General features: G+C 34.1%; 53 protein-coding genes and 7 long non-coding RNA genes across 147 annotated transcripts; 33 read left to right on the forward strand and 27 right to left on the reverse strand.

Moving 5' to 3' along the window:
• Positions 1-25,244: 25,244 nt before the first annotated feature.
• On the forward strand, positions 25,245-27,679 carry LOC117210144. The gene is made up of 2 exons (XM_033452869.1): positions 25,245-26,809; positions 27,484-27,679. Exons 1-2 carry the CDS (start codon positions 26,688-26,690, stop codon positions 27,677-27,679), a joined length of 318 nt encoding a protein of 105 aa, XP_033308760.1. The 5' UTR covers positions 25,245-26,687.
• Positions 27,680-29,912: 2,233 nt separating this feature from the next.
• On the forward strand, positions 29,913-32,896 carry LOC117209865. The gene is made up of 3 exons (XR_004487997.1): positions 29,913-30,062; positions 31,361-31,459; positions 32,689-32,896. It is a non-coding gene; the product is annotated as an uncharacterized LOC117209865 (long non-coding RNA).
• On the reverse strand, positions 30,184-53,169 carry LOC117209855 (dynein heavy chain 8, axonemal). The gene is made up of 64 exons (XM_033452301.1): positions 52,921-53,169; positions 52,591-52,813; positions 52,216-52,367; positions 51,943-52,141; positions 51,699-51,862; positions 51,456-51,632; positions 51,167-51,388; positions 50,978-51,079; positions 50,769-50,915; positions 50,388-50,662; positions 49,950-50,134; positions 48,748-49,149; positions 47,880-48,344; positions 47,565-47,680; positions 47,102-47,282; positions 46,672-47,009; positions 46,417-46,580; positions 46,023-46,277; positions 45,696-45,936; positions 45,227-45,426; positions 44,970-45,141; positions 44,602-44,747; positions 44,191-44,329; positions 43,882-44,112; positions 43,608-43,813; positions 43,165-43,385; positions 42,679-42,964; positions 42,440-42,578; positions 42,138-42,358; positions 41,846-42,029; positions 41,646-41,786; positions 40,996-41,343; positions 40,678-40,867; positions 40,058-40,203; positions 39,786-39,984; positions 39,578-39,696; positions 39,172-39,508; positions 38,429-38,699; positions 38,152-38,352; positions 37,808-38,053; positions 37,215-37,533; positions 36,655-36,881; positions 36,366-36,588; positions 36,122-36,298; positions 35,879-36,046; positions 35,592-35,807; positions 35,373-35,510; positions 34,910-35,206; positions 34,683-34,838; positions 34,266-34,421; positions 34,061-34,196; positions 33,818-33,969; positions 33,499-33,752; positions 32,955-33,383; positions 32,597-32,873; positions 32,328-32,514; positions 32,005-32,266; positions 31,709-31,948; positions 31,466-31,633; positions 31,259-31,400; positions 31,006-31,195; positions 30,826-30,947; positions 30,601-30,762; positions 30,184-30,543 (listed from the first exon to the last, which is right to left on the reverse strand). Exons 1-64 carry the CDS (start codon positions 53,050-53,052, stop codon positions 30,418-30,420), a joined length of 13,407 nt encoding a protein of 4,468 aa, XP_033308192.1. The 5' UTR covers positions 53,053-53,169; the 3' UTR covers positions 30,184-30,417.
• Positions 53,170-53,956: 787 nt separating this feature from the next.
• Positions 53,957-68,599, forward strand: LOC117210017 (vacuolar protein sorting-associated protein 13B). 3 transcript variants are annotated; one of them, XM_033452588.1, is made up of 31 exons: positions 53,957-54,241; positions 54,316-54,493; positions 54,570-54,648; positions 54,725-54,900; positions 54,974-55,077; positions 55,158-55,407; positions 55,489-55,676; positions 55,752-55,961; positions 56,039-56,177; positions 56,248-56,365; positions 56,502-56,644; positions 56,712-56,884; positions 56,965-57,141; positions 57,247-57,535; positions 57,604-57,766; positions 57,826-58,210; positions 58,347-58,473; positions 58,549-58,716; positions 58,793-59,016; positions 59,105-59,324; positions 59,387-59,591; positions 59,665-59,842; positions 59,898-62,018; positions 62,099-62,194; positions 62,287-65,854; positions 65,934-66,338; positions 66,424-66,600; positions 66,664-66,834; positions 66,904-67,097; positions 67,169-67,507; positions 67,598-68,599. In XM_033452588.1, exons 1-31 carry the CDS (start codon positions 54,155-54,157, stop codon positions 67,826-67,828), a joined length of 11,283 nt encoding a protein of 3,760 aa, XP_033308479.1. In that variant the 5' UTR covers positions 53,957-54,154; the 3' UTR covers positions 67,829-68,599. The 3 variants fall into 3 exon arrangements, with proteins under 3 accessions (XP_033308479.1, XP_033308468.1, XP_033308488.1); XM_033452577.1 differs by having other exon boundaries at positions 54,155-54,241; positions 58,338-58,473; XM_033452597.1 differs by lacking the exons at positions 53,957-54,241; positions 54,316-54,493; positions 54,570-54,648; ... (6 more) ...; positions 56,248-56,365; positions 56,502-56,644 and having other exon boundaries at positions 56,745-56,884; positions 56,993-57,141; positions 58,338-58,473.
• A 2,170-nt stretch (positions 68,600-70,769) lies between these two features.
• On the forward strand, positions 70,770-71,712 carry LOC117210079 (H/ACA ribonucleoprotein complex subunit 2-like protein). The gene is made up of 3 exons (XM_033452715.1): positions 70,770-71,039; positions 71,119-71,191; positions 71,290-71,712. The coding sequence occupies exons 1-3, from the start codon at positions 70,871-70,873 to the stop codon at positions 71,519-71,521; spliced, it is 474 nt and encodes a 157-aa protein (XP_033308606.1). The 5' UTR covers positions 70,770-70,870; the 3' UTR covers positions 71,522-71,712.
• A 322-nt stretch (positions 71,713-72,034) lies between these two features.
• On the reverse strand, positions 72,035-73,771 carry LOC117210052 (RING finger protein 37). Its single transcript, XM_033452658.1, has 2 exons — positions 72,981-73,771; positions 72,035-72,903 (listed from the first exon to the last, which is right to left on the reverse strand). Exons 1-2 carry the CDS (start codon positions 73,598-73,600, stop codon positions 72,036-72,038), a joined length of 1,488 nt encoding a protein of 495 aa, XP_033308549.1. The 5' UTR covers positions 73,601-73,771; the 3' UTR covers position 72,035.
• A 31-nt stretch (positions 73,772-73,802) lies between these two features.
• On the forward strand, positions 73,803-75,023 carry LOC117210075 (H/ACA ribonucleoprotein complex subunit 2-like protein). Its single transcript, XM_033452700.1, has 3 exons — positions 73,803-74,068; positions 74,148-74,220; positions 74,319-75,023. The coding sequence occupies exons 1-3, from the start codon at positions 73,900-73,902 to the stop codon at positions 74,548-74,550; spliced, it is 474 nt and encodes a 157-aa protein (XP_033308591.1). The 5' UTR covers positions 73,803-73,899; the 3' UTR covers positions 74,551-75,023.
• Positions 75,024-75,674: 651 nt separating this feature from the next.
• LOC117210027 (rho-related BTB domain-containing protein 1) lies at positions 75,675-94,556 on the reverse strand. 6 transcript variants are annotated; one of them, XR_004488034.1, is made up of 15 exons: positions 85,230-85,409; positions 84,584-84,687; positions 83,934-84,131; positions 82,384-82,591; positions 82,028-82,270; positions 81,856-81,941; positions 81,395-81,521; positions 81,144-81,278; positions 80,655-80,678; positions 80,036-80,186; positions 79,794-79,924; positions 79,477-79,719; positions 79,245-79,393; positions 78,545-78,974; positions 75,675-78,344 (listed from the first exon to the last, which is right to left on the reverse strand). XR_004488034.1 is itself a non-coding variant. In XM_033452628.1 (15 exons), the coding sequence occupies exons 2-15, from the start codon at positions 85,407-85,409 to the stop codon at positions 78,740-78,742; spliced, it is 2,214 nt and encodes a 737-aa protein (XP_033308519.1). In that variant the 5' UTR covers positions 85,410-85,593; positions 94,424-94,556. The 6 variants fall into 6 exon arrangements, 5 of the variants coding, with proteins under 5 accessions (XP_033308501.1, XP_033308537.1, XP_033308519.1 ...); XM_033452628.1 differs by lacking the exon at positions 75,675-78,344 and adding an exon at positions 94,424-94,556 and having other exon boundaries at positions 78,740-78,974; positions 85,230-85,593; XM_033452637.1 differs by lacking the exon at positions 75,675-78,344 and adding an exon at positions 91,198-91,330 and having other exon boundaries at positions 78,740-78,974; positions 85,230-85,593.
• LOC117210093 lies at positions 88,367-89,215 on the forward strand. Its single transcript, XR_004488042.1, has 2 exons — positions 88,367-88,547; positions 89,086-89,215. It is a non-coding gene; the product is annotated as an uncharacterized LOC117210093 (long non-coding RNA).
• On the forward strand, positions 91,230-101,142 carry LOC117210086. 2 transcript variants are annotated; one of them, XR_004488041.1, is made up of 5 exons: positions 91,230-91,371; positions 91,490-94,106; positions 94,554-94,761; positions 100,626-101,010; positions 101,074-101,142. It is a non-coding gene; the product is annotated as an uncharacterized LOC117210086 (long non-coding RNA). The 2 variants fall into 2 exon arrangements; XR_004488040.1 differs by lacking the exon at positions 100,626-101,010.
• On the reverse strand, positions 95,721-100,490 carry LOC117210059 (alpha-tocopherol transfer protein-like). Of its 3 annotated transcripts, XM_033452678.1 has the most exons (8): positions 100,084-100,490; positions 99,926-99,989; positions 97,327-97,471; positions 97,012-97,171; positions 96,745-96,925; positions 96,416-96,601; positions 96,224-96,329; positions 95,801-95,961 (listed from the first exon to the last, which is right to left on the reverse strand). In XM_033452678.1, exons 3-8 carry the CDS (start codon positions 97,463-97,465, stop codon positions 95,801-95,803), a joined length of 933 nt encoding a protein of 310 aa, XP_033308569.1. In that variant the 5' UTR covers positions 97,466-97,471; positions 99,926-99,989; positions 100,084-100,490. The 3 variants fall into 3 exon arrangements, with proteins under 3 accessions (XP_033308578.1, XP_033308569.1, XP_033308561.1); XM_033452670.1 differs by lacking the exon at positions 100,084-100,490 and having other exon boundaries at positions 99,926-100,060; XM_033452687.1 differs by lacking the exons at positions 99,926-99,989; positions 100,084-100,490 and having other exon boundaries at positions 95,721-95,961; positions 97,327-97,465.
• Positions 101,143-101,470: 328 nt separating the features above from the next.
• Positions 101,471-102,759, reverse strand: LOC117210082 (BEACH domain-containing protein lvsF-like). Its single transcript, XM_033452730.1, has 3 exons — positions 102,418-102,759; positions 102,036-102,353; positions 101,471-101,790 (listed from the first exon to the last, which is right to left on the reverse strand). The coding sequence occupies exons 1-3, from the start codon at positions 102,495-102,497 to the stop codon at positions 101,505-101,507; spliced, it is 684 nt and encodes a 227-aa protein (XP_033308621.1). The 5' UTR covers positions 102,498-102,759; the 3' UTR covers positions 101,471-101,504.
• A 4,110-nt stretch (positions 102,760-106,869) lies between these two features.
• Positions 106,870-108,045, reverse strand: LOC117209907. The gene is made up of 2 exons (XM_033452371.1): positions 107,657-108,045; positions 106,870-107,257 (listed from the first exon to the last, which is right to left on the reverse strand). The coding sequence occupies exons 1-2, from the start codon at positions 108,002-108,004 to the stop codon at positions 106,886-106,888; spliced, it is 720 nt and encodes a 239-aa protein (XP_033308262.1). The 5' UTR covers positions 108,005-108,045; the 3' UTR covers positions 106,870-106,885.
• A 327-nt stretch (positions 108,046-108,372) lies between these two features.
• LOC117209900 lies at positions 108,373-109,508 on the forward strand. The gene has a single exon (XM_033452361.1). It carries the CDS (start codon positions 108,393-108,395, stop codon positions 109,149-109,151), a length of 759 nt encoding a protein of 252 aa, XP_033308252.1. The 5' UTR covers positions 108,373-108,392; the 3' UTR covers positions 109,152-109,508.
• Positions 109,509-112,387: 2,879 nt separating this feature from the next.
• Positions 112,388-114,775, reverse strand: LOC117210260 (zinc finger protein 2-like). The gene is made up of 2 exons (XM_033453091.1): positions 113,559-114,775; positions 112,388-112,981 (listed from the first exon to the last, which is right to left on the reverse strand). The coding sequence occupies exons 1-2, from the start codon at positions 114,250-114,252 to the stop codon at positions 112,704-112,706; spliced, it is 972 nt and encodes a 323-aa protein (XP_033308982.1). The 5' UTR covers positions 114,253-114,775; the 3' UTR covers positions 112,388-112,703.
• A 7,541-nt stretch (positions 114,776-122,316) lies between these two features.
• Positions 122,317-126,263, reverse strand: LOC117210242 (PR domain zinc finger protein 5). Of its 4 annotated transcripts, none has more exons than XR_004488074.1 (6): positions 125,859-126,260; positions 125,619-125,776; positions 125,408-125,547; positions 124,563-125,335; positions 123,886-124,481; positions 122,317-123,800 (listed from the first exon to the last, which is right to left on the reverse strand). XR_004488074.1 is itself a non-coding variant. In XM_033453079.1 (6 exons), the coding sequence occupies exons 1-6, from the start codon at positions 125,951-125,953 to the stop codon at positions 123,792-123,794; spliced, it is 1,488 nt and encodes a 495-aa protein (XP_033308970.1). In that variant the 5' UTR covers positions 125,954-126,261; the 3' UTR covers positions 122,317-123,791. The 4 variants fall into 4 exon arrangements, 3 of the variants coding, with proteins under 3 accessions (XP_033308970.1, XP_033308961.1, XP_033308950.1); XM_033453079.1 differs by having other exon boundaries at positions 124,169-124,481; positions 125,859-126,261; XM_033453070.1 differs by having other exon boundaries at positions 122,317-124,481; positions 125,408-125,544; positions 125,859-126,263.
• Positions 126,264-126,532: 269 nt separating this feature from the next.
• On the reverse strand, positions 126,533-129,096 carry LOC117210234. Its single transcript, XM_033453047.1, has 8 exons — positions 128,767-129,096; positions 128,394-128,691; positions 128,168-128,321; positions 127,937-128,079; positions 127,651-127,847; positions 127,184-127,568; positions 126,909-127,127; positions 126,533-126,830 (listed from the first exon to the last, which is right to left on the reverse strand). Exons 1-8 carry the CDS (start codon positions 128,851-128,853, stop codon positions 126,670-126,672), a joined length of 1,644 nt encoding a protein of 547 aa, XP_033308938.1. The 5' UTR covers positions 128,854-129,096; the 3' UTR covers positions 126,533-126,669.
• On the forward strand, positions 126,565-136,754 carry LOC117210211 (poly [ADP-ribose] polymerase tankyrase). 4 transcript variants are annotated; one of them, XM_033453015.1, is made up of 12 exons: positions 126,565-126,659; positions 129,588-129,902; positions 130,491-130,693; positions 130,780-131,105; positions 131,194-131,447; positions 131,525-131,858; positions 131,963-132,093; positions 132,170-132,398; positions 132,479-132,864; positions 132,940-134,027; positions 134,114-134,463; positions 134,561-136,754. In XM_033453015.1, the coding sequence occupies exons 2-12, from the start codon at positions 129,710-129,712 to the stop codon at positions 134,799-134,801; spliced, it is 3,735 nt and encodes a 1,244-aa protein (XP_033308906.1). In that variant the 5' UTR covers positions 126,565-126,659; positions 129,588-129,709; the 3' UTR covers positions 134,802-136,754. The 4 variants fall into 4 exon arrangements, with proteins under 4 accessions (XP_033308906.1, XP_033308920.1, XP_033308915.1 ...); XM_033453029.1 differs by lacking the exon at positions 126,565-126,659 and having other exon boundaries at positions 129,475-129,902; positions 132,940-133,146; positions 133,501-134,027; XM_033453024.1 differs by lacking the exon at positions 126,565-126,659 and having other exon boundaries at positions 129,476-129,902; positions 132,940-133,392; positions 133,501-134,027.
• Positions 136,755-138,323: 1,569 nt separating this feature from the next.
• On the forward strand, positions 138,324-159,584 carry LOC117210267 (protein phosphatase 1 regulatory subunit 3C-B). 5 transcript variants are annotated; one of them, XM_033453131.1, is made up of 6 exons: positions 138,324-138,975; positions 149,113-149,364; positions 150,091-150,603; positions 150,992-151,519; positions 151,636-151,817; positions 154,461-159,584. In XM_033453131.1, the coding sequence occupies exons 2-4, from the start codon at positions 149,119-149,121 to the stop codon at positions 151,163-151,165; spliced, it is 933 nt and encodes a 310-aa protein (XP_033309022.1). In that variant the 5' UTR covers positions 138,324-138,975; positions 149,113-149,118; the 3' UTR covers positions 151,166-151,519; positions 151,636-151,817; positions 154,461-159,584. The 5 variants fall into 5 exon arrangements, with proteins under 5 accessions (XP_033309022.1, XP_033308995.1, XP_033309032.1 ...); XM_033453104.1 differs by lacking the exon at positions 151,636-151,817; XM_033453141.1 differs by lacking the exon at positions 151,636-151,817 and having other exon boundaries at positions 156,451-159,584.
• Positions 159,585-161,302: 1,718 nt separating this feature from the next.
• Positions 161,303-166,020, forward strand: LOC117210187 (serine protease snake-like). Its single transcript, XM_033452957.1, has 6 exons — positions 161,303-161,489; positions 162,568-162,831; positions 162,936-163,200; positions 163,542-163,807; positions 163,966-164,120; positions 165,801-166,020. The coding sequence occupies exons 1-6, from the start codon at positions 161,408-161,410 to the stop codon at positions 165,969-165,971; spliced, it is 1,203 nt and encodes a 400-aa protein (XP_033308848.1). The 5' UTR covers positions 161,303-161,407; the 3' UTR covers positions 165,972-166,020.
• Positions 166,021-167,232: 1,212 nt separating this feature from the next.
• On the forward strand, positions 167,233-169,465 carry LOC117210206. Its single transcript, XM_033453002.1, has 4 exons — positions 167,233-167,519; positions 167,813-167,957; positions 168,027-168,273; positions 168,343-169,465. Exons 1-4 carry the CDS (start codon positions 167,501-167,503, stop codon positions 168,994-168,996), a joined length of 1,065 nt encoding a protein of 354 aa, XP_033308893.1. The 5' UTR covers positions 167,233-167,500; the 3' UTR covers positions 168,997-169,465.
• On the reverse strand, positions 169,202-172,202 carry LOC117210192 (interleukin enhancer-binding factor 2). Of its 3 annotated transcripts, none has more exons than XM_033452988.1 (4): positions 172,084-172,202; positions 170,524-170,830; positions 169,882-170,446; positions 169,202-169,737 (listed from the first exon to the last, which is right to left on the reverse strand). In XM_033452988.1, exons 2-4 carry the CDS (start codon positions 170,821-170,823, stop codon positions 169,451-169,453), a joined length of 1,152 nt encoding a protein of 383 aa, XP_033308879.1. In that variant the 5' UTR covers positions 170,824-170,830; positions 172,084-172,202; the 3' UTR covers positions 169,202-169,450. The 3 variants fall into 3 exon arrangements, with proteins under 3 accessions (XP_033308879.1, XP_033308861.1, XP_033308869.1); XM_033452970.1 differs by lacking the exon at positions 172,084-172,202 and adding an exon at positions 171,885-172,001; XM_033452978.1 differs by lacking the exon at positions 172,084-172,202 and adding an exon at positions 171,118-171,267.
• Positions 171,751-180,523, forward strand: LOC117210150. Of its 4 annotated transcripts, none has more exons than XM_033452884.1 (10): positions 171,751-171,984; positions 172,047-172,558; positions 172,646-172,713; positions 172,790-173,018; positions 173,089-173,214; positions 173,316-175,099; positions 175,166-178,192; positions 178,276-178,402; positions 179,886-180,031; positions 180,108-180,337. In XM_033452884.1, the coding sequence occupies exons 1-10, from the start codon at positions 171,923-171,925 to the stop codon at positions 180,309-180,311; spliced, it is 6,285 nt and encodes a 2,094-aa protein (XP_033308775.1). In that variant the 5' UTR covers positions 171,751-171,922; the 3' UTR covers positions 180,312-180,337. The 4 variants fall into 4 exon arrangements, with proteins under 4 accessions (XP_033308775.1, XP_033308783.1, XP_033308800.1 ...); XM_033452892.1 differs by having other exon boundaries at positions 172,649-172,713; XM_033452909.1 differs by lacking the exon at positions 179,886-180,031 and having other exon boundaries at positions 180,108-180,523.
• On the forward strand, positions 180,392-183,691 carry LOC117210168 (ralA-binding protein 1). 2 transcript variants are annotated; one of them, XM_033452922.1, is made up of 9 exons: positions 180,392-180,556; positions 180,761-180,899; positions 181,461-181,711; positions 181,808-182,069; positions 182,147-182,327; positions 182,406-182,720; positions 182,806-183,160; positions 183,226-183,479; positions 183,544-183,691. In XM_033452922.1, the coding sequence occupies exons 1-9, from the start codon at positions 180,472-180,474 to the stop codon at positions 183,643-183,645; spliced, it is 1,944 nt and encodes a 647-aa protein (XP_033308813.1). In that variant the 5' UTR covers positions 180,392-180,471; the 3' UTR covers positions 183,646-183,691. The 2 variants fall into 2 exon arrangements, with proteins under 2 accessions (XP_033308813.1, XP_033308820.1); XM_033452929.1 differs by lacking the exon at positions 180,392-180,556 and having other exon boundaries at positions 180,762-180,899; positions 181,442-181,711.
• Positions 183,692-184,078: 387 nt separating this feature from the next.
• On the reverse strand, positions 184,079-186,814 carry LOC117210180 (V-type proton ATPase subunit B). Its single transcript, XM_033452943.1, has 4 exons — positions 186,629-186,814; positions 185,713-186,179; positions 184,944-185,609; positions 184,079-184,869 (listed from the first exon to the last, which is right to left on the reverse strand). Exons 1-4 carry the CDS (start codon positions 186,714-186,716, stop codon positions 184,603-184,605), a joined length of 1,488 nt encoding a protein of 495 aa, XP_033308834.1. The 5' UTR covers positions 186,717-186,814; the 3' UTR covers positions 184,079-184,602.
• An 890-nt stretch (positions 186,815-187,704) lies between these two features.
• On the forward strand, positions 187,705-192,765 carry LOC117210108 (4-hydroxybutyrate coenzyme A transferase-like). 2 transcript variants are annotated; one of them, XM_033452787.1, is made up of 6 exons: positions 187,705-188,059; positions 190,705-190,857; positions 190,968-191,207; positions 191,288-191,692; positions 191,764-192,030; positions 192,099-192,765. In XM_033452787.1, exons 1-6 carry the CDS (start codon positions 187,861-187,863, stop codon positions 192,281-192,283), a joined length of 1,449 nt encoding a protein of 482 aa, XP_033308678.1. In that variant the 5' UTR covers positions 187,705-187,860; the 3' UTR covers positions 192,284-192,765. The 2 variants fall into 2 exon arrangements, with proteins under 2 accessions (XP_033308678.1, XP_033308687.1); XM_033452796.1 differs by lacking the exon at positions 187,705-188,059 and adding an exon at positions 189,920-189,974.
• Positions 192,766-192,883: 118 nt separating this feature from the next.
• On the forward strand, positions 192,884-195,012 carry LOC117210122 (4-hydroxybutyrate coenzyme A transferase-like). Its single transcript, XM_033452834.1, has 6 exons — positions 192,884-193,248; positions 193,347-193,499; positions 193,579-193,818; positions 193,891-194,295; positions 194,382-194,648; positions 194,789-195,012. Exons 1-6 carry the CDS (start codon positions 193,080-193,082, stop codon positions 194,977-194,979), a joined length of 1,425 nt encoding a protein of 474 aa, XP_033308725.1. The 5' UTR covers positions 192,884-193,079; the 3' UTR covers positions 194,980-195,012.
• Positions 195,013-195,134: 122 nt separating this feature from the next.
• On the reverse strand, positions 195,135-197,264 carry LOC117210117 (TGF-beta-activated kinase 1 and MAP3K7-binding protein 1-like). 2 transcript variants are annotated; one of them, XM_033452809.1, is made up of 7 exons: positions 197,162-197,264; positions 197,012-197,091; positions 196,701-196,938; positions 196,475-196,607; positions 196,162-196,402; positions 195,828-196,084; positions 195,135-195,763 (listed from the first exon to the last, which is right to left on the reverse strand). In XM_033452809.1, exons 1-7 carry the CDS (start codon positions 197,191-197,193, stop codon positions 195,314-195,316), a joined length of 1,431 nt encoding a protein of 476 aa, XP_033308700.1. In that variant the 5' UTR covers positions 197,194-197,264; the 3' UTR covers positions 195,135-195,313. The 2 variants fall into 2 exon arrangements, with proteins under 2 accessions (XP_033308700.1, XP_033308711.1); XM_033452820.1 differs by having other exon boundaries at positions 197,012-197,086; positions 197,162-197,212.
• A 711-nt stretch (positions 197,265-197,975) lies between these two features.
• LOC117210127 lies at positions 197,976-199,906 on the forward strand. The gene is made up of 4 exons (XM_033452847.1): positions 197,976-198,322; positions 198,541-198,915; positions 198,978-199,190; positions 199,263-199,906. Exons 1-4 carry the CDS (start codon positions 198,012-198,014, stop codon positions 199,777-199,779), a joined length of 1,416 nt encoding a protein of 471 aa, XP_033308738.1. The 5' UTR covers positions 197,976-198,011; the 3' UTR covers positions 199,780-199,906.
• Positions 199,907-200,207: 301 nt separating this feature from the next.
• Positions 200,208-204,533, forward strand: LOC117210133 (mediator of RNA polymerase II transcription subunit 28-like). Its single transcript, XM_033452861.1, has 4 exons — positions 200,208-200,614; positions 200,728-201,082; positions 201,145-201,323; positions 203,090-204,533. The coding sequence occupies exons 1-4, from the start codon at positions 200,555-200,557 to the stop codon at positions 203,306-203,308; spliced, it is 813 nt and encodes a 270-aa protein (XP_033308752.1). The 5' UTR covers positions 200,208-200,554; the 3' UTR covers positions 203,309-204,533.
• LOC117210098 (E3 ubiquitin-protein ligase COP1-like) lies at positions 203,759-212,831 on the reverse strand. 2 transcript variants are annotated; one of them, XM_033452773.1, is made up of 8 exons: positions 212,668-212,811; positions 212,185-212,300; positions 207,100-207,263; positions 206,828-207,002; positions 206,425-206,749; positions 206,102-206,370; positions 205,842-206,020; positions 203,759-205,765 (listed from the first exon to the last, which is right to left on the reverse strand). In XM_033452773.1, exons 1-8 carry the CDS (start codon positions 212,749-212,751, stop codon positions 205,539-205,541), a joined length of 1,539 nt encoding a protein of 512 aa, XP_033308664.1. In that variant the 5' UTR covers positions 212,752-212,811; the 3' UTR covers positions 203,759-205,538. The 2 variants fall into 2 exon arrangements, with proteins under 2 accessions (XP_033308664.1, XP_033308655.1); XM_033452764.1 differs by lacking the exons at positions 203,759-205,765; positions 205,842-206,020; positions 206,102-206,370; ... (1 more) ...; positions 206,828-207,002; positions 207,100-207,263 and adding an exon at positions 208,916-211,631 and having other exon boundaries at positions 212,668-212,831.
• A 2,285-nt stretch (positions 212,832-215,116) lies between these two features.
• LOC117209326 (F-box/LRR-repeat protein 7) lies at positions 215,117-217,187 on the forward strand. Of its 2 annotated transcripts, XM_033451256.1 has the most exons (4): positions 215,117-215,230; positions 215,317-215,438; positions 215,777-216,249; positions 216,337-217,187. In XM_033451256.1, the coding sequence occupies exons 3-4, from the start codon at positions 215,790-215,792 to the stop codon at positions 217,104-217,106; spliced, it is 1,230 nt and encodes a 409-aa protein (XP_033307147.1). In that variant the 5' UTR covers positions 215,117-215,230; positions 215,317-215,438; positions 215,777-215,789; the 3' UTR covers positions 217,107-217,187. The 2 variants fall into 2 exon arrangements, with proteins under 2 accessions (XP_033307147.1, XP_033307143.1); XM_033451252.1 differs by having other exon boundaries at positions 215,777-217,187.
• A 492-nt stretch (positions 217,188-217,679) lies between these two features.
• Positions 217,680-219,262, forward strand: LOC117209335 (rhomboid-related protein 4-like). Its single transcript, XM_033451271.1, has 2 exons — positions 217,680-218,358; positions 218,448-219,262. The coding sequence occupies exons 1-2, from the start codon at positions 218,236-218,238 to the stop codon at positions 219,066-219,068; spliced, it is 744 nt and encodes a 247-aa protein (XP_033307162.1). The 5' UTR covers positions 217,680-218,235; the 3' UTR covers positions 219,069-219,262.
• Positions 219,263-219,673: 411 nt separating this feature from the next.
• Positions 219,674-227,842, reverse strand: LOC117209321 (anaphase-promoting complex subunit 1). Of its 3 annotated transcripts, none has more exons than XM_033451227.1 (21): positions 227,501-227,842; positions 227,203-227,346; positions 226,811-227,128; positions 226,665-226,735; positions 226,472-226,584; positions 226,127-226,393; positions 225,648-226,041; positions 225,370-225,559; positions 224,885-225,290; positions 223,832-224,815; positions 223,511-223,761; positions 223,357-223,428; positions 222,596-222,686; positions 222,320-222,524; positions 221,936-222,256; positions 221,626-221,854; positions 221,335-221,540; positions 220,922-221,261; positions 220,098-220,746; positions 219,905-220,033; positions 219,674-219,830 (listed from the first exon to the last, which is right to left on the reverse strand). In XM_033451227.1, the coding sequence occupies exons 1-21, from the start codon at positions 227,522-227,524 to the stop codon at positions 219,745-219,747; spliced, it is 5,490 nt and encodes a 1,829-aa protein (XP_033307118.1). In that variant the 5' UTR covers positions 227,525-227,842; the 3' UTR covers positions 219,674-219,744. The 3 variants fall into 3 exon arrangements, with proteins under 3 accessions (XP_033307118.1, XP_033307106.1, XP_033307128.1); XM_033451215.1 differs by having other exon boundaries at positions 222,596-223,099; positions 223,170-223,428; XM_033451237.1 differs by lacking the exons at positions 226,472-226,584; positions 226,665-226,735; positions 226,811-227,128; positions 227,203-227,346; positions 227,501-227,842 and having other exon boundaries at positions 222,596-223,099; positions 223,170-223,428; positions 225,648-225,727; positions 225,810-226,041; positions 226,127-226,268.
• A 958-nt stretch (positions 227,843-228,800) lies between these two features.
• LOC117209839 (actin-related protein 1) lies at positions 228,801-231,786 on the reverse strand. Of its 2 annotated transcripts, none has more exons than XM_033452265.1 (7): positions 231,627-231,786; positions 231,238-231,302; positions 230,117-230,443; positions 229,719-230,028; positions 229,414-229,587; positions 229,246-229,308; positions 228,801-229,171 (listed from the first exon to the last, which is right to left on the reverse strand). In XM_033452265.1, exons 1-7 carry the CDS (start codon positions 231,672-231,674, stop codon positions 229,028-229,030), a joined length of 1,131 nt encoding a protein of 376 aa, XP_033308156.1. In that variant the 5' UTR covers positions 231,675-231,786; the 3' UTR covers positions 228,801-229,027. The 2 variants fall into 2 exon arrangements, with proteins under 2 accessions (XP_033308156.1, XP_033308166.1); XM_033452275.1 differs by lacking the exon at positions 231,627-231,786 and adding an exon at positions 231,378-231,541.
• Positions 231,787-232,389: 603 nt separating this feature from the next.
• Positions 232,390-235,999, reverse strand: LOC117209675 (mannosyl-oligosaccharide glucosidase GCS1). 4 transcript variants are annotated; one of them, XM_033451939.1, is made up of 5 exons: positions 235,627-235,999; positions 235,368-235,523; positions 235,058-235,259; positions 234,744-234,934; positions 232,390-234,668 (listed from the first exon to the last, which is right to left on the reverse strand). In XM_033451939.1, the coding sequence occupies exons 3-5, from the start codon at positions 235,247-235,249 to the stop codon at positions 232,622-232,624; spliced, it is 2,430 nt and encodes an 809-aa protein (XP_033307830.1). In that variant the 5' UTR covers positions 235,250-235,259; positions 235,368-235,523; positions 235,627-235,999; the 3' UTR covers positions 232,390-232,621. The 4 variants fall into 4 exon arrangements, with proteins under 4 accessions (XP_033307830.1, XP_033307822.1, XP_033307838.1 ...); XM_033451931.1 differs by lacking the exon at positions 235,368-235,523; XM_033451947.1 differs by lacking the exon at positions 235,627-235,999 and having other exon boundaries at positions 235,368-235,608.
• Positions 236,000-237,737: 1,738 nt separating this feature from the next.
• LOC117209758 (O-phosphoseryl-tRNA(Sec) selenium transferase) lies at positions 237,738-242,169 on the reverse strand. Of its 4 annotated transcripts, none has more exons than XM_033452142.1 (6): positions 242,046-242,169; positions 240,552-240,740; positions 240,176-240,449; positions 239,703-240,078; positions 239,122-239,618; positions 237,738-239,039 (listed from the first exon to the last, which is right to left on the reverse strand). In XM_033452142.1, exons 2-6 carry the CDS (start codon positions 240,663-240,665, stop codon positions 238,774-238,776), a joined length of 1,527 nt encoding a protein of 508 aa, XP_033308033.1. In that variant the 5' UTR covers positions 240,666-240,740; positions 242,046-242,169; the 3' UTR covers positions 237,738-238,773. The 4 variants fall into 4 exon arrangements, with proteins under 4 accessions (XP_033308033.1, XP_033308009.1, XP_033308015.1 ...); XM_033452118.1 differs by lacking the exon at positions 242,046-242,169 and adding an exon at positions 241,898-242,030; XM_033452124.1 differs by lacking the exon at positions 242,046-242,169 and adding an exon at positions 241,592-241,729.
• On the forward strand, positions 241,812-259,923 carry LOC117209705 (cytosolic purine 5'-nucleotidase). 12 transcript variants are annotated; one of them, XM_033452088.1, is made up of 11 exons: positions 244,155-244,267; positions 246,572-246,752; positions 253,655-253,781; positions 255,897-255,970; positions 256,094-256,307; positions 256,559-256,982; positions 257,057-257,213; positions 257,350-257,590; positions 257,665-257,902; positions 257,987-258,103; positions 258,196-259,923. In XM_033452088.1, exons 3-11 carry the CDS (start codon positions 253,705-253,707, stop codon positions 258,361-258,363), a joined length of 1,710 nt encoding a protein of 569 aa, XP_033307979.1. In that variant the 5' UTR covers positions 244,155-244,267; positions 246,572-246,752; positions 253,655-253,704; the 3' UTR covers positions 258,364-259,923. The 12 variants fall into 12 exon arrangements, with proteins under 12 accessions (XP_033307898.1, XP_033307893.1, XP_033307956.1 ...); XM_033452007.1 differs by lacking the exons at positions 244,155-244,267; positions 246,572-246,752 and adding an exon at positions 241,812-242,022 and having other exon boundaries at positions 253,699-253,781; XM_033452002.1 differs by lacking the exons at positions 246,572-246,752; positions 253,655-253,781 and adding an exon at positions 241,843-242,022.
• Positions 244,541-246,610, reverse strand: LOC117209809. The gene is made up of 3 exons (XR_004487990.1): positions 246,522-246,610; positions 245,853-246,440; positions 244,541-245,695 (listed from the first exon to the last, which is right to left on the reverse strand). It is a non-coding gene; the product is annotated as an uncharacterized LOC117209809 (long non-coding RNA).
• Positions 259,924-260,536: 613 nt separating the features above from the next.
• Positions 260,537-262,057, reverse strand: LOC117209792 (protein FRA10AC1). The gene is made up of 4 exons (XM_033452180.1): positions 261,713-262,057; positions 261,255-261,420; positions 261,022-261,181; positions 260,537-260,950 (listed from the first exon to the last, which is right to left on the reverse strand). Exons 1-4 carry the CDS (start codon positions 261,817-261,819, stop codon positions 260,652-260,654), a joined length of 732 nt encoding a protein of 243 aa, XP_033308071.1. The 5' UTR covers positions 261,820-262,057; the 3' UTR covers positions 260,537-260,651.
• Positions 262,058-262,325: 268 nt separating this feature from the next.
• LOC117209784 (hydroxymethylglutaryl-CoA lyase, mitochondrial) lies at positions 262,326-265,323 on the forward strand. Its single transcript, XM_033452168.1, has 2 exons — positions 262,326-263,408; positions 265,095-265,323. The coding sequence occupies exons 1-2, from the start codon at positions 262,454-262,456 to the stop codon at positions 265,121-265,123; spliced, it is 984 nt and encodes a 327-aa protein (XP_033308059.1). The 5' UTR covers positions 262,326-262,453; the 3' UTR covers positions 265,124-265,323.
• Positions 263,631-268,286, reverse strand: LOC117209691 (armadillo-like helical domain-containing protein 3). 4 transcript variants are annotated; one of them, XM_033451984.1, is made up of 11 exons: positions 268,270-268,286; positions 267,451-267,636; positions 266,051-266,336; positions 265,774-265,907; positions 265,479-265,689; positions 265,113-265,407; positions 264,811-265,028; positions 264,508-264,740; positions 264,314-264,440; positions 263,927-264,201; positions 263,771-263,863 (listed from the first exon to the last, which is right to left on the reverse strand). In XM_033451984.1, exons 2-11 carry the CDS (start codon positions 267,601-267,603, stop codon positions 263,771-263,773), a joined length of 2,025 nt encoding a protein of 674 aa, XP_033307875.1. In that variant the 5' UTR covers positions 267,604-267,636; positions 268,270-268,286. The 4 variants fall into 4 exon arrangements, with proteins under 4 accessions (XP_033307880.1, XP_033307857.1, XP_033307875.1 ...); XM_033451974.1 differs by lacking the exon at positions 268,270-268,286 and adding an exon at positions 267,954-268,241; XM_033451989.1 differs by lacking the exon at positions 268,270-268,286 and adding an exon at positions 267,954-268,241 and having other exon boundaries at positions 263,631-264,201.
• LOC117209797 lies at positions 266,309-267,459 on the forward strand. Of its 2 annotated transcripts, none has more exons than XM_033452195.1 (4): positions 266,309-266,403; positions 266,560-266,638; positions 266,712-266,883; positions 266,969-267,459. In XM_033452195.1, the coding sequence occupies exons 2-4, from the start codon at positions 266,606-266,608 to the stop codon at positions 267,241-267,243; spliced, it is 480 nt and encodes a 159-aa protein (XP_033308086.1). In that variant the 5' UTR covers positions 266,309-266,403; positions 266,560-266,605; the 3' UTR covers positions 267,244-267,459. The 2 variants fall into 2 exon arrangements, with proteins under 2 accessions (XP_033308086.1, XP_033308095.1); XM_033452204.1 differs by having other exon boundaries at positions 266,330-266,638; positions 266,969-267,213; positions 267,279-267,459.
• On the forward strand, positions 268,236-270,836 carry LOC117209752 (probable sulfite oxidase, mitochondrial). Its single transcript, XM_033452105.1, has 7 exons — positions 268,236-268,511; positions 268,678-269,304; positions 269,377-269,563; positions 269,646-269,771; positions 269,862-270,054; positions 270,127-270,327; positions 270,408-270,836. The coding sequence occupies exons 1-7, from the start codon at positions 268,471-268,473 to the stop codon at positions 270,710-270,712; spliced, it is 1,680 nt and encodes a 559-aa protein (XP_033307996.1). The 5' UTR covers positions 268,236-268,470; the 3' UTR covers positions 270,713-270,836.
• LOC117209781 (probable proline--tRNA ligase, mitochondrial) lies at positions 270,795-272,639 on the reverse strand. The gene is made up of 6 exons (XM_033452153.1): positions 272,413-272,639; positions 272,073-272,324; positions 271,724-271,985; positions 271,483-271,664; positions 271,203-271,415; positions 270,795-271,141 (listed from the first exon to the last, which is right to left on the reverse strand). The coding sequence occupies exons 1-6, from the start codon at positions 272,521-272,523 to the stop codon at positions 270,857-270,859; spliced, it is 1,305 nt and encodes a 434-aa protein (XP_033308044.1). The 5' UTR covers positions 272,524-272,639; the 3' UTR covers positions 270,795-270,856.
• A 114-nt stretch (positions 272,640-272,753) lies between these two features.
• Positions 272,754-278,196, forward strand: LOC117209657 (coiled-coil domain-containing protein 186). Of its 3 annotated transcripts, XM_033451919.1 has the most exons (10): positions 272,754-273,079; positions 273,208-273,411; positions 273,547-274,915; positions 274,995-275,265; positions 275,341-275,744; positions 275,827-276,365; positions 276,464-276,729; positions 277,095-277,118; positions 277,225-277,374; positions 277,445-278,196. In XM_033451919.1, the coding sequence occupies exons 1-10, from the start codon at positions 272,956-272,958 to the stop codon at positions 277,517-277,519; spliced, it is 3,426 nt and encodes a 1,141-aa protein (XP_033307810.1). In that variant the 5' UTR covers positions 272,754-272,955; the 3' UTR covers positions 277,520-278,196. The 3 variants fall into 3 exon arrangements, with proteins under 3 accessions (XP_033307810.1, XP_033307798.1, XP_033307803.1); XM_033451907.1 differs by having other exon boundaries at positions 273,208-274,915; XM_033451912.1 differs by lacking the exon at positions 277,095-277,118 and having other exon boundaries at positions 273,208-274,915.
• A 9,659-nt stretch (positions 278,197-287,855) lies between these two features.
• LOC117210349 (RING finger protein 44) lies at positions 287,856-326,238 on the reverse strand. Of its 7 annotated transcripts, none has more exons than XM_033453300.1 (11): positions 325,889-326,238; positions 299,324-299,496; positions 296,811-297,379; positions 293,576-293,777; positions 293,410-293,497; positions 292,692-292,777; positions 292,014-292,598; positions 291,473-291,673; positions 291,071-291,369; positions 290,415-290,718; positions 287,856-290,170 (listed from the first exon to the last, which is right to left on the reverse strand). In XM_033453300.1, the coding sequence occupies exons 3-11, from the start codon at positions 297,044-297,046 to the stop codon at positions 290,096-290,098; spliced, it is 2,076 nt and encodes a 691-aa protein (XP_033309191.1). In that variant the 5' UTR covers positions 297,047-297,379; positions 299,324-299,496; positions 325,889-326,238; the 3' UTR covers positions 287,856-290,095. The 7 variants fall into 7 exon arrangements, with proteins under 7 accessions (XP_033309191.1, XP_033309199.1, XP_033309185.1 ...); XM_033453308.1 differs by lacking the exon at positions 325,889-326,238 and adding an exon at positions 320,548-320,918; XM_033453294.1 differs by lacking the exon at positions 299,324-299,496.
• Positions 321,548-323,864, forward strand: LOC117210379. The gene is made up of 2 exons (XR_004488098.1): positions 321,548-323,300; positions 323,392-323,864. It is a non-coding gene; the product is annotated as an uncharacterized LOC117210379 (long non-coding RNA).
• A 1,098-nt stretch (positions 326,239-327,336) lies between the features above and the next one.
• On the forward strand, positions 327,337-339,693 carry LOC117209556 (proline-rich nuclear receptor coactivator 2-like). The gene is made up of 2 exons (XM_033451717.1): positions 327,337-328,242; positions 329,276-339,693. The coding sequence occupies exon 2, from the start codon at positions 329,331-329,333 to the stop codon at positions 329,733-329,735; it is 405 nt and encodes a 134-aa protein (XP_033307608.1). The 5' UTR covers positions 327,337-328,242; positions 329,276-329,330; the 3' UTR covers positions 329,736-339,693.
• Positions 339,694-344,323: 4,630 nt separating this feature from the next.
• Positions 344,324-346,782, reverse strand: LOC117209551 (WD repeat-containing protein 34-like). The gene is made up of 9 exons (XM_033451702.1): positions 346,525-346,782; positions 346,360-346,444; positions 346,084-346,296; positions 345,783-346,017; positions 345,498-345,699; positions 345,226-345,425; positions 345,011-345,153; positions 344,734-344,936; positions 344,324-344,616 (listed from the first exon to the last, which is right to left on the reverse strand). Exons 1-9 carry the CDS (start codon positions 346,581-346,583, stop codon positions 344,547-344,549), a joined length of 1,410 nt encoding a protein of 469 aa, XP_033307593.1. The 5' UTR covers positions 346,584-346,782; the 3' UTR covers positions 344,324-344,546.
• Positions 346,783-349,842: 3,060 nt separating this feature from the next.
• On the forward strand, positions 349,843-352,764 carry LOC117209916. Its single transcript, XR_004488011.1, has 3 exons — positions 349,843-350,057; positions 350,140-350,218; positions 350,287-352,764. It is a non-coding gene; the product is annotated as an uncharacterized LOC117209916 (long non-coding RNA).
• A 14,824-nt stretch (positions 352,765-367,588) lies between these two features.
• LOC117209830 (protein atonal-like) lies at positions 367,589-368,672 on the forward strand. The gene is made up of 2 exons (XM_033452254.1): positions 367,589-367,723; positions 367,802-368,672. Exon 2 carries the CDS (start codon positions 367,813-367,815, stop codon positions 368,647-368,649), a length of 837 nt encoding a protein of 278 aa, XP_033308145.1. The 5' UTR covers positions 367,589-367,723; positions 367,802-367,812; the 3' UTR covers positions 368,650-368,672.
• A 4,917-nt stretch (positions 368,673-373,589) lies between these two features.
• Positions 373,590-383,879, reverse strand: LOC117209242. Of its 4 annotated transcripts, none has more exons than XM_033451021.1 (12): positions 382,059-383,879; positions 381,659-381,816; positions 381,047-381,325; positions 380,736-380,892; positions 378,685-379,396; positions 378,216-378,448; positions 377,954-378,142; positions 377,100-377,661; positions 376,944-377,017; positions 376,773-376,852; positions 376,227-376,470; positions 373,590-376,084 (listed from the first exon to the last, which is right to left on the reverse strand). In XM_033451021.1, the coding sequence occupies exons 1-12, from the start codon at positions 383,035-383,037 to the stop codon at positions 374,142-374,144; spliced, it is 5,610 nt and encodes a 1,869-aa protein (XP_033306912.1). In that variant the 5' UTR covers positions 383,038-383,879; the 3' UTR covers positions 373,590-374,141. The 4 variants fall into 4 exon arrangements, with proteins under 4 accessions (XP_033306912.1, XP_033306902.1, XP_033306931.1 ...); XM_033451011.1 differs by having other exon boundaries at positions 377,954-378,154; positions 382,059-383,877; XM_033451040.1 differs by lacking the exon at positions 376,773-376,852 and having other exon boundaries at positions 376,227-376,505; positions 382,059-383,877.
• LOC117209318 lies at positions 379,672-380,741 on the forward strand. The gene is made up of 2 exons (XM_033451199.1): positions 379,672-379,943; positions 380,017-380,741. Exons 1-2 carry the CDS (start codon positions 379,710-379,712, stop codon positions 380,671-380,673), a joined length of 891 nt encoding a protein of 296 aa, XP_033307090.1. The 5' UTR covers positions 379,672-379,709; the 3' UTR covers positions 380,674-380,741.
• Positions 383,880-384,071: 192 nt separating the features above from the next.
• Positions 384,072-386,521, reverse strand: LOC117209268 (putative metabolite transport protein YncC). 6 transcript variants are annotated; one of them, XM_033451078.1, is made up of 9 exons: positions 386,303-386,519; positions 385,974-386,136; positions 385,727-385,848; positions 385,369-385,661; positions 385,055-385,236; positions 384,729-384,973; positions 384,490-384,649; positions 384,275-384,390; positions 384,072-384,217 (listed from the first exon to the last, which is right to left on the reverse strand). In XM_033451078.1, exons 2-9 carry the CDS (start codon positions 386,132-386,134, stop codon positions 384,159-384,161), a joined length of 1,338 nt encoding a protein of 445 aa, XP_033306969.1. In that variant the 5' UTR covers positions 386,135-386,136; positions 386,303-386,519; the 3' UTR covers positions 384,072-384,158. The 6 variants fall into 6 exon arrangements, 4 of the variants coding, with proteins under 4 accessions (XP_033306969.1, XP_033306961.1, XP_033306979.1 ...); XR_004487889.1 differs by having other exon boundaries at positions 384,495-384,649; positions 385,974-386,521; XR_004487890.1 differs by having other exon boundaries at positions 384,495-384,649; positions 385,423-385,661; positions 385,974-386,520.
• A 1,429-nt stretch (positions 386,522-387,950) lies between these two features.
• LOC117209314 (peroxiredoxin 1-like) lies at positions 387,951-390,328 on the reverse strand. Its single transcript, XM_033451185.1, has 4 exons — positions 390,207-390,328; positions 388,761-388,910; positions 388,363-388,671; positions 387,951-388,276 (listed from the first exon to the last, which is right to left on the reverse strand). Exons 2-4 carry the CDS (start codon positions 388,892-388,894, stop codon positions 388,132-388,134), a joined length of 588 nt encoding a protein of 195 aa, XP_033307076.1. The 5' UTR covers positions 388,895-388,910; positions 390,207-390,328; the 3' UTR covers positions 387,951-388,131.
• Positions 390,329-391,502: 1,174 nt separating this feature from the next.
• LOC117209287 (metaxin-1) lies at positions 391,503-399,182 on the forward strand. Of its 11 annotated transcripts, none has more exons than XR_004487896.1 (8): positions 391,503-391,801; positions 392,178-392,419; positions 392,511-392,676; positions 393,021-393,398; positions 393,465-393,501; positions 393,905-394,850; positions 395,489-395,588; positions 395,770-396,006. XR_004487896.1 is itself a non-coding variant. In XM_033451136.1 (5 exons), exons 1-5 carry the CDS (start codon positions 391,724-391,726, stop codon positions 399,065-399,067), a joined length of 894 nt encoding a protein of 297 aa, XP_033307027.1. In that variant the 5' UTR covers positions 391,503-391,723; the 3' UTR covers positions 399,068-399,182. The 11 variants fall into 11 exon arrangements, 4 of the variants coding, with proteins under 4 accessions (XP_033307027.1, XP_033307009.1, XP_033307049.1 ...); XR_004487898.1 differs by having other exon boundaries at positions 391,504-391,801; positions 393,480-393,501; XR_004487897.1 differs by lacking the exon at positions 395,489-395,588 and having other exon boundaries at positions 393,465-394,589; positions 394,789-394,850.
• On the reverse strand, positions 395,873-401,099 carry LOC117209259 (vacuolar protein sorting-associated protein 45). 2 transcript variants are annotated; one of them, XM_033451057.1, is made up of 9 exons: positions 401,009-401,099; positions 400,811-400,933; positions 398,582-398,780; positions 397,968-398,117; positions 397,406-397,785; positions 396,941-397,213; positions 396,673-396,837; positions 396,363-396,592; positions 395,876-396,223 (listed from the first exon to the last, which is right to left on the reverse strand). In XM_033451057.1, exons 2-9 carry the CDS (start codon positions 400,901-400,903, stop codon positions 396,025-396,027), a joined length of 1,689 nt encoding a protein of 562 aa, XP_033306948.1. In that variant the 5' UTR covers positions 400,904-400,933; positions 401,009-401,099; the 3' UTR covers positions 395,876-396,024. The 2 variants fall into 2 exon arrangements, with proteins under 2 accessions (XP_033306938.1, XP_033306948.1); XM_033451047.1 differs by having other exon boundaries at positions 395,873-396,223; positions 400,811-401,093.
• A 548-nt stretch (positions 401,100-401,647) lies between these two features.
• LOC117209216 (zinc transporter 1) lies at positions 401,648-413,791 on the forward strand. 7 transcript variants are annotated; one of them, XM_033450956.1, is made up of 9 exons: positions 401,703-402,063; positions 405,762-405,956; positions 410,594-410,784; positions 411,014-411,236; positions 411,298-411,559; positions 411,684-411,801; positions 412,065-412,280; positions 412,502-412,612; positions 413,334-413,791. In XM_033450956.1, exons 3-9 carry the CDS (start codon positions 410,608-410,610, stop codon positions 413,529-413,531), a joined length of 1,305 nt encoding a protein of 434 aa, XP_033306847.1. In that variant the 5' UTR covers positions 401,703-402,063; positions 405,762-405,956; positions 410,594-410,607; the 3' UTR covers positions 413,532-413,791. The 7 variants fall into 7 exon arrangements, with proteins under 7 accessions (XP_033306838.1, XP_033306847.1, XP_033306855.1 ...); XM_033450964.1 differs by lacking the exon at positions 405,762-405,956 and adding an exon at positions 407,178-407,259; XM_033450947.1 differs by lacking the exon at positions 405,762-405,956 and having other exon boundaries at positions 401,648-402,063.
• A 275-nt stretch (positions 413,792-414,066) lies between these two features.
• On the forward strand, positions 414,067-417,106 carry LOC117209237. The gene is made up of 2 exons (XR_004487882.1): positions 414,067-414,307; positions 414,614-417,106. It is a non-coding gene; the product is annotated as an uncharacterized LOC117209237 (long non-coding RNA).
• Positions 417,107-427,461: the final 10,355 nt, after the last annotated feature.

Below are 427,461 nucleotides of genomic sequence, written 5' to 3' on the forward strand. Positions count from 1 at the left end.
AGTTAACTTTGCACACTGCCGCGGCCCCAGGTACGCAAACACTTAGTAGGTAAATTACAGGGCCAGCCATTCCATAACTTTCCGACATCCACGACTCTAGTAAGTATACACCGCATAGCAATATCATTCGTTGCTACCAGCTAATAATACGTGGTTGCTTCGACGGTACACACCCTTTAAACTTCGTACCAACTCCCACGAAACTTACCATCTCTCCGTGATCCTTCTTTCCGCGTTAAATATCACTCATCCGTCGCCATGGAAAACGAAGAAACAGAGAGGCGAATAAAGAAATTAGAAGGAAAATATCGGTTTGAAGAACGGATACGAGAACGCATTTTGACGCGATATCAGTTACCAGTTAATTAAGCAACCAAGGACCAAGTCGAGTAATTTACCGCGAAAGAGTTTACGGACCATTCGGGAGATCTAACGCACGTGGCTGGCTTGTGCTCTGAATCGCAATGAACCTGTGGTCCTTTGCCCATTTCGAGTTTTAATATTCACCGTGGCACGGTCGTTCGAAATAACAGCTCGGTGTCGCTTAGTAATTTTACGATTCAACAACAATTCATAAAGTGGGAGAATCTGTCGCGCGAATTAATGGCTGACGCTAACAAGCTTATCTTAGAATAGATCTCGCAATGAGCAACAGACCTTGCCATCTTCTTAACACTATTACGAACATGTTATTTATTATATAGGTAAATACACGCTCCGTGAATCCTTACAAATTCCAATAATCTTCCAACCCGACCCATGTCCTGCAATGTCGCGGCGGACCATTGTCGGCTTAAACGCGAAGCCTATTGTCTCAAAACTCGTTTATCTGGCCGCGACAATACTCGGGCTCAAGAACTACGCTTCGCGTAGTGGAGAAACCTAGCGGAAGCTTCACGACCATTATCCTACGCGGTTAAATTCAAGCAAACAGCCCGTCAATACAGCAGCCATCGGTTTCCAAAGAGTGAAAACTTGGCCTAGTCGAGTCGAGTAGTAACGGTACACGTGTACGTTCGCGCATAGCAGCTCGAGATATATACAGGGTGTCTCGGTGATCGTGATACAATACATTCTGTGCATGAAGATACAGATGCGAAGTGACGTAACCCCATTCTAGCCAGACAGAGAGAAGGAGGACATGGAGCGTAGAGCGAAAAGGAAGGCGGTACACGTCAGAAGCATTACCGATTGTCGACATGCAACTGTTGAGAAACTCGATTTCACCCTCTCCTCTCTTACCCCCGCTTAGCCGTCTCCACCCTCTCACCCAGGGGGGAGCAACGCATCCGCAACTGAAATAACAAGCAGCGAGTTAATTTCTCGCGTAACTTCTCCTCTCGCGATATCTACACTCTGCTACTTCTGACAGTGTTGCCGAGGGTTGGGGTTGGAAGGGGGTGAGACGTCATCGGGGCGCCTCCACGCCGATCCCCTGCTCAACGAATCCTCCAACGATAACCGGGAATATTATTGAAAATCTAAAGTTTCCTTGCCAGTGGAAAGTTGATAAAGATACCGCGGTAACGCGATATTTGTTTGCTTCTCAAAACTTTCGAATTAATATTTAAAAATTCTTACGTGAATTTTCATCGATCGTTTGAAAACATCGAAACGTTTACAGTTCGAAAATTTTAGGAAACTTTATTATGCTTAAACGAAACTCGGTTAGTACGTAGAAAACGAAATCTTGTTTGGCGAAAATCGTGTACTAACATACAATTGAAAGCGTTCAGCGATGAATGGTACGTCATGAAACTTTACGTATCAAAACGAATAAAAGATGTAGAGTAAAGTTTTTTAAAACGAGCCATTGTTTTCCGGAAAATTGAACGATACCATAGAGAACAAAGTTGTTTTACATGACAGAACGGATGAAAAACGTAGAACATAAATTTTTTCGTACGATCATTTGCTTTCTAGAAAATTGTTCTGATAGAATCGTTCTTCCTTTCGTTGTAAATCAACCTATATATTTACTGTTCCATTTTTAGTTGTATTTTCCATATTCACCATACCAAATCCTAGATTTGGTAGGTAGATAGAACGAAGAATGAAAAATATTTATAGATATAACACATAGATAGAACGAAGAATGATAAATATTTATCATTACGTCGCTTACTATAAGACAGTCTCGCCGCGATCAACATTGTCTCTTCCCTTTCGAACCCTATCGTAAAATCCTTACGAAACTAAAAATTGATTAACAATTACGCGTTAATCGCCGTGTTCGAGAAGCAAACACACTCTCGGTATCCTCTCCCACATGCAACTTGCGAGCGATTTCGAATTCCAAAGAGCAACACAGACTCGCTTTACGCGTCCAGTGTTCCACCCTCCCTCTGCTTCAACCCCCGCTGCACAAAGAAGCTACCAACAATTCCCTCGCAACCGAGCACAGAACCAACCCTCGACGTTCGACCAAGCCTGCATTAATCACCGCGCACTTCGCCGAGAAGCCGCATTAATTACATACAATACGCAGCTACGTGGAATTTGCATAGGACGTGCTAGCCTCTAATTAATAGTATGTAAATCGGTGTTCCGTGGCCGCGCGTCTTCGGCCTCATCGCCACGACTTCGACGATTAATCGAGCGAATAGAAAACGTAGACAGAAAGGAACGCGATCGCGGGACGATTTCGAAGCTTCGTTCGCAGCTCTCCGAACGTTTGCTCGATGAATGAATCGTGGTCTCTTTGTGGCGCGCGAGCCGCGCGATCCAACGCTGGCGACGTTAATTAATTGCCCGAGTGAAATGTTAATTAAAACGGAAATTAGTATCGCGCGTAACGCGCGTTCTTGCGGTTCCCACCGATGCGAGCCGGCCGCGTTCGGTCGAATTTACGGCGTCCCGCGATACCGCCGAATACGCTGTACCGTCGGTCTCGTTTTATTGTTAAATAAACGGACAATAAATGCAAATGCCATAAGATACCGGTGTGCAAACTAGCTTACTCCACACGCAGGATGAAAACCAAAGTTTTCATGCGGTTTTGATGACTGTTATTATGTACTGACCAAAGGAGTGGGTTTTCATGTACGAAAAGGATTCAAATAATGGAGTATAATTAAATCTTCGCATGTTCGTTCTATGCACCATCCAATTTGTTAAGCTAATCTGCAAAAAAATGCGTGAACGAAAAGTTTACAGAAAAAGTAAAATATTCTAAAACACACTAGACGGTGTCGAGTTCCCTACGTAATATTCGATACCAACGAACGACTGGAATATTAATCGAGACAGAAGTTACCATCATCGAATAAAATGTATCGCTATACTCTGTAAACTCACAGGCGAATGTATTTTTAGCGATAGCCGTAATTCGATCGGCGTACTTACAAAATAGGACCGATCGAAAAGTAGTGGTCGATATCGCGAACGACGCAGTTGGAATATTTTGTAGGAAATCAGGTGTGCGAGAGTATTCACGGGGATTTTCATAGCGATAGACACTTATCGGCATGTGAACACGCGCCGCGAGGACATGCGAGCGCATAATTCGCCGGGTGTTACACGGCATTTCCGCGAGAACCGGTGAAGTTGTGACAATTACAGTACAGCTTTTTACGACTAGTCGCGATAAAAGCAACTGTTGTATCGGGTGTCCTATTTGACTTGCTCGTTCCAGCCGGTTTTGTTCTCGTGAAAATACTGGAACGTGGCAATTGCTGTTTATGGCTATTTAAAAAGATCGTAAAATACGCATCAAGTGTCGTAAATAAAGAGTCATCATGATTTATATATTAAAAGGTATAAAAAGATAGGGAGAATTTTGAAAGGAAAGGAAAATGAGAAAAAAGGCCAAATAAGTGAAATTGGTAAAAACGGTCTGTGTATGGTCAAACGCGTTAAACACGTGTGGAGTGGTATCTACCTGTGTAAAAAGGAGGTAGTTTATTGGAACATTTTTCCCACAGCTGTGCTCCTTTTTAACTTCAACATCACGTACATTTTTACAAGAGTATTACGAAAAAGTTTTTAGCGAGATTTTACGTAGACGGTTTACAGGCAGACATTATTACGGTATAACTATGTATTTAACTTCACACATATTGTCAGACACTCGCTGATAAATTGTCAATAAATCGGCATTTTTCTTTTCTAAGAGAAATTTTCTACCGTTCCTTACTTCTCTCGTTTCATTTAAATTATATCGATAATTTAAATCATCGTGGGAACTTAACCGTATAAAGTTCACGAAACTCGACGAATATTTCGCTTAAAATTACGCAATAAGTACTCGATGAATTACAAATGGAATTACAAATGTCCAGATGATCACGCGATTACCCGATTTTCGCAGAATTTCCACTTTAATCCGCTACGTTTGCTTCAAAAACCAGTCAGAGCGCTCGAACCATCCTAATTAAGGAAAACAGCCAGCATGAAACGTAGAATCGACCGCAAGGCATGGATTCCGTTAGAATCCACCGTATCGCATCGATACTCCGTAAACTGAACTAACATTTTTATCGACCACCTCGATCATATTCGCGCCGCGTGATCCTCTGCTCGCGTTCGTTTCGCCGTCATTTCTCCGTGAAAAATTTCGCACGGCGACGTACGTGACCCATATGCACGTGGCACAATGAAAAGTAAACGGACCGAAGCGTGGACGAGCTAGTGTCGAGTGCGCAACGACGCAGAAGAACCGCCAGAAGTGTGTTAAGTGACGCTCTTGACAGGTGTAAATAACGGACAAGCCGACGTATTCAGAATAGTAACCGCGAAACTGCGATCACGCGACTCTGTCCGAGACCGAAAATCCTCGCTCGAAGCGATGCCTGGGCTAAGAATGCGTAAATAAAGTCTGTTTCCTGGCTCGACGCGCCATTTCCATGAGAATACCCAGAATGGAAAATAGCTCACCTTCGTGTTACGTGTGTAGAAAAATCTAACATGAATTCAACGTTGAATTTGCAACGGCAATCGGAAGAAATAGTAACATATTTGGTACAGGCACAGGCTATTCTTATTGATTCCTCCTATTAATATTGGAGCACCATGGGTGTTATAGAGAGATTATTTCTCTACGTATTATTTTATTAAATTAAAAGCTTTCAAAATGTTAAAGCGTTTATCGCGTGCGACAGTTTGCCGAATGAACGATACACTGAATAACGTTGTGAGTAGCCTGAGCTTATTTGATCGATACAGTCGTGAGATGGTCTGTGTTGTCTCTGATGATTGTAGCTGCTGGCTGAAGATGTCGCTAAGGCTGCTGGGGTAGTGCTATTTTTCTTCTAATTTAGATGTGTGGAAGAAAAATAGGACTACGGGCGCCGGGATTCGAACCCGGGGGTCCCGAACACGTTCGTAACCTAAGGCGCTAACCACTGCGCTACCATCGTCCGAGAGAAGTTAGTGTCGAGTGGCGGTATTTGTTGTCGAGTGCCGCCACAGTCGTATTAAAACAAGATAAGATACCACTCGCCGGTATTCCACGCCACAAGCGTTCAAACATTAGCACGCAATCCATGCTTCTTAAAACTGTGAACGAAAAAACACGTATTATAGCAACGCCCATCCAAAATTAAACGATAAAACAGCGTAGAAAACGCATAGGGATAAACTCAGGCAGCTGCGCTTTCCAGAAAATTCTTAACTCGAACAAACGATCGACTTAATAAGGACAAGAAAGAGAAATCTCTAGTCTCTGAGTGGATGCTTTAAACAGAACGAAGGTAAGCAAGTTCAAGAATATTCGACTGTGAAACTTTCATGATTCCAAAGAGCGGGTCCGCGTAACTACAACCAAAGTTTATAGCAACACGAGTAGAAGACGGACAAATAGAAAACGCCGGCGGGTCTAAAACGCGAGACGGTCACCTTTAAACGCTGATACGTCAGTTAGACATTTTCCGAGTGGTGTGTTGCTTACTCTCGGTAAGCCGATGGCGGAACTCAACCCCGTGTCCTAAGAGGGTGTTTTAATTAACCCGTGCGCAAATATTTATTTATTTGCCGAGGTTAGAAGTCAGGACGTGGCGTAACACGATCAACTTCAAAAGTTACATGGAAATGGATACGGATCGATGGTGCGGAAACGTGATATACAGAGTACAAATAAAAAAATTGAATTCGAGACAGCGATGAAAACAGTTCGCGTACAAAAATGTTGTTTGAAGCTGATTTTTCTCGTTATACGCGGCAGTACTTTACGTTTATTTTAAATATACGCAACTTGGACGAAAGTATTCGAAGATTCGTAGACGCTTTTACGAATGTACGTATTGCACGTACTGTACGAAACAATGTACTGTCTCGTTGGAACCGAGACGAGACTACCATAACTATATTAGCGAAGTTTAAAACAAATCAGAAAATACATGTGACAGTTACAAGATGTCTCGAAAATGTATATGACAAGTACGAGATGCTTGGGCAGCATCCACTTCTTATTTACACCTTGTAGGCAGAAGTTAAGGAGAATAGAACTGCGAGAAAAGAATAGACGTAAAGGATAAGTGTAAAAGGTCGAAAAGAAAGGATAATCGCAATAACAAGCAAATTTTCGCGGCAATGGTTTAATTAATCGCTTCGAACAATGCGAGTTTTCGATAGGAGTTTATGAATCAAGCGTACATGCATACACAGAGGTGCATCAGGTTGTACAACTATCGGAAAATCGCTCGTTAACCTAGCCCCTTTGACGGTAAACCGATTAGTCGACAAAACAGCGAGTATTTAACTTGGAATTGTTCGGAACAATTACAATGGAAACGTGGGACGTTTACACGCGCCGGTTAAGTGATACGAGCACCGGTTTGCTGGTTTCGTGCCCTAGAACTCGATGAATCGCCAGGTGAAACTGTACAAAGGATTAAATAAATATTTGGCAAGAAGTTACTCGTCATTCTGGTATTTAACTGTGAATGATTGCTTAATCAATATTACATTAAAACGAGATAAAAATGATTTATACGCGCAAGTCGGTCGATGATAGACATCCGAGTGTTTTATTCGATATAGATCTAAAGAGAGAAAGTTATTTATTCATCAACTGATTCCATTGACAGGATGATTATGAACGCATCTGCCGGTAAACGATAGAAGCTTAACAGTTGGAAACTTATTCGAGTCGGTCTGCAGGGAATATTTCAGAGCGAGGCAATACGGCCGTTCGGAATAATCCAATATCATCCGACGTGATCCAGCTTGACAGGACGCAGCTGGGTAAAAATCGCGGAATGTCGTTCGCGTCGAGAAAACATTGGACCGCGCTGGCCTGGTTTTTTACCCTAAAACGAAATCCAGGCTGCTCGATTTCGTGCTTTAAACATTCGCTTCTCTGGTCATACGACTTTCATAGAACGTACGGCATGGTAATCGACGGATTTAATCTCGCGAAACAGGAATCAGAGCGACAGCGGACATCGAGTTCGTCAGGGAATCGATGAATAAAAGAGCGCGTGCAATCGAGGTGCAAATTTTCTCGCGAATACCGTCGCGACGTATCCTGTTCGACGAAACAATCACGACGAAACGCGACGTACCCATCGTTGTACGTTTCGACAGATGTTTCACGCAGTACCTGTCTAAAAGTACTTTGATGATTCTATCTTGTATCGATATTATTCCTCTCGCTTTTCTTTTATATTTTATAGTATCTCCTTACATGCTTTAAAAAAGAAGCATCCGCGTTTCTATCTTCGATCATCCATCTTTCAGCACCGTTAAACCATCCCTTAGAAAAAACCATGGTCCAGCGGGTTAATCGGGCAGAAAAATCGCTGGTGAGTTCCCATGGACTCCGACCAATCATCCTCGCCCTACAAAAGCTGTAGAAAAGGGAACGATGACCTTAACAGTGGTTCAACGAGGAATAGTATTCACCGATCTCACGAACCGTGGACTTTCGTCGAGCCCGTGAATCACGTTCATCCCCTTCTGGAATCGACGCGTACGCGCGACGTTTCCACATTTCACCGGAATCGATCCGTAGTCTTTCTCTATCACCAGGTCCGAGTTCTACACCGCGATCTTATTTCATCCCCGTCGAGGGCGCCGTTAACATTTAACGGTCGGTTAATGCGACGTCGCATCCTGACGTCGATCCCGGTCCTTAACCAGCGGGAGGAAAATGGGAGAGGACGTGTGCACAGGCCAGGAAATATCTCGCAACGTGCAGGCAACCGTCCTATATAACCATCGTCGAAAGGCTATACGTTAAACATTATTCGAAAGAGCGAACGTTCTGACCCTGCGTACAGGTCGATTCTAAGAGAGAAGAATTCCGAATGGGCCAATAAAAGCTGTCGGGATGGAGCACGATGATAGCGTCGCGATTTCCTCTCGGTTCATGGCTCTGGCAAGTTGAGTACTCCGATCGACGAGGGAACACACTATACGAAGCTGAGGCGCGATAGTTTTATTTAAGAGGTTCTGAGGATTCGCTGAAGCTTGGTAATTTTAATTAGGTTTCGCTTTTCTGTGTATACGTATACGTACTCGTTTGTAGGTATTAGAACGAAGAATGAGACGAATGCGAATAATCGCTGAGAACATTTAGGAAGTTTGTTTTCGCATCGAACAACGTAACCGTAAGAGCCTCGCGGAGATGTCTAAGTGATTTTAACACGTGTTGTGAAGGCACGGTTCTGGTAAACCTGGATCGATCGGTTGTACCCTGGAATTACCAAAGTAACAGAATTAAAAGGCATGATCTATTCGCCACTGTAAACTGTTTCCGTTTTTTCTCCCCTTCTCTCCCGTTCCATCGACGAGCCTGCTTGCAAAAAAGGCGACCAACGCCAAGAACGGACGTAGTTTAAAAACAAAACGTCTTACGCCAACGCTATTAATACAACTTGCCCTTGTTTGTATCGACGCTATCGCGGAGTCTGACAAAGTATAGTAAAATTTATCAATTTCTCGGTACACAGACGACTGCGAATTATAAACAAAAAGCGTCGCAATGCCTTTGATGTGCGTCGCGTTTCAAACACCATAAAACCCGTCCTCAAAAAACCTTCTCAAATTTCGAATCCCCGCAGCAGCAGATTCCAATGCAACATTCTGCAGCGGATTTCAGTGTGTCAACGAAATATAATGCCCGATACGCGCGTAAACGACACACGGAAATGGAGGATCGTTAAAAACGTGGCACGGAGGGTGAAAGGGAAAAAAAGACGAGCAAGCCGCGTTAAAATTTCACGTCACTGTGGGGACAAACTATTCCATGTCGAGCGAAAGCAACGACGAATCCGCTTACGCAGAGTTCCATGCATTTCTCTCACTATCGTAATGCGAAAACGATTTCAGACGCGTGTGCACGGAGTTCCACGCGTTCCAGTTCATTCCGACCGCATCCGTGTCTGCGTATGTCTCAGCTGCTTTTCCGTCTTTTTAACACCCACGAAAATACAATATTAATTCTTTATCCGCCCCGACGGTCTACCTCCCCTCGACCACGAACGATACTCGTGGTTCCGCGTCCAAAACAGCTATTACGCGAATAAACACGCGAGAGAGCGCGTCTGAATTCGTTCTTTTGTTCCACCGATGTGCGCGTTTATTTTGCGTCATTTCGTTTTCAAGCATTTTTGCGATCTCGACATCGCTGTCTTTGGTAGCTGTAATTCTCGTTGCAGAAATTTTCTTGCCTCAATTACGTCGAAAATTAACGCAAATGACGAGGATGTTAATATTATTTTTGAAAGCTCATTGCTTAATGCCCTTTGCTTATTCGCTCGTATCCAACACACTGGTCTTCTATAGAGAAATGGTTTCAATTTGCGTCCGAACGGAGACTGACAGTTTCCACCGGGTTTAGTTAAACGATATTCACACTGACGGTAAATCAACAAGCGACAGTCCAAGACGACACGCAAAATAACAAAGGCGGGAGATGTAAATCTATCGGTTAATCGCGTAGTTGTGAAAACCTTTGTTCTTATGAGCGGACAATTTTTCCAACAGCGGGTACGCTAAAATGATAAACAGCGTGGTTGTAATTATGCGAGTGAGATACGTGTAAATTCGTGCGCGATCGCGCATATCGTCGACTATTCGATAAATACATCGTAAAATCATGAAAAAGTGAACCGTAAAGCCGAATATTGCGGATGGCCGACGAACCTTTTTCCAATGATGTTTCCCACCCTCGTCGTTGGCGCGTATAGGCGCACGCAATTAACGCGGGGAAGAGATGAAAATTAAATACAAATATTGACGGAGCGACGAAGTTGCGTAACGTGACGACAACGTGTTACGTACACATACTGTGTATGTTTCATAGAATTCGTCAAAATACCTGAACGATTTTTGCATCCCAGTGAAACACGATTTACGCTCGAGAACTGATACGGTTGAGTATCGTCAACGTGTTTCCGCTTACAAAAGCATCTACCTGCTACAACTGTACAAACGTTCGGCTACGAAAACTTTCCCGCGTGGAAAGCACAAAAACACGAGATTCGAATGTTGGAAAACTCGTGTTGGATATTATTGATCGAAGCAATGTCCGAAAGAAATGCTAAGTAGATATCGTAAGGTCTTCCTCGAGTACTGTACAAAATCTACTTGCTATACGTTATACGTTAATGTTTTAATACATACGATAAATACACAAAATTATTAGAACAAAATATAGATATAGTTAATACTTCCTGAAAAATCGTAGAGATTATATTTCGTTAAATGTTAGTATCAGAATGATACTTGGGATTGTCGGGAAGTGTTTTAAATAAATATACCTGATATTGAATCAGACATCGCGCAAGATAATGATACAAAGATAGATTCGTATCTTATTGTCTTAATATACAGAATTATTACTTGTTGAGTGGAAAACCCATATAGGAAACGATAACCGTATTAAATAGGAATAGAAATAGAGAGGAAGAGAGTGAAAATAGAGATTCGCGAGTGTCAAAGGCTGAATAAAAGTTCCTGCGTCCGCTTTGACGTCCTGTTACGCTACGTATCGATTATTACTTGCAATTCGCGTGTCGCCCTTTGAAATGACCGAACGCGTTCGATTGATACTGGATGAAGGGGATTAAAAACAAAAGAAGAGAAGAGAAAAAATGGATTAGTATTTCGTTACTAACATTCCATGAAAACAGTTCCGGACCGGTTGTGAGAACGCCTCGTGATCAATTGTTCCATACAACTAGTATTGTTCAGTCGAAGGATAATGCATATAAATGGAGAAATAACAGGAAGTAACTATCGTAATACTCTTCTCGTTCTGTTCATCATGCTTTGGATATTGAAAACTCTGTTTAATAATTTTTTAGTAAGTACAAAAAAAAGTATCAAAAGTAAAAAGCAAGTATCTTATGTACGATACTTGGATAAGTAATATAGTATGTATCTAAATATTTGGACAAGAGGCTCTTAATATGTAACACGACGTTTTACGAAAGAAATTTTGAGTGAGAAAGAAATTTATATCGGATTTAGTTTTTCTTCTATTTACCTACCTTTTTATTTATTTATTTATTTCTTCTTTCTTCTCCCTTCATATACTTTTTACGCCTTTTATAGATAACACAATCCCAAGAACGATTATTGAACGAAATTTTGAAATATATTCGTGTTCTTTGCGTTTTGGACACTTATTTGTAACACAAATACGAATAGACATTAAAAGAGAAGAGAAGAGTAGAAAACAAAGAAACTGGGAAATTAAAAATTGTTGAAGCGATAAACGTGGAATTAATACAAAATAGTAGAAGTTCCGAAACAGTGAATATCCAAGTGGAAGATAAAGTCTCGCTGGTTAGGAGAAGAAGTCCGAGAAACAAAGGAGGATAACTTTTGGTCCCTTCTGACCCGGCTATTTATCATCCTGGATTTCTTACGGGGCAACGCGTAAGAAAAAGATGCGTCGTCCTTTCTTCCGCGAATTTGATTAATGAATTCAATTTCCCTGTGCCAAGGATAGCTCCAAAAATATTCAACTCAAACAACGTTCAAAACACGCGTGTAATCCCATTCTACGTACTTAACATTCCATGTTTCCTCCGTGAAAGCTTCAATATCTGACCAAATACGATGTAACCCTCTGCTTTTTAGAAATTCTTACCCCATGTAACATCTCCTGCTCGTTCTCGTACATCGTTCTCCTCGATCCTTTATTACGTTATCGCTCGTCTTTCTCGAGAATCACCGTATAAAATATTTTCATATTCCTCTTTTCTTACAATTTACATAAGAAGTGTGTATCAAGCATGGCTGGTTCGAACGAAAACGTTGTGTCCAAAAGTTCTTATAAATATTCGGAGGAACGTACATGTATTGTACACGTGTACGCGTAGATTATATAATCACGGATTAGTCTTGTAATCGTTGTAAAGTCAGAGAAGATCAAACGTTACATTCCTAAGATATAAAATATTCCTATTTCATCTATAATATCCTGCACACATATATACGAACCTCTTCGTAACATATCGCCGATGTTATCGAGGCCTGTCGATTCGTTTTTTTTTTCTTTTGCGGTACACCGGATCAAGTATGAGATAGCGGTGAGCTAAGCCTTTACAACAATAGCCATAGCAGCGACTTTTTCAATCTTGAAGAACTATGATCGCCGCCGATACTCCTTCCCTCTCCTTCTCCTGTGTTTATTTTTCCTTTCTTTTTTTTTTTCGTCGGCAACAGAAGCTTGCGTTGCGTCATCGTTAGCGAACGATCTCTTGTCTCTCGTTAACAGCGAGAAAAATTATCTTTCCCAACGGTCCGGTGCGTCGATGGCGCGCAACGCTCCCTTTCCGACTAGCCTTCTCGTTATTTTTACATTCCGATGGATAACGTCAGACGCCGGAAATTGATACCACCGTCTGTCCCGCCTAATGAACTGTCTAAGAACCAGTTATGCTCGACTTGTTTGTTTCGTGCTCCGCTTCCTTTCAACCAGCGTCTCCCATTCGTTTTAGGGATGCAATAGTTTTTTATCGAAGCCAAGGTATAGAGAGATATCTCGCGAGCTGTAGTATCTCCTACTATGATTCCTTTTCGGTTAATTAACTGTGTAGTGAAACAACCGTATACGGTTCTATGAATAAAGAACGTCAGACTATAATATTCTGTAATCAAGGTTTGTCTGTCATCGCTGAACCTTCGCCATCTCAGGCGAATTTTATTAACTTTAGAGGTTGAACATTTTTTATCGACGAATAGAGATACAGGAAAACTTCTGACAAACTTCTGATCATTTCTCTACGAATATAATTTTCATCTGATTGGTATTTATTCGTTACTGCTGAGCCTCCCTATGCGAATTTGAGGGCTAAGAGGAATTGGGACGCGTTTGACGAACCGTTTGCTTGTCTAACATCGGTTGAGAGTGCCTCTTTGGCACCGAATTCAGGGAGATCGTGCCAATTAACGTGTAATCTGCGAAGAACGGACGGGGACGAGTTACGAGTTACGCACTTTAACGCGTGATATTGCGGATATCGCTGGCACACCGTACGTCCTTCAGGGATTAGCCAGCTTCCGTATCTAGTATTTAGTATTTATAGATACAACTGATATAGATATTTCCCATATTTAATAGAATTATATTTAATATATAAAATTATATTTAAAATAGATTATACAGAAAAAGAAGAATTTCTAAACGAGTTATGTCTCATATCATCATATACGATATGAAGGAAATACAGAATTGTATCGAGAGAATTTCCAACATTTTCGAAATTTTCCGTCAGGTTCATACTGAACGCGATGTAAGTCCTTCTTGAACCTAACCGCAAGAATATTACCTTATCACGGACTGGCTCTGGCTGCAGGCTATAAAGTGTTTTCATTATTTTTAGACTGACGTTTCATCGCCATTTCTGCCAACTTCATCAAAGCTCGGTAAAGGCATCGTGGATAAGCTGACTGATACAGACACAGTAGCTACGTTGGTAGAACGCTGTCCCATAAATAACAAACCAAGCTTATATTCGCAAAAATTGCGAAGCCATGAAATCCTCTCTTCTAAACGAAGCGTTTATCATTCGTGACTTTAACGATTAAAAGATTCAACTCACGCGTAATACAAAAATTTGTTTAATATTCGATCATTGATATATCATTCATCGATATAGATATAATAAATCTCTCGATCTTCAAACTCAAGGAATTTCAAACTCATCACGCGTCTTTCAAGCCAACGTACTTTCTCCGCTCATGCTCTATTCTTCATAAAATCGCAACGACAGTCACAAATTTCTTCCTAAAATCGCAACGACCATGCATACACGTACACGCACGCTGCCGTTTATTAAAGACAATGTATTTCACGACACATTAACATATTATACCGAGCAGTCGGCGTGTTCGCACAAAAAGCATGTTTGCTCGTCAGCTTTATCAGACGTTAAGCTCGCTCCTCTTTGTGTGTCAACTTAATGCCACTTCAGCTCCGAAGAAACCCTTCAGCGTGCTCGCTATACTACTCAACTTTCCTTTTCTTCCACTACCTATTCTTCCATCCCGATCCTTCTTCTTTTCTACCTCTTTACTCCAACATCGAATCTTTCAACCCTCTTTCCCTCGTGATCCATAACGCTTCGTCTCGCTTCGAGACTTTCACGAATCTTCTCCTTCTTCTTCTTCTTCTTCTTATTCGTCTTTCTTCGGATGATTTCCTGTCGTTAGGCTGGTTAGAGTTGATATACAAATAATGGAAAACTCGTCTACACCCACCCTATATAATAATGGAAAAGTTTGCAGCAAGAAGAAGGCAGCTTCGATTTTCAAATGTTGCAAATATTTTGAAGAGAGAAAAATATACATAGGTTCCACGTTCGATAGTACAAAAGCTTACCATCGCTATGGTATTGGTTACTATTTTGGAAAATATAAACGGTAGCTACGTCTTGTTTCTCTTTTACTCGGTTGAAGTTTCAAGTATGGTAGATTTATCTTCCTTAAAAAGATATTTTTTACAAGCAGTAAGTCTGAGAAGAAGCGCTTCTGTATTTATTTAAGATGTTTGAGTTTGACTTTAAGAAAGTATTTATCCTCCCTTAAGAGGAGTCTTTATGAAAGTGAAGTATCGTACAATGAGAAATATTGCAAGCAACTGAGATTGACTTTACGAATACAGCTTTTTCTCAGATCCTAGGATCAAATATATCTACGTGCGTATATAACGAAACGAAATGTTTCAAAATAGAAATAAAATATTCTGTACGTGGGAAAAATTTAGATTTAACGTATTTGGTACTGCAAATTTACAAAGAAATTCAACCGATGCTAATAAAAGGAATGGAGAAATATTTAGTATAAAAATTACGCATACTCGTACTATATCAATTTTAAGCTTTCTATTATTCACCACTGATACGTCATACATACGTGATGCGTGGTAGCAAACGTGTTAACGTACTGATATGGGATTGTACGCGTTTCATCAAAGGAAGGTAATGATATGCCAGTCCGCGATATAACACGCTCGTAACCGCTACACTTTTTACGAGCAATAACTCGATCCACGAAGCTCATTTGTCGAGCAAACGACGCGAGCTGTACGTCGAGCAAGCTTACATATTTCCTATACTCTTTAAATTCTCCTCTACGTCGTGATAATGATTTAAAATGATCGAAAAATGTAAATTGCCAGAAACAAGTATTCTATAGCCAACAGTTAATACCTCCTTCAAGATCGAATTTTTCTTAAGCTATTGAACAAACTTGTTTCTACAAAGATTATTTTTCTACCTACATTTTTCAATTTATACAGTTGATCGATGTGGTTTCCGACCGAATCGTTCGAGATAATAACATTTTGCATGCATCAACCTATCATTAGAAATTAGAACGTAATGAAACGGTCTAAATATCTAATGGACAAAAATGTTCGTTTCGTCGTCTTTCATCGCCACCTACTCGATCGACTCGTACGTTCGAAACATCCTGAAACATCCTATTTATTTGCACGGTGACAAAAGAGAAAGGGACGGAAGTTTATGCCGCATTGTCGTAAACAAGAGACGGTTGATTTACCACCGTCTCCTCGTCTGCATTTCTTGCGGACAGTCGCATATTTCAAACGGGGTGCAATTTACGCACCTTTTATTTGTCCTGGGATAGGTCGCGAGAGCGAGCGAAACCTTAGAACAACCGGACGGGCCGGATAAGCGGAAAAACGTTGAGAAATTAGACGGCCGCATCCCTCTGACATCTCTGCCACCGGCACACAGGCAGTGACATTCCTGGGGCGATTTCTTCCGTGAAAGGACGATTGATACTTGGCGAAAGTGGTTAACCGGATAGAACGAACATTCTGTCGCGACATCTTCGCAATTAAACGTAAAAACTGATTATTCGAATCGCTCAACGCTTTAATCGCTATCGTGATTTTATTTTCTGTCTTCCGGAAACAATATACTATTTCGTAGTATGATATTTCTTACGATATTCTGTTGTAATACGATGAAATTTTAAAGTTACATTGGACGCATTTAGGAGAAGTACGTTAAACGGCTCGATAGATTGAAATTAAAGCAAAGTACGGGACGTGCGTAGCGAAATGTTTAACGTGACATTTTATTTCCGGCAACGAGGGAACGTATCGTAACATTTCCGTGTCGTTGTCTCGCGTGTCGTTTTTCTCTCCGTAAAACGGACGATATTTTTTCTTTGCCTTTTTACCTCCAGCAACTACTTTATAGACAAATGTTTGCACAACGTTTAAACGTGGACACGTTAAAAACATCAACATCCAAAAATCCAGTGTTAAAAACAGCATTCGTCACCCGGCGTAATTTAATTCCGGATAAATTCGCGAGCCATCAGAGCGTCTGTTTGCCGCGCGTTGTTGTGAATTCACGGCAGTCAGACTCGTGAGAAGGATTCATCGTTTGTTACGGGAATCGAGAGCCCGGCCACCGGAAGACCTGATGCTAGCCAGATTCCAGGTTACGTTACCATGACCATAAATTCATGGAAAGAGAAAGGAAGTCGGAGATCTCCGGTATTCTTTCGATTCTGTAAATTGCCACTTGGATTCGTCTCGATTCTTCGCTATTAGGTTCGATATTAGATTCCTGCATATGACGTTCTTCGTTTCAAATAAAACAGCTTTTGTCACGCGCAGTTTCATCGAAACATCATGGCTAGAGCGAGATACGGCCGGCGGGGCAGAGAACGGGTAACCTGACGGCGACCAGGTCCGCAGGGTGTGAGCGTCAAGGGTGGGTGTCAAGGGGGTGGGTGGGCCGTAGAGAGAGGAGTGCTCGGGATGCGTCTGTGAAATTCAACCAAGCTGTTCCGCTGGTAATAATGGACGAGAGGCAAGCGTTGAAATGCAAATTAGAGAGCGAGTCGCGGACAGCTTGATACATGTGCGGGGATTGTGGTTTCGCGCGACGCGCACCGCCGCCTATATTCGCGGAATAAAGGAGTTTGTTTTGGAGTTTTGCACGCGGCAGGGGAGGCTACAGGGCATTATATAACGTCACGCAATGCACGTTACCGTTACCCATCCCTCTGGCTGTCTCACCTGCGCCCACGGTGCGTGTTATATCCAGACCCCGGATACCAGAGAAAAGCCCAGTTATCATCCTTTCGTCCCGTCCACGAGCCTGGCTTTCTGGAAATGACCGTTGATCGCCGGTTCTCTCCTCTACACACCCCCTTTTCCTCGTTCGCGAAACCCGTCCTTTGCCGCTGGACCGCGTTCAACGTGACAAAACGCGCAATTTCCATGACCGTTCCGCTGATAATGTAACGTTTCGGGGCAAACAGCGAGCGAGAGAGACGGATGCGCGGAAATGAAAACGGCTGCGAGGGTAATACGCCGAGCCGCTGCCTGCCGCCTCGTCGTGCTTCGTGTTCGCACAGGGTCGCTGTTTCTTCTGTATTTACAGTGGCTCGCGGGTGTATTTCCATAATTATCAGAAACAACTTTCACGTTATGTAAAACGTGTACGTTATATAAAATATCTAGTGCGGCAACGAAACACGACTGTCGCGACTATATCGATGAAATTTGAAATCAATTTGCTTATCACGCGCGTCCGTTTCCAGTATACCTATATTATAGTTTATCTTTTTAACATTTAAACTTCTGCTACGTATAATGGCCGCTATCCATTGTCAAATACCATACAGCACAATAGGTATTTTAGTAATATAATTTCAATTCACCATTTACTAGCTCCGCGCGAATGTATTGGATACTACCGCTTCTACTTAACAATTTACAATTAATTTCTACGCGCTAACGAAATTTATATGTGTCTACGGAATTAACGGAAATTTATTAAAATATCTGAATACCTATGGAAAATAGCGTATATACGATATTACGCTACTATGCAACGTTCTCATTCGATCCCTATCTTTTCATGCTCGCGTTTATCGCGTCTACTCCCCAGTTATTTGGAATTTCGTTCTTCTTGGAATGCGATCGTCGTCCTGCCGGGGCAATTCTTGTTTCTTGCCACGTCGCCGTCCATTAGATCGCGACTGCTACTTCCGTTAGTGTCTGTTGGCTTGTTTTGCTACAGCCCAGACGGTCTCTCGTAGTTCCCTGCAATTATGAATATCCGGCTCTGTCGTGTCCCATTGGAAAACGAACACGGATGAAATTGATATCGCGAGCTCGTATCGATTCGACGAAATTTTTTTCTCTTTTTTTTCTTGTACCGTTTTTTTTTTTTTTTTTTCATAGAACGATCTGGATGCAAAGAATATTATTTGGTTGTATATAGCTCGAATTTGGTGAAATTTCGTTCTATCGACAATTATTATTCGAGCAAAACTCTCGTTTCAGAAACGATGTTTATCACGCGACGATATTTATTCTTGGTATAAATCATGGTCACTGCGTCATACCTTTTTATTTTTTGACATAAAATTCCACCACCACGAAGCTTTATTCGCATTTTATGAAAGTCCATCCGGAATTTTTCTTTTTCGGCGGAAAACGCCTTCCTGGCTTCGTTGCAGTCTCGCAAATCACTCGAGAATCTCTTGTTACCCCCCTTTCGTGACAAAATGTCGTTATGTTTCGTTAATAAGGCGAATTTGTAAAGAGACGTTCGTTGAAAAAACCGATGACTGAGAGATCGTGCAACCAGAAACCTCAAAAATACGTAGACGAGACACGGATAAATTTCTTAATTTAGCGGGCAATAGTTTTAGGTCCTATCTCGGTTGTCTAAAATTTCAAGAAATTACGTTTCGAAACAGTTCCAAGTAGAATATAATTGTATTTAAATTTGATCCCAAATTAATGATAAATTACCGTTTCCAATAAAACATTATATGTGCTCTGAATTGATTTGTTATACAATAACCTGATATTTTACCTAGCGAGTAATAATTTGACGAAAAATTAGATAAATTCATTGAATCGTGTTCAAAGCTTTCTCTAATTATCCCTAGTCTGTTCCAATTATAGGGATCATCGGGCTATGCAATTTCATGCGATATGTTCAATCGATAGTCAGAACTTGGCGTATAATTCGTTGCCACTGGTTAATCGTGACAGTTCATCTAGCTTTCGGGATTAATTAACAGCAGGGCAATTAGATGCCATGAAAAGGAACGATTGGCGTCCTCGACGAATTATGCTTCCTTCTCAGGTAGCGTTGCTAATTTGATAAAAAGTTTTGCTCGGTTGGCAATGTCGGCTGAGGATCGCAGTTTGAGAGAAATCGATCGACTCGCTGCAAAGTTGAAGCAAATTGCAAAATTAAATACGTTGTTCGGCTATAAATTAAATGCGTCTGCGAACGAAATTTTATTACAGTTAACACGCTCTTCCAACAATAACATTTCTCAAACTGTCTACAAACTTTAACGAACCACAAATAACAAACAAGAATTAAATTTTCATAAACACGCTAAACTATTCTCAAAAAAATTCCAACTTTCTTAGAAATCTAACCAGAGAAATTCGTTCTATGAAATAAAACCCTGGCAAATCCTTCTTCAAAACGTCTGAAACTGTCTAGAAATTTTACGAAACCCTGAAAATATCGACGAGGAATTAGATCTTCTTAACTCTACGCGTTAGTCCATTTGGAGAAAGATTCGATCCAAGCCAACAAAACTTATGAAATCTGAACATAGAAACTTGTTGTACGAAGTAAAATCCTGGCAAATCTTCCCTTAGGATGTCTCAAACTATCTACGAAATACATCGTACCGCAACTATATTGGAAAAGAATTAAAATTCTTTAACGCTATAGTTTAATCCGCCCTGAAAAAATGTCGCACCCCCTTAGGCAGAAATCTAAACGTAGGAACTGATTGAACATCGCGTACGCGGACTTGTTGGTCGCTTCGCGAGCTGCGGTAGTTCGATTCCGCTTCTTTTCATGCGAAGCAGAGGGCTGGCGAGGATTATCGCGTTGTCCGGCTTCGGGGTGCAATTTCAGTGGAATTCTCGTCGACCCCGCGGCCAACTCGCCGGAGATAATCCGAAAAAGCGGAAACGGCTCGGAAGTTCGAGGTCGTGGTATGGTTTTCGAAACGGGCAGGGGATGAAAGAGGGCGAGAGAGGATTGTCTGTAACGAAGCCCATCGGTACAGTGAAAAACGAGCACACGCGTCGTGGAAAATCGCAGGGACCTCTTGTCACCGGATATCGGCTGCAACGAAATCGATTTCACGCCCACGATGTCGCGTGCAACAAGTGTTCAAAGAGGAGAGGAGTAGGCGAAGGGCAAAATAAAGGGGCAAGAGGAAAAAAAGGAGAGAATAGTAGGGAGAAACTCGCAAAACGCACCTTCGATGCGCTTTGTTCCGTGCTTGTCTGCTCGAAATTCGACGATTTTCCGGCAGACTTCTCCAACTAAGAGAGTCGAAAACGCGCCAATACCGAAAATATATTCTCTTAACTACTTTCATCGCTTTAACGTTATATAGATACTCGAGTCTCTCCTTGTTTCCGTTTTACGTATTACGATCAATCTTCACGTCTGATCGTACGACTTTGCGAACGTAATCCCACAAGAAATAAAACTCTTTTTCGTTATATCTATTAAAATTATAACAGCGTGATAGAAATTTTTTACGTTAAAATTGCAAAATTAGATCCAACTAAAAGATTCCTCGAACATGCACAAATATAAAAACTGAGATACTTTGACACCTAGAAATAAGAATACGTAATTTCTTAATCTCGCATATCAGATTGTATCGGTATAATCGTTAAACGATCGTTGATGATCATGCTTTTTGGTGCGATAATTGAAACGATATAGAACAATGTATATTCGTTCCATTCTTTGGAATTATTTAATCTGTATATAAAAATAGATAAATAGAGAGAGAGAGAGAGAGAGAGTGAATTTGTATTCGAGTAATTTATAAAACACTCTTTGTATCTTAAGAAATTTCCAAACTTTCGAAAATCAGCTTCCACTTAATACCGTTCTCTTCGGAGTAGCCGAACAAAGTTTCAATAAATCAAACCCCGAAAACGAGGACAAGCCTTTTCGTCTCTTTCAACATGAAAATTCTGTTCAACGAAGAAACAATGGACGCATTTGCCGTACACGGGACCGATAGCAGGTAATTCGGTCCCGGTACATCGTCTACCATCGTCGACTATCCTCAAACCCTTGTAGGTACACTCGAAAAGCGTGGTTCGTTGTAGATAGACGGAAGGGCTCGACTTGGTGCCACGCTAGGGATATCAATCGATGTCACGCAAAGTGTGTGCGCTTGTAAATTAATTGGCCACCTGTGGATAGAGGTGACTCGAGGTAGCCATCGTTTTCCTTGTCCGTCGCGGAGATCGGATTCTAATCGGATTAGTTGCCACCCATGTTGTAACTAGTCCACGAAGGGACATCGGATATCTTATCAACGTGATGAGACATGTAACCGTGGTTTGAACGTTATTGATCATCGTAGAAACCCTTCGATCGACGCATCGTAAGACGAAAGATGCATAGTATATCCAAAACTTGTAAGTCTCTAAACGTTGATGAAGACTGCGTTTATAAAAACATTCGAATAATATAGCAGATTATCGCAAAAGTGTTTTCCTTCTTTACAAACACGTCTTTTGCAACGATGCATCCTTATACAAACACGAAACACGATCTGCGAAACGTTGTGTTCTTTGTTCTAATAGAACAGATCATACGCAATTCAATAAAATAATGTAAAACAAGAAACGTCCGCGTCTATCATTTCCTTATAAAACGAAAGAAACTTTTGCAACGATCTAATATATTTGAACGCGAACTTGATATTTAAAATGTATAAAATAAATTTCTAAGTAGTATTAATTTTTAGCCCATAATTTGTTATTAAAATCAACCACGACGCATCGTAAACTGATGCAACGGTGCCTTTCGCGCTACGTGACCTATAAAGAGTTGAAAAATTGCATCGACGAAAACGATGCCAACCATGCTTATTTGTATTCGTCGATTTGCATTCGTTGCGAGGGTTTGAGAGCTCGTTACGGCAGCGCGAACGTATCGCGAGGATATCGTATTTATCTAACACGTGCTCGGAAGACGCGTTCGTGCTGTGCAGGAGGTTCGATTTCAATATCAGGGGATAGAGGCCCGGTTAGAGATACAGGAGATTCCTCGAAATTAATATAGAACTCGTTTGTATGCAACGAAAGGAATACGAGCAGCTGGATGTAACGAACCTTCGCCGTGGCCTCTTAAGAACGACTCGTTACGCAGTCGTTAAATTATCAGCAAGGTGTTAAATAGGAATTTAATATTCGAAAGTTTAACAGATCCTCGGTAAAAATTCTCCTCCGAGTTAGTTCTTTATTGCGTTCGAGGCATCGAAGAAGTTAAATAATAGCAGATATCGTTGATATAAAAAAGAAAGTGTATGAAGAAGATTCGCTTAGGTACTCGTGTATTCGGTTTCTAAAGTTAGAAAAATTTAAAAACTAGAATCGATTGGTTTAACAGCCGAGCTCGATTATTACAACGATTTTCGTTCATACAACGTGAGGTTCGCGCTACCCTATCCTAACGGCGCTATTGTCAAACTCGCTTTCAACGGCCGCCATCGTACACGCACTCAAAGAAAGGAACAAAAGTGGAGAATCAGGCCAAACAGGTCGACGAAACTGCAACGCGCGGAAGGCGTATCCACCGTGCTTCCTTCGTTAAAGAGTGGCGTGTGGAAGCTTTTGTAAGCCGACCAACGATCGTCGTCGACTCGGAAAGGAAAGCACGTGTCAAAGGCGCGTTCACGGTTGTCTTCGTCTGCCCGTTGTCGTCATCCGCCAAGAGAAAATTGCGACGCTCGGTGAAAATGAGATGGTAGCGAACAAATGTACAAACGAGACAGAGAATAAATAGGAGAAAAGTCGAAAGAACGCAGGACGAGTAAAACTAGCGAAAGAAATCGTGAACTAACGAAGAAAAAGATAGAGAAAGAATGCAAAAGCAAGAAGAGAAGCTGGTTCCAAGCTCGAGAAGGGTAGCACAATGGAACCATATAACACTGTCCACGATGCGGACCATTAGCGGCATATATTCGAATGCACGCTCCCTCTGGCTCGTATGCATTAAATGAACAGTCTAGTGCGCACCAGGATAGGTGCAAACGCGCAAGAGGCAAACGTTTTCCCACGGCACCCTACCTGATATTGCACCTACTGGTATATATGCCGATATCGAGGGTAACGTTGCTACCAGTTGCAAAATTATTCCATGTGCCGTGACCGCATCGAAACTTCGAATATCGCTAACAGGGAGAAAGAGAGAGAAAGGGGTGCTTGGAATGAGCGATGAGTTTATACGGTAGACGAGTTGAATAGAAACGCTCGCTGCGAGATGCAACGATAGAGAGTAACGCATTCATTCGGTTCGCCATCGGACTACACCGGTTCCTGTTCCGACTTTTGTGATTGATAACGAACGAGGCGAGGGTGAAAAAGATTCGCAGTGACCAGGTTACGGCGAGAGTTTACGAGAATCGAGATTTTTCTTACTTGTTTCTTCTTAACGCTAGAATTACCTTCGATAAACTTCTTAAATGGCCTTTTTGCGACGAATGTTGCGGGATAATGGCAGTTAGAAGGTTGGCTGTGATAAGGAAAGAAAATAGTAGTTCGAAGATGCCATTTATTATGCAACAAGCTAATATTTTAAAAAAAGGATACGAGAAAATCCTCTTACAAAATCGATTTCTTCGATAAGTAAGTTTCATGTACTAAAGGTTCAATAATCTCGTGAAGGATCTAAAGGTTACATAAACCAACAGGTGAATATCCATTTAAGTTTAGCTAATCACGATATAACCGTTGCTGCAGACAAATGCATTATATAGATAGATTTTTGAAAGGATCCAAGTAATCAAGGAACTCGTTTATTCCAACAGCACAGTCACGTTCTGAAAGTGTTCTCCATGTTACGGTGAATCGAACTACACGCGGAGTGAAAAAATTCATTCGACCTATCAAAGCAGAAACGAACAGTCGTCGATGGGTGGTTCGCCTTCGCTTCCTGAATCAGTCTATTCTGATTCCTAAAAAGTGAATGCTAGCTAAATTACAGCGTCGGTTAATCTCGGCTCGTTTCGTATGCAGGACCGACGCCGTACCCCTTCCCAACCTTCTCCCGCTGCTCTTTTCTACACACTGTTGGCCAGCCAGCCAATTAGCGTTATCCGCGAGAAAAACTTTGCGAGTTCAACCCTGTTTTTCTTATGATACGCTTTGCAAATTTTCGAGATGAAGATAAGTGGATGAATAAACAGTTTACCAACTGCGACTAGATCGTATTTGCTTGTTAATTTGATGGGCGTAGAAAAGGATTCGAGATTGGAAGAAGTAAATTATTAGGTTTAGGTTAGGTATGGTGAATTAATTTCATTTCATCGTATCGCGTATCAAGTTAAATAAATTATTACAACGTAATTCGCTCGTAATTCTTTCCGATTTTGTGTCTCGAACTTGTAGCGGCACATAAGTCAGAGGACGATGCGAATCGAGAGCGACTCATGTTGTTTTGCCACGGGACATTGACACCGTCTTAACGCACGAAACGTAACGATAAACAAACTCCGGACAAAACAATATCGCCGCTACGTGCAACCGTCAACCGAAGTCGAATTTAAACTTTCTTACTCCCCCGACCAATATAAATAAACGAATACGATCTTTAGAACAACCGAGCATTCTTATGAGCGAACGTAAACATTGCCTTGTAGACGCATATCGAGCAACACTGAACGAACGACGATTAACTCTATACTGCGAATAAGTTTAAATACATTTGACTATACAGAGTATTAACTCGTCTTATCGCTATATACACCAACACGTTTAACCGTCCACCACAAACTAATTCAATTTTCTGCCATGAAAGATACAAATAACATGCTGATTGATCTCTATCCTCGAACTACTAGCCATTGAAACCAACTTATCCACGCATATTATAAATAATACCATTACGTCTGCGGGCGTCTTTCGTTGTACAAAACGATTCCTCGAATCCTTAAACACGAAGTTTCGAAACTTAAAGCAAATATCCTGTAGCGAGGCGAGCCCACATCGTGTCCGTATACTTGCGGATTAGAATCCACGACAGTATCAACAACGTGGAATACAATCGTTTACGCACGCGGTCTAACAATCTATTTACCCGAGTCTGAAGCATACTCCGACCGTCCACGTGACATAATCTGCAGCTCCGTTGCGAGTTATCGAGTTCATCCATACCCAAGTTCGATCAACGCCGGCTTAACTATTTAGAATCTCTAACCGTAGTTCTGGGATTTGCTTTGACGAACCAGTGTAGAACATCCGCGTCTGACGACGAATTCGAACCAGTCCACTGTTCGTGGCATGCATTGTGCGACCTATGCATGCATGCACGATGTTTGCACTGCTTGGTCGCCACGATTATTGTCCAGCGCTGTTTGGCCGTGTGTACGTACCAGCGGAAAACTGGAAACCTCTCTCGAATCGGATTCGAGAAGTTCTATGTCTATATCGTGAAGCAGAGTGCGGAACTCGCTCGAGAGCCGCTTTCTAATGTTCGTGGCGGCTGTATTTGGTGTGTGTGAGGAAGTTTCGAACGATAGCTTCCTGCGCTAGACAGAGAACGACCGGAAAAGTGGTCGTCCCGCATACGTAAGTTTGCCAAGATTTATGGCGCACGCGAGACGACTGCCCGAGAAAAAGATAAGACTCGAACGAGATACGAGTGCGACGGAAGAAAGCGCTACGGACACTGGCATTACCTGACTTATTTACCGGAGATGTTTGCAACCGGAGAAGGTGGGTCCAGCGAACGTCGTCGAACGAAACAAGCAATCGCTTTGAATTAGGAAATCTGCAGCTGTTTGTGAAAATAAAAGATCGTTAAACTCGTTAAAGACAACTGCTGTATCCGCGCGACATCGATAACGCACGAAAGACTACATTATTTAATCGTGTAGATTAAAGAAGAAGAAAAATTGAAATTTCTCCTTAGACGTTAGACGTCGACGCAGGTATCGATCATTTCGAACAAGAAGATTACGAATTACGAATTACCGTAGGAACAAACACCAACGAGGATTATTGGATCCGGGGAATTTAATTGATTCAAAACACGGTATGGCACAACTCGCATACGGATCTATTGACCGCGCATAATCTAGCCAAACCCATCCATTCCAATTCGTATTCCAACATGTTTCCATTCAATTTCGAGTTCGTCGCTTACGAGAAGTCTAATTTGAAAATCAACCGTGTCTTAGGCTAACACGCGTACTTCCGTCGGTTACCGGTTGCGACGACAATGCAACCGCGGTCCGTAAGCCAGGATTACGGACCTGGACTTGTTCTACGACACAATATCAATCATGTTCTGTTAGTTAAAGTTCGTCGTTCGAGTCACCAACGTAACGCAAACCGCACCAGGTAAGTAAAATTAATATTCCCTGGCTAGCGTGTGACGAAGCTGCGACCAACTTGTACACAATTTCCATCAAATGGAATTTCTATATGTTTCCGTGAACATTTAATAAGCGACAATGCTTCAGGAAATGTAGATACTGACTATGTCTATGCGTAAGGCACACACTAAGGATAGAATTGACATGATCCGTGATTGTATGAAATTTCGTTTCATTAGCTCACGTTCAGAGATGCCAACCTCGAAAAAAATCACTATGTTTCCTAAACTCTCCGCGATTTGCTAAGTATAGCAGTAACAATATCAATAGTATAGTGATGTTAATAAGGAAGATCAGTAAGATCTTATTATATAAAGTGTTTGTTTACAACGACAGATTCAAATAAATGGAATTTTACCGTATATTAAATACAAAATTGCATACAGACATTATTAAATAAAATAACGAAAGTCGTGATATTGAATACTTTAACGTAATTTTATATTACAGAGTAGTGTGTGTAAAAACATATGAAATTTACATGTTTAATAAATAATTATTGAGTAACCATAAATAATTGGTATATGCTTAGAATTAGGTTAAGAAAATGTATAAGTCGATACAAAATAATAAATTTTATATTAATTATATTAATAATAATAAATACATCTTCTATTTAACTACTACGTATAAAATCAGTGCCAACGCAGTGTCTTCCACACTGATGAGTGACTACGAATGGAATTTAACTCTTCATGTCCTCTCAAAGTCAAGGAATCAAAGCGTGTTCATGGATTCGAGGAAGCACGTGCAATCAAATCAAAGGCAACGAGATCTACTCATCCAATCATGCGTGCTACGATCGGTAAGTCGTATGATTTGGTTCCTTTGGTAATGAGTTCAATGTTCAAATATAATCATTCGAGCTCAGATACGAACTTAAGCTCGTACGAGTTCTACGACATTCGCGCAATCTTCAATGGCTAACATTTAATATATGTTTATTGAAAGATATCTCTAAACTAGTATGTAGATCTGATAAAGTCGTTTGAAAGTTTTATCCTTGTCTTAATTAATTTCAATGCATTGTCATAACTTATAGTATTCTCTGATTTTGAAAAATAATTAATAAAGTTAATCGAGAATCAAACATAACATGGTTAAATGTTCTTGACGATTTTTTACATGCTGTACTCTATTCCCTTTAAATTACGAAGAGTACATATTTTACGAATAGATAATACTAACTTATGTTGTAATAATGTTTTAATCATTTATATTTTAATAACAATCATTACTCTCGCCAGCATATATGTATTATAGATGGAATCCTCACTACTTTATTATCAAATAGTTTTACATCTTCTGGCGCTCGATAACGTAAATCACAATTACTCGTGAATCAAATATAATATGTTTTTCCTCCCATATATGTACTTTTAACCAAAATATGGAAAGTGGCGACAGCTAGCGTAGTTTTTGCGAAATAACTAACGACACCTATTGATTCGCGCATTTGAATTTATCCCTGTGTTTTAGAATAATATATATACAGATACGCCATTATGGAAATTGTTAGATATGAGAACAATCATGAATACGAATATCTTACTTCTACAATTAGGATAATCTTAGATTCTTTAAATCGAAGCATCTATATCCGTACAAACACATGATAAAATAGATTGAAATAAGAAAGCGTGGCAAAGTCAACTCACCAGAAACGATGAAACGATGATTTCTATGATGAAAGGGACGCTGTTTAATTGGTCTTTTGTTCCGCGAGATTCTTTTCCTTCCTGCAAATACGCCAGGATTTCTAAAAATCGATACGCGAACCATACGCTACAGCAAGATATTTCAGGTAACAAAAGCAATTCAGACTATTCCCCGTGGCAAATGAGGCGCCTCCTGATTAACACACATTGGCTCAATTACACGGGTTAGTCGAGGGAACACGAAATTGCCTGCTATTAACAGAGGCACGAGGGTGGATAGAGACACGAGATATATCGGGCGAATTACACGATGATACTTTGAAAACCGACGAATGCAATCGGATGCACGCGGAAAAAATTTCTCGAATTAGCACCTTTTCGCACTCGCGTAACACGTATGCTATCGTACACACATACAACGATTGCGAACGAATGTAACATTTATAACCGTACATAACACTTTTTGAATATCCGCTTGTATCTCATAATTTCATTGAATAAAACGGAAACAAACAGAACAGTTGCAACATAAACGTTATAAAATTGAGATACTTTTAAAAAACTGCGGTATTTTACGATTATATTATAAATCAAACGGAGGCCACTACACATTGCGTCGTATTAATTACACGTCCGATACAATACTGTTTCAAGATTTTCAAATATGAAAGGTGCTACGTGATTGGTCGAAAGGTGAGAGATGCGCAGTTCAACATAATTTTGAATCTGTAATAATATAAAACTAAATAAATGCAAAATAAATGGGGAATATTAGAAAATTTTAATGCATTTACTAATTTTATATTTATGAAAAATAGTTAAATGTTTACTATAGAAATAAATCATATTTTATATACCCATCTACATTTGATTGATAATATATATTAATATGTAATTGGTTATCGTTTCCTAAAGCAATAATTGGCGCCAATTACAAATACGATAAAATAATAAAATTTAAATTCATATGCAGATTGCAAATAAATTTAGTTTCAAACTATTTCTTGTTGACAATACAGATTAAAATCACGATATTAAAAATACAATAAGTAAAACGTATTAGTGGAAACAAATAACAAACTTTCAATTGTAATATTAGTTCTTGCCGCGCGAGAAATGTCGTAAACATCTGCCGCGAGTACTGATAACTGTTTTACTTTTATGCTTTGTTGTCTCAATTAATTTTCTTCATATTTTATTGCACCTCATTATATCGTTAATTTATTGTTTAATGTAATATCGAAAAAAAATGTCGAAAACCAGCGAACTCAAGGAGTGCCTTCATTACGATTTAAAGTGACGGTAATTCACTAGCCATTTTGAGTTTGAAAATTTTCAACGATTCGAAAGTTTCCAACATTTTTATTCGTTACACTGTTCACGGAAGTTTCTCGAATAAATCAATGAAAATCCACAATTTACGCGCGCGCTCGCGCACATTTCAGAAAATTTAGAACACGAGGTGCCACCACGAGTTTTCAAGACTCGACATGGATAAATTCCCAGCGGTAATTCTTTTAACAATGATAATTATGAGACGACTTCGATCAAATGTAAAAGGTAAGTATTAATCATACCTACAATAGCTTAACAAAATATTTGTGCATTTACTGTAGAAAATTTTTATGTATGTACTGTATGGGTTATATAAAACATTTTGAAATTTTATTTCCACTGTAATGAGACACAACTATCATGATTGTACTGCTAAAATCTGAAATCAGTCTGAAATGTATATAGAATTTATATTTTCCTGTCAGATTCCTTATTTATAGTTTCTGGTAGTTTTTAAAATCAAATAATTATAAGAAGTATTGTCCAATAACAAATATCACATAAATCTCATAGAATCATTTGCATCATATTATATATTCTCTTGAAGCATGTTAATTTAAGAAAAGAGATACAAATACTTTTATTTTATATCACATAATAGAGCTACCCCGCGCAAGATCCAGAATTCTGGTGGTCTGCTTGTTTGCAACCAAAGTGGTGTAACCAATAGCACGTAGGTTCTTTGTGGTTTTTTATACACTGGACACTGTGAATATTAAAAGATAATTAATAAATTTAAAGGTTTTAGTACAAATATATCTACCTGATATAATTTTGGATCTTTATCAGGAATATTATATAAAGCAAAGATGTGAATGACAGGCATTAATACATATAGAACTTTATTTGCTGATTCACACAGTCTATTATTCCTTCTATCCCAACCAGCCCCTTCAAGAAATAGTCCATATATATAAACTCCCTCCTAGTACATAAAACAGTTGTTATTCATTAATGTATATATGATTTCACAAGATGATTAACATACTTGAGGTGCAACTTTAATTTCTTCTGCTGTATACCGTAAAACTTCATTATGTAAAGTTACATTATCCAATGCCCATCCTTTGTGAGCTCTTGTTACTTCTTGTCTCATTGCAGTTAGAAATCCTATGTAATTAAAGTTTAATTATTTGCAAATAAATTTCATTTGTAAATTATTATGTACCTTGAGGATTGAAAAATCCAGTCATCCAGAATTTGGCAGGTCTGTCAGTGTGCAACCAAGTAGAAAATTGTTTATTTCTGTCCAGTAGTTCAGTATACCAAAAACCAAGAGAGGTAGATTCCCATGATTTTGCTTTCCATGCTTTTGGTACTCTAGCATCATATATATTATCAAGAGCATCTCTCAATTCCTAAACATTATTTGCATGAGATGAATTTATAATGTTTAGTGTGGAATTAATAAAAAAAATTACCTCGCTCATTATAATAACACCTTCTATAGCAAGTAAAAGATCTTTTAAAATAACGTCCACTAATGTAATAACTACTTGTATTCTATCAATTTCTTGTTTCAGAAAAATAGTCATTGGTGCAGTGGCACCCAATATTCGCAATCTATAAAGTAATATCTCTGAATTAGTTGATGGAAACAATCATTTAGAAATATTATTGAGGTATACCTCTGTTTTACTTCAAATGGATCATAACTTGGTGGCAATTTCTTTAACATTTCCTTTGCTTGTCTAGATACAATTACTTCCCTAGATTCACCACCACCTACACCTGCTTCCTTTGGTTGTACAGATATTATAGTATCTAAAACAGCTTGTGTAGTATTACCTTGATATCTGCAGCATTATAAATTCCTCATAAATTCCTTTCGATACAGTTACAGCTGGAATATTGTGAGAAAATGTTCTTACGTAATGTTTGCATTAAGATGCAAACCATAAACTTGTGGTGGATCTATGGAACTCATTTCATCAATTACTTTCAGGTAGTCTGTAACTTGTTTATAAACTAAAACAGGGTATCCTTTGTAGAATACAAAGTCCTCTGAAAAAATTGCATCTAAAAACCATAATTTTGCAAATGTGTTCAACAACCTTTTGTCATAATCATCCGTAACACGACCTCCATACTGCACCTCTCCTATCATGTATCTAAAATTGTTTTTCATTTAAAATTATTTTTAAAAGAAATTTTTCTCTTGTATTACCTTATCGTGTGCCAACTTATTCCTTGTTTTACATCAAAATCACTCAAATGATTGTTAATGAACATGCAGGATGCCAGCCAATCTGATAGATTAAATTCATATGGTATGTTCCAACCAAGAGGTCCAAATTTTCTTCTCTCTTGCACAATAGTATGTAAAAACGATACTGTGTATATAATTGGTATATATTGTGGAGCATCACATTGATCTAACATTTCTTGACTCATTCCACTATATGTGGCAAGCAAACCTGCTCTCACACCTAACATGAAGGATGAAGGAAAATGTAGAAACAAGAAATTAGAGAATTATTCTTCCTTTACCTTGTGGAGGCTCATAAGTGTATTTTATGGACATTTGCAAAAGAGATATTGGAAAGTCCTTATGTGGTTCTGTAGTAATCCATATACGAAAATTTGGGTGTGGTTCCTCCATTTCCAAAATGAAGTTAACTAATTCTTGCATATAGTCCAAACCTAAGTGACAATTTTGACACAATGCCCAGTAACCCTATAAATTACTATATTAATGCATCACACATTAATACCTGTATTTTCACTTAATCTCTCTTAAATTTTTCATAAAAACTAACTTCAGTGCTTGCACTTTGAATCAATTTTCTTGCATGAACTTCTTGTCCTTGTCCCATTGAGATACTTTTACACATAATCTCCAATTTTTTAGCAAGGTGTTCTATACTGGGTGTAGGATCAGAACCCATACTCAAGAAGCAAATCATGGGAGTATTTGGTCTTGATTCACTGTGCATTACATCCAAAAGAGTAATTACAGGCTCTGCATATCTTTCTCCTAATGAAGTTGATATGTATTTTCTTGATTGTGATAGTGTTCTATCAATACACCATGCCCTAAAAATTTATTAAATACATTACGTACGATACTTTTTAATCTGTATACATGAAACTAAATTGAATGATCATTAGGACAACCTAATTAACAATAAACGTCGAAAAGTATCTAAACTGTTATAACCATCAGGTATCACTTCTTCCTCCGGAGTAGGTTTATCAAACCATTGCTTCCAAACCTTTTCAGAAGCTGGTACTTGAGAAGGAATGTATTGAAATTGTCTTAAGGCAGAAAGTGCAATCAAATTTAACCAGGTAACATCTGTAATCCATTTGCAAGGTTTTGGTGCAACAGTGTTTAAGTCCAAGGCTGCACCACCTTTGATAAAATACTGGAACTCATCGTGAGAAATAACATCACGTTGTAAATCAATCTTTAACGTCATCAATAAGATGAACATGTATTTATGAATTTCGTAAAGACCTCTTGCTTTGTACCTGAAGATTTCATATGTGAGGTATTCAATAATGAAATTGATTCTACGTTGATTAACTGGACTCTTCTCAGATCTAAATCGATCGAATAATTTTGTATTCAACTTTAATAATTCCTCACAAATTAAAGTATATTTGAAAAAATATATATATTCTTTAAATTAAATTAAATTATACTATATACGTATACCTTTCCATAGAAAGGTCGAAACGTTCTAAGAATTGAACGAGCGACGTTTGATACATGCAATTAACCAAAGACATATCGCAAATTAAAAAGTACAAAACACTGCCACGTGTTGCTACTGGTCGAAATTCTTCTCGAGCTAAATCGATTCTTAATTCTGTATCCTTTGCGATGCTTAACTGCTCGTTTATCTCGGCAGCTGTTTGTTTCGTGATATTTAGTACAGACATTAGTTCTACGTCTTCTATCAAAGGTCCCTGAAGACGAACAAAATATGATACACTTATTAACATTTACAAGTAAAGTAAAATAAGATACATACTTCTACGGTCGTCAATTTTTGTAGAAGATTAGCTTCTAATTCTTTGATCTTTCTATTATTCGCAGTTACATTTGCTATCAACTGTGTTTTTTCGTTTTCAAGTTCCCTTCTCTCTGTTAGGATTACTCTTCCTAATAACTGATCTTCCAATCCTACGAATTTATATGCAAATTTATTTAGAAAATTGATAAATATATGTACTTTATATTACATTATATCTAATTATTTATATTTGAAAATTACCTTTTATAGTGACAGTAAAATCGATTATAGCAGTACGTGCAAATATTTCTGGCGTATACGATGGATTGGGTAACTTCGTAGTAATGTAAAGTCTAAAATCCTTATGAATATCCACTTCTTTATCGCCTAACTTTACCTATAAAAATTATCGATATATATTTATGTCCAAACCATTTCTAAAACAATTTGAATGCAAGTGCTTTACCTTCAACGAAGTTCCTATCTTTATAAAGTTCTTTTCCAGCAAATTGTCCAAAACAGGATCCAATTCTTCTCCTACGTCGACGATTAACAATGGACGACCCAGAGAAACACAATCTTCCAAATAATTTCTAAAATATTTATGTGTGAGTAACGTTGCCTAAAATCAAACATCAAAATGCGTTAACATTCTACAATAAGTAAATTATACAAATCATTTCAAAATTAGGATATTCATGTATTTTAGAAAAAAAAATTCACTTTATCAGTTACTGATAATAGAAACATTTTTGAAACACACAAATTAGGATGAATTTTAGCGAAATCAAATACATACGTTCATCGAAATTGAATTTTTCGAACAATCTAATAATTAATTAATCAAATGTGAAAGGGTTAACATAGAAAAAGAAAGTTTCACCTGCAATTGAAATTCTTCTTCTTTCTTCATGATCCATGCTTTACCTTGTAGCTGAGGATCGATTAAGAGGGGATATCTGGTTGCTTGCGTTACTATAATTCCATTCTGAATGGACAAATCGTCCGTTGGAAGACCTTGCAAACTCCACTCTCCAATCTTTAAAATATCGATGCCATACTCTAACGACATTCTATAATTAACACATGTTAAGTTAATTTTTCACTTACAGTAGCAGTATCAGTCAAAGTAGCCGTAATATTTATTACGAGGGAAATCGGAATCTTTCGGGCTTGGATAAAATCAAACCATTGTCTCTGCAATAGAGTCCTGAATTCTTGATTGAAGGGCCCGCAATATGATAAGAAACCTATTAGAATCAATACATCGCCGACTAGACGATCTATTTCCGATTTAAAGATAGCAATTTGCTCCGTCCATCTTATTCTTTCGCCAGAAAGTCCCTCGATCATTGCTGTGGCTGTGTCTGTCTTCGCTTGACATATTTCTGCTAAATCGACTATTTTCTGAAGAGATAAATTTTATTTAAGAAACACACAAATTACGAGAAAGGAAGGAAAAAACAGAAAAGAGGGGGGAAAATAAAAAAAATATACGTGCTAAAAGGGAAGATCAAAAGGAAAGATAAATCATAAAAGTTCTTGGAGTATATATATTTTAAATATAAATTACTTGACGTTCTTCCATCACAGCATCGAACTCCTGTTGTACCACTTTCAAATCTTCGTCTTTCTCTCTCAAGACACTTTCAGCTTCCATTAAGTTTCGATTCGCTTTCTCGTATTTACTTTCTTGCACAGCCAAATTCGCCTGTGAATTAAAAATTCTTTATAGAGATTTTGTTTCTTTCGTCTTAATGATTTGAATTAGAAGTGAGTAAGAAGTAAGTACTTTTAGTGGAAGAACATCTTTATTTATTCCGTAGAATGTAACCATTGAGATGGTCCACTGAATGAGACCAGCAACGTTTCCGCAAGCTTGCTTCGCAGCTTCATAAGTATACAAATGATAATTTAAGTATGGTCGCATTAAGTCGACGGTTTCGGCGTTGATATTATCCTTTGGGAAATTTTGCAAATTGTATAAAAATCTAGTATCAGCCATCACCTGTAATACGTAAAGTAATAAAGAATTTATATGTATTAAATAACGAAATAATGGAATAACGATGGAAATACTTTTAAAGCTTCAGACCACGAAGGAGTTAAAAATTGTCGTTCGTAATCAGGTTTAACTGGTTCCAATCTTCTTCCAAACAGTATTAACACGCAGTCCATAATAAGAGTAATTAAATATGGTGGTTTTCCTAGTTTTCTTACTGTGGCAATGTCAGCAGCTTTTATAGTCTGAAATATATCACAAAATTGTCATTTAAAACCTAAAGTATCTAATTAATTTAAATTTATATAAAAGGAACCAACTTGCAAGGCAGCCTCCGCTTCCAATAAAGCAGGCTCCGCAGCTTTCAATTTCTGTTCTGCTGCCGCTTTTTCTTTCGCGATCACTTTCAAGATAGTTTCTGCTTCGTCCTTAGAAACCTGCACTTGTGCTTTCACCGCTTCCGCTTCGCTCTTCTTTTCATTCACAGTAACTAAAATCTACAAAATAATAATTTTATTATTAAATTTTATTAAAGTTTTATAATTAATATAAAAATATACGAACAGCTTCGACTTGCACATTCTTCTCAGCGATTTCTTGTTGATTTTGTTCCAAAACTTTACGCAATTCATCGACTTGGCCTGCAGCATCGATTAACTTACTTAAACCACTGCTCATACGATACGAGAGGATATTAATATTATCCAAACGTTGTTTGTAAAGTACTTTATATCCGCTTAGGAATGTTAAAAATGATTTTGGTGTTACGTATACTTCTCTTCGGAATCTATTCAGAAAAAGGATTATGTATATCTATATGAAAATGAATTAAGATTAATTTACATAACATTACCTATCGAAATATTGTGTGCAAACGTCATTCACATCATGATGTATATCTCCCATAACTTCCATCAACTGTTGTTTTATCTCTGCACTACATATTACTTTATATTTTTTTAAGAAATGATCACTGACTTCGTACAAAGCATCTTTTGGCCATCTCCAGAACCAGTTCATGGTGCAACCGGATATAAGACCAGGGAATTTCAGTGCTCGTGATCTGAACTTCTCACCAACCTGCAATTCAAATACGAATACACTTTTTATCAAACACACAAATGGTATTCTTTCTTTAATTAACCCTTTAATAGTATAGTCCAAAAATAGTAAAATAAATTTCACATTTTAATCGTCATCGTACCTAATACAATTATTAATATCTATTTCTTCTAAGAAGTTGAAAGCTTTGTATCTGATACCAGAAAAGACAGGAAATCCTGACAGTAACGAAACAATTATCTTTTAACTCGTTCATTCTGAATTCTTTGTTATTTTGTTATATTGTTAGAATGTTAATAAGTTTTACGGTTTCATTATATTTTACATGAATTTATAGATTAAATCACTCACTGGTGAAAAACACAAGATCACATGTAACTGATCTCTCGCACGTGACAGGAAATAATCGTAAAGATTATCCGGAGTGGGTGGACGCCTTGGATCATCCTTCTTCATCATAGGCGTTACCGTCGTCAAAATCTCATCAAGTTCATCTGCTGGAAATAGATTTGCAACTTCACCAACGCTCAAGATATTATTAATATATTCCAGAAAAGCTTCCTCCTTTATGTCATTATCGGTAAATATGAACGTTTGTCCTTTGCTTCCTACACCAGCTGCACTATACACTTTTCGTAAATCCTCCAATAAGCTTGTAACACTATAACTCCTAGACAGAAACAATAATAGACAAGGATAAGATAGTAAAAATACCACGATTCATCATGGTGTAGTCATGAGCAGTATGAACATACTTGCTGGTGTATCAGAATATCTGATTTCTCTCGTACAATAATTTACCAATTAATAAGATTAGCAATTAAATTAGTAGTCTGTAAATTATACTTATACTTATAGACTGTAAATTTGTTTGATTAATTCAGTTGTACAAGAGGACCCTAGTCTGAAAATCATTTAGAAATTCTTTTGCTGCGATTACATACCTGGTTAACGTAATTTGATAGAAACTAAAACCAGCAATAAAAGAGGCCAGCCGAGTCAGGCTCTGTTTGCCTGATCCTCCAACACCTACTAGCATCGCGTTACTTCGAGGAACACCTAGGATTCTCGATATTCGAATCAGATGCACCAAAGCATCGTGAAAGAATACTAGATCCAGGTGCATCCCCCGAATGTATTCGTTGAATTGATCCATGTTTTGTCGAACTTTCGCAATCACATCCTCATAACTATAAAGAGGTTTTCATTTTGTTAACATTCGAATCCTTGATTAGTGTCATTGGAGTAAGCTGAACTGGTGAATTAAGTTTTTTAAGTAAAATTGAACCTTGGAATCTCTTCGTAAATCTTTGGCGCCTCGAAGACGAAGTCTTCCGGTTCATCTCCAGTAGGTTCCGGCGGTTCGCGTAGAAAGTTCACGAAATATGTTTCGACTGGTATATAGAAATTAAAATCAGAACCCAACATTTTCTCCGCAGTTTTTCTTAATGTACTTTTGAACCACTGGGTGTCCTCGTTATTCGTAAATCTAATAGCAATAAAGAATATAATTATGTCTGTAGTTTATTGAAAAAACTTTTCGGTTTACTCGTATGATAACCAACCGATCTGCAATCACTCGAGTACATTCGTGTTCCCAAAGCTTTAATAGTCTGCTTCTAGAATCACATTCAGCTCTTTCTATTCTGAGAATGCCTTCCCATATTCGTGACAAGTCTCTTAAATTAAAAATATAGTGGAACTTCGCTGGCGTTGGTAACATTTTACTTTTAGTCTGCTGCCATAGAACTCTCGTCAAAGGTATTAATTTTGGCAGAAAGCTTACAATATTCTCGTCGAATCTAGTACTACAGAAATATCCTTGTCCAATACTTCCTAAACATTTTTTCAAAACATTTATTAACCTGGTAATTTCCTAACCAAAGCTTCGATAATTACAGAATCAATAATTAATAAAGAGAAATTAATTAATCCCAGTTTAGTAAATCTACGTATTTGTAAATTATAAACGTGGTATCGTTTATTTTTAATAGGAATGATACGATGCACTGAAACAAAAATTACAAATAAAGAAATTATTTATAAATCTCTTGTCTTTGTATGCGTCGTATCATTTCCATCAAAAATAAACTGTCTTGTAATTTAAATTTGTCGATGTAATCTACGCGATGTAACCTTGCCATTATCGTTATTACATTTATATTGCATATTATAATTAAATATTACCGAGTTATTACAAGAAAAGAAAATAACGATTTGCATGGAACGTAGAAATTCATTAATAGCTGTTTTAATGCTTAATTAGAACATCTGTTTATATATTATTTCGCTAATTATATGCTCTTACTGAAAATCGTGTCCATAGATTTGTTGGATGGTAATGTACAGTTAAAAATATTGAATTGTCTCTTGAGCCGTGGTGGAATATCGTTTCTACCGCCGCCAGGGTGGATCATAGCTGCTAACAACTGAATATCCTGTATAATGCAGAAATCGCCTGGCTTATCCAGGGAATAAAATCCTTTATACTCCATCAGTTGACGAACTATCTCGTTTGTAATTTGATCACCCCATTCATTTATCTCAGGCATATTTATATCGTCGATGAAAATGGTCATTTTCCGACCACCTGGCGGTCCGTAAGTGGTACCCACCCTTTTCTCGACGTAGCTCTCAAACACTCGCTACGAATCGTATTCCGTTACTTCGTAACTTATCGTCTATACTAATTTTCTGAATTTCGAGTTAATTACCTGAACCATATTAGGGGTTGATGCAGAAGAAAAACTAAAAGATTTGAATAGGTGTTCTTCTGGATCGTAATGGGACATGAAGCTTTTGATCATGACTGTTTTCGCCGTTCCTTGCTCTCCTATGATTAGTAGAGTCGTTTAATAGTTAATGATTAATAAATTACTAATCTCTTAAAAAGCAAGCTTGCGACAGTGATGTGATTGATACCTATTAGCAGCACTGCTTTTCCTTGTTTTGCAATGATATCGATCAAAAATAAGGTTCTTGCATTATCTATGTTAGGGACTAAAATAGTGTAATATTTTAAAACTTCGTCCGAAGGATAAATAAATTCTGGGACCTTTTCGGACCAATGAATCCACTGGCCATCGTCTGACACCAGATATTCAAAGATAGTTTCATCTTCCTACGATAACCATTATTTCACGGTATAATTATGCTTGTTTCCATATCAATTAATCCCATGTGCATAGTACTACCTTGCATTTTGGCCAATTACATTTCGATTGATGATTAAGTAGGAACTCCTGCAATGCGTTACGTTCGTCTAATTCCAATACCGCTCCCAGACTCCACATTAGCGAGAATAGGAATATCTTTTCGATGTGATACTCTGGTAGTGTTCCTGAATCACGTACATTTCAATTAAATCCCTTCACGTAACAAACTACACTTGCAAAGGTGTGTAAAAGTTTTCAGTCCGATAGATTTTTCAATTACATGTAATTGTCGAATTTTACAAAACCAGTTTGTTAGTTGACAAACCTATCTTATTAACTTTATCTTCAAATTTCTTAATTTATGAATTACAAATTAGTCGAAGATGGTTCTGATAGAAAAAGATTCGATGTAATGCAAGCAATAAAATTAAAAAAAATAAAGATAATAATATACATAATACATACATAGTAAATAGTTAAATATATTATTGCTATGTTTTTAATAGATATTTAATTTGAATTTATAACCTACCGACCCCATAAAAAAGTGTCAGTTTTAATTATTAATTGGTTATTACTTTTTAACTTTTGATTAAATTCAAATATTGTTCTTACTCTGATATGAGCAATATAATAGTATATGGATAAAAAATACGTACTAGCCGTATCTTTATTTGTACCAAGCAAACCATCCAATAAATCGATACATTGCCTTATATAAAGAGCTTCCAGGAGATGCATTGTTGTCGGAAGCTTCGTTTGAACGAAGGTATGAGCATCGTTGTAAATTTTATTAAAGAAATTATTCAACACTTCTACTTGTGCAGGCGGTTGTGTCTTGAACCACCCCTGAGTATTAACAAAAAGATATTGAATACTGTTACATCTTAAAACGCAGCCGAAAGTATGTATCAACAACAAAGCTGTTGAAAGCTTAGATACAAGAAATAGTAAGAAATATGTAGTTTTGAAATTACTTGTAGAATGGGGGTCCATTTTAGAACAGAAGCGCTTATGAACACCATTCCCATGCGGGATATCGTGGCTGGCGATGCATTATCGACATTATCTGGCTCAAAGACCAATTTAGTGTTCGACGCCATAATTATACGATCGCCATTCGCTAAAGTCAATGTCTTATTATCATCCAGCACCGAATTTAAGTTCTCAATCCATACAGCATCCACAGGGCCATCCAAGACCATCCATAAATTTTCTGTTTTCTTCGTCTGTGTCGATCTTCTCCATATAGTAGAGAAAATTCCATCTGTCCAATCATTTGTCGCTACATCCAGTCTACCAAACATCTGAGACGCGGTTATGGCCTAAGGAAATTGTTTCGTTACCAAATTTAGTTCACTTGCTGCAAATTACTTACTAAACACACCAATGCATTGTTCATAGAATATTCTCGACTATTTTATTTTATAAGATTTTTTTCAACTTCTTAATATATTATGTATATTATGTAATTCATCGATTAGAATAGTGGTAGAATTTATCAAAAATACGTGCAATGATAATCCGCTGTTGCACGGGTAGCTTATTCAGAATCTTATTTAGACATTAACGAAAAAATTGATTGATCAATTAGTAATTAAAGGTCGGTGTAAAGGAAGACGCTAACTTTGGGATTCATTCTGACTTCTTTATGGGGCATGCCCATTTCTGTTAAAGCTTTCATAAGAGCCCACATGCACATGGTTTTCCCGGATCCTGTTGGTCCGAGCACCATCAAACCATGACGAACCAAAGACGTTTCGTATAACTAGAGATATAAGGAGTATTATTATCTCGAATAGCTCGATGTTCAATTGCGAAGTTTACTTGAATTGTTTTCAAATTCCACTCTGCATGATTCATTATGCCAAGAGCGGCAGTTGCATTTGCAATTGCTTTCTGCAGGTCCTTGTATGTTTGAACTCTGAGTTTGATTCCTGGGAACATATCTTCGATGAGAGACATAAACAAGGGTTCGTCTTCGTCTACCAACTTTGATAGATTCATGTCTCTGCAATATCACAGTGAAGATAGAACTTTGTTATTGTATGATAAAGGCCAGAGGTTTGATTTCCATTGGAACATTTTCCAGTATCAGTAACTGATGGATTTGTTTTACCTTAAAACTCTCATTAAGGTAGTCTCTTCAGAATCGGTGGGATTCGCTCGTTTCTGCGCACCAAGAGTTCGCAAACAGGATAAAATGTTTCTCAGACCGAAATCATAATGCACTTGTTTGCTTAATTGTTCTTCGCATAGTTTGTACAAAGTAAAAAATTTTCGTGCTAGTAAAAGGTTCTCCTTAAAGCCACAGGCTGCCAATTTTACACGCATAATAATCTAAACAAACGAATAATCATCAATGCAATAATTTATATCGAACATTTATATTATAGCTGTATCATTTTTACGTGATAATACTTGTCTATCGGGAACCATCATAGCAACGCTTCTAAATTGTATCTTTAAATTTTCTGGCAACTCTTGGCGACCAGCGTAGCCAGGATTCATAGTAATGAAGATCCCAAACTCGTAGTTTAATTTGTATACTTCACCGTCACTGTATGATACATATATTTCCTTAGTAATTTAAATTATAAAATTACTTAAAACAGAAACTGTACTTGAAACTCTATAATCTGATTGATATTACAGAATACCTAAAAAGGAAACTTGTTTTTCTTTCCCTTCTTGTTGTGAGTACGATCGCTATTTGCTGAGCAGCGACGGATAGAACCGGCAAATCGATGCGATTAAACTCGTCGAAGCAGCCCCACGCTCCGGCCATGGCTAATCCTTTAAATATTCTGCCCAAACCGCGGAAATCCATTTGGTCCGAGCAATTAAATACCACCACGTACTTTCCAAGGGCTTTCCCCATATCCTTTGTGGTTTCTGTTTTGCCAGTCCCAGCTGGTCCCGCTGGTGCACCTCCAAAATTCATACCTGGAGTACCAAGTTTAAAAAATGATTGATAATAATTGAAAATTAGAACAGGCTCGACATACTTAGAGAAGAAGTATTCTTCTATAATTTAAGAATGACGATATCCCTTATTAAAAACTCATATTTGTATAATTGCGACGAAGGAAAATAGTTATTAATTAAAGAGACTTGCTTCACCCGCACTTTAACGATAGTCTTACCTACAGCTTGAGCTAACGTTATGTAGCATCTGTCGGTAAGAGGCGTAATGGCGAGTCGATCAGTGCAACCTAGAAACTCATTCTGATAAACAAAATCTATGTCTGTGATTTTTATAGGAACATCTTCTGTTTCGGTATCGTAATAATATCTACACTGCTTCAACCACTCGAAGTCGTGCACATTGCGAACTCTCATCTGACACATTTCGTCGAATATGTCTCTGGAAAATTCGTAAAGATATTTATCGGCTCATTTTTCCAGTACACGAATAGTGGGTTATATTATTCATGATATTTTAATGTTCAATATTTTCGATACAAAAGAATATAATAGAAAAGAAAAACAAGGCGTAAAATACTATAAAATAAATTCTTAATTTTCTTCGAAAATTCCAATCATAGTTTTAATTTTCTCGTAATATGGGACACGACGATAGACACACCTCTGATGCACATGAATAGTAATCAAGGCCTCGTATTTTGCTCTCGCGTATTTCGACAAATCCTTAACAGTCACTTCAATGAGACTGTTTAATAATTCGAGGAACCATTGATTCGTTCGCTTCATTATGGTTCTGTCTCGTCTTACTGTATTGAGAGCTATTTCAGAGTTGCGAGTCCATAAAACTTGCAAGACTAATAGGCCTACCTGTTAAGATGTAGTATAATTTACAATCGAGAAAAACAGGAAAATTATCCAAATAATCGAAATTTTACTTGTAAAATCGAATTGTCTATCAATTGTATAACGTCAAACTCTTCGTAGGTGAGAGCTTGCAGCCCTTGGGAGATTACACTGCCAACTGAGAATTGATGAACCGCTAACAAAGTGTTCAACCAGTTCTCTACACCCCCTGAACATATAACATCCTTCTCCATTAGTACCTTCTCGCCTTCGCGCGAATACATAGCTACAATCCTCTCATACTCTTTTTCGTGAAACTCTAACTGCAATTGTGGAAATCTAAATTGTATCTATGAATCTAATTGTAGGAAGAAGAGAAAATAGTCTGACAGTTTCGTTACTCTTGCTGTGTTGTCGAAGAAACCATCGAGATATTTCTGTATGGTATGGCAATCTGCTGCTTGACCAAGTATCTCCAACAAGGTGGGATCTGATATGAAGCAAAATCTTGGAAATACGCTTCGTTTTGTTTCCAAGTATCTGTATAAGTATCATATATTATTTTATTTTAATTAATTTAAGTCATGTTAACCCTGCTGCATTCTTTAAACCATGTTTAACCAGATCGTATTGTTATATTGTTAGAAAATTTCTTGAATTTGGGAAAAATGTGCAGGCGTCTGAATTTTATGCTAAAAAGATTATGCGGGAAAGATCAGTTTCAATCGAAACTGAGAATGGTAATTGAAAGATAAAAGATTTTAGAAACGAAGCTGGGTTAATAATAGAGGTGTTCGAATCAGATTTGTTACCCGCTGAGAGACTTCTGACACGATTCCAGCTGTTCCAATAAATGTGGCAAGAATTGTCCCATTGTTTCGTCTCCTGTGCATGTTTCCACTGCGTTCACGTTTTCACGTGCTCGATACATTATCTTCACCCAAGCTTTGTCGATATTCTAGAATATTTAAAATGTAATTTACGATTTTCTGATTTTTGGAATTTAACCCTTAAGAAGTATCAACCAATGTGAATTTTGTTTTAATACCATCGTCCAGACTTGACTTTATTAATGTCTAAAATAGAGAGGATCGATGTCTAAAATGTATTAGAGTGAAATTTCAAACATAATAGCATGGACTCTTCGATAATAGCTTTTAAAGATGAATTGATTACTTACATTGAAACGTTTCGCCTCTGCTGGGAGTTGTTTCGATATATCGCCGCCAATGAACACCGCTTCTAAATAAGCCCATAAATTCTGTACAGTCAACCATTTCGCTAAAATTTCGGAGGTGTTGCTGAGCTTATTTTGCCACAATTGTATGTCCTTTTTGAAATACGCATTATATCTAAATTATATCATATAGATTGTAGTAATATTATTGACTCGAGATTAAATATTTTTTCGTCTAATTTAAACAATCGATTAAATACCGATTTGCCAGGAGTGAACTGATGATCATTAAACTGTCTTCCAGTTGAGATATTATCTCGATCGTTTCTGTGCCTTTTAAAAGTAATTCTCCTCTTTGCTTAAACGTGGAGAACTGTAAATCTACGGTAGCCCATTCTGCTATAATTTGATTCAGTTTACTCTCTATATCTTGCTCCTTCACCGCACTTATGCATATATCCTACGAAAAGTTAAAAATTCTATTAATTATCGTTATGATTATTACCATCGTCTTATTAAATCATTCTATCATCTTTCTATTAAATATTTCATATAATATAATAGAATTCTCATCATAAAAAATTGTATTGCTTTAAACATAGCTCTCAGAAATCTTCTATTTATGAAATGACCTAATTACGTAAATAATTCTGTAATATACATGTAATACATAATAAATAGTAATTAATTAGGAGAGATAGATATTACGTGTTTCGATTGAAATCATACCTCAACTTCATCTTTGTACTTCAACAAAGGTGCCTGCATCACGCTAGCCAAAGTAAAAGTCTCCGACTCGACGTCAAAGTGGTATTTGCACAACTTCGACATTCTTTCCCAGTGTCTTTCTTGCATCGCTTTATTAGCCATCATCTCTAACAATGGGCAAGTCTCGTTGAAGTCATCGATCTTCTTCTTCAGCTCGATATAAGCTGGCCAGTCTCTCATAGCCTTTGGTAATCGCCGACATCTAACATAAAATTGTAAAGTCAAGTTACGTGCTGTGCTTACATAACAATGAACAAAATATCAAGAAATAGTAGAACTTGTAGCGACCTGTTCTGAAAATCGGCTAATTCAGTCATTATAGATTCGATATCGATGTCTGACCAAGGTATCTCGTAGTAACCGTCGATCGTTCGTATCACTTGCAAATACAAGGAGTATAACTTCTGCAGTAAATTAATTTCCCTCTTCCTTTGATGAAGAGCAGGGTAGTCTGTTATTTCAATGCCGAATAAACTTTCCCCGCTACTGTAAGTTTCGTACTTCTCCCATAACTCATCGAGAAGAGCTTGAAAGAATATGAGCCTAGAAAAATCAAATAAGAATAATAAAGCAGTTATGAACCGGGAATGATATTTACGTTTCTATTTATTTAGCGCTAGAACTACCGATCTTTGATATAATTGTGTTCTAATTACAATAATCTATTATTCATAAATAATACCGATCACTAGCTTCTTTAGCCGGTATTCCCTCAACCATAGGACCATTCAGCTCAAAATCGAGATCAAAATGAATTACTTGTTGCTTAAATATCGCAACACCATCTGTCAGTTCCTTTTTCAATGGCTCTTGCATTTCGCATATCTTTGTTTGTACCTGTTTCGCCTTATAATATCGAACAATTCATTATTCAAAATATTATCGCGTAATAACATGAACGATATGCGATGAATGATAATTTTTCATAAATTATTACCGTGTTCAACATGTTTGTAAAATTGTACCGTAAACTGTCCACAATATCCTGTTCCTCCTTCGAAATAGAGATGTTGAACCTCCCCATTAACGTATACGTTTCCTCGATCAAGATCAATTCTATATCCAACGATATGAAATCGTCTCGTATCTCACTCAAACATTTCATTGCAATCCTCACGTCTTCCAGGTCCTTTATTTCTCTGACCAGTACCTTATTCTTTTCATTTATATATTCGGTGATCCTTTTTAATTTCTCTTTATAAGTCGCAGATAACTTCTGTCCCAATGACGTCTTCCATGCGCGTGCTTCCACTAGAAATGCTAATTTCAGTTTGTCTAAAAATTCAAATTTCCCATAAATACATAAAGATCCGCTGTCTATTCGTCGCCAAACAAGAAAAATGACGAAAAATACATTAGATTATTACCCATGCTAATTTCTATAGGCCCAACTACGTGTTTCGTTGGCAAATTTTGAATTTCAGCGACTAAATTGTCATACTCCACGAACTTTTCTTTGATCACCTGAGTGATGGGCTCGGAATCGACGAAATTTTGAACGATATTGTCCCTGTTTTCGGACCATATGTAGGAATACTGCAAGTAGATCTACTCGAAAAATGATTTAAATAACTCAAATTGAGTCACATGTGTCATCCTTTGCAGCTGTATGTATACACATACAGACATCTCTCGAATAACTTGATCAATCGCTTTCACGATATTAAAATGTGTTATTCGAGACTCAGGATACGTGCAAATTTCACGTATACAGAAATTTCCGAGAGTTTTCTCGAACTTTTAACATGTTATTTAATATCGATGTAGCTCAGATGTTATCCGAGATTTGCTTGTATATTTAAAATTGGATGAAAAGAAAAATAGTAGTACATTGGCAATTTCATCGACGTCTTGCTTCATGGCGAAAATTGCACCTTGCAGGCTCATTACGCTACGAACTATCTCTTTATGATCTGATATGATCTGATAATAATTCTTCCCAGAATCTACAATGTCTCCTATATGAATAAGTCATTAATGTATATACGGTTATAAACATCGAAGAGTCTGTTGCAATAAAGAAGTATTAAATTAAAAAAAGAAAGTAACAGCAAATATGCAGCTTTGTTAAATGATGATACTATCACGATCATCGTTAATGATGTTTTCAATTCGCTATTTTCGTTTCTTCCGCGAAAAACAAACCTTGGAAATTTGTTACGATACTTCCAGACTTTAGACTAGTAGCATAACGCTGTCCCCATGCTGTAATTCGTTTGTGATTCTCCAATAAACTAATTACTAATTTTCCAAAATAATACTGCAACTCTTCTATTGGGGGTACTATCACGATGTTTGGTATTTGCAAGACAAATGTTGTTAAAAGTATCGGTGATTTCTGATTCGATTCGTTATCTTCCATCAAATGGCTGTAGATATAAAAAACAGAACACAGGTCATTTTTTAGTAACGTTATCTCATCAGCAAATTGTAGATGCAATCGAATGAACCTTATATTAGTGACTTTTCTCTTTAATAATTCGAGGGAGTTCTTGGTGCATTTTACTAAGGCTTCTACGAGCTTATTATGGAAATAAGCAAATAATTCCATGCAATCATTGTGCACCTTGTTTATATGGACTTTACGTGTTCTCTCGATAGGGGCAAAACCTACGATTAGTTGATAGATATGGATCATTATATTTGCGAATCATACAAGATGTTTAACCCCTTAATATGACGTTTTTTACGTTCTACACAGATTACATGCCTGTAGTACTAAAATTTTACTGTAACATTATGTAGATTGTATTTAATCTCTTATGAGATGAGATCTTTTTATCAGAAAACTTTCCGTCTTAAATTAATATTTATTTTAACACAATGTTCGCTATCCTGTTCTTCTTCTTAAATCTTTTAGACGAAATGCGCAAATAAAAACACAATAATTACTTGCAATTAAAATCCAACAGCAAGATAATTAAATTGTTGCAACATGTGCAGCGGAATACAACAGAATTATTAAAGGATTAATTATGTAATAAGGTAATTAAAATTAATCAAAAATGGACACCTGGCTCATATTTTCCCTTTGTCAATTTCGTCTGTGAGATATGCCTTTGTATTTTATCCGGATCCATCCAATTATATTTAACATCCTGAACAGTCTCGTCGATTATAAAATCCATAAACTTGTTAATAATAGCCGTAACAGCTTTCTCTGCTGCTGATGATTTAATTTCCAAATCAGCCGCTACTGTAAGCCCATAGGCGATATTATCGTCTAATAATTGTGTAGGAGTCTTTGCATGGTCATCGAGTTGTAGTAAAACAGCTTCTGATATGGATTCGAAAACTTCGTCAACCCTTGCTTCTTTCATGTCTTTTATCTCTTTAACAAAAATCTGCACCGATGTAAGCGAGTGCCTTATTTCGTCACATACTTCGCCAATGTTTAAGGATGTCCATGTAATTACCGATAGACAAGGTTGAAAGGCAATCTCGAGATTAACGAGAACGATTTTTATCAAAGTCAAAAACAATATTGGTATTGTTCGTCTGAAACGTAGGAGAAAAATCTGGGATGTAAGATCGTTTCCTATTATATATATAAATATTCTTATATCTAGTACAGATTAAATGTTTTTCACTGCTTTTTATTTTCTATTTATTATACAGAGTATATTTTATCGGTATAATCAAAGAGAAAATGTTATATAAAATCAAGCCATTTAAAGCTTCATTAAAAATTTATAATGGAAATATAACGATTAGATGATGACCTAATAGTCAGCAGAGTACCTCTCATTCGAGGCAGTGTACCTTAATGTATTATTTTCATCAACCAACTGTTTCACAGTTTCATACGACGAGGAGATTTTATCTTTACAAAATGTTATTATCTGTATAAAATCTGGCACTTCCAAATCAAACCTAGCCATGTGTTCTGATTCGCGTATCACCTCTATGATGTACGAATCGAAATTCAAATGATACTTATTCGTATCTGGATGCCTTATTATCAAGGGCGAAGCCAATGCCAATCGAACCTATCGATTGAAACATTTAGTAATTTAATCATAATTTTATTCATCTTATCGTATTCGACGATTATACTTACAATTTCCGAAGAATCATACCATGATTTGTGATATATCATTTCATAGTGTATAAAGACACTGATCAAGGCATTGTAAATTTTAATGCATCTCTGCATGTGATCGTGGCTAATTACTCTTCTACATTCTTTATATATTTCCATCGGGCTTTCGATACGTCTGAAAAGCTGTCGAATCCATAAAATACGACCAGCAATAGGTGGAACGTTTCGTGGTATCGGAGGATCCGATCTGTCTTCGTTGTATCTATCTCGTACATCCTCGATTTCTTTTTGAAACAACCCTGTAAGTTCTAAATACTTTCTGTCGATTCTCAGATGCTTAAACTTCAATTTTTGGAATCTATACAAATCGTATATTTGTGATGTAATAACGATTAACACTAACTTAGATTATAATGCAATATGTGAAATTTTTCTTCGTATTTTTATTAAAAATTGGTAATTTTTTGCCATACTTTATTGTCTTAATGATTAGCATAAATCATATTAAAGATATTGCCAGCACTATTGACATGGATATACCATTTGTCCCATAATGATAAGATCAACCAAAAATTTTCAATTTTGATACGCTATGTTATATAAAATGATACCTTGCCACTACTCTCAAAGCTTCCGTTATGTTTGGCGTTTCCGACACGCTTTTATAGAAGAAGTTCCTTAATTCTACCTCTGTCTCTGCCACGTTTTTCTTGTAGTTATCGTAATCAGAATCAAAATATGGTTTTCTATGATTTAATGGATCATAATCTTTAGACGAAATTTCCTGAAAGAAACTCGAGAATTTGTTTGCGAATACGTCTATTCCCTCTATTGCAGAATTATAAAGAATTAGATACGTTAAAGTTGTTTGCAAAACATCCATGATCTGAAATATATTTAATTTACTTTTTATGATTTTGCTCAAAATGATAGGATTATATTATAGGATTTTAATATAATATATAGTAGGATTTAAATATTTTATCACTGACTTTTATTATTCTCGCTTTGAAGGTATTAAATTTTCCGAAAACATACATTTCAGATACTTCGAAAGGTTTTTCATCGGCAGATTCTCTCACTTCTTTGCACATTTCATTGTAATATTCATAGTATTTTTCACACAGTTTAATGCAATCCTATAATAAAAAGATTTTGTAGTAAATCGATTTACTTAGAATTTTTTTAAATTAATATTTGCCTTTATCTTGGATATCATGACTGATTTAGCATCGTTCCAAACATTTATTTTGCCATCCTCTGTTAAGTATGCTTTGCACGCTAAAATCATTTGATTCGTCATCTGGAAAATTGATAATCAAATCGTTGGAATTTTATAGAATATATGGAGATACACATATTCATTTTTATTATGTTTCTACGATGGTACTTTTACAAAAACTGCTGTGACCATTCGGCTGCTATTAAAGAATCGAGAAGTAGCGTATATCATTCGTATAACATACATGAGAGGGGGTAAATATTCTCCCATTTTTGTTGGATCAAGCCTGTACAAAGGTTGAGTAAATTTTTCTAGTGCATACAAATATTTTACATTATCTTGTGCGAGAATTTGGATCATTTGAACGTGTTTTTCCAACAATTTCCATTTCTGTGTATCAAATCTGAATTAATTTCTAAGCTTTAAATAAAAAAGGATATCTCGTAATTAAACATACTTTTATATGTTTCGATCTTATTTTTTTTAAAAAATCTATATATTTTTGGGTAAATGGAGATTTAATGTGTTCAATAATTGATGAAAAACGAGCTAACAATCTTCTCCAGTAACTGAGTTCTGCATTTGGACCCATTGTTTCTGTTTCTCTACGTAATTGTTGACTCTGAACAATGGCCTATATATCCAAATACATATAATTTTTTAGTGGATTAAAATAAAATGCTACACTCATAAACTTTACCCGTTCCATACTTTTCATCCATAATTTAAGATTATTTTCTATAGCTTCTATAGCTTCTGGGTTAGTAAGACTTTGTTTATTATTTTCTGGCAATTCTATATACTTATGATAGGCCTCCCAATCGGTGTAAAATTTTATTGTATTTTCTAAATCTATTTTAGTCACTAAACAAAATATAGAAATAGTAGTTTCATTGTATAGATATAGATATGGCTTTAAATGATTATGAGTTGTACTCTCTTACTGCTTAGAAATTCACAAAAGTCTCTAAAATCACAAATAAAATTGTTCACAACTTTGTCACCAGTTTCACATTTTGACAATTCACCCCATACTTTATTAGCAATTATTGCTGGTAAATTTAGCCTTAAAATTAAATCTGATATGGCTGCAAGTGCACTTCGAGATACTGGGTCAACTTCTGCATATGCATAATATGCTTCCTGTTCAAGAATTCAGATTGAGAATACATCATAATGTACAGAAATAGTTTTGCACAACCATACTGAAAACCTACTTCATGAAGATGCTTTGTTTCAAAATCAATGTCTGATTTCAATCTATAAACTATAACACATTTGCCAGAAAGTTGTTCTGTAGAACCATCAGTAACACAACAACGTATTACTTCAGTTTCACGCTCATATTGTGGATTCCATCTTCCTGATTCTATTTTTTTTTTATATATGTATATACATATATATATATATATATACACACACACATATATATATATATATATATGTATATTCAATATATATATATATATATATACACATATATATATATATATGTATATTCAATATATATATATATATATATATAAATATTGATTATATATTCAGATTAAAATTTAGAAAAATATGTATAATAAAAGAATAATTTATGATACCAAATGGAGGTGGTTCCATTGGTTGATAGTGTATAAGAATTGCACGCTTTCCATCTTTAAGGAAGAAACTATCAAGAACATTGATATATTCGTCTTTATCAATGATTCCTTCTTCTAAAGTATCTGGATCTACATTTAAAATAAAAGCAGCAACTTCCAAGACCTGTCTATGGGTTGCTTTAAGCAATGCTTGTCTAGCATTTCGATTCTCCTTAAATTTGGCCTATTCATACAATAAAATAATAAAATTTAAATGAAATAGTCTACTAAATAATATTTATATTTTCTAGTAAAATTGACAATTTGTAGTAGTTTGTATGCTTTACATACAAGTCGTTCTTTTAAACTTTCAGTAGGTAATTCTTCTAAACCGACTCTTCTTTTTAATAATTCAGCAATGCGACGATCAATCGCAGGTTTTGTATAATCTCGAGCTGCAAAATATGCAGTTATGTGTGCCATTATCTTAACACATGACAAAAAGTCTCATTACATTTGGTATAAAGTGAACATCAAAGTATGTGTAAAAATTTGAATAAAGGGGAAAAAGCAATTTTTATCGGGTGTATAAAAAAATGTCTGGATATATAGAAATTATGCAAAATTGTAAATTTAAACTAAGAAATATGAGGACTTATGTATTATCGAAAGATAAGAAAATTCATTTTAGTATATTTTTCTTTTATTTATTTATGTTAATATAAATTTCGTGAGGTTTTCGTAGATAATTATGCACAAATAAATAAGCAATTTAAAATTTCATTCGGAGATGCGCATTCAAAACAATAAGCATGCGCATTAGAGTTACTGTGCACATGCAGTTGCAGTGCACGTCAAATTAGAAAGGTTACAGCAGACAGCATAAATAAAACTATATCTACAAGGAATAATATTACGATCAAAAACAGTCAATTGTAAATCATTCAAAGTGGCATTGCTTCTTTTTCTATTAAATTAAAATTTCATTACGAAATATGCAAGATATGTATTTTTAAAATATATTTTTATACTTGAATTTAATGCATGGCCAACTGCCGATGTTTAATAAGGTTAATATGTATTTTCTTCACACTTAATAATAGCATATTATAATATTCGTCTTCGTATTAATATGAAAGAAGAATAAAATATGTTTTTCAAAGCGACTATTGATTCTGTTAACCCTATTTCACTTTCCTCATAAAAATGTTCAAAATTCAATTGCTTTAAGAATGAAAATGTATTGTTAGTAAATTTGTCAAATATTTGTATTAAACTTTCTTTGCTATTTATATTGTATTTCTATATATATTGAATCTATGTTAAAGTTAATAATTATCTATATTTTACTTTTAATCTTTAAATAATTTTACCATTTCCAGATAAACTTTTGCATTTTTAAATATTATAAGTGGTCAAATATTCATTTTTTCTTATTATTATACCTGTTACTTCTACCAATATATTTGGTAAGCGTATTTAATCAATTGACGGACTAAAAAAATAAATTATTAGAGAGTTTTAGATTTACATAAATTTATTAAACCTACAAGAGTATGTGGAATGTATTGAGATACCAATCACAATGTTCAAATTGGAATCATATATAACACCAGTGATTCTCAGTTATGTTGAAAAGTATGTGAAAAATTTCAAACCAGAACAATCTCAGGTATGTATATATGTTTTACATAATAATGAGTCTATATTTATTTTCTTCGCATGTGTTTATTATCTCATTTTCAGGTTTCCTTATGGGGTGGTGATGCATCATTTCAAAACCTTGATCTACGACTAGAAGTTTTGGAAGAACAACTAAATCTTCCCTTTGTTTTTGTTAGTGGTCATATACATGAATTACTTATTCATGTTCCTTGGGTAAAAATTACTTCAGAGCCAATTGTGATTACCATTAATACAATAGGTAAGTATTGGATAACATGATTGACACTCGTTACAAAACTAAATACATAGAAGTGAAACTTTAATCTTTATTTCAGAATGCATTTTAAAATTAAAAGATGATAATAAAGTGGAGACCAATCCTATCACCTTACAGAGGAGGCAAGAGATACCGCAGTAAGCAACCTATTATTATTACTAAAACCACATATTGTGTTATAATCATTCGTATTTGTTACTATTTAATTTCTAGGGAAGAAGCTCCCCCTGGATACATAAAAAGCATAGTAACAAAAGTTGTAAATAACATAACAATTAATTGTAATAATTTAATTCTAAAATATGTGGAAGAAGATATTGTTCTTAGTGTCAATGTCAGATTTTTAAGCATGCAAACTGTTGATAACAAATGGGAACCAGCATTTACAGGTATATATTCCATATTATGTTTCTAAGAGTTTCTAACAGTATATTTTAAATACATACACATGTTTCCTTTCAGATGTTAACACATATGAAGTTATGCTTAGGAAAGTTATTACTATTCAAGATTTAACATTATGTTTAGATAAAATGGATGCATCTGGGAAAATAGAAATATATCAGGTATTAACTACTTATTACAATTGACTGAAAATTTTTAGCAATAAGATAAGAATATAAAAATATCCTATTTTGTAATTTAGGATCCTGTCCTATATCGATGTTCGGTTATAATACGTTTAATCATAAACTACCATAGTAATACTGCAAGAAAAGCTTCAATTACACGATTAGATCTTCATTGCCAAAAAATGGAATTCAGTATAACAGAGCAACAAGTACCAATGTTACTTAGATTAGCTGCCTTAATAATGGCTTTGCAAACAAAGCAATTTCCATCTAGTAAAGAAAAATCGTTAATTTCTGTAGAAGAAAGGGAGGACAGTATACAAGGTTTTGTTTCATTTTACTCCATACAAGATACAGCTATATGATATCATTTCTATATACATACTTCGGTATTTAATATTATAGATGATGCAGATCATGTGAGTGGAACTGCTGCAGACAGTACAGGATGGGGTGGATGGGCTTGGAACATGGTGTCATCTTTGTTACCTATTGATTGGGAAAATGACTGGTCTACAGAGCAGCAAATGGCTTATTCTGGACATACCATTCATTTAGGCGTATATGTACAAGATGCGACTTTAACTTTTAAGGTATTTATCTACAATAAGATAAGCGGGGAAAATAAAATATAAGTAAATAATTTTTATTTTTTCTTACGTATATAGACAGTTGAAAATGTTAAAGAACAATTGTTTTATAAATCCCGTAAACTTCGGTATAAATCGTTTTTAACATTGCGATTAAATGGTGTGGTAGTGGATACATTGCTCCAAGGAATTGCAATGACTAGTTTTCAAATTGGAATGGGTTGCATACGCGTATATCCAAGAGGAAGTTGTAGTTGTGGTCATCTTGAAGTAGTCGATGGGGCACAAGTAATATTTTATACTATAACTTCTAAGTATATTTTATTCAAACTGCAACGAATAATATAATAAATTATCTTGTTTAGCCACCTTTGTATTTAGTAGCTGGCAAGTTTAATACTCGGTACTTAAAAGATTCATTATTTGATGATGAATCAGTGGAGAATAAAGGAAGAAAACGGGAATATAAACAAGGAATATATTATTATCTATGTACAGCTTCAGGTAATAAAACTTTGAATCTATATTCATAATTTTAGATTTTATAATAAATAGTTTTATAAAACATGCGTAGAGGAGCGGTTAATAGAACGATGTCCCGCATTCTCCATGGATTACGTTCATTGCACCGAATTGCCAGATGACATAACACCTGAAAAACTGGCAGAGTTTGGGTCTAATTTTGAATATAGGTAACTGAGTTCTCTCTCTCTCTCTCTCTCTCTCTCTCTCTCTCTCTCTCTCTCTCTCTCTCTCTCTCTCTCTCTCTCTCTCTCTCTCTCAGAAAATTAGAAAAATGTAATATAAATACTTATAATTCTTTTTCAGTAATTTCCACGAACGTAGAGTAATGAGATATATTATAGGCGATTTAACTATTAGATTATGTTCGGGTGTTTTTCATCGTATTGAAACAATAAAACAAGCTGCTGCAAATTATGATTACAATCCTTATCTGGTTACAAAACTAGGTATATATTCAATTACAATTATATGAAAAAAAAACTTGTTTAGAAAATTATCATGTATAAATTGCAGATCCACTCGTAGATGAACTCCCCCCAGTTACATTGGAAGAATATGAAGCATTAAGAGAAAATGTATCTATGGTTGAGACAAAATTAATAATAGTTAAAGCCTCACTTCAATTGCAATTGGCAGATCATTCTATTACTGGACTTCCACGACAACGAAAGATAGTTGAAAGTCGAGTAAGTACTAAGTGGTCTAATAAACATAATAAATAATTTTTATGTTACTATTATTTATTCCTTTCATATTATTTTGTTAGACGACGCCTTTAACACCTGCTCTTACAGACGATCCTTTCATGAGTATTGAATGTGATGAAGCAATAGTAACTATACTTCAACCTTTATATCCATTTAGGCTTGCAGCTTGTGCATCCAAACAGACTGATCTTCCAACTGAAATGTTTAATCAGTGTCATAAGATTATTACATTGCAGGTAATGGAGAAGTTACTTCAATGTATGCGCGATTATTTTTCTTTTCTTTTTTTCTTTTTTATTTTATTTGTATGTAATTGTATAATAAAATACGCGTTTAACTAGGTAAATGGAACCAGAAGTCAACTTTATTTGACGAAAAATTGCCATACATCAATAATAATGCCCTACTCCATCGAATGTGAAATCAAGAAATTATTGTATCCGCAGTATTGGAAAAATGTCGATTTAATACATGAAATATACGCGGTACATATTGACAGCATTACAGTTACTGGAACAAAGGCAAAGCTAATGGCTGCTGTATCTATCTTAACTTCAATTTTTGACGCTGGTGATACAACTAATCCTCTTGTTTGTTCCTCTTTATTCAATGATGCTTGTCAAGAAACAAGTATGTACTATACTACCATATCAATTGATCAATAACTTTTTAAACATTATATATCACAAACATTTTAGACCCTGTATATCTAGAATTGTTACTGGAAAACGTAAATTGCAAAAAGTTGTCATCTTTGGTTACAATATCAAATGAATTAAATATAAGTTCGGTAAAAATGTTTGCACTCAATGAGTCACAGCAAGCCTTTATATTTTCAGGACCAGAAAGTAATATTTACTGGTTAGTATCCTTTAAATATTCTGGTTATAAATAAATTGATAATATCTTTTATATTTTAGTGATGTAGAAAACAAATCATTACTAACGGTTGTAATACAGTTCCCGCAAAGTATTGAAAGACAAACGCATCCACCTTTGATTTCACTTCAAATGGCAGATATCAGGGCTTCACTTGATCCATTACTTTTTAAATGGCTAGAATATCGTGTTACGTATTATAATTTAGGTACCTTATGTACCACTCGACCCGAAATCCAACAGTTTGAAGGTGCGTCATCAGATACTGGTACAAAGAAAAAAACATTTCCCAGTTTACACGAAAGTGTACATAGCTCCTCAGACAAAGAAAAACGAAAATCCGTCATAGCCACGGAAAAGTCAAAAACTGTACAAAATGATGAAATGCAAAAAAAACATGATTCTAAATCCGAAAATGGAAGACAGGTACATTGCTTATTATTTCGGTTGATAATGACGAAGTTTCAAGTAACGTCCAATAAACATTAACGTCTTTTTTTATTAATTATTTGCATAATGTTTTTATTAGTTAGAAAGAATTAATCTATGATAGAACTTACAGAATTTGGGAATATTGGCCAGATTAGCAGAAATGTATCCATGGTGGTGTGGTCTTGTGTTAAGTGGATGTGTTGGACATATTGTTATTTACATACCATCAATCACAATGAGTGGTATTGGTGCATATGGTAAATATATATACAAGCTTTATAAAATTAGATATTTGTATATTTTATAATATTAATCTTCATTAATCAATTTAGGTATAGAAGAAGCCAAAGACAAAGCATTAAAAAGCGATAATAAGTTACAGATATTGATCATAAAATTACCTTCTCTTCTCGTTCATTCATCTAATATAAATTTTGAATTACTCGCACCTTACCTTCAGGAATTACCTGTTAAATTACCGAAATCAATGTGGACGAATAGTAAGTAATAAACAATACATCAAAAAACACTATTTGATTTCACAGTGATGATCACATTCACAGTGATTTATTTCAGAATTGCAAAGTTTCCCATGGACATTAAGCCTTGTTGATTTCCATTGTTACATGTTACAACAACAGACACAAAAAAACTTCATTAAAAAAGTATCAGTAAATGCTACAGTTGCTCTTACCACAAAAATCGTAACATCTCCATCTGGAGGAAGTACTTTAGCTGCTTTGGGTGTCTGTGTTCACATTGATAATTCTCCTATTATTGTTTCGATCTCTGAAGAACAGGTATAAAATCATTTTATCCGATACTCGCGAAAGACATAAAATATTGGCATATTATTATACAACTATATGAATTAAATATTCACTTTAGGTAGTTTTCACGAGTAAAATCATCTCGAGTATTTTAAACGCTTTGCAAATTACAACTAGTAATAATAAAAGTGTTATAGCTAGTACTCAAATAAATACCGAAGCACAAGTAGTTCTTCCTATTGTACCACAAACTCCATCTACACCAACACAATTACTATATCCCGAAGATACAACTACAAACTCGACTCTTTCAACTTCAAAAGATGAGAGTACACCAGGTACATTATAAATAAGCGTATATTTAAGCGTACCTTTATATATAATATCGTGTATTTTGTAGACTCCGATGAATTAGTTTTGACAGCATGGATTCAATGGACTATAACAAAAATTGCGATTAAATTATACGTCACGGAGAAAGAGACTTTATCTTCACTAAAATTAGTACTTGAATTGGAAGATATTATTACTTCTTTAGACTTGCAACCTATTTATTTTAAGCTAAAAAATAAAGTTACAACAGCCACTATATTTCATTATACAAGGTACACCATTACGTGGAAAAATACTTCATACAATTAAAAAATCTATGTTATGCTAAAATCTATGTTTTAATAGACCACTGAATTCACCAACTTGGGATATCGGTGAGTATGTAGGTGCGGTTCTTTGTGGAAGAGAAGACAGTTTAGAAAAAGGTGACGATTCCGGCTTTTTAAGTTTTACCCTCACTAGAGCAAAATCGGGGAATGTTCACACACGATGGGGTACTTATAAACGGCATAAGAGTCAGAAGGTATTTAACATTTAAAACAAATAATATTTTGATTATATCTGATTTTTCTTTGCAGTTTCAGAAAGACATAATAACAGAAACAACTTTATCTGCTAATAGTTATATTTCCGAAGTAGTTATAAAAATACAAATGGTGGACATAATTTTACCGCTTACCATAGTTAGTAAATATATGCAATTAATAAAACCTTTTACGGGTCTCTACCAATCTGTTGAAAAAGATATAATGGAAACTTCTGAACAAAATGTAACAACACGCTTAAACAGCATTACTAGTCTTGATAATGAAATGTTACCATTAATATATCTGGACTTTAAAGGACTTAGACTGATGCTACCAGTTTCAAACATAACAAAATTCAAACCCCAACATGATTTATTAATGATTCAATTGGACGGAATTCGTATCACACCCCATGCAGAAAATCCGATTTGCAGAACACCTTTAAGATTAGATATATATCAACTCGCAGCTCAAGCAAATATTTTAAGTATACCAGGTTCTGCTGTAGAAGATCGACAATATCAGATTAATATAAAAAGTGTATGTGCCCATACAACTACTTGGAAGAATTATCAAATGACTATAAATAAGAAAATGTCCCAATCATATTTATATACCATGAACGAAAATCCTGCGTTAGAATGGAATAAACTTGGACATGGAAGTAGTTTAGAGCGGCAGTTCTCTACACTTCCGCTGTTATCGAAATTCGATTTGTGCTTAATCATTGCACCGCCGGTTCTATTTAAACCAGATATTACAGTATGTGGAAGTGCAATTGAAGTAAATTGTATCACAGATATTGAAGTAACAATAAATTTAGACCAGATTCAGTTGATTTCAATCTTAAATAATGAATTAAAAAATTTATTATTGAAAGATTTTGAACGACATAAAAGTGCAAATACATATGTCAGTATATCACAGAAACCTCTTTCGACTGCCGGGAGTATTAAACAAATTACTTGGATAAAACAATCTTGTGATGACATAGACGTTGATGTCACCAAGGATAGCGGTATAGACTTTGAAACATCTAGCATAAATTCCACAATCGTTGGCAAACCAATATCTGCAGATACTTCAATACTTTTACCATTTGAATTTCTGGTGAACTGTGGAAAAATAACATTCGTGTTGTATGATATTCATCAAGCAGTCACAGAGTATGAAGTAGACATAAATGAAGTTGAAGAAGATGAGGGTGAAAGTCAGAAACAACCGCTTTTTTACATAATGGTTAATCAACCGAATATTTATTTTTCACAACAGCATCCATCGCAAAAAGTGCAAGTATCTTGTTTCGATATAACAATGGCACTTGGGGACAAGGACAAACAAGAATTAATTTCAATACCAACTGAAAAGGATTTTAAAGTTTTTATGATTGAAACAAAAAATGGAGATTTACATCCAGATACAGGCATTCCCCCATCTTTTATAACAATAAAATACGAAAAAACTATAGGGAAGAATCCACAATTTTTTATAGATGTAGGTAGACCTACAAAAATTTATTTCTCTTTATCGAGGCTAAATCAGATATATATTATAAAAAGTAAGATATTGTCATGCTTTATAAAAGAGTATGAAACAATATCAGAACAACATGACAATATGAAAATATCTCCAACAATGAAATTAAAAAAATTAAATTGGCCTGATATGAATATATGCACAAAACAAGTTGTAGTATCCCTTAAAACCGATTCCGGCGCCGAAATAATAACTAGTTTAGCTTCGTTATCCGGAAATATTTCATCTCTTCTTAGACCTGATAGAATATATTCTAACACATCTGTAGACTCCTTTATCATATCTGCAATTCTTAATGGAAACATAAAAGTACTCTTGAATCCATGGTGCTGTAATATTACAGTGTGTTTGCTTTGGGAGACTTGGTTAAATGTCGATTCTATTCCTCAAATACAAATACAAGCAGACAGTGATAGTCTCCATTTAGATTTTGGACCAGAACAAATAAAAATTATAAAAAATGTTATCGATGATCTCCAACTACTATTAAATGAATTGACAAGATCATCTTCGACATGTAGAAGTAATGAGAAACAAATTGTTCTATCAACTGAACAACATTATAAGGATGATCTCAAAGCAGGTGCATTCCAATTTGTGAATGGAAATGCAGATGAATTACCATTCCCATATCAAGTAAGTTTCATATCATATGCTTCTTCAGTAGAATCTTTAAAGAGATATTTAATATTTTGTCCTATTATTTAACTCATCAGGTTATTTTCTTCACTTATCCCCAACAATCAATGGCTTGGAGGTATCCTCAACCAAGAACATTAACTAAAATACATATATCTCCAGTTCCATTTGAAGTAAGCAGAACAAAACATTTTTTTTCACAAGAGTAATATTTTAAACAGACAGGATTTAGTTTAATCTTTAAACAATTTTTTTATATTTTTAGACACTAGATTCTGATATTGGGTACGTCGATAAAGTACTGTGCGCTCTTGAATATTGGAGCGACTGTCACATGTCCTATCAGCGATATGCCGACTTCTACCTATCAGAAACAGATTCCTATCGTTTAGAGCTTCCTGAAAAAGCACCAGCAAGAGCAGTGGCTTGTATATGGCGCGTAGTTCTACTATCAAACAATAATCGACCTTTTTCCAAAACCATAATCTCAGCCCGGATTCTTGCAGCTTGTTTACGCATCGATTCGTATTTCAATTCTTCAATTATACCTAACATACAAGCTGCACTTAATATTGGCACTATTCATGTATCTATGTACAATCACGTTAGTACAATTACGTATAACAATTTACAATCACCTTTGAAGAATTATACTTTAAAAGGTACAATACCCGAAACGCAATGTTTTATGACCTTTGAACATAAAGGAGCTATACTCGTACTTAATAGATGGATTGACGGCTCAGTGCTCATTGATATTAGCGGAATATTTGGAGTACATATACTAGATTATGGTCATTTAACCATGCAAGAAATACTAGATCCTTTAGAAGCAAGATTGCAATTATCGCTATCTGACAAAACGGATGTATCCTTCACATGCAGTCCATTTGCGTTAAAGTTGAGTCCAACAATAGCTCATACACTTGTGGTTTCGATGCATTTATGGTATGCATCTTTAGAAGAAGAAAATAAAACCACTATTCTATTCACACGCTATGTAATAGCTAACGATAGCAATGTGCCTATCCTCTTTGGTCAAAGTGGTACAGGAGACAACATATTATTGGAAAGTAGGCAATGTATCTTTTACTCATGGAGAAATATTGGCAACAAAATGTTACGAATAGCAATAGAAGAAAATATTTGGTTATGGAGCAAATCATTTTCTGTTGGTGTAGATGGAATTCAAGCCGTTGAATTCAGTAATTCTGTTACAAAAGCGTCAGCATTCGTAAGCGTTACGTCACTTTCAGCTACACAAAAGCTTATAACATTTTCTGGTCAACTTGTAATTTCAAATCAGTTAATAGACAATTTCGAAATGAGATTAGTCAAGTACGAAGCTGACGTGGGATCAAAGGTGACTGTATTAAAAGATATTTATTCCGTTTCTGGTAAAACTCGACCACCATCAGTTATACTTGATGGAAACAAGAAAATGGCAATACGTCTACGATTTACCAATGTTCCAAATTTATCTTGGACAGGAGATATACCCCTTCAACCAAATGCCAAGTGGGGGCAACCATGGCTTGTTAAAGTTCCATTACAAGAACGTGGCCAATTTTTAAGCATTTGGGTGCGGATAATAACGCAAATAATTCAAGATAAGACCAAAGTATTAGCTGTACTTAGCCCACTTTACATGATTCGCTCGCATTTACCAGTGCCAGCTAGGGTACAAATGGATACACCTTCGTTGAAAATATCTTTATGCACAATGGTAAATGGTCGGGGTGAAAGACAGCAACTATACTGTCCTGGAACATTTGAACATTTCCACCAACTAACATTTCAATTAGAAACCGGAGTTTCTACATCTAATCCGTATGTGCCATTATCGTACAGTTCTGTAGATCAAAGGAAATTCTTTAGAAGACCGGAAGTCGAAGATATCGATAGCATCTTGCAAGATCTTGAAAATCAGAAAGATAAAACGGAATGGCCATTCCAAGGAGATGAGTTTGAGGAATGGATATCCGCTGAACAACCACAAACACACGTACAAGTGAAATACCAAGATGCTGGATTAGTTTCGAGTACTTTATTATTAGAATTGCAGCCTTGGTGTTTTATGTTAAATTCCATGGGCTGTCATTTATCTCTTGTATCAGAAGACATCGAACTTTGCCAGATTCCTCACTATGGAATCGTAACACCACCAAAATTGGAAGGCACATTTCACTTGTGTGTCGGTATCGGTGATACGTTCTACACATCCCAAGCATTACAGCTAGATCGACCTGATTGGAGTCAAAGTTTCTATATGCCTCGAATTGGTGGACTCATCCCTGCCACAGGAAACATTAAATCATGTGTTGACTGCGGCTCAAGTGTCTCACTCATGAGCATTAATTCGAGTATGCACGAAGATATGCGTCTTGTGCGTATAATGAGTAGCCACGTTATTAGTAATTTAACATCTCAAGAGTTATGCATAGCAACATTGGCGGTACACGAAGATGCAACCAGACTTGAATTGCCCAATGATCTTACTCCTTATAGCCTTAATATTTCACCATCCGAAGATCAAAAACAAGGTATTCCGATCACACAGTGGTATACATTATACATGGAAGACATTGTAGAACCTCTTGTACTATATATATCTTTGAGCGTAGGGCACAAATGGTCTTGTCCAATTCGAGTTGACCAGGGTATGAGTCGTAAATGTGTTGCTATACCAAATGGCTCTAGCACCATGCCTGTAGTCATTACAATACAGGAAGATAGGGGTACAATGTACATAATGATTCATATGGATTATCATCCTCAATTATTGATTGAGAACACCTGTGCTTTTAAAATCCTATTGGGTCAAGCTAATGAAACAGCAGAAGGGATAATACCAGATGCATTGCACTTTACATGGATTTGTGAAATAGAAAGCAATGCAACAAGTCATTATTCCATTCCATCTATCAGTAACAGACTACCTGATGCACCAGTTACTAATGTATCGAATATACTTCTGTTTTCTGCTGTAACGAACAATTATAATGACCAGGTTATCAGAAATAAAGAATTGCGATGGTCAAGAGGTATAAATTTATCCGCCATATCCAGTGCACCAGTGGATCAGTATGTACGACTACCATCCTATGGAGATGTAAAGTTAATCATGCAGAATCGTTGTTACACTACCTATATTAATATTGTTCCAATATCTCAAGTGGAAGTGTCTGCAAGGGACATCAGAAGTCGACTTTTACGAAAAGAAAGCGAAATGAAAGATATGGTGGCGATGCATGATAAATTTACTTCTGATCCAGATGGTCAGCCAGTCATAAATGTACAGAGTTCTGAGAGCTCGACTTCGGTAACAACCTTCTTCTCGGCACAAGACGAAACTATAGCTACAGAAACTAAAACTTCTTCACAGCTAAATTTAAGACAGTTAATAACTGATATAGAAAATGTAAAAGCTAACGTAAATGATGATACAAAGGATACTGAGGAGAATAATTCTAAAGAAGGGTCTGCGACCATTTGTCTCCGAGGAGTTACCATTATCATCATGCATGATATGAATGAAAATGCTCAAAAGATTGAAGTGGCCAGCTTGTCTATGACCGATGTTATAGTCGCTATTAATGCAAGATCTAAAATTGTAAATTTACGTGCTTTCATAGGAGATCTACAGTTAGATAATCAGCTATTTGATCAAGGGGGTTTCGATTTTCCAGTAGTACTAATCAGTCAAAGTCCGCTTATGATGAAAGAAACAACATTTTATACAAGCAGTTGTTTAATGAATAAGATAGAACAAATAAGAGAAAATTCGTTGATTGCGATTGATTATATACTAGAAAATCAAGGGCAATTAAAAGGTATTTAATATTTTTAAATGTGTTTAATAAACTCTTTTCTATTCTACAAATATTAATTTTTTCTTAATAATGTTTTCAGCATCAAAAGATCTTCATATAAAAATTGCACCAATCAGTGCTTACATTGAAGATACATACATAACACAATTATTAAATTATGCAACTTCGATGGCACCACCTCGATTTTTGCTACCAGATGACATGAAAAAGACAAGAACACTAGTTTCAACTATTGGAGTATACATTCCTGATTACATAATGGTTTACGCTAGAATATTAAGCGCCCCATTAAGATTACAAAATTTAAAGATAGATCCAGTATCTATCTTATTAAGTGTTCATACCTCTGTACGTTTATACGTGGCTTTAGACCATTCTCCTTTATATTTTGGTACTTTTGAAAAGAAAAATATTTTAACTACACCTTATAGACTTGGCAATGCTCTCACAATGCATTACTTATCTGGTGCTATATTCGGAGCAGGTATGAAAGTAATATTATTCAAATTTCTTAATATTATATTACTTTTTAATTTATATTATAGTATATTAAAATATTCGTGCCTTAGGTTGGGTAGTAGGATCATTAGAAATATTAGGTTCTCCTGGCAGCTTAGCACAAGCTCTTGGTTCAGGACTTAGAGATTTTATTTCCCTTCCATTCCAAGGCCTGTTGCAAGGACCATGGGGTTTTATCGTTGGAATAACGCATGGTTCTGCCAGTTTGATGAGACATGTTACAGCAGGTATTAATGAATACAAACATCTATCATAACTACAAAATTCACTTATAATTTTATATTACACAGGTACGTTAAACTCTGTAACGAAACTAGCATCTAGCGTAGCACGAAATTTGGATCGTTTAACGCTCGATGAGGAACATCTTCAGCGGCAAGAAGAATCTAGAAGAATGCGTCCTCAAGGAATGGCACAAGGACTATACCAAGGATTGACAGGACTTGGAATGAGTCTTCTTGGTACATATATAGCTATATTTCTTTTTGATTCAGTACTTCATGTTGTTTAATTTCTTCTTTAATTTTTAGCCGCAGTTGCGGGTTTGGCACATCATCCTTTGCAACAAGTTTGGTCAGGAGAAATAACAACCAAAAGTATCGTGACTGGCGTTGGACTTGGACTAGTTGGAGTAGTTACGAAACCTTTAAGTGGGGCTGCAGAACTAGTTGCATTGACAGGACAAGGATTACTTCAAGGAGCTGGCTGGAATTCTTTGCCTTCGGTGAATAATTTCACGGAATTTATTTTAGACGTTATTAATGAAATTAATTGATAATAAATACATCTTTACAGCCTCGACAACGACCAGTAGTCCAATACACGTCCGGAAATAATAATGCAATTATTAGATATGCCTGGTGGTTGTTACCCTTACTTGAAAATAATCACGGGAATATCCTGCATGTTACTAATGCAGATTACGTGATCCAACAAGGCAGTAGTCGTGCTATAACGTTAGTTTTAACACGGCATGCGTTATTATTAGTTAATACAGCTGAAGATAACGTAGAACGGATATATTTATTGAAAGATCTAACGAGTGCTGATCATCATTTGGAATCAACAATATGTTTGTACTGCTCTCCTGAGACAACACAAACTAATAGATCTATATCTCCAGCGCCATACGAGGTATGATATATTTTTATATTTATATTAGGTATATATATTTTTCTATTACATAATTAGGTATAATATTTATATTTAAAATTTTTCTTATAGATGGATCGAGAAATGCGAGCACGAGTGGCGGAATATGTACGAACCAGTAGTACTGGTTTAGCTAGCGTTTCTACAAATAGCGATGTACAGTCCGATATTTTTGAGAATACCACTCCCAATTCTGATCGTACACTTACATTTTACGTTTCTCCAGACTCACGTAACTATCTATTATCATTGTTTAACATTGCTAAACGACAGAGTCAAGGTAGCGGATTTACAGTGTTATAATGAATAAATAGAGTATCTTAGAGTATTTTCTTTACTCAGAAGTAGAAACAGTGATTGACGCTTATAAAACATGAAAAGTGATAAAATAGTATTATGCCTTCGATTTAGAAATTTTTTGAAAAATGTATGTCCGAAACAAATCCGAATTATGCGATATCTATATGTACATATCTCTGGTAACATTTTTTATCTTATTCTGGATAATGGACTTAAATTTATGAATTTTATTTCGTAAAAATATCCTATAATGTGCGACACATTATAGGATATGCACAAGAAATATTCTTACATAAGAAATGTTTTTTCAATTTTTATATGAAAATTTGTATCGTGAAAAATTCTCCACAAACTTTGTTTATTAAATAACGTATATAATGTACATATCGTAGAAAAATCCTGAAAGTATGTGTGCAAATTTAAGTATGGTGGATACATTTTCATTAATATACAGATTAATCCAGCTAAATGAGATCATCTAAATATCTGCCTTATTTATTGTTGTATAAAAAGCTTCTTAGGACAAAGTATTTTAAGTATCACACGCAACAGTGGAAATAGGTCTTTTTATAATCATTTTTTTTTTTTTAATGGAACTTCAAGAGCATCAGTATCTTTTTCAATAAAATCATATATATATATTTATTTGTCGATATCCTTGTAGAGCGCAAAAAAACAAATCTAACGACCTTAAGAACCATATATAAACATATATACATACAAAATTTGAAGCCTTATCCAAATTTTTGTATGTCTGTACTTATGTTTAATCGACAGCTGACAAAACTTTAAAAATCCAAATTTTTGCTTCCTAAATAAAATTTTTTAACTTTCAAGAATTCAAATGAAAGTTTAGGGCGTAAGGAATTAATTCAGATTAGTTTTATGTAAATATTCTCCCTGGTTTAAACAAGTTTAAAAAATCTATCAATTGGTGGACAATGAAACACTATAACCATCTAACGGTAAAATGATGAAACTAATCTCTATCACGAAATTAAAAAATAAAATTTTTCGATCTATAAAGTGAATTTTTGAATTGTTCAAAAATGGAATCAAAGCTTTAATTCTCAAAAATCTTGTCTGTATAATATTATTCTGATTTCCTACATAATTATTAATTACATGTAAATTAGTAACTGTTAACATTGGTACAAACTGACACAGTGCTGTAGTTTAAACATAATAACGTCATCTATCAGTTAAGATTTTACTTTACCACCAGAGAGGACTATATTCAAAATATGGTATTTTGTATTAATTGCATGTAATTCATTAATTATGTAGGAAACCGGAATTATATTGTACAAAGAAGGTTTCGAACTGAAGTTTACAGGGTGCAATAAGATATTTCATATCTTATATATTTATTAAAAGTAATCATTACATTTATTTACATATTACATTAATCGTGCACAATATATTCCAACAAGTTAATTTATTTAAATAAAATGCATTACGTTAATAATAATAAGTTCATTACACAATTCATTCATAAATCCGTTCTATTTCATTATTTTTATAAGGCATGCTACAAGATGTACATTGGTTATTTTCAATCGATGTTAAGACATTTCTACATAGAACATGCTTGTGTTTTATATTCAGCATTTTCAGACCTTTCCATAGATTCAGCTAAGCAAGATTGTTCGAACCATAAAGTAGAAATACTGGTTATAGTGTCTTTACCACAATGTGGTGACACTGTTCCCCATACTTCTATCTTACCTAATGCAAGTACTGAATTCTTTGTTTTACATATACAAATTCTTAAACTATTTATGCATGTTGTTAAGTATTGCAGGAAGGATTTTTGTAAAACATTTCAAAAAATTTGCTGGTGCAGGAATTGATTCATATTTACTTGGACAAAACAATAATCCAACGTGCGTGGTGTCTAAAAATTCAGTACCTACATATGTTATAAATACATATGTTACATATAAAAGTAACGTCCATATTTATAGAAGGCTTAATACAAGCATATGCTAAAAATCCCTTATCAGTACCAGTTATTAAATTGGTAACTTCATATCCTTCTGTGCTAACATTACTGCATTGAATTTCTGGTCTTAAACGAGGATCACAGAAGTTGAAAAGCATTTTTATACTTTAAAAAGACATATAACAACATGCTTTAGAGATTTTACTTTTTCTTTTATTTATTAATATTTACAATCAATTCTCGCGTTGAGAATTTTCAGTAATTTTTTCTGGCGTAGCGCACTGATATGGCTAATTATTTATAATAAGTTAATACTTATTATAGATAAGTATAATTTATAAGTGTTGTAAATAAGTAAATATTACTTAATATAAATATCTAATTAAATCTAGTGTTTAGGTCTAACGGGTAGTGTCTCTTCACCCTGCGAATCTGGTCCGACGTATCAAGTAATCCAGTAATTAGGGGGTTACGATGTTTGTTGACTCTTTTGCTATATCTGTCGCTATATTTTGCTATTCCTCTTTGACTGTGGGTATCTTGAGGTCGCGATGTATTAGTTCGTTGGTAACATACCAGGGTGCATTTATAAGGGATCTTAGCGTTTTCGATTGGAAGCGTTGAAATATTTCAATGTTGCAATTACTTCCTGTTTTCCATAGTTGGATTCCGCAGGTCCAGACTGGTTTTATTACGGTCAGTGAGCCAATAGAATCTTTGGAGTTTGTCCTTGAGTTGCTTTGTTTTGTCTGTGATGTGATTTTTCCAAGTTAGTCTCCTGTCCAGGGTCATGCCCAGGTATCTGACTGTGTCCTTGCTAGGAATTGTTGTATTGTTGATGGTGACCTGAGGGCAGGTAAAGATTTTCTATTAACACAAGACAAATTTCATTTTTGTTTCGAAAATAGCGTGACCTCTACTGTTGTCATAACGTACTTTATGGTTAGGTTAGTCTGTAAATATCGAAGGTTAGTCTGTATGTATCGAAGCTTAGTCTGTTAGTACCGAAGGTTAGTCTCTAACCTCTAAGTGAGTGTAAGGGCACGTGGGTAAGGTATAGTAAACTTTCGAACGGGAAATCGTTATTATTATTGCAAAATATGGAGCAAATAACAATAAAAGAGGAAATTGACGATAGTGTGAGAGAAACAGAGACTAGTGATAATACAGAACTTAAATACGAAGAAAAATTAAAATACACAAGCCTTATAGCTAAACCCATGGCCTCAAAAAAATTAACCAAAAAAATTTATAAGTGTATTAAAAAAGGTATTTTTATAAAACAGTTGAATAGTAAAACATTTTTGTGAAGCATGTATATTTATGATTTGTAATATAACAATTTCAGCTGCAAAGCATAAATCTTATCTTCGAAATGGTTTGAAGGATGTTCAGAAGCATCTTCGCAAAGGAGAACAAGGGTAAAAATAAATTTTTATTTATAACTGTAATTAGATTTTCTGATAATTTTAATGATCAAAAGACTTTTTATTTGAAAGTATTTGTGTATTTTTATTAGATTGGTAGTCTTTGCTGGAGACGTATTTCCAATAGAAATCATGTGTCACTTACCAATTGTATGCGAAGACAAAAATATCCCATACTGCTACACACCTTCGAGACAAGACATTGGTGCTGCTATGGGTGTGAAAAGAGGCAGTCTTATGGTACTTATTAAGGAACATGAAGAATATAAAGAACTTTATGATGAAATAAAAACTGCGATGGTAACATTATCAACGCCACTATAGATATATATTTAACCATTTGTATTTTTAATCACTTTGTAAATAGAAAAGATTCATATATCCTTAAGAGAGAGAAGAGTATTGTATCAGAGACTGTAATTTTTTATACAAATATCTTTCATTATTATGATGTAACCTATTTATTATATAGATGGCAAGTTTTTTAACACAAATCACTGTATGATAAAAGAATCAAAAAAGAGATAGAAACAAAACTTTTCTAATTTAATCCCTTCCCGTGCCAGTTAGTTCGTCGAAACAGACCAGACAACGGGCAAAAAAACAGTGTACAAGCTCCGCTTGTTATGTTTACGTTTGGCCCAAGTATCCGGTCGCGAATCAGTTAAAGATTTTACTTATTAATGCCACCAGGGAGGACTATATTCAAAATATGGTATTTTGTATTAATTGCATGTAATTCATTAATTAATGTTACATTAATTGTGCATATATTCCAACAAGTTAATTTATCTAAATAAAATGCATTACGTTAGTAATAATAAGTTCATTACACAATTCATTCATAAATCCGTTCTATTTCATTATTTTTATAAGGCATGCTACAAGATGTACATTGGTTATTTTCAATCGATGTTAAGACATTTCTACATAGAACATGTTTACATGGAAGCTGGTAAAAAATGCCATTAGGGCAACAGGAACACGTAATTAATTTCGAATTTGTCTCGTTCTTTTTTGGAATGTTATTAAAACGTTTTAAATTAGGTACTGCTATATTAATATCGAAATCTGTTTCATTATCAACAGTTAGATCCACTATATCAATAGAATTATTTTTTTGTTCCCCTTCTGTGTTTTTAGACAGAGGTATAGTTGAAGTATAAGAATCGGCAGTCACTCTTTTCTTTGCTGGTTTAGTTAAAGCAGAAACAGTTCGTTTTTGGGACACTATAACAACTGGCAATTTATGACAAAGTTTCTTCTCTGCTTTTACAGAACTTACTATAGAGCAATGAAACTTTGGCTTACTGTTGCTTGGAGCTTGAATTATATTTCTTTTTAACAAATAATTAGGAACTTCCTTTACCGTTTTATCTGTTACATTCCCATCAGAGGGCAATGCACGACCTAGCACTCTTGGTAATTTTTTTATTTCTTCATTATTGCAATTTTCAAGCAAAAACCTGTCTATCCTTATTTTTAAAGCACTTGCTATAACAGGTTTGCGATTTTCACTAAATGGTAAACCAGTAAAAGGATCAGTCAATCTTCTTCCCCATATTGCTTCAGTTTCCTCGTGTTTCAGTAATGTAGTTTGGTCAATTATTTTTCCGCTTGGCAAGAGAATTGGCTGTGTCATGATTTCGTAAGTAATGGCATCTAAAAAACTTTCTGGAACTTGTAGATTTGTTTCCAATATTTCCCTGAAGCAAGTATAATAGATATATAATGTTAATAAATAATATAATTTATATATACTAGCAAATAATTTCACATTTACTTATTATCTGTATCAGTAACAGGTGTTTTATATTCAGCATTTTCAGACCTTTCCATAGATTCAGCTAAGCAAGATTGTTTGAACCATAAAGTAGAAATACTGGCTATAGTATCTTTACCACAACGTGGTGACACTGTTCCCCATACTTCTATCTTACCTAATGCAGGTACTGAATTCTTTGTTTTACATATACAAATTCTTAAGCTATTTATGCATGTTGTTAAGTATTGCATGGAGGATTTTGTAAAACATTTCAAAAAATTTGCTGGTGCAGGAATTGATTCATGTTTACTTGGACAAAACAATAATCCAGTGTGCGTGGTGTCTAAAAATTCAGTGCCTAGTAAACTGTACGGTACACTGGCATCGTTACTAGTCTTAGCATATAATTGAAAACCTGATGACTTTTGAGAGCCAACTTGTGGCCAAATTAAAATGTGATTAATACGTATGTTACATATAAAAGTAACGTCGATATTTATAGGAGGCTTGATACAAGCATATGCTAAAAATCCTTTATCAGTACCAGTTATTAAATTGGTGACTTCATATCCTTCTGTGCTAACAGTACTGCATTGAATTTCTGGTCTTAAACGAGGATCACAGAAGTTGAAAAGCATTTTTATACTTTAAAAATACATATAACAACATGCTTTAAAGATTTTCTATTAACACAAGACAAATTCCATTTTTGTTTTGAAAATAGCGTGACCTCTACTGTTGTCACAATGTACTTTATGGTTAGTTTAGTCTGTAAGTACCGAAGGTTAGTCTGTAAGTATCGAAGGTTAGTCTGTATGTATCGAAGCTTAGTCTGTTAGTACCGAAGGTTAGTCTCTAACCTCTAAGTGAGTGTAAGGGCACGTGGGTAAGGTATAGTAAACTTTCGAACGGGAAATCGTTATTATTATTGCAAAATATGGAGCAAATAACAATAAAAGAGGAAATTGACGATAGTGTGAGAGAAACAGAGACTGGTGATAATACAGAACTTAAATACGAAGAAAAATTAAAATACACAAGCCTTATAGCTAAACCCATGGCCTCAAAAAAATTAACCAAAAAAATTTATAAGTGTATTAAAAAAGGTATTTTTATAAAACAGTTGAATAGTAAAACATTTTTGTGAAGCATGTATATTTATGATTTGTAATATAACAATTTCAGCTGCAAAGCATAAATCTTATCTTCGAAATGGTTTGAAGGATGTTCAGAAGCATCTTCGCAAAGGAGAACAAGGGTAAAAATAAATTTTTATTTATAACTGTAATTAGATTTTCTGATAATTTTAATGATCAAAAGACTTTTTATTTGAAAGTATTTGTGTATTTTTATTAGATTGGTAGTCTTTGCTGGAGACGTATTTCCAATAGAAATCATGTGTCACTTACCAATTGTATGCGAAGACAAAAATATCCCATACTGCTACACACCTTCGAGACAAGACATTGGTGCTGCTATGGGTGTGAAAAGAGGCAGTCTTATGGTACTTATTAAGGAACATGAAGAATATAAAGAACTTTATGATGAAATAAAAACTGCGATGGTAACATTATCAACGCCACTATAGATATATATTTAACCATTTGTATTTTTAATCACTTTGTAAATAGAAAAGATTCATATATCCTTAAGAGAGAGAAGAGTATTGTATCAGAGACTGTAATTTTTTATACAAATATCTTTCATTATTATGATGTAACCTATTTATTATATAGATGGCAAGTTTTTTAACACAAATCACTGTATGATAAAAGAATCAAAAAAGAGATAGAAATAAAACTTTTCTAATTTAACCCCTTCCCGCGCCAGTTAGTTCGACGAAACAGACCAGACTGATGCTCGTAAACAGGAACTAACATTCAGTCACGATCGCAACGGGCAAAGAAACAGTTCGCGAGCTCGTCTTGTTATGTTTACGTTTGGTCCAAGTATCTGGTCGCGAGTCAGGCTCGTGATATTCGTGTTTGGGCCAAAATCTTCATCGCGACTCCGAGTCGCTACAGTACGGGAAGGGGTTAATGTAACATTTTTTAATTTGGAGATTAAACATTACATTTTTATGCCTCAATGAAAAGGGTATATAATTGTTTGAAATACAGTTCTAAAAAATCCCAATTTTAGTTAAAAATTAAATTTATTTGTCGCCTGTGCATTTTTGAAAATAGAATATTAAAATTTAGCTTAAGATAAAAATCATATTTCTCGAAGCAGTATGGATATATATGTATATACAGCTATGCTTTTATCTTAGACGAGTAAAATGAAATCTGCCATAGATGTCATTATTTCGATTAACGCTCATCAAGATATCCGAAAATCAATATAGATTGTCAACTGAGACCTTCGAACAATCGCTTTACTTCTTTAGTTTCTCTGTGATCCTCAAAATATCATTTAACGTAATATTTAAAGGTAATTACAAAACTTTATGTTTGTCAAAGTTCGATAGCATTATCCACTTGCCGTCCATCATATATTTGTTAAATCCTGACATGTTCAAATATTGAAAGTGTTTAAATTTGAAAATATGTTTATGAATATGAAGATTGAAAATAACTCATTAATCGTAAGATATAATCAAAGCAATAGAAAAGTTAAATATGCGAAATAGTTACAAATGTGAAACGTAAATCGTGCTGGGGCGAATTAATTTTAATATAGAGATATTAATAATTAGTCATAAGATTTGACTTGTATGTTTTGAAAAAATTTATACGTTTGACGTTCATTAATACAGAACGTTATAATATGAAATGTTCAAAATTACTTTATGATTTCTTAATCGATATCTAGGCTTAAATTATTAATCCGACCAAATACTGACGATTCCGACGAATCGATTACAGTAATGCTTTGTTAATTGGCCTGATACATTTATTTTAACTATGTACTATATAGAGACACTCCACGGTGTCATTTCTAAGAATTGGTGGAGATATCTATAGCCAGTTAACCAGACACTACTGTAAGATTCAAAACAGAGGTCGCAATCACAATAATCTTCCTCGGCGTAGGATCGAAGGCTTTGCGAGCGTAGTAAGTTGAAAATTAAAAATAAGAAAAACGAAACGAATATGTAAATACTTTGAGAAATTGAGAAATTTTTACTTTGAAGGAAATGATAATAGAAAATAATCCTTGTTTATCAACGTAAATTAAGTTTACGTTAAACTGTACATTTACAATTGTCACATTTAGAGTTTTAAATGCCCGCAAATGCCTTGTACGCATGGAAAAACATTTAATAGAAATTTAAGGTGAATTCTAGCTAAAATGCATTTGAAAATTATAATTTCCTGATCCCCTATCGCTCTACATGTAACTGTATTCCTTATTCCTACGATTACTGATTTCAGTACAAAATATACACTTAGGAGCGACGAAGGATAACATTGACATTAAAATTGACATAGCGTACAAATGGGACGCTATTCTCACCCTCGCCTCGCCGGAACAGATATATTCTCTTTGCGTGTACATTGTTTCCGTTAATTTCTCTCAGATCAGGCAGTAATACATCTTGTGACTGTATATATGTTTAATTTTACTTCTTCCTCAACTTCTTTCAAATATCTAGATTGAAATTGTTTAATTCGAATAACCAGTCAAAGAACCCTCATTGTCACGCGTGGTTACATAAATGTTTATTTAGATACAGTACTGTCTTGTTAATTGGCTGGAATTCTACCTTATTAACTGATCATTGCTATCCCCACCATTCCTTGGAAGTTTCTTCTAGGAGCGAAATTCTAATTTTTTAATAAACAGTCAGTTAACAAGATAGTACCGTATATGATATACATACATAATGTAAAATTACAATTCTCCGTCTATATTTTGTTTCTCCCCTTTTGTTCCTTCCCATTCGCTCACTCATTCGAACATACTTTCATTGCACGATGATGTATGAAACAATCGATTGAACGATGATCACGGCAAAGGATGATCTAACAAGTATTAAATTATTTGTGATATCGATCGCTAATAATACAAGTTGCTTCATATCTAAACGAGGATTTATATACGTGATTGATGACCCACTTTGACGATACATAATTACGTTTCTTCGGCGTACGAGAATCAATTTGTGCCTTACAAAGTACAAGTCGCTAAGAAAATATATAATATACGCGAGGACTCACTCTTACACAGAGATACATTCGAACGGACCATCGCTCTATACCTTACGAATGTTACGATATACGTAATTATAATCGTTACGAATTAATTATCAATTCATCCCCATTTTCTCTCGTTATTTATCCTATTAAATTATTCTTACCAATGTGATCGTAATTTATAATTCTAGCAGTAACCCATTACCGTGATCGATATGTCGCAGTTTTTTTATTGGACGATCCAACTTTATGTCGATTGAACTGCATGCACCCCCCATTACTTAATAGTAATCGACGATTGACGAGAATAGCTATTTCATTTAGCCGTAAATCGTTACAAAATAGTACAAATACGAGAGGACTTCTCGCACTCGAAGAAACCGTAATCTCGTCGAACGGAAACTCAAGAGATGAAGCGTCGTCGGATGCTGTACAAACAATGTAAAAATCCGCATCGATTTATTATTAATAGTTACTTATTCCTTATAGAACTATGTATATCCCTTAGTATAGTCACGCTCTACTATGGACTAAAGCTATTGCTCGTTTTCTTCAGTCTAACACGCATCGATAAAATTACGACGAATCTTAATCGTCTCTTGAAAATTTCATTTTTTTTCCTTCAGTGGCTCGATTTAAAAAATTTTCCAGCCCTTTTCCTCTTGCCCTTCTTTTTTTGTAGAATTAAATTGTAATTTGAGGCGGAGGGAAGCTGGAAATTACAATAATTATCGAAGTAAATACTGTTCAAGATTTCCCAGTATTTAGACGCACAACGATTCGGTAGAAAATGCAATTCGGTTTTCTATGCGTCCTGAAATTTACCATGAAATTAATGTAGAAATTTTGGTTTAGGAATATACAGAAATCATGAACAATATTAACTAGAGAAATATGAAAAAATCTCAAGGGTGTTAAGAACCACCGAAGTAACTCTTGTATAAAAATCACTTGTTACGTGATTAAAGTAGATGAGCAATCTGAAACATTCACGTTCTCCATAGAAAAACGTGCCGTGCTCATTGACGGACAATTGGATGCAAGACATTCTTCAACTTATATCGTGATTTATCTTTTTCACTGTAATTCATATTTACGGATACGATCAAAAAGACGTTAAAACATGTCCCAGGTGATCGACATCACCCTATTTTAGGGTCGCTGTGGCAGCAACGACGAGTCGTCAACAAAAGGCACCATCTTGTTTTATTTGCTTATAAACGACGGACGCCCGTGTGAAATTCTAAAAGAATCGACAGCATAGAATTTGTTTTAAATACACTTCTTAAATGACAATACGAATGTTGGATTCATTTCCGTTGAAGTTGTACAAAAGATACGATCGCACCAATTCATATATCGTTTTTTTCTCAGACTGGACACTTTTTTCCAAGACAAAGAAAAACAGGAAGAAGAACCAAGAAATTCATTCTCATTACGTACGGCTGGTAAAGGACTGGATGACTTATATCCGGATTTTTTCATAGGCATCTTCGAGTGTGCATAAATCGTGTTTAACGTTCCTTAAGTATAAATCTGTAGCAGTATCAAAATAGTAAAAATGGTGCATATGAAGACCATGAGCACGGGTAGGACCAGAATGAATCGGACTGAGCGGCGTAAGCCGCTAGGCTCTTGTCATACAACCTGTTCACCTGACTCTATAGAGTCGAATAGGGGTCGTTCAGCTTGCGGATCGTTGTTCGCCGACGATGCTGTACCTCCACCACCGTTCGAACTTTCTCTCCTGGTTTTGCTCGTACCAGAGAAGCATAAGCAACCGGACTGATTGCGATTTCTCTTCAACGTCGGCTTATTTTCGCGGTCACGTTCCGCCAAACATTTTTGGTAGTAATCGTAGTCTTTTAAATACCTGTTGAGTAAATGATTAATTAATTTTTATTTTTATTAGATTAGCAATTTCGTTTTGTCACAGATACGACTATGTATGACTAAACTTTAATAGATGCACAGGAAAAGATATATATTAATTTGATCAATATGTGTTCATAACTCATCCAGAACGATTGTAATTGAAATAAAATTGCTGTGCAACTAAAGTTCTTTTTAGTCTTAAAATTCTGCGCTTCAAAGAGTTAAATAATTAAACGCTAATTTTAGATTCTATATGTAAAATACGGACCATACTGGAGGCCATCGATGCTCGTTCAAATATTCCTGGTTCTCCGGATGCAGAAGGCGTACGCTTCGCGGAGACATTTTGCACAACTTGTTGTAATTGACGCACAAGTGGTTCATACACCAGTCAGCTAGTTGATCGGCATTATGCAACTGCGACATGCAAGTTGACGAGTAAGCTATCAGAAGATGTTAGATTCATCGATCATGTACAGGTCATTGAAGAAACAGCTGACCTTGCACGGTTCCAGCAGTCTCAGACAGTTCTCCACGGCCTCGTTTCCCTCGTTCTGAGACAATCTCCCGAGATCTTCGATCACTCTGCTCTCGACCAAGTTCACCAGTCGTTGCAAACAAAGACGATTTGCCAATTCTAAGAGGTTCAAGCACCTGGCAGAGGAAATTGCTGGCACTTCATCCGTATAGAGATAGCAGAGTAGTTTGTGGAACGTGTACTCGCGTACACCGGGAAACACTATCTGTTCATCGAATGTTATTGTAATTTTATTGTGATAAAATATTTTTGAAAAAGCTTCAGGAGACTGATATGTACCACTTTTGCGCTACTTTCGCGGAAATCTCCGGAGAACATGGCCTTCATTACATCACATCGGGCAGTGAGTATCGCTTTGTGGGCTGGAACACTTCCATCGTCTAGTTCAAATATCACATCAGCGAAGAGTCCTAAAAGAAATCATATTTTGTCATCGAAAATGAGAAAAAATTATTTTAAATTAATTTTTAATATTATTAGACTGCAGATGTTTTGCTTATTATATTTCATTAATACAGTACCTTGTTCTAGACAAATGTCTTCCAAACGTTGCCTCACCACTTGCTTATACCTATTATTAAGATCATTATTAAACTGATCTCTTGTTTGTAAAGTCCCAAGCACCATCAATAATTGCGGAAGCTCCAAGAATTCCGCCGCTTGTCTAATCTCCTATATGTGAAACAAAGAGGAATGAATCGATATTCCTATGTAATAGAAAAATAAGCATGAAATGAGAGTTTTAGAATCCATTTTTACATTGTCAGCTGAAAAAAAGTTGATAATGTTTTTCATGCACCTGTGACCGATGAAACCTCAATTGTTTAATGATCCTCGTATTTAAAAATATGTATTTTCAAATCCTTTGCATAAATTATGCATAATACTTTATGAGTCATTGGATACTACTGTATAGAAATTATATTTTCCTTACTTAATGTCTTTATCAAGGCTTTTTTTTAGAAAAGAAACATGCTAAAATGATGATAAATGTGACAGTGACCTAACAAATTGACTTTAGGAATCGGTGAATCGATATTTTCCATTTAGCTAAATATCTCTACGTTGTGCGTGCGTGTAATATGTGTTCGTGTGGATATGTATGCTTGTGTCAGCAAACGTATTTCACATTGTACTAACCAGTAGAAGCCCGATAGGAGCTGTCTGAAAGAATAGAGCCGCGTTAGTTCCCGCATACCGAACTCGTGTTTAAACTTTAAACTTACTATTTGCATAAAGTATTCCTTCGACAAAAAAAATACATTTACTCTACGGTTTAACTCCGATCCAAAATAATATAACCTACTACTGGGTATACAAATATTACATAATTACTCTATTTACATAATTTTCTGGAATTCCTAGTATCGACCTAATTTCCTAAAAAATATTAACCAGTTGCTTCGAAAGCTGTTCAGATAGGTTTACCTTTAGTACATTTGTATCATAAGAAATACACGCATAAGATTTATTTATCAATTACTATATATATTAAGTTATTTTTTTAATGCAATAATGGCATCGAAAGGAAAATGGATGTATAAAAGCTATTATATCAACTAAAAAAAGAATGTTAGATGGCCCACGGGTGTACCTGCCCGCACAGGTAATTGTACCGACGCAACGTACTTGTAGATCGTGATACCGTTTATCCAAGCTGCCCATGTAAATGAATTGCAAGCACTGCTGCATCGCCTGGGGTGTAATTAGTTTAGACAGCGTCACCACGGTCGTTGGTTGCTGCATTCCATTTGTATTTTCAGTCTATAATTTAATTGAACAAAAAAAGGAAACTAATTAGGATCTTATTATTATGTAACTCGAATAAACAAATTCTTATTAATTTATTTACTTTGGTTTTCATATTTATAGAGACTTACCAAGCATACACGGATGTTCTGGAAGGCAGGATGATTAAGTTCTCTAGTAGCTCCAGGTGGTTTCTTTTGGTTGTCCACCGTGGGCAGTACTTGGAAGCTTGAACGTCGCTTCAGTTGTTCCCAAACTCTACAATATGATTTTCGCAATTTGGTTAATTGTGTATAACGTCATTGCAATACCATATAAGAGGCTTGGAAATTTATAAAATTTAGGAAATTATTCAAGATAAGTTATCAACTATCGAGTATCACTATGCGATATTATATGATAGGTATTAATAATCCTTTTTTGAGTGAATAATATATGGAATAATACTTGCTATGCTTTTAAAAGTTATTATTAAAATACAAATATAAAGCTAACAATCTGTTTTTAAATATTAGAATGAATAATAGACAATTAAAAATTTCCAGACAATAATGTATATTATAATTTGAACAGATTTGTTCAATGAACTCACTTTGCAGGTTTTGATTGATCGATACGAATGAGGCATTCGGTGTCATCGTTGAAGTCACCGACCGTTGCTTCGCCGAATGTACTCACCTTAATACAATTTTTTTAGAAATGTTTGCAAGTAAAATATAAACAATAATTTAAAAAATAAGAGAATAATAAGAAACAGAGAATACCATGCTAGATTCGCTAGAGCTTCGAGGTGTTTGTTCCTGAACGAGTTCCATAGAGAAAAGTCGATGGAACGCGGGCGATGCTGCGGCTAAAAGACACCTGTGAGCGGAAAACGTGCAGTTTCCGGCTATCAAAGTCACGTCAGTGTGAACTGGTTTTGTCCACAACGTTTTCATGTTTTCTTCGTAAGTGCTTGTCGCCAGACACACTTCCGGTGGTACAGGTTTTGGTGGACAAAACGGTGCCTGAAATATAATATGCTCTATTAATTTAAATAAATTACATTATCCTCTGTTAAATTAATCTTTTTCCAAACTGGTTTTTTAAATAAACATGTAAATTTTCTAGGAAAGCTTACCTGAAGAAGAGGCCTTTGCACCCTCTTCAAGTTCGTCATCCAAAATCGTTGTTGGCGACGCGCGATTAAGGCAGCGCGTATCGAATTCTCGAAGACTTCGTTAACACCGTAATATGTAAAGACGCTAGTCTCATAATAGCAAACACCAAGCTCACGTGCAACAGCTCGAGCTTGATCAGGCATTACCAGATCGCTCTTCCTCGTGGCTCTGAAAATCAATTTATCAAAATATTAAATTAATACATTGTAAATTTATAATAGATTTATAAATTTATAATGATATACAAGTACTAATAATAATATTCAAATAGCTTAATTTTTATACAATATTATACAAATTAATACAATCTGAAGCTAAAAGGATGTTACTCGTAAAGTTATCTTTATATAATAGGATTCTGCAAAACGATCGTAAAAAAGATACTGAAAGTCACGATGAACTTTGAAAATCCCTTGGGAGTCTCCAATATGTCAAGGCTCGGAATTCTGTTCTATATCGCGTGGCACATCGAAATAAAATATTCTCCGCTATACCGTCAAGCAATATAGGTGCAAAAATTCAGTATAAATGCGGTATTTCATCGATTAAATATCCTAACGTGAGTAACTTCTCCACCTGCGAATTTACAATTCTGTTAAAACTGGTATACATATTCATATATAGCTACTACTCTACTTAGGTCACAGAAAGATGTCAATCCTATATTAGCTTAACCATATAAACCAGTGTTTCCCAACTTACAGTTTTCCTTCGTGTTTACGTATAAAAAGGCATTTTTAATAAAATAAAAAATACACTGAAAGCATATTTCCCAGAATATTGTTCCAAAGTGACTGGAGCCTCTCAGAAGCCTTCTATCAGGAATCTATTGACTCTACGATCCGTCACGCTTAAAATTTTTTAGTGGCTAAAATTTTTTAGTCATTTTCTCAAGCTTTTAATAATGTGATTAATTTAAAATTAATACTATAGATATCAATAGTAATTTTTTTCAATTACTTTTGACAAGAACATCGTAGAAATTTCCTACAATAAGATATTACAAGTTTTCTTTTAAATTTCTCAACTTTATGGAAGCTATAGTGATCCTAAACTTTTGGTCAGTAGTATAATATTAGCATACCAAAAGATGGTTACTCAAAATCTCAAAATGTGCCTTTTCGTACCCGTCGGTAATCTGGCTATCGATAAACCATGCAGGATCCCTTAAGGACCCCTCTTACTCAAGAACGTCGATCGTTGCATTTTACTATGCTAAGAATTGAACAGAACTCGTTGGCTGCGGTGGTCTGCGTTGATAATATCCTCGAGATGGCGGAGAAAGGATAGTTTCTATTTGATAAGAGGCGCAAAGGAGTCGACCGATCGGTAAAGAGTCTACGAGGCATTCGCGGAATCAATACTTTGACATACTTCGTCGAAGAGGCTGTCGTTGCATTTAAACGAGCTCCAATATAGGGTGAAGAAGTCGATTCAGGAAAGGGTGTGTTGCTTCTAAATGTGGAAAAGAGGAGACTGACTATATGTAGTTGAAGGAACAATATCGTACCTCACGAACGGACTGCGGTCGCGGAAATAGCTCAGATACGTCTCATCTCGGTACATGTAACGTAGATCGTTCTTGCAGCCCACTAACAGTACCGGAGTCTGTGGGCAGAATCGTCGTATTTCCGGATACCACATCGCCTTGCAGTTCCGTAGAGATACGGGATTTGTTATAGAGAAACATAGTAGCACAACGTCCGATCTAATTTTAAACATACGTAGAGATTAATTGTTTGATCTTTGAAAAGTTAAATATACTAATCGTGTATTCTTGTATTAAAATTATGAAGTTTCAGGAGATTTATGGTTGATCAGTACTGGCTTCTAAGTGGTTCGCGTAGAAATAATAAAAAGGAGAGAAGAATAATTACAGCGTGTAAATGATAGACCACGTATAAAAAATTGATATCAAAATATATGAAATTATTTTCTTAGAGGATTAAGAGGTAAATTCTATACTAAATATGACGGCAAACGGGATAAGTGTTAAAATAATTTATATTAGTTTTTAGAGCTATCGTAAGATAAAGCTAAAATTGTAAGTGGCAACTTTACTACGATCGAAGAAGATACAAGAATATTCTGTTTGTGCGTTAAATGGTACGCTAAACACAGTGGAAATTTATGAGAAGATTTATTTGACGATTATCTTACCTGCCGTACGCGAAACGTCGATCCTTCTCGTGGTCGCCAAACGTGTCCCAAAGTCGCAGGGAAACATTCACGTTATCGACTACTTCCCAGGAACGTTCTAGGACCTAGAAAATGGACGCAAGTTGAAGTCTTTTATCTTAGTTACATTTTTACATTTAACGACTGATCTACAGTGTGCGGGAAACAAAATATGAGACTTTGAGATAAATTCGTCAAACAGTCCATTGAGCAAAGACCAAAGACGCAATAACGTTCCTCAAAAGCGATCAGACGAAACTGGCCAAACCAGAAATCTACGCAGAGATCACGATGAAAGTGAAAATACAGTACAGGTATTTGAACGCCTCTTGAGTGACCTGAGGGTAAGCACCGATGTAAACATTTCCTCCCAACTTAAGAATTTTCAACTTCGACATTTACTGCTCGTTAAACGCTACATCGCGTGCGAAGCGTTTTGCGTTGTCTTTTCAAAATTAAAACAATGATTACTACTAACAAATTGGAGGCCACGATTCACAAATTCTACCAAACCCAATCTACATGGAAGATAAAAATTACAACCAACGAACGATATCGCATCTAATCTCTACTAAAGTTAGACACTACGACTCAGCGAAGAACATCGAACGCTACTCCATGAACTCACGTCCTTGTAGATTCTATACTGGTCGATGGCCCAGACGGTGGGCACGTGAGTCGTCAAGAGTTGCGACAGCGACACGTGTTTGTTGCAGGCTCTCGCACAGATCAGCCTGGTCTTTCCAACTGCCGTATCGCCGACGACCACGCACTTGACCAGTTCCTGATGCGGCTGCTCATTGTCCATCACCGACAATCTCCCCTGTTCATCCAATATGCCCTCCTCTCACGTGCCAGGTCGTCCGAAATCGCGATTTCCTCCGTTGCTACCGTTTCGTCAGTCGAATGGCACAATGTCCACATTCGATCTTCACCGTGAAAGATGACGCCGCGTTGATCCTGGCGGTCTGTTCCCCTTAACGATGCTGAAACTGAAATCGTAAAGGAAAATCGTAACCATACGACTGGTCAATGGATCCACGCACGCGATGTCCTTGGAAGAATTCTAGAAATGATCTAATCGTTGCTTGGAAATTGCAAGGAAAAGAATAGTGCAGGCATGAGGGGAAAGGTGCGAGGTTTCACGTGAGAATAAACTTGGTACCGGTTACGTCGCGTGTCAGACTGAATTCTACTTGTAATGCACCGCGCGCTTTCAGTGCGTTTGATCTTTCATTCGACGCGGGTTCTCTGTGATCAGATTCTTCTTTTAGTCAGTTAAAAATTGTACCATAGCTTCTAAGAAAAAGATGTTCCTTCGACAAAACACAAGCTAAGGATCTGTAATACTCGAACGACGAAGCTCAACATTTTGAACAGTTCGATACACGATATGTTTCTTGATCGAAAGTTAAAAAGACGCTGATAACGATGCAGACAACGGCGCAGACACGATGTCGATCGGTCACGTAGGCGTAGGTATTTTAAGCTTACGTGCAACGTTCAGACGTCCAGGCACCGTAAATATACATGTATACGCAGAATGCCTATTGATTTGACCCCGTAAGCGGCTTCTCTATATTTAGTATCGAACGTTCGTAACTTCAACCTCAACCCCGCCTATCACCTTAACCCTGAACCAAGCCATGGACACTAACTAGGAATTCTCACGTTCATACGAGCTTCAACAACAGGATGACACCGTCGTTGATCGTGTCAGCTTCGAAGTTTCGTTTTATCTGGTTTGCACCGATTTTCACCAAAACTTACCAGAGTATGTATTTATATCGGAGCACCAAAGTCAGATATTTTCTAAGCAATGCGTGACGTTTATTTCGGGTATGTGGATATCAATTTGAACGTCGAAATCGTTAGATTTGTTAATTCACGAGATCGTTGAGTCAATCGAGTGTTGGTTTCCTTCGTTACGTTTGAGAAGGTGTTCTTTCTGATATCAATGTTGAATCAAGGATTTTCTTCTTTCGTGCTATCAATCATTCTTTCGAAATAAACGCTTTTTATACATATATCCGATCGAATAGAAAATTAGATTGAAATCAGACATAAAAAGTGCATCAAAAAAGTAGAGAAACTGCGTTTACCAGTGAAACAATTACTATCGCATGACAGGTGAGACAATCGCATGACGCGAGAAACAACTTTATCCCATCCCTGACTAGACTATAAAATCGTATTTCAAGCGGACACGTCGATAATCGGTGCTAGGTGACAGCGTCTATACGTGTATGCAGAACAATCAGAATGAGTCACAACGTGAAAGTCGAAACTGTGGCCCGCTCGATACATTGGCCCGTGCCGAGCGCCTCTTCCTTTCGTGATCCGACTCTGTGAATGAATTTACTCCGACAATAAGAATCTCATTTTACCCATCAAACGTCGCCGAGGAATCGATTGCTGAGAAGACAAAATATCTCTCACGTTCACACAGACGTAGGAAAATTCGCTACTTAATTTGCAAATTCATTTAAAATCTATTTTTAAGCTTTAATTAGGATATTAATATCGGTATGATCTCGTTTCGATACAGAGCTAAAACGATTTTTTTTAGACAAATGCTGAACCTTTAAATTAATTTTCTTTTGCTCGTATCTCTACCTATTCTAATCGTTGAAGTGAACAACGTACATACGACGAGATTCTCAGAAACCAAATCAATCAACTCTACTTCTTCTAAGTTTCTAATTTCTTAATTATTTCTCGAAAAACTCAATCTTGTCCTATTAATTAAGTTAAGATAATGAAATACAAATCATATTGTGTAAAGGATTAAATGTGAATACCGAGGGGTTTGAACGTTTCGAGAGAGCAGTTTGGCGGACTATTTCTCCAACAAGAAGCAATTTTGCTCGGCCATCGCACGCTAGCCAAGCCTTTGCAGTCAAGGAACTTCCCAAGAAATTTCTTTCACCGCGGGAGAGGAAAGAAGAAAAAAGAAAAGGAGATGAAGTTTGGAAGGGTCGGACGATCGATAATCGCGGAACGTTCGCGAATCGCATGATTGCTTATACATCGACAATTAAACGTCGTTTCCTCTGTTGCAGCTCGTGAATTGTCGTCGACTTTTTACAAGGTCTTATCGATTTGCGATGCTTGACGTGGCACACGAAGATTTCCACTGTTTGCGGTGAATTACCGAGCGACCGGAAACGATCAACGATTCGTAGGGCGAAGAGGATACTCGATGCCGCTGCACTTGAACTTATCGCGCGATCGTTAACGCGACCTAGAAATAGGTGCATTGATTTTCACGTCGACTTATCCAGACATTCTAATTATTAATAGACTGCAAATATCCACGCATCTACGCGAAATATGAACGTGCAAGGATATACAAAATATGCAAATATTGATCGGATCGTTATAGCATTTCTGACATCAGTGAAATCTGTCGTCTCGTAAGATCACCATTGTAAATGAAAGTACATAGCATATTTAAAAAATCATCGTTTTTAACGTATATTTGTTGAACTTTTCAAAGGAAATAATATGAATTTTGTCAAGCTTCCAATTGATCGAACGTAGATTTCCTCATAATAAATTACACGATAATATTCTCGTCGAGAATTACTTGAATTTTTGTGTAACTTAGTTTTGCATCGAGACGTGCGTTTTACGATTCCCCGAAGTACTAACTTCCTATTACTTTCAGTCTTCTATATTACTGATTAAAATTTGTTTACGAGTGTCATTAGTTCGCGAACGGTACTATTCTACTCGTTCTCGTTTCATCTCAGCAGGGTGAACGTTAATTTCGACTGTTCATTCACGACGAAGAGCACTTCGGGTATTACGCGACGGCTTTGAATGAAACTTTGCAACTAGGTCGAGGCTCGGAAGGTATCAGAAAATGATTTCGTCCGAAAAGCATTTAAACTCTCGAATACCTTCGATACTTAGAGAAACTGACAATTCCCTTTCTAGACAGGTAGAGTAAATTCGAGTAAATTGAAGATAGGGTTATGTAGCCGTCATTGTCTCATAAAACGAAAGAAAAATTCGTGACAAATCTTTCAGCACGTCTTTCATTCTTCCTCGATAAAAAACGAACCTAAAACTTGATTTATTATGAATTACAATTCTAGGGAATTGATATCTCTTTGTCTTCTTTACTCTCATTTTTCTTTTAAAAATATAAATTTTATTTGATTAATTAAACTTAAGTAAATCTATTAATTCGTTTAAGTAATGAAAGCTTAGCATATTTAGATCTATCTAATTGGTATTTAAATAAGTTCGTTAAAAAATTGATGTATATCTTTATATCCGTCTGAATGATTTGTAGCCTACAAATTTATTTATAGTCTATCTTCAACTTCCTCTTAAGAAGTTCAATTTCCATTCAGTATTCATCTACAGAAACGTCTATTTCTTCAAACTAGACTCTACAAATTTTTCTTTCGTGAGTATCGTATTGACTTTAACCCACGATTACAATAACTATGCTAATTTTCGTCTTATTCGAGCGATTTTATCGAGACCCGGTCGATGAAATGCCTAAACGTAAACGCCAAGGTGACATGGACACGTATTGCGTGTGGAAGATCCGTTGACGCATTGCAGAAGAACAAAATTATCGGGAGAGGTCAGCAAAACGACCGAGAAAAAGGTAGAACAGTGCATAAAAAAGGAATGTTAAAAAAATAAAAAAGAAAGACAAAAATGGTGGCGCATTTGAACCGACGGAGAACAGCATTCGTCCCTGCTCGGCCGGTAAATCAATTTCGTCGAAGGACGATCTAAGAGTGCGAGAATTGCGGCGGGGTCAACGAGCCACGCAACGGCCACATTAATTAAGTAAACGCTGCTCCTATTGCCGACCTCTTTCAGCGGCTAATCGCTTTCGACGCTCGTGCGATTATGTTCACTACGAATATCCAGAAATTCATTTCTGACGCCGTTTGTTTTTTATATTTCATAAATTGGATGATAGTTGGTTGATAATTCAGAGCTTTTGTGTCATCGGTTTTCCAGGGTAACGAAAGTAAACCTTCCTAAAAACGTAAAAACGTGAATTTGCATAAGTATCTGTAGTCTAGTAGTATTGAATGTCTATATTAAATACTATTTAGAAAATACGATTGTTCTAATTTTTTGCTAAACATTCTTAATGTTTCAAAGATATACAACGTAATAGATATTATTTAATTCTTATTTGTTGGTTTTATACCAACAGGAAATTGAATTGTATGCATACATTCATGCGTGCATAGTATACGTATCAAATGTAAACTGAAATAAGTATATGTAAATAAATCTTACATCCAAACATATTTATTTGCCTATTAATAGAATATAATCAATCACGAAATGTCAAGGAATAATAGAAATCTTATGCTCACATAAGATTAAAAAAAAAGAATCATGGAAGAAAATTAATTGTTGAATTTAAAAACAATTAATCAAAAGAGATTAAAGTGGTAATAGTAACACAGATACTATTTTTCTACATCAATCATTTTATTCTAATTGAAAGTATTGTTAAAAATTCACATTTCTTTCGGCATGGAACGTGTTAACCGGAAGTCACTAACTATAAGTATTCCCATCAGCTGTTGACGAACAGTGTGGGGCCTGTGTTACAATTTACTTTCAGAGTATCGTCATTCTTGCAATTTTTATATATTAAAAGATGAAATTAGATAATCATATAGAGAGCATATAATATAACGAGGAAAAATTCATATGTGATCACTTGGAGCAGTATTACGCCAGGGACACGGGCTGCACGGCTGCACGGCTGCACGCAGTGTGGTCTCTTACATAAGTTAGAACAGAGGTTAGAAAGAGAAGCATAGAGAATACGTTCGACCGATATGAATAGTTGACACGATGTTTTCACTTGACACCGGTTTTCGTTAGAAAACGAAGCTCTGTCTGCGTAAGTAATCCTTTCAAAATTTTCATAAACGATCAAATAGATAGTTAACTATTAACGATCAATGGTGCGTTCATTAAACCAACGAAGATTGAACAATTAAACGTCATCGCGATATACAAATTTAAAATTGTATCACTTACCAAGTTAGAAGATGGTTGATTTATTTGACAAACGATTCTCAAATCTGGCAGTGTTCTTTTTTATCTTTAGGTCTTCGGAAGTACACTCACTACCAATTCAACATGAAGAAATCGAGAACGATGTTTTGTCAACGATCACCAATTCAATTAATACGAAGATTAACGCTGGTTCCCTTAAACACGTTGAAACGCGAAAACACGCGAAAATATTGAAACGCGAGGAAAGTTAACAGGCTGAACCATCTACGTCCGCAACGTATACGTATATTGACAGCTACGTAGACGAAACGAGTCTCATAAATGCACGAAATCACGTCTACTCGCACGCACTGTGATACTCAGATCGGATAGTGTCTTCGTTGATAGAAGACGAATCCATAAACTCGCGTTTCACAAACGTACAGCGAGATTCTGCGAGACGAAATGAAACAACTAGCTGAACGAAATGACAAAAGTGAGGTTACGTAGGTCCAGACTCGATGACACGAGTTATCGAGACGCAGTCTGATAGTCGATGACTTTTACAACAGATTTCTCTCTTTTCTTCTTGTTCCTACCGTCTCTCGGATCGTGACAATGGACTAGAAGCTGCAGCGGCACGCTGCACACCCAGGACGCACCACGCAAGTTCCAGCTGACGTCCTGGCGAATCGAAGAAGTGGGGAGGGAACGGAGCAGTCAAGTGTGGTGGACAGCCCTCATGGACTTAGATTGGCCCTCGCGGCTCAAAGGTTCGTTACGCTTCTCTCGATATTGCCAATTCATCCGATAGTAACAGTTTGTGACAACAACGATTCTTTTTTATATTTGATATCTTGGAACTTTGTCGGACATCTTTCAATTTTTTAGGAGAAGCATAAGTGGAAAAGCAGGATTAGGGATTATTTGGTTATGTTTCGCAACCCTTTGACTATCATTGGTACCTGTACGTGATAGAAGTCAATGCTTATAGAAGGTTAAAGATAATCACTCGCTAGATGTTAATAATACACCTATGAATGCCTGTAGGTACTCCAACTGTTCTTTTTTTCCTAACAAACGAATATATTCCTATATTACTGATTTTATTTTTGGTATATGCAGAATGTAAAATGTGAAATATTAAAACAAAAGATATTGTGAATTCGTACACAGTGATTACTACCGCATTGAGCACCTCTCGTCTTCAAACACGTCGGATCAAAAGGTTACTTGAAAAATCAAGAAAATGAATGAACTTAAATTACTCAAAATAAATGAAACCAAATGGAAAAACTATACACAGCTGTTCAATGACAGTTTCTTCTATGGGTCGAAAGCGCGGTCGCGAAACTAGACCATGTTAAACCGCCTAGATATGCGTCCCGTCGTCCCGACAATGCACGTGTACTCGTTCAGAGGTACACAAGCAGCTCGATTGTCGACAGCGAACTCGTTGTGCCTCCAAGCTTCGAACGCCGCGAATCAGCAAGAGGAAGAGGGAATCACCAACGCCGCAGGAAGGGAGAATCACCGAGACAGGAAAGGAGGAGAATGTAAGCTTCGGCAAGAGTTGGAACAAGAGAAAACGATCAGCAGTCAGCCAACCGCGTGAGACTGAATGAACTCGTCTCTGACCCCGACATGCCCTGCCTCGTTCCCGAGCGACGACAACCCCAGTCTACCACTTCTTCGCCTCTTCCTCCATTTCGCAATGCCTGTTTTATCGCGAGAGATTTTTCATGTTTACCGTTGATTATGGTCAGAGCTTAATTATTCTAGCTATTAAGAAAGTTTGAATTTGATGGTGATTTAGAATTTAATATTTGGAATTTGCTTTGATCCATTTTATCCAATTTGAAATCCAACATTGCTTTTAGAATACTTAGAATACTCAAAATTTTCTGATCATTTTATTCCTCTTTTTAAATTGCAAGTATTCTTGCCTTCTAAGTGATCCAGCCTTTCTTCAAAGAAATTATTCTCAAATAATTTAGTTTCACAACATGACGTTCTGCACGATTATTTTTCTGTTACAAATTAACCGCATCGCCCAATATTTCTTTCATCTTTCTTTTTACCAGCCTAATTGTACCAAGTACAAAGAACAGCCAGAATTATTTTTCCCATTTCTTAGGAAAATCATATCATAGAATCTAGAGCTTTTATATCGACGAGTCAGTAGTTTTTATGCGGATTAGAGAGATGGAGGAGCGTTTGTCTTTGATCATCGAAATCGCAGGACTTCGATAAAGGGATATCGCAAAAGGGATATAGTCGGTGGATTACGCAAAACAGAAGTCGAGACGGGGAAATAAAGCGCGTCGAGACGGCGACACCTCGTCCACGCGCATGCCAGCCTCGCTCGTGACGTCAGAGAGCGAAAAATCAATCCACCCTGTACGGTGCGGCAGGACAGGGACGTTGTATATCTGGCCGCCATGGTCACCGTCATTGAATTAGCCGAATTAATTATAGTTCGCCTAATCGATCGCCCTTGGGCTAATTTGCAATTTTAGAATTCTGTCGATCGTTGATATCTTGGAATGTGACGAATGTTTTGCTTTCTTGAAATGAGTTTTCAGGGAGAAAGAAGTAGAGGTGTAGATAGCTATAGATTGAAATTTTTTAGAGCCTCAGAGATGGAGGTAGAGGATATTAATATACGGAATGTGGCTGGGATTGCTTGAACTGAAAAATGGAAAGAAAGGAGCGGGAGACCTAGTTGTTACGCGGCTCGACTTGGCAAGAAGTCCCACAAGGAAGTTGTATAAAAGATTGGAGTAGTATTCTAGTTTGAGTTTGTAAACTCATTTATGGAAGTACTGAGATGAAATTGGAATCTAAGAAGAGTTTAGGAGAAGTATGAATACATAATATACTCAATAATGAATGAAGATGACTATGATTGAATGTACATAAATGTAGAATATTGTAATATCAAAGTTACTATAGATATTTAAAATTTCAATATAAGAATTGAACATGCTACATTTTAATGATTACGATGTTCCAACTACTTTGAAATACTTGAACATTTTTCTACTATACTATGAAATTGAAATTAATCAATAATTTCGTCTTGTTCAAATAATTTCTTTTAATTTTAAGAATAAACAGATCCAGATTAAAAAGATAATAAGATGCTATAGGTAGAGCTTGCACGTCGTGAAACATTTCGTTACGCAATCCATTCAAACAGCACCATTTAATCGATTAATTAATTGTCCGTTCCACCTCGTTAAGATCACATATGCTGGTGTAATTGAAATAATGCTTATGCAATGCAAGACGTTACTTCGGAAGATAGGGACGCCGATCGTTTTCCCATAATGCACAAATGAATCCCAGGTTGCGCGATATACAAGTTAACAAACGCTGGAAAACGTATTTCAACGAGTTTTATTAATTGCAGAATACTTTATTCTGATCCAATCGCGATGCACCTTCCCACAGTAATCGAATCGACATACTGACGTCGGATATCTCAACGACCAATGACTCAGAGGTAACGCGTTTTATATCTTTTTGTTCTATTCTAGGATATTTAAAGAAATATAAATCAGCAATTCTATGGTTAAGCAAATATATAAATTCACAAATGTGACGACTGTCTAGTTGGATCTAAAAAAAATCAAAGGTAGATTTTCAGCGTAAAGTTCTTTGAAAATTTTCAATAATAGTTCTTAGAGAGTTTTGAAAGCTAAAATATATACATATATATTATATGATATCTTTTTGTATTTTTCAAAAAGACATTTTTTTGTTTTTAATTTCTCTGCGCCTTATAGATTTCCTATCCTATCTATATTCTAAATTACTCACCTGTTATCCGCGTTTCCGACTATTTCCTACTGTCGATCTCGGGAAAGCAAACTGTTTTATGCGTTCCTGGCAAACGAAGCTGCACCTTCACATGATAATTAATAAAGACTGTTTTTCTTTCGCGCCGTAGATGGTGTGTTCGCGAGACCTGACGCGATCGTGTCTCAGCTACGAGCAAACAATCCGTAAGATTGCAACCGAAAGGGATTTCTGCATTGATGTTGTCCCGTGCCTCGGCTTGGACCACCATTAGCTCATCAAGTCCGTTAAACGGACACGAAAGAAGGCAGAGACGCCGAACGAGGCGGACTTAAGTGTCTGGAGCTGTTCGTGCAATTGTTAAGTAACAATTTAAACCGTGTATAGACTGATGAGCACAACGACTTGGTGCACGCTGCAACGCATTAATATCTGACTGCCGTCGTGTCAGATCACTGGAGCATTCATCTTGCAATTTAATTTAGAATTTGTTAAGATAATTGGAGTTATTGGTATATTAATTGATCATTTGTCCCTATAATTAAATTATTAGATGCCATTGTTAGATAATAGGTATTGGAATATTAATTAATTATTTACTGACAATCGATTGTGTAGAATAATTTTTGGCATATATGGAAACAGAAAATTTGAAACTTGTGTCAGTAGTACCTTAGCTTTTCTACAATTTTATTGCAAACGATATTGAGTAGCCTGATGTGCATCAAACAGTTGCGTTTCACTTAGCAATCTGTGTTCTGCATTGGGCTATCATCCAATATCTTTGCAACAATGTTATTGCTATTCATAATAATACGTGCTACGGCAGTAATTGGCAATTCCAAAAAGAATTCCACATAATTTGATTTCTACTATAGAATTTTTATCTTTTTTGTAATTCTGTTTAAATATATTTGTTGAATTCCAAAGTTCAGTGCATTTTTTAGATAGTACAATATACCTCTGAAAGAAATTCCATATAAAATATTTATGTAAAAAAATAGTTTATTGTTAATATTGAGTAAACGTTACAAAATAGCAGAACAGTATATTTTTGATGCATTAATGATAAAATTATTCGATTAATCATCTCAAACATTATTTCAAACGTTATTTCTATAAGATAAGCAATATCAATTTCTACTGAAACAAACATATACCAACTGGAACATGTTCCAAAGTTTGGAAGGGTCCTGTGGCGCTATCTGAGTTAGAACTTTCGAAGCGTTCTCACCAAGTCTAGTTTAAAAATCGAACAAGTTCCAAACTGTTCGTTTAGACGTAAAACATAGTCTTTGTTATAAAAAACAACCTTAAATACAATACAATATTAGATTGAAAATAAGGTACAAACGAGAAAATAATCATAGAGAAAGTTAATTTTTGATTCGAGAGATCTTAATCAATATTTAATTGTCTGAAAGAACCCTGTAATCCATCCAGTTCTGCCAGAAGTCTTGATTTAGATTCTGGAACTCTGGCTTTTTCGTTTGTTCGGCTAAGCTTTTCTTCTCGCAAAAACCAATCTCTGTTTTTCTCAATTTTCTTTTTCCACGCGTCTGAAAAAAGAGAGAAGGAACCACTTTTAGAAAAATTACTAAATTATAAAATTGAGATTACTAAAAATTTAAAATTTGTATAGAGATTTGTTTATTCTATAAATATCCCAACGAATATTTTATTTCAAATACCTACTTTAAATACCTCTACGTATTGTCTGCATTTTGTACATTTTTACTTGTCTAAATTTCCGTGAACACCTGCGATCTAATCATAACAAATTTCCAAGAAATTTGTAAAAAGTGAAGATCTTTCACGAACCATTTAATTCATCCAGAGTGCCTGCTTTCCCACCCCACTCGTTTGGAAGTATATCCTTGTCCATGTAAGGGTACAATTCCTCACCACCACCGGTATGAATGCAAAACTTAAAAACGAAGAATGCATTCGTATTATAATATAAAATAATATCGTGATCTATGAAAATCAAAGCAATTTTTAGCGATCATTTACTTTCTGTACAAGTCGATCCTTTAATAGAGGGTAAAATATATTTAGAATACTTTCAATGAAAGCAGGCGCGTGAAGGAAGTGGACTCTATGCAGTCTTAATGGCATGCTATCTTGCACTGCCAACATCGACTTCCGGACGATGCTCTGCGTTGGACTGCACTTCGTAAAATGAATCATGCTGAATCCCTAATCGAAAATTTAAAGACTTAAATAAATCAAAAGATAAAAAGAAAACTAAACAATGAAATATCGTATAATACAATTTTCATGAAATGATTTTTTATTTATAAAATAGAATACTGTATAATGTTAATTTGATGAGATAATACCTCGAGATCGATAACCATAATGTTTGATAGACAACGTTCTTCCATTAAACGAGTATCCAGAACCATAAGAATCCTCCTGGAGATAGCTTGGATAGAAAACCTCTCTGTACTAGTGTCTTTTAATCGCAAGATAGTTACGCGGTGTCCTTCGTCGGTTAATGATGGTAAGACGAAATAATTGCTAATGGTAAATTGGTAAAATATTGAGTTAATCTTGGGGGAAGTTAGAAAAAATTAAATTCCAAATCAAATAATTGAATTAGTTACATTGCTTCGCAGCATTCTTGAATTTCTCGCGCAAACGGATCTCGAACCGCGAAAAATTCTGGAATCGCCGTACGCACGCTGAAATATCTCTCCAAAATCATCTTGCATCGCTCTATGCTATTTTTGCAACCAAATAGGAATCTTTCAAGCCTCGCATCGTCTGTGATCAAGCAATTTTCAAATTAAAATTTAGATCTTTAAATCTTCAGTCTTTAAATCTAAATAATTTGTGATCTTTAGAGAGATTTATAATCACGGACGAAGGAAAATGACATCTTTCCTTGCTTCATTTAAAGTATACAAATAAAATCAGACCCATATGATTAGGTAGATGAGGTTGTTTCGACAGCCACTCGCGTATGGCAGCCACATCGCGTTTCTTCACTTCCGGATCCGTTGGAACCGCCTCGTTTATTCGTTTCTGTTGTTCTACAGTCGGTGGTAGTAACGTCATCGCGTGCTACAATACAACAAATTCATTTTCATTCGCCTCAAACAGAAATCTCGAACCTTGACTATGTTATCGTAAATCGCGTTAAAACTTGACTAAGTCCGAATTCCATGGAACGTTATCTGTTTTCACTTGTGCACGCAATTTTCACGCGGAGGAAACGGTTTATCTCGGGAACAACACATTAACAATCGATATTGACATTCATCACGCTCTTTCGACAAGTATATTTGCGCATAAAGTGCAGAACTCATTGTGGCCCCTTCGATCCTACACGAAATTTAAGCTCTGTTTCTGTCCTCGAAACATTAAATCTCGTTAGATTATGTAAAATTATTATATTCGACAGAGTCCTTGACTAACTAATACGGCGTTTAACAAGCTTTCAATTATAAAGACTTGCTAAATTATAGTGGGACTGAGAATCCTTGATTTCACTCAAGACCTGGGCCCGGACTTGGACTTTCAATTAGCATGATTATGTCGTAAACATCAGAAATGAATATCCATGACTGTTTTTGCCAGTTTAAAAGCATGTCGTTCTTAACTGCACAGCATAGTTCCAAGAATATTTTCAAGTACTTTATTTTTGTTCTTACTTTGCCTCTAGTGATTCTAACGTTTTCTAATATTTCCAATGTACCGAACACTTAAATATAATAGCAAATACTTAACACTTTGAATATACTCGATATCTTGAACGAAGTATCGTTGAATCGAGAAATAATAATCACAAATAACGCGAAATGCATGTTCATAAATTTTCTAAACTTTCTAGAATTCTAGCAAAAAGGGAGAGTGAGAATATTTGTTTTATGTAATGTCAGTGTCTTCTCATATTTTGGACACCGAAACTTCTAATGCATGGTCAAATTAAGAAACGTGAACCTTGAAAAAAAGGAAACGAAACACATTTCAGAAGAATTTCCTTAACTTTCCATTTTTATCTTGATCTCTATCCAATCGTTTTTTCTAAATCATTCAAATCAAAGAAGCATTTACAAGACTTTTGAAATTTTAATTACCTTTATCTTCAGCTGAATATTTTTATCAATTAATTTTAATGTTTCCTAGTGTCGCGAACATGACGAAGAAGGAGGAAATTGCACGCGATTTCTGATCTTGTCGATTAAAGAAACCATCGAATCGCGAAGGTGAAACGATCGTCCGGAGGAACACCTGACAACGCGAGAAAAAGAAAAAAGAAATTCGACGTGATCGGAATTAGACATTGCCGGTGAATTGCATCATTATCGAATCTTGGGTGTAGCCAATTTTTTCTTTTCGTAACTCGATCGGAGAAAGCTGCCACGAAATCGAGTGCCATGTCGTCGAAGATCGCTCGAACGTGAGCAAAATTAGTTAGATCGGCGTAAAAATTGGAAAAGTCGTAAATCAGTGGAAGAGAAAGCGTGATCGATGTAAACAACGAAAAGAAGACAATTGTAGGTGCATTCTCGATCGACGAATTCGATTCTTCCACATCATCTTATTCGTTCCTTCTTCCATTTGGTTACAATTCGACAGCGAATGTTTACTTTTTAAAAAAATCTCATGTTCACCCATATTTCATATTTTTCACATCTTTATCTCGTAGGAAACTTTTTATTCGTTCGTATTTCAGCTTTTTCATATTTTTATCTTTATCTGTATTTTTAGGAGAACGAAAATAACGAGATATCCGTGAGCAATGCTTCGGATATTTTACTTATTTTTGCATACCTTCCATATTATCGCATCTTTGACTTTTCTTCCATAAATTGATAAACATACATGGATAATTACGATTATTGAAAAAAATTGCTGTTCTTCTCGGCTAAAATTTTATTTATGTTTATTCATCTTTGTTTTTCTTCTCCTATCCTCGCTCATACTCGCTTCTTTCGTTATTGGTATTTTAAAGAAGACTTCAATAGAATATGTTTCTTAGCTCTTTGAATTCATTTCACACAAAAATCTCTAATTCTGTTACTTTCAACCGATAATTCCATTTTAAATACTAGAGGAGGTAACAGAGGATTCAAAAGAATAGTTTTACATTCGTGATCACGGATCCTTCGGAACCAATCGACTTTAACCAAATCAGTAAAAATGTATCGAGTAAGACGAATCGATATTTCTTTGCAAAAGGATATTTCTGGTTAAACTCCCATTAGCTCGATTGGATAAGAGAACATTCGACCACGTATTTATGTGGTCGAGCGTTGGAAGCTGGTATGCATGGGAAGCGTACGAGTTTGCAGTTGAAAAGTGATTAAGTCAAAGTTCTATTGATTCGATATTTCTTTTCTCGTGGTTCCTTGAACCTGGTCGCTTATACTCGATAATTTAATGAGATAATAGATATTGTTCCCCATTAGACAAAGATAAAATTATATATCCCTTTCAGAATTAGTACCACACGTTCATCGATTCTAATTTTACTTCAAATTTAAATTGCACATAGCTAAAATTTATTTTTACCTTTTTGTATTCTCCTAACGCGGAAAATAATTTCTTTTCGTAATTCACTCGCTTGTAATAGAAACTGTAATAGAAATCAAACCAATTTTTTCGGTGATAATAAAAGTACAAAGTTTAAAAACAAATTGGAAGTATTTTGACCTTGTAGTTTTACTTACCAAACTACTCTCCAAATGGAATAAATCGTTCCACAAATTATCACACCGAATTTTAGATAGCAAATGTCATAAGTGTTGTTTCAATACGAGATCCAAAATTTCCACTAAGCTGTGTTCAACCTGTGGAAGTCGACAAGATACTGCGATATCTGTGTAGAGAAGAGCAATTTCTTTAGTCTGGCCCACGTGTTCCCCACCTTCGTAAAATACAGGAAGCGCAATCGGGCAACGTGGTTCACATGGAAAAGAAATTAGACGCTGAATTTTCTCTTTTTTCTTATCGTCTCGAGATTCTCTGTGTATGCGAAACATTTGAAACGGAAACTATATAAACTAACCATTACGCGATCGGTTTTCGCGTCGTGAGTAACGAAAAAGAAAATTGTCTCACGGAGAGAAATTTTGAATTCTTTAAAGCTCTGTTAGCTTGAAGCTCCTCCCACATTTTTCTTTTTATCTTTGTTAACGTTACAATTTCTAAAAATTTATTCGCGAAATCTTGCTATAGTTAAGGAAATAATTATTTCCTATTTTCATTTAAGACTTCCTAAGTATTAGAAATAGTCTTCCAATCTTTTCCTGAAAGTTTCTTGAAATTCATAAAAATTTGTTATATCGCACGATGACGAAATGATCGTTTATTCTCGACGTTTGTGTACAAATTTCTTGAGAATATCGTAAAAATACACAATCGTAAAAATACAAACCACGATCGTTCGAACCATCGAGAGACAACATGTCAGTCGCCGGAAGTTTGCAGTGTTCGACGGCCCAAAAAATTGGAAATCTTACTAGCCTTTAAATGTCAACGAAAATGTAAAATCGTCGAAGTGAAAATATTGAGACATCTGGCGAAATGTTTGATGGTCTTTCTGTATGCGATACCATTTGTATGGCTTGCATCTGGTGCTGTCTATTCTCAAAGTGGTAAAAGTATCGCATTCTTACATTGATTTAACCTCGAATAAACATCGATTAATCGTATTACAGCTTCCCAAATTCTATCAGCCTCAAGGAAGTCGATTCTAGTGAACGCTGCAGTTGGAAAAATCCCAGTAAGACAGGAAAGATGTCACGACTTGTTCACTGCTGTTTGAGCTTTACGGAAACTCTAATACGCTATAAATCTTGCAGAGGAAACAACTGTTTCAACGACGTTCAGAAGAATTATAAATATCGAGTATCCATAAGTGAAGATCCGTCAGAAGATTTATAGCGTCGATAGGATTTGTTAAAATGTCTCGTTACGATAAAGTAAAAATAAAAATCTCGTTAAGATCAAATATTTATTCCAAATATATAAGATAGTTAATAGGAAATGTTTCAAATAATTTATAAATACCGTCCATATGCTCGTGATTATAACAGAATGTAAACTGATAATAATATATGAGAAATCTGCTAGATTTATTTTACAAAATTCAATTATACTGTTCCTGAGGCGTGTATTCAGATATAGATTGATGGTCAAATTGCGATTCCATCAGATTCGAAATCGGTACTTTCTTCTCTTCCGCGTTTTGCTTAGCATTAAGATCTTTCATGGCCATTTTCGTGGCAATAAGATCAGCGTCATTGTCTAAAATCTGGACGATCTTTTGTACCGTTGAATATTCCATCACCACCGCCGATTTTGGATCGTTCGTAGTCTGCGACGCTTCTGACATTCTCGCTCTATCTTCGAGCTCCCAATTTCCTATCATTTCCCTGAAATGTAACCAATTGTATCTTTTTGTCTCTCGTCTTTTACGGTATAAAATCTATGATTAATAATTTTGGAATAATCGTAATTTACTAATTTTAGTAGAGTTGGTAAAGTTTCTAAAATCTCTAAGATCACGAAAGAAATTCTAGCGAAATCCTGATAAAATTTCGAACAGCCGACTCAGAAAAGTTTCTTACTAATTCAAGCTTCTAATTTCCCTAACAGAATTCTAACAAATATTCTTTACATGGACGACAGTCGTTCGTCGCTAGGTGTCTTGCTTCTCGACAGATACTTCGATTTCAATTTGTGCTTCGAGTTCTTCCTGTTCTTATTCTCACGGTTCATCGTTGAATTCGATTTGCTGCGACTGACTGAATTTACAAGGTTATCCTGTTTCGAGTGTACAGGTTTTTTCGACGGATTACTGTTTTTGGACGAATTATTGTTCTTTGACGAATTGTTGTTCTTTGACGGATTATTCTTCGACTTGGACGGATTCCACTTGGTGCTCTGTGACATGGGATCTTTCTTGAAACAGCAACGATGAGTTCGATATTGCCACCTGCCGAACACGCGTGCATTAAGAGAGAAGCAAGAAGCGAAAAAGCTTATGATATTTTGTTTACCATAATGCGCAAGTTGTGACAGTGGAGCTGAACATAAAGAAACAATTTAATACTGTCAGTACGATCAGTGGTTCCAACATGATAGGGACTCGGAATCGAGTTTGAGAATTTTTAACAACGCCAATGACGATGATGATTGAGACGAATCGTGAATTTGGAAACAGCCGTCGATCGAAAGACACTGAAGTTACAGATTCTGTTTGCTTCGAAAATAAATGACGAACGATTAACTCGATGTAACGATATGAACAAGCATCTTTTTGATTCAGCTTCGACACGCATTAATACCATGAGAATAATTTTCTCATCTTTGTTAAATTAGAAATTTGAAAATTTCTTGCACCGATAGCGTAAGATCGTCGAAACTGAAGCTTTCGAATGTAGACCGTGTCTTTACTTCCAGTTAACTTCTATCAATTTTTCCTTAGCATAGCAAATTTCCTGCGATTCCATTCCGCTCCAAACTTCCGTCCTACGATTAAAACTTATTGAACAACAGTTGGACGATATCTTGTTCGAAAAGATCTCGACATCCGTCCAAAAATCTCAACCTCAATAACCACACCAGATTCATCCCAGGACAACCAGCCGTCTCTCTGACGAACTATGTTAAACTCGTTCCAAGAGGAGTAGCTCAATTTGTCCCAGATTCTCGTACACGTTGGCTGCATATCTCGCATAGTCCCGGATAGGTAATGGTCCCGGAAGAGGGGAAGCCAAGTGAGAAATCCGCGCAGGAAGCGTGTACAGATTACAGTAGCTGTCGACAGGGGTAGCAAACGAGTGATCCAACCCCGCAGTGATGCGATCCTCTTCTCTGTGGGGGTCTTTCAGCCATTTCTTTCGTCAAGACCAAGCACAATGGCCGCGGTAACCGCAATATAAAAACGAAATCTATGCGTCCCTGTAGAGACGCATCTGTGCGACGAGATCTATAATGATGATATTACGTTTCGTGAATGACTGGATGTCGGTGACTTTTCGTTGCGGTTCCGAATGAAATAGGCGCGGACCACCCGAGGAGAAATCACACGTTTTCCACTACCTGCCATGCGTGCATTTAGCTGTCTATTATGAGCCCTGCATATATATTATTTATTTATTCTCGAACGTATTAGGAATTGGAGTTTACGGGTGGCAGGGAGATATCGATAGGGGAGGTTTGAGAGAAAATTGAAGGGAAATTGTATCATCAGGTGGGAATAGAGATTATAGTGGATGATCGACAATGAGTATAGTAACGAAGGAAATGCGTCGAATTACGTACAAATTACGAGAGAGAATTAAAAGAAGAAATATATATTTTTTTTAATAATACCAGGAACGCTGTTATTTTTCAGCACGACCAGCCGTGTGAAAATCCTCGATTATAACATTCCATGAAATATTACCAGTCTTTGACGTCGGACGTGTTTTCTAGAAGAAGTCGTGAAGATTCTTTTCTATCCGTAGAAGCGATTCGTCCTACGTATAATATCTTGGTCACTTGTCGTTCCATTCATCGGTGACCACATAGACCTTTCTTTGCCATCGATTCCCGCTGGAAAAGACGTATACTTTTGCATCGCCGTGATCGTACGTTTCACGCTATTTTCCGTACATCGAGAGCGTCGTTCTTCTCGTAGCCCGTCTAATTTATCGACCAAAGCTTTTGTTAGACCGATAGACCACACAGAGAGATCGACACTTTTATGAACTTCCACGACGATCGCGATTGTAAAGTCTCCACCACTCTTATTTTTCACTCCTCCGCACTTTCTCGTTTAATTCTCTTCGCGCGAATCACCAAAGGCTGATTTACCGTTTAAAATTGTTCATTTTTACAGGAACACACACATGTTGGAATAAAATGTATCGGAAATATTAAAATAGGATTGCGATAGAAATATTCTTCGAAACTAATCTCGTTTTATGTCTCTATTAGGAAGACTTTTAATATTTCAAGAAGGACAATGCCATTTTCTCTTATATTTTCGCCGAATTTAAGCAATTGTAAAAAATCCCTTCGTATATTATTTTTAACAATTATAGAATCTCTATCAGAGTCTAAATTTGAAATTTGAAAATTGATAAACTGCGTACAAGTTTCGCCGTGAAATGCACAAAATCTTCGACCATCCTGAAGAACATCTTCTTCTACTAAGTTACTCTTTAGAAGTTTAGCACAACCACTTTTCCACCTAAACTCAGAAGAGCCACGGATTCTTCTCGGTTTCCCTCGTTTTTTCATCATAACGTCGAATCGACCCCGAAAAATCTTCGAACCGATTCTCACGATTGAAAAAGTCGGGAGTCAGGTGCTCGTCTGAATGGACCTCGACTTGGACGCCATTCACTCTTTTTCCAGGCAGCAGAAATAGCCACCCGCCCACCAGAGCCCCGTTTCTAGTGTCAGAGAATTAAGAAAAAAATACGGGGACCCGCAGACAATGAAGAACACCGAATGAAGACGATATTTCAGCGTAACATCGTGGATATCATGGGAAGGATATTCCATTCGATGAAAAATGAAACGATCCACGTTGTTCCCAAAGAACGATTATGGGCGTAACTGAAGGATCTTCTGTCGATTCTTTGAGCATAGATAGCTGCTACGATATAGAGGAATTTTAATTTAAAACATCGAGCGACGAATTGATAAAATAAAGAAAAAGATTTGCCTTTTAATTGATCTCTATTCACAGTTTGCTCAAGCTTAAAAATTCTTAACGTTTTTTCGAGAACTACTTACTATCTTCTTTCGATGTTAGAACAATTCTTAATACTGTCTAATATTAGAACAATCGTTTTTCGTGCAATTAGACTATCTTCTTAATGTTAGAAAAATTATTCCATATAGTATCTCGGAGGTCTAAAGATTTGTTTGTACATGTTACAAAAGATTCTTAAACTTACGTGGAACCGTGCGAAAATTCTTCATTCTATTACCGAAGTCTTTCCAATTATTTTTTCACCCTAAAATTCCCTCCCTCGAGAAGTTTCCTTTCTATTCGTTGAAGAGATTCGTCCCACGTATAATATCTTGGCCACTTGTCGTTCCATTCATCGGTGACCGCAGACTTTTCTTTACGACAGACTGCCACTGGAACAGACGTTCGCTCTTCCACCTACCGACGCGATCATACGTGTCACGCTATTTTTCGTACATCGGGAGCACGTCCTTCTCGTTGTTCGTCTAATTTATTGACCAGAACTTTTGTTAGACTAGCCGACCACACGGATAGAACGACAGTTTTATAAACTGCCACGACGATCGCGATTATGGACACGCCACGCTTTTCTTTCTTATTCCTCCATACCTTTTCGTTTAATTTTCTCCGCGTTATCGAGTCTTGTTCAACGAAAGAATTATTATTTGTTTGAGATTTCGTAGAAATTGAGAATTTTTCTGCCGTTGGAAATATAGAAAAATTGCAAACATCAGATCGTCGAGAAGATTATCAAAAATTCGATATTATTGTTACTCTTATGTAATTAACGCACATGCATCGTTATTAGCTCGGCACAGATACCAAGAAACCAAAGACCTCCGTAAAAATGATCAAGAAATTCCAAATTACAATAATATTCTAAAAATGTCAAGCTATCCGATTCACCGAAATTTCCCGTTATCACAGCGTGCAATCACAAGAATTATTAAAAAATACCATCCTATATTCCTCTGAGAAACTTGTCAATGCTACGCTACGCAGAATACCCGTTGTCATTCGCAACGATCGTTGTGAAGTAACAATTACAAAAGGAAGGAAGGCGTTAGAGGCAATTACAAGGATCATCCCAACGTTAATTCGAATGGTTCACAATAAGGTCCCAGGAGAGGCGTCGCATCATCGATCGTCCTCATTGACCATTCCTCGTTGACGATCCAAGGACCTCTTCGGGAAAGCGGAGCATCGAGGACGATTCATCCGGCCGTAACGAAACAATTTTCTACAGATGCTTCTGCTATAGATGAACGAGGAAGGAGGCACGCTGACTCGCACACTTTTACGCATCACAGACCTGTTCTTACATTTTTGCGAACTTCATTGAGGAATCCTGTCTGCAAGTTCATTCAGAAATCGTTCGGTAGTCTCGGCGTAAATACGTAGAATGACGATGTACCTGCGAGTTCGTTGTAACAATGACTCGGTAAGTGTTGACAATGCTAATACCGAGGCTTTTTAGGTAGTAAAATTGTTAGTAGTATTTTCAATAATTCCAAGGCGACTTTCTGTGGCTTCTAGATGTTCGATGATATTTTAGAAGTTGTCTCACTTTTTAAATTTTGGCGATGTAACAATGATTTTTATGATTCTGGAGAAAACTTCTCTTAGATCTTTACGAGGAAGAGGACGAGCTTTTTTAATTCTTTAAAATTGTTTTCTCCTTAAATGTATTTTACTATGCGAAACAGCGTGGCCTTTATTTACTTCTCTACGTGCTTTGAATTTTTTCAAACGATGAAACGTTTCTTACAGATTCTAAATTATTTTTTTCCCATCTTCCCCCGTTTTTTAATTTTTCTTAATTTTGTTTTTGACATCGTCTTCGCTGTATCATGTTGGTTTTGCGTAAAATCAACGTTTCGGGTCGGTTGTTGATATTTCAGTATCGGTTCTTCCGGAGGTGGTGCCGGTGGTGTCGGTGGTTTAGGCGTTCTCAACTCGAGTTCTACGTTTCTTCTCGGTTCATCAACGGAAATACCCTTCTTTTTCACTTTTAACATGAACACGTTCTCGTTTCCTTCGGTCACGCGATCCGTATGGACTTCCTGGGCATCGGAACCATCGAGAACGGGGTAAATAGTGAACGTCCTGCACTGATTATTCGTGTTTGGACCTCCCCTACATTGGCCAACCTGCGTGACATTAGCGTTTGTTATACTATATTTCTATCTATTCTTCGATTTTACATCTTTATACTTGTTACATTGTTTTACATTTGTACTTTATACTTGTTTACATTCTTTATACTTGTGCAAAAATCGGTCTTAAATTCGTACATAATTATACAAGTACCTTGAATATTATAGCCAATAGTATTTTGTTACCTATCACGTATTCCAAATGATACGATAATTCACTCGTACGCAAAGTAACAATTTATCTGTTTCTTTCAATTCAAACCTTTGTAGAAAGATCATACACGATATACGTATAATCAATATTTTTCAGTTCATCGTATACAAAACTAATAACCGAGTGTTTAATTCTATATTTCAATTTTATATTTAATATTTGCTATGTAACCTTTGTACCTCGTAAGAAATGGCTTGAGGCTTGGTATCTTCCTCGTCTATTTTCGCAGCAGCGTTCTTCGACTCGACACGGAACAGGATCCGATTGTTGTCAGTCCCCTTCAATATTTTCGGCCCTTGGGTGCTCGTCGGCCTCTGTATTTCTATCACGTCGCAATCGCACGGAGGATCCCAACCTTTCAACTTCTTCGATTTTCCCTTTTCTCTTTCCATACGAATTATCAAATGATTTCCAATCACCGCAGTCCCGATTTCTCGGTAATATCTTGCAGAAGGATCGTATTTCGGTTTCGAGGGTGGACATTCCGGTGGGCAGGGTACAGCAGGCATAGGTGGGCAGGCATACATCTCTGATTTCGATAAACAAATTTAATAACGACAGGCTAAGTAACTCGGCAAACCGGAAGATCTATTTTAAGGCATAAATATCTGACACTTGTAATTTGTAATTTTGATATTAGTTACTTTTTATAGGTATTTTTGAGAAGGATGGGGTTAATAAATGTTCTGACAGATTAAAATGGACTAAAAAATCGATTTTTATTGCAACTAGTTCAAGACATTGGAGAAATCGGACACGTTCATAATATTCGACCGATCCATCCATCCTCCGTTCTCATTAACCAAACTCGTGAATTAACTCTCCCCCATGTAAACCCTGTGTTCTAACCTTCTTCTTTTTCCTCTTCCTTCTCTATCTTCTTGCAACAAGCACGAATTATACGAATTGTGAAATATGATGCTGGCGACTTACAAATGTGGATGTCCCCCGTCAGATAAGAAGCTACCGTGTTCACCCTGTTGCGAATCCTCCGCTGTTGGAAGAAGAGTGGCCAAGCATAAAAGTCCTGCAGATTGTCCCGAGAGTATGTGTTGCAGCAAGCGTTCGTTGAGACCCGTTACTTCTGAATCGAAAATCGAAAAACCTCCACCGTGTTGTCCCACGATGCCGTCTGATTCCAAAGAATTTGAAAGACCTTGTAAGCTTCGTTCAGAGATCGCGGAGAGGGGATTGCCTTACAAGGAGATGGAAGTTACTATCAATGATAATAGATTGGTGATTAGAACTCAGAAAGAGGAGGTGAAACAACAATACGATCCTCCGTGCGATTGTGTCGAGGAGTCTCGGCCTGTTGGGATGGTCACCGACGAAATTGATCAACCTCCGGCTGCAGGAAGCAGAACGGTTACTCTGTATCCACGAGCGAAGAAATCCGACGAGAAGGTGACCGAAAAAGCGTGCGATCAGGAAGAAACTACCGACAAGACCGCTAAGGCGGAAAATCCAAATATATTTATATTCAAAGTGAAGAAGAAGAGTAACAACGGTGACAGGACGTTTAATATCGATTTGGAGTTTAAGACACCGAGACCTTGGTCGATAGAGAAGAGAGCGGAGTACGAGATGAAGTTAATGAAACCTGTGGAGAAGACTCCCACGGAGAAAACAGATACGAAGATGAGTATTTCGAGGAAGAGGAAAAAGAAGAAGTGAATTTACCTGAGGCCATTCTCAACCGTTTACGACAGATAGATAGAATAAAACAGATTAAAATACCAAATAGATTAAAATAAATAAAATGGCGCAGAGAAAATAAATCGCAATTAACTAAAATATATAAGCTGCAACCGTTGACTCTGTACGTCTCTTCTTTTCTTATTTTTCACGAAATATTCTTCTACAACGGCCTCGCTAACGTTCCTCTTTGAAAACGGCCAACCAAACGATCCGATATCCGTCGTGCGTGATCTCTGTGATCGCGAACGATCCATATATCAGCGAGTCAACGCGCCCCAGGAGTCGTGCACTGTATAGAGCACGGGGGTAGTCGTCGATGGCCACCTGAAAGCGCCGGACCTCGACGTCTATTAGGGGCTAAACGATTCTTAAACGGGAAAAGGAACGCATCGAGTGTCAGAGACGTAACAATGACTTGGGTAAACATTCCGATATACAGGACCACCCGGGGAGCGAGATGCACGTCAGTGGCTATGAATCGAGCGAATACGAATGACGGTAAAGATCGAATGCTTCTTGGACTGCGAAGGAATCGCTGAAACTGAGAAAATTTGGCAGTTGATAATTTTTAAAAATCTGCAAGCAAGAAGTGAGAGAGTCAGGAGCATTTCTTATTAGAAAATATCGTTTTAACTTTATTACATCGTTCGGATTATCGTTGCCGAATCGAGCCACGTTTCGATATCGTTGAATATTTTTTAAGGAAATAATTCAGAGATTATGGCATGAAAAAATTAAATTAGGCAACGAGAAGAAAAAGTAGTAAGTGTCTTTGATCGTTGTACTTGCAATTAGTTTTCAATGGAAAACTGAAACGAATTGCACGTGAAACGTGAGCAAGTGTTGCTCCGTTCGCGAGTCGTCGAAACGGAATCAATGGTGTCTTCGCACCGGGTGTTCTTCCTGTTCCCTCGGTCTTCTTTCGATAATCGTATCTCATATCCATGGGGTGTCGAGTAAAGAATACAAACTTTTGAATAGCGTTCCCGATGTTGTTGAGTAATAGCATTTGCCAGAAATCGAGATCAAATCGTTTCTTCGTCCCAACATACGCGCAAATTGTGTTATTTCTTCAGACCATGTTAAAAGAAAATATCTTATCTTTACTTTTTAGGTAGTAATGTAGGAGGATATCCTGTCGTCATAGTTGAAGTATAAATTAAACGATGAATTCTTGTCGCAGATTATTAATCATACGATTAATTTATTACGATATTCGGATATGAAAAATGTAAATATAAACATTAGAAGGAAGCAAAGAAAAGCTCGAGTTTCAATCAGCATTGTGAAATAAATTCATTTTGGGCTTATTTAGGGCTTGTTTTGGAGTCAAGTATCTACAAATGACGTTGAAGACACGCCTTCCGAAATTCTGACGTTACAATAGAAGCATCACAGGTTCTGTGGTAATCCGAGATTAAGGACCATAAAATCGGATTACAGGTAATCTGGCTTACGTTCAACCAAACGCTCAACACCATAAAATCAAGACCTCGTCTCTCCAGGCAGCAAAATTCGTGGCTACGAACGAACTATTTATAGAAGCAGAAACGCATTTCGTATCATTGTGAATATTTATGTGTAACGGATACCGAAGAAGAAGGAACAGTAAATAAATAAAAGACTGATTTATACAAGGTGAAAAAAATTAAGAACCTATGTTGTCGTATTTCAGTAAATGAGTAGGTAGGTGTCGACGAGCTCGAAGACACGTCTCAGCGGGGATGCTGCTACCCGACACACAACCAGAAATCCGCATGTTCTCGTATAAAAGCGCAGTCCTAAGCTGACTGGATTTTTTCATCTCACGTAAATTAAATTTTCGTGCAAATTCTTTGTTATAACGAGTCTTGAGGTTGCGCCAACTATATAACGTTACAATGCGATATAAATTTACGACGAAAGTGTACATTAAAACAACAATATCGTTACGTAGGAAAGAATTCTATTGGAATTTTTTGACAATACGCAGTACGATTCGTAGCAACAGTGCAGATTAACGTACTTCAGGTGTTCCTTAACGTCGATGTAGATATAATTTCTGAAATATAGCGTCGCGTATAAAATTTTCTTTGCCCCACGATTCGCTAAACGATCAACGATTTCGCCGTAGACGTAATCTAATAGCCGCGCAATAATCTCCTCGGAGGGGAAACTAATTGAATTCGAGTTTTTTTTCTTCGCCACAATCTGGCCAACTACCCTTCGCGGTTGCTCACCCCACAATCGACCGAAACATTTACGTATGCGGCCACGAACTGTCGCGTAAGAACGTATTGCAACGAAAACGATGGTGAACAAAAAAAAAAACGGAAGAAGGGCAGGGATAGACTTACACGCGGTAACCGACCCTTCCGGAAAGCAAAAGGGAGCAACCCTCGTTCTCCCTTGTACCAGCCCTTCTTCGCCAGTCACCCTATAACACGAATGAGATTTTTCTACCCTTCGAACTGGATTTTCGTGCAGCCATCTTAAATTTAATTGTCGAGAAAATGGTGGTGTCGATACTCGACGCCTTTGATCCTTAACGTTTCGTATTTATTAAACGCTTACTTTTAAATTTATTTGTAAATACTTATTTGCGAATAGATATTGGCCCTTAATCCTTCATCTACGTTTGTATTTTCACTGTAAGCTCTGAGATTGCTTGGCCATTTTATTTATTAAAAATCACTGTGTCATATAGAATTTGTTTGTTAATTGTCTTTTATATTTGGATGCATAGTAAGAGGGAGTAAAATTCTTCAGAGATTTTAATGGGAGTAAATAACAATTCAAGTTGCTCCGAGAGGCGAGTGATACGTAAACAAGAATTTGGTTTTAGCATAAGAACGAAAATCGTCGTTCGTTACAGTCTCCTATTTTGATTTGAAAATTGGCAATCATAATGACTGGACTATCATTGATATCGATATCATAAAACGCAATAACACAGTGATAGAATATTCTACACGCGTAATTATAATAGATTTATACGAATTCTAGGTAAAACTGGAAACCATGAAGTTTTAGAGAGACTTAATAATTTACCAACAAATACTAAAACAGGAAAAATAGTTTATAAATTTTGTCTAAAATTATCGAAAATCGAGAACTCGATTAGAAATCTCTTTACCGTTTGTTAAACGTTACGTATGCCGACTCAGTACGTTATAAGTTGAATCGATTAAGGAACGTGTAAATTTGACAAGAATAAAATTGAAAATTATCAATTAAAGAAACAGATAACAATTTATTCGTCATAAATATATGTATAAATAATTATAAGCTCTTTTATAAACTCTCTTACAAATTCATAATGTATGTACATTCGACTAGCAGCATAGATTCGCTAAGGTGTTATAAAGGATATTGTATAAAAAATATAGTACGATTTATAAAACAAACTTGATAAATGATTCTTGAAAAAGACCAAGAATCATTCTATCAAGATAACAACCATTATTCAATATCCGTATAACATCTATACATTATATACATTGTATTTATGCTTTATAATAATTAAAGTAGTCGTTAGGAATAAATATGTCATGTTGGAAAATTGTAATGTGGAAATAGAAGTCCTTGAGACGACAGTATGTGGCCCGGTGTAAACATTCCCAATGTAGCCGCCGACAATCTATAATCTCGATTTTCATGTGTCCTCATGTGTTTCTTCAGATGATCCTTTCTTCCGAAACTTTTTCCGCAAACGAGACAGGCGTGCGGTCGAAGTCCGGTATGAATCCTCTTGTGTCTTGTTAGCTCCTCGTTTCTCGTAAATGCTTTACCACAATTTTCAACATCACACTTAAATGGCCTTTCTCCTGCAATTAGAAAATATTTTCTTTTAGAAATTGTTTTTATACGATGTCAAAAATTGGAAGAATTTAAAAGAGGATTATAGGGAAAAAGAGAAACACGATGACTCGCGTTTGAAAGTTTGAATACTTAGATCATAAATATTTGGAACCTGAACGATTTCGATACTCGAACGTTTGGAAATTTGAATTATTTCCATATCCGAATATATTTGAAAATATGGAAATTTAGATATATGAAAATTCATAAATTTCGAGACTAAAGTTTCGATACGTTGCACGATTTAACGATCTAAGACTTTGAAACTCCAAAACATCGAAAGATTAATGTACTTCGACGTTTTGAAACACTGAAATATCGAAAGCTCGAGAGTGCAAAAATTCGACAGTTTAAAAGTTTCTAGGACTAAAGTGTATCCTCTAATCGCAAAAACAACCACCACACTTCGATTAAAGTTTACTTAAGAAGCGACCTAGAAGTTTATCCTATCCTTAAACGACGGGATATCAGACTATTTATAGATAACCGGTAGGTAAATATATTATGAAATTTCCGGGTGTATAAATATATTAAGAAGCTTACCGGTATGTATTCTGATGTGTCCCTTGAGCTGTCCGTTATTGCTAAACGCGACGTTACAGTGTTCGCATCTAAACCTTTTGGAACGCAATTTCCTCGGTTCCTTCGCCTGTCGCTGCAAGATCTGGACGGTACGGTCCATAGTCTCTGCATTGAGATTGCCTCGAACATCGTACGGAGGTTGAAACGCGCTGAGAAACTGCGTTTTTCTAATATCTATCCAAGGTGGATAGGCTATTCCCATCTGAGGCGGTAACCGCGCACTCATCATCACAGCATCGAACGAAGTTGAGTGCGGTAAATTAAATTTGCGGAACGAATTCCAGCTGTACATCGGATGGAAAACAGGATCTACTATGTGATGAACCGGAGACGTTAGATGATCCGCTGTGCGCAACGAATTATCGTTTAGCGGATGAACAACCTTTGATGTCAGTTGTTCTTCACTGGGTCCAGAGCCACCAGAGTTTTCAGGCAAATGAAGAGAAGAAACTGCGATTTCCGAGGAACTGGCTTCGATCGCTTTACCACGGATCATAAAGATGTTGTAACACCCTTTTTCTTCTTTTCCTTCACAAGCAACGACGATATCACGGCCATCATCATGACCGACTGGTACCTCGATCTGTTTCGAGTAGTCCCGCGTATCTAAGTTGCTCCAGGGCCGAAACAATCTTGCGCTGAATTCGTCGCACATGTTGGAGAATTTAAAAGTGGCCTTCGATGAAAAGTTCTTCGATCTCCGCAGTAACAATGCTTCTTCGATGGTATGTGACTTTACGTAACGCCTGGACGATGCTCAAGTTTCATCACTGGAGAAATCGTCAATATTTATCCATGAACTTCTTGCAACTTGCACTTTCGAAGCACGATATCCCAAGGACGACTGTTAGATCTGACAGCGTTCACCCCACGGTAATATAGCAACGTCGTGTGCCCACCCTCCACTCCGGATTGGATGGTTTCATTATAAAAGGTAACTTGCCCCGCTCACGAGGGTGAGGGAGAAAGGGACACACGCTTCTCCACTAAGGGCGAAGGTAGGCTTTAGAGGGGCCGATCGAGGGCTATGAGATACGCAGCCCCTTTTGTCGGAAATTAATCGGTCGCCACGGCCACGGACTCTTGCCCTTTTGACAAAATCAACCGATCGAAAGGACGAGGAGATAGAGAAAGAAAGAGAAATCGAGTTCGGCGAATCAACAGGAATTGCATTGTCGATTCGCAGCTCTGCATGCTCGACGCCTATCTTTACCTTTGTGCCTTATACCTTTAGTTTTAGATATGTCATGTATTTCGTCGCGGACTGCTTTGTTTTTGATCTATCATGATTGTTGATTGAAATTAACGTATGTGACTTTACAATATTCAATCGAGAGGATTATATTAAAATTGTATATTTATCGAAATTTCGAAAGAAAAATTTCATATTTTATCGAATGCAAAAGAAATTTGTTGCAATTCATTTGCAGAAATTTCTTTTGACGATACCTATCGCCTATCGATGAATAATTGTAGAGTACAAGAAACATGACAATCTTTTCATGATAATATGATGTAAAAGAAAGACTGCTACATACTTTTTTAATATTTGACTGCGACTTTAGGAAAATCGAATCGAAGTAAATAGAAATAATTAATAATTTTTATGAATAAGATACATGAGAAGGACATATGTAAAATGTATTAGAACGTAAAATTGAACAATTGTTGTAGTCCTTATGTATAATAAAAACATATATGCTTGACGAAAATGTCATCTAGACAAATTTTTGGTTGTCTAAATAGTATAATATATACTAAAGTAAATCATAAAATAAATTAGACATAGTTAAGTTAGTTGAACGAAATATCATTGTCTAACCCTTCACCACTACCTCATAGAAGTACGACATCTAATAAATAAAACGAAAATAAGCATACACGAATAACCAAACATAAAAATACATTCCAAACAAAAGAATCATAGCTAAAATTAGCAAGTTTATCGCAATCATTTCAACTGCAATACCCCAGACCAGAAGTACGTTAGTAAAACGTTCAAATAGAAAATCCGCAAAAGATACTTTCATACAAAATTGTCACTTCAAATTACGTCCAAAGTCATAAACTCTGACATCCATAAACAAAAGTAAACCGATGAAAGGATTAGATCAAGATCATCGCAATAAAATTTTGTATATTCGAAACTACGAAGGATCGCGAGACTCCGAAGCTCTGAAATTCCGATTCTTTGAAAGTCTAAAACGCAGAAGAGATCTAAACTCTGAAAAAAATTTGAAACGTGTGAAAAATTTGAAGGGTGGCACTTTGAAGCAATTAAACTTTAAAAAATTGGAAATTCGGGCACATGGAAGCTACGATACCTCGCGTTAAACACCGCAATTAGAAAATCTAGAAACGTCAAAGGCTTATTATAACATCTCGCATGATAATTCTCTTCGAATTGTTTCACTCAACGTTCGATATCGAATCCGAGTGCCGTGGACGCGTGACAGGAAGCAACGATAAATTGTTTATACGTCCGATGAAATGGAACCGGCGAGAAGGTACTTTAGACACAATGAAACAGGACAGTCGGCTCTGCTATGGGATAGTCGTGTTCTCTATGGGATGGTATTCTGCAAAAGTTACGAGGGTGGAGCTGCGCAAAAGTGCGTCTTTGATTTATTGTAACACTCCAAGTTAAGCTACCCTTCGCGAGAACGGGCCACAGGCCATACATAGGTTGCCGTCTATTTTCCCTCCGATATGCTTTATCTATCTCTGTTACACTTGCAGCAAGTTTGTCCTTCTGTTCGAAACGATACTCCTGTACAAAACCGACTTCAGGGATTTTCCGCGACCGTTTCGCTACCGATTCCACGACACGATCTTTATAACGTCAAGTACGTGATATTTTGGATTGCGTAAATACGACGTCGTTATATAGATCGACATATAGGTAAATCGAAGAAAAAAACGAGCACGGTTTTTGAAAGATTCAAGTCGGCGAGAGGAAATGTACGTGTGTAAGGAAATTCAAAACGGCGAAGGGAATTTTCTTCGTCGAGGAAGAGCGTTGAGCAAATGCAAAGATCGTTAATTCGTTGTCGATTTATAAAACGAATATGAGAAATTTTTCCATTGCTAATCAGGTAGCATTTAGAAGAATTTCTATGATAAATATCTGTAGACGATCAGAGAGGATTTAATTGGTTAACTACGTTAGGAGTTCAGTTTCAAAAATCGCTTACGGGGTGCGCGATGATAAAGTACACAAAACAATTAAGGGAATAGCCGATGATTAAAGAACAAAAGGAAATTACGATTAGTATTACGGTACGTTTATTATTTTCGTTAACGAATAATCGGTAACGATATTATTACCGTCACGAATAGGATCGAATTAAATAATAATAATAAAAAGACAGATGTTTACATATAGGACGAAAGCGAGATCGTTTCGATCGTTTAGATAAGACTTAGAATAGTTGCGAATGGATACAACGAATAATAGCTAGTTGAGGGAGAAAGAGATTGATTTAACGAAAATATTAAACACTGTTTCAGTAAGAGGATCTGTCATCTGAAATTTTTAATAGCAGCATAGTGTCAAGAGTTTAGTCGTTACAAAAATAGCGAAACATTCAAAGGTAATACGATAATCCGGAGACATTAGTACGATTAGAACAATGATTAGAATAGCTATTGAAAACGCTGTGAATGTTTTAAAAACATCGAAAAAGGAATGAAATCCGTGAAAGTTCGTTCAGCAACTTACCGATTTTAACTGTATTTTGCTAATTATATCTACCTGGCGGACTTACAGATAGCTGACTTGTAGCGAAAATTCAATTTTTCGTTGAATATTAAGAAAGCAATCAAAGAAGACGCTAACGACAGGAAATATGCCAAATAAAAGCTACGCAAAGTTCGCTGAGAGTTCTTCGAAGCTGAGAAATTCTAAAAAGGATTATTTCGGAAATGCTCTTGATATTGCTTGCAAGAATACGCTCAAAGAAATACCGGAAAAGCGACTGGCAATATTTACCCAGGCCTTTTTCGCTAAGAAAACGTGAACGTTCTGTCGCGATTTTGATGGATCGGCCGATTGAACGAGAATTCTCTAAGAATCCCTCGATCCGTCTTACTTTACAACCTCAACGTCATAACAACGACTCGTAACCAAGCGGAAAAGCCTTCAAGCCATTTCATCGAAAAATTTGTTCTTCGTTTCCGTTTCGATCCGATTTTCGCTGATCAATCTGCATCGCCTGATCGCGCTACCCGCGCAAACAAATTCGCTTGGCAATAACAACTTTCTTCCTATCCTCAACAGATACGTATACGTACATTTCTATAACCGCTTTTGTCGAATTTAAATTTCTTAGAAGAACGTTCGAAAGTATAGGAACGTTTATTTATCGCTTAACCGGAATAAATGGCAATATTTTATTGTCATTTTATGTTTTATCGTCATTTTAGTTATTTCGTTACGACTTAATTCTGTGTTATAGCAGTCGCACATAATCCGAGTTCGACGAGTATACTCGTCTTCCCTTACATTTTGCAACGCATTTTAGGTACACGCCATTCGAAGCTTTCAAAGTGATCGCAATAGCAAACTAGCTGATGATAAACTCGACGAACTTAAAGTAATAATAAAATAGCTTTTGCAACGACGATAGTAACGATAATAAATATAACGATAGTCAATAGAAATATTTTATTTCAATAGCTGAAACATACATGAGAAGGGAGTTTTATGACTGAATATCTCAGTTTCCTCGTTCCCGAGAAGTTCGCATTATAATTGGCGCAGGTTACAGTTGTCGATAACTAAGGAGATGTTGACAGTTAAACAATCCAGAAATTTTAAGACGGGTAAGCAAGCTTTGTCCTTTTGCTCGTAATATCTAACAAGTAGTTCCCTTACTGGTTATTGTTCCCTTGTTCGAATGTCACCATGTTTCGAATGTGTTAGCGGTAAATGAACAGCTCGCGGCATGGAAGCTGTTTTTATCACCGGTGAACGTCTGTTCGAATTTGATTTTCAACGATTTTCAAGTTAGAAACTTTCTAGTACACATTATAGAAATTCAAATTACCTGAAACACGATTTGATCAACATGAAACTCATAAAAGTATCGATGAATCTGAAATCTTGATTAATTTACTTTCTTACTTCGTTGTAAGATCGCTCAACTTCGAGTTTGTAGAAGTTACGCTTGAACTTTGGAGGATCTTCGTTTTAATACGCTCACGAATATCTTTCTGACTTGACCTAATAAATTTTTTATGGAAGTTTTGCGAGTAAATGAAAAAAGTCAATCGCTCGATAAACAGAAAAAACATTGCATCAGGCCGCGTGCCTCGTCGGATCTTCTTGTACCGCTGTCACAAGCATATGACCGATCGATCGGTATAGAATTTTATCCCAATTTTTCGAAACTGCGATCTCTGCGCAAAAAAACAAACATGTTTTCGAGGTGGAACGATAGACGTGGATCACACGTGGGCGATTAAACTTGACCGATTATCCTCCGATTGTCCTCGAACAATATGAAACTAAATTTCTGACTAGCTACGATGACCATCGATCATCTACACCTTTTTATTCTAGATCATGCTAGACGCGTACCCTCAGAACTATTTTAGATCAATGAATACCTACAAAAGTGATGTACAAAAACTTTGTAAAAATAAGTGGACGATATAGCTTGAAGAAAAAGAAATCACACGCACATAACGCGAAACGTTCAAGATTTGAAACTGAAGAACTTGGAAAGTATCGATCACGATCTTACCTACACGCGTTTCTCTTTACACAAAGTTAATTTAACGTTTCGACTACTCGAATCTTTATACGCCGATCTTCGATCGATTCTTCCAACTTGCAAGTTTCACGTTCCAATTTTCCACGCTAACATGATCTCATGTCCATGCGATGTAATGACACGAATAAAACCAAAAGGATCGTCCTGCTGTAAATTGCCCGATTACCTTCGTTCTCCGTAACCTGCATAGCTAAAATGAAATTGTTTAATAATCGAAACAATGATTTTCAGTCGCGTAAAACGCACGTGCTCTTTCACCGAGCAACGACAAAGAAAACTTGTCGTTGCGGTAAGGGGAAATAGAAAAAGAAAGAAGAAGGGAAGAATGGGAGAGAGATGCGGTATAAATCATAGACGGGTACTACCAACGATGAATCCTGTTGGATTCATCCACGTGGAAGGGGCATAATCAAATTTCGAGCCGCCATGCAAGGGGCGGCGACTGTGCGGTTGTGCACACTTTCGAAGCTTTTCTGTTCACCAGGGAGGGTGGGACCCGTTCGAGGGCTATTATGGGGTTTGCCACGACTTCAACCCTCGTGAAGGTCATCCGAGCGTATAGCGAGCCCAGGATTGCGCACGACGTAACGCGTCACGCCGTTCGACTTGCCATCGACTTGCCGTGTGAATTTGATCAACCGAGCCTTCTACCGAATCTCTCTTATCGCAATCAAATTCTTTGTTATACGACCATAAGGTTACGAACGTTCGAATTTCAAGCCGCGCAATCTTAACTCAGCCTCTGAGGATAAGCGTATGGCCTGAATTGTCGCGTATTTTTACAGCGATTGGAAAAGATTCGAAAGGCCGCTCGAAAAGTTCGTTTCGATTTACATCTCCATATGTAGGTACCATTTTGTTCCACAACTTTTCTCCGTCTTTCGTGTAACTTGAATATTTCACCCTTGCAGAACCTGTCAGGTTTTTCGGTGAAAAACTTTTCAATATGATTTTTCATGTCGAGTAAATTCCTTGAAACTCGGAACGAACTTTCCGAGCAACATTTAACGAGCCTAATATTTTATCAAAAGTGAACGAGCATAGTTTTAAAGATACTTCTAGTAACGTCTCTTAGCGTGACACGCTTGAAAATAATTCTTCAGAGTGTAGACTAAGCAAAGTTTCTTATTTTATAAAGTTCCTTAAAAATCGGAACGAACTTTCCGAGCGACCAATGTTATAATATATTGATAACGGTTCCGTATTGCTCAAGCGTGTAATGAAAAAGCACGTTCATAACGTTTTGTTTATAGCATTGTTTATAGCTTTATAGGATACCGCAGCAAATTTCGTAAGACGCGAATTCGAGAATAGCCGAAGCGCCGCAACAGTAAACCTTGCATACATTGCGGTCATCGCAATGGCAGGGATTCGACTTTCAATAGGTCAACGCCTCGACTTTTCCCGCAACAGAATCAAACAAAGAATATCCGCAAAGTTGCCAAGCCTCTGTCGATCCTCTTTGATCGCAGTTTATCTCGTCAACCATTAATCAAAAGGGCCAGGAACTTCCACGCGAGTGATTCCTTCATTGAAGAGAGAACACGGGATAGATAGATCCTATAAAAGATCGTTCTGCCAGATGGCCCGTGCCCGCAACTCACAGAGAGAGTGTTTCCGTCATCCTGTCTCTTCTTTTCATTTTTGTTCTCTTCGTCGATTTTTCTCCTCCTTCGTTCATATTATATCCATGGTGCGACGTCTTTCGTAGTTTTCTGCCGTAAAAACGCGCGTCCTTACACGTCCTGCGGTTTCTACCTTGTAAATACTTGTAGAATATCGCTTCTCTTATTATTCTTTCTCTCTGTTTTATAGTTTATCATTGCGAGTCATTACATAATCTATGTACATAGTTTATCATTACATAATTTGATATTAAAATGTTGGAATTAATTCAAAAGCAATTGGACTCGATACAATTAATATTCCTATTATAAAAAGTAATGAGAAATTGTAACAGGATGGATATAACAAAATTTAGAATTTAATATTAAATTGAAAATTCATAAATTTATATGTGTATGAGAAGAATATCTTACAATTATTGGTATCAAAATAAACGATATTAAAATTAAAGGAGTTTCTTTGTTCAGGCTATTAAACGTAGACCTTATAGATGCTAATATTGAACAATACATCTTGAAATTCATCTGATCAATAATATAAATCATCGATTTCAATAATTTCTTATACCTTCGTTTTTTCAGTTCCAGAAAGAGAATTAAAAAAGATACAACAGTATGGAAAAATGATCAATTACGAAAGAAAACTCATCGCGATTGTTAAAAGTGATACCAAGAAAAGCGTGGACGCAGCTGCATCGCGATGTCGGCACTTTGATGCCGCATAAACGACGTCCATTGAACAATCGGGAAACATCGTTCCAACTGTGAATACCAGTCGCCACGACATGACTTTGAATTAGCATGTTTGACGGCCGAGCAACCCTTTGCCCAAGAATAGTTGACGAAACGTGGCGTGCAAATTTAACACCGGGACGTCTCTTTTCAAAGTTTCTTCTTTGACGCCTTTGCGAAAATAGAACCGCGTGAAAATACGCGACGAATCGATCATCGTGTCGATGATTTTAAAATTTCGCGATAGGAGTAGCGGAAAATTTGCGGGTAGCCTCGGAAATTAAGTATTTACAAAATATACGCATGTGCATAATCATTTGGACTGTACAATTGAAATTATTGTACTTGGAATATAGCGCAGGATTTAATATAATTTCTGGAAATGAGAATTTTTCAATTTCAGTTTTTAAATTTTTGATTCTTCGACAATCTTCCAATCTTTAAATTTTGCACCTTTGAATTTTTAAATTTTGCAGATAGGTTAAATAAAACTTCGTATATTTTACTTTGTTACTTTTGTTTACTTTTACTATTTATTTGATAATAATAGATGTCAAAGATTAATTCATTCCATACACATGTTAGAGTATCTGAGGATTTCTTTATTTTACATTAATTTTCTCATATTCTATAGTTCCTCTACATAAACTTGCTTCTAATAATTAACAAAAGCAACGTTCGATATATTTTGGACAGTAAGAGATTAAAAAGTACTTCGTGCCCCTTCTCTATATAAAATTCTTTAGTCGTCCACGGGAAATCACGCAATTCGTTACGCGACAACCTTCCACGTCCCTAATTTTCACGGAACCTCTAGGTAGAAATACATACAGGCAGGATTTACTGTTTAGCTACCGTGGAAAACCATGGCGAATTTATAGAGTGTTTTTCTTTATTTCGATGATACCTGGTCGGCTGTCATCCCACATTATGCCAATGACAAAGCGTTACTAAATACGTGGACATACATATATCTCTATCTTTTAATACGAATTAAAATACATCGGCACTCTCTTTTCTATCAGTAATTCAAATATATACAATTTCAAACTGTTTCTTTTGTCAATTACAAATCTTCCTGTCTTATTTTATTTTATTTCTTTTACGACTCGACTGATATGTAAGAAAACTCCGATAATTATAGAACAAGATAGTCATATAAAATAGGCCTCGCTTTCAAAAACATATTACCACTAATGTATACGGAATAACAAACAAAACCTTGCAATTCAAACTCAATACTCACTATGTCGAAAACAATTTCTCTCGCCACTTCCTTGACGTAAGTAGAGACGCGATCTACGTTACCGGGAACTAGCTAACAGAAAGTACTTGACTCGAGAAAAGTCAAAGGTTGACAATAGGGGAACACGAGCCACGCCCAAGTGCCGATGACCGAGCGCGACAAAACGATCCGATTTTGCTCGGGACGCGAAGAAAACAGCGGCAGCTTACGAACAGAGGTAGCAAGGTGTTGGCTAGGGTACAAGCAGCTTTCCTTTTTCCACGAGTAAATTTGACGTTAGCCAAATAAACACATTGAGGCCGGCTACGTTTGAAGTGGTTCCCGTTGACAGGATGACCGTGAACATCGAGCCGATTGTTCCGCCATGGATAGTCGGCTCCCTTTCAAGATCGGCTCGTTTGCCCTCGTTTCCTTCTCTCTCTTCCTCCTCCGCCATTGCACCGTCGTTGCCAATGATTGTTGAATGTTCCTTTTGGAAAGATCAGGAATCAAGATCAGTCTACGCGCCTCATTCCGTCGGCCTCGAGCACAACGGAACGCTTCAAAGAAATCCGCTTGCTATTATTTTCATTCTTCGGCCAAACTTTGCAGTGATTTCAAGACACATTGACGTCAAGAGTAATGTTCGTCTTCGACACTCGTCGCTAAATTGTACAATCCCGCTTCGTGTTCACGATGAAACATTTTTTCTTCTTTTCTTGTTACAGTGATGGAATTTGATCTTGGTATTAAATCCGCTTTTCCTTCTAGGACGTTCGTATATTGTACATTCTTTTTTAAAAAAAGCGGTCGCCGTGTTATAGCTACGTTTATGTTACGGACACTGAAATAAAACCCAATTGATTATTTGGAAAAAAGAGAAGCGGGAATTGCTACTGAAGAATTTAATAATCCTTTTATAAACATACTTAATATCTTTTCTCTGCCTCATCATTGGCTACAAAAGTCTATTAGATAAAACAACTTTGTACATGTTATACAAAGGTTTCCACGTATAGGAACCTTACCGATATCATATCACCGTAAACATCAAAATACACGAAACCGATGATATTCGATCTCTAACACAACCGGAAACCGAAATTAAATTAGATTCGCGCAATTTCATAAATTAAATACAACTTACGATTCACCGTGCGTTTTTAAATGTATTTTTAAGGTAGTTCTGTTAATAAAAGTTTTGGAACATACGGGACAAGAATGTGCACGGGACAGGTGGTACTTTAAATGTTCGTTGAGTTGTATGCTCGTTTTAAATAGTTTTTTACAGATATTACACTTGTGCTCTTCCTCACTATCTTTTTCCAAATGAGTTCTAGTATGTTTATCAACTTCACCGACGTTATCAAATTCCATCGAACATACTCTACAACTGAATTTTACAGCTCGAAGAATACCTATTTGGCTACCAGTTAACGGATTAGGTACTGGAAATACATTGTTGGTACTATCACCAATATTGCACCTTAGTCCCTCTTTCTTTTTATGGGAATTTATATGATTCCTATAAAAATATTCCCACATTAGAATCCACGTTAGATATTATAGTGTTTTATTGATATACATTTATAATCACAGATGCTACCTGTAGGCTTGTTCATTTCTAAAAGTAATGTTACAACTAATACAACGATGTTCTCGTTGAGATATTTGCTGTGTCAAAGATGGTGCAGTCACTTGCAAAATTGTGTTTTGTAATTGTATAGTAGGATGAACGATTAGATAATGTTGCCTCACATCTTCCTTAAGTTCAAACGTTTCTGTACACTGATGACACTTATATGGATGCAATGGATCGGTACTGACATGTAATCTTATATGCTTATCATAAGTCACTTGTGAGCTACATTCAGTTTGGCACACATCACATACGAAATGAGTTTTAGTATGAAGATATAGAGATTGTGAAGATGAAAAAGTTTGATGACATATGGTACAAATATTTCTCTCCACTTGGTCATCACTTTGTTTCATTACGTAATATTTATCACAGTATTCACATTGAAATGCTGGCTTTGAATCATAAATTGACTTTTTCAATTTACATCCACCTTCTTTACAAATTTCTTTTTTCCTAACTTTTTCTAGAGACTGATTTCCTTGATTAATATTATACATATTCTCTGAGAATTGTTGGCTTCCCTTTGTTAGCTGTGCCAGCATTCTGAGTTTTTTTGATCTTGGACATGGCTTCCCATATATTTTATCTATTTGTATCGTTAAACGATACAGCTTCTTTTCTATTGCCACTTTCTGATACAATTCTGGTTTAATATCAACAGATTCATTTCTCATATCATCTGATATCTCATGATCAGAACATATGTCCATTTTCTCTTCTCCATTCATTTTATCATTCTAAAACACCATAGTTCTTTAATAAAATATTAAGCACAGCAAATAAAACAAGAAAATAATAAAATTATTTACATTTTCTAATTGATTACAAGGACTTTGTGGCGGAGTCACTGGGCTATGAGAATCGCTATCCAATTTCTTCTGCTTTATTGATGGAATTGTAGGCAATCTGCACCTGGGTTCATCTTCGGCTTTACGTTTTCTTTGGCCTTCTATAACAGAAATATTTTTAAGAATACTAATACTGAATCAAATTAAAGAATCTTGCTACAGCTATACTTACCATCTAATTTGGTAAAAATAGTTGGGACAGCATTAGAAATTAATTCCATTGAATCAGTAAAGCATGTTTTATCAAAGTGCAACTCACAGAGGTAGAGCATCTTATCACTTTCAGTATTTTCATTCAATTTACAGTTCTTAAACCATTCATTCCTTCGACTGAAAATATCAAATAACGAACATAAATGTTATGCATCACAAGCATAGAGCAATTATAAACAATCAAATAACAAATACTCACTCAGTTTCTTGAGGAAAACAAAACAGTAAAATATCTTTACCGTCGATTTTCGTATTTTCATTTGAAAGACAACCGTGTGCTTTGCAAGATAACATTGTATTAGTGAAAAAGATATTCTTAACAAATACAAACTTTCATAAAAACTGAATGGTAAGTGTAGACAAGTAAAATTGCACACAAACAAATCCTAACCTAAAATCTGAAAATTTTTTGCGAGTACTAATAACTAGTATTCAAAGTTAAATTTAATAAAAACGATAAGGGATAAGTGATGTATAATAATCCAAAAGCAGTTGCATTTAAAGTAAGATAGTTATACTATACAATACAGGCGGCTACAGATTAATTGATACAATGAAATTTAACCAATCACGTTCTTCCTATGTTGCATGGCATAGTTTATATATGTACGTCAATTGGTATCGTATTACATGTATATAATATATGGTAATATGCAACTGGTCTCCCTAAATATGCATGGGAGAGTATGTAAGGTTAAACATGTATGTGAAGTTACACGAATCTATCTAAAAAGGAAAGCCTATAAAAAGGAATTGATATGTATCTTGTAACAGAGACAAATGGTATTCTTATCTCTATATATACACATTTTACTTCAGTATTCTAAGCAGTGTTGAAATTATTAAACCAAGAAAAACAAATTGTTGTGAAAATAGATTTTTCATTAATTTAATTTGAAATGTACATATATATTATACAACAAATACATTATTTCCAATTACTTTGGTGTTTACTTTTTCTCAAATTGCATGGCATCCTTGTAATGTGGAACTACTAATTGTAAGTTGAATTAAGATTTAGACATGGAAACTACAACATCCGCAATTTTACAAGAAAGATCAAAAATATCTTTAATTGCAGCATCTATATTTATCTCTTGTGTGTTTGGAATTTGAATGCTAGATTTTTTTGGTGTTATATTTCTATTTGGAGTAGATGCTGCATTATTATCTGAAAAGATATGTAAAATTTTTATGCTTAAATATACTAACATATTAGCTTTTTTTCTTTGAGAACATTATTACAAACTTTTCAAATAATTCTTTTTTCTATCACTAGTGGAAAATAATCTAGAATATTTTGGAGAAACACTGAGTCTATTAACAGAGGTTGTTTTGTATACTAATTGTTTTTGCGGAGATTCCCAGCTTGGTGTGACACTCTCCAGGCTATCATTAACTTGATATCTTGTTGATCTTTCAAATGGAATATTGCATTTGTGTCTTTTAAACAAGTATTTATATTTCCCTAAAAATAATTTTTTAAATATTAAAGTTTATTATTTATCTGATAAGAAACCTTACCTTGTATTGGAGAGACCAATATTTGATTTGCTGTCTTTTCTTCCCATATATAGTCAGTACATAAATTAAGTTCTGGTGAATTTAAAATTGTGTCTAAACCCATAAAATTTAATATATCTTCATCTAATGTATAATTTATGGTTTTTTTTTGTAAACTATGCTGTACATCGTATAAATTATTAGAAACTTGTTTCATAAGTTCTTCAAATGACTCTTCTAGAGATTTAACTGTTTTACAATGCTGTATTATTTCTTTATCACAATTTAATATATCTGATGACTTATCCATTTTTAAATAATATTTTATTTGTTTTAGCATTTGATCAAATATTGATAATAGGATTTTAAATACTAAACATTTTTTTATGTATAATCCAGTACCAAGCTTTAAATTAAATGCATTATAAATTATTTAGATAACTTTCTAATCCTTATGTGAAATATACTTTAATTTTTATATTTTTTACCTGGATATTGTTACTTGAATACAACAAAAGTGTTTTACTATTTATTTTTTGAAGATTTCTCCCATCAAGGAATATGCAGTTTACACATAAATTTGAAATTAAATTTTGTAATGTGCTACTAAAAGTCTCTAGCTTTTTAAGCTTCAAATATTTTTGGTTTAAAAATTTAATATTTTGAGCAACACTTCTCTTCCATGCTGAAAATTTATAAATTCGTAGATATTACAATTTAGTTTTAAAATTAGCTTAATTATTAGTATAAAATGTTATAATATCAAATACAAACAATTTATAATTTCTGTATCATCAATATCCATTAATCGCTTTGCAATTAATGAATTTACTGGAAGCTTAGATATTAATTTCTCTATGTTACTTTTTACTTCAAAAATAGCAGTCTGTATTTTTATTAACTCAATAGCGTTACACCTAAAAAAACAAAGTTTTTATCTAACATATATGTCTTGAGATTTTTATAATATTTTTGAGATATAAAATAAAGATATATATATTTTACCGCATGTACTGTTCAAAGGATTTCAAACTTAATTTTGTGTTTTCATGAAATTTAGAAATAGTATTATCCTTCTCTATATTTTTAATGGTAAAATATGTTTGAACTATGTGCTTACTATCACCAATATTAGGAGCTTGTAATAATTCAATTTGACCTACACAGAATTAATCATCAATGTATTAGCAAATATGAATGATATTAACTTATGTCGAAAATAAAAATTTACATGTTTTACTAATGTAAGCTTTTAAGCTAATTTCTGATATTTTCCACATAAGAATTAAAATCTTTTTTCCCCCTGCTTGTAGCAAATGAGACATAAGTATTGATGGAAAATTTATATCTGGATTCTCATTTGCTAAAACTGCAAAATATTCTCTTATTTCCATACGGTATCTTTTCTCATCCATCTTATTCAGAATTGGCCATGTAACCATTTTTTTAAATCGTTTTGCATTATGCACAGATAAGAGATAATGGGAAATGTGAATAAAACCTGTGGTATTTGGTTTGTCAAACATTCCCTATACATTGTATTATATAAAAAATACTAGTATTATTCGTAGTTATATAAATAGGTTTCATTTTCCTAATAATACCTTTTTAAAGTGTATTGTACACTCATAGGATGCAGGTACAACTTGCATAAGTAAAAATACATTTTTATAAAACGATTCATTAATCATACTGTACTATTTTTTTAATTATATTATTTTATAACTGTACATACAACATACTACTGTTATCATAAATTAAACATATATAAGTTGTATTCCAAAGGCATTCCAAAGACATACAAAAAAAATATTTGTGTACAAAATATGGATTCCTTATACATATATATATATATACACACACAAATATATATTGTTAGTTTATCAGAAGACTGACAACTAAAGAAAGTAATTATACAATCTTTAATAAATGTTATTTTATTGCGTATTTCTTACTATTATATATTATTATATACTACTATATATATATATATATACATATATATAAGAAGAAAATTACAAAAAGGATTTTGAATCATAATATTGTCTTTGTTAAATAATATAATTTTATCAAACAATTATAACATCCCTATTCTAGAGAATAATAGATTTCTATTTTATATAACGAGAGAAGACTATGAGTATCTTTATTCATTAATTTCTTATATCATTAATACTATTATAATACTAAATATACAGAGAAGGAATATTACATTTTTAAACATTATAAACAGTTTTCAAGAAATACCATCATGGATAAAAAAATATTTAATTTCGTAATGCCTTAAGTTTTCTTTGAATGTTACTTTTGGGTACTGAGGCCCTTTCTTGCATCTAGATCCAACAATATAATTATGTACTAATTACTAATACTAATGTACTTCATGCTATGGGACTTTTAAAAAATGATCACTTCTGGGTGTAAGGCGGCGCCACTAGATTGTACCATAGCAACTCATCTCGGTGTCGTCGTGAAAGCTTTCAACACTATGAGCCATACACAGTGAAGTGTATCTGTCGGATAGTGGCGTGAAAATGGCGGTGTAAAATGGCAGGACGTAGATCGACGTTGACAAATGCCGATTCCCTATCGGAATCTGGAAACACCGATCCTCTTAGGGAACTGTTCGAAGCATGTAAAACCGGAGACCTTGCAAGGGTAAAGGCGTTGGTTACACCGAAGACGGTCAATGCTCGAGACACTGCCGGACGCAAGTCCACCCCTCTGCATTTTGCAGCTGGTAAGCATCATTTTTGCACCAGCTTTTCTTGCTCTTTTGCATTGATAAAATCCAATATGCAACTTGGAATTTCCTTCGATTCATAGCCTCCGATTGAAACCATAAGATTTCGTTGTCATGTCGCGGACTTAAAACAATTCGAACACTTAGTTCTCAATGTTGTCATATTACCATTTGAATAATTCTTTCGAAATCGAATATATTTATAATGAAATTTAAATATATTTTGTAGTATAAAAGAACTAAAATAATTATTGTTGGACACAAACTCATATTTTCTACATTTCGCAAATGAAGAACATAATCTTTGTACCAAGTTTTCTTATCCTTCTACATTGATAATATCTAATATATAGTTTAGAATTTTCCTTATTACATCACTTATGATTGGCAACGTACGATTTCATCGTTACATTAAAAGTTAAAATAATTAGAACACTTAGTTTACAATGTTGTCATTTTATAATTTAAATAATGTTATTTGAAATAATAGAAGATAAACATATTTTTTATAAGAAGAAAAGACTGAGAAAATTGTTGTTGTTAATATTGTGTTTCTAATGTTTATTTTTTATTGTTAATATACAGGTTATGGTAGGATAAATGTAGTAGAATTCTTGCTGTCTGCTGGGGCATCCATTCAAGCACGTGACGATGGAGGTCTACATCCCTTGCATAATGCTTGTTCTTTTGGACATTCTGATGTTGTAAGACTGCTCTTAGAAGCAGGGGCTAATCCAAACACTAGAGACAATTGGAATTATACACCTTTACATGAAGCTGCAATTAAAGTATAATTTTATTCCATTCGATTTACTAATTTTCATTTAATTTCAAGACAATTTTATTAAATCTAATATACTGATTATTCTAATAGGGTAAAATAGACGTGTGTATTGCTCTGCTACAACATGGAGCAGATGCCAATATAAGAAATACAGAAGGGAAAACGGCATTAGAATTGGCAGATCCTGCAACTAAACCAGTATTAACAGGAGAATATAAGAAGGATGAATTATTAGAAGCAGCAAGATCTGGAAATGAGGAGCGTCTTTTACAACTTCTGAATCCTTTAAATGTAAATTGTCATGCGAGTGATGGCAGAAGATCTACTCCATTGCATTTAGCTGCTGGATACAATAGGTCAAGACTGGTGCAAATTTTATTGCAAAATGGTGCAGATGTGCATGCAAAAGATAAAGGGTAAATTTCTCTTTAACTCCAGCATTATCTAATGTAATTATTAAAAGTTGACATATGAAATAATTTGTTTCCAATGATTATGTTATAGAGGTCTTGTACCACTTCACAATGCTTGTTCGTATGGTCACTTTGAAGTGACTGAAGCACTTCTTAAACACGGTGCAGCAGTTAATGCCAGCGATTTGTGGGCATTTACTCCGCTACATGAAGCTGCTAGCAAATCCAGAGTTGAGGTGTGCTCGTTGCTTTTAAGCGAGGGCGCCGATCCGACTCAATTAAACTGCCACAGTAAAAGCGCCATTGACGTAGCCCCGACATTGGAATTACAAGAAAGATTGACATGTATGTTTCCTATGTCGATAGTACTCTTCTAGAAAAGCACACAGAACATGGTTTTGTTAGATACACTTTAATTGTAGACGAATACAAGGGACACTGCCTCTTGGATGCCTGCAGGCAGGCAGATCTTACTAAATTAAAAAAGTACCTGTCCCAAGAAGTTGTAAACTTTAAACACCCATACACTGGGGATACACCACTGCACTATGCCGTTGCATCTCCTTATCCCAAGAGAAAACAAGTAATAGAATCTTTAATTAGGAAAAATGCTGCCTTAAATGAGAAAAATAAAGACTATCTTACACCTCTTCATGTTGCTACTGATCATTCTCATTATGATGCAATGGATGTGCTACTTAGACATAATGCAAAAGTCAATGCTTTAGATGGATTAGGGCAAACTGCACTACACAGGTACTGTGAATTGTCTAGAACATTTAAAGTTTTTTTATTTCTTCATTTTATGATGAGAAAATATATGATTCTCTTACTTAAAAAAAATATTATTGCATAAACAGGTGTGTTAGAGAAGACAATGTGCAAGCTTGCAGAATATTGTTATCATACAATGTTGATCCATCTATAGTATCACTTCAGGGCTATACTGCAGCACAAATAGCTGCAGAAAATGTCCTTAAAATATTACAAGGTTCGAAACTAATTCACTACAGATACCAAATATTTTCCACCTGAAGAATGTTTCTATTCTCATTTTTATTTTACAGATCCACCGAGTGGGACAGACGACGCGGAAGCGCAGCTATTAGAAGCGAGTAAATCTGGCGACTTAGCGGCAGTAGAAAGAATTTTACGGACGAATCCATTGGCTGTTAATTGTCGAGATTTAGATGGTCGGCATTCCACACCGCTGCATTTTGCAGCGGGATTTAATAGAGTGCCTGTAGTTGAATATTTATTGGCACATGGAGCAGATGTACACGCCAAAGATAAAGGGTTAGTAGTTCGTTATACAATTTATTATATAGTTATTTAAACACAATAATCAAAGAAAGTATTTAATTTTATATATTTAGTGGACTCGTTCCTTTACACAATGCCTGCTCTTATGGTCATTATGAAGTAACGGAATTGTTGGTAAAACATGGTGCATCTGTAAATGTTGCGGATTTGTGGAAATTCACTCCACTTCATGAAGCTGCAGCTAAAGGAAAATATGAAATAGTTCGCCTGTTATTGAGACACGGTGCAGATGCCACTAAAAAGAACCGAGACGGCGCAACACCTTTAGATTTAGTAAGAGATGATGATCAAGACGTAGCCGATTTATTACGAGGGAATAGTGCACTTTTAGATGCAGCAAAAAAAGGAAATTTAGCAAGAGTACAGCGACTTGTTACACAAGATAATATTAATTGTAGGGATGCACAAGGTCGTAATAGTACTCCATTACATTTAGCCGGTAAGTCTCTTAATTTTTATCTTCCTTTTTTTTGTATTGATTCACGCAATATAACCTGCTAATACCTTAATACAGCGGGATACAACAATATGGACGTAGCCGAGTTTTTGCTTGAACGTGGAGCAGACGTAAATGCTCAAGATAAAGGAGGATTGATACCTTTGCACAATGCTTCAAGTTACGGTCATTTAGATATTGCCGCATTACTCATCAAATATAATACCGTAGTAAACGCTACTGACAAATGGGGCTTTACACCACTTCACGAAGCAGCACAGAAAGGTAGGACACAGCTATGTGCCCTTTTATTGGCACATGGCGCGGATCCTTTCTCGAAAAATCAAGAAGGACAAACTCCTTTGGACCTAGCTTGCGCTGACGATGTAAGATGCTTATTACAAGATGCTATGGCTTCACAGCAAGTAGTACCGTCAATACCATCTGGTAACAGTGGCGTCGGAGTTGCCATTAACTTAAATAGTAATGGTAATAATACTATTAACAGTAGGCCACCCAGTATCGTTGCGGGTAAATGTATTTCAATGATACATCTACAATTACAAATATATTTGTATGTTTATATATATATATATATGCGTGTGTATATACGTGTGTATATCATTGAAATTTGTTCAGTTCCAGTTACACCACCACCACCACTTACTCAAGAAACCGTCATTATGCCTTCTGGAACAGCTATGACTCTATGCGTACCACTTGCTAGACCATCTTCTTGTTTAAGTCCAATGCCGCCATCTGAGACGTGTTCTGAAAGAGATTCCAAAGATTCTAAAGATAATTCGAATATTACGACTGTAGCCGGTTTTCTTCAGAGCCTTGGTTTAGAACATTTATTAGAATTGTTCGAACGTGAACAGATTACGTTAGATATATTAGCGGAGATGGGTCACGAAGATCTGAAACAAGTTGGGGTATCCGCGTATGGTTATAGACATAAATTAATCAAAGGCATGGAAAAACTTTTAAATACAACTGCCGGTACTCCGTGGCAACCGACTATTACACCGGGGACGTTATTAGTAGACTTATTAGCTGAGGATAAAGAATTTCTAGCTGTTGAGGAAGAAATGCAAAGCACTATTAGACAACATAGAGATAATGGCCATTCTGGTGGTATATTTTCTCGATATAACATAATTAGGGTAGGTTTGTTATACGTGATTGTAAAATATATACTCGAATAATAGCTAACAATTTTAATAATTCATTTATGATTTTTCTAAAATAGATACAAAAAGTGCAAAATCGTAAATTATGGGAACGTTACGCGCATAGAAGACAAGAAGTTGCTGAGGAAGTTGGTGCAGCCGCGCCTTCTTCTCCGAGTACTGGATCCAGGACTACTCCTGGATCGAGCTTGCCACAGGCGAACGAGAGGATGTTATTTCATGGTAGTCCATTTATTAATGCGATCGTTCAGAAGGGTTTCGATGAACGACATGCGTATATCGGCGGTATGTTCGGCGCCGGAATTTATTTTGCGGAGCACAGTAGTAAAAGTAATCAATATGTGTATGGAATATGTGGAGGTACTGGATGTCCTGCTCATAAGGACCGAAGTTGTTACATTTGTCATAGGTAAGCATATAGAAACGAATAAATTTTGAACTTTAAATTATTCTAAAATCATTATTATTATTCCTTACACTTGTAATATTATGTATATCATTTACAGACATTTATTACTCTGTCGTGTCACACTGGGAAAATCATTTTTGCAATTTTCCGCGATGAAAATGGCTCACGCACCGCCAGGACACCATAGTGTAATGGGTAGGCCGTCCCAAGGTGGTTTAGCTTTCCCCGAATATGTTGTCTATAGAGGCGAACAAGCATATCCGGAATATCTTATCACGTACCAAATCGCGAGACCTCAGCAAGAAAGTGGTGGAAATGAGAGTGTCGAAGAACGGTGATCAGAAGAGTCTAGCCCAGCGGCAAGGTTTCGAAGTCTTTGTTGCTGTCAGAGACCTCGAACGTGTAACACTCTGTCTTGAATCTGGTTGAAACAAATTACGATTTCGTTTTGGAATCAATTCTTCCATTTTTTATCTTCTTTAGCTGAAGTAGGAAAGGGTTGTTCGAATGAATCTACAATACAGTGATAGATAAATTTTATCGATATATAAGTATATATATCGGATCTATTCGTTCAACGTTGAAAAGAAAGAAGACAATTGATAGGACATTTAATTTTTAGCATTTATTTTGTGATAATATACTGGTCTAATTAGACCACGCAATCGTATACATGCCTGATTATTGATGTATATTGACTGCAGTGTACATATATCAGTATGGATTAGAATATATCGAAGACCAGCATGATTTTTTATGTAAATTTAGGTGTCGATGAACGTGTTTATCTTTATATTCATACGTACGAAACGATGTTTCAATCATCACATCTAATTGTCGATTGATTGCAGCGTGATGTAAAATATCTTTAAAAAAATCGTATAAATTTGGTGAAAAAGAAAAGCATAGTATTTCTATATCTTTGTCAATTTCAAAGTAAATAATTGTGCTGGTTAAAGCAATTACTTCAATTACATGCGTTATGGGTAAAGTCCGTGAGCAAATATTTAATTTGTAAATAACTAGAAATACGTTGTAAGTCTTCATAATATAATCATGAGCACAATCTGCGGACTAAAGTCAATTTGTTATTGACAAAGTTCTGAAAAGGTATATCTTCCTAATATAAAGATCAATTTATCGAATCGAATCTCACAAATGATTCCGTTCATGGTAGATTAATTAAAATGATTAATACAACGAATGGTATTATATTTAGTATTCGTATCGTTCGCACATAAATCTTCGTTTTATCGTATAAAATTCAATTCAAACTTTCACATAAAACTAAAGTTTGGACTTTACCTATAACATGTATATACGTAAGCGAGTATTTTATATATTCGGTTGATATTTCGGACACAGAATAAATTCACTCGTGTTGTCGACATTATCAACAGGGTTCCTATAAGCTCGTAGCAATTTCAAATACTGTACATAAATATACATTTTATTGTACGTATATCTATTTTTCTCCACGATATACTTCGATTACATTCTTTTATCGTGTTTTTATTACTCTTCTATGTATAAGTTTGGATTCTTTTCTCAGGTGATGAACAATATATGTTACACTTTCATTTGTCAAATTACACAACGAAGCCACTCTTTTCTTGTACGTCTATAGCCGTGTAAACATTAAAATTACGAGTAAAAAGTCGACAAATATTTTAATGTGAATCGTATAAACTAATTAATATATCATAATTTTGTATATTTTATTCTATTATATAAAAAAAAGAAAGAATATCAAACAAGATGAACTTAATGTTCTGTAAACAAAAAACTATTTTCATTATTATTTAATGAAATTGCTAAAGAGATCTCTTTAGATAATAGGGATAACCGCGCTTCAATTAATTCACGATATTATTCATACACATATGCGTTCAATATGGAGATCACATCTCTTAATACTAATGGAAAAAAGAAGTATGCGAATTTACAATTGTACGTATGTGAAGTACAAGAAAACAGATGTTTTTACGATATCCGAACATGCTCTTAATAATTATTTAGGTGACGGTTTTTATTTATGGGTGTATATATCGAATATATGTGTTCGTTAAATAAGTGCTCAAGAAACTGATGCAACAAATCAACATTTGTTAATTCTGCGCTCTTACACGAAGACACGAAGTAATCAATTATTGTAAACTAACACATGAAAAAATTCTGTCCTTGTATTTACTGTATTCGACAGTCGACAACGTATTCAATTTCTAAGCTTTGACTGTAAGAAGATAGACTGATTCTAAGAAAGAAAAAAATCGTTTTACTGTTACATCCGATTTTACACTTTCATTTCTTCGTTTTTTGCCTTACTACTGATTTCATAATTTAAAAAAAGTACGTACATCAGTGTTTCAATAAACGTAACTAGACGATAGCAATATGCGAAAGAAAAATAATGAAATATAAAAAATTAATACTTTTCTTCGTGCACTAATTTCTTAATATTTTGTCGTGTTCTTAGCTATATTAGATTTTCGTTTGTAATCTTCGTTGTTAATGACAATGGATTTAACGGAGCAAGCTAGAGTATAATAGAAAGTTTTACATTGAAGAAATGCGACAGTGTCGTATTACCAAAGGAGCTCATTTATATCTCCGTTTATCCATGTCTCAGACAATGATGAAGAAGCAAACGACTCTGTTTCATTTCTACGACGTACAGTCGTTACATAATTCGTATTTTTTCACAAATTATACGTCATCGATGCTGTTACATTACTGAGAAAATGGGGTATTACTAGTTTTTCTATTTTATTAAACCGAGTAATTTTCAAGCTTTCATACTTATTCTTATCAAAAATATTGTAAATTACTTATTACAAATTTTATGGGGTGGTCAATCATAATCCTAGTTTATGTTATGATTTATGGTTTTTGGGTATTTATGACCTTTGCAATCAATCCTCTATTATAAAAGATGCCTTAAAGAAATTTAAATATGGCGGCCAAATAGTGAACTGGCTCTACTTTATAGAACCGAGAATCTTATCTAAAAGTAAACAGAACGTACTATGATAAACCAATTCCTTAATATGTATTATATTTTTGTCGTATATTTTTCTAAGTAATATAAGTGTTACATATATAAATATTTTTTCGCAACGCTAATTTCCGACTTTATTGTAACTTCAACTTCAAACAAAAGTATTATACGTACATATGTATATCACATAATTATCAAATCTAAAACTTTTCTATGATATTTCTATGATACAGAATAACAAAATCCGATTATATATTAGTTTTCTATAATTTACAACATTACATTTGAAGATATATTCTAAAAAATGATTGTACAAAAGAACACGTGAAGTTTTCGTTGGCAAGGTTTATAATACGATCGTAAAGGAAAGTTATTTTTAAGTAAAAATTTTAAGATATCAATTACAGTGATAAGAGAAGGGGATTAAATCTTTTTACCAATAGTTCCGAATTTGTTAACTTTGCTTACACTCCATAATTGAAAACGTATTGTGTATCATGCGAACGAAGGTATCACGTGTCTTGTGGGTCGGGACGCTATCTAATACATTTGGATATCATAAAGTGGAACAGTCACGCAGGATTTCTTGTTATCAAAATAACTTCCAAATTTTATTTTCAGAGAATATTTGGACGAGGTACGATAAAAGTTCAGGTAAAAACCGGTATTGCTCGATAATCGACATTGCTATCCCGCTCTACGAAGCAACTCTGTCACCCGGCAGCGTAAGAATGCAAGCACGTGGATTTAGGAGCGTTCTGATTCGTAGTTTCGTCGAAATCACGTGAAGGCCACGAGGCTGAGTCGGCGCATGCGCAGTGAGGGAACACCGGCTCGTCAGAGACGTGCCGTCGGATGACACTATGACACTCACGCCGCGCCGGTGCTTTCAGATTTTAGACTTGGGGGCAGTCGGAAAGTGTAGGTTAGATTGCGCGATTCGCGACCGTCACTACCGCTGTTAAAGGAACCTAATTATCCTCTTAAATCAACTTAAGTGTCCCAACTATTAATCTCACGGAAGTAAATCCGTAAGTGTCACCCCATACACATAACAAGAGAATTATGCGAAATTCGTGACATTCGAGAAGTTGGCACGAACGATGCACTGCATCGTTTTCGCCACGTGAAAATCTTTTTATCGTGCGTACGCTGGTAATTAGTATATACACATCCATTTGCATCTCGTGTAAATTTCGACACTTTGCGACTCACTTCTCCTGTTTGCGCTCGAAGAAACTAAATACCTAGCGAGACAAAAAAGTCTACCGTATTACGATGTGCTCATTTCACACGTTTTAAAGAGATCTATATATTGCGTTATACTTACGTCTCGAAGATCCTTTTGTCATTAACGATCTCAAAAAATAGACAATGTGACAATATCTGGGAAGAGTATATAGAAAATTGTGAAGTTCAAAAGAAGAACTGAGGCGTGAAAAATTAAGAGGACAATCTGGTTCTTTGGTTTCATTCCAATCTTAAGTAGTACTATTCTTCAGTCCAAAAAATACGTAAGTAGTATCTTCGTTATTCCATTATAATTTTTTACAATTTTTTTATTTCGCATTGTTGATAGCACAGTGTTTCATTTATAATTCAACACATTCACGACCATTGATTTTAGCAAAATCTTGAAGTATAAAACCATAAAATTTTGTAATTAAAAGAAGAGCAAAGATTTGAAAAGTTTTTCGGTATGTAACTATTATTAATTAAAGTCAATATAAGAAATTCTCCTTTCTTCAGAGTCACTAACAATTGACCCACATGAAAAACCATATAAAACCATAATACAATCAACGGTCGTTAATGTATTAACATGGATCAAATGGATCAAATAACAATTTGTATCAAATCATCTTCTATCTCCATTGAAAGAAAAACGTAAAAAGCACTCCTGTGTAACCTGCGGAATTAATTGATTCGTACCGCGGTCGATGCCACATGAGAATGGAAACATTCGGCTGCGCATTGACTACGATTTCTTATGTAACAGAAGCGCGTAGGATTATACAATTGATTATAATATGCAGCACTATGCAACTAGAAAATTTCGATAAAATTTGTTTGTAGTTGCGTTCTGTAATAGTAAGCACATAATAGTGTATTATCATTCGCGAGAAGCAAACCACTTTGTTTACAAACAAACTGTGAGATAACATTCGTTGGAAGTGCGTAATGAATGTCACGTAGAAAAGAGTTTATCTGGTTGGCATTATTATCTCGCTTATGTATCACATATATCACATATATCGCTCTAAATTTACCCATCAGAACCATATTAGATGCGCGAAATGTATGTACACTGCTCAGCGAAACACGTGCGCGTGATAATCGACCTGAAAAATTTCTGATATGCATTTGTATTTGCATTATACGTAGAAGAGACGAGAGCGCCAGAAAGCGCGATTACGGGTCTACATTTCAAAGAAATGCTTTTATCGTGTTAATAAAGAAAGGAAAGTGACACGACTGATTAGCGGTTATGGTTGGGAAGAACATTATTAGCAACGTTTATTGTTTAATGTCCGCCGTTTTGAATGACGCGAAAGAGGGATCGATTAACTGGCTCCTGACCTCACGACGACGGAAACAATAAATAAATATTGCTCGCGATTTTTATTCCACTGCTTTTTTTTTTATACATTACTGATTATAATTGTGTTTTTAATACTCGATTCCAGATTAGTTATTTCAAAAATCAAGTACTTTTAAAAAATACGAACTTTGACTCTATATCTGACTGACGCAGTGTATATTCTGTCAACCTAAACAGTGCTAATCAATTTAATGTTTATATTATGAGCTATTGTTCAAATTTTGTTCAATGTAATATTATACATATATTTATATACATTTTATCCTTGTTTTAAATTAAAAAACATCATTGTGAGGTGATTGGTAGGTGATAGTGCATTTAAGGAACTACTCTTGGTGTTTAACGAACAACAATTTATTAACAAACGATTTAATAGACAGAGTCAACAAATAACAATTAACAGATATGATCAACAAATAACTGGTAACAAAAACTAACAATTAACACCAAGGGTTCAATCGACGCGTTTGCTACGCAATGGTACTGTGGACTTATTTATTTCATGGCTCGAGACAGACTGTCCTTTTGTTCCAGATCGAACGGATCCTTCCCTTCGTTGCCCATCGATATCCCCACTAGCGTGCGTTCATTAGATGTACCGCGGCGGCTGGCGCGTGTATGCTCTTCCGAGAATTCGGCGGAAGAAGCGTAAGGATATCGATGGCACATTGGGCACGTCGGTGTTGCGCTTTGATGGCGTAGCGCTTTGTATCGCGAAGCTGTTGGAAAGTTCCGTGGCACGTGCTGCCACAATTGTATTAATTTTGAAAAATGAAAATGTCTTAAAACAATTTAAATATAATAACGTAACGAAAGTAGTGACTCGCAAGGATCGCGTTCGAGGTTTGTTAGCCGATTTCTTCTCGTAACCGGCTTGACTGCTCTCTTAAAATGCATTTTGTTCGTTTTTACGTACGCATGCCCGCGTGCTTAGTGCCCCCGCACCAAGTACTCGTGTTTTCCGGTCACTCGTCTCTCCTTGGACGCCTACCCGGGAGACAGTTGTATGAACACAAGACGAATTGTTTGCACGTATTATTCCCACGCGTATACCACGACACCATGCATTTCCGGAGAAAGTGGAGAGAAATGTTGCAATTTGTATCCACTGCCTTTTAACCAGTAAAAAACAAAAATCAGAAAATCGACAAAATTGTACTTATCATGCATTTTCCTCCTGTAATCTTCATACTGAAATCCGTTAAACGATTACATTGCATTATAGGTGATAATGAATAATAGAATTCCTGGTAACAGAATTATATATAGATATATCGAAAATAACCTCTATGCGAGATAGTTGTCTTCTTTTCATATTTTCAAAATGTAGGAATATGAACTTGTACGGTTGATAAGGTTGAGAGGAAGTAGTATGCACCGCGGTGAATGTACGATAGAGTTTGTCGCCCCTCTGATGCTTATGTAACACTTGATCGTTTTAAAAGCGTACGCTATTTACTTTTAGGAGTCAGGTTAGCGTAGGTGCTATTGTGTCACGTATTAACTTTACGTGTTCCCTTCTACTTTATATGTATTTAATGACGAAAGTATCTCGAATTGTGGTAGATCAGTGCTATTCTTTGAATATGATGTTTTTAAATTCGACATTAGTGTTACAAAATTAATTGTGCTATTTAGATGTTGAAATTCAGTTTTGAAGTGGAGTACCGGCTTGATAAGAAATACATCAGATTGCAGATGAAGATACTTACATATTTACGTACGCATTATTGTTGCATTACGTTATGTTATTTATGCATCGACATTATTGTATCAGTCTTTCACGGTTTATTGTTCCACATATAAATCAGCAAGAGTCAAAAGGCTATCTTCGCTTAAACGAATCTCAATGTTTCTCAAATATAATTGTATTCTAAACGTGGCATGACCTTATCGACCGTATAAATTTAGGTTTATTGTTGCCTTGTACGAATCTTAATCGTCAATCGTGATATCTTACACATCCCTAAATTTTACATGGTCCCTAAATTTTATCGATTAGGAAAGACAATGTGACCCAGTCGTCATACTTTGTGAGAATATCTGTACAATTTATCGCGCTATTCAATGACATTTGCTTTATCGATAAAATCGAATTCCTGGTGACTCTCGAAGGTACAATTGAAAAGAATTCAGATCGATGGTAAATCGATCATCGATCGATCGTGGACTATCATTCATCACAAGAGAATGTTACGCCGCGCGAATATAAAGAATAGCTAAACAAAACGTTGAAATAAATTTGTAATTTAAAAGTTTCAGAACTCAGGGATTTGAACATTCGAGAATTTACGAATTTAGAGATTTAAAAATCTGAGACTTTGATAATCCAGAATATCATCTATAATATATAATTCTAATTATCAAACTAAAAAATTTGACAATTCGAAAGTTTGAGGATTCAGAAAGCTGAAAAATTACGAACTCAAGCTATAAATAATTCTCGTTATAGATAACGCACGTGTATTCGAACTGTTCATGCCCAGCTAGCATTGGCGTCAGATCCAATTATCTCGGCACGCGGTTTTCCCTTTTTTTATCGTTATAGAAAAGCATCTCGCGAAATCTACGCGCGAGCATAACGTGCGCCTCTTCTTTATGGTTTCGGCCACTAAACTTTGTCCGGTAAAATTCCGTACTTGAGGGTGTACAGGCGGCAAGGATATGTCGGTTATCAGGCTGCTTCGAACCAGAAACGCGACGGTGATAACAGCCAGAGGACCGACCTCAACGGCGCCTTCGATCGCTGAAATATACCGATTCCCGAGAACTTTTGCGGTCTGAGAATCTCAGCGCTTTCAGCCAGTAGCTTGTAACAGATTAGTAGCGCCAATGATGAATTGGCTGATAAGATTTTTAGAAATACATACTCTTTAAGCACGCGGTCAGATCGTGGCCTAGATAGTAAAAACGCACGTGATGTTGTATGAAAGTTTTATGGACTATTTCATTATTCTAACTGTGTTTTACTAGTTTTTAGATTACCAAAAGACTCTCACGTGTCTATTTGTTTAATGTATTAAGTATTATTAAGTTTATTTTTTCATTTCTTAAATTATATTTTTCTTTTCTTCGCGGTCGTTAATATCCTGTGATCCTGACCTTGTCTGTCAATTTTTTTCCTGTTGTGTGATCGTAACGTCAGATGTGTGTTCTTTAATAAGAAATCGCTCAAGGATCAGTAGGATTAGCGCATATTTCTTTCTCAAGGCTGTTCTTTAATGATACACAGCCGTAACTCGTGATAGAAGCTGATGCTATAAAAAGAAGATATTCAAATTTTGCCAACTCTACCGATTTGTAGATACGGTTCTTGACTCCTTTTTTCCTCTCTCTCTCTCTCTCTTTTACTTGTATTATGTACACGTAAAGGTGAACCGGTTGCGAAGAATCCTTCCCTCCGATCGAATGTTTACATTTCGTAAAAGCAAACAATTCTTATAAATTCCTATCTTTAAAAGCGGCATCTTTTTTTTAATCAATTTATCGAATTCTCTTATGCACGAAAAAATTATTATGTTGACGAAAAACTTCATAACAAAAAGATAGGCCAAATATCGAATGTATTTTCAATAATAATCAGTTTTAGCAGTCTCTGTTTTTCTATATAGCTGTTGTCTCATTATCATAGGTCAGGCATTCTCAGAGATCCCATTCTCTGGAATCATTAAGGTTTCGCCATTGTACATTCTTTCCTCTTTTTCTTCCTCTCCCTTTCTTTCGCTCTCTATCTTTACGTATATTCAGGTCCACGTTATCGATCTATTGTGCAACGAGACGATTTGCATAATTGGCGCCGATATATTATTAAAAGGGTACACATGCAAATGTTAAAGTAACAAGTTGCTATCAACAGAAATTATTTGCTTACTCGATTGTTTCTCTCGTTATCAGCGTCGGTATTACTTTGCGTTAACGTAACGCTTGATGACACTATTAACATAGTTCTTAGGCTGGTATAAACATTTTGCACACAAATTAATTAGGCGGCTCGGTTAATTAACAGTCAAGTAAGTACGTTACAATGAAGTTGAATTAATGTCAAAGTTTTATCTGGCGAGCGTTAACTTGTTGCAGGCCGATAAACAGAATCATACAATGTTTTTCAAACAGTAGACATTTTTGCCTCGATATTCTATTAAATATATCGTTACAGCGTTAGAAGTCTCATGTTATTTCCGATTTTAATTCGTAGATACGTATTTTGATGCCATTTTGCTGAAACTGCAAACGTTTCATACGTTGTTTAACAATTTATTAATTAAGTAATTATATGCTGATTAATTATCTCATAAAAGGGTTTATCATTGGTCATGTTATCGGTGACCGATGTTTCTGACTTAATAATTTTATGAAATTCCTGTCTCCTATGATAAGTCAAGGACTCGTATACTTCCCAGCTTTATCGGATTAGTCGTAGTCTAATTCCACACGTGACTCACAATAACCCACGACCTTCTTTTATCTCTGCCGATTGATAGCAAATTAACAATAGAAGCGAGTTTCATTATAACTGAAACGATCGTATTGAAATACGTTACTTTTTGCATCGGCTGGCTCGTTAGATAACGTCCTCTCAATATAAATTCCGCGTAATCGTTCTCACAGAGGATTGAAAATAATATTTTATCAATATTAATGACTGAGAAACGTGTATGCCTTGCAGTGGTTCTTCGTTTGTTCTAACGACAATCTATATGTCGTTGCATCGTTAGTTCCTATGCAAAAGTATTTGTATAAACTCATTGGCAAATAATATATACATCTTTCATTTTAATATACTTTAAGTGGGATAAATACGGCTGGATCAATAACACATGCACAGTGCACTGTAGTTCAAAAGCAGCGCATTGGTAACCAATGACTACACATGAACAATTCGAGTTTCTTCAGATTAAATACGACACTAAATAAACACAACATGTAAAAAAGACATAGTTAAACATAGTTCAGGTTTCCTTTCGATCCATTAGACGGTTATTTTAAGCAATCGTTAGCCGGTGACCAAACGTCACAAGCTAAGATCATTTGTATACACACGTGTATCTAACAGCTAGCTTTCACGTAGCTCACCCTATAGACCGTTTACGACTATGTATTATTCGCTATACATTCATAGGTCGATAAAATAACTTCGTAGAGTCAATAGAACACCGTATTTTCCTTTTCCTCGAAAATGCATTTGAGTTTACATTAGTTGTCTTTTAGACTTTTCACTACAAGGTATATCATGATGTACTCGCGCGTGGTTCTCGCTAACTGACTTTTTGGCTGTATCATGTTCGATATAATAAATCGTTTCTCAGTTGGTAAATTATCGATGAGATAGATTTATAGATTATTGGTAAGATTTGATAACAAAATTATTACGAATGTCTAGTAAGACGTTAAAACGTTATCTGGTCAGTTACTGAAGGAGTTATATTTCCAAGAAATCGCGAACAATGGCTAGATAACGAAGCAGAATCTCAACCAGTTAACATAGTACCTACTGTATCATAGAAGTCAGACAATTGGACTTGTTCCAAGGGCGGAACACGTCTCGTTGCATGTAGCGTTTTGAAGATGCGCCACGCTAATTTTAATCGCGGTCTACCCGAAATAGCATTACGACTGCGCACTTTTCCTTCTCGAGACACGAAATGTGAACATACTTTATTCATGACAACACCATTCGTCCAAATTTACTGACCTTTTAATGCCATCCGATCGAACATGTCGAATTGCTATTTATATATAAAACCAGTTTAACGGTGTTTACCCCGATGGTAGGCACGGAATACTTATCAATGGTAGAAAAAAGGAATGTACATTCAAAATAGTCAAACTAAGAGACTGTCTGGACTGGGTTATGAGACGTTGCACGTAATTCGCTTATTACAATATAAACTCCCAACAGCGAATTATGAAATATTATAATGCGATGCATCGCCTCCAGCATAACTATCGATTATTATCTAGTCGAGCCTGTATTTTTCATCTACTTTTTCTTCTACAAAAATAGATGATTTTTTATCAATTCTGTATATTTCATCATTGAACGTATTGTTACTTCACGCAATTGTTACATCATTCTGTGATCTTTCACGTACTCCTTATAAACATTACTGATTTAACGCGTACGATTTTCTTTCATCATAAAAATATAAAGACCTATACAAGAGAAAGACACGACACGTAATCTTTTCCGTTTTCAATACGGGAGCATCGTTTTAATCCAATACCCTACCAAACAATTACATATTATCAAAAGGATCTTTTTATTACATTTCCTTGTAGCGTTCTCTTGCAAAATACTTACATCAAAAATATTGATCTCAAAAGTTATTAATCATCGCATTTTAGACATCATATTTCGTGTATACTTATCGATCTTCCCTGTAATCTTCATGTTTGTTGTCTGTGATGTTGTCTTCTATAAATCGATAATAGCATTTCATAGGTTTCAGATCTGCCACGAAAACATGTTGCGCCTCCAACGCGCATTTTTATGGATTTTTTCCTTAGTAGTCGGAATGGTAATTACGGAATTGGCGGTAATCGCCTCCAATCGGTATCGAAAATAGCGACGTGGTTCCCTAGTGTATCGAGGACACGCAAGTTTATCAGCGAGAATTAAGATTTTGCGCTTGAAAAATTCGTATCGCCATATTTCGGCTTCTATGTGATAAAGAAAACGAAGCAATCATTCTAATTAATTTGGACGTTTCTGTGTCATCAGGTTGAAATAAATAAAATACACGCGTACATAGTTAATTTTGATAAATGTATAATAAGATTAAACAGATAGATAGATACTTCATCGATCTAAAATTCGAGTCGATGTTTCCCGAAGATCAACCTCTTTTTACATCATTGTCGAAGTATCTCGAGTTTTCCAAAGTATCTAGATCTTTCGATGTATTACTTGAAGTAAAAGTATCGTATCGCGTCTCAGGATTGTTCAAATAGTTTCGCAAGCCACGATAACTGTAAATTACAAGAAATTCTATTTGTTCGAAAATTCTTACATAAACGGAGACTTTCGTCGTGTCGAGAGCATAGATCGCATGAAATCTAAATATGGAAAGTTTCTCGTCTAGCTGTTCGTACGCCGTACGAACTTTTTTTCTTAAATTAATCAGTTATCAGCAGAACAACAATTATTGTGCAACGATTTATAGGAGTTCGACACTCAATGACAACTGGAAATTTTATCCCGGAACATTGAAAATATATTGTTGTTTATATATTTGCGGCATAAGCCTTATATCGACGAAAAATAAAATAAAATTAAAAAATCATCATAACACGCACGTTGCAACCGTTGTAGAAAGTGTCGCCAAGTGGGGCATATACAGTAAATGAGATAAGAGATTGTCAGTCTTTTTTCTCCCTTCTTTTTCAAAGTTACTTTTCTTATACCACAGCGCTCGACCCTGGCGCCTCGTTAGCGTAATGATAAACAATGCTTAAGGAATGTATACTTTAACCTCGACCTTTTGTTATTTATGACGCCAGTGGACAATATTGTACGTCATATTGCGTTTAAATTATTTTCTTTTTATTTCAATTGCCAGTAATTCTTTGCTAGCACTTTCTTCGAATTAATCGTGGCTACGTAATATTTCTTAAAAAGATATTAGAAATTGCAATTATTGTTATTATTATTATTATTATTGTTGTTGTTATTGTTATTATTATTATTATTGATACTGCTAGAAATTAAACATATTCGTGAATGGAAGATATACGATAACCCTATTGTTGTGACATTTGGTAGAGATAGAGAAAATTTACCAGAAATAGAAATAGGAGACAAGACGCGATAAGTTTATATGGTTGAAACTCGAAACATCAGATTTACGACATTGCTATAACGCTTCTTAGTTGTGCGCGCGTACTTGCTTGGTTCCGGTCTGGTACGTGTCGAGTCTGGTTCGAGAGCGAGTCTCGAGGGACGAGAGAAGAGACTATTGCTACATTTAAAAGTCGTAATTCCACTCCAGGAGTAACATGACCACTATGTGTCTACCCTGTCGCGCAAAATACTCCACTGTGATGGAGTTGTATAAAATTTTCAGTCTGTGTTATTCTTTCGTATAGAAACAACTGAATTATCATATCTCGATTCCATTAATTAAGTATCAATAATAAAATAGCTGAGCTATTCAGCGAAAGCAAGGAATATCTTTGATGTTGCATCTGACTGACGGCTTTAATCGATCACCAACGCAAGTTTCGAATTCGAATTCTATAAATTATTCCATGACACGGTGATATTTCTTTCTCTCTTTTTTTTTTCTTTTTTTTGTAGAGTATTTTGCAAGACAAGATACAGTTTCGATAGGTAGGTGAACTTTGTTTCCTTTCTTCTATATCTTCCTCTAAGATTCGCTTACGTCTATCTGTAAATATTTGTCGAACAATTTCGGATTTAGACGAGATTGTCTGATAAATCATGACGCATGACGATTCACGTGATTCGAACACACGGTCTTGTAATATTGTTGGCGAAATTTTTGGCAGTGAACGGCGCACGTTCCTTGCTATTAAAGATTTGGCGATTTGATCATTCATGCAACACGAATTCCAGTTTCGACAGAGTGCTCGGCAAAAGCTTTCTGCGATGTGAAATTGGATCCCATTCTCCAACTCGCGACCGAAAAACTTTTCGATGAACGAATACGACAACGATCTTAATTTTCAAGTAATCTATTATCAGAGAGTGTTATATGCTAATTTAGAAAGTCGATATTAACACGTGCCGTGCATATTTAGATCGTAGATACCAAAGGGAAATTTTTAATAACGTGTTGTTAACGTTGAGTAAGAAATGGATGTAATTGTTATTTATGTGAAAATTTTCAGTAAACATTTTTGTATTTTACTTGAGCGAATATTCGGTAAAAATTTTGGCAGAAATAAATTTAAAAAGTTAGATCATTTAATTTATTTCATCTACTATCATGCAATGTGTTTGCGGATCAGGTCAATTAAAAATATTCTAAAAGATAATCCAAAGTAGAAAATATTTCAATATTCTAAAGAACAAACAATTCTTTTCCAGATCTAAATGTGTTCCATAGCGATGCCTGCTGAGCTACTTCTGGGGCATAGTCCTCCAGTGTACAGCTCGCTTCTGTACAGTCCCTTGGTAGCACCGACGATTGCCAGCAGATCGGTGCCACCTAGAATAAGGCCATGCTTGTCATCTGGTTCCTTGGCCATAGATAGCATTCGCAACAGCAACGATGGCGGTAGTAATAAGCAGAAGAAGAGGGTAGTGTTTGCCGATGATCGTGGCCGTCCTCTTACTCAGGTACTCGTTCTTAATTCCTATCTTGTACTAATTGTGAAAGGAAATAAAATAATCCTGTCTGTAACGCAAGCTTTACTTGACTTCCTACTTGTCTTTGAACTTTCTCGCGATATATTTTCTTGTCTTTTATATCTTTGCAAACCAATTATTTTCCAATTTTTATTAATATTATATATACAGGGTGGTTGGTAACTGGTGGTACAAGCGGAAAGGGGGTGAAAAAAAAATTTTTTTAATTTTTTTTTAATTTTTTTAAAAATCTATAGTGAGATCCGTTATAACGAGACGTGATAAAGTGCACGCGTATCGAGCGAAAATTCAAAGTCGATTTTCTCGAAAACAAAGCCTCAAACGAAAAATTTTTATTCTATATCTTCGACTTCTTTTTTCGCGTAGAATCACCCCCTCTCCGCTTGTACCAGCAGTTACCAACCACCCTGTATATAAAATATAATAGAGAAAATTTTAATAACCTAATTTTTAAAATATTTTTTTATACTATGAAACTTGTACACGGTCTCGTTTTGTTCATTCGACGTTAATAAAGCATTAATCAAATTTTATCTTCACGATTCGAGTGGCGGAAACTTAATAATTTAACTTTACTCCTTTAGTAATATTATTCATGTATATTACAGATTGTTTAGAAGATACAATATTTTATATTTTGGAAAATCTACGTGTCTGCTACTGATACTTCATGTGCTTCTGTTATGTGATTTTTAGGTTCGAGTGATGTCGGAGCCCAGCAACGTACCTCCTCTGTGGAGTACCACTTACCTGGCTGGACTAACTGGACGATTTTTAAATTCGAAAATTGAGAATGATCAATTTACAGAACTCGTGTCACCTTGGCAAGTAACTTTCCCCCAGCCAGCTAGCGATTACCTCGCCTTTCGCCAGAAACTTGATCAGGAGAATGTCAGCCTGGAAAACGTGATAGTGAAAGAAACAGATCAGTGTCTAGTGGGTACCATTAAGGTACGTAATCTAGCGTATGACAAGGAAGTCGTGGTCAGGGCGAGCAATGACTCCTGGAAGACACACGAGGACGTTCATTGCACCTACGTCGAACAACCTGGTTCGCCCGCGCTGATCTTATACGACACTTTCCGCTTTCGATTAACTCTACCGTTAAAATCGAATATGATAGAGTTCTGTGTACGATATCGTACAGATGGAAAGGAATACTGGGACAACAACGATGGAAAGAACTTCATCGTCCGCAAAAAATTGGAGGTATGTATATCTAATTTTTTAAATTTTTATAAAAATGTAAATCTACATTAGCGATCACAAGTATTAAGATACAACTTTCGCTTATTAGTAAATTCTAAAAAGTTTTATTTTATTTAGTACTTTACGTATGAAATAACAGATTCATAATAAAACAGATTCATAAAAACCATTCAATTTGTATGTTCTAAAACTTATAGCCAACAGTGTAGATTCCTTTCCTATGTCACTTATTATATTATTAATTACTTTATAACAAATATATGATTCAAGGCTATTAGAGAGTACATAGCTCGTATCACAACTATACCATAGTGCACTCTACTATGTAAACAGTACATGATCTACAGTAAACGAATATAGTATATAAAAAACACTTTGCACGTCGCAGCCACGAGCACCTGCCAAACGGTACGATATCCTGACGACAACCTGCGAGGGCTTCTCGAGCAACGGCATGCGAGACAGCATATCTCGAATCACAGACGCGACTAGGGTGAACGTGCGTACGTGGAGTGAGTTCGCGTCCTGGCAGCATCTCGCGAACGACGCTCCATACTGGTGAATTTTCGTCACTGGTCACAAACGATGTACGAAAGTCGTACGAATTCTTCCAGTCTGCTTGGTTTAATGATCACGAGACGCAGATCATGCGAGACGAGGGGGAAAAACGCATGTAACACACGTGACATACACTAAACGGTCGTACGAATTACGTGTCTATCTATATGAGAGCGCGTAGTATACACGAGCACCAGGAACAAGAGAACGGAGAAGAGAACAATGGTAAAAGGAGGGAAGCGATGGACTACAATTGAGATCAAATTGTGGAAGGACATGCTTGCATAGAAGGGAGAGAATCGGAGGTTGATAGCGCGGAACAAGCGAGAAAGGAGGCACTAGTCGCATTACATATATGGTAAGTTGATCTTGTACACCTTACTGTACATGTATAATGATTCTCCAACGATTTGTGTACGATATTTGACAAATTTTGCGAGTGAAAATTCTTTATTCGTGAATTTTCCTTAATAGGGAAGCAAGATCAGAAACACAGTCAGTTCTGTAAGCTCGAAATCTACTTGTTATTAATGAAGATACAGAAGATAGATAATAGACCAATTGATTAGCGATAAACAATAGATCGATTCATTGACAATTTATTAATACCAGAAGATAACGTGAAACTTTCGCAAAGTCACGTTGAGAGAACAAGTGTAAGATAACTTATAGAACTAGCAATACACGTGTACAGGTCACGCGCGTATTTTTATAAAGGCGTCCTTGCGTGTGTTTCGAAAGAGAATCGAAGGAGAAGGAAAGGGAAACGAGCGACAATGCCACTGGCCCCGCAATCAGCATAATTCTGCGATTCGAGCCGTGAATAGCGTGTCGGAGATCATTTCTAAAGCCTAAACTGTCTTGAAAATTTGTGAAGAATTAGCATGCCGCGTTAGCATGTATCTTTTCTCCGTCCTTGCACTCACAGCATATATACGCTTAAAACTTTCTCTCTATAAATAACAATCTGGCGTGGTGCGACGATAACAACCGCGACCGGCGAGTCGCCTGACTCTAATCGCCTTAACTAAAGGTTGTTACCACGCGTGACAAGATACATTCATTTCTTCGTCCTCGCTTCATTTCCTCTTCTTCTCGTTCGTTAAGTCAATTTTATACACGGTCACACCAGACTTATTCAAGATGGTATTAGATACTGGTGATAGTCATAGAAAATATATCAGTTTTCATAGTTAGAAGGGATACGAATATGTGTAAGTTAATGTTTCGAAGGAGTAGATCATAAAATAGTTACTAAATGCAATGGTACAATACAGTTACTCTGTGTACTAAATTATGAATATTTCTATGAACTAGCAATATTCTTTATTATAGTATTTTTTAAATAGATTCAGTATACATACTTGGTTATCTGAAATTTAGTGTAGGCAAATGTGAAAGTCCCTTTAAGTCGTAAGTTCCACAAGCGGAGGACACTTGCCTCGTCGAGTGCGAATGAACTTCTTTCAGGTCACACGAATTCAATCAAAGATACTGTTATCAACAAATTTGCCGCAGTTAATCCGTACTAATTTAAAAACATTGACCATAATTTAATGATCAAGTGTTAATTCGCCGTTTATTTTCTTACGCGTGTATAATCATTACGTAAATATGTATAACATCAAAGTCATAGGGTAAATACGAGCAAGCTCTTACACGCTCTACTTTATTGGTAAAGTTTTCCCATCAACGCCTTAATAGTACTCATAGTTCTTCCGTGTTCCTTTCTAAGTATTTCACCAAGGCGACAATTTAAGAGTGCCTTGGAACACTTTATACATTGCGAATTATTTCACGGTCAAAAGAATCGGCAGCCGAATCCTTGGCCTACTGCCAGCTGTCCGACAAAGGCGAACACATTCTACATACGTATTAGCATAAAGTAGTCTGTAACATTGGAAATATACCTCCCTGATTCATGTGAATCTTTCAAGTAGACTGGACGTAAACGCGAGACAAAATGTTGCTGTGTTCAACTTAGCCGGAGACCTGCAAGAAAACTTGCGAAATCTGAGCCCTGTTCCCGCATATTAACCTACTTCACTTTATAGTTAAATCGGTCCATAACGTCGAGTCGGTTTTTGCGAACAGGTGACGTCGAACAATAAATTAAAAGATCGTTACCGTTTCGCCAACGAATCAAAATAACCCAGTGACCACTATAAAAAAATTTAGTTCAAGGCTCGAAAGCAAAAACACGCGTTTCTTAAAATACTGTTAAAAATTCTAGCAACTATAAATTATTTGTTCTAAAAGCCGTCCCTCCATCTTTCCGTATTCGAATTTGCTCTTTAGGTACATACCTAAATACCTGTTAGGTTGTCCTAAAAGTTTCATCGACATTTCTTGTTTTATATCATTTTATCGAATTAAGTATGATCCATTTTGTTTCAATAGAAAAATGTTGTGCATTTATTATTCCCTTATAAAACGGAAGAAACTTTTGGGACAACCTAATACGATGTAAATGCAAGCTAATACACACTTGCACCGGTTGAGACGCGGTTGAAAAGTGGTGGCACAGGATCATATACCGTATCGGCTTCACGTTGCATTGTAGTCATGCCATACCACGCCTCGTAAGCTTTGTAAAAACTTTAAGACGTCTAGACGCGTGGGTTGACTGGATAATCTCGACCGAATTGTTGTTCGCACTACATTTACTTTTTCGAAGGCGTGCGTTTTTGCGAACGCGGTCGATACCTAATTTCAATATAGATATTTTACTATAAAAATCTCAATAGAAACTATAATTATTCAACAAGCCACTTGAAAAATTACGAGTAATTAAGCATGTACTCTGTCACGAATTTGTTACTTATCCGTCGAAAATGAACGATACAGATAAGGACATAATTCATTGATAATGCAACTTAATTACGTCACTGATAAATATTCCGACCTTTGTCATAACGGAGACATAACTACAAACATCTGCATATGCTCAAGTAAACAAAGCACTTAAATCATAAAGATTTATAAGGATTCTAAAAACAAACTCGGATATAAGCATTAAATTTGCCTGTTTTTGTATATCTACATACATTTGCAACGGAAAACACATTGCCTATCATATTTTTGTATCGCATTTGTCACATAAACAATATTATCGAAATCAACAAATTTATCCAATGTTTAAAGTCAGCAACGTAAGTCAGAGAAGCTAAAATAACAATCGTCATCGAGTGTCGCAGGCCTACCGTAGCGGTGACCTTTACACTGCATGACTCGTTGAACAATTCATTATGAAGCTAACAGTCTTGTTTGACTACAGTTCTTGTTTCCTCTCGTTTCAGATTGCAACGTGCAGAACAGACAATACATAGAAACACACAGAATAACCGTGCGAGAGAGACAATTCATAGGCTAAGTGTTTGCCGAACGTATTCGAAGATCAGGAATCAAGATATGATGGATGTTCGTTCCAAAGTTTCCCCAAGCTCTGTATCAATTTGGAGATCGTCAATACGTCTTCTTCACGATCGTCATCTTCCTTCTCCTCCTCTTCCTCTTTCCTGGAACTTGGCTACCATCAGCCGAGGATGTCCGTCAAGATAAGTTTCCACCTTCGAGTTGACCAAATCTCGCTGGTCTCGTCCGTTCCTCTTTCTCTCTTAGTAACCACTCCCTTTTCGCGTATCCTTTCTTATTTTCTCTCTAACTTTTTTCTGTATAATACTCTCGTTTCTTTGAACTCACATCAATTGTTGTACGAATTTACGAGATTCTTTTAATGAGGTTTTTCTCTTTAGTTGGGGTGAATCGAGGGGCTTTAAATAAATAACGCAAGATATAACGAAGAGCGTAGCTTAGAAAAAGGATGATAAGTTCTAAGAAATTAAAAAGACGAAACTAGATGCGCGCTTAGCGGTTTTGAATGGAATGGTGGTCACAATCGTGCGCGCTATCTTGAACAGTCGATACGCAATAGTTTTCTTATACTGTTTGTCTCGAAACTTCTATTCGAAATTAACGTTATTATTTTTCTGTGGAAAAGTTTCGATATCGCGTGATACGTTCCAGTCCTAACCGCTTAAAATGAGAAAGTAACTATGAAGAAATAGTAATTTGCGCGAGCGCAACTCCAAAGTTGACCAGTTCTAGATCGTTGTCATAGCATACGTAAGAGCGTAATTTCGAGAAAGAGAAAAAGATCAGTTGCTTCTTTTCTGATCCGGGAATAATATTTTTTCTTTATTGTTTGACCGGTGCTAGCTACTGTCTCTTTATCTCTACTCTCTTTTTTATTGGAACGATTCATGATAATAACTATAAAGAGACCAAAGTTACGCAACCTTGTTCGTATTAATCCTGTATTGCTTGTTATCGTTCGATAAATTGGTATCAGTTACCACGCGTATAGAATACTCTCGTAACGTGTCGCGCCTTCTGCACGACAAATTACCCAACGATTAGCACGTCGATACTCGTATATACTCTTTCCTTATAAAATATCTTTAATCCCATATACATATACGTTTTCGTGTAATTGTGTATATGTCTTTATATATCTATAGGTTCTTTTTTATCTTCTTGTACTTTTGTTGGGACGCTGTCGATATTCAATCGTACGTTTCACGAACATTTAAAGAATAATATCGCAAGCAAATTTTGTTTCAAGACACGAAACTCAATTAAAAAATTCTGATCTCGACAATTTTGTGATGTATGCGCCATTGCGAAAGCATAAATGCGTCCTTACAATTGGAATCGAAGCTGTTACTCGCGTATACGTGCATATATAAGTATAAGTACAGTTACAGAAAAAAAGGAAAGAATTCGTCTGGAGGCAATATACGGCTAAAGATATATTATTCCGTTCGTGTAGGTCTATGGCATGGTTTGATATCGAGAAAAACATGTATGTTCCATGAATCGCGTCCCGCATCAATGTTTCTTCACCTGGCTCTCAGAACGAATTCTTTTCGCGCACGTGTAACCTTACACTCAGCTACGAAATTCAATCTATATTCTTTCTTACTTTCTTCTCTATTATTTTTCATGAAGTACAAATCAATAGACTATATTATTATTATTACCGATACCATGATTGCTATCTCTACTATTAGGCACATATATCGTTATTACGATCGCATGACAAGAAACATATATACATATATATATATATACATCATATGCATGCCAACGTAACACATATACACTACGTACGACTGGTTCGTGCGTAGGAAAGAAAAACAAAACATAATTTGCAATCTTTTTGACTTTTATGCCCCAAGCATAACACCCAGAGAAACAAGTATTCAGGAAACGAGATTTTCTTTGCAGGGACGTCGTGTGGCATGATGATGACAGTACATCTTCTTCAGTTCGTGCGAAGAGACGGACTGCGGGATTGGACGATCGTGAAATCGCAAAGAGTGAGGCCGTCGAGTTTGTAGAATAACGTTGCGTGCAATTAGAAATACCTCTGACAAACTGGCAACTACTGGCTTTAATCCAACTTGCACGTGATGATCATCTTTTAGTCGATTTCTTCCTGGCTATCGACATCGGCCTGCCCCTTCCGCAGGACTGGACGGCCTCTTCGTTCTCGATATCGCCTTCCATATGGAGCACAATGGTGTCGGAGTGTTTTATTAGACATTATATATCAGATCTTGACAATGATTATTGTTCTTCAAACACATATTCTTCTGTTGTTTATCCTTTTCTCTTAACGTCGTTATAATATCCTCTTCACTTCTTCATGTATCTGGGTCGCGTGACTCTTTGAGGTTTTATCGTTTGCCATCGTATTAGGTCCTTAATATACACTTACAAGTTGTACCTTGTATTTTCTGATACATATATATATAGAGAGAGAGAGATTTTTTATATTTGTTAATTCTTCCTAGAGTTTTAAATGATTGGTTGTGAATGTATAGTATGAAACGATTCCTAAAGAGTCGGTGACTTCTTTGTGAACATTTTTCTCTTTTTTCTTTTTTTTTTATTAGTAACATAGTTAATGATCGATCTATAGGAGGGCAACCAGAAACGATGACTGGAGACGAATCTTCCGTATATGTGATATAAAAAAGAAAATCATGGATAGGATGCCATTGTAAAAATGTATGTTTGCAGATCTACTTGTGCCCAAAGTGTTCACTGACGAATCAATTCCTTTTTGTACTTAACTGATCGGTCACAAATTCGTCTTGTCTGATATGATACTCACTTTATTGACACGTTTTTTTTATTTTCTGTAAGCAGAAATTACGGCAAATAGGCTGCCAGCAAGTAAAATCCAGTAGAAAGGCAAGAACATCTCTTTTTTACTTTGTAATAAGAAGCAACTCTTCATAGCTCTCGACAATCTGTGTTTTATGCATATAAACAAAATTCACTACTTTTATTTAATCATTAAACTAGTATTTTGTTAATTCCAGTGAGGCAAAGGGAAAATTAAGCACAGACTACTTATACATTACTGTTCCTCGTTGTACCTGTAACCCCTCAAGAATTAGCCCCCTCCCTTAACTCTTCTTTTTGTACTATATCTTGTACTTGATTCATTCCAGATATTGTACATAAACGATTGCCAATTAATAAAAATTAAGTCACGGAAGAATATATCGAACGACTGAATATAGGAAAATCGATGAAGGTGAAGTTTTTTTTCACATATACATATAATATATAAATAATTATATGTTAAGTTTTATGCAGCTATATTAAATGGGATTAAACCAAGCAAAATACATTTACCAATACTCTACAGAGTGCAGTTAGAGCTTTTCCCGTTTTCTGTATATATATTTATTGAACGATCACTATATTATATATGTATGAATAGCAACACAGAGATAAAGCTCAGTGAGTTCGACGAACCGTGATGATACGCCGTGTTTAATTCGCGTTTAGTCCGATAGAGCTCAGAAGAATGTCGCGAGGATATCTCTGTCGCAATCAAATTGTATAGGCGTTTGCGTTTGCGTATTGCGTTCATATTTCATGAAAATTGCAACTTCTTTCATGGGAGCACTCTCATAGCCTGAGGTAATTTAAGCTCGTATAATTTTCTTTCATAAGCTGTCGGTACAAACGAATTCTGTTTCAGCGTTCGTGTACCTGATCTTCGAGTACTCCTGTGAAAGAACTTGAAGAAGTGTCCTTCGTCTACGTAAATAAGCTTTTATTGCTTAAATTCTTACCATAGTTAAAACTTCAAGTTGAGTTTTTAACTATGCTAGAAAGTTAATATTACGAAAAAGTATCCATGAATAAATAGAAAGTTCATGTTTCAACACGCTAATGCATTCGACCCACTAGATACATCAATTGCCAAGATATATATATATATATAAACCAGAGTTATCCTAGCAACATTACATTATAGTGTAATTAATTTATATTAAATATCGCGCATGCGGTTGTCCGTTTTTGATGAAAAGTGTATAGAACTGGTTAAAACTCGTTCTACCTACCGCACCATCTCAAAATTAGTTATATACACGTACATTATAAGGGAAATGATTAAGGAATGCATGCATGTGAAACACATACGCTGTAACATATAGAAAAAATGTACAATTTCCTCTTGAGAGCCGTAAGACTGATAACTTAACACGGATACACAGAGACTGTACATATAATAATTTTTGCAAGACACAGGTTTGAGTTTCGATACAATTTGCATTGCAGATATGCGATGCGCTTCTTGCAATCTATATATATATATATACACATAGATCCTATGTATACAAGCTGTTTGTTTTTCATGGATAACGCGTAAACCGGTTGGACGATAATTTTTTCGAAACTCTCCTCTCTGTCGCGGTAGATGTAGCGTTGAGTTCGCTTATGAAAATTTGTTCAAACTTTTATATATATATATATTATTCTTTTGCGTAGGAAACATATGAACACGATATAGTGTGCAGCGTATCATTATATATGTAATTATTTTCAAACGCTATATCACATTATATTGTTGTTTCGTTTCGTTTATATAGGATATATGTTCCTCTTTTAGTTTATTTTATTAATATTTGGTATTCGTAACTCGAAATTAGATTTTTATCGCGTATTGTTATTATTATGGTTATCGATTATTCGTCAATATTACTTTTATTATAAATGATTGATGCCGCGACTGCGCAAATTGACTATATGAAAAAATGGACATACTAGATTTTTTATTGTATAGCATAAGATGCTTTATATATACATATATATCAGATACTGAATTGTAAATATGCTATCGTGTTATGTATATGAATACACGATATTTAGAAATAAAATATTTTTAAGCCGGCATCGCTGCGTACTGTGAAATTTATTATTTGTATATTTCAGCTGAAAGAGAAATGTAATAGTAATTATATCCTCGAAATGGAAGGTACTATAAGCTAAATAGATAGCCGTGAAAAATTGTTATTTAATGATTTGTATTGGATTAAAATATACTGTAAAATTTACTATCGCTTCTTATTATTTTTCCCAATACTGATGTTTAGGAACGTATGGATACAAAAATAGAAGCAAAAATAAATTTTTTCGTGTAAATCAGACGATACGGCTTCTTTGGTTGACTATTTAAAATTGCTCACGAACAAAGCTGTCGATGATTAAAGATGACTTTCTCTGCGTAATCACAATGTTCTATTGTCATTGTTTTCCAGGTATCGTGTTTTATTTATGTTCATTCCCAGCTACTTGTTATGCATTATCGGTAGAGGCGTGCGAAAAAATATCGCTTAGGGTCGGATCGAGTTGTCAAAAATATTTTGTAATTTGATATTGTCGGGATTCCCGAGAATTTTGAGATTCTCGAGAAAGTCGGGTCCTCGACAATTTTAAAATTATATAGGCGAGAATATACAGCAAAAATAACAATGAAACATGTGTTAGATATAACATTTTATCATAAAATATAATTTGCTTTATAATTTTATAATTCTCAAGAATCCCGACAATCTAGAATTACGAGACACGTTTCCAGTATTTTCGGGTTCTCGCACAGCTCTAACTACCAATCATTTACTAATAAAATTATCATATTTCATTCCTACAAAAATATATTAAGTTCTATTATAAGAATTAGGTTTAGAAGAAAATAACTATCTTTTTATTTAAGAAAATAGTAGATCTATAAAATAAACAATTTGTGAATCCAAACGTCGAATTTTCTTCGGTTAGCAGATTAAGTATTATGTAACATATATTAAATATATATTAATGATAAAAGAATAATCCTTTATTAATATTACATTATATACAGCATTTTAGATATAGATTAGATTAGATTGGATTAACATCTTTTAATATTATTGCACTGAACACATTTGCGCCTTTTGTATATGTACATTTCCTATATTATTCGTAGTGTAATTATATCAGTAATGCACTTGTTTCAAATGTGTCGTCTGCAAAAGCAATTAAAACTGGACATAACACGCGCGATCACAGTTGCCTTCAAAGAATTTGCCACACGAGTTAAAAATGAAGAATGATTATTGCATTAGCGACGTACGACGCGTATATGATATTATGTCCCGCTCAAAATGATTCATTTTAATTACAAAGTTATGGATGAACCGGGTTACAATATCGACAATCGTCCTTTACCGATCATTCTTCCCAATCATCATAATTACATACATCTAGTGATAGAATATCATGGCACGATTAAATTAATTTTCAAAAGCCAATACGCAATAATAAAACCGACGTTTGTGCTTGTCAAACAGTATAGAACTATTTTGTTATTTCGCACGCTTCTCAGATATCCGAATTTTTAAACTGTAAGTTAGATCAACAAGGATCTTCTAAATTGATAGGAAAACTCTAGATATTAACAGAAGCAATATTTCAGTAGCAAATATATATAAATAGACAATTTTTAATAGACAATTCAACATTCTGACGATTCCACAAAGTAGAAGCGAGTAGAATTTTCTAAAATTCACATACCGTTACCGTTTATAAATCGTGCAACGGGTTCGGATATTTTTACTACGAACTGAAAATATTCCTAGTATCGTTGATCATCTTATATTAAAACGAAATTGATCGAATACGAAGATTTTAGTTTACCTCGTTTAACCAGTTTGTGGACTTTTCAGTATGCATTCGAGAAGGATTATGGATCGTTTGCTCGTCCCACTACCAACTATGATAGAGATATGGAGGGGCATACAAAAACGACGGACAAAGGAAAACCCGAAGCAGTCATCGAATGGAGACAAGCGTAGAATTCGAAGGCTACGAAGTAGAATAAGATTGTGCGCAAAGTACGACGATGCGATTATCAGCGCGAACATCGATAATATTTTTCTCAGTTCTTTTGTGTTGTTCGATATCCTGTAATGCACAGTACGAAGGTAAAAAGATGCTTTCTCTCAGACAGCAAAACGAAAGATTATTAAGATTAGATCGATAAAAATAAAAGGATATAACAATAAAAGCTTATTACACAGCGATTCACGAAAATATTCAAATATTTACCATAGAAAACTTATGAACGTATTATGCGAGTTATGCGAAACTTTTTGAGATTTCATTGTGATCAGATTTGAGACCAATCTGAAAAATATAAGAAAAGTATATAAAAAAGATATCCTCGTAAGTAAGTCTTTATTCAAACATTTTAAACATAATTGTGATAAAGATGATTTCGTTAAATAATGTGCAAATTATGCAGTAACCTGTATAAAGTTTAATATAAAACATGCAATAATTATTCTATAATTTCTATATGCATTCTCAGGTTCATTTCAATTTTTACCAATATAATCATAATAATTATATCACATTACAGTTCTAATGAAGTGATAAATATTCGTAACATGTCTCTATATATATTTTCGTGAACCGCTGTATGCTATTTCTATATATCGCGCTTCAGTGATATTTATAATATAACATTTGAACGTAAAACATTTAAGAAATGTTTAAACCGACTTATTGTTATCTTTTTGTTGTGACTGGAAGCTTAAACATCATTAACACAATGCTAGAACAGTCGTATAATTCAGAAGATTTTAACGACGATAAAGAGCCTCGAATATTAATTAAAAGCGGAAGAAGGTTCTGTCAGGTCACGAGTATAAATATACTTGTACATTTATTTGAGAAACTGTTTTAGCTGCGTATAATTACGAATAAAGATTATGAGAAAGTAAGAAGAATATGGAATAACATTTTTACGTAGCTTAGTTCTTGAGAAAATCAAGTTTGATTATTTTTAATTAACTTAGTAACATATGGAAAACTTTATTCTATATTTTCCTCTTATTTTTTCATAAGGAAGCATCTCATGCTCTCTTGTACATTGTTGTTAGACCGAGCCCTGTAGGTAAATACAGATAATGTTGTATATGTAGTTAAAGTCATTAAATTTTCTCGGACACAAACAGGATGTTTTCGTCTTTTTTATCTAACATTCATAATTATTTTCAGGCGATTCATGCACTATCGATGGTACTCCAGGTATTTGTGTAGTCCTCTCTCCAGCGAATTGTCCATCGGTTTATCAAGATTTATTGAAAGGGAAACCTCCATCTAGTTTATGTGGATACAAAAATTTTCATCCGGTCGTGTGTTGTCCAAAAAACACGCCTACGACTACTTCTCCAAATACAATCACAAGCACAATTAAAAACACAACCCCGACTACAACAGATCGAGGATCAGTCGTTACTAAAGGAGCCAAGGCCAAAGCAAGTAGGTGTTCTTCCCTAAAATTTGTTCAATTTTATTAAGGAATTAAATTTCTCATTTTCAAGAAACTTAGTTTCTTCGACTCTTTTAAAACTCGTGTGTTTTAGTGTGTGAAAAATACGCCAAATCAGTGTATCAGCTCGTACCTTCGCCAACTTTAACAATTGACAACCCACTAATCAACATATCTGTATGCGCGATTAAAACTCGTAAGCTGATCGTCGGTGGTACAAAGGCTGAACCAAAGGAATTCCCGCATATGGCTGCGATTGGATTTGATACCGACGATGGTATCGATTGGCAATGCGGAGGCACGCTAATTTCGGAAAGATTCGTTCTAACCGCTGCACATTGTACCTACAGTATGTACGGGTAGGAATTTCAAATTGTATTCAAGTCATCCAAGCTTCGACACCTTAAAATTCAATCTTGAACTTTCGCATGGAATAATCGAACTTGTTGTATCTCATGAGATATCGTTAGTCTTTAATATAGTAACGGAAGAATGACGGTATATCATGTACTTTAGACCCAGCAAGAAAAAGTATTAAAAACGAGAATAATGCGAATATCATTACGATAGAGTTATTTACGGTAGAATAAGTCAGCGAGAAGATAATATATAAGAACTAATAAAATAAACAACAAAATAACTCCCAGGAATAAAATAATATGTGCATGCCATTTAATTATTAAGATGTAATTCTTTATAGAGGTAGAGCACGCTGGGTACGATTAGGTGACTTAAACCTCGAGAGAACGGATGATGACGCGAGACCGCAAAATTACCTTATTATTGAAAGGATAAAACATAATAAGTACCAGAGTCGATTCGCATATCATGATATCGCGCTACTAAAATTAGAAAAAGACGTGGAATTTAACGCGTGGATAAGACCCAGTTGCTTACCATACTCTTTGCCGGATATTGGTACCGATGGTAAAGCAACTGCATCCGGATGGGGAAGAGTTGATTTTCGTAAGTACGATAGATCAAGGAATCTTTATTTACTTCAACTTTTTAATAGTGTAATTTAAGAAAGCCTCCATTCTGAATTCTTAGCCGTTTTATTACACCGTTAAAGGTTTAATAAAATAACGTTCGATCTTTAATTTCAATCTTTAATTTTTTCCTAGTTGAGGACCCATCAAAAGATTTATTGAAAGTTACCATTAATTTGATAGCTCAACCGGTATGCAACAGATCATTCGTGTACGAAAGTAAATTCATACGTGGTATTGTGGATGAGTGGCAAATTTGTGCCGGTGAAGTCGGAAAAGACACCTGTCAGGTAAAGATATATTAAAATTATATTTCAGAAATTTATATCTATACCGCGGATATTTATACAAATTCAAATTTTTATTTGTATCGTTAACGAAGTAAAACTTAAATAGAACCTTAAATAGATTCCTTCATCCTTTAAAAATATTTATATTTTTGATATTTCCTATATTCTTGCATATTATGTATTGCATGATATTCTATTCCATATATTTGAGTATATTTAAATTTTTCATAAATGCATAAACATTCGCAATCTATGTATTTACAACGAATCACACGAGTATTCGTATCCTCATAATTATCGAATTCGACGATTTATTTAGACAGGTAACATTTTTATTATTTTTCTTGCGGATTACAAAGGATATGACGTCTTTGGTTTGTTTTTGCCACTATATATTCCTATCTTATATTCGCAATTAGTCATTATCATATTACATATCATATTTCCGCTCCCTATTCATGATTTAACACAAAACAGCCATCTTTTATTACCTACATTATACCATATCCTTAATACTAATTAATGACTATCTACATATATTGCCTAAATCTAAACTTGTTAACTTAATCTATAATAAACTACTATCCTACTATGCCTTCTAACCCAATTAAATCTTTAAAATTTAATATTAACAGAACAAATTAACCACTAATTAATATTAATCTGTCTCTTCTTCGTCACGTTCCTCTCCTTTTTCTCTTGTATATTCTAACAGCTCCATCCATTTTTCTCCCTCTTCTTCTTCTCCTAGAATCCTTCTAACGTGAGCTACGATATAGGTAACATCGGCAGCATCAGTTGATCGGTAACATTGGCAACATCAGTTGGTCGATAACATTGGCAACAACAGTTGGTCGATAACTTTGGCAACATCAGTTGGTCGATAACTTTGGCAACGTCAGTTGGTCGATAACATTGGCTACATCAGTTGGTTGATAACATTCTCTTTCTTCCGCTTTCTTTCAACCCGCACAACCTACAATTTTTATCCTCCTTGCTCATTCAATATTTGCTTTCTTTCATTTCATTACCAAATCTAAACTTGGCCAGCCTTCTCATCCTTTTTTCGCTCCACCCTTGTACCAACCTGTAACCTGTAACCACCCTTGAAACCTCCTCTCCTTTTATCCATCTATACTATTTATTATATCTTAATTTCTCTATCCTTTGCCATCTCTTTTTTAGACTTCTCCATTCGCCCTTTCTAATACCTCGTAATATCCTGTCTTCTCTTCGTCATCTACTGTGGTACTCTACATCTCTTGTTAACATACAATAAATCCTCTCATTTCCTTTTTCCATCCTCCCCTTATTTTGGTCCCAACAACTTTTCCTCTATTTTCTTTCTAACATTCTTTTGGAAGCTCACCACCTTCTTCCTATCTTTGCTTAATTTGCCCTCCACGCTGCCTTCCCTACTCGTGTCCTCATCAGATCCGCCTGGAGCTCTTTAATCACATATCTTGGCGTCCGTCAGTCCACCCCCAACGTTCATCACAAAAATCTTTTATGCATTCTTTCAATCTCTCTTTTCTCTTAATTCGATGATTTATTTAAATTTCCATTTGTGTAATAATAACTTACTATTTTTCGATAAACGATATATCAATTAAAAAGGCCTAATAATTACACTATATATATACTTCACATTCTTCATAAAAATATTTATTCTATGTATAGGGTGACAGTGGGGGCCCTCTCGTCATCTTCAACAATGATTACGATTGCATGTACAGCGTAATCGGTATAACAAGCATTGGAAAACCTTGTGGTCTCTCTGATCCCGGTATATATACTCGCGTTTATCATTATATTTCGTGGATAGAGAGCAAAGTTTGGCCAGACTCGTGACACAGAAATACAATGAATATAATAATACTTTTATGTTAAATTGTCTCTATATTTTATCCTTTTATTTCATGATTTATGCTTTACACCCAAATTTTGGGCCAAAGGTTCCCTCCTGTTCCCGAGAAAAAATCGATTTAAAACATTTTTCGAAAAAGTCACGTATGAGAGGAGCCAATTGACAGATTTCCCTTACACATCATGTTCTTCTTATACAAACCTTCGATTTTGGGCCCAAAATTTCTGCCGGTTCCCAACAAATAAGTTTTCAAAATATTCTCGGAAAAAAATCATGTCAGGAGAACGTTTGACGAATACTTAAGTATTACAAGGAAACTTGTAAGGAGAAAAGACCCGAAACCGCTCCAACAAGCTTCTCCTGGTACTACACTTTTCTGAACAAATTTTATGATTGAATTCCTGGGCAACCAGAAGGAATTTTCAGCCCAAAATTGAGAATTTGTATTATAGCCCAAAAATATGCCAAATAACATGAATATTAGAAAATTTTCAAACATGGATTTATATTTCTTTTTCCATATGATCTTCGTATCATTTTATCTTAGGAATTTAGAATGCAATATGAAAGGCGACATTATTCGTGGATCTTGATAATTATATACATAAGTAATATAAATGATAAATAATATTTATTTTATATGCAACACAATAGTGGCGAGTCACTAATTATTCGTAACGACATGATCAACATGTACAATTTAATCAGAATGACAAATTTCAAGAAGCTTTGGATTGGCATTACTTCCATACATTAGCGTTTGTAATTATATATCACAGATAAAGGATATAGGGTAACCAAACTTTTAATAAATACATTTTATACATTTTTAATTCTATATTTTAGTTTTACGAATTTAATAAATTTTGTTATACATACATATGAAGGCCGCAGGCGGTAAGACGTATTTCTTATTTTTTACACAGAATAGTTTTAAAATTTAGTACGTCGCCAATCAATCTCGTATTGCTAAAACTGTCTGTATATTTATGTTGTATATATATATTTATTGATTATATATTAAAATTAAAAAATCAATAAAAGTATATTTATTGTGTTTTTCTCTTGTGATCTTTGTATTGGAAGCGAAAATTTTAAAGAATATTCGGCATCGATCTTTAGACGCGCAAGCGCCAACCGGCAGATTTACCTAGTTTTCGTGACACCGTGTACGCGTGCGGTCGAAACCGAGGTGATCATCTATTTTCGTTTTCATCCAGAATTCCGAAGCTGCCGAGGTAAGGATCGTTGTTTTACAAATTCGCGACATAATGCAGCTGTTGCATAACATAAATGAAAGAACCAACACTTAACGTGAACGTATGTACTATCAAGGTTAAAAACCAATTGCACTGTGTTACTCCCAGTCTGAACGTAAATGACACCAGTACCACCTGTACCAGAGAAAAATATTCGTCAATTAAGAATTCGTGATTTACATTTGTCGACACATATACAAACACAAAACACATAAAAATGTTTAAGATATGTAAATTTCGTTCTGTATCGTTAGATGGATGATATTCAATTAGGTATGTCGTATTAATATGTTTCTGATTCATATATATAATTACATATATTCAGTTGAAGTATTAAACATATCGCACATGTATTTCAGAAGTAACGCAACTCAACAAATTTTTTAGGAAAGCGAGTAACTGTTTGTAGGCTTATAGAAAAATAATTAGCCCTTGTAATTCATCTTTAACGTGTGTTCTTCTAACATAGGGCTGGATTATTTGGAGTTACGACGCTTAGGAAATACATATGCGATATATTAAAAAGTAATTGTATAAGCGAAAGAGATATTATGTACGTAGCACAGATTCAATGTCTGCCATTCTCGACGCATGTGGAAATGATACTGGATCCCCCTCGATATCAAAGGCTGAGGATAATCTATCCAACAGCGATGGACCACTGATTAAAGGCTGCATTCGTCAAAATAGTTGCAGTAGCGTTCACATAAGGTATAAATGAACATTTCATATTGATAATCGAATTCGTAACACTTATAACAACAATGATAATACTTTTAGTTCCGAAAACATTAATCGAACAACAATCGTGTCATCCTATACCATGTCGGCATCCAACGAGAAGTTGATAAAACGACGGTATTGTTTGTGGACCTTAACTTTTATCCTAGCGATAATTGGACTTTGTAACCTTTTTCTCAACATCACCGTAATCGCTGTCCTACGAATCAGTCAAGGAATGGAAGCAATGGAAGTGATACCTGACGAGAATCTTGTAAAGTTTTATGGGAAAACCGACTTGGACAGGGTCAGATATTCTAGTATACCAGAAATATTCTTGTAAAATTGTAATTAACGATATGTATTGCATTCGTAGGTATGCTTACAATCAGGTGTTTGTCAGAGTTACGGAGACGAGCCGATGGAAATATCCGGTAACGAAGCTGGTGTGCAAATACGCGTGAATGTGAATAACCATCGAACAGACGATGAAACGCTTGCTAAAGTAACGATTTTGTCGAACGGTACCACTATGTCAAAAGTAGAATCTTTCGAAGTGAAAGACCCCAGAACCGGCACTATTTATTTCACTACCGATTTCCCCAATTTCGGATTACCTGCAGGAGTGAAGAAAATCGATGTAAAAATCGCAGAAACGCACAGAATCACGTCACCAGTTAACGAAAGTCTTACCGTAAATTCGGATGATCAAATTTCTATGCAAGGCGCAGAAGGCGCTAGCATGGAAAGCAAAGATATCGTCTGGAGCGCGGATACAGATATTTTTTTGAGAAGCGTCAACGGAAGCATTATCCTTGATGCCAAAGATGGTGTCTCTATCGATGTAGAAAACATACCAGTTGCACCACTGTTTCTACAAAATCCATCTGGTCATGAACAATATAAAGTTTGCATTTGCATGCCACAAGGGAAACTCTTCAAAGTAGCAGTTCGTGCTGGTGTGAGCAGTCGATCAGTAAATTGTGCTCGTATCAATCGAACTCCGGAAAACGATCCTTGCTTGCGATAGGATCGGAGCACCTAGCTTTTATTGCGATCTTTTTAACATATCTAACACTGCCAAGTGTACGAAATTGAAAAGGCAATAGCTAATTTGCTATTTAAATTATCAAATATTAGTGAAATATTTGAAATAAATTAAGAAAAATATGTTTCCATATGAATCAATTTAGAAAACATTGTAGGGACTTAGATCATGCATTATACTAATAATAGATAGATATAATTCGGATTTTATTTGAAATGTCATATACAAGTCCATACATTTTCATCACGTAAAATTATCGGCACTAGTCGTTAATAAAAAATCATACATTCTTGAAATTCGTATGCAATACTGAATACATTAACTTTTGTATCAGATGATCAAGATCATGAATACATCATTATAGGAAATAGTACACAACTTTTGCCCTATAGTAGCAAGGACATTAAATGAAAACACAACTACAATGAATAAAAAACTAAGCACTCTCTGTTATCATCTCTTCATTACATTCTTCCATATCTTCTTGCTGCTCTTGTTCTGTAGGAGGTTCATATGCTTTGTCTAAAGGACTAGCAACTACACCACCTGCCCATACACTCATCTCTACAGCAAGTTTATTAGTGCCCTCAAGTAATGGCCTGTAGCCTCCATGAGCTAACACACGTAATAATGTCTGGGCTGTAAGACATACCAAATCTTGTTGTTCTAATGTCATAGCTGTATGTACACGTATATTGCCACCCTCGCATGGATCGGAAATACCTTAATGAAACCATGATAAAATGTTATATATAGAGTTTATAGAATATTATTTCATTAATATATAGTGAAAATACTTGTAAATATGATGTAAGTCAGAAGGCAAAAGACAAGAATTATGATAAGTAATAATACAATGAATGTTACCAGCAGAGCCTGGAAGAAAGAGTCCAGAAGCAAGTAATTGAAGTACTCTTTTATATGCCTGATTTATTGGTAATGCTTGTCTACTAGGATTATTCATTATAGCATTGTGTGCCAATAAATCTAACATCCAAGGAGATAATGGCTCTAGACCTTCAAATCTACTTCTCAAATCTCTAAGTAATCTTATTAGAACTTTTATACTGGAATGGTGAGCATTCTCTTCAAACCACCGAGAATGTCTGATTGCAGCAAGATGGCCTTGACATATCTTTACATCTAAATGCTGGTCTGACTCTAATTTTCTCAAGTTCTGATGTAGAGTAGTAATCAATACACGCACTGTGGCTTCATTATTAGCAATATCAAAGCCACGCTCTGTGTGAGTCAGTCTGAAAATTTCTTTGGGATTAACACTCTTCAAGTCATTATTAACTTTTGTACCAAGTGCTTCAACTGCTGTCTTAGTAGGTAATGTTTTAAGAATCACAACAATATCAGCTACATTATGACCCTTGATCATTGTTCCCTTTTTAAAGCTACCTACTTGTCTCACTTCTTCCAATTGCTATAAAACATTACTTTCATTGAATAAATAAAAATTACAAAATATGTAGTTAGATTATACAAAGAATTCATATTTACACAAGCTTCAAAACTGCCTGGAGCAACTATTAAATTATCCAGTACAGTCTGTAGTTTAGTCACTAGATTTAAAATGGAAGTTTGTTCCTTTGGTGTAGGGCACATATCTGTATTCTTTTTTAACAGTGCCATTTGAAAATCTGACTCATCTGGTGCGGGTTTAACACGAGGAAATGCAGCTTCGCACAAAGTATAATCAAATGGATGGCGTGGAAGGAATTGTTTCCTAGGAAACCCCATTCCACGTCCCATACCACCTCTACCTCCTCTAATCATTCCACCTCGACCACCTCGTACCATATTATGTCTAAACATAGGAATAAAACCATTCAAAAGTATTCCAGAAACATTTATTACAATATATTAACATTTTGAAAAATGTCGATTTATCGATAAGAAGTTGTTTAAGTCATTTATGGATCTACAAGTCGAATGGCTAAATTAGTGTAACATAAATTAGTAACATAAATGAATTAATATAATAATTAAAATAAAAGAAATAACCTAACCACTTTTTCGTAATATAAACTAAATTCTAACTCAGCAATAATTATCTAAAGTTTGGGTTTTTATGATAGAATGTGTTACACTTACCAAAAAATAGAAATATAAGTTTAAAATAATGTTATTTTATACTTTTATCAGTAAAATTTCAATTTTTCAATTACATTAACATACGACACTTAGAGTAGCCGCAAACCAAGCAACATTGAATATATTGAAATCTTCATTATAAACTTAGTATACCAAGATACTCTACTCTAATGTTATACGAGCAATATCTTTGGCGCCATCTAACTAAAATGTTTCTGTACATTTCTTTGAATAATAGCAGATAATAACAAATAAATAAATAGAAAGTTATAAAATATTACTTTGTAAGAAATATATAAAAACAATATTTGAAAATGCTAGATGGAAATTACACATAAAATGTATAGTTAAGTTGGTTTCAAGACAATGGTGATAATTGCTTAATATATCTCATTTTTTACACAATTTATATTTCTTCTCGTATCTCCTATCTTTTTTGTGTAACATTATTGAATAATTATTAAATGTAATTTTAGTAATTGTGAAATATCTTTTATTTGCATTAATTAATAGGCAACCAAAACTTTTTATAGTGTATGCAATGTGTGAAATAAATTTAAAAAATTCCATACACAAATTTATACCAAGAAACGATTATAACAAAATTTTAATTATATATACTATATGTAATTTGTAACTGTAGACATGTTCATTCCAAATCAAATATCACACATCAGATCAACACCAAACATCCATCATACATCCCACAAATTTACAAGTATAATAGTAACACGACTCAAATGTAACTGAGAAAATAAGTAATATACTCTTTAATTATTATTGTCCTTTGCTTCATTTGGCCAGAATGTCCAAAATTTCCCTGAGGTCAAAAACAACCAGCTCACGACTAAGATTAAATCGTAGAAGGTATACATGAAACATTCCTAATAAATATTACAATAATACAATATCAACTTTTTATTATACAGAAAGCAACATGCAAAGAAACTCATTTTGAAACCTTACGACTTTTGTTGTTCAGTTGATAATGTTGATCCATTAACGCAATATGACAGGCTAAGATCGCTTTATAGATCACCATTGATGTCTCTACAAACAATAACTGAAAGCCCAACTTTGAAACTGCGAACAGAATTTACTAACTATATGGAACGTAAATTGAGAAGGAAAAGCCTTAAAAACAAGCAATTTGATATAGGAGATCATAGACACAAAAATAAGAAAAATTTGCAGATTTCAGAAAGACTAAGGAAGTTATATAAAGCAAAGAAATTACATAAACAACATAAATTAGAAGATACTGATGATGATTTTGAATTTGAAGATTTACATGATAAAAAAGTTACGTCTCTTCTTCAAAAACCATTGCAATGGTATTTAGAAGATGAAATTATTGGAGCAAAAGATATTTTATGGGAACAAAAACAAAGAGCACACAATGAAAAAATGAATAAAAATGTTGAAATTGGAAAGCAAAAAAGTAAATATTTTAATTTTAATTTATTTAATAATCTTATAATTTCATTAGTGTAATAAAATCTTAAGATATTATGATTTCCCTTTCTAGCAGAAAATATGTTAAAACAACAAACAGACAAGTATCCACGATGGTATCAAGATTTTTCTATTAACCAAGTATGATATTCATCTTTCATTGATCAACTATAGTATTAAACCACGATTAAAATATAAAATACTTCCAAATCTATAGATTAAAAATTTAAGGATGTTACAATGTATAATGCAGAAAGATTGTGAAGAAATGGTAACAGGACGTACTCAAAGAACTCTTATATCAATTGGAATTATATCTACATTTTTTACACTTACGTCAGATGTTATTAAAAAATTGCAAGAATCTTGTAACTGCAATGTAATCGAATTTTTAAGAGAAATTTATAAGATATTAACTGGAAATTATTTTGAAGAGGAAGGATACAGTATGCTGTATTTTCATACTCTAAATCTTTTTATTACATCTTTACTTTAAATTTTATTTTTAAATTTTAGAAAACTTTTATGATTGTAATGAAAGAATAATTTTATCAGCGATTGCATTCCTGACTTTACCAGAAGCTATTATAGAGCTTCACAAACGTTTACCCCCTGTAACAATGTCAGAATTTCCACCAAAACGTAACTTTTTCTATATTATATAAATTTATGTATTATTATATTTTAACATGTTACTATGTAATGTTATTAATTTATTATACTATTACATATCATTTATATAGCTATTCCACCAACATTATCAATAAGGCAGAAGATGAAATCACCTTATAAAGAAAAACTTTTTATACGAACAGATTGGGCAACTTTTTACAATCGCTTACAAGATTGGCAAGAGCAACATCGATTAATACCAATTCCGAATATAATATTACCTCCTAAAAATTGCCTTTTAAATAATTATTCCAGTGCAAAAGTTAATGCTTATTACGAAGGAAACAAACACGGTAAAGTACAAAACGTTTCGGAAAATTATCAGTTAATTCAGATTAAAAATAATCCTTCTGTTCAAACAAAGCAACCACATAATATTTCTACCAAAACAAATCAGGAAAGAGATACCTCCATTAGTACAAAACAGAAAAAATATACTTTTATTGATACGAAACAAAAGGATGATGTACCAGTCAGAATTAAGAGGAATAATCCATCTGATAATTCTCCATACTCTTTTGAATTAAATCAAGATCAACATAATTCTGTAGTGAACGAACTTACAGAAAATAATGAAAATGAAAAATTTAAGAGCATAATAGGTAACGCAATCAGTACAAAACGGAGAATACCGTATACCTCACAAATATCTACTGGCCTTAATGTTCCATCCTTATATGGTGAAAATAGATTATTTGATTTTACAATCAATGGAATTAGCGAAAAACCAGGGCCTATAGAATATAAAATATGTGGAGTTTTACAACCACCTCAATCAAATAAAAAATCTTGGCTTGGCGAGAAACATGCACATTACATAATATCTGGTGCTTCAGATGAACCACCAACTTGCCCTGTAACGTATGAAATGACTGGTGTTGCAAATGTAACACCCACTAACAGCAACGAGAGATTCTTTGCAGTATTGAAACTTGGAGATGGACCTAAAAAGATTTATCCAAGTGGAAGGCAGAATTTATCTCGTCATTGGCAAGAATGGTTGCAAAATGTGGATGAAGAATTTCGGAAAATAGAAAGAGAGGCAAACAAAATGATAAAAAATATAGAAGCTATAACGAAATTAGTATTTCCAGGACCAACATGTGACAGTTGTTGTTCCTGTAGACAAACTAGAAAATCATACTTAAAAGCAAAAGAAACGAAAGCGCCTTATTTTGTGATAGATACTATAACCGAAGACGACAATAAAAAAAAATATATTGTAGGATCAATGGCAATGCATTCTCCTGCACTAACACCTCCAGAATCAACCGTGAATTTATTAGAAGTTATAGCTTCGGAAGATGTCCTTACTGACAACCTTATAATAAGTGGTGTCACAAATGAAACAGGTGAAACACAGTATTTTATTACTGGTTCTCAGAAAGAAGTAATACGCATGCCAGCACGAGTTATAGAACGTCCACCACCTAGACCGCTTAGGAATGTTCCACCTTGTATATGTGCAATTCAACAAATATTTACTAAAGGCTTGTTTCCAAATGTAAGCCATGATAATATACCATGGACAAAAGAGGAAGGTTTGTGTTTTGGAAAAAAGTTTAGACCCCAAGAATCTCCTGCATATTCCTGTAAAAAGTATCCAGGTAATAAGTCATGTAGAAGAAGTCCATTTACACATGACATAAATAGATTAAAAAGAAGAGTTGAAATGGCAAAACAAAAGCAAGGTGATGAAGCTACAGGGAAGAAGAAAATGTATAGTATCGCAGATTTTCAACCATGTGGGGATGAACATGGTATGAATATTTGCGGAGGACCTTGGAATGCTTTGCATACTCTAACATCAGAAGAACTAAAAGAACAGGAAAGATTACGGAAAGAAATATTAAGAGTAGGTTTTATTTTTGTAAACTTATTATGAAAATTACAATAATATAATATAAAATTCATTATTCAGGGTCCTTCATGTGGAAAAAGACCTGGACAAGCTGTCTGTGAAGGTCCTTTTGGAGAACGAATACCATTAAAACCACAGCAAATATTTATAGAAGAAGAAATTCCAGGAGAAGATATTGAAGAAGAAGAAGAAGAAGAAGTAGAAGGAGAGGAATTAATAAAGCCTCCTCCAGTTGAGGTAAAAGGAAAAGAAAAGGAACGCGACAAGAAGTGTCACATGAGTCCAGAAGCTATAGAAGCTAGAAGACAAAGGGTAGTAGAGAAAAAGGTTAAAAAATTCGTTCCTGATCCGAGCTATCCTGGTTACGATGATCCGTGGAATATATTTCGTACAGCACCATCGGAAAAAGAATCTGAAACTGATTTTAAAAAGTTATTAAAACTTAGTTCTCCAAAACCACCAGGTACGGCTGTACAATCTAAAACATTGATGGACGGAATTGGAAAATCTGCACTACATGAAGATATTTCTAAATCAGAGATAAGAAAAGATCACCCAATTGTAAAAGAGTCAAAAAAAATATCTCCTACACATTCTGCACGAAATACGTCAGAACAAATTTCGAAAAAACGAAATCGAGAAAAATTAAAAAGCGAAGAAAAAATAAGTGAAAAAGGATTTATAAAATCTGATAAGAAAGGATTTAAAAAAAGCCAGGAAAGAATGATTGAGACAAAATCAAAAAAACTGGATAAAAATGTGATTAGAAAAAGCGAGGAAAGTAAAAAGAAATACAATCAAGTAACGAAACGCGATACAACAAAGGATAAGGTACAAGATCAAAGTACTCCAAAATTAGTAAAAGATAAACACGATCAAAAGTTGAATATGAAATCTATAGGAAATCCTTCACTTCCTAAATATTTGGAAAAACTAAGCGATGGATCAAATCCGAAAAAATCTAATATTGGTAAAGAAACATCTGCCATTAAGTCTCAACAAAACATGCGTAATGTAAGTGAGGTTGATAAACGACATAAGAAAAGAATGAGTTCAAAGAAATCAAATCACAGATCTATTACATCATCAAACATAAAAAAGAAAACGATAAGTAAACAGTTGAGTACGAGAAAATCGGTAAGACGAGATAAAAAGAAAGATGTGATTAATCAAGATGTAGATCCTGAAACAATTCATAGGAACAAGATAAATGAATTGAAAAATATGATGAAATCTTCCGAACTGTATCCATATAATATAAAACCAGCAGAGATCCCAGATGATCCTCCAGCAAAATGTCAACTAGAATACGAAGATTCAGAAACTACGATTGACACTGTACAAGTTGAAGAAGATGCAGATATACAATTACCAATCAAAGGTCCTTGTGGTTGGAGGACAAAGTCAGAACAGCAATTACCAACAAAGAAAACTTTGATATATCTGACTGATCCAGATTATCCTCCAGAAACAGTACCGGTAAGGTCAGGTGGAAAACCATGTGTTTGTCGGGACAATAGGGCAAAAAAGAAAATATTATTATATAATATCGGAGGACTCATAGGTGGAAAGAAAAATGGCGAAGAAAAGAAGTTATTAAGAAAGAAGAAAAACGAAGACAAAAAGATGCAAGTTATTGATGGGGTCATTTATTATACTCCACCACCAAGTCCTCGTAGAAGCAATGAATATGTACCCGAATATGATCTTTATGAATCTCCATATGATACGTGTCTTACGCAACGTAAAGACCGAAGTCTTAAATTTCTCGATCAATATGGTAGACCGAAAATATCTGAAGTTTCAAAAAATAGAGAATCTTGCGGTTGTAACGAATACGTAGAAACGTATGGTATTCAAACTATAAATGAAAATGAAGGAAAAGCTCAATTGTTGAAAGAACTTGAATCCAAAGACAAGTTAATAACCGCGAAACCACCGAAAGACCGCTGGAATCTGGCGCTTAAAGATGTAGGCTTGATAGATTATTTCACACGATGCAGAGACAGTTTGCCTTGTTGGCTGAGATGTGCCAAATTTAATAAAGTTGGCTGTCCTATATCATATAGAGAACTTAAAATAAAACGACCAGTATGTGAATGTAAGTATGAAAGAAAAATACTCGAACATAAGGAGGAAAAAGTGAAATGGAAGCAGCGTCAAAAACGATTAAAGTCTTTGAAAAAGCAACCATATGTGAACATAGCTGACATTTCGAAACTATTGATACCAAATACAAAATTAATGATATCAGACGTAAAAAGAATTCCAAGAGAAGATGAATACATAGACGATATTAAATATTGTATAACTGGAGTTGCCGAAAACTATGACCATTTACCACCTAAACAAATAGTAGGTGGTATCCATATGGTTACACCTATTCAGACACCTGAACCAAGCGAACATGAGATATCATGTGTTTGTTTGCATCGACATTGGTCGCCTATGAAGATTACTCCTGGTCCATTACCAAAACCTGAAGAAATTTTACTTGCTGAAAAGAAATACAGACAAGAAGCTGTGAAAGAAGCGTTCCGCCAAATTTATGCTCCTCAATCAACATATCACATACATGATGATCATAGTTGCAAAGAAAAATGTGGTAGATATCTTGAAATGGAAAATGACAAAAATACAGGAAAAGACAAACAAGTTGTGCAGGATAACAGTCGTTATATAGCATCTTATTTACAAAAACCTACTAGTATCAAAGGCAAATTAACAAATTCCGCTCGACATATTAAATCAAATATTGATGATCTTCAAATTAAAACAGAGATTAAAAATTTACCAATGCAGAAATTCTCTGAAACTAAAGCAAGAAGTTCGCATAAAGAAAATAAAGATACAAATGTGGCAGGGCAAAAGACTTTTGAAAATAAAGTAAAGAGTTCACGTAAAGAAGATAGAGACTTCAAGATTGAAAGAAGAGATCAGAAATATGTAAATGTTCCTCAGAAACAAACTAGAGGCGATATTCAAAATGATCCTATTGAATTAAATGTAGAGAATATAGATATTTGGGATAAAGAAACTGAAGAAGATTCTGATGATTCTAAATGTTATTTAATGGCTATAGTGAAGGTAAAATATATAATTTTATTTTTTATACTTTGTATTTATTTGGATGATATATTATAATTTTTCAAATTTTTAAATGCGGTCAGATCGAATTAAAAAAAATGGCGGCAGAAGGATTTCTGTTTGCAAAACTACCCAAGTGTTTTTTAATGCCACAGTTGCAATATTGGTTGATGTATAGAAAAGGGCTCAGTTTTAGTGATGCGGCTAAAAGTAAGTAAAGTATTTTCACGTAATGTGTCATATGCATATTATATTATAACAACTAATAGTTTACAACTCATAACAACTTGGCAACTCTGTCTCAACTGAACTCTCCCAACTCAACTTTCTCAACTCAACTCTCGACTCGCAACTAACTAACTCCTCACAACTCGAGTCTCAATTAACGAATCCTCACAACTCGACTCTTAATTAACGACTGCCAATTAATTTGTCTTTCTCCCTTAAGCATCCCTTTGTCGTCTTCTCATACCTTCACCACATATTCGTACATAACGCGATCATGGTCACTACACATTCTTTCGCGTAACTATTGGATTGAAGGACCGACGACACCGACGATGGGCCGCTTGGTCCATCGAAGTTTCCTGACCCTTTCGGCCTGTCGGCACTTAGGCTTTCTCGCAACATTGTCTATAGTTCACCCGATGTTTCTTAGGCAATCTGTCCACGATACTACGATAATATATAAATCTTTATAGGAGAATATTACTAGTAGTAATAGTAATACATTATTGATTTAAGTGGTGTATTACTGCATTCTGATAATTGTACTATTAAACCTTTGCACTCGAGGACTTTTCGGTCGGGCGTAGCTGCTACTCCGGATGATTTAGCGTATACGTGACGCATGTCTTACAGCTAGCGTAAAATGATTAATTTTATATACAAATTAACTTACAAAAACATTATATTCTAATAATTTATCTATATTTACATTTTTGAAAATATGATTTGGTAATATTAATTTCTGTATTTTTTTTGTATGATAATTTATAAAGCACTCAGCAAGATGCATTCTTGAATATAATTCATCTCAATCAAGATCAAGTTCTGAATCATGTTCATCTTTATTTGAGCTAATTTTACTTCCGAAAACCATTTTTTTAGGGTTTCTAAACTATAATACTTTTGTCATGATCATCGAATCCGAACTAACGTTGCAGACGTTGTCAGAACCATAGTTTCGGAGAGATATGGGATTAAATATTTTATCTTCATTTTAAATTCTAACACTTTACATTTCTTAACAAAGAACATAAAGAGCTAAGGAACCAATTTACAAACCAATATTGCACTCTCATCAATTTGAGATTTTGAAATCTAGTATAAACAGGAACTGTCGTCTCTCGCTCGCCACTGGACTTGCAGCACGGAACGCTGTGGTGACCGAGAGTCGCCTCTCGTGTGCAAAGGGTTAAGAGCTTAGTAGTGGTCAGTAATAACCTGGGAATAAACTACTTACTGGTCTTATTAGTAAATGACTGGGTAGTACTGGAACTATATATAACTATATATTGAGATCAAATCATTACTGGAGAAGAACTCACAACCAGCAGTTTTTGGTACTTCTTTAGTATTATACCTTTCAATAATTTGCACTAGTTTTTTTCTGTAAGAGATATTTCTTGTAAATGTCTGGAACCATAGCTTCAAAGCAAAGAATAAAAATTTCCTGTTATAATGTTTTTAGACAAATCAATACGCAACAGTATTAAAATGTGGAACACGCTAGATATGGGAGCCGCTAAATCTAAAATTACTGTACCATCGTTGAAAATGACAAAAATTCAACTTAGAAAATTAACTTATAATGATGCGCAAGAAATAAAAACAAAGGTTCCCTTTAACACAGTATAGATACAAAAAAGTGTTTAATTTCATTATCTATATCAAATATTTTATTCGTTTATAGATCGCACTGAAAAAAGCTATATTCTATAGTCGAGTTCGTAAAGAACGCGTTTTATATTCACGATCGATGTGGAATTCGATGGAGTATGGAAAATTTCCATCGGTATCGTTCAAGCAAGCGTATTTTACTTATATGGCTAGCAAAGAAGGCGATGGTTACGTTTTTAAACCGTGGCTACCTTCAGAAGTACACGAAATGAATTAAAGAAAATAAAATAAAAATATTCGCAGAAATTCATATTTAAATAATCGATCTGAATGGTCGAGTAATTTTTGGACAATCGAGAAGAAGAGCTCGAACGAAATAATCGATACTTACGATGCTTAGATTTTTAAGTCTGTTATAGCATCGTAAGTACTAGAGGATGGATTTCGAAAGTCCAGATGTAGAAAAAGAATTTCCTGGGTTATACGCTTCGGAATCAGCGAAAAAAAGTAACGAAAGCGATTGTACGTATTACCGTTTATCAAATTATCTAATTTCCTTCGCATGACAGTTATTTTAACAGATAGGTTATGCATCTGTCATAAAGCTCGCTAGTCAAACAGCGAATATTTTTTCTGAACAAATATGTTTTAATTAAGTGCTTAAAAATACTGTATTTATATTTCGAATAATTAGTTGTCATCTGTACATATGTATATATTTTCCAGTTAGTGACGAAGGTGGACATGAAAAACATTCTAAAAAAGAACTTCTTAGCGGTAAACGAAAAGAAAAGAAAGATCGAAAGGATCGAGGATATGCCACCTTAGAGGGTGAAAGTTCCCCTGATGAAGATCAGGAAACAAAGTAATGTTTTTCTACGAAGTTCTTTACAAATTATAGACATTAATTGATTTATGTTAATCTTACTTCCATGTTGTTTTGTTTATTTAACTACAAATGCTCATTAAGCCATTGATTTCATATTTACATAGCGTTCCCTGTAATGAAAGATATTGGGGTATAAATTAGTATCATCAAGTTATTTTAATTTTCACATATTGTTGGCACTGATATCTTAATTAAGCATCATATTAATCTAAAATTAGTTGTATTGATTGGACTGTTTATGTGTCTGCTTAGTTACCATTTTAAATATAATCATCCTGAAATGGAAAACAGACTTGTCACAAATATTTACGATTTGATATTGTTGATTATTTTAATCTTTATTTCTATAGTAAATATATACTTTATTGTGAAAGTATTAGTCCTATACATACAAAGAAGTGATGGGTAGATTATAAATTCAAAGGAAAAATAAAAAAATTAAATATTAGATTTTATAATGCATAAAGTAAATGTACCTTTTCATATATTATATACAGCTACTTTATTACTTGAATTAGCATATGCTTTAACTCACAGAAGTCCTTCAAAGTCAAAAAAAACCAAAGCTTTCAAATTTCCATCAAAGAAAGAAAAACGTGAAAAATCCAGAGAAAAAGAGGGTAAAGAGAAGGATGGTGAAAAGGAAAAAGACAAAAAGAAAAAGGACAAGGATGAGAAAGATATAGAGAAAGAGAAACGTAAAGAGAAAGAAAAGGATAAAGCAAAGCAAAAATTAAAAGATCGTAAAAAAGGAAAGCACACAGGGGAGGATGGCTTGGATATTGGGGGTAAGACATGTATATGTATTCTTTGAAATTATTTGATAGTAACTTTAATTAACTTTAACTGATGGTAATTTCACTAATCTTTGATCATCAATGTAGAGGAGCAACCAATATTTGGTGTTAGCCTGCATTTAGCAGTGGAAAGAAGTCGTTGTCATGATGGTGTTGAACTACCTTTAATTGTAAGAGACTGCATTGATTTTATAGAAGAACATGGAATGAATGTGGAGGGTTTGTATAAAGTACCAGGAGTGAAATCAAAAGTTCAATATTTAAAAAAATTATACAACCATAGAGAACCAGTAAATTTATCTGAATTTGAACCTACAGTAGCCACAAGCTTATTGATATTGTTCCTTAGGTTTGTATTTCACAATATTAGATGTAAACGAATATCTGAAAATAAAAAAATGTAAAACTAAAATTTTGATAATACAGGGAGCTACCAGAGCCTGTTCTAGAGAGTAGTGAAATGATATCAAGGTTTGAACAAGCAGCGTCTACAAAAGATGTTGCTCAAAGGGAAGCACAACTAATACACTTAACTCAACAGCTTCCTAAGTGTAATAAAGTTCTTCTCGCATGGGTCATATTACACTTAGATCATGTTACAGCACGAGTATGTTGAAAACAAAAAAACAAAAAAGTTAGGGCATAAAATCTATATGTATCTATTTTACATAAAACTGCATTACAGGAAAAAACAACTAAAATGAATGCTCAAACCATCTCAATGACTTTAAGTCCTGTATTACAAATGAGTCATAGGCTATTATTAGCTTTGTTATTTCATTGCAAAGCTCTTTTTCCAAACGTACAATTAATAAAATATGTGCCGCCACTTTCGTCCGGTAGCGTTAATCTTCCAGATTCTGTAGAAAGTATAGCAGCTGAATTATCTAAACAAGAATCGTTACTCTCGCAAATACATATGCAAATGAACGCAGGTTTTGTTACAAAATCGCGCGAGGAACAATTATGGGAAGTACAACGTATGATAACGCAGTTAAAGGTCTGATTTTAATATTCTTTAATTTAAACAAGTGTATATGAAGAAATGATTGCATCACATATAAATTTTTATTTATTCGTTTTAGAGGAAATATAAAACGGTGCAAAAAATGGAAGGTGCAGCGCAAAAAAGTTTAGATGAAGAGGTAAAATCAAATGACGAAACTGTAGTAGAATTAAATGTACAAAAAACAAAAGCAGAAGAGGAAGACGTAGAACATGTGAAATCAGAAGTTCAAGCAACATCTACTTTAGCATTAAAAAAGAATAATAAGGCACATATTTCAGAAGACAATAAAGAACCAACAAGTACAAATATTACTCAAAATGAACGAAATGTTTATACACATGACAAGGATATTGTTGACTCTGGCGAGGCATCTACACTTGCATCACAGTTTAATGAACAGGAAAATACTTCATCTAGAATAAATGAAAATGGTACAGACGATGATTAAAATTAGTTTAGAATGTGTATAATTTATTATTTTAATTATATTATTCAGTTTCAGCAGTAGAGCCTGAGCCTGAAAATGCTATTGACAAATTAAGAGAGAGTTTAATTTATGAAGAATTATTAAATATGCAAGCATTACTAAAATCGCGAATAAATCAAGAAAGAAATGAAATTAAACGTTTAATGGAAATGTTAACAGAACGTGGTCCAGAAAAGAAAAAACCAAAGGAAAGAATACATTCGCCGAATGAAGCAGAGATGACAGCTATGATTCAATTAGTCAAAGAAAATCAGTTACTCGAGGTAATTATGAGAAATTTGTAATTTACTCTCTCGGTTTTAAATTAGTAATCTATTCATATTTTAGAAAAAGATGACTACTTTAATTCGCAGTATCATAGAAGAAAAGGATGCCTGTATAGAACTTCGTGTTCAATTAGCAGTTCATCAATTAGCAGCTAAAACCTGACCATTAATTATAAAATAATATTTTTAATTCATCAAAGGAAACATTACACAGATTTTAAAAATATGTAACATGATGTTTTGCACAGAATGAACATATATAGTTTATAAGATGTTACTACAACCATGTTTTCTTGATTCATTCTATTCTCTTGTAAAATAATAAAAAACATATTGAACATGAACATGTGTTTTGTACTTAACATAAAAAATTCTTGTTTATACATATTCTATTCTTGTATATTATTAACACGTATTTGCATTGAATATGATAATTATATATAACAAACAAATGCACATACTTTTATATTTATATCGTTTTATATATTCATTTAAAATAAGTATACTATGTATTTTATACAATCTTAAAATAACAAAGATACTTGTAAAGTGTGGACTAAGCAAACCTTGTGCGCAAAAGATTGAATATTTCGATCAACATTAAATAACATTTAATATTTATTTCTTTTAATTGAGTAATAACATTTCTACAGATGACAACTTGATATTGGAATGTAGGACCGAAAAATATAAAGTGTTATACAATCATATTTCTTTTTCTATGTTAATACTGAATAATATATTACACTTTACACAATCACTTCTCATAAGTGATTATTCGCACAAAACACAATACATTGTTAAAATTTGATTTCAACGATATAGAGTTAACGTTAAATCGTACAACGGGGTTCTGACCTTTTAGATTTAAGTTCTGTACCAATACATATTTGCCATTATTGTCCAGCCATTTAATTTATCAAAACATACTAATTTCAATTTTATTTGAGGTTTGATTAACAAAAATACTGTAATTTTAACAATATGTATTTTCGAAATTTTTATAAATACTTAATTCTTTTTCGATTCAATTATAAAAAGGTCAGACCTTTTTCCATCTTTTTCATTTACAACTTTTTTTATGGAATTTAGAAGAGGAAAAATTTAATCATTGGAGAAATTAATGACGCGAGTCTCTTGGATAAAATTCAGCGAGAATGTTAGTAGGAATTCGTTTCAGCATCTCCTTAGGGAAGATACGTAATAATTGCCAACCAATATCCAGTGATTCAAAGACTGTACGATTTTCGTAACTTCCCTGAGAAATGAAGTTCTTCTCGAACTTTGAAAGGAACTCTAAATATAGTAAATCATCTGGTGTTAAAGCTTCTTCACCAACAACAGCTTTCATAGCTTGTACATCTTTTCCAATGGCGTAACATGCGTACTAAAATAAAATTATTTTAAAAAATTAGTAATATTTTTATTTACTAAAAACCATATGTAAGGTATAAAACTTACCAATTGATTAGACACGTCAGAGTGATCTTTTCGCGTCCACCCTTCACCAATAGCGGATTTCATAAGACGAGACAATGAAGGAAGTACATTAACAGGTGGATAAATTTGTCTATTATGAAGTTGACGATCAACATATATTTGTCCCTCAGTAATATATCCAGTTAAATCAGGAATAGGGTGAGTAATATCGTCGTTTGGCATAGTTAGAATTGGAATCTGAGTGATGGAACCATTACGACCTTCTACTCTACCAGCTCGTTCATATATAGTTGCTAAATCTGTATACATGTAACCGGGAAAACCACGTCGTCCCGGAACTTCTTCACGAGCAGCTGATACTTCTCGTAGAGCCTCTGCATAAGAGGACATATCAGTAAGTATGACTAAAACATGTTTTTCGCATTGATAAGCCAAAAATTCAGCTGCAGTCAGAGCCAGACGTGGAGTAATGATTCTTTCAATAGTAGGATCATTAGCCAAATTCAAGAAGAGGCATACATTCTCCATAGAACCATTCTCTTCGAAATCTTGCTTGAAGAAACGAGCAGTTTCCATGTTCACACCCATAGCAGCGAATACAATAGCAAAGTTGTCTTCATGAGAGTCTAAAACTGACTTCCCAGGTAATTTTACAAGACCAGCTTGACGACAAATTTGTGCAGCAATCTGTATAAAGTTCAATTATATCAGTTGTAATAACTTCAACTTCATATATATAATAACTAAATTTATATAATGTATAATTATATAGTAGTATAAATTTAAATACCTCATTGTGTGGTAAACCTGCGGCAGAAAAAATAGGGATCTTCTGTCCACGAGCAATAGAATTCATAACATCAATAGCAGAGATGCCAGTTTGAATCATTTCTTTAGGATAGATACGTGACCATGGATTAATTGGTTGACCTTCAATGTCCAAGAAATCTTCCGCAAGAATAGGAGGGCCTTTGTCAATTGGTTTTCCAGATCCATTAAAGACACGGCCCAGCATATCTTCGGACACAGGGGTCCGAAGAGTGTCACCAGTAAATTCACAATGAGTATTTTTTGCATCAATGCCAGAAGTACCCTCAAATACCTGAACAACAGCTTTAGACCCAGATACTTCCAATACTTGACCAGATCTCATGGATCCATCAGCAAGCTTCAATTGAACAATTTCTGCAAACTTTGGGAATTTAACTTCATCCAATATTACCAATGGCCCATTTACACCTGACACAGTTTTGTATGCTGTAAAAATAAAAAAAGAACTTATTATTTTTTTAGTTTAGTACATTTCACATATATATTTCAAATATAATGAAGATCTAGTGTTCAGTACGAAATCTCATTTAAACAAATGTGTATTTCGTATAGAGTTGATATATATTATACAAAAATTTTGTTGAATTATTATATCTGTGCTTGTATGTATAGTCACATGATACACATCTCGACACGCATAAAGAACTTGTTTCAATTTCGAATTAATCTACTAAAGTTAAATACATGGTCATTCAAAATATTCTTATGCATCTGAATCATTTTTTCTCATTTATTGTAATTAAAATCCAAACATATTCAGAATCAGCTGACTACTGGCAAATCGATCTGCTGCTACGCCCAGTTTACGTCGAACACTTTGCGTTTCGCAAAATTTTCTATTTCTGGATTTTGGTAAAATAAACGTATTTACTTACTAAGCCGTGGCTGTGAAATAAAATCTCTTGAAATAGCTAAAACATGTTCCTTAGTGGCTTGACGTTCCCCAATACTTTTCGAATACATTTTGACGAGTGAATTTTCTTGGTATGTTACGTCGGTCAAACAGCAGAAGGTACTGCTGCTACTATTTCGATGAAGGAAGACGGACTAAATATTAAGGGTGGGGATAACTTCAAAAATCCTATGTAAACTAACTAAAATGTTACCAATATTTTTTCTAAAATTAATCAAATACATCAACACGAGTAAAGAACAAATTTTTTATTAATTATGAGGACTTTTAAATGAGGAAATTTTCCATTTAAATGAATTTTACTTTGATAAATTGATAGGTATAATAAATAGCAAGTATCTGACAAAGATAGAAGCAATGGCACGTGCGATCACGTGGCTTATACTAAGTAATTCAGTGAATATTTATTAATAACAAAACTTGTAAAAATATGTGTTATAAATAAATATACCATAAAAAAAATATTAAGCGATATTTGTGAAGAAAGATCGTAAACTTTTATTAGATATATGTACATTCTTTGGATTATGTACTATTCGCTACATGTTATAGCGGTTTATTCAATTATGAATACTTTAATGGAAATCTTAATATTTAATAATTCATCTCAGAAAGATTAGTATTAAAGAGAGACAGAAAGAGTTTTATATACATTTTTCTTATTTTAATTCTGGATCTTTTATTTATATACTTCAATTTTTCAAATGAGTAACATTTTAACAAATACATTTCAATAAGTATTACAAATATAAAATCCATAAAACTATCTGGCAGAAAAAATTTGTCGTAAACATGTTATTTAAAATTTCTTCATATATTTTGATAAAAGATATAGTGTCCATTTTTAATTAGACAAGATGTTATAAAATTTGTGTATTTCTAGTCTTGACCCAATTCATTATGTATACATAATGGTACTGCTTTTAGTTGCGGACCTGACAGCAATAATTTCGCGCCGAGAAAGTGCGAGTGTGCAGTGAGACACGGTGGCGGCTGGTTCGAGGATATATACGTGAATCTAAAAAGGTCGATTCGTTGAAGCTAATGTTCTAAGAGATTTTTTAACATTATTTTTTTAAGTACTCAAATTTTGTATATCATTGTATAATCGATCTATAGAAATAAGTTTCTATCGTTGTTCCAATCGACACTGTGTACTCGTGCTTCACTGACAGGAAAATACTATACTGAACCATGGCGGCTCTTAAACGAATAGTCAATCTATCTAAAAGTCTTAAAACGATGACGACTACGTCTCGTTTGTGCTGTTCCCAAACATCGAAGAAGACCTATTTTACGTACGTGAACGAACCCTCTATGCCAATATTAGACAAGGAACCGTGCTGGCTCAAAACTGCCGATGAAGCGATCGAGAAAGCAGAATTAGATTCTGGTAATTACTATTCCTCGTAATACATTACGTGTACGTTAATACATTAGATATTTTGTTTCATTATTTAATTCCCTTTTTAAAGCCATATTGTTTAATGAAAAAATTATACTTTTCGAAAACTAACCTCAAAGTATTGTAAGAGTAAATCCAAATGTCAATGATTTTTTTGACATAATTATTTGTTTATTTTATCTATAAAAAAAAGAATGTATTTTTCAGATTTATATATTTGTTTCCGAAGAAGAGTAAATGTCAAAGCAAATTTTCAATACTGATCTTAATCTTATCTTTCTGTTTAAGTAAATAGTAATTTATACCAAATTATGTCGAGTTTTATTCTTATCTGAAATCTTTTACATTACTAGTGATTTTATCAGGTTCGTTTTATCAGGTTATAAATTTAAACATTATCTCATGTCTAAATAACACATCGACTTTAGTAATTATCTATTACTCTTATGCTCTTATTGGTTGTCATATTCGTGTTTGTATATAAAACATTTCTTCAAAATATTATTCTTATAATGGATTATAAGATTTACAACACCAAATTACATACATTACATACATTAAAATCAACTGCGAATATTCTTTTTTAAATTCAATCCTTTTTCCAAAAGGTTGTTTATGCTCAAATTATACCGTCTTAATATAAGAAGGTAATATATTTGTTATGTTTAAGACTAATGTATAAGTATAAGTTAAAATTTTATATGAATGTTTCATTTACGAACTCTTCAACGAACGCTTCATACCAGCGTTTCAAGGGTCATCTAAGCAGATTAATACTGACGTATTTGATAGCTGTCAGATTATATAGGGAGAGAGATAGAAAGAGACAGAGCTCATGTTTTACATTCATTACCGATCAGAAATTTTCAACGATTCTATCGATTAATCAATCGATTGTAATTAAACATTCCCACATTGAAAGCTTTATTATTTTATGGAACGTCATCAAAATTACAGTATGAAAAATGAAAAACATGATTTTTATGTGATGTACATACTACATACATATGTACATATGTATATGTTATACGTAGACTTCTTTCTCTTTCTTTTTTTTTTTATACGTGGGGAAATCGTCATAGACACCCCCCCTCCCGCTCTTCTGGGAAGCGGCAGGGTAGTGTCGGACTTTACCGACTAAAACCCCAAGGTGGACCGCCTGACGCTCAGGTGGGATGCCCCGGGATCTCTTTCGAATTACTGCCGGAGCACTCCTGCGTCTTCTCCTGTCTGAGGCAGTCGTTCCTTGGTTAGTTCGGGCATTGAAAGGGACCATCCCTCTCAACGCTATCCCCTGGGCCGTCGTGCAAGTCTGAGGAGATCCAGATCCTCCTCGACGTGTCGGCCTATGATCACCTAGGGCAGCGTAGAGCCGTCATTCGGCGCGGAACCTTGCAAGGGTGGGATGTTATACGTAGACTGCGAATATTTATGCAATTCAGATATTGTACGAAATAAAATTGAAATGTAATATACGAAAATATGTTACAATAATGAGATCTTTAATATTTAAACATTATTATTATAACTTAAAATTGAATAACTTATAAGCATTTTTGCTATATTAGCGGCAGTTAGTCAATAACTTTTATCACTTAAAATTGATTCGACCTATAGTTCGGTATAATGAGAATATAACTTCATTATCATTATTTATGTTGTTCTAAAGCTGGAATTTCTCTGGAGTTTCTCTGGAATTTTCACTTCAACATAATTTCTTATCCGACATTTCCTGTTATTTACCTTTACAAGAACTTTATACAGCAGTTATAAAAAGTAGTATAAAAAATAATTTATCCATTGTATTTATTATAGCATTTACATACGTTCATGCGACTAAAAATTTGATATTATGGAAATAAAATGAAGAATCTGATAAAAAAAGCGTCATTGAAAGCAAAGGGTATGTGTAAATATCTTCTTTAACCACTGTATATATAATACCATATACATATCATATGTAGCCTGTTAATATTAATAGTTAATACGCTTGTTTATAGAGTTACAATTGTCAAGTATAGAACATCATATAAAATGATGACCTCGACACGCATATTCATCAAGCAAATATGCATTTTGATCGGCGAACATTATTAGTTTTGATGAAGCGCGCAATTACGCATAGATCAAATTTCATCTATTGTACTTGCGGATCTAGTTTTCATTTATAAAATCTTGATCATCTATAAATTGCATAGAATAAAAAATTGTATTATCAAAATTTGAAAAAATACTTATCAATATCATTCCTATTTATAACCCGGAAGTTATTACATAATCAAAATATACGTACACAGTAAGCCCATATGATGTTCAATTTACATAAATTACGATAGCAAATTTTTATCAGGATAACTATGACTCTTTTCTCAAGACGGAAGAATGCTAGATAAATCATTTACAAACGACTGTCATCTTTGAACTACTACAATAAATGTTATTATTTACACCTATAGATATTCACAGTACTATAGAAGCATAATTGTATTCTATAGCGAATAGAACATTGAAATAGAATACGTCGTGTATGCACATTTATACATATGTATGTATGCTCTTAGCAGCGACTGAATTAGAAGTGTTTACTACTTCCAGTCCAAGCAGGCTTTATACAGCCTCTTTATATTTTTCAGATCAACTCGTATTTGTCCAAGGTGCAGCAGCTACACCCACTGAACTGTTAAGGGCGATGACTGAATATGGTGCCCGATGTGACGTGAGAAATGTACGACTGTTTCACATGCATCTTGAGGGTGAGGCATCGTTCGCTAAGCCAGAAAATGCAAGTAAGTGATATTATGATTTCTTTCGCGTTATTCGATCCAATATAATAAATCGAAACAAAAATCATATTGTTAAGAATATTTGATTACATATTATAGCGCTTTGTATGCAGAGCATTTCAGATCTATCAGCTTCTTCATTGGAGGCAACGTGAGACCAGCTGTTCAAACGGGTCACGCCGACTGCATTCCAATTTTCTTGCATGAGATCCCACGAGTATTTAATGAAGGATATATAAAACCAGATATTGCCCTTATCCACGTTACTCCACCTGATCACCATGGATATTGCTCACTTGGTACTAGCGTAGATTGTGTACGATCTGCTGTGAGCAATTCTACACGCATCGTAGGTAAATTTTCGAATCTTCTCAAACTCACTCGACATACTAGAATTGTCCTATGATTAATTCTTCTTCTTCGTTATCTACAGCTTTAGTGAACAAATATATGCCAAGAACATTTGGCGATGCTATAATTCATGTCAGCCATTTGGATTTCGCTGTAGAGCATCACAAACCACTTCCGGTGCATCCCGTGAAACCGCCGTCGAAAGAGGAACAACAAATCGGTAAATATATCGCCGAAAATTTAGTAATAGACGGGGCCACATTGCAAATGGGTATCGGAAGCATACCAGACGCGGTTCTGTCGCTTCTGACGAGTCACCAAAATCTTGGAATTCATAGTGAAATGTTTAGCGATGGTGTAGTAGAGTTAGTGAAAAAGGGATGTATAACGAATAATCGCAAAACAATGCACAAAGGTAGAATCGTCGGTTCGTTCTGTGTTGGATCAGAGAAGTTGTACGATTTTATGAACAATAATCCCTTTATAGGTAGGTATATTTTATACTGTCTTCTTTTTGTAATGAACATGGACAAACATACCACTTGATGGATTTTATAGAAATGTTGGCAGTGGATTACGTGAACGATCCAAAAATAGTAGCCAAACAACCGAATATGACGGCTATTAATTCGTGTATAGAAGTTGATATTACTGGTCAAATTTGCTCTGATAGCATTGGAACTAGGATGTATTCTGGATTCGGAGGACAATTAGATTTCATTATGGGTGCCGCTCTTAGCGAAGACCGTCAAGGAAAGCCTATCATTGCATTACAATCAGTTACCTCGAAGGGTGAAAGTAAAATTCAACCCGTCTTAAAGTCAGGTATGTAATTATTATTATTAAGTATTCTTGTTTCGACCAAGACCTCTACTTTTGTTGTTCGTTGTAAGGTGCTGGTGTTGTTACAAACAGAGCAGTTGCACGATACGTGGTCACGGAATATGGAATTGCCAGTTTATTCGGTAAAAGTCTTCAACAACGATCATATGAACTAATTCAAATCGCCCATCCCGATCACAGAGAAGCGTTAGAAAAAGCGGCATTTGCACGTTTAAAAGTGATGCCAGCGCCATAAGCAGATTGAAAACAATATTCGAAGGATTTGTTTTAATAGCATTTCGTGATAGGTGTTTCTCATAAGCATAAACATTTGTATGCATCGACGAAAGTTATGATAAATTACATCATGATTTTTTAAATTTATGTCATCTTGTTAAAAGAACGGTAAAATGAACTTAAGAAAAGAAGTATCAAAAATAGAATTTCAACATCACGTTATAGCGAATTGCATTGTGAATATTTATGTAAAGACTTTCATTTTAGACAAGTCAAAAACATTCGTCTAAGAAATAGGAATAAAAAAGCTTTTACTTTAACCGGGTATTTAACTTTAAAAGTACAATCGAAATGTGGTTGATGAGAACCAAGATAGTATATAATAATAACGAATAATTTTTACACGAAATTTGAAAACGTTCCTGTGTAAATTAACGTTATTGTAATTGAGAGTACATAACATTTGAAACAATAAATTAAAAATAAAATAAATATAGAATATATATTATTTCGTTGTAATTATTTCCATCTGTACTGAATAAAGCATAAAACGAAAATGTTTGTTTGAATGTATATCGAGAAAATTGAAAAATCGAATACCGATAAATCCGACATTCAAATACTAATCGTGGAGATGGTAACGGATCTAATGTGATTTGACGTAAACTGACATTTAAGATTAAAGAAATTCTTTAGATTATGTGTCATCCAAATTTCGACGTAATTGCCGTATATACTCTACTGCATCAACAAGCTTTAGCAAATTTTAATCGTTTATATATTTTTTGACGTCTCATATATTTTCTTTTATCAAAATGTTTGGACTTAATTTTCGTCGAAATTTGGAATCAACATTTAACAAAATTTTACCGACAAAACCCTTTAATATGTGTGGCGTGAGGCATATACGAGAACCTTTACAACCTTTAAAACGATGTCCACGATGGGTTTGCGTAGAAGATGCAGTGAAAATTATCAATTCAGGTATTTAATATTGTATGATTATCTTTCTTCCATACTTAAACAGGTTTATATAAATATTATTTTATGACTAGACATACATTAAATTCATGTTATTTCAGAGCATCTTGTTTTTATACAAGGAGGTGCAGCAACGCCTAATGAATTAATACGTGCTATGACTGAACATGGTGTTTGCAATAATTTACGTGGAGTACGATTAATACATATGGGTCTTGAGGGTGATGCACCATTTGGAAGTCCTGAATTTGAGAGTACAGTATTTTATAACTTAAAATATTAGACATAATCGCTACACTCTATTATGTTCATAAAAATATAATTATCTTTCAGAACATTTTAGATCTGTAAGCTTTTACATCAGTGCTAATCTTAGAGAGGCTGTTAATGAAGGCAGAGCAGATTATATTCCAATATTTCTTCACGAAGTACCAAAACTTTTTTACGAGAAGAGAATTATTCCAGATGTTGCATTAATCCAAGTTAGTGTCCCAGATGCTCGTGGTTTTTGTTCTTTAGGTGTAAGCGTGGATTGTACGCGTGCTGCGATTAGTTCAGCCAAAGTTATTATTGGTTAGTAAGCATTTGGCAATAGATAACTGCTACATTTGAATAACAATAAAAATTTCTTTTTTCTTCATTCAGCTCAAGTTAATGAACATATGCCAAGATCATTTGGGGATACTGCTATTCATTCTAGTCATATTGATTGGGCTGTCAAATATGACTGTCCTTTACCATGCGTAGCTAGTACTCCACCAAATGAGATTGAGCAAGAAATTGGCAAGATAATTGCACAAAGGTTAATAGATGATGGAGCAACCTTACAACTTGGGATTGGTAACATACCTGATGCTATTCTCTGTTCTCTTGGTAATCATAAAGACTTGGGAGTGCATACAGAAATACTTGGTGATACAATGGTAGATTTAGCAGAACGAGGAAATATTTCAAACAAAATGAAAATAAAGCATAGAGGACGTACGGTCAGTTCTCTGGCAATTGGTACGAAAAGAGTATATGACTTCTTACATAACAATCCATTTGTAGGTGTGTACCTCGTCATTTTTTTAAATTATTAATATATACAAATTTCTTAATTTTGCAAATAACAAAGTATTTATGCGTTTATGTAGAAATGCTTGCAATTAATTACGTAAACGATCCTCGAGTAATATTACAGCAACCTAAAATGACAGCTATTAATTCTTGTATAGAAATGGATATTACTGGTCAAATATGTTCAGATAGTTTAGGTTGTAAAATGTACTCTGGATTTGGTGGCCAACTTGATTTTACTCGAGGTGCGGCATTGGGCCAGGATGGTCGAGGAAAAGCCATAATTGCGTTCCCTTCAGTAACAAGTAAAGGAGAAAGTAAAATTCAGCCAGTAATCAAACTTGGTATGAAAACGAATTTTATATCAACCATTTATGAAAAACAATCATTTATTTAGACTAAAATGATTGTTTAATATAATAGTTTGTAAATACAAAAGAGTCATATCGTCATCATGTAAATACGATCGAAATCTGTTTCATAGGAGGTGGTATCGTGGTAACGAGAGCACATGCACACTACATAGTTACTGAGCATGGTATAGCAAATCTTTTTGGTAAAACGTTACGTCAAAGAGCAAATGCATTGATTCAAATTGCTCATCCTGATCATAGAGAATGTCTCGAAAAAGCTGCGTTTGAAAGACTTAAATCTAATCCAACGAAATATTTATAATTTATATGTAAAAATTATATAGCTTATAAAATTTTGTAATACCATTTAATGCTCATTGCACATAGAAAAGGTTTTTTACCTTAATGTTTGTGTTACAAAATTTTTGCGTGAATGTCTTTTTTGCATAGAAAAAAAATGAAATGAGCAACAAAGACTTATAATTGTTATCATGAAATTTGTTTTTACGAATCACTCGTTATACACATACAATTTGAATAAATAATTTATTTATTTCTAATTCTTATTTAAAAGACAAAGTAATATTTACGTATATATATATATACATATAAATGTGATTTTTTAATTTATAGATATAGCGCACACTTAATATTTCTCAAAAATTGATACCTTCTGGTAATGTTCCTTCTCGCCGTCTCTTTTCAACATTTTCATAGTATTCAGAAAAATTAACATAAGGCTTAATTCTAGAGTTTTTGTTTGTCGATTTTGCACCAGAAGGATACATATCTGATGTTGATGAAGTTTCAGTTGTTGAAAAATCGGAATTTTCTTCTGTAACGCTTGTACTTGAATACTCGTTCTCTAGCATTGTTGTAATCTGAGCAGATTCTACAATTGGGTTAAATCTGACTGATTGATTAGTTGGACTTTTCAATGCATGAGGAAGCGGGAAATTAAAATTTCGTACGAGAAGAGTTATATCATCTCGTTTACCAGTTGTTACTGTACTTTGTAAATTACTCATATTAATGTCATGATGAATTCTTACAACTTTATCTACAACAGCTTGAGCAACACCTGTTAAAGTGGACTGTACCTGAAACTGAAATTTATTTTGTGAGAATAAAAATATATTACTGTATGTATGATCAATAATTATTTCACACCTCTTGGACTGCAAAATTAATTAATTTTATATTAACTTGATCAACTCCAGTTACTTCCTCTAATGATTTATATAGACCACGAGACATAAGCAATAAAAATTTACAGGAGTCATCAAGTTCTATGCCACCATGAATTTCTGGTTCTGCAATGACAGGTTCTGCTGTGGCAGATGCTAATTCTTCAAATTCTCTGTACCCCCCTTTGACAAGATAGTTCCCAAGACAACGTGTAGTTTCCTGATTTCCAATACGAGATCCTTTAACATAAATTATTATTAAATACCCCAAAAATTGAAGAATTATATTGAAATTAAATATGGTTTTTAAAAATTACCTTGCCTTATAGAATCAATATCCAATTCTAAATGAGACAATCTTAACAATTCATCTTCATTCCTTAAGTCATGATCTACACTTAGTTGTACAACTCTTAACACTTGATTAGCATCTGTTTTGCATAATAAAGCTCTACTGTCGCCAACATTAGCAACATATAATTTTCCACGATATATAAGAGCTACAACTGCACTAGTTCCTGCTGATAGCTCACAATTTAAAGCATTTAACTTATCAACCTAATAAAATCTTAAGCTGTAAACAATATTTGATATTTTCAAAATTCGTATAATATAATATACTTAACCAACCAAATGCGGAAACTTTTGATAAGTTTCATAGGAGTTTAATCCATCGGGTATATCAAATTGCAAACTGGTCCGTTCAGCCAAAAGGTCTCCAATAGAATCTAAATATCCTCTTTCCACAGCTATAAACGCCTGTCTATATTAATATATTCCACAACTTTACTTTTCTTACAAAAATGTAATAGCCATAACTTACAATCTTCATTACAGCTATACTTTACTTTATTACCTAAGAACCTCTTTAACTTCTTCATCTGTTGATTTACCATTTAATTGTCCAAGTAATATCTCTGCAGCCATTCGCTGCATAGCAAAATTTGCAACTTTTGTGCCTTCATGCCCATCAAATACTCCATAAAGGAACGTTGAATCGTCATAGCGACAGTGAAAGCTACGATCTTCAAATGGATGTTCCTCCTGTCTATACCCATCCTCACGATAAATTATATTCGTAGAAAATCCTACACCTAATAAAATATTTGGAAGGTATAAACATCAAACAAGACCGTTTCTAGGTTATGTTATTGAACTTTTACACACCAGATTGTTTACATACTGGCAAATCATCCGTCCAACTATACTGAGTATCCTGAAAAGGTATCAAATTAGGGCGTTCTGCCCTAGTTGGCATTGTTAAAGAAGATGAAGTAACTTCAACAAAAATTTCAATTGATATACATGTGGACTTACGTTTCTAACATATCGACTGCATATCGATTCATATCGACTAAATATATCGAAAAATCCACAACAATCGATTAAATTAATTTAAATCAAATATTTCAGAAGGCAATACTTCTATTATTCTTCAATTACTATATTTTATTTAAAGCTTTTATTATCTATATTAGTTAATCCATGGTTATCTCTCTTTCTCTCTCTCTCTCTCTATATATATATATATATATATATATGCGTCTAATATAACGACACATTTATATAATATACATACAAGTTATTAAATAAAATTATATGTATATGTGCACATAAAATTTTATTATTGCCTTACGAAATGGATTATTTCAATTTTTTCTTTTCCTTCATATTCCGATAAGTTTATCTTTTATTTCCTATGTATTATCACAGACGAATATGTATTATTTTGTATTTTGTAAAAGTTTTAGTTTTTTAGACAACAGGAATATACCATAAAAAACAAAAGCAACTCTTATTACGAACTTTTATCCTACCTGCCAAATTATATGACGTCTCGACCAATTAATAGTAAAAATTTTAGTAATTAATAAACAATTAAATTAATCGACATTGAATATGTGACAATTTTTAATCGCATCGTAATGAATCACGATTACTAGTCTTACAAAATACTTGGTAGTATGAAGATGTAAAAGGCGCTTTTCAAAATATCAACCAAAGTAACATTTATTAACAGAAGGAAATAAATTATTCAACAGGTTATTGCACACGGAGTATTCTAACGGAAATATTTTTCTGTGTTTTTCGTTGTACAAAAAGTACAACGAATGTGATATTAATATTAATATTTAATATTTTTTACTTTTAATTTATAAAGGAGAAAATGAGTCGACGGCCTCAGTTAACAAAAACTGAACAACTTCGTCAGGCCAGAACTGCATCACTTGTAAGAGATATCGAACTAAGAGAAGATGCAGCATCCAGACACCAAAGAGACTCATTCAAAGTACGCAGGCGGATGGTTAGACCTGAGCCAAAAAAAGTAGACTTCAGTAAACCAGGAATGACTAAAGCAATGCTAGCTAGAGTAAAACATGCTCAGAAATTTAAAGAAGAATATGAACGTAAGCAAGAATCAGTTACATCAGTTCGAACGCCTAAAAGGACACCTGCACCAATAGGAGGTGATGCCAGGTCGCGATGATAGTTAAATTTGATTGTAACAAACAACATGATATTTGTCAGATGGATAATAAGTTCCTCTCTCTTTAATTTGAATTATGTTTCTCATATCATATTTATTTCATAAAATATTAAATAATATAACAAAAAATGAATTAACTAATTCTGCAATTTCCATTACCATATATTTAATGTATAAAATTATTATGTATAAAATTACTTCAAATTAGGATGGGCAGGGAAAGAACACCAGGTAGAAAGACTCAGCGTATAACACCAGCTACAACTCCTCGAAGAGGAGTCTCACCATCTAGAAGAGAATTTGAAACTGTAGCCAGTCGTTTACCTTCTCCCATAAAAACTCCAAAGACACCAAGATTACCTGCAAAAGCTCTACCTAGAAAAACTACTGAATTAGCTAAAATGATGAATGCTGATATAATTCAGGCTGATCCAATTGGTGAAGGAATAATTAGTAATATTGTGATACCTCCTGGAATAGTGAGCGAAGATCGTACTACCATTGTTAATATATCACAACCACCTGTGGATCCTGAATCAAAAATAGTATCACAAGTGGCTAATCGTTCGATTCAAGTGATCAGGTGATTTCATAAAATTCTTTTCCTTCTGATAATGATAACATGACATATTTCATCATTGATAGTGAAACTCTTGATGAACAAGATGCTGCTGAATCTGCAGCGGTACAAAATAGACTAACAGAATTACAACAAGCTAGAAGAGATTTTGTTATTGCAGTTGCAAATGTTGGTGGAAATGCTCTTCATCTTGAAGATGAAAGTCGTCCCACCACTGTTCTTGATTCTACTCGTATATCCCCTGTACATCAACCCACTCCACAAAAAAAGATTATACGGTAATATTTCAAATAGAGCACAGTTAAATAAAACTCTTATAGCTATTACACCTAATAATGGTATTTCTATAGAGTCCCTGAGTTAGAGGACCTTGAATATACTATCGATCACCCAGATATTATTGCTGCGCGTGAATATATGCAAAAATTTAAAGCTGACATGGAAGCAAGAGAAGCAGCTAAAAGAATGGAAGAAGAATTTGAAAGAATGGCAGCAGCAGAACATATGTCAGATGAATTAGATTTAGATATTCCTTTTGAAGAAGAAATTTACCAAGAGAGAGATATCTCTTGGGAAGAAGATGAAGGTGGCATGGCTATGCCTCGTCCATCTAGAATAAAAGCTCAAATTTCTCCTATTCCTAGACAACAAAGACCTTATCAATATGAACCCTTTGAGCCAGAACAATTAGAAAAATTCTTTGATGTTCAAACTTATCCACCTTGCCCACAATGTGGGCCACCACCAGGTAGGGAACACTTACATCCTGACTTGTGGGAATTGGAAGACCCATGGTACAAAAGACCTCCAGAACCTGATATGCCAGACTTAATAGAGTTTGAAGAATCTGACCTAATACGTTTCTAAAGTTTACCATATACAATTTTTTATAACAATTTGTTGTAAAATATTGATATCTAATATAATGTATAACTACTACACACATGTAAATAATAATAATAGTGATAATTATTTTTTAATAATGCAATGTGTAATCGCCAAAATTTCATATTTAACAAAAGCTGTTAAACATAAAATTTTTTATTAATTAAAAAATGAAAGTCATTCATAAATTTATGTTTGTGTAATATTATTTATATATACATAAAATAGGTTTTTATTGCTTGTATTTTTCAACTAAATTTATGCAAAACCGATGTTGTAAATTTATTAATAAATATAGCTAACCATCGATAACCAATAAAATGCTTATAAAAAAGTGAAAAATATAATATGTAATGAAATTACTGATGATCGAAATCGAGATATATCGATTATCGCGTACTTGAAATGTTACTTTAACTTGCATTGACTAACGTGGTAGATGTAAATACACGGTAAACAAGTGCATAAGATGAGTGATCGACAAATTTAGTAACATGTTTCGTTACTCTCACTATTTCGATTTAAAATTGAAAAAATTATCAAGAACTTTCTGTGCCGAATGTAATATTTATTAACAGTTGTGCGTGAAATTTTATTTAATTATGGAGTTCTATTATTATATTTATTTGCTTGACACATGTGCATATCTATCGTGGACTTCTTAATTGTACATATTTCAAATATTTATAATGGACGTACCCTAAAAATTAATTAATTATAATTGACAATATATTTATATATAAGTACTACGAGTATAATGGCGACACCCACTAACGGTAACGGTAATCTCATCGACGAATTTGAGGAAGCATTTCAGGTATGATATAAGTAGTATGTTTTAATATAATTTTTTAAAACGATATTTTGGCAAAATTACAGATTTGTTTTTTCTTTCATTTGTTTTGTTTTAACATAAAATACACTTTGCAGCAATGTTTGGGTATATTAATAACGAAAGACGAAGGGTTAGGAAACAATGGAATTGGAGTGTCAGGTGGTTTGACTGTGGATAAAGAAGAAGCACGTAGTGAAGTTGAACAGGTCACGCTAAGATTTATAGATCTGGCAAGACAGATGGAAGCTTTCTTTCTGCAGAAACGATTTTTGTTGTCTGCATTGAAACCAGAATTAGTAATAAAAGAAGATATCAATGATCTTAGACTAGAATTAGCACGTAAAGAAGATCTCATAAAAAAGCATTATGAAAAAATTACAGTATGGCAGAATTTATTAGCAGATCTACAAGGCTGGGCAAAGTCTCCAGCTCAAGGTCCAGCACCTAATGGTAAGAATCATAAAAAAATGTTAAGGAATGATAATATAGTAAATAATTTTAACGCACTTTAGGTTTACCAAATGGTACTCAAACTGGACAGAACCAACAAAGTGCCAATGGAGGTGGAAATGCAACGATGCAACAACAACAGCAAATATTACAGCATCAGCAGCAACTCCAACAGCAACAACAACAGTTGCAACATCTACAACAACATCAAATGCAACAGCAACAACTTCATCAGCAACAGGTATTTAAGTAATACCGTTACGAGCAAAGCTGAAACTCCTGTATTCAGGCAGCTGTCTAAAATTAGCGTTGAAAAATTTTTTTTAAAATATCACATGCAATTTAGAAAGAAAAAATGTGCGGCAGCGAAAATTGTATATTTACAGAAAGCTACTTTTGCTGTAGCAGTTATAGTTAGAAGTTACATCTTAAATCATCAGTCTTTAAGATCTGTCTCACTTTAGTTGTAAAAAGAATTCAAACATTATCAATACTGTAAATTATTGAATTTGTTTATACAAAGTATTGCAGTTACACATACACGTATATCACAAGCTTATTTATACTCACCGTAATGTTCTCATTTCAAAATGGTATATTTATTATTACTAGATTTCTATATTATTTGTTACAATTTAAAACTGAATGAATATTAATGTTGGATGATTGTATGTATCTGTGTGTATGCATGTGTGTGTGAATGATAAAATGTATATAAATAGATTAAATTATAAAGTAATCTTTTTGTGATTGAAATACTTATCAGAATTTTAGAAACTATTTTTGCTCCTTTTTTTTTTTGAAGTAACAGCTATTCAGGACACAAAACCATTCAGTCCTATTGCACAAAGGCAACGTGTACCAGTGTTGCATATAATCAGTGCCTTATATAATTCCTATCGACAGAAATGTAATATGTAAGAACTAAAAACTTGAAGTGCTTTTAGTAGCTGCGATATAAAATTACAAAAACATAAATTTCATTTATAAGAAAGGAAAGTACTAAATAGATACACTTACATAAATATGTTGTAAAATGGTGCCAAAATAATTGCTATTAAAATGTGTACAAATATTTAGCCAAAAACTGATATAATAAATCTGATAATGGCAATAATAAAAGAAAAATAAGCATATTACTTTTGCTTAACATTAATAGCACACCTAATAATCCCTACTACCTTTAAACATATTAGGAACAGGTAGTGATACTTCAAAAGTATATCATTTCATAATTATTCAAAATTAAACTATATATCCCACAAATATGTACACATCTGTTTATATATTTTCTTTCATATAACATAGTATAATTATTTATGTCACATATTGAAAATTGTTATAAATTTGACATATTTTTCAATATTTATAAATTTCCTTGTTTATAATACAATGAATATCTTCTGCATGTAAACATGTATGCATGTATTTTGCATCAATGTAAGAGCTACCAAGGAAAGACATAAAAACTTAATTTATAGTAAATTATGAAAATTACATGTCAAAAAATTTATTTTATTTATTCTTAAAAATTTTATGAATTGACATGTACTTTTTTAATATAATGTTTAGACATGGTATTGAATTAAAATATTGCAGCTATTCATAAAAGCGAAAAAAGATTATGCCATTTTACTTATGTTTTTACATGCAAGTAGATGTTTGCAGAATAAATCTCTATTCATGGCAAAAAACATTGTGCTTTCTTTCATTTCCCTAATTACTGTTCCTAATACATCCTACTGGCTTGTAAGGATCGGAACTCTTAATTTCACTATAGACTTACATATTCAAGTATATTGCATGTGTGTTTCATTTGTGTACAGCATTTCTAAGATTTTCATCTTTTAATCATTTCACTGCTATCTTTGATCCTCCTAAATGCTTAGTTTTTATTTAGCATCATTTTCTATGATACAATAAAATTTATGTTCAAAAAATTGTTTATATCAAATGTATATTGATAAGAATATAATGATAGAATATATATGTGACGTAAAATTGCAGGTACAACAAGGGTCTGGTGCACCTCCCACATCAGGTCTTCAAGGAGTTGGGGTCTCAGTTGGACAACAAGGAATGTTCATGACACAAGGGGGAGTAAGTGTGACTGGTACACGGGGTGGATTTCCCGTCGCAGGTGTAGGAAGTAGTGCTCTCCAGGGTCCTCTCGCTTTCCTGGAAAAGACAACGAGCAATATAGGAATGCCCGAAAGGCGGAGTTGACGCGGAAGGGGGAGGGGCCGGGGTCGGGGTCGAGGAAAAGGCCGAGGAAGAGGACGAGGCGGAGGAGGCAGTTTACCTCCGCCACCACCACTTCTCGATACTTCGGACCCGTCGTCGTATGCTGCTGCTGCCGCAGTTGCAGCTGCTGCGGCAGCGCCCCTTCCCTCTCCACAGCAGCAGCCTCCATCTTGTACATGAATATATTTATAACAAATTAATTTGTTATTGTAAGATATCGTTCCTATAACTAAAATTATTGCGGTCGCAGAAAATTGTTTTCGATCATATAGGTTTATACTATCTTTAGTAAAAGGGCAGAGCGCTTTGTTAAGTTAATGTTTAGTACGCAATTTTATAATATGGTTATATAAATATGTACATTAAAAAATATGCGTGATGCATCTTAATTAATTATTTAGAAAAAACAGGATTTTAATTAAAAAATGATAATTAAATAATGCCAGTTTTATTAAATCGTATATCAGTATAAATAATGAACATATAATACCATTCAGTTATTTCTGGAAAAATATTTTGTGTTCATTCTGTAAATTGCTGATTTTTCACTTTGGTATTTTATATTTTCTCTTTATGTAATAATAACTGGAAAATTACATAAAGAACATATGGTGTATTCACGAAATAAAATAATCAGTACATATGTCCTTTTAAACTGTTCAAGGGGATGAGCAGCAGAAACTGTACATAAGAAAATTGCAATGGTCAAAGCGTTAACATAAATTTTACATGTACATAAAATTAGAAGTACGACTTTTCATACAATAAGTCATATTGTATTTTATTATATTAAGTTCAAATAGTTATTAACACCCTTACAAATTACGTGTAACAGTTTACACGATATTGATCAAAATTATGTATTTTAAATGCAACACAAATAAAGTATAAATTGCCCAAAATTTAATATACCTCCCATAGATATATCTCTATTATATTAAGCTATACTTTGTACAAATTTAGTATATTGTATTCTATTCTATACGACGTCGTACAATCAGACTTTTTTGATATTGTTAAATCTTTCCTATTCCTTTATTGATAGTCACTGACACTGTCTTTAATTGTTTCAGTAAATGTAACACACCTTATATAATGAGAATAAAGCGAGCTGTACAAAAGAAGATTCACCATATTTGTACTAGGTATTGCTGTACTGTAAAGATATAATTCTGTACACAAATACAATGACTACGAATTTTATAAATGGCATGTAATTCGATTTTCTTATACAACGTTATTCACTTAAGTTGGAACCCGCGTTCGCGAGAACATATGAGAATGGCAACATTATATATATACGCTTACTATTACAATCAAATGTTGTTCGCCACCTATGAGCTGTTGTTAGAAGTATAATTAGGCGAGAGACAATGCGGTTTGGTAATCGCCGAAGGATTTAAAATTTGGCGTTACAATAAGGAGAAGACGATCGCTGTCTGATTTTTAATTGTTCTGCTGTCGAATATAAGAATAAAATGAGTGATTAAGATACAACAAAACACCTTACGGAATTCATATTTAGACTGAGTATTTAAAAAAAATAGAAATCAATTAAACTTTCACAGCAATGCCTGAATTGGAAGTTATTTATGTTAGATGAAACTGATGGCAGATGAATACAATTTTAAGTAAAAAAATTACATTTCAGTTAAATTTCAGGTGAGCATAATTAGAAATATCAGCATACCAAAAAAAAAAAGAATTGATTATATGTGGGACAGAAGCGAATACGCTTGCTTGCTTCGAAGTTTTCGGGGACGCGTAGAGACATGAAATTGTCAGACAAAAATGCGACACTTGCTTTCTCAGCGACCGTCTTTATTGTAATGTCAAATTTAAAGTACTTCTAGCAACAGCTTGTAGATTGCGAGCAATATTTGACTGTAGTAGTAAACGTATATGTTACACTGTTACCATTCTCATATGTTCTCACGAACGCGGGTTCCAAGATAAGTGGATAACTCTGTACATTCCGATGCATGTACTTAATTCGTTGTATCGACTTTAGTCATTTTGTATAAATGTCAGAATGTCAAACGGGAGGTAAGCGTGGATAAAATATATGTATATATATAATATTGTGTATATGTGTATGTATATATAGAACAAAGTTATATATACATATATATACATGCGTGTATACATATATGTATACGTATATATAAAAATAGATAAACTTGCATCATACAACTTAAAATAGTTGTAAATTTTAACACAATGCCTGCAAAAACTGGATCAGCGTACGGGTCGGACGACCTGCCATTCCAGCTGGTACATATGGTAACTTATCAGGTCCAGGGCCCATTACTCCTGCAATATCTAAATGCATCCATGGTGTATTGTTCGAGATAAATTCATGTAGGAAAGCAGCGGCTGTACATGAACCACCACCTTTCGTTCTCGCAACATTTCTTATATCAGCTGATTTAACTTTTTCTGCAATTGATACCATATTATTCGATATATTACTCTTCAAAGTTAAAGATATTGATTAATTGAATTATTTTCTTACTTGTCATTTCATCTGTGAAATGCTGCCAAAGTGGAAATCTCCATACTCTATCACCAGTAAGAGTGCCTGCATTTCTTAGTTTTTCAAACAGTGAACTATTGTTTGTGAAAACTCCAGTTGCTGCTCCTCCTAAAGCAATTCTCATCGCACCAGTTAGTGTTGCAAGATCCAAGATAAAACTGTATATGAAAAGTATTTAATAAGAATATCTATACTACTGTATCAGTTGTTATATATTTCCTAATTGATGCAACAGTTACCTTGGATTAAATTCTTGAGCATAACAAAGTGCATCCGCAAGAATAAGTCTGCCTTCCGCATCGGTGTTATCTACGATAATACTCTTCCCGTTCATTGCAACTACAACATCTCCTGGTTTAGTTGCAGTTCCAGATGGCAAATTTTCAGTAAGTGGTATCAAACCAATAAGATTCAATTTTAATTTAAGTTCAGCAGCAGCTCGAATAGCAGCTACTACACATGCAGCACCAGTCATATCAGCACGCATTTCGTCCATATCAGCTGGAGGCTAAAGTTATATAATATTATTTACATTAAATGTATTAATTTACAATTACTTTACCTTAAGACTGATACCGCCAGCATCGAAAGTAACACCTTTTCCAACAAACGCAATTGGTTGGGAATTATCATCAGCACCTTTGTAGCAAATTTCAACGAACTTCGGTGGCTCACAACTACCGTGAGATACGCTAAGGAAAGAACCCATCTTTTTCTGTTCTGCCCATTCTTTATTATGAACTTTTACGGTAATTCCTAATTTAGTGAGAAGTGTCTGTACTTCTTCCGAAAATATTGTAGGTGTCATTAAATTGGCTGGTGTATCCGCTAAATGGCGTGCCCAATTTTGAGCCTGAGCTTTAATACTCCCAATACGCCACTGTTCCCTTAAAAAAATAATTTTCTTTACACTACCATAATATAAATAAATATATAAAAAGAAAAAGAAAGAATGTATTACTTACTCTCCTTCTTGACCATATAATGAAACTTTTGGAAGAATTTTCTGTTTTTCCTTATTTTTTGAGCCTTGATAGAACCATGTTGATAATGTAGCTCCTTCTGCTGCAGCCTCAGCATCTCCTAATGTTTCTATATGTATGTCTTTTATTTCAACCGCATCCAATGCACGACATCCAGCTAATGTAGCATTATAACATTATTATTAAAGTATAATGAAAAGGATGTTCCTATTACTCTATGTAAACACATTGATTTTTACATAAAGAATATTTACCTGCTGCAGCTATACGTATGTTTTCTTTTCCCTCATGTATTTCTTCAAGTTGATTAATGCCAAGATTCTTTTTTCCAAGACCAACAACTGCAATTCCAACGTAATCCTTCTCATCCAAACCCCAAAATATTCTAGCATGACCTTTGGGAATTTTTGGACCTGCTCTGAAGTGGTACAAGTATTGAAATATTATTTAAAATTATTTATCCAATAAAATATATATTATTAAGACAAGAGGGGGAATGTATATATGAAATTAAAAAAATTTTTGAAGGACATACTGAGACACAAGTTCATGAATTTATTTCTTACAATAATTCTAGGCATCTTGGACATCTATTAGCACATGCTAGAGCATCTGCAATTTTAAAATACAATCTGAAAATATACTATTCTTTACATATATGTATATATATATATATATACACATGTGTGTGTGTGTGTATATATATATATATATATCCTAGAACATAGTCCTTTAAAATTATTCTAATGTCTCTAATAATCGTTCTAATTATTAATTGGATTAAAATTACAATTATTTTTCACGATATTATAACTATGTATTAACTCACAACTATATTCTCTGATCTATGGTGGAGACAATTGATTTGCACTCATAATACATTAATGGTAGGCATGACAATCATTTCCAATGTGTTTTGATATTAATAAGAATTTACAACAGTAAAGAATTATCTTCGAATATAATGCAGTACAGTGTAACACTATGTTCTTATTACCAAAATTTGATTCTTCATTTATGTATATATACAGATTTAAGTATGTAGATTTTCCATGGGGTTTCATATTTGTAACATCGTTTGCTTAAATATTATTATGTAAATTGTAAAGAAACTATTAAAAATTGACACATTGATATTTAGAAATATGAGCCATGTTATAGATTTACTTAAAACATACTATTCAGAGCTAAGTAAAATAACATTTAATAGAAAATAAATTTTTCTTCTTTCTTCAATAGAATTATTACATCAAATAATTGGTATTATTTTTGGTGGAAGTTATCATTAATTGTAACTATGTATAATTTATTTATTTCTAAAATAATGAACATGCCTTTATAATTAAAAAATATTAACAATCTACTACTTTTCATCATAAATTCTGTCTTTCCTTAGCTCTGATACTAATATATAAAAACAGTGATTGTAACACTGATAGTAGGAACTTAATGCAATTCAAGCACATTTACTACTTCCTTACTGATGTGATGTTCTTGGCACACATTAAATTGAATTGAACAGATAGTATTAACATTGTTTGTGATATCAACTTATACATTTCTACTGTTCTGAATTTAATAATCTATTAGGCTACTTTGGCAAGATTTATTATAAGAATCTCACTGCATGTGATCAAAATTACATTTTTATGTGACGATTATTATAAGCGATTTAAAATATTTTTCCTTTTTACATATCATTACAAGTCACAAAAATATTTTCCACATCGTAAATTGTTTAGAATAATGAAATTTTATATTTTATTTAACATTCATAAATCATATTTATCAAGCTAAAAAAATCTATATTAAATATTAGATAACTTATAAGATTTAATTATAAACAAATATTATTACTATATAAGATTAATTATGGCCAAAAACAAAAAATGAAAAAATATGGTTAATAATAATATAATGGTAATGAAATTTATCTAATAAAAATGTTTTATTACACTAGAATTGTGCTAATAATTACTGTGCAAATACATTAATTTAAGGAAATATAAAACATAACTAAATTATATAATGTTTTAGAAGGCCATTTTCTATAATAAAAATTATTAGATGCACGCGTATATCATTAATATATTTATATGAACTATTTAATATTAAAATTCAGTCTATTGTTAAAATATATATCTAAACTGCAAAACAATTAAATAAGTGTAATACAAGTGACAGTACCCATATGTTTAATAAAAATATAATGAGAGAAAAGTATTTGTGCTGCTTGATATTCAGAGTATTACTTTCTCAAATAAGTCAGTCTCTAACAATTTCTATATGTAGAAGTTTTCTCGATTTTGCTTACAACAAATTACTATAACATTTAGAATAAATTTCCACTTCTCGTTGTTATTTGTGTCTGAGCACTTAATCGAATAAATTTCAAAATATATATATATATCTGCTAAAGATCATAGAACTCATAATTAATTTTAAATTAGTTCTAATATTTTAATAGTCCCTTGAGAATTTGCAGCTACCACAACATTGGACATTTGTTTCCAACAAACTGCAGACACAAATTCATTCAGATCTTCTTCTCTTCTTTCTTGTATTTCTAATATACTTCGAACAGCATCAAATTTATATGAGAACAATTGTTTGGAAAGTCCTTTGTAGTACACATAAAGTGCATTATTTTCTGACCCACATGCTACATAATCACCATCGGTAGTAAGACCTATAAAATTCTTCTCGTTTACATGTCCGACGAATGAACGTAGACAATGTGGATTATTGATATTCCACATTTTTAATTGCGAATCCGTGCTTGCTGATACTATTTCTTCTTTGTTAATGAATTTAACATATGAAACAGCTTTACGGTGGCCTTTAAAAATACAGAGTGCTTCCTTCATATTACGTAAATCATAATAATGGACACAATGGTCTGCAGATCCAAATGCCAAGTGACATGAACTACGTGGGTTAAATTTTACACAACACACATTAGCTTTTGCTTCTAAAGAAGCCACGGAATGATCATTGTTCAAAGACCATAACTTCACTCTAGCATCATCTGACCCTGATGCTATAAGTTTAGTATCTACATCATTAAAATCAACAGACCAACATCTCTTTTCATGTTCTTGAAATGTTTTGGTTCTCTGACAAGTTGCAGCATCCCATACTGTTACAATTCCTTCATAATCAGATGATGCTAGCATTCCTTTATGAAAGGAATTCCATGAAACACATGATATTTTGGAGCTAGATACCATTTCAACACAGGGGTAATGTATATCTACAGTGTCTCTTATTACAGCACTATAATCAAATACTTTTATACGTTTTGTAACTCCAGCTATAGCAAAAAATTCATTGTCTTTATCAAATTCAATGCTTGAAACAATAGTGGAATTATTAAAAATATCTGATGAATAATTCAAAGTCGCTAATGGACGTAATGCTTTATATCTAGAGAATTTAACAAGGTTTTCTCTAAAAACATCAAGTCCTGAACTAGTACCTTGCCATGAATCACTTTGACTGTGAGATTTATGCCCAAGGAGTAGTTCCTTAGCACGAGAATCGAAATAGCATTGAACAAAATCATCAAAATGAGCATGCATCCTCTTTCTACGTACAGCTAAAGTAGATCCTACTGCATAATCATTTTGTTTTTTACTTCCTGTAGGATTAATAAAGGTTTCGCTTCCAACAACACTTGCTTTTTCATTTGGTTTTACCATGTTTGAATCAATTATATCTATAAGACCAATCATTTCTTTTCTTATAGCTGATACCTGTGCAGTATCATTCTCACTGGATTTTTTCAAATCTTCTACTTTAGGACATTTATTTTGAACATCTCTTAGAATATTCTCAACTTCTTCCATATCCTTCTTAATCAATGCTATCTCTTTTTGTAACTGATTCTTTTGTTCTTCTTTTTGCTGCAATAGATGCTTCAAAAATTCATGTAACAATTTATTTTGTGCTGTACATGTTTCTGCTTCCAGTAAATGTTTTCTTTGTGTTAGTACTTCTAGCATTACATTTACATCTGGTAATGTTAGATTAGCACTTTCTGCAGCTATAATATCTCTTAAACCATCATGTGGTGGTACAGGTAAATCTGTACCTACTACTCTGTGTCTACCATCAGCTGCATAAGAAGATCCTAATTCAGCAAGGCCCTTAATTCTAGTTTTATATTTTGATATCAATTCATGTAATAGAAAGTTTGGAAAAATATCTTGTTGAGTTAACGCATAGCTACACTTTGGACAACGGCCATTGGCTTCCAAAGACTTTATTATACAACGATAACAAAATGTATGACCACAACGTGTGATATGAGCTTCATCAATTACTTCAAGACAAATAGGACATAGATAATCATTATTTTTATCTTCAAGTGTACCACTAATTCTATGAAGAACATTTGCTGAGTGATTCTGTTTACTCATTCTACCACTACATTCACCTATACCTCCGCTGCTTCCAGGAATATCATTTCCCAAATTACTATCATTGATAGCTGACATCTTTTTCCTCAATTGAATAATATTTCTTAGAATACATTTAATTATTTTCAGATACATCTGGTAATTTTAATCTGCTTTTTTAAATCTCATACTTTTTAAAGTTTTGTATGAGCTCTTCCAATAGATGATTTTACTTGATTAATAACCAATCTATAGAAATAATTGCTTTACAAATAATATACTGTTAAAATTTTTTATATAACAAAATATGTGTCTGGTAACTCCTTCTGTGCAGCGAGTTTTGCTTCATATCATGCGTACAATATCGTCTCTCAGTCTAGTCTCTCCTGAAACAATGAAAATAATGCCAGTGAGCTCATAAGACATAAATTTCATTTAAATTCAATTTTGTTAAAAGAAAATACTTTATGTAAACTTTTCAAAAGAACAAAGGAAAAGCAATTCTGAATATTATATATAAAAGCTCAGGCAGCATTATGACAATTGTTTCAGGCTGGAACTATGAATAAAAGATTTAATATTCATTAATGTTAATCCATATGATATGCAAAACAAAACTATAGAAATAATAATATGTAAAACTATACTTTGCATGGTCACTTATCATAAATCAATGTCATTTACTATTTACATTTGATTTATCATGAATTGATAAAAGTACTTGCTTGATTTGAAGGAAAGCGGTTCAATCTTAGGTATACGGTACTTATACCTGAATTATGGACACACATCTATGATCTGGTTTCACATATTATATGAAAAAAAAATATGTTTAGTAAAAAGAATATTAACACAGATTTTTACATAAATATGTGATACAAAAAGATCTGATTACGGTACAAAATATGTTACAGATCGTTAATAAAATTTTCAACTTACAACAAAATATGTTTTTGCAGTTTTCCATTAACTAGTTCATCATATTTAGCCGCTGTGGGAGTCAATGAAACGTTGTTTTCATCTTCTGCTTCGTATAGACCGAGCACCAATCCTTTCTGTTGGAAATTTAGATATCAGAAATTAAGTATCGAAGTATAGAAACCTTAGAATACGACACAGTACATATATCGAATCATAGCCTCACAAAACAAATTCATTCGTTCTCCTCTCGGAAAGTTTTCTTTCGATAAGAAAAGAAAAAAGCGAAAGGAGAAAATTTATAATACATTTTTCAATAAAACTATTAATAACTTGTATATCTCAGTCAAGTATTTCTCCCACTTCTCCTTCTACGATGTTGAATACCAAACTGAAAATTCCTCGTTTCGGCAATTTCTTCGTAAAATAGACACATATCACTTATCTAATGAAATAATAGCAACGAATACTATTCGATTAAGGAATAAATAACATTATAATTACCTTCATGTTCGAAATGCAAGATAAGAAACGTAACTGCGAATTTCCGTATTGTAGACCCTTACCCCTGATAAGAGACAATGCCATAATTTGTTCAAGAGAGCACTTAGGTGTGATATATATACGTATGACTATATATATATATATATATATCTGTGTGTACATATGCGAATGTATGTGTACGCATGAACGTGTACACACTGTGCTAGAAAGATACGATATCTATATAGATATCTTGGTCACTTATGTTATAGATTCGCGACTCTAATGCCTCGTGTAGCATTCTCGTGTGGCGACACCAACTTCCGTTTAGTCATCTCACCTAAAAGTTTGCTCCGCTAAAAGATAAAATAGCCAAGCGATTTCTGTTTCCAAGAAACAATCTGCAATTCTATTGCATAGCAAAATGTTTTTTTTCTTCTTCTTTTTGAGCTATCGAACAATTAATGTTAAATTAGATATTTTGTATAATTTAATTATCAGATATATATCCTTAATTTTATTCAAGTTCATATTTTTACGAACTAAAAAAATGAGGATTTATTTCATGTACTAAATATTATGAGTATTTTATTTCGGATATTTATATATTTTTGCATATTATGTGCATTATACGATTTTTTGCATTTTTAAAGTTACATTATTAAACATTTGTAATAAACATTTGCATATAAGTCGCTTAAATTGACCGTATATACATTTATTTAAATTATTAAATCCCGCGTGGATTTACAAAATAAGCTTTCTACTTATCGTGTAATGCAAATTACTAACTATATATATACATATAATTGAAGACAAAATGTAATAAGTATTATTGAACTATTAGGACAAACAACTTCTTGTTATTCAGTAGATAAAGTCTTGCAATCAGCACTATTATTTAAAACAAATATATTACATTATCTGTACTCATTTTTTATATAGCAAAAATTTCCAAGGACTACAAACAAATAAATATTTTAAATACATTCAAATGAGTTCAAATGATTCAGTGGATTTGGAAAATTATTTCTTCCAACTTTATATTTATTTTTCTATAAATACTCCGTCTTTAGCGGATATTTCCGCTATTTCTATAAGCTATAAGCTATAAGCTATAAGCTTATAACATAAAAGCTATAAGCTTTTATGTTATTCTTTAAAAAACTTTCTACTACTTCCAATAGTTTGGTGTGTGTTTTATCAAATACATTCTTTTTACATTTTGAATTAATAATATAAATCAAAATGTTTTTTGTAATGATTTTAATAAAGAATTAAATAAATCAAACCAATTGATAGAATTTACTTCTATATATTGAAATCTTTTTTTGTGTTCATAACTTATTCCACATTCCAAATATTTTCTCATATTTATTTAATGCTTTTGCTTTAGTAGTAACAAATTATGCAAAATTATGCCTTCAAAGATTGATAAGTAGAGTTTAAACACATATTATGTTTAAAACTGGTTATTGTCGCATAGGAATTCAAATTTGAAACTAATACCAAGTACATATATATTACATATAGCTTTGAATATGGTAATACATTCATAAAGATAAAGTTTGTTAAACGAGGCTATGTTTAATCTAAGAAAATCTAACTGAAAACTGCAATAAAAATTTATTTATTAAATTATTCAGAATCTGATGAATTATAATTTGCAAAAAATAATACAACAATTTTGTTCGCGTTTCATTAAATACGTTAATCTATATAAGACATGGTATCTACGTTGTTCATTTTTTATACATTACATTTTTATAAATAATGAATCAGTCTGAATGAAAAGCAGCTGGTAACTTTTCTTGCTCCTAATTCTTTAATCTTTCGCTAATCTTCTAAACTTCTTTTTTTGACTTCATCTTCGAAATTACTTTTGTTCTTTACGGTCTTTGACATAACTACATTAGCTGAAGTATTAGCCATTTTGATAAAATGGTTATAGTTAAATTAATTTTAACTTTATAACAAACAATTATTGAAAGTAACCTATACGTACAATAAAATTATGTAATTTATAGTATGTAGTATATTTAAAGCATGGTCGTACACATGTCGCACAGGCATGTATGATGTATACACAGTATACAATCGTGTATAAAATTATAAATGTTCAAGGCGGATTTACAAAATTGAATTGCGAAATTAAACCTATTAAACCTACGATGATTATGTGATGTTTTCTTTCAATACAATTTTGTAATTATATTGCGTACATATTTTATAAAAATTGTAATATACATTTCATATACAATTATAACAAATTAACTTAATGGTACAATTTCACATTTATAATGGTACATATTTTGTACATTCTTACTTTATTTTATATTGTGATTTGTTTAAAAGAAGTGAAGTATAGAAATGTAAAGGAAAGTACAAATTATTATAAACTGCAAATAATAAAAATTTATATTGAATTTTCACTGTATAAAAAAATGTTTAATATCATAAAATTGATTGATGAAAATAACCCTAAGAAGGTCTATTTAAAAAGTGGGGATTTATCGACAATATTGGGGCCTTATAAATAAGCATATTTTGAAATTAACATTTTAGCTGCGATTTGTAATTCTGAGTATGTAATTAAGTAATTTTAAAGTTCAGGTATTAATTAATATTTCAAAAAATATTAATATGTTGTAATTTTATTATATGAAATAGCTACGATCTCCAGCTGGTTCAAGAATTGGAATATAAGATCAAAATGGAGGCAGTGCCAAATAGATCGATATTGTTCCGCAATGTTACGTATTGTTGCTAATTTTTCTATTTGTCGCATAATAGTAAGTAAATATTTTTTTTAATTTGCTCAGCCCTAAATTATGATATTTAATTTACTTAATAAGCTAATTAATTGGCTATCCATATACCCGCGAAATTTAAGTCCCAATGCTATATATAAAGCTATTTTTTTTCATTTCTAAAACTTATTTTCATTTTTTACCAATGTATTTTTTCTGAAGTTTTATTTAGAAGTGTAAATATTATTAAAATATATATAGAATATAGATTCAAAAATAATATTAAAATAACAAAACATAAAGAAATTATGATATAATTTTAATTAACTTCTTTGATCTCTATGCAGTTTGAAGAAACGTTTTTATTTCTTTTAATTCAGAATAGAGCATGGAATGGATGGATCATGTCCACTTCTCCTTCCATCCTTTGGGGAAAAGGACAGCTCTGAAAGAGAAACTCCATATTCATCCCAAAAGGTTGGTCTATACAGACCAACATCAGATGCAATTGACCTAGGATATCATACATTAGATAACAATGTTTGCCGTTCTACGTCTTCATCAGCAGTTATATCAGTTCCAATTAGACAACAAATTTTATTACAACAGAAGTGCATTTATGTCGTGGATTTGTGTCAACTGGATGATACTTTATTATTAAAGATATTTAGTTGGCTTGGTACCAGAGATCTATGCTCTGTTGCTCAAACTTGCAGGCGTCTTTGGGAAATAGCATGGCATCCATCTCTTTGGAAAGAAGTAGAAATACGTTATCCCCAAAATGCAACAGCTGCTTTGAATGCCTTAACCAGACGAGGATGCCACACTTATATCCGTCGTCTGATGCTCGAAGGTGCTGTTGGCTTAGCTGGGATTTTTGCCCAATTATCATTTTTAAGTTTAACTTCATTAGTTTTACGACATTCCCGACGTGTTACAGACACAAATGTGACAGCTATCTTAGATAATTGCATACATCTAAAGGAATTGGACTTAACAGGATGTGTCAGCGTAACAAGAGCGTGTAGTCGAATAACAACGTTACAGTTACAATCATTAGATCTCAGTGATTGTCATGGTATTGAAGATTCTGGCTTGGTATTGACACTGTCTCGCATGCCACATCTTGTTTGTTTATATTTACGACGATGTGTGCGTATAACTGATGCCAGTCTTATAGCGATTGCTTCCTATTGTTGCAATTTGCGTCAATTATCTGTCTCTGATTGCGTAAAAATCACAGATTATGGAGTACGCGAATTGGCAGCACGTCTTGGTCCATCTTTACGTTACTTTTCAGTGGGAAAATGTGATCGCGTGTCAGACGCTGGTCTGTTGGTTGTTGCTAGACACTGTTATAAATTGAGGTATTTAAATGCCCGTGGCTGTGAAGCACTTAGTGATAGTGCTACGTTAGCTTTGGCACGTGGATGTCCGCGTTTAAGAGCGCTTGATATAGGGAAATGTGATATTGGTGATGCAACTCTTGAAGCCCTTTCTACTGGATGTCCAAATTTGAAAAAATTATCTTTATGTGGTTGTGAGCGTGTCACAGATGCTGGATTAGAAGCATTAGCATATTACGTACGAGGATTGAGGCAGCTCAATATTGGCGAATGCCCGAGGGTTACATGGGTTGGATACCGAGCAGTAAAACGTTATTGCCGTAGATGCATCATAGAACACACAAATCCTGGTTTTTCAAGCTGATTGAGTCTTCTAAACCATTCTTTATTAATCTTATTTACAACCTATTTATTAACCATACTTATCTTAGTACTTATTTAGATACTAATTTGTAAAAAAAGCGGCTGACCAGCTATATATATATATAAATATATATATACACACACACATATATACATATATATTATGTTTCACGTGTTTATATATTATATATATATATATATGTATGCACTAGGCATATATATTATGCGGTTTGTAATATGCGAAAACAAATTTTTTGCTATTTATTGATTTTATAACTTAATACACGGAAATTAATAGCAAAGTTTCATGTAATTTGTATATTTATTTTATAAATAAAAGCCTTTTAAACAAATTTTACAAAATTGAGAAAAGTATGCTGATGTTCCATAATTTTTTCATCAAAAGCAATTTTAAACGAATGCTGAAGTAATATAATTTGGAAGGTCATCATATTTATGCATACTATTGTAAATTTATATGTAAATAAAACAACATGTTAGAGGAAAGCATGTAATGTAATACGAGATACAAGCAGAAATGAATAGGAAAATTGCCGATGCTTATGACACTGTAAATGATATATTTTACACGTTGGATTCGGATTGAAACCTCTCCATCAACGAAGTTTGGAATAATTATGATTCACAGAATTCTGATTGCAAAGAGCTGTTGCTAATTCAAAACCAGAAAGTTCATCATAAAGATCATACAACTGACGTAAAGTTCACAATTAGAAAAAACAAGAAAGCTTCTTGGTTTGACCTCCTATCTTCACAATTTATTTATTCGTGAAATTTACAAATTTTTCCAGTTGGTGCTGAATAATGTTGAATAAGCTAAATTTCTTGACGGCCTAACGTAATAAACGTTTGTCAAAGTGCTGTATTTGATTTTAATAAAATCATTGCACTATAGTCATAACAACAAATTATAATAGGTAATTATGAAGCATAAATGTTACGTGATACAGTAGAAATATTTTATACGGTAAAATTTTTATCCATTTTGCTTTTATGTGTTGTAACCTATGTGAAACATAACCTATATAAAAAACAACAAATTGTTTTGAGCTTTATGATCCAAGTTATAAACGAAAGAACATTTCACATTCGTAAATTAATACAACGTCATGAGACCTATTCAAAGGAGACAACAGGGTTTACAATACGGCATTTATTTGCTATGTATGCAAGCTCTAAACTATGGTATTGATAAAATTCCACCAGCTACTTTAATTACAATTATCGCACAGGTGAATAAATAATAATGTAATCTCTACATGAATGAAGTTGATAAATCAAAGTAATTATTATTTTATACAAAAAAGTAATCATTTTACAGGTTTTACTATATATTGGTTTGATAAAAGTTCCATGGAATGCAGAGGAAGTATGCATATCAGCAATAAAAGTATTTAAATACCATGATTGGAATTCTTTCTTAATATCAAACTTTGAACATGGTTCAGATATGCACTTGTATTATAATATGGTATCTTTGATCTTGAAAGGTTCATATTTAGAACCTATGTATGGAACAATAAATTTTGTCATGCTATTAGCTATTCTTTCGTTTGGATGCAGTACTATGTATACAGGATTAGGCTATGCTTTAATGCAGTTAACAGGGGATTATGGATATTATACACAATGTGCTATTGGTTTCTCTGCTATTTTATTTGCATTAAAAGTAATTGTAGTTTGTGAAGAGTATGATAGAATTCAGGATGTTGGAGGATTTAGAGTTTCCAGTAAAATTGCTGTTTGGGTTGAACTAATTTTAATTCATCTGTTAGTTCCACAATCTTCATTTATAGGACATCTTGGGGGTATTTTAGTTGGTTGTTTATATTGTTATACTTTTATTGGTGAAATAGTTGATAACATGATATATGGCATAACTGGTACTCCTATTATACATGAAGAACAATTTTATAGAAGACGTAGTTCATTATTCAGGTAAATTGAAACTGTTATAAATTTCAAATGACAAGAGATATTAAATTATTATTACCAAGAACTCCAATGTTTATCTTAAAAAAATTCACCTAAAAGATTGTATAACTGGATATTGATTGACTGATACAACTTAAGTACCAAACAGCACATGCTTCCAACTTACACAAATCGTTGAATATATATATATATTTATGGATGTTAAAACAGAATATTTTCTTTAATTGTATAAGTTTTCTTTTCAATCTAATATCTGTTCAATAGTTTCTCCAGGCCGTAATTAAAAGAATATTAAAATTATTTACAAATTACATATATACATATACACATATAAAAAACTGTCAAGCTATATTTTAAATTGTTTAATATTGTAAATAATATTTATTACAATAGATAGAATAATAAATTAATTTTCTGTTAATTATATTGTTATCTTATTAACACTTTGTTTATACGAATTTGGATTGTATATATTTTTATGCATTTTATGATACATGAGAAAGAATTACATATGCAACAAAATTTAGTTCATGTATAACAGGTTATAAAAATTATCAGTCTACAATCTCCGTATATCTTTTCAATATATATATAATGAATTATAAACATGAGTTAATTTAATGATCAATTTTTTTTCCAAATATTTTATACAAAACTTGTATCAATTATTCACAGTAACACAATTAGCTGGATTTTAATATTTTATATAATTTGTACCATGTTACATTAGGTATTTTAGATTTTGCTTCTGTGTTTAATAATGATGCCACTAAAAATATATTGAGGTTAATCATAACAAATATAAATCAGCATAGAAATATATCAGTAAACAGGTAAACTTACAGATTGTCTGGTAATCCATTTTATATGGAATGTCATAAAATACGAAATATGTGCACATTCTTTGCAATAATGGTATATTTTCCTCAATGTTTCCACTTGTTAAATAAGACTTTATATGAGGTGTTAATTCTACAAAAAAATTGTTAAATATTGAAAAAATATACATTTAATATTAAAAACATATAGTACTTACCACGTTCCCAGCTATCCATAATATATGAAATGTTTTGTTTAATTGCAAGTATACTTTCTGTACCAAGCACAGGATTTTTGCTTTCTATGTAAGACTTTTTTAACATTTGAGATGAAACAAGTTTTATTTGCCATATGGAGAAGCTGTTTGGTTCTTTTTCAATAATTTCCATACTTTTTATTAAATTCACCCATAAAGGAAGGAGACTCACTTTATCTTTTATTACACATTCATACACAATTATAGCAAATGTGTGTAGAAACTGTTTTTCGAACTCTGTCATTTCGGAATGTTGTCCGTCATATTTACAGAAAGAATTTGCATCTTTTGAACAAGATAACGTTTCTACAATTTCCATTTTTTCATTAGAAGAATCTGATTGCTCATTCCAACTACCACTTATTCTTTCAGATGTGTTGCTCAAGCTTTGTGATAGGTACCCAGAACTATTTTTAGCTAAACTACCACAAGATTGCATCTTGAAGCTAATCTCAGTTTTAGTTTTATTTTGTTTGGGCCATTGTAAAAAACATTTTACTATATTTAAAATAGTTTTATCATTTGTAAAAGAAGTTACACATTCAGGACGAGCAGCCCACGCGATAACATTTTCTGTTGTTAAAGTTTGAGCAATTAAACTTCTAAAACCCTGAAACATATTTAGAAAAAAGATAATATTAAATGTTAATATGTTTATATACTTATATTTATGTACTATATGATGTAATCCAGAAGCCATCCTAAGTTGAGAAGCAAGGATTACAATAAATAATAAAGTAATAGTAATACTTTTAATTTGATATGAAGGACCAAAAGATAATTACATGAGGATCCTCTATATATGGTAAACAACCAGCTCTCTGTTTAACATCTAACGTTTCACACTTTTTGAGCATATTCTCAAGTTGTTGCCAGTTATGATCTTTTACAAAAATGATTTCCCAATATCGATCGTCTTTTAGTTCAATTTTTTTAATAGTACACAATTGTGGCAGTAAGCATGGTGCTTGAAGTATTAAATCTTGTCCATCGCCATCTTTTTCAGATTCGAATGTTAAATGCACTGTTGCATAGCAGTACTGACCACTATCAATATCTCTAGGTAAAATTACACGTGGTTCAGCAGCCAATACATATAAATGTCGTAGAGCTTGTAAATGATACCTAATAATTAGTAAGAATAATTATTAAGGTTAGAAGTCAATTTTTATAAATAAGCTATTATTCTATTATTAACCTGTTATCATTACTATGTGTTGGGAATTTTGGAAAAAGGGAAATTATAAGAGCAGCTACTGCGCTAGGACTATTAGAAAGAGTATATTTCCCTCCTCCAAGAAAAAGTAGACCAAGAGCCATATGTGTTGCTAAATGAGATCCATATGTAACAACGTTACTCGCAGGGCCCACACGAGTTCTTATGTGTCGACATATTCTCATAATCTATGCAATTTAGTATAAATAAGTCAACAAACACAAAAACATTACATAATTCATTAATGACTAATAATTCACGTATTAAATTTACCTCTAAGTTCCCTGTTCCAGCCATTACAACAGCAGCAGAAAGTAGGGTAACATTTAAACAAGTTTCAATGGTTGATTTTCCTGCTAGTTCGGCAATAGTTTTATGTGATAATGCCGTAAACATCTGAGCATAATTATATAAAGTTTTAAAAGCATTTCTATTGGCAGTCCCTGCAAATTTTAAACCCAAAGCCATACAGGCACCCGCAATTATATTGCAGTAAGCTTGGCTGTATTTTAATTAACATTAATTAGTATAAGGAAGATATTACATTAATCTTATTAAATACAAGTATATTCTATATACTAACTTCATGGTTTCCAAATCTACATTCTGCCCTATTTCAGAAGTTGGTTTTTGTAATCTGTATTTATAAACAATGTTAGGAACGTGACTAGAAACCCAGGATTTGGTTGGTTCAATTTCATTCCAAAGAATAAGTGATTTTGCTAATATTCTTAATAGTAAGAAATCAGGTCGTACAAAATCTAATAAATATTGAGTATCAGGCGCTTGCATCCACTCTGCTACTGCTTTATTTCCTGTATCGAAATACATAAGACCTAGAGCTATAGTTGCTCCAGGACTTGTCACATCAATATTTATGGAATCACCTTCTCGTATTTGATAACTGAAATTATAAGAAAAAAGAAAAATATAAAATGTTTTACAAAATTAAATACAAAATGTTTACCTAGGTGATTTATATTTGTCTTTTTGTGCTCCTGTAAAAGGTCTAACATGTCCTCCAACCATGTAATAATGTAAAGTGTCTGGTATATTAGCTAAATCTGGCCCACCTCCACATCCTAATACTACCAAACCTAATGCAAGACCTGCTGCTAAAGAATAAGATTCTCGATCTATACAGTTTTTCATTTCAGGTCCTGGAGGTCTGCCTTTAAATAATTTAATTAATTTGGTAAAGTCATATACAACTACATGTTATAATTTTATATTGAATAGTTACCAATCTCTGATAATAAAGCATGTGAAATATGCCTATGAGCAGTTCCTTGGTACACTAAACCAACTCCCATTAATGCAGCAACCTGAACATTCTGTGGAACGTTTAATTCAATACTTGTCGGAGGTAACAGAGTTTCCACATGAAGAGATAATAATTTAGTCATAGAAACATTCATTGTACCACGGTGAGTTGCTGACAATCCTAATAGAAGTCCAACATTGGTAGCCTCATGACATTCAACTAAGTACTCATACATGCTATAAGGTGCTAAATTCTTCAAATGACCATTTAGACCAAGTGCCATTAAGAATCCCGAATGTTCAATACCAAATTCGCCCTGTTGTTGCTTATTATATACTATCCATGTAGAATCGATATTAGATGCATCTGGATGAATACGTAGACCTGCAGCTACACCATTATGAAATAATGGCCATAAATTCATATTTGGTGGGACATCTATGTGAGCTAGTTCTACAGTTGTTCCACGAGGAGGTGCTTTTCCTATACATATAAGGACATTTTACGATTGTTAAAAATTTTTAGAAATACGAATGCTATTGTTGGTTCGTACCAGTCAAGCAAAGTCGAGGAATTGGTAACTGCTCTGTAATAATAGGAGTTGAAGTTCTGAGTGTAAACATGCCTCTAGCTACTGGAAGTGCCATCGTTCTTGTGCATAGTGCATGTAAATGTTTCTCCTGTTCTTCTATAAATTCATGGTCACTTACATCTGGCCTCTGAACTATCGCTATCCTTACCGGTTTTGACGAATTTAGAAGTTTTCGAACTTCTGCTATTCTATGATCTTTGTTAAATCTCAACTTTAATACCTATATAACATCATAATTAATATGTGTAACAAGTAATACCTCCCGAATACATTTCGTATTTATAAATATTATCTAAACATACAGCATCATCAAATTCCATCCCATCATCTTGTTCAGGATCTTTAATCGAATAATTTTTTCCTTCATTTTCTAAGTGATTTAATACAGATGATTTTAAATGTTCGCCCAATGCAGATAAATCTTGTCGATCAACTAATTCGTACACTTGCATTGGCCAATTTGATGGAGGACGTTCTCTACACCTATACATTATATCTTTTAACAGCAATGATACACCAGGAGGTAATGTTTCAAGATCTTTTTTGTTCATGCCTGAGAATAGAATATTTCAACATTTAATTCATGATTAAAAATAGTGATATTTGAAGTATTAAAAACTTACCTAATTCATGATATAGTAATACTATTCTATCTATCGCAGAACATTCAATATTTTTACATATTTCTTTTTCGAATTTATTTCCGCTTTCTTGAAAATCTATACGACTTCCAACTGGTATTATATGCTTTATAAATCTATCGATTTCTAGCACAATAGGTTTATTTTCATTTGCTATGAGTGCTATTAAATAAATTATATTTTTCGTCTTTAAATTTACTTGACTTAAATAAGGGAATGGCGTCACTTCCATTCCATTTAACAAATTATTTAACGTTTCAAATATGTTTGGTGGTTTTAATGGAATATAATTCGGCATAGTAATCTTCTGCAAATCTGCTTCTTTCATTTGAGACACTGCATTTTTTAAGTAATAGACAGATTGAAAATCAAGAAAATAATGATGAGCATATACATCGAATTTTAAATCCAAGCTTAATTGGTACAATAATTGTGCAAGCAGATGTAAACTTTCTGACATTACACAATTCAGCTTCAATTCTTCATATAAAAGATGTAAAGAAAGAAGGACGAGCGGAAAATACGGAAATAAAATAGACTGCGTATTTATTTTTCCTGTATTGTTTGATTCTATAATATGTGGCACAGATGTTTGAATTATATTAGACGTTTTTTGTAGGCCAAGTATATTTGAAATAAAAATTTTAGAACTTCCATTTTTCATAAAATTCGTCATGTATTTCCAATCATCATTTGAACCAGAATTATTTGTTTTTTGTTTCTTTGATACTACTATAGGACTATTGCGTTCATTGAGTTGATCTTTTTCATTCTTCTGAATTAATTGTAACTTTTCTACTTCATATCCTAATAATGTAAATAAAACTACAAGAAAAAGATACCATTCCTGTTCTGATGAAAAATCTTGAGGTCCAGGAGCATTTCGTGCCCCATACCATTTTACCAATAATTGCATTGCTAAATCTTTTTGTAAAACACTTCTTAACGTTTGTAAACATTTAGTTACTGTAAAAAATGTAGAAAAAAATAATTTGCTATTAAATCAAATATAATTATAAACATATGTATGCTTACCCAAGGGAGAGGTACTAGATGTTGGTAACGTTATTCGAAAATAATTTTTACTCCCGTATTCTAAAGTAATCTTATTTCCGACAGCTTCTTTTAAAACAAGAAAATTATTCTCTATCAAAGAATTCTCTAACAAAATAGGTGGTCTTGCACAGTTACCACCTACAGGACTTAATAAGTGTAATCCTTCTTCAAATTTAATATCGTGAGAAGCAGCACAGTTTTGTGAAATTAACGAACTTCGTCGTGGAAATGGAGAACCTAATTTATGATTGATATTAGATAAAAAATAGTTATATCCGGTTAAATTTGGAAGTATTCCTGTTACATGTAATTTTCCAATACAAGTCACTCCTGAATATAATACCACTGCATTTGATAGATCCATTATCGCTATTATATGTAAACTCTGAAATATAAAATGGTACGTCTTATATTTTTATTCTAATAACTAAATATTATATTACGAAATGTTAGTAAGTACTGACTGGTATATTAACAGCACCCTTAGCTACAATGTTTGTTACCATGCCGAAAATAATTTGTTGTTGTTTATTTGTTTTCTCAAGCCTTACTAAAGAAAGTTGAGATCTATGTGGAACTAAGTAACATAAATAGTTCTGCCCCACGAAATCTGATGACAAAAAAACCTTTGACGCTCGACTGGATATAACATCCCTTAAAAAAATATTAATGTTTTACTGTTTGAACACACTAGAAAATATGAAAAAAATTTACAAGATTTATATGAAAATATTATATATACTTTGGAATTCCAACATTCTCCGTCCATACATGATCAAGACATATTTCTGGGTATAAAGGTTTACTTGGTGAAATAACGTCCTGTAATTGTATGTTACTACAGCTACCAAAAGGACTATTTTGTGTCTGATTTAATACAGAAGCCATTACTGTTTGATGCAACCTTGTATGATGAATGATCGAATTTGCAGGTGCTCCGAGTAAAGGTGAGAAAGCAGAATGGGTAGGAGATTGACAACGTGAAATAGTTGCCATTGGACTCTGAGATCTTGAATGCTGCTGTTGTTGTTGAGATGGTGATGGACCTCCTGAGCATGTAGTAGTATAAGATGTTCGAGAACCAAATGGACTATTTGACATTCCTAATCCTATATTAAATTGCGGATTTGGTACCCCTAAAACGCAGATACGTATATTTTAAATGAAAATTCTAATTTTTCCAAATTAAACGATTTCTCTATGCGATTGTATTGTGTTTACCAAATATACTTAAGTGTCCCTTATTTGTACTTTTATTACAGGAAAGATTACTCCCAATGTTTAAAGGTGAAGCACTTGCAGATTGATTAAACATACTAGGAGTAGTATCACTATTTCCACAAACCATTTGACACTCTTCTGTTGAAGCTTTACGTATTTTATATACAGAATGTAACCCAGTCTTTGTATCATATATCACAGCCAAAGATGGTTCAGAACTAGTAAATACAATTTGTTGATTTGAATCATACATGTATGATATGTTTCCTATAAATCAAATCATATATTAATTATATTCTTTGACCTAAAGTATTATAGAAAAATTTGTAAAATTTATAATAATACCATGCTTAATAAGTACGGGACAAATTTCATCTAAAGGATGTGTAAGAGAAAATACCACTGGCAAATTTGTGTCATTATGTAGTTGTAATCTATTTCTTTCCAATGATGTATATCTACAAACATTGATCATAATATTATTCATGCACGTTTAGAACTGTTATTATACAAGCATTTTAAAGATCAAAAAATATACCTTGTTTCTGATATGGGAACTTGTGTTTTTTCCAACAAAATTCCATACCTTGTTGACCACACAGCAGATACCTAAATTATAAGATAAAAAATCTATAATGTAATTATAAGTCTTTAATTAAATATCATATTTAATTAAAATATTACCTGAAATTGTAAACTAGATACATAATCTTCTCCAAGATTGGTAAATACTTTAAGAGTATATGAATCAATTAAACAAATACATTCTATCGTTTTATCAGAATTATCTTCTTCATCTGTCTCTTTTCCTCTTGCTAAATGATCAGGTATATTAGTATGAAATTTGCACCATAGTGCATGTTTAATGTCTGTTTCACAAGTATATGTTGTTTCTAATATCTTTGCAGTTTGATTGCCCTTTGAATGAATTGCAATTTTGCCTGAACAATATAATTCTTCTTCACCACATGTATCATTTTCACGCACAATCCAAAATTCCTTCTACATGTATATAATTGATGTATTAGAAACTTTAAATATTCATTAATGCGAATAAAACCATTATATATACTTACTGGCAATGTATCTGAAATGTTTACTTCACTAAATTTTTGTAGCAAAATACTTTCTCCTTCAACTGTTTGATTATTTAATAGTTGTTGATTAGTCACTGATTCAGGATGTCGTAAAATTATTTGTCTTCCACCAGGAATATATTCCTTCGTGTTACAGAGTTAGAATCATAATTTTTCAATATATTAATATATCAGTTTAGATTGAAAAAAATGTTCAATATTAATAGAAAACAATACCTTACACAATTTAATTATATGTTTATTAATTATATTATAACCTAAAAAACATTTGACTTACCACCGGTTCTGAGGCGGCAATCATCTTTTCCTTAGTTTCATCCAGATTTGCAGAATCTAATTATTAAGAATTAGGTAAATAATATGATAGTATTTATTTTAGATTGTTTCTTAGAATTATTTGAAAATATTTGTGCAAATACAATGTTGCTAAACGTTGCGTCACTATGGACGTCGCCATATTCGAATATATATAAGTACATAACTACATAAACTTCATGCTATAATATATTGGATAAATATTTAACATAGAATTATATTTACTTAATAATGTACTTCCTTTATCTAAATGATAGAATCCTTTTGCGCTAATAATAACTAATTTAATCTTTTTATTATAAATTATATAATTATACATTTGATTATAAATTATAGTTAAGTTGTTAAAGTAAACAATATAAATATTACAATATTAATTTTACAATACTGATTATTAATTATAATTTATGATAAATAAAATATAGCTTTTAAAATAACTTAATTAATAAGTTAAATTATGCAGAAAATGATAACAATATCCAACAATCATGAAAATAATTATTACAATTATAAAAATGTTCTTATACATAAGTGAGTAAGAAGTAAATAATAAGATCTCAAACAACTAACTGACGTTCAATAATTCTATTATCGTTAGAAAAATATACAAACTCAAATATAAATATTTCTGGTACCTTCATAATAAAATTACTATTAAATATTTTCAAATTTTTAATATTTGCGGTTTTAATATATTGCAATTTTTTTATTGCATATGAAATTGTGGAATTTGCCATTGTTACCGCTTGATTATAAAATTTGACATAATCAGATATTTGTAAAGAGTTTATAGATTTATTTTACCAAAGCATACATATTTACAAATACTTTGCAAACTTGTTACTAGAGATAGAAATTACATTATCTTCTTTATAACGATTATTTGGTTAACCAAAGCATTTCATTTATGTTTTAATAGAATAGTCTATTATTTTATTGTATTAAATATAATAAAATTATAAATAGTATAAAAACAAATATAATAACTTAGAAAGATGGTACTTTTATAAAAGAAGAGATTTTCATTCAAATCTACAAGTAATATAGTGTTTACTTTTACAAGTAAATTTATCTTGAAAAGTTAAAATGTATCTAGCATTGGAAATTTTTATGTACATTTCCAAGGAATCTTAATAAATAGATATCATTTAAAAATATAATAAAACTTTTATTTTAAAACTATGACTAAATAAATATTTGCATATTAAAAGTTTTACATAAACTTTCGAAGTATAAAATAAATCATATTACACTGTTTTTGCATTACGTTTCTTTTTAATTCGTTAAATACGACATTTTATGATCCCTTGGAATATATTTTCATTAAAAAAGAACAGTTAAAGCAACAGTTTCTTAAAATTGCAGTATTAAAAGCATTCAAAGAGCATGGTAAATACGGTACATGTCGATTTTTGTGCCGACTGTGCCATTATTTATGTGTTGTACTTAAATTATTTGACATAACATCGTAAATCTTCCTAAATTAAGTTCAAAATGTTTTACGATGAATTGCTCTAATACCATCCTCTTCATATTCTCTTTTACTAACCCACATCTTCTTGAAAGTATCTAAAGAAGCTAAAATAGAACCTCCAATCCAAGTACTATATAATCGTTCTTGAGGAGCTGATATCTATATTAAAATTTAAACATTCTTAACAAACGAATATCGAGTTGCAAATAGTGTTTATTGCACGTTATACATACCCTAATTTTTATATCTTTCGGTGCCATTTTACGAATCTCAGATAGTAATCTATCACCAAACCCCTAACATACAAGATACACATATTTAATGTTTATAAAATTTAATTTGATATGTATTAATATGTATATATTAATACATGAAAAATATTTCATTAATTTTATACTTACGCGGAATAATGTAGATCCTCCTGATAAGACAATGTTTTGGAATAATACCTTTCTTAAATCTAAATCAGATTTCTGAATGGAATATGTTAATACTTCATGAAGTCCTTCACATTCTTCTCCAATTAAGTCTGGTCTAAAGAGCACTTCAGGAGCTCTAAACCGTGCTGGTCCAATCTATTGCAAATAAATACCATACTCTGCATACATTACATAATAAAATTTTTCATATAAATTTAAAATATATTGATATACACATAAATTGTATAAGTAACAACTAATTTTAAAGAAACAACATATATTATTACCTCTAAGTAACTTCCATCAGGCAATATATATTGGAATTTTTCTGTTTCAATAGTTTCTTCTTTTTGAGGGTTACTAGCAAGATAGCATGCTCTTTCTTTAATTGTTCTAACAATTTCAAATTCTGCTGTAGTTCTGAAATTAATACCCTCTTTACGTAGAAGAAGCCGGAGGTGCCTTGTGACATCACGTCCTGCTATATCAACTCTCATAATACTATGAGGCATAGCAAAACCTTCATAAATAGGTACTGCATGTGTGACACCATCTCCAGCATCTAAAACTACTCCTGTAGTCCGCCCTGTGGCATATCTTTAAATTGAATTTAAATAATGAGAATGTTATTAACCGTTTAATGATATTGTACAAAAAATACAGTTTATTAAAACTGAATACCTACAGACTAAGAACAGCTTGCATTGAAACAAACAAAGCTGGAACATTGAATGTATCAAAGAATATTTCTGCAGCTTTTTCCCTATTTTTTCTTGGATTAAGCGGTGCTTCTGTTAACAAAACTGGATGTTCTTCACTAAATGTTGCTAATTGATCTTTACTATAAACATAAGACCAAATTCTTTCCATGTCATTCCAATCTGTAACAACTCCATGTTCCATTGGATAACGAAGAGATAAAAGACCACGATGTTCCTCTGCTATTGGGCCCACAAAAAGATCTCCTTCTAAAGCACCAGCCATAACACGTACATGTTTGGGTCTGCCAATACTGCAAAAAATTATTAATATATGCAGGGTGTTTCAGAACACATGGACATAACTTCACTTAAATGAACGCATATTGAATTCAACACATTAAAATAACAAAAACAGTTCATATAAACATATGACCCTGTTTCTGAGTTACAGCCAAATTTCTGTTTTCCAAAAATTCTTTTGATAAACTAAGTTCTTTATTTGTTTACAAATAACATTCAATATATTATGTACGATCTTATAAACATTCTACAACACTCTGTATTATGTAAACATTCCCTTTTAATGTTCCCAAATCAATTCAATCGTATCATTCATAATAGCAGTATATCTATTGAGTGCCTATATTTTATAACATCGACAATAATGGCAAATTATACAAATACAGAAATGGCAGATAAACATTTAATGTATGACCTTGCTGAATGCTGTGCTGAGACATCTATAAGCTTGTATTCATGCCAAAAGTGGTTATTTTATGCAATTTCTGTAAAGTCAGGTAAATAATTGATATAATACAAGTATGGCTGTATCATGGAAACAAGATCATATTGAGCCATGTTGATATGAGCTTTTTTTCTTATTCTGAAGTGTTAAATCCATCAGTGAAGTTGTGCCCACATATTCTGAAACACCTTGTATAATTAACACAGTACATTAAGCAAACTAAAAAACTATAGAACAATATAAATCTTGAGAACTCAAAATACTTGAAATTATCTTACAATCTACTGCCTGTCAATAACCTCCAAGCAAACAGAAAGCTGTCAAGAATATTAATTAAGTGGTAGCAGAAGATTTACTTACTAGTTTGGAAATCTGCATTTTGGTATCTGATCGCCAGCAAATCCTGCTTTAATTACACCAGAACCCTAAAAAAGGAAATAAAAAGATCATTATAACATTATCATTGAATATCATTATCGATTTTAAACTACAAAAATTACTGTATTTCTATTAGGTCACCAGTTTTATTAGATATAACCTATTTGTATAATAAAATATTAATAACAGAAATGACACGAAAAAATGTAAGAAGATCACATAATATATCACAATATTCATAGTTTTAAAGAAAAAGAGAAAAATTTTGAGCGTTGCTTAGGAGCCGACATTATGGTAGAATTGAATTTGACACACTGATTTAAAGAACGTAAAATTATTTGAAGACTTAGATATTTTGATATATTGCTTACATTATCGATAACTACGGGTTGATTAATTATCACATCGTACGGTTCCATAGTTATCTAAAAAATCGTACTATTTTATGTAAGAACTTTGGAAATTCACAACTGTAACCCCACAGTTGCACACCTATTCTCTGGTGAGTTTTGGAGAGAGTTATTGACAGCTTAGCGAAATAAAATTACTTGTTACTAGTCACAAACAGGTTTGCCAATTGTTCATTCAATTTTTCTGACAAGTTTTAAAATACATATTTAAATGTGATCATTCTTATCGATTACTTATCGTAAATCACACACACACACATATATATATATATATATATATATATATATATATATATATATATATATAAATCTTATTAAATATTTGTTAAGATATATAATGTATACAACAAAAATATTAAAAATAATTAAGTATACATATTTTTTTTATAAAGGCGTATATTAAATAAAATTCATAAAATAATTTCTGTTTCATTTAGTCATAGCCAACATTGAAGAATGTTTTATTTGATTATTCCTTATTGGGATATTATAAGATAATAATTATAAATAAAATATAAAAATCAAATATAATCTACATAAGAACCAAAAATTTATTTTAATACTTATTAACTTAAATTATAATCACTATATTGTAGAAGTAGTTAGGGAGTTAATCTAAAAATATGTAAATTGTTTATGTTATTTAAGATCTCTATTAAAATAGATTTCGTACATAATTAATTTTACGTGATTACAATACTTGTAGATAAGAGTTCTGTACTACTGTTATTTCTTAAAATTTATGTCTCCATTTAATCAGTATCATTCTATTATATAAAAAAGTATACATTCCTATAAATGTTTATGATAATTTACAGATATTATCACATTTTTATGCATAACAACAAAATAGCCAATATTCACAGCATTTACCGTATATGAATATCAGCAATATCTTTTGATTCTGCTTGTAGTCAAATGATATAGATGAAACTATTTACAATACGAATCTATGATTAATAAATTTCTGCCATAAGTAATAAAACTAGAGATGTCCAACCAGTGAATGGATGACTACCTTTTGCTTCTCCATGAACATCTCCATAATTTTCCCATACGTATCCAGTTTTCTTATATTGCTTAATAACGTTTTGTATTAAATTCTTTCTTAAATTCTGATAAATTTTTCTCGCTTTGTCTTGATATGGACCTTCAATGTTAGAATAGTAGTGCGTTGCTCGTACTGTCAAATAATTCAAATTCATCCAAATAGCTCCTCTCCAGTAAGGACCATCGTGTTCAGTATTATATTCCATGTAAAGCGGTGATATCTTTGCGAGTGATCGTAAGCCATATTTAGTCCACAATAGGTCAGGATTGGTTAAATCCTGTAGTACTTTGCCTAACTGTGGAGAACTGGGATTAATAATTTGTAAAATAAATGGAAATAACGAGACATATCCGAAAGAAGAATCAATGTATCTTAGAGTTGGATCTTCCATTACAACTCGTATTGTTTCCGACGGTTGTAGATGTGATCTTGAAGACGGAGTTACTTTTCGTAGAATTACTTTATCTGTATGCAATCCGAAATCAGCATACGTTTGTGTACTTGGTGACCAATGTAGCTTATTTAATAAACTATTATCAGATAAGTACTGATAGGTCTCTTGATATTTATTATTAGAGTGACTTAACATTTCGCTGATCTGATGCATAATATCAGCTGCAAATGCAATCCAGCAACGTAAATCGACATGTCGTTCATCGACATTTGGATGAGAAGCTCTTGGATAATCATCTAATCCAGATGTGAGCGTTTTTGGATTTAATTCTTTATTAGTTGTTCCATCTCTACCTCTCCATCTATACGTACTTGATATATCTCCAATTTGCGTAGTATTAAACCAATTAAACCATGTCTGAAGACGAGGGTACAAATTATCAAAAAATTGGAAATGTTTTTCTAATATCTCTTCTTTTTTGTGCTTAAGTATAAAATGCAATGTTAAAAAAAATGTAGGTGGATTTGCATTTGTATTTATTTGAGTTACGAACTCTTCTGGAACTTTCGCTAGAGCTTCTTGACCCAAAATCATTTCTCTCGGAATCCATCCTTCGACGTTCATTAAGTCGAACCAATGATTTATAATATCTAGTTCGATTTCTAAATCCCAAACTGATATAAGCAAGCCATGAAAACCTTCGTCCCATAGAAATCCTCGTGGAAAGAAGCTTCTACTAGGTACAGCAGTATATAAAGGTGCTTTCCAATAAGGCACAGGACCTTTAGTATATTGACTTTGAACTTGTGAACTTCCATAGAAGTAGCCTATAGAGCCTATCATATTCGATAGCGTCATTTTTGCAAATTTAATTTCTTCTTCTGTATAACCCTTCGACTTTAATTTAAACACCTTCTCAAACTTGTCATCAAATAATTTTCGGTGTGTTTCTAAAGTACGGTCATAATTTTGACCAATTAATTTGTTGACTCTGTTAATAAAACTACCTGATTCATAACTAATTTCAATTTCAAAAGGAATTTTCCCTGTTATTTGTGTTGCAATAAAATTTGCATCTCTTCTTTTTCCATCTACCGATAATGGTATTTGTTCACCTGCTAGAACTATGTATTCCTTTGATGATCCTTTATGAAATGCTATCCTTAGATTTTGGAGAACTGTTTCTTTCAAGGCATTTAAGCCAGGAGCAACAGTTGCTAGAAAAGAATGCTCCTCTACAGTTCCATGTATCATATTAAGATTTATAGTAAACGAACCTAAACCTTGAGTATTTCCCTCTACACCTGTTAACTGTTTTTCATCACCAAGATTAACTTTAATCCATCCTTTAACATTCTCTTCAATGGCAGTATAGAAAAGTAATGAAATTTCTTCACCATCTCGTATCTTATCCTTAGAAGTTACAGAAATTCTTGCAGTCCAATCTCCACCATGTTTACCACCAGGTCTTTTAACAAATGTAGTAGTTAAAATAGCTGAATTATCCACTATTTCTTGAACACCAAATGTTCTTCCATCATGCTCCATCCATGCATATCTAAATACAAATTAAATAACAACTATTATACAAAAAGTTGTCAAAATAGCATTGAATGAAATAAATTTTATTCACCTATCTAGTCTATCACTTTGTTCACACCAATGTCTAAGGCCACTTCTATCCTGACGCAATAAATGTGGAAAATACCACATCAATCCTGTTATTAAAGAATGTGGATCTCGAGTTTTTAATCCAAAATAAACACCTGATCTATAGGTACCCCAATATCTGTCTGCAACATCCAATCCAGAGGCTGTAACTAGCTATTTTTCATAAGTAAATAATACCATTATTAGTTTTGATAGAATTTTTGTATGAAAGTAAAGATATTTTTAATAACTTAGTTGAAACAAAATAATAAATAAAAATAAAAGTATACAACATACCTTTTTTACATCATATGGAGTATTCACTCTTGTTTCTAAGTATCCTCTATAACTGAACCAAATAGCAACAGCAATGCATAAAACCATAACTGAAATGTTCAATATGGACATTTTAAATTTACTTTCTTTTTTTGAAATAACAGATTTAGGTTTTGATTTTGTAAATTTATCTTGTATTTTATTTTTTGCCATTCTATGTACCCTGAAATAAATCATAAATATTATTTTCTGGTATTTCCATGTTTATAATTTCATGCATTTACAAACATAAATCATTAAAAAGATAACATGAAAACGTGATAATAAATACCTTAATCAACAATAAATGTGTTTTATTGTAACAACAATAATTTCTATTGATATAAAACAGCAGTGAAATTAAACAATAAATTAATTCTCAATTCATCCCTATACTCGGTATATTTGAATTCTTACAGGTTATATTTAATGATTGCTTTATTAGATACTAAATAAAAATTGGAATATAAAACACACTTATATATTAAAAAATCCTGTGCAAAAAAGTAAAACTACAGTGCTCCTAAGTTACATCATTTATTTTTACCGACCTTATCAGTGAATGATAAAAGCATTCCATACATATTTGAAAATAATGTCACAGCACGTATAGTCATCTGAGGTTATACCTGGTAATACCATTGACTCGTCTGTGGTAATACTATGAACTGAATAAAACAATTCTGTTTAACATTTTTACTTTTATTTACCCAATAGTTGCATATTTTACAAATAAAGCATTCCTATATATACCTTTGATTAGTAGTACATATTTATGTATATACTACCAAATTGGTGTACGTTGTTTAAATTTTCAAATGGAAATATATATTTAAATAAGTAAGTTAAATGCAATTCTTTTATAAGTAGAGTTGATGTCTTTTAATTTCCATTTGAACTTTAACCAAGTACAGTAAGTGTAAAATGATTATTTAGATAATACAACATAATTAAGTAAATACATATGTATCTATCATGATCAGGAAAATGTAACATTGGGATTAGCGGTTTCTTGTATATAATTCAAGACGTGTATAATTTGTTTACATTTAGTATCTCCAATATCTTATATGTATATATATATTTATTTTTAAAAATGTTAAAACAATTATGTATATACAATATCAGCAATATATAGATTTTTCCTTGAATATTAAGAGTAAACAACAAAATATTCCCTCTCAAAATTGTAACACAAATGAAATTGTGAATAATTAATTTTTCCCTTAATTTACAACATATATTAGGTAAAATATTTCACAGCCAATAGTACACATTAACTGCAATAAACTTAAAAATGTAGCAAGTGGGACATACTCAATAAGTTTTACATAATTTCGTTTGTAATACTTTGTTTTGATAGTGAGACACTTTTATTAAATATGTCTATTGTGTCTGTTTAAAAATATGATTTGTTTCTTTCTTACAATGACTGACCAAAATTGAAAGGTATAGATACAAAAATAATTAAAATATATTGATAAAGTAGGACCTTAAAAATCGTTGTTTCATGTAAAAGGCAGGTTTTGTAATATGTATATGTGAGCTGGCCTTTTTGATATAAAATTATAATATATAAAACTAATGAAATAAAATAATGCATATACTACAACTAATATTAAAGTACATAATACAGAAATGAGAAACATCTGTATGTACATATATAGGAATTTCATTAGCATAAAGTACAATACTAAAATACAATGTACTATTCTATAATGTATATCTTCTTATAATCTTTATTATGTTATCTTTGTTTATCGATAATTTTATAATGATAATATATCCTATAGTAGCATATATGATTCACCTCGAATAACATTTTTTATAACATTTCATTAATTCAGAAATTATCCATTTTCCTGAAATTATTCAAAATTCATTTATGAGTTAACAAATATAATAAATATACTAAGTACAATAACACTGTATCAATTTTCTACCTTTGATCTTTTTCTGTGGATTTAACAACCTATATAATCTGACAATTAATTTTGTACATTATATTGCTTTCTTCTGAGTTAATATTAATATATTACCAACAAACATTATATTATATTATTCAAAAATATACAACAAGTGGCTAAATAGTAAGATTTTGCAACTATTAAAATACATATTATAGTTTATAAACCTTTAAAATAAAAGTCAACAATAAACAATTTTTAAATATAAATAATATTGTAAACATCGATATTTTAAAAATAATTATCAGAATCATCTAAATGCTTCAAACTTGTTTTTTAATTTTTGATATTTTCTCTGATTTTATTAAATATTGTACTAAATATTAATTGACTTATCTTACTATATTTGAAGGAATATGCATATTGACATATCAAAAGATAACTGTCAAAATAATTTATCCAAAGGTGAATCTTCAAATACATGCCTTTTTTAAATGTGCATATACAAGTTATTATGTGCAATACAAATGCACACAAAAATTTGTATAGACATTTAGAAAATGATTGTGTTTAGTAATATAATATGCTGTTTAAATTTACTTATATTCATTACTTCTTTAAAAATATTGAAAAGGTAATACTGTTGTTTTGTGCAAAACATTACATTTGATAATAATAAAGTTTAGATATTATTAGTACAGGAAATTATAATGTAATCTACAAATGAACATTCACAAAATAAATAACAAAAAGAGTTTAAAATCATAAATAGCATGTTTATATCTGTATTCAATTTATACAGGTTGTGGAGTATCTTTTTCTCATATATAGTGCTTCTAATTTTTGTACACACTTTCTATAATAGTGTGATTAAGCAAATACTGTATCTACTATAAATCTCTCTTAGTAATAACATGTCCTTTTTCTATGATCATTGATAGAATTATATTATTTCTAAGTGAAAAGAAGTGAATTTTTTTTATAGTATTTTAGTATTCTAGCACAAATAAATTACGCAAAAGAATGCTAACTGGTGATTTTAAATTTAAAATATGAAGTTGTAATTGCTTTAAAACATACAAATGATCAGTATAAGGATATTAAACTAATTTTAATGGGATTACAGTTGGTAATTTGTGGAATAATGGATTTAAGCAGAAATATGCTTTTACAGAAAATTAATTTTGTATTGCAATAATATTCCAAAAGATAAACAACAGATATTTATCAGATATATGAGACATGCTTTGTTTAAAAAGTAACTGCATATATATTGTAACATAGAACAAGTATAACAGATATTCTTATGGCCAGCGCTTACCAGTTAATATCTTTTAATGAATGTGTAGAATACACTAACTTTTCTTCCTCCTCGAATATTAGCTTAGATATTCCGATGTTAATATTGTTTGAACTCTCTTGCTTTATTTCATGACAATTGACACTGTTACAACGCAAATGGACAGACGAATCAGCACATTTTGCTGTTGCGTATCTCTTTAGAATATATTTTTGTTATAAAATATTATTTTTTTTATTTTAAACATGTAAATAAATATCTGAGAAGTAATTTAACTTAATTTAGAGAAATAAAATTATATATTAAATACAAATATTTCAATACAAATTTTGAGTAACTACATTATAGGAATATTAAGTATTACAGTTAAAAATAAAAATGTAAAACGTTCCTCAGAAATATGCAACATGTGTTAATTGTAAGTAATAATTTACTTAATGTATGTTTAAATTAATGTATTGATTCGACTGGCCAGTTGCGTTGATTACGGTTCATTTTCTCAAACTATCCTTACTACTTGCTCGGCTAGTTGATGCTGTACTTGATTCTCCAGGACCTCCAGTACCTACTGCATCTCCATTAATACTGGATCCAGCAAGAGATGCTGTCGGTGTAACTGGAGCTGAACGCCTCCTTACTTTTGTCAAAGCTTTATCTAATCGTTGTATAAACATGTCCACATCTGATTTCTTCATACCTAAAGCTGCAGCAGCAGTTAAGTATGGTACTGGATAATTACTATTATGAGCTCCCCAACCTAATTTAAATTAAATGAATGAAAAATATAATGAATTTGAAAGTGTCATTAAAATATACTAGACACACTTTTGGTCACATACCTTCAAACTTATATGAAACAATATGCTTAGTTTCTGTTGTTGTTATTACTCTTGTACCACTAACATTGCGGAGAAATAACATCAAACCTAACATTGTAACTTGTTTATTATCATGCTGATGACTTAAACACTGAAGAGTCATTCCCATTGATATAGGATTTCCTTTAGTGTCTAGCAATCTTTCATCATGTCTGGCTGCTAACTTGCCAAGTTCTTCCTTTAAATATGAATACATTTCTTTACGTTGTGTTATTAATTGTTTGTAACCCGCCATTCCTAAGCTTAGTAATGTTATCATTACATCCATAATAGAGCTGGCACTTGCACGACCTGGGTACATTTTTGATATGCGATCTAACAGATTTTTGTCAAAAGAGCCAATAATTGCACCACCAACTGGTACTAGAAAGTTTTTATCTGTGCTTTGAACGAAAGCATCGACGCGGCCCTTACGTGATGCTTCTTGAATCAAATGCATACATCTCGTACTCTGTAAGCTATTGACAAAGTATAATGTAACATCTGTTCAAATATAATATGTTTAAAATGCTATAGTACATATATAATATACATAAACATACCCATATGCATTATTTACTAAATGTGGAATGTTATATTGAGTACAAAGCGCTGCAATAGAATCAATAGAATCACATGCCCTGGGTGCAAAGCAACTAGTTGTTGTTAGCACACAAGCAACACTTTCACCTAAAGCTGCCATTTGAGATTCAAGTCTTTGCATATCTGTCTTTAATTCATCTCCAACTATCTTGGTTTCAATAACAATCGGTTCTAATCCAGCTGTGATTATTGATTTAAAGCTTGATTTTTGATCAATTCTAGGCCACAGGACATACTTGGCTCGTGGTCTATCCTGTTTAAATGTTAACATACATAATACCAAGCTCATGCCTGTAGCCATTGGTGATAGAAAACAACCTGCTATGCTTTTTACACCTGCAATGAAAAAATATTTAATATAGCACTTAGATAACAAAAATTTTAAGAGCTTTAATAAAATTGAGCAACCTTAATTTAAAATTATTTATCTTACCCATATATCGAATGACTTCAAGTACTAAAGCATTTGTTAATTTATACATTAGGCTACTTCCTGCAGCTTTTGGTTGTACTTCTTCTAAATCACTTGATCTTCCTATGCCATGACCCATTCGAAAATGTCGCCTTGCAACAATGTTCGATATGATTCTTGCTTCACGTTCTCCAACACTACAATTGGAAGGAAAATTGTTGCTGTCCATTTGTGACAGATCTGAGAGAAAAGCTTCTATTGTTGCATCATCCCAACCCTCTTCTGGCCATTTTTGCTATTTTAAAATAATTTATATTAGTAATTAAATGATATAATACAATTATATTAATATATTAGTAATTAAATGATATCGGCAAAATATTAATTGAAATCTTACATGTTCGATGAAGTGTCTTATAAGATTTTCACGTGCTTTTTTTGCATTTAAACCTTGTTGTACATAGGTTGAAGGAATAAGTCTTTCAGCTAAACTGAATGCCTGATTATTCATCTTCTTGATTTATTTAATTCTTTCACACACTTAGGCCAGAAATATTAGAAAGTTTGATGTCTTAGCACAGCATTGCTTTTAATAATTAATATCAAATGATTAGAATAATTATTAATCTACAGATAATATGAACATGAAATGCTCATCATACAACACAAAAAAATGATATAACTTTATATAAAAATATTCTTCTATGGTATTCAAATGCATAAACATTTAATACAAAATTATATTATACTTAAATAAAAGATATTGCTCCATGAATGATTTTTATGTAAATAGAAGGTGCAACAATGTTGATGGTATTATAGAAAAGAAAACAAAGTTTCCATATAAAAATGAAATTTATTAAAATGTCAAATATATGGGTACAAAAAATCATACATTACATATTATAACATGCAAAAGCTAATTACAAATCAAAAAGATATGTATGCAACTTAAAAAAATATATAAAATCACATTTGTATATCAATAAATATTCGTAACTATATTTCAGAAAAAAATACAGTGCGAAAATATAATATTACATAATTTCATAGAATATGAATAAAAATTAATTAAATAGCGAAAAATCATTAAGTAACCATAAACATCAGTATCACATAAAATCAAAGAACGAACGCGCTGTTGTTTATTTAAACGAATCTAACAAAATACAACAAATTCAACATCGATATAAAGGTTATGTACTTTTATTATGTATGGATTAAAACACTATTCACAAAAAAAATGAGAAAAGAATAAATAGTTACAATATCTGAAGTTCTGTTAAAAGCTAGCAAACAATAAATAAAAAGAAGGTTGATTCAAATGACACAGTTTCGTGGAACGGTGTAATAAACGATATATCATAAAATAAGAAAATGGGTTGGGCTACGATGAATATTCGTGTGCTGGCGGTGCACTTGATGATCATGCACTACCTGACGCATTCCAAAGAGTCCGAGCCGTAATATTTCATACGCGCATTTAACGGAACTTGAATTGAGCAAATATACACACGACCTGTGTCGCCGTGGTCATCGGGAATTGTCAGCAGACGACAGGTTGTTAGAGGTTATGTCGTGTCGAGGTCACCTAAATCGGATTAATTTTACGCAATAAGAGAGGATGCAACGTAATTGTTTGGCCACAGGGGACTCAGGACTGCGTTTTAATTGTCATTAGTTACACGATGTGTACCGCGGACGCGTGGAGAATAGCAAAATTTACGAATTACGGAATTTTACCTCGAATTATGGCGTTCAGGCGACAGCGGACGGACGGGTTACGCACGGCGCTACGAACGAATTCGTTCGCCGCCTTTACAGGTCAAAGTGATTCGCATACAACTTACAACTCAACTATCCGGCAGGTGCATCATTTACTGATAATTACCTTGTTACCTCCTTCCCATTGAAAAATCATCGATCATCACATGCTGATACGAAAAATGGAAACGTAGCGCAGAATCAGCGATTTTTTAAGTATGTAGTGTAATTTTATCAACTTTCTTATAATAATTAAAAAAATTGTTTAAAAATTCATTCGCAAATAGTTCTTTAAAATTATCTTAATGTCTATTAATTGGTCTTCCCTTTTTTTAGAAAAATATTTATGTTGCTTTTCTTTATTTAGTGATTGTAATACTTTATGCATATATAATCTACGTAAAATGAAAATAGGTTGTTGTAATATTATCAGCATAAAAATAGTAGTAAAATATTACCTTGCACAAAATTACTTTATTGCATTTAAATCCTTTTTACTTAACGTTTGCATTTATATTTGGAAACTTTATATTTTTATAGTAACTTTATAATCTTTTATAATTTTTTGTTAAAATCTCGTAATAAATCTGTTACAATTTTACATAAACCTTCAAATCTATCGATGTAGCGTCATTAAATATTTATGACATACGCACGCATGCATGTACACACACGCGCGCACACGTACATATAGTTGTTCTCATGAATATTACGATGATATTACGTAATCACTTTCTTTCATATACGTCAATTAACAAAGATTTTCATTATTAATAGACGCTACGGAATACTAAAATCTTAACTATTTTCATCTCAACTGAACCTCTGAATCTCATCTCTGAATATTGCACATCTTGCAATTTGAATTAAATCTATTACATTGTAAATCGTATATCGTATCCATTGTCAAATTATTCACTATATAAAGAAGAAATTACTTTATTATAAATTGCAATGCATTTTCAATGTATCTCATCTATTTGTAATATTTCAGTTTAAATGAATTTTAGGCACATGTGTCATGAATAGGTTACGGATATGTTTATGTAAATTCATATATCTATGAATATAATTGAAGAAATAGAGCCTAAACAAAGATTTCTTATGTCAAATATTATAATGATATAATATCTTAAATATTACAATATATACTATGGTAAAATTACGAGTATACATAGTCTTTGAATATGTATTTTTCATAAATACTAAATACATAAATATCCGTGGTCTAGTAATAATATTTAGTAGATGAATCAAACCTTTCATAGATTGTTTCTATTGTTCATAAAATATAAATTAATTTTTTAAATATCCAGTCTAATTATAACGAGTACTATACTTTGTTATATATTTTTGCATATTATGTACATTTTTGCACGTTGAAATTTCCTATAAATGTATAAACATATGCAGTCTTATCATGAATATATGAGTAGCCGAAACCAGCATAGGAATAGTTTGATTTTCTGCATTGGCATACCTGCCTACACGTTAACCCTATTCAGCGAATAGATCTTATAGTTTGCGGTGAGGTTCGCATTGTGGTGATAGTGTGGAATTGGTATTCGAATGACAGGTTGTCGTGCTGTGTGTTAGTATTCAAGTTAAGTAACAAGAATATTTCAAAATTATTCTGTGTCTGTATTTATATAAAACGTTGAATATAGCACTGAAAATTTCGAGCTTATTAGGTACGTTCTCTTTAAACTTCCGATAACGAATTCAATTGGCGGATACTTGATATCAATGGCTGAATAACTTTTTATCATTTTTCCGAATAACATTATTTTGCGACAATTTGTTTCTGGCTTTTATATCGATTAAACAATTTAGCAGGTGACAATTTGATATTTTAAAATAATATCATTGCAACTGATAATTATCATTGTTTCGTGACATGATTATTTTATTGTTATTTTCCGCTTTATAACTATTTGCAGTTTTTGCTGTTTACAATTTGCTTAAAAGTATATCTTTTGTATAACACGCAAATGTTTACTGTTATTAAAAAGAAATTTTAATTATGATATGTTTGGATTAATTTCATTTTTAAACATGTTTTTAATTATTGAATGATACAGTGATACAATAATAATTCTGATGATATGTTAAGTCATAGTTTTTAAAATAATATTTTGCATAAAAATCTGTCGTGGTAAAAGATTATCATGTGCGAAAATATTTAGAAATTTATTTTATCGATAAATTGACAAATTTTTTTTTTCTATCTTTCTAGTTAATCATGGAATTGGAGAATTGTAATTCGCACGGGGATCATGTTCCTACTACACCTCAACACGAAAATGATCCCAGTGGAAATAAAAAGTGGTATCGACAAGCTAGTCAAAGGTTAGTGATTAATATCTCGTTAACTGTATCTGACAAACGTTTAAAATTCGCTGAAGCTTGATTAAAAAATTGATAAAACAGAGTAATGTTTTGAAAAATATTAATAGAATAATAATTTTCTATCCAAATTTAATTCTTAATAATAAAAGATTATTTTCACTCCATAATTACTATCTATATACGTATATTTAATGTTTTTAAATTTGTTTATTTTATCTTATATTTTACTTATTGGAAAGCATTATTGGTGTAAATATACCACATTTTTACGTCGTTATAGGAAATTTAATTATTTTCAATAGACTAAATTATTGTTCAATTATTTTGGGCAGTGTATCATTAAATGCATACACAATATGCCCATGAAACATATGTCAAATTCACTATCGTATAATCGTTAATATTTTATAATAAATGAAGTGCTTTATTATACTGAGAAAATTTATTTATTTATGGGAAACATAAAGGTGTAAAAATGCACATGATATGTAAAAATATATAAAATATTCAAGATAATTACAATATGTAACTGATGAAATGAATGTGTATTTAGTTTTTATTCTTTTTAATTATATGTATTCATAGAAATATGAATTTGCACGAACATCTGCAGTCCACTTATTATTATCTCAGACGAGCCACCCGACTCTAAGGCACAAAATTTTACGGTATTCACAAGATCGCCAAGGCCGTACCAACAGCCTACGCATTATCAGAGGCGGCTCGATCATATTACGCGAAAATAACTGGTTTAACTTTATATATTTCCATCATGATTGTGAGTGATTTTATGGTCTTGAAAAAGTAAACTTCTGCATTTTCGCCGTTGTACCATAGTTTTTCACATTTGAACGATTACAGTTTATGTTTTGATGCTCGTTTGATCAGAATTACTCAAGAAAATCGCGTGTGATATTTTTCTATACACTTCCTTCATCCATGCTGCCGAGACTTACATAGATAACGACTGTCAAAACATCTTACTGATAACAGTATATTTCCTATTCTGTCATAAAGACTTGTGTTTTTAATCATTAGCAAGGAGGTAATATATTTCAAGATTAAAAAGCTTTTCTATCGCTTTTTATCTGTCCCGAGTTATTTGGTTCCGTGGATTAAGAATCCATCTTATTTCAAATTCGAGTTATATTATAGAGATATTCAAGATTATTTTATACTTCAATTCCATATTAATCTTTATTCATTTATCTTCTTTTTTTTATTATTGTTTCTGAAATCAGGGGATCATCTTTGCTTTAAATCCGTAAATGTTACTTTCCAGTTATTTATTTTCTTTTCTATTGTTTCCATTATTTCATTTTTATATACAAGGTTATCTTTTTAATTGGCCGATTTCTTTCCAACATATTTTGGCAAGTTTCTTTCTAAGACGCATATGGTCTGTCATCGGTTGTATTAAATTTATATCTGGAATTTCAAATCGTTGTTAACTTTATATGACCTAATATATAACGCAGATTACGCTGCAATTTATAAAATACGCATCATAATGAATGAGTGTTATATAAAGAGTGATACAAAAAATAAAAATTCAAGTGATAAATTATTAAAATTGTAATGTTACCATCATCCTCTCTCATAAAATAAAAATCCATTTTTCCAGAAAATTTATATTTTCTCTTTCATTCATGAGACTGTAAAGGATATTTTGGTTTAATTGATTCTTGATTATATCAAATTTCTCTGTGTACTTTTCCTTCTAATCTATCATCGTCACGCGAATGACCCCTGCAGCCTTCTTATCGTCGTTGCTATTCTCGCCATATTTTCGTGTTGTTTGCTCGCGTGTAACTCGATTTGAGAATTTTCATTGAACTCAGTACGTCGTTGTCATTCGCGTTGGTAAGTTAATGAGCCGCGTAAATAACTCTGGATTTCATTCTCTGTCTCTTTCTCTTTTCCTGCGTTCTCTTTTCGGAACGTTCTATGATCGATTTTCCAACCGTTCAGTTTCAATCGATCTGTTATGAGCTGTGAAAATGTGGACGTGCTGATTACGCCAGGCAGAACTGGTAATTCTTCTTCTATTTCTATTTGTTCCTTTTATCAAGCTTACACGCATGGCGCGCCGTACTGTGCGTTTTTATCGAACAATAAAGTACAATACGCTATTAATATGCTAACGAAACGTGTTTAACTGGCGAAAAGTTAACTGAAAATTAGATTTCGTGAACTTTGTTAATAATCACGGATTAAATACTTTTTATGATATTTTTCACACAATTTTACTCACGTGACGATGTTTCTTCGACCAGTAACCAGCATTCGAATGTTCTGAAGCAGGGTGCAAAGTTCGATTCCCGGATGAGTCAAACATCTTTTACGAAGAATCCTTTTATCGATCAGTGTTTGGCTCCCCTTTAAATCACGGTATAGAAATGACCAAGAACAATTGTAGCGAACAAGACCTGGATAACTACAATGAGAGTGTCCTACGAACAGATAAGCGTGAATTAGGTCACAGGTAAATTTCTTTTCATATTTTATCATATCTACTTTACGATTGTGGTATCTCTTATAATTCATTACTCACCTGTGATTACATTACTTTCGAAAAATATTCATTACCAAATTTTATTAGTAGATAGAATATTAATCATTTTCAATGTCAGCGATGATAATTTCAGAAATGTGTGTGTTTGGAGATTTTATAGATTTAATTTATTGATGAAGTTTTTAATCATTTTTGAGAGACCAGATTTGAGTGTCGTGTTTCCCCTCGCCCCTCCCTTTCTCTCTCTCTCTCTCTCTCTCTACTATGACAATAATGCGCGCGCGCGTATCTGCAACGATCTGCATCTCGTCGTATAATTCCTGCAAGATGATTTAAAAGATGGACTGCTAATTTTTAAAGCATTCGATTCTTACCCGAACGTATCTATACACTAATTTTTACGTAAATATGGAAAACTTCTTTGTTCAATGCAGATGATGCAATGCTCGAGAGCATACAAGAATTTATAATACCTCTATAAATTTGAATAAAAAGAAATTATGTATATAGTACCTTTATTCCATAACTGGATAAAATTTGTATCGACGATACATGATCAGAATTATCAAAATATGACGTGATAAGAATTATTTATCTTTATTTATGCAAACTTTATTTCTTAAACATCCAAATATGAGTGTAGTAAATACTATTTATGTATGCTATCCGTCTAGATATCTATGATAATAAGCTAAAAACAAATTTCATCGTACCATTAGCCGATATCTTTCCGAATGCAAGATGGAAACGCTAAACATATTGCAAAATACGATATTTCGCAATGCCCCTCCATGCCTCATTAAGTCAGTCCGGTGTGGCCTGTTCTTTTATCTCAGTTCGAATGCCACGTTCCACCTACGGAAATTTCCTCTAGTCAGAGTTCTTCGCTTAACTTCTAAAAAATTACATCATTCGACTTAATTCGATATTTCATCGATTATTTCGTTTCAGGTCTTAGGATTTGAAACTTCCGCAAAGTGCAGATCTTATAATAAGACTTCGACCTCGACTAGGTTACAGAAGTGGAACTCTGATCTCGATTCAGTTTGCTCGTCTCCTTCGATCGTTCAAATACTCTTCTTCTTTGTACCGTGTGTTATGTGCCATTCACAACGTGCTTCAAGCTTCTGAGCGCCTCGGGTAGAGAAATTTGAAAAAGAAATTCGAAGAGCATAGCTATATGTAATACGTGCCTATTCTCACGTTGCGGCTATCTTGAGACAAAGAGGCAACCGTCCTCTTTCTTGTATCGTGACTTATGCGAGTTCTTCGACCATATTACGTACCATATTTAGGAGAGAGAGGTCTTATGCATTTTTCATAACCAGGTCAAATATATGCACGAGCGTTTCTTTGATACATAAAAATATGTTCCGTGTTCCATGTGTACTACGCAGTTTATTCATGCCAATGTTATAGGTAATATACGCGTCGAAGTGCGTTAAGCTTCATTCATTTAGGATTCAATATGTTCTAATAGATCCTAAGTATATCGCATTAAGGGTGCAATCTATTTAAAAAATCTTCACTAAGACATGATATACGTTAATTGTAATTTTTACTATAATATTAATTAGTAATAATTACTATAATGTCGCAACGCCGTACATGTATGTCATATTATCAGGTGCAAGTCGTTGTTCGAACAAAGCAAAATGCGACTGAGAAATGCGCTTTTAGTTATGTTTAGAATTTAATTTTAGCTGGCACATCTAACTAAATAAGTAGACGAACGCGTGCACGCGTGCACGATCGAAACAGAGATCTTAAATTCGACCCGTGTGAAATTGCTTTTTTCAATAAGAATAATAGAAGCTTGCATTGTGATGTTCCACTCGTTAATCAATTTTCTTTCTTATCAGTGATATATCGAATCATTCAATGAAGCAAAATTATCAAGGTGCGTTTCGTTATCATATTTTTTGTTGACATTCTTTTTTTTTTAATCTGTTTGTGGAAATAGAATTTTCAGAAATTCTTAAGCAATTTTCTCGACACAACGATTTAAGTACATGATATTTTCTTTGAAACATTCAGTGGAAGGAGCTTATTCTATTCTATATTACATTCAGTGTTAAAATCTTTTTTTTTCTTAATTTGTTCTTAGAAGTTCAATTTTCCAACGATTCATAAGTATTTTAACTGCAGTGTTTCGTACTTCTGCTCATATAAAAGACGAAGGTTTAAATAATTTTACAGTTTAATAATAGTAATATAGTATATTAATCTTTTATCAAAGGTATGTTTGCAATAAACATCTTGTAATTCCTATGTGCATCCCCAATGTTTCATTTTATTAATTAAATTTTACTGTTTGATACTCGCGATATGTTATAATGGTAAAATAATATTTTAAAGAATTTCGTATAAAATACATAATATATTCATATACATTATTTTATGATAAGTGTCCAGATACTTTCGTGAGTTACTCTACATGATGTTGTGCATTTTGTGTCGATAAAGTGATGAAGTGAAAACATCTATTACTCAAAACGCAAATGTATTATATTATGTAACATATATATATACATAATACCTGGCGCGTAAAATGTTTCATTTGCATTGGAATGTAGTAAAACTTAAAAACAAAGTATCTAAGAAAAGAGATGTTTTCTCTCTTTATGCGTTATTCGTATCTATTTAAAAACATAATTTCCTTTAATAAGAAATTTGTCCCGCCTTTACGAGGAATTTCTTGTCTAGATTTTGAATTTTCTAAATTGATTAGTCACATCATTTTCGTTCGCTAACTCTGTGGTGATGGTGCAGACAGTGAATAAGTAGAGTGAAAGTGTGAACGATGCATAGCTTAGCAGAAACACATATAGGTACGTGGATCCTTGTACAATGCTTGACCGACTTAACCGAAAGTCGATAATGTGAAACAACCGGCAAAAGAAATTCACATTAGAACAATTAAAATCTGCGTTGAATTACATTGACCTTAAACCTTCATGGTGGTCGAGAATTGAAGAGTTCATCGCATAAACAATGAGATATTATATTTTCCAATCTTTCTAATAATAACACATTTTATAGAAATATAGATGTTAGACTCACAACATAGTCGGATTAATATTATAAAAAATAATCGATATAAGTAATTAATTAATGTGTAATATTTAATGTACGTAATGTAATATATTTAATGCGATAAGCAGTTGCGTAATATAATGAATATTTCATTAAAAAACGGGTAAAAATAAAAAATTTTCTCTTCTGGGAAAAGACAAAAATTGATGAAATATGAATTCTTCGATTGACTCACAAGAATAACAATCTTCGATTTTAGTCGTTCTAGAAACGATGCAACATGTTTTCCCATTATTTCGAATAACATATTTCTTCATCTTATAAAACACACGAGAAATTCATTTCCTACGATATTCTTCAGCTACGATGATTAACCAGTTGGAATTTCTCAATTACGGCGCTGTAGTCCGTATACAATGCTTTATCTATAGTATACAAGATGCTTTATCTAGAGTATACAATCTGACTATACAATCGATGAATAACTGAAAGACTTCCTCGAAACGTAGTAACAATTAGTGCACTTATCTATGTATGTATATATATATATATATATATATATATATATATATATATATATATATATACATATATAGCGAGGATAAAATAGATCGGAAGTTTCAATAAAATGTAGGTTGCATGGTAAAGGTCGGGTCTAGATCAGTAACGAAGCTCCTATATACTATGATCAACCAGGCTAACGTGACTCATGATGCATGGGTACTGGGTACGGTGATGGATGAATGTACGACGTACTGTTTTGTATAGTCGTTGAGTAAGATTGTGTTTGAAAAAAGTTAAGCATGTATTTTGAATACAGAAATATTATAATGTGTACATATCATAACACGTTCCATAAAAATGGTTTAACATAAGGTGATGATAGTCATAAATGATTGTTTGACGACAAACTCATATATGTTATTAAAAAATTCATTTTTTTTTTTTAGAAATTAAATAACGTTTCACATTTTAAGTAATTTTTAATAAAGGAGGTTTTACAGTGTGTTGAAAGAAGGCATAAAAGATTCAATTGGTAAGGATATTTCACGTACGGATTATTTGTACGTGTTTTGAATTAGTCAAGAGATGAAATTTTTCTAAAAACTAGCCGTCAAGAAAGTTCTAGGTTTTTGATCGTGCTGGTACTCGCTGTACTCTAAGCTGTAATGCTCGGATCATCCTGCTTTTTGAGTTATATTTATAGATTTACTTCATAAAGTATAAATGATAGTATAGAAATGCAATAAATCTTATTATACAGCATTGCGACACTCAGCAAGATAAAACAAGCATTCCTCATTAAATCTCACGTTAATTCCACATGCACAATAACGTCTATAAATTAACAGAATTGTAGGAGAATTTCATGACTGATAAATATGTAAAAATTCTGTAAAATATTTAAAAAGTGATGAATGAAACACGAAAAATATATTACTCTGAAAAATTGTTAAAATTCTTTTATTCTATCATACTTTGAAATTTATAATGAATTTCTTTTATTTATTTAAGCTTCGAAACATCGGATCATGACGAAAATTTTGTTTCTTATATTGTAAAATATAGGCGATACGACGATGCAGCGTGTATATTAACAAACCAATAATTAATTAAGCGAAAACAATATTATTGAGATAAGTATTATTAATTACGTAATAACGATAGATGGTAGTTCATAGTTGTGTATTAAGATAGTTACTATTCATAGTTATTCCCAAATACCGGGCATCAGTATGAGGCAACATACATATGTTAATACCGAGTGTGACCATGAAATTTTAATTGCAACGATATTCATTCCTATTTTAAGTGTTTCGTTATACCTACTCTACTGTTAAAGAGATCTTCATGTCTTACTAGAACGACAACAAGTGAGGTGTGCGTCTGGATTTTTGTCCGGAAGTCGATGAATCAATTGCTATCTGCGCGTATTAACTGGTAACTCGGCAAGTCAAGGTTCAGTTAACGTTCTATCATCGTGCGGATCGGATCGTAGTTTTTAGCCACGCGGTTCTCACGTGTATTATCAGACCTACACTTTTCTTTTTATCAATTACTGTGATCATCATTTCCGTGCCTTTACGCGTGTAACATTTTTAAGAAAAGAACAGTGGTCTTTAAATTAGTGAAATCTTTCTAAAAAGAAAAAGATTGATTAAATAAAATCAGTGGATCAATAAAATTGCTAAATAATTACGACAATAATTAAGCTGAATTATCTTTCAAGTACAAACTTCAGTGATACGGTAAAGCCAACTGAAAATTGTGCATGTCAGAAACTCTTAATATTATCTACGTTAAAGCTAGATTAATTAAAAAAATGAATATAATATGACGTAATGTGGACTTAAGATATATTCTTGGTTATCAAAATTGTATTAAACGATAATTAAAGCCTCTTTTCATCAAGTAACGAAACTTTAATTTCTTTTTTCTTCAGAGTTAGTATACGTGACACATGCATCACTCATAATGTATACGATCTGGTTTTCTCGTTTCTTATTGCCACCGAATTTCGAATCGAACATTTTGTTATCCGTTATATACATGATCCGGATACATTATTAAGATTGCTTCGAATAAAACTAATTAAAGGGTAATTTTCATTCCGATTTAACAGTCAAATTGCTCACTAAGAGTTCCTTAACGAATATTTATCACGTCATATATGCATTCCTAAGTTTGATCTGAATGGAACCTTTGATCTTCTTGAAAAGGCACATTTAACCGAGATAATGCGGATAAATAGCGTTCATAAAGTTCGCCGCTTTTATAAATACCACTTCTTGGAATAATGCATTCATCGCGCCAGTGATAACATAAATTACATGTCTCAAGCGTAATTATACAAGATTGTTTACAATTAATTATTATTTTTATGTCGACTATACTACCGTTTCAAAGTATCCGAATGTTTAATGATTTGCTACAAGATGTATTTCAGTGATAGAATTGAGGCTAAATTTTACGCAATGATTTTATTCTTTATAATCATTATTATCATTCGAAAGAAATGAAATTCCAAAAATCATTCTTTGAATTTGAATCCATAATAAATTATCTAAAACAAAATCCATGATAATTTATTTCGAATATTCGATGATTATGTCGTAGGATATATATTTTTGAATTATTTTGCCATCTTTCTTGATATTCGTATCAACATACTGATGATTCGATCATTTTTCTATCATAATTCGTAGTGCAGGGAAAGTCAGTAAAATTCTATAGCTCAAAAAACGGATTAAGAATAGAGATCAAGAGTAGTAAAATTGCAGTGAAGACTTAACGAAGTATTCAACATAATTTTATTATTACTATTGATTTCTGTCTTGTTTTGAGCCATAGAATCTTCCTAACTTCAATTATAACACGAGTTTCATTTGTACACCCACGATATATTCTTGTTCATTGAAGTGTTGCATTATTTTTCTTATGGAAAACCGGTTGTTTGGAATAACTTATTACCTTTCCAGTAAATGAATTTTCATAGGAATAATGAAATGCAATGGATCCTTTGTTCTCTGTAATTTAACAATAGACATAATCGTCACTATACCTAATACAATTTTACAACCTCTTAAATTCTACAACTGTATCGATTGTATGAAAAAATTAATTCCGTTACAAATGATAAAACACTTTTAATAGCAGTGTTGTTTCACAAATAACACATAAACGCGTCATGACTAGAAAGGAAGCCGATGTCTCGCGATAAACTTACGAAACGAAGGTGATATGTCTTGTTTTCGATTTAACTTCGTTAAACTTCACACGTATGTTCATTTTTTACCGATTCCCATTCTATCGAAGCTGTTATTACCGACTAACAGGTACGCATATCGATCACGAGGTGCTGATGATTATTTGAAAATAGGAAAAAATGTGGCTGAAGGATGTGCATGACGACGCCTTACTGGCTGCGAATTTCGTGAACTCGCGACGCAGCGTCCAAAACGAGTAAGTTCCTCGTTTTTTCTCTTGTGTTAGAAATTTGTCCGTTGTCAAGATCAGTCTATAAGCTATCATCTATATCGTTGACGTAAGGGGTATAATAACATACAACTACTATTAGTAATATACGAATAAATGTTGAGTATTATTAATATACACCAGTGTCGATTTTTATTCGCTTTTAACGTACCTCATCCAATGTTACATTGAACATTCATCATGTTTAGTGCTCCTGATAATTTCTAAAGTATCATTCTATCAAATGAACTTTAGTTATTACAAATGGGAACTAGGCATACTTTGATATAACTTAATTAAGAGGGTAATTCATCTCAGACTCGTGAAAATTATCGGTATCATTGACAACTTTCGAAGTGAGAAGTTATAAAGTAAATCATAATTGTATTTGTAGTCATTTACTGTACATATTAACATTACAACGATAACTCTTTAACAAAGTGACTACGCTTATTCCACAATATTATTTCTCAATATGTGTTTTTATGATTATCATCCAGCTAGGCTGTACGATTGTTACAATACGATATATATCAGAATATAAAAGCAAAACATTTTTATCTACTATTCTATTATTAACCAAAAACAGATACAAATATTTAAAAATATTTATTTTTGTGAAAATCGTGTAATAATATTCGTAAGTCCAATTAAACCACGTTTGGTCACATTATACAACTTCAACGCAACCATTTTATTGGAGTATTTTATTGGAGTTTATTGGGCAGTATTTATATTCTTGATAATATGTATCATAGATTTATTTTATAATTTTCCTCCGGAAATGTTGTCGAACATAGACATAATTATCACGTATCCGGGATGAATGTACTTTACTCTCATTGATATTAACAGTATTTAATATAGATCGAAAATACATAATTCAAATCGATCTAGTAACATTATTATCCATTTTTTGTTATTAAACAGACTTTATGTAATCGAAAGGTTTCGATTCAAAGAATCGAAATGCGTATATTTTGCATAAATTATGTGAAAAATATCGAAGCAAAAACAAGTTGCGTTACTTCGTTAACCTTTATCATCGATTTAATAAATTATTTTTCACTGTAATTAAGTGCACCGTCGTTGAAGTTGTGAATCTTATATAAATAGATACGATTATCGATCGGATAACATCAATCACTATTTTTTAAAATTGAGTTGATGGATATAATAAATCTTTTCTCGTCTTACTTATTCAACACTTCGTCCCCTATCCTTTCTTGCATATATTTTTATAATTCTTTTGCAAATCTCTAGTAAATACTGTGTCTTTAAAGTGTATAAGATAGTCTTTATTAACAATTAAATTTTCCATAAATTTATATTTGTCATGTGCTATGAAGGAAGTTAGTTTTACATTATTTTTTATGTCAAGCGTATATTTTCTTCGTAATTTTTATACAACGCAAGAATATTTGCAATCAATAAAAGCAGAATCTTTGTTAAAATACTTGCAAAGAGTAGAGATTTGATAACATATACAGAATTGACTAATATTGAAAGGTCGGTGACGAAATTCTTTTTTATTTTAAATTAAAAAAGAAAAAAAAAACGTTTCTATACCACAACGATAATAACAATTGAAATGCATTATTCATAGCCTCCAAATAAATCTTTTTCTGTATGTTCGTGTTAAGAGAGCGCAGGATATTTCATTAATACGAAAGCTTTTATTCAAAACAAAAATGAATGATTCAGAAGATAAAATAGATGCAGCGAGGAGAATTAGCGATTCCGATATAGTGAGAATTCCACGCATGTCAATTTATTCAGATGAATTAGTTGCTATTTCAGAAATCTTTCTTAAGGCTCGGGAAATTGCTGTAAACAGGTTTGATGTAATTCTAAATAAAAAATAAAGTCAATTTCGAAGAAATTCGATTTTCCAAATAATTTTTTTTAAATTAAAGATTTAAGGAAGAAGCTTCGTTCTTCTAAGCTCTGATATATCATTTTTATAATTCACAACTGTGACGTACTAATAAAAAATATATTTTTCATATCTTCATAAATGAATGCTTTAATTCATTAAATGTGACCACGCAGAAAATAAAAAAACGAGCGATTAAAATTTATTACCATTTACTTTTGTTGCAGAATTTTTGTGAATCGTAGCCTTCATTTAGAAAATATCAAGTTCTATGGATTCGACATGGATTACACGTTAGCAGGTAAATAAAAACGTATATTATTTCTTTTATAATAATCGGATTTAAGGAAATATAATTTAAAAAATTATAAACGTATTTTTGTTACGTTGTAATATTATTAAAATATTATTTGAAATATTTCAGAATACAAGTCGCCACAGTATGAACAACTGGGTTTTACACTATTGAAAGATCGTCTAGTGTCCCTGGGATATCCACAGGAAATTAAAGCATTCGAATATGATCCCAGTTTCCCGGTGCGGGGACTTTGGTTCGATACTCTTTATGGGAACCTCCTTAAAGTGGATGCCTATGGAAACATCCTAGTTTGCGTTCATGGTTTTGAATTTTTGAAACAGTAAGTCCTAACACACAGCTTATTTGTTAATTGAGGATTATATACATATAAACATGACATATAACATAACTTGATATTGTTACGAACGTTTTATTTTGGATATTTTATATATCTTAGCGTATTATGTACATTCTTTGTATTTTTCCATCTTCAAATCTCCTATAAAGTGTATAAAAGTCCACAGTCTAGTTATTTGTAATTTGAAAAAGTAAACGTAAATTATTTAATACATTTTTCTTCGTATGTTTTAGTTCACAAGTATACGAACTTTATCCGAATAAATTTTTACAATTAGACGAGTCCAGGGTATACGTGCTCAATACGTTGTTCAATCTTCCTGAGACATATTTATTAGCCTGTTTGATAGACTTTTTCACGAATTCGCCGCAATACACGCGAGAAAAGACAGGGGTAAAAGAGGGAGAGCTTACAATGAGCTTTAAAAGCATATTCCAAGATGTACGAAACGCTGTAGATTGGATACACCTTCACGGTAATTTAAAAACGAAAACTATCGAGAATTTGGACGAATACGTGAAGAAAGACAAGAGACTGCCGATGTTTCTTAATAGAATCAGAGAAAGTGGAGCAAAAATATTTCTTTTAACGAATAGCGACTATGTCTTTACTGATAAAATTATGACTTATCTTTTCGATTTTCCACATGGTGCAAAGGTATTTAATTTTAATTTATAAAAGTCTATTTTTTAATAAGCATAAGTTATTTTAAAAAGTTAATTCTTTCAAAGCCTGACGAACCGCATAGAAATTGGAAAACGTATTTTGATACTATCGTAGTAGATGCTAGGAAACCATTATTTTTTGGTGAGGGTACTATTTTGCGGCAAGTAGATACCAAAACTGGAGCTCTGAAACTTGGGACACACAAGGGCCCACTTCATACAGGTATTTGATAAAATATGTTTTTATAAAATATGAAGAATTATTTTTATTTAATATATATTAAATTAATTAATATATCTTATAAATTAATATTTCAATCTGATAAAAAAATTATAATAAAACGTTTTATGTAAAACAGGAGAAGTTTACTCAGGAGGTTCCTGTGATGTATTCACGGAATTGATAGGTGCAAAGGGTAAAGACGTATTATATGTTGGTGATCATATCTTCGGTGATATATTGAAGAGTAAAAAAATTAGAGGATGGCGAACATTCTTAATAGTGCCTGAACTGGTGCAAGAGCTTCATGTTTGGACGGACAAATGTCAATTATTTGCCGAGTTACAGAATTTAGACGTTATGCTAGGAGAAATGTACAAGTAAGAAAAAATTACTGTAATTAAGATTATAACAATTTTTATGAATCATAATTTCATTCCTTTTTTCTGTACAGAAATTTAGATAGCAGCACAAAAGAAAAACCTGATATTTCCAAGTTGCGAGCATCTATAAGGGACGTCACGCACAAAATGGATTTATCTTATGGAATGATGGGTTCATTATTCCGCAGTGGAAGTAGGCAAACCTTTTTCAGTAGTCAAGTAGTAAGGTATGCTGATCTTTATGCAGCAACCTTTTTGAACCTCATTTATTATCCATTTTCATACATGTTTCGAGCTCCTGCTATGTTGGTAAGTTAATTAAGACCTTTTATTTATTACTGTAAAATTTTTCAACTTTTATTTGATTGAATGTTTCTATTTCATATTATTAAGATGCCTCACGAGAGTACAGTTGCTCATGAACAGAGATTTGTTATGGAAACGCCAATGATTAGTCGATCTCGGACATTCAAACTTACTGATGAAGAAGAAGAAGAAAATAAACCTACTGTATGTGTTGAAAAGTTTGCTTTTTATTTTAATATTATTTATATATATATATGCAGAACACAATTTAAAGTGATTATGTTACTAATTATTAGAAAACTTTGTACGTGGATTGTCCGAATAATCAAATACCACACCCAAGGCCAGAAACTCCACGTAATGTGACGCATACCCACGATGAAGATTGTAGTGATGAAGACAGTGATTCTCAGAAACAAGCAAACCATATAAGATCGTGTACAAGGAATTCTAATTGTAAATGAATTACTTTCACTGACATTTCATTTGGTTACATTTTATTCTTGCATTCTTTTTTGACCATTTACTGATATCACTAAAGGATTTAGTAGAATCTTGCTATATAAATATCTATGTTTAAAAATCTTGATCAAATCTATTAAAATTAATCAATAATAGATCTCATTCCTTTGTTTGCATGAGAAAAATTATTGTAATTGCATTAAGTTTCCATCACATTCATAAAATACATATTCCCGAATGATTATAAAATATAATATTAATATATATAAAGGGTAAGAGTAAAAAACGAGGAATGTTAATTTTTCTTAATTTTCCATTTTATAACACATTGTTCTGATTTAATAGTTTTGTAGCCCCAGTTCTCATAAAATTATAATGTTCAAAATGTCTCCATAAAATAGCATTAAAAATTTGATGTGCTGGCTAAAAACAGAGAATATTTACTCTATACTGGAATGAAACATGGATAAAAATGATGAATATTTTATTAATTATTCTTTTTTATGGTTTTTAAGTAAGATAGCAACTTAATTTTATGAACAATCCAGTTTCATTCCAATTCATTGAACATTGTTCCTTCTCTAGTGGACTAAAATACTAAAACTTAATTTTTTCAATAAAGTTATTTTGTGACATTCCTCGTTTCTTCCCCTTATCATTATGGAAACTAAATTTTTTTTATTATCATACAAAATACGAGTCAAGAAGTTACAAAATATAAATTATTATAGATATCAGTGTAAATTAGTTTACACATATATATTTTTTCGTTGATTTAATTCAATATTTATTTAAATATATGTAAAATAGTACAAGGTATAACAAAAAGATTTAGGTACTCATATACAAGTTCATAAGTTAGTACAGTTGAACCTCGTTTGTTCGAACATGTCGGAGTACATAACAGTTCGGATAACCAAACAGTCCCACTAATAGACGTTCGCACGTATATTCGTTATAAGAGTAAGTGTTTATATGTATTATGAAATTACGCTCGACCGTAGTTCGGATAATTGGGGTTCAGCATGAACTTCTTTGAATAAGCAAAGTTCTACTGTATATTGTATATTGGACTAGAACCTATTCAAACATAATATAGTTATTCATCTATTTATATCAATAACGTATTTTTTATAAAGGACAATAGAATTGATGTTTTATTGATTATTAACAACACAATAACGTTTTTTGATTGTATGTTATTTTCAACATGAATGATTCTCGCACAAGAAATTGGCGTTTATAGAGATGTTAAATAGATACAATATTGAAGGAATATATCCTAATATTGAATTTTTCTAGTAATGTGTGTACTGTATGTTTTATAAGTTCAACCTTATACGATATAATTATAAACTCGTTATGTATTGTATATAAGTGTTGTAATTATTGAAAATAGTGTAAGTTTGAGTAGTAGGCTAGCCTTTTTACATGAGATTTCAATTATGCAAAAAGAATGATATAGTAAAATCTAAAGTAAAAAAATTGACTTGAACTGTTATTCATTTTTTGCTGTATAAATTGAATGCATATAAAATGTGCTTTTATTTTTTTTGTATCTATATAGATGTATAACTTTATTACCATCAAACAAAATTTAGAAGTACAAGATTACTAAACTGTTTTACAAAAGATAAACCCCCATATTCATTATATACATATATACGAATCAAAGAACAATATAATTTGTACAACTTATAAATATTATAAACTAGAAACTTCAGTTTATGCTTTCATTTGCAAATTTCAATCGATGTAATTTATGAAATGATTTGTATTATGTACAAAAATGGAAGTTTTACTCTTTTCTCAATGAAATAGCATATATCAATAATAATGAAAGAAATAAAAATTGTGCATTAAAATTATTTAAATCTTATGGCTAACTCAAAAATTTACTTTATTGTCAATAATGTATGTGGTTGTTGAAAATATTTGACTGCAATAAAAATAAATAGTTGTATTTATTATACAATATACACATATATGTATATATATACACATTATTACCTGTGGTGCTAGATTTTTTTCACAACAAGGTTTTGTTGTAAATGTAAGTAAAAAATAACAACAGTTATCTAAGTGTGTAAAAGTTAAAAAATATGTACTAAGTCTTGTTATCATGCAATATAAGGATAGAACATGAGATACGCATCAATCAAAATAAAGATACAATAACTGCAAATGTTATATTTATTTGAACATGACTCATGTTGTGTATGGAAATTATCGTATTTTTTTAAACATTATTCGTAACAGATGATTTTATAAGAAACTTTAATTTTGTTTCTCACATTAGCAAATCTGCTAGATATTCTTCAAATTCTTCCTCTCTTGTTTTTTCCAGATTTTCAATTGGTTTTTCTTTCCAAATTTTAGATTCATCTTCATCTTTTTCTGTATCATCAATTGATTTCCCAACATTACTTGTACCTTTATCCTCTTCAATTTTAATTGGAACTGTTGATGTACTAGGCATACTACTGGGTGTTTCAGTATTTGTACCTAATCTCTTTAATGTTTTATGTTTCTTTGCTTCACGTTTTTGAGATCTATAATTCAACCTTATAGAACATTCAGGGCACAGTCCTTAAAGTGCATATCAATGATAAGCCTGTATTCCAAATGTAACAACTTAAACAAACTATAAAACGACTTACTTAATTTGACAAGAGCATTTTTTTTCTGACCATGCTCTATGTAACCAAAATTTACTTCCCAAGATTTAAGGTCCTCCTTTTCTTTACATTTTTTATTTCCACATTCAAACTGTCCCTTACCAACGATAACTTCCTTCTCTGTTCTCCATCTTAAGGCAACCTATTTAATATTGACCTCCAGGATTTAATTTCAGAATACTTCATTATATATTGAAATGTATATTATAATCTACCTTATTTTGTTTGTAATATGTTAAGTCAGCTATACAGTATTCTTTAAACAATTTGTCATAATATTTCTTTGCCAAACGAGCACCCCATGTTTCTGGTTCATTATCTTGATCCCACAGAAATCTATGGTTTTCTCTAATAACGTCATAGTCAGTCTTATCTCGGGACCTCGAAACACAGGCCGAAACGTCAAGAACTGCTTGTTTTAGAGTTTACAAAGCTTTCATTTTTTTTAATTGTTTATTTCTATGTAATGCACATTTCTTTTAAATACCCTTCTAATATTAATATTTATAACATTTGGTAAAAATGCTTTTTTTACCAAACTTTCATATTTTGAATAAACGTAAGTTAACTTTAACTCACTAATTATGAAACGCCAATTTAATATATTAATAATACAATATGGTTATGATATCAAGTTATAACATATGAAAACCAATTAAAAAATTTAACATACGTATCCCGTTTCAAAGATGACACTGAACCTCCGTACAATGTGAAATAATCATTTATAAGTTTTTTGTGTCTGTCATAAGCTGACAAATAGGCATAAGCTGGAAACATGTTTCTTCTTAGCACAGACTGATTTTATTTCTAGTTCGATGTGTAACGATGAAGTATTAGTTAAAATGTACACGACACTACACGACACATATCAATCAAAAAAAATAAATGATAAGAAGAACAAATATTATTCCACTAAACATAAATATACAATTCACGTTCTCTTTTCAGAAAATACGTTGATATCAAAGATATTTGAAATTACTTAGATATATAGTACATACACATGTCTTTCTTACACTATTACGAAGTACTTTTAAAAATGGCGTCGCAGTGGAGAGTAGCGCCATTATAACAGATTCAACAATGAGAACAACAGAAATTCTATATATTTATAAATAAAAATTCCCAGAAATTTGAACACTATTTTATTGTGCGTTCTATATTATTTTAATACAACTTTGACTTGTTTTGTATTTTAATATTTCACGTAATTGAACATTAATTAAAGTAATTCAATGTTACGAATTTACATCACTTTATTATCATAACATTTTTTTATCGGCACATTTTATCACTCTATATTGAGCAATGTATTGTGGATATTTTTCACTGCATATCAAATACATTTCTCTTAAGTATAGTATTGTATTTCTTTTATAAGGAAAAGAAAATAAAAGTAGAATATACTAATATGTACATTTTTAAATTAATGATGTTTAAAATTATCAGTAAGAATAATGTAAGTAATTTTTCTGTAAAAAAGATGAGATCAATTAGTAACTTTGTAAAAGTAGTTGAAGTTGGACCTCGAGATGGATTACAAAATGAAAGAAATATTGTCCCAACCGAAGTCAAAGTTGAGTTCATTAACAAACTATCAGAAAGTGGATTAAAGAATATAGAAGTTACCAGTTTTGTGTCTCCAAAATGGGTTCCCCAAATGGCAGACAATGCAGACGTGTACCAAAAGATTAATAAGAAACCAGATATTTCTTATTCAGCATTAGTACCAAACATAAAAGGCTTGAAAGCTGCATTGGAAGTAAATGTAAAAGAAATAGCTATCTTTTTGGCTGCATCTGAAACTTTTTCAAGGAAGAATATCAACTGTTCCATTGATGATAGTATGAAAACAGCTAGAGCAGTTATTGAAGAAGCCTTAAAATATGATATTAAAGTCAGAGGATATATATCATGTATCATTGGTTGCCCTTACGAAGGTCAAATTCAAGCAACAGTTGTAGCCAATTTAGCTACATTCATGTTACAATGTGGATGCTATGAAATTTCTTTAGGAGATACCATTGGTGTAGGATCACCTAACAAAATAAACAATGTATTACATGAATTGGGATATGTATCAAATGACATGCATGAATTTGCAATTCATTGTCATGATACTTACGGACAGGCACTAGTAAACATTTATGCTAGCCTTGAACATGGAATAAGAATTTTTGACTCATCTGTAGCTGGTCTAGGAGGTTGTCCATACGCAGTTGGAGCCTCTGGAAATATTGCTACGGAAGATCTACTCTATCTTTTACATGGACAAGGTTTAGAAACTGGAATAAATCTTAATGAAATAGTAAAAATAGGAGAATTTATCAGTAGTCAGCTTCAAAGACAAAATCAATCCAAAGCAGGTATTGCGATTCTAGCAAAAAAATGTTAAGACTGTAACTGTTTTAATAATACCTTGAAAAAAAAAAAATAGCAGAATAACGAAGAAAATGAATCTGTGAAGAAAAGCATGGATAGTAATGGAAGGATTCTATCTTATACTTATTAAATTTTAATGATCTTTTTTAATCTTGTATACACAATCCATAGAAATATGGCGCAACGATTGAACACACTACGATGTGTTACTTTCGCAACTAGCTATACATTCTTTGTGATATTAAGAACATACATATAAAGCTGATTTTATTAAAAAAAATACATTATAATACATGACAACGGAATGACACACAGTATTTGATTCACGTTTTACATAGAACCTATGTTACGAAATATTCGATAGTTCTTGTAATATAGCCTGTGTGTCTAATGTACTCAAATCTATCGATCCTCGAGTATCAATTACAACTCCAGTTACCTAAAAAATAATCATGTCATGACAAAACATTTAGAATCATAATTTTATTTAATTGAGCATTACCATTTCCTCAAAGAATGCAACATGATTAGGTTTCTCAGAATATCTTTCATATTGATCTAAATTATCTTGCAATTTTAAAGTAAGGCTATCATAATTTTGTATTATGATAGCTAAAATTTGTTGTTCTGTTGGAGTGGACAAACTTTCACTAGCTAACCACGCTGCTATTTTTGGTGGAAAATGATTTACTATGTCTCTCATATTCACCAAACAATTTGTCAATTTTAATGCATGTTCTTTATACTCATAAGATTCGCTTGTTGAATAACGGAGAGCTTGAACATATAAATAAAGTATTTTTATTATTAACTATTATATGACTAAAACAATAAAAAATATGAGTTTAAATTAAATTAAAGTAATATGAAAGATTTGTTTAATATATACCCATTGCATTCAAATTTGTGAAAATAAGCCTCATTCGTATTATTTCATAAAATAATTCGTCATAACTGCTAGGGGAGGATAAGAATGTATCTCCGTACGTAATAAACAAATTTAAAATATTCACAACCTAAAAAAATCAAATTCATTTTTTAAATTTATACTTGATACGAAAATTAAATAAATCATTAATTTACCTGAATAGCTAATGGAAAAATATTCATTTTCTTAATAAGGTGGCTTTCATGAGTGGTTAAAAATTTGAGTAAATTAATTAGTGCAGTCCAAAGATCTCTCCATTGATATCCAAGCCTAACTCTACATCTTTTTTGGTAACAAAGCAACCTCTGTAGAACTCCAATACATTGATGATAAAGTTCCAATGGAAATTTTTTCATCATATGCGATGTAACGAATTCGACAAGTAAATCTACAATATTGTGATAATTATTTAAACGATTCAAACTTTAGTACTAGATACATATGACAATTATAAATACCAAGTAAGGTAGCTGCTAATGGTTGTGCTGGTGCTGCTTTATCTTGTATCTTTCTATGATGCATCGGTACTCGATGGAGTTGTACTCTGAATGCCAAATTTGCATCATGCATTAAACTGTTTGCATATTGATCCTCGGCAATACAACTTAATATGAGGAAGCACAATTTAACGTTATTCATTATTGCCTCTGTTCTGATCACCTGCATAACTATTGAACTGAAATAATTCAAGTTTCTTACAATAAAAAATACAACATATTTGCGCGTATTATTCTTTTTACAGCAATACTATGCTCCTCACCAATACTGTAAGAATGTGGCCAGCAAATTAAATGGCTGCGCCATCACGTCAGATAGTTGTGTTCCGGGAGCTACCGCATTTGGTCCCAATGTATTATTTGGAGAAGGTGGTGCACTAGTATCACTTTGTGTATATGCCAAAGTTGTTACAAAATTACGATTTAAATGTGTTGCTTCATAAAGTGCTAATAACAATGCATTATTTGCACGGACTTGTTGCGTTTTCGCTTCTTCTTCTCCAACGAACATACTTCCGACTATACTGGTTAAGGAAGATAACCAGGATGCTTGTATTTCTATATAACATGATTCTTATTAATACATTTATAGTAAATGATTTGAAAATATAATTATGAATGTTCTATACCTGCTCTTTGTTGAACAAACTGTCTGCAAAAGTCCATCAATGAACTTGATATAACTTGCCCATAGCCATTAAGAGCTAATTCATCATCCAAAATCGATAACTTAACAATATAAGGATTTGCCCTTTCATGCTTTCTATAATTGACTAGAAGTGTTAAAAGCAATACTGCGTCATGTCCGTGACGGCTTCTAGCTGTTGTATCTCTTAAAAGCTATATAAAGAGAAATAGAAAATATTAATGCTTAATAGGAATCATTGTCAACAATTATAGTAGTCATACTAAAGTAACACCTACTTGAACCAGAGATTCAAAAACACTATTAAGCATAACATATTCCAACAAAGTGTTCTGACTAACATTGTCCATGCCAGTTACAATAATTAACAACAATTTCAAGCACAAAGCTTTTAAACTATCAGGGTATTCACCTAGAATCATGGAAAATTTTAATAATCGGTTTGTTTCTTTTGAAAAACTGTAGATTATTTAAATGTTAAATGTATATTTGAATCTTTGATTTCTTAACATAAATGAATTAGTAATTACCTATTATGTATTAAAATGCATATACCTGTTAAGAAATTATTACAATGTTGCATTAATGTTGTCATCCTCTGTTCTGCAGAATCAAATCCTACTAAGATATCTATTAAATTAAATCCACAATCACCTTGACTAGCTTTTTTATACATGGACTGAATAACAGCTGCTAAAGTTTGTAAAGCATATACAACTCTGAAAGGATGTTCATCAACTAATGTATCTACACAATGGCAGACTAAAGCATTTAAGTTTTCTCTGCTTGCATTTAACTGTTCTGCAGTCATATGTAAAATTTCACTTTCAATATGTGGAACCTAAAAATATAGGAAGGAACATGTATTGTTAAAACAATTAAATACTGAATGTGAATTTAACCACAAGGTACTTAATATAATGATTCATTTGTTTTTTCTTTGACAGAAAGGATTCATCAGAAAATTTGTTGTAAACAAGAAGTACTAAAGATTTTCATTTTATTTGATTTACTTAAAAACTTTTTTCCACTGAAAGAATGATATTCCAAACTTATGATTCCAGTATTTAAAAACTAACTCTTGGTTGTATAAATGTGTCTTAATACATCATGTTTGGTAAATTTGTTACAAAATTAATACAAGTGAGTGTAAAAGCATGTTACAAATGTATATCTATAATTGAACAATATTGTTTGTATTTATTTAATGTTATAGTCATTGCCAACATGGGAAGTAACTAAATATTATGGGAGAGTATGTATATATCAATTAAAATGTTTAAAATATAGAGTTCAAACAAGTGAAGCATGGTTTAATTTCAAATGCAAATTTATGCCAGGTAGTTTGCATAAAGAAATAGAATGTGAGGATTATGTTGAACCCAAAGGTACATGTTAAAAATCAGAAATACATATTTTATTTTTTTCATAAAATTATCGATTTATAAACAATAACTACAAATAAATTTTTAGTTAGCAATAAGTCTAAACAACAGAAAGAACAACCAAAAGTGTCATCTGAGAGAGAATCACAAGATAAAGTTCAATATAATGCAAAGGATCATAAAAGCGTACCAACTTCACTCAAGGAATTAAAAGATAATTACATTATTGATGAATTAATAGATTCAAAAAAGAAAAAGCAAGGAAAGAAGAGATGTCAAGAAAATAACAAATATCCTATACATGAAGATTATGTGACAAAGAAAGAAAGAAAAGTACAATTTAATGATAATCTTTACTATTAATGAATTCTTCTTTTAATAAAAAATTTTAATTGCAGGTAAAACGTGCTCAATGATTTTCATGGTAGATTAGAAGAATTTTTAGTTTGGAACCTCTGCAACATTCTCTCAAAATTACAAAAAAGTTTCAGAAATGTTTATCTTTTATTAATTGTATTTGTATATAATATTAAATAATGTTTAATATTTGAAAATAATGAAGATACTGACCATAGGTTTTATTAAGAACAATTCATTCCAAAAATTTGGATGAGCTAGTGTTAAATCCTCTCCTTTGAAAAAGCTTTCATAAATAGGTACAAGTTTTCCTTTATGTTGGCGTTTGGAGCCAGAACCGCTCCGTTTTCTCATAGCCATTGCCATAATTGATTATTCAATTTTTATCATTTCCTTTACCTAAAAAAATACATTGATTTCAATAATAATTATATTCAGAATTTATACAATCTTACAAATTTCAAATACATTGTTTTCTATAATAATATATTGCTTTATTTAAAATTCGTAAATTCTTATCTTTCAATACACCTATACACCATACACCATACCTATAACCTCTATACTGAATTTTCAATGATTTTAAATGAATAAATAATACTTTGATAGATACAACATCTTTCAGATAAAAATATTTATGTAATCGCACGTTTTAAAATTGTAAAAATATATAACAATAAAAATCTTGGGAAGAGGGACATCAAGTATTTACTTACTAATAAAGCAGATAACTTCTTGATGTCATATAAGTAATTTCTGTATTATTTGAAAAGGCAGTACTAAAAGTATGTCTTTTTATGTATGTTTTAACTATTATTCTTGTTTATATAATTTTTGAAGGGTTTCATTGAGACGAGACTCTAAGTACTGAAAATGAAATAATGACGCAAATAATTACGAAAACATCCATGCACAAGAATGACAGGGAGCCATCATGGAATAAAAATTTGATATATACATAACATACACATCATGAACATATGTCCATGATACACATTATACTTGTTGTGATATCTCCGTTCGAAAACTTACATCTTAAAGATAAAATCAAGTTCATATATACATAATGATTTGCTTATATAAATCATTAACATATGGTTCCTTAACATACGATTAAATACGTAATCCATTATTACACACATATGTATACACGATTCATCTAATTTATGAGAAAATCTTCTGGTACTATTTGCATACTGTTGTGTCAACTATAAAATATAAAAATTTCGAACTATGATTTTACATTCGAGGATCTTAAATCATCTAAGAAATAGGTTCTTATTACTTTGAATTTCATTGTTATATTTTATAGTGATATAATAATATTTATATGTTAAGAATATTAATAATTCTATATAAATAAATAATAAACTAAGATTATCTTATTTTATAATGAAATAAAATATTATATAAATGTGATAAAAATATTAATTATTTTAGACCATTGTCACCAGCGACAAGTGTTTATATCCAGTACTATCTTGAACCATTTAGGCAATACTCATCTTATAAAGAACAGTATATTAAACAAAATAGAATCAAATATAGTTCTTATGCAAAATATGCAGCATATATTACTGTTGCCACATCTATATTAGGTTTACATTATTACGTATTTTATAAAAAAGCTCAAGCTTTGGATAAGAAACCTACTTTATGTGGAGAGTTTAGAGCAGATTTAAAGACATACAATCTAGAAGAAGTAGGCAAACATGATAATAAACAAAATGGGATTTGGGTAACATTTAAACAAGGAGTATATGACATAACAGATTTTATTGAAAAACATCCAGGTGGTCCTTCTAAAATAATAATGGCAGCTGGCAGTTCAATCGAACCATTTTGGGCAATTTTTGCTAACCATAATACAGAAGAAATATATAAGCTCCTTGAATCAATGAGAATTGGAAACATATCTAAAGATGATGCAGCCTCTAATGCAATTAATGAAAATGATCCATATTCAAAAGAACCCATAAGGCACAAAGTTTTAAAGATAAATGGACAGAAACCCTTTTGTGCTGAACCACCACCTTCTTTATTGATAGAAAGTTTCATTACACCAATGTAAATTTGAATATAATTTTTAGAAATTTTATGTGTAAAAAAATTTACTTTTAAAATATTATTTCATTTTAGGGAAACATTTTATGTAAGAAATCATCTTCCTGTTCCTGAAATAGACTTGAAGACTTATAGTTTAGAATTAGCTATAGAAGAAGTAATAAAAAAGACTTTCAAATTTGAAGACATAAAGAAATATCCCAAGTACACAATAACAAGCGCTATAATGTGTGGAGGAAATAGAAGATCAGAAATGGCACAAGTGAGTTGATATATTCTCCCTCTTTTAAAAAAGTATTTTTATATTTTTTATTACGCATTATATTTTTTTTAATTTATCACAGGAAAGACAATTGAGAGGACTTAGTTGGGGTGTAGGTGCTGTTGGTAATGCTACATGGACTGGTACAAGGCTATGTGATGTATTGAAAGATTTAGGAATTAATGAGGATAATTACAACCATATACAGGTATTAATGTATAAACGAAAAAGAGAGGTTTTTTAAATATTAAAAGTTATAAAAAAATATTTAGAAATATAAATAATTTCATGGAACAAGTTTGAAGGATATGACTTAGATCCTTCTGGTACACCATATGGTGCAAGTATACCCATTAGCAAAGCTATGGACCCTAGAGCAGATATAATTTTAGCTTATGAAATGAATGGGCAACCAATACCAAGAGATCATGGTTTTCCTGTTAGAGTAATTGTGCCAGGTGTTGTGGGTGCTAGGAATGTAAAATGGCTTGGTACTGAGTAATAAATATTATAATCAAACAATTTAATTAATAATTTTGTAAGCCTTTCTGTAATTTTTATAGCCAGAATAATTGTTTCAAAAGAAGAAAGCCCATCACAATGGCAACAAGGTGACTATAAAGGTTTCTCTCCCAGTACTGATTGGGATAATGTAGATTTTTCTAAGGCACCTGCTATACAGGAAATGCCTGTGATTTCTGCAATTTGCAAACCAGAACATGCAGAAACAATCAAAGTGGTAAATGGAAAGATAAATGTGAAGGGTAAAGTATAGTTTTTAAGATTTCACTTATCTTTACAACACTAATATTATAATTATACCTTGACCAAAACGTTTTTGCAGGATATGCTTGGTCGGGAGGGGGTCGAAAAATCATCCGGGTTGACATAACAAATAACCAAGGTAAAACTTGGTATACGGCTGATTTAAATGCAGAAGATAAGAACGCCAAAGAAGGTCGATATTGGAGCTGGACATTGTGGAGTATAGATCTCCCTGTTAAAGAGGGAAGTAAAGAAATAGAAATTTGGGCAAAAGCTGTAGATGCGTCATATAATGTCCAACCGGAAAGTTTCAAAAATATCTGGAATTTACGAGGTTTTCTTTGTAATGCATATCACAGAGTTAAAGTTAAATTAGAACACTAGAGTTACTTAGAGAACTTATAATAACAACTCAATACTGTAAACATTTTTGTATTTAGTGAGAAATAAATAACAATTTCTTTTCACTACAGAACATGTGTTTGTAATAAATGCACTTGTTACAATAGTACAATGTATTTCATATTTTTAAATTTTTATACCTTCTTTATTGAAATAACTAGATATGTCATTCAAAGGTATTTGACAATTTGTCGAACTATTTATATCATGAATTTCAATCAAAGGTGGAGATTGTATTGCGGATTTACCAATTATAACAACATATGAGAATCCTGTTATGCGGGCGTGCATAAGACGATTTCCAATACTTAAGTGTGTTCTATCATCAAGTATAATATCAGTATTTAATGGAGTTAAAACCTCTATTATGTCTTTCACATATTGTAATGCGCTTTCTTCCTTGCTACCTACCTGTAAATTATAATGAGTTTTTAGTATTTATTGTTTATAAAAAATATTGTATAGTGTATACCTTTGGTGGTATAATGCAAATAGTATATGGTGCTAAATTTTTTGGCCATCGTAATTCTTCTTTGGTAGATAATAATTCAGTCATGACTGTAAAAATACGACTCAAACCAAGTCCATAACAACCCATTACTAAGGGTTTTATTTCCTCGTTTACCCTCAATGTTACATTTAAAGGTATTGTATACTTTGTATCTAATAGAAATGTATGTCCCACCTTGAATAAAAATTAATCATTTATTACAGAATCTTAGATTAGTTCAAAAATTAGTTTTTCCCATCACCTCAGCAGTTCTATTTTGCTCAAATACACTCCCACATTCTGGACATTGTGATTTCTTGCACATTACTTTATTAATGCTGTACTGACAAGGTAAGCATGTATAAACATTATCTTCACCAATACTACTTATATAATGATATTCATGAGACATTGAACCTCCAATTGTTCCTGGATCACCAATAGCTGCAAATATGAATAATATTAATAAAAGAAACATGAAATTGCATTATTTATTTCACTACCTTTTACATATGTTATTCCTATTTTCTTAAATATATTCTCATAAGCTTCACATACTAGTGCATATGTTTCTTTTGCTCTGTCCAAATCTATATCAAACGTGTACAAATCTTTCATGATAAATTCTCTACTTCTCAAGAATCCCAATTTTGGTTTTATTTCGTCCCTCCATTTGTTAGAAATTTGATATAATCTTAAGGGAAACCTTTTTGGTGATAATGATCCTACTGATGACACCATAAAACAAATTGCTTCTTCATGTGTCTTTAGAGACATGACAAATTTATTGAATTATTTTTTATTCTTCAACTTATTGATCTACTATCTGATATCTTCAATAATGATACATACTGGACTGAGTATATATTCCCTCTGAGATCTGTCTCGTAATTTGAAGAATTCATTCATATTATCATCAAACCTATTTGATTTTCTCCATAACTGTGTGGGTGTTAAAGCTGGAAGTAATAACTTTTGAGCACCAATCTTTTCCATTTCGGTATCAACGAGTGCTATTAATTTATTTAAAACGCGTAAGCCTAAGGGTAGAAATGCATACATTCCATTGGCAATTTGTTTGATCAACCCATATTTAACTAAGTTCTGCAATTAATGATATAAAAAATATACATTATAATTAATAAATATCGAACAATACAAATAAAAACAAACGATGAAATAGAAAGAGTACTTCGTAGCTTTTCGAAGAGAGATTTGTTTTTTTATTGGTGGCGATCGTAGATGTACTCGGTTGAAATAAATGCGATAATTTGTTTATATTACGAATCGGTAAACTTGACATGTTGAAATAGTCTTGGATAAAATATTGTAGCTAAATGCACACACAATACACTAGAATAAGTGTATCTTACCAACTGGTCTCTGATTTTACGCCCTACACATTCGCATCAACTACATACATTCGCGTCAACTACACATATTCTTGGTCGATGTTTTTAGGTCCAGTGTTATACGGTTCGTGGATACACTAATCATGTTCATAATAATGGTTAGAAAATTAGAAACAGACTAAACAATCTAAAGAATGACAGATAGATTCTCTCAAATTTTTCAACTTTTAGGTTATTTTCTTTGATTTTAATTTCTTTCTCCACGATTGTTGCTTAATGCTGTAATCGCAAGTTTGTTGTCAGTTTGAGAAAATTTCTCAACTTCTATAGTTTTCGTCAGAAAATGTAACACAACGAAATAGGGTCAAGTTGATCCGAAACAAATGGAATTTACAGTTGGTGAAATGGAGGGAAAGAAATTGGAATTATCTTTCCAGGACAAAATCTTTTCTGAAAATGTCAATCAGGCCGATTCCAGTGTAACATCAGATGTTTCGATTGCGGAAGGTACGATTTGAGGAGTTCTGTTTAACGAAAATTTAATATAAATTATTTTTCGAGTTGCTTAAATAAAAATATTTCAAATGGCAACTGTTTAAAATTTTTAATATTGCTTCTTTGATTAACATTTTTAGATATTAATCCTATAACTCAACAAGATATAAAAATACATGAAGAAACAATGCCAATTCATGAGGAGCTTGTACAAGACAGCACTGATGAAATTAGAGGAGATTCAGTATTAATAAAGAACAGTGATGAAAAGAAATATCAATTGATAGAGAGAAACAATATTGACACAACTGTAAAAAGTTCCACTTCTTTAAGTAATTTCACAAGTGAGTTTATAAAATGTCAAACATCTGTTGATACAATCCTTTCACAAGAAAAGTGTCTTCAGAAATCATCTTCCTGTAATGATATTAAATTATCTTCAACGACATTATATGATACACTGTTATGTACATCTTCAGATACAATTTCTAATCATAATGTAAGGTCTATATCACCAAATACAATATGTAATGATGAAGAAGAAATAATTTTTAACAATAAATTGTATATGGAGGAACATGAAACAAAATCGTTGAAAAATATTGTTGGTGTAGACACACATGAAAACTGTGAAGTTAAAGAAAATATTGGAGAAACGGAAGAAGAAGTATATCATCCTAATGCAAATGGAAAATTACTAGTAAATAATGGTCAAGCTCCAAGAAGTTTAGTTAAATATGAAAAGAATTTTAATGAAGAACAAAAACTATGTGAAATTATCAAGGATACTAAGATACAGAGCAATGTAATATCTAGACCAACTTTGGTCGATGATAGCAGATTGGTGAAAATTTCACTGCCAACAAATCCAATTAATATAATGCAATCAAATGCTCAGTTTCTAAACAAAAGTCGTAACTTTTTAAATTTTATTACAGAAAAATCTACAAACATCATGGAAAAAGCACTGTTACCACAACATATAGCAATGAGATATAATTCAGTAATGAAATCTGTAGATAATATTTGTAATGAGAAAAGGTATACAGAAGAATCTTCTGGCATGGAATCCTCTTTGACAGGATTAGCATTCAATAATACATCAGATTCGTTTTTAAAAACAAAAAGTATTTCTTATCTAACAAAAGGTCAAATGGATGTGCAAACTGTAGAAAATGAATATGTAAAAAATGATGAAAATAAAAACACTTTCATGTTAAGTTCGAATGAAACTACAAGTGGAAATATTGAACAAAATAGTAAATATTTAATTACAAATGAATACATCTTTGATCAAAATAATGTCATTGATCATTCCCCTAAATTAAAAGATTCAAAACAGTCAGAATCCTCTTCCATCAGTAACAATGTTAATAAAACAAATGATAATGTACTTTGTGCAAATACAAGTAGGAATCACAATCTTAATTTTGTGGTATTAAATCCTGGAGGCAACAATATAGAGGAAGCTATTACTGATACAATATATAAAAAAGGAGAAGCAAGTGCTGATTTTGAAGAATCAAAACAGAGTTTGTTGCAACATCCAGTTTATCTTACTTTATTAAAAGACTACGCGGATTTAAAATCTAAGCATTTGAAGCTACAGGAAAAAGTTGAACACCTGGAAGAAAGGAATCGAATTTTGGAAGCAGAAAACAAAGGAGAGATCTTTTCTGTGCAAATAGAAACATTAGAAAAGACAATAAACAGACTTACACTTGAATTGCACACATCATTAGAAGCACAGGAAATGTATAAAAAAGAGTACAGTGCTGCAAATAAAGAAAGGGAAAGCATGGTAATGAAATACGCAGTTAGTGAGAAACAACTTATTGATACACAAAGGTACATCAAATTTGTATAGCTTTTATCAATATATTTTATAATTATTTAATATCTCCTTTTTTTATCTTACTGTCATTAGGGCGAAGGAATCTGCAGAACGTAAAGTAAAAGAAATGACAATGCAACAAGAGACACTGCATAGTAAATTACGAGAAATGCAAGGGGAACGAGGTAGAATATGTAATATTCTAACTGGAAAACATCGCGAGGTAACTGATCTTCAGAGAGAAGTTGAAAAATTAAAGGAAGATGTAAAGATGAGGGATATAAAGTTACAATGGACTCAGAACAAATTGAAAACAGAAATGGATTTGCAGAAGGAAACTCAACAAAAATTAGACAAAGCCATGGTAATAACGCTAAGGGAAGGTAGTTTATTGTTTTGTATGTAATTTTATATCAGTTTTGTTTTTTTTTTTTTGTAGATCAGGATCAACGAAATGAAGGAAGAATGCGAACAAGTCCGCAAAGAAACACAAGAAACAATGCGAAAATTTCAACAATCGGAAGAGAATAAAGCAGTTACATTAGATCAGCAATTGAAGGAACAACAGGCACGTTTAATTTTAGAAAGACACGTTACTGAGGATAAAGAAATGTTGAGGGTTCAATTACAAAAGGAAGTAGATACATTGAAACACAGACAACAAGTTCTAATTGAAGAAAACAACACGCTCAGTTTAAAGATACAGGATGTTGAAAAAAACCGCTTAAATTATGAAAGTAATCTGAATAATTTGAAAATTATAACAGATCAACGTCAAAAAGAAATTACAGAACTACTAAGTAAAGTATCTGAGTTAGAATCATTGAAGACTCAGCTTCAACAGTGGGTATCACTCTTTTAAAGTTATGATTTTAGCTTGTTTTATGTTTATCTTATTAGTAATTTGTTTCTCTTTTTAACATAGCAAAAATCAATACTTAGCATCAACGGAAGTAGAGATCCAACATTTACGTTTGGCTAATGAAGAATTACAGGCTGATATGTCTGCGTGCCAACAGAAAGAAGCAGAGATGCTGGACTTCACGCAAAAATTGACTGATAAAAATGTACGGCTACAATCGGAGTTTACAGCCATTGAAGCCAAAGCAAAACAATTAGAACAAGAGCATGGACCATTATATCAAAGTGTAAGTGAATTAACTGATAAAGTAAAAGCACTGGAAGAAAATCTTGCTCGAGAAAAGAAAGCGAGAATCGAAGAAAGTGAAGTTTTAGAAAGGTGTCTTACGGAACAAACGCAGGCAGCGAAAAATCTTGCTCAGCAATTGGAAGATAGTCAAGGAGAAAATGCGGTGTTAAAGAGGAAACAACAACTAAGTATGAAGGAAATGACGCGTGAACTTCAACAGTGTCGGAAAAAATTAGATGCGTTCGAAACATCAATACCTTATAATTCGTTGAGTGTTGCATCTAGAACTGGATCAAATATTTCATTAAATACAGGTTTTTAAATACGAGATTTAAATATTTATACATGTTTTGACATGTTATTGTGTTGATATTTATTATTATTGTTACTTTATTTTTTATTATTATTTTAGGAGATGCTTTAAATGGTGCCTTATCCGATAACAGTATCAATGGTGACCAAAGTATTCAGCCTACAGAGCCTAGTAGACAATTGTTAATAGATCGTATTATAAAGTTACAAGAGAGTAATGCTAGGAAAGCAGAAAAACTAGATTTTTTTGAGGAACACACTCGAATATTAGTTGAAGAATTGCAGAAGAAAAAGAAAATCATACAAACTTATATTTTACATGAGAATATTGGTGCCATGGGTGGCAATGAGAGAGATAAATATAAGGTAAATTTCATCTTTAGACTTTTGAATCTTATAGATGCAGTGGAACTCCATTTATATAAACGAAATTTTAGTAGTGCCTGATTAACTGAACTTTAGCTATGTGGCACACTCTCATATTTTGTGGTATATTCTCATATTATTATGTATTTAAGAACAAATGTTTTGTGGAATCTTTTTATATGAACATGAATTCTTATTAACTGTATGAAAAATCATAGTGAACAAAAATAGGGCATTTCCTATTATATGAACGACCTGATTATGTGGACTAATTTGTTTCCAACAGGTTTATATAAACGGAGTTATACTACATTATAAATATTATGAATTTTATATTATATTATATTTCACTTTTTATGTACAAGCATATCAAGAGTAGGAGAAATGCAGTAAGTTTAACAAGAAAAATTTAAACTATCATTGTAACTTTCGTGGTAATTTATAAATCTAAATAATTATAAGTTTCGTTTAGTTTTAATTGTTATTGAATTACAGGCTGAATTAGCAAGACATGGAGGAATAATGGCCTCTGTCTACAATCAACGAGTCTCGGATGATAATATGACTCTTGAATTATCATTAGAAATAAATCAAAAACTCCAAGCGGTTCTCGAAGATGCATTATTTAAGAATATTACTCTAAAGGTAAACGTAAAAATGTAAAACATATATCTATAAATGAACTTGTTATTCTAACTCATTGTTATCCTTTTAGGATAACATCGATACTCTCGGTGAAGAAATAGCAAGGTTAACGATGCAGAACCAACAAAGGCAAAATACACACTAAAAGTACATTAGGACAACATACTTGTACTTATATTGTAAAGATAACGAAATATCAAATGCATGTGTTAAAAACGCGGAGATAGGCAAATTATCGATTAAGAAACTTGGTATATATATACATATACTAATATTAACTTTAATGTCTTATACTGAATATACATAAAGTTACATTTTTTTCTATAAAATACACATAAAAAGTCATCATTTTAAGTAAAATTAATCTTTCACAATAATTTGAAAGATATATTCTTTTTCAATTCAAAATGGATATAATAATTTCGTGATTACTTTTTCATCCGAATGTTTTTAATGTATTTTTTTGTGTATTATATAGTAGTTTTTATCATATACATATTGTAAAAAAGGAACTTTGGTATATTATTTTAGTTCCTTTGTTATTTAACTGATAGTTGATTTCCATTATAACTGGTATTGTGTTTCAGTATCAAAAAAACAGCTTTATTATATCTAGTCAAAAATATTGATACTTAAAAGAATTCATTAAAGTGTTAAATGCAGAATATAGGATATTTTTGATAAATATTGGCATTGTATTATAACGTGTAAAAATAATTTGTTCTTCACACGGACCCCTGTTTATTTACTTAATTATTCTATACAAATTTCCGATTTTTAAAGAACATTCCATATCGTTGATATCATTAAGAATTTGTAATACATGCCAATGAAAATGTTTAGTAAGAACTTATTAATATTGTATTAGTTTTATGTATGTATAATACATTTAATTTGTTAAATAAGTACGTTACAGTAGTAATTAAGGATTATATATATTATATCTGATGTAAAAATTGTAAACCTCTATAGAAAAAAAAATATGACATGGTATTGTATAAAATAATTAAAAAAATATTCCAATTTATTCTAAATGGACAAATTTGAAATTCCTTGTAAATTATTTTCATTTTAATATCATAAAGAATGATTCACTTACCGTATGTGTATCCCTTACTTATCATAAACGAATACATATCAAACATATAAAAATAATAATCGAAAAACTTACATAATATAATTTTTATAAATTTATTCGCAATAAACCATAAGAACATAAAGATCCCGTATTACACGAAATATGTTAGAAGAAAAAGATTCTAATTATTTCTAATGCAATAATTTTACAATAATAATAATAAAAAAAGATTTGAATGAAGTAGGTTTGTTCACACATTTAATGACAACCTGTACTACATAATATAAAGTATTTGATTATAACAAGGCGAAGCAGACCTTGTGATTTTATAATTATATTTTTATAATTATATTTTTCTTGTATTTTTTCATTTTCTTTTCTTGTTGTCAGATAATTATGAAACTATTATATTACTTTTACTCCATCTAATAAGAGGAACACACCTATTACTTCATAGCGTTCTTTTTTTCGAGAAGTACCTCCCGTTATTTGCCATATATATAAGACACATTTTATTCCTTCGGACAAATAATTCTGTTTTTAAACTTGTGTTTTGTTCTCCCTTGTTCTTTACTCTCTTCTTTAATGGCATCTTCATTCTGTATATACACTATGCACAGCACTTATAATTTTACAAAGCATTTTGCTACCGAAATTTACAATCGAGTAAGTAAATTACCATTTAAATTGCGATTTAATCAAAAGTAAGTGTATATGTTTAGTTCTTACGTATCTCGCGTGTACATAGTACATTTGTATGTGCTTATGCGTTTGCACGTGTGTACCTGTGTGTCTATATATATATAACAATCACATATGTATATGTATATATATATGTAATGAATATTGCTTTTTGTACATCGTATCGTGGTATGTATACACATGTACGTGAACTTACGTGCCACATTTCACCTTATTCTAAGGATCATCTTACTCTGAAGAATCACTGATTAATTCGCAGTTTGGACAATCTCAAGCGATGATTTACAAAAACGTTATGAATATATAACAATGATGCTCTGTTTTGTCCAACTACTAACACGGCTCCGTTCATTAGCCACGGTACGATTATCGTTTCGCAAATTAGCAAACAGTGTCACAATTTAATCGGAATACATACACGTGAATTTGATTGCGACTACTAGGGCGAAAAATAATTTGTTGCTCTTTTAGCTTCTTACGACTTGATCTGAAAATAATCATATTTTCCGCGGTATTTAACAAATTTCTACACGGTTTATTTCAATTAATCCTCTCTCTTGAATCGAATAACACTACATTTGTCGTTTTACAATGCCTTGTGGTTTTGGTACCTTTTAACAGCTACGAAATCCTTTCTCCTTTTTGTATAGAGTTTATGAAACAACATAATCAAAAATAAATTTTAATTTTAAAATCGATTTACGACATTGATCCAGTTGATTCATATAAATATGTGCTTACAATTCAATTTAAATCCATAATCGATATAAATCAAGCTTTGAGACAGATGAAGATCGTTAAAGAAGGTGTGAATGATTTGTATGTAAGTGTTTAACAAAACTGAATACCAGCTAGACACGATTCAAAACGGCATATTTGACATCTAAAATATCTTGAAAATATTTTTGAAACTAATATTTTCGATGTAAATATTTTTTCAGAATCCTATAACTAAATTTAATAAAAAGATAAATTTGATAACATGTAATTGGTTTACAAGGTATTTAATTTTAAAATTGCTCTCGTATGAAGATCATAAGGAAGAAACATAAGTACATTTTTGTTGACGTTTTTATTTTTATGGCATTTAATAGTTAAAAAGATATATTTTAACATAAAATAGCTAAAAACAGAGAGTATCTCTTAGGTTCAGAGATATAGTTAATAATATTTTGTAAAAGCTAAATTTGTAATTGTTAACACAAATATTATTTTAATATTCTAACAAACAATATTTTTAAGATTATAAAAAGCATGAAAAAATCATGTTTAGCCTAAAAGCCAAATAAAAAGACACTTTTGGATTAATTTAATATCGTACTGAATTTTAAAATTGCTACCCGGTTAAAAACTGGGAAATGTATCTGATTTGTCATTTCTTGTTCCGTGGTCTTCATATAAAAATAACAAAATGTAACTTATCATGTCCTTCGTCTGCCTTCGTCTGGTTTAAAATACCTGTTTCGATAAACAACACAAGAAACACTCCAAATTATTAACCGTTGCCCGTTGCTCATTGCTGTTCCACCAGATCGATATACTTGCAGCTCTCCTAACCTTTAAAAAGAATAGAAAGAGTTTCCGTACTTTCAGCCGTCGTAACGCAAGATTTCGAAATTCCCCCACGTAAATTTGCCACCCTTAAAGCACGCCGGCTCTCGAGCGCGTTAATTTTGCCAGGCGAATTGATTTTGACCCTGCCATGGCTATAGCCGTTCGCTCTCGCAGTCGCAGCCCGTTCCTGCATTAACTCTGCCCAGTTAGATCGAAGTTGCGAACCGCCAAGAGGGAGAGCCCCGGGATCAGCAAGAGGAACGAGAGCCAGAGAACGAGGGAGGGAACAAGAGAGATACGTGGTTTAAAGGGAACGTGTTAGCTATATGAGCTTTAGAGAGGTTATGGCTGCACGATGGGGGCGGGGTGAAAGAGAAAAGAAACAAAACGTACAGGTCGAATGGAAATGAAAAAAAGAACGAGAAATATGTTTTACTAGGACCAAATGCAGTCACAACGATAAAATCAAGAATTGAAAAAGAAGAATAAAGGAGATCTTAGAGGAAAAATTTAAAGGAGAACATAGAAGATAGGTATGTTGGACCTAGGAATATAGAGACCTAGCATGGAAATTATTGTAAAATAGGTCTATCGAGGAAATTGTGCCTAATTTTTATTAGAAACTGTTTGTAATGCACATAGGTGTATACATTTATCATTTATTACAAAACACTGAATATAAACAGTGAAAGCGAAAGATGCTTTATTTTTTTTATTTGAAACGTAAAACATAAATTACTTTATACTCAAATCTTTTCTTTCAAATTTTATGAATTTTAATAGTATTATGATCTAACAGCAATTTTTTAGAAAGGATTTAAACTTTTAGGCATTCGTGTTAATCTGTGACTAATGCCCTTGATAATTTGCGATACAGAATACGCAATTAATTAAGAAGTAACTAATTAAGTATGATTAGAAACCCACTTAGGTGAGTTTTATTCCCACCTAAATACTTACTAAGCTATATTCCGATTTTATATTCCATGATAAGAAGAGACTCAAGAATTAAACAAGGAAGACGACATTGGTGAATGTAGCGGACAAAAGGAACAGAGCGAAATAGAAAATAAAGAAAAGCGAAAGACAAAATAAAAAATAAAAGATTAACAGAGCGAGAGCACGTAAAAACGATAGAGTGGAGGAATGAAAATGCAAACAGATAGAGACAAGGTGGGAGAAGGAAAACAGAGAAAAGTAATGGCATGTGAGAGATAGAGAGAACACGCAGAGAGGTTTGTGTTCTAAAGCCTACAACCCACCCCCTATAAATTCAGCCAGGGGGCTTTCCATTAAAGGGAAACTGTCATTGCGGGAGTGTTTCTGTCGAGCAACTTAAAGTTGGATGGAACGTTCCAACCTAACCTATAGGGTCACGAAGATATGAGCATATCTCGCTTTAAAGCAAGTCGAATTCTATCGCATCTCGCACAGACCCTCATGGATTACCCCCATCTTCTTCGTGCAATTTCTCCTTCTTTTTCTCATCTTTCTTTCTTTTTGTTGCTCTTTTCTCTCGTTACCCTTGCGACCCTCGTGTAGAGACGCGTCTCTGACGCTCGCGAATCGCACGAACACCGAGGGTGTCGAGAACGCTGCAGGGATCCTCGTCGATGGGAATGGCATCGTCGCAAATTAGAGGCTACTCCCTTTGGCTGAGGCAATGCTGTATTATGGGATTCTGCGACATGATCAAGGGGGGCCTGGTAACCACGGCAGCGTTACGGATCGATCAGTAATACCGCGATCGATAACGCGTCTCCGCAACGTTCAACCGAAGTCGATGGAATATTATGCCAGCGAGAATGAACCGTTACGAGTTTAGGACTTAGAACTAAATTTCGTTTTAGAGCAGCCAATTAAAATTTTTGGCCCACTGTTTCTCCTTCGATAGCACTTGTCTGGTGGAAGTAAAAAATGCCACTTTCTAATTTAGCGAAGCATGGGTTCAAACCTTATACTATCTGTAAATATGGATATTTTACGACTTATTTTGACGAAAACGTACAGGTATGGATACGTTTCTCATTCTGAAAGACTTTTTTAACACTCTAGTCGACGTAGCTTGGTCCCGAAACTTTTTTTACCACATTACTGTGTTGACTGTATAGTGTATAAAAGAGAAAAAAAGATAAACGTGTACGGATATGGTTTGGCGTATCGACCGAGGTTCGCAATTTACAAGAGGAGAAACTACGTACTTGTTCGCTTGGAAATTCTGCCGATACACTCGAACCGCATAATGCGATGTTAGAGCAAATCAATTATGACCGCAGTTAACGATTCATGGAAATTACATATGACAAATAACAAGGATATGTTGATGAATGAATAGACGCATGAACGGAGAAAAGAAATTCATTCGGAGCATAACGTGAAAAAAAAAGGTCGTGTAATTTCATAATAATAATGATCGATAATATTTCAATAATAATAATAATAATAATAATAATAATAATAATAATAATAATAATAATAATATTAACATTAATAATAATAAGTATAATAATAATAATAATAATAATGATAATAATAATGATAATGATAATGAAAGTGATAGTAGACGATAGCGATAGTAGTAGCAGCAGTATCCGTATTAATAATATATAATGTTTGGCATCGTTATCTTCGCGTCTGTACAATAGTTTACTGATACTCAGCTCGCTTCGATGTTTTTTAATCATCGAAGCTTTTCCCCATTTCTGATTTGTATACAGAAGTTCGTGTCGCATTTTGGTTATTTAACAATATGCTCCTCCGATATTAGCGATATTACAATGTATTTATCGATAAATTTAATGAACCGATACGGTAAGTTAATAATAACATAATAATAATAATGCTAATGGTAATGATATATAATAATAATAACTAATAACAACAATAACTAACGAACAAATTAAATATTGCAGTACAACTAAAAAACGTTAAATCGAGTTTGTATAAAAGCGTCTAACGCATTTCTGGTATATACGTATATGTTAACAAAGAAGTAGTGGTATCAGCAGCAGCAGCAGCAGCAGCAGCAGCAGTTGCAGCGGCGATATATTCAATTCTACGAATAAAATATATAAAAATTGTTACACAAGTTCACGCTGCCGAGGACAACGTCTCGAACCATCCCAATTATTACACGCTATTTATTTTATTAACAGAGCGAGAAATCTACTTAGCCACGCCAATAAATGAGAAAAATGAAGAAGAAATAATACGAAGGAGCGAAGGGAGGGATGTTAATGTATTTTTTAAGTGTGATATAGTTATTTGTGGTACATCATGTATAGGAGCGAAAAAGAATCTTTATTGTTAGACGATATTGATTTTCAACGAGATTTATAATCTTAACGCGTCGTTGAAGAAGACATATAAAATGCTTCTAGCCACGTGCTTCTTGCAAACGATAACATATGGAAATTAATATTAATAAATAAGAAGGAAAACAGAGAGGAAAATCTTTCCCATAAAAAATTAGAAAACTTAATATGTATATCATAGTAAGTAGGAATTAATATAATTAATTTTTATTTCTTAAATTAAGCGCGTTCCAAATTCTTTTCAATATGCTGGTTCATTTCAGATATCTCCATGTTAGTTAATTGCATACGCTACCCATAAGTTTGGAAAAACGAACAAACGTACGATAAGAGAGCACCACTCGCAGGAGGGAATACTTTCCCGTCGTGAAGAAAAAAAAAAAGGAAACGAGAAACAAATTATTCTAAACTAATGGCATGCTTGTACTATATGTCGTGAAGTGATTCAGTGAACGTATTGTGCTTCTTCATCGTTGTCTCAAAGGAGCTGCTAAATGAAACGAATGGTAAACCGCAAACAATGAAGTTATGCGTTCGTACATTTTGAATGCGAAATATCAATGTATTTTTCTCTTTCTATAGATCGTTTGATTTATTGCTGTTTCTCCGGATTTATCGACAATTCGAAACAAGACGTCAGGTCACTGGATATGGTTTTCGGTTTGGATTACGACGTTCTTTAAAAATGATATTTTGATTCATGAAACGTCGTCTGCTGTTCGGCCAACCGTGCGAAAACTGCTATACGTACTTATGATTCTCGGGTAACACGAATCTATCATCGTTATAATACTGCATCGAATTCGTTGACTTTTCCAAAATAATATAGAAGAAAAAAAGAAAAAGCAAGACAAATAGAAATTCGTTTTAAACAGTAACGCGAAAGGCGAAACAAGGGGAAGAAGAAGAGGCCGAAATCGATCGTTGTTACTTCAGCGAGGGCTTTCACGCCGCTGCGTCCAGTACACATTCGGCTTTTAGAAGATGAATTCTTCAACGGCGGCCTTCGATATGCATAAATCAGTTGAACGCGCAGCTGGCCTCAGCAACGCCGACGCAACAGTCGAGTTAACGCGCAACTTCAATATTACGCGTTTTAAAGCCAGCTACTTTCTTCATCCTCCAAGTAATTGAGACTCGAAGCAACGTATTGCACGTTCTTCCTTTGTTTTCTTTTTTTTTTTTTCTTTCTGCGATTTCAACACGTGATACGTGTCTAATGTACAGTATGTATAAACGAATACATGTTTCTCTTTCTATATACAAATGATATAAGGGTTTATATCGTTTATATCTAAAAGCAACTTGGGCGAACTCATACGTCGGAACAATTACTTTTGGTACTGTTTCGTGACCGGTTCTTCGAACATGCATTCAAATAAAATTCTTATCATCTCTTTCTCTTTTCATGCTCTGTATTATTACAAAATCGCCTCTCGGTAATTAACGAGAAAACAAAGCTTCATAGAGCATTTTCTTCGAATTGAATTTAACTATTGGCGTTAAGACGATACAGGACGTTCCAGGAACCGATCATAGGTTTTTCTGCTGCGACTGGTACACTAGGATTCAGGGTGTGTTTAAGGTACGCATTATGGATTTCGTTATGCTACCTTAGTCTAAGCGTATCAAGGGACGGAGCGTTGGACGGGCCAAGGTTACTACAGCCGAAAGTCGACATTATCGGCGATTTAAAAGCCGAAAGAAAAGAAGAGAAACTCATCTCTACAGAAACAGCGATTACAACAAGTATGGTTTAATTCTGATACTATTCCATATTATTCCTACAACGTTTGGTTATATCTTTTAATTTTATTTAATTTTAAATTTAAAGTTATTAATTTAATTTTATACACATACACGGATTGTACAGATTTAATGTTTAACGCCGTATTTATAATATAATATTTAATAAGTAAGATAAACAGACTCCGAATGATGCATGCTGAAGTTCATAATTCTTTTTCAGATTATAACATTACGAAAAATCGAACGAAGTAATAGTTCAAAATTTGCAAGTAATATAGGATAGAATGGAAAATATTCTTAATCCCTTGATAGGGATGATTTCTTCGGCATTAGCTCCTTCCAATCGAACGCTCGTCCCTTTTGACAACCTCACACTCACTCTCTCTTTCTCTCTCTCTCTCTCTCTCTCTTCATCTCGTTTTCACTCTCATGGTCTTAAACTAGTAAAAAAATGTGAGCCTTTCTTCCTATTTCCTCTCCTTCCCGGGTGTAAAATGCGACAAAGAGGGCGAGCGTGCGAGACGCGTGGATATACGATGGAGAAAAGTGATATGTGTTCTCTTATAACGCATCTAGGAAAAACCAACGCTCTTTCGTTTGTCTTTACCTTCCTTACTCTTCTTTCTTTTTCCTTCTCTTTCCATTTTGAATATACACACAGCAACACGAACACACACACGCACACGAGTTTTTGATATTGTGTTCGATAATGAGCTGGGTTTACGCGACGCGCTACATAGATGCAAATGACGCGGATGGGAAAAAAGCGCGCGATTGATAGAAACGAAACGCAGTTTGAACAAGAGGTGGTTGTAACCGGTAAGGAAATCGACTTTTGATTTGCGTCGCTTCGTTCGACATCCGCTGTCGCACAATATTCCGCTTTCCCCTCTATATTTATATACCAGTATGTATATAATTTTACATACATATTTCGATTGTTATATAGGTATTATTTTTGCTTTTTAAGCGACAGAGAATATACGATTACTGATTTCAATTCTCTGTCCGAGAAAATTGACAAGAAGATAGAAGCTTGAGTGGTGGAATAATGAAACGAATAGCGGAGGAGCGAGATGTCGGCAACCTCGAGCAGGCCTACTAATTTTAAACGAGCTGTTGCTTGTTTCCGACGCACGTCACTTGCATCTGGTAACTTTTCGCGAACGCAGCCTTAGACCTGTACAAAGCTACTAAAAAGTACATGTTTTACGTATATGCGTTTGCACGGACGAGTTTCGTTTATGGATAAATCGAACTGTTTATCGTGTTCATCTGAGAACGAATTACAGATCAGCGGATTTACATAATATCGATAATCTAACGTATCAATATTATTCGGACAAACTTGTATAAAATTTAAAAATCAAAATTATAGAATATTAAAATAAATCGAGAAACTCCTTTCCAGTATCGAATTCTAATTGGAATATTTCAAAATTTAACAAAAACGATATTCAAACGATTTTTTTAATATTGAAGCGCTATTGATGTTCTATTTTATAATAAACTATACGCAGATGCACAACGACGAAGCATTTCGATTCATCAGACACGTTTGTCACCACATGGTTTTGTTTTTGTGCTTTATGTCGTTCCACTCTTTTCTTTTACATTTGTTTCTCTGAAATAACGAACATGATTCGCGTCGATTCGGCTTTCCTTTATGATAATAACCCATATCTCTTCCCTTCGTCGACTTTTCGCATGAGAACTCCCATAGTCTTTTTCCCGATACACGGTCAGTAAAGTAAAGGCACGCGATAAAAAATGGAAGGATAAGGTCAAAGAGGTACGAACATGATCGCGGTGTCATGCGTTTTTCCGCCTTTCGATTACGTTTGATGATGTCCGACCGTTACCTTTCACTGTACGACACACCACGTGATTTTCATCTCATCGATCGATTACATTAAAAACTAACTAACGCAAAAAACCGAGAACAAATAGAATTTTCAATTAATATAATTATTTACCAACTACTTACTATGTATATCTTTAGAAAAAGAACGAACTCTTAAAGAATACAAGAGGAAAAAAAAGAATTAACTTCGGAAAATTTTTACTAATCTAAAACAAATCGATTACAAGTAAATTTTATTATAGATTATTATAGCAATTGCGTAAGAAACTTTTTACATAACAATTTCATTTAACTATAAAGCGCAACAAAAATTTGCTAATTGATCATACTTGTGCAAGTATGAAGAGCCTCATGAATAACAAGAAAGATTATTTCAAATTTTCCGATAACAAAAGCGCTCTCTTTCCACGTGGTATCGCTCAGTTGAGATTAATATGAAAGCCCTTTACGAAAAACCTTGGGAACGTACGTTTTTTTCAAAAACGAATCAATCTTTCATTTATTTTTAAATACGTGTCTAATCCAATAGTATTCTAATTCATAAACTCTGTTTTTTTCTCTGTTAGAGACTTCTAAATACAAGTTATCTTATTTCTTTTTATATACCAGGTAAATCTTAATCTTTAATTTAGTTAATTACGGTTAATATTCGTGGAAATTCGAAAAATCGCGGTTAACTCGTTTTTTCTCTTTTTCTTCTATCCAGCGGTTTTTCTTTCTCTGTCTCCCTTCCTCTCTCTCTCTCTCTCTCTCTTTTTTTGGTTTTCTTAGCGTACGTACGTTTATTGTTTATGAGATGTGTGTATAAAAAAATATGAATCGTTTCATTTCTTCTATTTAGAGGTAGATACACAGGAAACAGAAGCAGTGTTCTTATCTTTTTTTTTTTTTTGTTCAGTTTTGTATCTTCTTTACGCAGCTTTCTTTCCTTTTTTTTTTTGCATGAAAACTATTGCTGAAGAGCCTTTTCTTTAATCTTCGTCACGTTTCGAACAATATTTGATCCATTTACCTTTCCTTCCCCCTCCCCCCGTTAATTCTACGTTCTACGATAGCCTGTGAATCAGTAATAGTATTAGGGAAACTTATCTTTCGGGCGAAAGAAAACGATCCGCGACGAAGTGAGTACAATGGAAAACGGATCTGCTACCTTTTGTGTTCCTCAAAACGAACATCGAATGTTTCGCCAGATTATTTACAAAATATTTACGTCATCTGACAAAATAATTTAATAATTTTTCTTTTTTTTATCTACAATCCCTAGTCGCTATAGAAAAACACTTACGAGTTCGACGTGACAAAAGAGTGATTATCCGATCTACGTAAAAAGACACGTAAAGCATATATATATATATATAGGTTAGAAAGATCGAATCTTTTCTTTCCTCTAATCGGTTTACTCCACATAATGATATATCTTAACTTGTTTGCCGCGAGAAAAAGAAAAGAAAAGAATGTTCACGCTACATTTGGTTATGTGCCCAAAGAGAAAAAATACAAAAAAAATTACTTACAAAATCAAATTGGCTGTAGTGTATGTCTCATTGTGATAGGAGCGCGTTTATGCGAGTATATATGTACAATTCGTAGGATTAAAAATACAACTATCACTATAATAATAATAATAATAATAATAATAATATTAATAATAATAATAATAATAATATTAATAATAATAATAATAATAATAATAATAATAATAATAATAATAATAATAGTAGTAGTAGTACTCGTGATAGTAATAAAAACTGGAACGTTAATGGAAAGTAGCGATTATAGTTTTGCGTATTACGTAAGTAATTATGTACAGAATAAACTTCACAATTTGACGAAGTAATAATATGAAAAGGAAAAAACAACAAACGAGCATTAAACACGATTAAACTCGAAGCGCATCGATGAAACAAAACGAATACATTAAGTCAGACTTTAATCTTGACCTGAAATGTTTAATAGCTTTTAACAAATCTCCGAAATTTCCTCCATTGCTTTCAATCTTGATTGATTTGCTCATTACTTGTTATTATACACTCTTTCTTTCTCAAACCTGTCAGACTTGTCTATTCTCGAGAAAAAATAATGGAATAAACGCAGAGACGTTAATTCGCATTGTAAAAATGTTGCATGCTGCAATTTTAAATCGTGTACTTTTATTGCGTGTGTGTGGTCCATTTCTCGACACCAAACACCCTGACAACATACCCTGAATTTTACTATGTTTTTTTTATCCCCCTTATATTTTTTTTTGTTTTCCGTGTTTCATTCATTCCCAATCCTCTCCTCTTCGCAAAATCGAGGTGATCAACCGTGACATACTAACGACTCGGTCAGAGAAAAGGCGAGAAATGCTTGTCAACAGAAATTTGCACAAACCAGCAACGTGATCGCTGGAAGCTCTGTGCTGAGTAGCGTCCCTGAGATCCGTGACAGTTGGCGCTAGTGTACTTGAGCGGCTTGGCGTCAGTCGCTACCGGTCCCGCTGTTTCCAAAGTATTCTCCGGCATCCCCGCGACATATTGGACACGTTCGATTTGACTGTAATTAAAAAATTAATAAATTATGGTCATTAATTGAAATTTAATTTAGGCAAGTCTCAAGCCTCAAATAATATTCTTAGTTTATAGATGATTATATAATAATTAATTTCAGGAAGCTCTTCAACTGTTAGTTTAGTATGTAATAGAACGAATTGACGATCCACCACAAAAGTATCAGCCTCGATGTATATAGTGGATCACTAATGGTCTATATAGAATCGTATTATTCTCAATAAACTTACTTTAAGCCACTTGTCGATGCATTTAGAATGGAATTCGTGCGAGCACGGTAGAACACGCAGTGACTGCAGAGCTTCAAAGTCGCACATGCAGACCACGCAGTTGGTTTGGTCTCCTTGGTGTGTTTCCGCGTTGAATTTATACGAAGGTAACTGCTCCACTTCAGCCCGAGTCAGTCCTCGTGGCTTAGCCTCTCCTAGTCTCTCTGCCAAAGAGAGCAGTGCTTCGTAATTTTCGGTCGCTGAGTCCGGCGAGGATAGGTCCGCCTGACTGTACGGAGATAATGGTGGATTGCTGAGCATTGCACTGTAAATTGCAAAATTTTGTAAATTAAACGAACTCGTCATAAATGAGGTTGAATCATGACTATTCATAGTAGATTTTTTACAAATCTTATAATAATTCTTTTCTATTTGTTTAGTCCATATTTTTTATTAATATCAATAGAATGTAGGTGTACATTCATATTTTTGCGATTGCAACTAAAAAAATGGGACCCGAGAGCATTATATCTTGGATGTATATATATAAAACTAAAGGTCATTTAGTATTAATGAAGTACAACGGGGATTTTTTTCACTCATAGACATGAAGATGTCTATGTATTTCCTTGGGCAGCACCGATTGGTATCAATAGTAACGACAAAGTGATACTTACAAGAAGTGTAACAGGAATCCCGAATAAGTAGCCGGTGCTATCGGAGGCGTACCTCTCCATCTACTCGACCTTGGTCGTCTGAGCGTGTGAACGTTGGACGGTGTGCGCCGAGTTCTGGTTTGAATCATTTCCAATTGACTGTTCCTCGTTTCTGATAAGAATATAGGAGTAGGAGTAGGAGTGGTAACTTGAGTTAGAGCTGGCGGTGAATACGAGTGTGGTAATGGTAATGGGGCACCGGCTGTAGCTCCCACTCTATGATGATGATGGGACTCTATTAACTCTAATTCAACTTCTCGCTGTAACAAAGAAAAAATGAAGAACGTTAGATAAATGTTTTCTCTTAGTAATGATAAAATATCCTGTATACTATAATAATTTGTCTCAACTGGTGAATCGTACCTGTTGGGAAAGTTGATGGTGCGCAGTGTAATGAGTAGTATGGACGGGTGGAGGAGGCGCGTGAGCGTGATGAAGAGCCGCTACAGGACCTCCGGTTGGTGTTGGGTATCCTCTGGATGCAGCGCCAACTATTGAACCGACCAGGCTGTGGCCTGGGTGGGTCGGATGAGCCGCTGAATAGTGACTATGATGGTGGGTAACCTGGGGAAATATAAATTTATCTATTATAATATTCTAAGTATCTCAAACTCTTTTAGGAATTTATTTAATTAATTAATTAATTAAAATTTAAATTAAATGTTTAGATTTATATATATTATATATATATATATAATTACTCAAATTTTATATACATATAAATTTAGTATCTTAACTAGAAATACCATAAAAAGTAAAATTTTTTAAACGCAACAAAATTTACGTTATAAGATCATACAGAAGGAATATGATGTCATATTTATAGAGGATTAGTTCCTGAATTTGTTCAAGATTATTGACTATTATAAAATTAGTTGCGATATTGATTTTATAAAACATTTACCTGACACGAATGTGCGAACGCGTGTGCTCCGGTCGGTGTGTATATGCCGTGCAGCTGGCATGGGATCCTGTAACCTGTCGCCTGAGGATGCCAGAGTGGTTCCCCGCTAACGGCAACCCCCAAACCGGAAACACCGACTTGCCCGACGTCCACGACCACAGGGCCGTTTGCTCCTTGCGCGGGATGGTGTCCCGTACCAGGTGGATGATGGGGATGCGTCTGATGCGCGTTATGCATATTATGATGCGAATTATGTATATTATGGTGCGAAATGTTGTGATGAGAATTGTGAATCCCATGGTGGGAGTTATGAATGGGCGGATGAGGAGTATGACCGGGCACGAAAGGGTAAGACAAGCCGAACGAGTCTGTGTATCGTTGATAACGATTTCTGATAGTTGGACTGCCGCGTGTCGACATGTGATTTCGAGGTGATCGCCTCTGGGGCGCCGTTGAGAACTCCCATGGCGGCGGAGTAGTGTGCAATGACGGTGTAGGCGAGGGTGGCGTAGTTTCACGAACTTCTATCCCAGAAACGGTACCATTACGGGATATTCGACGGCGCTTCCTCGAAGGAGATTCACTCTAAAATTATACCGATATCGATCTTGCATTGAAAGTAAAAAATTGTGATGGAACGATCGAACAGAAATTTTGGTAAAGTGCACAGACGTATACCTTTCTACCATCGTCTTGACTAGGCTGTCTGTAATATGGCGGCGATGGCTGGATTTGTACAGGACTCAGAGGCAGTTGGTTTGTCGCTGAAATAAAGATACAAGAAATAACCTCTCATTCACTTTCAGCCATAGGGTCAAAGAAGCTATGTATATGTATACAATGGTCGTACACTAAATCAAAAATCTATAAACAGCACACTACCTAACAGTCAGAAGTAATAAGACACCTACCAGTTACATCTATTAGGAGATTCTAATAAATTTTATTTCATTTAATATTTCGTATCATGAGTAGAATACAGATTTATAATAAATAGATTACGGATGTTTATGCATTTGTGGGAAATTGAAAGGTGTAAAAATGCACAGAACATACATAACATAACAAAATAGTACCCCTTACGACATTTAGTTGTTGAAATTTCACGCATACTTCTCCTTAGATTTTATTTCTTTAGTCGCATCATATGAATACGAATTTACATAAACATTCGCAGTTTAATAATAGAATAACTAAGAGATAAAAACATAGAAATTCGATCTGTACTAAATATCAACATGTGTGGCAATATTTACTGGTATTATTAATGTATACATGCATATATGTGTGTATACATTACTTTATATGTGCATACTATCATATATGCATGTATAGTATAGTATAGCATATATAATAATATATGTTTGTACAATGTATCTCGAAAGTCTAAAGATACCTTGAGAACTTCTACGATATTCCATATCGACGCCGCTAGCTCCAAGACCTGGACTCATGTTCAATAATGGACCACGCATTGCGTTCTCCTGCGAGTACATATATCTTTTAAGAAAGAAAACACACAGATACTGACTCGTAGATAGTACAGAAGGAGGGGTACTTACTTGCCCGCAAATGTTAATGTGCAACGGTGGAGAATTGGCCGGTGGGCCCACGGACTCTTGTGGAAAGTGAGCCGGTGGACCTCTTGATTGCGGACTGTGCTGCGGGGGCGGTTTGTACCCCACGCTAGACCCGCCTACGTTCCCGTGATACGAAACTTCCTTGCCGTTTGGCCCGGAAGACGTACCGACGCCAGGACAATCCCTAAATACATAGAAAATTGTTAGCGATCATATTAGAAAGGACGACGAGTGTCGACGTTACCATGAAATCGAGGTGTTTGGCATCACATTGCATAAGACACTGGTGCATAAGATTCTGCAGAACTTTTGGAAACAATATTTTTTGGAAAGTTTCAGAGACTATATCTGTGTAAAATTTTATATCAGATTCAAAATAAATAATAAATAACAATTAATTCGTAATAGATCGGAATTACAATTTATTAGATCTAGATCTTTTCTTAGATTTATTAGATTCAATTTGAAAATTGAAATAGAAAAATGTAAAGATCGTAGCAGAGTTAATACAGATAATGAGGATTATTCAGAACTTATAGTAGTTAACAATTCCAGTAGTTCCACAGAAATTCTTATAGATCGTTTAGAATCATTGAATTACATTACATTGAATTACAAGTACTTTCACCGTAACGTCGATATACGCATAACTTGGAGTTCATTTTTCCTCCTTGAACACGATTTACGTCAACTCTTGATCATTCACGTGTATCGATCTATCGAACAATTAATACGAGTGCTACTGATCGGACGATTCCTTAATATATGACACAATTTGATGTAATAATAAACATGATTTTCTTCTATTGTAGAATATAGAATATTACTATGGTGATGACAACGCACCTGCTGTATCAATCTTAATACTAGAACTATCAGAGTCATCAAAATAACAAATTACAATTCTTTATAGAAATTTCATAAATTTTTCTCGTAGATTTGCAAAGAATTGGATTTGCATTTTTAGAATTAGAAGCAATATTTGATTTTAAAATATATTCTTTATGTAACTGCCATCTTGATCTTTCGACATATACAAGGTTTATATTTTAGTCAACGGTATCTGTAATGCTAATACGTTTACAGATTTAAAATAAAACAGTGTTCGTTTGACTAGATACGAAACGAGAATAATATTATTGTTAGTAACGCGTAGCTGAATAAATTCCATATTATGGCGTGTTTACATGAATCGTGTACGATATCCATAAAATAGCGATATGGGACGAATCCATTGTAAAACGTAGTCTTACTTTCACGGAAGCTTCTAGACGAGATAGTAACAAACAAAAAAAAAACAAAAAAAAACAAGTGACAACCAAGTACACGCAATACGAAGAAATGAACTGTATATCGTCAATTTGCTGGAAAAGTAATATATTAAAATAATCGTGTCACTTTTCAAACAAGTTGACAATACTTATAATTATTTAAAAAATAGTTGACATTCGGTGGCATGCTAAACAAGATAACCAGTGAAGAGAAGATTTAAACATGATATGTAGAGTACAGAGAAAATAGAGACGAGGAGAATGAAGAAGAAAATAATAATTCAAACAAGAACAAGCATTCGTTATGGCACAGAAAAAGATCATAGTTACATATTCTGTTAACGAATGCTAAAGATTGTTATTGATCTGTATATACATAATACCTTCAAGGTCGCGTGCTGTATGGTGTCTCATGCAGCTATGAACAGTTTCATCACAAACTCGCGAAATATAAATTTTGCAGAAAAGATATCATATTGAACAAAAATAATTAGCCGCGCGATATATTCTTACGAGTGTATTTAATCGTGCCATATATTTAGTTGTGTGAACATGTGTCATGTTTACATATCGTCGATTTACTACAAGAATAACACATAAAAAGACTGTCAATTTCGAGATATTTATAAAATTAGCTGAGCAATTATTTAGCTCTTTATTAGAGTACGAGTATCATAATTACGTAAAGATCAATGTGCCAATTTGTGAAAGAAAGCAAATATTCTCATTATTGAGTATTATAATATGTAATTAATAATTTTCTATTTTAAACTTTAAAGTTTACTTCTACTATTTATTAGTGTCACTCTTTTAGCAAATCGGTATGTATTCATCCTTCTATATTACATACGTACAACATGTGTGTATGTACAGGAGCAGTATCACAAAATCATCTCAATGGAACAAGCTAACATCTGTATTTTTCGCATGCACACGTGTGTTTATGTGTCGCGTGGTTCATAGACTAGAAATACCGTGTTTCCAACTCGCGGAATGTTAATCACAGTAACAAACTCGAAAGACAAGTCCCGAAATTCGATGAGATCGAGAGGAAAAGAAAAACGAAAGTTTCAACGGACTGACGGACACTAAACCGTGCATGTGAAAACGAAAAAGCACCACGATTGCATCTGTAGCGTCGCAACTCGAGGACAACGTTATGCGCGTTTATTATCGTCGATTAGAATGGTCGACTCTTCAATGTCGGTTACTCTGAAAATTAAATACACACTTACTAGGCGTAACACGTAACTCGAACAGAAAACTTTCGCGACAATCACTCCCTTCCATATCGATCATTCATGTTGGTAAATGCGAAAACCTATCGACGAATGTTCGATTCTCGATCGATCGATAGCGTAACAAAGTGACCTTCTCAAGAATTACACCGATGTATACGTAATTCTCGACGTTACGAACAGTTATGTAACCATATAGGCAAATAAAAAAAGTCTAGCGATAACAAATCGTAACACTTTCGATTACTTCGTAAAGTGTAGTTTCGTATACGAATGGGTTGCGCAGCATCATACGATGCTAACTCTGAAAAGACTCTATCGCATCTTCTCGAGAATTTTTAACTTGGCTGTAGAGTCGACTGTGGAGTCATCAACCCCGCGAAATTTTAAACTGTCTGTACAGAGTAAAGTATAAAATAACTTTAGAATATCGAACTTTTGTTTAGTTTTCTAACATTATGAAATGCCTTATATGTAGTAGATAGTCGCACGAACATAGTACAGAATAAAATAACAATTACGTGTACGAAAATCTAAAGAAAAATATCTTTCACAAAAACCTAAAGAAAAAGCAGAAGAATGTTTGCAAAATATGAAGTTTATGTAGAAACGTAACATGTAAAGAAAAAAAAGAATGATATTGCAAAATTTGTGATATAAGAGAATATGCACAGAAGGTGCACCAGGTTCGTTATTGCAATGATATACCCGTTATGGAAGCGTGGTGGTGGACATTGTCGATACGGGTATTCCTTGTTGCCGGTGTATTGCTGAGGTATCTGGGCGTGCTGAGGGTGCTGATTATGAGGGTGCCATCCACCGCGGGCGTGAGGGGGCGCTGGGGGTCGAGAGTGGGGCCCTGCCGGGGTGCCAGCAGTTACTACGGCCCTATAACGTCCCTGCATGCCCAAGCCGCGATGCTGATGACTCCCAGGGCCGTTCATTCCCTCCCCCTTTGCTCTGTCTCGTTTCGATCCTATTATTCTACCCTTTCGTTCTCTTTCTTCCTTTTCCGTCACTCTTACTTTTCCTTTTTTCTTTTTCTTTTCGTTTTCTCTCTTTCACAACGAGAGCCACACGGTATCGCTCCACCTCTTTTTTTTCTCCCTGCTGGTTTCGTTTTCGTGGTTGAAACGGGAGGACACGACACGGCAAGGCGGAGGAGGTTAACCTCGCCTCGTGATTTTGCCCGACCTCGTACACGTTTCTGGCCCCCTTCAGTTCGAAACGTGCGCGCCGCACGTTAACTCCTCCGACTCCGGCTATCGAGAGAGAACCTGGCGAGATATTCGAACGTTACACGGCGAGAAGAGGCTAGATGATCGAGAGGCGATTTCCACCTCGCGCGCCGTTCTTTCGAAATGTCGAGAGAACATCCGAGCTCGCCGCCATGTTCGAGTGTTGCTCGAAACGCCAGAGACGACGCCGCTGATCTCAGGAGCCCCGTACTTTTGTCGCGTCGCGTACTTGTTTTTTGAAGAGAAATGCAATTGCGAATTTTTTCTATCTCCTTAATGTTGTAAGCATAACGTAAATATAAATGAGATGTAAGATTATGAAAGAAAGAAAAAAAATATGTCATTTTCGATAGGTAGTGTGAAGACGAACAAGCGGCGACGTGATCTAAATATGTATGATATCGCGGAATGATTTTTGGTCACGTACAAAGTAGTAACAGCCGATAATAAGAACAGAGAATGTGTCTTAGAAACAAACATACCATGCAGTAATACACTGTGATAATTGTATATAAGAATAAAGAAAATGTATAGATATATAATATATATATATACTAGAGGAATTATTAATTGTTTTACTGAAGCTACATCTGGCGAATCTCGCGGAGTTCGCGACTGAAATAGTTCAATTATAATTAACGATAGAAACACGGCGATTTCTATTTCGAAACATCATCTTTGTTAAACTACGTGCTCGTATTTGTTGGCAAAGTTTGAGTGAACATTCGCATGCTTTTTCCGGGCAACTAGAGCTCTGAGTGGCGACGAGTTCGGATACGTTTCCGGTTGAGAAAAAAAATCTCCCCGCCACCTACTGGTCCAGAATCGAATTTCAGGGGTTCAATGATTCAAGGAAGATAATATTAATTACGTTCCAATGAATTCAAGCAATTCGATATAATACAGCAGTACAGGTTTAAAAGACGCTTTCAAACTTTAATTATTTCAGTTAAGGTTCTGAACTGTTAACTTTCGATTCTGGTCCAGATTGCGTCATTTAATATCTATGTAACAAAGCTAAAAATAATTTTATGTCTTTCTTATGCTTAGTTTAATCTTTGTTACTGTTTTGTGTGTTCAATTTCTTTCTTTACAAAAACCACGATCTCGTTGATCTTAATTTTTCTCTTATTTTTTTAAACTTTCATTTTACTCGTTTACTTGTTTAATTTTTTTCTTTTTTTTTTGTGAAAGAATAATACTGCCATTGATGTTTGTTTCTCTCGCTCGCCGTTAGCAAACGTTCACGCTCTCGTCATCGTGCTCGCGTATCCCGTCATGAAAAGGAGCGAATCGCGGTTTGCGTTTGCAACGTATGCAAATCACGCTTAATAATTCCGTAGGAATATTTATGAAATCACCGTTCGTCGATTTTATTGCTCGTTTATGCACATGTTGACGTCGTCGTCGAAATCCAAGAAAAGAGATAAGAGGGAAAAGAGGGGCAGAGAAAGAAAAAAAGAATTGCGGGATTCGATGCGAAGATGAAAATTGATAATCATTAAAATTTAAATTATCATTTGTTAACCTCTGTTTGGTCTAGCGATGCACGAGCGACGTTATACTACTAGCTTGATTTTATACAGGGTGTTTCAAAATCTTGGTACCTTTTTTCACTTGCCATAAGGTTACTTTAAGATTATTCCGTATTTTTATTAATTTTGCTACTTCGCGAGAAAAAAGGATCGTTGAGTATAATCATTAATTAACTAAACGATAAATGTACTTTGTTCTCAGTAAAACTAGACTCAAATTTTAGTGCATTAATGTCTTCTTTACAAAATCATGCCAAATTAGAAAATATGTCTTTGTTACTAGTAACTAATAAAGAAATAATTTTATACATAAACGAAAAGTGGACAAAATTCAGTTTTGGAGGGGTTAATATATCAATGTAGCGTTAAATTTTGAAACATCCTGTAGATTCGGAGTTCGTTAAAGTTACGACAGGTCCAGATGCGTTAAACGTTGACGATCAACGACCAAGTCATTGCCTCCTTCGAGACCACGACGTCCTCTTCTCTCGTTCTCCTGTCGTTCATCAATTCAATCAGCCTGAGCATACGTTCTGAAGGAAAAAATGTGTTCGTCGAAATCGCTCCTCTTCGATGGGCCGTCGACACGCGAGCCACGTTCTGACGTTCAAGCGTGAAAAGCTACAGGAGCATACGAAACAGACGGTGACAAATTCATCAAGCATACAAAGCTACCTACATACTACAATAATTAAGAATCATTAATTAGCTATTTTTTAGTTGTCCATGAAGCAGTGGAAATTTTAAAAAAGGAGATTAAATTCATTTGATAAGTAAATACTGGAAGCAGAATAGCGTAAAAGAAGAAGGAGAAGCATTTCATGCAAAGAGCACAGAGGATGCACAATAGTTAACAGACGTGGATTTCTGGTGATAGATACATGATTCTATGATAGCAATGGTACCGATCAATCCATTAAGGAACAAACTGTAAAATAATTTTTAACAGTTACGCAATATTATTGGGAAATGTATGAATAACTATATATTATACATAGCTTTATCTGCATAACAAAATATTGACATAATTGTGGCTCTTCGGATTTAAAATCTAAAGTAACAATATACCGTTTCAACGACATGCGAACAATATATTAGAATTTAAAATGAAAATAGTTTATTCTTAGATTGGCAATTTTTATCCATTTATGAGAAATTTGAAGATGGAAGAATGTACATAATATGGAAAAATATACAAAATATATCAAGTATTGCGTGAAATTGTAGCATGTTCATTCCCGATCAAAAGATTCAAGCATGCTACACGATTTAAAAAAAAAAAAAAAGAGAATGAGTTCTTTTAAATAAGTACAACATTACCCACTAATGGCTTTTATCTCATAATATTTTCGACGTGTTAATCGTTGCATATATCGTTACAAGAATCATCGAAGTTCGCAAAACTCGAAAAAAATGCGTTTCTTTTCGTCGAAAGAAGATATTTCATGGGATCGAGAGGCAATTTGGGTGGCAGCGTCCTATGACGCTGTCTAGAGGTACCATTTTCTGGTTCCTTTGTGTACCCACGGCACATCGTCGTCATTTTTTTCTTTCGATTTCTCGTCTCCTCGTGAAGAAACCCAGAGAGGAATGAGAGACCCAGGGTCCTGACCACGAAGTCCGAAGAAACGATTAAATGAACCGGAATATCCAGGCCCCGTTGCTTTGGGCCAACCTCTCTCTTTGCTTTTGTGCAGGCCATGGCCCCGCACAGCCCAAGCAAAATAAAAATATATGCGTATCCTGGACGACTGGAAATAAGCCTCCGATTGTAGCAAATTTTCGACCTGGGCAAGGATACCATTCCTTCTTCTGGAGTTCTACGTTCTATAAAAAGATTCTCGCCGATGGTAGATGAGATTTTTATGCAAGTCTAACATAACATAGGAATACGCTTTTTTACTGAAAATTCTCATCGTAGTCAAATACACGGGTTTTTGCTTCTTGTCTTTCGAAATAAAGTTTCGATACCGTGGTTTTCTGTATCGAAAATTCTCATTTATGGGATTTAAGATTCTCATTGAAGTCGAGATATAGGAGATTTGTTGGAACGATGTTAAGCATGAAATTAAGTATTATCAAGACATTGGGACTGAAGAGGATAGTTTTGTTGGACGTGCATCACAGTGGACATGGAGTCTGTTCGCTTTCCTGGGCCTGATGGCACATGTTCTCCTTGCGTTAGCGCTCATGGAACTTCTGTTATACGAGTGGACGGGAAATGTCGCGATAGCTAACGATTACTTGGTTATACGATGGTGGAATTGATGTTCTTGGCATGGAATTTATGTCAACACTGGCTGGTTAGGTGATGGTAAAGTTTACGCTATACAATATGGCGGTTGAAGTGCATGTAATTCTCGCTCGCGCGTTTTCAATGTTTTTATATTGAGAGAAGAAAATTTAATAGAACGGTTCATTTTATACGGAGTATATAATTGGATAGATAGTGTTTAAAGAAATTTTTATCATGTCGTCGAAGAAGCACCATATTTCTTAAGAGTTCAAACGAATACCTCAAAGATGGTAATTTCTTTCTCTTTTTTAATAATTTAAAGTTGGAGTATATTATTTGCAAATTTTGCGAAACGTAATTCTGTTTAGACTAATGTTTGTCGAACTTAATATATTTTAAAAATATTTCCGAAATAAAAATTTATGTTACACGTGAAGTAATTTTTTAAATGTAAATTCCGAAAGATCTATAAATAAATTTCCTTGTATTTTTTCGACAGGATAGTAGAAAGGACCTTGCAATGGGGTATTTAAAGATATAATACAACTCAAAATAAATATTTAACCGAGGAAGGTAGACGATGCATTAAACTGTAAATAAAAATGAATAATGGAATTATCTGTTGGTCGGGCAGAATTTTTAGCAACAACCGTCGATCTTGGTATCGAGAGAGTAGATGGGTTGCACAAGGGCGCCAGGTGAACGTGCCATATGTCACGCGGGGAGATAAGAGTATCTAATACAAGATAGCGAACAAATACGTTTAATTTTTGTCTGATCTTTTAATTCTTATTAACAACCGAAATTCATGAAATAGTTAATCCAAGAGGAAAACAAAGTAACTCTCCGCTTTAATAACAGCAAATTCAAAATTTTCCTTATGGAGTAACGAAGAATCTTTCAGAAGATAAAGTAATAAAAAAGGAAAATTTTGCAATTTATATATCCCTTACTAAACCAATATTTAATAACTACAGTTATAAGATCATAAGATAATCGTATATTATTTTACAAGAAAAAAAGCATCTACTCCACGAAATAATTAAAAAAACATTTTCATATTTTGAATCATCCTGTATCGATCATTCGTTCCAAAATTAAAATATTTATTTCATATTTTACATAAAATTACACAAAAATGTCGTTTTATCGCTATTAAGTAATTATTTATTATTTATTGCGGCAGATATCTTTCTTTTTATCTACTACACTGGCATTTATTCCTTCCTTTAAAGGGATAACGGTGCACGTGCACCGGTGAGCAGTTACTGTAAATGTACCATATGCTGGATATTTACTATGTCTTGGGTGTTGTATATCATTAACAGAGGTAAGGCAATGGGCGAAGTAACGTAACAGGTGCTATTAAACGCTACTTAACGTCTAATACGTCTCTTTGACGCAATAATAAGAACGTCTCGGTGGCTTTGTACCCGGCGATGGCAGAGGTCCATTTTCGTCAGACGAGGAGGGACGGCGCTTATGGTTCGAACAAAGGATGTAACCTTCGACGTTCCAGTACTCGGATGTTGATTCAATTTCAACAAATTTTTTATAGAGATCCTAATTCGGCCTTGCTTCGAAGAGTAATTCCCCTTCATATATCACAGATTGTAACTTAAAAATCTGCCGATATTTGATTTATTAAATTCGTTAAAATCTTTAAAATTGCCATAAGAATTTTTTAAATTACAGTTTACGTTTTTAAACATTCCGATCTTTGATATATGCATGAAATTGCAGTTGAACTGCGGTTGGTTCCCTTAAAATTGGCAATCACAGTTCAAAATTTCCAACGTTAGTGTCTGGTCGCTGAAACCTCGTACACGTACGTTAGTGCTGGTGGATCTGATCGAGAGAGGCCAGAGCTCCTGGTGATGTGGCGATGTGCGCGTCTGCGAGAAACCCGTTTACCTTTAAACTCCTCTCTCGTAGTAGCGACTCTATCGAGACGCGGCCGACGCAAAAACCGTCTGAGACGAGGACGAAGGAATCGCGGCGAGAAACGCGTACACCGTTCCGGACGGCGCGGCGACGTGATCAAAAGCTGGCGTGAACGGGGTCACGATACCCGGACCATCACGATTCCATGGAATTCTAATGGATTTTACCTTTTAATCGACGGTCCGAAGATTTAAGTATTCTTAAAAATTTAGGTTTGTAGGATACACGTAAACGTCGTTTCATATTTTCCTAACACAAATTTTAGGTTTTAATATTTTTCTCTTTTTTATGAAAGGTATAAAAGACGAGATAAAGAAATTTAGGTACTTTGGAAAATTTTATTTCTGCGTTTAATTATCGAATCGGAGGCGTAGACAGTTTTTTAAATTTACTTTTCAAGTTTAGAATACGCACAAATTCTAGGTGATATTTTTTCTACGACAAATTTTAACATTTGATCATCGAATTACAGAGGTTTAGGTATTTTCACGCAACATCTACGAACGTGGGTGTATATATGTACACTGTATGTAGGATACAGTAATTTTCTAATAATTTCTAAACTTCGTCGCGTTTCCTATAAGCGTTGTAATACCTATAAACGTAGGTGTATGTACATCGAAGTCGTCTAGTTTACTGTCAAAACACCTGTTCTTTTCGCGACACGTGTAACAGCATAAAGCGAATCTTCGTGCATTTCGAAAACGGTTGGAAGTTTGAAGGTTACCTCGATATCATATCAAGCGTTAAAAGTGTTATGGCCGATAACTTACAAGCACATTTTTCTTATATTTGGAAATAGGAGACTGTTGTCGTAAGGATTTTCATTTTCCATTTCTTTGAATCATCCATTTCGAAGCTTCCATATGTCTTCTCTAATTTTGTATCCAATGACGCTATGTTAGGGATTCTTGAGAGGCCTGTCTATTCGAGAACCTAAACTCACAATTTTCTAGGAATTATTCTCCGTTTCAAAATTCTCAACTCGGCGGCACTTTGCCACACACAACCAAAATATCCAATAAATGAAAAAAGATTCAAGAAGAAGAAAAAGAAGAGGAAGAATAAAAAGACATCAAAGACCGAAAACTCAAGCCAAACCACCTGTACTAAAAACCGCAAGACTGCAAGAGATTCATTCTCCATTTCATAACTCTCAACTCGATGCATTTTTTTAGCAACCTGGTCGAACCACGACGAGCGGCTGATGCCGGAGCGAGCAAGCCAACCAGTTCCGGGCGAGCAAAGTTGCAACGTAGGAACCAAAGCCTCCCACGATTATATTCTCGACCGAAAACTCCGAGGCTGATGATCAAGGCGGATGGAAGACGTTGGCCAGTGTCGACGAGGGTATGTATAAAGGCTGGAATTTATGCCGCTCGAGAAGACGGCAGCTGCGTTTTCGATTTTTCCACCAGCTGTTGGCACGGTGTCTCACGGGCAGGGCCGTAGACCTTCGTTCGTCCACTCGAATAGCCCTTAAAAAGCCGAAACGTACAAAAGGTGGTCCCTAGGGCGGTGGCAGTACAGGTCGAGACCTTGTTCCCTCTTTTTATCATTCTCCCTTTTCTCTACATATCACCCTTTTTTCTCCTTCTACGTGCTTGGTTCCTGTTCGTTCGTATCGAGAGAAAATGCTTTTGGTGCACCTTCAGGAGTCCTCGAGGAATCAGGGAACTCAACGAGAGAGAGAGAGCAACACCAAGGAGCTTGAGCTGCTCTCTATCGATCCAGGCCGCCTCGTATCACGAAACTGGCTGGCACCCTGGAGAGAGCGACCAAGAGACGAAAGGGAGGGAAGACGAAGCGAACGAACGAGAAATAGAGAGGAAGAGGGATAGAGAAATTTCCACTTCGCTCTCCTCAAAGGATGCACGGGATGGACTCGGTGGATTTTCTGTTTTCTATCGAACTTTCTTTGCGGAGCAATTCTCTTTTCTCGTTATTGTTCCGGCTGATTGTTATTCCAACGTTTTACGTATCGTAATACATTCGATCGTGTATTTTATATATTAGCTGAGGCGTTCTACTCTGAGAAACAGATTGGCAGATCGAAACGTGTAGAGTCATTCTTGATGATTCGTTAAATTTTGTTTTATCGTCGATTGGGCTACGTTATTAACATCTTTGATCGTTTAGTTTCTGACGAATTACACCCATCGCGTGTTCTCTTGTTAAAACCGAAAAATTAAGAAAAAGATCGAGTTTATCGATACCTTCTCGATCATTTTTCCTATGATAAGAACAGAACGAACGTATGGAAAACGCGTATTAATTGGACGTAGCGTAGAGATAACTTTGATCAAGTACACGTGTTGTTCCAAAGAACGTAGAGTTAAAGTTTCATTTCGAAAAAAGGGACATTTGATATGAAGCGATCTAATAGATATAGAGGTGTACAGTTGGTTCGATGCACGGATTTATGGCAACATGGCCGCTATTGATTGAACTGGAAACGATCAGACAACTCTCTCACTCTCACTCACACACACACACTCTCTCTCTCTCTCTCTCTCTCTCTGTGGAGTTGATAGTGAATGGACTGGTCGAAAACGAGTTTTATTTCGATGTTGCTTTGCATCTTGTAGGGCCAATGATTTGTTATGTTATTTATTATGTTATGAGAAATTACAAGTACCGGTGGAGGAAAAGAGTATTCGGTAACCTAGTCTAGAGTAGTATAGGGTAGTAAATCGGAATTAACTCTTTCATGGTACGATCCACGATTCACGATCATACACGTATATAATTGTCGAAATTTATTACACGTAAAACAACTAAAAGACAAGCGTACAGTTAATAAAGATCGAAGTACATACTTGACCTGCAACCCTTTCACGATATAATAAAAGCAAGAAAATGACGAACGAACGATTTCAAATATAACTGTTTTTTTATCAATAAAATTTCTGCGATTTCTAACGCTATATACAAGAAGACATACATATACATATATACTTGTAGTATTTTATCAATAATAAATTTCAATTCTTTATATGCAGATTGGATCGTTGATGATATGAACAAAGAGAGACTCAGAGATTTTTATTTTTGGTGAAAAAGGTTTCAAACGCTTGACTCGATGAAAGTTTACGTAATATAGCAGAGACTCGATAGGTATTTTATAAACTCCACACGTATATTTTGTAAGCATAGAACAATAAAAAGAAAGGTAAGCTTGGATATAAATCGAAATGTCAAAAAAATATATTTGCCTATGGCGAATTATTAACAACGTACAATAAGATTCAATATATGTGACATTTATGACATTGTATTACGTTTGTCGATTCCCTCGAGTATCCATCGCTCTTAAATCGTTCGTTCCGCCATTCTTTGTTTTATTTCGTTATTTTATACCTGCACGTAAATGAGTCAAGTAGAAAATTGCAAAGCTTCCTAACGACTATAATACCAACGCTATAGAGAAGTAATTATAACTTATAAAGTCATTCAAATCGCGTTTTGAGAAACCGAGTAACTCGGTAAACGATAACACTGAAAGTGAAGTCTCTAGAATTTTCTATTTCCGTAAAAAGAAAAAGAAAAAGAAAAAAACAATGGAGTTGGTTTCGATGCGTTCGATGAAGTTCTTTCGCTTTCGAACGAAGATAAGACGAACAGATAGCAGAGGCGAACGATTGCGAAGCGGGAACGATCGACCAGCAGCCTTCGAGAAGAAACGAGGATGCGTTAAAATATTCAAGGTCCACTCTGGGTAAAGAACATTCGACTTCTGGAGGATGGTGCGTTTCCTCGCGATGCAAGAGACCTAACGAGCTTCCGGAGAACGAATAACGTTCGTTTCAGTCTGAATAATTTCGACTTTCGATAGAGTTATTTCGATTCTTATTACGTGAAATATTATTATTGTGTTGTTCAAATATCGCGAATTTTACCGTAACATTATACGAAAGATATATTTTAGAAAAAATAAAAAGAAATTTCTGGATAAAATTAGATTTGGTTAGAAAAATCTGTATGCTTTCAAAGATTAAAATATAATTTAATAAATTGCCGTAATAAATTGTCGAAGAGAACTCTTGTGAAGAAAAGATTCGACGTCCTCTGATTAAAAAAAAAAAAAAAAAAGTAGTATGACATATCCTATGGGTGGGATAATCTGATTAGAATGTAATAAAAATGGAGAATAGTGATTTTTCGTGATATTAGAGTTTATCTTTCTCGACGATGGAATTTATAGTTTGGTTTTCTAGTTAACGCGTAAGGTGATTAACGTGCTATTTGGGACACCCTGTATATTTACATTTGGAGCGCACCCAGCATCACGAGTGTGACTCGTTATCACCTCTGGACTGTGTTTTCCACGCGACAAGTGTAACTTGTAAGACACAGGGGGTTAATTTGATACAAGCGCGTACTATGATGCAACCCCTAATAAGAGAGATGCGAAAACCAACTGTACTATGTATCGATAGATAACGAGATCATTGAAATAATCGAGCTTAGATACCAGCGAAAGCTTACCGGACTGTTTCCTCGACCGTTGTAAAAAGAAGGCGAATTTTTCTTCTTAGCTTTTCTAAAAATATTATATGTATGTACCGTGTGCACACAATACCATATTTCACGACCATAATTCAATAGTAAATGAGATTAAAGAAATCTTATGGAGAAATCTTATACGTAGAAATAATCCTGCAGAAATCTTCAAGAAACTCTTCGAATACATCTTCAGGTTCCAAAAACAGGCCACAATTTGATCGTAATCTTATATCAGAAATATAGTTCAACTTGTACTAAACTTCGAATTTAATTATCACATGGAACATTATGTAATTATAGTTTCATATAAGATATACCTTAGTATTAAGCTGTTAATAATTCGATTCATACCGAACCACGAAATATACTTCCATAAATTCGAGCAATTTTGTTATATTAAAACTATGCCAGTGAAATGGACGCGAAAACAAAACACAGTATCCAGTACAGGCGCAAATAAAATTCTTAAAGGATTAACAAACCTTCCTCGGATGGCTCATTTCATTTTCTCACCACGCCACACCAACCTTCTAAAACATCTTATATTCTCACTTCGTACTAAGCTTCTCGAATAAACTCCCTCTTCTTAACCTTCTTCCATTTATTCCGTTTTAGTTTCTACGCTCAAATAATCCATGTACACATATAAACCGTAAAATGCCTTCCAGAACGATACTAAAAAAATAAAACAATGCTAAAAAACGACGTATGTTTAGCTGCTTTTTCATCGGAATAATTTCAACGATTCATCAAAATAGTCTCGTTATTATAAATAACGCGCGTTATACATTGAATATTTTAGAGACCTTTGCGTATTGTCCACGTTCTGTATAGTTTCTCCACAAGCACCTAAAGACCCGCACTCCACCGACAGGATTTGATTTTTAAATTTAGGATTGTTCAGCAGATTGGAAGAAAATTTGAATTTGGCTGACACAACTGTATCGAAATTTAATCGACCACCGTTGCTCTGTATTCGGGGCATGTTCGTTCTTCGCTCGAACCTTTTCCTCGTAGATCACGACGACGATCAGCGACGCTTTAATTTATGCGTACGTACGTACGTACGGTAACAGGTACCTACGCTTAGCCCTGCTGAACTGGACCTACTGGTTCGAAATAAACAAATGGAATTAAAAGCAACAATCCGGAAACGGGAGCCTGTTCTGCCTCTATCGTACGGTATTATACCGTGGCCTTCGTAGTTGTGCATCCGCGTTTGTTTATGCGAGCACAACGATCAGGACCATGGACGAAAAACTGGCGTACACATTCGTACACGTCATGCTGCCCCTGGTCTCTTATTGTTAGTCGATGTTCGCAAACACAGGCAAACCGATGACTAACGAGTCCATATTCGCCTGTTTCGCTTTGAGAAATTAGCCGCATGACTTGTTCGTGCGACTCCAACGACCATGGTTTTATATTTCTGACTTTTTTCGCTTTCCGTTGAATCATCGCGATTCGATTTGTAACTGCTGCGTGCTAGTCGTCGATAATATACGAAAAAGTTTCGAATTTTTGTAGTAGGTTAACGCGAAGGGAATCTTTCTTCGAGTGTAGACAGACGGAAGGTATACAGAACAGGTTGAAGCACGAAATTCTTCGCGAGAAAAGCGAGTAGAAAATGCAGCAGCGAGTCTTTTCTCTTGGCAACTGCCGCTTTTGACATAATGGGGTTTGAAAGCGCGTGGCTGCGCGCCCTATATCACTACACGCCAAAGCCAGTGTGCTACACGCCAGTTTTGAGGTTAATTTTCTCTGCTATGGAAGATTCTACGAGAATACAAAAACCATCTTATCAAAATCTTATCAAAGGCATATTAACCAAACAAATCGAGTCCTACTCGCGTAAATAACAAACCTACCCACTGTACGTGTAATATTCTATACGAGGCATAATTCGTCGATATAAAAGCGGTTAACGAACCTCTATTAACCGTGTCACCCATGATCCCAGCCAATTTAGCCAGTAAACTCGTAAAACGCGTGCACGCGCCCGCATATGGCGTCGAGGGCAGGCGTTTGCTGGGCTTAGGAGTATTTTATCCACCGTTTTTCGTCCCCGCGGGTTTTTCTTCGCGAAACCGACGCAAGGCAACAGCGGAGGAGTTCTCAGAGCCGAAGAGAGAGAGAGCCCGTATGCGTCACCGTGCCCGCATACCGCAGCGGCGAATTACAACCATCCCTCCTCGCCACTACACCTCCTCTAACGTCCCCTGTAATGATGGATATTGTGGCCAGTCCCCGAGGGAACTCGATCTTTCGACGATCCACAATCGTAGCCAGGTAAGGAGGAGAGATTAGAAGAGAGACTTGGAAAACCGCCTCTTCGCATGATGTTTTATAGGGGGATGAGAAAATGGCTAAGCAAAGGTACGTAGATCTGATCTTTTCTATTTCCTATAAACTCGATACAACCATAAAAATAGTTACACGTATAAACCGAGACTATTGTATCTTATATTAAAATCGAAATAAGACTCTGGTCATCGAGCTGCAACTGTATCAACAAAGACGTCCAAATTACTTAAAAAATCTACTTTTAATCATCTGAAGGGATGGATTGTAGATATTTTATGTCGATAAAATAAACAAAAGTGTATATGCATATATACAAATTTTACAATACATATATATCACAACGTGAAACGGTGGGATAACAGAGAACAGTATTTAAGTATGTACAATGTACCAAATGGGTTTCAAGACCTTTTAGTAGCTTTGAAAAGATTCTTATTTTTGTACGTAGCTCGTACGTTTGAAAGTAAAGAATTAAACGAGGGTGTTGCGTAGGCTCGGAATATAAATGCGAAAGTAATAAATTTAAGGGATAGAGGGATTGGTATTAGGGTGCAATACGGAATATACGTTTATTAGACGGCTGTAAAATAGTAGTAAAATTGCTGTCTTTATCTAAAGATTTTAAAATACGTCCTTTTGAACAAATTTTAGATACAATATGGTATAGCTAATAAAAGATTGGAAGTGGCCTGCATTTCCTCTATGTCTGACAGTGACGAACCACTTTAACTACCATAACGGTACACGTTTTGCAAAGTACAATTGTTTGTTTATTTTCTAAAAGATCAAATTACCGATAGAATTTTATAATACAGTATATTATGTTCTGTGTAGTACTGTGAATTTTAAAAATATATATATCTCTCTCTCTCTCTCTCTATATATATATATATATATATATATAAAGATATATATATATATATATATATCTTTAAAATTCACAGTACCACACAGATATATGTATATATATATATATATAAAGATATATATAAAGATATATATATATATATTAACTATCGACTATATATTAACTATATATATATATATATCTGTGTAGTACTGTGAATTTTAAAGATATATATATATATATATATATATATATATATATATATATATATATATATAGAGAGAGAGAGAGAGATATATTTTTAAAATTCACAGTACTACACAGATATATGTATATATACATATATATATATATATATATATAAAGATATATATAAAGATATATATATATATATATTAACTATCGACTATATATTAACTATAACTATATATTAACTATATATATATATATATATAGTTATATATATATTTATATATATATAGTTATAGAGTATATATATATATATATATAGAGTTAAATTCAGTATGCACCTATATGAAAATAAACTTCAAAGAGAAAAGATTATGAACTCTGAATCGAAGAATTACATCGAACGTACGTATCTGATGTACGTAGCCTAGTAAAGTTCTGAATAGTCGATTTCTCAACTCTAGACTATACTTCGTCTGATAAAAAAATCAAGATTATATGCCTTGTATCGCGTATACAAGTATCACTGAATCTATCCTCGTCCGAACTTTGTGTTTCCAATTTCCGATTAAAAATAAGGTTTGAGAACGATCGACAAAGTTGAAAAAGAAGCTCCGGAATCCATGATTTATTTAAACAATTCCATATCGACGCATCCAGAGAAGCTTGATCGAAACACGAAACGCTAATGGCTGACTCGATCGCAACTTTTTATCGCGTTATTGACAAATACCACGGTATCTCTATCTGCCAGTGGAAGAACGATGATGCAAACGAATTTCTTGTACAAAAACTCACGCACGTATCCCAAAGAGAAATACAATACGCACGATACAACAAATAATCTGAATATCGCGATTTAATTCGTTAAAGAAAAGCATCAAATGGAAATATTTGCAATCGTCCGAAGAAAATTACAACAGATTTCAATGGATCAAGCTGTTACGTTCGTAAGGCTGTAATAATTATCAACGCTGGTAGGAATTTTTCTATACTAAAATTAGGAAATATTACAATTGAACGAAGAAAAATAAAATTAAAGAAGATGAATACAACGTACAACAGGAAAAAATGAAAAACTTTGTAGGAACCGACTTAGAGAGATTTCGAGGTAAAGAAATCTCGTACGCGGCAAAAGATCTCGAGCAAATCGCGATGCACGTTGTTGTATACAGCTCCCTTTGCAACCAAAAGAAATCTAGAGTACTTATTTTTGAACGTGACGCATTGACAAAAGACGATCCTGCAAGATCTTCGATGACAATACTACGACGCGTAGAAATACACGAACTGCTACATTTCCATATCGATGCGAATATGTGGCCGTGGAAGGCTGGTGTATTAACCTAGCCTTGTTGTTTCTTGAATATACATAATAAAAAGATGCCGAGATATTTCATTACGATAATTTTACGATCGTCTTAAGGATTTGATAAATTCAGTCTTTAAGTACAAGTTATAGTTACACTGTACAATTGTAGTAGTTATATCGTACAATTATTATTTATGTATATATCGTTCGTAATCATTGTATTATAATAAACAATGAGTTCTCTTTTTCTCTAACGAAGTATTAACAATTGTATCATTACTATAGGATGTTCATGATTCTGTTACGTATTTAGTTATACATATATATAGCTTCTTTGTTTCGATGGTAACACGAATAAAAAAATTTGAAATTTGCTTTCGTTCGATAGAAGGCTTACATTCTGTTTCTATATTTATCATGTGAAACGGTATATTTGTAAGTTCATCAGTTTCGCGTCAGAGAGCAAAATTATTACTTATAAACCTGGCCTTAATTTTACAACACTCGCTCATCTTCGGTAATTTTGCGACGCTTCGAGTGCAAGCTTGTACTGCTTTCGCGAATAGTGGCATATCTTGTGTTAAGTCAGCCTCGTAACGTCGTTCGAATGACTCACGAAGATTTCTTTGTAAGCGTTAAAACGCTTCTACTTTAAAGTTTACATTTTTTAAGTCGCGCCGCTATCGGAATAAAGCAGCGATATATATTCTAGTGACGTAAATTTTTAAAAATTGATCGCGGACGCGAAGAAAATTTGAACACAAATGTTTGTTATACGAAATCTATCCAAGTTCAATATACAACTCGCTACGACATTTGATCGATCAACATTTTCCTTTGCAACGAAGCATTACCTTGCGAAATCGTTTTTTGTTTCCTTCAATGCCATGATATCTTTTACGTCTTTCTGCATATTCTTATCAAGAGTATGGACAGAGTTTTATCAAAGGATATTTCGAAGCTGTTTTACAAGATACTCGATCGAATTCGAATATTCTATTCGTATTCTACGTTTATACCGTTATGACATTCGTTTGTTCATTATTTAAATTCCATTTGCCTTTAATCGAACTCCATTACAATTTCTATCACGTTCTCCGCTGCGTTCTATCGGTCATTTTCTAGCCCATTGCATTTTTCTGACACTGAAAGATGTCTCAAGTTCGAGCAACGTACGAAAGGATTGTTTTATTTGTATTCTCGAAGATTTCTTCGTTTCCTTAGATGAATTTGCATAAACATCGCCGTCATTAATTGTCTGTAAATTAAATTTTATGTTGAAAAGTCTACTATAGTTTAGAGTTAGAAAAAGACTTGTTAATTAATTATTTGCATTAATTTTCTCCCACATACACGTAAAACATATTTCTTCCTTGAAGATTTATTCAAATTCCAAGATACAATTTCACCGCGATTCATCTTCACGTAATTTAAACTATCATTCGTTAGTTGCTCTATCGCTTTTTCAATTCTTTGTTCTTAAATCAAATTTCAACATACCACAACTACGAAGCTCGCAAATTACTTAGACTCCATCCTATTCTTCATTCTTAATCCTTCCCTCAAATTGAAATCTACAACTCTATATATAATATCCTAATTTCTTTCTTTACAATGTCAGCTATTAATAATTTTCATCCTTATAACCATCTTATATCAATTACTTTAACTTTTTACTTTGCCTATTTTCTATCTTCTAGTTGTAAACGCGAATCTACAATCCCATAATATTCTAACTTATTTCTCTACGATGTAAAATACTAGTTACGCAAATTTTTCAATTTCACTTTTCCAATACTTTGTAATTAAATCCTATTTCTATTCGCCGGTATTCGATCAAAATGGAAGAAATCAGAAAGAAAAGAAAAGGGAAATCCTCAACAAACCGTATACGTATAGATCTGTATATTAGGTTAAGTAAAAAGTTCTGAGCGTTTTTCGCTAGATGTCTTTAGTGAGCCATATCTCACGATGTGCACATCGCATCGAGTCATAGTATACACCGATTTCAAGGTGATATTACGCATCAAAAAGGTTCTTTGTCAGTTTTGTGTTCGGTGAAGCCAGTTGTGTGTTACAGCGTTCGAAAATGGAGATAAAAAAAGAGAAAATTCGATACATTCTTCAGTACCACTACGACCAAGGTGAAAAGGCGGAGCAGGCGGCCAAAAAAATTTGTGCTGTTTATGGACCCAGTACAGTATCGAATGCAACAGCAAAGCGGTGGTTCCAACGATTCCGTTCTGGTAATATGGACGTCGAAGATGAGGCACGCTCTGGTAGGCCAATCGTCGAAAATGTGGATAAAATCATGGAAATCGTCGAGTCGGACCGGCATGTGAGCACTTATTCCATTGCCCAGGAACTGAAGATTAGCCAGAAAACCGTTTGGAACCATTTGCATAAGGCTGGTCTCAAGAAGAAGCTCGACGTATGGGTGCCACATGAATTGACGCAAAAGAACCTTTTGGACCGAATTGATGCCTGCGATTCTTTGTTGAGACGTAACGAAATCGACCCATTTTTGAAGCGGATGGTGACTGGCGATGAAAAATGGGTCACATACGAGAACAACAGCCGAAAAAGATCGTGGTCCAATCGCGGTGGGCCGGCCCAAACGATCGCCAAGCGTGGATTAACGGCCAAGAAGGTTTTATTGTGTGTTTGGTGGGATTGGAAGGGAATCATCCATTATGAGCTGCTCCCATCGGGGCAAACACTTAATTCGGACCTCTATTGTCAACAACTGACCAGACTGAAGCAGGCGATCGACCAGAAGCGGCCAGAATTGGCCAATAGGAAAGGTGTTGTGTTCCATCAAGACAACGCCAGGCCGCACACATCTTTAACGACGCGTCAGAAGCTCCGAGAGCTTGGCTGGGAGGTTCTATCGCATCCGCCGTACAGTCCAGACCTGGCACCAAGCGATTATCACCTTTTTAAGTTTTTGCAAAATTTTCTTGATGGTACAAAACTGGCCTCAAGAGAGGCTTGTGAAAATGAGCTGGTCAAGTTTTTTACCAATAGGGACGAGGACTTCTTCAACCGCGGAATTATGAAATTGCCTTCAAAATGGACAAAAGTAATCGAACAAAACGGCGCATATTTAATCTAAATCGAATAATCTTGACTATGTTAATTTCATCGTCGAAATAAAGCGAAAAAGCGCTCAGAACTTTTTACTTCACCTAATATAAACGACCATTTCACGGATTTATATCGACGATTTCATCAGCTTTCCACAGAAGAACACGCATTCTTCCCCGAACGTTCGATCCGCTTCGAGGATCGAAAGACGTCACGTCATCGGCAAGATTAATAATACGTCACGAACAACGACTATACACGTCACTTTCACGAAAAACAAGACCGCAAGGTACATAGAAAGACCCGTATCGCGGTCCAACGACCGCGTTCAAGGGAATTTCTCGATTTCCGCAGGGTCGCCATCGAAAATGAGGAACAATGGAGAGCTATGACTCTGGCCGAGGCTTGTTCAAGTTGTTAAAATTTCTTAGTTTCGAAAGATATAAAATCTGTCAGAAACGCTTACAAACATGGAAGATTAAAAGATTACGGACACAAAACAGTACGGAAAGGTTGAAAGGTTCTTCTCGATTGACAAACAGCAACGGTAGAAATATAAAGAAAGTTCTTAGACTTGGTTGTCTACTGAAGCATAAGCTCGAGTAAAATATTTGAATACAAATGACTATCATAAAGACGGTCGAGAAGCGGAAACCTCCGAAAAAGCATTCAACAAATATCTAATTAAAGTAAAATAATAGTTAAGCTCAAGAATTCTTACTGGTTATGTACCATTTAATCCTCAGATATATTTTAGTACACACAGCATGACCGTCCTCGCACCATAATTAAATCCTCTACATCTATACTTTACACTCGAATAAGTACCAGAGAGAAAATCAATAGAAAATTCCATAATAATTTCAACGAACATTTCTTATATTACCAACATCTGCATCAATAAACTGTTTACTACTGTAATGTTTGATTTCTAAACCTATCAAATGCTATATTTCCATCAAATGTAGTATAGTACATTTATGTATAATATAATAAACTGTATACCTTGAAGAAGCATGAAAAATCTATAGAATTCTACGATAATTATAACTAACAATCTTTATAGTTCAATATTTATGTCAACCAAATTTTTACTATCGTAAGGGTTGATTTCCAACCGTCCTAACAATTGCCATGTTCCCATCATTCGCAATACAGTACTTATATATAGTACAATTCCATAGAAGGGACCCTTCCAACTAAGGATATACGAAGGTACCGTTCGGTGTACGGGCGAAGTGCACTTCCTGAAAAAAACCCAGGTGGACCTGCTGCCTTTCTTCAGGTACCACCTGCCTCTGGCTGGTTTCAGTCCCTCGCAACAAGTCTTGAACTCCTCACATACATCGTTTTCCTGAACATATTCTCAGGCAGATAGCAGCAAGATGGTAGGCTGGCTTAGCTGGCTGATTTCGAAACGAGAATACGCGAGCCGTAATTCCATGCAATTCGCAAAGAAAACGAAGCTTTCGGTTCCAACGACGTTTTACGGAAAGCGGCGACCGGAAACGGTGCCCGCACGGATGTAACGAAACATCGAGCTACACGATGCATCGCGTGACGTCTTGAGAAATTCTGATGATTCACTGTGTTCCTCGGTTTTGTACAATATATATATTTTTTTTAATTATATTCAGAATATAACATTGAACAGCTTCTTTGCTTTCCTTGTATTATAGGTATCTATAGTAATTTGATTAATAATAATAACAATAACCGTTTTGACTGTTTTTAGGAAAAAGTTCAAGTATATTCTAGAAATATTTAATTGATTAAGTAATTTTAGTTCTGAAAATATCTCTGAAAAAGTTCCAGCGTTTCATATAAATTTTAGTACAGAGTAGATAGAGTTTTAAACATTCGTCATGTAATTTTGCTCTTTACGATTGGTTTTACGAATGATGAATTTTAAATTGAATTATTAAGAATTTTGCAGTTTTTGGAAATAACTTGTAGTTTATTATCTAACATATAACTATATATAATGTATAGATACAATAGAAATAGAAAAAGATGATTGCTGTAGAAATGTCTAAAGTTAATTCTACAGCGAATTATATTTTCCATAGAATATAGATGTATGTTCTAAATTTTAAGACTTTCCAGAGATCTCCGACTACATGCAATTTGAAGGACTGCGAACTGTTAAATGAAATTTCAAAACTTTCCCTTATTACCTCAAATACGTATTCCAAATCTGTAGTACGTACCAAACATTAAAGTTAATTATTGCTATATCTACTTTAAATCTAAATTTAAAGTTAATAAATTTTCTTCGAAATTATTGAGAAGGAATGAAATAAAATTACGTAAAGAAGATTAAAACTTTTTATTGGGATTGTGAAATATGTATTCTGAAGATAAAAAAAATTAAGGTAAACGAGGCTTAAGTCAATTTTGCCTCGTTTCCGGAAATTAATGTTTGAAACTTGATATATTCCATGTAACTAAATTTTTATTATCTTTTAAATTATATATTATTTTACTCTTCTCTCTGATATGTATTTATCTAATTAAAAAGAAGCTTTCATTATCAATATTTTCTGTATAACAATGTTAATTTCATGTACGAATAATACATTTCTTATGAAATGATTGAAAACGAATAAATTACTTAAAAATGTAACTTTAATTTATGGTAATAGATTTTAAGACAAACGTAAAATAAGATATACAATAGAGTTTCGAGTTCAAGGTGGTTGCAACGTAACCAGTGACCAAAGCAAACTGATGAGCTAAACAAAACGTTTCTACGTCGAAGCAGCAAACATAACCTTACATTTCTTGAAAAATAGGGAGAAAAGAAGAATAGTATAAAACTATTGTAACAATAATTCAATTTATTCATTATATTCTATTTCTGATTCTCTACTATGAATAAAGAAATAAATTGCCTAACTTCAGGGCAAACGGTTAGAACACAATCGTCTTCTTCGCCCCCAAAAAACAGAAAATTTTGGTCAAGATATCAAAGCATATCTTTCAACGACCATAAAACGTTATTATTATTTAAATGTGACATGTCATTTTTTAAGTTACTTGTCCGCTTCCTATGGCATTTCAAATAAATAATTATAGTATCTTTTATTCGTTAAGAAATATACTTTAACATTGTGCACAAATTCGTCGTTTCTGAATAGAGTAAGAAATGGCCCTTTTCTGCAATTCTCCTTCTCTCGGTTACTAAAACGAACACGAAACGCCACAGTAAAAAGATTCTAATCTAGCGAATACGACGACATACGAAACAGAAGAGAAAGAGCGACACGAAAAGACAATAAGTGGAAGAAAGAAAAATATTGTTTATCGCATTGGTGTCACATTTCTCTCTTGGTAGATGCTGGATGGGCAGACTATCGTTCAATAAAATCTTTCTCGAAGAAAACGAAAAGAAAAAATCTCCAAAGAAAGGCATAGAGAAAAATATAGGCACAAAAAACGTATCTATGCTATCGATTAAAATTATTATCAATATTACGTATTTTAGTAATTAACATCTTTATATTATTATTTCGATAATATTACGCAACAAGATTTTTTTCCAAACGTTAGATAGAACGACTTCTATACGCTCAAAATTACGCTATTCGATGGTTACAGGCTACAGCTTCGACAATATGTTTCGTGATAATTTCGTTCGCCACGAGGACCTAACTATCTAAATCGCGGTTGTTTTTCATTAGTGGGAAAAATGGTTACGATTCCTTCAGCGAAGCATTTTCAGAGATGACGGAAATACCCCGGGCTGGAATATAGTCGTAACTAACCTTTCAGCTCCATGTCAGTCGACAACGCACACGATCAGTTCGATTCAGTGCTTGGTTTATCGGCAGAAATAAGGACGATCGCCAACAACGTCAATTTCCTCGATTTTAACAGAATACGACTTTAAATTCTGTTGTGTGTACAGTCAACCGGATATCGAACGAAATTTAAATCGTTATCTGCCATCTGACAGGAGAAGAAAATACATAACCTCAAAATAACTGCGATTATCTATGTAGCATCGTATCGTATCAGTATAATAAGGAAAAGATCGCGTTAAAAACTGTTAAAATTGTTAAATTTCTTTGTCACAAACATTTTTTCATAAATAATAACGATATGTCAGTTTTAAGAAAATTTCCATACAAGTTTAATTTTGGCATGTGTACGATGTTTAGGATAGTATTAAATTCCTAAATCACAATTTTATCCTTTAATTGTACTAAGAGAAACGAGCTATACATGGGTACAAGTGCGAAGATAGCCTTAAATACAGTGTATCACTTGTATCGGTGTTTCTCCGTAACGTTTTTACTGCAATACAAAGCGCGAGACCTTGACGTACGAAGACAAGACAGTCGGCAAAATAGCTTGCTAGTAGACCTTAGTTATATGAAAAATACGTAAGTACTTATTTATCGTCACACGGGTATATACGTAAGTATCCACGTAGTCGTGCGAAAGATAGTAACCGCACGATTTTCCCTATTAAAGTCCCTGTTTGCTCGCTCCGAACGCGTGACGAGCATGAGTCGCTAGAGAAGCATTGACGTAGCCGAGAAAGAATCGAGCGAAACGATCGGAGCAGATAACAGCGGAAAAGGAAAAGGTGGTCTGACAGCGCTTATCTATCAGATTAAAAAGCAGCGGTATACATTGTTCCGTAAATCGCTTGCAAGTCGTGTGTACAGAGAAAAGCGTTTCCGGTGTAGGTTCTACGAGATACGAAATGCCCGCCGGAGGGCGTATCGATTCGAACAAAACATTTGTGTCCAAGTACAGTGATGCTCTCGCTAACTGGCCACAGGTCAAGATCTTATCTGGTCAGTTATCAAGGCAGGTACATGCATATATGTATCACTAGAAAAAGTCTAGTATCTTTCTTTCCTGTTAAACCTGAGTCAAATTACATGTACAATCGTGCCTTGTGAACTGACTGTAGTTATCCCCACCAATCAGAACTGACTTAATGAAACGAATCGTTGATGTCACCTATATATGTAAAATAAACAAATGTGCCAAATATTAGTATCTTAATCGTAGTTGAAGAAATCAGTTCCAAGAAGTGGTGGAGGTAGCGACGGTCAGTTAAAAAGAGAGAATTCTGAACAGCTAACGCGACGTTATTGTATACGTTTCCGAGCGTGTGCTAGTATGTCTAGTAGTAACTGTTCCAAGGCTTACGTTTTTTCTACTAAGGCTGTATCTGAGATATAATAGTTAGTAATCGGGAGAAAAACAGTGGAAGGAAGTTTTTCCTACCGTATGGGGTAACACTCCCGCGTCGCTGTCATGCTTCGATGTCACCGTTGCTGTGTTCGAGCGTTCGAAAGCAGAGACCACGATGATAGTATCAGACGCACGTATACACTGTGACACCGTAAAAGGCACACGATGTATGCACGCACGCGCGCACTGTCGAAACACACACGCACGTACGTAAAGCAACCACCACCGCTTGTGACACACACGAAACATATAACTTGAACCGTTCGTGGCGCGCGACAGACTGAGGCGAAACGCGGCTCGCGCTAGACTAGAAGGGGAGTTGGCCGCGTGGTGGGAAGAATTGGCGGTGGTGGGAGAGACCAGCCGCATGAATGTACGCCACGACAAAGGGGCCCCGCACTTTCGCTTTGCGGCGATACGGTCGATACGTGCTCTCTCGACCACGTGATAAGAGTTTACTTTTTCCTTTATTTTGATTTATCTGTATTCGTGAACGAAGAAGATTACGATATTAAATATTAGCAAAGGGATACTAATCGATTTATTATCTTAAAAGATTAACGGTACAAACGGGGTTCCAAGAGAATTAAATTGTGAAGCAATTGTATTATTCGCAGAAATTCAGTATAATCGCAGAAGATAGCATGTAGACAATATGTTTTGAGTAATTATTTGTACGATATGTCCATAAAGAAATGTAAGGTTGCTTACGCGCGATTAAAATCAATCGAGAATCAATGAAGGTACGAATCCGACCAGCTATTGTGTCTAGCAAACGTGTAACTTTTCCTATTCGATGGAAAAGAGCGCAAACATGCTTGGAATTGCGAATTTCATACCACGTAACCAATGCATACTCGTATACATAATGATACTATCGATCGACATTAAATGTAAAACTGTACAGCAATTGTATTAGTAGGTAAGTAGATTGAGTCCCTACGTATAATTTACGCATTGCTCACTGTGATCGTGAATCATATCGATACATCATACATCAGTTGATTTGTTAAGAAAGAATAAAAATAAAAAAGGAAAAATTACTCATCCACGTATAGCGAATGGATACACGTATGTACATCCCTGGGTCCTACAGGGTTTAATATCGTGAAGGGTAGTCGAGAGGAAGGAAGATAGGGACGACCCTAAAGCGAGGGAGTGCTGATGCTAAAGCCGCGAGCATGAAGGGACCTTCAAATAAAAAAAAAGATAGGACCTACTGAGCAAGCGAGCGAACAAGAGAGAGAGAAAGAAAAGGAAAGAGAATCCGGTCCCCCTTCTTTCGAGACCAGGGAAAGGCCGCACCCACGCAGTTCTTGAAGATCATGTTGGGTCCCCGCTGGCACAGCCCTGAGCGTGTAAGTAAACACGCCAAAGTTCTAGTACTTGAACATGGAGCGAACATTTTCCACAAGGTTGGATATCCCTCGTGAAACACGAATGCTGGCCACTCATGTAAATTCATAGAAAGCCTTTCAATTCAACCATTATGGGAAACGAAATAATACACGCAATAAGAACAGAATATATATTGGAAATTGTAAAGAAAAAAGTTTCGAGATTGTAAATTGATAGGTTAAGTCGAGATAGGTTATTTTCATGTAAGAAGCGCGAAAAACGTAGAACGAATAAATTGTTACTCCAACCTTATAACATTGCATAATATCGACGAAGTTGCGCTACGTTTTTACTGTGCAACATCTTCACCTTGCCTTTAAGGCAAATTCACATTTGCCTGTGTCATAACAGTTATATTATAACAATACTTGAACGTAAGATAATCAGAATGCACATGCTTGGCTAGCGAGTTGGTCGCTTAGGTTAAGCCAAAGTCAACACGTGGCAACGCCGCGCTACAGCTGTCATACACGTCACGCATCGAGTCAAAGCTCAACTTATTCTACATAAGTGTTTTATAAGAGTTGGTCGAGGAGAGATCTGTCCCTCCCGTTACGCGATACGAAACGAAAACGACTATGACTGGGAAGAAGTTGCACGCTCTCTGTCCGACTTTTTGATCGGTAGGAAAAATCATTTCTCCGTTAAAGGACAGCATTGTGCGGTCAGAGTACATACTACTGGCTCTGTGTTTGGGGCTACCCAGCGTTACCTCGTAACATTCTCATGCCATCAACTTCCCTCTCCCGAAATCCCAGACGGGAAAGTGAGTTTCGGAACATGATTGTTAATTTTACGTAACGTACGACTCGGTTGCTCACTAGGAACAAGTTTCCCCTCCTGCTTTTACCCAGATCTCCGTTCGATATCCAACTTGAATTTTCTCGACTGTAATTTCTCGATGAATAAAAAAGCGAGGTTATGTGCCTCTTTTGAATTTCCCGCTACAATTCTCACGCTCTCCGTGAGCATAATCTTCGTTCTCTCTCTCTCTCTCTCTTTCTCTCTCTTTGTTGTTGAAACAAGTTGCGGTACAGACTGCGACGGTGTTTTCGAAAAACAAACGAACGTTATCTCGGCGCAGCGATGTTAACCTTTCAACGAAGGCACCAAACAGACCAGGAGCCAGTGAAGAAATAAAGAGGGATTGACAACGAAAGAAAGGATGGAGGGATAGGGTTAGTCTGTATCAACTGTGCACCCTTATCAATTGGAAAATTGGTGTGTGCAGTGGGAGCGGAAGAGGAGGGGATTCGACAACGTTCAACTCGATTTGGTGGGGGAAGAACGATTAGGTTTACGCGCCTGCTAGGGGCGTACATATCAAAGGGTCGACGTAGGGGCTACTGTACACAGGGAATATTAGTTCAGATACAATTTTCGTTCTTGTACTTTCATCAACTTCGCCTTTCGAAGAATCCTTTAAAGTCAGAAATTATTTTAACGACCTGCATTGTCTATGCACCCTCGCCGAATTAGGAATTTCGTAGCGGCCAAACTTGGTGGCGAAAGGGAAGGGGAGTTCGGTACAAAAAGTAGGGGCGTATCCAAGGAATAGGATGAGAGGATCTTTGTGTGCACGTTGTGAGAGAAACCGAAAGAACCAGCAAATGAATCAGCGAGAAAGAGTACGGAGAGGGACGAACGCCAGTAAGGAACGGAAGAAGAGCGACTCAGGCGTCTAGGGCGCATGCGTCACTCATCGTGGGCGTCGGGAATGTGTTGACACGAGAACTTGAGAGAACGCCGTAGCCCTAATGCCACGACGCGACGGCCCGTGTTATCGTCGATACGGTTCCCATACTGCGGGTCCGCCCCGTCCTCGCGAAATCTGGGTCTTTCATCCTGACGAAATCGGGTCTCTGTCGGTGTCAACTCTCTACGGGGATTGATGATTCAGAAATTACTGTGCAAATGATAAACAGAACAAATAGAAATGAGCTAGACATGAATTGGAGACGTTTTCTAATCTTCACCTGTGAATTGTTATATACATATATCATTCGAACATACATATATCTCTTATTCGAATTAATATCTGTCTTGACATATTCAATTATTCACTTGTAATTTCTTGTGGAACATTACTGAAGAAGTATTCACTGTAGAATGCTTATAAATTTTCATTGAAGCTTTTTTTCTCTCGCTTCTAGAAACCTATTTTTCAGGGAACTTTTATCCGATGTTTAAAAGCTTGTATAAGTATAGAGTTAGCCGCGTAGCTACAGGGAATGATGTTCTTCACGCAGTAAATTTATATTGGACTATAATCAAATAAGCTGGCCGCAGAAGATATCCATATGTCTAAATTATCATCGGTTTTACGATGCTTTAAATATACCGCGCGACAATGTTCGATAGGATATGACGTGTAAAATAATTTTTAGGTTAACACCTAACTATTTATTTTAGTATCCTAGTTTTATTTATTATAGAAAAAATATATTATTTAACACTGAAATTAATAAAATTGTAATTGCATGTAATATATTTCAGTCACCAACGTACCAAGTTTCATGTATGAGTAGAATCTGTTAGAAGAAATGTTGCAAAATCCTATGCATTTATGAGCGGACCTTACGGAACAGTAAGAAAATCATGATTGTTGCTTATAACTTTTGGCCATCTGAGTAAACGAAGAAAACGCACTTTAATTTTTACATATATCTACATGTTGTCATGAAAATTAAAAAGTTTTAAATATATTCGTTTCTCGGTAAAGTTCGTTTAATGTAACGAGAAAATTGCAATTTGATTTCGCGTTTTTGTTAAAAACACATGAATGAAGAAAGCGTCATTATTATGATGTTGGTATTGTTATATTGTATCATTATACGTGCGTATATTGGTCGAAGCTACGAAGTTTCACTATCAACTATGCATGGAAAACTAGTGTTGCTTCATATGTACATATAAACTAAGCGAATAATCAATTGCATGTCACATGCGTTTAAATTCAAAAACAGGCAGTTTCCTATGAGAAATCGATGATAATCATAACAATTTTTGTAACTATAATACATAGAGATGCAATAATAAGAAAAGATTTCGTTTCTATACGTTCTCCAGTTTTGACGATGCGCCTGTCGCTTTCTGATCTGTACTTATTAGCAATAAAGGTACGTATATGGGGTACAACGTACCATGGCTATGTTGCGCAAGTATAACGAAACAGCGAAGCTCAGTTTAAGAAATTTAAGAAGAAAGCTTTTGCTACGTACTCGTACTTTCACGTATAAGTGATATACGCACATATACAAACAAACTTGCGTCCCATGTGTACAGATACACGTTCGGTATGATCATACATGTAGCATGTTAATATATACACATATCTGAATATGAACGGGATAAAGGAAAAAGAAGGTGGATTAAACATGGAGGGACGTAATGGCAGAAAAATTGAAAAAATTTATATCATAGGTGCATATCAGTGCAAACAAACGTAATATATATATCTATACATAGTTTCATATGTATAATTATATGTATATATTTATATATATATATTAATATATTATACATATATTAATTATCTTTCCATGTGCACGTAAGGGACACGTTTCCACGCTTTGTGTGCATCCTCTGTTTACGAAGGGCACTTATTGAAAATTGAAGGTGGTATACCACAATGAAAGCCAAATACGAAACCGAGCGAACAAAGAACGCTGGGCAAATGCGTATATCGAATGGTGGGAGACGTAGAAAGGATAACGCGAAAGGAAATCTAAAGGGGGAGGATTATCACGGTGGACTGCTACAGAAAAATTTTTCGGATAGGGAAAGTTAAGAAAAATTATATATATGTATGTGTATTCAGTCATCGGAGAAACGCATTTGGGAAATCTACGAAAAAGCAATGGGAAATGTCTGGGAACAGCACACCGTCCGGGGGTGAAATAAAGACAGGGGTCGAGCGAGCGAGAGAAATAGAGAGAGACAGCGCGCATCCAAATTTCGGAGGGAAAACTCCTACCTTTTACTGGGATAATCTGGGATTTTCAGAGCGATGTCATAGCAGAGTACGTTGGTTGCGCTAGGCGAAACCGACGGTCGGCGATGGCCGTGCAGCTCACCACTGAGAACACTGAGGTCGCTCCATGTCTCTCACTCGACCCAAGCCACGACCCCGCCCATTATGGGCCTACTGATATTCTCGAGGCCGTATGTTAAACCATAAACCACCAAATACGTTCATATGTTTAATTAATCTCGCCCGTAAACCACCAAAAATATTGTATGATATTCCGCGTAGCAATATCTACGTCGTAAGATTATCAGCGTTCTTGGCCACTGACGTCAAGTCAAACGCTTTCACGAACTTCGCTTATTTCGCCGTAGGTTAATGGCGGCACCACTTGCTTGCCTCATAGTGGTCGCGTTGTTATCCATCAATATCGACAGAGAAAAGACTCGACTAAGTAGCATAGTTTCGTCGCATTCTAATTCATGATAATTTTATTCTATTTTCTCTTTTCATTTAATACCGCTTATCTTTGAAACTTTGACCAATAATTCACAACAAATTTCCATTAATATTATAAAAATAAGTTTGCTTTTTTTTCCTTAATGTTTGAGCATTTGCACTTTGTATAAGCGTGCTGTCAGTGTATACAAATGTGTACAGATACATGTAGACTTTGGTAAGTTTAAAAACATGTCTACGGTGGGAGAACACGCTAATCGCTTTCCGCACCATCCGCCTCTATAGACTATTTCTTCTTCAGTTCTTGCGTCGTAATGTTTTATAACTTACTTCAGATTCCATCGGATTCCATCTAAAGACTACATGTATTTTTCATTTTTTGAGATTACATACATGTATAGAAAGACATTGCAATTTAAAGATTTTGCATTATTTAACATTACTTTTAAATTCTACTATAATTTTTAAAAAATTCAAATCATAAGCGTAAGTTGTGGAGAAATGGTTTGAAACTGTAGTTACTGACATTATCATCCACTTTTTTATGTACACCTTTCCCTACGTGTTTCTTTAAGTATTTTTCCGAACGTTTCAAGGTGTAGAACGTTACATTTTGTGATTTTCCATTCATCTTTGCTAAAGATGATCTGATAAACAAAGAGAGAAACAATAAAGGGTGTAAAATCATTCCTTAAATTCAGTATCATGAGCTGTCGTGGTCGTGTTTCGCTGTATTCCACCAATCGGCATGCCCTACCTTCCGATCGTTATATACAAATTAGTTTATTTAGTAATTTCAATATAAAATATGCCAAACGCTAATAGTATCCGACTTCAAAAAATTCATAGATATTTTTAATGTTAAGAGGGCTTTTAATTTTTAATTTTGTAAAGATTTCAAAGGGAACCCAATGACTCATACGAAAAAAGCCGAAACAACCCGAGACAGAAACCACGCGATTGGATAGATGAGATCACGTGACGCTATAAAATATTGGTCCAGACGACTGGTGGGGGATATTCATAATCCTTAAGTTTCGCTCGTATCTTCATAAAGATAAGAGAGAGAACGGGAGAAGGATCGTGCTTACGAGCACATAGTTTACGAGTTCTAACGCAGTACACATCCGGTTTCAGCGAGTGTTTGGTGTGAATTGACGAAATGATAAATATGAGCTTAAAAGTGAGACAAAGGGAGAGAGAGGAAAGAAAAAAAATCGTAAAAAGAGAGGCAGAAATTTAACAAGCGTTGCTGAACACGGATATGATGAAATATCAGTTTTTAAAATAGAATAAACGTGGTTTGAGTGCGCGACATATGCAGAACGTACGAGATATTGCTGATAAAAGTTAATTTCATGTTTTACGAACATATGTGTACATGCGCATGCGCGTTGCGAAGGTACGAATACGTAGAATTTCGCTGTCGAACGGTGATCGTATTGTGAAAAATCCGTGCGGAATAGCGAAAACAAACAACTCGTGTCCGCCATCTTGTGCCTCTCCAGCTACGTTAAAAAAAGGAAGTGAGAGTGTGAGAGAGAGGGAGAGAAAGAGAGGAAGGAAGAGAGAGAAAGAGTGAGTGAGTGAGAATTCCGGGCAGCGACGCGTGTGATTTTTATTTGGTGAGGAAGAAAAAAAGTGTAAGCAGAGGTGACCAACGGTCACCGAATGTGGTCAAATTCGCAAAATACACGAATAGGGAGGACTGCGAGAGAACTCGAAGTAAAAGAGGCGAGGTAGCATTGTGCTCAGAAGGAGGTTCGTAGGGTACCCCACCATTTATTCCCCCTTCCCTTTTGCCCTGAATCCCGAGATTATTGCGCAGTTAGAAAATTCATTGAATATAAAGACCGCCGAAAACTTGGTTGCATCTTTAGAAAGTAGCCCGCGGACATCGTATGGTAAGTCTTTTGATATAACTCCAAAATTAATTACTCTTCGCCCCCTTCTATGTTTGCTGTTGTAATTTCAATGCAATGTGTTTGATTTTATTTTCTTGTTATTTACTTTTTTATATTTGTTATATTTACATATATTTATATTTGTTATATATATATCTTTATTTATTATAACAATAATAATACATTAACTTTTGTAACAACTTCTTGGCTTACAATAATGTCGAGTCACATTCGTAGCGTAGGTTAACAAGCTATATACAATGAAAGGAAACTGTATTTATATCGAAGTTTAAGATACTTTGTGCCGCGTCAATTTTATTATCGATATATTATGTGGAATCACACAAGCAATGTGTTTATTATATTATATATTTAGTAAATAAATTTTTCATAAAATTTTTATTAAAGAAAAAAGCCTAATATATAGAATATCGTAATGTATACACATCATAATTTAGCGTCAGATATTGTCAGAAAATGTTTGATATTTTTGTTTCCTTTTAGAACCAAAATAGTTCGAACGGAAAGTCCAGAACCGGCGCAGAACGTGTTAATTTTAACCCTAATTTTAATTCCAAACTACAAGTCTAATTTATAGAATTGTACAAATTCAGTATATAATATTTCAGTTTTATTTTAAATATGACATTGAGACAGTAATCATCTGATGTCAATGTATATGTACAGAAATATATTTTTTTACACAAAAAATGGTAAGACAAGGAGTTAAACAGTGTTGTGTTTTATGTATGTTACTTTTATCATCGATCAGTATGGGGTCAGACTTATAGCAGTTGCGTATTGAATTTGAGTAAAACATGTTTCATATTGCTTGGTGATGAAATTTTAATATCTTCGAATGACGCATGCCAAATTGTTTTGCCATAAAATAAAATCAAATATTTTCTTATCTTCTTTTCAAAACACTGCATGTTGACGTAATCATATGCTGATAAATGTTAAAAATATCGAATTCACGATTAATAACATTTTTTGAAGTGTTAGAAAGCTAAAAGTGTAATTAATTTTGTAGACGGGTTGGTTGACTTCGTGAGTGATAGAAAGGACGAAAGTATTATAAAGAAGCCATGACGAATTCGGTACCAAAATTGAAGAACAAAGTAGACCGGCAGGGTTCGCCGAATGTCGGTGTGGAACGATATCATCACCGTTCAAGTGCAATCAAATCGTCAACATTTTTCCACAACAGTGGAAGATCTCATGGCAGAAATTCAACCGGCAGACTAACCTGCAGCCCACACGGTTTGTCAAAGGGTTCGAGAACTTCGCCGTTGCGATGTGATTACAGTCCGCGCGGCAGTCCAACAAACAGTTTCTATGCGGGTGCAAAGTTTTCTGAACCGCCATCTCCTGCGAGCCTTCCGAAACCACCGAGCCATTGGACTACGAGACTGATGAGCAGTTGTCAACAATCCGACAGGAGTTGCGATATTTCAAAGCATCTGAAGATGATACTAAACGTCCAAGCCTGATACCTAAAGACCAACAAACCGCTAAAAACGGTTACCAGCTCCTAAAAGCAAAGAGACAGGTACGATATTATCGTTCCCCTACTCTTGAATTTAAGGATGTATTTTTTCTCTTGTATGTGATGTCAAGCTGTTCGTTTTAAACATAACAAACAAAAAAACAGAAGTGTTTATAACTGCGCGATAACACAATCTCTTAAGAACGATACGCGATTAATATTGCAACAAGAAAAACAGGGCACCAGCGTCTTCAGTTTCATGGTATCAGATGCTGAGGAGATGAAGAAAAAACAAACCAGGATTCGTTGTTTAAAACTATACAAAACATATAAACATTGAGTATGAAAGACGCAGGTGCGTCTGCCGTGAACCATGATTCAAGTATATGGTAACTTGTAACAATTCTATTATGCGCCGTCTATGAAGATATAAACGTATGTATTTTAGATTATTATTATATATGATTAACTTGCAGAGACGCATACACATACACAAATACATAAACACTATTATATTATCTGTTTGACGAAATGGTACGAAGACATAGGCAAAGCTGCATTAGCTATTTTTAAAAACAATAGCTATATATTCTTTATTTTTCTTTTTTTTTTTTTGTTTAAATCAAAATTGCTACATCCTAGCACTGTTGATTATTGACAGTATGTTTTATTCTTTTTTCAATTGCAACCCGGAATTCTTTCCAAAATAGTTATTTAAATCTTTACACAAGATGTATGCTAATTGCTTTTTTCCCTCATTGAAAGATACTTTATATTTACAACATAAGTGGTAAACTTTAAGTATTATATATATTCATCTACTGCTCTTTAGCATAAACCTAAGTATCGATTAAGTGTATATCAGACTAATTATTATTCCTATGTAACTGCTTGCCTCCCAGGTTCAGTTAAGTTGTCAATAGTTTTGGTAGAATCCAATGTTCAATGAATCATAAGGACATAATCAAATTATCCTTGAAAGATTTACCAGAGCAAAATTTGTTGGTTTCTATTTATCTTCTTTTACTATCGAAGGTATCCTTACTCGTTTTGCAGCTTTGCAATAGTTCTGCAAAGCATTACATAAGATTTAAGTGACGTGTTTCCAGCGTGCATACAGATGAGATCCCATAATTCATCAATGAAAAAATGGGATTAAATTGTGTGAATGAACGATAGTGAAAATAATCTGATATATGCTTGATGAATGTTTATTAGTTTTTGTTCTCCATTTTTCAGTAAATTCGAGATTAAGCAATGCTTCTGCTTAAGTTAACAAAATTTTTATGAAGGTTTTCTTTAAGTGACAAATTTAATTTTTATCTAATATAAAAAATGTGGTCAGAAGCTTGTCATAAGATTTCATTATAAAGTGATTTTATTTAAATTTGGAATTGGATATTGTTTATTATTTAATACTGAAATTATGAGTTAACAAAATTTTTTGGTTCAGTTCTAAACATATATATTTCAAAAGTAAAATTTTTGCTAATTTTATACTGTTATAAATGATTTTTTTCTTTCTAACGTTGCACTCGTTACATGACAAAGATAGTAACAATAATTTTTAATTTTTCTTGCATTTTTCTTTCTTTTTATTTTTTTTTTTTTTTACCTAAAATACGATCATATATTTAATCAAGTAGACTGACCAAATTATTTGAAGTGGTGTTTTAACTAATACGTTTTTTTCTTTTTATCTAAAAGAAGGCACTATTTTTTCTTTTTTTTTTCTTTTCTTAAATTACGTTAGTTTCATTTTTTCTTTGGTAATTACTTTCTTTCTTCTTTCATAAGTTTAATTTTTAAGGTGAATTACGAAGATAGGTTTCGGTATATGTACATGCAGATCTCAAGAAAAAGCTACTGAGTGAATCCATGCGTGTGAATGTATATATCTTGCGTGAAGGAGTGAGAGAGAAAGAGAGAAAAGATGGCAAAAATGTGCAATCTCGAACTTTCAATTACTTTCTCCATCTTCGTAGTCTCGTAAGGCAAAACAAATTTTTAATCGTATCTATAGCATCTAACAGCGGTATGTCTCACGGAATGATTGACAGAAATTTTGATGTAAAATCGAGAAGAGTTTCATGGGTTTTCGAATTTACTAACGATACTCAATGAACACTATCTCGATTCGTTCTCTTTTCCTTTTTGGGAATCGTCGCTGTGTGGCGGTTCGCAGAAAGCGAAAGGGAGTTGCAGTTCCGAGAAAAAGGGAAGAAAAGAATTATATTAATCAACATCCGTCTTTATTCCTCTTACTTTCATAAGAATTCGATTATTTAGTTAGATTAGTTTCTTTGAATTCGTCTCCCTTTCTTAGAAATCGTATTTGTTCAAGGTTCTTTGGCAGTTTCAAATTTCTGTTCGTCTAAGTTTCCATAGAGAAAAATAGTTTTTTTATGATAGCACATGTGTGATAAGATAAGAGCTTGAAGATAAACGATGGTCGCCATACTTGTTGCTAAATAGTTTCTGCTCTCGACGGAAGAGGAATTGTCGCAATTGGTCAGATGAAAAAACAATTTAAAATACAGAGATAGGATCTTTATCGCATACATAGTTTTGTTATTAACAATATACGCATAAGTTCCAGATTTTTTAAGTAAATGGGTTTCTATCGAGGGTCTTCGCTAAAAGAAATGCTCCTCCACGTTCGTTTGGTGTTTTTGATTCGAAGGAGGAAGTACAACGATCTGTCTCAAACTGCTAGGAGATTTCAGTATTTGTCCAGTGATTATTATTTTATTAATCGGCTTTAAATTGTATATGTATAATTATATTAGGTGTGGTATTTGAAAGTTAATTGTAAATACGTGCCAGGATTCGAATGGAAAATTTTCAAATTCGGTACGAGTTTTTCTTAAGACCTCATTGGACGTGAAGTAAAACGAATTAAGCACTGCCGTCCTGTGAGAGATCGATCGAATCATCATCCCGCTTTGAGCATACGAGGATTATTGCACAGACGCGCATCGTTTGTGAATGGTGTAAATAGACAGACGAGGGCTGATAAAGAAGTTGTAAATTTCAAGCAACATCTGTAAATGTACTGTAAAAAAAGAAAAAAAAAAATGGGAGGGATTAGTGTACATACGGCGAAACAGAATGCAGACGGACGATGTGCATTATGTATATCTCATATACATAAAGGGTAAATTAATCGAAATATCTCGGTAATAACGGCGTTTTGTTCCGTTCCGATTGAGAGCAAAAGGCTTAAAAAGAGTTTGAAACTTTAAGTAACAGCAATATGCGTAATTACCTGCTCGAGTCTCGGAGAAGTGCAAAAAATAGTCAGTATGTGCAAAAGTGAAACAAAAAAAAAAAAATACAGAAAACGTAAAAAAAAAAGTAAACAGTTGAAGGTTGCCAGACTCGGTTCAAGCGATCTTTAAGGCGAACGAAATGTAGTGGAAGAAGAAAGGGCGCTATTGCGTGGTAAAAGTGAGAGAAAATATATGAAAGAGGAAGAAACGGCGTCCGAGAAAAGAAGCGACGCCAAAGAAAAAAGGGCACGAATTACAAAGTGAATAATCAACCAATAATATTAATTTAAAAGATGATAAGAAATTAGCTGTGATGATGACTCTATAGGTACTACTAATTTTTAATTGGTAATTGATCAACATATATATATATACACACACACATACATATATATATATTATATATATATTATATATTATATGTATATGATTAAACGATAAGGTGGGATAATTTAAGGAACGTGCAAGTACGATGAATATACGAAAACAAGATAATTACCGCCTTTTTCGAGAGAGAAAAACGCAAATGCCGAAACGAGAGAAATATGAAACACACATACACACTGTGTGCGAGTTGTATATCAAGTCGGGAGGATAAGAGAACATAAGTGGGAGAAGGAACATGTTTTTCTTTGTCATAAAATGCGGGGTTTGCCGCGCACTCCGACTTACTGCTATTAATTATCCAAAAAACTTAGTAATTAGCGATGTACGTATGCGCGATCGTGGAATACAAATAAGAGTAAAACAAAACAATGCTCGAAAGCATAATGCAAAAAGGGAAATAGAAAAGTAATGAAGAAATTAAAATGTAGGGTGCAATGTTTTCGTGACAAGAGCAAAGAAATTAATATTATTTAGGAACTCTTTCGAGTACGTCCATCTTGTGTGTCGTAATCCACCTTCGTGACTTTAAGATGAGGATATAGCTAGTAGTTCTAATTATAAGAGCCAACGAGAACTTGGGTCGTTTCGAAAAATGGGATCGAGGTCGGGCGGGAATTTTATGTTCGAACGCGTTTCCGGTCGGAGAGACGCGAGAACGTAGCTAGATACGCTTCTTTCCGTTTGAGGTTTACGCGAATATTTTCTACGCGATGAATTTAAAACGTACAGTTTAAACGAAAAGAAGTTGCAAGCGTTTTTTTATTTTTCGTTTTCAATTCGTTTTCATTTTTATGACAAATGGTAAAAGTAGGGCAAGAAATGTTGATAACAACACGAATAATACGAGACGATCCATTCTCGACCGGCATTTATTGTGATATTGTAACGTACAAAATCGTTCGTCGCGTGTTACACGAAAAATCGAAGAATAATCAATAAGACAAAATTAAGATTCTCGTGAATGCTTCATGGATGTATCACGTGCTCATTTTGTAAAACAAGTTGCAGAAGATACCACTCTTAGTGAAAATTTTAGGAGTCTGTTTCTTGAGTTAGGTTATAGCTAATAATTTTAATGTCAAAGACATTATGGTCTTATTATACTTATTTGTAAGGATAAAATAGTACCTCCAGATATATATCTAACGAGATTTGTGCAAAAAGGGAGCTTGAGTTGGACCAATTTAGGTTAACAGTTTATCTCTAATTATCCTTATTTTTCCAGGAATCTTCTATGAAATTCGGTTTCTGTATATATCGTACTATTAGGTTACTAAAAAAACTTTGCAATGAATATTCACGAGCAAAAGTTTTGTAGGAAGTAGACGACCGTCATTCCTTATATGTTCACGCGAGTGGCATCATTAACTTCCCATATACACCGTGATGCATCCGTCGACGAACATCATGTGACATACGAATGCACGTAGAAAATGGCTACGTGCCCTCGCATGTCCTGTTTCAATCTATACACGTGTATATCTTTATATCTTTTGAATAATTTCTTTTGCTGGTCTCTTTTGGAAAAAGGAAAGGGGTTAACCGTAACTAATAATTCTAATTCTACTTTAATTTCGCATAACTCTAATGTAGAGACACTAAACGTTATGGGAAGGAAAAAGTATAATTATTGTATAGAAAAAGGAAACGTGTCGAAATGGTATATTTGTTCGTTCCTTTGATCAGTTTCTTGAAAGAAATATTTTTTTGATTCGTCATTGCATCGGACTAGGTGTGTTATATCTTTTCTGGATGTGTAAATTAGCTTTTGAGCTTCCATGAAAACCGTCTCTTCGATGTGTTATTAGATTCTTCAGTGACACATAACGAGGAGAAGCACTCATCCGGATTCTTCCGATCCAAATTTCGTTTATTTTTTCTTTTCTTTTTCCAGCTAAATAGCGAATTCTTACGTAATTCTGGTTGTGGTTTCTTCAGAAGGTTCTTTTGCGCGTTCAACGGGTATATATTTAAATATTATTGATTCATTAGGCAAATAATTGGTTACTTTCCGAAAAATGAATGTTACATTTTTCTTCTTTTTTCCATATTTTTCTTTTTTAAAAATTAAGTTTTAATCAGATTAATAAAGCTGTGCTCTTTTTCTCTTTTCTTTTTCTTTTCTTTTTTTTTTTTTAAATTACAAGTCTGTGTAATTTTAGGTTAATGACTTCAGGAAGAACATATCAATCGCTTGCTACTTATTCTATTTCCACGGTTCATGATTTACTTTGTTCTATGTAGCTTTAGAAGTAATTCGTTCCCATGGGTGTGCGTATGTTTTTGGTTTAGGGTGAAATTTTATGTCCGTACATGGAAAGATCTTTTTCTATTCATGTTTTAGAGTTCTCTTCTTTCTTTTTGTCATGTGTATCTGAAAAATTCTCACGTGCGAAAGTGATGTTAAAGAGCAGACGAAAAAAATGAATCGATACGAATTTTTGCATATCCGTACTACTTCTCGTTAGGGAAAGAATACCGGCGAACCATTCTTAAAAAAGAAAATTCGTAACTAAAACAATGAATCGAGGGGAAAAAATGAGAATGAACCCGCTTATCGGAATAATTAAAGAAGAAACATATAAAAGAAAACAAAATGGAACCAACGTCTTCGAACGACAACGTCAAACAATAAGAAAAACGAACGATGAAGTGTGTCGCGCATCGAATCGTTTTAATCTCAAAAGTATTTTGTCACGAGGTGAGTTCGAAGCGCGACATCGTTTACCAATATACGATGTAATATCGTTTTAAAAAATTGATCTTTTATGCAAGAGAGTGAAAAATCAACAGCTCATCGATTTCATACGAAGCACTGATCATTATACAGGGACACAAAACACAGCCACACGAAACACTATGTCGATTAATTAATTAAGCCTTAAATTTAGAATTAAGTTGAGAGGTGTGATGAAAAACCAGAGATAGGAAGAAAAAAGGGAGAGAGAGGGAGAAAAATGAAAGAAAGCTCTGTCTTTTTGAAGCGCCATGATCAATGACTATATATTTGAATCAATATATTTTAAACACATGCATGATTTTAGTCGGTAAATCAATCGATGTTATTATTCTGATCTAAATCGTTCCTCCTTTTCTCTTTCGTTTCAACTTCGTACATATATCGTATTCGGGGATTGTTCGTGTTTCATTTACAATTTTTACATCATTCTCGTTGAAAGAATCGTCAAAATTCGAGGCGTGCGCTTTGATCTCAACCGTTCTTGCGAAAGAAACACTTTCTTTTCGTTTTATTTCGATACCAAGGGAATCTAGTGGTCGTAGAATCACGTGGAAATCATTCGACATCAATCATTTTCATTCGCTGTTCGATAGTAAAGGATTGGTAGGTTAAGTGTCGCTTTGCATTCGAATAGAGTTGTATCGAATTCGAGGCGACACTCTCTTCGATGTCACCGAATGATAACGAAAGAAAAGAAATAAAGATCACATTAACTGCGTGATTCTACGACACGTATTTATATATCGATCGAAAAAAAAGACATTTTCGAAGAGCTAGACCATTGTTAAGGAGAGTACGATTTTTACCTACGGTAGCAAGGAGAAGTTTCTCGTAATCTATCGATTGTTTACTCGTGTAAATTCCATAACGCATCTCTGACGAGCCTGTCGATGACAATATTTTTTATCCTTCTTCCTGCTGCTGCTCGTGAAAGTCCAGCCGTACGTCAGCGCGATGCCTGACTACAAAACATATATAACCTTGTTCTTTCTTTTTCTTTCTTCTCTCGTATCTTATTTCAGGAAATTGGTATAAACGACGCAAAACAAATAGCATGAAATTATTACGTATTATGATAGAACAAGTATCAGTATCGTTCTGACGTGCGGCTATACTATTAAATAGTAGGGGAAACGGATTGGTCGCAATGGCGGCGAGTAAAGGAAAAACGCACTGACTATTTTAGCGAATCGAGATTCGACCATGTACCTTGATATATACCTTGAGCGTGTTTTCAGAAAGTATGTGTGCGTCGGTGATACCGTGAGAAAGAGCTAGAATGCAAGTGTGTGCGTGTATGCGAGCGTGCCAAAAGAAAAATTGTGTGAGTTTAAGAACGTGCGAGACAGAATAAATATAAAAATATATATATTAAATATATTATATACGAAACAGGAGGGAGAGACTCTCGCTCTTGAAGAAGAAAAGAAACGGACGCGTTTTATCCTGTGCGTTGTCAACGCGAACATCGTTTATTGTTACAAGCATTCGAACGATTCGTAAAACGAATAAGAGAAGAAACGATGAAAAAATCATAAAAAGAATTTAGCTGGAAGAACGCGTCCGTTTAACTTCTCTCGATTTCTCGCACGTGCAGAGCGATTCGTGCGTCATTGTGCGGTCGATACTAAGGAGAAAGCAAAGCAACACACACATATTAGCATATAACCGCGTGTGTGTGTAGTTTGAAGAAAGAAGCATTTAGAAAGATAATCATGCCATCGCCCGCACGTGCGCGACAATAATTTTTCCTACGTATAGCCGGTGTGCGAAGTAACTTTAGTTTTTTTCTTCTCTTTTTTGTTTCAAGGGGAGTAACGTTTGCGCGGTAAATTCTGAAATTTTGCAAGATAAAAATTTCCTGCATAGGAAATAAAATTGTATGCTGCTCGTATAGATACGTTTCGAATCTAGTCAATTGCTAAATTAACGGGACTACTAGATGTCCATTCCATGTTTGATCGGCGGCCATCTTGAGTCGTAGACCTAGTTTCCATGCTGCTCAGATCACCACCGTAACTACCAGTAAATTTTAACTGTAAGAGTAGATTGATTCTATGTATTATAATTTGATGTTGTTTAATCGATTGACTGCCTTTTTTTATTTTAATGCGTTTTACAGCTGTACTATGATCAGTATTGTTTTAGTTTATTATAAAAATTTAAGTAATTTGATGTAGTGACAGCTGCTCTTATAGCTGAGTTATCGTTATGCAAATTATGCAGCAGTCTCTCTATCATGTTTTGAATGAAATTTACAAGCGATCTAAATTTTTGAAGAAGGAGGATTTTGATTTTTTCCTTTCTTTTTCCAAAATTTTTATGCTTAGAAATCATATAAGAATAAAGAAGGTCTAACGAAAATGACCTTTCTTTATCGCGCAGATGTTTCTCCTCCTTTTAAGAGTTGCGTCCTACAAACCATGTGGCATTTCTTCTTCGAATGATTTCTCTTACCTTCTTTTTTTCTTTTTTTTTGTCCTTTCGTAAGCTTACAATTTTACAACCGAGCATCGCTGTACAGAGCATTGTTCTACGAAACTCTGGTCTGCTTTAAACCGAATGAAACTGTAGAAGTATTTAAAAAAAAAAAAGCTAAAGCGAACGAGGTAGACTTGTACGGTGCACCAAAGGGCGCTATCCATTCGAGGAAGCTTGTACTTAAGGAACGACAGGTCTTTGTTCATTCGTGTTCACGAGAAATCTAAGATTCTCTCGTGTTACCTTTTTTCGAATTCATCTTCTTGATAACAGCATTAAAAGATATATTTTGAATCTAGAAAAAAAAAAGAAAGTGCTACAAGCATAAAAAAGAAAAGAAGCGAAAAATCGATGAACTATATCGATTATCAACCTGTCGTCTTCGAGAGTATAAGCTTCGCGAGTCCGGTAAGATTATACAAAAAACAAAAAAAACACAGAAGATCAGAACTTTTGTTCTGTCGTTTCCCAACGAAATAGTGGCGACGAGTTTATCGTTAGACAGTAAATTATATAGGTATAAGTAAACTTTACCGAGTCGCGATTTCTGCGATACAAGACGATAAGATTAAACGAAGTTAAGAAACAAAAGATGGATGAGAGTCGTATGAACGATGCAGGGATAGAAACGACGTAAGATAACGATGTATAAAATGATGAAATCATGGAATTTCCCATTCGTGTCTCTTTAATAAAACTCCGTCGCGGACACGATGCAATTTGCTGTCAAGTTTTAGGGTACATAAGAAAATAGAGGTTATATAATATATATATATCTATTATTGTACGTAAAACACGCAGAAGCAGTACGTTTAAGATTCGAATCGTGCGCATACATAAGAAACACTGTATTATAAAAATATCGTAATAAGAGTGACCGTTTCGCGAATAACAAGTTTTTTTGGAGGAAGACCGATCGATGAAAAAGAAAAGCGGATCTAGGCGAAAGAAAGGGAAAAAAGATAAGATCCGCAAGCAATTGTATATAAATGTGTGAAGCGAAATTCGATCGTGCGAGCCATGGCGAGCGCGTGAAAGAGAATATTTTGTTATGTAAAAAAAAAAAAAAAAAACGACTGAGATGAAGCAGAAGAAGAAAGAGAGGTTCATTTTTGGGATACAATATGGCTGCAGCATATTTTCGAACGCACGTTTCGAGTTATCGTCTGATCGATATACATATGAATCTTTTTTGCGGCCTCAAGCTTGTAGAGAAGAATAAAGCAATGAAGACGAAGAGGAAGAAGAAGAAGAAGAAGAAGAAGAAGAAGAAGAAGAAGAAGAAGAATGGTGGCAACAAGAAGTAAAATGAACGGCGTCGTTACGCGCAGGAACGAGATTTCTTTATCATTCCAACAGATGGGCTTATTAACTTGGTCACTTTCATATTTAAAAAGTAAGAAGAATCATAAAGAAAAGTACATTCCGGTTCACAATAAATCGCCGATTTTTCTCAAAATGGCGTGTACGATTTACCAACAAATCATACGCACCATGGTATATATTATACCAAAGAGGAGAGAGAATCTCGACTGGACGCAACTCCTGTCGAATTTTTATTTCTTCGAACGAATGAAAGTAAAAGATGAAGATCGAGAGAGGACCAAGAAGAAGAAACAAGAAAGAAATAAAATCGTGGCAAGGGGATAACGGGAAACTTAACGATTGCGCGATCGACCAGAATAGATAAGGATTATCGATTGGCCACCTTTCGACGCGCATCCCGTTGTTTCCTTGGCGAAACAATCGTCTCGTGTTTGCGCGTCCGACGTGAAAACCAGGGCTGTTATTTGTAACGAGGCAACAGAAGAAGAAAACACTAGGATATTACCTACACGAGAGGCAGGTTCTCGTGCAGGTAAAGAAAAGACTCGAAATTTTTTCGATGATATAATAAATAATTAATAATCGTCCACTATGAGGTTCGACAGAGGAACAATTATTTTTTGCCGTTTTTTCTCTTATCAGAGAAAGAAACATCTCGTGGTTTCATTGCTAGAGCGATGGACCAGCTACGACACAGCGAGATGATTATTGTGAACGGCGATGATGATAATATAATGATTGATCCTCCAGGAAAGCTAAGAGAAACTGAAACAGATAGCCAGTAAGTACTTGGAGAACAATATGACGAAGGAATATATATCCAAGTCGTATCTAAAGCGTAATCATTTATATATCGTAGTTTTGGTACTGTTATTCGAGTATGTATACACGCGTTTTTTTTCGAAGAAAATGTGGTAGACGCGTGACCAATGGAAGAGGAGGAGGAGAAGGAGGAAGTACGAAGAAGATAAAAAAGGAAAAGGTTGTCGACGATAATAAAATGATAGAGAGAAGAAGAAGAAGAAGAAGAAGAAGAAGAAGAAGAAGAAGAAGAAGAAGAAGAAGAAGAAGAAGAAGAAGAAGAAGCGTAGGTAGCAGCATTATGAAATGGAAGATTAATCACGAGTAAAAGGGGAACTATAATAGTCTTTCAAGATTGATTATTATTGATGAAGAAGAAGCGAGAAAGTGGATTTGAACGAGATTGGAGCGAATGTAAGAGGATTTCTAAAAAACCATCAGAAAAAATGTCTTTTTGAGAACAAAAAGCGCCAAAAAAATCAATGTATACAACCAGTGAAGAGTATGCGTGAGAAACAGTGCGAGTGGAAAGAATGATTGAGGATAAAAGTAAGGAAGTATCAACGCAAGGCAAGTTTACAGAGGACAGTAATGAATGCAGATGATATCAAGAGACAAAGCAAAATGTACACGTGGAATTGAAAGTGTTGGTGTGCAATAGTCGTCGAGGAAGGTCAAGATCAAGCCGAGAAGATCTAAAAACAGAAGAAGAAAAAGAAAAAGAAAAAGATTCTTGAATCCTCTTCCGTCTAGAGACAAGGATTTGATGTGAGGATCTTTTTTGTAGAAAGTTTTGAAGCAGAAATTTCTGAGGGGATTCGTGAGATAAAAGTCAGAATTGACTTTATTTGAAAAGTATTTCAATGCAGCACAAATACAGGCATACACACTACACACACAGAAGCATACATACATATACATGCATATAGTTCATTCATATACACACATATGTACATAAGAAGAAAATGAAAGAAGCAGAACTAAGGGTTTAACGTCAGAAAAAATGCGCGCTTATGTGAGTCACGTGTGTAAAATTCGAATTGAATGAACACTGGACGCACATTTATTACTACCACCGCTACTATCTGTATATCACGCGGTATATGTTAACGAGAGTAAACGCAAAAGTGCGAGAACCTTCGAGAGAATGAATGTGAAGATACATTGAAATGAACGAGGAAACAAGCTGACAAGTGACGGAACGCCTGAAAATTTTTTCAGTAACCGAAAACCTATATACTGTTTTACCAGACTTCGGAAGACGAATATATACATACACACGTGTATACAAAAACATGCCACGAATTGAAGCTTCTTTGATCTCCATCTATCGTATGAATGGATCTGCTCCTTCGAAAGAAAAAAAATCAGAAGAACAGAAATAGAGCAACAAGAGAAAATTTTTAACGTTTCCTGGTATCGTAGACAATCCTGTCTTTTCTTCTACCTATTCTTTTCTTTTCTATTTTTTCCCCTTAATTTCTTTCGCTTTCATCGTCCTTTCCTTTTGATAATGACGAAGAACTACCGGCCGAAAGTGTATGCAGCAAAGAAGCGCTCAGCTTTGTTCTCCAATACTCTTCGACGATAATATTACTAATCCTATTCTAATACCTTATACTATACACACATTGCGCATATCCCGTCCACATTTCCTCTTTAATATTCTTTTTTCTTTAGGGCCCTTTTCAGGGCCCGCAAACGTTTCATTCATGGAGTAACTATTTCTCGGATAAACTAAACATCGACAAACAATCCGTCCTTTTCAGGATGAAAATTTAAGAAAATCCTTTTTAGGAGGAACATTTAAAACCGTTCTTTTCAGAACGAAAATTAAAAACCGTTCTTTTCAGAACGAAAATTAAAAACCGTTCTTTTCAGAACGAAAATTAAAAACCGTTCTTTTCAGAACGAAAATTAAAAACCGTTCTTTTTAGAACGAAAATTAAAAACCGTTATTTTCAGAACGAAAATTAAAAACCGTTATTTTCAGGAGAAAATGCCATACTTTTCAGGAAAATCCCCTAAAAGTATGGATGAAAACATTTATTAGCAGTTTGTTTTTCATTTTATTGCAATGTTGTTGGATTTTACTTGGATTTATAACTGTGTTGGGTATGTATATCCATTAACATAATGTTTGTAGATTAATTATATTTTAATTATAGCATCCGGTAAAGTATTGTTCAACGTATTTGCATAAATATCGAAGAAGGTCATGGAAGAGATCCGCTATAGAACGTTCAGGAAGTCTAAGTGTGTCACGTATCAATAGAAAAGCAAATAAGTTTTACGATTTCTTTGGTTTCTTCGTCATACATTTCATTATGAAATAAATGTGTTGAAATAATCCTTAAGCGCTTTACTACTTCTAAACAGAGAGTTATATACTTATTTATATGATTCAACTTCTTGGGAAATTAGTCATAAGACGTATCTCTTTACGTGATATGCTATATCTCGATGACTCACCAAAAATTAATCATAACCTGAGCAATTGCAATCTATGAGCACTTAATAGAGATTTCATAATTTAAATTTGTTGTACATATGTAAAATACGAAAGAATTATAGGTCATTTTATGAACAAGACGTCTTAAAAATAAGAAATTTGATTCCGATATAATTTTCAGATACAAATCAAGTTTGTTCTACTTCTCTGTGTGACATTCTTTCTATTTATCTAATTTCTACATTTCTATCTAATGAAGCTACAAAATGACAAGAATTTAAATGAAACAAGATAGCCCATTGAAGATACAGGCAAGAGGAATTATATTTGTTAGTATTTACTTAGCCGAATTGATGTTTCTTTCTTTGTAGTGAAACATGATTATTTTTTATTTTCTTCACTTAATTTTTTTATTATAGCATACTCTTTCTCCTATGTCAGATATTTTTAAATCTGATTGTGTATACATACTTTGAACTTACGTACCAAAATGATTCATGTCTTTTATTTTTCCATATGAAAGATACAAATAAGAAGATTTACACGATTACGCACAGTTTGTACTTAGTCGTGTTGACTTAGGCAGGTTTTGAAAGTTCATGGTTACAGGTAGTTGTGACATCAGATATTTGGATGAATCAGCAAGATAAAAGGTAATGGAACTTAAAAGAAACGTAAATAATTATGAAATAAATTGTCGAGCGAATTCAAGTATTTATTTGGTTGTTATATAGTATTAATAAATATATGTTTATATAATGTGGAAGTATTCATTTATTTACTCCAATTTACAATCGTAAATTTCCCCATAAATTATCGAAAAATGTTACTATAGCATAAATAGAAAAAGAGTAAATTTATACGAGAATTTAAAAAACTGCATTATATTTGATACACTTTATGATTAAATCTGCAAATTAAAATATTTTAGTTTCGTTGTGTTTTGAATTGCTGCCGTCTTAAATATTAACTCATAATCGGACATAATCGTGGCATTATTGCTTCTTTCATACATTTTCGCAATAAATTTGTCAAGTTATTTTTACTCAACGAAGTCTAGTTTAAAATACATGTTAAGCTATTTAAATCATAGAATATCTGATGTAGTAATCATATGCTATTAATATCGTGCCTAATTTTGTTGCATGTTATTATATTTATTAGGAAGAGGAAGTCGAAAATAGAACAGTGTATATTGAAAACGTGTGCGTGCGTGACTGCCTTTTATTATAAAAGTAATATATGCTGTTACACAATAAATATATACATGTTTTTATATGGATTACAAGATAATAACATTGATAATACAATGAATACATAAAAAAGCAATTTTATAATGCATATTATTTAATATCTTTACAATAATTGCCTTGGGATTTTCCAAATTTCTATAGTTCCTTGTGTGTCACCAATGGCTACCATATTTCTATAAAACAAGTATTACAAACAATATAATGCAAATTACATATTATTACAAATCATATATTATTGATGCATACTTCAAATTTACACATACATATGTATATGTACTACGAATGCTTACTTTCTTAAATTCACACGTAAGCAGCTAGTGTTTTGCCTATCAGTGGTCTCAAAATTTATATTTGTCACAGATTTTCCACCAGTGACGTTATACAGTCTAATCTCCGAGCCAGCACCATAAGTTGCGAATATGTCTTGATTCCCGAGCATCCATGCTAAACCCACGATTGTATTTTCACAAGAAATCGACGTCAAGTTCGTGTGCTAGATTATATAAAGGTTTTAATCTGTTATGGCGTTCAAAGTACAAAAATAAACTCTAACGATAAAATTATTACCTCTTCAAAGTGATATATACGAATTTCTTTGTCAGTGCCAGCAGTGACGAAAAGATTACGTATCGGGGAACATTTAATGCACGTAATACTACCTTCGTGCCTTTCATACTCGTCTACCACAGGATCCATTAGAGTTTCATCATCTAAAATTAAAAATTGATTATTACTTTCATAGAATAAAATAAAGTTTAAGAATTTATTAGAAAAATCCATACCTTCGATAGGAGCAACACGATCTAAGCTACATTTGTATATTCCACCGCATAAGGTACCCACGATAAAAAATATGGGATCTCTGGACAAAAAATCGAAGGCAGTAATACATAATCCGGATTCCATAGCGCGTTCACGTGTGCCACCTGCGCTACGTGGCCTTGAGTTTTCTATTGGATTATATTCTTTGGTTAATTTCAGTCTAAAAACATACAACATATGTGATTATAAATAAATGTTTGTAAAAACTTGTTGATAGTATTAAAATAATTACCGTTTATATTCACGGGCAACTGTAAAATTGGCCATCATCTTGTGGATGAAAATATATCCATCTTTGCTGGAGCTCACAAGCAAGGACACATCATTTATAGTTCTTGCTTTCCAGTACACTTGAGACACACAATCCCCATGGGTACAAATTGTTGTTGGTGCCACTGATACATTGTCTCTTAAGTTCCATACAAGAACATCACCTTGGTATAAATAATATTTACAATTAGTTCTTAGCTTATAAATAACATGTTTTTTCTAGAAATTTTACAATTAAGTAAACTACCATTGAATAAACCAGCAGATATAATGGATGGTTCAGTTGGATGATAAGCCAACGTTGTTATACAGGCATTTGTTTCCAGTGTTTTATTTGGATTATCTGTGAAACTACCCTCCTTTGTTTGATTATACAATTGCATTTTAGATAGATGGTCACACCATGTTTCATGGTAAGGAATACCAAAAGAAACTGCCAATGTTCCTCCTCCAATACTCCAACTCATATCACTTACTTTCATCTAAAAATATTATTAAATAACACAAGGGAATGAAAGAAATTAATAACTATAAAAGACAACAAATGCCTGAGAATCAGATTCAGTGCTATGAATTTTTTGCAGAAGCTGTGTGCTTGTCAGTAAATCTTCATCAATTTTTGGTTCATAATCTTCAAATGCATTGGTTCCATAAGATTCATCTAATGCTTCCAATATACAAGGCGTAACTCTATTTAAAAATTGGGCCAGTCTTTCATAGTTCACTTCTGGCTTCTTCTTCTCTTCGGTTATAGTTTGAGTCTAAACAATGCAAAAATATTAAAATCAAATTTAGCCATATTTTTAAGATATGTTTACAAATACCTCGACAGTTCTTGTTTCGACGGTTTGCACGGGATTCTGATTATAAACAATTTCTGTTGTTTGAACGTTCGTAGATTGATGCGATCTGCCAAATATTAAACAATTAAAACGAATAAAAAAATTTTGATCATATAAATGAAAGAATACGAAATTTTAGGCACGTACTTCGTAGTAGATAATTGTGAGTTGAAACTCACTGCTTCGAGTGAACGATTAGTGAACATTATTATGTATATTGTTAGAAATATTATGTTGTTGCAAAGTTAGTATTTTAAATAGTGTATGAAGTTGTTTATTAAATTACTAAGTATTTTATAAGATCCAAGAGAAAATAAAAACATTCAGTAGAGAGCATACGTGTGAATTTACAAATGTGAATCAGCTGATGGATATCATAGCGCCATCTGAATGCAACTATTACAAATAAAAATTGATGCATAGGCGGTAAAGAAGCAAATTAAAATTGCCATCTAAGGAACAATTAAAATATTACTAACCGGCTTGTAACATTGTATGTATGTATGTAACATTTTATACATATACATGTGATTTTAGATACATGCGATCAACAATCACGACTGTTTTGGTTCTCTACGTGAATCAACTGCAATACCATAATAATTTCTAAATGCAACATATAAAGATTCAATGTATAGATAGATTACCGTAATTTAAAGATATCTTTTCAAAACCTATGACAAAGCACATCTTTCCTTCTTTCCTTAAACTAAGCGTATTATTATTTTATTGCGGATCGTTATAGTCGGACACTCGAATGTCGCTCATGGTTCGTTCAGAACCTTTCTCTAGTATCAATCTGTAAAAATACCTCAACAGGTAAATACGTATTTCTTCTAAAGGTCTGCGCTTATTCTGGTTCTTTGCAATTGCATTAAGTTGCACTTCGAGACAGTCGAATAAAAATTTGCATGAACGTCCTCCCGTACTGCAACAATATGTTAGTCAAAGAACTGTAGGATAAAAATGTATTATTCATCGCGTATGGTTCCTTTACATATTTGAAACGAACAAAGCCATACCAGGAGTCTTTTTTATTGAACATACCGGTTTTATCTGCAATAAATACTTCGAAGCTTGGTGCATAAAAGCGGCTTGTGGTAGCACCATCAAAAATGGTAATCGCGCGACAGTCTGTCGCCGCGATTTAGAATAGCATAGATTTATATGAAGTAGTTCACACGTTATCGCCCTTTCTGTCTAGTACCGCTCGTATGTCTGTCCTTGTCGCACAGTGTCGTCCTCTCTGTCTAGCGCCGCTTGTATCTCCGTCCTTGTCGCACGGTATTGCGCTTCTTACACAAGACATTTACCTCCTTGTTCAAACGTAAGCTATGTGTTACCATCTTCTGTCTTCAATTGATGATAGCACATGATTTAGTCATAGACAAGGAGCGCATTTATGTACGACAAAGACAGATATATGTACCGTGCTGCACAACGAGAACGCTACTGTGCGGCAAGGATAACGATACTGAACAACAGGGACAGATATATATGTTGTATTAGACGAAGAGATCCATACTTGATACGATATTTGATCATACTCGAGTTCGATCAATTGGTTGATGAATTCCGTGAATTTGATCAGGCGCGATCAATTAACAGGGAACGTATTTTCGATATGAAGCGACGGCTAAAACAGAACTGCTATAACGTTGACAGTCAATAAGGTAGGAGTACGCGATGTTGGTAGCGACACGAGCGCGGCTAGTAAAGTACGTATTTGAAACTACGAATTCAATTTTATCGTGTAATAAAATAAGATAAAGTAAATTATTTATATGAGAAATAACATTATATTATTAGTAATAGTTAATTGTTACGGTTCTCATTGTGTTAGCAATGAAATATAGATAAAACTACTACTATTTGTTCATTCGATTCCATAATCTTTACGTTATTTTATCTACTTCTATAATGCGTTGATACATTTATCATCTTTAAGTGAGTACATTGAAGATCACGCGCTTAACAAAATTAAATTTAGAACGATGTAAATATAGAGATACATGTGTTTACGTTTATAGATTATTGAAACTTATACGATATAATCTTTTATTCGTTCATAAAAAATTATAATTTATGATTACGATAAGATTACCAACGGGAAGTAACTCAAAAGTAGAAATACAGATATTTAAAGATTTTAGAAAGAAGACACACGCAAGCATACAGATATTACGATAGTGTGATGTAGACATCTAAAATGAATAATAAAGACGAGCTCTATAGATATCTTGCTCGTCACGTAGTACAAAAAATTCATGGATGTATATGGAGGCTGTGGTAATTGGGCTCGAGCAAATAAGCAATTACTATGTTTTGGCTTGGCAAATATTATAATAACGGGCTAGAGGGGTTAACCAGGTTATCTGGAATATGATCATCGGTTCAGGCGTTTTAGAGAGCGCCAAAACCGGCACCAACCTGCTGCTCACTTTTATTTCCTTTTTTAATATAGTTGTTTACTCAAGGGAGCTTCGTTACTACCTCCATCAAAACTATGCAAAACTATATTCTTCGTTAATTTATATGTTTTATCTCGTAATCATAAAATCACCGAGGAAATTAGAAATTTCGTTGTTTTTGTATTAAAATATAGATAAATTAAGAATTTCCATTAATTATTTTTATTTCATTTTATGTAACATCTTTTTCTTATTTTTAATTGTACAATATGCTAACATGGTTGGGCAGGACAAAAATAAAACATCCTATATATTAATTTCGAATAAATCGGTATTTTCGGAAATGTACCGGAAGTTACGACCGATGTGTTTAATGCGACTTTAATACCACTTCGGGTTTTCCGCCTATTTTCAGTTTCCTGTCGGCGTTTTCGTTTTATTTACCTTGCGGTGCAATTAGCGGTTTGCCGATTTTCTTTTTGATGGTTAAGCTTATGCATTGCCCTGTGTTTTCGGCATTCTCTAATGTTCCGTGAAATTCTATATCGTTAAATAAGTATACACCTTATTTCCTACTCGTCTTTCACAATTTACTTTTTCAATAATACACGATCTATCCGTGAAACGTTACGTTACACCACATAATAAGTATATATTTTTAAGCACGATATCTTTGAAACCCGTGGAGGAAGGAACTTCGAACGGGTGCTCTTCCACCGAAACTCAAAGGACATTCGCTCGAATAATTTTACTTCCTCCGTCGTATGAATTCGTACGAGTTCCCTCGAGCCTTGTTACATACAAAACTAGGAAAATGAAGTATTGGATCATCCTGGCGATTCCATGTTTCTAACTTCTATGGTTGACTTTGTTAAAAATAGCCTGAACTTCGTTCTTGACAAATGAGATCGATTTCACTGCCAACGAAATATATTGTCCGTGAATGTAATACTTTTGATAAGAGCGTAAACTTGCTGAATACAACAGAGTACGAACATACCGATGGATGGATCAAAGCATGTTTGTTTATAACAAGAAATTTTTAATCGACATATAACGCTTTGGTTTGTAGATTTCTGAAATATTTCCAATTTCGTGATCGTAATTTGTTAATAATTAGATATTGTTTGTATTTAGGGTGAAAAAGATTTCTCTCGCTGGCCAACTGGTCCCAGGTGTGTACACTGGGAGCGTGGCAGACGCGTGCTTCTCCCCTCTTTAACCTCAGCCGAACGCAGTTGCTTTTACATGCTTCTTCATTCTTTCTATGTATGTATATATTAATATATGTACTATAAAATAATTTAAAATAAATATCACATAGCCTGGGAAATTTCATCTATATTTCAAGAGGATATGAAATCTTTGTAGAAGAAACAGATCCTGAAAGTTATCTGAGATACGAAAACGTTTATTTCACAGACAGATAGGTTAATATCGTTTTCCTGTATATTATTTTTCTATTATATAGTTTAGCCTTTAGATATTTATCTTTTAGATGCAACGTGGATGGAACAAATCAAATTAAAGTACGAAGGAAAAATAGCGTATACTTAGTATCTATTAAACACAGATAAACATAGATCTTTACGATCCAAGTCGCTTTAAGGTTAAATAAAAACGCATAAATCATGGAAGAGACAAAAAGAGAAGAAATTTACACCTTTATAATGCAAATTAATAGCTCTTCCAAGCATTGCTATCGAAGAGAATAATGAGCCTTGTTTTAGACAATTAAGAGAAGAAGAACGTAGAAACTGGTCACGTAAGATTTGCATTTGAGAAAGGTGGTAATTATTTGCAACGGAATAACGCAATTATCAAATTGACCCTCGCACCCTCACATAATTACTCGCGACTTCAGGATTTAAGTGGATAATCATTGGGAATTGGCGAACTGTTCGTTGAACGTTGAAATTTGGCAAGCGTCAGAATGTGGGGCGCCAGGTCGTCAATGCGTACCATGTAATTTATGGTGAATGTATGTATACATCTCACGTGGATACTGGCGGTAGATTTTAACGCTGAATTTCGAATTTATTTTGCGTGAATTTTTCACGATAATCTGTTTCCGCATAAAAATTTCAACCTATCGTAATACGATAATCGTGTCGTGCTTCAATTGCGAAAAGAACAATCGTGTTCCTAGTTAAATTTCTTTATGTTAGTCAAAGAATTAGATTCGTTTAATTTCCTTTATATTTACACGGAAATCTTCTAACGTGTGTATTTTCTACAGGTATCCCTTGCTTTCAAATCTTTACGTATATTTTAATTACACCTATACGTAATTTCAAGACACGTGCACATTTTTCACTTTCAAGATGTTATTTAATATTAATTGGTCGTTATTAAAACAAAGTATCAGAGATTAAGGTTACCGATGAGCGAAAATTGACAGAGTTGGTGTAGTGGCAGCAACCTAACAGTAGGAGGAAAATGAAATTTTACTCTCAATCAGAGAGCCACTCGATCACACAGGAGGGTGCCATATTGTTACGTTCTAACCATTCTCTCTTCTTCTTTATTTCTTTCTTCTTCCATAATCTTTTCCTCTGGTTTGGATCAACTGTTGTTTTACGAGGACTCTTTAGCCTCGGCAGACGGCCCATTGTATCGCTTATTTCAATGCGCGGATTGTTTTCAAAAAGAAAGCACGATTGTTTCATCTTTTTTTTTTTTTTTTTAGCTTCCTCCTCTTTGATGTTCTGCTATTTACCGATAGTAGCGTATCGAATGTACGGCTATTAAGAGTCTATGAAATTGTTAATGATAGTTTTAGAAAGGAAATGCACGAAATCCTAACTTTCAGCGAGAATCGTAAGACACCTTGTTCTTTAACATCTTGCGAGACAGTTGCGCGATGGTCACTTCTGAAATTTTTTCAATTTCTGCTGTTTGTCGTTTACGTTTCGAGAAATTCTTCAACGAAACGATGGTACAAATCGTTTTTGCCTGTCGTAATACGAATCACTGGAATGGTTCGGGCCACCATGATTTCGAAGCTATTTTCTACGTGGGTCGTTCGAGGCTTCTGGAAATCAATTTTTCCCCTCTGGCGCCAATTAACCAGAATTTTCTCAACTTCGACGTAGGTCCTTTGGTGCATGGTAGTTTCAAACTTTAACTTTGGGAAAGTTAATCGCTCCTTCCGTTTTTCTTTTTCCTCGCTTCAGTTCAGCCAATATAATTTGTCGAATTCATTCTCATGTCCACGTGATCTATTATCGTATCAAGGATGAAAAAACGCATTAAAACAATGCATTTTCTCTTTGGTTATTTCGTACTTGAAATATTTTTGAAATAAATTCGTTTACTTTTATTTTTCATATTATCTTTTATTTTCCAAAGTCTGCTTGAATAGATATAGCAGAGTAATGATATCATAAATCTTAATGAAGCAAAGTTATTAGTAGACACATTCGTAGAAGCATCGTGAATTTATCTGAAGTTTCTAATTTGGCCTTCCATTCAATACGATGGGAAGAATATAATCGGCTTATATACATTTAGTTGACTAAATCCAGGAAAATGTGCCTACTATCTTTTTCTCCTTCTACCTATTTATCTCCTTTTGAACAAATTGATGCACAGTCGTCGCGACGAGACGAAAGTTGCACAAAAGCTTAAATCACGATAGACCGTGGATACCGGCTAGTTAGGAGAGTTTTGATGAATCCTAATCTTGTGAAATATATGCGTGAATAACGAGCCACGACGGCCATGGTGCGTTTGAATTAAAACGTATTATCCTTGTCTATCCTACCGACTAATATCTACTAAATGGCGACTAATACCAATCCTATTCATACGGATGATATGCTTCAATGTGACGTTTACTTTTATATACTAGAATGTCATAATCTGACGCCATCCACGCAGCTTCATCATCTTTTAACATATTTAGTATCAGACAGTTAACGTTTAACAGATCAGAGACTCGAGCGAAATCTTTGTAAAACGGAAGAATTCCTTTCTTTTTTCAATTCGATTATTCCTCCCATGCTCTGTTTAACGTTAACTAATTAGAATATAATTGGAATATTTATATAACTTGACTTAATTTAATTTATCTTAATTTATATAACTTAAACGCGATCGTAGTATATGATACGGTAGAAGATAAAAAAGCAAAAGTGTTGGTAGTTCGGTTTCAGTCGAAAGTCGTGGGAACCGTTTTGATAGAATAGGAGAACGAACGACGTAGGAAGGTAGGAGAAGGAAACGAAGAATCTTGGTGGAAGATACAAAAGGGAAAAGAGAAGAAAGGGAAGGAAGGTAAAGCCGAGCAAAGTTTGAACGATGGGATGAGATCGTTGGTTCTGATTCCAAGCAAAAATTCGTGATACAATGCGAGCGTTTTCATTCCAAATAACGTAAATTCAATGTATATCCTGTTTTATTTACGAACTTCGATTAACGACATATCGTTGTATTTAACTACTTGTTCTCTACAACCTGCTTACTCGCAACGTTAAATAAAATTATAATTACAATAAAATTACAGTTGTTTATTCGGAGAAGCATAGAAATTTCAAATAGTAATCATAAAATTGTACGATTATAACGTTATAACAGAATTCCTGTCCAACTTACTAAATACTACGATATAATTTTCGATCGCGTCAAATTATAAATATTTTTCTATCAACGTTCACTCTCTCTCTCTCTCACTTTCATATTTATTTTCATTACTCGTAGATACATCGCTTGTCCAGATACTTTTACTTGTTGCATTTTAAATACAGGAAACCGCTTATGCAACGATCGCAATGTTCAAGAAACGACGAATACCGTGTACGTCTTTAGATCTGTTGTGTTCTCGTCATCAGCAAGACCTTTCGATGCGCGATAATTGGAGTCCCGAGAGGAAAGTATTCTTTCTCGTTCCTTGTCGGCTGTAGTTGTTCGTAGTAATTTAGCAGGTAGCGGGACCGCACGTTTCTACGTGGCCATGTTCACCCTCTGTCCTCGGCTCTCTCTTGGACGCCCTCCAACACCCTTTCTACCCATTCCGCGTGTATTTAAAAGCGTTTAAGGGTGCCCTCCAATCTCAAGTGCTCTTCGCCGGATACACAATGGTTCTTGCGTATTATTTGTTGGTGAAATAACATGCTGTCAGTTATGGGGGATATGCTAAATATATAGGGTACGGCTAGAAATTCGAAGGAGAATCGATCGAACTCGTCCTGGTGCTCGAGTGTTGTGCTTCGAGTCACGTTGAACCGGCGCGTTCACGTTTCAGAAGATTTTTATATCGAACGATTCTTTCAAGAGAATCCGCATCAACATGGCTATGGTTGCATTTCGGGCACACGTATTCATGGATCACAGATTCGGACTTTTCTCTTCCTCTTCGTCTTTATTCTTAAGTTGTCAATTCGCATCGTCGAGAAGATACGGAAGATTCTGTCGATCTTCCGATTTCTTTATTTTCTTTCCCGGTATTTAACGATAAAATGAATTCGAAGTAGCAAGGTAAGAGTTTTTCTCTTGGTAAAAGGAATTCGATTTATTTTTATTTTAATGACTATACGTGTTCTTCTATTTTAGCGATTTGCAATTTATTCATTTGTATACTTTTGCTGCACAGGCTATGACAGATACGTATATGGACGTCTAAACGGCTGATCAAACGCCGATCAAGAATTTCGCAGTTATAAATTTACTCATGCTCAAGGTTAATCAGTCTTCCGAAAACAAACAGTTCCGCCTCTTCGTTAATTCGTGCATGCTCTCGAAACGATAATCAAATAACGCCGAATCGATCGGACACAGGATACACGTAATTAAAGAGTATGTAATTATGGACTTTATCGAAGACGAGCGGTATTAAGTTATTAGTTATTAATTGCTTTATTAGATTAAGCGACCGAAGATGCGTCGAGAGGCGGAGAATCGGTGGTATAAATTCGCCGTAATCGTTTCCTTCCTCCGCCTTTAAATCGATTAATAGTACAAATAGAAACAATAAATCATATTTTAGTAGAATACCAATTAATTCTTATAGATTGAAATAAACTTTACTATAACAAAAAAAAAATATATATATGTATATATATAATAATTTAAGTTTACAACTAATAAGCTCAATTAAATAATTTTTATTTTGAGAGTTTTTACGACGAGTTTAGTTTTGTAAAATATTAATTCAGTAAAAAATCCGCATAACTAAGTTCACTCGAGCAAGCTTTTGAATTACGAATGACTTAATCTTTAATACTTTAACTGACAGCCAAAATATACGCAGTTAGTTACTATTACCAACCTTTTTCTTGTTTTATACAATTTCCGTACGCAATAAGAGGGAACCGTATCTTGTTAAAGTCCAATCCAGTTAACATTACGGCCTGGTCTGCTATCATCAGATTACAATGTAAAGATACTAAAGGTGGTAAAACGCTGACAGGGTCACGAAACGTGTATTGTGAATTCCTTTAGAGTCGTAACGAGTTGCAAGCGTGGGCGGACGTAAGTGCGAGACACGTTTCACCTTCTACTCTGACGGGATAATTTTCTCTTCTGGCTTATCCCTTCTTCACCGTCCATATCATTCGTTCATCCTTCCAGAGGCATCGTATAAAAGTAGGTAGTCTGATTGCCTAAACCGACGTTTTATTTTTACTACAACTCCGATTCGTTTCTCTCGGCGATAATAACGATCGAACGCGGATTATGTGCGTGAACAATTATTGATCGCGTTTCTGTCTATCGGCCAGCGTCAAATTGTATCGAATCTTTCACAGAATTCTTCCGTTTCCTTTCAATATCTTCGAAACGTGCATTTATTTTAGAAATCATAAATGTAAGTAAGATCGTCGAATAAACGTTACGTCTCTGTTGTTACCAACACGAAAATGTTATTTGATTTGTGGCCGAGAAAGAGTCGTTCGTCTGTAATAAGCGTACCGCCTCTTCCTCAATATATTTGTCTTGATGGCTCAATGCGCACGTGACCGCTCGAGAGCGGCATGACTTTACAATACGACCCTCGAAACGGTTATAGCTGTACCAGCGATGAGAACGTAAAAGGCTGTAAAAACATTCTGGTAACCGGTAGAATAATTCGAAAAGCAGAATGAACGACGATCGCGTACAATTAAGCGTCCCGTTTTACTTCGTTACACGTCTCTTGTCCGCCAACGTTGGCTTTCAGGCGCAACAAGTAAACGCGTTCGATGTAGACAAAATTCAGGAAACAACTTTCAGTTCTGTACTTTTGTTTCATTTTATAGGAAAAAGAAGTTGCGAAAGGGAGACTATTTTTTTCTTTCTTCTCTCCTATGATTTCACTTTTCTTTTCCTTTTTTTCTTTTCTTTTCCTTCGATAAAAAGCGCATAACTGGTATCAGATACTTGCGGGACGCTTGCGAGGCGTGTAATTCTTTCGTGTTACACGCAGACGATTTCACCGCAGTCATCCGCTCCTCGTCCGTGTGTCGTTTTAGTAAGTAGCGGTAAGCTTGTCGGTCCGAGATGGTCCGAAGATAGGATCAAAAGAGGTGAGAGGACCACCCGGTCTATTTAGAATATGAAGAACCATGACATTGGTGTCAGATGTCTCATCGAGAATGTTGACACCTGTAAGCGCTGTTGGAACATTGGAATCAGTGGCAGGTTGTGCGTTAATTTTAACGCACCATGGTAATAGCAGCTGGAACACGACTGTTGATAGAATACGTTCGATATTTACCACTTTCCACATTTACGATTTTTCCACTTTTTCGTTCAATCGCGTAAGAATTATATTTTACGACAATTTTTATCTTACGAATTTATTACAATTATTTACAATTTAACAAAAAAATAACGGAGCCAGAAATTCTTAGTGGTTCAAAAAGTGGTTCTAGATACAGATAAGACATCGTTAAAAATTAGTGGAAATCGTTATCGTCTCCAGAAATTAATCAGTGAGAAAGATCGTTCGAAATGGTGTTACAAATAAATCGCCCTATTAGAATCGCGTGGAACTTCGTACGAAGACGATAACGATCGCTACGAGCTTTCGAGGCTATGCTTTCCGTGAATAAAGCAGAAACTTACTAATGAAGAAGGAGCAAAAGTACAACTAAGGCGAAGCTTAGTAAATCTTATCGCGAACCGTCATCCTCTCATTGACTATGCATTCCCAGAGGAAAGCCGTGAATTTTGCCTCGGTATGTTTCAGCTAACTGGAATATCTCACTAGAAGAGGTAGGTGCCACTAAATTTCCTTAAACCTTTTTTCCTCTTTTTTCAAGATTCGGTTCTGATGCCGTTGACAATCTGATCGTACCTATTCCCACGAGAAAAACAGAGATAAAAGTAGAAAAAATGGAAGAAAAAAGAACGCGCGTAGTGCGGTAGAAGAAAAAGGAAAGGTAGAAGCTTGTAATCGTTTGCCGATCTTCGCAGTGTTGTCTCAGAAATGCTCTTCGCACCTATTTTAACGCGCATGTATTATCGAGAGATTGGATCAACAGGTATTTATTTTTCGAACAAAAACTTCCAACGACAGTTCCCGGTTTCTCGTCTAGCATTTTTTCACTGATTCGCATCTCGAGTTATTTGTCGTGTAGGAAAAAAACGTGTTGGAAACGAAACGTATAATGAATTGGCGGCAGGTTGGTTTTAATCGGAAATTACACCGGTTTTTGTTCGATCTGTTACAGGTTACCGAATATCGAACGAATCAAATTACGAATCCATATGATAAACACCAGATACATTTGCCCGATACATTTTTCATCTAAATCCGTTCTAATAAAATTTGACGAATGTTTAAAAAGAACTTTTGTTCGATCGAAAGATCCATACCGCGCGGCGCACTTGTTCAAAGTCTTACGGATATTTGTTTCCGGTATATAAATTATAATACTAAATCGATATAAGGTAAGAACGGAAATTTAAGCAGTTCTCACGAATTAACGAGTAATTCACGATAACGTCTGACGAGACTATCCAAAAACAGCGCCGCCCACATCCGGAGGAGGCATATACTGTTAGTGATGGTGGTGCGATCAGGTTGATCAGTGATCGGTGTAACGCGTCCGTCGGCTTTACCTACTTAACTCGCATTTATCCAGAGTGATCTGAACCTTTATCGTAAATTGGGTCGTCCTTATAAATTCTGTCCGACTTTATAATTTTCGGATAAATATGACTTATGATCGAACAGCGTGCGAACTGGCACATGCACAATGCGAACGAAAAGAGTAGAAAATTATACTTAATAAAATTACATACTCTCGTACAGTTTGTAATATCTAATGCTTGTAACGTATTATTCGATATGCATTAGGCTTGCGTAACATTAACATCATCGTGTATATTATGCACGAATATCTCGCGTATCGCGTTTCAATTACTACGTAATACCTATAGTCTTATTTTTTATTCATATATTTTTACGTTCGTTTAGGTTTATTTTATTTATCTTTTTCAGGTTCTCGATACATCGAAATCGAATCGAACCGCTTTTGATCTTCGAATTAACGTGGTGGACGGACGAATGATAGCGTGATTTGGCATAATCACGAGCATTAGTAGTGAAAATATAGTTGCACCTATTACGAGGATTTGCAGGTAAAGGGTAGTGAGAAGGTGGGCCAACAGGGCAGGGTGAATAAGGCGCTCGAGCCTACGCGGGTCGCTTTTTCGAGGGAGGACGAGCCATATGGGGAGCATACGGTAAGCAGGCTGCTGCACCCGCTGCCTCGAGGGTTTAATCTACCTACCGTCCGCCAAATTACCATCCGAGGAAATCGTGTATCCTCGAAAGATCGCTGTGACGACGTTTCCGTTATTACTGACTTTACTGCATAAGAATGGGTATCACGAGGCCCATTAGTTTAGCAAAAGAACACTCGACTTTATTTCTACTTATCAATACGCTGTATGTCCATCGATGGATTTAAAATTTGTTTACAGGCGAAATAAAGTCCGATCCGTTCTTGTAAAATACGGCAAAAGATAAGAAATACCGTGTTCCGTCGTCGTTGTTGTCTTTATATTATGGTTCTGTGTAAAGACTTGGCTTTTTTAATTCGATTCTTTCGGTTTTCGTCGAAGAAAAGCAGACACTGTCTAGTAGACATTCCCGGGTTTTGTCTCTCGCTTGCCAACTGTCCCAGGTGTACGTGTCTGAGGATGAAGGCAAAAGGCCCAAGAAGACTCGAGGCGTGTGGCTGGCGCGTGCTGCTAGTCCCCGATTCCGTTTCCCCGCCCTTAAGTTGCTTCCGATCGTTGTCTGCCATAATCAGCATCACCACTGCCGCCGCCACCACCACCTCAACAGCTACGGTCACGCTTTTTAAATACGCGAAGCGAGCTTTCATGCCTTCATACCCACGGAAATCGTATCGTATTTCCTCCCTTCTTTTCTTATTTCGTTCTTATTTTCTTCGTTCTCCAAGCCTTATTATTCGTCATAATCACAATTCCCCGTTTATTTCGTTCGTAAAATCTATTAAACAATTTTTTTTGGTTTTATATCAAAGATGTTTCGATCGAATGCTTACGTTCTACGCGTCGACATTCGTTGACATATTTCTTGGAATATTAGTTTGATAGATTTTATGGGGAAAATGAATGGAATAAACCGATGGTAAGGGAAATAGAATCGTCGTTGATCGCTTTGACGAAACTGTTTATATATAACAGAAGTGGAAATTTGTGTTATTCGTGCTCGAACATTATTATGGAAATTTGAAATGTAAGTTGTTTGTTCCTTTCGGCGGTAAATTTGCATAAACACGGTGATTTTCGAACCAACCAGAAGATGATATAACGCTAATTTGCAACTTTTAACTATTCACTTTTCACCGTCACGAATATTTTTCTCTTCTAAGCTATTCTAACCGAAATACCTTGTTTAACGTAAAATTCGTTATCGTCGCGAATTAATTAAAAATATCCCGATACACGTAACTATCGTAGTAACGTCTATCGATATAATAACATTCGTATGGAAAGGTAAAGCCTTTTGTCAATTTTCACAAACAGACCTGCCATTGTGAAGCGTTGTTAGGTAAAATGGATTTCTTAAAATATTGTGGGAAAAAAGAAAATAGGAGGAATAGACGGTGAAGAAAAGAGAAGAAAGGTACACGTTTTAAGTACTAATTTGTAACATTCTGAAAGTTTGCAAGAATGAATTGTATGGCACGCGAGGCTATACGCCAACGTTTTTTTCCATCTGACACGGTAGATTATTGGCAAGAGCGGCTTCTTTGATAATTCCTAAGGCGCGTTAGCATTTCTATGGCGTTGAATTGCTTTGGTCCGTTTTACTGAAGCGCCAAAAATCGTTGGTATCGCGTCACCATTGTGTTACGTTTGTTGGACACGTTGGCCTGTTTAACCATTTATCTCGTCATTGACGTTAATCAGAGCGATTTCGGCTTCGGCAGAGATCTTCTGCAAGGATCCATATAATTTGGTTTGTCACGCTTATACGTAATATGATCGATGCACGTGTACATGCGAACAGAGTATCCTATATTCCTATTTATCGATACAAATATACCAAGAAATTATTCCAATTAATTTCCTAATAATCTGTTCGATAACGAATTTATCCTAGTCACTCGCTTTTCTTCTTTTCTTCGTCGACGTTTCCCAAATTTTTAATACGTTTTTAATCGCCGATTCTTCCTTGCTACTTAATCTTCTACTAAAAACCGTGACTGCCCTTCGGTATAATTATTAAGTATTCTCCAAAACCTGGAAACCAGGTTACCCATCGCAACGATTTTAATCTAAAAACGAGGGTTTTATGGGCTCAGATGAAGCTGGGCATAGATATATGCTACGGAAATAGATGCCATGAAATCTCATAGGATCCAAATAGCGTTCCCTTTGCGTTTTACCTACGTTTAGGGTTAAAATCCGTTTTTAGGGAAGGAAATTTGACAAACAGTCGAAGGGGCGGTAACGTGAAAATATATTTTTCTATAAACTTTTGTTTCTTTGGTCGAATGGTCCGATCTGGTTCACCCGTGCGATAGTGGGCATTCTATGTAATTCTATAGTAATATGCTGATATTGTTTAGAGTAATTTTCTTAATATATTATTCCGATCGTATCGATAGAATATATTTTAATAATGTTATTGAAATCTATGTAAATTTCAGTCTATCATAATTTTATAATTTTCATACTGGACAAAATTATATATAATAAAAGATTAAGTAATTAAAATTGATCGTAACACACTTTACTGCTATTATGCGAATCTAACGTAACATAAATACGATAATCTTAGGTAATAAACGGTGCATTCCATTCATCTCGTATCGAATCTTTGAAAACTACTGTAGTAGTAGTAAGTAATGTTTTTATATTCAGGACCACACAGGTAGCCGAGGCATATTAACTTCTGCATGCAGATTCTACCAACAATCAATGGTAACGCTATATTCAATTTTTATACTGAATATTAAGCAGCATCGTATCATGTTACCGGTAACTGCTTCAATCCTTATCCGAATTTTATATTCTCACGATCAAAGTTGGCAAAGACAATTACGATGTTCTCAATCATATTTATCAATTTGAAATTATCGACCATATTCGAAATTACAATGTCGATTTCTATGTATTACTATATCGTTTAAACAAATAGACACAAGGTTCTCGTTTATACGTAATATGTATAGTCTTTGCTCCACTACTCTGTATTTTCTTTTTCTTTCTTCTTCTTTTTTTTTTCGCTCAGAGATTCAACGGAGTTCAGGTATCCGGCGCGTAGAAAAATTTTAACGCGTTTACGACTGACCGTCACGGCGGAAAATCCTTTGAAACATCGACTGTCGTAATTACGAGCGACTTATAACAGTGTGGTAACCCCTTCATTTGTGAACTATGATAAACTGTTGCTCATCTACGGTTCCGAGATTTGCCTCCATGATTTATGCTAATACAATGGACCTACCTCAAAGTATCTTCTACTAAACGCTCTATTAGGCTTAAGTTAATTACGAGACTACCTTCTTGTGGGTTGGCTCGACGCGATCGTTACCATATTACGATACATATATTACGCCCTTAACGATGCCAACCGCTTTTGCATTAAATTTGGACAAGCGACGATCACAAAAAGCATAGAAGTTTTTTTTTTTGTTACTGTCAACGCGTTTATATCTGTTGAGGTTGACTAATAGAGGAAGTGGATGAATTTGTAATAGAAAAATATATTGAAATAAGTATAAGTATAAGTACAGGTATAGCGTACACTGATCCTGATCCTCGCCTTTTCAGCGTTACAATACAATAGAACTTGTAATGGAAAAATATATTGAAATAAGTATAGGTATAAGTACAGGTATAGCGTACTCTGATCCAGATCCTCACTTTTTCAGCGTTACAATACAATAGAACTTGTAATGGAAAAATATATTGAAATAAGTATAGGTATAAGTACAGGTATAGAGTACACCGATCCTGATCCTCACCTTTTCAGTGTTGCAATACAATAGAACTTGTAATGGAAAAATATATTGAAATAAGTATAGCTATAAGTTCAGGTATAGCGTACGCTGATACTGATCCTCACCTTTTCAGCGTTACAATACAATAGAACTTGTAATGGAAAAATATATTGAAATAAGTATAGCTATAAGTACAGGTATAGAGTACACCGATCCTGATCCTCACCTTTTCAGTGTTGCAATACAATAGAACTTGTAATGGAAAAATATATTGAAATAAGTATAGCTATAAGTTCAGGTATAGCGTACGCTGATACTGATCCTCACCTTTTCAGCGTTACAATACAATAGAACTTGTAATGGAAAAATATATTGAAATAAGTATAGCTATAAGTACAGGTATAGAGTACACCGATCCTGATCCTCACCTTTTCAGTGTTGCAATACAATAGAATTATGATAGGGAGCACGTTGATATATTTATAGCCTAGGACATTAGCAAGAAGTTAATCTTGGTGTGTACCTCTAGCTGAAGGCTACAAGAGACAACAATAGAAATCTACTTATAGCTCCTTTTGTTTCTAGACCTTGTAACCCAAAACAAAATTTATATTCAAGGGCACAATAATATGGACCTCTCCTTACTTTCAATGTTTTCACTAAATCCTATTCTCTTCGTAACAGCGATCTCCAGATTACGGGTATACAAAAGAAAAGGTTTAAGGGTTTTCTTCAAGTAATTACTACAACAATATCATTCAAGGGATAACGGCAATAAGTATCGCTATTTTTCTATCACGATATTTAAAATATTGCCTTCTAAAATATTATTTACGAGATGAGTTATAGATTACCATAGAAGTAGCTAAAGTTAAGATATGTAAATTTAATACGTAGAACATTTTGACCACCAACGAATCTATTGTTGTCTTGCGACCACGATTATGGACAATAACTTCATTTTCTTCTGGCTCCAGGTTCTGTTACTTGTCGGCGTTTGAACATACCGACACGCCGCCTAGTTATTTGAGCACCCTCCGATATACCATTTCCAGAGCGTAATCGCTAATCACTCGTCCGATTTCAAAGAAAGGGACAAAGTCACAAATAAAGACTAGTTTCGAACGTTACTTCGGTTTTGGGATGCGCCGCTTCGACCACCGAAGCTCTATATAACTACGCTTGTTGGCTGATTTTACGGTTTCTACGAAACTACGTTCCCTCTCCAAGGAAATCGCAATTTTCGTCCTTTAACAAAATTTAGAACGTTCTTATGCAAGCGTTACTTAATACCATATGCTCAATATACGCGTTTAGATACACGCGCGCTACCGATGACAAATTTTCAAGCGCTAACGTTATCAAGACATTTACCATTTGCCATTAGCGCCGATGTTTCTTTCAAGAATCAAAGTTTCGTCCTTTAAAAATCGTAATATTTCTAAATCTTCAGTCATGGTGTAATTTCAAAACGGAGTATCTGCGAAAAGAACGAGAGGCGATCGATAGCAACCTCGAAGAGAGGAATGTGAATTTTCGGATGAAAAGTTTTCCAAATTATCGCGTAAATTATTGAATATTACCCACGGACGCGCGTGAACATTGTTAAATATCTGACAGAATTTGTAAAAATTGTAAAAGCCAGATCTTCGAAGTTTACCGTTTCTTAGATGAAACAGGAGGATGCGGTTTTCATCTCGCCTTTCAAGGAGTAAGCCGGGCGGTTCATAATAGTCGATGATGCTTAAACACGAATAGCGGCGGGACGACGTCGGGCCAGCCTGGAAGGACAAAATGAGGAATTCGAAAGCGGAACCGGATAATGTGGTAATTGTATTCTGGGAATCAGTTCGGCACGCACTCCTTAACAAGCTTCGACGCGGCTCCCCTGTCTGGCTCTAGACACGGCAAGTTGAACAGCATAGACGAACGGTCAGTTCGTTGTGGTATACAATACTCGGATCTATCTTTTTGATAGCGCGTGATTTCTTTTCGGAAGCACAGGTGTCAGAGTCACGGCTGTCACGTCCGAGCTGATCAATTATCATCAAGATCTCGTTTTGCTAACACGACTCGCTAACTTGTCATCTGTCATGATTTTCAGGAAACGGTTATTGCGATTCAAGGATATGAAAAATATACCAATTATGGATGCTGTTTTTTTAACAATTCTATTTTCATGCGGTAGCGCCTGTCGACTATCTTTAATCGTAGAAAAATGGATCGATCGATGTTATCACGACGACTTTGTTTTCTACATTCCTAACTCTGCTCGTAATACGATAGATAAGATTTCAACATAAACTTGAGACCTATTGGGAAATTGACATTGTTACAGCAAGATAAAATAATCGTTACGATGATGTAATAGAATACAATAACAGGGCGATAAGCGAATGAAATAAATGTTAAAAATTATAGATAAGTGTGTCTATGTAATGAATTTATTAATATCGAATAATAAATCATTCCACGATCTTTCTTCTGAAATTTTTATCCCAGAATTTCAGCTCAGAAATCGATCAATCGTTCTGGCCAATTTCGAACGTGAATACTCCTCTCGATGAATTATTAATAAGACGGAAAATGTTAAGAAACGAAAGGGAAAATGGGAGGAGAAGAATAGCGAATGAGATGAAACAAATGATAATTAGTCGATCTCCAAGCCTGCATTCCTCGTTATTTAGCCTGTCTGCGAAAGTTTACATCTCTATTTCCAAATACATATTCATTGAATATATCTATGTGTATTCTATATAGATATCGTTTAGAGTCAACTTCGTGGAGGGTCAGACGAATAGCGTCATACGGTGCTCTCATAAATTACCACTAGTCGGATAACATGTTATTTGCCACTGAGCTCACAAATGAGTGCACTTTGTATTTAATTACTCGACTCACGCCCAGGGCGCATCCTCATGACGGGCCTACCTCAGATCATTTTTACCCAAGGAATATCCCTTCTGTCGATCCATTTTTCCTTTCTCACACTTTCTTCTCTTCCCTCCTCTTCGCTTACTACCTTATCGAATCTTCACCTCGTTTCCTTTATTTTTTTTATATATCTTTTTTCCATATTTTATTCCTCGTAAGCAATATGATTAATCGCGGCAATTAATAATTACGTTCTTTAGTTCTACCGAAGAATGGTATTTTACGATGTATTTCGTCTCTAGAAATACTTTTTGTAGTATTTTTATTCTTAACTTTTGTCGATTATTTCTTCTTCCTCGCGGAGTAACAATTGGCGATGTTATTTATTTAACGAGTTCGTTTTTCGTTCGACCAAGGGTAATTAATAGAAAAATCGAGAATTCTTTGGCAAGATTTTGACAAGCAAAGACAGGATGAGTGGGTTGAACTGATGCACCGACGGGGTGAGCAGGTAAGCAAAAAGGTGAAAACAAAAGGCAGAAGGCAGAGGTAATGCTGTTGGTGAATAGAGTAAGGATAGACACAGACAAGCGTACATTTCGTAGCCCTAATTATTGGTTCCGTCCCAGTTCCGTTCTGGAACAAGAATATAATAAATGGAAGCAATCAATTTTTAAATTACATCCCAATTCGACGGAAGAATATTCTCGCGTGAAAATGGCGAAGATAGTTAGATGTAAAAAGGAATGTATTCTGCATCGATTAATTTTAATTATATACATTTTTCGTTAACTTTCTCGTAAACACGTTGAGACACTTGATGCCTGACAAAAGACTTTATGTTATATTAGGTCGTCCGAAAAGTGTCTTTCTTTTACAGACACGTCTATTACAACGATGTATCTTTATACAAACATGAAACCTAATCTGTCGAACGTTGTGACATTTATCTTGATAGAACAAAAATCATACGTAATTCGATAAAATAATATGAAATGGAAAATATTGTGCATCCATTATTTCCTTATAAAACGAAAGAAACTTTGCGGACGACCTAATATCGTATTCAACACCGCGTTAGGGTAACATTTCGTCTGCATCTTTTTCCAATCAATTTACAAGATCGAATTCTGTTTCGTAAGAACGCCAACGTGGCAATAACATGTTTCTCTTACAATTGCCTTTACGGTAAGTTATGCTAATGAAGAGAAGTTAGGGAAGTTACGCTGACCTTGAAAGACGATGTTTCCCGTTACTAAAAAAGTTGAGAGGTCTCCGATCGCGTGGTTGTTCTCGTTAAAAGTACGAAAAGTACCAAAGGTTTTCGAGCAAAGGATTATCGTGTCGCTACTTAGGAAGAATTTTAAGGCAATGACGGGACGATCCCGAAATCCAAGACGGCTGTGTCCGAAGGGAATGACAGAGATCGGGTTGCTTCGGACCACCTTCGTGCTCGCCGCAAACTTTATCCTACCTGTTTTCGCTAATTGAGCGAGTAAAAATGTAACTGGACCTTACGCCCCTGAGGTATTTGCACCCTTTTGAAGATACGATCCGTTCTTTTCCCAAGATTTTGCGCTGGACCGCGTTCCTCGTTCCACAATCGCTTCAACCGATCGGTTTACCCGGTCAGATTGCTTAAACGTGTACTCCAAATTACCATTATTTATTTAAATAACTTGGTATTATTCACACGGAATAATATTCCGTCATTTTCTTATCTGATTCTCCACTTGCCCTTACGTTTCGTTAAAAAATAGTATTGTACGGTTCATACAAGTATATTCATCGAAGTATAGATCATACTGCGACACGTATTAAATTATCCGAGTATTCGTTGATCCTCAACATCGAGATACGCGTGAATCCTCTACGACGAGAATTAAACAGAAAAATATGTAACTTAATATAGTAGCCACGAAATCGATAATATTTAAAAATACTAGGGGACATAATATAACTGGTAAATCACATTGCGTCGTCAAGGATCGAATCTCGTTACATTAAGCATGTTTTATTATTATTATTATTCGTTAAATATCATTTTTCGTGTGTTCGACGCCACTTTTTAATACCATCGCAAATTATCAACCAGGTATCTCAATAACAGATAATTTCGGTGCATCGTGATCAAAGAGATTCTCGCGTCTGTGTTTACCGTGAATCCTAAGTAAATGATATAAACTTGTACGTGATATGCATTGAATGGAGTTCGTATATGATCACGCACGCACTTACATATGTATTAGTATTAATACATACGTATGTCACCGAAGGGCCAGGTAATAGCCGTGCGATTTTATACGTGATCGTATAGGATGGAGGCGCCGATGCCACCTGTTACGCTAGCCGTTCGCATACTCGGGGCTGGTTGGCTTTACCTCACCGCAGAAATGGTGGGGACCGACGGCGAGTTTTCATTGGTCAGGCGGCACGTGCTGCACGAGGGTGCCTCGCTCCAAAAACGCATAAATCCCCCGGCGGTGTACCAGCCGACTTTAGAATCACCCCGACAGCGGAGTCGGCGTGCGTGCATCATAAACTGCTCTATAGAATCACATACACGCACATCGTAATCAATAAAAAGAGCTTGTTTCGCAACTGGTGTTTCCGTGAAAATACAGTGGAAATTCAGTGAAGACATCGCACAGAGTAAGAGGCCCGCTTATCGACCCTACCGATCCAGTGAGGAGTTTCCATTTCCAAATTCTGTGTTCTATTTCGATTCAGAAATTGCCGGCATGGAACTGCAGGAGATGTTTCGATACGGATATATGTTCCCACCGAGAGAGGACGAGGTCGTATCCTGCACGTATCTGGATTTACCGAGCTACGCTTATTCCAAGAGCAAGTCTGATCTTCCACCAGTAAGCAGCATCAGCATACCGCAGTGCATCGTGTACGACGGAAATCGCAGCGATGGCTGGCACACGCCGAGTCCAACCGCAAGTTTACGATCGGTTAGTCCTGCCACAACTTTGTCCGTGTCGTCAGAGCCTGACACGATAAGTACTCCGGTTACGTACCGTTTATTAGGCTCGATGGAGGAACTGAACAAGAGGTACGCTACGAAGAGGAGCCTCGCTACGATCAACAGCGAGGCAACGCAACACGCTATGAACATGATCGATCTGACGGAGGAAGTAAACAGTATGGACGCGGATACCGATGGAACCGCGGATCCTGAGGCTGAAACGGAGCACGAAAAGGCGCAGTCGTCTCGAGGCAGTGTCATCAGCAACTCCAGCAGTTTCTCAGACAGAATCGTAGACGCTGACAGCGAGGACGATGCCGAAATGAGCGACAGTCCCGATCACATAGGATCCGAGATCGATGGAAACGGGAACAATCGAAACGTGGTGAGAAGGAGAGGTAAATACGTTAGCTCGACGATCGTGAGGAAACGCAGACTGGCGGCGAACGCCAGAGAACGGAGAAGAATGCAGAACCTGAATAAAGCGTTCGATAGATTGAGAGCGTATCTTCCGTCTTTGGGTAACGACCGGCAGCTCTCGAAATACGAAACGCTTCAAATGGCACAGTCTTACATCACGGCATTGTACGATTTGTTGCAATAACATTTTTTCCTCTTTTTCTTTTTTTTTTTTTTTTTTTTTAAGATTTCGCTGAAGATCGTGTTAGTCAACGAACTGGTAAAGTCGGTCGTTGAAATTGAACGAAAGTGTTTAGTGGAATTAACCGGAGGACCGAAATAGTTGAATTTTGGCTTGTGTATAGAAAAGATGTTTCGTCCAAATGTACGAGATATGAATTACGTTTACATTGTTTAGTCGAATTATAGGAATTGTGTTTGAAACGTAGGAACGATCCATTATCATTTTCTTGTAGATATTTACAGCTGTAATTACAGAATATCATTTCAGTTATCCGATGATTCTTATAACTGCGTACCATTCACTCGTTTATCTTTTGTAAAACGATATTGGCCATCGTCTTATAGTTTATATTTTTTAGTATTATTATCGTAATATTTATCATGCGAAACGTAACGATGCGAGAAAGGTTTAGACACGCATTCCCAAGATTTCTGTAAATACTAGAAACTTTGTAAATTTTGTAAAGTAACGATATTTTAATGGATAAATCGTTAACTCGATATTGTATTATAAAGGCGCACCAAGTTACGTACTTATAATTTATTGTATTATAAATATTACTGCGCTCTTTGAGACTGAAACTGCATGTGTTGAAAAATATAATTATTTTATACATTCTCGTAGTTTTCGAATATCCTTCCCTCGCCAATTTCGTTAAGCGAAGTCTTACAATTCGAAGTCTTATAAGAGGACCTCGCAAGTTTAGCTTAAACTCCAAACTCCAAAGAGACTTCGATCTTCTCTTCGAGGCGTAGTAGAACATTTTTTCGCCTCTATAAACGTCTACTCTTCGAACGTTCCTTACTCGACTGTTTTAAGAGTCGCGCAATGGAATAAAGTTTCCTTGTAATTGCTTGAATCGGGTTTAATTTCGTTGAACGAACAAAGTTGTATCATAAGGGATGAAAAGTATATTCGGGGCGAAAGAAAAACAGCATCGTCATCGGTGGTCTGGTCGTCATACGAAACCCACGCGACGCGTCGGTGCCCGGTTTCATTGCAATTTGAGAACCTGCAGCCTCCTTTCTTTAACGATGACTCTTCTTTTTTATTTATCTTTTCGCTCTTTTCACCTTCGATTCTTTGCTATCGTCATCGCACTTTGCTCCACTTCTTTCCACTACTGTTTTCCACGTAAAAGCATTTAATTATTAGATAGATAGCCAAGGACGATCACATCTTTTGCGAAGAGCAATAAAATAATTCACCTACGTGCTTTTAATTCGCTGGAGAAGAATCGCTTTCGTTGCCTAGAGAAACGAAAATCTCGTTTACCTTTACCATTTTATGCCCAACGTTTGATATTTTGTGAAAAATATGGGCGCGCGACCAGCATCCGTATAAACATTGTCTAGCATGTTCGACGTCGAATAAACTATAATTAACACGGTGCAGAGAGAAGAAGGATGAAACATGACATCATCCTGGTGATTAGCACTACATATTTGGTTAGCGTAAACGTTAGAAGGGCGATGTTGCGTGAACCCTCGTTGTACGGAAACTGGAAAATTTGTCGAACATGAGTATACAAACAACGCGTATTTTCTTTTTTTTACGTAAAAAGTAGAAAGATACACGAAACGGTGGTAAAATACACTGTGCTCGAAAGGACCCTAATATAACGCTTTTATCGTGTAACAGCTTCTTCTCGTTGACGTTTTTCTTCGTCAGATAGTACTACGAGGTTTAAAGAAATTGAAATATTTATAAGCACTGCATTTTGTATTTACTTTATATCACTCTGACTGTTTCTATTTCCTCCCTCTCCTTCGTCCTTGATGGATGAAAATTTACATTTGTATCGCATTTGTACAATTCTCACTGCAAATGTTCGATACAGTTCCGAAAGAGAAGATCTTCATTAAGTCTTTCGTAAAAACGTGAAAAAAGAAGAATCGTTTTACGATTGGATTATCGAACGATACGTAAAGATCCCATAAAAATTCGAATGGATGTCGCGTGGCGATGTTGACTTGTCTCGCGAGGCCCTTCTCGTACACGTTCTCATGCCAGCGGACGAGGATTCGTACTCTCGACGGCCGGCTTCCTCGAGATTCCTCGGAAACTTGATAAAAATCGCGCGACATCTTCCTTGGCGGTTAGGGGTTGGGGTATCCTCGGTCAGGCCTTCGTAAAGAAAAAAAATGAAGCTCACGAATAAAAGAAAGGAAGGAATCTCTTAGACGAGAGAACGTAAATATTGTTCAAAGCAATTAATTCTCCGGCAGACTACCACCTTCGCTTTGTCAGAAGGGTTTGCCTTGACAAAGAAGAGGAAGCTGGAACCGCCAACAGTGACCAGTGGCCACTGTCATCAAAATACTCGATGGGGTTGGGGAGGAAGCTGACTGAGGTAAAGGGAAGGGGTAAAACGGAGGATAAAAGACAAACGCCGCCGCGTTGTCGTTGTCTGATCGTGGAGATTGCTTTATTTGAGTACATTTAGCGTAGAGATCTCGAAACCCTGCCGAATATTTTGTCGTAGCCGCTACCACATGCAACCACCCGTCTTTGCCAAGGAAGCCGGGCCAGAGGCGTAACGCATTAAGCATTAAAATAATGTAATCTGCCGGCTGAAATCAGGCGATAAATATAATCGGCCGGCGGAAATTTGTCGGGTGACGAGCACTTCGCTGTGTATATTCGCTGCACCGGTGTCTACCTTCGCTGTATCAAGATTAATTACACGTATTCTCCAACTATGGAGAAAGGCAGTATGTATCAAATCAACTCTCGACAAATTGAGACGAAATTTTACTACCGAACCTGCGCTGTCAAGCGTCACATTTTACATCTTTTTATATGTCATAGGAATTTCTATATTTAATGTAGGAATTTAATTTATTTATATTTAATTTAATGGTATTATAAAATTCAAGTTTATCGATATTACAGAAGGAGAAACATAATCTACTTATATTTCTATTCGATGAAATCAGAATTGAGACACAAAAATGAAGCAAGCTTCGTGCTTATAGACACAAACGCATGGCTGTTTATGCTATTCGCCATACGAAAATCGCGTCGAATATAAACTGGTGCGCATAAATCAATGACGTCCCATCAGCGACAGTCGCTTCAACTCATTCGCGTGACAAACTTGTGCAACTCAGTCCATACGTCCAATATAAGAGTTGCAGATGCATGATTTATTCAGGAGATCGGTCCTCTTTACAAGGCAATATCAAAATATTCATCGGTTTACAATGAGAGGTAAAGCTGCATATATGAATTCGAAAGGCAAAGAAAGAGTAAGAGACAAGGCACCAGTCGAGAAAATAAATATGAAATCAAATTTCCTGAAATCGAGGAAAGAAAATTTAATGTAATCACAAATTGCATATTATCTTTCAAATTTTAGCCTATTGTTAGATGTACAATTTCTCATGGATCCGAAGGAGGATCAATGTTAACAATAAGCCGAATTGTTCGATAAGAAGAGGATCGTATTGGAATATTTCTGTTATATTCTTGAAAGGTGTCGATACAATATCTGTTTAATGTTTCGAACCTTGGTGCGTGCTCTCGCGAATGCTTCCGGATTATAAGCGCAGGTAAAAGGTGTGGTCGATCCTGCTGGATGCAACGAAAAACACGACCGCCCATTGTGAGGGATTCGATGATCCTGCGAGCTTCACGTCCAGCTCGTAAATCGGTAAAAGATCCCCTACCTGTGATCAGGATGTCGGAATAAGAACAGGCTATCTGCTATATTACGTTTCTGACTTTTCCCAAGTTGTTTTCCAAGACACATTCTTCTTACATATTCCATTGCTAAAACGCATACACACGTGTGTATATTTATATGTATATGTATATACTGGTAACAATTTTTCTTCTTTGAAATATCTTTAGAAAGCTCGTTGCTTTGTCGTGATATTTTTACACCTTTAAAGGGTTCAAACAGTCTATCATAAAGTGTATCGTTTATGTTTTTCTTGCCAGTCTCATTTCTTTTTCAAAAGATTACTTGTTTTTAAACTGCAGATATTTTTGACGTTTGGATAGATTTTATAAAAAATGAATAACAAGGTGAGACTTGAAAACTTGCTTTTAGATTTTAATTGTATATTATCATTTCGCGTTACTAAAAAAACAGAAAACGAAAACTCTTCAGTTGCAGGAAGAAAACAGATATCCCATGATCTGGGTCGGCTTAAACTCGTTATAAATCAAAACTCTTCCCAAGGTAGTCCTATTCTTGAGCGGCACGATAGCACAATGGCAACGGCACACAATCACAGAGAACGAAACGAAATGCGCTCGCTCGACCGATTTGTTTGTTCGACCGCCTCGTGATCGAGTGAAATCCGCTTAATGCGATCGAAGAGTTTTCGCGTTCGTGAGAGGTATCACGGGTATGAAAACACGTGAAAGGATCGTTCGAAGCTCCGAAGCGGGTGCGAGGGTTAAACAGAAAACAGGACGGGAAAGTTAAAAAGGGAGGGCAAGGGAAAGAAAAGGGGCAGCATTGGACGCACACGACACGAGCTTACTTTTAGTTTCTGTGCACCACTCGAAACTACCCCAGGGGTATTAATTTCGTTTTATCAAACAACGATAATACTTGGAACGACCCTCCGTTTTTGTTTGCTCTTACTCTTCAATTACGCGCGATACGTATACGTTTGAGTTTTTAAGATGGTGAAAGTTCTCATAGGAAAAAGTATTTTATTTGTTCGGGGTTGCTGCGAGTTAGATTAAACCCGACGGTAATTAATTACCACTTTATGCGTATCTTGCTTGAAATTAATTTATAGTATAGATTACTTTACGAATAGAAAGTTACAAGTAACGTTGCCTAATAGGCTTAAAGGGAAACATAATGTCGAGCATTTTTTAAATAGGTGAATACTGCAGGAAATAAATTTAACGAATAATATTTACCAAAAGTTGCTTGTTTTTTTAAATATATTTAATTACACATTTATATGAACAAATTTTTTATATTTTTGTTCCTTCTATCTAATACACTGTGACGTAGCAATTCTGGTATAATTTCGTTGCTATGATTTTATATAAATGGGTTAATGTTACGATGCTTTATAACATTTAAATCTTGTCTAACGTATACTGTACTTTTAGTACTATGACTATCCATCAACGGTATTTAATACAGGCTACTATTCGAATGATCAACTATTTAAACGTTCTATTATCACTAACACCGTATATTTTCTTTATTAGTTTCACGTGATACTATTATTACATGTGTTATCATTTTCTGTATAATACTATGGAAAAGAAGACATAACTATTGACACGAAATAAGCGATACTTTAAAAGTTAGAAGGCAGTAAAAGTGTCGCAAAAGTTGAAACTTGATTTGAATTATTTATGGTATTGTAAAATAATCGCTATAAGAAAGGATGACTATCCTATCCGAAGAATTCTTTTCTTCAAACAATCGTCTGTCTTCCTACTAATTGGAAAATTAAATTTAGAATCCACGATTATTCATTTTTCTTACTTCTCCCTACACTTTCCTGTTTGGAAGTCTTCTCACGATCGCTGGATTCCCAGCACTTATCAAAATCGTTTCGAACGTCGATTAACAAACTTTGTCTGCACAATTTCGAAATAGTGCTCATATTCTCCTCCTGTATATCCTTGCCACGTATCAATCGTGTAAATTTAAATTTGTTAACAATTTTTGCAAACGATCCTAAGGGCTGTTGCTGCTTCGAGATCGACCTTGGAAGAGACTCACATCCACGACTAGCTTCCGTGAGACGCACGAAAGTATCCGGATCAACGTTTATCATTCCGGCACTGGCAGATTTTACACGATCAGGACGAGAAACTGCACTGTTCGACAACTCATTCGCATTGTATTCGTTTATAAATTGTTCAACCTTTTTCTCATTCGTTGCTTCCTCTTGTGCACCACGATTGTCTGATGCCTCGTTCGACAATGAGTTCAGCGTATGATTTACATCCGATACACTTTCGTTCGTCAGCTTCTCTTGATTTTCCGAGATCTGTTCGTAATGATGAGGAAACGTTCTCGAAGAAACTTGATGTTTGATCGATGGAGATTCTAGCACGGAATGACAAAGCGGACCACCGCGACGCGACAAGAAATCTTCCTTCGCACGACGTACCCTTAACGAGTGCGATTCCAGAGACGTATCTTCGGAAATCGTGTTCGTTCGACCGTCTCTTCTCGCTACCACGTTGGACAGAATCGTCAATTTATGAATAAGATCGGAAGACTGCGGATCGAATTTCGAGGAAGACGCATCTTTGATCTTCTCGTCAACCTGGGTCTTCAAACTGGGCAAGCTAATTCCGAAAGAGGCTTGATTTTGCTGTTCGCCTGGCTTTGCTTGCACCGAGACGTCTGCTCGTTGACTCTTCTGTACGGCGGCTTGTTTAGACTCGCCATTTCTTCCTGGCAATTCGCTCGACGAAGCTCTATCTCGCTTCGTTTCTCTTGGAAACACGTTGCTTTCGCTGATCGACGATTTTCTCGAGCTCTCCACGGATTTGCATCGTTCGAAGGTTGCTTTCTCGATAGATGCCCGTTCCTCCTTGCCATTTCCTTCGACCTTCGTTTCCTTGGCTTCGCGATCCTTCGAGGATGGGCGAAGAGGCCAAGGCAACGAAAGGGACATCCTCAAAAGTGCATCTTGACGAGTTACTTTAGGGGATCCTGATCTGGATTTGCTTTTGCTTTTCCTTGTAAATACCTGATCGTTCTCGGAAGTGTCCTCCTTTTTAGCCGAATGCTCTTCCGAGCGTCGAAACGGAGAGAATATTATACGTTTCGTCCTAATGAAAACGTTTCGTGTCGGTGAGCTGGAAACTTGCTTTTTAACATTCGCTTCTTGATTAGTCGGAACGTAATGATCGCTGCTTGATCGACGACTGCTCTCGGAATTCTCAATTGTAGCACGTTCCACCGGGGTTTTCGAGGATTTTGTTTTTTCCACGCAGCCTGTACTAGCTGTGGGCACGACTATCTTGTTCAAAGTTTCCTCATTGATGATGATTCTCTCGAAACAACGTTCCTCGCGGCTTGGCGCGACCGTGTAAGCAGTTGTTTCGATGGTCGGTTCGCGACGACATTCGCGTGTACAAGAATTTGTACTCGATGACTGTGAAGACGTCGAAACATTTTCGATATTACGATACTCTCGCCATTTTTTTCTCTCGACCGATCGTGCGTTCGTTGTAGCGTCTATCGAACAATCTTGTTTCTCACGGTTTGAATACTCGACGAATGATTTGGTGGATTTATAGTTGTTTAAGTGTAATTTCGTTTCTGATGTATCATGACCGATATCTAATTCTTCCTCGACTATACCATAATTTTCTTCGATTTTCTTTAAACTGTCGTCCCTCCGATTGGCGTAAAAAAGATCTACTTCACGCGTGGTAGGCTTGACTTCATCTAAGAGTAATTATGATATTTTTATTTCTGATTCGAACCTTTTTACCACGCTTACAGAATTTCTTAAAATACGAGACACGAATAAATTGCGCATTAAATTACAAATGTTAATTATTGTATTTATTAACTAATTAGAACGTACCTAATTCACAAGCTTTCGGTGTTTTTGGTAAACTTAAGGTCGTTTCTTTTTTACAATTCGCCATTGACTGCATATTCGTTAAAGAGCAACGAGAAGGATCGCTGGTTGCCAGGATTATTTCCTCGTATTCGTTGTTGGGCTTATTCGTTGTTTCAGCACCGTCTTTTCCACTATTGCCGCTCTCATCCTTTCCTACCGCTTGGTTATCAGATCGTTGCTCGTGCTCCTTTTCGCTCGATAACTCCTGGTTGTACCGACAGGTCGATACTTTTGATTGCGCTATGATAAAACTTTATTCTGAAGACAATGATCTTTCTTTCGTCGTTACTTTCATTTTTTTACTTTCCCTTGAAGAATCGGTTCGAACATTAGAAACAAACTAAGATTTTTTTAAACAAATTAATCTTCGAGCTTTCACATTAAATTTTCTCTAAGTTGTATTTACACATTTGTCACCAATTGTAAGGAAAACAAGTAACAAAATAAAATAAAAAATATTTTGAAGGCAGAATGATAAACTGCGCTATAAAATTTCACAAAATCTACCATTGTTTCTTTTATGCCTGCACCAAAAATAGAACGATTTCCAAGATTCCATTCACGGATAGTTTTGTTTTCGTTCGTTTCTAGAACGGAAAACAAGGTATTCTTTACTTGGCTTTCGTCATAAACCTCAGAACCTATCAGAAGCTTCGTTAATTACCTTATTAAACTTACCATCAGATACACGCTTCTCCACGTCTCTTCCAATTGCTTCTTCATCGACGGATGATATTACAGGAACATCTTCTCTAAAAATGGAAAAATTTGTGAAGGTGTAATTCATTTCTTCATACAGTAGGTTCTTGCAGAACAAACGTTGATTTCATATACCTTTCGAAATTAACGCGACTTTGATCTTCTATTTTCTTTTCTTCTTTTATAACGTTAGATTCTGTATCCTCATCTGTCGAACAAATCGAACTACTTGATTTGACAGAATCTTTGTCCAACTCTTCTTTAATACCAGACATCTGCTTTTTACTCGTTGAACTTGTGGAGAACCAATGCTCTGACTCTTCATTGTTCGGGCAGATTTTTTCATTATTCCAAGATTTCGTCATTTCAGATTGTTCCAGACTCAGACTGTCTTCGCTCGAGAAACTTTTCCTTTGATTCCACTTGTTAGATTTCCAAAGATTGTGATCAGAATTTTCCTCGATCTCGATCAAAAATACCGGGGATGGTTCGTGACTGGAAGTGACTGTACCGAGTGGTACAGCGATACTAGTGGTTTCGCTCGCTGCAACCGAGTATACCGGTGTTTGATGAGGTTGCACCCTCTCCAGGGGACTTGCAGTTTCCTCGATAACGTCTTCGATGTCTACGATCATCGCCTCCGGTTCGGAGTCATCCATTATATCTTCGGCTACGTCCTCTGTTCTCCGAGAATCGACTGAGAAAATGAAATTTTGAAATTATAAACGAGGATATTAACAGGCTACGCCTGTTTTCACACTAGAATTACCAATGACAAGTATATAAAAATATTCATGCATATGAACGTAACGTAAAGGAAAATCTTTATTCGCATACTTCACCAAAAATCATTCGAATTCCTAAAAATGCACCGCCATAAATTTATAAAATTTCTGTGAATAATTATAAATTGTACATTTTGATTACTTTGGTAGTTCTAATGTTAACACGGCTGTTGAAACGAAACAACTATAAATGATAATACTTACTAGTATCTGGCAAGATATCGACGCGATCTAAATCTTTCAATCTATTCGTGAGATGATCCAATGACTGTAAGCTGTTCGAACGACGTACAAAAAATGCAGTTTGATCAGTTTTCTCGATCATGGCGCCGACAGATTTCGATCTCTTCAAACAGCCGCCTTTCAACAATACCGGTTCGTTGCTTCTAGCTTCTAAATAATTACCTATTCAAACGATCATGTGGAGAAAACTGTTCTATCTGTGATTGATGAATTAAAATCTTACTTGTGGCTGAATTCGTTGATGTTTCGATAGTCGATCGTCTCAGAGAAGGTATATAACCGGGTCCTAGGAGGCGGAAGGTCGAGGATGTGGGCGATATTCCACGATACCGTTCCCAATCGTATAGTTTTCTTGTGAATTCTCGTGAAATACCTTCGAATCGGTAGGATCCGACAGACGTTCGTACGTAAACTTCGTTGCTATCGTTTAGACTCTGTGTTCCATCGGCATATGATCTTAAATAAAATATACACATTAGTAAGATGCGTATCACTGCCAGGCTGTTCGATTTCGTGTGAACATGAAAATTAGTAGATTTACAAATTTTTGTGAATATTTCTTCAATTATTGGTATTACTGTTATTATTGTTAATTGGAATGTTAGAAGAAAAGAGTAGAGTAGAATTTCTATTTACGGTTAGTTCACTGTTAATGTCAATCTTAATAAATAAAACATGTATTTGCGTTATACCTTGAATCTGCATCAAAACACTCTTCCAACTGTTGAGCGTCACACCCCCGTCTCTCTTTAATCGTATTATTATTAAAAAATGATAGTAACCTTTCTAGAACGAAAAATTCGGTTTCATCTATCCCAGACGCGATTCTATGTTGATGCGATTTCGATCGTATCGAGTATTGGGAATCATTATTGCCAGTCTCGTTCGTTCTCTTCGAATTTTCTATTTTTCGTGGAAAATCATCGCAGAGCTGAGACTTCCCGTCGTTAGCGATGTCTCCACATTCACTGTTAACTTGCGGGGTTGCGATCTCTCTATTTCTGTGCTCAGTTTTCGAAGGAGATCTCCAAAGTTGCCAGTCGGTCAAACGACGTCGTTTGATCCTCTGTTGTTCGAAAGGAGCACTTCCTCGTCGTACTTTCTTTGCGCGTTTCCAGTCCTGCAGCTTCTTCCTAAATTCAGGAGCTAATCTTTCTTCAGATAATAAACTTTCACGGGGACTTGGCAAACTGGGCGAAATTTCACGAACTTCTTTCGTGGCAACGCGAGGTGGAAGATTTTTTAAACGTTCCCATTCGATCAGTTTTTGGTGGAATTCGGTTCCCAGTTTTTCCCTAAGAGCTTGGTAATCTCGTCGTGTGCCCACTTGCGCGTTCGACGGTGTTGCCTTCTCGACATTTTCCACGCTGTCGTTATGACTACAGCCGATTGATGCTTCCAGTCCTGGTGAGTAAGAAAAAGAATTGTTATCGACGTTGAATTTTAGTGCAATCAATCATAGAAGTGCTCGTTAATTAATTAATCGATGAAAAACAACATTTATCTGACCCTAGTGATTCATTGATTGGCAAAAGTTTATAATAAATTGTTCTCTACCAATCTCGTCAAATATAAATAAAGCAATACTTTGTATTATTACTGTTTATATCGATTATCAGAACTACTACGAACTTTTCGATCGTTCCAATATAAAAAATCGTCTTCTTTTGTCGCACGGAGATCGGCTGTTTGATTACTTTCTGTTTGTGAATTTGGCATGTTGGTCGCAAAATTTATTGTCCCTGTCATTCGTAGAATCCATACCAATATTATCAAATATTCTGTACAGGGTAAGCAATGCAGCAAGACACTATGTAAAAGACCGCAAGACGTTAAAAAGGAAACGATATTATCGAAATGTAAAAAATATCAAGAGGATCTTGCTAAATGCCCAAAAATATCTAAGGAACAGCGATGTTGTAAGAAACTGTTTGCAAAACCTCCGCCAAAAGTAATAAATGCGTACGTTATTCTATCACATTAACACACTGATCCTCGACAACGATTTGTAACTTACATTTCAGTGCAAAGAAAGAAGCGTCGTGGATGTTTATCAGAAAGCGTATGAGAACGTTACGAAACAGTCCAACGCTATCTTGAATAACATTCAAAACGAATCAAAATCTATGTTCGTCCAGTTAACGAAAGACATAGAACTGTCGAAAAATAACGAGCAGGTATTGGTGAGTGGAATTTTGCACGACATTAAGAAAACGCTTCAGAAGTTGCTCGCGGTGGATCCATCGTTTGGTTCTATGAAACGCAAATCTGCTATGTCGCTGAATCACGAGGTTCGCCAGGCTTTCGAGAACGTGGAATACGATGTCGTACCCCGAATAAAACGAATAAAAGTAAATATCGAGTGTTTAGAGCGCGACGTATTGGTTTGCATCGATCGTGCCAAATCTCTGATACTTTCCTGTCGCAAATGCAAAACTCCGCAAGCGTTGGCCAAATGCATCGAAGAAAACGCAGTCTACGCGGAGAAGATATTAGACAAAACGTCTCAGAACGCGCAAACTGGTTTGGATAAAATCGAATCGTTGCAACGTGGAATTTTGGAATATCACAAGGCATCGTTAACGAATGTTTCGCAAACGTGTCGCAAAAAGGGCGAAGCATTTTTGGAACACCTAAACAATTGTGTCACTGCTGCTAAAAACGAACAGAAACGGCGATAATCGTGAAGCTGGTCCTCTTAGAAAGAAATATCATTGTATGAATAGGTAAATTATTAAATTACCGTCTTGAAAAAGCATCTGTCTGGAAACGACGTTGATGAAATTCGATGAGATGCTCGAAGTTGAATTCGTTAGAAACGCTCGTCTGACTTTGTTCCATTTGGAGTCTGATCTCTGTGCTTTTGACGGAAGAATCGCTGATTCTCCACCATATGATCTCTGTTACATTATAATAAAAACGTGTGAAGTTTAAAAAGTTAATTAATCAAAATTAACTAAATCAATAATTAAGGTAAATAATTCGTGGACAAAATGTATCTTCGAAATATAAAAAGGGATTAATTTTTCATTTATAAAGGAAGACAATATTAACCTGCCGTTTAAAATCCTTGTTTATAGACAGGTCTCGGTATGTCTTCCTGGGCTGTGGAGAATTTCCGGCAGAGGTGTTTGTATTAAAAAAGAGTGGTGAGTTTGATTCCGGGGAAGATATGTATCTGTTGTCCTCATCGTGTGAAGGTATCGTAATAGTTAAAGTTGGCGTTGATCTCTTTGATGTCGATTCCGTATCTTTTTCGTCTATTTTATTCGACGATAACGTCGCGTGATCGTTATCCGATGTAATCCGAATTAATGGTTTTCCTTGTCCGATCTAGTTTTGTATAAAAATTTTATTTTGATAATAGAAAGATTTATATCGAGTAAATATTTTATAGAAAAGCGAATCATGATTTAAACTATATTATACTTTCGTATCTGTCGTTATCAATACGATAACAGCTAATGATTTTTGTTCGAGTAAAATTTATTTGTGAGAATTGGTGTACGAGAGTAAATTTTACGTTCGTAAATGCATATATCGCAAAGACAAAGTACGTGGAAAATAAAAGTTAGCGGATATTTAGCTAATTAAACTGCATCCAAATGTATAAAGATAATAGACAATAAAATATAATTTAATAAATGACAATAACATTTTATTTACCTCATTTGTTAGACCCGTTTCATTAACTTGCAAAGTGTCCAGTATAAGGATATTATCATCGAGAGATTTGCTATGCCAATTTCCATAATCTGCCTTTTTATTAGGTTTTCTCTTTAAGGATTGGTAATCTAAATGATTTAAAGCACTTTTCTGCGAACCTACAAAAATTTAACGAATTACGAAAAAACATGGACATACGATCATCTATCAAGAGCGAGAGAGATCATCTACCAAGATCATCATCTATCAAAATTTGTCTGAGTGATTTAGTTACAAATGATCCTCGCGTCTTTCATTTAAATGATTAATTTGCAAAAAGATAATATTCGACAAACCGTAATGGCAAAAATATTTGTAACGAATACATATATATGTAAACAAAAGTTTACGAATTTCGTACAATCATAAAATCCTTCGTTGAACGAAGATGGAGATGAAGTTCCACCAAAGAGCGTGCCTGTGTTACAAGGTTCGTTAACGGGTGACGAAGTGGCCGTATTGTTCGATTCCTTAACTTCAACATCTGGATTTCTGTGATATTTAGTCGTTGGAGTGGAGGGAGAGGCGGTGGTCGTCGATGACGTACTCGTTGTCATCGATGGATCTATTACTTCCGTATCGTTCGTATAAGCCCTTTCCCACTTGAAAGCAGCTTTAACCCTGGTCCACTTTGAAACTTTCGGTGCGCTCCCAGAAATTTCATCTGTCGACGTTTGCTTGTCGATGTCGAATTTATTTCTCGTTTGTCTCGACGAGGACGATCGAATATTCCGCTTTTGAAGTGGCGAATCTCTGCAATTCGATAACATAGCGTCTAACAAGGATTCTGCGAATCCAGTATCCTCCTCGCAAACGTTGATCGTCGCGTCCTTGTCTCGCTCGAAAGCATTTTCCAACTTCTGATTGGCATTACGCAGTACTTTCAGCCGCTCTAAATTCCTGACGCGTCTAAAAAATTTGGAATTGCGATCCCTGAGCTCGAGAATTTCCTCGGCGAAAGCATACAGACGATCCAACTGCTCGAAGGCGTCTTCCGCGTAAAGACTTGAAATAGCCATTGCAGACATAGCAGAATTTCTCGAAGGACACTCCGAGGTTTGACCTTCGAACGGCAACGTCCCGAAATCCGTCAAGTAGGCGATTATGTCTTCGTCTTCATCGACGTTTCGACTCTGTCCTACTTCCGCCTGATTTCGTGTATTTTGCAGACGCCATAGGCTCGCCCATGGATCCGGTGGAGGTACAGGTAAATCACTCTCATCCACTTTGTGTTTGGCTTTGAATGTCTTTTGTTCGTTAACGCGGCTCGTGCATGGTCGACCGATATTTCTTTCGGTCTTTTGACCACTGTGATCAGTAAACTTCTCATTATCCACCATTTGGCTAGTTTTATCTAATACGTTTACCAACGCGTTTTACATGTGCGTTTTACGCTGTTCGCTCTCTCTCTCTCTCTTTCTCTCTCTCTCTCTCTTTCTCTTTCTCGAGTTTGTCAATTGAATTATTAATATTCTAAATATATCTGAGTAATCTAATTTTAGAATACATCTTTTTTCATGGACATTATAGGCGTAGCACCGAATCGAATTTAGACACCTCTGGTAACAAAGTTTGGCATATTTAGAAATTGTAACATTTATTTAATTTGAAATTAACACAATACAGAATGACAGTCACTGCTGAAGTATTTAACTATAATGTCTTTTATCTTCGAAGCTGAAGTCAAGGTAACGGGGACGAACAATGAACAGCACCAAATTTTGTATCACTCTTTCGTTACACATCAGTAACAATCTACTTGTTTGATCCTCTATCGCCGATCCAACACGAAGTAAGCACACGACCGATGATATTTTACCGTACGTTTAATTATTAATGAAACCGATGTTATTACGAATATTCGTGTTAAGGGATATCGCTAGGTCTTGCGGCGAATATCTCGAAGGTTCGCGGTGGGAATGCATTTTTTACGTTTGGCGGCGTCAAGAGAGCCGCGGAAGAAGCGGCCTGAAATCGCAACAACGTCCTCGCGTGATTATTTTCGGTAGCGAGCATTCGGCATTCGTATTTACAACGAATACAAGAGCGTATTCGTGACGATGAGGCTTTCCACCACGTTCGAAGAGCATGCGCGAGAGCATGTCCACGATAACCACGTAAAAGAGACGGTCTTCCTGTTCTCGTCGAAAATAGACGGTGGAAAGACTATGGCGTATACTCTCGAATAGCCGCCCACGTTTGTATTTATATGCGTCTGCATGCCCTGTACATGCCAATACAACTATTTTTTGCTACATTTTTACCGCCATATTTTTTATTATATTTTCTACCATACCATACACGAAAGAAATTTGCCTAATTCTCATGTACTATAGAAACATTTATGACTGCTACCGAAATATGAATAACGATCTGCTCTGTTTTTTACAACATAACTATAGTTAGACATAGAGAATTATTTATAATTTATCGAGATTATAAAAATATGAACATTAAGAAGTTATTCTTGCATCGGTAATCGGGTTAGGTCAGGCATTCGTGACCCTGCAACAGCAGCACCTGAAACCATTAACTCGTTAGATTCGTTCAATATTTTTAATCACCAAGTTTACTTACTCAACAAAATTCCTGACATAATGTAGATACTAGTAAGACACTGTATATTTAGAAAGAGTTTAGTAAAACTACCAACCAAGTATGGAAATATTCTGGATAAACCGATAATCGTACCCCTGAAATTATACTAAATTCACTAAAAATTTCATATATCTTTGTATACGTTACTAACAAAAAAATATGTGTCTAATCACAGAAACTGTTTCATAATTAACCTTACGCCGGTAAAATAATTTTCCAGTAAAAGTATCGAAGTTGTCGTACGACCAATCGCGTAAGCTGCTAGTATGATCAATGAAAGAACGATTTGTACTATATTATGAACTGTAAATAATAAACCAAGACACGCGGCTGTTCCCACTAATCCTGAAAGTACTAAAAAGTAAAATCGAAAAGATTTGGCCTTAATAATATAGCAACGTTAGAATGAAAAGTATACTAACGATACGCTTACTTAGAAATATTTTTCTACCAATAACATCGATGCCAATTAGCAACAAAATTTCTCCTAATATGTAGCTCAAAGATAGGTAGAAAAGAATTCTGAAACGATCCGTGTCTATTTCTTGACAATTGTGCAAAAATCCTAATGCCAAGTTCTCTATATCGACAATGCATGTAGAATTCTTCTTTGCTGATTTGTTAAAGTTTTCTGTTTCTTGAAACAATTGCGTATTCCAAAGAGCAACCCAAATGATTCTAGTTATTGTAATCATATTATCACAACAAATGATAAAGCGTGTTTAATGCGATTACGTTTAATAGAAAACGATATGTTACCCTGGAAATTGTAAAAGGTTGATACAAAGTCCTAATATCGTGGTACATTTAAATGGTGTGCTGCATATCTTGCGGATTCGTTTGCGTGTTTTTATATAGAATTTCCACACTATTTTACTCACATTTCCTGTATCTTCTTCATCTTCCTCGTCTGGTCGAACACAATTGTCTAAAGTACGTAACTGGAATAATAAAATGTATTACTGTATATTATATATTTCAGTCGTTGAAATTTTATATAAAAGGTTTGCAGCTTGAAAATGGTTGTAATGTTCCAATATTTTAGCAGTGTTATTATCTGAAATTTGACTCACAGAAAAATTGTACTTATAAAAAGAGAAAAATGACTTAATATAAGATAATCGTACTGTATAAGTATCGGCATGCTTCGAATTATTAATTGCATAGATCTGCCGTAATACAGTTAACGCTTCTTCGTACCGACGCCGATAAAGCAAGTATCTAGGACTTGCCGGTAATAAACTAGTCGCACATGCCATGATCAGATTTGGTATACCTCCTAATCCTATAAGGACTCGCCAAGAATTTGGTCGAAATTTTTTGTTTTGTAATCGCACGATCGAAGGCATCGATAGCCATGACAATCCTATTTTCAATTACCATAAAACGTTTAATGACTTTAGGACTTTCGTACTCCTTTATAATCTTTACCTAAAGCAGACACATAACCAATAACTCCTAATACATCCAAAGCAACTAAACAAAAGCCTCTTCGTTTCATGGGCAAAAATTCGATTACATATACTCTTAAAACCACGTTATTACCGGCTAATCTAAAAAAATATACATTGTTATACATATGTAACGAGCAGATATTTTCAGCTTTACGTGTATATATACCTCACTTATTATGCATGACAATTACACATGTGATTTCATAGATAGTAATTGGACTTACCCCAGTCCAAGTATAAATATTGAAAGGTATATCAGGAAAGTAGTTTGCGCAAAGGATAAACTGATAGTGGCGCAAAACACAGCGATCATAGTGGCGGGAATCGATCCTTTACGTCCACTTGCATCGATTATTATTCCGAATACAAATGCTCCTACAGCCATTCCTATACACAATCTTATTTTCATAAAATATTATAAATTATCTAAATATAAAATATTTTATAATTTATTTTAAATATATTTTATTTGGAAACGTAAAGACACAAAGTAAAAAGATTTATAACATCATTGAATTAGGATCAATGAGGTTTTAAAACGGTCTCTGCTAACCAGTTATTTTTCATTCTACCAAGGAGACTACAGGGTTTATGTAACCAGTAATTGCCTGACATGTGATCAGATTATTTTCCGCTTATTGTTAAAATAATGGCAAGAGAACCTCGCTTGATTAGTTATACTAGAGGAGAAATTTGGTTAGTTGATACAACTCTGGTTATACTATCATTGTAATTTATATTAACATATAATTGACCTGTGACGTCATTACTAGTTATTAATATTGTTAAAAAGATAGTAAGAAAGAACCCCTTTCATGATCACTTTCATGATCATCTAAGATTTCTTCATTATTTCTCAACATCGGCAAATTCTATCTACTAAGCAATATGCTTTTTTAATCATTGTTTCATAATCTCTTTTTTTATCTTGCTTAACTTATGAGATTTCTTTATCTTTGTTTTTACGGCAGCAGAGGAACTAAATAGCGTTGAAACCATATTTCACCTTATTCAATTGCATATAATTTTGATTTACTTGTATTTACATACGTAAATTTTTGTTGATAATTAACAATTATCAGTTGGTCATATTCTTGTAAGAAATGCATAAACTAATAAGCCACATTTGTATAATCTATCGATGTATATATATATATATATATATATATATGTATATGTACCTAAAGTTAACATAGCATACACAGTAGTCACTTGGCTTGTATTTAGGCTTAAATCACATGCCATAAATGGGATTATAACTAAAATAATTGGAAGAACGCAAGCTTCTGCAAATGCACACATACCACATAATCCAACAATAAAGCAATGACAAAGCCCACATCCTGTAATTAAATATCAAATTTTATGAACATAGTTATAATGTTTTAATATTTTATTCCATACTCGTCCATAGTCGTTGAATAAAAAGATTTCTCTCTTTTTCTGTGCCTTGAGTTCTTAAGCTAGCCTTGAATTTACTAACCATTCTAATGAATCATTTTCTAATTTTACGTTTCTCATTTTCTAGTGTTACGTTGCAGCCGATAAAAAGAATTCAATAACTTATAATAAAGAGATGTTGAAGTAGTGTAATTTCAAAAAATATTGTACTATTATAATAGAAAGTATTATACAAATACAAATAAATTGTAGTTATTCTTGATACATTCTCTCTATATTTTAAGATTAAAGATAATTTCAAAACATTATTATTGAATTCGTCATTTTGTAGGCTATGATATAATATTAAATACATTTATATCAAAAACATCTTAATATTCTGAAAAATATGATATGAAAAAGTGAAATATTTCTATTCAGTGCTCCACCAAGAATATATTTCGCAAATTATGTATTGATCAGTTTTTAACATAGTAAATGAATGAATTATTTAAATTTCTTAACCTGCTTTAGCAATAACCTTTTCACAGTCATTAGTCATCATATATTATAGAATTTGGCAGATACTGATTTACAGAATTCCATTTGCTACACTGAGAAGTTATTGAGACATACATTTATCATCTTACCGTAATAACATCAATTCAGTAATTTCAAATTCATACTCTCAAAATTAAGTTGCTAACAAAAACTATTTAATAATTGAAAATAACAATCTTCACTTTGAAGACACACAATTATACACATAGAAACATTAAACAAAAATAATGGAGAATATTAAATAAATAATTTAAGCACATAATATATGAAATACATTTATTGTAGGGAATGAAAATAGTTCATATTGAAAATATAATTAGCATTGATATTTAAATAATATCCTATTCATTACAAAATAATCTACTAATTTTTAGTACGAATAAAGTATTATACACAAATGACAGTTTCAATAAAATGTAGGAATCTTTTTAATTGGTGCATTTATGTATCTTTGAAATATTCCTTAGAAGCAGCCACATCAGGCTTCATAGTCTTCTTTCCTGGTTTCCAGCCAGCAGGACATACTTCTCCATGTTTATCAGTATACTGGAATGCTTGAACTAAACGCAGAGTCTCATCAACAGATCTACAAATACATGAATTTGTTATGTAGAGTAGCATTCAAAACTATATGTTATATATAAAAACATTATTTTATCATATCAATTTTACCTGCCAACTGGTAAATCATTAATAGTAACTTGACGTAGCTTTTGCTTGTCATCTATGATAAAAAGACCACGGAATGGAACTCCACTTTCTTCATCAAGCACGCCATAATCGCGTGCAATTTTAGTGCTTTTGTCAGCAAGAAGGGGAATGTTCATTTCACCAAGACCACCCTGTTTACGTGGTGTATTTACCCATGCCAAGTGACTGAAGTGAGAATCAGTAGATGCAGCAATGAGTTTACAACCAATTTTCTCAAATTCTTCGGCACGATCAGAAAAGGCAATGATTTCAGTTGGGCAAACAAATGTACTGTAAAACAAATGATCACGTATCAGTATATGATATGTTAAACTATACATATAATGCCAAATATAAAAATTATAAAATAATATATTTACAAATCTAATGGATAGAAGAACAATACAACATATTTCCCTTTGTAATCAGAAAGGGAAATTTCTTTAAATTCTCCCTTTACAACTGCAGTACCATGGAAAGCAGGAGCAGGTTTCTGAAGAGCTGGGACTGGCATGATGGGTTTTGAATTACTGCAACAAAAAGAAGATTTTTATCAATAAGATTGAAATTACTTGATGAAGCAAATTGTAGAACTTTGTTGAGCTTGTAAAAAAAAGAAAGTTTGTCTGTATAGTAGCTTGTTATAAACAAATTATATATATATATATAACAATTATTTCTTTATATGAAATATATGAAGAATACAAATATTCATAAAATTGTAAATATTCGTATGTTAAACCTTTTATCATACAAATAACCAGATTATCATACAAATAGTATATAAATTATCTTTAACCTTCAAGTTCCAAATTTCATAACATTATCATAATCGAATTTATCTTACCTATAAAGAAGAGTAACGAATTTTTTCCGTTATATCTTTAACCTTCGGCTTATCGCTGTTACATAAATCCTAATTCTCTTTTCTTATCTAAATATTACGTATAAATTTGTTAAAAAATAAGAGAAAAAATATACTTCGTAATATTTCGCATTTTTTATGAAATTAATATATAAATGATTTTAGAAAATGAAATATCAAAAATTATTACTAATTAATGTATTTGAAAATTAGCTGAATAATAGCAGATGAATAACATGATTGATTACTAAAAGCAATGAATCTTCTAGAACTGATGAAATAATAGACCGGTAAGGTCAAGCATTTCAAATTACAAAAAATATAAAAGCAATAATTAAGGTGTTTTATAAAATGTTAAAAATTAGCACAATTATGTAAAATAGTCTATATTAGATATTTATATCCGAAAGAAAACTTTATTTCAATTATGCTGACTGTCCAGATTTAAACGTAAAAGATTAAAGATTTATTTTGCAAGTATAAAATTTTTCCCATACTTATGCAAGTACCACACAATCATCGACCTTCGAAATACATATTGTAGCACATATTTCATATAATACAATTAAATATTATCTGTGAAATTAATGAATTGATTTCTAGTAGTAACGTCGATATTCAGGCTTTCTACAATATCTTTTTTGTGCGATTATGGACCATCGAGAACCTTCCGAAGGAAGAAACAGAATATATACATCTTCGCAAAAAGAAATCAAATACAAACGATTTTAATCTAAGTTTAATAGAATAATAAAATATAATTCTTATTTTAATGCTTATCTATAAATATTTGTAATATTTAACAATTATTAAATTTACGCTTACAAATATTGTTAAAATATTTATAAAAACAACTGAATAACGATTGAAAGTATTCCAAAATGAACTAAATATAAATACTACCTTAAAATAACAATTGCGTACAATTATAATTTTTCGCTTTGTGATAAAGTCTACTTACTTTGTATTTTATACGTAAGATCGAGTGAACTTTCTCGCTTCCAAAGAAGTATGGGAATAGTAATCGGTTCCAGTAGAATGTACGTAGTAATATTTGCAACCGCAATCGAAGAAGACTATATGCGCCATCTGTAGTATGTACATAGCGCCATCTAAGTTTTCATGCCGGTGCGGTTTATTCTTTAAAGAAATATCAGTCTTCTTTTTTAATAGGTATTATTAAATATCATTTATATATAATACTTGCAAACAAAAAGAATACAAGCTCTAATTTCAACAAATGTACATTTCTTATTATTTAGAAATAAATATTAGAAATGATTAGCGACTAATACTACTAACTGATTTACTAATCTAATAGTGAGCAACTTGTTCAATACCTGCGATTTTGTTTAAACTTGAATATGTAAAGAAAGCTACTTGAATAAGCAAGATATCATAAAAAAGAGTTACGTACAACAATTATGAATACTATTAATTGTACTTTAGAACTAAACCTAACCTATCCTCAATCTAGAAAAAATCCCAAAAAATTTCATCATTTTTGCTTACTAGAGTTAAGTATAATGCTAAACCATTTCTCAATAACTCAAACCGGTTTGGATGAATAGTCGTATTAATTCGGCCATTGTGTGGCGGTTGGCCAGCATTCCGCTGCTTTACCTAACTGAGATCCAACGAATTTATTCAGTTATTCTTTAAAGGGACTAAGCAGAGAAATGCTGTCTGACCGCCTCACGGTGACCGACTTAATACTAGTAATAACCCAACCCAGTTTGAAAACTATGGTCGAGCGTCGGTTATATGTACAGACAAAAGTTGTTGAAAGTATTGAGCTTTATGACATATTTCAAAATCGATGAAATGTATCGACATATTTCAAACTGAATCACAAAATAAAAATAGCGAAATTTTCTAGGATTTTTGTTAGATTGGTATTAGGTTTAGGTTTAGTTCTAAAGTAAGAATAAATACTTATAATTGTTTAAGATACCTTTTTGTGATATTTTGCTCATTTAAATAGCCCTTTTTAATATATTAAAGTTTGAAAAAATCGAAGATACTACCCAAATCGCTAATTATTACGCTATTTCTTTGTAACAGAAATACCTGTAGATGTCTTTCAGTGAAAATTTAGTTTTCATTTCATAAATTAGTAACATATGTATATATAATAATAATAATAATAATAATTATTATTATTATTAAATACTATTAATAATTAATAATAATTATTATATTAATCTATATATGTAACATATACTTTTATATGTAACAATACATATAATGTGTATATATACAAATATTCGTACAAATAAATAAGTAAATTTGAGTTAATCTTCTTTTGTTGATTTCACAAATTAATTCATTGATTATTTTCTGAGAAATACACTAAATCTTACATCTGGTTTAATAACGACAAAAATCTTTGTTTACTGTATAGTGAAAAGAAGCACGTGTGATTATTGTGTACTTTAATTTATGAAATAAGTGATTAATTTTTTTTATTTTTTGACAATGGACACGTTTGAATTAACTATTTGGAAAGGTGATTGGGGTTTACCGTCAGTTGACACGGAATGTTTGCAGGTTTTGGTATGTAATTTGTGTATAGGTTATAATATATTCTCATTGTCACAAAACGTTATGGAATATTTTAATTACTCTTATATCTTGTAAACAAGATGAATGGTAATTTCAGTATTTTAATAAACAATATGTGTGTTATCTAATTTTTCATTATTTGAGTACTGCTTATAAATATGTATTGAGCGTCTGGTCCGCGTGCTTGTTGACATATTTACGATCATATTTCATAAAATACTTCTCGCTAGCTGCTCATAACAAAAACCATAATGGTTCAGTAAGATAATTTGAACTTACTTTAGTTTTTTAATAATTTGTTCTTATTATCATTTATCAGTCATGGATTTCTATATGTTGATCGGTACTATATTTCTTATTTTTCTAGGTTTATGCCAAATTTAATGATATACCTTTGAAAATTAATGCAACTAGTAATCCATTTAATGGCAACTTACCTATACTAAAAACTAATGATGGTACATTTAATGAAACCAAGGATATAATAGAATATTTTAGAGGAAAGAATTATAATACAGAACAGAATTTAAGTCGAAAAGAATGTGCAAAAATTATGGCTTATAATACAATGTTGAAAGAAAAATTATTCCCAGCATTGCAGTTCATTTGGTATGTACATTCTCTTATTACAAGGCAAGAGTATGTGAAATAAAATTCAATGGAATTGTATGAATTAAAAACGAAATATTATTACCTTTAGGTGGATAGACGAGAAAAATGTGAATGAATTAATAAGACCATGGTATTGTAAAACACTGCCCTTTCCATTAAATTTTTACTATCCAGGAAAATTTGAACGACAAGCTCGAGCTATGCTTGAAACTTTGTATCCTGTAGAAGATAATATAAGCGTCATAGAAAATAAGGTAATTAGATAAATTAAGTAGACTGATTTCACAAATGATAATACTAACATTTTACTCATAATATTAAAATTTAATAACTGAATTTAATATACTTACATATACATTAATATTTTAATATAAATCTGCATATTTGTGGTAGTTATTCTCTACTACTCCTAATATTTATAGTAATAAATATTAAGTTGTTGCATAAAATCAATTTCCAATAAATTCAAATAATTTTTTAACTCAAATACAAATTATTGAAATTAATATATTTTTCTCAATTGTATATGTCTTTGTTAATTACTTAAAGTACAGGATTTTTCATCTTATATATAATTCTGATATTATATATGTAATAGGTTTACTCTGAAGCACAGAAATGTTTGACACTGCTATCCACAAGTCTTGGGGATTCAGTATATTTTCTGGGTGAAGAACCTACTCTATTGGATGCTATTGTATATTCTTACTTAGCACCATTGCTCAAAGCTCCTTTACCGAATCCAGCATTACAAAACCATTTAAAAGCCTGCACAAACCTAATGTCGTACATATCCCGCATATCGGAAAGATATTTTTCGAACGAATGTTGCGAATATAAGACCAAAGAAAATGATCAAAGTATAAAAAAATATGCGCAAAATGAATTCCCTAACAAGAGACGAAATCAGTTCTTTGCTGGATTTTTTGCTACTTTGATGATGGCAACTTACGCATTTTCAACTGGAATATTAGAGGTAAATACTTTTGATGCAATACAGTGAATAACATAGATAGCAATAATTTCTTTACAAATTCAGTAGATATTTGTGTTTTAGCGGTAATGATTTGCATAATACAGTAAGTATGTATAGTTTTCATATTGTCGTAAATCGTTAATGAATTATAATTTATAAACAATTTTTATTTATGATGAAATTTTACGCTGCTTATTTTTTTCGTATACGTTTCTTCAAACAAAGATTAGTGTTTACTTCTAAAACATAATCATAATACTTACATTAATTATGTATAGCTAAGGGTTAGCTATAGGGGTGGCATACATGTGGTATTCGTCATAATGACGGTCATGATTTCCTAAACATTACCGATAATCTGACAGAAAAATTTTCTTAAGAAAAATTACTTAACGTTGAATCGACACAATCAATAAATCGAATATAACAAATTCTAAAAAGCGCTTTTTCAATTAGAAAGTCAGACACACTTACTTTTTTAAATAACATAATATAATTTTTTATAGCCAGTGTTGTAAATTTCATGTAGTGGACCACTTATTGATTAATAAAGATAAATGCATATACATATGTAAAATAAGTAATATATCTACAGCATTTAGCTTATTCAAAACGAAAGTATAAGAAAGTGCCGACCATAATACACAGTGACGTCGAATATAATAAGCACTAATAATAGTCAGAAAGTTAACTATAATTACAATAATTACTGCACCAATTTCACATGACTTTCAGATCTAATGTGCCAATAGTATATATGTTTATACAGTATGACTTACATTTACGAAACTATGAAATTAATTATTAGGAGGAATATGCGCTGAGAGAATGGAATATACTTATGTTTATTTTAATAATATAGTGGTACATACGCATCCTGCATGGAGCCAAAACGCACGTTTAGACTAGCGTATCTTATTTATGTGGTTGGCTCATGGCATAATATGCAAGTACATATATCGTATTAGTTCGTATAAGATCATAGTCTATTTCGTAATTAAAATTATGGAATTCTAGGATATAAAAGGAGCGGCACTTTCTACATGCAATTCCTAAAATTAATATAGAACATTGCGATCGGATTCACATACATTTTGAATCATTTCGTACTTTGTATTGTGTCAGTCATTATAATCTACGGGTTACATTCCCTTTTAAACGTACTGTCGAATCATCGTATTCGGATATTCAGTAAGTGCCTAAGAACATCCCACGTCACTCATACGTAAAACTGAGCAAGAATCATCGCTAAATCGAGGCTTTATAATTCTTGCAACTAGATTTATAATTCTTGTAACAGATTATTTCAAGTTACATTGTAGTTTTGATTCTTTATTAGAATATACTCGTATTGTTAAGTTTAATTCGTATCATTTCTTTCAAAACCCAGCCTGTAGTTATTAGGCGGTTAACCAATGGATATTTCGTATTGATACATCTTTGTGGCTCAAGGTAAGTAAGTACTTACTTTGCCGCTGTAATTATGTGTGCATTTTGGTCGATTTATATTAATAATGCATGAATGTTATAAAAATACGTAAATTAATAGCGAACTAATTATCAAAAGCAATATTTACTATCTATAGAATTAAAAGATACATGTATATCGTATGAAACATTTTTTATGAAAAGTATTTGATAGGTAACTTAAGAGAAGCTTCTATAAACCAAAATAAGACGAAAATACAAAATTGCATTTGGGGTTGTCGTTTCTTAATTACTGAAATTTAAAAATTAATTAAAATATTCTTGAGATTCAGTAAACTTCCACGAACAAATTATTAAATACAGCTTAAAAGACATTTATATATATATATATATAAGAAATAAATTATGATGTATTTATAAAACGTTTTCAAATAATACTCTATATTTTAATTATACTTACAAATTTTAAAAATTTGATACAAGTAAGATATTTACCTTAACTTATAACACTTTTCCTGTTTATAAGTAAGACGATACATACATATTTAAAGTTCTCTAAATAAGTTACATTCTATTTATTTGAACGATTATAATAAAATACTATTTTAAGACATGCAATATTTAGTAAAAATAAGTGTATTTTATTGTAAAAATGATTTTAGAAATGGAAGCTGGTAAGAATTCCTCTGAAACATATAAGGGAATAAAATATCAGAAGTTCTATATTCATGGATTTGAGTTTAAGATAAGAAGAAGTTGCACGTATGTAAAATAAGGCCGAATTTTAATTAATCATGTAAATATTTTGATTCATTTTCATCACTTATACAACTAAGTGCAATAGAAATCAGAGATATTCTGTCCAGCAGATTGTAATGTGTAATTTTAATTATTGACATTTATGTCATGTTAACGTTAGAAACATACGAAATATATGTTAAAGGTACCGGTAAAGGAGAATGAAATTGCAAACGTACCTGTTGAAGATGCTCGTATCTACGATGAATAAAATGAAGAAATTGGGAAAATTATTTCATTGGAAACACAAGTTTTACTTAACATTAATATAATTTCCTATTTTTTTAATACTACAATTTGTTCTTAATATTGTTATCAGTGGAATATGATTGTAACCATTATAAATAATCCCAAATTATATAAATAAATACTTAAAACCAAATTATGTACAAATAATGTTTCAATTGTTATTGTTTTTGTATCGCGATAAAATGCCTGAAGTAGCTTGTTGAATCTCCTCTAAGAAACTTGTAGAATTATGGATAGTAGTGCCACCTAAAATAATTTTTATCCCAGGATTTTGTTTATTTAAATTATGGACTGTTAAACTTTCTTCATATGTTGTTCCTCCGATCATAAAAACGATGATATCTTGTGGCCTGTAGAATAACAAATACACAGTTACTAATATGCACAATAGTGCGCGCACACATATACGCACAAATTCTTAATTATAAATTTATTAATTAATTTTCTATTCTGAATTCCATAAAATATACATACATACATACAATTTACCTTTTTGACATCATTGTATTTCCAAGATATGGAAATGTTTGCAAACTTAGCTTTCCTTTTATTAAATCCTCAAGTGTTTCATTCAGTAATGGCGTATGTTGGGTATAAATATTATCTACTCCACTTAAACCTTTGAATAACTTTTTAGTAATCTTGGCTACTGCTTCTCGATCAAATAAGTTATTTTGCCTCGCATTAATTCCGCTATATTCTAATATGTTGTATACTAGCTGCAATATCATTTTGAAATTGTAATAAATTCGAAGCTTATACCAAACTCACGAATAAAAGTCTATTCATTTTCATATACCTTCAAAAATTTTTCCGAAACACCTCTGTTTTTTAATAAGTTCAATAAACCATTGATATCATTACTTGCATATTTCTCATAATGAAGCGCATAAAGCATGACCAATCTCACAGCATCGATTTCTCGTATTTGTTGATTATTAATAAGCTCCCTTATTTTTTGTAGCTTTGATAGTAAAGAAAAACGTATAATTATTTATTGTTAAATAACCCTTACAAAAGCATAATAATTTGCAAGCACAATTAACAACTTGTTAAATTTACTACACCTGCATAGAATGGTCATTTTGACAACTAAGTTCCTGTTCTAATTCCGATACTTGCAGTAAATGATGTTTTTCCACAAGAGAAGATAGTTCGCCAACTACTGTCACATGCTTTGATACCGTACCAGATAACTTTTTAAATAACGGATAAGTTTCGACGAAATTTTTCATATCGGCTATGCTTTCTACTTTCTGATGTTTCTTAGCTTTCTTTTGAAATTCATCCATCAATTCTTTTATTGTTTGCCCAATTTCGCCAAAGTTAAGATATAAATTCTGTTCAAAAATATTTCTGTTTTAAATATAAATTATACTAATAATAATTAGAAAATTATTATTATACATATAGCGGAATCCCATATAACGCGAAATGTACCTTTAGTTGAACGTATATAAGGAATCCTATTATATGTATCTATATACACATATATAAAATCATCAATAAAACGATAATAGGCATAGTCTTACACTTGCATAAAATTCATCATGTTCTGCACTAAGAACAACTTCTTTTAATTCCTTCGAGATACCCTTCACATGTGATAAATTAACACGATTGTTGTTAATAGTTAATAATTCATGAACCATTGCTTGATAAGTCCACTGATTTAATAAGGGTGTAACAGGATCATCTCTTCGATCAACTATTAATAAAATCGGACTAGAATCCTGTCTAAATTCGAACGAATTCGATTCTTTACTTAATACTTCGCGTATTTTTTCTGATAATCTCTTTGCCATCTCAGAACTATTTTGATAACGTATATAAGGACATCTTTTAATTGATAATAAGACTGAAATTAAGCCTAGGACGGTTCTGTGTAGATGTACTGGATTCCATAGCAAGCCTTAGAAAAACAAATTATTTTTATTTTATTTTTTTATATTTTTCGCTCTCTTTTTTGCTTTCATCATTACATTACACCAGTTTGGTGTAATATTTATTATCAAAAACTTTATAATAGATTTCTTAATCATTTTTTCACGTAACGATTCTCAATTAATTAATTAGTTATAAAAAATTCGGTACCTTGCGAGCATGTATTAATCCCAAGTGAAAACAAATGCGGACTGATAGCTAAATAATCTGCGTAATATTCATGAACTTCTCTTACTACTTCTTGTTCATCACTTTCAGCTAGAAGTTTGATATCAGCCTTTGCGATAATATTACTGAAATCTAAATGACAATATAGTGATTATAGCCTAATAGTCGATTGATATAATTATTATTAGCATTTTACAATTTCAAAATAATTGGGAATTATGGAAATAATAACAAGTAATCTCCTCTCTTTTCACCTATCTATATTTAGTTACAGGTCATCTAAAGTAATATGATATACAGATTAGCACTTTGTACAGAAATAAGGTCGAAACACAAAACGCTATCGTTAAACAATACGAGAAATACATGCATAGAACAGTAGATATTAACAAAATTTACTACCTAAAAATCAAAAAGTACTATAATAAATCAAGAACAAATCATTTTTGCATTATGTTAATTTTAACAAGTGCTATATAAGTACTGTGGTACATAATTTTAAGTTAAATAAATAAGTTTGGTATATTTTAGTCTGATACATTTTAGAATACTGGAATACTGAATTTAAGGATGCAAAATTTTTTGTAATTACTTACAAATATAGTATGTGCCATATTTGGGACACCTTAATTCGTTGCAGAGGTATTCGATATTTTCTTTGGTTGGTCTTATGAAAACTATACATTTTAAATGCTTTAATCCTTCGTTACGAACATTTGTGTCAATCCTTTCGAATAAATAAACTTCTTTAAGAAATATTTCCGACTGACTATATAATAAACTCACAATACTTGTCTGGAAATATACAAATTATAAACTTTCCTTTGAATTTATATATGTATCTGTTTTTACGTAACTCGGTTATCTTGGGTATCATCAATTACTTAATTACTAATAAATCATTGTAAGATTGCTTTAATCAGATTGTTAAGATTTTTTGGATTAGAATGATACCACGATATTTAAATTATTTTCTACTTGTTGTAGACATTCTGCTATATTTCACATGCTTTTCCTATATCTTGTTCTCATCCTCTGCGTCTTTGTTGCAGGACGAGTCGAAATCAGATAATAGCGGCTAATTCAGGAAAACTCGCCTGTCCGACTATTTAGTAAAGCTCGGTTCCGAATTGTGACTATTTAAGCGACCAATGTATTTTATTATATTATATTTGTAATAAAGACATGAAACAATTATCAAGTGAAAATATCTCAAACCAAATTATCTGCTAGTCATTGAAATTGAGGAAATTAAGTCAAATTTATGAATATTCAAACAAGGATTTTAATCTTTAAAAAATTGGAGCTTCCATTGTTAATTTAAATTTTAACGTATTTACATGCAGTAGTAAAGTTACAATACAGAGGAAACTATATGATTAGATAAACGTTGAAGATCTCTTACTAATTACAGGATATAGACTGCACTGTAAATAAAAATTACACAGTTCAAGCATATATTTTGGCTAATGTATACTTCAAATTTAATAGACAAGAATATGAATAAATAATGTTATTTAAGTATATTAAAGATCAAAATCCAGTTTAAATTCTACATCAAATGTTCTGTCTTTAACATATTTTTTATATGGTGGACTGAGAATCATAGTGACCCAGGTCAGTCTACTCCTGCTTCTCATAAGATGCTGTTTTATTATGCACTTTAAGTTAGATTTTGTTTAAGCTGAATGTTGGTTGTTTATTACAGCATTCATTCATTATAGTATATATAGAAATATGTGAATCTTCTAATATTTATATTGATATATACATTTAAGGGAATTCCACTCCAGGCAAAGTTATCATTTGATACAAATAACATATAGATAATAAAAATAATCAATTTACTTAACTATATTATCTCTGCATGTTAATGTCACAATTAATGTCATAAATAAAATTTTTCTAACAAGAGTCATGAATAATCTAACATTTAAAGAAGGGGTAAGTTGCAATCGTTCCAGCATTTGTTGTAATACCGCAATGTTATTAATAAAAGCTATTTATTGCTATATTTTTTAATTGTGATATTGTTTGCCACATATTCCACCTTGATTTAATATACATAATGAGTTATATTTTATATAAAATTAAAAAGAATATTTCTCCTTATTACTGTTATTATATATTTATCAATATTATTCATAAACTGCAGATGTTCAACAAATTTAAAATAAATAAAAATATATAAAATCAACATATCTACAAATATACGCATATAGATCTCAACCATTATCAAAGAATTTATAGACAAAAAAAGAGAAAATGCATGATGTTTTACTCAAATAGTAAAATAGGTAAATCATAACAATATTTAACATAACAACAATTATAAAAATAATTAACTAACATTATCTCAATAAAAATTTAAAGTAATGATCAAAATCTTATAATCTAATCGCTATAAATTTCATTTCTTAGAAGTATGTCAATGAAAATGTTCATATAGTTCGATGCTATCATAGAAGTTTAAGATTTGTTTATATGTACATAAGATTTATTTACAGGTCTAGAATAATTTATATAAAGAAAAAATTCCACGAAGGAGGAGAATATATCAATTAAAATTAATATTAATAGAAATCAAAGTACTATAAGATTCAATAAGTATAAAAAAAAAAAGAAAGAGAATTCAATACAATTGCCGTAACTTTAACAATTTACATTTTTCATTTTTTATAAGCAATAATACAATGTATTTTATCAATTGCATACATAAGATGAATGAATATATTATAAAAGTTCATAATTTAAGTTGTTTCATGTAATTATATTTCAGTTTGTAATTTTTAAATATTATTTATTATACAAAATCTTGGATTTACCGTTTGTTTATCCATCAAAAGAACTTTCATGCCAGGTCCACTTTCTTCTGTCATACGAGTAATATAAAATTTTAATGCAGTAATTAAATTCATTTTATCTTAATTTTGTTTATCTGTCTGTAACTAACAATTACATCTTGTCAATTGATAATAATTATGTATTTAATCTGCATATATTACAGATTATGAAAAGCATAGACTTCCCAAATGTAAACACCACCTACTATCACTGGTCCAAAAATTTACTTTGAGAAGACCAAGATAAGACATATGTAGTAGAATTACGGAACTGAAACTGGAACTAAAATTACGAAATGGAAGGAACATAGGGAATTAGTACACTAACTAGGGAATAAATGTTGAATCAGTTTTCTTCTCTGTAATTTTCAGAAACATTTGTGTATTACTAAATATTTTAATATCTAAGAAACTGAATTTCTTGTTTGTCAATATATTATATATGTAAAAAATATTAAAATCTTTATACAATTATTCGGTTCATTTTTATTCTAGTTATCATAACTTAAACGTATTAATTGATATTTTACGTGCAATATACAAGAAAGATATAAATTATATCTTTTTAACCATCTCTTGGTATTGTTTTATCTATGGTATAAGAAATCTCAAATTTCAAAACATAAGTTACGATATTTGAAATAAATAAAGTGTTTACGCAATTAAGAAACATATACTTTGTGAGTTAATTTTTGACTTAATTCTAAACGAATAAATTTGGTCTTGGTAGAATTTTTTATATCATCCTGCAGTCTATAGATTTGAAAAAAAAAATATATATATATGCTTAAAAACAATAGCAAGGGAAGTTTACCTTCTATACAAAGTATGTAAACATAGATTAAAGAAGAAACAACTCAGTTCATTTTTGCTAGTCAATTTCAGAACATAATGTATCATTATGGCTACTGTTGGTAGTTTCAAAAAAGTATAGTGATATTTGATTATCTATCTTTATTGTTACTTTGTTAGTGGTTTTGTAACGTAACGTTATACAAGAATTTTGTTAAACTGGGATTAAATGTGAATGTTTTGTACACTTTAGTTTTTTAAAAATGAATTGAGATAGTTAGTGTTTTGGAGTATTTAAAAAAAATCTAATGTCAGTTTTTATTAGTTCTTGTACTCGTGAATACACATCAGTACTATGTAACATGTCCATAAACAGTTCGTGTTGGTGTTACTCGATGCAATTTTGATACATTATAGCAAGAATTATAATATTTTATTATAAAGTAAGTACAACTATTGTGTTTATAACATTGTGTTTATAATATTTATAATGAATCTCATAAGAATGGAGCAAATAACGTTGTTATTAACTTATGAAGTATTTAAATGTTGTTTCTAAATATTGTTTTACGAGTATTCTCTTTAAATATATGTAATAATATTTTTTGTTGTTGAATAAGGTTGTGTTTTAAAGATTATAAATTTTATTATTATTATTAAATGTGTAAAACAGATTGATATGTTACGTTAATAACATAATAAAACATATTCATTATTAATTTTTGTGATTATATTTACTATCATGTTTGTAATATATAGTGGCAATCATCAACATTCGTAAAATAAAAACTCTTTTACAAAATATAATTTCAAATGTTACAATAAAGGCTATACTTAATTTCTTATAAATTTTATAATATATATGTTCTATTTATGTGGAGAGACAGAATATATTAAAACAACTATTAATTCACATAATGCATAAAATATTTGAGAATTTTTGTTGATCTTATTATTTTGATGTTTTTCTTATGAAAGTTTAACATTATTACTAAAACATTTGTACAATTAAATATAATTCTTTATTAATAAATTATATAAAACAATAATATTATCAAATGATTCAAAAATACTATTGATAAAAAGTATTACATGTGACATAGTATTAATAGCCAAATCTGTTTACCTATATTGTAATCATCACAAGGGCCAAATTAATCAAAGAAATCATATACTGCCATTGAACCATTTTGTTAAAAATGATGTTAAAGAACCATTAGTTTTCACACTGATTCTATTGATTTTATTTACAGTGTGTTTACATTTGATGGTCAGATAGAAAGTGAATAGCATGTTATTAACAAAGAAACAGGAATTATTCTTTATCTAACCTAGATAAGATGAAGTACCTAACTTTATGTCCTTAAATGTTTTTTTTATTAATAACATGTTTTTAATACAACTAGTCTAGGCGATCTTATTTAGTTGTATAATGTCAAAATAATGATCGTTCGTTACCATGTATTTGCAAGGTACTTTAATAATCTGTTGATCTTCTTTATCTTAAACTACATTGTAATTGTGTATTTATGTTACTTGAAACTAACATTTTAATATACACGTAAAAGTAAATAGTAAATAATCTAAGAACGATATTAACATACAAGCATGAATATTAAGCAAGTTACACAAAAACATTTTGTGTATACAGAATGCTCATTGTGATCTAACATATAAATTGTGGTCTAAACAATGTGTTTGATATTTTTGCAGTTTTTGAGAAAAATTGCCTCAACTATAAATTTATGGTTGTTTATGTCAAGTGTACAAGATCTGTTTTAGATAGGACATTTCATGATTCACCACGATCATTCTAGAAATGTATTGCTACTTTTTTGCACTGTACATTATAAAAAGTTGGAGTTATAGCCTTCATTTTTCCGGAATGAGTGTAATGTAGGTTTGTTGAATCCAATGTTAGTGTAAATCATATGTGTGCCTTGTTTAATTTACGGTTTTAGTCATCACATTCTTATTCAGAATATAACAAAGTAGAACATACAAGAAATATCACAATGTACAAAATATTAATACCTCAATTTACTAAGACATTGATAGATATTTTTATTGATATTCCATGTTGAAAAATCCAGAACTGTGATCCTTTTATGATAACAAGAATGAATTTGAAAGTGTCATTTGTTATCTGTACTTATCACCAGAAAAGTGACAATATTTTCATGTAGTTACAAACCACTCAATGACATCATCTTATGGCATCATGTATATAGGTACTTATGTATAACATTGATATCAAAACTAGTTCTTGTTAGTTTGCTGAAATGAGAAGATATATCACACATCTATTATATTTTTGGTAGTAGGACTGTGTTGCTATTAGTTATTGAGATGTATTAAAAATATTAAAATTAATAAAATAGTTTATAATTTATTTATAATTTATAATTTATAATTTATAAATAATTACATAAGTACTAAGTATTGTAATTAAAAGAAGAGTTTATTTTTATATCTAAAATATTGAAGAATTGAAAAGTATTGCATTTCAACATGAAAAATAGTTTCTAGAAAATGTTATGTTGGTATCTTTTTATAACATAAATATTATCAACAAGACTCCAAATGTTCACAAAGGACTGTATTTTAATTGTTGCATCCCCATAAATGGGCTGGGAGCTCTCTCAAGGGGGGATCAGTCAAGCGAGTAATTTTTTCTTCTTCAAGATCTGTGTCACCTTCACATCTGTAAGACAATATTAAATTAATGATAAAAAATTTTTAATTTTTATTTTTTTGTTAACAAAGAATCGTTCAATATCTTGATAACATCTTTCTGATTAAAATAAGATCAAACCCGATATTATCATAAAATTTGGTTACATTAATTTAATTTGTCAAATTGTCAACGAAATAAGTATAAAGACCTTGAAGAGTTGTGTTTACCAATCGTACTCGCTGGCTGTTCCGTAGCAGATATATTGGATTCACAATTGGCCAGAACTATTTGCCAGCAGTTCACGATCAATTCGCGAGCTGCTACAGACTATTCATAAACAGAAATATCATTGTATTCATACTAGAGCTGACAATTCGCGAGCCAGATACGAGCAGATCTTTGGCGAGTAAATCTTCAGATGTAACGCCTAGCTGCGGTGTTCGCTGACGAGTTCGTCATACGTTATTTGTTGCTCACAAAAGTATCCTTTCACTGCCGATGAACTCAGCATTGAGTAGTCTTTACTGTATTATGTCAAGTATAGTATTGCCTCGTTAATAGACGCATTTCTTGCTTCGTTAATAGATGCAGAGTTAACCCCACCATTAGCCGAAACTGATTCGCCAGAGCGAGCGTCTTTGCTATCTCTTACGCGTCATCGGCGATATCTCGGTTAACAACGGGTGATAATAAGAAAAACACAATTTCCATGTCTTTTGTTTTAAAATTATTCTATTATTTTAATCAGACTTCTGAGATTTTTCTCCAAATTTTCAATATTAGGACATCTCATATTTTATTTATTTATTTATTTATTTTTTTTATTATTGCTTAGTCCGTGCCTTTCGGTTTTACATCTCTTATGTCTATTTCTCTTCTTATATGTCTACCTCCCCTCTTTTCCACTCTATTCTATTGCACTCCCTTAATTATTCTATCTCTAAAAACTAAAACTATAAACTATAAACTATAAACTATAAACTACAAATTAGCAACTAATGACTAAAAACTATTGCAACTTTGGTTTTAGCCTCCTTGCTGTGCATCCTTCCTGTCGTTTGCCCTTTTCTTCTCTCCTCTCATGTAGGATATCTCATAAAAAATGCCAAGTTTCTTTTATATTTATGGCAGATCATCGATACCAGCAGTTTATATTTCCTACTGATTTTTCAATGTTCGACAATGTTTTATGAAGTTCCTTTAGATCCCTGCCACGATCCGATTAAAGATGGCACACGAGTTAGACGAGTTAGGAGAGAAGAGTATATACTAATTCGTATGAAATCATTTTTCCATTTTCTGTACAATATCTTTCCTAGACGCTTTAGGTACCAATGAACGATAGAATGATTCGAGCTAAGTTTCTCGATCAGTTCTTTGAGACTCTAACAATTAAATTTTGTTTAGCTGTTCCATGTCACTGTATCCTTATTGAATTCCATCGGTCTTCCTTCACTTTTCCAGATTTTACAATTTACTCTAACTTTCCATCCCGATTCAACGAGGTTTAGATCAGTGAGATGGAGATGGCGACCATACGAGATGTTATAAAGTTAATCTCTAAAAGAATCTTACACTAAGGAGACTTCTTTAAAGAGTACACTCCTATTGATACCCTAGACGTATTCTATAATTTGAATAAATAGGGTGTTAAAGCTGGTAAGTAAAATATTAATCAATCAAAATTATTCTCTTCCTCTCCCTTTTTGTTATTAATATTACCATAATCTAGACTAAAAATAACCATATGTATTTCGCCAATTAATTGCTTGTTTCATCGATTGCGTTTTAGTTCCTTGCCTTAATTGGTGCTTGGCATATTTGTTGTTCATTTGTCCAATTTCGCATGATTTCACGAGCGTTTCACAGATATTGTAACTTATGTTTCTTGCAGTTTCTTTCACATGCTTTCCTTTGTAGAGGAAGAGGTTTTGCTTTTAGTTCCTATCCACCAGATCCCATAAATGTTTAGTAGAATCAATGTCTGACAATTGGAGCAGCCATAGAATCTTCAATATTGTCCTCTTATTCCTGTTACGTATAGTTCTTTTCAACACAATTTGGAACTATACCTCGGAGCACTGATAAACAGGTTGGCCCACCAATTTCTCTTCGAAGATAGAACGTATGCCTTTAAAAGTTGAACTTCTTTCTTTTTGAGTTCTATTCGAAGAATATCAACTCTTGTACAAAGCCTCTTTAAGTCGTCTTCGTTCGCCAAATTCTCCTTACTCGAAAATCCTAACTCGAAAATAAGACAATATCTTCCTAGCTTATCTGGATATTAATGCAGAAATTGTTATTTCAACTAAGACTGATGGCTTTTGTATTCTTAGCCAGAGTCTTAGCCCAACGATAACGACAGTTTTGTTTTGTAAGAAACCCAGTTCTCTTAGTAAACTTCTGGGGTTTGTTCTATGTGTTTCGAAGCAATGTTTTTGATATTTGGAGATTTTTACTTGTAGTCATTATAATATCGTCTGTAATTATGAAACATTGGGAATGTGGCAACGTTTAGGTTTGAATTTTATAAGGCTCTTCTTAATATTTCTTAGCAATCAGACGAAGATCCATTAACACTACTCCAACATATATCTCATGTTAAGATAGTTTCTTAAAACTTATATTCGCCTGTTCTGTGTTCGATACCAGCACAAATTATTATCGATTAAACGCTGGTTGATGAAATCGTTCCATATGCTGGATATTAATGTTACGTGGTTATCGATCGATTAGATCTGAAACCATTTTGGTAATTCGCGATAATGTTATATTTTTTAAGTATCATCGCAGTCTTTTATATTTTTTCAATTAATTCGTATAAGTATTACGTAAGTACGATGGGCCGGTAACTGTATGTGAGATGTTTTTCTTTTCCAGGTTTCAAAATGGGTATTACAATGGCTTCATGTCATTTGTTTGGGAAAATGTTGCTCCATATACACTTATATAGCTTCAGCAGGTATTTTCATGCTTTTTCTGGTACATAATTTTTTAATAACAACATATTTGATATATCTATTTCGTTCGGATCTGGACTTGATATGTTGCATAGATCTAGACTTGAGATTAATTCGTATAATTGTTTTTAATAATTGCCTGTAAGTTCGATGCCATTGTTGTCCATCTATTTCCTGTTCTACCTTGAGGACATCTCGGTCAAAATTTCAATTGCTCTAGTTCTTGACGAAAGTATGAGCAGGAAGGCTAGTGACTTGTTGTAAATCTGATATAACATTGTTTCTTTTATTTCGAATGTTGGACATGTTGTATATATAATCCTTTATTTTACTGAAACGTCCATGCTTTTGTCTGGACGTGCTCTATTTGCTTTACTTGATTATTTTGCAATATATCATTCCTAATCTCTCGTACTCCATTTGATTGCTTATGTGTTATGCTTAATATACATACAAGTGTATATGTATATATATATACGTACAATAATATACATACAAGTTATACGTGTATTTAATGTCTTTAATTACGGTTTTATGTTTTTCGTTCTACCATGGAGGATTCTTTTTTACTTTCAGTCGTCGTTAGGAATCCTTCTATAATTGTTTTTCTTTAAATTCGTTCAGATTGTATACCGTGTTATCCTTAATGACGACTAAGCTTTGTTTACTTTTTTTTTATGGCTTTAATTACTTCGCTTAGTACTTTTTGAATATTTAGTGTGGAGCGTGTAGCGATAAATTAGTGCTAAGCTTTAGATTTTAACGGTTGATGATATTTTAATAATTAAAAGTTGGAGAACGAAGTTTCGTTTGATATTGGAACAAAAAGAAGAGGAGGATTATTCTAAAGCTGGTGGCTTAAGATATTTCATCGAATTTATTCGCGATATTCGTCCCCTTCGTTTGCCCACTTTATATTCATTCTTCCTTCACGAAGTACACGTATTAATTATAAAATATGACTGTGAGCGTGGTGAATGCGCGTGATGTAACAAACAAAAATGTTGCTATCGGTGGGAGATTTAGTGGAAAGAAATTTTTACATCTCGTTGATAACCGTGTTGTGATCTTTCGTTCTTTTATGACTGTACGAATTTTTATTTCGTTGGAAATATTTACCGTTGCCAAAAAATATAACGAAATTCTTATGAATATGTTCTTTTCTGTTCCCTTGGCATTGTATTATGTGTCTGTTATCCCTGGTCAAGTGGTATGTTAGTACTAAAAGTTGTTACATATAAGTTCTTGACCTAAAGTAAACAGGACTCAATTAAATGATAGGAATCAGTTACTACAGTGAAATACTTTCAGACCATTGCTGATAGTAAAGTTGGACAGAAAGATAAATAACATTAAACGACTAAAATAGCTTTATTATTCACAAGTGTTTTTCCTTGTCGCACAATATACGGCGAAAATTGTAGACTGAAGAGAACCGTGTAGATTGTACATATATCTTCCTATATATCTCTGCATATTACATTGAAGTTTTATTGCGAGGAATTACGTACGAAATCTAGACATACACTACTTTTGTGAAGTTACAATCAATGTTACTATACAGTGTCAGGTGTGAAGGACGATTGTTATTATGCGTTCACAAAAATATTTACATACTCTCTTGTGCTTAGTTGTACTTACGCGTGCTCTCGTGTACGTATTAGTATTAGGTCGTCCGAAAAGTTCTTTCTTTTACAGATCCGTCTTTTATAACGATGCATCTTTATACAAATAAGAAACCTAATCTGTCGAACGTTGTGACATTTATCTTGATAGAACAAAAATCATACGTAATTCGATAAAATAATATAAAACGAAAAATATTGTGCATCCATTATTTCCTTATAAACGAAAGAAGCTTTTCGGACGATTTAATATTTCGAAATAATTAATAATTCAGTGATTTTTTTCGCGATTATAAAATTTTATTAACGAGTTGCTTGTACTTCAGGGTGAGTTACATCTGATAATGATTTGTGATCAGAACGCGTAAAAAAACTGGTTCCGGATACGTCCGGATTGTAGTTTTACGCGCTAATCTAGATAGAAATAACAATCAAGATTTGCAGAGTTGTTAACCAGCCTACCTATGCACCTTAAAATTTTTCCTAGATGTCGCCATTTCAGATAAGGGATAAAAGCGCAACCTTGTGCTCACGAAGATAAGAATGAACATTAGGTCTACCAGTGTTTGCGTCGCGTCGTCTTATTCTTTTCTAATGATTGGATTTCCATCAATTTTAGGGAACGATAGGAGCATTTATAGGAGTTTCAAGGAACTAGAAAATCAGAAGCTAGTTCGCGTGAGTCAAAATCAAACCTTGTTATTCCAAGCCCATATAGCGTGTTCCGAACCTGTTAAATAAAATTGTTGTACGAAGTACATAGGTGTTTTTCACCGTGTAACGACGTTTCTTCAGGACCACGTGTATTTATTCAACATTTTTTAGACGACACGTCAATAACACTAAGGCAACATCTCTGCTTTCAACATGATGTCGCTGCTCCTCGTTATGACGTACTAATTCGGAATCTGTTAATAATAATAAGAGGTTATTAATAAGTTTCACGAGAAATAAATTGGTCGTGGCGGGTCAATTACTAAAACATTTTTTCCAAGAATAACATATATATATAACATAAATATACCGCAAACGTTTGTCCTTAATAATGTTACATTGGTGATCACGTTGGAGGATAAACTGCGTGAAAAATTGTTAATTAATTCTTATTATCATAACTCGTTTTCGAAGAGTGAAATATAATTACATTTGACGAAACATAGCTGGTCTTTTTACCTCGTTAAAATTATATTCAACGCGGGATAAAAATTTGTCGTTGGTATCCACTGCTGAGTGCAACGTAATAGTATGCAATATTTGTAAGGGACGTTTTGATGAAATTTTAGTTATGGAAGACCTTTCAACCGATAAAATTCTGTGGAAAGTATCGTCGATGCGCAGAATGCCTATTTCTTGCTGATTTCTAATCGGTAATAAATTTTGTAAAACGAATATACTCGATAAATTAGGTATTGCAAGAACGCATTAATATTACGATCAAAGTATATTTTTAATGATATCCAAAGAAGAAAGCAAATTGGAAAAATAGAGTTGTTTATGAATTTCGAAAATACAGTTTTTACATTTTCTTAATTGTCACACTTTGTATATTTAAAATCTTGTGTTTTTTCCTTTATTCTGTATTTACTATATGTTTTTCTAGATTGAACTTTTGACACAAAGAAGTTAGGTTAATAATCGTGCAATAATTCTCATTGTATACAATTTTATATTGTTTAGTTATTTTTCTATAAAATTGAAATATTATTTTTAGGTAGCAACGTTACTATGGGTCGTTACACAGGAAAGAAATGTCGTTTATTAACGATGTTATGGCTCACCGGTCTATTTTTCCTAGTCGAAATAGTTGTGGGCTACCTAACAAACTGTATGGCTTTGATAGCTGACAGTTTTCATATGTTGTCTGATGTAGCAGCTTTGGTCGTTGCATTTCTTTCCGTCAAGGTAGGTAGAACAAGATAAATATCAAGTAATTGTATCGACATAAATAAATATCAAGTAATTGTTCAGCAAGAATTTATTTGGCATCATAATTCGCTAATTTGTAATTAACATTATAATGCTCATCGCAGTTATAAAGTTTATATCTTGTGTTTCCTCAAATCCTTTCCTTTGATTATTTTTCTGAATATATTTTGAGAACATTATTTTAGAAATTCCGTCCTGTTTACAGATGTCACCAAAGAAATGGTCCAAAAACACATTTGGTTGGGCCAGAGCTGAAGTTTTAGGAGCTTTAGTCAACGCCGTTTTTTTAGTCGCATTGTGTTTCAGTATTACCGTGGAGGCGTGTAAAAGATTTATCGAAGTAGAAGAAATACATGAAGCGAAATTGCTTGTAGGGGTTGGAGCACTTGGATTATTAGTGAATATTATTGGATTATGTCTCTTTCATGGTAAATGTTATTAAGAAATTAATATTTGTTCTTACATGTAGTTATATAATTCTGGTTGCAGAACATAGGAGTTCTCATGCACATTCGCATGGCATATCTCGAAGTCACAACCGATTGAGTACTCTAGTAGGAACGGATGACAATGAAAATGATGATAGTTATAGGCCATCGACGCCACAAGTCAAAAGGACACACGGCCATGTACACGATGCGAGTCAAATGAATATGCGCGGTGTGTTTCTTCATGTACTCTCGGATGCACTAGGATCTGTGATTGTGATAGTCTCTGCTTTAATTGTTTGGCTGACAGAATGGAAATATAGGTAAATATTGCATAAATTACCTAACATATCCTATAATATAAATCGTATACTAATCTACAGATTTATTTCTATTTAACGATCTAATATCTTCGGTAGTACTCTTAATGTTTGTTTCTTTTTACAGATTTTACATTGATCCAGCTCTCTCGCTCTTAATAGTTATTCTTATTTTACAATCGGTATGGCCATTACTCCAAGAATCTGCACTGATTTTATTGCAGACTGTACCGACACATATTCAGGTAATTTGAATCATTCTAGATTCTATAATTTCTAGATAATATACGAGAAGTAATAAGAATAGTATCAGTAGTAATATCCGTTACCGAGATTTTCTATTAACATGTACAAATTTCTATAAACAGATCTATATCAAATAAAAAGGTTTTTATTATTTTTATTATCGAATTTTTTAGCTAATTGATCGTTGATTAATTTTCATGGTGTAATTTTAATTTTCATACTGTTTAGCCGTAACAAATCTAAACAGAATATGTTATTTTAGGTGGATGCCATTCAGCAACGTTTACTAGAAAACGTAGATGGTGTTTTGGCTGTACATGAATTCCATGTGTGGCAGTTAGCTGGTGATCGTATTATCGCTTCAGCGCATATAAAATGCAGAAATTTGTCAGAATATATGAAAATAGCTGAGCAAGTGAAAGAATTTTTTCATAACGAGGGCATACATTCTACGACAATTCAACCTGAATTTATTGATGTAAGTAATTTGTATCGTACATATAAGTATTACGTATTAGTGATTAATACAGCAAGTGATGTATTTAATTTGACGTTCTTTATACTATTGTATCAACATGAGTGTATATTCTACATAACAATTGGATAAATGTGGGATTTTAGTGGTAACAAAATAACGAAACTATAAAAAGATATAAAATATATTGATAATTGATTGAGGAACTATTATTGATATTCTAGTACCACTCTAACAGCGAGGTCAAGGAAACACCGACCGAAGATTGTGTACTAGATTGTCCAAAGACTGACAAGCCTTGTAATCATGCAACATGCTGTGGTCCTTCTAAACAGGTATGTGCTTTCTGTTTTTCGATGTACCTTCGGTTGATTTAAAATCTATCCCTTCGCTTCTGCAGTCTAATTGGAAGAAAGATACAAATTCCCGCTCTGCCTGCCCTAAATCAAAATGTCTTGGACAATGCGTAGAAGCTATTAGATCAGATTCAAATACAGTTATAGGTAACTGTTATTTGTTGTTTATGTTTGATTATTCCAGCGTTATGCAATTAATATCATACAGTCAAATGGTAATTGTTTATTCGAGATAGTGAAACCTTTTTGTTTCTTATTGGACTGGAACAAAGTCATTCTTGAAAGTGTAATATTATGTAACATTAAGTGCAAGAATATCTATAAATATTGAGAAACAAGCTTTTAATATAAGCACTAATAAGTTTGATAGAAAAGTTTTAATTATTTATATCTTCTTCTTTTTTGCTTCTACTTGGTCATCCAAAAACTTACCCTCACCTTCTAAAATAATTATGCATTCAGAAAAATATCAATAGGCTTAATATAATTTCCCCTTTTTATAAAATGAAACATGATATACGATTTATTTATTTCGTATATGTATATACATATGGCATAGCATTAGATGGAGTGGGTTTCCAAACTCCCAGATACTTACTATGTTTTGATATATTTTGAATCGAATGTTATAATCTTTAAATTAAAGATTATAGGTATACTTTCTTGTAATAAATGTGGATATAATCTATGTTTCTTACAGGGTCGTGAAACTCCATCACCTGGAGAAACACCGTACATGTGCAGACAACGAAACAGTCTTGCACGTTCCACTGGTTCAATAGGAGGAACCGAACAGCAGGAAGTAAATGAGATGGAACGCGGACATTTGTTATCACTGCCCGCTTCACATCACTCCGTCCAACTTCCACATTCACATGTTAATACACCGGTTGTCTAAGTTATCGTCATATTCTCGAATATCTACCTCTGTAACACAATCTGCGGCGCGTTACAATGTTATTATAAAAATTCAATAAAGTAATATACATACTATGTTTTATGGCTATTAAAGTCAACAGTAAATTTTCATTGCTTTTTATTATCTATGTATGTAACTATTATCTTAAGTTTTATAAAGTTTGATATAATAAGTTTGATGTGTGGTATTTGTACAATTACTGATGGATTAGAAACAAAAATAAATAATGTTGGCCGTAATTCTACGAGCCTGTTCTAGTCACCATATAAAATTCTACTAGATTAACGAAAGATAAATAAATTATTCGAAGACTATTTAATTAAAGCGTTTTTACACTCTAAGGTGCAGACCATTACTGCTGACTTCACACCAGGTTCGTCTGTATACTCAAGCATCATCGGCGTAATGACAATTTTGGATCCGTGGCGTGAGCGACGAGATTTATAGAATGATTCATATACCCTTGATTTTTACTAAAAGTCATTTCTTCATCAAAATGTATGTGCCTTTTATCAATTAGAGACAAAACATTAAAAATTTCTCATTGTTATCTTGTCTAAATTTTCAGAGTTCGTTGTCCTTTACTAGAGACATTTCAATTTCGCGCCAATTACTTTGCAAGAAACGCGCCACGCCGCCTCAGCCAATCAGAAAGCAGCTAGGCAACTTTAGGCGGGATGACAAATTACTGTAGTGTCAAAAAGCGTGATGTCAAGACGTATTACCTGTTTGAACAGCAAGATTTCAACTACAAAGTGCTCTCTTTTTTTACGTTTATTTAGTCATTTACGTTTATTTAATTTACGTTTATTTATTTATTTAAGTTACGTAATTTACGTTTATTTAATCATCTGTTAGACGAATTTATAACGAAATTAAACAGTGTCTCGAACTTTTCGTAATCGGTGTTCATTAGCCTCTTATTTCACTGTTAGACCATCACCAATACCTTGTATTGCAATATTTTGAGACAAAATTTGAGTTTGATTGTTTCTTCATTGTAATATAATCGGTTTTAGGTTTATTAACGTTTATTTTGAATCTTTGGTTTTCTTCTGCAGATTATTGATTGATTGCGGATATTACTTCAAACAATGGAGATATATGGACGTTATGGCAATTAATAATAGTCTAGTGGAAAGTTTTTCATGCAGATTTGATGATGTCTGATTTTTTATAATTGAAGCAGATGTACATACGTAAGTAAAATTGCTATTTCGTCTTTTCTATTATTTACTTAATGTGCCATGGATAATAAGCATTCAATACATAATTGACATACACATATTATTTAATAGTAAATCCTCCTTTCGCCATCTAGATCCCTCTAGGATTAGCTGTTTCAGAATTCGTCACTATCTGACTCTCGACATACTGTTTTCTCTTCAAGCGTGTATCTAGCCACTCTTTTAATCGTGTTACTCACTAAATATTCCTTTCTAAATTTCGTTCACTCTGGACTACAATAGTATTAGGTTAGTATTACCCGACATGGTGGAGATCGTATCGAATTAAATCAGTTGTGCGATATGTGTGAGTGGAAAGAAAGGTAACGCAGTCGTTGAAGAGAGTTCGAGTAATCAGAGAATATAGATATCATTCTTGGTCTATCGTAATACCGAGCTTATCGGTATAGCTAGCTGCAGTACTTTCTAGATCCGTACTTTCTGTGTAAGAGCATTTTGCGATAGGACAAAGTACTCCTAGCAAAGATCAATGACTAGAACTTTTGGAAATAGAGATCGATAGAAGTTTTCTACCGATAAGAGCAACGTCTACCATCATAAACCATAGACGAGATGTCTGTGCACAAAGGATGATATCTCTAAAGCGTATTTATTAGCGACGACGTATTTTTAAAGATAACCAGAACAAGTTAGTCCGATGCTATTCAGGACAATTTATGACAAGTAGTTGGACTGCGTGTAACCAATGTAAGTGCGAGTAAAGATGTGTAGATGCTCAACAATAGCTATTGTAAAAACTAAACTTTGCGTCTTTGCTGTCTTGCTGCCTATATAACTTAAAACTGTAGCGGGGTTTTTAACAAACACAGTTTAAATTCGAAAAGGCTAACTCGGATAAAGTTTACGGAGATATGGATGATTCGATGGTTAAAAGTTTAGGAAAGTATCGGTGGCTTAAACAGAAATATTGTTTGGTCAACCGCTGAAGTTGTCTGAAAAAGGTGGAACTACGTTCGTTAGGATTGCGAGAAACAGCACGGACTTTACCTGGAACTTGGAAGTTGCATATATGTTAGAATGATTCAGGCAAGCAATATTTTGTACTCTAACATGAAAAATATTTAATATATTTATACGTTATATGGTTATTTTTAAAACTTAAAAATTTGCCAGCCGTCGAGTAATTAAAGGAAACGAAGTAGGGAAGACTGAACAAAATGTAGTTGGATTCTTGATGAAGGATGGGTAACTTTTAATCAGAACGAAGCTGGATTAAGCAGATAACTCGCTTAGCTGATCTATTAGAGGACAAAGTGATTAAGCGGAGTTTTACGATCTGAGCGAAGTTGAGATCGTGAAAAAAGTATCATTCGTCGCTTGGCACATAAAGTGCAGAAGCGTAAAATTTGCTTAGTTATCTGGCCAGCCATAAAGTTGTAAAGTTGCGGTCTATAGCGACCTTTATCTTGGTTCGGCCTGATTCGCCGTCATTCCAGCCTCGATAAAAAAGACTGACGGCCGAATGCAACTTTCACCCCTTTATCCTGGCTCGTGGTTCACCCGGATGATCCAGTCGTTTCTGCTCGACTTCTAGTTAGCGAGGAAAGTTTACGCTGTTGGTCGGGAGTTTGCATGGAAATTACATTTTGCTTGCTGAGAATCGAGCTAAATGAAATTTGATCGCGAACAGGATAGCCAACGGGGTTAACTACGCGTCCTGCGTGTTGAATATGGAAACGACGACATGATTTATACGGAAGATACGTCGACGTTACTTTTCCAGTCTCTTCAACTGTTCTTTCGAGGTAATCGAGTACATAACTAGATCTTGATAACCGTTGAACGAACAATATTGTAAAGAAGGAAGTTCAACAGCGATCACTGTATATGTAGAAATGCACTGCGACTGTCTTGGGCGAGACAACTTGATGTCCGATATATAGACGGTCACGGCAGTTCGTTTATTTTGGCTCGGTATGGAATTCGTGAAATATATAGAACGTATTTGCATTGTAAGAGCGCGTTATTTTTGTTCGCTGACCGATGTGAAATGAGTGTATGATAGGAAAAGGTATAGAGAGACGATGTCCAACTACGGTGGCTCGCAAAAGTATTTCATACTTATAGAAACTTTTTGTAGATATATTAATCATATACACTGCAGAAAACATTTTGAAACAGCAGCGTAACGAGGCTCCACCACTATGATTAAATTGGTAAAATTCGAAACCAGTCTGAAAATTTATATACGCAAAAGTATTCGAACATTCATAGAAATCTCTCACGAATGTATTAAGTGTGTCTTTGGATCGAATTTCTTTTTAGTTATGTTGTATCAAAGTACACCGCTTTAACCATTAAATAACATAAAAATCAGAAAATCAACAAAACCGTACATATTTTTCCCCTGTGATATTCAAACGTATATTTTCGGTAAGTTTCATTGAAATTTCAAACAGTATCATGCGACACGTATAATGCATTCATAAAAATGATTTATGGTAAGTGTTCAAATACTTCCGTGTGTCGCAGTAATTCCACGCAGCTTTAATATTTAGTCTGCAATATCATTGCACTCGTCAGGTCACTCGATTCATTTATGTAATGACCCCCAATCAAGGGTCAATCGATTGATTTATATAAGGTTTGGTTTACTAATGACTAGTGGCAACCTGATGGATACCTCGTATCTCTGTTCAACTAGAGATTTGGTTTACGCAAGGGATAAGTCGTGGTAGGGGAAAGAGCTGTTGGTAGGAGCTCGCCGTAAAATCAGAGGGGATGGGTTAAAGCCAGGGAAGGGTATCTTGCGGAAATTCGATGCTAATGAAGGAAATTGCGTAGATGCCAAACCAGTATCTCTCGTCCTTCTCGTCGTCTAGCACCCTCCTACAAAGTGGTAGTAACGAATTTCTGTCCTGTCTCGTGCCTACGACTCGTGTCTTCGAGCTCGCTAATTTTCTATTTACTAACTTGCTATGTACTAAATGTTATTTCCCCTCATATAATTTCCCAGACTTGTTCGTATATTTTCTTGGAACGGTATAACGTCTATGTAACAACGTAACGTCTAAATAACTGTTAGTATAACGCTTGGTAGTTGTGACAAAATTTGCTACAAACCAGGTGAATTATTATTAACATAGTAGACGCTACGAAGCTTTCGCGTTTATATTATACTTTGCAGCTAGATTTATATTTCTTTTTTAAAATATATTCCATGATAAACTACTGGTAGATTAGAGGGAAGAAAAGGCCTGAAAGTATTATCGATTATTTATGGTGTACTATACACAGCAATGTTTTATGGGATAATCGAAGAACATCGGGAAAAATTCAGGATAGGAGGATTATCACCCAATAGAATTGAGAGAGGAGGGCTTGCTTCGGTCCCTTTCATGTTATCTCTATCTCGTCAGAGATGTCTCTCTTATTTAAATGAGTTGCCAATGCGAGCAGGAATAGGGCGGTACGTCTTGCAAGGGCTGTGGCTCTGTCATGTCGATTCTCTAGGGTAGAACAGAAGGAGGGAAAACGGCCGGGAACATCTTTCTAAGAACGTAATCGACGAATTATTTACGTTTCCCAACCGTTTTTACTGCTTCGATGCCCATGTACGATGCTTTTGCTTTATAGATGTCGATGAAAATTTTAACCCTTGTCTTTTATATCTCATCTCTCCTCCAACATTTTATGTCCCAATCTGGCTTTAGTTTCAATCCAGAAACAACTTTTAATGTTCCACGGTAACGTGATTTCCTTTAATGACAGAGCTTTTACCCCTTTCAAGTCTGACCTTCTTTCGCCTCGCGTTGAAAATATATTTCTCGTCCACTGTGTCGTCCATATTAATAATAAAAACACAGTTTCCCTAACGTTTTTACGAAGAAAACACAATATATTAAAACTTTCTTATTTTTATTTATCTTTTATCGTCACATCCCTTGGTAAGGTATCAGTGACTGTAGTTACATGTATCCTGCAAATATATATAAATGTTAACGTTTACACGTTTAGTTTGGTACAGTTGTCTCAATTAGTTAGTTAGCGTTATTATTTAACAAGTAATTAGCTATCCAGCTAATTGCCACGGTCTGTACGATTCCACACACGATGCAAAAGTTCTATTTCCTTTAAGAAACTTAGAGTCTTTCACATTGTGTTCTGTTAGAAGAATGCACGGAAGTTTAAGGCTGTTTTACCAAAGACAGACGCGTTTATCGTTAAATTAATTAGCAATTCATTTACGATATTCGTAATATCATAAAGATGAGCAGAATTTCTCTTTCGATGTAAAATGCCAGCCATCTTCCGCGTACACAAAAATGGAAAATAACGCGTCAAATGTACCATGAGAGTTAATAACGTGGAATTTACACGTTTTAAAATTCAATTCCGTGCTATCGAGTGTCTGGCAGCGTTTGGAATGTTTGCCGCGAGCCCACCGAAAGTACACACAGGGAACAAGTTGACGATAAGAGCGAAACTCGGTCATGCTTCGGCTTATTCTTAGCCGTTGCGCTCGCGGACAATTTCCTACGATGATATTTCTCGAGACAGGAAGCGGTCGGAAATGAAAGTGTCCGCGTTGGGAATATTTAAAGCGCGTTCGTTTACGCGTGTGCCGGAAAATCAGCGAGGGTGACTCGCCACCGGACGAACCAGATTCTTTCCTCGGGGTTTCGTTAAAATTTGACAGGAAACAGCCGAATCTACCGTAAGTTTTAATTAATCGCGCTAGACGACGTAGTTTCCATGGCGAACGCCACCAGCCCATTGTAATTTACATCGTTCATTGTAATTTACATTGCTCGTTCCGAGATCCCGTTTTGGCTTGCTCACCTTTCGCTATATCGTATCCTGGCAACGGTTCCCCTCGTTTCTTTCCGCGGTTGCGTGAAACTGCATTCGACTACGAGGAAAAGTTGTTTCTGCCGAGTTTCTTCTCTTGTCTGGCCTTCCTGGGACATCGTAAGTCCTTTTACTCGTCGCTGTAATCCATTGATTCTCGTCATGGTCGCTATCTTCAACTCGCTTCGCAAGTTCGAGGTCGTTCGACCAACGTTTTATTTTATTCGAGATGATGCGTTCATTAAATCCGTTCGATAAACGTCTGCTTCCATTCTTCTTCGTTATTGTGGTTCTACAGATATAACGTTAACAACATATCGGATAACGCTGCGGTAGATACAAGGGAAAGTCTGAACTACGTGTATCCGTTGCAATTACTGTAATGGAAGTTTGTTAAGCGCGTGAGCGGGTTGCATGTATTATCCACAGATGAAGAATGGTTGGTTCGTAATCGCTAGATTGGCCAGGTTTATGCAAATTCGTATCTTTAGCGAGATAAAGCAGCGGAATTTAAACAGGGATTTCTGCCGCTCGATAAATATTTTAGCGAATATTTTCCTTTGAACATTTACACGGATATCATCGAATCTCTGGGCGAAGAACGCAACGCTTCAATCACACTCTTTTCGGTTACCTCGTAGAGAGATTGTTTCACAGATTGAGAGGTAGAGGTCTAGTGATCGAACGGGCTATGGCCTGAATAGTGTTCGATACTTCTCATTTCGAGAGGCAATCGGCTATTTGCATCTTTATGGCATGTTATGGCCCACAGCCGCCTGTCCGTAAACGTGTGTACGCGCCATTCGCTCGTTCGAGGCGTGTTATTCGTGGGTTAAGCGTGCACGCCGATGAAACGCAGCCGAGTCACGCAGAATAACCCGTAGTCCGGATTCCACGAGTGGTTACATAACGCGCTTTTGCCGGCTGCGAAAGGGAAAAAAGAAAGGAAAAAGAGAACGGCTAACGTTCCAGCCTCTCGGCTCGTTGCTTTTTCCCCTTTTTCTTTCTCGTCTTTTTTTGTCTTTCGTTACTGCTGTTTTCTCGTTCGATGGTATTTTCCAGCCATTCGATCCGTTGTACGCGTGTGTGTGTGTGTGTGTGTATGGGCGCGTGCGTGTGCGTGTATCCGGACAGAGAGAAAAGGGGAGAAAGGGAAAAAGAGAAAAATAATTTCGATTTCATTTCCGGCCATGCTTTCCCTTTCTCTCTCATTCCGCGTGTCATCGTTCGTTGTTCGCTTTCGTTCTCGTTTCCTTCTTTCATCTCCCATCCTCCAACTCGTTGGATCACGTTGATTAAGAGGCTGCTGAAGGGTTATCGAGACTAAAGGGTGGCGCGTCTCGACGATGTTCACGGAGAGGATCTATTATAATCAAAGATAGTAGAAACACTGCCGAGAATAACACTGTAACGGTCAATTGGTCTTCAATTGATTCGATGAATTAATAAAACTCGATTAGCGTCGCGTTTGCGTAATCTTTTAAGTACCTTGTTTAAGTAGCTTTACATATATGATGCAACAGTGCGAGACACGAAGACCTGACAGCAGTTAGAAACACGTGAAAGCTATGTGTTACCCGTGATTTCATTTCGTCGTAATGAATTTTAATAAGCTGAATTTCGTGCGGTCGAAAGATATGTACAAGCTGATACCTTGCGAAAAAGTAACAAAATGGACAGGAAATAACATCTTTTCGTTCGTTTAGTTTTCGAGAAAATCGAGTTTGAAAATGTATCGAGTATACTCGAACGTATAATAGTTAATTCTGAATTGGACATAGCAAGCTAATCGAAAGGAGATTATTCTACGTGTGGAAATAAGTCGAAAATGTAGAATAAAATGTATTATTGAAGTTTGATTATGAAAGAACGAATTCCTTCGTCTTTTGCACGACTACTACCCATTTATTGCACTAAATCAACGCTATGAACCGATCTAGAAAAAAATTTAGCTCGGTCCATTTCTGCTCTTACTGCCTCAAAGATATTTATATTTGACTGTGCTGACATTTGGTTTAATCGGTTCCAGCTTTCAACGATTAATAAAGCTCGAGAAAACAAAGTAATCACGAGTTCGACTAGGTGTTGAAGCTTTTTAGTCGAAGAGTAAAGGTAGGAAGATGCTGACACGACAATAAACCCTGTCTAGCAGGAAGATGGAAAAAGAAAGAGAAAGATCAGAGAGAAGTTGGTCTGATATTCAGCTTTTCGCTGATCGGGCCGCATTAATGCACCGACTGCGCTAGACAGACTACATACAGGCTTCGCTGCATCCCAGAGGGTCTATCACACTTTCGATTTCCTCTTCCGGCCGACGCTATGCACGGCACACGACAAAGCCAGCCTTTGTCGTTTACTCATCCGCAGTACCTGCCGATTCAACGAATTTCCGTCGATTCTGCGCCTCGACATATTGATCACTGCCACGACTGTGAAACACACAACCGTGAATTCGTTTCTCTATCTTACACGCGTCAATTTCATCATCCAACCTTCTGTTCTTTCGTTTAATTCCCGTATGACGTGTCTAAGAACGTTAGGTTGGCGAATAAGCTTCTGCTGGTTAAAAACGTAAAACAAAGTGAAAGGTTAGCGTTTAGGTAACGACGTCAAATTTAACTTGTCTCCTAACATATTTCACTCGTCCGGAAAAATGACCAAATAATTGGAAACGGTATAGTAACTAGCGGCGTAGACGGTTTGAAACATCGTAGAAAGTTTGAAAGCCGCAAAGTCAGGCTGAATGTCGGGTCTGTCGGTGCGGTGATAAAAGTTACACCGGTACAGGGTCGATTCAATTACCCTAACGAATCCATTAATTAAAAGTTAAATCGAGTGTATTTTCGTCCGTGTACGTGCGACCGCGTTTCGGTTCATTATTCACGAGGGCCGATATTACTTTCAACCGGGCTGTCAAATTAATCCCTGCTTGTCACCGAGAAGCTTTGGCTCGACTGGTAACAGGATGGCTGGAAGTCGAAGCGATTTCCTTTGCGATTGTCACCTCCGTTCGCGCGATATTCAATATGCGCGGGTATATTGCGTGTTTGCGAAATACCTTGCAACTGTTTACGGCTCTTCGAGTATCTTATGAATTTCCTATAAGGACGACGTATTACGGCGGAACGCGACACACACGTGCGTTTATGTACACGCGAGCGGCTGAAATATCTATCGGAATATTTCTACGTAGGGGGTAGACGGTTACGTCGATTGGAAAGTTTACCGAGGACGATGGTAAAATGACGAGGTTGGAACGACGTGGAAGATTATCGAAGGGAATTCAGGCCACTGCTTGCGATTCGATTCGTATTTTCTTGCGAGAGGAAAGATGCAAATATTTGAAGGAAGACGCGTTCAGACAAACGTACAGTCGAGTCCATTCGATTGCACTGCAGTCTCGAAATTTTCTATTTCCTATTTTTTCGGAATTCCTTGCTATCTTTGCTTTATTTTATTTTCTTCCTTCGATATTCGCAATATTATCTTACCAGGTAGTATCATGAGAATTATTAACATTTCAAAATTAACTTACTTCCTGGTCGTTCCACGTTTTTTCATAAATTCTGCCATTTTTCGCTCTCCCTTTACGTCACTTTCGTAACACTGAAATTTCGATTGAATATTATTAAACGCAAAGTCTTTAACTTTGTCGGATTCTTCTCTCTGATAGATCCGCTTGTTGATTTCTGACCCGGTTTGTCTAGTCTTCGAAAGGCATTCGCGAACGAACCCGAGGAATGCAAAGTCTAACTACAACAGAACAGGTAGCGACGACGGGGTCTGGTATATTTGCGTTATCGTTAGTCGTTAGCTGACTTACTTGCAATGCTGCAACACCAATGGAGAGAACGACAAGGAACCTAACCACGTAAACGTACCATAAAACATGAACGAGTTGCTCGTTGTGTGCACGAACGAAGCTGCTGCAAAGACTAATCCTAATCTATGGAAGCTTCGACGTTGGTGCTTTGGAACGTCTTACCGGAAGCTTGGTCTACAGTGTAGCCTTTCGTTGATCTTAGCTTTCGAAAAACTATCGTTTCTCCCATATTTATTCTTTTTCTTCGTCTTACGTATGGTTTCTACCTCACAGTTTCCGAGTATCGAGAGTCTTGTACGGTTTACTGGATCGTGACTAGCAACCCAAAGAGTTACTAACTGATTGAAGGTAGTCTAGAATCTTGAGGAATTTGCTGGGAACTTCGGGATCAAGATCTACTGGCTTGAATAATATATCGCCCATGCTTTCTCGCATTTCCGTTCTAAATAATCAAACACGAGTTGCATAATTGCCTAGTGCATTGCAATTTATCAGCAACTCTTACAATTTCACCAATAATATTAATTCAGTTATGCACGAGAATTTCTTCCGATTGAATTTATTTGTATGAATGAAAAATCGTAGATAAATGGAAAAATTGGTAAACTTCTATCGTATAAATTCTTCGTCCCTCGATGAATTCGGATAAGTTGAGTTCCAACATACGTACACCGAGATGTCTGACCATGACGAGGCTAAACTACTTGGACGGGCGGCAGGTCGTTTTATATCAGAAAGATGAGATTTTCTTTGTTGGATAAACGGCGTAGCGGTTTCCCTGGTTCGAAAACACCACACCGAAGGGAACGTTGGTGGCGAAGGTGGGCGCTGGAAAATGAGAGATTCAGCAGGGCAGGAAGTAACCTTGCCGGATAGTTACACACCGTGTGATTGAGAGCAGCGAGACCTCTGGGCATTGTTTAGAACAATGTGATCGTAACAGATGCACGCTGCTAACAGAGGAACGCAGTCATGTACAGTTTTGTTTGCAGACTAAACATTGATTCTCACGTTCCTTCCGCCCGGTTCAAGTAGAACGAACCGATATATCCGCGCCATTTACAATCTCCGCTGTTAATTTTACTTTTAGTTTATACTAACCTGAATTTCTACTACGTTTGGACAGAACGTGCTATGTAATAGACATTTCTTTTCCCGCTGTCCTTGTCCTCTGATTATTATTAAACTAAGTTATTATTAGATTAAGGAGTGTTTTCTTAAAAAACAAACTTCTCAGTAATTCAACTGTTATTTTTATCCCGCTTTTGAAAAGCAGCCGTATTGGAACTTTCTTCGATGTATGAACGTATTCCAAGAGAAAAGGGCGGGTTTCTTTGATTATACGAACCCTCAAAGCGGACGTCCCCTCGTCGAATTTCGGCGACAGGAAAGGGCGGAGCGAAAGCGAGTCGGCACGACGACGTAATATATGTTCGGGCAATTTTCTCGGTGATATTCCCCTGGATTTATGGGTTATTAATTTTATGAACCCCGGGACTGTCTTAGCCTCTAACCAGGCGCACGTGTTCCACTAACAATATCTCACTTACAACGGACTACGAGCGATCTGCCGTGCGACCAGATACGCCTTACACGTCTTCTCCCATTATATTATCGTCATCTCTCCGCTCTTCACGCTCAATTATCTCTCATTTGAACCGCGGTTTTATCGGTCTCTTCCATGAACATATACACGGTCGATGTGCACGAGTACCGACATGACGAGAATCGTTTTAATTGCTACAGTGTCTGGAGTCGGTGGGAAACTGGCTGGCATTCATTTCGACTTGCTCCGAATTACTTGAAACGCGCGACAGAAGCTGCGGATCTTCCGAGATATTAGTTTGGCTGGTAAATTTTGATGACTAGAGTAAGATTGAAATGCTTCGAGAATCTTGGTGATATATCTTTGGTTCTTGAGAGACGACGTAGATTACGTCAGAACGTGGAAAGCTTCAGAATCGCTCTTTATTATTTTTGCGCCAGCGGTGAACGAGCACACTTTCTGCTTTCATGAACGAATACGGAGATGCTTGATATTATTTTAAATCCGTTCTTTTACCTTTTAAAAAGAGATTAATTTAGCCTGGCTGCATTCTTCCGGCCAATTATGTTTCTCCGATGGTCTAAAAATATTTCAGGTTAGAACGAAGTAGAAAAAAAATTCCTTCATGGTGTCTGGTTTCAATTTTATCGACCAACGACCCAGCTACAGTACCGATTAATATTTTCGTTAATTACATTTCCAAATGAAGGAAAATGTTTCTTCATCGTTATCGTTGCAGAGTGTTTCTGTTTCATTAACTTTCGAAGAGCGGCCAGTATAAATCCTTGACTGGAACCGTGTTCTCTCAACGAACCAGCAAGAAGCACGAGAACCAACGAACTTTCGCGCCTATTTTCTTTAAGTTTCTCTAATAAAGCTACGCTTATTTCTTGGCGAAAGATCGACGAAAGTAAGATAAACACGATAACGAGAGAAGCTTCGTTTCAATCGGCATTTCAAGTCCTCCAGATCGTACAACTATCTTTGTTTCTCTTCTCGAGGTCCAAGTTTGATTAATTGAAACGTTAATATAATTAATCCACGGCTCGTCTCTCCAAGATGGGAGCAAGAAAGAGAGAGAGAGTATCTTTGGACTAAGACTCGCTCGTTTGGAAACGTTTACGCGTCGAGGGTTGGTCTAACAAGCCAGAAGACACCCACTGGTCCTTTGATTTATCTCGTTTAAACATTTGCACTGTCGAGTTTGGAACTTCCCTCAGGTACCGGCGAACAATAGGCTCGTGGATTTTGACGAGTAGAATTCAGCGACCTGATTTATTCTGAGTTTTAAACCATCTTGCATCGAGACGATCTTTTGGGACCTGACACGTTGATAGTTGGCGCAAAGAAAATTTTGAAAATTTTTCTTACGATCACCGTCGTTCAAACAATTTATTCGTTCGTCCACTCTTTTTGTACCCGTTACTCGCTGCATTATTTGTAAAAGTATTTCTACAAAATTTGTGTATTAAGAAAATCTAGGAGCAAACTATATTGTACAGAGTCCAACCAAATAACGTCAATTCCGGACTGGACAAGACTAAATAGTCGACAGAAGGTCATTCTGCGTGTGAAAATAAGTCGAAAACGTACAATCAAATTTTCCACGAGACGTTTTGTTTGAACTTGAAAAGAAAGTTTGGAAATTTATCACACGCGTGTACCAGGCCTATTCTTAACTAAACACGTTCAAACTATTTTCTTGAAGCCCCAAATAGGAAAATGTTATTCTACGAAAATATTTCCTTGAAATATAATTATTTCTCGCCATGATGTCGCTCTCACAGACAATTCCACTCTTTTTCTTGGTTATACGATATCGTATACAGACGGTCTCTTTGAAAAGCACTCCACGATTAATTTCTCTTCCCCGGGAATAAATACTACGTTCGAGTAAGCAACGGCAAAAAGTCTGGAGCGAAAGAAACGGGCGACATTAATGCGATTAACCGTACGCGAAGAGATAAAGAAGGGTTCGGTAAAGTGCGGCTGAATGGGTAAAAGGGGGACGAGGTTGGATTTCGTGCAGCATCATTGCACTCGGCTCGTCCTCGAAAGTCGAGGGTCGAGCAAAGGGCGGCTGCGGGTTTGCCTCCACCCTCTTATCTGACTGTGGGGTTCCAAGATCCGTACGCCTTGTAGGTATTGTATTCTGGCTACCTGTCCTTCGTACTCGTCTTTCTCCCAGCAAACCGCACCGCGTCCTTTATTTTCGGGTAATGTTGCGTGATAACAACCAACGGTGGCAGCTTTCTCTACCCTCCGACTCTGGAATTGCTCCGCCGGGACGATTATTAATATTGTCGGTTGGCTTGCGAAGAGGGATCGGATCGTTAACAGAAAGCGTTCTATCCACGAGGTTTCGCTTGCTGATTTTTCGAGGGAACAATGGCTGAACCGTGGCTTCTCTTCCGCCAGTATAAACGTATACACTACCTTCTGTGCGCAAGGTACATGAGGTGCATATATCGCATGTGGCGCGATTCGATCAAAGGACCGATA

Source organism: Bombus bifarius, unplaced genomic scaffold, assembly GCF_011952205.1.
Source record: "Bombus bifarius isolate JDL3187 unplaced genomic scaffold, Bbif_JDL3187 scf7180000007968, whole genome shotgun sequence".
Taxonomy (NCBI): domain Eukaryota; kingdom Metazoa; phylum Arthropoda; class Insecta; order Hymenoptera; family Apidae; genus Bombus; species Bombus bifarius.

Bases quoted from the DNA above. Each gene is read 5' to 3' on its own strand.
- LOC117209259 (XM_033451047.1), bottom strand. From the start codon at position 400,903: ATGAATTTAATTACTGCATTAAAATTTTATATTACTCGTATGACAGAA. The intron at 397,214-397,405 runs GTAAGACTATGC...ATTTTTGAACAG, and splicing joins ATGATGAATTTTATGCAAGT to AATTTATATCTTAACTTTGG. The intron at 396,224-396,362 runs GTAAATTGTATG...GTTATTCTACAG, and splicing joins AATACAATGATGTCAAAAAG to GCCACAAGATATCATCGTTT.
- LOC117209326 (XM_033451252.1), top strand. From the start codon at position 215,790: ATGGATGGATCATGTCCACTTCTCCTTCCATCCTTTGGGGAAAAGGAC.
- LOC117210168 (XM_033452922.1), top strand. From the start codon at position 180,472: ATGGATTTCGAAAGTCCAGATGTAGAAAAAGAATTTCCTGGGTTATAC. The intron at 181,712-181,807 runs GTAAGACATGTA...TCATCAATGTAG, and splicing joins GGATGGCTTGGATATTGGGG to AGGAGCAACCAATATTTGGT. The intron at 182,070-182,146 runs GTTTGTATTTCA...TTGATAATACAG, and splicing joins TTATTGATATTGTTCCTTAG to GGAGCTACCAGAGCCTGTTC.
- LOC117209216 (XM_033450947.1), top strand. From the start codon at position 410,608: ATGGGTCGTTACACAGGAAAGAAATGTCGTTTATTAACGATGTTATGG. The intron at 410,785-411,013 runs GTAGGTAGAACA...TCCTGTTTACAG, and splicing joins TTGCATTTCTTTCCGTCAAG to ATGTCACCAAAGAAATGGTC. The intron at 411,802-412,064 runs GTAATTTGAATC...ATGTTATTTTAG, and splicing joins CTGTACCGACACATATTCAG to GTGGATGCCATTCAGCAACG.
- LOC117210082 (XM_033452730.1), bottom strand. From the start codon at position 102,497: ATGTTGGAACCACTGATCGTACTGACAGTATTAAATTGTTTCTTTATG. The intron at 102,354-102,417 runs GTAAACAAAATA...CGTGTTCGGCAG, and splicing joins GTCACAACTTGCGCATTATG to GTGGCAATATCGAACTCATC. The intron at 101,791-102,035 runs GTAAAGAATATT...GTTACATTTCAG, and splicing joins GACGAACGACTGTCGTCCAT to GGAAATGATAGGAAATTGGG.
- LOC117210017 (XM_033452577.1), top strand. From the start codon at position 54,155: ATGTTCAAATTGGAATCATATATAACACCAGTGATTCTCAGTTATGTT. The intron at 54,242-54,315 runs GTATGTATATAT...TCTCATTTTCAG, and splicing joins TCAAACCAGAACAATCTCAG to GTTTCCTTATGGGGTGGTGA. The intron at 56,178-56,247 runs GTAATAAAACTT...AAACATGCGTAG, and splicing joins TTATCTATGTACAGCTTCAG to AGGAGCGGTTAATAGAACGA.
- LOC117210098 (XM_033452764.1), bottom strand. From the start codon at position 211,401: ATGTATCTGAAAATAATTAAATGTATTCTAAGAAATATTATTCAATTG.
- LOC117209675 (XM_033451931.1), bottom strand. From the start codon at position 235,655: ATGGAATGCTTTTATCATTCACTGATAAG. The intron at 235,260-235,626 runs GTCGGTAAAAAT...GATTTATTTCAG, and splicing joins TTTTATCATTCACTGATAAG to GGTACATAGAATGGCAAAAA. The intron at 234,669-234,743 runs GTGAATAAAATT...ATTTGTATTTAG, and splicing joins CAAAGTGATAGACTAGATAG to ATATGCATGGATGGAGCATG.
- LOC117209242 (XM_033451011.1), bottom strand. From the start codon at position 383,037: ATGGTGGATAATGAGAAGTTTACTGATCACAGTGGTCAAAAGACCGAA. The intron at 381,817-382,058 runs GTACGAAATTCG...AAATTTTTGTAG, and splicing joins CAACGAAGGATTTTATGATT to GTTCGCAGAAAAGTGCTTTA. The intron at 377,662-377,953 runs GTAAGTATTATC...TCATTTTCTCAG, and splicing joins CGATATCTTGCCAGATACTA to TCGATTCTCGGAGAACAGAG.
- LOC117210075 (XM_033452700.1), top strand. From the start codon at position 73,900: ATGGAGCAAATAACAATAAAAGAGGAAATTGACGATAGTGTGAGAGAA. The intron at 74,069-74,147 runs GTATTTTTATAA...TAACAATTTCAG, and splicing joins TTATAAGTGTATTAAAAAAG to CTGCAAAGCATAAATCTTAT. The intron at 74,221-74,318 runs GTAAAAATAAAT...TATTTTTATTAG, and splicing joins CTTCGCAAAGGAGAACAAGG to ATTGGTAGTCTTTGCTGGAG.
- LOC117209551 (XM_033451702.1), bottom strand. From the start codon at position 346,583: ATGTTCACTAATCGTTCACTCGAAGCAGTGAGTTTCAACTCACAATTA. The intron at 345,154-345,225 runs GTATGGATTTTT...TTTTAATTTTAG, and splicing joins TCGTGTTGCTCCTATCGAAG to ATGATGAAACTCTAATGGAT. The intron at 344,617-344,733 runs GTAAGCATTCGT...CTTGTTTTATAG, and splicing joins TTACGTGTGAATTTAAGAAA to AAATATGGTAGCCATTGGTG.
- LOC117209657 (XM_033451907.1), top strand. From the start codon at position 272,956: ATGGAATTTACAGTTGGTGAAATGGAGGGAAAGAAATTGGAATTATCT. The intron at 276,366-276,463 runs GTTTTTAAATAC...TTATTATTTTAG, and splicing joins AAATATTTCATTAAATACAG to GAGATGCTTTAAATGGTGCC. The intron at 277,375-277,444 runs GTAAACGTAAAA...TTATCCTTTTAG, and splicing joins TTAAGAATATTACTCTAAAG to GATAACATCGATACTCTCGG.
- LOC117209758 (XM_033452142.1), bottom strand. From the start codon at position 240,665: ATGAATAATCAGGCATTCAGTTTAGCTGAAAGACTTATTCCTTCAACC. The intron at 240,079-240,175 runs GTAAGATAAATA...TTTTCATTGCAG, and splicing joins TGAAGTCATTCGATATATGG to GTGTAAAAAGCATAGCAGGT. The intron at 239,040-239,121 runs GTATGTGACCAA...AATTTAAATTAG, and splicing joins TGTTTCATATAAGTTTGAAG to GTTGGGGAGCTCATAATAGT.
- LOC117209691 (XM_033451966.1), bottom strand. From the start codon at position 267,603: ATGGCAATGGCTATGAGAAAACGGAGCGGTTCTGGCTCCAAACGCCAA. The intron at 265,908-266,050 runs GTATATGCATTT...CCATGATTCTAG, and splicing joins TTGTAATAATTTCTTAACAG to GTGAATACCCTGATAGTTTA. The intron at 264,202-264,313 runs GTATATATTAAA...TATATGTTCAAG, and splicing joins CACAAATTTGAATGCAATGG to CTCTCCGTTATTCAACAAGC.
- LOC117210187 (XM_033452957.1), top strand. From the start codon at position 161,408: ATGCGATTATCAGCGCGAACATCGATAATATTTTTCTCAGTTCTTTTG. The intron at 163,201-163,541 runs GTAGGAATTTCA...AATTCTTTATAG, and splicing joins TGTACCTACAGTATGTACGG to AGGTAGAGCACGCTGGGTAC. The intron at 163,808-163,965 runs GTAAGTACGATA...ATTTTTTCCTAG, and splicing joins ATGGGGAAGAGTTGATTTTC to TTGAGGACCCATCAAAAGAT.
- LOC117209321 (XM_033451215.1), bottom strand. From the start codon at position 227,524: ATGATTGCCGCCTCAGAACCGGTG. The intron at 224,816-224,884 runs GTAAGCATACAT...CATTTTTTACAG, and splicing joins ATCTAGTACCTCTCCCTTGG to TAACTAAATGTTTACAAACG. The intron at 222,525-222,595 runs GTAACTATTCAA...AATTATTTAAAG, and splicing joins TGCTTTATTATCAGAGATTG to GCAGACCTCCAGGACCTGAA.
- LOC117210133 (XM_033452861.1), top strand. From the start codon at position 200,555: ATGGCGACACCCACTAACGGTAACGGTAATCTCATCGACGAATTTGAG. The intron at 200,615-200,727 runs GTATGATATAAG...TACACTTTGCAG, and splicing joins AATTTGAGGAAGCATTTCAG to CAATGTTTGGGTATATTAAT. The intron at 201,083-201,144 runs GTAAGAATCATA...AACGCACTTTAG, and splicing joins TCAAGGTCCAGCACCTAATG to GTTTACCAAATGGTACTCAA.
- LOC117209855 (XM_033452301.1), bottom strand. From the start codon at position 53,052: ATGGCACACATAACTGCATATTTTGCAGCTCGAGATTATACAAAACCT. The intron at 38,054-38,151 runs GTTCAATTTTAC...ACCTCTTTATAG, and splicing joins ATTTACGAAGAGATTCCAAG to TTATGAGGATGTGATTGCGA. The intron at 31,949-32,004 runs GTAATACAAGAG...AAACAATTTTAG, and splicing joins ATAAGTTGGCACACGATAAG to ATACATGATAGGAGAGGTGC.
- LOC117209268 (XM_033451070.1), bottom strand. From the start codon at position 386,158: ATGAAAATAAGATTGTGTATAGGAATGGCTGTAGGAGCATTTGTATTC. The intron at 385,662-385,726 runs GTAAAGATTATA...AATTGAAAATAG, and splicing joins TGGTTATGTGTCTGCTTTAG to GATTGTCATGGCTATCGATG. The intron at 384,218-384,274 runs GTAAGTAAACTT...TAATGGTTTCAG, and splicing joins TATGTCAGGAATTTTGTTGA to GTGCTGCTGTTGCAGGGTCA.
- LOC117210127 (XM_033452847.1), top strand. From the start codon at position 198,012: ATGAGTCGACGGCCTCAGTTAACAAAAACTGAACAACTTCGTCAGGCC. The intron at 198,916-198,977 runs GTGATTTCATAA...CATCATTGATAG, and splicing joins CGTTCGATTCAAGTGATCAG to TGAAACTCTTGATGAACAAG. The intron at 199,191-199,262 runs GTAATATTTCAA...GTATTTCTATAG, and splicing joins CCACAAAAAAAGATTATACG to AGTCCCTGAGTTAGAGGACC.
- LOC117210027 (XM_033452610.1), bottom strand. From the start codon at position 85,409: ATGGACAATGAGCAGCCGCATCAGGAACTGGTCAAGTGCGTGGTCGTC. The intron at 84,688-85,229 runs GTGAGTTCATGG...TCCATTTTCTAG, and splicing joins AGTATAGAATCTACAAGGAC to GTCCTAGAACGTTCCTGGGA. The intron at 82,271-82,383 runs GTAAGCTTTCCT...ATTATATTTCAG, and splicing joins TGCAAAGGCCTCTTCTTCAG to GCACCGTTTTGTCCACCAAA.
- LOC117209797 (XM_033452195.1), top strand. From the start codon at position 266,606: ATGTTTGGTAAATTTGTTACAAAATTAATACAA. The intron at 266,639-266,711 runs GTGAGTGTAAAA...TTAATGTTATAG, and splicing joins TTGTTACAAAATTAATACAA to TCATTGCCAACATGGGAAGT. The intron at 266,884-266,968 runs GTACATGTTAAA...ATAAATTTTTAG, and splicing joins GGATTATGTTGAACCCAAAG to TTAGCAATAAGTCTAAACAA.
- LOC117210117 (XM_033452809.1), bottom strand. From the start codon at position 197,193: ATGAATCGATATGCAGTCGATATGTTAGAAAC. The intron at 197,092-197,161 runs GTAAGTCCACAT...AATGCCAACTAG, and splicing joins GCAGTCGATATGTTAGAAAC to GGCAGAACGCCCTAATTTGA. The intron at 196,608-196,700 runs GTAATAAAGTAA...ATATTAATATAG, and splicing joins GAAGTTAAAGAGGTTCTTAG to ACAGGCGTTTATAGCTGTGG.
- LOC117209752 (XM_033452105.1), top strand. From the start codon at position 268,471: ATGATTTTACATTCGAGGATCTTAAATCATCTAAGAAATAG. The intron at 268,512-268,677 runs GTTCTTATTACT...TAATTATTTTAG, and splicing joins TTAAATCATCTAAGAAATAG to ACCATTGTCACCAGCGACAA. The intron at 270,328-270,407 runs GTAAAGTATAGT...ACGTTTTTGCAG, and splicing joins TGGAAAGATAAATGTGAAGG to GATATGCTTGGTCGGGAGGG.
- LOC117209784 (XM_033452168.1), top strand. From the start codon at position 262,454: ATGTACATTTTTAAATTAATGATGTTTAAAATTATCAGTAAGAATAAT. The intron at 263,409-265,094 runs GTATTGCGATTC...TTCTTTTTACAG, and splicing joins ACAAAATCAATCCAAAGCAG to CAATACTATGCTCCTCACCA.
- LOC117209318 (XM_033451199.1), top strand. From the start codon at position 379,710: ATGTTGGTCGCAAAATTTATTGTCCCTGTCATTCGTAGAATCCATACC. The intron at 379,944-380,016 runs GTAATAAATGCG...CTTACATTTCAG, and splicing joins TTGCAAAACCTCCGCCAAAA to TGCAAAGAAAGAAGCGTCGT.
- LOC117210267 (XM_033453131.1), top strand. From the start codon at position 149,119: ATGTGTTCCATAGCGATGCCTGCTGAGCTACTTCTGGGGCATAGTCCT. The intron at 149,365-150,090 runs GTACTCGTTCTT...TGTGATTTTTAG, and splicing joins GTGGCCGTCCTCTTACTCAG to GTTCGAGTGATGTCGGAGCC. The intron at 150,604-150,991 runs GTATGTATATCT...TGCACGTCGCAG, and splicing joins TCGTCCGCAAAAAATTGGAG to CCACGAGCACCTGCCAAACG.
- LOC117209287 (XM_033451118.1), top strand. From the start codon at position 391,724: ATGGACACGTTTGAATTAACTATTTGGAAAGGTGATTGGGGTTTACCG. The intron at 391,802-392,177 runs GTATGTAATTTG...TTATTTTTCTAG, and splicing joins CGGAATGTTTGCAGGTTTTG to GTTTATGCCAAATTTAATGA. The intron at 392,677-393,020 runs GTAATTAGATAA...TATATGTAATAG, and splicing joins TAAGCGTCATAGAAAATAAG to GTTTACTCTGAAGCACAGAA.
- LOC117209556 (XM_033451717.1), top strand. From the start codon at position 329,331: ATGACGAATTCGGTACCAAAATTGAAGAACAAAGTAGACCGGCAGGGT.
- LOC117210206 (XM_033453002.1), top strand. The intron at 167,958-168,026 runs GTATAAATGAAC...TAATACTTTTAG, and splicing joins TGCAGTAGCGTTCACATAAG to TTCCGAAAACATTAATCGAA. The intron at 168,274-168,342 runs GTCAGATATTCT...TTGCATTCGTAG, and splicing joins GGAAAACCGACTTGGACAGG to GTATGCTTACAATCAGGTGT.
- LOC117209705 (XM_033452002.1), top strand. From the start codon at position 241,843: ATGTGTACCGCGGACGCGTGGAGAATAGCAAAATTTACGAATTACGGA. The intron at 244,268-255,896 runs GTTAGTGATTAA...CTTTTGTTGCAG, and splicing joins TATCGACAAGCTAGTCAAAG to AATTTTTGTGAATCGTAGCC. The intron at 256,308-256,558 runs GTAAGTCCTAAC...CGTATGTTTTAG, and splicing joins GGTTTTGAATTTTTGAAACA to TTCACAAGTATACGAACTTT.
- LOC117210242 (XM_033453059.1), bottom strand. From the start codon at position 125,953: ATGTTATCTTGCAAAGCACACGGTTGTCTTTCAAATGAAAATACGAAA. The intron at 125,777-125,858 runs GTGAGTATTTGT...TGATATTTTCAG, and splicing joins TGTTTTCCTCAAGAAACTGA to TCGAAGGAATGAATGGTTTA. The intron at 125,336-125,407 runs GTAAATAATTTT...ATGGTGTTTTAG, and splicing joins CTTGTAATCAATTAGAAAAT to AATGATAAAATGAATGGAGA.
- LOC117210260 (XM_033453091.1), bottom strand. From the start codon at position 114,252: ATGTGCGACGAATTCAGCGCAAGATTGTTTCGGCCCTGGAGCAACTTA. The intron at 112,982-113,558 runs GTAAGCTTCTTA...TTCTAATTGCAG, and splicing joins ACACATCAGAATACATACCG to GAGAAAGGCCATTTAAGTGT.
- LOC117210122 (XM_033452834.1), top strand. From the start codon at position 193,080: ATGTTTGGACTTAATTTTCGTCGAAATTTGGAATCAACATTTAACAAA. The intron at 193,249-193,346 runs GTATTTAATATT...ATGTTATTTCAG, and splicing joins AGTGAAAATTATCAATTCAG to AGCATCTTGTTTTTATACAA. The intron at 193,819-193,890 runs GTTAGTAAGCAT...TTCTTCATTCAG, and splicing joins TTCAGCCAAAGTTATTATTG to CTCAAGTTAATGAACATATG.
- LOC117210079 (XM_033452715.1), top strand. From the start codon at position 70,871: ATGGAGCAAATAACAATAAAAGAGGAAATTGACGATAGTGTGAGAGAA. The intron at 71,040-71,118 runs GTATTTTTATAA...TAACAATTTCAG, and splicing joins TTATAAGTGTATTAAAAAAG to CTGCAAAGCATAAATCTTAT. The intron at 71,192-71,289 runs GTAAAAATAAAT...TATTTTTATTAG, and splicing joins CTTCGCAAAGGAGAACAAGG to ATTGGTAGTCTTTGCTGGAG.
- LOC117209335 (XM_033451271.1), top strand. From the start codon at position 218,236: ATGAGACCTATTCAAAGGAGACAACAGGGTTTACAATACGGCATTTAT. The intron at 218,359-218,447 runs GTGAATAAATAA...ATCATTTTACAG, and splicing joins TAATTACAATTATCGCACAG to GTTTTACTATATATTGGTTT.
- LOC117209839 (XM_033452265.1), bottom strand. From the start codon at position 231,674: ATGGAACCGTACGATGTGATAATTAATCAACCCGTAGTTATCGATAAT. The intron at 230,444-231,237 runs GTAAGTAAATCT...AATTTTTTGCAG, and splicing joins AAATGCAGATTTCCAAACTA to TATTGGCAGACCCAAACATG. The intron at 229,309-229,413 runs GTAAGTATAAAA...CTTGTATGTTAG, and splicing joins GAGGATCTACATTATTCCGC to GGGTTTGGTGATAGATTACT.
- LOC117210150 (XM_033452884.1), top strand. From the start codon at position 171,923: ATGTCCAAAATTTCCCTGAGGTCAAAAACAACCAGCTCACGACTAAGA. The intron at 173,019-173,088 runs GTATGCTGTATT...TTTAAATTTTAG, and splicing joins TTTTGAAGAGGAAGGATACA to AAAACTTTTATGATTGTAAT. The intron at 178,193-178,275 runs GTAAAATATATA...AAATGCGGTCAG, and splicing joins ATTTAATGGCTATAGTGAAG to ATCGAATTAAAAAAAATGGC.
- LOC117209907 (XM_033452371.1), bottom strand. From the start codon at position 108,004: ATGTATGCCTGCCCACCTATGCCTGCTGTACCCTGCCCACCGGAATGT. The intron at 107,258-107,656 runs GTACAAAGGTTA...AATGTCACGCAG, and splicing joins CTCAAGCCATTTCTTACGAG to GTTGGCCAATGTAGGGGAGG.
- LOC117210349 (XM_033453294.1), bottom strand. From the start codon at position 297,046: ATGAACGGCCCTGGGAGTCATCAGCATCGCGGCTTGGGCATGCAGGGA. The intron at 291,370-291,472 runs GTACGATTCACC...TCTTTGTTACAG, and splicing joins ACCATCAACTTTCCCAACAG to CGAGAAGTTGAATTAGAGTT. The intron at 290,719-291,070 runs GTAAGTATCACT...TGCAATTTACAG, and splicing joins GGATTCCTGTTACACTTCTT to TGCAATGCTCAGCAATCCAC.
- LOC117210180 (XM_033452943.1), bottom strand. From the start codon at position 186,716: ATGTATTCGAAAAGTATTGGGGAACGTCAAGCCACTAAGGAACATGTT. The intron at 186,180-186,628 runs GTAAGTAAATAC...TTATTTTTACAG, and splicing joins TATTTCACAGCCACGGCTTA to CATACAAAACTGTGTCAGGT. The intron at 185,610-185,712 runs GTATTTAAATTT...AACTTTATACAG, and splicing joins CAGGTTTACCACACAATGAG to ATTGCTGCACAAATTTGTCG.
- LOC117210211 (XM_033453015.1), top strand. From the start codon at position 129,710: ATGGCAGGACGTAGATCGACGTTGACAAATGCCGATTCCCTATCGGAA. The intron at 131,859-131,962 runs GTACTGTGAATT...TTGCATAAACAG, and splicing joins GGGCAAACTGCACTACACAG to GTGTGTTAGAGAAGACAATG. The intron at 132,865-132,939 runs GTAAGTCTCTTA...ACCTTAATACAG, and splicing joins TACTCCATTACATTTAGCCG to CGGGATACAACAATATGGAC.
- LOC117210059 (XM_033452687.1), bottom strand. From the start codon at position 97,465: ATGACGTTACTACCACCGACTGTAGAACAACAGAAACGAATAAACGAG. The intron at 97,172-97,326 runs GTCTGATTTTAT...GCTTGATCACAG, and splicing joins TCATCTACCTAATCATATGG to ACGATGCGAGGCTTGAAAGA. The intron at 96,602-96,744 runs GTATTATCTCAT...ATTTTCGATTAG, and splicing joins TTATGGTTATCGATCTCGAG to GGATTCAGCATGATTCATTT.
- LOC117210144 (XM_033452869.1), top strand. From the start codon at position 26,688: ATGCAACCGCGGTCCGTAAGCCAGGATTACGGACCTGGACTTGTTCTA. The intron at 26,810-27,483 runs GTAAGTAAAATT...GTATAAAATCAG, and splicing joins CGTAACGCAAACCGCACCAG to TGCCAACGCAGTGTCTTCCA.
- LOC117209792 (XM_033452180.1), bottom strand. From the start codon at position 261,819: ATGTTTCCAGCTTATGCCTATTTGTCAGCTTATGACAGACACAAAAAA. The intron at 261,421-261,712 runs GTATGTTAAATT...CTGTGTTTCGAG, and splicing joins TCATCTTTGAAACGGGATAC to GTCCCGAGATAAGACTGACT. The intron at 260,951-261,021 runs GTAAGTCGTTTT...ATGCACTTTAAG, and splicing joins AAATGCTCTTGTCAAATTAA to GACTGTGCCCTGAATGTTCT.
- LOC117209900 (XM_033452361.1), top strand. From the start codon at position 108,393: ATGATGCTGGCGACTTACAAATGTGGATGTCCCCCGTCAGATAAGAAG.
- LOC117210052 (XM_033452658.1), bottom strand. From the start codon at position 73,600: ATGCTTTTCAACTTCTGTGATCCTCGTTTAAGACCAGAAATTCAATGC. The intron at 72,904-72,980 runs GTAAATGTGAAA...TACTTGCTTCAG, and splicing joins GTTACTGATACAGATAATAA to GGAAATATTGGAAACAAATC.
- LOC117209830 (XM_033452254.1), top strand. From the start codon at position 367,813: ATGGAACTGCAGGAGATGTTTCGATACGGATATATGTTCCCACCGAGA.
- LOC117209314 (XM_033451185.1), bottom strand. From the start codon at position 388,894: ATGCCAGTCCCAGCTCTTCAGAAACCTGCTCCTGCTTTCCATGGTACT. The intron at 388,672-388,760 runs GTAAATATATTA...TTTGTTTTACAG, and splicing joins TTCTTCTATCCATTAGATTT to TACATTTGTTTGCCCAACTG. The intron at 388,277-388,362 runs GTAAAATTGATA...ATGTATTTGTAG, and splicing joins AATGATTTACCAGTTGGCAG to ATCTGTTGATGAGACTCTGC.
- LOC117210234 (XM_033453047.1), bottom strand. From the start codon at position 128,853: ATGATTAATGAATCGTTTTATAAAAATGTATTTTTACTTATGCAAGTT. The intron at 128,080-128,167 runs GTAAAATATATA...TTGTTTTTTTAG, and splicing joins TCCTTTGAACAGTACATGCG to GTGTAACGCTATTGAGTTAA. The intron at 127,569-127,650 runs GTAAAAAATATA...TTTAATTTAAAG, and splicing joins ATTCAAGTAACAATATCCAG to CTTGGTACTGGATTATACAT.
- LOC117209781 (XM_033452153.1), bottom strand. From the start codon at position 272,523: ATGTCAAGTTTACCGATTCGTAATATAAACAAATTATCGCATTTATTT. The intron at 271,416-271,482 runs GTGATGGGAAAA...TTTTTATTCAAG, and splicing joins AGCAAAATAGAACTGCTGAG to GTGGGACATACATTTCTATT. The intron at 271,142-271,202 runs GTATACACTATA...TATAATTTACAG, and splicing joins TTTGCATTATACCACCAAAG to GTAGGTAGCAAGGAAGAAAG.
- LOC117210108 (XM_033452787.1), top strand. From the start codon at position 187,861: ATGGCGGCTCTTAAACGAATAGTCAATCTATCTAAAAGTCTTAAAACG. The intron at 190,858-190,967 runs GTAAGTGATATT...CTTTGTATGCAG, and splicing joins CGCTAAGCCAGAAAATGCAA to AGCATTTCAGATCTATCAGC. The intron at 191,208-191,287 runs GTAAATTTTCGA...CGTTATCTACAG, and splicing joins CAATTCTACACGCATCGTAG to CTTTAGTGAACAAATATATG.
- LOC117210192 (XM_033452970.1), bottom strand. From the start codon at position 171,913: ATGAAGCAAAGGACAATAATAATTAAAGA. The intron at 170,831-171,884 runs GTATATTACTTA...TCCTATGTTTAG, and splicing joins AGGACAATAATAATTAAAGA to ACATAATATGGTACGAGGTG. The intron at 169,738-169,881 runs GTAACATTCATT...GGTTTCATTAAG, and splicing joins CTTTCTTCCAGGCTCTGCTG to GTATTTCCGATCCATGCGAG.